At 45.3% G+C, this 532,440-nt stretch overlaps 2 protein-coding genes across 5 annotated transcripts in view; one reads left to right on the top strand and one right to left on the bottom strand.

The window, feature by feature from the left end:
• The window catches only part of AHCYL1 (adenosylhomocysteinase like 1), a 494,269-nt gene extending 323,860 nt beyond the window's left edge, over positions 1–170,409 (top strand). For all 4 annotated transcript variants that reach the window (XM_082247288.1, XM_082247287.1, XM_082247286.1 and 1 more), the window contains 6 exons: positions 33,995–34,089; positions 34,364–34,462; positions 94,692–94,760; positions 123,381–123,459; positions 165,280–165,400; positions 170,021–170,409. In XM_082247288.1, coding sequence (XP_082103414.1) covers positions 33,995–34,089; positions 34,364–34,462; positions 94,692–94,760; positions 123,381–123,459; positions 165,280–165,400; positions 170,021–170,027 — 470 coding nt within the window. In that variant the 3' untranslated portion in view covers positions 170,028–170,409. The remainder of the gene's footprint in view (positions 1–33,994; positions 34,090–34,363; positions 34,463–94,691; positions 94,761–123,380; positions 123,460–165,279; positions 165,401–170,020) is intronic.
• Positions 170,410–221,124: 50,715 nt separating this feature from the next.
• PM20D1 (peptidase M20 domain containing 1) lies at positions 221,125–526,732 on the bottom strand (the record flags this gene model as incomplete). The annotated part of the gene is made up of 13 exons (XM_082244535.1): positions 221,125–221,453; positions 249,994–250,093; positions 262,496–262,661; positions 278,196–278,267; positions 311,727–311,805; positions 312,247–312,308; positions 367,974–368,049; positions 418,110–418,229; positions 427,102–427,235; positions 428,985–429,071; positions 458,148–458,380; positions 495,980–496,066; positions 526,537–526,732. 13 exons carry the CDS (start codon positions 526,730–526,732, stop codon positions 221,324–221,326), a joined length of 1,542 nt encoding a protein of 513 aa, XP_082100661.1. The 3' UTR covers positions 221,125–221,323.
• Between the last annotated feature and the right edge of the window lie 5,708 nt (positions 526,733–532,440).

The following is a 532,440-nucleotide window of genomic DNA, read 5'->3' as shown; positions in this document are numbered from 1 at the left end:
GGGCTGTGCGACTGAGTTGTGCGTCTGACCGGGCTGTGCGACTTAGTGTTGTGCGTCTGACCGGGCTGTGCGACTGAGGGTTGTGTGGTGCGTCTGACCGGGCTGTGCGACTGAGAGTGTTGTGCGACTGACTGGGCTGTGCGACTGAGAGTGTTGTGCGACTGACTGGGCTGTGCGACTGAGAGTGTTGTGCGTCTGATCGGGCTGTGCGACTGAGAGTGTTGTGCGTCTGATCGGGCTGTGGGACTGAGAGTGTTGTGCGTCTAACCGGGCTGTGCGACTGAGAGTTGTGCGTCTGACCGGGCTGTGCGACTGAGTTGTGCGTCTGACCGGGCTGTGCGACTTAGTGTTGTGCGTCTGACCGGGCTGTGCGACTGAGGGTTGTGCGTCTGACCGGGCTGTGCGACTTAGTGTTGTGCGTCTGACCGGGCTGTGCGACTAAGTACTGTGCGTCTGACCGGGCTGTGCGACTGAGTGTTGTGCGTCTGACCGGGCTGTGCGACTTAGTGTTGTGCGTCTGACCGGGCTGTGCGACTTAGTGTTGTGCGTCTGACCGGGCTGTGCAACTCAGTGTTGTGCGTCTGACCGGGCTGTGCGACTGAGTGTTGAGCTTCTGACCGGGCTGTGCGACTGAGTGTTGAGCGTCTGACCGGGCTGTGCGACTCGGTGTTGTGCGTCTGACCGGGCTGTGCGACTGAGTACTGTGCGTCTGACCGGGCTGTGCGACTGAGTGTTGTGCGTCTGACCGGGCTGTGCGACTGAGTGTTGTGCGTCTGACGGGGCTGTGCGGCTGTTAGTGTTGTGCGTCTGACCGGGCTGTGCGGCTGTTAGTGTTGTGCGACTGACCGGGCTGTGCGGCTGTGAGTGTTGTGCGACTGACCGGGCTGTGAGATTGTGAGTGTTGTGCAACTGAGTGTCAAGTGAGTGAAGCGGAATACCAGAGGGTGAGAAGGTAGCGTCAGGAAGCCAGGAAATAGCCACATAGGATAGACTTAAATCGCTGAATCCCTATTAGATTAGATAGTAGGTACAATGCCCGGCGGGTGTGGAGATGCGACTCGGTGTACATCTTGTGGTATGTATGCGTTCCTCAGACATGTGATCGAGGGCGAATACAAATGCGCAAAATGTAAGCACGTTGCTTCCCTGGAAGCTCAGGTCCTGAATCTAGGGAAGCAGCTGGCAACACTGAGACGAATGTCCATACCGGAGGAGAGCCAGGATCGTACCAGTCAGGTGCAGACAGGGGTCTGCACAGAGGTGGGCGGAGTATCGGAGGTGCAGGCATCAGAGCAGAGTAGAGGGGTGACAGGAGGGGTAGAAGGGGACAAGGCAAGGAGGCTGATCCTGGGCTGGAGCACCCCAATAGGTACGCCCCGTTGTGTGATGTTGGGGAAACCAGTCAGGGACCAGCATTGCTGGAGCAGAGGGACGCCCCTAGCTGCCAGGGGAAGAAATCCTCCAGTGAGGCCGGGAGAAAGGGAAAGGAAAGACAGGTGCTGGTGGTAGGGGACTCAATTTTTAGAAGGACAGACAGTGTAATCTGTGACAAAGACCGCGTGTGCCGAACAGTCTGTTGTTTGCCGGGCGCTCGGGTTCGGCACATCGCGGATCGGGTGGACAGATTACTGGGTGGGGCTGGGGAAGACCCAGCTGTCATGGTACACGTGGGTACCAATGACATAGGCAGAGGAAAATGGAGAGTCCTAAACGATTTCAGGGACTTAGGCGCTAAGTTGAGGACTAGGACCTCCAAGGTAGTATTTTCCGAAATACTACCTGTACCTCGAGCCACACCAGAGAGGCAGCGGGAGATTAGGGAAGTTAACGAGTGGCTGAGGAGCTGGTGTAGTAAGGAGGGTTTCGGGTTCCTGGAGAACTGGGCCGACTTCTCAGTCGGTCACCGGCTCTTTGGTAGGGACGGATTGCACCTAAATGGGGTGGGTGCAGCCGTACTGGGTGAGAGGATGGCCAAAAAGTTAGAGGGGCTTTTAAACTAGGGAATGGGGGGGAGGGTACAGATGTAGAATTAGCCAGTGGAAAGCAAGTTTCAGAGGGCAGAAATGGGGGCATTAGCGGTAGGATGTTCGGAGCTCCTATACCCAGGGTGGGTATGGGGAAAAATCAAGAGAGCAGCCTAAAAACATCAGGAAGAAAACAGGCGCCACACTAAGTGCAGTATGTCTGGATAAAACGTTTAATAGACCAAATAGAAAGGTACTCACAAACGATGGTATAAAAACAGCATAACAGTAGTAAAGGGAATGGTAATCCCAATGTCCGAATTCAGGATGGCACAAGCGGTCTCAAAGCATAGGGCAGTAACGAGTGGAGGGTCGATACTTCCCATCTACTGGGGACACAGTGCTGGCCGCTCTGACATCACTTCCGGGATGCGTACTGGCGCCGGCGACGCGTTGTCGGAGCATGCGCTCCTTCCTTTATTTTTATTTTTATTTATTTTTACCTTAATTCCTATTTCCATTTATTCCAAAAAAAATTTCTTATTTTGGTTGAGAACTAGTTGTAATAGATTTCTTGTTACTATATATTTTGACTACTGCTTTGGTTTCCTTTCATAATGCACACTGCCCCAGTTCAGTGTCACAGTGGGTTCCTCTTGAGTAAGAATTATTGGCACTCTTTAGGACCCAGCTGGCTCTGCCTCCTTGTCTACTTAAGCCCTTGAGCAAAATGGCGCATTATCGGCCTGAGGAAGGAGCGCATGCTCCGACATCGCGTCGCCGGCGCCAGTACGCATCCCGGAAGTGACGTCAGAGCGGCCAGCGCTGTGTCCCCAGTAGATGGGAAGTATCGATCCTCCACTCGTTACTGCCCTATGCTTTGAGACCGCTTGTGCCATCCTGAATTCGGACACTGGGATTACCATTCCCTTTACTACTGTTATGCTGTTTTTATACCATCGTTTGTGAGTACCTTTCTATTTGGTCTATTAAACGTTTTATCCAGACATACTGCACTTAGTGTGGCGCCTGTTTTCTTCCTGCAGCTCGTCACAAGTCCCTTCTACTTGTTTTCAGAGCAGCCTGCGGAGTGTAGCATATGGAGACGTATGTACATGGACTTTTTATATGGACTCTTCCAATTCAATTTAATACCTTTAGGCTACTGTGTTTATTTAAGTAGCATATGTCTGTATTGGAGTTTGTGGAAGTTTTTGGACACTCATTTCCCCAGTTGTGCGCCAGGTTTACCCCCTTTTTTTTTTTTCCAGCCTAAAAACATCAAATGAGGATAAATGTAACCGATCAAAATTACGAGGTTTGTATACCAATGCCAGAAGCCTGGCCAACAAGATGGGAGAGCTGGAGCTGCTGATGTTTGAGGAAGACTTAGATTTTGTGGGGATAACTGAGACTTGGTTTGACAGCTCTCATGACTGGATGGCGACCATTCAGGGGTATTCCCTTTATCGCAGGGATAGAGAGGGTAAAAAGGGGGGAGGGGAATGTGTGTATATTAAAAACAGTATACAGGTAAATATGAGGGATGATATTAATAATGGAGCTAAGGATGAGGCAGAATCCCTATGGGTAGAGCTTCAAAGGGAAGGCACGGTGGGGAAGGTAATATTGGGCGTATGCTATAGGCCCCCCAACCAGAGGGAGGAGGGTGAGGCGGACCTCATGTTACAGATAGGATTGGCAGAAAGGATGGGAAATGTCATTATAATGGGGGACTTTAATTATCCGGATATAGACTGGGCAGAAGGAACCGCGCACTCAGCCAAGGCTCGGCAGTTCCTAAATGTTTTGCAGGACAATTTCATGGGTAAGATGGTGAATGCACCGACAAGAAACAATGCGGTACTTGACCTACTGATTATCAACAATACAGACCTGCTCACGGATATAGAAATACGGGATAACTTAGGGAGCAGTGACCATAGGTCAATTGGTTTCAGTATTAATTACAGTAATAGGAAGCACAAGGGTAATGTAAGGACACTGAATTTCAAAAGAGCCAATTTCCCTAAACTGCTAGAAAATATCAAATGGGATAGAACCCTGGAAACAAAGAACACAGAGGAAAAATGGGAGTGCTTCAAGAGCATACTTAACAAGGGGGTGGGCCAGTGCATTCCACAGGGAAATAAATTTAAAAGAGCAAAACTAAACCCTGGGTGGCTAAACTCCAACATAAAAATGTATATTAGAGCTAAAGTAAAGGCCTTCAAAAAATACAAGACTGAGGGATCATTGGCAGCATTTAAGCATTATAAAGAGTGTAATAAGAAATGTAAAGACGAAATCAGGGCGGCTAAAATAGAACACGAGAGACATATAGCGGAGGAGAGTAAAAAGAACCCCAAGAAGTTCTTTAAGTATATAAACAGTAAGAAAGTGAGGTCAGAACACATTGGCCCCATAAAAGATGATAAAGGAAAAATGGCCACTGAGGACAGAGAAAAGGCGGAAGTGTTAAATAATTTATTTTCTTCAGTCTTCACAAAGGAATCGGGGGGCTACACGAACCTTGCTTGTAAGGCCGAACTAAATAATACACCTCAGGAAGTGCCGCCATGGCTAACAGAGGATAGACTTAGAGCTAAACTAGAGAAACTTAACATAAATAAATCCCCGGGACCGGATGGCTTGCACCCGAGGGTTCTTAATGAGCTCAGCCAGGCGATTGCCAGACCATTATTCTTGATCTTTAAGGATAGTTTACAGACGGGTATGGTGCCAGCTGATTGGAAAAAAGCCAACGTGGTACCAATATTTAAAAAGGGGCCGAGATATATTCCGGGTAACTATAGGCCGGTCAGCCTAACATCAGTAGTCTACAAAATTTTGGAGGGGATGTTAAGGGACCACATACAAGACTTTAGTAATGAAAACGGTATTATAAGTAGTAATCAGCATGGATTCATGAAAAATCGTTCGTGCCAAACCAATCTATTAACCTTCTACGATGAAGTGAGCTGCCACCTAGATAAAGGTAAGCCTGTGGATGTGGTGTATCTGGACTTTGCAAAGGCCTTTGACACCGTTCCCCACAAACGCTTACTGTACAAACTAAGGAAGGTAGGTATGGACTGTAAGGTGAGTACCTGGATAGAGAACTGGCTCCAGGGGAGAGTACAGAGGGTGGTGATTAATGGGGAGTACTCGGATTGGGCGGGTGTGGAAAGTGGGGTCCCCCAGGGTTCTGTCTTGGGACCAATCCTGTTTAATTTATTCATAAATGATCTGGAGGAGGGGATATCGAGTACAATCTCAGTATTTGCTGATGATACTAAATTAGGCATGCCAATATCTTCTATGCAGGATGTGGAAACCTTGCAAGCGGACCTGAACAAAATAACGGGGTGGGCAACTACATGGCAGATGAGATTTAATGTTGAAAAATGTAAAGTAATGCACTTGGGGGCCAGAAACCAGAAAGCAAGCTACTCACTAGGGGGGGAACCTCTGGGTGAGTCTAGGATGGAAAAGGACTTGGGGGGGGTACTGGTAGACAACAGGCTTGGCAGTGGCATGCAATGCCAAGCCGCCGCAGGCAAAGCCAACAGAATACTGGGTTGTATAAAAAAGGGGATTCACTCCAGAAATAAAGAGATTATTCTCCCGCTCTACAAGACTCTGGTCCGGCCACATCTGGAGTATGCTGTCCAGTTCTGGGCACCGGTCCTCAGGAAGGATGTGCTGGAACTGGAGAAAGTCCAGAGAAGGGCAACAAAAATAATTGAGGGAATGGAGGACATCAGCTATGAGGAAAGACTACAAGCACTGAACCTGTTCTCTCTGGAGAAGAGACGATTGAGGGGGGATATGATATCAATGTACAAATACTGTACTGGTGACCCTAGCATAAGGAACAAACTATTCAGAGAAAGGAGATACAATAAGACACGTGGCCACTCACTAAAACTTGAGGAAAGGCGGTTTAACCTTAAAGTGCGTAAGGGGTTCTTCACGGTAAGAGCGGTAAAGACGTGGAATTCTCTTCCACAAGCAGTCGTATCAACAGGGAGCATTGATAGTTTCAAAAAACTATTCGATGGACACCTTAAAGACCACAACATACAGGGGTATACAATGTACGATTAAAAGCAAACACACACACACATCATAGGTTGAACTGGATGGACTGATGTCTTTTTTCAACCTCACTAACTATGTAACTATGTAACTATGCACTCTAGGTCCATAACTGCTTCAGGGAGCCCCAATATAAGCACATTATAGCGACGGGGCCTATTCTCCAGGTCTTTGGAATAGGCTTCTTCTAATATCTCGTGTAGTTCAGTTATCATAGTGGAATTTTTGTTAACTCTGTACCATCCATTTTCGTCTCAGTTGTGTCCAATCTATTCCCAATATCCTGGAAATCGTGTTTAAGATCTGAAGTGATTATGGTGCAGGCTTTAGACAATTCCTGTTGCAGGAGATTGGAGAAGCGGGCTATCAAAACAGCATCTCCCGTATATACAGCAGGCTTAGGGTCAGGCTGGGTAGGGCTGGGCTGGCTCATAGCCAGTTCTGCCATATCAGCCATGTGCTTTGTTCAGGGATGAGGCCGGGGACCCCTCCAGAGGCTGCTGGCCTGAAAACATAGCCAGGGACGAGGAGCATGGAGAGCTCTCCCCATGAGACGTTTCCCCTTGATCTCCTCCCTCCCGGAGGTACTGTTCCTCCACTAGTGTGGGTGAGGTGGAAGAAGCCTGCCAGGATAGATGTGACTGCCCTGTGCCCACAGCCCTCATGCTTTCTTTCTACCTGGCGCCATTTTGGGAGAGAGGTGCTGTGAGGAGGAGGAGGGCACCGCTGATCTTAGCGGGTATCCCTGCTTTTGAACTTGTTTTATTGGGCTGTGCGGTCCCCCTGAGCTGCATCCTGCTGATAGATGTGCCTCTTGTGCCCAGATATATCCGTTTTGGTGCTAGTTATATCCATTGCAAAGGCTTTGGTGTGTGGAGCTCGGTCAGCTCACATCCGCCCCCAAGTCCACGCGCACTACGCACTACATACAGTGTTTTTTTAAATTAAAAAAAAAAAAAGTATATATAATTTAAAGAAAAAAAAAATAAGACATATGTTACATATATAGTTACATAGATTGGGAGGTTGAAAAAAGACATCAGTTCATCCAGTTCAACCTATGATGTGCGTGTGGGTTTGCTGTTAACCGTACATTGTATACCCCTGTATGTTGTGGTCTTTAAGGTGCCCATCTAATAGTTTTTTGAAACTATCGATGCTCCCTGCTGATACGACTGCTTGTGGAAGAGAATTCCACATCCTTACTGCTCTTACAGTGAAGAACCCCCTACGTATTTTAAGGTTAATCCGCCTTTCCTCTAGTTTTAGTGAGTGGCCACGTGTCTTATTGTATTCCCTTTCTCTGAATAGTTTGTTCCTTATGCTAGGGTCGCCAGTACAGTATTTGTACACTGATATCATATCCCCCCTCAATCGTCTCTTCTCCAGAGAGAATAGGTTCAGTGCTTGTAGTCTTTCCTCATAGCTGATGTCCTCCATTCCCCTAATTATTTTTGTTGCCCTTCTCTGGACACTCTCCAGTTCCAGCACATCCTTCCTGAGGACCGGTGCCCAGAACTAGACAGCATACTCCAGATGTGGCCGGACCAGAGTCTTGTAGAGAGGGAGAATAATCTCTTTATTTCTGGAGTGAATCCCCTTTTTATGCATCCTAGTATTCTGTTGGCTTTGCTTGCAGCGGCTTGGCATTGCATGCCACTGCCAAGCCTGTTGTCTACCAGTACCCCCAGGTTCTTTTCCATCCTTGACTCACCCAGAGGTTCCCCCCCACCCTCTAGTGAGTAGCTTGCTTTATGGTTTCTGGCACCCAAGTGCATTACTTTACATTTTTCAACATTAAACCTCATCTGCCATGTATCTGCCACCCCATTATTTTTTTCAGGTCCGCTTGTAAGGTTTCCACATGGCATGCTTAGTTTAGTATCATCCGCAAATACTGAGATTGTACTTGATATCCCCTCCTCTAGATCATTTATGAATAAATTAAACAGGATTGGTCCCAGGACAGAACCCTGGGGGACCCCACTTTCCACACCTGCCCAATCCGAGTACCCCCCATTAATCACCACCCTTTGCTCTCTCCCCTGGAACCAGTTCTCTATCCAGGTACTCACCTTATGGTCCATACCTACCTTCCTTAGTTTGAACATTAAGCGTTTGTGGGGAACAGTGTCAAAGGCCTTTGCAAAGTCCAGATACACCACATCCACAGGCTTACCTTTATCTAGGTGGCAGCTCACTTCATCATAGAAGGTTAATAGATTGGTATGGCAAGAACGATTTTTCATGAATCCATGCTGATTACTACTAATAATACCATTTTCATTACTAAAGTCTTTTATGTGGTCCCTTAACATCCCCTCCAAAATCTTGCAGACTACTGATGTTAGGCTGACCGGCCTATAGTTACCCGGGATATATCTCTGCCCTTTTTTAAATATTGGTACCACGTTGGCTTTTTTCCAATCAGCTGGCACCATACCAGTCTATAAACTATCCTTAAAGATCAAGAATAATGGTCTGGCAATCACTTGGCTGAGCTCTTTAAGAACCCTCGGGTGCAAGCCATCCGGTCCCGGTGATTTATTTTTGTTAAGTTTCTCTAGTTTAGTTCTAAGTCTGTCTTCTGTTAGCCATGGCGGTACTTCCTGAGGTGTGTTATTTAGTTTGGCCTTACAAGCTGGGTTAGTGTAGCCACCCAATTCTGTGAAGACTGAAGAGAAGAATTTATTTAACACTACTGCCTTTTTCCTGTCCTCTGTGGCCAAATGTCCTTTGTCGTCTTTTATGGGGCCAATGTGTTCTGGCCTCGCTTTCTTACTGTTTAAATACTTAAAGAATTTTTTGGGGTTCTTTTTACTCTCTTCCGCTATATGTCTCTCGTGTTCTATTTTAGCCGCCTTGATTTCTTCTTTACATTTCTTATTACACTCTTTGTAATGCTTGAATGCTGCCAATGACCCCCCAGTCTTGTATTTTTTGAAGGCCTTTTCTTTAGCATTAATATGCATTTTTATGTTGGAGTTTAGCCACCCAGGGTTTAGTTTTGCTCTTTTAAATTTATTTCACTTTGGAATGCACTGGCCAATCCCTTTGTTAGGTATGCTCTTGAAGCACTCCCATTTTTCCTCCGTGTTCTTTGTTCCCAGGGTTCTATCCCATTTGATATTTTCTAGCAGCGAGCGCAGTTTTGGGAAATTGGCTCTTTTGAAATTCAGTGTTCATATTACCCTTATGTTTCCTATTACTATGATTAATACTGAAACTAATTGACCTATGGTCACTGTTTCCTAAGTTGCCCCGTATTTCTATATCCGTGAGCAGGTCTGTATTGTTGTTAATCAGTAGGTCAAGTACCGCATTGTTTCTTGTCGGTGCATTCACCATCTGACCCATGAAATTGTCCTGCAAAACATTTAGGAACTGCCGAGCCTTGGCTGAATGCGCGGTTCCCTCTGCCCAGTCTATATCTGGATAATTAAAGTCCCCCATTATAATGACATTTCCCATCCTTGCTGCCTATCCTATCTGTAAAAGGAGGTCCGTCTCCCTCTGGTTGGGGGGCCTATAGCATACGCCCAATATTACCTTCCCCACAGTGCCTTCCTGTTAGGGTGCTGGTGGTAAACTGACGGCAGAGATAGGCCCTGATGTTCGCTAGAGGGCGGAGCTTGGACGGGAACCCCCAAGGTAAGTGACACAGGCTAGCCTGAGGTGCGGAATCTAAGTATCCACCGGTTTTCGCCAGAGCCTCTGGTGGTGAGGATGGACTTTGCTGCGTGCGGATACCAGGTCGCGGTCCTCAGGGTCGCCCCACCAAAGGAGAACCGATCAAGGTCCGAAGGCAGGTAAACAGACAAGGGAGATCCGAGAGAATGGTCAAACAAGCCGGAGTCAGGACGGGCAACAGACGAGCGGAGCCAGGAACAAGCCAAAAGGTCAACAGGATATCAGCAGGAAACAGGTCACAGGCTCAGGAACAACAGCAAGAGCTGAAGACAAGACAGCAAAGTGCCAATGCATCAGCTGCCTTTAAATAGGCCTTCTTTGGCGCCAAAACTTCTGGGTCAGTGCGTGCAAACGTGAGAACGCATGACGTGCGCATTGGCTAATTCACGCATGCGCGTTAGCCAATTAGCGGTTGCTAACGGGAGCTAATTTGCGCATGCGTATTAGCCAATTAGCAGTTTCTAACAAACGGTTTTCTAACATTGCCCCCCCCCCCCCTTAAGAGCAACCTCCGGGTGCCCAACAAGCTCCTTTTTTGTGGATGAGCACGAAAAAATGCTTGGATTAGGTCTGCAGCATGGACGTTCCGTTCAGGCTCCCAGGAGTTCTCTTCCGGACCATAACCCTTCCATTTGATGAGAAACTGTAGCTGGTTGCCTCTTTTTCTACAGTCCACCACAGCCTCAACCTCATACTCCACATCTCCATCCACGATCACAGGTTCTGGGGTACCAGAACTTCTACTGGGGAAGTTATCGGGGATCACGGGCTTTAGTAAGGAAACATGAAATACGGTGATGGATCCGAAGGGTATCGTGTAGGGATAGTTCATAGGACACATCATTGAGTTTTCTTTTAACTGGAAATGGACCAATAAATCTGGGAGCCAGCTTCTTGGACGGGCAGGCCAGGCGGAGATTAGCCGTGGAAAGCCAGACCCGGTCGTCAGATTGAAGAACCAACTCTCCCTTCTTTCTCTTGTCGAAGATCTTTTTGGATGCAGTTTGGGCCTTGGCAAAGGTCTCCCGCAGAAGGTTATTATTTCGGGAAAAGAAGTTGATGGTGTCCTGGACTGCAGGAACCCTGGATTCACATGGAATATCTGGTAAGAAGGAGGGATGAAATCCGTAATTAGCGAAGAAGGGAGATTGGCCAGTAACAGAGTGCTTGGAATTGTTGTAGGAGAATTCTGCAAATGGTAACATGGCTACCCAGTCGTCCTGGACGAAGGTGGTAAAGCACCGCAGGTACTGCTCCATGGTTTGGTTTGTCCTCTCAGTTTGTCCGTTGGTCTGTGGGTGGTAGGCTGAGAACATAGACAACTCAATCTTTAACAATTTACATAAAGCCTTCCAGAAGTGGGACATAAATTGATTGTACCCCTCTGTCAGAGATGATGTTCCTGGGAACCCCATGGAGTCTTATGATCTCCCTAATAAAAATCTATGTGGTTTCCCTTGAAGAGGGAGTACCCTTGAGGGGCAAAAAATGGGCCATTTTAGAGAGTCGATCTACCACCACAAAAATGGCAGAGCAACCCGTAGAAGGTGGAAGTTCCACGATTAAATCCATGGCAATTGTTTGCCAGGGCCGATCAGGGATGGGAAGAGGTCTGAGAAGGCCCCACGTCTTACTTCTGGCGGTTTTACACCGGGAACAGGTGGTACAGGAGAGTATATAACTCCTGCAGTTCTCTTCCATGTCAGGTCACCAGAAAGAGCGCTGCAGGAGGTCAAGGGTTCTATGGACGCCAAAATGACCGGCCAGAGGGTGATCATGGCAGGCAGCTAGAATTGTTGTTCTGACCTCCTCTGGGATGAAGATCTTGTCTTTAACCCATAACAATCCATTCTTGTGCACCAGGGTTATTCCGGGTGGACCAGGAATTTGGGCAGATGCTTGCTCAAGACAAGCTTTCAAATTTGTGAATAAAAGTAGCAAGTTCTTTTCGGATAGGATGTTGTCAGGTACTGAAGTTTCCTTCGGGCTATCAAACATCCGGGACAGGGCATCCAGTTTAACATTTTTAGACCCAGGCCGATAGGTGATATGAAATGAAAACCTTGAAAAAAAAAGTGCCCACCGTGCCTGACGGGGTCTCAGACGTTTTGCAGATCTCAGATACTCAAGGTTTTTGTGATCCGTAAAAATAAGAATAGGGTGTACAGCCCCCTCAAGCAAATACCACCACTCCAAGTGCGGCTTTGATCGCCAGAAGTTCCCGGTCCCCAACATCATAATTCCTCTCCGCAGAGGAGAGTTTCCGGGAAAAGAAGGCTATCAGGTGTATCAAGTCCTTGGTTCCCTGTCTTTGGGAGATGACTGCCCTGACAGCAACTTCAGAAGCGTCAACCTCGAGGAGGTAGGGTAAGGTGGGATCTGGGTGACTCAACACAGGGGCTGACGTGAAGAGCTTCTTAAGGACCAAGAAGGCGGACTGGGCTTCGGGGGTCCATTGAAAGCGAACACTCTTCTTAGTGAGCTGAGTAATGGGAGTGATGATATGAGAAAAACCATTAATGAACTTTCTATAGAAGTTGGCGAAGCCAACGAATCGCCGCACTCCCTTTTTGTCAGATGGAGGTGGCCAATCCAGGATGGCAGAGACCTTCTGGGGATCCATCTCGATACCCTCTGTAGAAATTATTAACCCCAGAAAAGGCATGCTGCTCTGCTAGAATTTGCACTTCTCGGCCTTAACATAAAGACCATGCTGACAAAGGCAGCCGAGGACATTTCCAACATGCTCGCGATGTTGCTCCAGGGATGTAGAGAAGATTAGGATGTCATCTAGGTAAACGATATCCAGCCAATCCCGTAAAATATCGTTCACAAAGTGTTGGAAGGTAGCTGGAGCGTTGCAGAGGCCAAAAGGCATCACAAGATATTCAAAATGCCCGAACCTGGTATGAAAAGCTGTCTTCCACTCATAGCCTTCTCGGATACGGACTAAGTTGTAGGCCCCGCGGAGATCCAACTTAGTGAACAGGACAGCAGATCTGCGCCGCTGAAAGAGCTCGGGAACCAGAGGGAGAGGGTAGCGGTTCTTAATGGTAACTTTATTCAAGTCTCTGTAATCGATACAAGGTCGAAGGGAGTGATCCTTCTTTTCTACAAAAAAGATACCTGCCTCTGCCGGAGAGGTGGAAGGACGGATAAATCCCTTCTTCAGACTTTCGTCCACATAGTCCTTTTAAACGTCCAGCTCACATTCAGATAGCGGGTAAATTCGGCCAAATGGGATCTCGGCTCGCGGGAGCAAGTCGATGGGGCAATCATATGAACGGTGAGGCGGTAAGGTCTCAGCTCCCCGCTTACTGAAAACATGCAGGAAGTCATGATAGGCCTTGGGTACAACAAGTTCAGTGAGGATCTCTGAATGATCCAATGTTGACCTAAATGACTAATGATGATAAATAGAATCCACCTGTGTGTAATCAAGTCTCCGTATAAATGCACCTGCACTGAGATAGTCTCAGAGGTCCGATTAAAGCGCAGAGAGCATCATGAAGAACAAGGAACACACCAGGCAGGTCCGAGATACTGTTGTGGAGAAGTTTAAAGCCGGATTTGGATACAAAAAGATTTCCCACGCTTTAAACATCCCAAGGAGCACTGTGCAAGTGATAATATTGAAATGGAAGGAGTATCAGACCACTGCAAATCTACGAAGACCTGGCCGTCCCTCTAAACTTTCAGCTCATACAAGGAGAAGACTGATCAGAGATGCAGCCAAGAGGCCCATGATCACTCGGGATGAACTGCAGAGATGTACAGCTGAGGTGGGAGACTCTGTCCATTGGACAACAATCAGTCGTATACTGCACAAATCTGGCCTTTATGGAAGAGTGGCAAGAAGAAAGCCATTTCTTAAAGCTATCCATAAAAAGTGTCGCTTAAAGTTTGCCACAAGCCACCTGGTAAACACACCAAACATGTGGAAGAAGGTGCTCTGGTCGAACTTTTTAGCAACAATGCAAAACATTATGTTTGGCGTAAAAGCAACACAGCTCATCACCCTGAACACACTATCCCCACTGTCAAACATGGTGGTGGCAGCATCATGGTTTGGGCCTGCTTTTCTTCAGCAGGGACAGGAAAGGTGGTTAAAATTGATGGGAAGATGGATGGAGCCAAATACAGGACCATTCTGGAAGAAAACCTGATGGAGTCTGCAAAAGACCTGAGACTGGGACGGAGATTTGTCTCCCAACAAGACAATGATCCAAAACATAAAGCAAAATCTACAGTGGAATGGTTCACAAATAAACATATCCAGGTGTTAGAATGGCCAAGTCAAAGTCCAGACCTCAATCCAATCGAGAATCTGTGGAAAGAACTAAAAACTGCTGTTAACAAACGCTCTCCATCCAACCTCACTGAGCTCGAGCTGTTTTGCAAGGAGGATTGGGCAGAAATTTCAGTCTCTCGATGTGCAAAACTGATAGAGACATACCCCAAGCGACTTACAGCTGTAATCGCAGCAAAAGGTGGCGCTACAAAGTATTAACTTAAGGGGGCTGAATAATTTTGCACGCCCAATTTTTCAGTTTTTTATTTGTTAAAAAAGTTTGAAGTATCCAATAAATTTCGTTCCACTTCATGATTGTGTCCCACTTGTTGTTGATTCTTCACAAAAAATTAAAATTTTATATGTTTATGTTTGAAGCCTGAAATGTGGCAAAAGTTCAAGGGGGCCGAATACTTTTGCAAAGCACTGTATCCCACAATATTTCATTAACAGTTCACCCTTTTAGATGTGTGTAACTTTAAAACCCCATATATTCCCTTCCTCTCCCATTCCTCACTTTCAGAGGGATATAATTGGAGATTAGGGGTAGTTTGTCTCTATATTCAATACTCCCGATTCCTATACTCAGCTTCAGTCACATTTCATATTAATTTTTATACATTTTTAATAATTTTAATACTGGTTTATTTCCACTGGTCATGTTGCGGTTTGTACCGACATAGTGATATAATATATGGCAGTGGAATATATCAGATCGCTAACTATTATCCATTTTTATCTTTATCAGTTTACTGTGTTTATATTCTATGAGCATTGTCATGAGCTTTTGGCTTGTAACAATAATAGATCTATATAGTGAAGGATTCAAGATTGTTTGTTTATATCTCATTAGTGTAGTCTTTTCTCCCCATCTTGCTCGAGCTTCGGTTTAGGAGGAAGTATCTTATGTTGCCTCGGTTACAGGGATGCACCTCCTCACTTCCTGTTGTTGTCCTGTGGGCAGGAGATATGGTCTTGCTGGTTGCACAGTGAACTGACTCCCGGAAGTGACGCCGCCCCTATGACGAGCTTCCTGTATGAGAGCGAGGCTTGACATGCAAGCCAACGACATTTTAGAGGAAGTGGCAGCTCTCTCAGCTGTCATGGATTATCTGATCATTATGGGGATAAGACACACTATTTAAGACACCGGAGAGGGCTCTTCTAATATGGCAACCTCCTATGATTATGTCTGCTTGGAGGAAACGAGTTAGGAACGTCGTTCATGCCATCAACTTCTGTATTACATGCCTAAGTTCACTGGATGTTTGTAAGCATTTTTTTGGCTTTTATATTAAAACGTCTAGCGGTTTTACATTATGTCGGTCTTATCTGGCTTCCTCCATGTACAACTGTGAGAGATTTACGGCTTCCGTTGTGGTACTGTGGCTACCTTCCTGATATCCGGTGTTCCAGCCTTGTCTTGGAAGTATACAGCAATACCAGTCCATATGACCCATATACTATATAGTATCTTGGGTCCATACTCTCCGGTGAGCGCAATTTATTGATCTTTGGTGTGGGGTCCTCTGGTACGGTTGAATATCACCTTTGTATTTGGATGCACACCTATCATCACTACCTGGGACTCTCTTTAAGAACTTTTTTCAGTGGCTACACTTGATCACTTCATATTTCATTTGATTATATAACATTTATTTGATTTGTGTATTCGTGTATTCACTTATGGTCACATGATGTTTGTTATTTTGGTTTAGCGCTGCAATTTTCAATTTTTTCACATTCTTTGGATGTGGTTCAGGCGATCAGGGTTTCTTTAGAGACCGCTGAGTCCTTTAGAAAATCAGACACTCTTTTTGTCCTTACTGATGGACCTCGTAAGAGATTGGGTGCATCTGCGGTGACCATTTCCAGATGGATCAGGCAGACGGTGGTACGGGCCTATTCACTTTCAGGTTCCTCCTTTCCTGTGAAGGCTCATTCTATGGTCGTCTGTGCATAGGTTCACAAAATTCTACAAGGTAGATGTGTTGGCATTCACAGATGCTTCTTTTAATGAGAACTCTTTTTAAACTGTTTTTTAAACTGTTTAGTTTCTCTTTGAGGGTTCAATTTTTTCCGGGTGAGCTCCAGTTGTTCCTTTTTTTTGCTCCATGTTACCTGGTTGGCTAAGTTTAGCCATTGGGGACTTCCATTTTGTTTCTGCGTTGTTTCCCACCCCTCATGATTATACTGCTTTGGGACATTCCTATGAGTCATGAAGATAAGGAGCTGCTTCTGTCGATGAACGATAGAGAAAACTGGATTTTGCAAGAACGTACCATAAAATCCTTTTCTCTGAAGTTCGACATACGCAACACCTGCCTCTCTACTTCTGAGGTATGTTTTTTTTTTTTTTGTCTTCTAAACACTGCCCTGCTAATTCCTTTGAAAATGTTATGTGTAATGAAATGCGTTAGGATTGTCAAGAGTGCCGAATTGTATTGAATGCTTCTTACCATCTGACCCATTGTAAGTGCATTACTTTCTTTGCTTTAATAATCCATTTAAACGGTATCACGATATGGTGTCTTTTCGATTTATCCCACATACACCTTTTTGAGTGGGGATTTCCAGATATCCATACGTGTACCATCCTTGAGTGACCTTCCTATATCCACCATTTGGAGGAGAATTCGTGGAAGCCTCTGCCATCTGTTCCAAAGAGATCATCACTTTCAGCCTGCATGACCCAATTGCTGTAAGGTACTTTGGGCCCATGCCATCTGGTGAGCGAATTATATTCTCTTTTTGGTGTGGGATTTATCACAAGTATTCACTCTTCTATGTGGGACTGGTCACCTTCCATTTTTGTCTAATTTTGAATATTGGACTTTATTTTTGCATTTCAGTGTGTATCCCAGTGTACTCACTTTAACATTTGAGCGCTGCACAATTTATGTTATAGTTTTTTTTAAATCGGCACCATTGGCAGCCGAGTAAACCGGAAGGGACGTTGTGATGTTGCTTCGGGGTAACATGATCAGAGACCCGGTGGGCAGAGCGGCGGGAGGGAGGGGGATATTCCCTCTCACTTGCTGGGATAACGGCCAAGCGACTGCTGAGCCGCATCAGTTGTTATCTCCAAAAAGCTGACCGCCAGCTCAAAAAAACGGTACCCGGGTGATGCCTCTAGCTGCAGGCATCACTCCAGGAGAACAACATCTTTAAGCCATCGTATAGGTATGTCGGTTTGCGGAAAGTGGTTAAAGGAGTTGTAAAGTCAGAAGGTTTTTTTATCCTTAAGGTGAAAAAGCCTTCTGCATGGAGCAGTCTCCCCAGCACCCTCTAATACTTACCTAAAACCCATCTCTGTCCAGTGATGTCCAGAAGTCCCTCGGCCATGCGGGACTCTCTCTTCTGTTTGGCTGAGACGCAGCCGCGGTGCCATTGGCTCCTGCAGCTGTCAATCAAAGTCAGTTAGCCAATTAGGAGAGAGGGGACTGGGTCAAACTGCAGGGCCATGTCTGAATGGACACACAGAGCTGCAGCTTGGGTTAGTAGCCCTTAGGTGCTGCTTGCTGTGGGGTTACTCGACAGGAGGGAGGGGCCAGAAGCAGCAACGAGGGACCTGAGAAGAGGAGGATCAGGGCTGTCATGTGCAAAACCAACTGCATACAGGAGGTAAGTATAAATTGGATGAAACAGGTCGGGGAAGAGCTTTTGGCAGTCACATCATCCCACACGACCGCATGCTGGGTAGTACGAACCTGGTTCTCAGGATATTGTTTGTTGCTGCAATATATATTGTTCCTGTTGTAAGTATATTATTTTTAATAAAGCCACGCAGATTACTCTGGTAACACACTGTAGAGCGTCTTTGTTTCTTGCATACCTGGAACTACCGCTTGCCTGAGACTGGAACAGATAGAGTGCTTGGCTTCCATGCTAGGGTGAAGGTGACGACATCAGCTGTAATGCTATTGAGATAAAGTGGCTGCTAACAGGCAAATAAAAAAGTGCATATGGGGGGCGTGGCCGGCAGCCGTGGTAGATGGCCGCGTGATAGTTGAGCTCCGTCTCCTTCGATCCTTCTCCTGCTTCCAAAAGCGTCAAGGGTAAGTGACACCAGCTCCTTTACCTACCCACACCTCTCCACGACCTAAACCATGGGGAAGCGGAAAAACCGCGGGGGACCCCGCAAATTGACTGATTTTTGGCATCAACCAGCACGCCGCGCTCTCAAAATGACGTGGCGGCCTGCAGGCAGCGGAGCGAGGCCTCCGCGCCTAGAGGAGGAAGCTTGGAGCGATCACCATCCCAGGCTCCCCTCTCCCCAGTATCCGTTAACCGCTCATCCCTGGGTCCTTCCCCGACGGACAGTCCGCGGAAGGCGGCTCCACAGTGCTCTTCTGAGCACCACCGTGTGGGTGATACCCTGGCGGGAGACATCTCCCAGGACAGTACTCTGGAGTTCTACGATCATATAAGAGACTTCCCCACTACAGGGCAGCCCCTCAACGATACTAGAATGAAGGAAATCCTGCTCACACTAACGGGTTCATTGTACAGGGATCTTATGGCCTGTGCTACTCATCTCAGGACTGATGTGAATGTTTTAGGCGATCGGGTGGACCATGTTGAGGCGAAAATGGCCGACTTCTCGGTAGCTCATAATGAGTTAGTGGACGCTCATAACGACAACTCTGATGAGATGGAGGCCCTTAAACCTAAACTGGCCGACTTGGAAGATAGGAATCGGCGGAACAACATTAAATTGAGGGGGGTGGCGGAGACAGTCCCTCCTGCTGAACTGTGCTCCTACGTCCAAGCTTTTATTATGGCACTGCTACCTGATACCCTGGCTGGAGAAGTTATAGTGGATAGGGCTCATCGCTTGCCTAAGCCACAACATCTACCTGAAAAGGTGCCCAGGGATGTAATAGCACAAATCCATTTTTTTCACGTGAAAGATGAACTCATGAGATTTGCTAGGAAGACTTCTCCCCTCCCAGAACCCTATCATGGGATCACTGTGTATGCAAACCTCTCTCAATACACTATGGCCGCCCGCAAGAAGTTGGTGCCTCTAACGAAATTGCTCAGGAACAACAAAGTGGTCTACTATTGGGGAAACCCCACTAAATTGCTCATCGTCAGAGTAGGGCGCACACATGTTATCCGCACAGAGGAGGAGGGATTTCGTCTGGCCAAGACCTGGGGCCTGCTGCCCGATTCGGATGCATCTCCGCCTGTGTCTAAATCTCCCTCTTACCTGGATCCGGAATGGACACTGGTGAAGAAGTCCTAACTCGACCCCTTTGCCTGTTTACATCGGGAATAATGAGGGTGATATTTCTCGGCTCTCACATGGGCTGGTGACCTGGAGGGGATCGGAGGGAGGGAGTTGTTCCCCCCCTACCCACTACTTGCGATTGATTTCGCATGATGGGGTTTACCCCATGCTCTACCTTTGTTAAGTCTTGTGATTTCTTTGGACTTTTATTTCTGTTTTACTTTGTTTTTTCAGCCTCCTCACAATCTATGATCGGATTGGAGAATATAGACTCATTCCGCCTGCTCAACTTCCTTCCCTTTTTGGGATCTTCCATGGACCCGCTCCTGTGGACATACTCTCTGGGTGCGGTGAGGGTATACTTCGTAAACCTCTCTCTTTCATTTGTGTGTTTTATTTTTCACGAATCCTGCCTCATCTTCGTGATGAGCTTTGATCATTTGTTTTTTGATAATTATGACTATACGGTTTGTGACCTTAAATGCCCATGGCTTGAACAGCCCTTTTAAGCGGCGATCTTTCTGGAGAGAGGCCCATAGTCTTAAAGGGGATGTTATTTGTGTACAGGAGACCCACTTTGCGAGATCTAAACAACCTAAATGTTCGCTACCCCCATGTATTTACTGCCTCCGGTACATCCAAAAAAAAGGGGTTCTTATAGCTGTTGCCCAGTCTGTGGCATTTAAGTTGCACGATACGTTAGTTGACGAAGCGGGACGTTATTTAGTGCTGATCTGTGACATTAATAATGTCACATATACCATCGTCAACGTCTATGCCCCTAACCAGCGCTAACTTCGATTTTTAAGATCACTGACCAAAAAAGTGGATCGAGTCAAAAAGGGTCTCCTCCTGTATTGTGGGGATTTCAACTGTATTACTGATGCATCTATAGACTGTTCTCCCCCTCAGACGCATGCACGCACCACACTGCAGAGGTTCTTGCATTCTTCTGATCTTTATGATTTGTGGAGGTGTGTAAATTCCACGGAGATGGACTACACTTATTATTCGGCTCCCCACCAGTCGTACTCTAGGTTGGATCTTTTTATAGCAGACCTATCTGTGTTGCGCTTGGTGGAGTCAGCCACTATACACACTATTTCTTGGTCTGATCACGCCCCGGTCTCGATGGTTGTCGCGGAGAATCATAATGTTGCACCTGTGCATCTGTGGCGCAATAACGTCTCTCTTCTCCAGGACCAAGGCCATGGGGAGCGGTTGCGGGGTAAGATTCAGGACTTCTTCTAACATAACGATAGGACTGACACTGGCATTTTTACCTTGTGGTGTGCTCATAAGGCTTATGTTAGGGGCCTACTTCTTCAGTTGGCCTCCAGAGTTAAAAGAGAACGAACAAGGGCTATGTCATCTCTCATGTCTAAACTTAAGGGTCTAGAGGCTCAGCATAAATCCAACCCTACTACTGCACTGTTGCAGGAACTGAATGAGTGCAGAACACTAGTTAGGACTAAATAATTGGAGGAACATCAATCTTTGCTTTTTTGCTCTAAAGCGTGGTTTTATGCCCAGGGAAATCGAACCGGTAAACTGTTGGCCAATTATCTTAGGAAGAGACAACAGCAATCTAAATTGTCATCTATACGGGACCCTAATACCTCTCGCACTGTGCATCATCCATCTGAAATAGCCAATGCCTTTGCTAAGTATTATGCTGATCTATATAACTTAAAGGACGATAACGCTACGCAACAGCTGTCGGTGGAGGGTATCCAGCAGTTCCTCGGTGGGCTCCGATTACCAATGGTCTCGGAGGAAATGTTGGCTCACTTAAATGCCCCCATAACGGAGCAGGAAATAGAGCTGCCTATTGGATCTCTCCCTTCTAATAAGTCGCCAGGGGCAGATGGCTTTTCTGCCGAATACTTTAAAACCTTTAGTTCTGTTGTGACACCATACCTAGGTAGAGTATTTAATGCTGCTATGACTAGATCCTTTTTCCCCGTAGAGATGCTTCAGGCTATTATAGTAGCGCTGCCCAAACCGGGGAAAGCCCCTAATGTTCCGCAGAATTTCCACCCCATATCCTTGCTGAATTCAGATTTGAAGTTATACGCAAAGATATGGGCGCAGAGACTAGCAAAGGTCACCCCTTCTCTGGTGCGCAATGACCAGGTTGGATTTGTTACGGGCAGGCAGGCTTCCGACGTCACCAGACAGATGTTCAACCTCCTGTCAGTGGTAGAGGGCCACAGGGTGCCCAGGAATCAACACCGCAAGAGTGCGGCAACACTGTTTCGTCTCTGCCTGTTATTTACTTCTAAAATGTGAGTGTATTCCCCCTGCTTTTAACAAATAAAGATAGTGTTTACTTGCTTCACGATTGGGTATTATCCTCTTTTTTTGGGAAACACTGGTACCGTTTGGAGCCAATCTGGGATCGATAGCTGTGGAGTATAGAGTGGAGGTCGGAGTATCTCTCGCTACCAGAGTAACCCAGCATTCCACCCCTAGGGGGAGAGACCAGCCTAAAAGTGCCTAAAAAGGTGCAGTGAGGTGAGCGGCCACTGCGCCTATATTATCACGGCTCACCCCGGATCACAGCACGGGATATTCACAATATTGCCCTAAGAGAATCACTAGCTGTCACCTTATTATTTGTGCACGGATGAACTTTATCTTATCACTGCACCCATCGTATTCACTGCACAAGGATTATTGATTGCACAAGACTTCATTTTATATGCACATGGACTGTTGACTGCACATAGAAATATTGATTTATATTTATTTGATCACTGCACCAGATTTATTTAGGCACTTGGAATTATTAATCAAGATTGTATACGTATTTATTTAATTTTACACATCCTTTTTCATCTTTGGTTATTTATGAACATTTGATGTTTTGATAATTATGCATTGATATATCACAACACTATTTATTTATTTTAGTTCATTTACGATCTTTGGTTACACATGCATCATTACTGATTCATTTGTGAGAATATTGGCTATATTCGTGAATTAATGAACCAGTATTGCGATCCAGTCGGCTGTTGCGACTATTTAGCTTGTTTCATCTCATATTGTGTTGTTTTAGGAAAAGAAGCCATAATTCCACTGGGAACAGATATTTTAGATTACAATTTTATGATTAATGTTAAGGAATTGGATCAATTTTAGGATTCGCATCATATACGTCTTTTAATATCTCCTTTGATTATAGATTGGGAGTTGTCTACAAGTCGGATATATTTTCCTATCTTCATATATCCTAGACGGATATAGGGATTTTTTTAAGGAATCGGATCAGCCTACAAGAGTTGGATTTTATGTTTTTTGTTTTAACCTGCTGACCTTTTATCTGCTTATAGAGTATTTATTTGGTCTTTCTTATCATTGGTACATATTTATGGTGAGACCCCTTTCTTATCATATTTGAGAGGTCTTGCTGCGATTGGTTGACTCGGTCTGAGTTTTTTCTGAGATCTCTTCTATTGTGCGCCGACTCACTGTGTTTTTTAGATTGTTATTGGTATTTTAGTGAGAAATACTAGAGTTGGCTGCATGTAGAATCGGATTGAATCCGAATCTAGAGGAATCCTCCCACTCAGGTACACACGTGACAGCGCATTTATCACCCTATACTTTTTTCTTACTGTATTAATTTTATAGTCAAGAAAAACAGTGCTTGCAAAAATAACTAATACCTCCATATAAAACTTGTAGATGAATGTATAATATACAATCAAACCATAAATAAAGTGCAGTGTTAATAAATACCATTAAATATGTGGTAAACAATTCATCAGTGTATGAAAGTGCACCAGTGCTGACAAATGTGAAATCAAAAAGATTTTTTTAGGTATAAAAAGGAGTCCAATTAATGTGCAAGCAAACAGTCAATTATAAGTGATGAGGTGTTGATAATAATGCAACAAGGTGCTCAAGTGCTCCAAAATCCAGTGCAGGGTGACTCAGAACCCCTCCAAGAACCGCGCTCACCTGGACCCTCAATGGGGGTCAAAAAAACTTGAAAGTAAAATAAAGCCAAGGGACCACCTCCAAACTGTCTTTATCCTCTTATAACCACTTGTTCCTGGTTGCTCGAGTCTGCAGGGACCACAATTCCTTCACTCGGAGTCTGATTCCTCCAGGGGACAATTCTATTATAATGGCCCGTTTAAGCTGTTAAACATATGGGGGGAGGGAAAGACTCCATGGGTCACCATGTATGCTCCTCCTCCTTACTCAGTTGGGGAGCCAGTGCGTGTGACTGGCTGCTCCAATGGCTGCCGGCCACTCGCGATCTCTCGCAGCTGAGAGAGAAGGACAGACGGCTGATGTAAACACAGCCGTCTGTCATTCTCCCTGAATTAATCACAGAGGCTATGTGATCCTGCTATATAGGATCGCATGTCTCTGTGATGACTTCACAAGCCACGCCCCCTGACAGTTAGAATCACGCCCCTAGGGACACATTTAACCTCTTGATCACCCATACTGTTAACCCCTTCTCTTACACAGTTACATAGTAGGTGCGGTCGAATAAAGACAATAGTCCATCCAGTTCAACCTGTGTAGGTGTGTGTGGCTGTAATCATCTCGTATACCCCTGAATGTTCTGATCCTTGAGATGTACGTCTAGTAGTCTTTTGAAAGCCACCATACTACCTGCAGAAACCACCTCTTGTGGTAGAGAATTCCACAATCTTGTAGCCCTAACAGTAAAGAACCCCCCACAATGGGGGGTTTTTACAGTAACAGTGCATATTTCTCTTATGTCCTCTGACAGTCGCGGCCCACTCATACAGTCATCACTTATAGGTATTGACCTCTTATCCACAGGAGTAAGCTAGGCAGAAGATTTTGTTAGAAATACTCACAAAACTTTGCATAGACACACCTACAGGGGGCTGTCCCACTGGTCCAATACCCCCGGCTAGCCTCATTCCCAATTCAGTTTGTCTTTTGCCTAGTTAGGAGTAAGATAGGCTTCCCTGTGCTGGGGCTACAGTCTCAGCCTTTTCTTCTGTTTTCTTACATTTTATTTTATGCTAAGTTTGTTTTCTTGCTCTGATAGCTTTTTATTTGTTCCTGCGCTTAGTTAGTCAGACTTCGGAAGACTACAGCATTTGGGGAGCTGGGAATCGGACTGGTTGTACTAGAGCCTTACGGAATCCCAGCCCGCCATCGAGCATTTAGCAGGCTACGCGTTCGCCCTGACCTCGCAAACTACCTGTCCCTGTCCACAGGGTCAAAGCCCGCAAAGTGGCCACTTCGCTAGGATGCCTCAACTGCGGTACACCGTGTGTTGCTAGAATCCTGTTTTGGCTGACGGCACCCCCACCACCCGGGGTGGGAGGCTTCCCGTCGCAGAGCGGCGCCCACGAATTCGCATGGATCGGTGAGTACCATGCTACCCCCTCTGTCTATGACATTGTATGCCCAGGGGTGTGTGTGTGGGGCCTTCTCTCATGGGGATGACAGTCTGTTGAGAGTCTATGTGATCCCCCTCATGTCTGTCTGTGTGGTCCCGGTGTCTCCCTCACGGTCCCTGCTGGGGCGCTATTTGCGGTCATCCCGCACTGTGGGGGGTTTGCGGGGGTCCCTGAGCCCCTCGGGAGTGTGTTGTGTCACTTTGGGGGTACAGGCATGGTTGTGGGGGCCGCTGCGGTGTAAAAATCGCGGGGCCGCCATTTTGGATGTGGCAGGCTGTTCTGGCTTCATGTATGGGCAGTCAGCAGCCATTTTCTCTAGTGTAATTCGCGCCCTTCAGGCGCCATCTTGCGTGTGGCAATGTTTCTTTGCTTAGTGCTCGGCGGCCATTTTCCCGGAGCCTACCCATTACTTTTCATTGGCAGTCATTTTTGGTTAGCTCAGACCACTGTTGGGCCTCTAGCGGTGTGACGTAATTTCCTTCTTCCTGATGATCGTGCTGGGAGCGTGATAACACTTCTGGGGGTCTGTTTTTTTTGGGGTACTACCTTTGCTGGCAGTATTATGTTCGGTGCCTTAGTGCTATAGACTAGTCCTCATTACGGTGGAATCCGCCGCTGTCACTTATTTAAAGGGCCAGCGCCATACATTTTTTAAATGTGTGTTATGAAGTCCCAGGACAGGACGTTCCCCCCCCAGCTGGGGCAGGCACGCCTGAATCCTCTGCGATGGGCTCCCTTACTGCTGCATTGCGTCTTTGGCGTCTAAAGTGGATCTGTTTATGTCTGAGCGAGCCTCTAGAAAACAGCCCAGGCTTTCTCAGTCTTCTGATTCAGAGCTAGAATGGTTGCCATGGACTGTGTGCCCCCTGAAGGGTCCCAGTCCTCTCAGTCAGAAGGGGAGGAGGATGATGAGGGGGACGACTCCCCCTCTGGGTTGGCCAAAGAACGCGCTGCCATGCCTGGGCTTATTAGTTCTGTTAAGGACACGCTACACTTAAGAGGATGAGCCCCACCCGCCGGGTAAGCGGTCTTCTTTTGGGACCCGCAGAACCCAGAAAGCTGCTCAGGTATTTCCCTGTCCTGCTGAGTTTCATGAAACTGAATGAACAATGGCGCAATTTAAATCGCAATTTTGTGGTACCTAAGCGGTTTCAGTACCGTTATCCCTTTGCGTCTCCAATGGATTTGCGCTGGACTGTGGCCCCTAAGGTGGACCACACGGTATCCAGATTACACAAGGCCACTCTGATGCCCATGGAGGCTTATCCGGTGCTTAGAGACCCGGCGGATAGGCGGGTGGAATCTCTTGCCCGCCACTCCTATATGGTGGCAGGTCCCTTGATGGCGCTTGTGTTCGCCTCAGTAATGGTCTCTCAGGCTGTGGTGGTGTGGACTAAGGTGCTCAGACGCACGCTTGTGGCTGATTCTGCCCCTCCTGCTACTTTGGAGATGGTGGACCAAATTATTCAGTCCTGTGAGATGCGATCTGCTGTTGCAGTGATAATTCGTCGCTCTGTGTGGCTGTAGAGCTGGTCGGCCGACCAGACTCCCAGGCAGATGGTGTCTGACATCCCTTAGCCTTTTCGGGGACTCCCTGGACGAGTTAGTTAAGGGGGGTCTCTGGGGGTAAAAGCACTCAGCTGCCTCATGTTTCCAAGGGTACGTTTTTTCCGCGGTAAGCAGGCCCTTCCTTTAAACCTTACCAGTGGTCCTTTCGTGCCTTTAAGACACAAGACAAGGGCAAATCCTTCTAGGCCTCTGGTGGCCAGAAGAAGCCTCGGGCGGGCAAGTCTAAAGCCGCCCACTCTGGCACGACCAGATGGGTTCAGGAACTCATTCGGTCGGGGTACAAGATCGAATTTCGATCGCGCCAAGCAGACAGATTCTTCCCCTCAAATCTTCATTTGACCCCCAGATCGTTTTCCAAGATCTCCAACGGGTGGTTCAGGTTCTCCTCGCCCAGGAGGTGATTGTCCCGGTGCCACATCGGCACAGGTTTCGGGGGTTTTTACTCGAATCTGTTCACGGTGCCCAGAAAGGAGGGCAAAGTGCGTCCGATTCTGGACCTAAAGTTTCTAAGCCGCTTTGCGCGGGTTCACAGATTCCGTATGGAATCCCTCCGATCGGTGGTGGCCTCTCTGAGCCCGGGAGATTCCTGGCTTCAATCGACCTCAAGGATGCGTATCTACACATCCCTATATTCAAGGGTCATCCGAGGTACCTCTGATTCACAATCGCGGAGGAGCACTATCAGTTTGTGGCGTTACCTTTCCGTCTCGCTTCGACTCCAAGGGTGTTTACCAAAGTTTTGGCTCCTGTTCTGGCCCTGTTGCGGGAGCAGGGGATCGCAATCCTTGGATATCTGGACGATCTCCTGTTAAGGTCGAGTTCCAGTCCAACTCTGTTGCGCGATCTGTCAACCACGGTTCAGATGCTCCAGGAGTTCGGGTGGGCCATCAGCTTTCAGAAGTCGACATTGTCCCCTTCTGTTCATCTCCCTTACCTGGGAATGGTCCGGGACTCAGCCCATATTAGAGTTTTCCTGCCGGAGGACAACCCCTGGACTCTGCAGAATGAGGTCAGGTCCCTCGGGACAATGAATCCTCATCACTCAGGACCTGCATGCGGTCCCTAGGATTGATGGTGTCAGCCTTCGAGGCAATACCGTTTGCACAGTTCCACACGCGATCTCTGCAAGCGGAGATCCTAGCCAGGTGGGACAGGCATCCTCAGTCCTTGGAAAGGAGGATATCTTTGAGTCACCGGGTCAGAGCGGACCTTCTGTGGTGGCTCCAGTCTCCGGCTCTGATGGAAGGGAAATCCTTCCGGCTGTTGTTATGGACAGTGCTCACCACGGATGCCAGCCTGTCGGGCTGGGGTGGCGTTCTGGACAAATTGTCTGCCCAGGGCACTTAGTTGGAGGAGGAATCCTCCCTACCGATAAATGTCTTGGAACTGAGAGCGATCAGTCTATGTTTGCTCCGTTGGTGGGATCGTCTTCAGGGCCACCCTGTGCGGGTACAGACGGACAACACCACTGCGGTGGCGTACATCAATCACCAAGGGGGCACCAAGGGTGCCCGGGCGGCCAAGGAAGTGGCCGAGATTCTGTCTTGGGCCGAGACGCAGGTCTCGGCGCTTTCGGCAGTAAACATTCTGGGTGTGGAAAACTGGCAGGCCGACTATCTGAGTCGCCAGACCCCGGACTAGGGGGATTGGTCCCTACACCCGGAGGTTTTTCAGATGCTGTGTGCGCGATGGTGCGCCTCCTCTAGACAACAAGGTGGGAAGGTTCGTGGCAAGAACACGCGATCCTCTGGCAGCCGCCTCGGACGCGCTGGTGGTGCCTTGGAATCAGTATCGCCTTCCCCCCGATCCAGTTGTTGTCACGGTTCCTTCGCAGGTTGGTCCCGGAACAGAGGTTGGTGGTCCTGGGGGCCCGGACTTGCCGCGCCGGTCTTGGTACGAGGACATCATGCAAATGGTCGTCGAGCCTTCCTGGCGGCCCCCTTTACGAGGCGATCTGTTGTCTTAGGGGGTGATCTTCCATCCTGCTTACAGTTGCTGGCTTTGCCGGCGTGGCTGTTAAAAGCCAGGTCTTGAGAGATCGGGGTCTCTCATCGGCGATCATTCCTTACCTCGTCCGGTAAGATTTATTATCGTACCTGGAAGGCTTACTTCGCCTGGTGCGAATCGCAGGGTTTACATCCTCGCTCCTTTTTCGGTGGCGAGGGTGTTAGCCTTCCTGCAATCCGGTGTGGACTGACGTCATGCGCTGACCACTATTAAGGGTCAGCTATCTGCGCTGGCCATTCTTTTCCTGCGCCCCTTGGCATCAAAATCCATTGATCTGCACCTTTATTTAAGGGGTACGTCATCTGCCCCCCCCCTCGGAGGGCGCTCTTACCCCCTTGGGGACTTGTATTTAGTTCTGTCCGTTTTGCAACGTCCTCCCTTTAAGAACATCAGGGTGATTCCTCTGCCTGCGCTGTCACGGAAAGTCGCCTTTCTGGTGGCGATCACATCTGCTCGCAGTGTGACGAAGTTGGCGGCACTGTCTTGCCGCTCCCCCTACCTGGTGGTTCATAGGGTTAAGGTGGTCTTGCGACCTCATCACTCCTTCCTTTGGGAGGTGGTGTCTGAAATCCATCTCCATGAGGACATTGTTTTGCCTTCGCTGTGTGCGAATCCTAAGCATCCTAAGGAGTTTTCCTTGCATTCTTTGGATGTTGTCAGGGCAATCAGGGTTGCCCTGTCGTCTACCATATCCTTCAGAAAGTCGGATTCTCTTTTTGTCCTTCCTGAGGGACCTCAGAAGGGTATGGCTGCATCTGCGGCAACCATTTTTGAATGGTTCAGATGGACGGTTGTACAAGCTCATTAGGGGATGGGTTCTGCCCTTCCCTGTCACGGCGCACTCTTCCAAGCAGTGGGTGCGTTTTGGGCCTTTCGCCATCAGGCGTCGGTGTCCCGGGGGTGCAGAGCGGCGACCTGGTCATCCGTGCACACCTTTACAAATTTTGCAAACTTGATGTTTAGGCATCGGCAGATGCCTTCTTTGGCCGCAGAGTTCTGAGTGCAGCAGTACTTGGGGGAGACATGGCGTTTTTAGCCAGTCCCCTCCTTTTTGGGTTTTTTTCCCCCTTGGTTAATTTGCCTTCCTGGGTTTGTTCGCTCCTGTTGAGCTTTCCTGTTACCCAGTGGGTTACCTTTTTGGTTCAGATATGGTTCTTTTATCTGACCTTGGGTACTTCGTTACCTTTGAGACGGTTGCATTTCCCACCCCTCATATCTACACTGCTTTGGGACATCCCATAAGCGATGACTGTATGAGTGGGCGGCGACTGTCAGAGGACGTAAGAGAAAATAGAATTTTTGTAAGATCTTACCGTAAAATTATTTTCTCTGAGTCCTCTGACAGTCGCCGCCCCCGCCCCTCTTTTGGGGTTCATGGACTATCTACTGCTTGCTACCAAACTGAATTGGGAATAAGGTTAGCCGGGGGTATTGGACCAATGGGACAGCCCCCTGTAGGTGTGTCTATGCAAAGTTTTGTGAATGTTTCTAACAAAATCTTCTGCCCAGCTTACTCCTGTGGATAAGAGGTCAATACCCATAAGTGATGACTGTATGAGAGGGTGGCGACTGTCAGAGGACTCAGAGAAAAGAATTTTATGGTAAGATCTTACAGAAATTCTATTTTTTAGCACTGATTACTGTAGTAATGTCACTGGTACCCCCAAAAGTGTCTAAAATGTCAGTTAGAGGCCCGATCTGTCCACCGCAATGTCGCAGTCCCGCGAAAAAAATCGCATATTGCCGCCATTACTAAAAAAAAAAAAAAAATGACATAAATCTTTCCCGTAGTTAATAAACACAATCACTTTTGCGCAAACCAATCAAAATACGCTTATTGCATTTTTTTTTTACCAGAAATATGTAGCAGAAAACAAATTGGCCTAAAATGTAAAAAATGTTTACGTTTTTTTTTTGAGAATTTCATATAAAAGAATGTAAAAAATATTGTTATTTTTTCAAAATTGTCGCTTTTTTTGTTTATAGCGCAAAAAATAAAAATCACACAGATAATCAAATACCACCAAAAGAAAGCTATATTTGTGGGGAAAAAAGGATGTCAATTTTATTTGGGTACAGCCTTGCACGACCGTGCAATTGTCCCTTAAAGTCACGCAGTGCCGAATCGCAAAATAGGGCCTGGTCATTGAGCAGCCAAATCCTCCGGTCTTAAAGTGGTTAAAGCTGAACTCCAACTCTCTTTTCACTAGAGCTGAATGGAATGATCAGTCCCAGCATAGATCATACATCTGTACCATGTTTCTCTGTTGTCTGCAGATCTCCTGATATTCTGGGTGAATGCGTACCATAGCCCCTTCCTGCTCCATCTCTAGCCTTGAACACACCCCTCTGTAATCTCAGACCCTGCAATTGATGTAACTTCCTTCACAGCTCTGATGGTGGGTAGGTGGGATGGAATACATCCTAATTAGCATTCAGCCTCGTCCAGTCACACCTACAGGAAGAGTCCAAATCTCCCAAGATCCCAGCATCATTTAAAATCGCATAGTACACACCTTCATAAACAGCCTGTTCTGATAGCTAGCTGTGCTGCTGCTGGGAGGGAGGAATAGACAGCCCTGGTACACACAGCACCACATGAAAGTCACGTGACTTCCAGCGCCAGTATCACACAGAAAATATGAGCTTTTTCTTGCAGAGTGCCATGTGTTCGGAAATGCGCAGATGTGCCGCATGTTTTTGAGAAAAATGGCATGGTGTGCATTATCTTGTGGGTTGCCGTACATTCGGAAACACACAGATCCAAATAAATGATAACGCAAGCGCACAATGCGTTTTCTTGTGGATTGCCGTGCATTTGGAAATGCGCAGATGTGAATAAATGGTAACGCGAACGCGACGTGTTGCAGTTTGTTTTCTAAACACAGAATAAAGCGCATGTTTTGCTTTACTGGTTGCTGTGTGTTTGGAAATGTGTAAATGGTAACACTGACGTGACACACATTGCTGCTCGTTTTTGAAATGCATGGCAAAGGGTGCATTTTTTTATTGCAGGTTGCCATGCACTCAGAAACACGTATATGCAAACAAATGGTAACGTAATTGACCGCACGTTGCCACGCATATTTGAAATGCTCACCAAAGCATGCTTTTTCTTGTGAGTTGCCATGCTTAGGGAAACACGCACATGTAAACAAATTGTAACAAGTGTGACATTTGTTGCCATGCGTTTGCCATGTTGCTATGTGTTTTTCAAATGCACAACAAAGTGCGTGTTTTCTGTGCTGGTAGCATTTAGTAACATGACATGCATTGCTGCGCATTTTTGAAACACCACAGTATGTTTTTTTCTTTTTTTTTGGGTTGCCGTGTGTGACGAGACCAACCTCGCCACATTGCATTGGAGGAGCCTGGTTGCCCGCCTGCTGCCTTTGGATTATGGACCGGCAGCTAAAGGGTTAATTTTACGGTGCAGAAGGATTTATTTCTCCCTTTCTGCACAGCCGTTCGGTAGATTCTATCTACCGAGCAAACAGCCCCTGGTTCTAATTCGTATGGATTTGGTGAATGCAGGGTGACCAGGAGGGTGTTGAACACTGAAAATATGGTTTGGACTACTACAAATGAGACAGTCATATTCAGGAAAAATGTCTCCCTTGTAATATGAAGATTTTTGTTCCCATTTGCCATGAGGTCTCTGAACAGGAAGTCAACTCCTAATATGGTCATTACAGGAAGTTCTGAGGAGACGGGCTGTCTGAGGTGGCTCTCCATTCACCTATTGTCAGGTGTGCTAATGACCTCACCTGTTGTCTGCTAAGGGATATATTGACACTCAGAGTAATGTGTATTGAGGGCTCGTTAGGGAACCATTGTTCTGTGTCTGACTATTGTGTACATTGATTGCCCCCTGGGGCTTCTGTCTCCTTGCATTGGTCAAAGCTATCTGACCAATCCCTGTTGACTCATTTTCCATTCCTCATTTGCATGGCTAAAAGAGGACCTGAATGGGAACTGCAGGTACTGTGCAATTGACCAATGGGAAAGCGGTTGTTGGGGGAAGGATGTTCCAATTTCTGTATAAAAGTGTGCTGTGTTCTTCCAATAAATGTTGTTGTTGTTCCTGTTTTACCCTCAACTCGGAGCTTTGTCTCGTTCTTGGGGGGGATTCACTGTATGCTGTTGGAGACTGATTGCTAGGAGTGTAAGCTGATGTATGCTTTTCCTGTTCGTCTGCTAGCAACTATTCGTGAGGTTCCAGGTTGGAGTGCTATTTTGTATCCAGTTCGGGAGTTTGGTGTTCTGCAGTAGCTGTGCCTGTCTCTCAGAAAGGGGCCTATCGCCTAAACGGATTTTAACCCCTTGTCTGCTGAAACGGTCCGTTACACTGTGTGTTTGGAAATGGGCAGATGTGAACGAATGGTAACGCAAACATCATTTTGTTTTCGAAACACGTAACAAAGCATGCATTTTCTTTCAGGATGTCATACTGTCGGAAATGTGCAGATGAGAATGCAGCCTGAATGGTAATGAAAGTGTGACGTGCAGTGCCGCGCATTTTAGAAACACACATCAAAGCGTGTGTTTTCTGTGCAGGTTGCCATGCATTCAGAAACACGCAGATGCAAACCAAGCCTAAATGACACCGTGAGAGCCACGCGTGTTTGGTGGGCGTAGCCATGCATTTTTCTGTGTGGGTTGCGTGTATGAGTGCCCTCAGCAAGCGGCAGTGGGGGAATAGGAAGATCAGGGCTACTCTTTTCAAAACCATCACACAGAGCAGGGAAGTATAACATGTTTGTTATTATTAAAAAATAAATTACTTTGAGAATTCCTTTTTTTAATTTTCTGACTAAAGTTCCATTTTCTGCGTATTCCCTCTTCATTGCACAGAAGAATGAAGTGTGGATAACACAATTCCAATTTTCCCCTGATCACCACCCACATGAAGCCCAGAAACACCCACAGTAACCCTTAGACCCACCCACATCAACTCCCACAGCTGCTATAAGTTACTCCCATAGCCTGCCCCGAGACTACAGAGGCTCAAAGGATCATGGGATATGTTGTATCAGGACTGGCAAAGCAAGGAAACAGGAAGTCAGAGAACTTTGAAATTCAGGCAGAATAAGGAGTGACATCAGACACAGAAACCTGCTGTATTCAGCTAAATGTGGAAAGATACAGAGAAATTGGCACTGGGATTGTGATTCATTTACATGCACAATGCATCTGTTGTTTTGGGGAGGAAAAGATGGAGTCCTTCTTTAAACTTTAACTCGGACAAATCCCATAACCCTGATCTCCCCAGAACTACACCTGGAGTTCATGTCTATTTAGATGTTTAAAGGCAAGTATCGCCTACAAATGATCATCTTCTAATGTGCCTCAGTATATCATAACGCATACCCTACTTGCAATATCATCTTTGTACTATCTTTGTACTTCACCGAAACAGATAGCTGTACTAACCTTCCCTTATTGCTGCTATTACACCCCTCTACCCCCTTTTGCCCTCCCCTCATTCAACGTTTATGCCTTCTTTAGGCCACTTCTGTTTTATTATGTAGTCTTCCATACCCTACAATATGTACCATACCATAACAGTATCTGGTAGATATAAGACTATAGTTTTTTCTACTCGATACTGTTATGGTTGTGTCCAACAATGTTCCATTTTTTTTCTCAATAAAGAAATATTGGAACTCAAGAAAAAAAAAACAAATTGGCTGTGAATGTGGATTTGAACTGTGCCAATTTTATCTCATAGGTAACAAAAATGTGGTTACACGGGAACATCTTGACCGCATGAAGAATGGCTGCATTGTGTGCAATATGGGACACTCTAATACAGAGATTGATGTGGTAAGCAGTGTATCACCCGAGTTACTAAAAGCAGGCCTTCAACTCAGCATGCCATGCACATTTTTACATACAGTTTAGAGATTATATATTTTGATGTTTTTATATTTTCTCAAATCTGTTTAATCCAACTTTAGCTGTATCATCACTCATAAAAAATGACATTTTGTATTTACGCGTTAAATCTTTTAATTGTTGTACAACATCATAATTCATTTTCATTCACCAATAGCTGTCTTAGTTCTTTTTTTTTTGTTTGTTTTTTTTTTCTGTTCAGGCCAGTCTTCGCACTCCAGAACTTACATGGGAGCGTATACGATCTCAGGTGGATCATGTAATCTGGCCAGATGGAAAGAGAATTGTACTGCTGGCTGAGGTAGGCATGCAGAGATGTCCTGTATTTGCATAGACCAATATTCACAGTCCGTCTAATCTAAAATACTAGTATAGGCCGATATTTTCTGTAATTTTGGTGTATGCCACTAATAACCATTCAGGGTAGGAACCATTAATCACTGCTCTCTGAATACTATTTTAGCCAGTTGTTTTATACATTTACAAACTGAATTTTCTGAGCCTGTAGACACTAATTTTCACATTATCCACAAGTGGAGAAGCGTGTCAAATGCTTTAGCAAAATCCACCCCTTTGTCTAGGTTTTTGCTTACTTCCTCACAAAAAAAATAAAAATAATAATAATAATTTGATTTACAATTTGGTATTTTGTGAATCTATGCTGTTTATTGTTTTCTAGCAAAAACTCTTTTATGTGGTATTTTATTAAACTCTCAAGTATCTTCCCAACTCCAGAAGGTAAACTAACGTGTAGTTACTAGGTAAAGACTTTGATTCATTTTTGAATATAAACACCACATTCGCCCTGCACCAGTCCAGTGGAACCATGCCAATTAAACAGTCTGTAAATTGGCTTAGAAAAAATGGCTTTTTGAGGACTGGCTTTTACTATTAGGATATTTTTTTTTTTTTTAACTTATTTTATTATATTGTTAGTGAAAACAAAGGATAAGAAAAAATGCTTTAAAATGAGATGGTAAAAATGAAAACTTCTGTAAGAGCCAAAACACATATTGCTTATAACCACTGTTCTAGTCAGTTGTGCACCTTGGATGGTATATAGCAAGCCCAAAAACCTTGTACCTAGGTATTCTTCCCCCCAATGTGGCCATTATACTTGCAATAAGTAATAAGTATACACACCCTTAAAACTAATACTTTATTAAAGCACCTTTTAATTTTATTATAGCACTCAAGTCTTTTTGGGTCTGAGTCTATCAGTATGGCACATCTTGACCTGGCAATATTTGCCCACTCTTCTTTGCAAAAACACTCCAAATCTGTCAGATTGCAAGGGCATCTACAGTGGATAATAAAAGTCTACACATCCCTGTTAAAATGTCAGGTTTCTGTAAAGTAAAAAAATGAGACCAAGATAAATAATTTCAGAACTTTTTCTACCTTTAATGTGACCTAAAACTGTACAACTCAGTTAAAAAATAAACTGAAATCTTTTGGGGGGGGGGTTGGAAGTAAAAATATAAAAACTTAAATAATGTGGTTGCATAAGTGTGCAAACCCTCCTTTAACTGAGGATGTAGCTGTGTTCGGAATTAAGCAATCACATTCAAACTCATGTTAAATATGAATCAGTACACACCCGCCATCATTTAAAGTGCCTCTGAGTAACCCCAAATAAAGTTTAGCTGTTCTTATTTTTTACTTTATTTTTTATTTGCATATAGAAAATTAAAATTTACAACAGTATTTCCCAAAACTGGGATTTCACAGATTACACATTAAAATTTTGTAGAGAAAAGCAGTGTTCACATGCTATATATCATAATATTCCCCCTTTTTCTCCCTCCCCTCCCTCCCAGGATTTCTCTCCTCCTTGCCTATATCTTCCATTCTACAACATTTCTCTAGGGTAGATATGCTTAATTGGATATGAAAGAGGAAGGAAGTGATTGGCGCTGCTTGGTGGGGTGTTTTGGGAATATAATTTGTGGTTACTATACTTCTAATAGGATTTTATATGGAAATCTGTTTTGGAATCTGTGTGTGATCTACTAAAATCTGATATCAAATGACACACCTGTATAAAGTCAGAACAGGTCTATGTGCAAATTTCTAAACATAATATAAAACCCTATATAAATTACATCAGCAAATACATCTCATAAGTGCAAATTGTGCAAAAAAGTGCAAAAGTGAATACAAAAAGTGAGGTGCTAAAAAATGATTAAATATTGTCCAAAGATAAATTGGTAACCATAAAATGACAAATAGTAAGTATGCTCTTAAAAATATCAATAAATATAGGTGGAGAAATTAATAATACATGTATGACCATAAGATGACAATTGGTAAGTTTACTCTTAAAATACCAATAAATATAAGTGAAAAAATTAATAATATATATATGACTGCCAATAAATAAGTGCAAAAGTGCAAGAGTGAACGAATTCCTTGATATAATATTTGTGCAAAAAATGGCAGTAAAAAAAGTGAACAATAAAAATATATAGAAAAAGTGTCCGTTTAAATTATCAAACAAATGAATCCAAGCACATGTGCAGTTTCGGTGACTGAAAATCCAGAAAGAATCCTAAATAAGTGAAATCCGTATATAGTGGTTGAAGTGCTCTTTTCTCTATGCCCAAAGTGTGGTGGGTGGGCAGAAGGAAAAAGTGTTCCCCTAAGCCTGGGGTCCTGCGCTTACCAGATTCCCTTACCCCTACAGGGGTAAACAGTGGGTCGATTTTTAGGGGATCGCTCCCACACACTGGCAATCAGGATCTCCCCCGACCTCGGTTTCGCTCCTTAGTAGTTGTACAGATGTCAGCTCAATAGGTATATTAGAAATCCAGTACAGTGCCCGGGTATGTAGAAGAAAAGGGAAGGAGCCTCCAATAGTGTAAAATTGTTTTTTTAAAACAGCTTTATTATAATAAGAGACATGTACTCACAATATGTAAAACTCAAATGTATGCCCGTCTGGCATAGGAGCCGCAACCTCCTCTCTTGCGGTGCACGCTTAGAGATAGCGTGTGTTCCAACCGCCGGATGTGCGTTCCAAGCCTCGGGTTCGGTAGACGGAAATGATGTGGTCACGCTCTCGACCGGTTTCGTCTCACTGACGTCATCTGGAGAAACCTATTGAGCTGACATCTGTACAACTACTAAGGAGTGAAACCGAGGTCGGGGGAGATCCTGATTGCCAGTGTGTGGGAGCGATCCCCTAAAAATCGACCCGCTGTTTACCCCTGTAGGGGTAAGGGAATCTGGTAAGCGCAGGACCCCAGGCTTAGGGGAACACTTTTTCCTTCTGCCCACCCACCACACTTTGGGCATAGAGAAAAGAGCACTTCAACCACTATATACGGATTTCACTTATTTAGGACTCTTTCTGGATTTTCAGTCACCGAGACTGCACATGTGCTTGGATTCATTTGTTTGATAATTTAAACGGACACTTTTTCTATATATTTTTATTGTTCACTTTTTTTACTGCCATTTTTTGCACAAATATTATATCAAGGAATTCGTTCACTCTTGCACTTTTGCACTTATTTATTGGCAGTCATATATATATATTATTAATTTTTTCACTTATATTTATTGGTATTTTAAGAGTATACTTACCAATTGTCATCTTATGGTCATACATGTATTATTAATTTCTCCACCTATATTTATTGATATTTTTAAGAGCATACTTACTATTTGTCATTTTATGGTTACCAATTTATCTTTGGACAATATTTAATCATTTTTTAGCACCTCACTTTTTGTATTCACTTTTGCACTTTTTTGCACAATTTGCACTTATGAGATGTATTTGCTGATGTAATTTATATAGGGTTTTATATTATGTTTAGAAATTTGCACATAGACCTGTTCTGACTTTATACAGGTGTGTCATTTGATATCAGATTTTAGTAGATCACACACAGATTCCAAAACAGATTTCCATATAAAATCCTATTAGAAGTATAGTAACCACAAATTATATTCCCAAAACACCCCACCAAGCAGCGCCAATCACTTCCTTCCTCTTTCATATCCATTCAAGTGCTCCCCTTTTTAGGGTTGCATTTTTGAAGTGGGCAGCAGCCAGGTGCGGTGTTAAATTCTACTTATATACCCCCCATCCTAAGTGCGGAATCTCATAGACCTTTTCAGATATGCTTAATTATTTATTTCGATATATTTAGTTGATTTTTTAAAGTCTATCCATTTTGCCCATTTTCCTTTCATATTTATTGGGATCTCCTCTTGTGTGTTACATATATATTCCATATTAAAGTTGTTATTTATTTTTTTACACCATTACTTTACTTTCGGGCTCTCCTCTTCTCTCCACTTTTTTGGTATAATTCCCTTTGCTATGTTCAACAGGGTTGGGACCAGAGTCATTTTATATTTTTTTTTAAAGATGTTGTTGTTTTGTGGAATAAGCACACCCATAATTTCTTCGGTCAGTTGTCTGACCTCTATCCAGAAATCTCTTATCTTGGGACAATCCCAAAATAAATGATACATTGTTCCTATATTGCCACATTCCCGCCAACATTTATCTGTCTTGTCTGGTTGATATTTATTTATTACTTCTGGAGTGATGTACCATCTAAGCAGACATTTATAATTTAATTCTGTTGTACTTCCATCTATGGCTGTGGATCCTACCGCCCTTAGTACAGTCTCAAGTTCCTGTCCTTGCAGTTGTGTCCCTATTTCTTTCTCCCATTTTGCTATAAATGGAGGTTTCTCCAAGCTGTGCCACTCCGTCAGCATTTTGTATTTCTGAGAGACTCCATGTCTCTGGGTAGAGGAATAACTCAGTTTCTCGATATTATTGAGATTTTTTTCAGACCTAATCGGCTGTGGCAATGAGCTGACAAAATGTCTCAGCTGGAGATATCTCCAATCATCTATTTTTATATTTTTATTTTCTTGTTTTAATTTCTGAAGTGTTTTAATGTGCCCTTTGTGAAGAATATCTTTTAGTTGAGTGTTCCCTATCCAATTTCCAAACTTTTCTTCTTTCCCTGGTGGGAAATATTTAGTGCCATTTAGTGATATCATTGGCGAATTATATTCCCATTTCAATTGTTTGTTGATCCCGTCCCATACTTTATAAGCTACCTTTATCAGTTCATGTGCTTCCTGTGTTTCCCTATATTTTGGTGGTATCCAAATTGTTTTGTGTAAGTGATTATTATTTTGTGCACAATCTATCTCTACCCATCTTTTTTCCCCTTCTACTTTTGTCCAATCAACCATTCGTGTAATGATTACCGCTTTATAATATCTTTCTATGTCTGGGGTTGCTAATCCTCCTTGTGTTTTACCTCTTGTAAGGATCTTGTATTGCACTCTGGGGTTTTTCCGCTGCCATATATATTTTGTCAATAAACTTCTTATTACCCTGAAGAATGCTGCGGGAATGTTTATTGGCAATAAAGAGAAAGTGTATAAAATCTTTGGTAAAATAAACATCTTAACGACATTTTTTCTTCCTATCCAGGAAATTTGATTATTTGATTTCTTTCTTATGTCGGTTTTTATTTTGTTCAGTAATGGTATATAGTTAGCATGATATAGTTTTCCGGTTTTTGGTGTTAAGTATATCCCTAAATATTTTAATTTTTCTTTTGTCCAGGTATATGGGAAGTATGTTTTTATTATTTGTTCTTCCTGTGTATTTAATCTTATGTTAAGGATCTCTGATTTTATTGGATTTATTTTGAAATTTGATAGCTTTCCGTACTCTTTCAACTCCTTTTGAATGTTTGGGAGTGTAATCCTTGAATTTGTAACAATAAATAATAAGTCGTCTGCATATGCTGCAATTTTGTGTTCGTCTTGATTTACCTTTACTCCTTTTATATCTTTATTTTGTCTGATTTTTTCTAATAACGGTTCCAGGGTTAGTACGAATAGTAGGGGTGACAGGGGACACCCCTGTCTCGTCCCATTGCTCATTCCAAATTTTTCTGATAGGCCCCCGTTTATTTTGATTTTTGCCATAGGTTTATTATATAGTGCCTGTATCCATTGCCTCATTCTTAGTCCAATACCTAAATTTTTTATGGTTTCTTTCATGAAGTCCCAGTCCACCCTATCAAAAGCCTTTTCGGCATCAATCGATAATAGGATGGAGGGGACTTCATGTTTTTTTTTTTTTTTTTTAAAGTAGCAGGGTGCGGATTACGTTATCTTTCCCTTCTCTGCCTGGGATGAATCCGGTTTGGTCCGGATGGATCCATAGTTTTAGTAGATCTTTTAATCTCATTGCCAAAATTTTTGCAAATAACTTTGTATCTGCATTTAACAAGGCAATTGGCCTATAGCTAGAGCAGAGGGTTCAATCTTTCTCTTCTTTCGGTATTACCGTAATAAAGGCCATTAGAGATTCTTCTCTTAGGTCTTCCTTCCCTATTTTGTTCATATATTTTTGCATTTTTGGTATTAATATTTCTTTGAATCTTTTATAATACTTTATTGTATATCTATCCGGACCTGGACTTTTTCCATTTGAGTGTTTTTTAATGCTTCTCTTATTTCATTTTCGGTAATTGGATCTTCTAGAAGTTTTAATTTGTCTTCTGAAATTCTAGGCAGGTTTGCTTCCTTAATATATTTTTGAATGTTTATTATTCTTTCCTGTCTTATTTTGGGGGTTTCTTCCTTTCGTACGTTATATAAGGTGTTGTAGAAAGCATGGAAAGCTTTAGCTATTCCTGTAGTTGAATTAATTATTTCATTTTTACTGGTTTTGATTTTTTTCTATGTAATTTTTTGATTTTTTTCTTCATCAGTAATCTCGCAAGGGATCTTCCTGGTTTATTTCCGAATTTATATCTAGCTATCTTATTAAAATGATTTCTGGATTCCTCTTCCAGTAAATCTTTTAATTCATCTCTTTTTAATATGAGGTTTTTTTCTATTTCTTTTTTAAGTTCTTTTTTGTGTTTTTGTTCTAATTCATGTATTTCTCTTATAAATTTGTTAATTTGATTGGTCCTCTCCTTTTTTTTTTGAGGCTATGGATATCGATATTCCTCTGATATAAGCCTTGTGTGCTCCCCAGAGTGTGGCGGATGTTGTTTCCGGAAGGTCATTCTCTTGGAAGTATAACTCTAGTTCTTTTTCTAGTCTGTTTCCTATTTCTTCATCTTGAATTAGTTCTTCATTTAACCTCCATATTCCCATACATTTATGATAGGTTGGTATTTTAATTGTTAGGGTTAGGGGGGCATGATCAGATAGTGTGATTGTGCCTATTTCTGTACCTTCGATATATTCCAGAAGACGGTGATCAATAAAAAAGTATTTCAGTCTTGAATACATTGAGTGTATTAAAGAGTAATAAGTATAGTCTCTTTTTTTTTGGGTGATGAACCCTCCATGCATCTACTAATTGGATCTGATGTAACTTTTTCCTTATTTTTTTGTTCTCCCAGCATCCTTACACCCGATGTACTGTCGACACTTGGGTCCATACAAAAATGTATATCCCCTGCCATTATCAGATAACCTTTTTTAAAGCTTTCTAGATCATACAGAATTCTCCCTAGGTATTCACTCGGGTTTTTATTTGGGTTATAGATATTGGCTAACGTCAAGTCCATCCCCCTTGTTTGACCCTTAAGAAAGATATATCGGCCATTCGGGTCCGTTTTGATTTCTTCTAGGGAGAACTCTGTATTTCTTGCCAATCCTACAACTCTCGCACGTTCTATTGGTGAGTCCCCATAATACCATTTAGGGAAGTGTTTGGAATAAAGTTTTACATTTGAGTGGAGAGAAATGTGTGTTTCCTGCAGGAAAGCTATATTTACTGCTTCTCTTCTCAATTCTTCCAAGATTTTATACCTTTTTATATGGGAATTTAATCCTCTTACGTTATAAGTTATTATTTTTAGTTCATCTCTCATTTTAATCTTTTCTGGTCGAGCCAGCTCTTACTCGAGCACATAAGAGCTGGGTGGAATGAAATTCCACTAAAGGCATTCTACCTATGTTGATGAACTGATCATCCTTTGAAATTTCTGTTTCTTTTTGGCAATGAGGAGTTTTCCTATCCCTACCCCTCCTCCCACCCCTCCCCTTTCCCTCCTCTCTACCCATTTGACCCTCCCTCCCCCTCATATTAATTTTTTTTTATCTACTTTTGATCTCAGGGTATCTAGTTGTTTCTTTGGGTCAGTTACCCTGGTACCCATTTCTTTTGGGGTGGTGCTCTGTTTGCCTGGCACGTTCTGTCTCCTTCCACCTTGGAAGGGCATTCTGGCCTTCTGGGTGGCTGTCTGACTTTCTTTATGTAGCTTATTCTCCTTCCCCTCCTCCCCTCCCCTCACTTCCCCTGCAAGGCATATGAAAAATCAAGGAGATTCGCCAGGGGAGGGAAAAAAAAAGGGGGGAGCCCCCCTGTAGAGTTCCCTTCCTCATTATCGTAAGTTATTTATTCTTCCACCTTAGTCTCCATCGCTGTTCTTCTATCTGTGGGTTTTCCCCCATTCTTCTCCGTTGTCATCATCTCCATACCAACCAGGCATGTTTGGCTCTTGAATATTTAATTTCTCTGTCGCTCATTGACAGACGTAGTCCTCGTTGATTAATAACAACTCGGGTTATACTGCCCTCTACAGGAGTAGGACTAGACAGGAAAGAAAATGTTCTGGCCACACCCTAGGGGCAGTCCCAGAGGGTATATCCTCTCACTTCCTGCTACAGCAAATCAGTTTTTTTCTGTCTAGTTAGGAGTAAGGACCTAGATTCCTTGCTAGGATCTTCGGTCCTGGCAAGATTTTTTTTAGAAATACTTTTTTAGACAGCTTTTTTTCTCCAGTGTTCCTGTGAGATCTTCAAGCAAGTATGCTGAAACTGGGCGACGGGCTGGATGTTGAGATCCAGTGGTCACCCCAGTTCAGCCTACGAGCGCGTGCAGGCCATAGCTCCGCGCTGGGTCGGCCGCGACATAGTCCCACTGGACGGGGACTGACCCTGCGAGTTAAACGTCTCGCCTGGATGCCAATGACCAACAGAGTCACGGCGTCCGTATTGGTCGACAGCCCCCCCACCCCGGTGGAGAGGGGTTCTGTCAGGAGTTGGCGCCCGCCTGGTTCCGGTATGGTGAGTAGAATGTTCCCCCTCTCCCCCTGTCGGGTTTGTTGGTGGACGCGGGCCCCTCTCTGGGATGGTCGGACACTCGGTTTTCTGGGTCTCCCCTCTATCCTATAACAGGTCACAGATCCCCCAATTTGAGTGTGATTTTTGTGAATAGAAACCAGGAGGCTTGGTTTGGGAGCTGACTATCTAAATTCACTATATGACTGTAAAGGTGACTGAAGTCAGTGGCAGACTACTAAAAGGCATTACTATTGAGGTATAGAGGTATCCTTCCTGTCTAGTGTGTACACAGGCCGATGCTTATGCCTGAGTTACTGCAGCCACAGATCGCCATCCCTCCAGAAAGCCGGTCACTTCCACAGGCCACACAGCCTCCCGCAGGCCGAGGACACCTCCCGCAGGCCGAGGCACTTCCGCAGGCCGCACAGGCCGAATGCACACATCCCGCAGGCCGCTGCTAGCTTGCAAGCCGCCGCTATCCTACACAGGCCGCCGCCATTTTCCTGCAGATCGCACGAGGCCGCCATATTGGCGTAGCCTCATGTCTCCAGTATGGGGGCGGCCATGTTTGAGGTGACCAAACACCTCGTGGAGTAATTGGGAGGCGCCGGAAGCCGTGTAAAGGGGCGGAGCCGCCTCCTTGGCCCAGGGAAAGCAAGCCAAAGACTGCTGGAAGCAGTTTGATAAGAAACTTCTGTGCATCAGTTGAGCCTTGGGGTCTCTCTCTTGAGGGGTCCAAGCAGGTAGACTGAGGGGCGCTACTGCGCTGGGGGACTAAGTTAAAAAAATAAAAAAAAATGTTTTTTTTCTTGCAATTATTTTTTTTTGTGTTTGCTGGCAAGTGTCTTGTTACATGAACCCTGCCACTCATGTATCCCCACCTGATCCCCTCGGGGTGGCCGCAGGACCCTCCAGTACCCCACTTGTAATTGATGCATTATCAGCAGTTTTGGAGTCTTTGGTATCCCGGGTGGAGGTAGCCTGTCAGGGACGGGGGTCAAGAAGAGCGACCCCCGCCTACCCCTATATCATCTGATACTTCAGATACGGATTCTGAGCTTGTCATTGCCGGGAAACCTTAAATCTTGAGGTTACACCGGCAGAGGTAGCTGAGTCTCATATTCCTTTTTTGGTACTAGCAAGCCTACCAAAATGGTGAGGGGTTTCTCTTGCCCAAATGGGGTCGTCCGTAAACGAGCCCCTGCTATTTCCAAACGCATTGCTAGGCGCTATCATTTTGAGGAATCCCTCATTACAAAGATGGACGGTACCACCAATAGTGGACTCACCGATTTCCAGACTAAATAAAGCCACTGTTATCTCGTTGGATTGACAGAAGGGGCCCCACCCATCTCTAGGGTGGGGGGACGTCTTCACCGGTTTCCGGATCCAGGGCTTTCCAGAATCCCGGATAAAGGGGTTCGCAAGGTCATATGGTCGGGATACAAGATCGAGTTTCGATCACTTCCACCGGTGCGATTCTTCCCTTCCAATATTCGACATCCCCGGGTCGCTTAAAAAGCTTTGCGGGGAACAGCTTGATGCAACAAGCAGTGGTAGTTCCCATTCCTTGGAGGAGTTCTAGTCGAACCTGTTCACAATGCCCAGGAAGAAGGGCTAGGTGCGTCCAATTCTGGTCTTGGAAGAGATGGAGTCCATCCATACAGTGGTGGCCTCCCTGCATCAGGGGGATTTCCTGGCATCCATAGACATTTAGGATGCCTATCTTCATATCCCCATCTTCGCAGGACATCAGCGTTTTCTTTGCTTTTCCCAAAGATCATCCCTGGTTCCCACCAGGAGACTGAACTATCTGGGCCTAATTTTGGATACATCCTTGGCAAGAGTGTTTCTCCAGGCAGAGAAACTCCAGAAGATTCAGTCAATGATTCGGATGTTGCTGTCCGTCAACTGGCTGGGATTGATGGTCGCCTCCTTAGAGGCAGTACCGTTTGCCCAGTCTCATACCCGAATTCTCCAAAGAGGAGATTCTTCTCATATGGAATCGGAATCCCGATTCCCTGGACAATCGGATCCGATTGAGCAAGCAGACCAGGGAGGCTCTGGTCTGGTGGCTTCGGTCTCCGATGCTCAGCCAGGGGAAGTCATTTCTTCTGATAAATTCCAGGTTACCGATAAAGGTGTTGGAACTGAGAGCGATCAGACTTTGTCTGATTTACTGGACCGAGCAGCTCCAGGGCAGTCCGGTTCGGATCCAATCGGACTATGCCATGGTCATGACTTATGTCAATCACCAAGGGGCACCAAGAGTGCCCTGGCGGCCATAGAAGTGGCCAACATTCTTTATTGGGGGAACAGTTGTTCCAGTTCTCTCCGCGATATTTATCACGGGGGTGGACAGGCAGATTATTTCAGCCGTCATATTCTGGATCAAGAGGAATAGTCCCTTCATCCAGAGGTATTTCACCAGCTGTCCCTTCATTGGGGCACCCCGGATATGGATCTGTTGGCAGGTTGGCTCAACAGGGCTCCCGCCCGCGATCCTCTAGCGGACGCAGCAAAAGCGCTGAGCGCCCAGTAGGGGAAATATCAGCTACTGTATGTCTCCCCCCCCCCCTCTCAAGTTACTGCTGAGATTTCTCCGCAGGATAGAGGTGGAGGGAACTCCAGTTATCCTGGTAATTCCGGGCTGGCCTCGTCAAGCCGGGTACGCCGACTTGGGCAGGCTAGTCGCAGACGCTCCTTGGAGATTTCTTCTCAGGGAGGATCTGCGGTCTCAAGGACCGATCTTCCATCGTGCTTTACAGAGAGCCTGGATAGCTCAGTCGGTAGAGCATCAGACTTTTAATCTGAGGGTCCAGGTTTCAGGTCCCTGTTCGGGCGGTGGCTGTCACCTACCTGTAAGGTCTTTGAGCTGCTGATCAGACAGTCTTTATGCACATCTGCCCTAATGCTCACTGGCCCAGAGAGTTGAAATGTCCTAGGGGACATAAGCTTCCCCCTTGGAATCTGCGCCAGAAAGAAAGGTGGCTGAAGGTGATTGCTTGACCAACAACCCTCGTCTAATGCAGCTTACCTGAGCTCCAGTTTAATGTCAGCTTCAGTTATTCCTACTCTAATTAAAGCAAGGAAAGCGACTTCTAGCAAAGTCTATTATCGCACATGGAAGACTTATATTGCGTGGTGTGAATCGTTGGGATTTCCCCCACGTACCTATTTGGTGACTCGAATTTTGGCTTTTCTGCAAAAGGGGGTTGAGCAGAAACTATCCTTGAGCACTATCAAGGGTCAAGTTTTCAGCGTTAGCAATCTTCTTTCAAAAGCCGCTGGCTACTCATTCCTTGGTGCGGAATTTCATCCAGGGGGTGCGGCACTTGGCTCCGCCAGTGCGCGCGCCCTTACCGCCCTGGGATCTTAATTTGGTTTTGTCGGTTCTGCAGAAACCTCCCTTTTAAAATATCAGGGAGATTCCCTTGCTTACATTATCCCAGAAGGTGGCCTTCTTGGTGGCTATCACTTCTGCACGCAGGGTGTCAGAACTGGCTGCATTATCATGCCATTCCCCATATCTTGTGGTTCATAGGGATAAGGTAGTTCTTCATCCGAAGCCATCCTTTCTTCCTAAGGTGGTTTCAGACTTTCATCTGAATGAAGATATTGTGCTACCTTCCTTGTGTCCTCAGCCCAATCATCCTCGGGAATATGCGTTGTATTCCTTGGATGTGGTTCGGGCAATCAGGGTATACCTGAAGGCTACGGAATCGTTCCGTAAGACGGATTCACTTTTTGTGATCACGGATGGCCCCAGAAAGGGGTTGCCTGCATCTGCCGCGACTATCTCCAAATGGATCAGACAGACGGTGGTACAGGCTTATTCGATTAGGGGTCGGAATCCTCCGTTCCCTGTTAAGGCGCACTCCACTCGAGCGCTCGGTACTTCCTGGGCCTACCGCCATCAGGCGTCAGTGGTCCAGGTGTGCAAGGCAGCTACCTGGTCGTCGGTTCATACCTTTACAAAATTTTATAAAGTTGATGTGATGGCATCGGCGGATGCCTCATTTGGCCGCAAGGTTTTGCAGGCCGCAATTTGAGGAGACCGGTGGTCTACTTCGAGGGTTTTTTTCCGTTGGAATTTCAGTTGAGTCTCATCGTGTGATTGATGAGCCTTTAAAACTTCTAGTTGGCACCGGTTGGGCCTTCTAGATTGGATTTTGATTTCCATTTTCCCACCCCTCATTTGTGGTACTGCTTTGGGACGTCCTGAGTTGTTATTAATCAACGAGGACTACGTCTGTCAATAAGCGACAGAGAAAAATTGATTTTTGTAAAATCTTACCGTAAAATCCTTTTCTCTTAAGCTCATTGACAGACGTAGTACCCGCCCCTCTGTTTTTGAGTTGGGTTGGGTTAAATTCTCTAAACACTGCTTTTTGACATAACTGATTTGCTGTAGCAGGAAGTGAGAGGATATACCCTCTGGGACTGCCCCTAGGGTGTGGCCAGAACGTTTTCTTTCCTGTCTAGTCCTACTCCTGTAGAGGGCAGTATAACCCGAGTTGTTATTAATCAACGAGGACTACGTCTGTCAATGAGCTTAAGAGAAAAGGATTTTACGGTAAGATTTTCTTCTGGGAAAATGAGTTTTGCGCATCGTCCATCTTTTTTCCCTATTAGGCAGGCCGGGAAACCCCAGTTGTATCTAATTCCTTGTTTTTGCATCTCTTCTGTCAGAGGTTTTAGGATTCTTCTTCTCCTCAATGTTTCCGGCGCCAGATTGGTAAAGATCTGTATCTTATTATTTTCTGTATTTATTAGTGTTTTATTCTTCTTTAAATTTTCCCAGATTTGTGCTTTATCTGTATAGTTTTGAAATCTGATTATCACGTCTCTAGGTGACTCTGCTGGGATTCCTGTCGGTTTTCTTATACGATGTACTCTTTCAATCAATAATTAATCATCTGCCCCTCTTCCTAATACTGGGTTGAAAATTTTCTGAATTTTTTCTCCTAAATTTTCTTCTTGTGATGTGTCTGTCAGTCCTCGAATCCTCAAATTTTTTCGTCTTGCTCTGTTCTCTTGATCTTCTAACTTAAAAGCTAAATCTCTAGCTTTTTTCTTAGTTTCATTTATTAATTTTCTCATCCCCTGTATTATTTTTGCTTGGATTTCTTGTTTTTCCTCTAGCTCTTCTACTCGCCCCAGGGCATGTCCCAGATCCGTCTGAACATGTCCTAAGTCAGTCTGGATTTTAATCAGTTCAGTTTTTAATGATTTTTCTAGTTCTGCAAACATTTCTCGCATATCGCCTTTTGTAGGGGCGTGTTCTTTTATTTCACTCTGTTCTTCCCCTTCTTCATTTTCAATCCTTAGACTTAATTCTGAGTTTGCTGTGCTAGTAGGTGATTTATTTAATTCACTTTTTTTACTTTTCTCCTTTGTCTCCCCTTTCTTCTTTCCTGTTCCTTGTTGTTTTTCCTGTTTTTCCTGAAAAGTTTTTTCTAAAGAATTTTCTTGTGTCATAAATTTCTTAATTGTATTTGGACTTGAGGTTATCCTCTGTGATTTTGCTGCGGCCCCTCCTCTTGCTGTTTTCCCCTTCATTGTGTAGGTAATGCTTTAAGATTTTTTAAGATTTTTCAGTGTGGCTTTACGGCGAGGTCGATATATAACTTGGCAGCTGAATATTATGAAATGAGGTGTTATTGCGTTTTAAACGGGAGGGTAAAGTGAACAGGTCACCTCTATGTTGGCTCCTCAGTAATAATGCAGCTATGCAGCCAGAATATACATTTCCAAACCTCCGCTCCCAGTTTAGGCCTGCGCTCAAATAGGGAGAGGCACCCGCACCAACACTGGGCTCCACTCAATGTTGGGCGCGAACAGCAAAAATAGAGAGGCGGGAATAAATAGGGACCTCCGTGCTGAGCTCCTACCAAAACGTTCACAGGGATGCGTCAATAAGCGTCAATAAGTCAACCGATAGTTGTTTTTGTGTATCAGTCTTATGGCAGACTGAGGTGGATGGTGAGGGAACAGAGCAAGGAAAAAGACAGTCTCACCTCCAATTTATTTTGGCCTTAGCTCTTTTTGTTTCCTCATTCAGCGTCCATTTTACTTTACATATAGCAAGTATGGATATGTGGGTTCTGATGTTCAGTAGTGTCTTTTGACCCGGGCATAGACTAAGGTGAAGTGTATAAAAGGTACTTCTGCTGTTACTGCAAAGAGATCTTACTTTTATGCATATATCATTGATGGGAGCTAATGGAGCATACTCATTGCTATATTTGGATAGAAAAGTAGGGTAATGGCGCTGCCGACAATAGGAATGTTAGAAAATATGAATATAATATAAATTTTGATGAGATACAGTATATATCGGTGATTAACTTTATAAAGTGACTGGTGCAAATAAATATATTATATATCAAAAAGCAAATTGTAATAGTGCATACTTAAAGGTGCATATCAAATAAAGTGCTAATTTGCACGTGAAAAGCTCCCAACTATATCGTACACTGTGATATAGGTGCTATAAAGTGTTAATTAGATATAAAATGACAATTAAAATAACAATTATATGCAGCGGATATATACATAGACAGTCCAATGTTGTAAAGTCTCTTAAGTCACATGCAGTGACTAAATGCAGTGTGAAGGATATCCAAAAACAAATTGGTGAATTATAAGGTGACAACGCTCTACCAATAACCTTAAGGAGTGACCCCGTGCTGGGCAGTGAGGTGCTGGGTGATCCTGTCTGGTAAAAAAACTCACTCAACAGAAGCACCCACCCCACACAGGGGTATAAGGCGGGTGTATAAAGATATCCAGCGACCAGAGATCTCAGTATCTCCCCTACTCCTGGATCGGTACGTCCTGGAAGTGGTCTTGGAGATCCTATGTGGAGGTATCCCTGGGATAATGGCGGGTCTTAGTGGACTCCTATAGGCAGGGAATGGTCCGAGGTGTCCGCGGGAAATAGCTCATAACCGAGAGGGCCATCTAGTGACATATAATGAAAGTGCATGTAGAATATATGGCATAAATTATCTGAAACTCTTTAGATAGTATTAGATATAAGCAAGGAATTTTGATGCTAAATTCTTGAATTGGCTAAAAAGGACAAGGTATTTGTTGATATGTGTAAGAAATATATATATATATAAAAAATATATATATATAAAAATAAGATGTGTGAATGGTAAAATGATCAGTAAAATTAATAAATGTATATTGACGGCGGCACTTTAAGCAGGGCAGGCGCGCGATCGCGTGCGCGCCGCCCTGCACTGCCGGTGTCGGGGTGTCCCCGGGACACCCCCCGTCACCAACAGGGGGGAAACAGCCAATGGGCGGGGCTGTTTCCCACGTGATCGGCTGTGTTCCAATGACACAGCCGATCATAATGGAGGCGCCCGGGAGATGACCGCGCATGCGCGATCGGGAGCACGCAGCGCGGTCATGTCGGTGGCACTGTGTTCCGTAGGATCACTGACAGTGACTGTTTACTATGTGATCGGCTGTGAATCCATTCACAGCCGATCACAAAATGTAAACAAAGAGCAGTAACTCACTGTTACTAGCTCTTCTCCCCTCATACAGTTTCCAGTGTGAGGGGAGAAGAGCTAGAAACATTGAGTTACTGCTCTGTGTACCTGTAAAAAGTAAAATCACAGCAATAAAGGTCCCCACACAGTCCTCAGACCCCCCCAATGTCACCTGTCACCCAACAGTCACCTCATCAGTGCCCAGAAATTGACACCCATAACGTTCACATGTGAGCGCAGCGATCGTGGGCAGAATCACCGCGATTCTGCCCGCGATCCGGAAATCATTGCAAATTGCGGGACGCCTGTGCGTTGCCCGTTTTTTGCAATAGCACCCCAAACGCTGTGCGATGTTGCCGCCATTTCCGCCTGCCGAATCGCGGTAACATCGCGCAAACAACACATGACGCCCAAAAAAGGTACAAGAGCTTCTTTGGGGCGTCATGCGTTGTTTGTTACCTCGATTCGGCAGGCGGAAATCGCAGCAACATTGCACAGCGTTTGGGGTGCTATTGCAAATCACGGGCAACGCACAGGCGTCCCGCGATTTGCAATGATTTCTGGATCGCGGGCAGAATCACAGTGTTTCTGCCCATGATCGCTACGCTCACATGTGAACGTAGCCTAAAGTTCACCTATCACCAGAGACTGCCATCAGTACCGCCGTGCACCATCGCCCGTCACCTGTCACCCCATCAATCACCGTCACCTGTCACCCCATCAGTCATCGTCATCTGTCACCCTTTCAATCATCGTCACTTGTCACCCCATCAGTGATCGTCACTTGTCACCCCATCAATCATCGTCACATGTCACCCCGTCAGTGATTGTCATCTGTCACCCCATCACTCATCGTCACTTGTCACCTCAGTGATTGCCATCTGTCACCCCATCAATCATCGTCACTTGTCACCTCATCAATCATTGTCACCTGTCACCTCATCAATCATCATCACCTGTCACCTCATCAATCATCGTCACTTGTCACCCCATCAGTCATCGTCACCTGTCACCCCATCAGTCATCGTCACCTGTCACCCCATCAGTCATCGTCACCTGTTTGCCATATACATGCAATCACTTACTGACCGCCTAACGACAACATGCGTCGGACCATTAAAAGCTAAATACTGGGGTTATGGCAGCAGATAGCCCCCATAACCCCGGTATTTTTTTAAATGGCTGGCGGTCGGCTTTCAGATAAGGGTGGTCCCAGTGGCGGATTCGCCGCGGAATAACCCTTACGGTGCAGGGGAAGAGGTGCCCCTCCTGCTGCGTCCAGACGTTTTCCCAGCTTACCGGACCCGGAAAACTATCCGGTCCCGGATCCTCAGAGACAGGAAGTCGAGTGAGGGCAAGATGGCCCTCACTCGACTCTATGGTCTTGGAGGACCGGAGCTACATCAAAAGACGTTGCCTAGCAACCGGTTTAAAGGGCCGCTTTTTTTTTTTTCTTTTTTTTTTCCTCTTTCAACAATTTTTTTTTTTTTTCTTTTTTAGTGTAGTTGTGAGGTGTGAGGTCTTTTTGACCCCAGATCTCACAATAAAGAGGACCTGTCATGCCTATTTCTATTACAAGGGATGTTTACATTCCTTGTAATAGGAATAAAAATGATCAAAACATGTTTTTTTTAAACTGTGTAAAAATAAAAAAATAATAAATAAAATAAATAGGAAAAAAAAAAAAATTAAAGCGCCCTGTCCCCGTTAGCTTGCGCGCAGAAGCAAACGCATACGCAAGTCTCGCCCACATATGTAAACGGTGTTCAAACCATACATGTGAGGTATCGCCGCGATCGTTAGAGCGAGAGCAATAATTTGAGCCCTAGACCTCCTCTGTAACTCTAAGCTAGTAACCTGCAGAAATTTTTAAAATGTTGCCTATGGGGATTTTTAAGTACCAATGTTTGGCGCCATTCTGTGAGCATGCGCAATTTTGAAGCATGACATGTTGGGTATCTAATTACTCGGCGTAACATTATCTTTCACATTATGGGAAAAATTGGGCTAAATTTACTGTTTTCTTATTTTTTAGTTAAAAAAAGTGAATTTTTTTTCAAAAAAATCGCATTTGGAAGACTGCTGCGCAAATATGGTGTGATAAAAAATATTGCAACGATCTCCATTTTATTCTCTAGGGTCTCTGCTAAAAAAAAAATATATAATGTTTGGGGGTTCCAAGTAGTTTTCTAGCAAAAAAAATGATTTTAGCTTGTAAACACCAAGTGTCAAAAATAGGCCCGGTCTTAAAGTGGATAAATGGACAACTTTGTGTAAAGCGCTACTTGGATGTTAGGCCTATGTATGTGGCCAGGCTGTGAAAAAGTGTTACACATGTGGTATCGCCATACTCAGGATGAATAGCAGAATGTATTTTGGGGTGCAATTTTTGCTATGTACATGCTATGTGTTAGAAATATTGCATAAATGGACAGCTTTGTGTAAAAAAAATTGTGTTTTCATTTTCTTTCCACATTTTCCAAAAACTTGTGGAAAAAAATGACATATTCAAAAGACTCATTATGCCTCAAAAATTATACGTTGGGCTGTTTGCTTTCCAAAATGGGGTCATTTTATGGGGGTTTCCATTGTCCTGGTGCTCCAGGGCCTTCAAAAGTGTGATAGGTTGTCAGGAAATTATATGTGTAATTTGTGCTCCTAGAATGCCGGACGGTACTACTTGGATATTAGGCCTCTGTATGTGGCCAGGCTGTGAAAAAGTCTCACACATGTGGTATCGCCATACTCAGGAGGAGTAGTAGAATGTGTTTTTGGGTGTAGTTGCAAGTATACATATGCTGTGTGAGAGAAATAACCTGTTAATACGTCAATTTGTAAAAAAAAAAAAAAAAAAATCTTAATTTTGCAAAGAGTTGTGGGAAAAAATGACAACTTCAAAAACTCACCATGCCCCTTATTAAATACCTTGGAATGTCTACTTTCCAAAAAGGGGTCATTTGGGGGGTATTTGTACTTTCCTGACTTTTTAGTGTCTCAAGAAATGAGATAGGCCTTCAGTACATCAGGTGTGGTCAAGTGTGATCAATTTTCAATGATTAGCGCCATAAATTGTGGACTCTATAACTTTCACAAAGACCAAATAATATACACTTATTTGGGTTATTTTTACCAAAGATAAGTAGCAGTATAAATTTTGGCCAAAATTTGTGAAGAAAAATTACTCATTTGCTAAATTTTATGACAGAAACAAAGAAAAATGCGTTTTTTCACAATATTTTCAGTATTTTTTTATTTATAGCACAAAAAATAAAAAACCCAGTAGTGATTAAATACCATCAAAAGAAAGCTCTCTATTTGTGTGAAAAAAAAGGACACAAATTTTTTATGGGTACAGTGTTGCATGACTGAGTAATTGTCATTCAAAGTGTGAGAGCGCTGAAAGCTGAAAATCAGTCTGGGCAGAAAGGGGGTGAAAGTGCACTGTAGGCAAGTGGTTAAGGTTATTGGTAGAGCGTTGTCACCTTATTATTCACCTATTTGTTTGTGGATATCCTTCACACTGCATTTAGTCACTGCATGTGACTTAAGAGACTTTACAACATTGGACTGTCTATGTATATATCCGCTGCATATAATTGTTATTTCTCTTACGTCCTCCGACAGTCGCCGCCACTTCATATTCATCACTAATGGGGGTTATTGACCTTTGCTCCGCAGGAGTAGCTAGGCAACAAAATTTGTTAATATCAAAGCTTTTAGCATATCCCACCCCTAGAGGGTGGTCCCCTCCGTCAATACCTCCCTGCTTCCTGCATTCCCAACTCAGTTTCTAATGCCTAGCTTAGGAGTAGCTTGGCTGATCCTGTGCTGGGGCTCTCAGTCTCAGCCTCTTTTCTCTCTTTGATTTTATTTTGAGTTTTTTTCCTCTTTCTTTTACTTAGCTGTTATTTTTCAGCATTAGTTAGCTTCTTCGGATGAAGATGATCATGCGGAGCTGGGTCTCGGACTGGCCACCCTGGATCCCAGGGTTCAGGGCCAGGGGCTTCCCAGCCTGCCATCGAGCGTTCAGCTCAGGTTTCCTTGGCATATTGAACGACCCATCCCTGTTCGCTGCAGGGATGCTATCTGTGAGGTGGCTACCTCACTGGACGCCATTGCGGTTTCGCACCGCAGTTCCACTGCGTCCTGGCTGTGACACTCCCTGTCCTCAGTGCAGCGGTTTGGTCGCTGGAGAAGGCTCCCCACGCCATCCGGACTGGTAAGTGTACATCTATGTGGGGACCTGTCTATTTGCGTGTCAGTCTGTGACTGTGTGACCCTGCATGTCTGTGTAAATGCTGAGCTCCCTGTCAGATTCCTGTGTGGAATAGCTGCCTGTCTGTGGGCTGCGAGGGGGGGGGGCTCTCCCGCTCTGCTGTGTGAATGCATGAAGCAGTCTGGGCGTAGACATGCGGTGCGGCGATCGCTACTGCGGCCCGCCATTTTTTTGCGCAAATTTTATGGTGCCCGGTCCTGTGTGGTATGGCGCGGCGTTTTGGCGCCAAACGCCACCATTTTGGCGGCGATCGATCAGGCCACATGTCGGTGCCATTTTCTCTGTGCCTAAGGAATCCTCAGCCGAGCGGCCATGTTTGTGTAGCCTTGCATAGGCTTTATAGGGTGGTCAGTCATTGCATCACTTCCTTTTGCTCTGGGACAGCGATCGGTGGCAGCAGCCTGTGTGATCTCTCCAGGTTTTTACCTTTCCTTTTCCTGTATTCCTTGCCCAGTGTTCTTATCCCTGTGGGGGTCGTTGTATTCAGTAGGGTGCGGTGGGCTACGCTCGCCGCGGTCTTAAAGGGGCAGTACTCCTTTTTTTTTTTCTACTTTTACTGGGGCATGGATTCTCAGGATTGCAAGTTTCCTCCCACCTTGGTGGGGGGCCAAGGGGCTGCTGCATCCCCCGAGGGGACTGATCTGGCTACTATTGTGGCGAACTTGGCTGCTCAGGTGCAGATGCTGGTGGCTGATCGATCCACCAAACGGCCCAGAGTGTCTATTTCCTCTGATTCAGAGGGCGATGGGGCTGCTATGGCTGGAGTGCCCTTCTCAGGGTCTCACTCCTCTTAAGACCTTGTTGGGTCTGAGGGGGAGGCTGAGGTAGAAGGGGTTGATAATTCTCCCCCTGGCTCGTCTGAAGAGCTTGCACTCATGGATGAGTTGGTTGCTTCTATCAAGCAAACACTGCATTTGCAGGATGAACCATGTCCTCCTGCTTTGATGTCCTCTTATGGGACGCAAAGGAAACGCAAAACGTCGCAGGTTTTTCCTTGCTCTTCGGAATTTCAGCGCGAGGTTGATGAGCAATGGCGCAATTTAAAGAAACCTTTTGCTGTGCCGAGTAGGTTCAAACTGCGTTATCCATTTACACCCACCACTGATGAGCGTTGGTGTGTGCCGCCTCAGGTGGATCACGCGGTGGCGGTTTTGAATAAATCCACTGCGATCCCTGCTGAGGATACCCCGGTGTTCCGGGACCCTACGGACAGGAGATTGGAGTCTCTGGCCCGTCATGCTTATACGGTTGCTGGTTCTATGCTGAAGCCTATTTTTGCTTCCATTATGGCAGCCCAGGCTATTGCGGATTGGACGCAGGTGCTCAGGCGCACCCTGGTGGCTGACTCTGCCTCGCCGACAACTTTGGCTATGGTGGATCAAATTCATCAGGGTGTCATGTATTTGTGTGATGCGGACTTGGATTTAGTCCCTTTGGCTGCGCGTCTTTCCAGTGTGGCGGTATTGAACCGTCGCCTGCTATGGCTGAAATGTTGGTCTGTTGACCAATCTTCTCGCAAGACTTTGGCTAATTTGCCCTACGCGGGATCTCGCCTTTTTGGCGAATCTTTAGATACTCTGATAAAGGGAATTTCTGGGGGTAAGAGCACTCTCTTGCCCCAATCTCACAAGAATAAGTTTGTTCGTGGTAAGAAGAATACCTCATTTAGGCCCTCTCAGGGGTCCTTTCGTGCCTTTCGGTCGCACTATAAGGGCAAACCCTTCAAAGGCCAAGGCTCCCAGAAGAAGCCGTGGACCGGTAGGCAGAAGTCCGGCCAGTCCGGGTCCGCTGCCCATAACAATACGGCCTGAAGGTACGCCCTCACCCAGTTCTGGGGTGGGGGGAGTTTTGCTCGGTTTTCTTCAACCCTGGCTGGACCGCATTCGGGACAGGTGGGTTCAGGAAATCGTTCGATCTGGATACAAGATCGAGTTTCTCTCTCGGCCGGCGAGCAGATTTTTCCCCTCAAACCTTCAGCTATCTCCGGAGCGCTTGCAGGATCTGCACCTGGCGGTGCGGGACCTGCGGGCCCAGGGAGTGGTGGTTCCGGTGCCTCATCGGGACAGATTTCGGGGGTTCTATTCCAATCTGTTCACTGTGCCCAGAAAGGAGGGCAGGGTACGTCCGATTCTGGACTTGAAAGCTCTGAACCGCTTTGTGCGGGTTCGCAAGTTCCGCATGGAATCCCTGCGCTCAGTGGTGGCTGCCCTGGTTCCAGGGGAATTCATGGCCTCCATCGATTTGAAGGATGCGTACCTTCACATCCCCATTTTCGAGGGTCACCAGAGGTACCTTCGATTCGCCATTGCGGAGGATCATTACCAATTCGTGGCGTTACCTTTTGGTCTCGCTTCGGCTCCGCGGGTTTTCACCAAGGTGCTTGCGCCGGTTCTGGCTTTATTGAGAGCCCGGGGCATTTCTGTCCTGGGGTATCTGGACGATATCCTGATTTGGTCTGCGACCAGTCAGGGCCTGGTGAACGACCTGTCCATCACGATGCAGACTCTGCAGGAGTTCGGGTGGACGATAAATTTTCCAAAGTCAACTTTGTGTCCGTCGGTACGTCTCCCCTACCTGGGGATGATCCTGGACTCTGTTCAAGCGAAGGTCTTCCTGCCGGACGACAAGCTCCGGACGCTTCAGGACGAAGTCAAGTCCCTCAGGGACAATCAGTGCTCGTCCCTCCGGACGTGTATGAGGTGTCTGGGGATGATGGTCTCGGCCTTCGAGGCGATCCCTTTTGCCCAGTTTCACACGCGGGGTCTCCAAGCGGAGATTCTGGCCGAGTGGGACGGGCGACCGCAATCTCTGGATCTACGGATCTCCTTGAGTCATCATACCAGAAGGGATCTTCTGTGGTGGCTCCGGTCCCCGGCGGTGTCGGGGGGCAAGTATTTTCGCCCTTTTTCTTGGACGGTGATCACCACGGATGCCAGCCTGTCGGGCTGGGGTGGTGTTCTGGGCGTTCTGTCCGCCCAGGGTACTTGGTCGGAGGAGGAATCCTCCCTTCCGATCAACATTCTGGAATTGCGAGTGATAGCTCTCTGCCTTCTGCGTTGGACGGACAGGCTACGGGGCCGTCCCATTCGGGTACAGACGGACAATGCCACAGCGGTGGCCTACATCAACCACCAAGGGGGCACCAGGAGTGCCCGCACGGCTCGGGAAGTGGCCGACATTCTGTCTTGGGCCGAGACACACGTCCCGGCGATAACGGCAGTTCACATTCCGGGGGTGGAGAACTGGCAGGCGGATTATCTGAGTCGCCAGACCCTGGACCAGGGGGAATGGTCCCTTCACCCGGATGTCTTTCAGATGTTGTGCGCGAAGTGGGGTTCACCAGATGTGGACCTGTTCGCGTCTCGTCTAAACAACAAGGTGGAAAGGTTCGTGGCAAGGTCGCGCGATCCTCGGGCAGACGCATCAGACGCGTTAGTGGCGCCCTGGCATCAGTATCGTCTGATGTATGCCTTTCCACCGATTCAGCTGCTGTCCAGGTTCCTTCGCAGGTTGGCCGCGGAACCGCACACGGTGATTCTGGTGGCGCCGGACTGGCCTCGCCGGTCTTGGTACGCAGACCTCGTGAATCTGGCAGTTGACGCTCCGTGGCATCTGCATCTTTGAAAAGATCTCCTGTCTTAAGGGCCGATATTCCATCCTGCTTTACAGTCGCTGGCTTTGACGGCATGGCTGTTGAAAGCCAGGTGTTGAAGGATAGGGGCCTCTCCCCTGAGGTCATTCCCACTTTGATCAAGGCTAGAAAAGCCTCTTCGGGGAAGATTTACTATCGTACTTGGAAGGCGTATTTTGCCTGGTGTGAGTCCAGGGGTTATTCCCCTCGCTCATACTCGGTATCGAGATTGTTGGCTTTCCTTCAAACGGGCGTGGACCAGCGTTTGGCGCTGGCCACGATCAAGGGTCAGATTTCTGCGCTGGCCGTTCTCTTTCAACGCCCTGTGGCGTCTAACTCTTTGGTTAGCACTTTTGTTCAAGGGGTGCGACACCTGGTCCCTCCTAGGAGGGAGCCTTTGCCTCCATGGGACTTGAACCTTGTTCTGTCCGTGTTGCAACATGCTCCTTTTGAAAAGATCAGGGAGATCTCGTTGCCTCTGTTGTCCAAGAAGGTTGCGTTTTTGGTGGCGATCACTTCGGCTCGCAGAGTGTCGGAGCTGGCAGCTTTGTCCTGCTGCTCTCCATATTTAGTGATTCACTTGGATAAGGTGGTCTTGCGACCTAACCCGTCTTTTCTTCCGAAGAGGATCTCGGAATTTCACCTCAATGAGGACATTGTCTTGCCTTCGCTTTGCGCGAGGCCAAAACATCCGAAGGAGGTGGCTTTGCATTCCTTGGATGTTGTTAGGGCGATCAGGGTTTACCTGTCGTCGACTAAATCCTTTTGCAAGTCGGATTCCCTATTCGTCCTTCCTGAGGGTCCTCGGAAGGGCATGGCGGCGTCGGCTTCTACCATCGCCAAATGGATCAGACAGACCATTGAGCAGGCCTATGCTTTGAAGGGGAAGGTTCCTCCCGTACCTGTGAAGGCGCACTCTACCAGATCTCTGAGTACGTCTTGGGCCTGTCATCATCGGGCTTCTGTGGCCCAGGTGTGTAAGGCGGCGACTTGGTCGTCCGTTCACACCTTCTCCAAATTCTACAAGGTGGATGTTCAGGCATCGGCAGATGCTTCCTTTGGCCGCAAAGTTCTTAGTACGGCAGTGCCTTAGGGTCCCTTGTTTTGGGTCCTTGGCTGTTGGGATGTCTTTATCCCTAGGTTACTTGTTTTCCTGGGTTGTTGCTCCTGTTGAGCACGTTTTTTTCCTGTTGCCCAGTTGGTTTTCTTACTTTGGTAAGGTTCCTTTTTACCTGTTTTGGGTACTGCGTTGCTTTAGGCGCGGCTGCGTTTTTTCCCACCCCTCATGTCTACACTGCTATGGGATGTCCCTATTAGTGATGAATATGAAGTGGCGGCGACTGTCGGAGGACGTAAGAGAAAACGGAATTTTTGTAAAATCTTACCTGTAAAATTCCTTTCTCTGAGTCCTCCGACAGTCGCCGCCCCCGCCCCTCTTTTGGGGTTTGTTTGTGTACTCTACTGCTATGCTACTGAAACTGAGTTGGGAATGCAGGAAGCAGGGAGGTATTGACTGAGGGGACCACCCCCTAGGGGTGGGATATGCTAAAAGCTTTGATATTAACAAATTTTGTTGCCTAGCTACTCCTGCGGAGCAAAGGTCAATAACCCCCATTAGTGATGAATATGAAGTGGCGGCGACTGTCGGAGGACTCAGAGAAAGGAATTTTACAGGTAAGATTTTACAAAAATTCCGTTTTTAATTGTCATTTTATATCTAATTAACACTTTATAGCACCTATATCACAGTGTACGATATAGTTGGGAGCTTTTCACATGCACGTTAGCACTTTATTTGATATGCACCTTTAAGTATGCACTATTACAATTTGCTTTTTGATATATAATATATTTATTTGCACCAGTCACTTTATAAAGTTCATCACCGATATATACTGTATCTCATCAAAATTTATATTATATTCATATTTTCTAACATTCCTATTGTAGGCAGCGCCATTACCCTACTTTTCTATCCATTCCATATTTAGTCCTCAGACTAATATCCAGGGAGGCTGCAGCCTATACATACACTTTTCACTTATTATATTCATCACCATTCACATTTTTATATTTTTACATTCCTATATCTCTCACTTAACCTTTGCACATATTTATATGTATATTTGTTACATCCAAATAGACCGTTAGCGCGGAGTTTTTACTTTCTTTCATTGCTATATTTGTCTCCTTTATTTTTGCATTTAAAGCTTCAATTGGTTTTATTATGTCTCGTATCAGAAAGTCTCTTCCAGATCACATAAGTCTCAGTTAATGGCAGTTGAATAGCAATTGAATAGCGTTATAATTAAGTAAGAAGGGATTTTATTCCCAAACTCAGGGTTAACAGAGTGTCTCTTTTGCTCCACGGCAAGGTAGTGCTGTCTCTTATCCGCCCCTTAACCGAGAAACTGAATGAGACGCTAAGTAGCTGAGTAGTGATGCTCCGGTATGTCAAAGCATGACTCGGAGATCTCCCAGATTCACAGGAGGGGGCGGGCTTCTCCTTCACTACCGGCCGCGGCGGCTCTCTCTGTCAGCCCGGCATCCGCTGCTTTATCCATTCAGCTACGTAGGGTTCTCTCCAGACACTGGGATCAGACCGGGAGAGGACCCCGCTGCATGCCAAAGCGGACCACGAGGGTCTGACACGGCCGGGAACGCTGGAGTGAGGTAGGTAGGTCGGCGTTTGCTGTCTGCTTGCTGTCTGCCGGCGTGGCTACGTATTGACACAGCTAGATGGGAGAAAAACACCTCCGGATGTTAAAGCGGCCAAGCGGTTTAACGGCCCATGTGAGGACACCAAGAGTAGGGGGGGGAAGCAGAGGAGGGTCGGAGGTCTACTGCTCCGGCATCAGACGCTCTGGGTTCGAAGTCAGAGGGCAGGCCGGGAGCGGGTCGGATGTTCAGCCTCCTTCATGTTGCAGACAGCCCTTCTCCCTCGCAGCCTACGCGCACGCCGTCAGGCTCCTCCCCCTTATCCTTTAGCTGTTCTAGTAGGTCTTTCCTGATATTTTCTTAGTCGCATTCTACAGCAAAAGCTATGGCTTGTAGAGAGCTTTCAAAGCATTAGAGGGATCTCATTGTTAAAAGGTATCAGTCAGGATAAGGGTACAAAAGAATTTCCAAGGCATTGGATATACCATGGAACACAATGAAGACAGTCATTATCAAGTGGAGAAAATATTGCACAACAGTCACATTACCAAGAACTGGACATCCCTTCCATGAAAAGACAAGAAGAGGGAGGCTGCCAAGGGGTCTACAGCAATATTAAAGAAGCTACAAAAAAATCTGACAAGTACTGGCTATGTGGTACATGTGACAACAATCTCCTGTATTCTTCATATGTCTGGGCTATGGAGTAAAGTGGCAAGATGGAATAGGTTCATTAGTACAGCGGCTCTGACCGGAGCTGAAAAAAAGTCTGTGTGTACCAGGCTTTAGGGCTAATTAACAGATAAGAATCCTTGCAGCGCTGAGGCGCAGAGATCACAGGGCAATAGGGAGTACAAACCAAGCTGGCAGGTGTGCCTTGAAACACACAGACACTAGGTGATGGGGGGGAGGGTACAGATGTAGAATTAGCCAGTGAAAAGCAAGATCCAGAGGGCACAAATGGGGACATTAGTGGTAGGGTGTTCGGAGCTCCTAAACCCAGGGGAGGTATGGGGAAAAAGCACAAGAGCAGCCTAAAAACATCAAATGATGATATTTGTAACCGATCAAAATTACGAGGCTTGTATACCAATGCCAGAAGCCTGGCCAACAAGATGGGAGAGCTGGAGCTGCTGATGTTTGAGGAGGACTTAGATTTTGTGGGGATAACAGAGACTTGGTTTGACAGCTCTCATGACTGGATGGCGACCATTCAGGGGTATTCCCTTTATCACAGAGATAGAGAAGGTAAAAAAGGGGGAGGGGTATGTCTGTATATTAAGAACAGTGTACAGGTAAATATGAGGGATGATATTAGTAATGGAGCTATGGACGAGGCAGAATCCCTATGGGTAGAACTTCAAAGGGAAGGCACTGTGGGGAAGGTAATGTTGGGCGTATGCTATAGGCCCCCCAACCAGAGGGAGGAGGGGGAGGTGGACCTCCTTTTACAAATAGGATTGGCAGCAAGGATGGGAAATGTCATTATAATGGGGGACTTTAATTATCCAGATATAGACTGTTTTGCAGGACAATTTCATGGGTCAGATGGTGAACGCACCGACAAGAAACAATGCGGTACTTGACCTACTGATTACCAACAATACAGACCTGATCACGGATATAGAAATACGGGACAACTTAGGAAACAGTGACCATAGGTCAATTAGTTTCAGTATTAATTACAGTAATAGGAAACACAAGGGCAATATAAGGACACTGAATTTCAAAAGAGCAAATTTCCCAAAATTGCGCTCTCTGCTAGAAAATATCAAATGGGATAGAACCTGGGAACAAAGAACACAGAGGAAAAATGGTAGTGCTTCAAGAGCATACTAAACAAAGGGATTGACCAGTGCATTCCAAAGGGAAATAAATTTAAAAGAGCAAAAATAAACCCTGGGTGGCTAAACTCCAACATAAAAATGCATATTAATACTAAAGAAAAGGCCTTCAAAAAATACAAGACTGAGGGGTCATTGGCAGCATTCAAGCATTGCAAAGAGTGTAATAATAAATGTAAAGACAAAATCAGGGCGGCTAAAATTGAACACGAGAAACATATAGCGGAAGAGAGTAAAAAGAACCCCAAGAAATTATTTAAGTATATAAACAGTAAGAAAGCGAGGCCAGAACACATTGGCCCCATAAAAGCCGATAAGGGAGTTTTGGCCACACAGGACAGGGAAAAGGCGAAAGTGTTAAATAATTTCTTCTCTTCAGTCTTCACAAAAGAATCGGGGGGGCTACACTAACCCAGCTTGTAAGGCCAAACTAAACAACACACCTCAGGAAGTGCTGCCATGGCTAACAGAAGATAGACTTAGAACTAAACTAGAGAAACTTAACATAAATAAATCACCGGGACCGGATGGCTTGCAGGGTTCTTAAAGAGCTCAGCCAGGTGATTGCCAGACCATTATTCTTGATCTTTAAGGATAGTTTACAGACGAGTATGGTGCCAGCTGATTGGAAAAAAGCCAACGTGGTACCAATATTTAAAAAGGGGCCGAGATATATCCCGGGTAACTATAGGCTGGTCAGCCTAACATCTGTAGTCTGCAAGATGTTGGAGGGGATGTTAAGGGACCACATACAAGACTTTAGTAATGAAAATTATATTATTAGTAGTAATCAGCATGGATTCATGAAAAATCGTTCTTACCAAACCAATCTATTAACCTTCTACGATGAAGTGAGCTGCCACCTAGATAAAGGAAAGCCTGAGGATGTGGTGTATCTGGACTTTGCAAAGGCCTTTGACACCGTTCCCCACAAACGCTTAATGTTCAAACTAAGGAAGGTAGGTATGGACCATAAGGTGGGTACCTGGATAGAGAACTGGCTCCAGGGGAGAGTCCAGAGGGTGGTGATTAATTGGGAGTACTCAGATTGGGCGGGTGTGGAAAGTGGGGTCCCCCAGGGTTCTGTCCTGGGACCAATCCTGTTTAATTTATTCATAAATGATCTAGAGGAGGGGATATCTAGTACAATCTCAGTATTTGCGGATGATACTAAAATAAGCATGCCAATATCTTCTATGTAGGATGTGGAAACCTTACAAGCGGACCTGAACAAAATAATGGGGTGGGCAACTACATGGCAGATGAGGTTTAATGTTGAAAAATGTAAAGTAATGCACTTGGGTGCCATAAACCAGAAAGCAAGCTACTCACTAGGGGGGGGGGAAACCTCTGGGTGAGTCTAGGATGGAAAAGGACCTGGGGGTGCTGGTAGACAACAGGCTTGGCAGTGGCATGCAATGCCAAGCCGCTGCAAGCAAAGCCAACAGAATACTGGGATGCATAAAAAAGGGGATTCACTCCAGAAATAAAGAGATTATTCTCCCACTCTACAAGACTCTGATCCGGCCACATCTGGAGTATGCTGTCCAGTTCTGGGCACCGGTCCTCAGGAAGGATGTGCTGGAACTGGAAAGAGTCCAGAGAAGGGCAACAAAAATAATTAGGGGAATGGAGGACATCAGCTATGAGGAAAGACTACAAGCACTGAACTTATTCTCTCTGGAGAAGACAATTCAGGGGGGATATGATATCAATGTACAAATACTGTACTGGCGACCCTAGCATAAGGAACAAACTATTCAGAGAAAGGGAATACAATAAGACACGTGGCCACTCACTAAAACTAGAGGAAAGGCGGTTTAACCTTAAAGTACGTAAGGGGTTCTTCACTGTAAGAGCGGTAAGGATGTGGAATTCTCTTCCACAAGCAGTGGTATCAGCAGGGAGCATCGATGGTTTCAAAAAACTATTAGATGGGCACCTTAAAGACCACAACATACAGGGGTATAGAATGTACGGTTAACAGAAAACACACACACACATCATAGGTTGAACTGGATGGGCGGATGTCTTTTTTCAACCTCACTATGTAACTATGAATATTTTCCAGCTGTGCATAGTGACCAATTAGCTTCTAATTTCAGCTTGTTCAATTAAGCTTTGACAATAAAACCTAGAAGCTGATTACTATAGACAACTGCCCTAGTTTTAGTAATTATTCCCCACAGAGTCACAGGGGGACAGGTTGGAAGTCACTAGAGGTACAGAGATCAGACTTGAGAGCACTTGGAGACACTTGCAAATAGACTTTAGGAACAAAAAGTATCCAGATACGGAATCGCTAGGAATTTCAGGGTCACAAGGAGTCTCTCAGAATGTAGAACACTAGGAGAAAATGGGGGCTCTTTGAAATCTACTCAGGAAGCCAGGTACACAAGGAAACTTTTCCGCTAGGAATGGAGGTACACAGGAATCTTCTCAGGAAGCCAGGGACATAAAGAAGCACTGGAGGTACACTAGCATATGTCTCAGGAAGCCAAGGACATGAGAAAGTAATGTGGGTGTACTAGGAATTTTCTCTACTAGGAATGGGGTACACAAAATTCTTCTCCATTAGGACTCACAGGGGATACTAGAAACTGCCTTGGAAATCACTTGGAACACTGGAGGACCTGGCTGTAGGAACGCTATACATTTTACAATTTTCTTCTGCAGTTTTCCTTTAGATTTACCATAACCATATAATATGAGGTCAAACCTAAACACTTTCAATTTGTATGCAATCAGGCAGGCCCTTTCACTGCATAGTTGAAGGTAAATCTAAAGGAAATTGAATAAGACAATTGTATAATGTATGGCCAGCCTTAGTGAGTGAGCCAAGTGCCAATAGAAAAGGAGATGGCCTGACTGGGCTGGGCGTGAGCTAATTGAATCAACAACTGGTGGTGTACCAGTATTGAACATGGGTCGTGAGATAACGGGTAACAGCAGAAACTTGCAATTTAAATCTATAGAAAGACATGTTCTAGTGTGCCTGCTGGTCTTTGAGAATAGAGGAGACAGATTTTCAGCTTTGCAACAGCTTTCTGACATACCATGTAAAAAAGTCTACACATCCCTGTTAAATTGTCAGGTTTTATCCCTCCCTATCCAAGTACCACCCACCTTCTTCAAATCTTACCAGCGTATATGCTCCGAGTTCATATGGCATTCTAAGAAACCCAGACTTAGTTTGGACACGCTCACTCGCCCTAAACCAGAGGGTGGTCTGGGCCTTCCACATCTACTGAAATATCATTGGGCGCGTCACCTATCCAGAATAGTGGACTGGCACACCCATGCGGAATCCAAGGATTCGGTGAATCTTAAAAGCGCCAACTCCCCGTTCCCCACACACCATCTACTCTGGATGGCACCGTCGACAACGCCAAAACACTCCCTCTCACACCCTTTAACAGGGGCCACGCTGCACGTATTCCGTACAGTTTGTAGGAAGTTGGACCTCTCTCCGAAACAAAGCCCATTCTCGCTCTTATGCTCCACCCCTGACTTCCTCCCAGGTCTTCCGTACCTGCCCCTAGAAAGCCCCTCTCCAGATTGCCCTTCAAGGCTACTCACTTTTTTGCCGGATCTCGCTTGCTATCTTATCGGGACCTTCTCCTCAAATACCCAACTGGTAAAATACCCTTCTATCATTTCCTACAAATCGGACATGTTTTTTGACCCACATACAGGCCTTGGCAGACTGGTCGAGGACCCTTACGCCTTTTGAAAGGATCTGTGATACCCCAGGCCCACACCGCCACCTGATATCAATTTTGTACTCTATGCTCTTCCCGAAGGCCCATGCACCAACCAACGCTCTTAGGTCGAGATGGGAGGGGGAGCTGGGACTGGACCTCTCGGAGGATGATTGGTCCAACATCTACCACCATATCCATAAGGGATCCTTGAATGTGTTTTCTCAAGAAACAGGTTTCAAACTGTATGCCAAAGGGTACAGAACCCCCGAAATATTGCACAAAGTCTCAGCGTCTAACTCTCCCCTCCCAATTGCTGGAGATGTTCCCAGCACAGGGGGTCTTTGCTACATATCTGGTAGGAATGCCCCATCATCCAGCCATTCTGGTGAGAGGTTCATTCTCTGATTTCCCATATCACCACCTTCACACCTGACTTTACTCCAGCACAATATCTCCTACACCACACTTCACTGCCCTCTGCCACCTACAAAAAATCTCTTACCCTGCACCTCATTAACGCGGCTAAAATGTGCTTTCCATGCCACTGGTTGTCCACCTCCCCTCCTACTATTGCAGAATGTTTCCGAAGGGTACAACGGGTGGCTGAAATGGATGACCTCATTGCCCAGGCCAGGGACTCCAACCACAAACACTACATGACTCGGGCACCTTGGATACACTTCAGACACTGAGCACTTAATCGGAGTTCAGGAGGCCTCGCGGCAACACATTTCCTGCTCCCACATCCCAGTTCTCTACGTCTGCATGGATACTTTCAATTATATGACCCCAAAACGACGATAAACCTCATGTTAGAGTTTCCATGGTGCCTTACCCTTTCCTAACATTTACAATTATATTGTCTCATACCATTCTGTTTAATGCATAAGTTCTATCTGTTTGTTAGGACATATTTTTTGTACACATTACGGTCTTTACATAGTAGTTGAGGTTGAATAAAGACAATAGTCCATCCAGTTCAACCTGTGTAGGTGTATGTGGCCGTAATCATCTCTCATACCCCTGAATGTTCTGATTATTGAGATGTACGTCCAAGAGTCTTTTGAAAGCAACCATACTTCCCGCAGAAACCACCTCTTGTGGTAGAGAATTCCACAATCCTGTAGCCCTAACAGTAAAGAACCCCCAGCGTTGCCTGAGGTTAAAACGCTTCTCCTCTAATCGCATTGTATGCCCTTGAGTCCTCATGCAATCCTTTCGACTGAATAGCTTTTTTTCTATGCTAAGATCATCATTGAGGTATTTATAAATTGCTATCATGTCCCCTCTCAGGCGTTTCTTCTCCAGGGAGAATAAATCAAGTGATTGCAGAATCTCCTCATAATTAAGGTTCTCCAATCATCTAATTAGTTTAGTTGCCCTTCTTTGGACTCTCTCCAGCTCCAACACATCCCTCCTGAGGACTGGTGACCAGAACTGGACAGAATACTCCAGATGCGGTCGGACCAGAGTTTTATAAAGTGGTAGGATTATAGTTTTATCTCTGGAATACATCCCTTTCTTTATGCATGCTAATATTCTGCCGGCTTTGGCAGCTGCCGCTTGACATTGCATGCTATTGCTTAGTCTATCCTCTACCTAGCTCACAGCTCACCTCCTCATAGAATGTTAAGAGATTGGTTTGACAAGAGCGCCCATTTGTAAACCCGTGCTGATTACTGCTGATGATGTTGTTGTTGTCTTTAGCAAACTCTACGATATAGTCCCTTATCATCCCCTCCAGAAGTTTACATACTATCGATGTCAGACTGACAGGCCTATAATTTCCCGGGACATGCCTCTGCCCTTTTTTGAATATCGGAATCACGTTAGCTTTCCTCCAATCCCCTGGTACATTTCCTGTGATAATACTGTCAGCAAAGATCAGGAACAGTGGTCTACATATAGTCTTACTAAGTTCTTGTAGTACTCTCGGATGTACGCCATCCCGGGCCTGGTGATTTATTTGTGTTCATTTTATCCAGCCTTTCCCTGATTTCACCCTCTGTTAGCCATAGCGGCAAGTCCTGTGTATTACTTCTAACCATACAGTCATACACTTGCTTTGATTACTGTGTACTTTGCTTAATTTCAATAAAATGTTTTGGAAAAAAAAAATTGTCAGGTTTCTGTGATGTAAATAAATGAGACCAAGATAAATCATTTCAGAATTTTTTTCACATTTAATGTGACCTATAACTGTACAACTCCTATGAAAGACACCCTCTTATACCTGGGGATGTAGCTGTGTTCAGATTTAACCACTTGCCGACCGCTCACTGGAGCTCTACTGCGACAAAGTGGTTAGTTCCCGTCCAGCGACGTAAACCTACGTCGCTGGACTCCTCCCCTTGTGGGCGGCGCACCCGCGCCGCCGGAGGCTCGCTCCCACTGTATTCAGTCACAGCGGGAGTTGGGCCAGGGGAGGAGCGGCAGCGATCGCCGCTGCTCTTCCCCGATTGTCGGGGAATCGAGTTTGGAGATCCGCCCGCTTGTGTAAACAAAGCAGGCGGATCTCCTAAGTGACAGACAGTGACAGATTGCAGGGTTCAGCATAGCTGAACCTGCGATCTGTCCCTGTGTCACTCAGTCACCTCCCCCCACACACGTTAGTAAGCACCAGGCATACATTAACCCCTCCCTCTCCAATAAAATTAATCCCTTCCCTGCCAGTGTAATTTTTACAGTAACAGTGCATATTTATAGCACTGATTACTGTAGTAATGTCACTGGTACCCCCAAAAGTGTCAAAAATGTCAGTCAAGGGTCCGATCTGTCCGCCGCAATGTTGCAGTCCCGCAAAAAAAATCGCAGATCGCAGCCATTACTCGTTAAAAAAAAAAAAAAAAAAAACACCAAAAATGACAGAAATCTTTCCCTTAGTTAGTAAACGCAATAACTTTTGCGCAAACCAATCAAAATACACTTATTGTGATTTTTTTTACCAAACATAGGTAGCAGAAAACAAATTGGCCAAAAATTTTTAAAAAATTTGATTTTTACATTTTTGGGGGGGGGGTTTCATATAAAAAAAATGTGAAAAATATTGTTATTTTTTCAACATTTACGCTATTTTTTTGTTTATAGCGCAAAAAGTAAAAATTGCACAGGTGATCAAATACCACCAAAAGAAAGCTCTGTTTGTGGGAAAAAAAGGACGTAAATTTCATTTGGGTACGGCATCGCACGACCGCGCAATTGTCAGTTAAAGTCGCACAGTGCCGAATCGCAAAAAGTGGCCTGGACATAAGACAGCAAAATCCTGCGGTGGTAAAGTGCTTAAGCAATCACGGGGGCGTGACCGGACATCAGCCGTGCCAGACGCCTTGTACCTGGGCTCCAGGGCACCGGAGCTTTCATCCGCTCCCATCGGCGTGATTGGAGCCGGACAACCCACACAAAATACCCCCGCAAGTTGTGTATCCCCTGGGGCACCTGTGGATATGAAGATTTTTCGCCTCGGAGGCCGGATTGCCGAGCGGCGGGACCCGCGGCCTACCAGGACATTGCCGCCATTGCATCCCGATCACGGAGGCCGGCATCGGCGCTCAGGGTAAGACATCCGACGCTGTGGCAGTCCATGTCGCCCCTATAAGATCCCCCGATGCACCTCACCACCTCCAGGACCGGAATATAAAGCCCCCCTTGGCATCTCTTCAACTTGGGCCTACCGCGGCTTGCTGCCATCTTGAAACCGGCCGCACTCTTCAACTCAGTATCCGGGCCCCCCTAGAGACGTACTGACCCTCTCACTATCAGCCCTGCATCTATATAGAGATCACTGCCTGTGACAGCTGCCACTCTGCACAACAGACCCCTGCACACTTCAGGCCCTGTATGTGTAGCTGCACTGCCCCATCTACTGTACCAAGCTCATTGCCTGTGTGATACCGCACTATAAGCCCATAATAACAGGCCCCATGGTTTAACATCCCCATAACTGGGTGAAGAACAGCTGGATCCACATACTCTGCTGCAACCAAATTCCACACACAGGGAGTTGTCTCCCTACTCTATTGCTTCACAATGTCTTGCCGCACCAGAGAGGACCACAAACTTAAAAAGCTTTCAGGCTCTTTCAATCCTGTCCACAAGGGACTCCATCAAAATGGCGGAAACCAACAGATTCACTCCGGCGGTGACCCTTTAACGGCACCGACCTTGGTATTTGCACCCATAATGACGGAAACTACCGACTGCAGGGGACCTGGGGAAGACTCCACCCCACCCTCCCCCAGCACAAATAGCCCAGCAAAGTCAAAACCAAGAAAGGAATCCGGGCAGGAAGATGCTGCAGAACCCTGCATGGACACTAATAGCTCGCAAGGCTCTAACCCACAGGATGACCCCATTGCATCCTTCCCTACGGTAGGACAACCTATGTCTGATATACTCATGAAGGACATGCTCCTTTCTCTTCAATCCTCCCTGCAGGCAGATATGTTCACCTGTTTTCAAACATGTAAAGCGGACATACAAGAACTAGGCCACAGGGTGAAGGACTTGGAAGAATGGGTGAGTCTCTGCATGACCTCCTGTAATAATGTGGTTGATGCTAACGACTCTCACTCTAATGAAATAGCATGGCTTAAATCGAAAGTTGCAGACCTTGAAGACCGTTCGAGACGTAACAACCTGAAATTGAGGGGCATACCCAAAACTGTGCATGCCTCGCAACTCCCACATTATGTCAAAGAACTGTTCCAAGCAGTAGCTCCTACACTTACCTCGGATGACCTCACAATCGACAGGATCCATCGGATCCCAAAACCTGCATTCCTTCCCTAGAGACGTCCTCATGAAACTACACTACACTACTATCAGACTAAAGAAACTGTCCTAGCAGCATTTAGAAAGAAAGATCAACTGCCAGAGCAAGCTGTTTCCTTGCAGGTCCTACCAGATCTCTCTGCCTATACCTTACAAAAGAGGAAAAATCTCAGCTCGGTGACCAAAGCCTTGAGAAACCACAACATGGTGGAAATACCCTGCTACGCTCAAAATACCCTGCTACGCTCAAAATAACCAAAGATGGATCGACCTCTATCATTACCTCCCTAGAGGAAGGTCTCCGCCTTCTCGCTGACTGGAAAATCATCCCAGTGGATCCTCCACCAGCCGCTTTGCACCACCAGGGCCCCCGCCCACAAAGGGAAAGGAACCCCACCCGAGACCGGCATAGAGACCATCACAGATGAAGATCAGCGGCAGATCCTCGCTTTGTCTAACCTCATTTAGAGGCTGTTCTCCCCATACAATGCAATACCTCCTCTCCTAAATTCCTGATTGAACTCACTCTATTACCCCCCAATAGCATTCTTAGCAGACATTCTGCAATTGTGGTTCATATTTTTAAACTTTTTTGCAATTGTGGTTCATATTTTTGAAATTTTTTTTAGAACCCTTGTTTTATCTCCCAGCCTCTTTGCTGCCTTTCCTTTTTCTCCTCTCTCCCTTGCAAGGCCCCAGAAAATCAGATACCACAATACCTACCTCCACTCTTTCCTCCAGGAAATGGTCGTTACAACCTCAAGAAACTCTCAGACACCCTGTGGAAAGAGGCGAAGAAAGCTGATGCGGACATTGTCATTGTTCAAGAGACACACTTCAAATCTGGAGCGGCCCCGAAATACCAACATAAAGACTTCCCACACACTTTCTCATCTGAATTTACCTCCAAGAAAAGAGGTGTCCTCATAGCCATAAGGAACTTGATTTCCTTTTCCCTTCATTTATCTCTGATTGATGAAGGGGGCAGGTATGTGATTTTGACATGTACATTAGACTCCACTCCGTATACTATTGCTGGTGTATATGCTCCTAATACGAAACAATCCAAATTCTTTTGTAACTTGTTCAAATGTTTATCACGCCATAAACATGGCAACTTATTGCTTTGCGTAACATGAACTCTGTTTTAGACCCCGACCTTGATACTATGTCCCAAAAGCCTCGTAGAGCTTCTCCTCTGACCAGATATCTGGACACGGAGGATCTATACGATGTCTGGTGCTGTCTTCACGCCTCAGAAAAGGACTATTCCTATCACTCCCCCAGATTCAATGTCTATTCTCGAATCGACCTATGTCTAGTGGATAAATGGCTACTACAAAACGTCTCCCGTGTCACAATCGGGGACATAACATTGTCTGACCATGCTCCACTATACATCTCGATTGAGGAACAACCCCCCAGGGTGAATTCCCGAGTCTGGCGATGCAACCATCAACTTATCACAGATAAACACATTAACGAGCAGCTTAAGCTACATCTCACTAACTACTTCCAAGAGAATGACAATCCCGACATTGACATATTTTCTTTATGGAATGCCCATAAGGCGCTACTGCGGGTTCTCTTAATACAGCTAGGAGCCCAGGCTAAACAAAACTATGATAAAAAAATTTCAAGATATTCTGCGTACCCTCCAAACCCTAGAGACCCAGAATAAACTCCACCCCGACCCTGCCATCCCACCCAAGCTTCACACCCTACGCACACATCTCCGTGCCCTGCTCTTAGAAAAACATACTAAGCTACTAAATTACTTTAAACTCCAATATTACTCCCAAAACAACAAAGCAGGTAAATTCCTAGCCTCCCGCCTCAAAGCCCGCAAGACTAAATGGAAAATCCACCAAATCCTCCACCCAATCCACAAGACAAGGTTAACTAACCCACAACACATGGCAGATGCCTTCGCTTCATACTATGAAACACTCTACAACATAAACACAGATGCTACAACTGTCCAACCCTCTCAAGCTGATATCACTACGTTTTTAACGGACATTAACCTGCCCTCCCTATCCCAAACGACCTTGGAAAAATTAAGCCGACCATTCTCCCCGAACTAACTTCTCAAGAGAATTAAATTACTACCATTTGGCAAATCCCCAGGCCCGGACGGCTTCACTGCCGAATACTACCAAACCTTCTCCCCTGCCCTCGTCCCCTTCATGACACGAGTGTTCAATGCAGCAGCGGAGCGACAACACTTCCCACAAGAAATGCCAAGAACCCACATTGTGACCATCCCTAAACTGGGGAAGAGCCCAGACTGTCCAGCTAACTATAGGCCAATCTCACTCCTCAATGTGGACGTGAATATATATGCAAAAGCCTTGGCCAAAAGACTAGAAAATTCTCTACCTTCCCTAATACATCCAGATCGGTCTGGCTTCGTCACCGGTAGGCACGCGTCTGACGCTACCAGGCGGATTCTTAATGTGATGCACTTTGCGGATATATGACCGCAGTCCTGACTAAATTTGGATTCCAGGATAGAATCCTCAAAGCAATTTTAGCTCTGTACTCCTCACCTTCAGCCCAGGTGTATGCTAACAATCTACTCTCCAGACCCTTCCTAATCAATAAGACAAGACAAGGCTGCCCACTATCACCAACAATAGTTAACTTGATAATACAGCCCATGGCCGAGAAAATTTGCGCCTATCCGCATATTACGGGTTTCCAATTTGGAGGTAAACCTCATGTCCTCAATCTTTTTGTGGACGACATCATTCTAATGTTAACTGATCCCCTAAAATCCTTTAGTGCCGTATCCTACTATTAAGTAAACCATTCCAAATCACTGATACTAAACCTGAACACCTCCATATCAACAAAACGGAAACTCCAAATTACCTTTCCATACACCTGGGCTGACAAAAACATCTCATATCTGGGAATCACACTCACCCCCTCCTACTCCACTCTCTGCAACGAAAACGATGGTCCTGATCACAAAACTAGAAGCTCAACTGAAGGTAATGTAAAATGTCGAGCTCTCATGGATGGGCAGACTTACAGCCTACAAGATGCAAATACTACTCCAGATCCTGTATTTTTTTCGCTCCCTACCCGTACCTGTCAAACAAAGTCACCTACGCACCTTTTCATCCCAACTCAGGAAATTTATTTGGCAGGGCAAGAGAGCGCGCAGCTCCTATACCTCGCTTATAAAATGCAAATCATTCGGGGTATGGGCATGGTAGATATACCAGATTATTTAACGGCTACTAACTCTGATCAATTCCCCCCCCCCCCCCCCCCGTGGCTTGAAATAGAAAAAAGTGTCCTAAAAACTGACTCTTTAAACTCCCTGCTATACGCAGACTTATAGCAACCCTTCACCATGCGCAACCTTCTCCCAAAGGCAATAACATCTATCACAGCTTGAAGAAAAATAGCTCTCCTCCCCTTCTGCCCACAAGACAAAACTATAGAAATACCCCTGAATACCTTGGAGCACATTCTACCTGACGTCAAAGTGTGGGACTTGGAGAAACAGGGCTTAACTCTAGTGCAACACCTCTGGAAAGACAACAGTCTCCAATCCCCTGCTTCCTTTATTCAACAATTCTCCCTACCCCCTTCTTCACACTTCACTCTACTACGCATACTGCATTTCGTGAAATCCACCCCTCCCCCCAAAATCACTCTCCGCCCTAAGATATGGCAATTTTTTCTTGGACATCCAGTTAAGAAAAAAGGCTCTTCGATTCTTTATAATTCTCTGCAAGAGAAAACTGACTTCACAAAAACCAAACCAATGCAACAATGGGAGGCAGACCTTAACACATTCTTCTCTGAATCCCAATGGACCCAAGACATAACATATTCCCACTTGGCCTCCGATTGTGCAAATCATTGGGAACTAACCATAAAAATTACACAACAATGGCACCTCACCCCGCATAGACTTGCTAAAATTTACATTACATCTTTGCCACTCTGCTGGCGAAGTTCAGCTGTCACTAGTGCCACCTACCAGTGTCCACCAGCACCACCTATCAGTGCTCACCAGTGTCACCTATTAGTGCCAATCAGTGCCCCATTATAAGTGTCACCTATCATTGCCCATCAGTGCCACCTATTAGTATCCATCAGTGCCCATGAGTGCTGCCTATTAGTGCCCTTCAGTGCCACCTACCAGTGTCCTTCAGGGCCGCCCATCTGTGCCGCCCATCAGTGCCGCCTTATTAGTGCCACCATATCAGTGTCGCCTTATCAGTGCCACCTTATTAGTGCCGCCTTACCAGTGTTCATCAGTGTCCACCACTGCAGCCTATCAGGGCCCATCAGTGCCGCCTCATCAGCGCACATCAATGAAGGAGAAAAATGACCTGTTTGCAAAATATTATAACAAAATATAAAAACTGTTTGTGTTTTCAAAATTTTCGGTCTTTTTTTGTTTGCTCAGCAAAAAAAAAAAACCCCAGTAGTGATTAAATACCACCAAAAGAAAGTTCTATTTGTTTGAAAAAAATATATAAAAATGTAATTTGGGTACAGTGTTGCATGACCGCGCAATTTACATTCAAAGTGTGACAGCGCTGAAAGCTGAGAATTGGACTGGGCAGGAGGGGGGGTTTAAGTGCCCTCCAGGCAAATGGTTAAGTTGTATCCAATTAGGCAGGCCGTAGTAAGGTAAATCTAAAGGAAAAGTGTTCAAGAGGATTGAACATGTATGGCCAACCTTAGTCAAGGTAGATGGAATTCCAAATACCAGTCAATATTGGCACAAAACCACCAGGCTTCTGCTAGAAAGCTGAACATGAAGAGGAACTTCATCTTTTAGCATGACAACAACCCAAAGCATACATCCAAATCAACAAAGCAATGGCTTCACCAGAAGTAGATTAAAGTTTTTGAATGGTACAGCCAGAGCCCAGACCTGAATCCAATTGAAAATCTGTGGGATGATCTGAAAAGGGCTGTGTGCAGGAGATGCCCTCGTAATCTGACAGATTTGGAGTGTTTTTGCAAAGAAGAGTGGGCAAATATTGCCAAGTCAAGATGTGCCATGTTGATAGACTTATACCCAAAAAGAGTGCTGTAATAAAATCAAAAGGTGCTTCAACAAAGTATTAGTTTAAGGGTGTGCACACTTATGCAAATTATATATTTTTTTATTTTTTTTATTTTTATTTCCCTCCACCTAAAAGATTTCAGTTTGTTCAACTGAGTTGTACAGTTTAAAGGGGAAAAAAATTCAGAAATTATTTGTCCATTTTTTTACATCACAGAAACCTGACATTTTAAGAGGAGTGTGTAGATTTTTTTATATCCACTATATATAAGACAGTGTGTATGTGTATATATATATATATATATATATATATATATATATATATATATATATATATATACAGTGGGTACGGAAAGTATTCAGACCCCCTTAAATTTTTCACTCTTTGTTATATTGCAGCCATTTGCTAAAATCATTTAGGTTCATTCTTCTTCCTCATGAATGTACACATAGCACCCCATACTGACAGAAAAACACAGAATTGTTAACATTGTTGCAGATTTATTAAAAAAGAAAAACTGAAATATCACATGGTCCTAAGTATTCAGACCCTTTGCTGTGACACTCATATATTTAACTCAGGTGCTTTCCATTTCTTCTGATCATCCTTGAGATGGTTCTACACCTTCATTTGAGTCCAGCTGTGTTTGATTATACTGATTGGACTTGATTAGGAAAGCCACACACCTGTCTATATAAGACCTTCCAGATCTGGCCAAGGTTACAAAAAGATTTCTGCTGCACTTAAGGTTCCTAAGAGCACAGTGGCCTCCATAATCCTCAAATGGAAGACGTTTGGGACGACCAGAACCCTTCTTAGAGCTGGCCGTCCGGCCAAACTGAGCTATCGGGGGAGAAGAGCCTTGGTGAGAGAGGTAAAGAAGAACCCAAAGATCACTGTGGCTGAGCTCCAGAGATGCAGTCAGGAGATGGGAGAAAGTTGTAGAAAGTCAACCATCACTGCAGCCCTCCACCAGTCGGGGCTTTATGGCAGAGTGGCCCGACGGAAGCCTCTCCTTAGTGTAAGACACATGAAAGCCCGAATGGAGTTTTCTAAAAAACACCTGAAGGACTCCAAGATGGTGAGAAATAAGATTCTCTGGTCTGATGAGACCAAAATAGAACTTTTTGGCCTTAATTCTAAGCGGTATGTGTGGAGAAAACCAGGCACTGCTCATCACCTGTCCAATACAGTCCCAACAGTGAAGCATGGTGGTGGCAGCATCATGCTGTGGGGGTGTTTTTCAGCTGCAGGGACAGGACGAATGGTTGCAATCGAGGGAAAGATGAATGCGGCCAAGTACAGGGATATCCTGGACAAAAACCTTCTCCAGAGTGCTCTGGACCTCAGACTGGGCCGAAGGTTTACCTTCCAACAAGACAATGACCCTAAGCACACAGCTAAAATAACGAAGGAGTGGCTTCACAACAACTCCGTGACTGTTCTTGAATGGCCCAGCCAGAGCCCTGACTTAAACCTTGGAGAGACCTAAAAATGGCTTTCCACCAACGTTTACCATCCAACCTGACAGAACTGGAGAGGATCTGCAAGGAGGAATGGCAGAGGATTCCCAAATCCAGGTGTGAAAGACTTGTTGCATCTTTCCCAAAAAGACTCCTGGCTGTATTAGATCAAAAGGGGGCTTCTACTAAATACTGAGCAAAGGGTCTGAATACTTAGGACCATGTGATATTTCCGTTTTTCTTTTTTAATAAATCTGCAACAATGTCAACAATTCTGTGTTTTTCTGTCAGTATGGGGTGCTATGTGTACATTCATGAGGAAGAAGAATTAACCTAAATGATTTTAGCAAATGGCTGCAATATAACAAAGAGTGAAAAATTTAAGGGGGTCTGAATACTTTCCGTACCCACTGTATATATGTCCCCTCAACCTACAACTATTTACTCAATTTAGAACCAGGGAAAATGTGATGCATAATGCAATGAACTTACTCAATTACAAAAGTCCGCAATTGCTGAGAAGAATGTCTCTATACATGACTGTGTTCCATGTGGACATCAGGGTATCAAGCAGTTACATACTTTTATAATCAAGTAGGCCAGTTTCATTTAGTATGTACCTCCTGTCTTGTTCCATTTCTAAGTTAGGAAAATAATTGGAGGTTTCCGGTACAGATATACAGCAGGTAAAGTAAGTGAACACATCACCATTTTTCTATGTAAATATGTTTCTAAAGGTGCTATTGAAATGAAATTTTCACCACATCAAATAGGTTTATAAATTACAACTGTGGAAAAAGGCATGGAAAGCCAAGACACCAGCTGAAATCCATCAGTAATCAGAAAGCAATCCTGCCTCTTGCAAATCATTTATCAGCTGGTTCAATCTCAACTGATGGTCTAATTACGAAGATGTCACACAAGAAACATCTCATTTAGGGTAAAAGAAAAGGGCTCTCAAGACCTTCGCAACCTTATTGTTGAAAAACATACTGATTGCATTGGTTACAGAAGGATTTCTAAACTTCTTAATGTTCAAGTGAGCACTGTTGGGGCCATAATCTGGAAGTGGAAATAACATAATTTAAAAATAAACTAACCACGACAAGGGGCTCATCTTAAGGTTTCTGACAGAGGAGAGGAAATAATTATCAGAAGAGTTGTCCAAGAGCCAAGGGCCATTTGTGGAGAGCTTCAAAAAGACTTGGAATTAGCAGGTACAATTGTTTTGCCTGTATTCATGTTCACCAGGCAAGACTCCACTGCTGAAGAAAAAGCATGTTGATGTTCTTTTAAAGTTTGTTGCACAACATTTATACAAGCCTGTGAAATACTGGGAGAATATAGTCTGGTCAGATGAAACCAAATTTTAACTCTTTGGATGCATTAAAACACACCATGGTTGGAGGTCAAATGGCACTGCACAGCACCCCAAAAACACCATACCAGCAGTGAAGTTTGGAGGTGGGAGCATCATGGTGTGGGGCTGTTTTTCAACATACGGTACTGGCAAACTTCATGTCATTGAAGGAACGATGAATGTAAAAATGTACCAATACATTCTTGATAAAAAATCTGCTGCCATCTACTAGGATAATAAGGATGAAATGAGGGTGGGCATTTCAGCAAGACAATGATCCCAAACACAAAGCCAAGGAAACTCTCAATTGGTTTCAAAGAAAGAAAATAAAGCGGCTAGAATGGCCCAGCCAATTACCTGACTTGAATCTATGGCAAGAACTTAAGATTAGAGTTCATAGAAGAGGCCCAAGGTACATTCAAGATTTGAAGACTGTGTGAAAGAATGAGCCAAAATCACACCTGAGCAATGCATGCAGGAGACGTCTTGAAGCTGTCATTACCCACAAAGGATTTTGTACGAAGTAATAAATTTCAGTTAGCGTGTTCAATACTTTTTCCCTGTGAAATTCCATTTTATTATACATAACTTAATTTTTGAACTTATTTGTTTTTGTTTTTTTGTATGTAGGGATTACATGGGTTGTTACGGACCTGTGGTGAAAATTGAATGTCAATAGCACCTTTAGAAATATATTTTCCTAGAAAAATGGTAACATGTTCGATACTTATTTTACCTGCTGTATATCCCAATTTTACAGTTTTTTTTTTTTTTTTTTTAAGCCTAATCTTAATTCTTATGAGTTGCTAGTATCTACAAATTGTTCTAGCCTTCTGAGAAGTGCACCCGTTCTGTTAAAATAGAGTTAATTACCTGTGAGAGGGACTACAGTCTTCTCTGGAGTGTCATACCGACAATGGGAGTCTGGATCAGCCCCCCTTTCTTCTTCTGTCTGTGGTTGATGTCCATGAGAATGGCCATAAAGTTAGAGGGGCTTTTTAACTAGGTGATGGGGGAGAGGGTACAGATGTAGAATTAGCCAGTGGAAAGCAAGATTCAGAGGGCACAAATGGGGACATTAGCGGTAGGGTGTTCAGAGCTCCTAAACCCAGGGTGGGTATGGGGAAAAATCTCAAGAGCAGCCTAAAAACATCAAATGAGGATATATGCAACCGGTCAAAATTAAGAGGTTTATATACCAATGCCAGAAGCCTGGTCAACAAGATGGGAGAGTTGGAGCTACTGATGTTTGAGGAGGACTTAGATTTTGTGGGGGTAACAGAGACTTGGTTTGACAGCTCTCATGACTGGATGGCGACCATTCAGGGGTACTCCCTCACAGAGATAAAGAGGGTAAAAAGGGGGGAGGGGTATGTCTGTATATTAAGAACAGTGTACAGGTAAATATGAGGGATGATATTAATAATGGAGCTATGGACGAGGTAGAATCCCTATGGGTAGAACTTCAAAGGGAAGGCACTGTGGGGAAGGTAACATTGGGCGTATGCTATAGGCCCCCCAACCAGAGGGAGGAGGGGGAGGCGGACCTCCTTTTACAGATAGGATTGGCAGCAAGGATGGGAAATGTCATTATAATGGGGGACTTTAATTATCCAGATATAGACTGGGCAGAAGTTTTGCAGGACAATTTCATGGGTCAGATGGTGAATGCACCGACAAGAAACGATGCAGTACTTGACTTACTGATCACCAACAATACAGACCTGCTTACGGATATAGAAATACGGGGCAACTTAGGAAACAGTGACCATAGGTCAATTAGTTTCAGTATTAATCATAGTAATAGGAAACATAAGGGTAAGATAAGAACACTGAATTTCAAAAGAGCAAATTTCCCAAAACTGCGCTCGCTACTAGAAAATATCAAATGGTATGGAACAAAGAACACGGAGGAAAAATGGGAGTGCTTCAAGAGCATACTTAACAAAGGGATTGGCCAGTGCATTCCAAAGGGAAATAAATTTAAAACAGCGAAACTAAACCCTGGGTGGCTAATCTCCAACATAAAAATGCATATTAGTGCTAAAGAAAAGGCCTTCAAAAAATACAAGACTGAGGGGTCATTGGCAGCATTTAAGCATTACAAAGAGTGTAATAAGAAATGTAAAGACGAAATCAAGGCGGCTAAAATAGAACACGAGAGACATATAGCGGAAGAGAGTAAAAAGAACCCCAAAAAATTATTTAAGTATATAAACAATAAGAAAGCGAGGCCAGAACACATTGGCCCCATAAAAGATGACAAAGGAAATATGGCCACAGAGGACAGAGAAAAGGCGGAAGTGTTAAATAATTTCTTCTCTTCAGTCTTCACAAAAGAATTGGGGGGGCTACACTAACCCAGCTTGTAAGGCCAAACTAAATAACACACCTCAGGAAGTACCGCCATGGCTAACAGAAGATAGACTTAGAACTAAACTAGAGAAACTTAACATAAATAAATCACCAGGACCGGATGGCTTGCACCCGAGGGTTCTTAAAGAGCTCAGCCAGGTGATTGCCAGACCATTATTTTTTTTAATAATTAACTTTAAGGATAGTTTACAGACGGTATGGTGCCAGCTGAATGGAAAAAAGCCAACGTGGTACCAATATTTAAAAAAGGGCAGAGATATATCCCGGGTAACTATAGGCCGGTCAGCCTAACATCAGTAGTCTGCAAGATTTTGGAGGGGATGTTAAGGGACCACATACAAGACTTTAGTAATGAAAATGGTATTATTAGTAGTAATCAGCATGGATTCATGAAAAATCGTTCTTGCCAAACCAATCTATTAACCTTCTATGATGAAGTGAGCTGCCACCTAGATAAAGGTAAGCTTGTGGATGTGGTGTATCTGGACTTTGCAAAGGCCTTTGACACCTTTCCCCACAAACGCTTACTGTACAAACTAAGGAAGGTAGGTATGGACCATAAGGTGAGTACCTGAATAGAGAACTGGCTCCAGGGGAGAGTGCAAAGGGTGGTGATTAATGGAGAGTACTCGGATTGGGCGGGTGTAGAAAGTGGGGTCCCCCAGGGTTCTGTCCTGGGACCAATCCTGTTTAATTTATTCATAAATGATCTAGAGGAGGGGATATCTAGTACAATCTCAGTATTTGTGAATGATACTAAACTAAGCCGAGACTTCACACAGCACACAGAGCTTCTCTTCACCTCCCCTCTCCCCTCTTGGCAGATGGCACACAGACCAGCCTTCAGTAATAGCAGCTGAACTTCAGTGACTGTAAGAGAAGTCATTGAACGTGCTGCTTATTATACTGTATATATTCATTCTTCCTCATGATAATGCATAGAATACACTAGCTTTTACCAACATACTGTACCAGCATTGCCCACATTTACTGTTACATTAAAATAAAAAACAATAAAATCAGAGCTTAAATTGTGGATGCATGATTTTTTTGACTATTCAGATTATTATACGTGATTGAGGCAATGAAAGCTTCCATTCACATTTGCTTAGGCTGGTTTCACACTGCTGCACTGCATTTTGGCCACGATGTAGGTGTTCCATGATTTCCCATAGACTTTCTATTAGGTCCTGTGTTTTTGGCACATTTTCTGAAAGTGCACCAAACATGCAGCACACAGGACATTTGGTGTGTTCTCAGAAAAACGTCAAAAATCAGCGACCTTACAGAAGGGCTTTAGGAAACTGCAGGCTACCTGAACGAAATCCATGGTTACACCTGCATTGCAGCCAAACCACAATGCAGCAGTGTGAAACTAGTCTTGGACCCCTTTCACACGAAGGGTCTGCTCAGGTCCACCTGTAAGTTTTTCAGAGGGACCTGATTGGACCCTTCATTCACCCCTATGGACTAGCGGGTGTAAACACCTGCGTTCCTCCATACCAATCTGGTCCACTTAAAAAAAAAAAAAAAAAGAAAAAAACAACTCTGCACCACTTTTTTCTCACCTCTGAACTCTGCATCACTTACTACTGATCTCTGAACTCTGCGTCAATTACTACTGATCTCTAAACTCTGCACTACTTACTACTGACCTCTGCACTCTACGTAACTTACTACTTACCTCTGCACTCCGCGTCACTTACTAAGAACCAATGAATTCTGCATCACTTACTACTCACCTCTGCACTCTGCGTCACTTAATACTGACCACTGAACTCTGTGTCACTTACTACTGACTTCTGAACTCTGCGTCACTACTGATCTCTGAACTCTGCGTCACTTACTACTTACCTCGGTGTCACTTACTACTGACCTCTGAACTATGCATCACTCACTACCCACCTCTGCTCTCTAAATAACTACTGCCCACTGAACGCTGCACCACATACCAATCACCTCTGCACTCTGCGTCACTTTCTACGGACCACTGAAAGCTGCATCACTTACCAATCACCTCTACACTCTGCATCACGTTCTACTGATCTGTACACTCTGTTTCACTACTGACCACTGAACGCTGCACCACATACCAATCACCTCTGCACTCTGTGTCACTTTCTACTGACCACTGAAAGCTGCACCACTTACCAATCACCTCTACACTCTGCTTCACTTTCTACTAATCTGTACACCCTGCGTCACTACTGACCACTGAACGCTGCACCACTTACTACTCACCTCTGCACTCTGCTTCACTTACTACTGACCTCTGAACTCTGCATCACTTACTACTGACCTTTACATTTAGACAGTGATCATTCACAATTTTAAACCTGTGGCTGATGTTTACTATATCTTTTCTTATAAATGAATGCAGTGGAATGTGTAGAGAGCATTTCCTGTGTTCACCAGGGGGTCACCGAGCATGAGAACATCTTCACGACACCGATACTTCCCCCTCCTTGCTCTCATTGGGACAACCAGATTTCTTCCCCCGCCCAGCAGCGGCTGGAGGAAAAGCTGACACAGGCTTTGAAAGCCGCTGAGGGAAGGGGGGGAATCGAAAGACACGAAGAGATCAAAGCCCAGGGGAGGAGATGGTGGACAGCTGCAGAGGGGAGAAGATACAAAACTGCAAGGAAAGTTCAGCTCAGAAGACAAGACTGGAGGTGAGCATACTGCGCACCCTGCCCGGAAAAATGAGGCACGTGCCTGCTATACTTGCCAGCTCAGGTGCTCGCCAAGTGCGGCCACATATCCAATAGAAGGAGGAACTAAAACAGAGGTCTGATTGCAGATGTATCCACCGATTCCTTACTTTCAACCATTATTCACTCATTCCTGACAGTTAAAGTGCCCATACTAGATGATTTAAAGGATTGAGGAAAGAAAAAAAAACATTATGGAAGCATGAGGGTAACATGTACTTCTTATTTTGTCTTTTCCATACTTCTCCTTTAATCTGGTTGGAAAAAGACACAAGTCCATCTAGTTTAACCAACAGAGAAAAAAAAACACACATACATAGAAAACCTCCATATACACCGTTCTATACCCACAGTTGATCCAGAGGAGGCAAGGCAAAAAGAAACCAATAAAGCATGATCCAATTTGAAAAAAATACCTTCTTGATCCCCCAAGAGGCAATCGGATATTTCCTGGATCAACTTGACCCTATAAATATTAGTATCCAGTTATATTAAGTGCATTTAGGAAAGGAATCTAGACCTTTATTAAAACAATCTATCAAGCTGGCCAGATCCAGCTCTTAAGGGAGTCTTTTCCACATTTTAACAGCTCCTTACTGTGAAGAAGCCTTTTTGTGCTTGGAGGTTAAATCTTTTTTCTTCCAGACTTAAAGGCTGCCACTGTGTCCTCTCTGATGACATTAAAGTGAATAACTCTACACCAAGTTTACTCTATGGACCCCTTATGTATTTATACATGTTGATCATATTCCCCCTTAATCTTCTCTTCTCAAGAGAGAATAAATTCATTTCAGCTAATCTTTCCTCATAGCTCAGCTCCTCTGTGACTTGTATCAATTTGGTTGCCCTTCTCTGCACTTTCTCCAGTTCCCCAATTTACTTTTTGTGAACTGGTGCCCAAAACCAAACTGCATATTCCATGAGGTCTTACAAATGATTTGTACAGTGTTCTTTATTTTTTTCAGATTCTTTAATAATGTATTCACTGTCATCTATAACAGTAGAAGTAGTGCATCTGAATCTGTGTAACTTCGGTAATACCTTGGGACCAGAATAAGTATAGTTAGCCACAGGTTGCTGTACAGGTCCAAGGCCACTGTCCATTCTAGTGGTTCCCAGACCCTGAAGATCCCTCTGGGGGTATGCCCACTGGACCCATATTGGGACCAAGAACATAGAAATGTAAGACAGTCTTATCCTGATTATTGGACCAATACTATATCTTTACAGCAAGTATACGTTTCAAAAACTCCATTACTTGCAGTACACTTTACACGTCCCTTGTATTGTATATATCTTGTGGAAAAATAACAGAAAGCTGTAAATGTGTTTGACTTTATTCACTTATTGGGTGTTTAAACTCGCCAGTAAAAATTCCATAATTCAGGGCTTAGTATCAGGTGGATGACTAGGTGTTATATCACGCCACAGAGGACATTATTACCACCACTTCTGTCAGGAGCCCTTATAAGGTCCTTAGGCACTCCCAGGGCCGGACTGGCCTACTGGCATACCGGGAAATTTCCTGGTAGGCCGGCAAGTTCCTCCTGCCCTGGGGCTGCTAATACCTGTAAAAAAATTACATGCGCACTGCGCATACGCCGCCACCGCTCGGGAAAGCCCGTACACATTTGGCTATTCCCGGGCAGACGGCGCATGCGCGTGACGTGTTTCTTCTGTACTATGCCCGCAGCCCTGCATCTCCTGTACTATGCCCACAGCCCTGCATCTCCTGTACCATGTCTGCAGCCCCTGCACCATGCCCACAGCCCCTGCATCTCCTGCACCATGCCCGCAGCCCCTGCATCTCCTGTACCGTGTTTGCAGCCCCTGCAAAATTCCCGCCGCCCCTGCATCTCCTGCACCATGCCCGCAGGCCCTGCATCTCCTGTACCATGTCCTCAGCCCTTTAACCATGCCCGCAGCCCCTGCATCTCCTACAACATGCCCGCAACCCCTGCATCTCCTGCACCATGCCCACAGCCCCCACATTTCCTGCACCATGCCCGCAGCCCCTGCATCTCCTGCTCCATGCCCGCAGCCCCTGCATCTCCTGCACCATGCCCTCAGCCCCTGCATCTCCTGCACCATGCCCTCAGCCCCTGCATCTCCTGCACAATGCCCGCAGCGCCTGCATCTCCTGCACCATGCCTGCAGCCCCTGCATCTCCTGCACCATGCCCGCAGCCTCTGACATGTCCTCTTGTACCATGCCCGCAGCCCCTGCTTCTCCTGTACCATGCCTGCAGCCCCTGCACCTCCTGTACCATGCCCACAGCCCCTGACATGTCCTCCCGTACCATATCCGCAGCCTCTGACATCTCCTGTACAATGCCCACACAGCCTATGACCACCTCCTGTACCAAGTCCGCACTTTTACCACTTTTAACCGGAATTTGATTATATATATATATTTATTTATATATATATATATATATATATATATATATATATATATATATATATATATATATATATATATATAAAGCCCTATATGCTTTCATATCTGTCTTATTTATAATACACTCTTCAAATGTGCTTTAAAATGGATGATTTTGCCTTTTAGGAACAAGAAAATAATGGTGTTATGCTGTTGGGCCGGTATAATAAAGCTATGAGGCTGGTATAAAATTATTTCCAGGGCTGAATTTTTTTCCCAGTCCAGGCCTGGTGTCACGTACCTGGTAGGTGAGCTTGACATGTAGAGGAGGGCCTCTCGTACAACTCCAGCTCGTGGGCCTCTGATTAAGCAGGTCACAAGCCGGGTCGGTACCAGGAGAGCAGTAAGGCAGGATCAACAGGCAGGAGCGAAATCCAGACAACAAGCCAGGGTCAGGGTAGGAAGCATTCAAGCACAAGTTAAGAGAGAAGCCGGATTAAGATCAGAGGTCACATGGAGTCAGGAACAGTACACAGAAGCTGCAGACCAAACAGCAATGAATCCATGCAGAGTCAGTTTAAATAGCCAGCTTGGCGCCATCACTTCTCTGACACCTGGGCACTCCCCCCCCCCTCCCTTTTTCAATGAAAACCTTGTTTTGGTATGGTCAAAACCTGCTTCTGCACACTCTTTCATGAATACTCATCAGGGGATACCCTCACTGATAGCAATGGTGGAAACCAGGCACAAGGGAAATATAGCAAAAGCTCAGGCAAACACTCACTCAGCTGAAGGGTTGCAAAACACTCACATCACAAATGACAGTGCTTCCCATGCATGAGTTCGGGAGCAACAAGCTTCCTTTTATCCCCCCTTTGTCTACCTGAGTAGGAAGTGTATCTACCTGCTCTAGAAGCAATAGAAAAAGAGGAGAAAGAAGAGGACGCAGAGATAGTGCTAAAGGAGGTAGCAGAAGATTTCTCACCACCAGTATACACCTGATACTATGGCTTTATACAAAATACTTGCCAATATAGGCATGCCCACTTTTTCCATAAACAAAAGCATTTGCATAGGGCAATTTATGATGATTGGAGTACTCTTGAAAAGATTTTGACTCCTCCCAAAATTTAGATAAAGCTATATTTAGTGGAAAAAAAGTTCACTAAAAATGAACTGTTCCAGTAGTAGACTCTGCCATCTTTGCCTTAAGTAAATAAATCTTACTTTCCTTATAGTAGATGTGCCTTATTTGAACATTCTGCAGACAGAAAATTAGAGATTCTTCTAAAAGCCCTCTTTGCTGTTATAGGTTGAGCTCTGCAACCAGCTATTGCAGCAATTTCTGTTTGTGAAACTGCAGCTATTTGGACTAGGGACATTTAACAGGATCTTGTATTCCATGACCAAGTTCTGGTGGAGCATTCACAAACATCGCCTTCCACCTTACTTTGCTGTATTGATGCTCCTAGAACAAGTTATGACAAAGATTTCAGTAATGCCCCTCATTTTTGTCCATTGAATCTTATGGCTGAAAGTCTGGACAGCTGAAGCTGCCTGTTGAAGACATCTCCCTAATGAGGGAGAATATCTATTTGGTGATGCACTTGACAAGATTGAAAAATGGTCACATGAGGAAAGGTGCTTCTTCCACAACGGAAGGTTCCAAAACTGCCCTCTGCCAGGGCTTCAAGCTCCTCTAAACAAAACATGTCCCATCACTCTCCCCAGACTTTATCTTTAAAACCAAAATTCAGCCCTTCCTTTTGGCTCAAGACTTGAAAAAAATATCTACCTAGTATACATAAAAGCCCTCTTCACAATGAAAGGACACCCTCACTTTTAGGAGTGTGTGTGCCTCTTTTAGGAGTGTGTGTGCCCTGCTGGGTCACAGACATCTAAGACTTAGGGTTCAATCTGTGATCTTAAAGGGCACAAAATAGTTTCAAACTCTACATTCTCATCTTGTTCTCTTAAACCAGCCATCATCTGCTCAAAGACCACCCAAAACCATATTTTGTCCCAAAGAGTGGTCATTCTAGTTCCTCCAGAGCAGTGGTCTCCAAACCTCTGCCTACAGATTAGATGCTGCCCTTTCTTTGCCTTTATCTGGTCCTTGGGGCACCATTCCTCACATTGACACAAATAGTCCAACAAAAATACTCCCAGTGACACCCAACAGTGCTACACTCTTCCTCCCAAGGACACTAATGATGGGATGCCCCCACTAATACCAACAATAGGGCACTATTTCTCCCACTAATACCAATGATGGGGGACTCCCTCTGACACTGAGGCAATTTCTACTCCTACTAGCCACAGACTGCCCCCCCACTTAAAGTCTGAAGGACAGTAAATTGTTCCTTTGTTTGTGAAGATTGGAGACCCCTGCCCTGGAGGATCAGTTCAAAGGACTCTCGTCAAATCTGTTCACAGTACCAAAACCCAGTGGGAGGTATTTGTCCTGTTCTGAGCCTAAAATTCCTGAACAAGTACCTTTGTACCTTTCCAAAGTTTTGCATATAATCTACAAGGTCAGTAATTGCCTGCGTAAGACAAGGGGAAAAATATCTGGCATCAGTAGACATTCACAATGCCTAGCTACATATTCCCATTTCATCAGTGCTTTCTACATTTCGCAGTAAACACAAACACTTCAATTTTATCTTCAAATTTGTCTTTTTGCCTATCCTCTGCCCCCTGACTTTTTGCAATGGTGCCCACACCCCTACTCACCCTCCTAAGCTATTAATCCAGGCAAGTTTGACACATTAAAAATCACTTACCAACTTAAACTGCATTTATTAAAAAAGCAAACACTAAACACCTTAATAAAATGTTTTAAATGGCCGTCACATGACCGCACAGCCTTCGTTACGCACTGTTCCCAAAACCAAGGGGGCAAATCCGTGTTGTTCCAGCATTACACACAGCAGCTCCTCCTTCCTGCTTAGAGTTGCAGGATACTATGCCAATGCTCAGCGTGCCTGTATCTCATGTAGTCCCTTTGGGCACCACACCCATCGCCAAGCCTGCAATGTTTATTGATACCAGGTTCCAGCATAAGTCACTGTCCATCAACATGGAAGGGTTGGATGGGTGACCTGGCATCCAAACTGACTACGGGAGATACAGGCATGCTCCAGTAACTCCCAGCAAAATGTTTTGTGTTTGGCGTGGTCAATTTGAATGTGCACTATTGTTTTTTTCGTAGTCTTTTTTTTTTAAGCTCCTGCTGTGTAGACTGTTACTTATACTTTGCAGATATTTCCAATTATCTGTGTCCCATATATAGGTTGTTAGCTTAGTGAAGTTCAGGGAGGTGTCTGGTTATTCTTTCCGGTCTATGGGTAATGTTCTTCTGGACTTTGGAGAAAGGTGATGGGTTTTTTGATATCAAGTATTTTAATATTTAATAAAGGAGAAATTTACCCATAACAACTTGATAAAATATAATGTTCTTTAGCAAGGAACATACAGTATCTCACAAAAGTGAGTACACCCCTCACATTTTTGTAAATATTTTATTATATCTTTCATGTGACAATACTAAAGAAATTACACTTTGCTACAATGTAAAGTAATGAATGTACAGCTTGTATAACAGTGTAAATTTGCTGTCCCCTCAAAATAACTCAATACACAGCCATTAGTGTTTAAACCGCTGGCAACACAAGTGAGTACACCCCTAAGTTAAATGTCCAAATTGGGCCCAAAAGTGTCAATATTTTGTGTGGCCACCATTATTTGCCAGCACTGCCTTAACCTTCTTGGTCACGGAGTTCACCACAGCTTCACAGGTTGCCACAAGAGTCCTTTTCCACTCCTCCATGACAACATTACGGAGCTGATGGATGTTAGAGACCTTGTGCTCCTCCACCTTCCATTTGAAGATGCCCCACAGATGCTCAATATGGTTTAGGTCTGGAGACATGCTTGGTCAGACCATTACCTTTACCCTCAGCTTCTTAAGCAAGGCAGTGGTCGTCTTGGAGATGTGTTTGGGGTCGTTATCATGTTGGAATACTGCCCTGCTGCCCAGTCTCCGAAGAAATAGGATCATGCTCTGCTTTAGTATGTCACAGTACATGCTGGCATTCATGGCTCCCCAGTGCCAACACCACTCATGCCGCCCCAGACATGACACTCCCAACACCATGCTTGACTGTAGGCAGGACACACTTGTCTTTGCATTCCTGACTTGGTTGCCACCACACACGCTTGACACCATCTGAACTGAATAAGTTTATCTTGGTCTCATCTGACCACCGGACATGGTTCAGCAATCCATTTACTTAGTCTGCTTGTCTTCAGCAAACTGTTTGCGGGCTTTTTTGTGGGCATCATCTTTAGAAGACGCTTCCTTCTGGGACGACAGCAATGCAAACCAATTTGATACAGTGTATGGTCTGAGCACTGACAGGCTGACCCCCCCCCCCCCCCCCACCACCACTTCAACCTCTGCAGCAATGCTGGCAGCACTCATATGTCTATTTTCCAAAGACAACCTCTGGATATAACACTGAACACGTGCACTCCACTTCTTTAGTCGACCATGCCGAGGCCTGTTCTGAGTGGAACCTGTCCTGTTAAACTGCTGTATGGTCTTGGCCTCTGTGCTGCAGCTCAGTTTCAGGGTCTTGGCAATCTTCTTATAGCCTAGGCCATCTTTATGTAGAGCAACAATTCTTTTTTTCAGATCCTCAGAGAGTTCTTTGCCATGAGATGCCATGTTGAACTTCCAGTGACCAGTATGAGAGAGTGAGAGCAATAACACCAGATTTAACACACCTGCTACCCATTCACACCTGAGACCTTGTAACACTAACAACATTTTAATTTAGAGGTGTACTCACTTTTGTTGCCAGTGTTTTAGACACTAATGGCTGTGTGTTGAGTTATTTTGAGGGGACAGCAAATTTACACTGTTATCAAGCTGTACACACTACTTTACATTGTAGCAAGGTGTCATTTCTTCAGTGTTGTCACATGAAAAGGTATAATAAAATATTTGCAAAAATGTGTACTCACTTTTGTGAGATACTATACATTCCACATTAATAATTATGCTGCCAAAATTAGTGTGCGCTATAAATTGCTTCCAGCATTGTTTGTTTCTTCTTGCAGTAAATCTTTAGGCTGTCAGCAGCTCAACCTCTACATTTTTGGCATATTGCTAAAAAAGAGAGAGCAACTGAGCATGTGCAGAGCAGGGTAATACAGTGTTTTACTGGATTTTATACCATATAGGTCCTTTTTTAATGTTTACATAGCTATACCTGCAAAATAGACCAGCATGAAGTGATCTAGCAGGACTTAATTTTCTGACTAAAGTTCCACTTTAACCAGTTCCCACACAGGCCAATTCTGACAATTCTCTCCTACGTGTAAAAATCTGTATTTCTCAATTAGAACATTACACAAACGCAATTAATTAATTTTAATGCAAAAAAATGCAATATATAACCTTTTTTTTTTTTTTTTTGTAATATGTAAAAGATGATGTTACGCTGAGTAAATAGATACTGAACATGTCACACAATGAAATTACGCACGCTCATGGAGCCATGAATGCTTAAAAATCTCCTTAGGCGCAACTTTAAACATTTTTACAGATTAGCAGTTTAGAATTAGAGGAGGTCTGGCGCTAGAATAATTGCTCTCTCTGTCGTTGGCAGCGATACCTCACATGTGTGGTGCAAACACGTTTACATATATGGGAATAGGGAATATGGCGCTGCCTGGTAGGTGTTGGATAATAAAACAAAAGGACTCAAGTAAAACCAAGGAATGGTGTATAGGTAAATGGTCTTCTACTGTATATGCGGTAAAGAAAGTGTGCATTCAGCCAATAATAAATAAAAAAGATGTTGATAGAATTCATATACATCAAATTACAAGCTAGCATAAATATGATATAAATATATAACGTTTACATATATGGGCGTGCCCTATTTACCTCTGCGTGTGACCACGGGGGGGGCAGGGGTGCCTTAAATTATAAATACATTTATTATTAATGATTTTATTTGTATTTTTCATTTTTACGCTGTCTTTTTTTTTTTTTAAATCACTTTTATTCCTATCACAACAAATGTAAATACACCCCTTGTGATAGAAATAAGGCATCACAGGTCCTCTTTTTGGAGAGATCTGGGGTCTATAAGACCCCAGATTTCTCATCTACTTGGAAAGCATGAGATAAAACAAGCAAACGTTGATCTCTGCTTTCTACGGGGAAAAAAATTACAGTGTTTACATCTGCCAGAGCCATGATGTCGCTTCCGGCCTCCCAGGGTCATAATAATTGGCGGGACCATACGGTCCTCGGCCAGTTCTGTGGCAATCTGGCGCCACTGCAGGATCAGATCTCTGGCTTCCCGATCGCACAGGAGAGCTCAGAGAGGCACCAGAGGGCAGCAGAAGAATGAGGGGGGGGGGGTGTCCCCTCTCACTGCCTGTGAAAGCCATCCAGCAGCTAAAAAGCCGCTATGATGGCTTTTACATTGCAGGGAATCGGCAGCTGAAAATAAAGATATCTGGATGATGTCTGTAGCTGCAGGCATCATCTAGATATCTTCACACAAAGTCCACAACCTCATAGGTCATCATGTGGGCAGGAAGTGGTGAAATCATTGAGTTTACTATTTTGTGAGAGTTACTGTACTACGCTGTAGTCATAGTATATTTTCTGTATTTCAATATATTTTTGATCGGGCACCTGCCTAGGATGAGACTCCTGTGTATAATAATTAAATATCTGTTGGATAATAGTCTTTTTAGTAAGGATTACAGCCATATAGATGTATACAGTCCTTTATAGCTAGCTTTATTGTTAAGTGGCGGTAGGAAAATATTTGCTTGGTGAACTTGGTCATGGAAAACAGGCGTTGCTTTATGCTTGATATACATATGTGTAATAAAATAAAAGAAAAAAATGAACTAGATACTGTAAGTGATAGAAAAATTTTACTTTGGTAAAATTCTTTACAAAACACTGGTTCATCCTCAGCTTGAACAAGCAGTTCAGTTTTGGTCACCAATTCTCAGGAAAGACGTTGTTGAATTAGAAAGAATTCAGTGATAGGCAACAAAATTTTTAAGGTGGTTGGATGACTTTAGCTATGAGGAGCAATTGCATAGGTTGCATCTATTCACTCTAAAGAGGAGCTTGGAGTGGAGGGGGTGTGGGGGTGCAATATGATTACATTGTACAAATACAGTGTATCAAACTTCAATAACTGTAATAAACTGTTTTTTACTCTCTTAAAGGTCTCTTAAGAGGACACATGCCCATGATTGAGGTTAGAAGAAAAGGAGGTTTAACCTTAAATTAGCAAAAGGATTCTTTACTTTTAAAGCAGCAAAAATGTGCAGATCCGTCCCGTAGGAAGTGGTACTAGATAAGGTCATCGACAACTTCAAAAACAATTTTAGATGTCTTCCACAGAAAGCAGAACATACAGGGTTAGGAGAATTGTTAGAGAATAAAAAATCAAACACATGCACAGGTTGAATTGGTGTATGTGGTATGTTTAAATTGTACTTTATGTATTTACCTTGTGTAAATATAACATGATGAGAAAGTGTTTCTTGCTTTTTATAATGCTTATTGCTTTCACTGGATTATACAAAAAACATGTATTGGTTTTAGCAAAGTGTTTTTGTCCTTAATTATAAATGTCTGTTACATCATGCTAAATGTATCACCTATGTTTCAGGGCCGTCTTCTCAATTTGAGCTGTTCAACTATTCCTACCTTTGTACTTTCAATAACGGCCACTACAGAGGTGAGTTGTAAGTCTGTGTCTTTTTGCACTGTGTTCGTAAATAAAACAGGGGAGGTCAGTGTAGAACTTCAAATTGATATAACCTATTCTTAAATCTCTCATTGTACTGAAAGTAACATTAATTATTGTATAATATTGCAGTGACAGGCGAAGGCCATGGGAGGATATGTTCTGGGATAACCCGTGGGGGATGGGGGTTTTGACAGACCAGGGAGAGCCAACAGAGCAAGGGATCAGTCCAGGGAGAGCCAATGCCGGAGGGACCAGGGACCGCCAGTGCACTGTGTCAAAAGCTGTGATGGGCGCCCAGGGAAAGTTCCTCCAGTTGGTAACACTGCCCCCCGGAGCATTGGCCGCAGCTTCCTCTGGACTATCCCAGGACATATTCTCCACCAGCCTTTGCCTGTAACCCCCACCACTCTGTGAGTGCATTTGTTGTTTATATACATTTATTTTTTAATAAACTGTGAAACACGATGCCTCCTTTGCGCCTCTCTTTCCTTCCCCCCTTCTCTTGCAGCTTGTGGATTCCCAGTCCATTGAGAGAAGGCAGTCTTGCGCGTACTGTTAGTGTCAGCCAGTGACTATTTTAGAACTTTAGCATTCCTAACCTCTGGGAAACCACCTTTCCTTGTCAATACACATATTGGAAATTTAGCCCATGTTTTACAAAATCCAATATCTAGGGTAATGGTACAAGGGTAGCGTTGTATAAGAGTCTTTTTCTGTGCATTTTTAAATTCATAATTTGCTCCTGCACAAGCTGAAGTTTTTTTTATTAATTAATAAAGAAGATAATGTTTTCAAAAATTTTAGAAAAAATAAAAATGACCACTGATTGGTAATTATTATAAGGACTCCGCCAATGAAAATAACTCAAGGAAAAATATACACTTACTAAGAATTATCTTGCTCTAAAAGTATAAAGCAGGAATAAAGTGGATATTAATAAAATCATGCCCAATTGTCATAGAGAATCCAATAATTATGGCTTATGTTTACATTTTTAACCTAAAGCGGAACTTCACCCAAAAGAGGAAATTCTACTTGTTTGCACCCTCCCTCTACTACAACATGTGGCATTTTTGGGGGGTAGGGGGGAGCTCGTACTTGGTTTTGGTTTCCCACTTCCGGCTTAGATCGCAGGATCTGCCCTCCTTCCCCCCAGTCTTCTGGAACACATCACAGGTCCCAGAAGACTACTCGACTATTCACAAGGCGTAGCAAGAAACCGGCCATGAATCCGCAAGGCTTCACTTCCTGTTTCCCTAATTGCTATGCTGGCGCTTGCACCCAGAGCCAATTGATGAATCTGTTTAGGTGAGGACGTCGCTGAATCCTTGGACAGGTAAGTGTCCTTAAATTAAAAGTCAGCAGCTACAGCATTAGCCTGGAGCTCCTCTTTTAGGCAGGTCACGTTGTGTATACGTAATGATGTCATTGAATGTGATGCATACAACATCATAAATGGGCACTTTTTGTACCCCTGAAGAACCCAAAGAAAAGTGGTGAAACAAGTTCATGTTCCACTGAGGATTATTAGTTGGGATGTAGATGACAGTCTCAGGGAATTCATTGTATGATTCAATATGCATACTGTACATGTGATAAAATTGATTTGGGAAAAAGGGAATCATATTGAGGGGTTCCTAACCACTTAAGCTCCAGAAGTCTTTACCCACTTCATGATCAGGTCATTTTTTGCTTTTCAACACTGTGCTACTTTAATTGTCAATTGCGTGGTCATGCATTGCTGTTTCTTTTTTACCTTCTATTATATACAGTGCTTTGCGAAAGTATTCGGCCCCCTTGAACTTTGCAATCTTTTGCCACATTTCAGGCTTCAAGCATAAAGATATAAAACTGTAATTTTTTGTGAAGAATCAACAACAACTGGGACACAATCATGAAGTGGAACGAAATGTCAAACTTTTTTAACAAATAAAAAACTGAAAAATTGGGAGTGCAAAATTATTCAGCCATCTTAAGTTAATACTTTGTAGCGCCACCTTTTGCTGCGATTACAGCTGTAAGTTGCTTTGGGTATGTCTCTATCAGTTTTGCACATTGAGAGACTGAAATTTTTGCCCATTCCTCCTTGCAAAACAGCTCAAGCTCAGTGAGGTTGGATGGAGAGTGTTTGTGAACAGCAGTTTTCAGTTCTTTCCATTCTCGATTGGATTCAGGTCTGGACTTTGACTTGGCCAATTTTAACACCTGGATATGTTTATTTGTGAACCATTCCATTGTAGATTTTGCTTTATGTTTTGGATCATTGTCTTGTTGGAAGACAAATCTCTGTCCCAGTCTCAGGTCTTTTGCAAACTCCATCAGGTTTTCTTCCAGAATGGTCCTGTATTTGGCTCCATCCATCTTCCCATCAATTTTAACCATCTTCCCTGTCCCTGCTGAAGAAAAGCAGGCCCAAACCATGATGCTGCCACCACCATGTTTTACAGTGGGGATGGTGTGTTCTGGGTGATGAGCTGTGTTGCTTTTACGCCAAACAAAACGTTTTGCATTGTTGCCAAAAAGTTTGATTTTGGTTTCATCTGACCAGAGCACCTTCTTCCACATGTTTGCTGTTTCTCCCAGGTGGCTTGTGGCAAACTTTAAATGGCACTTTTTATGGATATCTTTAAGAAATGGCTTTCTTCTTGCCACTCTTCCATAAAGGCCAGATTTGTGCAGTATACGACTGATTGTTGTCCTATACAAAAAGAGTCTCCCACCTCAGCTGTAGATCTCTGCAGTTCATCCAGAGTGATCATGGGCCTCTTGGCTGCATCTCTGATCAGTCTTCTCCTTGTATGAGCTGAAAGTTTAGAGGGACGGCCAGGTCTTCGTAGATTTGCAGTGGTCTGATACTCCTTCCATTTCAATATTATTGCTTGCACAGTGCTCCTTGGGATGTTTAAAGCTAGGGAAATCTTTTTGTATCCAAATCTGGTTTTACACTTCTCCACAAAGGTATTTCGGACCTGCCTGGTGTGTTCCTTGTTCTTCATGATGCTCTCTGCGCTTTAAACGGACCTCTGAGACTATCACAGTGCAGGTGCATTTATACAGAGACTTGATTACACACAGGTGGATTCTATTTATCATCATTATTCATTTAGGTCAACATTGGATCATTTAGAGATCCTCACTAAACTTCTGGAGAGAGTTTTCTGCACTGAAAGTAAAGGGGCCGAATAATTTTGCACGCCCAATTTTTCAGTTTTTTATTTGTTAACAAAGTTTGAAATATCCCAAAAAATTTTTTCCACTTCATGATTGTGTCCCACTTGTTGTTGATTCTTCACAAAAAATTACAGTTTTATATCTTTATGTTTCAAGCCTGAAATGTGGCAAAAGGTAACAAAGTTCAAGGGGGCCGAATACTTTCACAAGGCACTGTAAATATATCCAAACGTATCCAATAAAGAAAAAATTTGAAATCAAATATCTTCATACATTTAGGCCAAAATGTATTCTGCTACATATATTTGGTTAAAAAAAAAATCCCAATAAGTGTGTATTGATTTGTTTGCGTGCAAATTTTAGGGTCTATAAACTATGATATATATACACTGGAATTTTTATTTTTTTAAACTAATAATAGCAGTGATCAGCAACTTATAGTGGGATGGGGGGTAATCTGACACTAACTGACACTTTGTGGGAACTAACTAACTGCCACTGACTAACTGCCACTGACATCTTCTGTGACACAAAGGATGGGTTCACATTGCCGTGACTTGGGATCCAACTTGTGAGAACCCAAAGTCGCGTGACGTGAAATGCCATGTTAGCCAATGATGGCTGTCACTGTAGCAGTGTGTGGTCAGCAAGTGGGTATACAATATTTGGAGAGAGATGATAAAAATAATTGAGAATCTATCTTTCCCCTCTGTGTTGGATGCATTTGCAGATCTACAGATTTGAAAGAATAAAGATTGGTATCACATCCTGAAAATAAAATAAGGGAAAGTGCAATATGTGAACAAAAACACACAGACACACAATTAATGGAAGTAAAAAATAGCACTTTTATTGACAGTTGAGCAATTTATCAATATACACGAATCTTAAGACCTCTGGTAAGGTTGACATGCAACATCCATTACGCCCATTACTAAATATACATATACCCCAGGTACAGAGAAATTTCTCTGGATGTATTTAATTTATATGAGATAGCATCATCCCACTATTGCTTCTATTCACAAGAGACACATAGTTCCACATTGGTTAGTCCTTGCTTCCACCTACAGTAAGCTGGTAACCTTCAGCATTTGAAACTCACTCCAGCTGCCAGCAGCCAATTTTTACTAGGTTTATTCAACTAAGCTGTTCCTGTTTGTGGTGTGCAATTTTGGATCAAAAACATGGGAGGAGCAGTTTTGCTGCAGAAAAACGCAAGGGAATTATTGAATATTGAGGTATCTGAAAAAGGACCTCTAATAACCCTCCCACTTACTCAAAAATAAAGTGGGCTCTATGGCCAAACCACAAGCATATCCAAACATTAGGCAGATAGAGAGACTGCGCTAAGAACAATATGGATGAGCCACCACAGATTGGTTACTTAACAAAAATTGTAGAAATAGAACAAAGTAAAATATCAAAAATGTTATTGTAAAAAAAAAAAATCAATGAGTAAAAATGCAACAATAGAAAACAGGAACCACCCACCATCACCAATAAAAAAGACAATGTTGTCTTCACTGTGCCAACAGGTGCGCCGGACGCCACACTCACATCAAACAAATAACAGGCTCATCCCAATAAGCTAATTAAGCATATAAATAATATCAGTAAGATATATGGCAAAATCTTCTGGGATAGTTAGTCCGATAGTGCATCAGGTACAGGACAGGAATTAGTGGGCCAGTTGACAACAGTCACCTGGAATCTGCTCACAGCCCGTTACTGTTACAGTATTAGAATCCCAGATTCAATGAAGTTACCAATGGAATTGGGAATAGCATGAGTTGGCTGTAGAAACTGTAAATGTGCAAAAAGGGCAGTGTTAGAAACCATTTGTTAGAAACTGCTAATTGGCTAATACGCATGCACAAATTAGCTCCCGTTAGCAACCGTTATTTGGCTAACGCAAATGCGCGAATTAGCCAATGCGCATGTCATGCATTCTCACGTTTGCACACACTGACCCAGACATTTTGGCGCCAAAGAAGGACTATTTAAAGGCAGCTGATGCACTGGCACTTTGTTGTCTTGTCTTCAGCTCTTGCCGTTGTTCCTGAACCTGTGACCTGTTTCCTGCTGATTTCCTGTTGACCTTTTGGCTTGTTCCTGACTCCGCTCGTCTGCTGCCCGCTTGTTTGACCATTCTCTCGGATCTCCCTTGTCTGTTTACCTACCTTCGGACCTTTACCAGTTCTCCCTTGGTGGGGCGACCCTGAGGACCGCGACCTGGTATCCACACGCAGCGAAGTCCATCCTCACCACCAGAGGCTCTGGCGAAAACTGGTGGATACTGGCTGTCACCTGCCGTCAGGTTACTACCAGTACCCTAACAGTACAAGACAGCCATTGCGGAACCTGCAAGAGAAGCCTCACCGTTAGAGCAGATCTGCCAACACCTAGCAGCCCTGTCTCAAGCCATGAGGACGCTTCAGGATGGCTATACACAGTTAGAGGAATGATTGCGCTCTGTAACCCTCCTGGCAGATTCCACTGCGCCATCTACTCCCTCCTCAGCCTCCAGCCCCACAGTAGTGATGCTGCCACCGGAACCTCGGGTCCCTACCCCTGAAAAATATTCCGGAGATCGGGGTAAATTCCGAGCGTTTCACAATGCCCGCCAGCTATACTTATCCTTGCAACCCCGGACCTTCTCCCTGGAGGCCACCAAGATGGGGTTTGTTATTTCATTGCTACTAGACAAACCCCAGTCCTGGGCCCATCGGCTCCTTGAAGAGGGTAGCCCCCATTTGAACTCTCTATTGTCATTGAGGCTATGGCCCAACTCTATGATGATCCACAGCGATCTTCCACCGCAGAAGCTGCGCTACACATTCTCCAGCAGGGGCGCAGACCCATAGAGGACTATGTCACGGACTTCCGTCGCCTGAGTTCCGACACTTCCTGGAACGAGGCCGCACTCCGGTACCAATTCCATCTTGGCTTGTCCGAAGCACTGAAGGACGAATTGGCCCGGGTGGGCGTTCCCGACGCACTGGAGGATTTGATCTCCCGGGCCATTCAAATCGAACGTCGGCTCCGAGAACGCCGGGCAGAACGATCAACGCAGCAGTTTCGCCCAGCCTGGATGTTGCCACGAGTAGCACCTCCTGTGCACTTCTCTCCCGCTGGGGCAGTCTCTCGCCATGCCTGATGCACCTGAACCCATGCAACTTGGGGTCATGCGGCCTGCCTTGTCTCCGGAGGAGAGACGTCGCCGCCAGCTGGGTAATCTTTGCCTGTATTGCGGAGAAGCTGGTCATTATGTGCGCTCCTGCCCAGCGAAACACCACAAGTCTTTGCCAGTCTCGCCCTCCAGTTGTGTGGCATCAGTTACCTCTACCTCCCACTTAGCCTTTCCTGTGTCTTTGCAGATCCCAGAAGGACCCGTCCAGGTTACAGCAATCATTGACTCGGGAGCCTGCAGTTGTTTCATTGACCATTCCTTTGGGGGGCAGCAAGGCATACCTCTCCGGACCAAGCCCCAGGACCTCACTATCTTCCTGGCCGATGGCTCCCACATCAAATCTGGACCCGTGACCCAAGAAACCCTTCCTCTTCCAATGGTCTCTCCATCTGGCCATAAGGAATTGATAAATTTGGATGTCATCGCATCTCCCTTATTTCCCATTATCCTGGGATTGCCATGGTTGCAGGCATACAACCCGCAAATCAACTGGATCACAGGAGCCGTCCAGTTCCCGTCTCCTTACTGCAGGAACACTCCTGTCTACCCGCTCCATCCAAATCCCCCCAAACCCTGTTCTCTCTCGAATCTGAGCCTGATTTACGTTCTGTTGTACCCAAGGCCTATCACGACTTCCTGGATTTTTTCAGTAAGCAGGGAGCTGAGACCCTACCTCCTCACCGTTCATATGATTGCCCCATCAACTTGCTCCCGGGAGCCGAGATCCCATTTGGCCGAATTTACCCGCTATCTGTACATGAGCTGGATGTTTTAAAGGACTATGTGGACGAAAGTCTGAAGAAGGGATTTATCCGTCCTTCCACCTCTCCGGCAGGGGCAGGTATCTTTTTTGTAGAAAAGAAGGATTACTCCCTTCGACCTTATATCGATTACAGAGACTTGAATAAAGTTACCATTGAGAACCTCTACCCTCTCCCTCTGGTTCCCAAGCTCTCTCAGCGGCTCAGATCTGCTGTCCTGTTCACTAATGCCCCATACACACGTGCAGATTATCTGAAGACTTTTGTCTGCAGACTTACCAAAACCATATAATATGAGGTCAAACCTAAACACTTTCAATTTGTATGCAATCCGGCAGGCCCTTGCACTACATAGAAAAGGTAAATCTGAAGACAAAAGTCTTCAGATAATCTGCACGTGTGTATGGGGCATAAGTTGGATCTCCGCGGGGCCTACAACTTAGTCCGTATCCGAGAAGGCGATGAGTAGAAGACAGCTTTTCGTACCAGATTCGGGCATTTCGAATATCTTGTGATGCCTTTTGGCCTCTGCAACACTCCAGCTACCTTCCAACACTTTGTGAACGATATTTTCCGGGATTGGCTGGATATCTTTATCATCATTTACTTAGATGACATCCTAATCTTCTCTACATCCCTGGAGCAACATTGCGAGCATGTTCGAAATGTCCTCAGCCACCTTCGTCAGTATGGTCTCTATGTTAAGGCTGAGAAGTGCGAATTTCGAGCAGAGCATCATCCCGTTTCTGGGGTTAATAATTTCTACAGAAGGAATAGAGATGGATCCCCAGAAGGTCTCTGCCATCCTGGATTGGCCACCTCCATCTGACAAAAAGGGAGTGCAGTGATTCGTTGGCTTCACCAACTTCTATAGAAAGTTCGTTAAGGGTTTTTCTCATATCATCGCTTTCAATGGACTCCTGAAGCCCAGTCCGCCTTCTTGGTCCTTAAGAAGCTCTTCACGTCAGCCCCTGTGTTGAGTCACCCGGATCCCACCTTACCCTACCTCCTCGAGGTTGACGCTTCTAAAGTTGCTGTCGGGGCAGTCATCTCCCAAAGACAGGGAACCAAGGACTTGATACACCCGATAGCCTTCTTTTCCCGGAAACTCTCCTCTGCAGAGAGGAATTATGATGTTGGGGACAGGGAACTTCTGGCGATCAAAGCCAAACTTGAAGAGTGGCGGTATTTGCTTGAGGGGGCTGTACACCCTATTCTTATTTTTACGGATAACAAAAACCTTGAGTATCTGAGATCTGCAAAACGTCTGAGACCCCATCAGGCACAGTGGGCACTTTTTTTCATTTCATATCACCTATCGGCCTGGGTCTAAATATGTTAAACCGGATGCCCTGTCCCGGATGTTTGATAGCCCGTAGGAAACTTCAGTACCTGACACCATCCTATCCGAAAAGAACTTCCTACTTTTATTCACAAATCTGAAAGCTCATCTTGAACAAGCCTTTGCCCACATTCCTGGTCCACTCGGAATACCCCTGGTGCACAAGAATGGCTTGTTATGGGTTAAAGATCTTCATCCCGGAGGAGGTCAGAACAACAATTCTAGCTGCCTGCCATGATCACCCTCTGGCCGGTCATTTTGGCGTCTATAGAACCCTTGCCCTCCTGCAGCGCTCTTTCTGGTGGCCTGACATGGAAGAGAGCTGCATGAGTTATGTACTCTCCTGTACCACCTGTTCCCAGTGTAAAACCGCCAGAAGTAAGGCGTGAGGCCTTCTCAGACCTCTTCCCATCCCTGATCGGCCCTGGCAAACAATTGCCATGGATTTCATTGTGGAACTTCCACCTTCTGCGGGGTGCTCTGCCATTTTTGCGGTGGTAGATCGACTCTCTAAAATGGCCCATTTTTTGCCCCTCAAGGGTACTCCCTCTGCAAGGGAAACCGCAGAGATCTTCATTAGGGAGATCATAAGAATCCATGGGGTTCCCAGGAACATCATCTCTGACAGAGGGGTACAATTTACGTCCCGCTTCTGGAAGGCTTTATGTAAACTGTTAAAGATCGAGTTGTCTATGTCCTCAGCCTACCACCCACAGACCAATGGACAAACTGAGAGGACAAACCAAACCCTGGAGCAGTACCTGCGGTGCTTTATCACCTTTGTCCAGGACGACTGGGTAGCCCTGTTACCATTTGCAGAATTCTCCTACAACAATTCCAAGCACTCTGTTACTGGCCAATCTCCCTTCTTCGCTAATTACGGATTTCATCCCTCCTTCTTACCAGATATTCCATGTGAATCCGGAGTTCCTGCAGTCCAGGACACCGCCAACTTCTTTTCCCGAAATTATAACCTTCTGCGGGAGACCTTAGCCAAGGCCCAAACTGCGTCCAAAAAGATCTTCGACAAGAGAAAGAAGGGAGAGTTGGTTCTTCAACCTGACGACCGGGTCTGGCTTTCCACAGCTAATCTCCGCCTGGCCTGCCCGTCCAAGAAGCTGACTTCCAGATTTATTGGTCCATTTCCAGTTAAAGGGAAACTCAATGATGTGTCCTATGAACTATCCCTACCCGATACACTTCGGATCCATCCCATATTTCATGTTTCCTTACTGAAGCCTGTGATCCCCGATAACTTCCCCGGTAGAAGTTCCGGTACCCCAGAACCTGTGATCGTGGATGGAGATGTGGAATATGAGGTTGAGGTGGACTGTCGAAAGAGAGGCAACCAGCTACAGTTTCTCATCAAATGGAAGGGTTCTGGTCCGAAAGAGAACTCCTGGGAGCCTGAACTGAACGTCCATGCTGCGGACCTAATCCAAGCATTTTTTCGTGCTCATCCACAAAAAAGGAGCTTGTTGGGCACCCGGAGGTTGCCCTTAAGGGGGGGCAATGTTAGAAACCGTTTGTTAGAAACTGCTAATTGGCTAATACGCATGCGCGAATTAGCTCCCCTTAGCAACCGCTATTTGGCTAACGCGCATGTGCGAATTAGCCAATACGCACGTCATGCATTCTCACGTTTGCATGCACTGACCCAGATGTTTTGGCACCAAATAAGGCCTATTTAAAGGCAGCTGATGCACTGGCACTTTGCTGTCTTGTCTTCAGCTCTTGCCGTTGTTCCTGAACCTGTGACCTGTTTCTTGCTGATTTCCTGTTGACCTTTTGGCTTGTTCCTGACTCCGCGCGTCTGCTGCCCGTCCTGACCCCGGCTTGTTTGACCATTCTCTCGAATCTCCCTTGTCTGTTTACCTACCTTCGGACCTTGACCGGTTCTCCCTTGGTGGGGCGACCCTGAGGGCCGCGACCTGGTATCCACACGCAGCGAAGTCCATCCTCACCACCAGAGGCTCTGGCGAAAACCGGTGGATACTTAGATTCTGCACCTCAAGCTAGCCTGTGTCACTTACCTTGGGGGTTCCCGTCCAAGCTCCGCCCTCTAGCGAACATTGGGGCCAATCTCTGCCATCAGGTTACCACCAGCACCCTAACAGGCAGAAAGCTGTATATTCTATTGAATAATATGATGGTTCCACTAGAATTATTTGCAGTAATCAGCAAACAGATGCATTAGACTGGGACCCGAATACGGCTGGCCTTGGTGTGTCCATTTCAGAAAAGACCAATGTACTAGCCTGATCAGACAAAGATCGAGCAGGTCTGCAGAAGATAAAGAGCAGCTGGTATTGAGTAGCAGCGAGAGAAAGCAGGCTTATTATATAATCCAGGGTCTGAGCAACAGATTTGGCATAAGCAGTTAGGGAGCAGAGGAAATAAGCAAAGAACGGGTACCTTTAAATGGGTTTCAGTCCACAGTCTCAGTCCATGACAATGCCACCTCTACGCTCCGTATAGCACGTTATATACTCACTGTTCATAGCCAAATTTGTATGTGGGGTGTGTATGCCAAACCTGATAGCTGAGTGCTCTTGATCCCATCCAAATATGCCGCTCCAGCAGGTGTTCACAGAGCCCGGTAATGCTGCAACAGATGATCGCTGTGCTCTGCCAGTACAGGCACACACCTCCTCAACCCAGGATCCTGTGACAGCCTCCCATGTGAGAAGGTAGTGTGGCGCGTGACTGGTGGTGGTCAGGGTACACCTACATGATGTCAATGCGTTTCCCTGGAAACCCAGCTTTTTCAGGACGTAGCGCCCCCTAGCTGGAATGTGCATAAATACCTCATCAAACCCAGCTTGTCCATACATTTAAAGGGGACATGTATCATTATGCACAAGGTATCGAAGTTAAAATTGCTATTCCAATTAGTCACAAAACATTTATATTTGGCAAATGGGCATGTGTATCCCTTGCCCACAGAAAGATGAGGTCTAGACACAAAGTAGGGATAATGGATCAGGAAGACTTTCCCCCCGGGCTAATCTTCAACGTTAATTATAATGTTGTGAAGACAACATTGTCTTTTTTTATTCGTGACGGTGGGTGGTTCCTGTTTTCTATTGTTGAATTTTTACTCATTGATTTTTTTTTTTGTACAATAAAATTTGTGATATTTTATTTTTCTATTTCTACAATTTTTGTTCAGTTACCAGTCTCCGTTGACTCATTCATATGGTCCTTAGGGCAGTCTCTCTATCTGCCTAATGTTTGGATAGACAAACCAATTGCCTGATACCAGGGATCAGGTTGTCTTTGGCCCAGTGGCTCAGGAATCCAACTCTGGAGTAGGAAACCCTTACTTCAAATCTTTTGGAAGATCACCACAAGACACCAGCCTCACAGGATTCCTAGACACTCTGATGGTGCCGGAGACTTAAAAGTTTGAGGCACCCCAACTCCTGTTCAACATTCTGGAGCTTCAAGTGACTTGGTTGTCTCTACAACGATGGACATCTCAATTGGAGGGACACTCGATTGGGATCCAGCCAGACAATGCCATGGTAGTTGTGTAAATCAACATCAGGGAGGTTTGACAGATGTGAGCAGCTATTCATAGGCAGCGATTACCTGTGGGAATTGATGCTGGATGCACACAATTTGTACACTCTCTGTCTTCTGAAGCCAGCTTTGGGGTTATGGTCCTTCTAAGCAGCTGCAGACTGTCCCTGGTTTATCATAATGTCCCATAGCTGTTCTATTGGATTTAGGTCAGGTAAGCGTGGGGGCTATTCATTGGTATAAATTCCTTCATCCTCCAGGAACTGGCTTCATACTCTCACCACATAAGGCCAAGCATTGTAGTGCACCAGGAGAACCCCAGGACCCACTGCACCAGTGTAGGGTCTGACAATGGGTCCAAGGATTTTATCCCGATACCTAATGGCAGTCAGGGTGCCTAACCTGTAGAGGTCTGTGCGACCCTCCATAGATATGCCTCCCCGAACCATCTCTGACCCCCCTCCAAACTGCTCATGCTGAATGATGTTACAGGCAGCATAACGTTCTCCACAGCTTCTCAAGACCTTTTCACGTCTGTCAGGTGTTCTCATCTGTGAAAAGCACAGGGCACCAGTGGCAGACCTGCCAATTCAGGTGTTCAATGGCAAATGCCAATCGAGCTCCACGGTGCCGGGAAGTGAGCACGTCGCCCACTAAAGGATGTCAGGCCCTCCTGTCACCCTCATGAAGTCTATTTCTGATTGTTTGGTCAGAGTCATTCACACCAGTGGCCTGCTGGAGGTAATTTTGTAGGGCTCTGGCAGTGCTTATTCTGTTCCTCCATGCACAAAGTAGCAGATACCGGTCTTGCCGATGGGTTAAGGACCTTCTACAGCCCTGTCTTGCTCTCCTACAGTATCTCTCTGTCTCCTGGAATCTCCTCAATGCTCCTGAGACTGTGACAAAACTAGTGAAAAACAGACAGAAAAGATTAGTAGGGAAAAAAATGTAAGTGGCCCCATCTGTAAAACCTTTCCTCTTTTGGAGGTTGTGATAGACTCATCCAAGACAGAGGCTTTTTGAGGGGACTGCAGGATAGTCTCTTGCCTACTGACAATGGGCCCTGGCTTTTAAGGGAACACTACTGTTTGCGAGATGTATTATGGGGGACCCTTGGAGTAATGTAACCCACTCAAACCACTAGGGTCCCCTGTCATAATGTGTTTATCTCCTGCTATTGTCTGTCTAATAAAGTGTTTTGTGTTTATACTTAGGATAATGTGTAATGTACTTTGTTTTAGCCTTGTTGCCGGGAGTCTGGTCACCCAGGCTGGTTTAAGTGCTGGGTTAATTAGCATGTTAATTATATATCATTGCAAGCTAGTAATTGCTAGAGTAGGGAGATCACTGTTTGTATTGGTAATTGTGCTGATTACCTCACCTATTGTCTGTTAGGTGATGTGTTTACACTTGTATTAATGTGTATTGTACTTTGGGAGCTCGATGCCAGCAAGTCTAACCTGTAGTGGGGATATCTGATTAATCACAACATTGTCCAGATGGCTAGTTAATTAGCTAAGGTAATTTATGTTTCTGGTTACAGTTTGTATTGTTAGGGTAATATGATCAGGAGGGGGATGTCCTCCTATGGGATATATATTCTGTGTAAGTTTGTTCAATAAAAAGTTCCAGTTTTGCAGCTAAAACGAGTTGTTGGTTGCAATATGTGGCTATAATATCCGATATTTATGTTCAAGACTTCTGGAGGAAGCGGTATACTGACGGAAACACTCAAGCGGAGTGTGGGTCGGTTCTGTCACAGAGGTCATCTCATTGTTGCCCATCTAGTGCACCTGTTAATTTCATTAACACCAAATCAGTTGAACCTGTTTAACCATCCCCCTCTGCTACTTAACTGACCAGATCAATATCCCAGGTGTTGAATTGACTTGATGTTATACTCTAATTAAAAAGTGTTCCTTAAATTTTTTTGAGCAGTGTATTTAACCACCTCAGCTCAGGAAGGTTTTACTCCCTTCATGACCATGGCATTTTTTTTCTATTTAGCACTGCGCTACTTTAACTGGTAATTGCATGGTCATGCAACACTGTACCCAAACCAAATTTTGTATTAATGTTTTCACACAAATAGCGCCTTCTTTTGGTGGTATTTGATCACCACTAGTTTTTTTTGTTGTTATAATATAAACGAAAAAAAGACCCACAATTTAGAAAAAAAAAAAAAAAAAAACAATATTGTTTACTTTCTGCTGTAAAACATATCCAATAAAAAAATGTAAAATTTCTTCATAGATTTAGGCCAAAATATATTCTGCTACCTATACATATATACTGTGTGTTTTTTTTTTCTAAACTAATAATGGCAGTGATCAGCAACTTCTAGTGGACTGTGATGGGTGGGAAATGACTAACTGCCACTGACATCACCAGTGACACTAATACAGTGATCAGTGGCAATACTAAACACTATTACTGTACTAGTGACGATAATAATGGGAAGGGGGTTAACATCTCCGGTAATCAGGTAATCATGGAGTTAACAAGTATTCATTTGTGTAATTTGTGCTGCTTTTTACTAAATATCTCTTTTCTTATTCCTGCAGAGAGATCATTCCCTCTGTACAGAGCATTGTGTTGATTGTCAACACAGGGCTCAGGGCTGTGATTGGGCACAACCGATCAGCAGGTTACAGCCATGAATCATTGACTGGGACCTGCTGACAATCTCCCGTTGTGTACAATCACAGCAGGGGGGCATGTGCATGCCGAAGACCCTGAAGCAGGCAGCAGTGTACCAGTACGTCACTGCGCCTGTACGGGTCACCCGTCCGCAGTACATTGTGATGGGCATTCTGAAAGTGGATAAAGGAGGGTTACTATCCTAACCACCTCAGTACTGGACACTTTCACCCCCCTTTCTGCCTTGGCCAATTTTCAGCATTCAGTGCTCTCGCACTTTGAATAACAATTACTCAGTCATGCAACACTGTACCCAAGATTAATTTGTATAATTTTATTTTAGATAGAGCTTTCTTTTGGTGGCATTTAATCACCACTGTTTTTATTTTTTTGTTTTTTGACAAAAATATGTTTCTCTATCGTTCATCAACAGACGCAGCTCCATATCTTCATTACCATTGGGTTATACTCCTCCAATCAGGAATAGGTACTAGGCAGGAAAAGAAAATTTCCACTACCATTGGGGCTGTTCCTGCAGTCATAACCCCACACACTTTGCTACAGATTGCAGTTTGTTTCTGCCTAGTTTTAAGAATAGGACCTAGCTCTCTGCTGGGACTTCGGTCTTAGCTGTAATAGGAAAATGTGTTATTTCTCTGAAGTCCATTGACAGATGCAGCCTCCATCTTCATAAGTTGAATGGGTTATGCTGCCCCCTGCAGAAGTCTAGGCAGGAAAAACTTTACATGTACATGAAAAAAGGGGAGAAAGAGATCTGCCACAAAAAGTTTGATGTATGTCTGGCTGCCTCCATCCCTAAATTTGTATTCTAAAAAGAGAAGAAATGCGGGACTTTAAATGAGTAAGTGCAGCCAGGCATATATGTTTCCAAATGAGTATCATACAAAAGCCCCCCACATAAGGAGGGGGACCCATGAAGAGCTGACATAACAATTATACAATTTTATTAAACCATAGTTATTAATCACATATACAATTATTGTAGATAAGGATAAATACACTTATTACATATACAATATATTCGTAAAAATAGGTTACATATGACACCAATTTCTCTATAGATACATGGTCTGGAAACATAAAAACACTTAAATATATAACTGAGTGAATGTAGGCTCTACGCGTTTCGTGGACCTCCGTTCACTCATCAGGAGCTTAAAGATAAATAGGGTATCTAAAAATGAATAAAGGATCTCAATTAAACCAAAATATTAATGAAAAAAAAAGGGGGGGAAAGGGGAAAAAAGGGAAATAAATTGATAATCAATGGAATGGGCACTACCTGAGATAGTGTCACGTGTCCAGAAATATTCCAATAGGGGAAAAAAGGAAACGAAGGTTGATTCGAGAACATCCGGCACATGAGGGGAACAAGCAGCAAAGAAGTGGAAAACCGGTCGGTGGTTGATGATATGGCACATGTACTGAGATCAATAAAATCTGAAAATATATATTACTTGATTGAATTTGTATTCCTTTCAAAGTAAGGAAACAAATTAATTTGAAACCACCACCAGATTAATTGAAGGAACCAGAGAATCTAGAGAATTGCCAGGAAATGTGAGCATCCAAATAATGGAGGGTGCAAAGGGAGTGGTGAAACCACATAGGGTGTCTCCAAATGGGGAGACAGAGGAAAAAAAATAGTGATAAGAAAGGTGACATAACCCATAAGGAGAAATAGAATGGAAGAAAGAGTAGAGGAGGCAGTGAATTATAGGAACCAAAGTGGTATACATAACCATCCCATGGTGAAAAAGAATTGGGGGGGTGCATGAAGTAAATAGGGAGTATGATGAAAAGTGACAAGAGGATACATACCAAAATTCCCACCTCCACAATATAAAGAATATCAAAAACAATCTGATAGAAAAAGAAGACTAAAATGGTGACCAGGCTGCATATCCCGATGGGCAGAAATGAGTCCACGCCAACGCCATAATGGCGTCTGATCTATATAGGCGGAAATCAAGCCTCCCATATCCGGTCAGCAGACCGGATGTTGGTCGGAAAGAGCCGCCTCAGACGCAGATGAAGAAAACGTAACCATGGAAATAAGACGCCAGATGGCGCCATCTCCATGGTAAGCAGATTATGGCGCCGATGGTTGTAGCACAGCCCAGCCCCCCACCTGGATGCTGTAGGCAGAGGCAAACAGGGGGGAGGAGCGGCTGAACAACCATCACAGCCCCGGAACAGGAAACCCGGACCAGCTCCCGTGTTCCAGATCCACTCTGAATTACATATAGGGCAATGAATGATTAAATAACTAGAATTATGGTGGGAAGAGTACTCTTCTTCCTCAATCCTCCAAAGGTAAAATTCCCCTGTGCTAAGTGGGGTTCTCCCTTTACTGCTCATAGACGTTTTTTTCGTGCCCCCGAGGCGCAAGAAAAAGGTAAGCTGTTCCGAGCTTCTGGGGGGGCTAAGAAGCCCTGGGGGCAAGCACAAGAACAGTCAGTCCGATGCTGCGGACAAGTCCTCTTCAGTATGAAGGGGCGCCCTCATCCGTGTCTGGGGTGGGGGGATATCTGTGATTCTTTCAAGAACCCAGGACCTCCTTCGTTCAAGACAAATGGGTTCCCAAACTGATTTGTTCCAGGTACAAAATCGAATTTTGGTCCCGGCCAGGGGACAGGTTTTTTCAGTCAAATCTTCACCTGTCTCCGAAGCGTTTGAAACATCTTCTGGAAGCTATGCAGGACCTCCTGGCTCAAGGGGTGATCGTGCCGGTTCCTCCACAGGAGCGCTCTCAAGGTTTCTATTCAAACCTGTTCATGGTGCCTAGAAAGGGGGGCAAGGTGCGTCCAATCTTGGATCTCAAGGCTCTGAACCGCTTTGTGCGGGTGCAGAGGTTTTGAATGGAGTCCATTCGGTCCGTGGTGGTGGCCTTGAATCAGGGGGATTTCTTGGCCTCCATCGATATCAAGGATGCATATCTCCATGTCCCAATATTATCAAGGGACAGCAGCGATTCCTCCACTTTGCAGTGGCAGAGGAGCACTTTCAATTTGTGGCGTTACCCTTTGGTCTCGCCTCCGCTCCTAGAGTTTTTACCAAGGTCCTGGCCCCTGTGCTGGCCTTGTTATGTCAGAGAGAAATCCCAATTTTGGGTTGTCTGGACGATCTACTGTTGCGAGCAGACTCTCATTCAGATCTGTTGGGCAACATCTCTATTACAGTTCAGACCTTTCAAGAATTCAGGTGGACGATAAATTTCAAGAAATCTGCTGTGACACCATCCATACGGGTCACCTATCTGGGGCTGACTCTGGATTCTGCTCTATCGAGGATCTTTCTCCCCTTGCAAAAGCTTCAGAATTTGAAAAGGGTGATCAGGTTGCAGATGGAAACCGATCGGTCCTACCTGCGGGCCTGCATGAGGGCCCTGGGTCTGATGGTGTCGATCTTCAAAGCGGTCCCGTTTGCTCAGTCTCATTCCAGGCCTCTGCAAAAAGAGATTCTGGCAAAATGGAACAGGGACCCTCGTCATTGGACCAGAAGATTTGTTTGAGCCATCTCACGAAGTCGGCTCTATCCTAGTGGATCCAGTCATCTGTTCTGTGCCAGGGCAAGTCTTTCCTGCCATTGTTCTGGCCGGTGGTGACCACAGACGCCAGCCTGTCGGGCTGGGGTGGAGTGCTAGGGAAACTTTGTGCCCAGGGGACCTGGGCAGCAGAGTAGTCTTCCTTGCCAATCAATATCCTGGAGCTAAGAGAAATCAAGTTATAAATTCACAGGAGAGGAAAGCAACTCAGGTGTACATAGTCTGATAATCAGTGGTCGGGTGCATGTCAGATCTGTAACTCCGGCAGAAATGTTCACATAGTCATGGTTATGACTAAGTGGATTTCTAACTCCGTGAAACACGTTAACCTTGATCCTGTCTCTGTACAATATTTGTCTGTCATATTGATCAATAAATTGTTTATCGTTTCAAGCAATCAAGTTATGCCTGCTCCATCGGATGAGTCGACTTCAGGGCTCTCTGGTTCAGATACAGTCGGACAATGCCATGGCTGTGGCTTACATCAATCATCAAGGGGGCACCAAGAGTGCCCTGGCATCCAAGGAGGTGGCCGAGATTCTGGTTTAGGCAGAAGCCAATGTTCCAGCTCTTTCCACAGTCCACATTCTGGGTGTGGAGAATTGGCAAGCGGATTACCTGAGTCATCATGTGTTGGATCAAAGGAAATGGGCCCTTCATCCGGAGGTGTTTCACCTCCTGTGTGCCCGGTGGGGACTACGGAGGTAGATCTGTTTGTGTCTCTCCTCAACAGACAAGTCCAGAGGTTTGTGGCCAAGTCTCGGGATCCTCTGGCCGATGCCACAGACGCTCTGGTTGCTCCTTGGAGCCAGTATTGGCTGATTTATGCCTTCCCCCCACTCGTACTTCTGCCAAGGTTTCTTCGCCGGGTGGCGGTGGAAGGCATTCCGGTCGTTCTAGTGGCACCAGACTGGCCTCGGCGTTCTTGGTACACAGACCTGGTAAGAATGGTCGTAGATCCTCCATGGAGACTTCCTCTGCGGGAAGATCTGCTGTCTCCGGGACCGATCTTCCATCCTGCTTTATGGTCGCTGGCTTTAACAACTTGGGTGTGTTAAGGGATAGGGGACTTTCTCTCTCAGGATTTCTACCGGTTTGAAGGCCAGGAAGTCGACATCTAGGAAGATCTATCATCGTTTGTGGAAATAGTACATTTCATGGTGTGAATCGCTGCAGCTGCACCCTCGCTTGTTTTCTATAGCTAGGGTTTGGGCCTTTTAACAAAAAGGGGTTAAGCTGTGTTTAGCCTTGGGCACTATCAAGGGCCAAGTGTCGGCCTTGGCTATTTACTTCTAACGCCCCTTGGCTATGAATAGTTTGATTCGCACTTTTATTCAGGGGGTGCATCATCTGGTTCCTCCGAGGAGATCCCCGTTGCCTCCGTGGGATCTCAGTCTGGTTTTGACTGTTCTTCAAAAGCCTCCTTTTGAGAATATTAGGGAGATATCTCTGCTTTCCTTATCACAGAAGGTTGCCTTTCTTGTGGCTATTAATCACAGAGTTTCTGAGTTGGCAGCGCTGTCCTGTCGTTCGCCTTATTTGATGGTCCACAGAGATAAAGTGGTATTCCGACCTAATCTGTCTTTTCTCCCTAAGGTGGTGTCAGATTTTCATCTTAATGAAGACATTGTGTTGCCTTCCTTATGTCCTAAGCCTAAGCATCCCAAGGTAATTGCCTTGCATTCTTTGGATGTGGTTCGGGCGATAAGAGTTTATCTAACTCCTTTAGGAAATCGGACTCTCTCTCCTTGTCCATACGGAAAGGTCCTCGCAAAGGTTTGGCTGCGTCTGCTGTGACCATTTTGAAGTGGATCAGGCAGACGGTTGTTCAGGCTTATTCAATCAAGGGTTAGGTTCCTCCTTTCCCTGTCAAGGCACATTCTACTAGAGCGCTGAGTGCCTCTTGGGCTTTTCGCCATCAGGCCTGTTGTACAAGTTTGTAAGGCAGCGACTTGGTCGTCTGTGCACACCCTCAGGGCCCCTGAGCAAAATAAATCAAGGGCCCCCTTCCAGGCCCCACCCATCTCCTGCCTCCAGCCACACCCTTGCCACACCTCCAGCCACACCCACATCCCACCTCCTAGCCACACCCACTTCACGCCTCCAGCCACATCCTACACAATCACTTCTATGCTTTCATCTATGCCTGAGTGCAGTCATCATCTTGTGTTTTGGATTGCTACTTCCGACTCACACCTGGTTTTCATCTCACTTTGAGCGGCTTTGTCTGTGTAAGGAATTTGTATACTAAATAGTCACCACGTTTGGCTGCCACATATTTGCACATGGGACTAACATTTTGGACTATTCACCGTTTATAGCTGATGGTGACTAGTTATGTGTGACTTTATACTTACATATTTATTATATACACTTGAGCACTTTTGCACTTTGATTTTGTTTGTATATATACATTTGAATTATCCCACACAATTTTGATAAAAATATATATTATATAATATATATATTTAATAAAAATCATATATTTTTATAAATATTGTGTGGGATAATGCAAATGTACACATTATTTCTCAGAGAAGAGACCATTGAGTGGAGCTGGATTAGTTGCTGATGCCTTGGCCTTGCAATTTTCAAAGGCGTTCCCTCTTCCTCAGATCCCCTGTTTCTGTTTGATTGTGAGTAGTTCTTGTAACATGGCCTCTATGTGAAATCTAGCTCGGAGCTCCACTCAATGGTCTCTCCTCTGAGGAATAATGTGTACATTTGCATTACTCCACACAATTTTAATAAAAATATATAAATCATATTTTTTCATATATTTTTATTAAAATTGTGTGGGATAATGCAAATGTATGTACACATCATTCCTCACAGGAGAGACCATTGAGTGCAGCTGTATTTCACATAGAGGCCACGTTACAAGAACTACTCACATCATACAGAAACAGGGGATCTGAGCAGTGACGGCTGGTGCTCAAAATTTTTTGGGGGGGGGGCGCAAACAGAAAAATGTAATAGGCATTGCTTTGCGTCAAAAAACGCTGTAAAAAATTGCGTGACTTTGAGGGCCTTCATTAATCAAAGTATAGTGTGCCCCCTTCAATGCAGAGTGACCAGCGTGCCCCCTTTCAATGCAGAATGACCAGCGTGCCCCCTTTCAATGCATAATGACCAGCGTGCCCCCTTTCAATGCAGAGAGATCAGTGTGCCCCCTTCAATGCAGAGAGATCAGTGTGCCCCCCTTCAATGCAGAGAGATCAGTGTGCCCCCATTCAATGCAGAGAGATCAGTGTGCCCCCATTCAATGCAGAGAGATCAATGTGCCCCCGTCAATGCAGAGAGATCATCGTGCCCCCTTCAATGCAGAGAGATCATCGTGCCCCCTTCAATGCAGAGAGATCAGTGTGCCCCCATTCAATGCAGAGAGATCAGTGTGCCCCCATTCAATGCAGAGAAATCAGCGTGCCCCCATTTAATGTAGAGAGATCAGCGTGCCCCCATTCGATGCAGAGAGATCAGCGTGCCCCCTTCAATGCAGAGAGATCATCGTGCCCCCTTCAATGCAGAGAGATCAGTGTGCCCCCATTCAATGCAGAGAGATCAGTGTGCCCCCATTCAATGCAGAGAGATCAGCGTGCCCCCATTCAATGCAGAGAGATCAGCGTGCCCCCATTCAATGCAGAGAGATCAGCGTGCCCCCATTTGATGCAGAGAGATCAGCGTGACCCTATTCAATGCAGAGAGATCAGCGTGCCCCCTTTCAATGCAGAGATCAGTGTGGGGCACACTGATCTCTGCATTGAAAGGGGGCCTTCAATGCAGAGAAATCAGTGTGTCCCCTTTCAATGCAGAGAGATCATCGTGCCCCTAGTCAATGCAGAGTGACCAGCGTAGCGTGCCGTGCCCCCCCCCCCCCCGAGACGAGACCAGTGCACTTACCTGCAGCTTCTCCTCAGTCCCCCGGCTTCTCCTCGAGTCCTCCCGCCTCCTCGGCCAATGGCATGGTTTTGCCTTTCGGCCAATCAGGAAGGTCTCGGACCTGCTTCCTGATTGGCCAGGAGGAGGATCCACGTGACAATAGCGAATTTTCATTCGCTATTGTCACACAATGGGTGGGCTCGGGGCGCACTGCTCTGCGCCCTGGATCCACTCTTTTCTGAAGCCTATTAGAGCCTCTGGCTCTAATCAGGTGACTCAGAAAAAAAAAATCCCATTGAGCTCCATGAGTCCGGCGCCCCGCATGCAGATTAGGGGGCCAGAAGCATGTATAGGGGGGGGGGGGGCGGCGCCCCTGCGCCCCCAAAGCACCAGCCGCCACTGGATCTGAGGAAGAGGGAACACCTTTGAAAATTGCAAGTCATCAGCAACTAATCCAGCTCCACTCAATGGTCTCTCCTCTGAGGAATAATGTGTACATACATTTGCATTATCCCACACAATTTTAATAAAAATATATGAATCATATATTTTTATTAAAATTGTGTGGGATAATGCAAATGTATGTACACATCATTCCTCACAGGAGAGACCATTGAGTGGAGCTGGATTTCACAGAGGCCACAAGAACTACTCACAATCAAACACAGAAACTGCCGCCAGGGATCGAGGGATGAAGGGAAATGCAGAAGATGAGAGGAGGGACGACAGTCACGCTCACGACACAATCGCAGGCAATGGCATCCACTGAACTCGAACGTTACTCGTCGCTGTATCACGCCCTGTGTAGGCGGGGCGTCGATGTCACATCAGTAGGCGGCGCCTACACGCCCCCGCACACAGGACACCATCACCAATTGAAATCCAGCGCTAGCCCTGGCCTGCCCTCCTCCTCTCACTGAAGCAGCAACGGCCGCTGGGCCCCACCCCAGCTCCCCTCCCTCCTCACACTGAGTCAGCGCCGGCCGCCGGGCCCCTCCTCTCCTCCCATTACTCATCGCTGGGTGAGTTAACATTTTATACTGGGCGGCAGGCCCCCTTGCCGACCGGGACCCCCTTCCCGGGTTCCCAGCCTGGCCCTCAGACCACGTCCGAAGTGCCCGACCGCTCAGTCCGCCCCTGGCCTGATGTCAAAAGAAGATTTGTCATTACAAGTGTTGCCAGCCGCAAATGCCCTCTGCCTTTGCCTCCATTGGTGGTGTCTTCAGAGTCTGAGGCAGATATGGGAGCCACAGACGCACCCCACCCTGCAGGGTCGGTGTCTTCGCATTCTGTCGGTGAAGTGGACGTGTCCTCATCAGCCGCAGCGTGGGAATGCGCCTTGATGGAAGCCCTTATAATTTCAGTCCTTGAAACTTTAAAATTGGCTAATGAATCTACAGCGTGGGGTGTGCAGGTGTCTTTTGACTCCCGCAAATCCTAAGTATTGGGCAAGGTGATTCCTTGTCCTGATATCTTTCTTGCCATTATGCATGAACAATGGCGGCACATTAAGTACATGCTGGTGGTGCCTAAGCATTTTAAACGCCGTTACCCTTTTGCAGATGCAGTATCCACTAGGTGGACTGTACCACAGAAGGTGGATCACCCAGTTTCCAGGATAAACAAGTCTACTGTGGTTCCGGTGGAGGAATCACCGACTTTTGAGGACCTGTGTATGGACGGGCGGAGTTCCTATCCTACCATTTACACGTGATAGCGGGTTCCATTTTGAAAACTACTTTTGTGAACATTCTGGTGTCACAGACGGTTACTGAATGGGTGCAGCTGCTAAAAGCAAACTTGAAAGCTGAAGGGCTCCCTCCTGCGGTGTTTGAACTAATGGACCAGTTGGCTCAAGCCCTGGTGTTCATGTGTGATAACTCCCTGGATGCAGCTCCGCTATAGGCCTGGGTGTCGGCAGTGGGGATTGCTATTAGACACATGGTGTGGCTGAAAAGCTGGTCTGCTGACCAGGCTTCCAAAAAAGCCTCGACTGATCTCTGTCCGGATCTGCAGACAAACCTTCATCTGCCCTCACAAGTTTCTGGGGTGGGGGGATGTTTTCGCTTCTTTCCGGAACCATGGACCTCCTTGATTCAGAATAAATGGATTCACAAACGGATCCGCTCAGAGTACGAGATTGAATTCCAGTAGTCAGACAGGTTTTTCCCGTCCAATCTTCACCTATCTCCAGACCAGTTAAGGAACTTGCAAGGGGCGGTACATGATTTGCTGTTGCAAGGAGCGATTTTGCTGGTTCCCTCCCAGGAACGCTTTCTAGGGTTTTATTCAAATCTGTTCACCGTGCCCAGAAAGGAGGGCAAGGTGCGTCCCATCCTGGATCTCAATCCTGCTGCTTATTAATGCTAGTGGACTAGTCTGCATACATGGATAGTGTTGTGAGTACTCCTTATTGGGCCATATGTGTACTGCTCTATAGTGTAATTATAGCAGTCCTACTCCTCATACCCCACCACTACTTAGTGTCATTTATTGAACCCGCTGGTAATGCCTTAATGCATCTTTTTTGCATGCACTGTCTGTTGTCTTAATTTTGACAGTGTGCAGAAGTTTTCAATATGGAATACCTGCAAGTCGTTTTCCAAGCTACCTGCATCTCAGATATCTCAGATCCAGTCTGATGCATCAGTACCGGTTTTGCTTACCGTTGAGAAAGTTTTTGCTACTTTAGAGGGCCTTATCTCTCAACTCACCCAAAATGTCTCTTAACCTGACAACAGTGGTTGCAAATGGCACTCGGCCTTAGTTCTTATTTGGACCTAAATACTCCAATTGCTTCTGGTTTGGATCCTGTCTGATATTTAGACATTGTCCTCACTCTGCTAGGATGAACATTCAAAAGCCTTACGTGTTCATATACAAGAACACAGTCCTGGTCCTTAATCAGGCAGTCCATGAGATGCTAGAGCTGTGGCTCCTCATTTTGGGGACAGACTCTTGAATCTATGAGGAGTTTGTTGAGACCACCCCTGGGGGTATTAGTACAAAAGTCCAGGAAAACAAGCAGATAGCAACACAGCAGTACTCTTTTCCAACAAATAAGTGATCCTTTTGGACTCAAGGGTACTTCACCAAGCCCTTCTGTGCAAAGGACTTCTGTGGGACAAACAAAAAACCGTGGCAGAAAAAAAACACGTTTTTTTATAAATTATCTTCTGAATGATGGTTTACCCCCACTGGCAAATATTTGTGAGTGCCTGTTATCCTTCTTGGACTTTTGGCTGTGATACAGCCCATTGTCTTGGTTTTTCTTCTGAAACCATCTTGTCTCCCCTCAATACTCAAGATCCAGCCAGTCAAGAATTTTATGTCCCAGGAAATGAGAGAGAACCCCTGCCCCCTGAGCATTTTAAAGGATTCTATTTGAACCCTTTTCAATGTTTACCCTGACAGGTATAAACAACACTATTGCCTTGGCTTATGTCCGTCACCAAAAAGGAGGCACCAAAAGGCAGCTGCTGGAGAACTGGAGCATACTCTTCCTTTTGGGCAAAACAATGCTCTTTTGTTTCTAGTTATTTACATTTCTAAGGTGGAAAATCCGAAGTCAGATTTCCTGAGTTTTTAGAACGTGGAACCTGGGAATGGTTACTCCATAAGGAGGTATTCTTTTGGTTTTGCCTGGGAGGGGTAGATTACATAGTCTCGCAATTCCGTAAAAATGTGAAAATGTCAAGTTTTTCGACAGTTCTAGAGACTCCGTGCCATATGTGTCACATGCTCTGGAAGCCCCCTGGAATCTCTGATTTACATGTTTCCTTCACTCAAGCTTCTCCTGGGGCTTCCTCAGAAAAATAAAACTCAAAGCCATTCCAGTCATTATGATTGCTCTGATTTACCCTGAAGGAATTGGTTTGCACATATTGTGCATCCACTTGCTTGACACCCCATGACATCTTCCAGAGCATCCATATCTGTTGGCCCTGCCCTGCTGGTAAGGCGATGGTTATTATTCCATGGCTGTGGAAGCTCAGGTACCGAGAGACAGAGGCATTTTATAATATGTTATTCTTACAGTTCTCAAGGTCCTTAAGTCCATATCAAGCAAAGTCTGCCATGGTACCCAAAGCTAGTGTAAGCGTTTGGGATTTATCGCTTATTCTTTTTTTTTTTTTTTTTTTTTCAGTTGGCAGGCTTCTTTCCTTCCTCCAAATGGGGGTTGGTTGATCAACGCTTGGCCCTTATCACAAATGAGATCTAGATTCCAGCTTTGTCTGTTCTGTTCAAGCAGCCTTTGACAAGCCATTCCTTGGTGCATATGCTCATATAAGAAATGAAGCACGTTGCCTCTCTTGTGAGACCAGTCCTGAAGCCATGGGATTTTTAAACACAGCTTTATTGGTTCCAAAGAAGTGTCAGTTTATGTTTAAAGCTTTATCTTAAAATACTTTTTGCAGCTTTATTTCAAAAGGATGGAAGTTTCCTCAAAAGATCTTTTGGATAGCATTTTTAAGTGTATTTTTTTTTTTATGTTGTGTTTCATGTTTTCATTCTTGGTGTATATGTGTCCTTGCAGATGCTACTATGGGACTGCTTTTGGATATAACATGGTATGGAATCTTCAGAGCAGTGTTTAATAGAGAAAATTTTTTTTTCCATAATAACTATTAATCCCTTCTTTTGATGTTTGTTAAACCCTTCGCACCTAAGGGTAAAACAAATCTTAATTCCTAAGCACAATTTTGCAACTTTGACATGTGTTAGTAAAAATATACATATCATCACAACTACTTCCACTGGCTGGGAAAGGGTTAACATCAGGAGCGATCAAAGGGTTAACTATGTACCTAGCCTGTGTTTTTCTAAACTGTGGGAGGTGCTTTTAGCAGAGGAAGACCTTGATCCTTGTCCCTGCTTTTTGCAGAGACACAGGATCCATGCCTTCCCTCCTGTCAAAACGGCAATCTGCCTTGTTTACATAGGCAGATCGCTGTTCTGTCTCTCTTCAGGATGATTGGCGGGTGCTGTCGGCCAAAGAGTCCCCGGTAACTGTTATTGGCTTCCGCTGTGTATAATCACTGCAGGAGCAAGCCCGCCAGCGGTGCGCATTCACGCCTGCTACCTGGAAGTACAGGATCACATGTATATTTGAGTGATCTTGTACACATCTGCCACCCTGTAGGTATAAAACTGCCATAGGGCGGTCACTAAATGGTTAATTTAGGAGGGGGGGGATACTGACCTTTGACCTAAACGCTAACCCTGGCACTATCTCCATCTAGGGTTTGTTTTATTTATTTTTTGTATTTGTATTTTTTTTTTCCTCTCTGCAAGGACAGCGAGAGAGAAATTGTATCTCTCGCCTCCATTCACAGAGAGAAAACACGGAGACGGGCTTCACAGTGACTGATCATTGTGAAAGCCGATCAGAGGCTATCACAGCGATCAGGAGACTTGGGAGTTTCGGGTCCTAATTGTTTGCATGGGGCCCAGATACACAAATTTGCGGCCCCCTGGAAAAAAGCCCAGTCCAGTGGGGCCACATATTTGCATATGCTCAGCACCAGAGATGTATAGTAACTAAGTAGAACTACTTCACTACTGTACTTAAGTAACGAAAGGTGGTATCTGTACTTTCCTAGAGTAGAATTTTTTTCTCCTACTTCCACTTTTACTTCACTACATTTTTTCAATGATTTCAATACTTCTACTCCGATACAGTAGATGGCAGGTTTCATGAAGCTGAAAACGTGTATTATCAGCGCATACGAAAATAAATGCTACTGTATGTATAAATAAAAGCTGCATTTGAAATAATAAAAAACAATATGATGTTCAAACTTTTGACTTCTTTCTTTAATAACTACATAACACAGTACTTGTACTTTTACTTTCAGTACTTGAGTAGCAATTTTTTTTTTCAAAACTACTGGTACTTTTACTTTCAGTACTTGAGTAGAAAATATTTTTAAAAAACTACTTGCAATACTTAAGTACAAAAAATGTTGAATACTTTAGTACTTCTACTCAAGTCACTTTTTGATCGAGCACTTCCACTTCTACTCAAGTCACTTTTTGATCGAGCAATTGTACTCAAGTATGGGTTTTGAGTACTTTATACAACTTTGCTCAGCACCAAGGGGTTAAAGGACACTGTTTCTTCCTCCTGTTTGGTTGATTTCTTGCCACAGTTGTGTTGTGGTAGGGGCTGTTCCCTATTTTCCTCCACTTATTGCTTTGCTTAGGGGTGAGTTATAGCCTAGAGTGGACTGGCCCCTCAAACTTTTTTAGTGTTCTCATTTTCCTGTAGGTGGCAGTTTATTTCATGGAATGGAATATACAGAGCTGTTCCCCTCAAGGAACATCATATTTTTAATTTATGGTGAAAACAAAATCCCAATCTTGAGAATAAAATTACATAAATTGAATACTGGCATCTATCTCTACCCCACTGCCTAAAAAACTGCAAAAGCAGATAAAGCTTCAGTTTGTGATTACATGCCACAAATATTTGTTTTGTTTGTGGGCTATCCCCTCTCTTATTTATATTTTTCTTTTTTTCTTATAGGCTCTAGCATTAATTGAACTGTACAATGCTCCAGAAGGTCGTTATAAACAAGATGTGTATTTGTTACCAAAGAAAATGGGTAAGTGCTGTGTGTGTGTTTTTTTTTTTTTTTTTTTTTTAACATTTGGCTATGTCACTTTTTTAACTTGTGCAGGCCTATATATTTCTTTTCCCACCCAAGCAAAATATTCACACAAAAAGTACTAAATCAAAGAGTGGTCAGCAGGCATATATGTAATATATACCCATAAAGAAAATAACTGTGAGCACTGAGAGTACTGTGAGCACTGAGTGTAACTGGGAGTACTGAGTGTAACTGGGAGTACTGTGAGCACCGAGTGTAACTGGGAGTACTGTGAGCACCGAGTGTAACTGGGAGTACTGAGTGTAACTAGGAATATGAAGACACCAGGGGCAGTGAGATAAGCGACCAGGAGGAGAGGATGCTAAGGGCTGTGTAAATTAGAAATATGATAAATTAGAGTCAGGATGTGAGTGTAACATTAAATTGGGCAGAGTATTATTCATAATCTTCTAGGATTATCCCCATTAAATTAGTGGGTACGATGTCCAACGGGTATGGTAATTGCAAAAGGAAAACGAATGGGCGCTCTTGTTTGCGGATGGGTCCTTTGTTCCAGACAGTCTTGATAGGTGAGATGTTAACCAGACTGATGGTGAATTGTTCCAAAAGCACATTGTTAGTGCTAACATCGAGGGCAGCTCTTACAGGGCCGAAGCAAGATCCCACATGTAAGCAGAATAAAGAAGGCCCCACTCAGTGAAGCAGTAATAACAAATTTATTAAGCTCATATCAAGACTTGCATAAAAGCAAAAAGTGGAACGTCACGACCCGGCGTCCTTCCTAATTCACCATGTACCCGTTGTGGAAGCTGTCAGCAACCTAAACCAATCCGGGGGCTGAATCAGAGTGTGGCTGCGACAAACAGAAGGACCTTGCGGCCGTAGACGAGGAATGGGCGGTGGAATGGGCGGTTACCGGTTGTGGAGCATGCTCACAACAGCTCCTTCTTCAGACCAATAGAATACACGGCCAGACGCAGGACACTTAAGAGCGCTGACCGGAAGTATCAATTAACGAATGGGAAGAAAGGCAGAAAGGTTCAAGTGAATATGTCAGCGAGAAACCTATTGGATCTATGCCCTGGACATCCTCTCGCCTGGAGGACTCAATGAAGAACTTGATGTTAACACTGTAAGGTCCAGTCCTGTTCTTTTTACATATTTTTTCATGTTTTTTCATAACTCAGCTGTTTAGATTCTTTTGAGGGAATTTTTTAGAGTGGTGTTCCATTTTACATTATTATTGTTATATATTTTTTATATATATATTTTTATTATTTATTTTATTAATTTTTTTTAGTTTCTTAGTTTTTTAATTTTTATTTTTGTTTTTATTTTTATTTTATTATTATTTTTATTTTTAAAAAATGTTCGCTGCACCATGTGCCTGGTTTTGTATGCTAGTATTTATTTATCGTTTTTTAATGCCTTTTAAATAATGTTAATATTAAATTGATTTGTCATGCTTTGTATGTTTCATATACCAACATTGGGGCTGGAGTCCTCCTGATTCGGGTGTCCCCGGCTAATTGGCTACATTCCTGTTTCCCCTTTGTTAATTGATACTTTCGGCCAGCGCTCTGAAGTGTCCTGCGTCTGGCCGTGTATTCTATTGGCTTGAAGAAGGAGCTGTTGTGAGCATGCTCCGAAACTGGTAACCGCCCATTCCACCGCCCATTCCTCGTCTACGGCCGCACGGTTCTTCTGTGAGGTATGCGGTTCGCCGCAGCCAAACTCTGATTCAGCCCCCGGATTGGTTTAGGCTGCTGGCAGCTCCTACAATGGGTACATGGTGAATTAGGAAGGATGCCGGATCATGGCGCTCCACTTTTTGCTTTTATGTAAGTTGATATGAGCTTAATACATTATGTCCTCTGACAGTCGCTGCCCACTCATACAATCTGCACGTCTGGGTATTGGCCTTCTCCACAGGAGTAAGCTAGGCAGAAGATTTTGTTACAATATTCACAAAAACTTTGTATAGACACACCTACAGGGGGCTGTCCCTATGGTCAATACCCCCAGATAGCCTCATTCCCAATTCAGTTTGCTGCTGCCTAGCTTAGGAGTAGGCTGGCTTTTCCCTGGCTGGGGCTGCGGTCTCAGCCTTTTTTCTTCTTTTTATTTTCTCTCTCTAGAAAAGTATTTTTTCTTTTAAAAGATAGCTTTTTATTTGTTCCTGCGCTTAGTTAGTCGGACTTCGGAAGACTACAGCGTTTGCGGAGCTTGGAATCACACTTGTTATTCTAGAGCCTTACGGAATCCCAGCCTGCCATCGAGCGTTAGCAGGTTATTGGTACGCCCAGGCCTCGCGAACGACTATGTCCCTGACCTCAGGGTCGAGCCTGCAAAGTTGCTATCTTCGCCGGGATGTCTCAACTGCAGTACGCCCGCGTGTTGCTAGCTTCCCCTTCGGCTGACGGCACCACCATTCAGAGTGGGAGGCTTCCTGTCACAGAGCAGTACCCACGTTTTCGCTGGACTGGTGAGTACCATGCTACCCCTCTGTCTCTGGCATTGTCTGTCGGGGTGTGTATGTGGGCCCTCTGTTTTATGGGGATGGCAGTTCGGTATGGGTTCTGTAATGTCCCCCTCATGTCTGTAGGTGCGGTTCCTGTATGTCCCTTCCCGGTCCCTGCAGGGGCGCTTGGCGATTCCACCGCTGTATGGGGGGTTGCGAGGGTCTCCTATGTCCCTGAGAATGCTTGTGCAACTATTTGGGGAATAGTACATGGTGTGTGGGGGGCGCACTTGGCGCGACTTCTATTTTAGGTGTGGGCAGGCTGGTTGGCCTCATTGTGAGGGCAGCAGCCATTTTCCACTATCGGGCGCCATATTTAGTGTGGGCAAAATGTCCTTATGTGGACAGCGGCCATTTTCCCAGAGCTTTTCCCATAGACTTGCATTGGCAACCATTTTTTTGTGGCTCAGGGCTGTGTCTGCCTCTAGAGGCGTGAGGTCACTTCCTCTTTCTTCACATTCAGATCGATTCAGCAGCGTGGCAAGTATAGCACACTGTGGGGGGCTTTTATTGTGTTTCCTGGCCTGCATTCCTGCTAGCATTCATTTTTTTTGCAGTTTCCTGTAGCACAGGACTTGCTCTCCATTTGCGGTGGGGACCGCGGCATTCGCCAATTTAAAGGGCCAGCATAATTTAAATTGAGATTGCTATTATGGAGTCCCAGAATAGAAAATTCCCCCCAGATCTGGTAGAGGGTTCAGGTACTCCTGAATCCTCTGCTATAGTCTCCCTTACTGCTGCACTTGCGACTTTAGCGTCAAAAGTGGATTTGTTGATGTCTGACCGGGATTCTAAGAAAAGGCCTATGCCCTCTCAGTTTTCTGATTCAGAGCCAGAGTTAGTTGCCACGGACAGCGAACCCCCTGAGGGGTCTCAGTCTTCTCAGTCAGATGTGGAGGAGGAGGATTCCTCCTCCGGATCAGCACAGCACCGGTGTCCGCACTTATTAGCTCTGTTAAAGACACTTTAAATTTGGATGATGAGCCCCACCTGTCGGGTAAGCGGTCTTCCTTTGGCACCCGCAAAGCCCAAAAATTGGGTCAGGTTTTTCCTTGTCCCGCGGAGTTTCACTAAACCGTGAATTAACAATGGCTTAATTTGAAACATAATTTTGTGGTGCCAAAGAGATTTCAGTACCGTTATCCCTTTGCGGATCCGGTGGATTCTCGCTGGACTGCGGCTCCTAAGGTGGACCACACTGTGTCCAGGTTAAATAAGGCCACTTTAATGCCCGCGGAGGATTCTCCGGTGTTTAGAGACCCGGCGGATAGGCGGGTGGAAACTCTTTCCCGCCACATCTATCTGGTAGCGGGTTCCTTGCTGAAACCCCTGTTCGCTTCGGTAATGGTCTCTCAGGCTGTTGTGGAGAGGGCCAAGGCGCTTAAGCGCACTCTGATTGCTGACTCCACCTCTCCTGCTGCTCTTGAGATGGTGGATCAAATGGGTCAGGCTGTTTTATACCTGTGTGATGCGGCCTTAGATGAGGCCCCTTTAGTCGCACGACTTTCAGCGGTCGCAGTTGCGATTCGTAGCATCGTTTGGTTAAAAAGCTGGTCGGCCGACCAATCTTCCAAGAAGACAGTGTCTGACATCCCTTATGCGGGGAGTCGTCTTTTTGGGGACTCTTTGGATGAACTGGTCAAGGGGATCACTTGGGGCAAGAGCACTGTGTTGCCCCAGGTGTCAAGGGGAAAATCATTTCGCGGCAAGCGGGGTCCCTCCTTTAAACCTAACCAGGGGTCCTTTCGTGCCTTCAAAGCACAAGACAAAGGTAAGTCCTTCAAGGCCTCTAGTGGCCAGAAGAAGCCTTGGGCGGGCAAGTCAAAAGCCGCACACACTGGCACAGCGACTCATTTTATTTTCACTAGTTAGAGTGCCTGGAGAATTACAAGCAGTGTTGAGGTAGTTACTCAAAAAATTTAACTAGTTACTAGTTACTTCTGTAAATTGTAATGAGATTACTTTACTAGTTACTGCATTTGAAAAGTAACTTCACTACTTATTACTTTACTTTCCTCTTTCTTAATTAAACGTGTAGAAGAAGATACATGACGCTCTTTCTGCATAGAGTTTATTGTATAAACACAGGCTTTGGGGCATGAGAACAAAACCTGAAAAAAACAGAATAAAACAAAGTGCAACAAAAAGTAATAAACTTTATTCCTCTCTATTCTTCGAAATAACGATTGTATCGCACGGCTTGGGTAATGCAGGAAAGCGTGTTCCTATAGCCTAGTAAAGTAGTGTAGTTACTTCCTATAGCCTAGTAAAGTAGTGTAGTTACCAATATTAGTATTGTAACTAGTTACATTACTTCGTTACCAAAAAAAGTAATGTAGTTACTGTAATCAGTTACTTTGTAACTAGTTATCCCCAACACTGACTACAAGCAACAGCTGGCTGAGGTTTCAAACTGGATATTCTAGATCCTTATGGTCTCCCAGCCTGACCAGTGAGCAGGAGCAGGTTATAGTCCAGAACTAGGCCTCGCCTCGACAGATCCCCGATGGATGGGGATGAGCCTGCGAGTGAACAAGTCTCGTTGGGACGAGATCGACCTGGAACGCCCTGAGTGGCAGTGTACCCCCTGGCTGGCAGCACCCCCATCCCGGGTGGGAGGTGGTCTGTGCGGATTGGCACCCACCTGGTACCATGGTATGGTGAGTAATAATGTCCCCCCAATCCACTGGCGGTCTCAGGGTGGACATGGGCCCCCTCCCTGGAATGGTTGGACCCTCTGGGCTCCCTTGGTTCCCCTGGCCTCTGGGATACTAGGCCTACCACCTCCAAGTCTTTTCCCCTACCCATAACAGGTCCTACCTCCGGGGGGGGTGGGAAAATTGCGGCCACGGCAGCTTTTTTCTTCGGGGGTGGCTTTGTCCTGGTGGGGTCCCTTCCTAGGGACCCCCTGATGCCTCTTGTCTGGGACCCCCTGGGGGGGGGGTGTCCGGGAGACCGCATGGCACGCCGTGGGGGCCACCATTTTGCTGTAGATTCATGCTTTTTATTCTTTCATTAAAATGCATTGGCAGACCTTTTTTGTTCCCCATAAGAATGCATGGGGCTGTCCACAATGCTGGACAGGCGAACGGCATGTAATATAAAAATCTATCTAGGACAGCTGTGCTTGTCATTTCTTTTGAAGGAATGTTTTTCTTTCACTTTCACAAGAACGTGCTGGCGGTGTCCTGAGTGGTCTGGTAACGTTTTCTGGGGTCCCCTGTAGGTTTTACTCACCCACTCTATCGGCTTGTATTAGATTAGGACTAGGTATACCGCTAAGTTAGCAGTGGGATCGCAATTTAGTGATTTTAAAGTGACACTGCTTTTTTTTCTTTTCAGTGTAATATGGAGTCCCAGGGTACTAGTTCACCTACAGACCCCCAGGAGTGGCTGCGGAACCTTCTGGGTTGCAGTCCCTGTCTGCGCTTATGGCAGTCTTGGAAAGCCTTGTGTCTAAGGTAGATTTTGTATGTGAAAGCGTTGCTAGCCGCAAACGCCCTCTGCCTTCGCCTCCCTCTGTAATTTCCTCAGATTCTGAGGCAGACTTGGACGCCACAGATGCACCCCACCCTGAGGGATCGGTGTCTTTGCATTCTGATGGTTAAGCGACCTGTCCTCATCCGCTGCCACGCGGGAATGCGCATTGGTGGAAGCACTTATAGTTTCAGTGCGGGAAACTTTAAAATTGGCAGCATTGGGTTCGCAGTTGTCTTTTGGCTCCCGAAAATCGGGCAAGGTGTTCCCTTGTCCGCAACTTTTTGACAATATTGTCAATGAAAAATGGTGGCACATCAAGCACATGCTAGTGGTGCCTAAACGCTTTAAACGCTGTTATCCTTTTGCAGATGCAGTTTCCTCTAGGTGGACCGTGCCACCTAAGGTCACCCGGATTCCAGGCAGAATAGGTCTACTGTGGTTTCCGGTGGAAGAATCCCCGGCAGCTCCCCCAGCGGTGCTGGAACTAATGGACCAGATGGCTCGACCCCTGGTGTTCATGTGTGATGCGGCCCCCCTAGTGGCCAGAGTGTCGGCAGTGGGGATTGCGATTAGGTGCATGGTGTGGTTAAAAAGCTGGTCTGCGGGCTAGGCTTCAAAAAGGCTTTGACAGATCTTCCCTATTTGGGGGAGAGGTTGCTTGGATCCTCTCTGGACGAGTGGATCAATGGTCTTATGGGTGGCAAAAGTCCTCTTCTTCCTCAGTCCTCTAAGGGCAAGGCGCCACGTCATAGACGGGGGGCCTTCCTTCACTGCTTATAGGCGGCTTTTTCGTACCTCCGAGTCGCAAGAAAAAGGGAAGCTGTTCAGGTCTTCTGGGAATTCCAAGAAGCCATGGTCAGGTATACCAAAGACCGGCCAGTCCGGATCTGTGGACAAATCCTCGTCTGCATGAAGGGACAACCTCACCTGTTTCTGGTGTAGGGGAACGTCTACGCTTCTTTCCGGAACCTTGAACTTCCTTAATTCAGGACAAATGGGTTCACAAACTGATCCAATCAGGGTACAAGATCGAATTCCTGTCTCATCCGTCAGGCAGATTCTTCCTGTCCAACCTGAGCCTCTCTCCAGACCGGTTAAGGGATCTGCGGGAGGCGGTAAAAGATCTGCTGTCGCAAGGGGGGATTGTACCAGTTCCCTATCAGGAACTTTTTCCAGGGTTTTATTCAAAGCCGTTTACTGTGCCCAGAAAAGAGGGCAAAGTGCGTCCAATCCTGGATCTCAAGTCTCTGAACCGCTTTGTGCGGGTACAGAGGTTTTGCATGGAATCCATTTGAACGCTAGGGGCGACACTACACCAGGGAGACTTTTTGGCTTCCATAGATATCAAGGACGCATATCTACACATCCCTATCTACACTGGACACCAGCGGTTCTACGCTTTGCCCTAGAAGAAGAACATTATCAACTTGTGGCGTTACCCTTTGGTCTCGCCTCCACTCCCAGCGTGTTTACCAAAGCACTGGCCCCGGTGTCGGCATTGTTGTGCCTACAGGGGATTGCGGTGCTGAGGTATCTGGACCATCTCTTATTGAGAGCAGACTCTCATTCAGCCCTGATGGGTGATCTGACAATCACTGTCAGCTCCCTGCAGGAATTCGGGTGGACCATCAATTTCAAGAAATCTGCCCTGATACCTTCCTTGAGACTGGATTATCTGGGCCTGACTCTGGATTCAGTCTTGGCAAGGGCCTTTCTTCCTCCGGACAAGCTGCAGAAGTTGCGGGGGGCGATCCAGTTGTTGTTGCCAAACAATTTGTCCTCTCTGCAAACTTGCATGCGGGCCTAGGGTCTGATAGTATCAACCTTCAAGGCGGTTCCGTTTGCTCAGTTCCATACCGGACCTTTGCAAAGAGAGACTCTGGTCAAATGGAACAAGGATCCCAAGTCTTTAGACACTTTGATTTGGTTGAGCCACAACACAAGATCTGCTCTATTATGGTGACTTCGCTCTCCAGCACTATGCCAGGGCAAGTCCTTCCTCCAGTTGTTATGGGCGGTGGTAACCATGGAAGCCAGCCTGTCGGGCTAGGGCGGGGTACTGGGGAAGTTCTCTGCCCAGGGAACCTGGACAGTAGAAGAGTCCAAACTACAATAAATGTTTTGGAGCTCAGAGCAGTAAAGCTTTGTCTGAGCCACTGGACGACTCGTCTGCAAGATTGTCCGGTTCGGATTCAATTGTACAATGCCACGGCTGTGTAATTGGATGAAGGCGCCTATTTTTTAAAATAAATAAACACTGTAAAATTACCTGCTGCCCCTTTTATATGTGTGTAAAACACAAATAAACTGAATAAAAAATAATAAAGTAAGCGCTGATACCAGTGTTAAACAATAATCCAACAATACTATAGAATATGTAAAAGTGTTCAAAAAACATGTATAGGTAAGTGCACAATGATGGTAAGGGTACAATGATGTGATAGATATATATATATATATATATATATATATATATAATGATTAATGTAATTAATGTAAACAATAAGTACTACAAAGTGGATTTATAATCAGTGATGCAAAAAAAAATTATATAGTGCAAAAAATCAGGGCAACAAAGTGATTCCAGATATGAGAGTCCGTGCAATATTTCCAGGGATGTGTGTTCAAATCCAACGCTCAAACAACACTCCAAATCCCTGGGATACACACTCTCCTCCTCACTCCTCCAGAAAGGGTCTCCTGGATAGCTCAATAGGGTATAAATGGGAAACAAAAGCTGCAACAAAAGCTGTGATCCTGTTTATTTAAAATGTGAGGCAAAATAAAAGTGGATGCTCATAAAGAGTGCCCTCCTGGCACAGGAAGGATTGCCAAAGTTGCTATGTGAAAGCCTCAGTAGTAAGCAGTATTCTCCCTTCTGATAGCCTGGTAGCGTGGCAGCGGTCAGCATGCGTTCCACCGCCAAAGAGGAAATGATGTCGCTGGTTCAGGATGTCCGGGCAATGTTTTTCGCAAACTGCGTCATCAGGAAGTCTAAACATCGTCCCTCCCGGTGGATTAATATACGCCTCCCACTTCTCTGTTTGGATAAAAGCATGGCAGAATGCACTCCAGCGGGCTTAGTTGTATATAATCACGGTTTAAGACACAGCTTATTACTAAATATCGTTAGTATTTAATAGGCTGATGGATAATAACAATCAAGGTGTAAACCGGATTTGCAATGCTGGAGTTTATGTTAAAACCAGCTGAAACATAGCAACTTCCGCCATCCCTAACATAGTGTCATACCCATAATAATACTCATAATATCTCTATTAAAGAAAACATAAAAATCTAGCTAAATATACATAAAACAATGCATATATATATATATATATATTTTTTTTTTTTTTTAATACAAGACTACAAATTATTTAATATCTAAAAAAGACGATAAAATAGCACCTTCTACTAATCATGTATGGTAATACCCAAATATACTTGATGTGTGTATGTATTAAATAGTGAACTAAGTTACCATATATTGCAGAAACTGGAAATAAATGATTAATCCACAATAGTACTGAAAAAAGGGGTATTATAAATAAAAATAACCCAAAATTAAGATATGTAGACATACACAGATAAATGTATATATCATAAAATATATGGCTAAAAAGTTATGGTTTAAAAAATTATGGTCTAAAAAAATGACCTAAAAACAGCACCACCTACTGATCATATGAGGTTATCCCCAAGTATATAAGGTGTTGAGTAAATGCAGGATCTAAAAATTACTGGTCCTTATGTAACTGCCAAAAAAAAGAGGAATCTTAGTTGAGGAGATATAGAATGATGTAACTTGTTACTGTTACAAGTGTGTGTGAATCTTATTTTGGTCAGAAAATTCATATGATAAAAATAGGTATGTAAAAAGTGAATTAATGTACACCTAGGTAATTGCTCCTATAGTAACACCTCGGCTGGTATACTATATTGAAAGATAGGTATGGAAACTAATCAAGTAGACCATCAGGGCTATAACATTAATCCTGGATATCTGAAAATCAGATAGCAGTTGAGGTTGAGTCCGTTGGGACTCAATGTATTTAGACGATGGATCCATTGGGTTTCATTTTGTGGAATTTGTTTCCTCATGTCTGTACCCCTCCAGTGTTTAAAAACTCGATCAATGACACAAAACCATAAAAGGGATGGATCTTGAGTGTGGTTTGACAAACTGGATCCCCAAGATCCACAAGAATATAGAAAAGCCTCCAGGGAGACCAATAATTAGTGGAATCAGTTCTCTATACGTGAGGATCAGTGAATATCTGAATGTTTTTTTACAGCCAATAGCAGCAGGTGGAAGATCGTTCCTTAAGGACACCATTATATCGTTAGAAAATTTGAAAATCAACCAGTCTTCCTTACTAGCAACTAAAGATGTTGAGTCATTATACACGAACATACGACAAACTGATGCTATGGAAGCAGTAAGGTGGGCGTTTGAAGGTTAGACCCATTTACATTCTTCCCAAATTGAATTTCTTTTGGAAGGTTTAGAGATGGCCATGTCGAACCCATACTTCTGGTATGGAGGCGAGTTCTTCAACCAGATTAAGGGGGTAGCTATGGGGGCTCGTTATGCCCCCAGCGTGGCTAACATATTCCTAACAAAGTGGGAGGAGGAACAGATTTTTGCGACTAAACCACCTGAATTAACCACTTTACGACCGCTTACATGGACACTACTGCGGCAGTGTGGCACCATCCCGTCCAGCAACATAGACCTACGTCGGGCGCGATCACGGCTCCCAGAGCGTGCTCGCGGGTGCCGATTCTGATCGGATTCGGTAGGGAACCGATCAGTCACCCGATACTGACCAATGATTTTTGGTCAGTGTCTGGCGATCGGTCCCAGCCAATGGTAATCTGTCCCCTGCCTGTGTAATGTAAACACAGGCAGGGGAAGTGATGTCACTGTCCCTCCTGGAGCCCTTTTCGGTTCCAGGAGAAGACAGAGACACATCAAAAACGTGAGTTTCCACCAACACTACACTGACACACCTCACATAGGCACATTTAACCCGTTGATCACCCCCTGATCACCCCCAAACCCCTCACAGTGAACACTATATACAGTGGTATACAGATATTTTACTGATCACTGTATAAGTGTCACTTGTGAGCCTAGGTTGCGCATGCGCTAGGCCCAAATATTGTTAAGGGCACCCGCCACCTATCCCCTAATAAAGTTTTAACCCCTTGATCACTCCCAGTTAACCCCTTTACTCCCTATTACTCTGTGCACTAAATACAGTATATAGGTAAATACTGATCACTGTATTTAGTGTCACTAGTGACCCTAATTTGCGCTAAGCCCAGATAGGGTTAGGGCACCCGCCACCTATCCCCTAATAAACTTTAAACCCCTTGAGCTCCCCCAGTTAACCCCTTCACTCCCTATCACACAGTGCACTAATATATACAGTATATCAGATAACTACTGATCACTGTATTTAGTGTCACTTGTGACGCTAATTTGTGCTAAGCCCAAATAGGTTTAGGCCACCCGCCATCTATCCCCTATAAAGGTTTAACCCCTTGATCTCCCCCAGTTAACCCCTTCACTCCCTATCACACAGTGCACTAATATATACAGTATATCAGATAACTACTGATCACTGTATTTAGTGTCACTAGTGACGCTAATTTGTGCTAAGCCCAAATAGGTTTAGGCCACCCGCCATCTATCCCCTATAAAGGTTTAACCCCTTGATCTCCCCCAGTTAACCCCTTCACTCCCTATCACACAGTGCACTAATATATACAGTATATCAGATATAAAGGTTTAACCCCTTGATCTCCCCCAGTTAACCCCTTCAATCCCTATCACACAGTGCACTAATATATACAGTATATCAGATAACTACTGATCACTGTATTTAGTGTCACGGGTGACACAACTTAGGCTAGTTAGCGTCAGGGTCCCACTACACCACCGTTACTTAGCGTCAGTTAGAGTCAAGTACACTAACACACATACACACACACACACCTCAATTACTAGTATAGTGTTTGAACAGATCAATATCTGATCAGAACTATACTAGCGTCCCCATAATTTAGTGTTCCCACAAAGGCAGTGTTTGCACAATCAGCACTGATTCCTGCTAGTACCTGCGTTTAGCCCCCTTGCCCAGACCACCTTACCCAGTCAAGTGTAGTAATCAATAGATTACTGACACTTCCAAAAAACACAAATCACACAAACCGCTGCGTTAGCAGAGTCAGGCCTGATCTCTGCTAGCACTAGCAGTTTTTTTTTATAGCGACCAAATAGTCCTCGACAACCAGGTGCTTTTATTACCTAGTAGTCGCACTACTGTACCAGTAAATTTAGTTACTAAAATGACAAAACGTTGGTACAGTGGTGAAGAGGTCTACAGTATGCTGACCATGTCAGATGGGAGCGATGGGGAAGCCTCACTGGCAGAATCAGGGTCAGTATACGAACCAGATGACAGCAGCGGCTCCCTGACAGATAGCTCCGGCGACAGAGGGGTCCCTGCTAAGGTCAGGTGTACCCGACCCCATTCTGGAGTTGCTGAGTTGCAAGAACCGGGAGTTTCTCGTATGCAGCAGAGTGCCAGTACTAGTTCCGCTCACACTTCTCGTAATCTGGCAAGCACGAGCGGCCTAGTACACTCTGGACCTACAACCAGCACTGCAGTATCACCTGGTGACGTAGCGAGTCACCTAAGTGCAGTTGAAGCTGGTGCGGTGGCTAGCACGAGTCGTGGCCCGCACCCACTGCGTATCCGAAGACAGGCCCGTAGAGCCCATAGTGTCCTACCTGAAGCGCTGGCATATCCTAATTGGCAGCCCACAGATTCCACAGCGCCAGTACTTCCCCCATTCACCGCCCAACCCGGAATCCAAGTGGAAACAGCTGGTTTTAATCCCAAACACTTTTTTGAGCTGTTTTTCACTGAAGATCTTTTCGGATCTATTGTGGACCAATCAAATTTGTACGCTCAACAATTCATCGCCTCCAACCCAAATTCACCCCTTGCCAGACCATTCGCCTGGAATCCTATTACGATTCCCGAGTTTAAAATCTTTCTGGGCCTTTCCTTCAACACGGGCATTACAAAAAAGAGTGAATTGCGGTTATATTGTTCCACTGACCCAATTCATCAAATGTACGTGTTCTCTGCTGCTATGTCCAGGGCTCGATATGAACAAATATTTTGGTTCATGCATTTCAACAACAATGAACTCTGTCGTCCTCGGGGAGACCCTGCATATGATCGGCTCCACAAAATTCGGCCCCTCATAGACCACTTCAATCAGCGGTTCGCAGCCTTGTTTACCCCCCAACAAGATGTCTGCTTTGACGAGTCCCTGATTAAGTTTACTGGCTGCCTTGCTATCAAACAGTACCTCCCCAGCAAGCGTGCCAGATACGGGGTCAAGTTGCATAAGCTGTGTGACAGGGCCACAGGCTATACAGTTAATCTCCGTGTCTACGAGGGAAAAGATAGCACTGTGGAGCCCCCCGACTGCCCAGGCTACATAGGGAGCAGCGGCAAGATAGTTTGGGACTTGGTGTCACCCTTATTCGGAAAAGGGTACCACTTGTACGTGGACAACTTCTATACAAGCGTGTCTCTTTCAATTTCAAATTGGTGCTTGTGGCACCGTGCGATCTAATTGCCGGGGCTTCCCCCAATGGCTAGTAAATGCTCCACTGAGCTCGGGGGAGAGAGCCTGCTTGAGGTGCGAGGAATTTCTTGCAGTGAAGTGGAGGGACAAACGGAACGTTTTCGTTCTGTCCTTCATTCACCCAGACACGGCAGTCCAAATTACTACGGTCACCGGTGTTGTTGTTGAGAAGCCCCTCTGTGTCCACGACTATAACCGTAAAATGGGAGGGGTGGACTTCAACGACCAGATGATGGACCATACTTAATTGCCCGTAAGGCCAGACGCTGGTACAAAAAAGTGTCTGTATACCTATTTCAATTGGCTATTTACAACGCTTTTGTCTTAAAGCGTCTGCTGGAACATTATCCTTCTGTCAATTCCAAGAAGAGATAATAAGAGCCCTTCTGTATCCAGCTGGTGCTCCTGCCCAAATTCCCCAACCAGATGCAGTGAGTCGGCTGCATGAGAGGCATTTTCCGCAATACCTCCCGAGTACCCCTACCCAATGATACCCCCAAAAAAGATGCCGTGTCTGCAGCAAGCGCGGATTTAGGCGTGACACGCGGAATTATTGTCCCCACTGTCCTGACCGACCTGGTCTTTGCCACGCTGACTGTTTCCGTCGCTACCACACACTAGTGGATTATTGAAGATAAAAGGTGGGGGATACTGCGCTTCTGGGACGTGAATAACTAGTCTTCTAAAAACATAATCAAATTTAAGTGTATAAAAATGTGAATTAAATAATATAAATATATTACAATGTGCTCCAAGTGGTGAAATATTAAAAATGATCTTGATTCAATCACGTGTGTTCATGTAATTAATTAAATAAATAAATAAATAAATAAATCAAGGTACTATAGATGTATACAATCATCAAACATAGAGTGAATAAAATGTGATCTATAGTAAAAACAATGATCCTAGAATATACAACACCACTTAAAATGCCATAAATTCATTCAGTGACAGGTAAAAGTGCTCAGTGCGTGAACAAGTGCATAAATTCATTCAATAAATAAATAAAGTGTCCTGAGTGCTCCAAAAAATCAGGAAAATCAGGCAAATAGTCCAAAAGTGTATCCAGGTGGGGAAGCCTCAAAGGTAATGACCCTTCACCTAACACCGTGCTTAGATGGTGGGGTGCTTCTTCTATACCCCTCTGTGTGTACTAGTCGCTCACCTCAAGGTCTGAAAACATAAGCCTTATCAGAAATCCAGGGGGCTCCTTTTCACTCCTGCTCTGCTAACCAGTGGGTACTGTTGTATGGGCCGCCTAGGATGGAACAGCTTCCTATTCTTCTCCAAGTCCCCAGCGAATCTCAAATCAGAAAGGCTCAAGATAGTGCAATATTGTCATGCATAAAAAGGTTTTTATTTCCATAAAGATTAAAAACACTCACATTAGCCAGTAAAACAATGCGCAAGATAGAAGACTCGAGTGAGATCGCGGTCCTCACTTCCGAAGTGTGTGTGCGTCCCCCCCCCCCCCTCCTGCCGCCTTCCACGGTTTTTCTCGGGCTCTCCTGTCCCACCGGTTAACCCGAGAGTGGTTCAATTATCTAACCATAGAGCTGATTGGAGATGAGACTGGCTCCAATCATCTCTATGGCCTAAGATATCGGAAGCCACGAGCAATTCATGACTTCTGTTTCGCCAGAAATAAACAGCGCCATTGGGAAAGTATTTTATCACACCAATTTTGGTGTGGTCAGATGCGTTAAGGTCAGAGGAAAGATCTAGAGTCTAAAAGACTACAGATTGCTATCATAGGGGAAATTTAAATTCACCGTGATAACAATAAAAATGATAAAAAAAAAAAATGAAAGAAAAGGTGTCACAATAACATAAAAATGCAAATTAAAAAAAAAAATCAAGCCCCCCTGTCCCCCCGTGCTTGCGCGCAAATGCGCACACAAGCGCTGGTCTAGTGTCATATGTAAACCGCAATTGCACCATGCATGTGAGGTATCGCCACGAGCGCCAGGTTGAGGGCAGTAATTCTTGCAGTAGATCTCCTCTGTAAGTCCAAAGTAGTAACCTGTAAAGACTTTTAAAACCATACGTAGTTTGTTGCCGCGTCACGGGCGTGCGCAATTTTTAAAGCTTGTCATGTTTGGTGTCTATGCACTCGGCATAAGATCATCTTTTAAATTTTACCAAACAATTTGGAATTATATAGTGTATTTCTGCATTAAATATAAAAAAAAGTGTTTTTTTATGCAAAAATTGCGTTTGGAAAATGTGCGCAAATACCGTGTGACAAAAAAAATTGCAACATCCACCATTTTGTTCTGTAGGGCCTCTGCTTTAAAAAAAATATATAATGTTTGGGGGTTCAAAGTAATTTTCTTGTAAAAAAAAAAAAATTTTCATGTAAACAAAAAGTCACAGAAAAGGCTTGGTTTTCAAGTGGTTAGAAGAGTGGGTGATGTGTTGCTAAAATTGAGCATAAAATGCCAGGACTGTTCAAACACCCCCCAAATGACCCCTTTTTGGAAAGTAGACACACAAAGCTATTTGCTGAGAGGCATATTGAGTCCATGGAGTATTTTACATTTTGCCCTAAGTTTCAGGAAAATTACAATTTGTTTTTTTTTTTGTTTTTTGTTTTTTTATACAAAGTTGTCACTAAATAATATATTGCTCACGCATTCCATGGGTATATGTGAAATGACACCCCAAAATACATTCTGCTGCTTCTCCTAAGTACAGGGGTACCCCATGTGTGAGACTTTTTGGCAGTATAGCCGCGTACAGGACCCTGAAAACCAATCCCCATCTTCAAGTTTTCTAATGGCGTAAATTGCTTATTTTACCTCTGCACTACCTGTCACAGTTTCAGAGGCCCGGACATTTCAAGATAGCACACCCCCCCCCCCCCCCAAATGACCCCATTTTGCAAAGTAGACACTCTAAGCTATTAGCTGAGAGGCATGATGAGTCCATGGAATAGTTTATATTTTGCCACAAGTTTATTATTTTTTTATTTTTTTTGTTTTTTTACACAAAATTGTCAGTAAATGATATAATGCTCACACACGCCATGGGTATATGTGAAATGACACCCCAAAATACATTGTGCTGCTTCTCCTGAGTACAGGGATACCCCATATGTGAGACTTTTTGGCAGTCTAGCCGCGTACAGGACCCGGAAAACCACTCCCCACCTTCAGGCTTTCTAAGCGCGTAAATTGTTGATCTCACCCCTTACTACCTATCACACTTTTGAAGGCCATGAAATGCCAAGATGGCACAAACCCCCCCCAAATGACCCCATTTTGCAAAGTAGACACTCCAATTTATTTGCTGAGAGGCATGGTGAGTATTTTACATCTCTCATTTTTTTTGGAAAATGAAGAAAAAACAGGAAAATGCATTTTTTTTCCTCTTTTTTCAATTTCCAAAACTTTGTGACAAAAAGTGAGATCTGCAAAACACTCAAAATGCCTCTCTGAAAATAGCTTTGGGTGTCTACTTTCCGAAAAGGGGTCATTTGGGGGGGGGGGGGGGTTGTGCTGTCTTGGCATTTCATGGCCTCCGAAACTGTGATAGGTAGTCTGGAGTGAAATCAACAATTTACGCCCTTGGAAAGCCTGAAAGTGGTGATTGATTTTCGGGGGCCTGTACTCGGCTAGACTGCAAAAAAGTCTCACACAAGTGGTATCCCTGTACTCAGGAGAAGCAGAAGAATGTATTTTGGGGTGTCATTTCACACATACCCATGTGTGAGAAATATATCATTTAGTGACAACTTTGCGTAAAAAAACAAAAAAAAATAATAATATATTTCCCGGAACTTGTGGCAAAATATAAAATATTCCATGGACTCACCATGCCTCTCAGCAAATAGCTTGGGGTGTCTATTTTGCAAAATGGGGTCATTTGGGGGGGTTTTGTGCTATCTAGAAATTTCAGGGCCTCCAAAACTGTGATGGGTAATGAGGAGTAAAATCAAAAATTTACGCCATTAGAAAACCTAAAGATGGTGATTGATTTTCGGGGTCCCGTACACAGCTAGGCTCCCAAAAAGTCCCACACATGGGGTATCCCCATACTCAGGAGAAGCGGCAGAATGTATTTTGGGGTGTCATTCCACATATACCCATGTCATGTGTGAGAAATGTATCTTTTAGTGACAACTTTGTGTTAAAAAATAAAAAAAGAAATTGTAATTTTCCCAAAACTTGCGGCAAAATATAAAATATTCCATGGACTCACCATGCCTCTCAGCAAACAGCTTGGGGTGTCTACTTTCCAAAATTGGGTAATTTGGGGGGTTTTGTGGTATCTTGACATTTCAGGGCCTCCTAAACCGTTATAGGTAGTGAGAAAATGCAATGAAAAATGTACGCCCTTTGAAATTCTGATGGTGGGGATTGGATTTGAGTTCCCGTACACAGCTAGGCTCCCAAAAAGTCTCACATATGTGGTATCCCTGTACTCAGGAGAAGCAGCAGAATATATTTTGGGGTGTAATTACACATATACCCATGGCATGTGTGAGCAATATATCATTTCAATGACAACTTTGTGTAAAAAAAAAAAGAAAACAAAAATTCTTTTTTTTAGTCATTTTTCAAACACCTGTGACAAAAAAAATGAAATATTCAATGAGCTCAACATGCCTCTCAGAACATTCCTTAGGATGTCTACTTTCCAAAAAGTGGTAATTTGGGGGGGTCTTGTACTGCCCTGCCATTTTAACACTTCATGAAATGAGCTTGGCAGTCAGAAATTAATGCTGCGTAAATTTCAGTATTTACATCATAGTTTGTAGATGCTATAACTTTTGCGCAAACAAATAAAAAAACACCCTAGGGGTGGTGAGGAGGAGTTGGTGAATACACCTGTCTTGGAGAGCTGTGAGTCTGCTGGAGGCTGCAAAAACAAGTTCTGACAAGGACAGTTAAAACCTTGGTTTGAAGATCCATCCACAAACTAATATTCAATGTGCGGTCCCCCCTTGGTGTCCAGTCAGATAGTTGGTGGTACAAGTTCCTTGGATGGGGAGTGGCCCTGGCAGGTCGCTATTGTAGATACAGAATCAAATAAAGAATATTTATGTAGAGGCTCTCTGATCTCACCAGAGTGGGTTATGACGGCAGCGCATTGCATCCACTAGATTAACGGAGGTCTGGTTTGGAGCGATCCCATACAAAGCTTCTCTAATCTTGGATGAATTACAACAAAAAGCCTGGGTGCCAAAGTCCCAAGAATTCTTTTCAAGCGTTTGAGACTCATTTTTGTGGTGAGTAGGGAACCTAGAGGGTCTGGCCACTCGCTTTGAGCACCGTTTGAATGATTGTTTTCTGCACTTGAGCACTTTATTGGACATTTCACTAACAAGGACTGTCTTATTATTTCTTGCAATATATGTTTATTTTTATTTAATAATATTACTGCACTTATATTTATTGATTTTTTCACATGAAATGTTAGCGCTGTTTTAAATTTACTTCACATATTCTTTCTAAGATTAACTTAGATGCACAGCAGCTGCACTTAAAAAATTGTAACACAGATATTGATAATTTAATACCAGCAGCGCGGGTTTTAATTTAGTTTATTACACATGTAGCTAAATATATTTTGGCCAAAAAAAAATGACATAAATTGAGTATATTGGATATTTTTTAAAAGACAAAGTTGAAAATGTCATTTTTTTGCAAAATTTTCACACTTTTTTTATTAATATCGCAAAAAATAAAAAGTGCAGAGGTTATCAAATACCACCAAAAGAAGGCTCTGTTTGTGGGGAAAAAAAGGTTGTAAACTTTGTTTGGGTACCACATTGCATGACCGCACAATTGTCAGTTAAAGTCGCACAGTGCCGAAGCACAAAAAGTGGCCTGGACGTAAGACAGCAAAATCCTCCGGTGGTAAAGTGGTTAAAGTATACACAGAAGATATATTGATGATATCTTAATAGTGTGGGAGGGCTCACCAGAATCTCTTAGAAATGTATTTCGGTCCATCAATCCAAATGAATACCAGATTACATTTAAGGGTAATATGGACAGTAACAAAATTCCATTCCTGGATTTAGAAATATACAAGACTAACAACTTTTTGAACACTAGTACCTTCTTTAAGAAGGTAGACTGTAACGGTTATATCTCTACCAACAGCTACCACCACCCAGCCTGGGTGAAGGCCATCCCTAAAGGGCAATTTGTCCGTATTAAGAGAAACTGCACCAACAATGAAGACTATCTTGTACAAACGGATAGAAAAAATATTTAATAAAACTAACTTATATATGATAAAAAAAAAATATATATATATATATATATATATATATCATATATTTTTTTTAACATATATTAGTTTTATTGAATAAAATATTTTAGGTATCCTCCCAATATTAGTATTAATAAAATCATGATGTATTTGGGGATGACATATATATGCTTTTAAATTATGCTTTTATCTTATTGGTTATATTGGGATTCCACTATTGCATGGATTATTACATGTTGTGCATATCGTGATGTTGAAGGAGAGGAATTCACTGACAGCTGTGTTCTGTCCGTCCTTTGTATATAGAAGGGGATATCACACGCAAAATGGTGGCACCCACTGAACTACAATAAAACGGCGCTTAATTCTGATCATATAAATACATAGACAGCCTGCCGTCCAATCATATCCCCCTGATGAAGACACAAGGTCCGTGTGTCGTCACACATAGGGGAGGAGCAAGGACGGACGGAATGCTGCACAGACCGAACCTGTGTCTGAGAGACTGTCGGCTGTTGATCTCACTACACCACCACGATACCCACCTGCTTTTGGATATTTGATAGATTAAGGCACTGTAGCACCTTCTAAATGTTCGTAAATTGACACATTTATTAATAAAATTTTAAAAAAGGATTTCAGCACTAACTAGCTTCTTATTCCCTATAGTTACATAGTTTGTGAGGTCGAAAAAAGACATCAGTCCATCCAGTTCAACCTATGATGTGTGTGTGTTTGCTGTTAACCGTAGATTGTATACCCCTGTATGTTATGGTCTTTAAGGTGCCCATCGAATAGTTTTTTGAAACTATCGATGCTCCCTGCTGATACGACTGCTTGTGGAAGAGAATTCCACATCCTTACTGCTCTGACAGTAAAGAACCCCCTACGTATTTTAAGGTTAAACTGTTTTTCCTCAAGTTTTAGTGCTATATGCTACGGTTGCTGTATACCATTCCCTATGAAGGATCCCCATCTGGGGGGATTAAATAGGTCCTATCCAAGGAGACATCAAGCACTTTTTGACTGAGCTTAAGTCTAAGTCACATACATCAAGGTGAGCGCACAATCACAAGGGAGTGCGCGGGTTTTTGGGAGAGATCTTCACTGTTTCACCTTTGGAGCACTTGTCACTTTATGTGGCTTTATACCTTTGGAGCACTTGTCACTTTTTTGTGGCTTTATACCTGCACGTTTTGAGCACTACTGGCACTTTTGAAGAGTTGAATTTTAAAGTGGCAACACTTTTTATATATTGAGGCTTTTATGCACAAAACTGACTTTTATACACGTTTATTTAATCTTTCTTTATATAATTTTTATTTTTCTTATTCGTGATTATTCCACACAATAGTATTTTATTTTTCACTTGTATTAAATTAATTTATTGATTCACATTCGTATTTGTTTTACCACTAATTGCGCAGCATTTTTAGATATATTGTGATTACACTTGTGAGATAGTGGAGTGCTTGCAGCAATTAATCTGATCCTGGTTGCTCGTGGGATTTTACTGATTGCATTCTACTAGAGTGCTGAGTACCTCTCTGGCTTTTTGCCATAAGGCGTCATTGATGCAAATTTGCAAGGCGGCAACTTTGTCGTCTGTGCATACGTTCACGAAATTGTACAAAGTTGATGTGTTGGCATCTTCGGATACCTCTTTGGTTGCAAGGTTTTGCAGGCTGTTGTTTAAAGAGAATCTTTTTTGTTCTCTTTGAGGGTGTATGTTTTTGCTACGTGAGCTCCAGTTGTTCCTGGTTGGGCTCCATATAACCTGGTTGGCTACGTTTAGCCTTTAGCGAGTTACGTTCTTTTTTGCGTTGTCTTCCCATCCTTCATGAAAATACTGCTTTGGGACATCCCAATGGTCTAAGAAGATATGGAGCTGCGTCTGTCGATGAACGATAGAGAAAACTGGATTTTTGTACTTACCGTAAAATCCTTTTCTCTGAAGTTCATCGGCAGACGCAGCACCCGCCCCTCTGCTTTTGAGTGTGTGGGGTTTTTTGTCTTGTAAATACTGCTTGCAACTGTTATATTCTCCGTGTTGTGAGAGACACAGGACTCTGGTCTGGAACAACGGTTGTTTATTCAGGACTCTCTGTACAGCATTACAGGACAGCTCTGCATATCAATACATCTCTACATGTGTCTAAAGATGGCCACTCTGCCCCTTGACCCTTGTCATCACTCCTGGGTGGAGCCAGCCTTAAAGTGACAGTACATGTGAAACCCTTCAGGTATAACACCTTCCTTCCATCCCTAAAAAAAAAACAAAAAAAAAAAACACAACAAAACAAGAACAGGCATAAAACAGTAACTCATAATTGTCCAATACAGTCCTCCAACTCAGGAGATTTACATGGCTTCTTCCACGTCCGGATGTGAGAACAACTTCCAGGGACGCTACGGGGAGAACATGGCAGCGGATCACTTTCGGCGGGCCCGTCGAAAGTCTCGTAACCGCTCTTGCATTTGAAACCGGTCAGGAGGGCGACAGTGTCGTTGAGGACGGGCACCCAGCGACTCGGGGCCGGAGGAAGCAGGGCTGGCCGGAATGGACACCGGCAGGGCCAAGAGGGGATCCCCTAGTCAGACGGGACATGGCGTCTGCATTAGCATTGGCATCATGGCTGCGATACTGGATTTTGTAGCTATATGCTACCAAAAATAGGGAATAGCGTTGAAGACGGGCCGCAGGCATCTGGGAGATGCCTTTGTCAGGGCTAAAGATCTGAAGGAGTGGTTTATGATCAGTCAGTATGGTGAATTCCCTACCATACAGGTAAAGATGAAACTTCTTAATTGCCCATATGAGCGCCAGAGCCTCTTTGTCAATGTGAGAGTAATTGCTTTCTGCTTTTGTCAAGGACCTGGAGGTGAATGCCACAGGTTTCTCTGACCCATCTGGTAAGACATGAGATAGTATAGCCCCTAGACCATAGGGTGAGGCATCACAAGCCAAGGTGAGAGGCCTTTGGAGGTCATAGTGCACGAGCATGCGTGACGCCAACAGCTTTCGCTTAGAAACTTCAAAAGCACGTTGGCATGCAGCCGACCAGTTCCATCTGGAGTGTTTCTCCAAAAGCTTGTTTAATGGAAACAAAGTGTGTGCTAGATCCGGCAGGAATTTGTGGTAATAGTTCAGCAAGCCCAGGTATGATCGCAGCTGTTGGACGTTGGTCGGGGCTGGAGCTTTTACTAAAGCATCAACTTTGGCTTCCGTGGTGTGTATACCCTCTGCATCCACAAGGTGGCCACAAAACTCCAATTTAGGTACCATGAATTGGCATTTCGCTAAGTTCACTTTTAGACCCTGCTCTTGGAATCTGGCCAACACAAGCTCCACGTTATGCTTGTGTTCCTGGTCCGTCAGGCCCGTGATGAGCATGTCATCTAACAGGCACTGTGTGAAAGGAATGTCCGCCAAAATCTCATCCATTTTGCGTTGCCAAATGGCTGGGGCGGAGGCTACCCCAAACACCATCCGATTGTATTCATACAGTCCCTTGTGAGTGTTGATTGTTAGAAACTTGCGGGACAAAGGGTGGACCTCAAACTGTAAATAAGCTTGCCTGAGATCAAGCTTGGTGAACTTTTGACCTCCTGCAAGAGAGGCAAAAATGTCATCTACTCTGGGTAGGGGATACTGGTCTATCTCCAGTTGAGAATTTAGTGCCATGCGGAAATCGCCACAAATGCGTAAGTCCCCATTTGCTTTCTTTACTGGTACAACTGGTGATGCCCACTCGCTGTGCTCTACCTTTGAGATGACACCTTGTTCCTCCAGCCGGCTTAGTTCAGCTTCCACACCTGCTCGGAGTGCGAAAGGTACCGTCCGAGCTTTGAAGAACCTAGGCTGGGCATTGGGTTTCAGCCTGAGTCTCACACAGTCATGCTTTATTTTTCCCAAATGGTTATCAAAGACTTATGGGAATCGCTGTTTCAGGGATTTCACCCATCCCTCTTCATCCCCTGATGGGATGGTCACGGTGTTGCAGGGGTTAATGGCGATGTCTGGCATGCCGAAGTGAGCAATCCAGTCTCTCCCAAAGAGAGGGGTTCCCCCATGTTCTAGGATATACAATGGCATTCTCTTCGTCTGACCCTTGTAGGATACATGTACTTTCACGTACCCCAGTGGGTGGAGTATCTGCTTTGAGTATGTCTGCAGTTTGATTTGTGTTGGACGGACAGTTGTTCAGATCAGAAGTTTTCTCCATTGTTTCTGGGTGATAACTGAAACTGCTGCTCCTGTGTCTACATCCATATTGAGTTTCTTTCCTTCCACTTCTACCTCTACAGTCATTGCTGAGGGTGCTGAATGCATATGATGTATGTCCAATCTGTGGAGCACTTCCTCATGCTCTGAGTCAGATGACGATGTATATCTTCCCACCATATATGCCTTTGTCCTGGTGTTCAGAGGTTGTTTATTTCGCACCTTCTTACTACGGCAGACTCGTTTCAGATGGCCTACCTTACCACAATTATGACAGAGCTGATCCTTAAACCGGCACACTTTGTGATCATGGTCTGTATTCCCACAACGGTAGCAAGCTGACTTCCGGGTTGGTGAGGTTCTATATTTACCGTTAGCTGCAGTTTGCTTGACTGCTGTTCTGAAAACTTCCTCTTTAACCTCTTCCCTTCTGCTCTGGGGGTTCAATGCCTCTGTATCTTTCACAGCCATTTCCATCACTGAAGCTATCTCAATTGCCTTTGTAAGGGTAAGATCTTTCTCTGTTAACAGTCTCTTTTGGCTAGACTCACTATTTAGTCCCATGACAAACTTATCCCTCAGTGCAGTCGGTAAATACTCCCCAAAAGAACAGGTTGAGGCTAGTCTGCGAAGGGCGAGCACATAAGCCTTAATATCTTCACCCGGCTGCTGCTGTCGCTGATAAAACCTGAATCTTTCTGCAATCTCTAGTGGTTTAGGCTGGAAGTGATTCCCTAACAGTGTCAGGAGCTCTGCCAAAGTCCTAGTTGCTGGTTTTTCAGGGAAAAAGAGATCCCTAAGAGTGTCATATGTCCTAGCACCAACCACTGTCAGAAATACTGCTACTTGCCTGTCATCTGGGATGGCATTTGCAGCAAAATATTGTTCTAGTCTTTCAATCCAGGAAATCCACGTTGTCTATTCTCCATCAAATTCACTTAATGTCCCGATCAATGACATTTTCCTGCTGGGCTCTGTGGGTGTTTGTATCCAGGTGACAATCCAGAGTTTTTTTTTTTCTTTTCCTTTCTCACACGGATAGTAACCTTGTAAATCCCATCCTCGTCGCCACTGTTATATTCTCCGTGTTGTGAGAGACACAGGACTCTGGTCTGGAACAACGGTTGTTTATTCAGGACTCTGTACAGCATTACAGGACAGCTCTGCATATCAATACATCTCTACATGTGTCTAAAGATGGCCACTCTGCCCCTTGACCCTTTTCATCACTCCTGGGTGGAGCCAGCCTTAAAGTGACAGTACATGTGGAAACCCTTCAGGTATAACAGCAACAAAACTGGTTGCTGTAGCAGAGTGTGTGGGGTTATGTCTGCAGGGACAGTCCCCATAGGCGTGGTAAAGCGTTTTCCTGCCTAGTGTCCTATTTCTGATTGGAGGAGCATAACCCAATGGTTTAAGAAGCTATGACGCTGCGTCTGTTGATGAACTTCAGAGAAAAGGATTTTACGGTAAGTACAAAAATCCAGTTTTTGCCCCCATTTTTCATGAGCTGAACTCAAGTATCTAAGACCTTTTCTATGTACACAGGACATAAGGACTTTTTCTCTCAAATATTGTTCACAAATCTGTCTAAATCTGTGTTAGTGAGCACTTCTACTTTACTGAGAGAATCCATCCACCTCACAGGTGTGGCATATCAAGATGCTAATTAGACAGCATGATTATTGCACAGGTGTGCCTTAGGCTGGCCACAAAAGAAAGTCACTCTACAATGTGCAGTTTTACTGTATTGGGGGATCCAAGAACCAGTCAGTATTTGCCTCACGCAGTGCAACACATCTATTTCGCATAGAGTTGATCAGGTTGTTGATTGTGGCCTGTGGAATGTTGGTTCACTCCTCTTCAATGGCTGTGCGAAGTTGCTGGATATTGGCAGGACATGGAACACGCTGTCATGTACGCCAATCCAGAGCATCCCAAGCATGCACAATGGGTGACATTTCTGGTGAGTATGCTGGCCATGCAAGAACTGAGATGTTTTCAGCTTCAAGGAATTGTGTACAGCTCATGGGGCCATGCGTTATCATGGTGCAACATGAGGTGATGGTCGTGGATAAATGGCTGAACATTGGGCCTCAGGATCTCATCACGGTATCTCTGTGCATTCAAAATGCCATCAATAAAATGCACCTGTGTTAATTGTACATAACATGCGCCTGCCCATACCATAACCCCACTGCCACCATGGGCCACTAGATCCACAATGTTGACATCAGCAAACCGCTCACCCACACAACGCCATACACGCTGTCTGCCATCTGCCCTGTACAGTAAAAACCGGGATTCATCTGTAAACAGAACACCAGATGCCACTGAATGTGGGTATATTCCCACTCAAGTCGGTTACGAAGACGAACTGCAGTCAGGTCGAGTCCCTGATGAGAACGACGAGCATGCAGATGAGCTTCCCTGAGACGGTTTCTGACAGTTTGTGCAGAAATTATTTGGTTATGCATCTTGATATGCCACACCTGTGAGGTGGATGGATTATCTCGGCAAAGGAGAAGTGCTCACTAACACAGATTTAGATAGATTTGTAAACAATATTTGAGAGAAATAGGCCTTTTGTACATAGAAAAAGTCTTAGATCTTTGAGTTCAGCTCATGAAAAATGGGGGCAAAAACAAAAGTGTTGCGTTTATAATTTTGTTCAGTATAAATAATGGTTTTGGTATTTTTGTGTTGAGTGCAGCTGTAGAGATTACTGAGTGTTGCTATTATTTTACTCTAATTTGAGGCACTGAGCGCAGTTTTTTTCTGATATAGTTCATGCTTCACTGCTGCCTGCAGACACTCATTATTGTACCGCTCTCCTCCAGCCCTTCACAAACAACCTTTTTTAAACCTAAATACTGGTGTTATTGCAGCAGATACGTAGCTGCCATAACCCTGGTATTTTTTTAAACTGTGGTCGGTCGGCTTTCCGATAAGAGTGGTCCCAGCGGCGGATTCGCCGCGGGATCACCCTTCCGGGCGGCAGAAGAGGTGCCCCCCTCCTGCCGCGTCCCGGTACTTTTCCCCGCTTACCGGACCCGCCGGCAGCAGGGAAAACGTTCCGGTCCTTGATCCTCACAGACAGGATGTCGAGTGAGGGCAAGCTTGCCCTCACTCGACTCTATGGTCTTGGTGGACTGGAGCGACGGCAAACGTCGTTGCCTAGCAACCGGTTTAAAGGCCCCCCTTTTTTTTTTTTTTTATTTTATTATTATTTTTTTTATTTTATTTTTTTATCTTTCAGTGTACTTGTGAGATCTAAGGACTTTTTGACCCCAGATCTCACAAAAAAGAGGTCCTGTCGTGCCTATTTCTATTACAAGGAATGTTTACATTCCTTGTAATAGGAATAAAAATGATCAAATTATTATTTATTTTTTACTAAATGGTGTAAAAATGAAAAATAACAAATAAAATAAATATAAAAAAAAAATTAAAGAGCCCTGTCCCCGTTAGCTCACGCGCAGAAGTGAACGCATACGGAAACCCCGCCCACATATGTAAATGGTTTTCAAACCACACATGTGAGGTATTGCCGCGATTGTTAGAGCGAGAGTAATAATTTGAGCCCTAGATCTCCTCTGTAACTCTAAGATGGCAACCTTTAGAAATTTTTAAAATGTCGCCTATGGGATTTTTAAGTACCAATGTTTGTCGCCATTCCGTGAGCGTGCGCAATTTTGAAGCATGACATGTTGGGTATCTATTTACTCGGCGACGGCGTAACATTATCTTTCAGATTATGGAAAAAAATTGGGCTAACTTTACTGGATTCTTATTTTTTGATTTAAAAAAGTGAATTTTCTCCAAACAAATTGCGTTTGGAAGACCGCTGCGCAAATACGTTGTGATAAAACATATTGCAATAATCTCCATTTTATTCTCTAGTGTCTCTGAAAAAAAATATAATGTTTGGGGGTTTTAAGTAGTTTTCTAGCAAAAAAAAAAATGATTTTAACTTGGAAACACCAAGTGTGAAAAACAGGCCTGGGGCATAAGTGGTTAAAGTCGCGCAGTGCCAAGTTGCAAAAAGTGGCCTGGACGTTAAGCAGGAAAATCCTCCGGGGCTAAAGTGGTTAAGGCACATATATTTATATTGTGTATTGGTCATCACTACAATGTTCCCCCATTGTCAGAAGGTTTGATGGTTAAATTATATTGTTTTGTTAAAGTGTCAAGTGCTGTTTTTTCCTGGGGGTTAAAATTGGATTGTGATGGTTTCAGTTTGTTAATTTCCTTGGCGGTCAACATAATGAATGCTGCTAAATTAGCATTTAATTTCAGGGCTGAAAATTTGTCGGATTTCTTGCGAAATGCTGATTTTTATCTTGAATTTGTGTTTTTTCTTTTTCACAATGCTCATTTAGGAGGGATTCAAGATCTATGTTGTCTTTTCAAATCCATATTCTCTTGTTCTTCCAATAGGGAGATTAAAGTGTCAAGTGCCTTTTCCTCCAATATTTTGGATTTGGACTGTAAAGATTTTGGATTGTATTGTTGTGCATGTTGACTTTGTAATAACAATTTACGTGCAAAAGGGTGTAAATCTTTAATAACCTCGAATTTATCGAGATTCTTATCAGGACAAAGACTAAAACCCTTTAGAAGAGATTTCTGGTCAGAAATTAAGTTATAATCAGTAAGGTTGATGATGGCACTATCAATAGATTGTGACTGATCATGTGCTGTGTACGCTGTGACGGTGTCAGGTTGACGGTTCATAAAAAACCATCGGAAACAGTGTTATCCAACGACATGGCGTGGGTAGTGTCCGAAATCTGTAGGTGTTTCATGTAAATAGTTATAGTACCTAGTGTGTTGCTTGGACTCACCGTGGGACGTAATTCGGCTGGAACATTGAGTGAAGGGATGGGTCGTGATGTCACCGAAATGTGTTTTTTGGAATTACTGGTGTCATTTACTGGTGATGTGCATTTGTTTTTCGATGGTGTCTTACGTCCGTTGAATTTCTGGGAAGAAGAGGAAAGTAAGGAGTTAAGTGAAGAATTAGAACCTAGGTTAGATTCTGCCCTCATAAACTCCCGTTGAGGGAATTAAGTAGGGCTGAAACACATAATCGATTAATCGACAACTAATCGATTATGAAAATAGTTGTCAACTATTTTCATAATCAATTAAGCGGTCGGCCGATTAGTTGTCCTGAATATAGAATGCATTATTTGTTTACATATCAGAAAATATAGTGTAAAGCACATACAGCTCAGTACACCGTCCATACATGTTAGTAGATGGCAGAGAACTTGTGAATGCGTGAGGAGCAATGCCTCATGGGAAATGTAGTCCTGGGCAAGAGAAGGAACCAAGTGATTCTAAAGGCAGAGGTTTTTTTTTACCTTGCTATATACCTTGCTTACAATCACTTTAAGGGCTCTGTGCAGGGAAGATCAGCATCTGAACCCAGAGAAGGCGGAGGTTGATAGACTAGAGGTGATATAAGGCATTACAAATACATTTAGAGTAAAAGTTTACTAGTATACTAGTATTGTGCATCATATTTTTTAAAATTATTATATCCATGAAAAAAAGTCTCAGTTACAATATCCTGCATATCTGACTTCTGGGCATATTTTTTATTTATTTTTTTATATATACATACACATGATACAAGAAATAAATATTTTCACTGTTTCACAGTAGAAATTATATTACAGTAGCAATTAGCTGCTTTTTTTTTTTTTTACTATAAAGGGCTATTTTTTTTTTTTAAACCCCATCATGACAGGTGATAAAACAAAAGCATGCTGTTGCTACTAAGGGTCTAATGCTGCCAATACATGTATTGGATTTTTGCACAAAAATATTTGCATATTTGCTTTAACATTCAATTTTAAAATGAATGTAACTTTTGAGCAAAAACCACATACAATATTTGAAGATTCGTTTAAACGAGAAGTTTTCCATTCTGCTCCTTTGAATGTTCCTGTCACTGTGGTTGACAAAGAACACCAAATGGACCCCACTAATGGTTGTAAAATCAGATGAATGTTTTTAAAAATGTTCTAAAAAATTTATTTTGTGTATGGCCAGCATAAGTGACAGTAGGCGCAGGGAGCTTGTATCAAGCTACCTGCCTATTAATAAGGGAGTGTGTCATTAATATTTTATACCAATCCGGTCTGAAAATTTGCAAAAAGGTGTTTTAAGTTGTGTCAAATTTTAAAACGTTTGGTCTCTGAGTCTGATATGTACCACATTTAAACCTCCAATAATACATATATCTGTCTCAGAGTGGATTAAATATCCAACTATATAGCTGGATATTTAGTCGATTTTTATATAATTTTCGATTAGTCGATTAATCGAAACAAAATAATTGTTAGTTGCAGCCCTAGAATTTAGTCTGTGTGTGTATTTGTTGCCATCTGTAGGCTTTTTTATCTCTGAAGGCTATTTTGTCCCGACATAGTTTACGTTCCTTCTTGCTAATGGTGTCTTTAATATTTTTAAGATTTTAATGTTATTCTCGAGAATCTTGTACCTAGGTAAATCCTGAAACGGAGTGAGTTTTTCATAAAGTTTGTCTATATTGGAATCAAGGCTCTTGATTCATTTGTGGTATTCCTCCATAAGGAAAAGCATCATATTCTTTGAGCATATTTAGAGATTTGCTTCCCATCTTTTCTTGAAAGCATCATCGATGTCCTCAAGAGTAGGGAAAATTTGTATCCTTAAGCCAAAGGGGTTTATGTCCTCCCTGATGTAAGTTTCAAAGTTGTCATTGTGTAGACAAAGATCAGTTTTTCTCTCAACTGATTTCTTCATTCGAACGAAAAGGGAATCCGTTTCTGTTTCTTGTGCTTCTCTTTTGCTCTGTTCTCTATAAGAGGACATAAGGGTCTCAAAGCCTGTGCCCCTAAACATGGCACTAGTTATGCAACAGTCACAATCACTTATATACGTAACAGCAAACAATAGTATCAAATCAAAAAATAAATGAAAAAAACATTGACCGATAAGTAGATCTAAATATTGTAGAAGTCTAGTGACACATACCATTGGACAGAGGCGGGAGTGGGTATTTCCTACCCTCAATCAATAGAACAAAGTTTGTCCAGTCGTGTGTGTCTGGATGTAGGTTGCCATCATCCCATAGTCTAAGTAAAGAAGAAAATTCCCCTGAAATGTGGGACTTTAAGGGCAACCTTAACATCCAATAATGGGTACAACCATATATAAAAACATATATTTCTCTTATGTCCTCCGACAGTCGCCGCCCACTCATACAGTCTTCACCAATGGGGTATTGACTTCATCTCCACAGGAGTACCTAGGCATAAGACTTGTTAAAAAACAAAGCATTTACATAGACACACCTATGGGGGCTGTCCCACTGGTCCAATACCCCCCTGCTATCAGCCCTCCCAACTCAGTTTGTCTTCTGCCTAGTTAAGGAGTAAGATAGGCTTCCCTGTGCTGGGGCTTCAGTCTCAGCCTTCTTCTTCTATTTTATGATTTTATTTTCTGCAAATGTGTTTTTTCTTTGCACTACTAGCTGTTTATTTTGTCAGTGTTAGTTAGTCGGATCTTCGGATGAAGACGGCGTTTGCGGAGCTGGGAGTCGGACTGGCTGTCCTGGTTTTCCAGGACAGAGGGCCCGATGGAATCCCAGCCCACCATCGAGCGTTTAGCGGGCTATGTGTTCACCCTGGCTTCGCAAACGACCCATCCCTGTCCTCAGGGATGCAAGCCTGCGAGGTGGCTACCTCGCCTGGACGTCTCCCCACGGTTCTCCGTGTACTGTTAGCGTCCTGCGTTTTTTGGCTGACGGCACCCCTGCCATCTGAGGGTGGGCGATTTCCCGTCGATGAGAGGCACCCCACGCCATCGAGTACAGGTAAGTACATTCTGTGTGGGGCCTCTGTCTGGGGCTGGCAGTCCTGTGTGTCTGTGTTAACCCCTCATGTCTGTGCATTTTTGGGCTCCCTGATCCCGGTCCCTGCGGGGGTTTTGTCTCACAGCAAGTGCGCTGTGTGGGTCTGTGGGGTTCCCTCTCCTGTATCACTTTAGGAGGTACAGACACAAGTGGCGACCGCTGCGGGGTTAAAAACCGCGGGTCCGCCATTTTAGGTTTGGGCAGCATGTCTGGCTTCACTATGGGCACTTATACAGCATTGTATGTGGTGTATTTTGGCGCCTTGCGGCGCCATCTTGTGTGTGGCAAACGTTCATTACGAGCACATGTCAGCGGCCATTTTACCAAAGCCTCCCTTTACTTTCTATTGGCAACCACTTTTCCTTAGCCTGAAGCTTCAGTTCAGCCTCCTGCGGTGACATCTCTTCCTCCTTTTACTCTGGAGTGTACGGCTGCGGTGGTAACACTTGTGGGGGTCTGTCTGCTGTCTTTTTTACTTGTGCAATCCTTCTGGCTATCAGTTATCCTGATTGAGGGTCTGTGTTTTTCAGTCATTGTAGTGGTGTGCTGCGGGGGTCCGCGGCGCGCTTGAAGGGCCAGTATCATAAAAAAAAAATTCTGATGTCTGAACATGCTGCCAGAAAAAGGCCTCGTTTGTCTTTGTCTTCTGATTCTGAATCTGATATGGTTGCCATAGGTGCCGTACCCCTTGAGGGGTCTCGCTCTTCTCAGTCTGAGGGGGAGGCGGAGGTTGCAGGGGTGGATGATTCCCCCCCTGGGACGGCCGAGGACCGCGCAGCTATGGATGCGCTGATTCTTGCCATTAAAGAAACACTACATTTAGAGGATGAACCCAATCCTCCGGGCATTGTGTCCTCTTTTGGCACACACAGGACCCGCAAGGCGGCGCAGGTGTTCCCTTGCCCCGCTGAGTTTCACGCTACTGTGAATGATCAGTGGCGTCATTTAAAACGCACCTTTGTGGTGCCAAAAAGGTTTCAACTCCTTTATCCCTTTGTGTCTCCTACGGATTTGCGCTGGTGTGTGGCCCCTCAGGTGGATCACACTGTGGCCAGATTGAACAAGGCCACTCTAGTACCCACCGAAGATTCTCCGGTGTTTAGGGATCCTACAGATAGGAGAATGGAATCCCTTGCCCGCCATGCCTACATGGTGGTGGGTTCCCTGCTAAAGCCCATTTTCGCCTCTGTCATGGCGGCTCAGGCTGTGGCGGACTGGACCAAGGTGCTAAGATGCACCCTCGTGGCTGATTCCGCTCCTCCTACTACTGTGGCGATGGTGGACCAGATCCATCAAGGAGTCATGTATTTGTGTGATGCGGCCTTGAATGAGGCCCCATTAGCTGCGCGCCTGTCCAGTGTCGCTGTGATTAACCATCGCCTGATATGGTTAAAGAGCTGGTCGACTGACCAGAATTCGCGAAAAACGGGGGCTGACATCCCCCATGCGGGGTCTCGACTGTTTGGGGAATCCCTGGATGAGTTAGTTAAAGGGGTCACTGGGGGCAAGAGCACTCTGCTGCCCCAGAATCCTAAGGGCAAGTTTTTCCGCGGTAAGCGGGGCCCCTCCTTTAAACCAAATCAGGTGTCCTTTCATGCCTACAAGGCACAGAACAAGGGGAAACCCTTCAAGGGCCAGGGTGGCCAGAGAAAGCCCTGGGCGGGCAAGCCCAAATCCGGCCAGGCTGGTGCGGCGGCCCAGTCCGCCTCTGCCTGATGGGACGCCCTCACCCATTTCAGGGGTGGGGGGGACTTTTGCGCGGTTTCCTCCAACCCTGGCTGCTCAGAATTCCGGACAGATGGGTTCAGGAAATCATTCGATCGGGTTACAAGATCAAATTCCTTTCGCGGCCGGCAGACAGATTCTTCCCCTCAAATCTTCATTTGACCCCAGGGCGGCTACAGGACCTGCATCAGGCGGTGCAAGATCTCCTCGCCCAGGGGGGGTCGTCCCGGTGCCTCATCAGGACAGATTTCGGGGGTTTTATTCAAATCTGTTTACCGTGCCCAGAAAGGAGAGCAAGGTGTGTCCGATTCTGGACTTAAAGGCTCTGAACCGCTTTGTACGCGTTCGGAAGTTCCGCATGGAATCGCTCCGTTCGGTGGTGGCCTCCCTGAGTCCAGGTGAGTTCCTGGCCTCTATCGACCTGAAGGATGCGTATCTACACATCCCCATTTTCGAGGGTCATCAGAGGTACCTCCGATTCGCTATCGCGGAGGAACACTATCAGTTTGTGGCGTTACCTTTCGGTCTCGCTTCGGCTCCAAGGGTGTTTACCAAAGTGCTGGCTCCAGTTCTGGGCCTGTTGCGGGCTCAGGGCATTGCGGTCTTGGGATATCTGGACGATCTCCTGTTAAGATCGTGTGCCAGCCAGAGCCTGCTGCGCAATCTGTCCGCTACGGTACAGACGCTTCAGGAGTTCGGGTGGACCATCAACGGGGAGAAGTCGACCTTGTCTCCTTCGGTTCGTCTCCCATATTTGGGGATGGTTCTGGACTCTGCTCAAGCAAAGGTGTTTCTACCGGAGGACAAGCTCCGGACCCTACAGAAACAAGGTCAGAGCCCTCCGGGACAACGAATCCTCGTCACTCAGGACCTGTATGCGGGCCCTGGGGTTGATGGTGTCAACCTTCGAGGCGATACCGTTCACACAGTTTCACACAAGGTCTCTACAAGCGGAGATCCTGAACAGATGGGACAGACTCCCGCAGTCCTTGGATCTGAGAGTGTCTCTGTGTCACTAAACCAGAGTGGACCTTCTGTGGTGGCTTCAGTCCCCGGTGGTGGCGGACGGAAAATCCTTCCGGCCGTTGCTGTGGACAGTAATTACCACAGATGCCAGCCTGTCGGGCTGGGGTGGAGTCCTGGGCAACCTGTCTGCCCAGGGCACTTGGTCGGTGGAGGAAACACCTCCCCATAAACATCTTGGAATTGAGAGCGATCAGGCTGTGCCTGCTCCATTGGTCGGATCGTCTCCAGGGCCGTCCTGTTCGGGTGCAGACGGACAATGCCACTGCGGTGGCTTACATCAAACACCGAGGGGGCACCAGGAGTGCCCGGGCGGCCCAGGAAGTGACCAGAAATCTGTCTTGGACCGAGACTCATGTCCCGGCAATATCGGCAGTTCACATTCCGGGTGTGGAGGATTGCCAGAGAATGGTCCCTGCACCCGGAGGTGTTTCAAATGCTGTGTGCAAAATGGGGATCCCGGATATGGATCTGTTCGCGTCTCGGCTAAACAACAAGGTGGAAAGGTTCGTGGCAAGAACGTGCGATCCTCGGGCAGACGCCTCGGATGCGCTGGTGGTGCCTTGGCATCAGTATCATCTGATGTACGCCTTTCCTCCGATTCAGTTGTTGTCCAGGTTCCTGCGCAGGTTGGCCTCGGAACCAACGTTGGTGATTCTGGTGGCGCCGGACTGGCCACGCCGGTCCTGGTATGCGGACATCGTTCACCTGGCACTCGAGCCTCCGTGGCGGCTGCCGATGCTACAAGATCTGCTGTCTCAGGGACCGATCTTCCATCCTGCTTTACAGTCGCTGGCTTTAACGGCATGGCTGTTGAAAGCCAGGTCCTGAGGGACAGGGGTCTCTCCTCAGAGGTCATTCATACCTTAATTAAGGCTACTGTACATGGAAAGCTTATTTTGCCTGGTGTTCCGCCCTTCCCTGTCAAGGCACACTCTACCAGAGCGGTGAGTACGTCCTGGGCTCTCCGGCATCAGGCCTCGGTGGCCCAGGTGTGTAAGGCTGCGACTTGGTCGTCAGTGCACACCTTTTCAAAATTTTACAAAATTGATGTTCTGGCATCGGCGGATGCCTCCTTTGGCCACAAAGTTCTCTGTGCGGCAGTGCCGTAAGGGAACCCTGGTTTTGGTTTGGGTCCCTGGCTGTTGGGGTTCTTCACCCCCTTAGTTATTTGCTTTCCTGGGTTGTTGCTCCTGTTGAGCCTTTTTTGTTACCCAGAGGGTTACCTTTCTGTTCATGTAAGGTTCCTTTCTCTGATGTGGGTACTGCGTTGCCTTTTCTGATGGTTGCGTTTTCCACCCCTCATATCTACACTGCTTTGGGACATCCCCATTGGTGAAGACTGTATGAGTGGGCGGCGACTGTCGGAGGACGTAAGAGAAAACTGATTTTTTGTAAGATCTTAGCGTAAAATTCCTTTCTGAGTCCTCCGACAGTCGCCAAATGTGAAACTAGTGAAAAACAGTCAGAAAAGATGAGTAAGAAAAAAAAGTCAGTGGCCTCTACCTGTAAAACCATTCCTGTTTTGGAGCTTGTCTCATTGTTGCCCATCTAGTGCACCTGTTAATTTCATTAACACCAAAGCAGCCTGAAACTGATTAACAGCCCCCTCTGCTACTTAACTGACCAGACCAATACCTCATAAGTTTAATTTACTTGATGCTATACTCTGAATAAAAATGGATTTTTGTAAGATCTTACTGTAAAATCCTTTTCTCTTAAGCTCATTGACAGACGTAGTCCTCCTTGATTAATATCAACTCGGGTTATACTGCCCTCTACAGGAGTAGGACTAGACAGGAACGAAAACGTTCTGGCCACACCTTAGGGGCAGTCCCAGAGGGTATATCCTCTCTCTCTCTCTGCTACAGCAAGTCAGTTATGTCACAAAGCAGTGTTTAGAGAATTTAACCCAACCCAACTCCAAAACAGAGGGGCGGGTACTACGTCTGTCAATGAGCTTAAGAGAAAAGGATTTTACGGTAAGATCTTACAAAAATCCATTTTTCTCTGTCGCTCATTGACAGACGTAGTCCTCCTTGATTAATATCAACTCGGGACGTCCCAAAGCAGTACCACAAATGAGGGGTGGGATAAAAAATCAAAATCCAATCTAGAAGGCCCAACCGGTGCCAACTAGAAGTCTTAAAGGCTCATCAAATCAAAAAGGTGAGACTCAACTGAAATTCCAACGGAAAAAAACCCTTGAGGTAGACCACCGGTCTCCTCAAATTGCGGCCTGCAAAACCTTGCGGCCAAAAGAGGCATCTGACGATGCCATCACATCAACTTTATAAAATTTTGTAAAGGTATGCACCGACGACCAGGTAGCCGCCTTGCAAACCTGGACCACTGACGCCTGATGGCGGTAGGCCCAGGAAGTACTGAGCACTCGAGTGGAGTGCGCCTTAACAGGGAACGGAGGATTCCGACCCTTAATAGAATAAGCCTGTACCACCGTCTGTCTAATCCATTTGGAGATAGTCGCGGCAGATGCAGGCAACCCCTTTCTGGGGCCATCCGTGATCACAAAAAGTGAATCCGTCTTACGGAACGATTCCATAGTCTTCAGGTATACCCTGATTGCCCGAACTACATCCAGGGAATGCAATGCACATTCCCGAGGATGATTGGGCTTAGGACACAAGGAAGGTAGCACAATATCTTCATTCAGATGAAAATCTGAAACCACCTTAGGAAGAAAGGATGGCTTCGGATGAAGAACTACCTTATCCCTATGAACCACTAGATATGGGGAATGGCATGATAATGCAGCCAGTTCTGACACCCTGCAGGCAGAAGTGATAGCCACCAAGAAGGCCACCTTCTGGGATAATGTAAGCAAGGGAATCTCCCTGATATTTTCAAAGGGAGGTTTCTGCAGAACCGACAAAACCAAATTAAGATCCGAGGGCGGTAAGGGCGCGCGCACTGACGGAGCCAAGTGCCGCACCCCCTGGATGAAATTCCGCACCAAGGAATGAGTAGCCAGCGGCTTCTGAAAGAAGATTGCTAACGCTGAAACCTGACCCTTGATGGTGCTCAAGGATAGTTTCTGCTCAACCCCCTTTTGCAGAAAAGCCAAAACTCGGGTCACCAAATAGATACGTGGGGGAAATCCCAACGATTCACACCACGCAATATAAGTCTTCCATGTGCGATAATAGACTTTGCTGGAAGTCGCTTTCCTTGCTTTAATTAGAGTAGAAATAACTGAAGCTGACAATCCTCTGTCCTTCAGTACCTGGGTCTCAATGGCCAGGCCGTTAAAACCAGCGACTGTAAAGCACGATGGAAGATCAGTCCTAGAGACCGCAGATCCCCCCTGAGAGGAAGTCTCCACGGAGCGTCCGCGACTAGCCTGCCCAAGTCGGCGTACCCAGCTTGACGAGGCCAGCTCGGAATTTCCAGGATAACTGGAGTTCCCTCCACCTCTATCCTGCGGAGAAATCTCAGCAGCAACTTGAGAGGGGGGAAGACATATAATAGCTGATACTGCCCCTACGGGGCGTTCAGCGCATCTGCTGCGTCCGCTAGAGGATCGCGGGCGCGGGTTACCAACCTCCGCGCCTTCCTGTTGAGCCGATATGCCAACAGATCTACCTCCGGGATGCCCTAATGAGGACACAGATGGTGAAATCCTTGGTGATCGACCTAAGTCCTCACCATGACATTGTCTGACTGGATCCGAACCAGGCTGCCCTAGAGCTGCTTGGTCCAGGCAATCAGACCAAGTCTGATCACTCTCAGTTCCCACACATTTATCAGAAACTTGATTCCTATCGGAAGTGATGACTTCTCCTGGCTGAGCTTTAGAGACCGGAGTCACCGGACCAGAGACTCCCTGGTCCGCTCGCTCAACCGGATCCGATTCTTGGAGGGAACTGGGAATGATCTTTGGAAAAGGTAAAGAAAACGTTCTGCTCAAGGAACGGAAACTACCGCTCCCTGTAGCATATGAATGTTGGAAGGGAGGAAGAATTGCACCAGTAGAAGTGATCGACACTCGATCTTGTATCCCGATCGTATGATCTCCTGAACCCCTTAGTCCGGGATTCAGGAAAGCCCTGAATCTGAACACCGGTGAAGACGTCCCCCCACCCCTGAGCTGGGTGGGGGCGCACCTTCAGGCTGTATTAGTTTTATCTTCAGGTTTGGCTGAGTCGGCCCTTTGTTTACCCGACCAGCGCCCTTTGAAACCACCTGAAGGGGCTTTGCCCTTCACGCTCGCCCCAGCGGAGCGAACAAACCTTTTATGAGCGGAAAAGGAAGGTCCTCGCCTGTTACGAGGTCCTTTAGCTTTAGCAGTCTGCGGCAAAAAAGTGCTCTTGCCCCCAGTGACATCCTTTATGATCTCATCTAGGGTGGCCCCAAATAGGCGATCCCCCTGAAAAGGGAGATTAGCCAAAGCTTTCTTGGAACCTTGATCCGCCGACCAACACTTTAACCACAGCACACGTCTGAGGACTACAGCTGACATCGATGCATGCCCTAACAAGGGAGTGGCATCCAGGGCTGCATCACAGACGAACTGTAGTCCTTGTATAATTTGCTCCATCAAATCAGACGCTGCCTGGGGGATACTTCTCCCCTTTAAGTCATGGCATAACAATTTTGCCCATTCTGTCAATGTTTGTGAAACGAAACCAATGGCAACCACTGGTCTAAAGGTTAACCCTATCAGGGAAAAAACAGTGCGGGATTCCGCTTCCACTTTTCGATCCACCGGATCCTTAAAGGACGGAGCGTCCTCCAACGGGATAACAGTGGCTTTATTTAGCCTGGAAATCGGTGGATCCACCACTGGTGGTACCGTCCATTTTTTAATGAGGGATTCCTCAAACGGATAGCGTCTAGCAATGCGTTTGGAAATAGTAAGGATTCGTTTCGGATGATCCCATTCCTCTTTAATCTTATTACCAAAACATTTGGGTAAGGGAAAAACCTTTGCCGTCTTGGTAGGCTTACTAGTACCAAAGGGAATCTCCATCTCGGTTACCTCTGCCGGTGTAACCTCAAGTCTTAAGGTTTCCCGGACAGACACAACTAGTGCGTCCACCAATGCTTCTTCTTGTGCTATGGCGGAGGTAGTACCGTCCTCCTCACTATCTGAGGGAACGTTACCCGAGACAACAGCCCCTGCAGAGGGACCTGCAGCTGCAATGACCATATCTGAATCTGAAGTATCAGATGAAATCGGGGTAGGCGGGGGTCGCTTTCTTGACCTCCGCCCCTGACAGGCTACCTCCACCCGGGATACCAAAGACTCCAAAACTGCTGATAATGCATCAATATTCTGTGAGGAACTGGAGGTTCCTGCAGCCACCTTGAGGGGATCAGGTGGGGATACATGTGTGGCAATGTCCATGATTATACAAGACACTTGCCAGAAAAAAATTAATTGCAATCAAAAAATAAAACTTTTTTTTTTCTTTAGTCCCCCAGCGCAGCAGCGCCCCTCAGTGTTACCTGCTTTAGGACCCCTACAGAGAAAGAGAGAGAGACCCCAAGGCTCACCACCTGATGCTCAGAAGTTTCCACACAACCTGCTTCCAGAACTGTCTGTTACAGACAAGAAGTCTTTTGGCTTGCTTTCCCGGGTAAAGGAGGCGGCTCCGCCCCTTTACACGCCTTCCGGCGCCTCCCAATTGCTCCTCAAGGTGTTTGGTCACCTCAAACATGGCCGCCCCCATGCTAGAGACACAAGGCTACGCCAAAATGGCGGCCCCGTGCGATCTGCGGAAAATGGCGGCGGCCTGTGGAGGATAGCGGCGGCTTGTAAGGTAGCAGCGGCCTGCGGGAGGTGTGCGCTCGGCCTGTGCGGCCTGCAGGAGGTAGTCCTTGGCCTGTGCGGCCTGCGGGAGGCTGTGCGGCCTGCGGAGGTGACCGGCTTTATGGAAGGATGGCGACCTGCGGATGCGGTAATCCCGGCATAGGCATCGGCCTGTATACACATTATGTCAGGTAAGATACCTCTATACCTTAATAGTAATGCCTTTTAGCAGTCTGCCACTGCATTCATCTCCCTTATAGTGTCATATAGTGACTATAGATAGTTAGCTCCCAAACCAAGCTTTTAAGAGGGGGATTAATGACACCTGTTAGGATCACGTCCATCCATCCCAGAGAGGGGCCCGCGTCCACCAACAAACCCGACAGGGGGAGAGGGGGAATATTTACTCACCATACCGGAACCAGGCGGGCGCCAACTCCTGACAGAACCCCTCTCCACCGGAGTGGGGGGGCTGTCGACCAATCTGGACGCCGTGACTCCGCTGGTCATTGGCGTCCAGGCGAGACGTTTAACTCGCAGGGTCAGTCCCCGTCCAGTGGGACTATGTCGCGGCCGACCCAGCGCGGAGCTAGGGCCTGCACGCGCTCGCAGGCTGAACTGGGGTTACCACTGGATCTCAACATCCAGCCCGTCGCCCAGTTTCAGCGTACTTGCTTGAAGATCTCACAGGAACACTGGAGAAGAAAAGCTGCCTAAAAAAGTATTTCTAAAAAATCTTGCCAGGACCAAAGATCCCAGCAAGGAAGTTAGGTCCTTTCTCATAACTAGACAGAAAAAAACTGACTTGCTGTAGCAGAGAGAGAGAGGATATACCCTCTGGGACTGCCCCTAAGGTGTGGCCAGAACGTTTTCTTTCCTGTCTAGTCCTACTCCTGTAGAGGGCAGTATAACCCGAGTTGATATTAATCAAGGAGGACTACGTCTGTCAATGAGCGACAGAGAAAAAGTGTGGCTTTAATTTTTTTTTGAGCAGTGTGTGTGTGTGTGTTTTATTAATTTAGCAGTGTCAGGTCTAGAGCCTGAACATTTTGTCAATAAACTTGTGATCTCACCTTGTACAACACTGCTGTGGCTTGCTTTTAATATATTTTACCATAGTATGTTTATTATTCCCATTCTAGCCAACATCTAGTACTTTGTAATTATAACTTCATTTTAGACCTCTGTACATACTGTATAATGTTTGCTAAAATTATGATACAAATAGTAAACATTTTACTTTATCTTTTTTGGAGATGAGTATGTTGCCAGCTTGCACCTACCTTCCTTTGATGCCCACTTAACTGAGCTATCTGATGACCAAGCAAAATACCTTGGACTAAACAAGAATGGACCTTTTAAACCTAATTATTACAGGTGGGTACCCCAGGAAAATGTGTCAAAATTGCTGTATCAATAATGTGCTGGCCTATAATTGCAATTTTTGTAATGCAATTGAGTAAGTGCAATTAGTTTAGGAAAACCTCTTGAATTAGTCCGTTTAGTTTTAAGAAAGCTGTTCAAGAATGAGTTTAGACGAAAATCTAAACATTTAGCCCTAAAGAAAAGGCTTTCTAATGTAAATATGAAAAATTACATATAAATATTGTTAATTGTCATTAAAAGAAAAATCTAGTTATTTACTAAGCTCATATAGCTCATAAACTGGCAGATATTTATTTTGATTGTTTCAAAGATCCATGAACTTACCATTCTTTAAATTTGCCACTATAATGGAAATTTTACAAAACCAGAATTACCAATTTTGTACATGCCTTATGCAAAAGTCACAAAATGTAAATTAAAAAATATAAATTTATTTTTGATAAATCAAGGTGAGAGACTCTTTTTAGGTTAATATTCTAAAATATCGATTTCATTTCTCTTTAAAAGTAAAAACAGGGGGGGCCTGTCTGCTTACCTATAGTGTTTTATGGGGAAAGATCAAACAATACTTGTCATCTGTGTGAACCATTTAGATCAAAATACTGCATTAAAATTTCTCGTACTGCATACGATTTTCATATATACAATATGCATTGAATGCAATATTAAGATTGTATGGCCTGTTCACACCAGTAGACAATTGTTTTCTATGAGCCCTTTTGTTTAGCTTGCGTAGATCAGTGCAGCTCAACACACCTGGTTCCATCCTAAGTTTTCATTTTGTGCATATTCTAGCCATGAAAATAAAAAAAATAAATAAAACCACCAAAATCGCCAATATATACATATAGAGATGTATGTTTTAAAGTTTTTCATGTATTTCGGAGGCGTTTAGTTACCAGTCCAGTACATCCTCACAATGAAGTGTTGTCCCAAAGCCCACAATCACAACTAAAGTTTCTTTACATGACAGTAAACACGATCAGCTTTAACCTAGCACAACTTGGATAACTGAACTTCCTAACTACCAATGAATCACTTTGGGCAGGAAAACTTTTTTTTTTTTAGTAGACTAATGTGTATCTCCTATATGTTTTTCATGGAAGAATTATCACACGTAAATTCCTTATTTGGGACATGGAACGGGAACTGGGATGCTCCCTTATGGACTCTCTTATTGGTACACATCTCATCTCATCTCATCACATCACATGAGAACCATAACAGTAATCAGTTATAAACTCTTCTGAAGATGGTATCATGTGCTAGCGAGATGAGGCCTAATGGTCATACATTTCTCCAGCATGCTGAAAGCTATGCAGAATAACAGGCACGTTGCTTTATGTATAGGGAAGAGCCCCTATCTTTAAACCTTTTGAAATGCTGTTTGAGCACAAATGACAAAAGTCTCCATCCATAGAGAATGAGCCCCTTAAATTGCTATTTCTCTTTTGTTAATTGATGGACACAGTTCCTAATTCTTCTTAACCATTGGGTTATAGTATTTTCTATCTTTGTTATTTTGTTCCTGTGAGAATCTACAATCAATTACCGAACTGGGCTACAGACTGGATAATCTAGATTTAGAGGTTCCTCCCCAGTCTGGCAAGCGAGAGTGTGCAGACCACAGCTCCGCGCTAGGTCGGTCGCAACATAGCTCCACTGGATGGGGGCTGGTCTTTGAGTTGAACATCTCACGAGGACGCATATGGCCTGAGTCGCACCGTTTCTCCTGACCGACAGCACCCACATTACGATTAAGCGTTGCCCACCCTGTTCCTGGTATGGTAAGTAGCTATTCCCCCTCTACTCCTGGAGGGTTTTGGGGTGGACATGAGCCCCTTCCTGGGATGGTGGGACCCCCCGGTTCCCCTCTTTTCCTCCAGCCCCTCTAAAATTTCGGTGGTTACTGTGGGTCTTTTGGCACCCACAGGCTCTCCAAAGTAGCGAGGGTGTTCCCTTTTCCGCTTACTTTGACACCATTGTCAAAAAACAGTGGGGTTGTCCAAAACGCAGTGGTTCCTAAGCGCTTTTTGCTTGCGGCGTCCTTATGAGGATTAACTGCGTTAAAGATGGACGGTCCCACCTGTAGGGGACTCATAGGTTTTCAGGTTAAATAAAGCTACCTTTATTCCAGGTGATCAAAGCAGAAGGGATTCCGTCCAGACTGACCTCACCAGTCTTGGTACACTATTTGGGTATGACTGCCCCCAGTGCCCCTTGGGGACTTCCTCGCAGGGAGGATCTGCTGTCCCAAGGACCGATCTCTCATCCTGCTTTACATTCGCTGGCTTTGACGGCTTGGCTGTTGAACGGCAGGTGCTGAAGGATGGAGGTTTGTTTGAGTCAGTGATTCCTACGCTGTTGAAAACTTGGAAATCTACTTCTAGGAAGACCTACCATTGTACGTTGAAGATGTACATTGCGTGGTGTGAGTCTCTTGGGGTTCATCCTCGCTCCTCGGTGGATCGGACCTTAACCTTCCTTCAATGGGGGGGGGGTTGGGTGTTTGAACAGAAATTGGCCTTGAGTACCATCAATGGTCATGTATCTGCTTTGGCAGACTTTTTCCAATGACCTTTGGTCTCTAGTGCGTACCTTTCTCCAGGGTGTCCGACATTTGGTTCCTTCAGTACAGACTCCATTGCCACCCTGGGATCTTAATCTGGTGCTTTCAGCTCTACAGAAGCCTCCTTTTGAAAATATTCTGGAGGTTTCCCTACTTGCGCTGCCCAAGAAGGTGGCCTGTTTTGGAGGCTATCACCTCTGCGCTCAGGGTGTCGGAACTGGCAGAGTTATCCTGTTGTGCACCTTATTGGTGATTCACAAGGATAAAGTGGTGCTTCACCCCTGTCCATCATACCTTCCTAAGGTTGTCTCTGACTGTCATTTGAATGAAGACATTGTGTTGCCTTCCCTGTGTCCCAGGCAAAACATCCAAAGGAAATTGCCTTGCATGCCTTGGATGTGGTCCGGACAATTACGGTGTACCTGGCAGCTACGGTGTCTTTTAGGAAGTCAGACTCTATTTGTGCTCATGGACAGATCTCACAAAGGGTTGTCTGCTTCTTCTGCAACCATTTCCAGATGGATCATACGGTGATTCAGGCCTATTGCATCAGGGGTCAGGTTCCTCCATTCCCTGTCAAGGAGCACTCTACTAGGGCGCTTAGTGTCTCTTGGGCTTCCGTCATCAAGCGTCAGTGATGCAGGTTTGCAAGGCGGCCACCTGGTCGTCAGTGCACGCTTTTACTAAATTTTGGATGTGTTCGCATCTGCGGATGCAAGGTTTTGCTGGCTGCTGTTTAGAGGACCTGGTCCTCTTTGAGGGTGTATTGTTTTTTTTCAGGTGAGTTCTAGTTGTTTATGGTTTGAGCTCCTTGTTACCTGGTTGGCTATGGTAAGCCTTGGAATTTTTTTTTCTGCTTTTTCCCACCCCTAATGTTTAACACTGCTTTGGGACGTCCCAACAGTTAGGAAGAATCAGGAGCTGTGTCCGTCAAAGAACGAAAGGGAAAATGGGATTTTTGACCTACCGTAAAAAACATTTCTCTGATGTTCATTGACGGACACAGCACCCACCCCTCTGTGGAGTTGGCTTTCTTCTGACACTGCTTGCAACAAAATAGTGTGCCTATAGCTGAGAGTGGGTGTATACCCCCCCCGGGACTGCCCATAGGCGTAGTTCAGCTTTTTCCTGCCTAGTGTCCTACTCCTGTAGGGGGCAGAGTGCTTTCCAACCTACTTAAAGCGGTTGTAAACCCTAGGAAAAAAAAAAACCTGCAAGACAAAGGCATAATGGGCTAGTATGCATCGCATACTAGCCCATTATGTGTATCTTACCTTAGAACGAAGCCCCCACACGGACCCCCGGACATCGCTGCGGGCACTGCCATGATCCCTCGCCGTCTCTTCCGGGTTCGGCGGCTCCGGCGCGGTGATTGGCCGGAAGAGACGGCTCCGGCGCGATGATTGGCCGGAGCCGCGATGACGTCACTCCCGCGCATGCGCGCGGGAGTGATTTTCCGGCAAGCCCCCGGCAAATTAATTGAAGGTCCCCCCGGACCTTCAGATCGCATGCGCCGCTCGCGAGAGCGGCTGCATGCACTGTAAATATCTCCTAAACCATGCCGGTTTAGGAGATATTATTTGTACCTACAGGTAAGCCTTATTATAGGCTTACCTGTAGGTAAAAGTGTCAAAAAGCGGGATACTACCGCTTTAACAACCCCTAGGGTTTGATTCTGTCCCACTGGGGAGGAGAGTATTAATCCCTGCTATTGACAAAGATGTGCACTCTTATTTTTTTTTTTTTAAGAAGCCTGTAGAGCATTGCATCCGTGATTAGCAATGTCCAGCTCCTACAGACTCTTAACATACCTCATACGGGCAGGCAGTTACCTGAGGGGGAGGGGCACAGCAGGGGGAGAGCTACAGATACTGGAACATGTTACATGTTCCACCCTAAAAATAGGGTGGAACGTGTAACATGTTCCTAAAGTGAACCTATCCTTTAGGATGACGTAATAAAATGTTTTACATTTTGTGGAACAGTAAATAAAATACTATTAGCATTAAAGTAATTATAATCTTTGTGCCAATGTTTTCTAGATACTGATACTTGAAACTGGAGGATTCCTGTATACCAAGGCATCTATGAAATCTCAAGACTGCTGTAGAACAACCACCACCCTTACTTATTTCTCTGTTTTTATATCGTCTTTTTTTTTTTTTTTTTTTTTGTGCTTGTTTGTCTTTTTTAACTTTATGTATGAAGTAATAGTACCTTATATGTCACAATTCAGTTAGGGCCCATTCTCACGTGTGTGACTTGTCATACGACTTTGGACATGACAAGTTGCAGGCCATTGTTTGCAATGGCACCTGTTCAGATTGGTGCGACTTAAAATTGCAGCAATTTTGAAAAGGTGCCGGCAATATTTTGGTGCGACTTTTGATGCAAGTTTGGTCCAGCGGGTGTAGAGTCGGATCAAAGTCACACGAAAAGTCGAATCAAAGTCGTGCTTTAAGACGACTAATGTGAATGGAGCGTTATTCTGATTTACATTATTCTGATTTACATTTAAAGCAGAGTTTAAAAATCGAACTAGCAAAATAATTGAAAAGTAGCACTTGGTAAAGAAATTGGCAAATTTAAAGTTCATCTGTCGCCAAAACATTTTTAGTTTTTTTATAGAAAGTGGAGGAACATTAGAACCTCTACAATTGTGTATTTCTGTCTGTGTTTCTGTTTGGAAAATTTCATCTTGTCCTAATGACCACAAAGGAAGAAACAAGAAATCTCTCTAGTAGGGTCATAAATGTAAAAAGAACCCCAATTCTTCTCACTCTATTCACAAGATTAGGAAAGTGCAGCTTAGCTGTCAATCTTTTTTTATTTTATTATAAGTGTAGTTTATCATCTGTAATATATTATATATGTGGCAGACTGAGCCATTGACATGCATGCATGCGTGTGTGTATGTGTATATATATATATACACATACATATACACACACTTCTGTGCTGCCTTATTATGGGACCTGTTGACATTCCCATTTAAATTTGTATACAGAGTGGATAATAAGAGCTGAAGACTTAGAGGTTCGTGTGTGTGTTTTGTTTTTTACATTTACAAAATTTGTTTTATGACCAGGGATAAAACATTCTTTGATATTTTTATTTTATATTGTACATGGTGTCAATATATCACAAACAAGGCACTTTGTAAACACAAAGGAACATTGCTGCTATTATTTGCAAACACTAGCTGTCAAAATGACAACAGGGAATTGCTTACACAGCAGCAGTGGATGTCAAAATGCAGACAATCTGCAAGTGTCATTGAGTAAATACAATATATTGTTTCATTGTATTTAATTTATATTTGATTCATATGTAGGTCAAATGTGTTTCTCCCAAAGCAAAATGCATGGAAATAATCCCCTTACTGTACTACAAACTGTCCCAACATAACTTAAAGGGTAACTCTGCTTCTGTGGGAAAAAAAAAAATAGCAAAGAAAAAAAAATAACAGCATATACAATTGCAATTCAAGTCCTTCAAGTAATTTTTTATAACTTGCAATGCAATATTGCTACCTGGAGGCATTTTGTACACAGTTATATATAATTTCTTGTTTGTGTGATTGGCTTACTGATTTTCCCAGAAGTCTGTACTGAGATATAAACCAGATTTTGAGCATCCTTTGCAATTGAAACAGAACCTGCACTGGGAACCTGCACTGAAACAGAAGAACGGAAGAGGAGAGCGGCGCCAGGCATATTTTACATGTGTTTTACTCAATAAACTGTGCTACACTATTAGTTGCCTGGCGCCTCTCTCCCCTTTCCTTCTTCTGTTTCAGTGCAGGTTCCCAGAATCCTGTGCAGGCTACCTAGCTTTCATTTGAGACCACAGTTAATTTTGGATTGTTTTTGGAGTTGGTATTTTACCCAGACTGTGCGATATTCTTTTTGTGTATATGTGTACACCCACATGTACATATAATACATATTTATTCTGATCATTTTACACTGGACAACCCAGAGCAGCGCTAAGAATTTTTGTTTGTTTCTTACTACAAAAATGTATTTTCTCTTACGTCCTCCGACAGTCGCCGCCCCTTCCCAATTCGTCACCAATGGGTATTGACCTTTGCTCCGTAGGAGTAGCTAGGCAACAAGAATTGTTAAAACAAAGCTTTTAACATAGACACACTCCTAGGGGCTGTCCCCTCAGTCAATACCTCCCTGCACCAGCATTCCCAACTCAGTTTGTCTTTGCCTAGCTTAGGAGTAGCTGGCTATCCTGTGCTGGGGCTCAGTCTCAGCCTTCTACCCTTTCTTTGATTTTATTTCAAGTATTTTTCTATTTTCCTTGCTAGCTATTATTTTGTCAGCCTTAGTTTAGGGATCTTCTGATGAAGAATCATCATGCGGAGCTGGGTCTCGGACTGGCCGCCCTGCATCCCAGGGCTGATAGCCAGATGGATCCCCAGCCTGCCATCGAGCGTTCAGCTTAGGTTTTACCCTGGCACATTGAACGACCCATCCCTGTTCGCTGCAGGGATGCTGCCTGTGAGGTGGCTACCTCACTGGACGCCATGACTGCGGTCCACAAGCGTCCTGGCTGCGGCACTCCCTGTCTGCCCTGATAGCGGTTTGTCGCTGGAGACGGCTCCCCACGCCATCTGGTACGGTAAGCACCTTCTGTGTGGGGACCTTTCTGTATGGGTGTCAGTCTGTGGCTGTGTATACCCTCCATGTCTGTGTAACTGCGGGCTCCCTGTCAGATCTCTGTGTAGCTGCATGCCTGTGGGCTGCGAGGGGGGGGCCATCCTGCTCTGCTGTTTTATTATGCTCTGGGTGCAGTTTGAGTGCAAACATGTGTGTGTGCGGTGATCGCTGCGGCGATCCGCCATTTTATTTGACTGTATACTGTGACCGGCCCTGTCTCTATGCAGCGCCGTGTTTTGGCGCCATTCGCCGCCATTTTGGCGGGCGATTCTATCCATGCACATGGCGGCGCCATTTTATTGTAGCCTTTTTTCCTCTGCCGAGCGGCCATTTTGCTGGAGCCTTCCATAGGCTATATCTATCAGTCAGCATTGCATCACTTCCTCTTTCCCCGGGAACAGCGATCGGTGGCAGCAGTCTGGTGTGCTCTCTCCAGGTTTTTACCTGTCTGTCCTGTCATTCCTTGCTCAGTGTTTGTCTATCCCTGCGGGGTCAGTGCATACAGCAGTGTGCGGTGGGCTGCGCTCGCCGTGGTTTTAAAGGGCCAGTACCTTTATTGCTTTTCTGTACTGGGGCATGGATTCTCAGGATAGCAAGTTTCCCCCCGCCCTGGTGGGGGACCAGGGGGCTGCTGCACCCCCCGAGGGGGCCGATCTGACCACTGTAGTGGCTTCCTTGGTGTCTCAGGTGCAGATGCTGCTGGCTGAACGATCCGCAAAAAGGGCCAGGTTATCAATTTCCTCTGATTCAGAGGGCGATATGGCTGCTGGGGCTGGCGTGCCCTTCTCAGGGTCCCGCTTATCTTTGGACCTTGCGGGGTCTGAGGGAGAGCCTGAGGTGCAGGGGGTTGATGTTTCTCCCCCTGGCTCGCCTGAAGAGCTTGCACTCATGAATGAACTGATTGCCTCCATAAAGGACACCTTGCACTTGGAGGATGAGCCTACTCCTCCTGCTAGGATGTCTGCTTTCGGAACACAGAGGGCTCGCAAATCTGCGCAGGTTTTTCCCTGCCCTGCTGAATTTCACCATGCGGTTAATGAACAGTGGCGCAATTTAAAGAAGCCTTTTACTGTGCCAAATAAGTTTAAATTACTTTATCCGTTTGCGCCTGCCACGACGAGCGTTGGTGTGGGGCGCCTCCGGTGGATCACGCGGTAGCCGTTTTGAACAAAGCTACTGCAGTGCCCTCCGAGGATACCCCGGTTTTCCGGGACCCCACGGACAGGAGAATAGAGTCTCTTGGCCGTCATGCCTATATGGTGGCTGGTTCCATGCTGAAGCCTATTTTTGCTTCCAACAGCGCAGGCTGTTGCTGATTGGACCAAGATGCTCAGGCGCACCTTGGCGGCTGATTCAGCTCCGCTTACCACGTTGGCTATGGTGGACCAGATCCATCAGGGTGTCATGTACTTGTGTGATGCGGACTTGAATTTAGCTCCTTTGGCTGCACGCCTGTCCAGCGTGGCGGTACTGAACCGTCGTCTGATTTGGCTGAAGAATTGGTCGGTCGACCAATCATCTCGCAAGACGCTGGCGGATTTTCCCTACGCGGGGTCTCGCCTTTTTGGCGAGGCTTTGGATACCCTGATTAAAGGGGTTACGGGGGGCAAGAGTACTCTCCTGCCCCAGTCTTTCAAGCATAAGTCTTTCCGTGGAAAGCGGACTTCCTCGTCTAGACCCTCTCAGGGGTCCTTTCGTGCCTTTCGGTCGCAGTCCAAGGGCAAACCCTTCAAAGGCCAAGGCTCCCAAAAGAAGCCGTGGGCGGGGAAGCAGAAGTCCGGCCAGTCCGGTTCGACTTCCCATACCACTTCCGCCTGAAGGGGCGCCCTCACCCGTTTCTGGGGTGGGGGGACGTCTTCGCGGTTTCCTACAACCTTGGCTGGTCCGCGTTCGGGACAGATGGGTTCAGGAAATCGTTCGATCTGGTTAGAAGATCGAATTTCTCTCTCGGCCGGCGGGCAGATTTTTTCCCTCAAATCTTCAGCTGTCTCCGGAGCGTTTGCAGGATTTGCACCTGGCGGTGCGGGACCTGCGGGCCCAGGGGGTGGTGGTCCCGGTGCCTCATCGGGACAGATTTCAGGGGTTTTACTCCAATCTGTTCACTGTGCCCAGAAAGGAGGGCAAAGTGTGTCCGATTCTGGACTTGAAAGCTCTGGACCGCTTTGTGCGGTTTCGCATGGAATCCCTGCGCTCAGTGGTGGCTGCCCTGAGTCCGGGGGAGTTCATGGCCTCCATCGATCTGAAGGATGCGTACCTACACATCCCCATTTTCGAGGGTCACCAGAGGTACCTTCGATTCGCCATTGCGGAGGATCATTACCAATTTGTGGCGTTACCTTTTGGTCTCGCTTCGGCTCCGCGGGTTTTTACCAAAGTGCTGGCGCTGGTTCTGGCCCTGTTGCGAGCACAGGGCATTGCTGTCTCGGGGTATCTGGACGATATCCTGATACAGTCAAACGCCAGTCAGAGCCTGATGACCGACCTGTCCACCACGATGCGGACTCTACAGGAGTTCGGTTGGACCATAAACATTCCGAAGTCGACTCTGTGTCCTTCAGTTCGCCTTCCCTACCTGGGGATGATTCTGGACTCTGTCCAAGCGAAGGTCTTCCTGCCGGAGGACAAGATTCGGACTCTTCAGGACGAGGTCAGGTCCCTCAGGGACAACCGACACTCGTCTCTCCGGACATGCATAAGATGTATGTCTAGGTTTAATGGTCTCGTCTTTCGAGGCGATCCCTTTTGCCCAGTTTCACACGCGGGGTCTCCAAGCGGAGATTCTGGCCGAGTGGGACGGGCGGCCGCAATCCCTGGATCTGCGGATCTCGTTGAGCCACGACACCAGAAGGGATCTTCTGTGGTGGCTCCAGTCCCGGGCGGTTTCGGGCGGTTTCGGGGGGCAAGTCTTTTCGTCCATTGTTATGGACGGTGCTCACCACGGATGCCAGCCTGGGGTGGTGTTCTGGGCGTTCTGTCTGCCCAGGGAACTTGGTCGGAGGAGGAGTCCTCCCTCCCGATCAACATTCTGGAATTAAGAGCAATAAAGCTTTGCCTTCTGGGATGGACGGACCGGCTTCGGGGCCGTCCAGTTCGGGTTCAGACGGACAATGCCACCGCGGTGGCCTACATCAACCACCAAGGGGGCACCAGGAGTGCCCGAGCGGCTCGGGAAGTGGCTGACATTCTGTCTTGGGCCGAGACACACGTCCCGGCGATAACGGCAGTTCACATACCGGGGGTGGAGAACTGGCAGGCGGATTATCTGAGTCGCCAGACCCTGGACCAGGGAGAGTGGTCTCTCCACCCGGATGTCTTCCAGATGTTGTGCACGAAGTGGGGTTCTCCAGATGTGGACCTGTTCGCGTGTCGTCTGAACAACAAGGTGGAAAGGTTCGTGGCAAGGACGCGCGATCCTCGGCAGACGCCTCAGGCGCGTTAGTGGCGCCCTGGCATCAGTATCGTCTGATGTATGCCTTTCCACCGATTCAGCTGCTGTCCAGGCTTCTTCGCAGGTTAGCCTCGGAACTGCACACGGTGATTATGGTAGCGCCGGACTGGCCTCGCCGGTCCTGGTACGCAGACCTCGTGAATCTGGCGGTCAACGCTCCGTGGCGTCTGCCACTTCGAGAAGATCTCCTGTCTCAAGGGCCGATATTCCATCCTGCTTTACAGTCGCTAGCTTTAACGGCCTGGCTGTTGAAAGCCAGGTCCTGAAGGATAGGGGTCTCTCCCCTGAGGTCATTCCCACTTTGATCAAGGCCAGGAAAGCCTTTTCGGGAAAAATTTACTACCGTACTTGGAAAGCATACTTTGCCTGGTGTGAGTCCAGGGGGTATTCCCCTCGCTCATACTCGGTGTCGAGAGTGTTGGCTTTCCTCCAAACTGGAGTGGACCAGCGTTTGGCGCTGGCCACGATTAAGGGTCAGATTTCTGCGCTGGCCGTTCTCTTTCAACGCCCTGTGGCGTCTAATTCATTGGTTGTCACCTTTGTTCAGGGGGTGCGAAACTTGGCCCCTCCTAGGAGGGACCCTATACCTCCATGGGACTTGAACTTGGTTCTGTCCGTGTTGCAACAGGCTCCCTTTGAGAAGATCAGGGAGATATCGTTGTCTCTGTTGTCTAAGAAGGTTGCCTTTTTGGTGGCGATCACTTCGGCTCGCAGGGTGTCGGAGCTGGCAGCTTTGTCCTGCAATTCTCCCTACCTGGTGGTCCACAAGGATAAGGTGGTCCTGCGGCCTAACCCATCTTTCCTTCCGAAAAGGATTTCGGAATTTCACCTGAATGAGGACATTGTCTTGCCTTCGCTTTGCGCGAAGCCTAAGCATCCGAAGGAGGTTGCCTTACATTCCTTGGATGTTGTCCGGGCGATCAGAGTTTACCTGTCGTCCACTAAATCTTTTCGCAAGTCGGATTCTCTCTTTGTCCTTCCTGAGGGACCTCGGAAGGGCATGGCGGCGTCGGCTGCGACTATCGCCAAATGGATCAGACAGATCATTGAACAAGCCTATGCCTTGAAGGGGAAGGTTCCTCCCTTCCCTGTGAAGGTGCACTCTACCAGGTCTTTGAGTACGTCTTGGGCTTTCCGGCATCAAGCTTCTGTGGCCCAGGTGTGTAAGGCGGCGACTTGGTCGTCCGTTCACACCTTCTCAAAATTCTATAAGGTGGATGTTCAGGCATCGGCTGATGCCTCCTTTGGCCGTAAAGTTCTCAGTGCGGCAGTCTCTTAGGGACCCTTGTTTTCATGTGCCCTTGGTTGTTGGGGTGTTTTGCCCCTGGGTTACTTGTTTTTTCCTGGGTTGTTGCTGTTGTTGAGCACGTTTTTCCTGTTGCCCAGTTGGTTCTCTTACTATTGGTAAGGTTCCTTTCTCTGATGTGGGTACTGCGTTGCCTTTTCTGCTGTTGCGTCTCCCACCCCTCATGTCTACACTGCTTTGGGACGTCCCATTGGTGACGAATTGGGAAGGGGCGGCGACTGTCGGAGGACGTAAGATGAACGGAATTTTTGTAAAATCTTACCGTAAAATTCCTTTCTCTGAGTCCTCCGACAGTCGCCGCCCCCCCGCCCCTCTTTTGGGGTTTTTGTGTACTCTTACTGCTATGCTACCAAACTGAGTTGGGAATGCTTGTGCAGGGAGGTATTGACTGAGGGGACAGCCCCTAGGGGTGTGTCTATGTTAAAAGCTTTGTATTAACAATTCTTGTTGCCTAGCTACTCCTACGGAGCAAAGGTCAATACCCATTGGTGACGAATTGGGAAGGGGCGGCGACTGTCGGAGGACTCAGAGAAAGGAATTTTACGGTAAGATTTTACAAAAATTCAGTTTTTTGGTGTGATACTCTGAAAGGGCAATTAAGCTTAAAAGGATGCTGACCCTGCAACTTTCCTCATTAGAGCCTTGCAGGTGCAGCAACAGATCATTTTAATACCACTCCCATACAGATTTACCTAACACATGAACACAGACAAAGAAACAGCAATTTCTTCAGAAAAACAAAAGGTAAGAATCTATAACAAAGTTTTTAAAATCCCTGCAATGTACACAGATCACCCAGAGGGGAATGTTTTTTTTTTCTCAACAAAAGTGGAGTTACTCTTTAAAGTATAACTAAAGGCAAAACTTTTTTTTCTGTTTTCGTTTTGGATAGAGTGTGGAGAGAGTAGAACGCCTTTTTTTTTTCTCTGTCTGTCCCCCCTTAGGGAGAGTCTCCCTCTCCACTTGTCCTGTTTACCATTATCTTTGAAAGTAAAAAAAAAATCCAAAATTTTGGGCTGTCCCCAGAAAAGTAATAGAGGAGAAACCTTCCAATAGGGACCCTAGTTCTGGTAACCTGGGAGGCCCCAAGGGATTCCCCTAATTTCAAGGGAATTCTTCTTGCTTCCTATTTTGGCTATTACAGGATGTAAAGGTAAATCTCCCCAATGGACCATAGGCAAAAAAAATAAAAATTGACAGGGGCTAGGACTTTCCTTACTCTATCCGCAATGGGAAAAAAATATTTTTTCCTATAGTTCTACTTCAAATTGAAACAGTTTGTTTATTCAAGCATCTAATATTCTGTCTTAAACTGAGATTAAATTGATTAGTTCTGAAAGGTTTATATATTTTAAATGGTTATGCACATATAAAAGAGAGAAACTGCATGAGGTAGAGACTTCAGCTGGCCTCTAACACCTGATTCGCTAACTAAAGTCAAGCTTAGACAAAGCATGTAACCAAGAATCAAGCTTAGACAAAGCATGTAACCAACAAGGCTGAATATTAGAATGCTTGCATAATTCTAATTGTAACTATCTTGGTTTGGACTTTGCAAATTTATATTACCAAGAATGATATTCTTTATTTTTTGAACGAATCCAACTGCCTTGTGTGGAATCCCTCCCCCCCCCCCCCCCCATTTGAAATGTAGTAGTTACATTATATTTCACATGCTGTTCAGTTCTAGTCAATCTATATATGCTACACTCAGTATATGCATGTGGGAGCTTTAGTTCTTTCAGAGCCAGCATTTAAATGACAGTGTACAGGAGATTCAAAAATGCTTAAGTTTTTATACACTGAAGTACTAAGGATAAAACTGATGTTTGTCTATAAGCCATTCAACTCTACTTCACTGTGAAGTTAGCGTATAAGCACTGATCTTTTTCCCTAATCATTATGTTCTGGCTTGTGAAATCATATATAGATTTTTTTTCCCATCCAACTTATGCTCTGTCATACAAAGAAAAAAAGTGACTCCAGCAAATGCCACATGCTTGAGGTATTATTCAGAAGTTGCTGACTTGGCTTGATGGTGCTAAAGAAGTCCCTTGCAATGCATGCGGTAACTGCCTTTTATCAGTGCACCTCTATCAGAGGTTATATTTTCCCCAACACAGAAATCTAGAAACACTGCACTTCTATTTTCAAATCATTAGTTAAGGGCTGAAATCGGATAAAAGCCTCTTAGATGCAGGACTTTTGCACCATATTAGTGATTATTTTTTAGCATGTTTTTAAGATCTGCTTGTAAAAGATTTATTCTACAATATTGTATAAGATTTCTAACAAATGCAATACTTCAATGATTCTCTCAAATAAACAAAAAATGAAAATCCAAGTTAAGACTGAATGTTTTTATCATTTCTGACTTTTTATAGCTTTTAAACCTCTGCCTCTTCCCAGGCCACTCACTACATATTGTCCCCTCCCCACCACCCGTTTCCAGGCCAGGGGTCTGAACATTTTGGGCTATTTTGGGCAATAGAGCATGGAAATGAAGGATGTCCATCATCTGGTGCACCCCCTCCCCCCCCCCCTTTGTCTATGTACCACTGTATACTTGAAATCATAGAGGTCCAGAAGCCACCTGGGGATTCGTGAGATCTTGTTCCAAATATCTGGCATCCAGGTAAGGGGATCTGATACCAGCTTAAAGAGTCAGTCCATCTAGTACTACCAGAGGCCCACTTTCTTGTGAGACACTCACTTTGCACAATTGAATGTTTTTTTCTGCTGGAGTGAGTGTCTGGCTCAAGTATATGATAGGGTGCTCTAGCTGGGACAAGACTGCACCCAGGCCCAGTTTTTAAGTCACTGTTTTGTACCAGCAACTTTTTCTGAAAATTGGGGCTTTTCAATATGAAACCAAAATCAAGAACATGGATCGGGAAATTACCTTCAAACGAACTATAGGAAAGTTCAAAACTAATTTTAGGAAGTATTATTTTACTGAAAGGGTAGTTGATGCTTGGAATAAACTTACAGCAGAGGTAGTGGGACAGTCAACCGTAAACGGCTTCAAACATGCTTGGGACTAATATAGATCTATACTCAGACAAAAAAGTTAAAAAAAAAATGGGCAGACTCGATGAACTACTCGTCTTTTTTTCTGCCATTACTTTTCTATGTTTTCCCTTTTGTGAGGTTTGTCAAAGGGTTTGCCAAGCTGGCAAAGTCGGGGATAAATAATATCCCACAATGTATAGAGAAGGGCATGCCTGCTTTTTTATGAGGAGGTGGGGTAATTTTGCGACGGCTTTCACTTTGGTCAGCTAGGGTTTGATGGCTTTCCCTGTGCTGGTTAAAGATGAGAATGTCATCATGGTAAGCCACTGAGAATTCCTTATGAGGTCCCAGGACTTGGTCTATGACTCTTTGAAAGGTGGCTGGCAGGGCCGGCCCTACAATGGGTCCCGCAGGGTCCATTGGACCCAGGCGGCACTTTATGAGGGGCAGCAGAGGCTGTGCTTTTTAATAGCTGTCCCCGTCCCTGAAATGCCAGTTACCGACATTTTTTCACTGAAAAAATCCAGAGGCTAAAGCTGCTCCGCCTCTCCGCTGCCTCCTCAGCCAATGGGAACACAGTTGTACATGCCCCCTTCCCCAGCACACCTTGTTTGACATCAGAGCAGGAGATGCCGACAGCTGGAGAAGAGAGGAGAGGAATGTACACAGTCTGCAGTGTGGGACGGGCTGCAGCCTCATAGAAGAAGGTGAGCTGGTGCAGATAAACTAAATGTATTGCTGCTGAGGGGGGGGGGGGGGGTCTGTGTTTTCTCTAGCAGGGTTCCTCCTGTTTCTGAGGCTTTTAGATGGATTTCCTGTGTGAGGAGCAGTTCACTGCTTCTGGAGGGAGGATATGCTCTAAACGTATCCCCCAATCTCTGCTACACCTCCCTACTCATTACCTGCCCACCTCCTCCTCTTCTGCATTACCGCATCTAATGTCTGTGAGCTGCTGGAGCACTACAAGTACCAGCATGCCAGGAAATGGGGTCAGCAGCAGTGTGTTCAGTCAGGCTGATATTTAGAGGGAAAGTTCTGGTGTTTGTGTGTATACTTTATGCATACTGTGTGTGTGTGTGTACTGTACATATACTGCCTGTTTGTGTGTGTTCCATGTGTCCCCACTGCCGCTCAACAGAAGTCAATCTAACAATGGACTTCTGTTGAACAGACATGTTGGGAAAAAGCCACTCAATCAGGGGCTGTGCTGGCAACCGTCCACAGAGAGGAGAAAAATCCACTTGTTGCCATTTGGAAGCAGCTGATTGGTGCACTGCTGAGCTCGGACTTGGATCAGGCACCAGGGCAGGTCTAGGTGCGAACCTGTGACACCATGGCACACATTAGGTATGGCTTTTATTCATGAGCCCTACTGCCCGATCTCACGCCAACCACAACAGTTCACTATTCCGCTGGCTCCACGACTGCACAGGTAGCAACAAGTGGATTTATTTTTTTAACCACTTGCCGCATATTTACTGCGGCAGTGTGGTTTTCCCAGGCAAACCGACGTAGGGCTACGACGGTCGCCTGCTGGCAATTAGGGGGCGATTCCGCTCCCCGATCGTCATCAGGGAAGCCGATGCAGTGGGCAGATGGCTCCGATTGCCGCCTGACACCCGTAATCATTCCCCGCTGAGAGAGAAGAATGGTCAGTTGTTCTTCTCCCTGGAATGATCATAGAGCCCCTGTGATCCTTCTATATAGGATTACAGGTCTCTATGGTCATTCTACAAGCTACGCTCCCCCATAGTTAGAAACACGCCCCTAGGTAAACATTTAACCCCTTGATCACCTATACTGTTAACCCCTTCACTGCCAGTGTCATTAGTATAGTAACCGTGCATATTTTTAGCACTGATTACTGTAGTAATGTCATTGTTCCCCCAAAAGTGTCAAAAATGTCAGTTCCGTAAAAAATCGCAGATCGCCGCCATTACTAGTAAAAAAAAAAAAACAATAAAAAGGACATAAATCTTTCCCGTAGTTAGTAGATGCAATAACTTTTGCGCAAACCAATCAAAATACGCTTAGAGCCGGTTCACACTGAAGCGGCACGACTTCAGGGGCGACCTGTGAAGTCACGTGCACCGCGACTTCGGCACGACTTGCACAGACTTCATAAAATGAATGTCTATGCAAGTCACTCCAGATCGCCCCGAAGTAGTACAGGACCCTTTTTCAAAGTCGGAGCGACTTGTGTTGCTCCTATTAGAACCGTTCTTGTACTACACTATGTACCGCGACGCTGCACGACTTGTCAGGCTGACCAAGTCGCCTGACAAGTCGTACTAGTGTGAATGGAGACCCATTGTGATTTTTTTTACCAAAAATATGTAGCAGAAAACAAATTGGCCTAAAATGTTAAAAAATTTAGATTTTCTCTTACGTCCTCCGGCAGTCGCCGCCACTTCATATTCATCACTAATGGGGTTATTGACCTTTGCTCCGCAGGAGTAGCTAGGCAACAAAATAGTTAATATCAAAGCTTTTAGCATATCCCACCCCTAGGGGATGGTCCCCTCAGTCAATACCTCCCTGCTTCCTGCATTCCCAACTCAGTTTCTAATGCCTAGCTTAGGAGTAGGCTGGCTGTTCCTGTGCTGGGGCTCTCAGTCTCAGCTTCTTTTCTCTTTTGGATTTTATTTGGAGTTTTTTTCTCTTTCTTTTACTTAGCTGTTTATTTTCAGCATTAGTTAGCTTCTTCTGATGAAGATGATCGTGCGGAGCTGGGTCTCGGACTGGCCACCCTGGATCCCAGGGCTCAGGGCCAGGGGCTTCCCAGCCTGCTATCGAGCGTTCAGCACAGGTTTCCATGGCACATTGAAAGACCCATCCCTGTTCACTGCAGGGATGCTATCTGTGAGGTGGCTACCTCACTGGACGCCATTGCGGTTTCGCACTGCAGTTCCATTGCGTCACGGCTGCGACACTCCCTGTCCTCAGTACAGCGGTTTGGTCGCTGGAGCAGGCTCCCCACGCCATCCGGACTGGTAAGTGTATCTCTATGTGGGGACCTGTCTATTGGGTGTCAGTCTGGGACTGTGTGACCCTGCATGTCTGTGTGGCTGCTGAGCTCCCTGTCAGTTCCTGTGTGGAATTACTGCCTGTGTGTGGGCTGTGAGGGGGGGGGGCTCTCCTGCTCTGCTGAGTGCATACATGATGCAGTCTGGTTTTGGAGATGCTGTGCGGCGATCCGCCATTTTTTTGCGGCAGAATGATGATGGCCGGTCCTGTGTGGTAAGGCGCGGCGTTTTTGGCGCCAAACGCCGCCATTTTGGCGGCGAACGATCAGGCCACATGTCGGCGCCATTTTCTATTTGCCTATGAAGTCCTCAGCCGAGCGGCCATGTTTGTGTAGCATTACATAGGCTTTACAGGGGCGGTCAGTCATTGCATCACTTCCTTTTGCTCTGGGACAGCGATCGGTGGCAGCAGCCTGTGTGATCTCTCCAGGTTTTTACCTTTCCATTTTCCTGTATTCCTTGCCCAGTTTTCTTATCCCTGTGGGTGCGGTGGGCTACGCTCGCCGCGATCTTAAAGGGGCAGTACTCCTTTTTTCCTAATACTACTGGGGCATGGATTCTCAGGATTGCAAGTTTCCTCCCGCCTTGGTGGGGGGCCAAGGGGCTGCTGCTTCCCCCGAGGGGGCTGATCTGGCTACTATTGTGGCAAATTTGGCTGCTCAGGTGCAGATGCTGGTGGCTGATCGATCCACAAAACGGCCCAGAGTGTCTATTTCCTCTGATTCAGAGGGCGATGGGGCTGCTATGGCTGGAGTGCCCTTCTAAGGGTCTCACTCATCTCTAGACTTTGTGGGGTCTGAGGGGGAGGCTGAGGTAGAAGGGGTTGATAATTCTCCCCCTGGCTCGTCTGAAGAGCTTGCACTCATGGATGAGTTGGTTGCTTCTATCAAGCAAACGCTGCATTTGCAGGATGAACCATGTCCTCCTGTTTTGATGTCCTCTTATGGGACGCAAAGGAAACGCAAAACATTGCAGGTTTTTCCTTGCTCTACGGAATTTCAGCGCGTGGTTGATGAGCAATGGCGCAATTTAAAAAAGCCTTTTGCTGTGCCGAGTAGGTTCAAGCTGCGTTATCCATTTACACCCGCCACTGATGAGCGCTGGTGTGTGCCGCCTCAGGTGGATCATGCAGTGGCGATTTTAAATAAATCCACTGCGATCCCTGCTGAGGATACCCCGGTGTTCCGGGACCCTACGGACAGGAGATTGGAGTCTCTGGCCCGTCATTCTTATACGGTTGCTGGCTCTATGCTGAAGCCGATTTTTGCTTCCATTATGGCAGCCCAGGCTATTGCGGATTGGACGCAGGTGCTCAGGCGCACCCTGGTGGCTGACTCTGCCCCGCCGACAACGTCGGTCGCACTATAAGGGCAAGCCCTTCAAGGGCCAAGGCTCCCAGAAGAAGCCGTGGACGGGTAAGCAGAAGTCCGGCCAGTCCGGGTCCGCTGCCCATAACAATACGGCCTGAAGGGACGCCCTCACCCGGTTCTGGGGTGGGGGGACGTTTGCTCGGTTTTCTTCAACCCTGGCTGGACCGCATTCAGGACAGGTGGGTTCAGGAAATCGTTCGATCTGGTTACAAGATCGAGTTTCTCTCTCGGCCGGCGGGCAGATTTTTCCCCTCAAACCTTCAGCTGACTCCGGAGCGTTTGCAGGATCTGCACCTGGCGGTGCGGGACCTGCGGGCCCAGGGAGTGGTTGTTCCGGTGCCTCATCGGGACAGATTTCGGGGGTTCTATTCCAATCTGTTCACTGTGCCCAGAAAGGAGGGCAAGGTACGTCCGATTCTGGACTTGAAAGCTCTGAACCACTTTGTGCGGGTTCGCAAGTTTCGCATGGAATCCCTGCGCTCGGTGGTGGCTGCCCTGGTTCCAGGGGAATTCATGGCCTCCATCGATTTGAAGGATGCGTTTCACATTCATGCACATTCCAATTTTCGAGGGTCACCAGAGGTACCTTTGATTCGCCATTGCGGAGGATCACTACCAATTTGTGGCGTTACCCTTCGGTCTCGCTTCGGCTCCGCGGGTTTTCACCAAGGTGCTTGCGCCGGTCCTGGCTTTACTGAGAGCCCAGGGCATCTCTGTCTTGGGGTATCTGGACGATATCTTGATTCGGTCTGCGACCAGTCAGGGCCTGGTGAACGACCTGTCCATCACGATGCTGACTCTGCAGGAGTTCGGTTGGACGATAAATTTCCCGAAGTCAACGTTGTGTCCGTCCGTTCATCTTCCCTACCTGGGAATGATACTGGACTCTGTTCAAGCGAAGGTCTTCCTGCCGGAAGACAAGCTCCGGACTCTTCAGGACGAGGTCAGGTCCCTCAGGGACAATCAGTGCTCGTCCCTCCGGACGTGTATGAGGTGTATGGGATTGATGGTCTCGGCTTTCGAGGCGATTCCCTTCGCCCAGTTTCACACACGGGATCTGGCCAAGTGGGACAGGCGTCCGCAATCTCTGGATCTGCGGATTTCGTTGAGCCGCCTCACCCGGAGGGGTCTTTTGTGGTGGCTCCAGTCCACGGCGGTGTCGGGGGGCAAGTCTTTTCGTCCTTTGTCGTGGACGGTGATCACCACGGATGCCAGCCTGTCGGGCTGGGGTGGTGTCCTGGGCGTTCTGTCCGCCCAGGGAACTTGGTTGGGGGAGGAATCCTCCTCCCTTCCAATCAACATTCTGGAATTGCGAGCAATACATCTCTGCCTTCTGCGCTGGATGGACAGGCTTCAAGGCTGTCCGGTTCGGGTGCAGATGGACAATGCCACAGCGGTGGCCTACATCAACCACCAAGGGGGCACCAGGAGTGCCCGCGCGGCTCGGGAAGTGGCCGACATTCTGTCTTGGGCCGAGACGCAAGTCCCGGCGATAACGGCGGTTCACATTCCGGGAGTGGAGAACTGGCAGGCGGATTATCTGAGTCGCCAGACCCTGGACCAGGGAGAATGGTCCCTTCACCCGGATATCTTTCAGATGCTGTGCGCGAAGTGGGGGTCCCCAGATGTGGACCTGTTCGCGTCTTGTCTAAACAACAAGGTGGAAAGGTTCGTAGCAAGGACGCGCGATCCTCGGGCAGACGCCTCAGATGCGTTAGTGACGTCCTGGAGTCAGTATCGTCTGATGTATGCCTTTCCACCGATTCAGCTGCTGTCCAGGTTCCTTCACAGGTTGGCCTCGGAACCGCGCACGGTGATTCTGGTGGCACCGGACTGGCCTCGCCGGTCTTGGTACGCAGACCTCGTGAATCTGGCGGTCGATGCTCCGTGGCGTCTGCCTCTTCGAGAAGATCTCCTGTCTCAAGGACCGATCTTCCATCCTGCTTTACAGTCGCTGGCTTTAACGGCCTGGCTGTTGAAAGCCAGGTCCTGAAGGATAGGGGTCTCTCCCCTGAGGTCATTCCCACTTTGATCAAGGCTAGAAAAGCCTCTTGGGGGAAGATTTACTACCGTACTTGGAAAGCGTATTTTGCCTGATGTGAGTCCAGGGGGTATTCCCCTCGCTCGTACTCGGTATCGAGAGTGTTGGCTTTCCTCCAAACTGGAGTGGACCAGCGTTTGGCGTTGGCCACGATTAAGGGTCAGATTTCTGCGCTGGCCGTTCTCTTTCAACGCCCTGTGGCGTCTAATTCATTGGTTGTCACCTTTGTTCAGGGGGTGCGACACTTGGCCCCTCCTAGGAGGGACCCTATACCTCCATGGGACTTGAACTTGGTTCTGTCCGTATTGCAACATGCTCCCTTTGAGAAGATCAGGGAGATCTTGTTGTCTCTTTGGTGGCTATCACTTCGGCTCGCAGGGTATCGGAGCTGGCGGCCTTGTCCTGCAGCTCTCCCTACTTGGTGATTCACCTGGATAAGGTGGTCTTACGACCTAACCCTTCTTTTCTTCCGAAGAGGATCTCGGAATTTCACCTCAATGAGGACATTGTCTTGCCTTCGCTTTGCGCGAAGCCTAAGCATCCAAGGGAGGTGGCTTTGCATTCCTTGGATGTTGTTAGGGCGATCAGGGTTTACCTGTCATCGACAAAATCCTTTCGCAAGTCGGATTCTCTTTTTGTTCTTCCAGAGGGTCCTCGGAAGGGCATGGCAGCGTCGGCTGCGACCATCGCCAAATGGATCAGACAGACCATTGTGCAAGCCTATGCTTTGAAGGGGAAGGTTCCTCCTTTCCCTGTGAAGGCGCACTCTACCAGGTCTCTGAGTACGTCTTGGGCCTATCGTCATCAGGCCTCTGTGGCCCAGGTGTGTAAGGCGGCGACTTGGTCGTCAGTTCACACCTTCTCGAAATTCTACAAGGTGGATGTTCAGGCATCGGCGAATGCTTCCTTTGGCCGCAAGGTTCTTAGTGCGGCAGTGCCTTAGGGCCCCTTGTTTTTGGGTCCTTGGCTGTTGGGATGTCTTTATCCCTAGGTTACTTGTTTTCCTGGGTTGTTGCTCCTGTTGAGCACGTTTTTTTCCTGTTGCCTAGTTGGTTCTCTTACCTTGGTAAGGTTCTTTTCTCTGATGTGGGTACTGCGTTGCTTTAGGCGCGGCTGCTTTTTTTCCCACCCCTCATGTCTACACTGCTATGGGACGTCCCCATTAGTGATGAATATAAAGTGGCGGCGACTGTCGGAGGACGTAAGAGAAAATGGAATTTTTGTAAGATCTTACCTGTAAAATTCCTTTCTCTGAGTCCTCCGACAGTCGCTTGTTTATATACTCTACTGCTATGCTACTGAAACTGAGTTGGGAATGCAGGAAGCAGGGAGGTATTGACTGAGGGGACCACCCCCTAGGGGTGGGATATGCTAAAAGCTTTGATATTAACTATTTTGTTGCCTAGCTACTCCTGCGGAGCAAAGGTCAATAACCCCATTAGTGATGAATATGAAGTGGCGGCGACTGTCGGAGGACTCAGAGAAAGGAATTTTACAGGTAAGATCTTACAAAAATTCCGTTTTTTTTTTTTGGAGAATAATACAATATATAGCAGAATGTGAAAAATATATATATTTTTTTTTTTTCAGAATTGTCGCGCTTTTTTTTTATAGTGCAAAAAAATAAAAATCGCACAGGTGATCAAATACCACCAAAAGAAAGCTCTATTTGTGGGGAAAAAAGGAAGTCAATTTCATTTGGGTACAGGGTCACACGACCGCGCAATTGTCCGTTAAAGTCACGCAGTGCCGAATCGCAAAATATGCCCTGGTCTTTGAGCAGCCAAATCCTCTGGGGCTTAAGTGGATAATGGCACTCCAAACGCAGATCGCAAATGCAGTGTGTTTACTGCCACAAAATCGCATGGTACCACAGTACTTTGCAGTTTGGTGCAGTGTGTTTTTAAAAGTAGTGGAACTTATTCCGCAATCTGTTACTTTTTTCAGCCCATTCAAATGAACAGACTGTCAAAATGCTCCCCTGGGAAAGCGTGTGTTCCCATGTGATCCTAGTATGAATTGGCCCTTAACCTAGGATCTCACTTCTGTGTTTAGTGCAGGCCATGTTTGTTTGGGAAAATATCATGATGTAACAATAACGGATGTGGGGGCCTTTTGGTGGGCGTGGGGCCCAATGTAACACAAATGGCATTCTGGCATAATGTCACAAATCCTCTGACTTGGCAATTGCCATATTTTTCTTTAGCCTCATTGGATAGTGGGATCTGCCAAAAACTCTTTATCAAAACAAGAATAGTGATGTACTGGGCCAGACCTAATCTTTCAGTTACTTTATTAGGGGGAATTGGATATGCATTCCACTTAGAGACTTTAACAACTTGCCGACCGCTCACATTGAGGGTACTGCGGCAAAGTGGCTCGTTATCGTCCAGTGACGTAGCCCTACGTCGCTGGATCCCGCCCGCCGGAGGCTCGCTCCCGCTGTGATCACCGCCACTCTTCCCCGATCATCGGGGATCGAGTGAGGAAATCCGCCCACTTGTGTAAACAAAGCGTGCGGATCTCCTATGTGACAGACAGTATATAAAATAAGTGTATTATATTTAATAGAAAAATTATCGAATCAAACATACAAGATGTTTATCATAATCATTAGTGGTGGGTTATAGACCCACGTGAAGAAGTGCTTAAAGAAAGGAGGTAGTGTGACGTGTCATATGGTGACATTTATTGTAGGAAAAAATGTCTCTGTTCCTCCATGCATTAGCTTGGAAGTTTGTTCAGAGATGATTCCTTTTGTCCTACGCGTTTCAGCTAAAAAAGCCTTTTTTAAGGAATATTGTCACCATTTTCTGTAACAATAATATATAAACATATTATTAGTTTAATATATACCACGGATTTACTCATGTGGTATTAAATCAAGTACAATATACATACATAGATTGTTTTGTTCCATGTGTGATTCTTTTGCCCTTTTCTAAACAGCGAGAACCTTGGGAAGCCTTCTGCAAAAATACATAATTGTATTTAGGTGAGGTTTGATTGTGTTTGTATGAGTTAAAACTTGTGGGTGGGGCACTTACAATCTGTGTGCTTTATGAAAACGATTGGTGAGCGGAACGATCGTTCAGATTCCCATTGGGTCATACACTGCTTGTGTTTAGTATTCCAATCTGGGTCTACAAGGTATTATGCAGATATAAATGGATTATGAAAATGATTCATAAATGTTTTTATGCACCTGGTTTTAGTCTTTGAGTGTGTTCACACACCACGGGCTTTAAAAAAAAAAAAAAAACAAGTTTGGGAAGCGCCCCTTGCTTCTCGGCCTTTTGGCTAAGATCAAGTGTAGTATCTGTTCTTATCAGTTGGTATGGACCTTGATGGTTAGTATCGGCAGGGGCTGAAATGAACCGGGGCGCCCTGGGCGTAACTTGGGGATCAGGAAGTAGGCACTGTCAGAGAAAGCCGGATGGGTCCGCTGCCTTCTGATTTGAATGGGTCCGCTAAAAATGTGTACTTTCTCCACTTCCCTTCCCTCACCTTTGTGTTTGTGTGTGTTTTCTTTGGCGTGTGTCACTTCACTATCACTCTTTTTTCCAATGCACGACAAGTACGGTGTGGGTCCTTGGGCCTGCCTTGAACGTCTTGGGAGGGAGTGGATATGGCCTTCTGGCTAAGTTCGCCCTCTTCCATGCGGTCTCCCTTCTGGGGAGCCCCACCTAGTACTTGGGGTGGACTGTTTCGGCAGTCCCCCTGGAGAACGGGGTTTGCCTGGTTTCGGCCAGGCAGACCATTGGAAGTACCTCAGTCCCTGTCAGGAGTCTTGCGCCCCGGGGGATCAAGGTCAGGGTCCAACCTCTTCGGAGGTAGGACCATTTTGAACACCCTGTGCATTTTTTGTGTTTCCCACGTTTGCGTGTGTGCACTTTTTTATGCACCTGGTGTTAGTCTTTGAGTGTGTTCACACACCACGGGCTTTAAAAAAAAAAAAAAAAAAGTTTGGGAAGCGCCCCTTGCTTCTCGGCCTTTTGGCTAAGATGTAGTATCTGTTCTTATCAGTTGGTATGGACCTTGATGGTTAGTATCGGCAGGGGCTGAAATGAACCGGGGCGCCTTGGGCGTAACTGGGGGACCGGGAAGTAGGCACTGTCAGAGAAAGCCGGATGGGTCCGCTGCCTTCTGGTTTGAATGGGTCCGCTCCTGCCAGTTTGAAGGGAGCAAGAAAGCTGGAAGTCCTGGGCCAGTTAGTATTGCTCCTGGATGTGATTGGTAAGGAATGGTGATGGCGGGGGGAGGGCCTTTCCTCCTGGGTTGAAGCTGGCCTTGCAAAAGGCTTGTCTCCAGTTGAAGGTAGGCTCTCCCTAAGCGGTCTAAAGTTCCGATGCCTCCTGGTAGGATGGGCTACACTGGGTCTGGCCGGGGGCTGAGACCGAAAAAGCCTGTGGTGTACGTGCCCCTGGGGTGGCAGCCCAGGGGTTCCTTAATTCTCACTGGTGAGGGGCAGCTCGCCATGAGTTTTTCGGCACCTTGGTCACTGCACCATACACACTTTTTCCGCACCTGCCTCTTGGGCCAGGCCTTTTGGCTTAGACCAGAGGAATTTTTTATTCCGGCCGAAAGGCCTGCCTTTGTACGTCACATTGGCACCTAAGCACTTTCTCCACTTCCCTTCCCCCACTTTTTTGTTTGTGTGTGTTTTCTTTGGCGTGTGTCACTTCACTATCACTCTTTTTTCCAATGCACAAAAAGTACGGTGTGGGTCCTCAGGCCTGCCTTGAACATCTTGGGAGGGGTGGATATGGCCTTCTGGCTTAGTTCGCCCTCTCTCATGGGGTCTCCCTTCGGGGGAGCCCCACCTAGTACTTGGGGAGGGCTGTTTCGGCAGTCCCCCTGGAGAACGGGATTTGCCTGGTTTCGGCCAGGCAAACCATTGGAAGTACCTCAGTCCCTGTCAGGAGTCTTGCGCCCCAGGGGATCAAGGTCAGGGTCCAACCTCTTCGGAGGTAGGACCATTTCGCACACCCTGGGCATTTTTTGTGTTTCCCACGTTTGCGTGTGTGCACTTTTTTATGCACCTGGTGTTAGTCTTTTGAGTGTGTTTCACACACCACGGGCTTTAAAAAAAGAAAAAAGTCCGGGAAGTCCTGTAGATCTTTCAATGCTAATTTTAGTATTTTTGTTAAATTGTGTTGATTTCTATTTGTTCGCAATTTTTCAATATCTTTGGTTGTTTCCCTGACAAATAGGGCAATGGCAGGGTTGATAGACGGGAAAACTTTTAGTTTCTCTTACGTCCTCCGACAGTCGCCGCCATCTTCACATTCGTCACAATGGGGTATTAGACTTTGCTCCGTAGGAGTAGCTAGGCAACAGAATATGTCAATATTAAAGCTTTTAACATATCCCCACCCCAGGGGGTGGTCCCCTCAGTCTATACCCTCCTGCTTCCTGTTTCCTGCTTCAGTTTCAATGTCTAGCTTGTCAGTAGCTGGATCTCTCTATGCTGGGGCATTTTGTCTCAGCCTTTATCTTCTTTTTTGATTTTTTGTTTGAGTTTTTTCTCTCTCTTTACTTAGCTGTTCTTTTTGTCAGCATTAGTTAGTTCTTCTGATGAAGAGGATTCGTGCGGGCTGGGTCTCGGGCTGATCCCCCTGGTCGCAGGATGTGGGTCAGTGGCTTCCCAGCCTGCCATTGAGCGTTCAGCCAGGTAACGCTCCTGGCACATCCCTGTTCGGTGCAGGGATGATTGGTGAGGTGGCTACCTCACTGGACGCTGTGCGGTTTCTTAACCCCAATTTTTGCGTCCTGGCTGCGACTCTCCCTGCCACATGCGCAGCGGCTTGTTCGCCTGTGCGGGTTCCCCACGCCATTAGGAGGTAAGTGTATCTATGTGGGGACCTGTCTGTTGTAGGGGTGTCAGTCTGGGACTGTGTAACCCTGCCTGTGTTCACACTATTGAAATCCCTATCTCTCTGGCTGCATGATGTGGGCTGCAAGGAGGGGGGGTTGTGCTGCACTGTCTGTGTCAGTTTGTGTATGTGTGAACGGCTGTGTGCTGTGGGGCATGATTTTTATCATGTTTGGGGCACTTTCAGCGACCGCTGCGGCAGGTCCGCCATGTTTTTTACATGCTATGCTATGTTTGGTCCACCTCGCTGAGGTGGAGGAGCGGCGGTTTCGGCGCCAAACGGCGCCATTTTGGCAGCGCTCGCTCCGGCCGCATGGTATCACTGCAGGCGGCCATTTTCTTGTAGCCTTCCATAGGCTTTCATGGAGCGCCCTGTGTTGCATCGCTTCCTCTCCCTGGGTGCACCGATCGAGGCAGCAGCGATGGTCTCTACAGGTTTTTACCTCCCTATCCCTTTATCCTTGCCTGTGTTGAGCCTTTTTTCTCCCGGTGGGGGTAAAAATTGTGCCAGTGTGTGTGTGTGGTGGGCAGCGCTCGCCGCGCTTGTTTAAGGGGCGGTTAACCCTTTATTTTCCGGCTTATCATTGGGGCAATGGATTCTCAGGGACACAAATTTCCTACCACTTGGTGGGTGACCAAGGGCTGTTTTCCCCCCCAGGGGGGGTTTTGGCTGCGGTTGTGGCTAATCTTGCTGCTCAGGTGCTAATGCTTGTGGCTGACAACGACCCAGAGTTTTCAATCTCCTCTGACAGAGGGTGCTGGTGATGGGGCTGCTATAGCTGGGGTCTCCTTATCAGGGTCCCGTTCCTCCCTGGGTCTTGTGGGGTCCGAGGTGGAGGCTGAGGTAGAAGGGGTGGATAATTCTCCCCCTGGCTCGCCTGAAGAGCTTGCACTCATGGATGGATTGGTTGCTTCTATCAAGCAAACACTGCGTTTACGGGTTGAACCACGTCCTCCTGCTGCCCTGGCAGCTTATGGGAAGCAGAAAAGACGCAAGACATCGCAGGTCTTTCCCTGCACTGATGATTTTCAGCGCGCTGTTAAGGAACAATGGCGCAATATACGCAAGCCTTTTGCTGTACCAAGTAGGTTCAGGCTGCGTTATCCTTTCACGCCCGCTACTGATGAATAGGTCCACTGCGATTCCTGCAGAGGATACTTCGGTGTTCCGGGATGCTACGGGCAGGAGGCTGGAGTCTCTTGCCCGTCATGCTTACTCTATTACGGGTTCTATGCTAAAGGCTCTATTTGCTTCGCTTAGGGCAGCCCAGGCTGTCGCGAATTGGACACAGGCACTCAGGCGCGTCCTGGTGGCTGATTCAGCCTCACCGGCGACGTTGGATATGGTGGATAAAATCCATCAGGGTGTCGTGTATTTGTGTGATGCGGACCTGGATATAGTACCGTTGGCTGCACGTGAACACAGTGTGGCGGTATTGTCTCGCCGCCTGGTTTGGTTGAAGTGTTGGTCTGTGGACCAATCTTCGCGCAAGACCTTAGCCAATCTGCCCTATGATGGATCTCGCCTTTTTGGCGAATCCTTGGATTCACTGATAAAGGGGGTCACGGGTGGTCAGAGCACGCTCCTGCCCCGCTCCCACCAGGCTAAGGCTGCTCATGGTAAGTAGAATGCTTCTTTTCGGCCCTCTCAGGGGTCCTTTCGTGCCTTTCGGTCGCCCTATAGGGGAGAACCATTCAAAGGCCAAGGCTCCCAAAAGAAGCCGTGGTCGGGTAAGCATAAGTCCGGCCAGCCGGATCCGCTGCCCATAACAATGCGGCCTGAAGGGGCACCCTCACCCAGTTCTGGGGACGCTTGCTCGGTTTTTTCTTCAACCCTGGTTGGCCCGTGTTCGGGACAGGTGGGTTCGGGAAATCGTTCGTTCTAGTTACGAGATCGAGTTTTCTCTCCCGGCCGGAGAGCAGATTTTTTCCCTCAGGTGGTTCCGGTGCCTCATCGGGACAGATTTCGGGGGTTTCTCTTCCAATCTGTTCACCTCCAAGGAGGAGGACAGGGTACGTCCAATTCTGGACTTCCAGGCTCTGAACCGCTTTGTGCGGGTTCGCAAGTTCCGCATGGAATCCCTGCGGTCGGTGGTGGCTGCCCTGGTTCCGGGGGCATTCATGACTTCCATCGACTTGAAGGATGCGTGTCTTCACATCCCGTTTTTTTTTTTGTGGGTCACCAGAGGTGACTTCGATTCGCCATTGCGGAGGATCATTACCAATCGTGGCGTTACCTTTTGGTCTCGCTTCGGCTCCACGGGTTTTTTCTTCGCCAAGGTGCTTGCACCGGTTTCTGGCTTTGTTGAGAGCCCAGGGCATCTCTGTCCTGGGGTATCTGGAAGTTATTCTGGTTCGGTCTGCGACCAGCCAGGGTCTGGAGGAGGACCTGTCCTTCACGATGCTGACTCTCAGGAGTTTGGTTGGGCGATTATTTTTCCATAGTCGACGCTGTGTCCGTCGATTCGTCTTCCCTACCTGGGAATGATTCTGGACTCGGTCCAGGCGAAGGTCTTCCTACCGGACGACAAACTCAGGACTCTTCAGGAGAAGTCAGGTCCCTCAGGGACGTTCCGTGCTCGTCACTCCGGACGCGCATGAGATGTCTGGGATTGATGGTCTCGGCTTTCGAGGCGATTCCCTTCGCCCAGTTTCACACGCGGGGTCTCCGAGCGGAGATCCTGTCCAGGTGGGACGGGCGACCGCAATCTCTGGATCCAGATTTCGTTGGGCCATCGCACCAGAAGGGATATTCTGTGGTGGCTCCAGTCCCCGGCGGTGTCGGGGGGCAAGTCTCTTCGTCCTCTCTCATGGACGGTGGTCACCATGGATGCCAGCCTGTCGGGCTGGGGTGGTGTTCTGGGCGTTCTGTCCGCCCAGGGAACTTGGTCGGAGGCGGAATCCTCCCTTCCGATCAACATTCTGGAATTGCGTGCAATGAATCTCTGCCTTCATCGTTGGCCGGACGGGCTGCAGGGCTGTCCGGTTCGGGTGCAGACGGACATTGCCACGGCGGCGGCTTACGTCTTTCGCCAAGGGGGCACCAAGAGAGCCCGGGCGGCTCGGGAAGTGGCCGACATTCTGTCTTGGGCCGAGACACATGTCTCGGCGATATCGGCGGTTCACATTCCGGGGGTGGAGAACTGGCGGGCGGATTGTCAGATGCCGCCAGTCCCTGGACCAGGGGGAATGGCCCCTCCGTCCGGATGTTCTCCAGATGTTGTGCGCGAAGTGGGGTCTTCCGGAGGTGGACCTGTTCGCGTCTCGTCTGAACAGCAAGGTGAACAGGTTCGTGGCAAGGCCACGCGATCCTCGGGCAGACGCGTCAGTCACATTGGTAGCTCCGTGGCATCAGTACCGACTGATGTATGCCTTTTCACCGTTTTCAATTGCTGCCCAGGTTCCTTCGCAGTTTGGACTCGGAACCGAAACACAGTGATTCTTGTGACACCGGACTGGCCTTGCCGGTCCTGGTACGCAGACCTCGTGCATTTGGCGGTCGACGCCCCGTGGCGTCTGCCTCTTCGGGAAGATTTCCAGTCTCAAGGGCTGATATTTCATCCTGCCTTACAGTCGCTGGCTTTGCCGGCCTGGCTGTTGAAACCGAGGTCCTGAGGGATAGGGGTCTCTCCCCTGAGGTCATTCACACTTTGATCAACGCGAGGAATTTTTCCTCGGGGAAGGTCTTTTACCGTACTTGGTAGGCCTATTTTGCCTGGTGTGAGTCCAGGGGGTCTTCACCTCGCCCGTAGTCGGTGTCTGGGGTGTTGTCCTTCGAGAGGGTGTTGACAGCGTTTGGCGCTGGCTACGTTCAAGAGTCAGGTGTCTGCGATGGCCGTTCTTTTTTCAACGTCCTATGGCATCTAACTCCTTGGTTGGCACCTTTGTTCGGGGGCATCTGGTCCCTCCTAGGAGGGTGCCTCTGCCTCTTTGGGACTGGAATCTTGTTCTGTCCGTGTTACAACATGGTCCTTTTTTGAACGGATCTGGTAGATCTCGTTGTCTATGTTGTCCTAGAAGGTCACCTTTTTTGGTGGCGATCACGTCGGCTCGCAGAGTGTCGGAGCTGGCAGCTTGTCCTGCCATTGTCCGTATCTGGTCACTCGCTTGGTTAAGGTGGTCTTGCGACCTAACCCTTCTTTTTTTCCAAAGAGGGTTTCGGAATTTCACCTCAGTGAGGTCATTGTCTTGCCTTCGCCTTGCGCGAAGTCTAAACATCCGGAGGAGGTGGAGTTGCACTCCTTGGATGCTGTTCGTGGCGATTAGGGTTTACCCAAAAATCGTCTGAATCTTTTCGCAGGTCGGATTCTTTGTTTGTCCTTCCGGGGGTCCTCGGAAGGGCGTAGCGGCGTCGGCTTCTGCCGTCGCCAATTGGTTCAGACAGGCCATTGAACAGGCCTATGCTTTGCGGGGAAAAGTTTCCCCTATGCCTGTGGAGGCGCACTCTACCAGATCTCTGAGTACGTCTTGGGCCTGTCGTCATGGGGCTTCTGTGGCCCAGGTGTGTAGGGCGGCGGCCTGGTCGACCGTGCACACCTTCACTCTGTTCCACGTAGTGGATGTTCAAGCATCGGCAGATGCTTCCTTTGGCCGCAAGGTTCTTAGTGCGGCGGTCCCTTAGGGTTCCTGGTTTTGGTCCTTTGGGCTGTTTGGGATTTTTTTTTATTCCTGGGTTATTTGTTTTTTTCCTGGGTTATTGCTCCCGTTGAGCAAATTTTTTCTCGTGTTGCCCAGCTGGTTTCCTTTCTTTGGTAAGGTTGCTTTCTTTGATGTGGAGACTGCGTTGCCTTTAGGCGCGGCTGCGTTTCCCACCCCTCATGTTTGCACTGCTTTGGGACGTCCCCATTGTGACGAATGTGAAGATGGCGGCGACTGTCGGAGGACGTAAGAGAAAACGGAATTTTTGTAAAATCTTACCTGTAAAATTCCTTTCTCTGAGTCCTCCGACAGTCGCCGCCCCCGCCCCTCTTTTGGGGTTTAGGTACTCTACTGCTATTCCACTGAAACTGAAGCAGGAAACAGGAAGCAGGAGGGTATAGACTGAGGGGACCACCCCCTGGGGTGGGGATATGTTAAAAGCTTTAATATTGACATATTCTGTTGCCTAGCTACTCCTACGGAGCAAAGTCTAATACCCCATTGTGACGAATGTGAAGATGGCGGCGACTGTCGGAGGACTCAGAGAAAGGAATTTTACAGGTAAGATTTTACAAAAATTCTGTTTTTTCTCTATTTCTTATTTCTGTCTCATCATTTTCTTCACTGTTCGATTGGCTTGATGCATCTGTCCAGTCTTCTAATCCTCCTTCCTGTAGCATTGAAAGATCTACAAAACAACGAAAAAATGACCATCAAACCGTCAGACAAAGGCGGCAACATTGTCCTGATGGACAATGAGAAGTATAAAGAAATGTGTTTACGGATTCTCAATAACGAGAAATGCTGCAAATTTCAATTTAGTTTTAGTCTTAGGACTAAAATGGCATTTTAGTTTTAGTCCTATTTTAGTCTTCTGCAAGTGTTTTAGTTTTAGTCGTATTTAGTCGACTAAAACTCCAGTATATTTTAGTCGACTAAAACTCATTTTAGTCATCTATAATCAAATTGGTGTAGTTCAATTGTAATTTGTAATGCATTATTTAAGCATTTCTCTACAATTTCCAAACTCATTATATACTACTGCTGGTCCTGGAGTGAAAAATCGAATATGTTATTATTTATGCTTTGAGCATGCACCAGTGTTAATTTTTGGCAGCAAATTTCGATTTAGTTTTAGTTATAGTCTTTTGACTAAAATGCCATTTTAGTTTTAGTCGTATTTTAGTCATCTGAATTGTGTTAGTCGACGAAAACGTTTTAGTTGGTTTTAGTCGACGAAATTAACGCTGCTACAAAGAAGAATTTTACCAAAAAATAGAGAGCCGTAAATGAGGGAATAATTTCTAAAACATTGTGGAACTACATGAGAATACAACACCCCAGAATACCTACCTTCTATACACTTCCGAAAGTGCACAAAGAGCCAAAGAACCCCCCAGGAAGGCCTATTGTTTCAGGAAACGGTCACATTTCAGAAGCTACCAGCCAAGTTATCGATGCCTACTTACGACCACATGTTACCAACCTGACATCTTATACAAGAGATACAATGCATCTACTGCAGATATTGGATAATATGGTGATACCTGAAGATGCCATACTGATCACAGTTGACGTTGAGTGGCTTTACAACAATATTCCCCACAAAAAAGGAGTGGAGACAATCAAAAACATACTCAGGGAACATAGTCTACATGATGAAAACTTTAACAACTTCATCACTACAATGCTTGACTTTATTCTGAACAGAAACTATTTTTCTTTTGATGGATCTTTTTATTTACAAACCTGTGGGGTCGCAATGGATACGAGCTGTGCACCCTCGTATGCAAACCTTTATCTCGGGGGCCTGGGAACAAGACTTCCTAAGAAACGATGACAATTCACTATATACCAATAACATTCTGGAATGGCAACGCTACATAGACGATATACTTATCGTCTGGACAGGATCAGAAGAACTTATCAAGGATTTTCAAAAAGCACTAAATAAAAACACACATGTTTTTTACCCTTAATTTCAACAAAACGAAAATTCAGTTTCTGGACACTTGGATATGCAAAGATCATGATGGAACCATTAACCACTTTACCACCGGAGGATTTTGCTGTCTTCCGTCCAGGCCACTTTTTGCGATTCGGCGCTGTGCGACTTCAACTGACAATTGCGCGGTCGTGCGACGCCGTACCCAAACGAAATTTACGTCCTTTTTTTCCCACAAACAGCTTTCTTTTGGTGGTATTTGATCACCTGTGCGATTTTTACTTTTTGCGCTATAAACAAAAAAAGAGCGTTTATTTTGAAAAAATAATAATATTTTTAACATTTTTTTTATATGAAATTCCCCCCAAAAAAGATGTAAAAACCAATTTTTTTTTAAATTTTTGGCCAATTTGTTTTCTGCTACCTATGTTTGGTAAAAAAAATCGCAATAAGCGTATTTTGATTGGTTTGCGCAAAAGTTATTGCGTTTACTAACAAAGGGAAAGATTTCTGTCATTTTTGGTGTTTTTTTTTTAACGCGTAATGGCGGCGATATGCGATTTTTTTTTGCGGGACTGCGACATTGCGGCAGACAGATCGGACCCTTGACTGACATTTTTGACACTTTTGGGGGTACCAGTGACATTACTGCAGTAATCAGTGCTATATATATGCACTGTTACTGTAAAAATGACACTGGCAGGGAAGGGGTTAATTTTATTGGAGAGGGAGGGGTTAATGTATGCCTGGTGCTTACTGACGTGTAGGGGGGGAGGTGACTGAGTGAGTCTTGGACAGATCGGATGTCCAGCTATGCTGAACAGTCCGATCTGTCACTCCCTGTCACTATGGAGATCCGCCTGCTTGTGTTTACACACAGCGGGCGGATCTCCAGACTCGATCCCCGACGATCGGGTAAGAGCAGCAGCGATTGCCGCTGCTCCTCCCCTGGCCCGACTCCCGCTGTGAATGAAAACAGCGGGAGCGAGCCTCCGGCGGCGCGCAAGCGCCGCCCAGAAGGGGGAGTGTCTGACGACGTAGTACTACGTCGTCAGACGATAACGAGCCACTTTGTCGCAGTAATATTACTGTGAGCGGTCTTAAAGTGGTTAAAACTACCCTAGATAGAAAAGAAACGGCTGGGAATACTATACTACATGCCTCCAGCTTCCATCCCACTCCACTCAAAAAAGCAATACCATACAGTCAATACCTCAGAATAAAAAGAAATTGCACAGATAGTGAATCCGCCTCTTTCTGAAAATCATCATTAACAGCTAGGCTATTGAAAAGGGGATACACAAAAACCTCCCTGAAAAAAGCCTACAATAAAGTCAAAAGAAGAGACAGACAAGAAATACTCTTCAAGACACAGACAAAAAATTCAAGTAAGCAAGATCAGAAAACACGCATCATTATGAGGTATACCAATGAACACAGAAAAATAAAAAATATTTTGGAAAAACACTGGACCATCTTGAAAGAAGACCTCACAGTCAAAGATTTCATATCAGACCACCCCCCCCCCCCCAGTAACTAACATACAGGAAAACCGGATCTATCAAAAAGGAACTGGTCCATAGTGAATTCAAAGAGGGAACACTGAAAGATCCGTGTAAGGCAAAAGGCACGTTTGCATGTGGGTCATGTGGACAATGTAAAGTTATAAAAAAAATGCACAAAAACAACCTTACCCAGTGGGGAAACATTTGAACCCAAACATTATGCGAATTGTCATACCAGAGGCATTGTTTACCTAATGAGGTGCGAATGTGGCGCGTTTTACGTTGGAAAAACGAAGCAAGAATTTGGAACCTGTATAAGTAAACACGTCAACAGTATGGAAATCTGTAACTTCTACTTACCAATCGGCCGACACGTAGCCTACAAACATAGCTACAGGATGCCACAAATTTCCTTTATGGCCCTGGAAAGAATTCACATCCCCAAAAGAGGGGGGGGGATTGGAACAAGACACTATTACAGCTTGAAATGAGATGGATTCGACAACTGAAAGCGACCGTATTCCCAGGACTGAATGAAACGGAAAGTTACCATCCATTCCTAGAAGGGTTTACATCAGGTAAAACAGACTAAAAAAAATCCCATCCATTCAGCAAAATCCTTGTTGTATCCATCAATATTAAAACTAAGTCTCACACCCCGTAACATAAAACCCCACGTCCAAAGAAAAGAAATACTAAAAACATATTTTCAATATTACAAACAAATTTACTAATAACCTCATCCATTCATAAGAATTCTTGCTAGTAAGCAAAAAAAGGATTTTCTCTTACGTCCTCCGACAGTCGCCGCCTCTTCATATTCGTCACATATGGGGTATTAGACTTTGCTCCGAAGGAGTAGCTAGGCAACAGAATATGTTAACATTAAAGCTTTTAACATATCCCACCCTCAAGGGGTGGTCCCCTCAGTCAATACCCTCCTACTTCCTGCAACCATATCTCAGTTTTAATGTCTAGCTTGTCAGGAGTGGCTGGCTTTTTCTGTGCTGGGGCTTTCTGCCCCAGACTCTTTCTTCTTTTTGAAATTTTGTTTGAGTTTTCTCTCTACCTTTACTTGGCTGTTATTTTTGTCAGCGTTAGTTAGTTCTTCTGATGAAGAGGATCATGCGGGCTGGGTCTCGGGCTGATCCCCCTGGTCGCAGGTCGTGGGTCAGTGGCTTCCCAGCCTGCCATCGAGCGTTCAGCCAGGTAACGCTCCTGGCACAGTGAACGACCCATCCCTGTTCGGTGCAGGGATGATTGGTGAGGTGGCTACCTCACTGGACGCTGTGCGGTTTCTTAACCCCCATTTTGTGCGTCTTGAATTGCGACTCTCCCTGCCTCATGTGCAGCGGCTTGTTCGCCTGTGCGGGTCCCCCACGCCATTGAGAGGTAAGTGTATCTATGTGGGGACCTGTCTGTCTGGGGGGGTGTCAGTCTGGGACTGTGTAACCTGCCTCTATTCACACTGCTTGTCTCCCTATCTCTCGGCTGCATGCTGTGGGCTGCAAGGGGGGGGGGGGGAGCTGTGTGACACTGTGTGTGTCAGCCTGGTCAGTGTGAGGAGCTGTGTGCTGTGGGGCATGTTTTTTGGCATGTTTGGGCATATACAGCGATCGCTGCGGCGATCTGACATGTATTCTTATACAGGGATGTCACGTGTGCATTACTGCACTGTGGAGCGGCGGTTTCGGCGCCAAACGGCGCCATTTTGCCTACACTCGCTCCGGCCGCATGTTTTACATGCATGGCGGCCATTTTCTTGTAGCCTCCATAGGCTTTCATAGAGCGCCCTGGCAGCATCACTTCCTCTTTCCAGGAACACCGATCGAGGCGGCAGCAGCGGCGAGGGTCTCCTCAGGTTTTATCCTTCTGTTCTTGCTATCCATTGCCTGTGTTCAGTTTGCATATTCCCTGTGGGGGTCTCATTGTGCTTGAGTGTGGTGCGGTGGGCTGCGCTTGCCGCGCTTGCTTAAAGGGGCAGTTAACCCTTTATTGTCCGGCATTACAGGGGCAATGGATTCTCAGGAGGGCAAATTTCCTACCGCCTTGGTGGAAAGCCAGGGGACCGCTGTTTCCCCCCCAGGGGGGGATTTAGTCACTATTGTGGCTGGCCTTGCTGCTCAGGTACAGATGCTGGTGGCTGCTCAATCTACTAAAAGGCCCAGAGTTGCTCTTTCCTCTGATTCTGAGGGTGAAGGTGATGGGGCTGTTATGGCGGGGGCCTCCTTATCGGGGTCCCGCTCCTCCCTAGATCTAGTGGGGTCCGAGGTGGAGGCTGAAGTTGAGGGGGTTGATAATTCTCCCCCTGGCTCGCCTGAAGAGCTTGCAATCATGGATGAGTTGATTGCTTCCATAAAGCAAACGCTGCGTTTGCAGGATGAAGTGTGTCCCCCCGCTGCCTTGGCGGCTTATGGGACGCAGAGAAAACGCAGGACACCGCAGGTTTTTCCCTGCAATGATGATTTTCAGCGCGCTGTTAAGGAACAATGGCGCAATCTGCGCAAACCTTTTGCTGTACCAAGTAGATTCAAGCTGCATTATCCTTTCTCGCCTTCCACTGATGAAAGGTGGTGTGTGCCTCCCCCAGTGGATCACGCAATTGCGGTTTTAAACAAAGCCACTGCGATTCCTGCAGAGGATTCCCCTGTGTTCCGTGATGCCACGGATAGGAGATTGGAGTCTCTTGCCCGTCATACTTATTCTGTTACGGGTTCTATGCTTAAGGCTCTGTTTGCTTCTCTCATGGCGGCCCAGGCGATCGCAAGTTGGACGCAGATGCTTAGGCGCGTCCTAGTGGCCGATTCGGCCTCGCCGGCGACCCTGGATATGGTGGATCAAATACACCAAGGTGTCATGTATCTGTGTAATGCGGACCTGGACCTGGTTCCGTTGGCTGCACGTGTGCACAGCGTGGCGGTGTTGTCTCGCCGCCTGGTTTGGTTAAAATGTTGGTCGGTGGACCAATCTTCACGTAAGACCTTAGCCAATCTGCCTTATGATGGGTCTCGCCTTTTTGGGGAGTCCTTGGATGTGTTGATTAAGGGGATCACCGGAGGTAAGAGCACTCTCTTACCCCATTTCCCCAAGGCTAAGGGGGCTTCTGGGAAGAAGCATGCTAATTTTCGGCCCCCTCGGGGGTCCTTTCGTGCCTTTCGGCCGCACTACAAGGGCAAGCCGTTCAAAGGTCAAGGCTCTCAGAAGAAGCCCTGGTCTGGGAAACAGAAGTCCGGTCAATCCGGATCTGCAGCCCATAACAGTTCGGCCTGAAGGGGCGCCCTCACCCAGTTTTGGGGTGGGGGGACGCTTGCTCGGTTTTCTTCAGCCCTGGTTGGCCCGTGTGCGGGACAGATGGGTTCAGGAGATCGTTCGATCTGGTTACAAGATCGAGTTTCTCTCTCGGCCGGAGAGCAGATTTTTTCCCTCAAATCTTCAACTGTCTCCAGAGCGTTTGCGGGACCTGCACCTGGCGGTGCGGGACCTGAGGGCTCAGGGAGTGGTGGTTCTGGTGCCTCATCGGGACAGATTTTGGGGGTTTTATTCCAATCTGTTCACCGTGCCCAGAAAGGAGGGCAAGGTTCGTCCAATTCTGGACTTGAAGGCTCTGAACAGCTCTGTGCGGGTTCGCAAGTTCCGCATGGAATCCCTGCGGTCGGTGGTGGCTGCCCTGGTTCCGGGGGAATTCATGGCCTCCATCGATTTGAAGGATGCGTATCTTCACATCCCCATTTTCGAGGGTCACCAGAGGTTCCTTCGATTTGCCATTGCGGAGGATCACTACCAGTTCGCGGCGTTGCCTTTTGGTCTCGCCTCGGCTCCGCAGGTCTTCATCAAGGTGCTTGCACCGGTTCTGGCATTATTGAGGGCCCAGGGCATTTCTGTCCTGGGGTATCTGGACGACATTCTGGTTCGGTCTGCGACCAGCCAGGGTCTGGAGAAGGACCTGTCTGTCACGATGCAAACTCTGCAGGAGTTTGGTTGGACGATAAATTTTCCAAAGTCGACACTGAGTCCGTCGGTTCGTCTTCCCTACCTGGGAAAGATTCTGGACTCGGTGCAGGCGAAGGTCTTCCTGCCGGAAGACAAACTCAGAACTCTTCAGGAGGAAGTCAGGTCCCTCAGGGACGTTCCGCACTCGTCTCTGCGGACGTGCATGAGATGTCTGGGATTGATGGTCTCGGCCTTCGAGGCGATTCCCTTCGCCCAGTTTCACACGCGGGGTCTCCAAGCGGAGATCCTGTGCAGGTGGGACGGGCGACCTCAATCCCTGGATCTTCAAATCTCGTTGAGTCATCGCACCAGAAGAAACCTTCTGTGGTGGCTCCAGTCCCCGTTGGTGTCCGGGGGCAAGTCGTTTCGTCCTGTCTCGTGGACGGTGATCACCATGGATGCCAGCCTGTCGGGCTGGGGTGGTGTTCTGGGCGTTCTGTCCGCCCAGGGGACTTGGTCGGAGGGGGGAGTCTTCCCTTCCGATCAACATTCTGGAATTGCGTGCGATAAGTCTCTGTCTTCATCGCTGGACGGACCGGCTGCAGGGCTGCCCGGTTCGGGTGCAGACGGACAATGCCACGGCGGTGGCCTACATCAACCACCAAGGGGGCACCAGGAGTGCCCGAGCGGCTCGAGAAGTGGCCGACATTCTGTCTTGGGCCGAGACTCATGTCCCGGCGATAACGGCGGTTCACATTCCGGGGGTGGAGAACTGGCAGGCGGACTATCTGAGTCGCCAGACCCTGGATCAGGGGGAATGGTCTCTCCACCCAGCTGTCTTCCAGATGTTGTGCGCGAAGTGGGGTCTTCCAGATGTGGACCTGTTCGCGTCTCGTCTCAACAACAAGGTGAGAAGGTTCGTGGCAAGGACGCGCGACCCTCGGGCAGACGCGTCGGACGCGTTAGTGGCCCCGTGGCATCAGTACAGGCTGATGTACGCGTTTCCACCGATTCAGTTGCTGTCCAGGTTCCTTCGCAGGTTACACTCGGAACGCAGCACGGTGATTCTTGTGGCACCGGACTGGCCTCGCCGGTCCTGGTACGCAGACCTCGTGAATCTGGCGGTCGACGCCCCGTGGCGTCTGCCTCTTCGAGACGATCTACTGTCTCAAGGACCGATATACCATCCTGCTTTACAGTCGCTGGCTTTGACGGCCTGGCTGTTGAGACCGAGGTCCTGAAGGAGAAGGGTCTCTCTCCAGAGGTCGTTCATACTTTGATCAACGCGAGGAAGTCTTCCTCGGGGAAGGTTTATTACCGTACTTGGAAGGCCTATTTTGCCTGGTGTGAGTCCAGGGGGTTTTCACCCCGCACGTACTCGGTTTCCCGTGTGCTGTCTTTCCTTCAAACGGGTGTTGATCAGCGTTTGGCGCTGGCTACGATAAAGGGTCAGGTGTCTGCACTGGCCGTTCTGTTTCAACGTCCCGTGGCTTCCAACTCCTTGGTTGGCACTTTTGTTCAGGGTGTGCGGCATCTGGTTCCTCCTAGGAGGGATCCCTTGCCCCCTTGGGACTTGAACCTCGTTCTATCTGTGTTATAACGTGCTCCTTTTGAACAGATCAGGGAGATCTCGTTGTCTATGTTGTCCAAAAAGGTACCTTTTTGGTGGCGATCACTTCGGCTCGCAGGGTATCGGAGCTGGCAGCTTTGTCCTGCAAGTCTCCGTATCTGGTTGTCCATTTGGATAAGGTGGTCTTGCGACCTAATCCTTCTTTTCTTCCGAAGAGAGTTTCGGAATTCCATCTAAATGAGGATATTGTCTTGCCTTCGCTGTGCGCGAAGCCTAAACATCCAAAGGAGGTGAGATTACACTCTCTGGATGTTGTTCGGGCGATAAGGGTTTACCTTAAATCGACTGAGTCTTTTCGAAAGACGGATTCCTTGTTTGTTCTTCCAGAGGGTCCTCGGAAGGGCATGGCGGCGTCGGCTTCTACCATCGCCAAATGGATCCGGCAGACCATTGAACAGGCCTATGCCTTGCAGGGGAAGGTTCCCCCTGTGCCTGTGAAGGCGCACTCTACTAGATCTCTGAGTATGTCTTGGGCCTGTCGTCATGGGGCTTCTGTTGCCCAGGTGTGTAAGGCGGCGACTTGGTCGACCGTACACACTTTTACAAAATTCTACAAAGTAGATGTTCAGGCATCGGCGGATGCTTCCTTTGGCCGCAAGGTTCTTAGTGCGGCGATTCCCTAGGGTCCCTTATGGGGACCTCTGGCTGTTGGGAAAAATGTTTTATCCCATGGTTATTTGTCTTTTCCTGGGTTGCTGCTCCTGTTGAGCACCTGTTTTTTCCTGTTGCCCAGCTGGTTTCCTTCCTTTGGTAAGGTTCCTTTCTTTGATGCGGAGACTGCGTTGCCTTTTCGGCGCGGATGCGTTTCCCACCCCTCATGTTTGCACTACTTTGGGACGTCCCCATATGTGACGAATATGAAGAGGCGGCGACTGTCTGAGGACGTAAGAGAAAACGGAATTTTTGTAAAATCTTACCTGTAAAATTCCTTTCTCTGAGTCCTCCGACAGTCGCCGCCCCCGCCCCTCTTTTGGGGTTTGGTTGTATACTCTACTGCTATTCCACTAAAACTGAGATATGGCTGCAGGAAGTAGGAGGGTATTGACTGAGGGGACCACCCCTTGAGGGTGGGATATGTTAAAAGCTTTAATGTTAACATATTCTGTTGCCTAGCTACTCCTTCGGAGCAAAGTCTAATTCCCCATATGTGACGAATATGAAGAGGCGGCGACTGTCGGAGGACTCAGAGAAAGGAATTTTACAGGTAAGATTTTACAAAAATTCCGTTTTTTTTAACATAGGAATATATCTTTTAACCTATCTTTCTTAAAACAATAAGAGAAGACATTTGCGCGCTATTCTTTTTTAATAAGAGAAGACATAACCAACACATCTTCTAAGCAAGATAGAAATCTACATCCAGAGACACCATCATCCATTCAGAAAAATTCTTGCAAAACTCAAAAATATAGGTCAAACAATCTCCTGTGCTGTAGGGTTCTCTCCCTATTTACATCTCTGAAACTCAATTTATCTATGAATTTTTTGCTAAAAAATTCTTAATAGTGGACCCTTCACCACTCCACTCTTATCAATCCAAGCCCTGGGACATAAAAGACCTCCTAAATTAGGCTCTTTTAACCTTTAATTAAACTAGAACAACACTATTTACATATACAGTGCCTTGCGAAAGTATTCGGCCCCCTTGAACTTTGCAACCTTTTGCCACATTTCAGGCTTCAAACATAAAGATATAAAACTGTAATTTTTTTGTGAAGAATCAACAACAAGTGGGACACAATCATGAAGTGGAACGAAATGTATTGGATATTTCAAACTTTGTTAACAAATAAAAAACTGAAAAATTGGGCGTGCAAAATGATTCAGCCACTTTACTGTCAGTGCAGCAAACTCTCTCCAGAAGTTCAGTGAGGATCTCTGAATGATCCAATCTTGACCCAAATTACTAATGATGATAAATAGAATCCACCTGTGTGTAATCAAGTCTCCGTATAAATGCACCTGCAGTGTGATAGTCTCAGAGGTCCGTTTAAAGCGCAGAGAGCATCATGAAGAACAAGGAACACACCAGGCAGGTCCGAGATACTGTTGTGGAGAAGTTTAAAGCCGGATTTGGATACAAAAAGATTTCCCAAGCTTTAAACATCCCAAGGAGCACTGCGCAAGCGATAATATTGAAATAGGAGTATCAGACCACTGCAAATCTACGAAGACCTGGCCGTCCCTCTAAACTTTCAGCTCATACAAGGAGAAGACGATGCAGCCAAGAAGCCCATGATTACTCTGGATGAACTGCAGAGATCTACAGCTGAGGTGGGAGACTCTGTCCATAGGACAACTATCAGTCGTATACTGCACAAATCTGGCCTTTATGGAAGAGTGGCAAGAAGAAAGCCATTTCTTAACCACTTAAGCCCCAGCCCTATTTCGGACACTTTTTGTTTACAAGTTTAAATCAGTATTTTTTCCTAGAAAACTACTTAGAACCCCCAAACATTATATATATTTTTTTAGCAAAGACTCTGGAGAATAAAATGTCGGTCATTGTAATATTTTTTATCACGCGGTATTTGCGCAGCGGTCTTTAAAGCGCCATTTTTTTGGAAAATTTTTGAAAAATCACATTTCACTAATTTTAAAAAATACTAAACAGTAAAGTTAGCCCATTTTTTTTTGTATATTGTGAAAGAACATGTCACGCCGAGTAAATAGATACCCAACATGTTACGGTTTAAAATTGCGCCCCCCGTGGGATCGCGACAAATTACGGTCAAAAGAGATCTCAATCTGCGACGCTTTAAATTTATTTAACGGTTACCAGTTTTGAGTTAGAGTGTAGCTCTTTTTTTTAAATTATTGCTCACGCTCTGGCGATCGCGGCGATACCTCACATGTGTGGTTTGAACAGCGATTTCATTTGCGGCTCGACTTCCGTATACGTTTTTTTTTGTGCGTGAGCTAACGGTGACGGGGGCGGCTAAATTTTTTTTTTTTTCCCATTTATTTTATTTATTTTTTTAACTTTATTAAAGTTTTAAAAAAAAAAAAAAATCTGATCACTTTTATTGCTGTCACAAGCAATGTAAACATCCCTTGTGACACCAATATGTAGTGACAGGTACACTTTATGGAGGGATCGAGGGTCTAAAAGACCCTAGACCCCTCCACTACACTTCCCTGTATGCAAAACGCCGAAAACGGCATTTTTGCATACAGCCGTTTTTCAAATTTGCCGCCTTTTGCAGCACAGTAACCCGGAAGTGACGTCATGGACGCCGCCTCCGGGTTACGTCATCGGAGACCCGATCGATGCCGTTTCCGGCATTCATCGGGACTCCATCCAGCCGGCGGACGTGCCGGCTGGGTGCTCGGGGCTCCCGGTGGAACGGGAGCCCCGGGCAAAGCCACGGAAGGCGGCGGGAGGGGGGGGGGACGTCCCCTCCCGCCCCCCCGGGTACCGATCGAGCGGCTCCCGAGCCGCATCGGTCGGTACCGACGGAAAGCCAACCGTCGGCTCTAAACCACGGTACCGGGATGGTGCCTCTAGCTAGAGGCATCATCCCGGTACACTACCGCAAAGTTTACTGACGTAGACCTACGTTAGTATGCGGTAAGTGGTTAAAGATATCCATAAAAAGTGTCGTTTAAAGTTTGCCACAAGCCACCTGGGAGACACATCAAACATGTGGAAGAAGGTGCTCTGGTCAGATGAAACCAAAATCTAACTTTTTGGCAACAATGCAAAACGTTATGTTTGACGCCAAAGCAACACAGCTCATTACCCTGAACACACCATCCCCACTGTCAAACATGGTAGTGGTAGCATCATGGTTTGGGCCTGCTTTTCTTCAGCAGGGACAGGGAAGGTGGTTAAAATTGATGGGAAGATGGATGGAGCCAAATACAGGACCATTCTGGAAGAAAACCTGATGGAGTCTGCAAAAGACCGGAGACTGGGACGGAGATTTGTCTTCCAACAAGACAATGATCCAAAATATAAAGCAAAATCTACAATGGAATGGTTCACAAATAAACATATCCAGGTGTTAGAATGGCCAAGTCAAAGTCCAGACCTGAATCCAATTGAGAATTTGTAGAAAGAACTGAAAACTGCTGTTTACAAACGCTCTCCATCCAACCTCACTGAGCTCCAGCTGTTTTGCAAGGAGGAATGGGCAAAAATTTCAGTCTCTTGATGTGCAAAACTGATAGAGACATACCCCAAGCGACTTACAGCTGTAATCGCAGCAAAAGGTGGTGCTACAGAGTATTAACTTAAGGGGGCTGAATAATTTTACACGCCCAATTTTTTATTTGTTCAAAAAGTTTGAAATATCCAATAAATTTCGTTCCACTTTATGATTGTGTCCCACTTGTTGTTAAATCTTCACAAAAAATTACAGTTTTATATCTTTATGTTTGAAGACTGAAATGTGGCAAAAGGTCGAAAAGTTCTAGGGGGCAGAATACTTTTGCAAGGCACTGTATATATGTGGTTGTGCTGCACCTTGTTTATTAAGTTGTGATAGTTTAGTGGTTGAACACACTATAGTGATTCAGCTGCACCACTTCACGCATTTATTTATTTCACTTTTGAGGGTGAGTGCGGGAATTTTTTTGTGTTTTGTTAATTCGTTTTATTACCAAGGTGAGATTTATTAGGATGCCAGGTGTAAGAGGACGTAGAGACCGGACAGGAGGGCTAAAAAGGGGCATGGTCTGACTAACTGGTCTCCAAGATCTTGGAGGAGGTGCACGGAGGTAAAGTAGTGGAATATGTGAGGACATTGTCAATCCAAAAATACATGGAGTGGACATGGGAGAAAATGGTGTAGACCCACCTATGAGCATTACATTCCAGATGTCCACTAGATCATAGTTATGCAGCAGGTTGACAAACTTAGTGACTATCTTAGAGGGTTTCAGGATCTGGGAGCCTGGTGAGCATGTTATTTCGAGAAAGGAATCCAAGATTATGTTAGAATCCCCTCCCAGCAGGAGCACACCATGAAAATAGGAGGACAGCACATAGAAGAGCGTCTAAAAGAAGACGGGTTGATCCGTGTGTCACTAGAGAGCCTTCCAAGTCACCCTTCACCATATGAAATCTGCCATCCGGGTCGGTGAAGACCTCTGATGGCGAAAAGGACAGTTGTTTGCGACTCCCCTTGTTTTATTTCAAGCATTAGACATAAAAAAACATAGGATAGTGTTTATGGATGAAATTAGGCTTGTATGATAGGGAAAGTCGATTTCCTGTAAAAAACGGAATTTTTGTAAAATCTTACCTGTAAAATTCCTTTCTCTGAGTCCTCCGACAGTCGCCGCCCACTTCATATTCGTCACAATGGGGTATTAGACTTTGCTCCGAAGGAGTAGCTAGGCAACAGAATATGTCAATATAAAAGTTTTAACACATCCCACCCCCAGGGGGTGGTCCCCTCAGTCAATACCCTCCCACTTCCTGTATCCATACTCCAGTTTCAGTGGAATAGCAGTAGAAAGTACAAACAACCCCAAAAGAGGGGCGGGGGCGGCGACTGTCGGAGGACTCAGAGAAAGGAATTTTACAGGTAACATTTTACAAAAATTCAGTTTTCTCTTACGTCCTCTGACAGTCGCCGCCCACTTCATATTCGTCACAATGGGGACGTCCCAAAGCGGTGTAAACATGAGGGGTGGGAAACGCAGCCGCGCCCAAGGCAACGCCGTCTCCACAGCAGAGAAAGGAACCATACCAAAGGAAGGAAACCATCTGGGCAACAGAAGAAAAAACTTGCTCAACAGAAGCAAAAAATCCCAGGAAAACAAATAACCTAGGGATAACAACATGTATCCCAAACAGCCAAGAAGCCCATACAAGAGGCTCTAAGGAACTGCCGCACTAAGAACCTTGCGGCCAAAGGAAGCATCTGCCAATGCCTGAACATCCACTCTGTAGAATTTAGTGAAGGTGTGAACGGACGACCAAGTCGCCGCCTTACACACCTGGGCCACAGAAGCCCCATGACGACAGGCCCAAGACGTACTCAGAGATCTTGTAGAGTGCGCCTTCACAGGCACAGGGGGAACTTTCCCCTTCAAAGTATAGGCCTGTTCCACAGTCTGTCTGATCCATTTGGCAATGGTAGAGGCCGACGCAGCCAAGCCCTTCCGAGGTCCCTCAGGAAGGACAAACAAGGAATCCGACTTGCGGAAAGATTCAGTCGATTTCAGGTAAACCCTAATCGCCCGAACAACATCCAAGGAATGCAGCTCCACCTCCTTCGGATGTTTGGGCTTCGCGCAGAGCGAAGGCAGGACAATGTCCTCATTGATGTGAAACTCCGAAACTCTCTTCGGAAGAAAAGAAGGGTTGGATCGCAAGACCACCTTATCCAGATGAAGGACCAAGTACGGAGACTTGCAGGACAAAGCCGCCAGCTCCGAAACCCTACGAGCCGAAGTTATCGCCACCAAAAAAGCGACTTTTTTGGACAACATGGACAACGAGATCCTCCTGATCTGTTCAAAAGGAGCGTGTTGTAACACGGACAGCACAAGATTCAAGTCCCAAGGAGGCAAGGGTGCCCTCCTAGGAGGGACCAGATGTCGCACCCCTTGAACAAAGGTACTAACCAAAGAGTTAGACGCTATAGGACGTTGAAAGAGAATGGCCAGCGCAGACACCTGACCCTTGACCGTAGCCAACGCCATACGCTGGTCGACACCCGTCTGAAGGAAGGACAACACCCTAGACACAGAGTATGTGCGAGGTGAAAACCCCCTGGACTCACACCAGGCAAAATAGGCCTTCCAAGTACGGTGATAGACCTTCCCCGAGGAAGACTTCCTTGCGTTAATCAAAGTGTGAATGACCTCCGGAGAGAGACCCCTATCCTTCAGGACCTCGGTTTCAACAGCCAGGCCGTCAAAGCCAGCGACTGTAAAGCAGGATGGAATATCGGCCCTTGAGACAAGAGATCTTCTCGAAGAGGCAGACGCCAAGGAGCGTCGACCGCCAGGTTCACGAGATCCGCGTACCAGGACCGGCGAGGCCAGTCCGGTGCCACAAGAATCACAGCGTGTGGTTCCGAGTTCAACCTGCGAAGGAACCTGGGCAGCAATTGAATCGGTGGGAACGCATACAGCAGCCAATACTGGTGCCACGGCGCCACCAGCGCGTCGGACGCGTCTGCCCGAGGATCGCGCGTCCTTGCCACGAACCTTTTTACCTTGTTGTTCAGACGAGACGCGAACAGGTCCACATCCGGAAGACCCCACGTCGCGCACAACATCTGGAAGACAGCCGGGTGGAGAGACCATTCCCCCTGATCCAGGGTCTGGCGACTCAGATAATCCGCCTGCCAGTTCTCCACCCCCGGAATGTGTACCGCCGATATCGCCGGGACATGAGTCTCGGCCCAAGAAAGAATGTCGGCCACTTCCCGAGCCGCTCGGGCACTCCCGGTGCCCCCTTGGTGATTGACGTAAGCCACCGCCGTAGCATTGTCCGTCTGCACCCGAACCGGACAGCCGCGCAGCCTGTCCGTCCAACGGTGAAGGCAGAGAGTTATCGCACGCAACTCCAGAATGTTGATCGGAAGGGAGGATTCCTCCTCCGACCAAGTCCCCTGGGCGGACAGAACGCCCAGAACCCCACCCCAGCCCGACAGGCTGGCATCCGTGGTGAGCACCGTCCATGAAAGAGGACGAAAAGACTTTCCCCCCAACACCGCCGGGGACTGGAGCCACCACAGAAGATCCCTTCTGGTGCGACGGCTCAACGAAATCTGGACATCCAGAGACTGCGGACGCCCGTCCCACTTGGACAGAATCTCCGCTTGGAGACCCCTCGTTTGAAACTGGGCAAAGGGAATCGACTCGAAAGCCGAGACCATCAGACCCAGACACCGCATGCACTTCCGCAGGGATGAGCACGGAACGTCCCTGAGGGACTGGACTTCTCCCTGAAGAACCTTGATTTTGTCGTCCGGTAGGAAGACCTTCGCTTGGACCGAGTCCAGGATCATTCCCAAATAGGGAAGACGAACCGCCGGGCACAGTGTCGATTTTGGATAATTTATCGTCCAACCAAACTCCTGCAGAGTCTGCACCGTGACGGACAGATCCTTCTCCAGACCCTGGCTGGTCGCAGATCGAACCAGAATGTCGTCCAGATACCCCAGGACAGAGATGCCCTGGGCCCTTAACAAGGCCAGCAGTGGCGCAAGCACCTTGGTGAAAACCCGCGGAGCCGAAGCGAGGCCAAAAGGCAACGCCACGAATTGGTAGTGATCCTCCGCAATGGCGAATCAAAGGTACCTCTGGTGACCCTCGAAAATGGGGATGTGTAGGTACGCATCCTTCAGATCGATGGAGGCCATGAATTCCCCCGGAACCAGGGCAGCCACCACCGACCACAGAGATTCCATGCGGAACTTGCGAACCCGCACAAAGCGGTTTAGAGCCTTCAAGTCCAGAATTGGACGAACCTTGCCCTCCTTCCTGGGTACAGTGAACAGATTCGAATAGAACCCCCGAAATCTGTCCCGATGAGGCACCGGGACCACCACTCCCTGAGCTCTCAGGTCCCGCACCGCCAGGTGCAGATCCCGCAAACGCTCCGGAGACAGTTGAAGATTTGAGGGAAAAAATCTGCTCTCCGGCCGAGAGAGAAACTCGATCTTGTAACCAGATCGAACGATTTCCTGAACCCACCTGTCCCGAACACGGGCCAGCCAAGGTTGCAGAAAACCGAGCAAGCGTCCCCCCACCCCAGAACCGGGTGAGGGCGCCCCTTCAGGCCGCACTGTTGTGGGCAGCGGATCCGGATTCGCCGGACTTCTGCTTACCTGTCCACGGCTTCTTTTGAGAGCCCTGACCTTTGAACGGTTTGCCCTTAAAGTGCGGCCGAAAGGCACGAAAGGACCCCTGAGAGGGCCGAAAGGAAGCATGCTTCTTACCAGGAGCCGACTTAGCCTTCTGGGATTGGGGTAAGAGCGTGCTCTTACCCCCAGTGATCCCCTTAATCAGAGTATCCAAGGATTCGCCAAACAGACGAGAATCGTCATAAGGGAGATTGGCTAAAGTCTTGCGAGAAGATTGGTCCACCGACCAACACTTCAACCAAACCAAACGGCGAGACAACACCGCCACACCGTGTACACGTGCAGCCAACGGGACCATATCCAAGTCCGCATCGCACAAATACATGACACCCTGATGGATTTGATCCACCATGTCCAATGTCGCCTGCGGGGCTGAGTCAGCCACCAAAACGCGTCTAAGCACCTGCGTCCAACTCGCGACCGCCTGGGCCGCCATAAGGGAAGCAAACAGAGCTTTTAACATAGAACCCATAATAGAATAGGTATGACGGGCAAGAGACTCCAGCCTCTTGTCTGTGGCATCCCGGAATACCGGGGTATCCTCAGCAGGAATCGCAGTGGACTTATTCAGAACCGCAATCGCGTGATCCACAGGAGGTGGTACACACCAACGCTCGTCAGTAGCGGGCGTGAAGGGATAACGCAGTATAAACCTACTGGGTACCGCAAAAGGTTTGCGAATATTACGCCATTGTTCCTTAACTGCGCTCTGAAAATCATCAGTGCAGGGAAAAACCTGCGATGATTTGCGCCTTCTCTTTGTCCCATAAGCTGCCAAAGCAGCCGGCGGACACGGTTCATCTTGCAAGCGCAGCGTTTGTTTGATGGAAGCAACCAAGTCATCCATGAGTGCAAGCTCTTCAGACGAGCCAGGGGGAGAATTATCCACCCCTTCAACCTCAGCCTCCACACCACAAGATCCAGGGAGGAACGGGACCCCGACAAGGAGACCCCGGCCATATCAGCCCCCGCACCATCACCCTCTGAACCAGAGGAAATTGAAACTCTGGACCTTTTTGTGGATTGAGCAGCCACCAGCATTTGCACCTGGGCAGCAAGATTAGCCACAATCACAGCCAAATCCCCCCCTGGGGGAGAAACAGCAGTCCCCTGGCTACCCACCAATGTGGCAGGAAATTTGCCCTCCTGAGAATCCATTGCCCCACAAAACTTATGCTGACAAGAAAGGGTTAACTGCCCCCTTAACAAGCGCGGCGAGCGCAGCCCACCGCCACACACACAAGCCTAATGAGACCCCCACAGGGAGAGCACAGAAAACAGGCAATGGATACAGGCAGATAGAAAAGTCAAAAAACCTGAGGGGACCCCTGTAGTAGCTGCTGCTGCGATCGATGCACATCAGGAAAGAGGAAGTGATGCAATCAGGGCGCTCTTGTAAAGCCTATGAGAGGCTACAAGAAAATGGCCGCCCGCATTGAAAACATGCGGCCGGGGCGATGCAGGCAAAATGGCGGCGCTTGGCGCCGAAAACGCCGCTCCCCCGCTCTGCGATGTAACACATCACCCATGTTAAAATCAATATGGCAGGTCGCCGCAGCGACCGCTGTACAGTGCCCCCAACATGACCAAAGGCATGTCCCACAGCACACAGCGCTTCACACAGTAACAGGCAGACACACAGTGCCACACAGCCCCCCCTCCTGCAGCCCACAGCGTGCAGGCAGAATGACAGGGAGCCAAATAGTGTGAATAGAGGCAGGTTACACAGTCCCAGACTGACACCCCCCCCCGACAGACAGGTCCCCACATAAGTACACTTACCTTCTAATGACGCGGGGGACCCGCACAGGCGAACAAACCGCAGCACATGAGGCAGGGAGAGTCACATCCAGGACGCACGAAACCGGGGTTAAGAAACCACACAGCGTCCAGTGAGGTAGCCACCTCACCAAGCATCCCTGCACTGAACAGGGATGGGTCGTTCACTGTGCCAGGAGCGATACCTGGCTGAACGCTCGATGGCAGGCCGGGAAAACCACTGACCCACAACCTGCGACCAGGGGGATCAGCCCGAGTCCCAGCCCGCACGAATCCTCTTCATCAGAAGAACTAACTAACGCTGACAAAACGAACAGCTAAGCAAACAGAGAGAAAAAACTCAAACAAAATCAAAAAAGAATAGAGAAAAGGCTGAGACAAATGCCCCAGCATAGAGACATCCAGCTACTCCTGACAAGCTAGACATTGAAACTGGAGTATGGATACAGGAAGTGGGAGGGTATTGACTGAGGGGACCACCCCCTGGGGGTGGGATGTGTTAAAACTTTTATATTGACATATTCTGTTGCCTAGCTACTCCTTCGGAGCAAAGTCTAATACCCCATTGTGACGAATATGAAGTGGGCGGCGACTGTCGGAGGACATAAGAGAAACACTATTTCTGCTCCAATCAAGTGAAAATAGTTGAAGGTCTTGCGCCTCTTTACAGGGGTATTAAGACCCTTGACGTTGTGTGTCAGTACTGAAATGGGCCTCATAACAGGTGGGCTAGCAATGGTCAGAGGTAGAATGAAGATCACTTACCACCATGTTCGGAACACCGCAGGTGGACAGACTGACCGTGAATGAATTCCTGGAGGATCCCAGACGAGCATTAGAAAAGGAGAGGGAGGAAATGAAAGTAAAGATAAGAAGACTCGATGCCCTTAGAAGGGCTAGGTTCTGGAAAGAGAATAAACGGCAAATAAATTCAAAATGAAATACACGTAATATTAAAAAACATAATTGAAGAAAAAAGGTAGACCCATACTAGGGCCCAAGTCACCTGAGTCCATATCCATCATGTATAAATAATGGGGTAGAAATGGAGCCAGGATAGAGCACAGGGATCACTGAAATGGTCTGAGCTGACCTTTAACCACTTCAACACTGAGCACTTTCACCCCATCCCTGCCCAAGCCAATTTTCAGCTCTCAGTGCTGTCGCACTTTGAATGTCAATTGTGCGGTCATGCAACACTACCCAAACGCAATTTTTATAATTTTTTTTCTTCACACAAATAGAGCTTTCTTTTTGTGGTACCTAATCACCGCTAAGTTTTTTATTTTTTGCCAAATAAAAAAAAAAAGGCCTTAAAATTTAACCACTTGCCGCCGCCCGCCGTCATATGACGGCGGAGCGACCATTGTTCTGGGCCGCCGTCATATGACGTCGGCCCATTCACACGCGATCGTGTGTGCGCCGCCCTGCACTGCCGGTGTCGGCGTGTCTCCAGGACACAGCCCGTCACCGGCAGGGGGGAAACAGCCAATAGACATGGCTGTTTCCCACGTGATCGGCTGTGTTCCAATGACACAGCCGATCACAATGGAGGAGCCCAGAAGATGACCGCGCATGCGCGATCGGGAGCGCGCAGCACGGTCATGTCGGTGGCTCTGTGTTCCCTAGGAACACAGCTAGTCACCGGCAGTGGTAAACAGTCACTGACAGTGACTGTTTACTATGTGATCGGCTGTGAATCCATTCACAGCCGATCACAAAATGTAAACACAGAGCAGTAACTCACTGTTACTGCTCTTCTCCCCTCACACAGTTTCCAGTGTGAGGAGAGCAGAGCTAGAAACAGTGAGTTACTGCTCTGTACACCTGTCACAATGTAAAAGCACAAAAATAAAGGTCCCCACACAGTCCTCAGCCCCCCCCCCCATTACACCTGTCACCCAACAGTCACCTCATCAGTGCCCAGAAATTGACACAATAAGGCTAAGTTCACATGCGAGCGTAGCGATTGCGGGCAGAACCACCGTGATTCTGCCCGCGATCCGGAAATCATTGCAAATCGCGCGGCGCCTGTGCGTTGCCCGTGATTTGCAATGGCACCCAAACGCTGTGCGATGTTGCCGCGATTTCCGCCTGCCGAATCGTGGTAACATTGTGCAAACAACGCATGACACCCAAAAAAGGTACAAGAGCTTCTTTGGGGCGTCATGCGTTGTTTGCGCAATGTTACCGCGATTCAGCAGGCGGAAATCGCGGCAACATCGCACAGCGTTTGGGGTGCTATTGCAAATCACGGGCAACGCACAGGCGCCCCGCGATTTGCAATGATTTCCGGATCGCGGGCAGAAGCGTAGTGATTAGCCTAAATCATAGCCTTAGACATAGCCTAAAGTTCACGTGTCACCAGAGACTGCCATCAGTACCACCATGCACCATCGCCCGTCACCTGTCACCCATCGGTGACCATCGCCCGTCACCTGTCACCCCATCAATCACCGTCACCTGTCACCCCATCAGTCATCGTCACCTGTCTCCCCATCAGTCATCGTCACCTGTCACCCCCTTCAGTGATCGTCACTTGTCACCCCATCAGTGATCATCACTTGTCACCCCATCAGTCATCGTCACCCCATCAATCATCGTCACTTGTCACCCCATCAATCATCGTCACTTGTCACCCCATCAGTGATCATCACCTGTCACCCCATCAGTGATCGTCATCTCTCACCCCATCAATCATCGTCATCTGTCACCCCATCAGTGATTGTCATCTGTCACCCCATCAGTCATCGTCACCTGTCACCCCATCAGTCATCGTCATCTGTCACCCCATCAGTCATTGTCACCTGTCAACCCATCAGTCATCGTCATCTGTCAACCCATCAGTCATCGTCATCTGTCAACCCATCAGTCATCGTCATCTGTCAACCCATCAGTGACCGTCACCTGCCACCTATCAGTCACCTGCCACCCATCAGTGATCATCCGCAGTCAACAGTCACCCGTCGCACAGCCCATCACAGCCAGCATGTCAAAAAGGATGTACAGCAGCGAGGAGACCCTTCAGGTCCTCTCCATGACTGATGAGAGCATCGGGGAGCTCTCATCAGTATCCGAATCCATATCCGAATCCGATTCGGAATTTGAAATTGCTAATAGTAGCGGATCGGAGATGGACTCGGACTATTCCTCTACACTTTCCTTTATACAATGTATTTTGGGGTGCAATTTTTTTGCTATATACATGCAACCACTTACTGACCGCCTAACGACTATATACATCGGCCATTTAAAGCTAAATACTGGGGTTATGGCAGCAGATAACCCCCATAACCCCGGTATTTTTTTAAACGGCGGGCAGTTGGCTTTCAGATAAGGGTGGTCCCAGTGGCGGATTCGCCGCAGAATTACCCTTACGGTGCAGGGGAAGAGGTGCCCCCCCTCCCAGCTGCGTCCCAGACTTCTCCCCCCCCCCCTGCCCAATTCCTAACCCTGGGATAGGAACAGTGATAAAAATATTGTCAGGGGCTAAACCCCTTTCTTGCTGTACTATAAATGTGTTCTTGTCTGTGTCCCCATGTAATATGGTTCACATCATCTCCTGTAATATGTCTGCAATCTCTGATGATCTCCTGTAGTATATCTGCAGTCTTTGATCCTCTCCTGTAGAAGGTCTGCAGTCTCTGACCCTCTTCTGTAGTATGTTTGCAGTCTCTGACCATCTCCTGTAGTATGTCTGCAGTCTCTCACCCTCTCCTGTAGTATGTCTGCAGTCTCTGACCCTCTCCTGTAGTATGTCTGCAGTCTCTGACCGTCTACTGTACTATGTGTGCAGTCTAAACCCTCTCCTGTATAGTGTGTGTGCTGTCTCTGACCATCTCCTGTACAATTTGGCAAATGTGTGGCTTTCACCTCTGAGGAAGGCGTGGCTGGGAATGGGGTTGTGGGAGGAGTTGGGGTGGGGTTGTGGGCGGGGAAGGCGAGTTCCAGCACCTATTCTCTGAGAAAATAAGCCCTGAATATATCAATGGTTGTCTGAACAAAGGGGGAGCATTTATGAATAGAAACACATTCACAATATTAGTTTTAGTTTTTAATTCACAAAATTTGTTTACATTTTTTCTTGCAAAGCTTTCACTTGGAAATTTTCAGTAGTCGGACGCACAATAAGTGTTATTATTAAAGGTAATTTTGCTTCCCTTGTAAAATCATGACTTTAGTTATCTGACATCACATTTTATCTCAATCCAAGCAAAAATGGGGAGGTATAATCAATCCACGCAAAATGGGGAGGTTTACAGTTTTTCTGTGTTGCATTCATTGAGAGAAAAAAAAAAGACATGGTAATTATTTATCCTTCTTGACTCTTCATAATTTTCTATAGTTCGTGACTGTCTTGATCAGCTGTGGGGACTTTATCAGAGTCTGCATTTTGAATAAGCCGGTAATAAAACTGGACAACTTTTTTCAGGTTTTCCACTGAAATGCGCTCATTCAGTCCATGAATCCTATAAGAGGGCAAAGAAAATAGTTATGTTGCATAGCAGTACAACTAGAACTGTTGTTACACATATTCTCCAATTATTTGTTAGTCCTCCTAAAGCTAGCCTTTGATTAATATGTATTTTCAGGAATATATGCATCATGCAGCCCTAGGAACATCAGAAAGATGATGCTCCTCCTTTGTATCTTGTGTCATGTGATTATTTTAGTAAAACTTAGTGCTAGAATGCTCTAATAAAATAGAACCTCAATACAGTGGAAAGGAAATTGGTTTCATGTTCTCTTATAAAGGGTTTTCGGTCTCCACTGAACATTCCCAGCACCCCTCTACTCCATAGGCCTTTTAGAGGGAAGGAAAAAGTTATCATGGTTTAAAAATTTGAGGCTTGGTGCTGACCCTTTTGTGCCCATTACTGGCTGTGATGTATTTCCCGACTCTGGAGACTTCAGCATTTGCACATTTGAGGTCTTGCATGCTAACACACAGTAGCGTTTTTCCTGTTTTATCCGATGTTTAAAAAAATGGTCTTTAATGATAGACAAGGAGTTAAATACAACTGTTAATACTGCTCTTTGAGGAAAACTGGATTTTTGACTTAACGTAAAATCCTTTTCTCTTAAGTTCATTGACGGAAGCAGTTTTCTCTGATTCATATCAGTAGGGTTATACTGCCCCCTACAGGAGTAGGACAAAAAGTTCTGGCTACGCCTATGGGCAGTCCCGGAGGGTACACCCTCTCTCTTCCTGCATAGGATGTCAGTTTTGTATCAAAGCAGTGTCAGAAAGTAACACCAACCCAACTCAAAATAGAGGGGCGGGTACTACGTCCGTCAATGAACTTAATAGAAAAGGATTTTACGGTAAGTCAAAAATCCAAACCACAAAACGTACCAAAAGAGACCTCAAGAGATGTTATAGTGAGATTCCACAAATACGAAACAAGATCTCGGATCTGGGAAAAATTAAAATGTCGTCCCCTATTAAAATACAAGTAAACAGAGATACAAGTATATGCCGACCTGTCACAGGAGACGTTGGCAAGGAAACAGAAACTTAAACCAATTATTGAAATATTTAAACAACATAATGTCCAATACTTCTGGGGATACCCGACATGCTTAGGAGTTAGAAGAGAAGGGAAGACATAAGAGTAAGATTCTCGGAAGAATTGGAAGACTTCTGTGAGAACTTAAAAATTCCAATACCCGAAATCCCTGGATGGACAGCCATGAGGAATAAAAGAGGGGAAGAAGAAGATGAACAGTGGCACTTGAAGAACAAGAAGAAATCTTATAGAGACAGGGCGGCTGGAGGGGGATCGGCGAGAGGAGGGGTGGGGGATGAGGAGTAGGAAAGAGAGAGAAATATGAGACCCGGGGAGGACACTGGGGGACTGAGCGATTCTTTCTCCAATATAGCTCCAGGGGAAAGGAGAGGGGAGCTGGGCGTTCAGGTGTAGAGCCTCACCCTAGGGGACAAAGTCGATATAAGGAGGGAGGAAGTTGATCGACAGCAGGGGTCCAAAAACAAGGGGTCCGATAACCCACCAATACACAAACAGGAGGCTGTAAGTGAGGAGGGGACATGGGGGGTGAGGTAGGGGGGTAGCTGGGAGGGGCGGGAGAGGGGAGGGGGGGAGAAGGGGAAGAGGGAGGAAGGGAAGAGTAATCTGCAATCTAGTGTATCCACTCCATTTCCATTTTTCGGATAAGTTGGATTTTCCTCTGTTCTCCGGAGAAGTATGTAATGCCTCTTTCAATTTCATAAACAATGGCAGAAATTAGTTATGTAACGTAAAACATCAGAGGACTGAATTCCCCAGAGAAGAGACAGAAAATCCTGAAAGAAATTAAAAATACAGGAGCTGATCTAGTTTTCTTACAGGAAACCCATATCCTACATACATCTAATACCAGATTGTACTCAAAAGAACACCTCACTTGGTACTATTCTGACTCTATAACTAAAAAAATCAAAAGGGGTGGCTATTGGGATTGCCAGAGGAACCCATTTTGTCCTGGAGGAGAGGATGGCAGACCATGAGGGAAGATTTATTTTCCTGAAAGGGAAACTACATACTAGGGAGGGGACTCTGGTAAGCGTATACTGCCCAAATGACAAACCCATGGGATATCTTGGGAAAATTCTAGATAAACTAACAGAATTTAGAAAAGAGAGAGTGATATTAGCAGGAGATTTAAATTTTTGCCTCGATCCAGAAATGGATTGTATGTCAATTGTACAGAGAAGTAGAGCAACACACTTGAAAGCGATCAAAAAGAAGCTATTCCAATGTCAATTATTGGACACTTGGAGGGTGCTTCACCCGAAAGTACGAGACTATACGTTCTACTCCTCTGTACATAAAATACATTCGAGGATTGATTACATTATGATAGACCATAGAGGGATTGAATCGGTGACAGAGGCTAAAATAGGGATTAAGACCTGGTCGGATCAAGCACCTGTCAAAATAAAGTTGAAAATGTTAGAGGGACAACTAAAAACAAATGCGTGGAGATTAAACGAGGAACTGCTGAGGGAAAAAAAATGGGGAGAAAAAATTAGAAAAGAATTAGAACTATACTTCCATATTAATGAAAATGAAGAAACCTCAAAAAACATACTTGAGGGGGATCTTAATCACTTAAGGGTCAAGAAGGAAAAAAGAGAGTAGAACATAAAGAAAAATTGATAAAAGAGATTTATGAATAAGAACAAAGTCATAAAAATACTCAGAAACTTGCGAAGTTCATAAAAAAAAAGAAAACGATAAATTATATAGAGAAAATGAAAGATGCCAAGGGGGAAATGGTATACTCATCGACCGACATAACAAAAGTATTCCAGGTGTATTATGAGAAACTATAAAATATCAAAGAAACAGGAGGAGAGAGGGACTTGATCAAAATGGAAACAATTAAACAATACCTAAAAGAGGCGGGACTACCTAAAATACAAGAAAAGTTAGATCAACTAGAAGCCCAAATCACAGAAGAAGAGATAAATATAGCCCTTAAAACTACATCATCAGGGAAGAGCCCCGGACCAGATGGGTTTACGGTAAACTATTATAAAAGGCATAAAGATCTACTAATACCCAAACTAAAAGATTATTTTAATGGCCTAGGGGAAGAGTACGGCATGAGTAGGGAAGCCCTCTTGGCATCAATTACAGTAATCCTGAAAGAAGGAAAAGATGCGACTATATGTTCAAGCTATAGACCCATCTCACTTTTAAATATCGATACAAAACTCTTTGCAAAAGTACTAGCAACCAGAATGAAAAACTTAATGGAAGAATGGGTCCATAAGGATCAAACAGGATTTATACCCGGGAGACAGGGTAGAGATAATGTTACATAGTTAGTGAGGTTGAAAAAAGACATCAGTCCATCCAGTTCAACCTATGATGTGTGTGTGTTTGCTTTTAACCGTACATTGTGTACCCCTGTATGTTGTGGTTTCCAAGGTGCCCATCTAATAGTTTTTTGAAACTATCAATGCTCCCAGCTGATACGACTGCTTGTGGAAGAGAATTCCACATCCTTACCGCTCTTACAGTGAAGAACCCCTTACGCATTTTAAGGTTAAACCGCCTTTCCTCTAGTTTTAGTGAATGGCCACGTGTCTTATTGTATCTCCTCTCTCTGAATAGCTTGTTCCTTATGCTAGGGTCGCCAGTACAGTATTTGTACATTGATATCATATCCCCCCTCAATCGTCTCTTCTCCAGAGAGAATAAGTTCAGTGCTTGTAGTCTTTCCTCATAGCTGATGTCCTCCATTCCCCTAATTATTATTGTTGCCCTTCTCTGGACTCTTTCCAATTCCAGCACATCCTTCCTGAGGACCGGTGCCCAGAACTGGACAGCATACTCCAAATGTGGCCGGACCAGAGTCTTGTAGAGCAGGAGAATAATCTCTTTATTTCTGGAGTGAATCCCCTTTTTTATACATCCCAGTATTCTGTTGGCTTTGCTTGCAGCGGCTTGGCATTGCATGCCACTGCCAAGCCTGTTGTCTACCAGTACCCCCAGGTCCCTTTCCATCCTAGACTCACCCAGAGGTTCCCCCCCTAGTGAGTAGCTTGCTTTCTGGTTTCTGGCCCCCAAGTGCATTACTTTACATTTTTCAACATTAAACCTCATCTGCCATGCAGTTGCCCACCCCGTTATTTTGTTCAGGTCCGCTTGTAAGGTTTCCACATCCTGCATAGAAGATATTGGCATGCTTAGTTTAGTATCATCCGCAAATACTGAGATTGTACTAGATATCCCCTCCTCTAGATCATTTATGAATAAATTAAACAGGATTGGTCCCAGGACAGAACCCTGGGGGATCCCACTTTCCACACCCGCCCAATCCGAGTACTCCCCATTAATCACCACCCTCTGGACTCTCCCCTGGAGCCAGTTCTCTATCCAGGTACTCACCCTATGGTCCATACCTACCTTCTGAACAATTCTGTTGATGCAGCAGATGGCTAAGAGTGGATCCCAAGGACTGATTCTGTCAATAGATGCTAAAAAAGCATTTGACAGAGTCAACTGGGACTTCATGATGGGAACCTTGGAGGAACTGGGAATTGGAGGGAAAATTATGGCATGGATAAAAACACTCTATGGCCAGCCCACCGCCAAGGTGAGAGTAAATGGGGTCCACTCGGAGCCATTTGGGATGTCTAACGGAACAAGGCAAGGATTCCCGTTGTCCCCATTACTGTTTGTCCTTTCATTAGAATCTCTCTTAGCCACAATTAGGAAAAACCCAGATGTAAAAGGAATAGAAGTAGGGGATGTGGAGCATAAGATCGCCGCTTTTGCGGATGACTTATTGCTATACATCTCCAGACCGAGGATAACCCTACCAAATGTACTAGAAAGTTTAAAAAAATACGGAGAATTATCAAACTTAAAGACTAACCCTGCTAAATCCGAGATACTGAATATTAATGTAAAAAAACAAGAAGAAGATAAACTAAAACTAGAATTTCCCTTTACTTGGAAAAATCTAGGACTAAAATACTTTATCCTAACAAAAAAACTCGAAAGACTCTATAAAGAAAATTATATTCCGCTACTAAATGAAATCAAAAAAGAGCTCAATAGGATATCACATAGACCGTTATCTTGGATAGGGAGAATAAACATAATAAAAATGGCAATCCTACCAAAAATAACTTATAAATTCCAAACGTTACCTATTTCAATTCCTCAGATATATTTAAGAACTCTGAAATCCTTAATTACTAGATTTATCTGGAGTAGAGGTAAACCTAGAATACAATATGCAGTAGAAGAGGTCAACCTAGAATACAATATGCAGTACTAAGTAAAGGAAAAAACCAAGGGGGTCTAGCAGTACCAGATTTAAAAAAATACTACGACGCAACACTACTTTCACGAGTGATGGAATGGGGGGAAAACAAAAAGCGAAAAAAAATTGGGTAAAAATAGAATCCACTATGAGTCACACTCACTTAGGGAAAATTATATGGATACCTGCACAATATAGGAATTTTAGCCCCAATACCAAAGCAATCACAATTCAAGCACTTAGAATTTGGGATTTAACTCACAAAAGAAACAAGGGGCAATACAACTCACCATTAATTCCTTTGAAAGACACTAATTATTTCCCACCAGGACAAGAAAAAATGGGAGGAAGCTGGATAGGAGACGAGGATGCACGTTTGAGGGATATCATAGATAATGAGCAAATACACACACTAGAGGTATTAAAACATAAAAAAAAATTGGAGAATCGATGAATGGCGGTACTGCCAGATGAAACACTTTGTGGCTTCCTTGCCAAAACCGCTGAGAAGGGGAGATGATTTGCTCCCTTTCGAGCGGCTCTGTTCTTCAGAGAAAAATTAAAATAAAATTTCAAATATATATAAAATCCTGGTGGATTTGATAGGGCCGGCGGTCCCGCCATTCATCGACAAATGGGAGAGGGATTTGGGAACACGAAACAAGGAGTTTCACTTGGGAAAAAGCTTAAAACTAATACATAGTTTCACAGTAGATACGAGCACAGTTGAAATGAATTATAAATGAATTGCTAGATGGTATGTCACCCCCAAAAAGTTCATAATTACCAAAAAGAAAAATCAAAAAACTGTTGGAGGGGTTGCCTAGAAGTAGGTACGTTGGCTCATCTTTGGTGGGATTGCCCAAAAATTAAAAAGTATTGGAGAGAAATCCTCGGTCTAATTACAAAAATCACGAAAATAGAAATACCGGAAGAACCCTGGTATTGCCTATTCCATGGTATCAAAAACTCTGTTAGGCAATACAAAGTAACATTCATACCCCACCTGATGAATGCAGCAAAAGGACTTATCCCATTATTTTGCCAGACGGAAGAGGTTCCGACTATGGGAGATTGGGTGCCAAGGGTAGAGAGAATAAGAACACTAGAATACCTAAGGGAATGGGAAGAGGATGATATAGGGGAATGTGGTGACATATGGGAAGATTGGAAGGAGTTTAAGACAACAAGAGAGTACACCAAATGGAGTGGAGAAAAAGAGAAAGATAACTAGTATGGAGCAGGGGGGGGGGGGGTAGTTAGGGGGATAAATAGGAGAAGGGATAACTTACACTACTGGAAAAACTGAATTTTTGTAAAATCTTACCTTTAAAATTCCTTTCCCTGAGTCCTCCGACAGTCGCCGCCTCCTCTAAGTCCTCACTGTTGGGTATTGTCTTCCTATCCGTAGGAATAGCTAGGCATATAGACTTAGTCCAAAGACAAAAGGCATTAGCATATACACACCCACGGGAAAATTCCGTTTTCTCTTACGTCCTCAGACAGTCGCCGCCTCCTCTAAGTCCTCACTGTTGGGATGTCCCAAAGCAGTATAGACATGAGGGGTGGGAGACGCAACCGTAGAAAAGGCAATGCAGTACCCACATCAGAGAAAGGAATCTTACATGCACCGTAAGAGAACCAACTGGGCAACAGAAAAAAACAATGCTCAACAGGAGCAACAGCCCAGGAAAGCAAATGCCAACAGCCAGGGACCCAGAGAAAAAATTCAAAGGTCCATCATGGCACTGCCGCACTGAGAACTTTGCGGCCAAAAGAAGCATCAGCTGATGCCAGAACGTCTACTGTGCAGAACTTGGAAAAAGTGTGCACCGACGACCAAGTCGTCGCCTTGCACACCTGGGCCACCGAGGCCCGATGCCAATAGGCCCAAGATGCACTGAAAGACCTGGTAGAGTGCGCCTTAACAGGGAAGGGCGGAACCCGTTCCTTCAAGGCGTAAGCCTGCTCAATGGTCTGTCTGATCCATTTGGCAATAGTTGCTGCGGACGCAGCCATGCCCTTCCGAGGTCCCTCAGGAAGGACAAAGAGGGAATCCGTCTTCCGAAAGGATTCCGTAGACGTCAGGTAAACCCTGATGGCCCTGACAACATCCAAGGAATGCAAGGCAATCTCCTTTGGATGCTTAGGCTTCGTACAAAGCGAAGGCAGAACAATGTCCTCATTAAGGTGAAATTCAGAGATCACCTTGGGAAGGAAGGATGGGGGAGGTCGCAAAACCACCTTATTCTTGTGAATGATCAAGTAAGGGGAGCTGCAAGACAACGCCGCCAGCTCCGACACTCTGCGAGCCGAAGTGATCGCCACTAAAAAGGCAATCTTCTTAGACAGCAGAGGCAACGATATCTCCCTGATGTTTTCAAAGGGAGCCCGCTGTAACGCGGACAGAACCAAGTTCAAGTCCCATGGAGGTAAAGGCTCCTTCCTGGGAGGAGCCAGATGTCGCACACCTTGAATGAAGGTGCGCACCAAAGAACGAGACGCGAAAGGGCGTTGGAAAAAAACAGCCAGTGCAGACACCTGGCCCTTTATCGTGGCCAGCGCCAGGCGCTGATCCACTCCAGACTGGAGGAAAGCCAAAAATTCTCGACACCGAGTAAGAACGAGGGGAGAACCCCCTGGACTAACACCAGGCGAAATAGGCTTTCCAGGTACGGTAATAAATCTTACCAGAGGAGGATTTTCTAGCCTTGATCAGGGTAGGAATAACCTCAGGAGATAGACCCTTGTCCTTCAAGACCTGGGTCTCAACAGCCAGGCCGTTAAAGCCAGCGACTGTGAAGCAGGATGGAAGATCGGACCTTGAGACAGGAGATCTTCCCGCAGAAGCAGATGCCACGGAGGCGCCACTGCCAGGTGAACAACGTCGGCGTACCAAGACCGGCGAGGCCAGTCCGGCGCCACCAGAATCACCATGTGCGGTTCCGAGACCAATCTGCGAAGAAACCGGGATAGTAACTGAATCGGAGGAAAGGCATACATCAGACGATACTGATGCCAAGGGGCCACCAACGCATCCGAGGCGTCCGCCAACGGATCGCCCGTTCTTGCCACGAACCTTCCCACCTTTCGATTTAGCCGGGATGCGAAAAGATCCACGTCTGGGGATCCCCACTTCGCACACAGCATCTGAAAGACCTCCGGGTGTAGGGACCATTCCCCCTGGTCCACGGTCTGGCGGCTCAGATAGTCTGCCTGCCAATTCTCCACACCCGGAATGTGAACTGCCGAGATCGCCGGGACATGAGTCTCGGCCCAAGACAGAATGTCGGTCACCTCCCGGGCTGCTCGAGCACTCCTGGTGCCCCCCTGGTGGTTGATGTAAGCCACCGCGGTAGCATTGTCCGTCTGTACGCGAACAGGCAGGCCCCGGAGACGGTCCGACCACTGGAAGAGACAGAGTTTTATCGCTCGTAGTTCCAGCACATTTATCGGGAGGGAGGATTCCTCCTCCGACCAAGAGCCCTGGGCAGACAGGTTGCCCAGGACTCCACCCCAGCCCGACAGGCTGGCGTCCGTGGTAACCACTGTCCACACCAACGGGCGGAAGGACTTGCCGACGGGGACTGGATCCACCACAGAAGAGCCAATCTGGTCTGGCGACTCCAGATCCAAGGACTGAGGAAGTCTGTCCCACCTGGCCAGGATCTCCGTCTGGAGAGCCCGCGTGTGGGACTGGGCAAAGGGAATCGCCTCGAAGGCCGACACCATCAACCCCAGGCCCCGCATGCAGGTCCTGAGTGACAAGGACGGATTGTCCCTGAGGGACCGGATTTCGTCCCGCAAAGTCCGGAGCTTATCCTCCGGCAAGAATACCTTTGCCTGGGCAGAGTCCAGAACCATTCCCAGATAGAGAAGGCGAAGCGACAGACACAACGCTGATTTTTGAACGTTAATGGTCCACCCGAACTCCTGAAGCGTCTGTACCATGATGGACAGATCGCGCACAAGGTCCTGACTGGCACGCGATCTCAGAAGCAGATTGTCCAGGTACCCCAGGACCGCAATGCCCTGGGCCCGCAGCAGGCCCAGGACCGGTGCCAACACCTTGGTAAACACCCTGGGTGCCGAAGCGAGACCGAACGGTAACGCCACAAACTGGTAGTGGTCCTCTGCGATAGCGAACCAAAGGTACCGCTGATGACCCTCGAAAATGGGGATGTGCAGGTACGCATCCTTCAGATCTATCGAAGCCAGGAATTCCCCTGGACTCAAGGAGGCCACTACCGAACGAAGAGACTCCATTCGAAACTTCCGAACACGCACAAAGCGGTTCATTGCTTTCAGGTGCAGAATAGGACGCACTTTGCCCTCCTTCCTGGGCACAGTGAACAGATTCGAATAGAACCCCCGAAACCTGTCCCGATGAGGCACCGGGACAATCACCCCCTGAGCAAGCAGGTCCTGCACCGCCTGATGCAGGTCCTGCAGACGCCCCGGAAGCAGATGGAGATTGGAGGGAAAGAACCTTTCCGCCGGCCTGGAAAGGAATTCGATCTTGTAACCTGATCGAACGATTTCCTGGACCCACCTGTCCGAAATCCGGAGCAGCCAAGGCTGGAGGAAACCGCGCAAACGTCCCCCCACCCCTGAAACGAGTGAGGGCGCCCCTTCAGGCAGAGGTGGATTGTCCCGCCGAGTCGGCGTTGCCGGTCTTCTGCTTACCCGCCCAGGGTTTCTTCTGGTTGCCCTGGGCCTTGAAGGGCTTGCCCTTGGATTGGTTCCGAAAGGCACGAAAGGACCCCTGAGTGGATCTAGGCACAGAACCCCGCTTGCCTCGGAAAGACTTGTTCTTCGGGTTCTGGGGCAGCATAGTGCTCTTACCCCCCGTGACGCCTTTCACCAGGGTATCCAACGCCTCGCCAAAAAGGCAAGAGCCAGCATAGGGAAAATCAGCAACTGTTTTCCGCAAGGACTGGTCGCCCAACCAGCTCTTCAGCCATATTAGTCGCCGGTTAAGTACCGCGACACTCGAGAGGCGAGCCACCAAGGGGGCCTCATTTAAGGCTGCATCACACAAATACATGACTCCCTGGTGAATCTGGTCCACCATTTCCAGTCGGGCAGGCGGCACGTCATCAGACACAAGGTTGCTTCTGAGCATCTTAATCCAATCCGCCACCGCCTGAGCCACCATAACGGACGCGAAAACGGGTTTGAGCAGCGAACCCGCCACCGTATAGCAATGGCGGGCTAGAGACTCCAACCGCCGGTCCGTGGGATCCCGGAAAACCGGGGTATCCTCAGTAGGAACCAAGGTAGCCTTGTTCAGCACGGCCACAGTGTGATCTACCTGTGGAGGCACACACCATCGTGATTCCGTAGCCGGCGCAAAAGGATAAAGCAATTTGAACCGACTAGGCACCAGGAATGGACGTTTTAACGTGCACCACATTTCATTAACAGTGTAATGAAATTCAGCTGGGCAGGGAAAAACCTGCACAGACTTGCGGGCCCTGTGCGTCCCAAATGAGGACACAACGCCTGGAGGACTGGGCTCATCCTCCAAATGTAAGGTATCCTTAACCGAAATAATCAACTCATCCATGGTCGCCCGTTCTTCAGGTGACCCTGGGGAGGATGTATCAACACCCTCCACCTCAGCCTCCCCCTCAGACCCCGGGGGTCTAAGGATGAGCGGGACCCTGAAAAGGGCACGCTCGTAGCAGCAGCAGCCATATCCCCATCTGAATCAGAAGAGAGAGACAGCCTGGGCCGTTTTCTCGCAGCCCGTTCAGACATCAGCATTTCCATATTTGCCACTAAAGTCGCAACTACAGCAGCCAGATCAGGTCGCAGTGGGACCACAGGAGAACTGGGGCCCCCCACTAAAGCTGGAGGAAACTTGCTTTCCTGAGAATCCATGGCTCAAGTTATCAAAAAACTACAGTGCAAAAAAGTAGTGTACTGTCCCCTTAAATAGCGCTGCGGAGTGCGCAGCCCACCGCTACTGTCACAGCTATGAAGACCCCCAAAAGGAGAAAAGAAACTGAGCCAGAAGCAGTATACAGAAGAAGACAGAGAGACAAACTGCAGAGCCCGCAGAGCGTTGCTACCTGTGTCCTTGCTGCCTGAAGGAAAAGGAAATGCTGCTGGAGGGGGCTGGACTATAAGCCAGACCCCAGGGAAAATGGCTGCCCCATAGGGATGCATTGGAGGCTACGCCAAGATGGCCGCCAACATGCGGCCGAACCGATCGTTCCACCGCCCACAAAATGGCGGCAGATGGCGCCAAAATAACCTGTATAATCGCCCCAGAGGAGCTATACACGTGTGCCCACAGTAAACATGGCGGACCGCGCAAATTTTCCCCGCATCGGTCACCGCACAAACACATAAGTCTGCCCAAACATGCACCTAAGGTGACACAGGGACAGGGCAAATATACAGATCTGCAAAAACGAACCCCGCAGGGATCGCACAGGGAGTCACACAGGCACAGACATGGGGACACACAGCAACACAGACTGCCACCCCAGGCAGAGGCCCCACACAGAAAAGTACTTACCTGTACCAGATGGCGTGGGGGAGCCTCTATGCACGGATAAACCTCTGTCCTCATCTGACAGGGAGTGCCGTGAGCCAGGGACATGCCGCTGCAGCATCGCAGACGAGTCCTGTGAGGTAGCCACGTCACGGCTGCATCCCTGCAGCGAACAGGGATGGGTCGTTCATAATGCCAGGGCGAACCATAGCTGAACGCTCGATGGCGGGCTGGGGGTCCATCTGACCCTCTATGCCCTGGAGAACCAGGGCGGCCAGTCCGAATCCCAGCACCGCATGATCCATCTTCAAGAACAAACGAACACTAAAGCTGACAAAATAAACAGCTAGTAAAGTGAGAGAAAAAACTGACATTTTTAAAGAAAATCAAATAAAATTTAGGAAGGCGGAGACTGAAGCCCCAGCACAAGGTAGCCTGACTATTCCTGACGCTAGGCAAATTAAAACTGAGTTGGGAGTGGTGATGCAGGGGGGGTATTGACTGGATGGGACAGCCCCCGTGGGTGTGTATATGCTAATGCCTTTTGTCTTTGAACTAAGTCTATATGCCTAGCTATTCCTACGGATAGGAAGACAATACCCAACAGTGAGGACTTAGAGGAGGCGGCGACTGTCGGAGGACGTAAGAGAAATTGATTTTTTATTGTCTGAAATGCATTTGTATGTTCTTTCTTATCCTTTCGAAAATAATAAATAAATTTATTAAAAAAAAAAAAAAAAAAAAACCCTTCCTAACCAGGCCAATTTTTAGCTTTCAGTGCTCTCACATTTTGAATGACAATTACTCAATCATGCAACACTGTACATATATGAAATTTGCGTCCTTTTTTTTCACACAAATAAAGCTTTCTTTTGGTGGTATTTATTCATCACTGGGTTTTTTATTTTTTGTGCTATAAATGTAAAAATCTGATATTTTTGTAAAAAAAAAAAAATGCATTTTTCTTCGTTTCTGTTATAAAATTTTGCAAATTAGTAATTTTTCTTCATACATTTTGGCCAAAATGTATACTGCTATACAGTGCCTTGCGAAAGTATTCGCCCCCCTTGAACGTTGCAACCTTTTGCCACATTTCAGGCTTTAAACATAAAGATATAAAACTAATTTTTTTGTGAAGAATCAACAAGTGGGACACAATCATGAAGTGGAACTAAATTTATTGGATATTTTAAACTTTGTTAACAAATAAAAAACTGAAAAATTGGGCGTGCAAAATTATTCAGCCTCTTTACTTTCAGTGCAGAAAACTCTCTCCAGAAGTTCAGTGAGGATCTCTGAATGATCCAATGTTGACCTAAATTACTAATGATGATAAATAGACTCCACCTGTGTGTAATCAAGTCTCCGTATAAATGCACCTGCACTGTGATAGTCTCAGAGGTCCGTTTAAAGCGCAGAGAGCATCATGAAGAACAAGGAACACACCAGGCAGGTCCGAGATACTGTTGTGGAGAAGTTTAAAGCCGGATTTGGATACAAAAAGATTTCCCAAGCTTTAAACATCCCAAGGAGCACTGTGCAAGCGATAATATTGAAATGGAAGGAGTATCAGACCACTGCAAATCTACGAAGACCTGGCCGTACCTCTAAACTTTCAGCTCATACAAGGAGAAGACTGATCAGAGATGCAGCCAAGAGGCCCATGATCACTCTGGATGAACTGCAGAGATCTACAGCTGAGGTGGGAGACTCTGTCCATAGGACAACAATCAGTCGTATACTGCACAAATCTGGCCTTTATGGAAGAGTGGCAAGAAGAAAGCCATTTCTTAAAGATATCCATAAAAAGTGTTGTTTAAAGTTTGCCACAAGCCACCTGGGAGACACACCAAACATGTGGAAGAAGGTGCTCTGGTCAGATGAAACCAAAATCGAACTTTTTGGCAACAATGCAAAATGTTATGTTTGGCGTAAAAGTAACACAGCTCATCACCCTGAACACACCATCCCCACTGTCAAACATGGTGGTGGCAGCATCATGGTTTGGGTCTGCTTTTCTTCAGCAGGGACAGGGAAGATGGTTAAAATTGATGGGAAGATGGATGGAGCCAAATACAGGACCATTCTGGAAGAAAACCTGATGGAGTCTGCAAAAGACCTGAGACTGGGACGGAGATTTGTCTTCCAACAAGACAATGATCCAAAACATAAAGCAAAATCTACAATGGAATGGTTCACAAATAAACATATCCAGGTGTTAGAATGGCCAAGTCAAAGTCTAGAGCTGAATCCAATCAAGAATCTGTGGAAAGAACTGAAAACTGCTGTTCACAAACGCTCTCCATCCAACTTCACTGAGCTCAAGCTGTTTTGCAAGGAGGAATGGGCAAAAATTTCAGTCTCTCGATGTGCAAAACTGATAGAGACATACCCCAAGCGACTTACAGCTGTAATCACAGCAAAAGGTGGCGCTACAAAGTATTAACTTAAGGGGGCTGAATCATTTTGCACACCCAATTTTTCAGTTTTTTATTTGTTAAAAAAGTTTGAAATATCCAATAAATTTCGTTCCACTTGTTTGATTGTGTCCCACTTATTGTTGATTCTTCACAAAAAATTACAGTTTTATATCTTTATGTTTGAAGCCTGAAATGTGGCAAAAGGTACAAAAGTTCAAGGGGGCCGAATAGTTTCGCAAAGCACTGTATATCTTTGGTTAAAAAAACAAAAGAAGTGTATCATTTTTGATCTTTATGAAGTTTATAGAGTCTACAAGCTTTGGTGTAAATCAATGAAAATTGATCACACCTAATCACACCTCATGTACTGACGGCCTATCTCATTTCTTGAGACAATAACATCCCAGGAAAGTACAAATACCCCCCAAATGACCCCTTTTTGAAAAGTAGACATTCCAAGGTATTTAGTAAGAGGCATAGTGAGTATTTTGAAGTTGTAATTTTTTACCATAATTCTTTGCAAAATGAACATTTTTTTTTCTTTTTTTTTCACAAATGCATCATATTAAAGGGTTATTTCTCTCACCTGGCATGTGCATACCACAAATTACACCCCAAAATATATTCTGCTACTTCTCCTGAGTATGGCGATACCACATGTGTGAGACTTTTACACAGCCTGGCCATATACAGAGGCCCAACATGCAAGGAGCACCTCCAGGCGTTCTAGGAGCATAATTTATACATATAATTTCCTGACAACCTATCACACTTTTGAAGGCCCTGGAGTACCGGAACAATGGAAACGCCCACATAATGACCCCATTTTGGAAAGCAAACACCCCAAAGTATAATCCCTGAGGCATGATGAGTCTTTGGAACATATCATTTTTGTCCATACGTTTTTGGAAAACAGGGAAAGAAAATGAAAACGCATTTTTTTTTTTACACATTGTGGTCCATTTATAAGATATTTCTAAGACACAGAATGTGCATACAACACATTTCACCCCAAAATACATTCTGCTACTCCTCCTGAGTATGGCGATACTACATGTGTCAGACTTTTACACAGCCTGGCCACATACAGAGGCCCAACATGCAAGGAGCACCTCCAGGCGTTCTAGGAGCGCAATTTACACATATAATTTCCTGACAACCTATCACACTTTTGAAGGCCCTGGAGCACCAGGACAATGGAAATGCCCACAAAATTACCCCATTTTGGAAAGCAAACACTCCAACGTATATTTTATGAGGCATAATGAGTCTTTTGAACATGTAATTTTTTTCCGCAAGTTTGTGGAAAATGTGGAAAGAAAAGGAAAACGCAATATTTTTACACAAAGTTGTCCGTTAAGATATTTCTAAGACGCAGCATGTGCTGTGCATACCACAAATTGTACCCCAAAATGCAATCTTCTACTCCTCCGTACGGCAATACCACATGTGTGAGACTTTTACACAACCTGGCTACATACAGAGGCGCAACATCAAAGTAGCACCTCACATTGTTGAAGGCCCTTTATATTTCTAACACCTATCATGTACATCATATCAATATTTACACCCCACAAATACATTCTGCTGAGCAAAGGGTAAAGCAAATATTACCTGTGGTTTTAGTAGTGCAGTTTTCCATAGGAGAACATTGGTCCAGGCAACAGGCAGGGATGTGGTCCGCCACAGCGAAGGGAATTGTCCAGGCAGCAGGCAAATATTGTCCATAGTCGGTACAGGCAGGGATACTGTCCATATACAGTCCAGGGTCAGTGCAGGTAGAGATATTGCCAGCAGTGCCTTGTATTCCTGGTATTAGTCCTGGTAGTAGGCAGGAACATGGTTCATACTACAGGTAGCAGGCCAGGAAAGAATGGGGACAGGGGTAGAGGCTTCTCCCACCCAAATCTCTTTGAAGCCTTCGGACTCCAGACCCTAATCCGGGAATGAGAAAACTAAAAAATTTGTTTTCTTCATCCAGAAAACATTTCTGTAGCCCCTCACATATGTGAGACCCCTGTGTCTAATCCCACTACTCCAGTAGCAGGATAAAAGATAAGTCCAAGAGGCAGGCATAAAACGTGGTCAATAAACAGTCCAGGGTCAGTTCCAGAGCAGGCAGAGATGTACAGTTTAGCGATAGGCAGAAGCGTGGTCGTATATAACAGGCCAGGGTCAGTTCTGGAGCAGGCAGAGATGTACAGTTAAGCGTTAGGCAGAAGCGTGGTCAAATAACAAGGCAGGGTCAGTTCTAGAGAAGGCAGAGGCATATACAATTTAGTGCAGTGGCATAAGGGGTGTGGAGGTAAATGACAAGATTTGAAAATTACATTTATCATACTTCACTAATAATGTAGAGAAGTATGGTAACGGCGGAAACACTGAGCTATACAGAGGCCTGGTTGGGAAGGACACTCGGGACAATAAAATGTGAGGTCCCTTCTAAATACTCCTCTGGAGCAGACTCTGCATTTCTTCTGACGTTTTCAGCCTGTTTCACTGCGGGGGAGTCGTTCAGGAAAATGCCGCTCATAGAGTCTGCTCACTGAATCCGAGCGAATGCTTTCTGGTGGGCCTTCATGGTACACAAGTGTGGTGATAATTTCTTCCTGGTATTGAAGATAGGATATGGGGGTCTCAGTAGATTTGCGGTAAATAATATAAGTATTATACATGGCTAAACTGAAAAAATAAATGGAGACTTTTTTATTTCTTGTGGGAAGGTAGGGTTCAATCATTCGATCATTGAAATCGACTCCTCCCATGAATAAATTATAGTCGTGGACACATGCTGGTTTCTGATTGGGCCGTTTCTTCTTCTGGGGATTTCCACATAGGTGTCGTTATGAATAGTTGAGAGCATGTAGACGTTTCTTCTGTCCCTCCGCCTGATAGGCAATAGCTCATTGTTCCAAACTTGCTGTCTCCCCTCATCGTAGTTTTTGATTAACGAGCTTTTGTGGGAAGCCCTTCCTATTGTCTCTCACTGTACCACATGCTGGAGTCTTCCTCCTGTGAAGATTGCGGAAGAAGGGCAAGCTTGTATAGTAGTTATCCGCATAAAGATGGTAACCCTTTTCAAGGAGTGGATATACACGCTCCCAAACAACTTTTCCGCTGACTCCAATGTACTCTAGGCATGCAGCTAGGTGTCCTTCCCTTCATACACCCGGAAGGAGTAGATGTAACCTATGGCTCTATCACATAACTTATAGAGTTTAACCCCATATCGGGCCCTTTTGCTGGGGATAAACTGCTTGAAGCACAGCCGTCCTGTGAAATGGACAGGTGACTTATCCACGGATATATCTCAGAGAAAAAAATTTAGAAGCGCCCGAATTTTAAATAATTTGTCGTATGCTGGGTCATTTCGGGGAGGGCACTGGGTGTTGTCATTGTAATGTAGGAACCACATAATCATTAGGTATCTTGATCTTGGCATAATGGATGAGAAGATTGGCATGTGGTGAATAGGCTTGGTTGACCAGTAGGAGTATAATTCGTTTTTTTGTGAGTCCCATATTGAAAGTGAGTCCTAAAAATATTTTAAATTCCTCCACTGTTACTTCTCTCCACTCATAGGGACGGGCGTAACTTGAACTTGGGTTGCTTGTGCATAGAGGTTGCACTGGGCCATGATGGTTGATAGAAGGTCTTGGGTAAAAAGTAAATTAAAAAAATCAATAGGGGCAAAATTTTCTGTGTTCACCTGGACATCTGGCTGGGCGGTAAAAGGGGGGATGTTTGCTGTGCCTGAATTAGGGGGACGCCACAGAGGGTTTTGAAGGGCATAGGGAAGGCTGGCATAGGTGCTAACCCTTTGGGGCTGAGATGACACCCCACTAGTGCTTGGCATTTCTTGCAGTGGTACTCCAATTCTTGTGGATGCCACTATGCTACTAGTGGATGCCACTGCACTAATGGTGGATGGCACTGAGCTGCTGGTTGATACCACTGCTCTATCTGTGGTAGCCTGCTCCTCGCCAAAACGCCTTAGTTCCCTGGGCACACTTTCTTCATCCTCCGATTCTGTAGCAGACCTACTGCTTACAACTGGTTCAAATTCAGAATCAGACTCCGAGAGCTCCTTGCTGCTCTCATCGGTCAAACAAAGAAGCTGGCATGCCTCTTTAGCGGAATAACATTTTTTGGCCATACTGGTGACTGTGGTGACAAACTGCTGAGATATGGGAACTTGGACAGATGTGGCTGCACTGATGGGTGCCGATGAGGGTGCACTGGTGGGTGCTGATGCAGGTGCACTGGTGGGAGCTGGTGAGGATGCACTTATGTACACTAATGCACTGCACTGATTATCTTGCACTGTTGTGCACGGATAAGGCGGGGTGCTGATGAGGATCTACTTATAGGGTGGCACTGATGTGTAGTGGCACCGATTAGCACTGTAGTGGCACTGATGTGGTACTGTAGAGCACTGATGTGGCACTGTAGTGGCACAGGTGGCACTGTAGGGCACAGAGGAGCACTGATGTAGCACTGATGTGCACTGTAGTTGTACAGTTGGCACTGATGTGGCACTGTAGTGGGACTGATGTGAGACTGATGTGACACTGGTGGCACATATTTGACACTGATGTGGCACTGATGGGAACTGTAGTGGCACAGAAGAGCACCTATGTAGCACTGATGTGCACTGTAGTTTGACAGTTGGCACTGACGTGGCACTGCAGTGGCACTGATGTGAGACTGATGTGACACTGACGGCACAGATGTGGCACTGATGTGCGACTGATGTGGCACTGGTGGCACAGATTTGACATTGATGTGGCACTGTAGTGGCACAGGGGAGCACTGATGTGCACTGTAGTTTGACAGTTGGCACTGACGTGGCACTGACGTGAGACTGATGTGACACTGACGGCACAAATGTGGCACTAGTGGCACAGATATGACACTGATGGGCACTGTAGTGGCACAGATGAGCACTGATGTGCCACTGGTGACACAGATAAGCACTGTTGTACAGATGAGCACTGATGTGGCACTGTAGTAGTACTGGTGGCACAGATGAGCACTGTAGAGGCACTGGTGGTACAGATGAGCACTGATGTGGCTCTGATGAGTACGGATGTGGCACTGGTGGCACAGATGATCACTGTAGTGGCACTGGTGGCACAGATGTGGCACTGCTGGGCACTGAAATTTATGAAAAGGCCTACTGTAATAGAGATCTCTCTTTCCTCTCCACAAACGCTGTATCGGTGTGAGGAGAGAGCTCAACCCCTGCCTGACCCTGCTTTGTTGACATTGTGATCGCTCCGTCATTGGACGGAGCGATCATGTGGCAAAGGACCGCGCTCATTGGTCCTTTACCACAATCCGTGATGCGTCGGGTCCCCGGGACCCGGCGAGCACGGACATTCCTGTGTGCGCGCCCCAGGGGGCGCGCGGGAGCGCGATTCTGGGAGGACGTCCATGTACGCCCTCCCAGAACTAGAAGAACACACTGCAGTCGTCTTTCGACCATGCGCCGGTCGGAAAGCGGTTAAAAGTCCCACCTCCAGGGGAACCAATCTCTTTGTTATTTATATGGGATATGGCACCATTATCAGGGCGGCCGTTGAGAGCAACTATTTCTCTAGATATATATATATATATACACACACACTGCTCAAAAAAATTAAAGGAACACTTTTTGATCAGAGTATAGCATCAAGTTAATTAAACTCCTGGGATATTGGTCTGGTCAGTTAAGTAGCAGAGGGGGTTGTTAATCAGTTTAAGCTGCTTTGGTGGTAATAACCAACAGGGGCACTAGATGGGCAACAATGAGACGACTTCCAAAACAGAATGGTTTTACAGGTAGGCGCCACTAAAAAAAAATTCCCTACTCATCTTTTCTGACTGTTTTTCACTAGTTATGCATTTGGCTAGGTAACATGAGGCGATACCTGGACCCTATAGAGGTTGCACAGGCATTCCAACTCCTCCAGGATGGCACATCAATACATTCCATTGCCAGGTTTGATGTGTCTCCCAGCACAGTCTCAAGAGCATGGAGAAGATTCCAGGAGACAGGCAGTTACTCTAGGAGAGCTGGACAGGGCCAAAAAGGTCCTTAACCCATCAACAGGACCGGTATCTCCTCCTTTGTGCAAGGAGGAACAGGATAAGTACCGCCAGAGGCCTACAAAATGACCTCCAGCAGGCCACCAGTGTGAATGTCTCTGACCAAACAATCAGAAACAGACTTCATGAGGGTGGTCTGAGGGCTCAGCGTCCTCTATTGGGCCCAATGCTCAGTGCCCGGGACCGAGCAGCTCGATTGGCATTTGCCATTGAACACAAGAATTGGCAAGTCTGCCACTGGTGCTCTGTGCTTTTCACAGATGAGAGCAGGTTCACCCTGAGCACATGTGACAGATGTGAAAGGGTTGGGAACGCGGTGGAGAACATTATGCTGCCTGTAACATTGTTCATCATGACCATTTTGGTGGTGGGTCAGTGATGGTCTGGCGAGGCATATCCATGGAGGGACACACAGACCTCTACAGGCTAGACAATGGCACCCTGACTGCCATTAGGTATTGGGATGAAATCTTTGGACCCATGGTCAGACCCTACGCTGGTGCAGTGTGTCCTGGGTTCCTCCTGGTGCACGGCAATGCCGGCCTCATGTGGCGAGAGCATGCAGCCAGTTCCTGGAGGGTGAAAGAATTGATACCATTGAATGGCCCCAATGCTCGCCTGACCTAAATCCAATAGAACACCTCTGGGACAAATGGATTTTTGTAAGAACTTACCGTAAAATCCTTTTCTCTTAAGCTCATTGACAGACGTAGTCTTCTTGATTCTCAAGAGCTGGGTTATGTTGTCTCCGCAGGAGTAGGACTAGGCAGAATGACAAAACATTCTGGCTCCACCCTAGGGGGCAGTCCCTGAGGGTATATCCTCCCTCTCTCTGCTACAGGGAATCAGTTCTGTTTAAAGCAGTACAGAGAATTTAACCCAACCCAACTCAATGATAGAGGGGCGGGTACTACGTCTGTCAATGAGCTTAAGAGAAAAGGATTTTACGGTAAGTTCTTACAAAAATCCATTTTTCTCTATCGCTCATTGACAGACGTAGTCTTCTTGATTCTCAAGAGCTGGGACATCCAGAAGCAGTGCCACAAATGAGGGGTGGGATTGACAAATCAAATCCAATCTAGTAGGCCCAACCGGTGCCAAACTAGAAGTTTTAAAGGCTCATTATAAACAAAGAATGAGACTAAAAGAAAAAATTTTCCAACGGAAAAAAACCCTCGAGGTAGACCACTGGTCTCCTCAAATTGCGGCCTGCAAAACCTTGTGGCCAAATGAGGCATCAGACGATGCCATTACATCAACTTTATAATGTTTAGAGAAGGTATGCACCGACGACCAGGTAGCCGCCTTGCACACCTGGACCACTGACGCCTGATGGAGAAAGGCCCATGACGCACTAAGTGCCCGAGTGGAGTGCGCCTTAACAGGGAACGGGGGCTCCCGACCCTTAATAGAATAAGCCTGCACTACCGTCTGTCTGATCCATCTGGAAATGGTCGCGGCAGATGCAGGCAACCCCTTTTTGGGTCCATCTGGGATCACAAAAAGTGAATCCGTCTTGCGAAACGAGTCTGTCGTTTTCAAGTATACCCTGATCGCCCGGACCACATCCAAGGAGTGCAAAGCAAATTCCCGAGGATGACTGGGCTTAGGACACAGGGAAGGTAATACAATTTCTTCATTCAGATGAAATTCTGAAACCACTTTTGGTAGGAAGGATGGATTCGGACGAAGAACCACCTTATCTCTATGAACCACCAGATATGGTGAACGACAAGATAATGCGGCCAGCTCTGACACCCTGCGTGCAGAAGTAATAGCCACCAGGAAGGCCACCTTCTGGGACAACGTGGGTAGAGGAATCTCCCTAATATCTTCAAAGGGAGGTTTCTGAAGAACCGACAACACTAAATTAAGATCCCAGGGGGGTAACGGCGCGTGCACTGGCGGAGCCAGATGTCGCACCCCCTGGATGAAATTCCGCACCAAGGAATGAGTAGCCAAAGGCTTCTGAAAGAAGATGGCTAATGCTGAGACCTGACCCTTGATAGTACTCAAGGCCAGTTTCTGCTCAACCCCTTGTTGCAGAAAAGCCAATATTCGACTAATCGAATAAGACCGAGGACGGAACCCCAAAGGTTCACACCATGCAATGTAGGACTTCCATGTGCGATGATAAATCTTTCTGGAAGTCGCTTTCCTTGCTTCAACTACAGTAGGAATAACTGAAGCTGACAAACCTTTGTCCTTCAGCACCTGGGTCTCAATAGCCAGGCCGTTAAAGCCAGCGATCGTAAAGCAGGATGGAAGATCGGTCCCTGAGACAGTAGATCCTCCCTGAGAGGAAGTCTCCATGGGACGTCCGCCACCAGTCTGACCATGTCGGCGTACCAAGCTCGACGAGGCCAGTCCGGAGCTACCAGGATTACTGGGATTCCTTCCTCCTCTACCCTGCGAAGAAGTCTTGGCAGTAACGCGAGAGGAGGGAAGGCATATATTAGCTGGTATTGCCCCCACGGGGCGATCAGTGCGTCTGCGGTTTCTGCTAGAGGATCGCGGGAGCGAGCCACGAATCTCTGAACTTTCCTGTTGAATCGTGATGCCAACAGATCCACATCCGGGGTGCCCCACCGTAGGCACAACTGGTGGAAAACGTCTGGATGGAGGGACCATTCCCCCTGATCCAGGGTCTGACGGCTGAGATAATCTGCCTGCCAATTCTCCACCCCCGGAATGAACACCGCAGAGATTGCTGGAACAAATCGTTCCGCCCAGCGAAGAATGCAAGCCACTTCTTTGGCCGCTCGGACACTCTTGGTGCCCCCCTGATGATTGACATAAGCCACGGCCGTGGCATTGTCCGACTGGATCCGAACCGGGCTGCCCTGGAGCTGCTCGGTCCAGTGAATCAGACAAAGTCTGATCGCTCTCAGTTCCAATACATTTATCGGTAATCTGGATTCTTCCAGGGACCAAAGTCCCTGGACAGATAACTGACCGAGAATTCCTCCCCATCCGGATAGACTGGCATCCGTGGTCACTATCGTCCAATATATTGGCAGAAATGACTTTCCCTGGCTGAGCATTGGAGACCGAAGCCACCAAACCAGAGACTCTCTGGTCTGTTTGCTCAATCGGATCTGATTGTCCAGGGATTCCGGATTCCGATTCCATCTGAGAAGAATCTCTTGCTGAAGAATTCGGGTATGGGACTGGGCAAATGGGACTGCTTCGAATGAAGCCACCATCAACCCCAGAACCCTCATGCAAGTCCGAAGGGAAGACCAGCTGTTGGACAGTAACAACTGGACTGCTGATTGAATCTTTCGGAGTTTCCCTACCGGAAGGAAAACTCTTGTCCTGACTGTGTCTAGAATTAGACCCAGATATTCGAGCCTCTGGGTGGGAACCAGAAATGACTTTTGCTGGTTCACCAGCCACCCGAATTCCTGTAAAGAAATCATAGTAATTTCTATGTTTTGTAGCAAGGTCTGAGGAGACTCTGCATGAAGCAGAAGATCGTCTAGGTAACCTAGAATCGATATACCTCTTTGGCGCAGAAGCGCCAACATTGGGGCCAACACCTTTGTGAAGACCCGCGGAGCCGTGGCGAGACCGAAAGGTAACGCCACAAACTGATAGTGGTTCTCCTCTACGGAAAAGCGTAGAAAACGCTGATGTCCTGCGAAAATGGGAATGTGAAGATAGGCGTCCTTGATGTCTATGGACGCTAGGACATCCCCTGGATGCAGGAAGGCTGCTACCGTGCGAATGGACTCCATTCTGAATCTTCTTATGTTGACGAAAGAATTGAGCGCTCTTAAGTCCAGAATTGGACGCACTTTGCCCTCTTTCCTGGGTATTGTAAACAGGTTTGAATAAAACCCTTGAAACCGTTCTGTCCAAGGAACGTGGATTACCACTCCTTGTTGTAGTAGATCTGTGACTGCTCTCCGCAGATCTTCTAGACGATCCGGAGATAGTCGGATATTGGAAGGGAAGAATCGCGCCGGTGGGAGAGATCGAAACTCGATCTTGTACCCTGACTTTATGACTTCGCAAACCCATTTGTCCGGGATTCTGGAAAGCCATGGATCCGGGAACCGGCGAAGACGTCCCCCCACCCCAGTTATGGGTGGGGGCGCACCTTCAGGCTTTGGATGGTTTATCTTCAGGTCTGGAGGGGGCGGGCTTTTGCTTGCCCGACCAACGACCCCTGACGCCTCCTGCAGGAGCTTTGGAGGACTTAGTTTTTTCACCCGCTGGACGAAAAAACCTCTTGTGAGCAGAAAAAGAAGGCCCTCGTCTTTGACGAGTTCCTCTACCTTTAAAATTTTGCGGTAAAAAGGTGCTTTTTCCACCGGTGAGATCCTTAATGATCTCATCTAAGTTGGCTCCAAATAGACGCTCTCCTGAAAAGGGGATATTAGCCAATGCTTTTTTGGAACCTTGGTCGGCTAACCAACCTTTTAGCCACAGTGTACGCCTGAGAACCACTGCTGAGACTGATGCTCGCGCCATTAATGGAGTGGCGTCTAACGCCGCATCACATACAAACTGTAACCCCTGTATCATTTGTTCCAACAAATCTGATACCGCCTGAGGGACTTCTTCTAAGTCCCGGCGTAACCACTTGGTCCATTCAGTTACAGCCTGCGAAACCAGACCAATAGCAATTATTGGTCTGAAAGCTGATCCAATCAAGGAAAACATGGTGCGAGACATAGCTTCTATCTTGCGATCCACTGGATCTTTAAAAGACGGAGCGTCTTCTAAAGGAATAACCGTGGCTTTATTCAATCTAGCAATAGGTGAATCCACCACAGGTGGTTCTGTCCATTTCTTAATAAGGGTTTCCTCAAACGGATAACGCCTGTCAATGCGTTTAGAAATATTAAAAGTGCGTTTTGGCAGACGCCATTCTTCATCGATTGGATAGCCAAAACATTTGGGCAAAGGAAAAACCTTTGCTACTTTGATGCGCTTTTTAGTCCCAAAGGGGATCTCAGTTTCAACTATTTCTGATGGAATACCCTGTAACCTTAAAGTCTCTTGAACAGATACAATGAGTGCGTTTACCAACGCTTCCTCTCGGGCTATGGCGGATGCCGAAACATCCTCCTCACTGTCTGAAGAGACAGGACCCGAGACACCAATACCAGATGAAGTACCTGCAACTGCAGAAATAGGCTCAGAGTCTGAATCCGAGGTTTCAGATAATAAGGGGTTAGGCGGGGGTCGCTTTCTTGCGCCCTGTCCCTGACAAGCCACTTCCACCCGGGACACAAAAGTTTCCATAATAGCTGACAAAGATTCAATTGTCAATGGGGTGCTGGAGGATCCCGCAGACCCCTCGAGGGGATCCGGAGGAGATACATGAGTGGCAGGGTCCATGTTAATACAGGACACTTTTGCCAGCAAAAACAAAAAAAACTTTTTCTTTTTTTTTTGTGTGTCTCCCCCTAGCGCAATAGCGCCCCTCAGAGTACCTGCTTCTCGATCCCAGAGAGAGAGAGAGAGGGACCCCCAAGGCTCACCAACCGATGCAGTGCAGTTTCCAACAAACTGCAGCCAGCGTCTGTCTTACACAGACTGGAAGGAGCTGTTTGCTTTTTCCCCGGGCAGAAGGCGTGGCTCCGCCCCCTGTGTACGCCTTCCGGCGTTCCCAGCCCTCCACGAGGAAGCTGGGCTCACAAAACATGGCCGCCCCCATAGAAGAGACATAAGACTCCAAAAACATGGCGGCCGGCGTGACCTGAGGACATATATGCATTCGGTCTACGGCAAAATGGCGGCGGACCGCCAATATCGTCTTCCCAGCACATCCACCTGCACTCTGCTGAGAGGTGACATATGGATCTACAGAGATACACTGCACATAAGGTAGGATTATACCTCCTATGTCTGCTGTAATGTTACAGTCTGCTGGGTAGAGTGTTAGCTCTTGAACCAAGTCCACTTCCCACAAACACATGCTGTATTACAAGGGGGACTTGTTAAGTATCAGATATATACTGACCATATATGGAGGGGCCCATAATATATACTGCCTCATAAATGAGGAAAAAAGGGAACGTTTACTCACCATACCGAACCGACAGGCACCCTCTCTTCACAATACCCTCTCCACCGGGGTGGGGGTTTGTGGACGCCTCGACTCTCTGGTCCTGGCGTCCAAGCGAGCTTTTAACTCGCAAAGTCAGTCCCTTTACTGGGACTCCGTCGCGGCCGACTCAGCGCACTGGTCTGCACGCGCTTTTAGGCAGAAACCGGGGTGACCACTGGATCTCAACATCCAGCCCGTCGCCCGGCCCCGCATACTTACTTGAATATGTCGCGGCCGACCAAGCGCAATGCCATGGTCTGCACGCGCTCGTAGGCCGGCTGGGGTGACCACAAGTGTCGCCCAGTCCGGCATTTTTGCTTGAAGATCTCACAGGAAAAAAACACTGGAGAAAACTACCTAAAAAATGTCTTTTTCTTAAAGAAAAAAAGTCTTGCCAGGACCAAAAGATCCCAGCAAGGAACTTAGGTCCTTACTCCTGACTAGACAGAAAAAAACTGATTCCCTGTAGCAGAGAGAGGGAGGATATACCCTCAGGGACTGCCCCCTAGGGTGGAGCCAGAACGTTTTGTCATTCTGCCTAGTCCTACTCCTGCGGAGACAACATAACCCAGCTCTTGAGAATCAAGAAGACTACGTCTGTCAATGAGCGATAGAGAAATTATGTTTTGGTCCATCTGATGCCACTAGGTTGCACCTCAGCCTGTTCAGGAGCTCAGTGATGCCCTGGTCCAAATCTGGGAGGAAATACCCCAGGGCACCATCCATCATCTCATTAGGAGCATGCCCGATGTTGTCAGGCATGCATATAAGCATGTGGGGGCCATACAAACTACTGAGTACCATTTTGAGTTGCTGAAATGAAGTTTCAGCAAAATGCTTTAGCTTGCTGCATCATTTTTTCTTTTTGTCTTTGAATTTAGCCCTCTGTAGGTAGATAATTTTCATTTGCATCAAACTATGTGGCATCATTTCGTTCCTAACCAATTACCCAGTCCGTATCAGTATAGATATCCAGCATGAGATTTTTTCCCCATTGAGATCTGATCTGTTTTTAATTTTTTTGATATAAATACACACACACACACACAAACGCGGAGCGGGAGTTGTATTCATAATTATATCTAGGGCTTTGCTATACAGTAGGGAAAACATTTATCCCCCTGCAGATTTTGTAAGTTTGCCCACCTACATAGAAATGAAGGGTCCATAATTTTTATCATAAGTAGATTTTAAATGATAGAGACAGAATATTAACCAAAAATCCAGAAAAAAACACATGATACAAATGTTATAAACTGGGTTGCAGTTCAGTGAGTAAAATAAGTATTTGATCCCCAAGCAACACATGACTTAGTACTTGGTGGAGAAACCCTTATTGGCAAGCACAGAGGTAAGACGTTTCTTGTAGTTAGTGACCAGGTTTGCACACATCCCAGGAGGGATTTTGGTCCACTCTTTTTTTACAGATATCTAAATCCTTAAGGTTTATTGGCTGTCGCATGGCAATTCAAAGTTTCAGTTCCCTCCATAAATTTTCTATAGGATTAAGGTTTGGAGTCTCCGTGACCTTAATGTGCTTCTTCTTGAGACACTCCTTTGTTTCGGGGCATGTTTTTGGTCACTGTCAAGCTAAAAAACACCCATCCATGACCCATCTTTAGTATTCTGGCTGAGGGAAGAAGGTTCTCATCCAAAATTTTACAATACATGGCCCCTTTCATTGGCCCCAAAATGCAGAAAAGTTGGTCTGTACCTTTAGCAGAGACAGAGCCCCAAAGCATAATGTTTCCACCTCTGTGCTTGACTGTAGGGATGGTGCTCTTAGGGTCATAGTAATAACAAACACTGCCGTGTGTCAAAGTATATCAATGAGGAAGTCATATTCTCAATCAGTTGTTAGAAAAGGGACAAAACAAATAGAATCCTTGAGGCCCGGGGGTTTAGTATCTTGGAGGTTGAAAATCCATCTAGTTTCAATTTTCAATATTCTCTGGTCAAAATCCCTACCAGAATATAGCCACTAGCTGTAGCTGGCTTGATTTTACTTTTCCTAGTGTCCAACCCTCCTACAGTATAATCACTGTAGTTTAAACTACAATGCTGTGTCCTTCAATAAATGATGGCAAAAAAAAAAGACAAACACAGGTCACATTGAAAATAACTCTTTGTAAATATTGGCCTCCTACCTTCCCAAATCTTCAGGTTTCAACTGAAAAGGGCTAAACCGATAGATGCTGTTAGTCAAGTTGACAAAATGGCGGCTGTCAGTATTTCCAATACAGATACCTGAAAAGCAACAACAGTTTTAGTTAGCTTAGTGAAAAAAAAAAAACATTTGAAAGTGACTTCCTCCATTGCTAAGTAGGAACAATATATTTTGTAATTCTGATGCCCGCTAGCAACTTAACCACTTAAGCCCGGCTGCTCAAAGACCAGGGCCTATTTTGCGATTCGGCACTGCGTGACTTTAATGGACAATTGCGCGGTCATGTGACGCTATACCCAAATGAAACTGACGTCCTTTTTTTCCCCCACAGAGCTTTCTTTTGGTGGTATTTGATCACCTGTGCAATTTTTACTTTTTGCGCTATAAACAAAAAAAGAGCAACAATTTTGAAAAAATAACAATATTTTTCACATTTTTTTATATGAAATTCCCCCCCCCCAAAAAATGTAAAAATCTAAATTTTTAACATTTTAGGCTAATTTGTTTTCTTCTACATATTTTTGGTGAAAAAAAAATTGCAACAAGCGTATTTTTATTGGTTTGCGCAAAAGTTATTGCGTTTACTAACTAGGGGAAAGATTTATGTCATTTTTACAGTTTTTTTTTTTTTTTTTTTAACTAGTAACGGCGGTGATCTGCGATTTTTTTTGCGGGACTGCGACTTTGCAGCAGACAGATTGGACCCTTGACTGACATTTTTGATGCTTTTGATGTAACCACAGAGATTGAATGATCGCTGCAGTTACACCAGGGAAAATGACAGGCGGCTTTGTTTACATCAGCCGCCTGCCTTTCTCCCTCTCCACCTGGATATTGCGAGTGGCCAGCGGTCATCGGCACTGCCGGTCACTCGCGCTGGGATGGCAGTGAACAGGCGGGGGCGGGAGCGCGCCTCCGGCGGTGCACGCTCGCCCCCTATTGGCTCGCGGGCGAGTGACGTACCCATACATCACTTTGCCCAGGGGGGGCTGACCGCCACAGTATATGTACTTGTGGCGGTCGGCAAGTGGTTAAAGTGGCAATCAACACCTCCCATTAGGACCTGTGTTCAACACTTACGAACCAGAGTTGAATGGTACTTTAACCACTTGCCCTCCAGCAGTTTTACCCCCTTCATGACTCTAGCTGTTGGATCGGGAGAGGGAGGCTCAAGGAGTCACATGACCGCCGATCTGCGCTGCGAAATCTGGTAGAAATAGGCATCTTTTTTACAAAGGACACACACTGCAGCATAGGAGGCTTTATAACAGAGGAGATTGTGTGTAGTTTATGAAGTGGCTTAACAAACAATTCCTGGATGGGGCAACTACATTTGTTTTCTTTTTTTTTACCTGGTGATCTGGCCAGTACGTCTGTTGCTTTTTTCAAAATAACAAATTGTCCTGCAGATGTAGCAGTTAGAGGGTTTAGACAAACCATTTGCCACTGACAGGGGTGCTTAAAATGACCAGCTTTTATTCATGTGAAACCTTTATCCCAAAAGGAAGAAAACGGTAGCTGTAACTGTTAGCTGGAGTTTGGCTTAGATTTTGTTAGTGTATTTAAATCTGCTAGTTTATCTAACACTACCCTCGCTCCCAGACTGACAATGCTATTGTCCAAAGGTGTCTCTGTACTCCATCAGTGTCACCTGGTGATGTAGCCAGTAACACACCTCCTGTATTAGTCTGGATTCACATCTATGCATGCTGCTTTTGAGCATTTCAGCATTGCTTTTTGCTGTGCTTTCTGCGTTTTTTTTAACTGTGTTTGTACCGCGAATTGCATTTTGCTTTTTTTTTTTACATTCACTGTACATATCCGCTTGCTAAGAAATGGGCCGAGAAGCCGGCAACCGCATCCTTGAGTCATCAGCGGCTTCCCACTGACAGCTGAATGTAAAGAAAAAAAAGAATTGCCGGCAAAAAAATATGTGAAAAACGGTGTGGAGTCCTTTCCAGGTCCATATCAGGCCCTTCAGGTCTGCTATGGATTTGGAGGGGACACCCCCACGCCAAAAAAAAAATCACCCCCCCAAATCTTTACCAGACCCTTATCAGAGCATGCAGCCCGGAAGGTCAGGAAAGGGAGGGGACCCCCTCCTGGACTATACCAGGCCACACACCCCTACCCATTCACCAAAAAAGTAGTGTAGTGTGACAAAAGACAATAGACAGTTTTTGACAAGTCCTTTATTAAAAATGTCTTCTTCTTCCTCCCGTCTTCTTCCTCTTCCTCCCGTCTTCTTCTTCCTCCGGTCGTCTTCTTCCTCCGGTCGTCTTCTTCCTCCGGTCTTCTTCTTCCGCCGCCGCCACTCTTGCCGCCGACCCGCTGAAAATAAAAAAAAGATCCTCCTCCGACGCTGTGCCCCGCCGGTCTTTCTGCATCAATGTCACACAATTCATATATAACTATGGGACATGGCCATCAGATTGTGTCATCCAGAGACCCTGCCCCCTTGTGACGTCACTGACCCATCATGCCCCGGGCAGTGACGTTCACAAGGGGGTGGGGTATATGAATGATGTAATCTGCAGCGTCGGAAGAGGTTCGCTTTTTTTATTTTCAGCTATGGTGGGCGGAGGAAGAAGAACACCGGAAAAAGAAGAACACAGGAGGAAGAAGACAACATTTTTAATAAAGGACTTGTCTTCTATCACACTGCACTACTTTTTTGGTGAATGGGTAGGGGTACAATGTACCCCATACTCATTCACATAGGAAGGGGGGGGATCAGGGGGCCCCCTTGTTAAAGAGGGTTTCTGGATTCTGATAAGCCCCCTGCCCAAACCCACCGCACCCAGGGGTTACAGGCAACACGCCCCTCAACATGGCGTTGGGGTATCCCCCTTCAAATCCATACCAGTGGGGACTCCACGCCTTTTTTTTTTTCATTAATTTTTTTTTGCCAGCCATTTTATTTTATTTTCTACATTCAGCTGTCCGCGAGGAAACCTGCTGACAGCTAATGACTCCTCGGTTGTTAGGGACGCAGCGGCCGGCTTCCAGCCATGCTGCTTAGAAACCAGCTATACGCAGTGAATGTAAAGCCAAAAAAAAAAAAAAAACACAGAAATCGTGGTTAAATTTGTGGTAAATACGCAGTACTTGCATTTTCGATGCAGGTCTCTTTCAGTCTATTACATGCAAAACACTGCATTTTGCCTGAAAAAAAGTTCTTGATCCTTTCCAAAAACGCAGAGGCACAAAAATGCATTGATGAGAACGTATTCCATAGGAATCCTGGTTAAAAAAATTAAATGCATTTCTGCAAAAAGCATTAAAAAACACATTAGTGTAAAACGAGACTTAGAGTGCCTACAATCGAGGGGAAAAAAAGTCTAAAAAAAAAAAAAAAACCCAAGGCATGCCCCACATCTAAACATCTAATCATTGGTAAGCTGCAATATATTTCGGTTCAATACCACTTTAAAGATTCAAGAGTATGTAAACCCAACATTTCATATTCCTGATATGTGCCTGTTGTGCCATGCTTTCTTTGTGAGAAATCCTTGGTGTTCCTGCCAGTCTTACTGCTTTCCTAATAAAAACGATCACAGTAAGCAGAAAACACCTTGGTCAGATATCCGGCCTGCTCTCCTCCAATGATTAGACTTGTCCTGACATAACCCCCCTGCACAGACTTTCACTGGGAAAACTGGATACTGCTGCTTCCCCTCCACCAGCTCTTAAAGAGGAACTCCAGGAACCTATAAAAAGATAAAAGTCAGCAGCTACAAAAAGTGTAGCTGCTAACTTTTAAAAAATAGCCACTCACCTGTCCCACGGTCCAGCGGTGAGGTCATCACAGCTGACCTTCTTTTTCTTTCCTCCCTCAGGGGCGCCAACATCTTCACTATGGGCACCCAGCTGTGACAGCTTGCAATTTTGCAGCCAAGCACCCACTGCGCATACGCGAGTCGTATTGGTGGATGCAGTCTTCTGGGACCTGTCAGTGTCCCAAAAGACTACAGGGGGGAGGGAGGAAGTGGAAATGGGAGCAGGTACCTGTCAAAATTGGATACCCGCTCCACCCGTCCTTAACCGCTTCCATACAGAGCAGTTAGACACCCTTCCTGCCCAGACCAATTTTCAGCTTTCAGCACTCTCACACTTTGAATGACAATTGCTCAGTCATGCTACACTGTAACCAAACAAAATTTTTATCATTTTTTTCACACAAATAGAGCTTTCTTTTGGTGGTATTTGATCACAACTGGGGTTTTTTTTTTTCGTGATATATGCAAAAAAAGAGCAAAAATTTTGAAAAAAAAACACTTTTTTTTAGTTTCAATTATGAAATTTTGCAAAAAATAAATTTTTCTTCATACATTTGGGCCAAAATGTATACTGCTACATGTCTCTGGTAAAATTAACCCAAATTAGTGTATATTATTTAGTCTGTGTGAAAGTTATTGAGTCTAGAAGCTATGGTACCAATTACTGAAAATTGATCACACCAGATGTACTGACTGCCTATCTCCGTTCTTGAGGCCCTGAAATGTCAGGACAGTACAAATACCGACCAAATTACCCCTTTTTGTAAAGTAGACAGTCCAAGGTATTTAGTAAGAGGCATGGTGAGTTTTTTGAAGTTGTAATTTTTTTCCCACAATTCTTGGGAAAATGAAGAAAAAATTTTTTTTTTCTTTTTTTTCCCACAAAGTTGTCAATTTATAAGCTATTTCTAACACATAGCATGTACACAGCAAAAATTACACCCAAAAATACATTCTGCTACTCCTTCCGAGTATGGCGATACCACATGTGTGAGACTTTTACACAGCCTGGCCACAAAAAGAGACTCCACGTCCAAGAAGCACATTCAGGCGTTCTAGGAGCATAAATACACATAATACTTTCTTACTACCTATCACACTTTTCAAGGCCCTAGAGCACCAATACAATAGAAAAATGACCCCATTTTGGAAAGCAAACACTCCAACGTATATTCTATGAGGCATTATGGGTCGTTTGAACATATTTTTTTCCACAGGTTTTTGGAAAATGTGGGAAAAAAATGAAAACTTTTTTTTACACAAAGTTGTCAATTTATAGGATATTCCTAACACATAGCATGTACACAGCAAAAATGACACCCCAAAATACATTCTGCCACTCCTCCTGAGTATGGCAATACCACATGTGTGAGACTTTTTCACAGCCTAGCCATATAGAGGGGCCTAACATCCAAGGAGCATCATCATGCATCCTAGCCACTTGCCTAGGCCTATTTTTGACATTTGGTGTTTACAAGCTAAAATCAGTTGTTTTGCTAGAAAACTGCTTAGAACCCCCAAACATTATATATTTTTTTTTTAGCAGAGACCCTAGAGAATAAAATGGAGATTATTGCAATATTTTTTATCACACCGTATTTGCGTAGCGGTCTTCCAAACGCAATTTTTTTGGAAAAAATTCACTTTTTTTAATTAAAAAATAAGAAACCAGTAAAGTTAGCCCAATTTCTTTCCATAATGTGAAAGATAATGTTACGCCGAGTAAATAGATACCCAACATGTCATGTTTCAAAATTGCGCACGCTCACGGAATGGTGACAAACTTTGGTACTTAAAAATCCCCATAGGCGACAATTTAAAAATTTCTACAGGTTGCCATCTTTGAGTTACAGAGGAGGTCTAGGGCTCAAATTATTCCCCTTGCTCTAACGATCGCGGCGATACCTCACATGTGTGGTTTGAACACCGTTTACATATGTGGGCGGGGTTTCTGTATGCATTCGCTTCTGCGCGAGAGCTATCGGGGACAGGGCGCTTTAATTTTTTTTTTTTTTACTATTTATTTTATTTATTATTTTTTATTTTTACACCGCTTAAAAAAAAAAAAAAAATTGATCATTTTTATTTCTATTAAAAGAAATGTAAATATTCCTCGTAATAGAAATAGGCACGACAGGACCTCTTTTTTGTGAGATCTGGGGTCAAAAAGTCCTCAGATCTCACAAGTACACTAAAAGATAGAAAAAAAAAAAAAAAAAAAATAATTATAATATAAAATGAAAAAAAAAAAAAAAAGGACCTTTAAACCGGTTGCTAGGCAACAACATTTTCCGTAGCTCCGGTCCTCCAAGACCATAGAGTCAAGTGAGGGCAAGCTTGCCCTCACTCGACATCCTGTCTGTGAGGATTCGGGACCGGATCGTTTTCCCCGCTGCCGGCGGGTCCGGTAAGCGGGGAAAAGGACCGGAACGCGTCGGGAGGGGGGGGGGCGCCTCTTCCGCCATCCCGGAATGGTGATCCCACGGCGAATCCGCCGCTGGGACCACCCTTATCGGAAAGCCAACCGTCCACCGTTTAAAAAAATACCAGGGTTATGGCAGCTATCTGCTGCCATAACACCGGTATTTAGGTTTAAACGGAGGACGTATATAAACCTTTTTGAACTTGGACATGGTGGCTGTATGAAGGGTGACAGGTACTCAGGTACTGATGAGCAGGTGGCAGGTACTCGGGTACTCCGATAGGCAGGTGACAGGTACTCGGGTACTCTGATGGGCAGGTGACAGGCAGGTGATAGGTACTGATGAGTAGTACTCACTGACTGATAGGTGATACTGTACTGATGGGTACTGATGATCAGTACTGATACGTGATAGGTACTGATGAGTACTGATGAGTACTGATGAGTAGTGATGGGTACTGATGAGCAGGCGGCAAGTACTCGGGTACTTCAGGCGTCAGGTACTCTGATGAGCAGGTGGAAGGTACTCGGGTACTCTGATGGGTAGGTGACAGGTACTCAGGTACTCTGATGACGGGTACTCCGTTGACAGGTACTCAAAGTACCCGAGTACCTGTCATCAGAGTACCCGAGTACCTGTCATCAGAGTACCCGAGTACCCGTCATCAGAGTACCCGAGTACCTGTCATCAGAGTACCCGAGTACCTGTCAGAGTACCCGAGTATCCGTCATCAGAGTACTCGAGTACCTGTCATCAGAGTACCCGAGTACCCGTCATCAGAGTACCCGAGTACCCGTCATCAGAGTACCCGAGTACCCGTCATCAGAGTACCCGAGTACCCGTCATCAGAGTACCCGAGTACCTGTCATCAGAGTACCCGAGTACCTGTCATCAGAGTACCCGAGTACCTGTCATCAGAGTACCCGAGTACCCGTCAGAGTACCCGAGTGCCTGTCATCAGAGTATCCGTCATCAGAGTACCTGTCATCAGAGTACCCGAATACCTGTCACCAGCCCATCAGAGTACCCAAGTACCTGTCATCTGAGTACCTGATGGGCTGGTGACAGGTACTCGGGTACTTTGATGGGCTAGTGACAGGTGCTCTTTATTGGGGGGGGGGCAATCAGTGTGTTTGGGGTGCACTGTAGTTGGTAACTAGCTGTTACCACACTCTCTTCCTCACACAGGATCAGTGTGTGAGGAGGAGAACACGGTGACAGCTAGTTACCGTGTTCTCTGTTGACATTTGTGACCGGCTGTGATTGGACACAGCCGGTCACGTGGTAAAGAGCCAATTTCATTGGCTCTTTACCTAGATCGGGGATCGACTCTGTCCGAGGGACGAGCCCCGTGCCCGATCGCTGCTCTGCGCGCCCCCGGGGGCGCGCATTGCAGAGAGAACGAGCGGCTCGTGCTGGAGCCGCTCATGTGATCGGCTGTGATTGACACAGCCGATCACGTGGTAAACAGCCAATTTCTATTGGCTGTTTACCTTGATCAGGGATGGGCTATGTCCGAGGGACGAGCCTCATCCCTGATCGCGCCGCTGTGCGCCGCCGGGGGCGCGCAGTAGCAGCTAGAACGGGCCGACGTCATATGACGGCGGCCCGGATCTAGACAACCACTTTGCCGACGTCATTTTACATGACTCGGTATGGAAGTGGTTAAAGCGGAACGGCCCCTTTTGGGTGAAGTCTTTAAACACCTGAGAACAGAGGGTATGTGATCACTTCTAGAAAAAAGGGTTTATAATGTTTTTTTATGTCTGTACACAAATGTTTTACCTTCCGTTTCTATTGAAAATGAATGGGTTGTTTTACAAGGTGAGGGTTTTTTTTTTATTGGTTGAGCCAGATGGACTTGTGTCTTTTTTCTACCTGACTCACTATGTAACTATGTAACATACACTTTAACTCTTCGTAAACTCAAATGTTAAAGCAAGGGGAGCCTCACCTATTGCTTTTCTTTGGTGCTCTGCTGAACAGTAAGTAAGTATTAAGTAAGGATGCTGAGGGCTGCCTACGTCCCCTGTTGTTGGAGAGAAAAGGAGAGCACCAGCTACTGGGGGAGTGAAGCATAAGGTACAGTAAATTACATTTGCTGTTTATGTTTCCCCCACTGATAAATGAGCCTTTAGAATGAGGTTCACACATATGTGATGCGGGAATCTATGCAATTCCTATGCTGGTTCCCACATCGCATCTAAATTGCAGCCAATTCACACTGCACTCTGCGAACAGCTGCGGGTGTCGCTAGAAAGTTAAGTACACCCCCAGATAAGTTTGCAGATCGCAGTGTGAACACCCATGTGATCTGATTCCAGTGCGGACCAAAAAAGGGTCCTGCACCCTTTTGGTCTGAATGCGATAAGAATTCAGCCAAACTGTATGGCTGAATTTGCATTGCACAGACAACGCATGTGATCTGCACAGCAATGTGGTGCGAATCACATGCCATGTCACCAGTGTGAACCTAGCCTCAATCCTTGTAGTGCTGGGGGATCCAAACTGCAAAGGACTGCTGTTAAATAATAAAAAAGTGCACCTGATTTAAATGATTTTGCTGGGCTGCCTCTAGCTTTGCTACTTTCTGAAACACTGAACTTAACAGCAAGTGAAATAAGAATAAGGTACTTATGAGCTGTTCCAGGCAAGCAAGTCAGAAAGCATCAAAACCATTAGATTTGCATGACAACCAGGCAGCTAGCATTTTCCTGGCAAGGTGAGCCTACAAGCTTGTAGGCCCACCTTGCCATGAGTTTCTTTTCACAAGTGTATTTAAACACACAACATGCTAATAAAAATCATTGAAACTAAACACACAACATGATGCAAAGTGAAGTAACCATAGCATTTAATAGTATTCATCGTTCATAAAACCTTCAGACTCTGCTATGAGTTACCATACTTTACATATCAGCTGTTTTATTTCCTGAATAAACCTGATGGTAAGCTTGACCACATTTTTTTTTTTTACATATGAAAGCATAAATAGGTCCCCAAGCACAAATCGCAGGGCCTATATATGTATAGAAAGAAGGTGTGGGATTTGGCGCGGCCTAATAGTGATGATATAAATGAGAATAAAAATATATATGTAATGATATGTATGATAAATATGAGTAAAAGATGAAATTAACTTATGTACTGTATTAGTCAATAAATAACTAGTATATAGATGCCTGTAAGTGATGTGTGCACTTGTAAAATATAAAAAGTGTATATAAAACACTGCTATAAACACAAATAAGTATAAAATAATGTAAAGTCGCAAAATATATATATAAGATAAATCACTATTATATCAAATATTCAATATGGTGGCAAGTGCATGAATACCAGTGCAAAATAAATAAATAATAAATAATATATAAAGTGACCAAGTGATAATAAATATACAAGAAACTGCAAATACTGTTATGTCAGATGCTCAATCAAGTGGCAAGTGCATAAGTGCCCATACCATGTGGACATAAAGTGACCAGTGCTGGTAAATGATTAGGTAAAATATGCTGTAAACAAGGATAAGTGATGCTGTAATAATCAACAACAGTGACTTCAGTGAGTATAAATATCAATGGTGAATAAAGTAACGGGATATAGATTTAAAGGTGACTAAGTGACTATAAATGTTAAATGATAGGAAGATGGCTTGGTGGTTATAAATGTCCAAAAATTAATACATACATAGTTACATAGTTACATAGTAGGTGAGGTTGAATAAAGACAATAGTCCATCCAGTTCAACCTGTGTAGGTGTGTGTGGCTGTAATCATCTCACATACCCCTGAATGTTCTAATCCTTGAGATGTAAGTCTAAGAGTCTTTTGAAAGCCACCATACTACCCGCAGAAACCACTTCTTGTGGTAGAGAATTCCACAATCTTGTAGCCCTAACAGTAAAGAACCCCCCACGTTGCCTGAGGTTAAAACGCTTCTCCTCTAATCGCATTGTATGCCCTCGAGTCCTCATGCAATCCCTTTGAATGAACAGCTTTTTTTCTAAGCTGGGATCCCCATTAAGATATTTATAAATTGCTATCATGTCCCCCCTCAGACGTCTCTTCTCCAGGGAGAATAAATCGAGCGATTGTAGACGCTCCTCATAGTCAAGGTCCTCCAATCCCCTAATTAGTTTAGTTGCCCTTCTCTGGACTCTCTCCAGCTCCAACACATCCCTCCTGAGGACTGGCGACCAGAACTGGACAGAATACTCCAGATGCGGTCGGACCAAAGTTTTATAAAGTGGAAGGATTATAGTCTTATCTCTGGAATACATCCCTTTCTTTATGCATGCTAATATTCTGCTGGCTTTGGCAGCTGCCGCTTGACATTGCATGCTGTTGCCTAATCTATCATCAACCAAGACTCCCAGATCCTTCTCCATTTTTGATTCCCCCAAGGGTTCCCCTCCTAATGTGTATTGTGCTTTTATGTTTTTAGTCCCCAAGTGCAAAACCTTACACTTCTCCACGTTAAACCTCATTTGCCATGTCGTTGCCCACTCTGTAATTTTGTCCAGGTCATTCTGTAGGATATCTGCTTCATGCTGTGCAGTTATTGCTCTGGCCAATTTTGTGTCATCTGCAAAAACTGATATCGAACTACTGATCCCGACCTCAATGTTGTTTATGAATAAATTGAACAAGGTTGGTCCCAGGACTGAGCCCTGGGGCACCCCGCTTACAACCTCAGACCAGTCTGAGTATGCGCTGTTTATTACCACTCTTTGGACACGCCCTTTAAGCCAATTCCGTATCCAAGAGCAAACCCTGCTGTCGATACCTGCAGACCTTATTTTATAAATTAAGCGCTTGTGGGGAACTGTATCAAACGCCTTAGCGAAATCCAAGTACACCACATCCACTGGTCTCCCCCTATCTAGCTCACAGCTCACCTCCTCGTAGAATGTTAATAGATTGGTTTGACAAGAACGCCCATTTGTAAACCCGTGCTGATTACTGCTGATGATGTTGTTGTCTTTAGCAAACTCTACGATATAGTCCCTTATCATCCCCTCCAGAAGTTTACATACTATTGATGTCAAACTGACAGGCCTATAATTTCCCGGGATATGCCTCTGGCCCTTTTTGAATATCGGAATCACGTTAGCTTTCTTCCAATCCCCTGGTACATCTCCTGTCCTAATACGGTCAGCAAAGATCAGGAACAGTGGTCTGGATATAACCTTACTGAGTTCCTTGAGTACTCTCGGATGTACGCCATCCGGGCCTGGTGATTTGTTTGTGTTGAGTTTATCCAGCCTTTCCCTGATTTCACCCTCTGTTAGCCATAGTGGCAAGTCCTGTGTATTACTACTAACCATACAGTCATGGTCAGTGTACCCCTCCGTTTCCTGTGTAAAGACTGACGAGAAAAAAGCATTCAGCACGGTTGCTTTTTCAGTGTCCTCTGTAACCATCCTCCCATCATTGTTAATTATGTGTGCAATATGCTCTGCCCTAGTTTTTTTGCTGTTGATATATTTAAAGAATGTCTTTGGGTTTTTTTTACTATCCTCCGCTATTTGTCTCTCAAAGTTGATTTTAGCCATCTTGATTTCTTGTTTACTTTTCTTATTTGCCTCCTTGTATTGCTCGAAAGTCGATACTGTGCCCTCTGATTTATACTTCTTGAAGGCCAATATATTCAATAAAGTGGCAAACTTCTTCGTGTAACTATACACAATACCGGTGATCCCGTGGTGGGTGATAAGGCGAGGTGCTTGGTGACCCCTATGATAGGTAGCCCACTCACCAGAAATACCCACCCCACACAGGGGTACAGAGCGGGTATATAAATGAGATGGTGGTCCCTCAGGAGGATCCTAGCTCCCTCTATATGTCCTAGGATAAACGTGCTGGAGGGTCCCTGTAAAGTGCCAGGGTGTGTCTGGAATCATACAAGAGGATGGCTGGGGTATGATAAGGTCCTGGTGGGGTCCTGTCTGTATGAGTGGAAGCTCCAATGCTCCAGAGTGAGATCAACCAATCAGCGGGACAGCTCATATACACATGTATACACATGGTGATAAGGAAAAGGCACATAGTGTGATACCGTATGGCAATAGTTTATTTTAAAAAATTGCAGGTATAGGTACTCAAATTTAAGTAGATAACAATAAGCAGATAAAAGTAAGCAGTAGGTCTGGAACGCACTGCGTGCCACGCTGGTGCCGGAACCGGAAGTGATGTATACCTGTATCTTTTATTTTTTTTAGGCTGGCCCGAACTGTTATTTACCGCATGTTGAATTTATCATCTTAGAAAAAAAAACATACCTGGCACTACTGGCACTCCAGAAAACACAGAGTGAATGGTTCGCTGTAGTATTTGGTAACCAAAGTTTGACTCGTCATGAGGGCTAATAGGAAGGGGATCAAATGAATTCAGGACGGAAAGTTCCACTCTTTCATCATTAATAGTATTCCTTACAATGTCTAAAACCTGGAAAAAAAAATTGAATTGTTATATACTTATTGTACAACCTCTATCTTTGATGTTCATTAAAAGATACAGCACAGTAGCAAGTCTATACCATGGGTTATAATTTTGCATACAGGAGAATGGACACCGCACAAGACTGCTAAACTACAGGGGGACAGGAACTGCAGGGATTGGTCTTTTGCCGGGAGCATTGGAGGATTAGGTAAGTATACTGTATCTCTGCTCTTCTCTCCCCTAGAAAAAAAAACAAGCAGTTTACCCTGTGCAGTGTGGACACAGCCCTACTGCATGGGGGGAAAAAAAATTGCCTAGAGCTCAGCTTTAACCAGGGTCGCCAATAGGGAGGTACCATTGGTCCCCCTGTAGGGGACCCGGGCACACAGGGGGGCCCGGACAGAGAGGGGGATTTGTGCGGCAAGGCAATTACAGAACGTTGCCCTGTGTCTGTGTCTCTCTGCAGCAGCCGAAAGCTGGTTTCTCTCCCTCCTTCCATCTTTTAGCTGCTGCAGAGAGAGACAAAGGTAATTGCCCCACTGTACCAATCCCCCTCCCTGTTGTGCTGACATTTGATTTCCCCAATGCAGGGAGTGTGCTGCTGTGTGTTAAAAAAAACAAAAAACAAAAGCCCCCCTGGCAGCTGGTGGATTTGGATGGGGGGGGTGCTAGGTTCAGAGGGAATAGAGCTATGGATGTGGGGGTGCTAGGTGCAGAGGGGTGAGAGCTGTAGATTAGGGGGGGGGCTGCCAGGTGCAGAGGGATGAGGGCTGTGGATGGGGGATGCTTGGTGCAGAGGGGTGAGAGCTGTGGATTGGAGGTGCTAGGTGCAGAGGGGGTGAAATCTGTGGATTGGGGGTGCTAGGTGCAGAGAGGCAAGAGCTGTGTATGGGGAGGTGCTAGGTGCAGAGGAGTGAGAGCTGTGGATGGTGGGTGCTAGGTGCAGAGAGTTGAGAGCCGTTGGAGATTTTAAGTTCAGAGGGGTGAGAGCCGTGGATGGGAGGTGCAAGGTACCCCACAACCGGCAGCAGAGGAAGGGACCCCACCAGACTCCCCACCCCACCAGAGTAGCACTGCACCAGGATACCACTGCTCCATGTGCAGCGTCAAAGGGGAAAGAAAAAAACTCAGGCGTCAACACCAGGGGACAAGGAGGAGCTCCCACAGCCATAATCGCTGCCCAGAGGCTCCTCTGTCATGGCCGGCGCTCTATCAGCATGCGAGAATAATGAAAAATGGCCGCAGGCCATTGAAACACATGGTTATTGAAACAAATGATCATTGAAACACGCGGTACAACCCCCCCACCTAAGCAGTGCAGCACACCAGCTCCAGTCACTATCCTAACCCACCACGCTACCCCATATGGGGGGTGGGATGGGGGGATACCAGATTACCAGATCACCATACCAGAAACTAGGCAGGCACCGCTCCAGACAGAACCTCCTCGCCATCGAAATGGGGGATTGTCAGCCAGGAGGATTGATATGGAAGACTCTCAGTGCTATCAGTATGTGTAAAGGTGAAAAAAAATGGAAAATAGAACAAGATCTAATAAATATAGGATTTCTGCTAACACTTAGACGCTAATCCTCTGCGACTAAGTAAACCCTTGAATGGCTGCTTAAATATGTGGTTTTAAACATTATTATAACAGTGGCAAGTTGGTATAAAAATACATAATATAACTATAAAGTGTAAACTTTTAGAATAATCTTAAAAGTGCATAGTGCAAAAGTAAAATAGGGATAAAATGTGCAGCACAAAAAATTATAATATTTAAAAAAACATCAAAAATAGAAAATCATTTCTTAGAAGGTAGCTAGTGTGTCACTTTGTGTGAAGAAAAGTGCACACGTGCAAAAAGCAACAAGCTTGACTGTGATCTTCAATAACACGTATTGCAAAAAAAGTCCTTAGTATGTGCTATCATGTGTCCCTTCACCAGTGTAGACAACTGGCACCACTGTGCATCCTAGCAGCTCACCTCTAATACACTTGGATTACGCACATAATGATGTTAAATCCATAAAGTGGTCATACTCATTTTTTACCACTAGATGTGCTCAATACTTGTCTCCAAAATGTATTGTGTCAGCCCTTGCCGATAATTTCAGGAATCTTATGAATCACTTATCTCCGAATTTGACATGTAAAGGGAAAAAAAGGAAACTCTCATAGTGTAGTAAAATCCATTGTTTATTGAAACAAAAGCATGAATAATTAGGGACAAATAAGTCCAGCTATGGCTCAGGCTGACCGCCCGTGATAGTACCAGCGTCTCTTCCAGTATTCTCCATCCACACTCTACGTGTTACGTCACGGATCACATGACTTCTTCAGGGGAGGACGGAGATTTATAAAGAATGTCTTAATATAGCCTAATGCATTACTAGGAGGGTGCGGCCAATGGATATAGGCCTGTTAGGAAATGAGATTGTAAACATAGACGCAATCTTGCTGATGGATATAGACTCACTAGTAGTTCTAGAACGATTGGGTGAAATTTATTATGGAAGACCTTAAAACAGCTTTTCATATTAATAATGCAGTCGCCAATAGTGAAAGTATTAAGAAATAAAAAAGGTACCAGAAAGGACGCGTATATATTAACCACTTGCCGACCGCCGCACGACTATTTACTGCGGCAGTCAGCCCCCTACAGGCAAACCGATGTAGGGCTACGTCGCTCATTCCCGCCGCTCTGGGGCGCTGATGGCTTGATTGGGTTCAGAACCGATCAGTCATCAGGTCCAGACCAATGATTTTTGGCCTGGACCTGTTGATCGGTCCTGTCCAATCAGATTCTATGCTGAGCCTGTGTAATGTAAACACAGGCTCAGAAAAGACCTGCTCTCCCCTCCCATGATCCTTTTTGGAGAGCACATCTGTGAGTACTGCACCAAGCACATACATACACACTTAGATAGGCACATTTCACTCCCGATCGCCCACCAGTTAACCCCTAAACCCCCTGTCACAACACACACTGCATACAGCATTTTCCTATATACCTGAAAAAGTAAGTTTTGTGACCAGGTGTAGCGCTTGCGGCCGTTCCTTTTACACTTAGGATACCCACCACCCCCCCAATAAAGATTTAACCCCCTGATCACCCCCAGTTAACCCCTTCCCCCTGTCACATTGCACACTAATAAACAAGTAATATAGTGTTTTACTGTATTTTCTATTAGTGTGATTGTGCCTTGAGTTAGCGCTAGCGAGTTAGTTTCTGTCCCACGGAGGTTTAGGGTCCCCGCCACCCACCCCCAATAAAGATTTAACCCCCTGAACCCCCCCTGATCACCCCTACACCCCCTGTCACAACACACACTGTATACAGTATATAGCTATAGCATTTTCCTATATACCCGTATAAGTGTGACTTGTGACCAGGTTTAGCGCTTGCGGTCGTTCCTTTTATCCTTAGGATACCCGCCACCCCCAATAAAGATTTAACCCCCTGATCCCCCCCTGATCACCCCCACTTAACCCCTTCCCCCCTGTCACACTGCACACTAATAAACAAGTAATATAGTGTTTTACTGTATTTTCTATTAGTGTGATTGTGACTCGAGTTAGCGCTAGGGAGTTAGTATCTGTCCCACAGAGGTTTAGGGTCCCCGCCACCCACCCCCAATAAAGATTTAACCCCCTGATCACCCCTACACCCCCTGTCACAACACATACTGTATACATTATATAGCATTTTCGATATACCCGGATAAGTGTGACTTGTGACCAGGTTTAGTGCTTGCCGCCGTTCCTGTTATACTTAGGATACTCGCCACCCCCTCCCAATAAAGATTTAACCCCCTGATCACATCCAGTGAACCCCTTCCCCCCTGTCACATTGCACACTAATACACACGTAATATAGTGTTTTATTGTATTTTGTAGTGTGTGTTTTAGTGTGATTGTGACTTGAGTTAGCGCTAGCGAGTTAGTTTCTGTCCCAAGGAGGTTTAGGGTCCCCGCCCCCCCCCCAATAAAGATTTAATCCCCTGATCACCCCCAGTTAACCCCTTCATTGCCCTGTCACTGTGTCACTTTTATAGTGTTCAGTTTTTTTTCTAAATACTATGATTAGTGACACAGATGACATTAGCTAGTGTTAGCATCAGTCTAAAATAGTGCAGATCCCCGGTGCATAGTTAGAAATAACCCCTTGATTACCACACACACACACTTCCATTACTAGTATAGTGTTTGAACAGATCAATATGATCAGATCAGAACTATACTACCGTCCCCATAGTTTAGGGTTCCCAAAACGCAGTTGCACGATTAGCACTGATTCCTGCCAGCACCTGCATTTAACCCCTCCGCCCAGCCCACCCCACCCAGGCAAGTGTAGTAATCAATAGATTACTGTCACTTACCAAAAACACAACACACAAAACCGCTGTGTTAGCAGAGTCAGGCCTGATCCCTGCTAGCATTAGCAGTTTATTTTTGGTAGCGGTTGAAATAGTCCTTGACAACCAGGTGCTTTTATTACCTGTGAGTCACACTACTGTACCGGTAAATTTAGTTACTAAAATGTCCAAACGTTGGTACAGTAGTGCAGAGGCTTACAGTATACTGACCTTGTCAGATGAGAGCGATGGGGAAGCCTCACTGGCAGAATCAGGGTCAGTATACGAACCTGATGACAGCAGCGGCTCCCTGACAGATAGCTCCGACGACAGATGGGTCCCTGTTAGACCCAGGTGTACTCGACCCCATTCTGGAGTTGTTGAGATGCAGGAATCGCAGGGTGCTCGTATGGAGCAGAGTGTCGGTACTAGTGCCGCTCATCTTTCTGGTGGCCTGGCAAGCGCCAGCGGCCTAGTACACCCTGGACCTAGTACAACCAGCACTGCAGTAACACTTGGTGACAAGGCGAGTCCCATAAGTGCAGTTGAAGCTGGTGTGGTGGCTAGCACAAGCAGTGGCCCGCAGCCACCGCGTATTCGAAAACAGGCCCGTAGAGCCCATAGTGCCCTCCCTGATGCGCATATCCCAATTGGCAACCCACTAATACTACAGCGCCAGTACTTCCCCCATTAACTGCCCAACCTGGAATCCACGTGGAGACAGCTGGTTTTATGTCCCTGAATTTTTTTGAGCTGTTCTTCATGGAAGATCTTTTCGGATCTATTGTGGATCAATCAAATTTATACGCACAACAATTCATCGCCGCCAACCCAAATTCGCCCCTTGCCAGACAATTTGCCTGGAAACCTATAACAGTTCCCGATTTTAAAATCTTTCTGGGCCTTTCCCTCAACATGGGCATAACCAAAAAGAGTGAATTGTGGCTATATTGGTTACAAATTGGCGCATGTGGCACCGTGCGACCTAATCGCCGGGGCTTCCCCCAACAGCTTGTAAATTCCCGTATTAGTCGGGGGAGAGAGCCTGCTTGAAAATGGACAAATTGCTTGCAGTGAAGTGGAGGGATACACGGGATGTTTTCGTTCTGTCCTCCATTCACTGGCGTTATGGAGAAACCCCTCTGTGTCCACGAATATAACCTTAATATGGGAGGGGTGGACCTTAACGACCAACTTTTGGCGCCGTATTTAGTTGCCGTAAAGCCAGACACTGGTACAAAAAAGTGTCTGTCTATTTATTCCAATTGGCTATGCTGAACGCCTTTGTCCTATACAGGGCATCAGGACGAACTGGATCCTTCCAAGAATTCCAGGAAGCGATCATCGAAGCCTACCTGTACCCAGGAGGTGTTCCTGTCCAACTTCCCCTTCCAGATGCAGTGAGCCGGCTGCATGAGAGGCATTTTCCGAATGTCCTGCCGCGTACCCCTACCCAAACACACGCCCAAAGAAGATGTCGTGTCTGTAGCAGGCACGGATTTAGGCGTGACACCCGTTATTCTTGTCCCACCTGTCCTGACCAACTTGGTCTCTGCATCAGGGACTGTTTCCGTCGCTATCATACACTAGTGGAGCTTTAGTGTAGGGTACAGCATTGCACAGTGTAGGGCACACAAACACAGGGTCTCAAAAGATGTTCGATGGCTATCGACATTTTGGAGAGACCCAAACTGGAAAATTGCAGTCCACAAAAAAAGTGTTAAAAAAAAAAAAATATATGAAATAAAAACACAAAAACAGTTGTGTCAGTTATTTTTATGTTCTTCTACTCTTCCTACTGTACTTTTACTGTACTTTGTTTGTTTTTCTTTCTTTTGTTAACCTGTTTCTCTTGCAGGTACCCGTCAGCTGCCACACTGATTTTATATATTCTGACACAAACAGCGTTTGCGCTCAGCATATACGGATACCTCTGATGGCAGCAGCTGTGGTAGGCTGATTTTACCACTGCAGTTAAAATACTTTTAGGTATACGTGGAATATTGTCATGTATACCCACCATTAAGCAGCCGGTGGTTCAATTATCTAACCATAGAGCTGATTGGAGATGAGAATGGCCCCAATCACTAGAGGGGGGGGTAGGCTGTACGGGGGCCCTGTGATTTCTAGGGTGAGGACAAATACAAAGGGAGCAGCAGTAAGAACTGGAGTGAGCTAGATGGTGGTGAGCCTATTCGTGACAAGAAATGCAGGCCACTCATCAGCACGGACCATGACGAGAAATGAAAGCTGCACCATCCAGCTCTTTGCTCATTCAAGTTCGTGCTGCTGCTCCCTGTGTATCTATCCTCACCTCTCCAGCTGTGTTCAAAGACCTCAAGTGCAAGTTGAGCAATTGCTACTTTTAATAAACTTTGTCAATTTACGACCTAGCGCCTTGGTCACTCATCTGTTCACTCATTTGCAATTATACCTGGAGAAGATGTCATTGCTTGGGTACATAATTTCTACCTTGTTGCATGTGGAAGCATACAAATATCTATTTTTGTTCTAGGGAGAAAGACTGACAGTGACAAAATGATTAGGAGAGAGGTATAAAAGACAATGGGGTTAGAACCGCTCATTACTCATGGATATGCAGGACTTAGATTTTGTGGGGATAACAGAGAATTGGTTCGACAACTCTCATGATTGGATGGCTGGCGACCATTCAGGGGTATTCCCTTTATCGCAGGGATAGAGAAGGTAAAAAAGGGGGAGGGGTAAGTCTGTATAATAAGAACAGTGTACAGGTAAATATGAGGGAGGATATTAATAATGGAGCTATGGACGAGGCAGAATCCCTATGGGTATAACTTAAAAGGGAAAGCACTATAAGGAAGGTAATATTGGGCGTATGCTATAGGCCCCCAAACCAGAGGGAGGAGGGGGAGGCGGACCTCCTTTTACAAATAGGATTGGCAGCAAGGATGGGAAATGTCATTATAATGGGGGACTTTAATTATCCAGGTATAGACTGTGCATAAGGAACCGCGCATTCAGGACAATTTCATGGATCAGATGGTGAATGCACCGACAAGAAACAATGTGGTACTTGACCTACTGATTACTAACAATACAGACCTGCTCACGGATATAGAAATACGGGGCAACTTAGGAAACAGTGACCATAGGTCAATAAGTTTCAGTATTAATTAGAGTAATAGGAAACACAAGGGTAATATGAGGACACTGAATTTCAAAAGAGCCAATTCCCCAAAACTGAGCTCTCTGCTAGAAAATATCAAATGGGATAGAACCCTGGGAACAAAGAACATGGAGGAAAAATGGGAGTGCTTCAAGAGCATACTTAACAAAGGGATTGGCCAGTGCATTCCAAAGGGAAATACATTTAAAAGAGCAAAACTAAACCCTGGGTGGCTAAACTCCAACATAAAAATGCATATCAATACTAAAGAAAAGGCCTTCAAAAATACAAGGCTGAGGGGTCATTGGCAGCATTCAAGCATTACAAAGAGTGTAATAAGATATGTAAAGACTAAATCAAGGCGGCTAAAATAGAACACGAGAGACATATAGCGGAAGAGAGTAAAAAGAACCCCAAGAAATTCTTTAAGTATATAAACAGTAAGAAAGTGAGGCCAGAACACATTGGCCCCATAAAAGACGACAAAGGAAATTTGACCACAGCAGACAGAGAAAAGGCGGAAGTGTTAAATAATTTCTTCTCTTCAGTCTTCACAAAAGAATCGGGGGGCTACACTAACCCAGCTTGTAATGCTAAACTAAATAATACACCTCAGGAAGTACCCCTATGGCTAACAGAGGATAGACTTAGAACTAAACTAGAGAAACTTAACATAAATAAATCACCGGGACCGGAGAGCTCAGCCAGGTGATTGCCAGACCATTATTCCTGACCTTTAAGGATAGTCTACAGACGGGTATGGTGCCAGCTGATTGGAAAAAAGCCATCATGGTACCAATATTCAAAAAAGGGCAGAGATATATCCTGGGTAACTATAGGCCGGTCAGCCTAACATCAGTAGTCTGCAAGATTTTGGAGGGGATGTTAAGGGACCACATACAAGACTTTAGTAATGAAAACGGTATTATTAGTAGTAATCAGCATGGATTCATGAAAAATCTTTCTTGCCAAACCAATCTATTAACCTTCTACGATGAAGTGAGCTGCCACCTAGATAAAGGTAAGCCTGTGGATGTGGTGTATCTGGACTTTGCAAAGGCCTTTGACACCGTTCCCCAACAAACGCTTACTGTACAAACTAAGGAATGTAAGTATGGACCATAGGGTGAGTACCTGGATAGAGAACTGGCTCCAGGGGAGAGTCAAAAGGGTGGTGATAAATAGGAAGTACTTGGATTGGGCGGGTGTGGAAAGTGAGGTCCCCCAAGGTTCTGTCCTGGGACCAATCTTGTTATATTTATTCATAAATTATCTAGAGGAGGGGATATCTAGTACAATCTCAGTATTTGCGGATGATACTAAACTAAGCATGCCAATATCTTCTATGAAGGTTGTGGAAACCTTACAAGCGGATCTGAACAAAATAATGGGGTGGGCAACTACATGGCAGATGAGGTGTAATGTTGAAAAATGTAAAGTAATGCACTTGGGCGTCAGAAACACGAAAGCAAGCTACTCACTGGGGGGGAAACCTCTGGGTGAGTCCAGGATGGAAAAGGACCTGGGGGTACTAGTGGACAACAGGCTTGGCAGTGGCATGCAATGCCAAGCCGCTGCAAGCAAAGCCAAGAAAATACTGGCATGTATAAAAAAGGGGATTCACTCCAGAAATAAAGAGATTATTCTCCCAATCTACAAGACTCTGGTCCGGCCACATCTGGAGTATGCTGTCCAGTTCTGGGCACCGGTTCTCAGGAAGGATGTGCTGGAACTGGAGAGAGTCCAGAGAAGGGCAATAAAAATAATTAGGGGAATGGAGGGCATCGGCTATAAGGAAAGACTACAAGCCCTGAACTTATTCTCTATGGAGAAGAGACGATTGAGGGGGGATATGATATAAATGTACAAATACTGTACTGGTGATGACCCTAGCATAAGGAACAAACTTTTTAGAGAAAGGGAATATAATAAGACACGTGGCCACTCACTAAAACTAGAGGAGAAACGGTTTAACCTTAAAATACGTAAGGGGTTCTTCACTGTCAGAACAGTTAGGATGTGGAATTCTCTTCCACAAGCAGTCGTATCAGCAGTGAGCATCGATAGTTTCAAAAAACTATTAGATGAGCACCTTAAAGACAACATACAGTGGTATTCAATGTACGGTTAACAGAAAACACACACACATCATAGGTTGAACTGGATGGACTGATGTCTTTTTTCAACCTCACAAACTTTGTAACCATGTAAAACCTGATATCATGCCATAACTCATATCATACCATCCTTACCCATATTCTAATAGCGGCATTACAACACAATGGAACAGCAACCCTAATGGTCCATCAAATCCTCAACCAACACCTCCAGATGGAATTTATGTTTGCTAAAGCAAACCTCGGCCTAACGAAACTCAGGAAGGACTGGGCACCATGGTTAATCTTCTCCAAACTAGACATCACATCCTTAGCTTGCTAATGTGGCTACTCAAATACAAAGTTCGCTGACACTTGCCTCATTGGTAATTCAAGCCCTTTCCTGCGATCTATACTTAATGGCTAAAGCTATTTTTCTTATTTCTTCTTATTTTTTTTTCTCTCCTCTGGAACGTTCACCCGGACTATGGTTTACAGCTTGTTGAAATTACTACAATAAGTTTGTACAGTACTTGCTCTTCTCTATGTTATAAAACCTCTGTACTGCACCTACATGATCTTAAGCCTTACTTACATTTAAATGTGTAAAACCTTAATAAAACAATAAGTAAAAAAAAAAAAATTGCAAAAAACGGTCGGTTTTTTCAGGAGCAGTGATTTTAATGATGCTTAAAATGCCCCAATAAAAATGAAAAATGAAAAAAATCCCTTTAAATATAGTGCCTGGGGGGTCCCCTAATGTGTCTGTAGAGTGGTGCATCTATAGCATTTATAGATCATGCTGCAGCAAAAATATTTCTAAAGAAAAAAAACTCAAAGTCAAATGCCATTTAAAATGACTCACGGTTGCAATTTCCGGCTCCCGGATATGAAAAAAAATTAAGAAAAATACAGCTTGGGGTCTGTGTCTGAATAAAAGAAAAGTCTGGTATGGATTTTGGGGGGGGGGGGGGGGGCACACTTTTTTTTTAAATGTTGCTGTGGGGTTCCCCTTAAAACCCATACAAGACCCGAGGGGTCTGGTATAGACTGGGGGGGCGCTGTTTTTTTCTTTCATGAGTCGGCAATTGCAACCGTGAGTCATTTTAAATGTGATTTGACTCGCTGCAGCATGTTTAATTCATGCTAAAGATGCACCACTTTACAGGCAGACCCCCAAGGCACTATATTTAAATATTTATTTTTTCTTTTTTTTTAACCATCTCCGGAAAACCCATTGAGAGCGGATGACTCATCCATTGTTAATGATGCCGCGGCCAGTTTCCCGTCCCGCTCCTTAACAATTAGCTTATACTGCATCCTGATTGGGCAAAGCTTTGCCCAATCAGAGCGCAACATTTTAGGGCGTTTGACAGGTCGAACACCCTGCAAATTTGGGTGTTCGGCGAAAGGCCGAGCAGGCAAATGTTTGGGCCGAACTCATGCTCGGGGCGAACCGTTTGCCCATTCCTACTAGCTATACTATAACCCTACTCCAGTCTGGTGGTCTGAATGCCAATTTGTTCAAGTTTTTTTGTGCAGCAACCCCTCATATCAATAAGTGGATATTTTCTAGGCTAGTTGGGCCCAGAGGCAAATTGCCAGCTGCCATTTTGTATTTTTTTTACTTATTTTAGTTTTTATTTTCTTTATTTTATTCTTTATTATTTGGTATTGATGCAGAGGGTGACCTGTGCAGCGCAAAAGCCAGGCAATTGCTCCTCTTTGCCAGTATAATCTTTCTTCTCCCATGTACTCAAAAGTAATTTTTAAAAACATATGTAAAGTATATAATACATTCTATAATACATTATGTATTCCAATAATAAAATAAATGAAATTATATATATATATATATATATATATATATATATATGTATATATATACACAGTGCCTTGCGAAAGTATTCGGCCCCTTGAACTTTTCGACCTTTTGCCACATTTCAGGCTTCAAACAAAAAGATATAAAACTGTAATTTTTTGTGAAGAATCAACAACAAGTGGGACACAATCATGAAGTGGAACGAAATTTATTGGATATTTCAAACTTTTTTAACAAATAAAAAACTTAAAAATTGGGTGTGCAAAATGATTCAGCCCCCATAAGTTAATACTTTGTACCACCACCTTTTGCTGCAATTACAGCTGTAAGTCGCTTGGGGTATGTCTCTATCAGTTTTGCACATCGAGAGACTGAAATTTTTGCCCACTCCTCCTTGCAAAACAGCTTGAGCTCAGTGAGGTTGGATGGAGAGCGTTTGTGAACAGCATTTATTTCCACAGATTTTTGATTGGATTCAGGTCTGGACTTTGACTTGGCCATTCTAACACCTGGATATGTTTATTTGTGAACCATTCCATTGTAGATTGTTTTGGATCATTGTCTTGTTGGAAGACAAATCTCCGTTCCAGTCTCAGGTCTTTTGCAGACTCCATCAGGTTTTCTTCCAGAATGGTCCTGTATTTGGCTCCATCCATCTTCCCTGTCCCTGCTGAAGAAAAGCAGGCCCAAACCATGATGCTGCCACCACCATGTTTGACAGTGGGGATGGTGTGTTCAGGGTGATGAGCTGTGTTGCTTTTACGCCAAACAAAACGTTTTGCATTGTTGCCAAAAAGTTTGATTTTGGTTTCATCTGACCAGAGCACCTTCTTCCACATGTTTGGTGTTTCTCCCAGGTGGCTTGTGGCAAACTTTAAATGGCACTTTTTATGGATATCTTTAAGAAATGGCTTTCTTCTTGCCACTCTTCCATAAAGGCCAGATGTGTGCAGTATACGACTGATTGTTGTCCTATGGACAGAGTCTCCCACCTCAGCTGTAGATCTCTGCAGTTCATCCAGAGTGATCATGGGCCTCTTGGCTGCATCTCTGATCAGTCTTCTCCTTGTATGAGCTGAAAGTTTAGAAGTACGGCCAGGTCTTCGTAGATTTGCAGTGGTCCGATACTCCTTCCATTTCAATATTATCGTTTGCACAGTGCTCCTTGGGATGTTTAAAGCTTGGGAAATCTTTTTGTATCCAAATCCGGCTTTAAACTTCTCCACAACAGTTTCTCGGACCTGCCTGGTGTGTTCCTTGTTCTTCATGATGCTCTCTGCGCTTTAAACGGACCTCTGAGACTATCACAGTGCATGTGCATTTATACGGAGACTTGATTACACACAGGTGGATTCTATTTATCATCATTAGTCATTTAGGTCAACATTTGATCATTCAGAGATTCTCACTGAACTTCTGGAGAGAGTTTGCTGCACTAAAAGTAAAGGGGCTGAATAAATTTTGCACGCCCAATTTTTCCGTTTTTTATTTGTTAACAAAGTTTGAAATATTCAATAAATTTCGTTCCACTTCATGATTGTGTCCCACTTGTTGTTGATTCATCACAAAAAAATTACAGTTTTATATCTTTATGTTTGAAGCCTGAAATGTGGCAAAAGGTCGCAAAGTTCAAGGGGGCCGAATACTTTCGCAAGGCACTGTATATATATATATATATATATATATATATATATTGTAATGATATTCCTCCACACACAATAGTATTGAATATATGAAGTCTTCTTTAAATATCATGTGTAAAGTCTCTTAAAATCTCCACTTCTTTGGATAAATTCGTGAGATTAAAGGGTCACCACCACACACATCCTTCACCCGGGTGCTCAATGGGGGGAGTGGCAACTCACCAGATCATGTGGCCCTCCTATTCTCATAGGAAGGGCTGCAAAGCATAACACAAAGATCTCCTCCGATGGAATGACCACCACACGATCCTGTCTCTCTCTGCAGGAACTCCTCTCTCCTCTCAATAGTTCAACAATGCACCGTATTAAAGGCACTATAATCCACAGTCAAGGATGCACATTCTTCCTCTAGCTTCATTCAATAATTTAAACTTTCCTTTTCAAACTGCAGCTGCTGCCATTGTAGAATTCAATGCAATATGGTAAATCGGGGGGCTTTTTGTACACTGTGGCTGTTGTAATCAAAGGGGAAACCATCCTGGCTGGCAGGGAGGGGCCTCACCCCAGCACAGGGAAAGTTTCATTGTAACCAGTCTGATCACTCTTCAATGACAGCTCTGGATGTTAAATCTCTGCTAAAGTGGATTGTGGTTTAAAGTGAACGTTTAATGGAGACACCGCACCTCTAAATCCCATTATATGAGACTGAAGCCTGAACTGAATGGATGGTTTCCCCTTTGCATTGAATTCTACAATTTTGTACAATTTATTGTTGGTATTTATTTTATATTTTTTTCATATATATATATATATATATATATATATATATATATATATATATACATACACACACACACTCACACACACAGTATCTCACAAAAGTGAGTACACCCCTTACATGTTTGAAAAATATTTTATTATATCTTTTCATGTGATAACACTGAAGAAATTACACTTTGCTACAATGTAAAGTAGTGAGTGTTGCTACAATGTAAAGTAGTGAGTGTACAGCTTGTATAACTGTACATTTGCTGTCCCCTCAAAATAACTCAACACACAGCCATTAATGTCTGAACTGCTGGAAACAAAAGGGAGTACATCCCTAAGTGAAAATGTTCAAATTGGTCCCAAAGTGTCAATATTTTGTGTGGCCACCATTATTTTCCAGCACTGCCTTAACCCTCTTGGGCATGGAGTTCACCAGAGCTTCACAGGTTGCTACTGGAGTCCTCTTCCACTCCTCCATGACGACATCACAAAGCTGGTGGGTGTTAGAGACCTTGCGCTCCTCCACCTTCTGTTTGAGTATGCCCCACAGATGCTCAATAGGGTTTAGGTTTGGAGACATGCTTGGCCAGGCCATAACCTTCACCCTCAGCTTCTTTAGCAAGGCAGGTAGTTGCCTTGGAGGTGTGTTTGGGGTTGTTATGTTGGAATACGGCCCAGTCTCCAAAGGGAGGAGATCATGCTCTGCTTTAGTATGTCACAGTAGATGTGGCAATCATGGTTCCCTCCATGAACTGTAGCTCCCCAGTGTGCGGCGTACGGTCTGAGCACTGACAAGCTGACCCCTCACCCCTTCAACCTCTGTAGCAATGCTGGCAGCATACGTCTATTTCCCAAAGACAACTTCTGGATATGACACTGATCACGTGCACTCAACATCTTTTGTAGACCATGGCGAGGCCTGTTCAGGGTGGAATCTGCCCTGTTAAATCGCTGTATATTCTTGCTCACCTTGATGCAGCTCAGTTTTAGGGTCTTTGTAATCTTCTTATAGCCTAGGCCATCTTTATGTAGAGCAACAATTCTTTTTTTTTCAGACCCTTAGAGAGTTCTTTGCCATGAGGTGCCATGTTGAACTTCCAGTGACCAGTAAGAGAGTGAGAGTGATAACACCAAATTTAAACACACCTGCTCATCATTCACACCTGAAACATTAATGAGTTACATGACACCGAGGAGGGAAAATGGCTAATTGGGCCCAATTTGGACATTTTCACTTAGGGGTGTACTCACTTTTGTTGCCAGTGGTTTAGACATTAATGCCTGTGTGTTGAGTTATTTTGAGGGGGCAACACATGTACACTGTTATACAAGCTGCACACTCACTAATTTACATTATAGCAAAGTGTCATTTCTTCAGTGTTGTCACATGAAAAGATATAATAAAATATTTACAAAAATGTGAGGGGTGTACTCACTTTTTTATATATATATATATATATATATATATATATATATATATATATATATATATACACACATATACATACATATACATACATACACAGTATGTATATGAAAACAGTTTGAACTTACTTCTTGTGTCTGTAGTCATTGCTTGTGTGTGTTTCTGTGGACTGGTGTTGGGGTATCAACACAAGAAGTTTATTTAGAATTTACTGAATTACTCCCTTTTGTCACCTTAAGATGTTTCAAGCAGAGACAGATCTTGAAGCAATGCACTAACCTCAACAACTGTTTGTGCTGGGTGAAGACGGAAATTGACTGTAGCTCTTGCCATGTGTGGGATCACATTGGACTGAAAAAAAGAAAAAAGGAAAAATCAAAACGGGCACCATTTTCATACTAGGTACTGGCTCAACTGCAGGGAAAAGTTGTCCTGCAATTTGAGCTATGGTATGCTGAATCCTCTGGTCCACCTTACAATTAGCCCTGTTGACAAACATTAAGGCAAAGGAGGTGAAGGGTTGTTCTGCAAGCTGCTTTTTAGTATTCAAAGAATTTGAAGTTTAACCTCCACTCAGGCTTACCTTCAGAGTCTGTCGAAATCCTATGACAGTCATGGTTAGATAATGTATTGTAGATATTAGAAAACTTTAAGCTAGATTTATGTCATCCATTGTCACATGCCATTATAGATATGCATCCATACAAATTCAAAAAAGCAATCTGAAGTGTAAAACAAACCAACCAACCATAAAGCAAACAACTGTCAGCAATATTTTGGATCAGGGGTGTCCAAATTACTGCCCAAGACAGCTATGAATGCGGCCCAACACAAAATCGTAAACTTTACTCAAAAATTTTGATTTCTTTAAACATTTTTAATAAAATGCATTTAAACGTAGCGAACAAATGCAGGGGAAGAAAAGTTTGAGTCACTTTTCTGGACTTATATACGTTTTATCTTCCCAAAGAAAAGTATTCCACTCTTCACAATCACACCTTCTTTCTGTAGCAGATTTTCGGCAGAACCTAGATTTGTGAGCAACTATTTTCAAGGATTAAGCACAGGAAGGGCAAAATTAGAACCAAAATATCTGATGTGCACCTTGCTACTTACCAATTACTGCTAACTTCATCAAACCAGATATTGAGGCATTAGTTTATCAAAAACAGTGTCAAATATTGCACTAGTTTTAGGTTGCCCTTTTATACTTTTATAATACAAAATATTACTATAAAAAAATGAAGTTTTAGTACTCAGATAGGTACATAATCTATATCAGTGATCATTACCTTGTGATGTATCTGAATGAATCCGCGCTAAGGATGTCAAAGGATAGATGAACCGTGTGCACAAAGAAGCTGCTGCCTCCCTTAAACTATAGCCAAGGCTATATAAATAGATAAGTAAAATGGAAGGTGATGGCGCTGCTTCTTATATAAAGTGCAAATAGTAATAAAAAATGTAGTATTAAAAAATATATAATTGAGGAATAGATGAAGTGGTAAAAGATTAAAAATCAATAACCAAGTAAAAGGTCAGACATACGATGTTATAAGGAATAAAAAATAATCTGTAAAATGTATGATGTATAAGAAACAACCACCAGAGGGCGTAATGCAAACTACAAGCTATAACAATAAAATGTACTTAAGTGTATACCAAGAATTAAATAAATAAATAAATAAATATGTAACAATACAGAATAAATTGATAAAAACTTCCAAAACGTGCTGATTCTACAAGTGGTAATATAATAAGTGGTATAAATAGTGAAAATGTGCAAAGAAAAATATATTTTATATATAATGAAAGTGCGGGAAACTGATATGCACAGGGTGGGTGTGCAAAAAACTATGGATATAAAGTGCAGCAGAAAGTGATGTGAAATCAATAAATATAATAAGGTGAATCCAAAAAGGATAAGTGAGCAAGAAAATTTGCGGGCAAATGAAAAAGTGCGGGAAACTTCTTTGTGCAAAATGCAATGAGGTGATATTAAATCAGTCCATAAGATGAAAATAAGTCCATAATTAGAGATTGTGTCCAAAAAATATTAAAGTGAACAGATATCTCACGGTGACCCCCAGGTGGGTGACTGGCGAGTGGTAGAGTGGCCCCTAGTAAAAAGACCTACTCACCAGATGTACCCACCCCACACAGGGGTATAGAGCGGGTACTGTAGAGGTGTCCTGTTGGGTCCTGGCTCTGTATGATAATTCCCTTCCTGGGGGAGATGTGGTGTGGGGTCCGAAGTGTCCTAAAATAGGGTCCAGTAGTGGGGTCCTATGTAAATGGTGTGGTATCCAGACTTCGTGGGTTGGTCAGGTATGGCCACTCAAGGGTGTATAGATGGAAAGATCATGGAATAAGAAAGCTCGATAGTGTAATACCGTAATAATAGGCGTTTATTCCAGCAGCAAAAAATGGGTACTCACGTGTATACAATAGTAATAAAGCGAGGTATCCGCGTCCCGGAACGCAGTGCGTTCCAACTCGAGACCGGAACCGGAAGTGACGTGACGCTGTACGCGTTTCGTCATGTGACGTCTTCTGCAGCCCATCACCTTCCATTACCTTGTGATGTGCCTGACTTTCTCTACTCTTCAGCTTTCCTTATTGTTAGTGTATTTTAATTGTGGCCCAAGATAATTCCTATGCATCCAGTGTGGCCCAGGAAGGTCAAAAGGTAAGACACCTCTGTTTTAGATGCATTAGCTACCCCGGTACTAGATTGCCTATTCCTATTCTAAAGTATGTATAATACATATTCTTTGTATATAACATATAATAAACATTACATGTCCAAACATGCATTTTCAATAGTCTGCGGTTTTAACGTAACCATTTACGGAACACCCACCAAAGTTTTACGTTGGTGATTTGGCATTAAATACCGGGGTTATGGCTGCAGATAGCTGCCAAAACCCTGGTATTTTTTTAAACTGCGGGCGACTGTGGGCAGTCCGCTGTAACATAAGGGTGTTCCCAGTGATGGATTTGCAGTGGCATCACCGGTCATTTTCGCCCACTTACCGGACCCGTCGGTATCGGGGAAAACAATCCGGCCTACTGTCCCCTCAGGCAGGAAGTAGAGTGAGGGCAAAATGGCCCTCAATCGACTCTATGGCCTTGGAGGACTGGAGCGATGTCATACGTCACTTCCTAACAACAGATTTAAAGAGCCCATTTTTTTACATCATGGAAAAAAACTTATTTTTTTTTCTTTTTTAGAGATTTTTTTGACCCCAGATCTCACATTAAAGAGGTCCTGTCATGCTTATTTATATTACAAGGGATGTTTACATTCCTTGTAATACGAATAAAAAGCGATAATTTTTTTTTTTTTTTTTTTTTTTACAAAAAAACAGTGTAAAAATAAAAGATAAAATAAATAAATTAATTAAAGAGCCCCGTCCCTGTTAGCTCACACGCAGAAGCGAACGCATACACAAGTTGTGCCCACAAATGTAAATGGTGTTCAAACCACACATGTGAGGTATCGCCGCGATTGTTAGAGCGAGAGCAATAATTTGAGCCCTAGTCCTCCTCTGTAACTCTAAATTGGTAACTTGTAGACATTTTTAAAGTGTCCCCTATGGGGATTTTTAAGTATCAATGTTTGTCGCCATTCCACGAGCGCAATTTTGATGCATGACATGTTGGGTATCTATTTACTCTGTGTAACATTAGCTTTCACATTATAGAAAAAAAATGGGCTAACTTTACTATTTTCTTATTTTTTTATTTCAAAAAAGTGTATTTTTTCCAAAAAAAATTGTGTTTGTAAGACCGCGTGCGCAAATACGGTGTAATAAAAAATATTGCAACAATCTCCATTTTATTCTCTAGGGTCCCTACTAAAAAAAAATGTTTTGACTTACCATGAAATCCTTTTCTCTTAAGTTCATTGACGGACGCAGTCCTCTGATCCATATCAGTAGGGTTATACTGCCCCATACAGGAGTAGGACACTAGGCAGAAAACAAGTTTTGGCTACGCCTATGGGCAGTCCCAGAGGGTACACCCTCTCTCTTCCTGCATAGGATGTCAGTTTTGTATCAAAGCTTTGTCAGAAAAGGAACAAAGACCCAACTCAAAATAGAGGGGCGGGTACTGCGCCGTCAATGAACTTAAGAGAAAAGGATTTTACGGTAAGTCAAAAATCCAGTTTTCTCTATCTTTCAGTCCTCTGATCCATATCAGTAGGGATGTCCCAAAGCAGTGCCATAAAATGATGGGTGGGAACAGCAGAAAAGAACAAGTCCCCAAGGCTAAACATAGTCAACCAGGTAACATAGAACTCATCGGAACAAAAGATGAGGCCCACCTGAAACAAAAAGTAAACACCCCTTAAGGAAGGCCAAAAGCCCTCCAGACAGCAGCCAGCAAAACTTTGCAGCCAAAAGATGCACATGTAGATGCCAGCACATCCACTTTAAACAATTTGGTAAAGGTGTGAACAGACGACCAGGTAGCCATCTTGCAACCTGAAGTACAGATGCCTGTATGGCGAAAAGCCCAGGAAGCACTGGGCGCCTGAGTAGAATGCGCCGAACCACGGAAAGGTAGGACCTGACCCTTAATTGAATAAGCCTGCACCACCCTCTGTCCGATCCAACTGGAAGTAGTCGCAGCAGACACAGGCAGCTCTGTTCTTGGGCCATCTGTGAATACAGAGAGCGAACCTGGCTCACGAAAAGACTCAGTAGTCGCCAAGTACCTCGAGTGCCCAAACTCTATCCAGAGAATGCAATGCACATTCCTTAGGATGTTTGGGCTTAGGATACAAAGATGGTAATACAATGTCCTGGTTCAAGTGACCACTAGAAGCCACCTTCGGAGGGAAGGACAGATCCAAACGAATTACCACTTGTTGCCATGAACCCACATATAGGGAGAACGATAGGACAATGTCGCCAGTGCCGATACCCTGCGCGCAGAGTGAAAGCAACCAAGAAGGTCACCTCCTGTAATAAGGTAGGCAGGGGAAACCCCCAAATACTTGCAAAGGTAGGTTCTTGAAGAACCGACTGTACCAAATCAAGGTCCGCAGTTGGTGACGGGTAACGCACCGGAAATACCAAATGTCGCACCCCCTGAAAGAAGTTTGCACCCGGGAATGGGCGACCAATGGCCTTTGGAAGAAAATTGGCAAAGCCGAAACCTGACCCTTGATAGTACTCAGGCCAAAGTTTGATCAACTCCCCGTTGAAGGAAAGCCAAGATCCGGGCCACCGAGTAAGAGCGAGGGGGAGCCAAAAGAGACGCACACCATGCAATATACGTCTTTATCGTACGATGAAACATCATCCTAGAAGTAGCTTCCCATGCTTTAAGCAGAGTGGGAATCACTGAAGCAGACAATCCCTTGCCCTTCAGCAAGGCAAGCCCTTTCAACAGCCAAGTTGACAAAGGCAGCGACCGTAAAGCAGGATGGAAGATTGGCCCTGGAGAAAAGAAATCCTCCCTAAGAGGAAGTCTCCAAGGAGCGTCTGCGACTAGCCTGACCAGGTCAGCGTACCAAACTCGGCGAGGCCAGTCCGGAGCCACGAGAATGACCCGAATCCCTTCCACCTCGATCCTGCTAAGAAGTCTTGGCAGCAACTTGAGAGGAGGAAAGGCAGACAGTGAACACTCTCATACGAATATGCGTGCATCAACCTTGCACAGGTGACCATACTAAACTTCTCAGTATCGTTCATGTTAAACTTAGTATATGTTCTTGCCTAGGACAGAACCCATGGTGCCACCAGTGCATCTGCCAGAGGGCCCCGGGAGCGGGCCACAAACCTCTGTACTATCCTGAAGATGCAACGCCAACAGATCCACATCTGGAGTGCCCTAACGAAGGCAAAACTGCTGGAACACCTCTGGATGAAGGGAACATTCCCCTGCATCCAAGGCCTGTCGACTGAGGCAATCCGCTTGCCAATTTTCCACACCTGGAAAGGGAACTGCGGAGAGAGCTGGAACAGGGAGCTCTGCCAATGAAGAATGCCTGTCCCTTCCAAGACTGCAAGGACACCCTTGGTGCCCCCATGGTGAATGACATAAGCCACGGTTCCAATAAACGTGGGGTTTTACGTCGTGAAACCTATTGGATTTACACCCTCCAATCCTACTCACCATATGTGCTTAATATCGATTGGGACATTAACGCCTTTATCAATACACTGCGACCGACTGTGCTCTGCGACTGACCGTGCTCTGCGACTGACCGTGCTCTGCGACTGAGTGCCTGTGAGTGTCTGTGAGTACCTCGGAGTACCTGAGAGAGTGTCTGGGAGTACCTGAGAGTGTCTGGGAGTACCTGTGAGTACCTGAGTGTCTGGGATTGTCAGTGAGTGTAGCGGAGTACCAGAGGGTGAGAAAGTAGAGATAGGAAGCTAGGAAACAGCCACACAGGATAGACTTAAATTACTGAATCCCCATTAGATTAGTATGTACAATGCCCGGCGGGTGTGGAAATACGATTCGGTGTACATCTTGTGGCATGTATACGTTCCTTGATCATGCAATCGAGGGCGAATACAAATGCACAAAACGTAAGCACGTTGCTTCCCTAGAAGCTCAGGTCCTGAATCTAGGGAAGCAGCTGGCAGCACTGATATGAATGTCCATACCGGGTGACAGTAGATGGGTGACAGTTAGGAAGGGTAGAAGGGAAAAAGGCAAGGAGGCCGATCCTGGGCTGAGCACCCCAATAAATACCCCCGTTGCATGATGTTGGGGAAACCAGTCAGGGACCAGCATTGCTGGAGCAGAGCGACGCCCCTAGCTGCCAGGGGAACAACTCCTCCAGTGAGGCTGGGAGAAAGGGAAAGGAAAGACAGGTGCTGGTGGTAGGGGACTCAATCATTAGAAGGACAGACAGTGCAATCTGTCACAAAGACCATGCGAGACGAACAGTCTGTTTACCGGGCCCTCGGGTTCGGCACATCACTGATCGGGTGGACAGATTACTGGGTGGGGCCGGGGAAGACCCAGCTGTCATGGTACACTTGGGTACCAATGACATAGGCAGAGGATGATGGAGAGTCCTAAACGATCTCAGGGACTTAGGCGCTAAGTTGAGGAATAGGACCTCCAAGGTAGTATTTTCAGAAATACTACTTGTACCTCGAGCCACACCAGAGAGGCAGCGGGAGATTAGGGAAGTTAACAAGTGGCTGAGGAGCTGGTATAGTAAGGAGGGTTTCGGGTTCCAGGAGAACTGGGCCGACTTCTCAGTCGGCCACCGGCTCTTTGGTAGGGACGGATTGCACCTAAATGGGGACGGTGCAGCCGTACTGGGTGAGAGGATGGCCATAAAGTTAGAGGGGCTTTTAAACTAGGTGATGGGGGGGAGGGTACAGATGTAGAATTAGCCAGCGGGGAGCAAGATTCAGAGGGCACAAAGGGGGACATTAGCGGTAGGATATTCAGAGCCCCTAAACCCAAGGTGGGTATGGGGAAAAAATCACAAGAACAGCCTAAAAACAACATCAAACGAGGATATATGCAACCGGTCAAAATTACAAGGTTTGTTTACCAATGCCAGAAGCCTGGCCAACAAGATGGGAGAGCTGGAGCTACTGATGTTTGAGGAGGACTTAGATTTTGTGGGGATAACAGAGACTTGGTTCGACAGCTCTCATGATTGGATGGCGACCATTCAGGGGTATTCCCTTTATCGCAGGGATAGAGAAGGTAAAAAAGGGGGAGGAGTATGTCCGTATATTAAGAAAGGTGTACAGGTAAATAGGAGGGATGATATTAATAATGGAGCTATGGACAAGCCAGAATCCCTATGGGTAGAACTTAAAAGGGAAGGCACTATAGGAAAGGTAATATTGGGAGTATGCTATAGGCCCCCCAACCAGAGGGAGGAGGGGGAATCGGACCTCCTTTTACAGATAGGATTGACAGCAAGGATGGGAAATGTCATTATAATGGGGGACTTTAATTATCCAGATATAGACTGGGCAGAAGGAAACCGTGCATTCAGCCAAGGCTCGGCAGTTCCTAAATGTTTTGCAGGACAATTGTATGGGTCAGATGGTGAACTTACCGACAAGAAACATTGCGGTACTTGACCTACTGATTACCAACAATACAGACCTGCTCACGGATATAGAAATACGAACTTAGGAAACAGTGACCATAGGTCAATTAGTTTCAGTATTAATCATAGTAATAGGAAACACAAGGGTAATATAAGGACACTGAATTTCAAAAGAGCCAATCTCCCAAAACTGCGCTCTCTGCTAGAAAATATCAAATGGGATAGAACTCTGGGAACAAAGAACACGGAGGAAAAATGGGAGTACTTAAAGAGCATACTAAACAAAGTGATTGGCCAGTGCATTCCAAAGGGAAATAAATTTAAAAGAGCAAAACTAAACCCTGGATGGCTAAACTCCAACATAAAAATGCATATTAATACTAAAGAAAAGGCCTTCAAAAAATACAAGACTGAGGGGTCATTGGCAGCATTCAAGCATTATAAACAGTATAATAAGAAATGTAAAGACGAAATCAAGGCGGCTAAAATGGAACACGAGGGACATATAGCGGAAGAGAGTAAAAAGAACCCCGAGAAATTCTTTAAGTATATAAACAGTAAGAAAGCGAGGCCAGAACACATTGGCCCCATAAAAGACGACAAGGGAAATATGGCCACAGAGGAGAGAAAAAAGGCGAATGTGTTAAATCATTTCTTCTCATCAGTCTTCACAAAAGAATCGGGGGGCTACACTAACCCAGCTTGTAAGGCTAAACTAAATAATACACCTTAGGGTGTACCACCATGGCTAACAGAAGATAGACTTAACTAAACTAAACTAGAACTAAACTAGAGAAACTTAACATAAATAAATCACCGGGACCTGATGGCTTGCACCCGAGGGTTCTTAAAGAGCTCAGCCAGGTGATTACCAGACCATTATTCCTGATCTTTAAGGATAGTCTACAGACGGGTATGGTGCCAGCTGATTGGAAAAAAGCCAACGTGGTACCAATATTTAAAAAAGGGCACAGATATATCCCGGGTAACTAAAGGCAGGTCAGCCTAACATCAGTAGTCTGCAAGATTTTGGAGGGGATGTTAAGGGACCATATACAAGACTTTAGTAATGAAAACAGTATTAGTAGTAATCAGCATGGATTCATGAAAAATCGTTCTTGCCAAACCAATCTATTAACCTTCTACGATGAAGTAAGCTGCCACCTAGATAAAGGTAAGCCTGTGAATGTGGTGTATCTGGAATTTGCAAAGGCCTTTGACACCGTTCCCCACAAACGCTTACTGTACAAACTAAGGAATGTAGGTATGGACCATAGGGTGAGTACCTGGATAGAGAACTGGCTGCAGGGGAGAGTACAGAGGGTGGTGATTAATGGGGAGTACTCAGATTGGGCGGGTGTGGAAAGCGGGGTCCCCCAAGGTTCTGTCCTGGGACCAATCCTGTTTAATTTATTCCTAAATGATCTAAAGGTGGGGATATCTAGCACAATCTCGGTATTTGTGGATGATATTAAACTAAGCATGCCAATATATTCTATGCAGGATGTGGAAATCTTTCAAGCGGACCTGAACAAAATAATGGGGTGGGCAACTACATGGCAGATGAGGTTTAATGTTGGAAAATGTAAATTAATGCACTTGAACGTCAGAAACACGAAAGCAAGCTACTCACTAGTGGGGAAACCTCTGGGTGAATCTAAGATGGAAAAGGACCTGGGGGTCCTAGTGGACAACAGGCTTGGCAGTGGCATGAAATGCCAAGCTGCTGCAAGCAAAGCCAACAAAATACTGGCATGTATAAAAAAGTGGATTCACTCCAGAAATAGAGAGATTATTCTCCCACTCTACAAGACTCTGGTCTGGCCACATCTGGAGTATGCTGTCCAGTTCTGGGCACCAGTCCTCAGGAAGGATGTGCTGGAACTGGAGAGAGTCCAGAGAAGGGCAACAAAAATAATTAGGGGAATGGAGGGCATCAGCTAAGAGGAAAGACTACAAGCACTAAACGTATTCTCTCTGGAGAAGAAACGCTTGAGGGGGGATAGGATATCAATTTACAAATACTGTACTGTTGTGGACCCTAAAACTTTTTAGAGAAAGGGAATACAATAAGACACGTAGCCACTCACTAAAACTAGAGGAAAAACGGTTTAACCTTAAAATACGTAAGGGGTTCTTCACTGTCAGAGCAGTAAGGATGTGGAATTCGCTTCTACAAGCAGTCGTATCAGCAGGGAGCATTGATAGTTTCAAAAAACTAGTAGATGGGCACCTTAAAGACCACAACATACAGGGGTATACAATGTACTAACATACACACACATCACACATCATAGGTTGAACTGGATGGACTGATGTCTTTTTTCAACCTCACAAACTATGTAACTGTGGGCCTGATTCATAGTACGGCGAATTGGCGTTTCGGCGGGATTTTGCGAACCGGCGAATTTTTAAGTCTGAAATTGGTATTCAAAGAACGGCGGGCGGAAAATAACGCCAACTGTGAGATTCATTAAGATCAACTAATGTCAGGACTGGACTTAAAAACAGTCCAGCTAAAAGGTGGACTAATTTTTTCAAAATCACAAAATATGGCAGGAAAAAAATAAAAAATGTGTGGGAAAGATGTGTTATATGATTTTGAGCTAAACTGCTTTTAAACTGTGTGGAAATGTTAAGTAAAAAAAAAGATATTAATAAAAGTGTAAAATGCAAAAATAGCTCCAGAGTCAATTTCTGGCAGATAGCCCATGTGAGCATGCTCCAAACCAAAAACTAGGCTGAAAATAACGTTTTTGAAAACGTTAGTGGGAGTTTTATTGAATTTGCGGCAAATACCTCCGCAAATTCATGGTAAAACTGCGCTATTCCGGCGCTATTAAATTTTTTTTTTTTTAATTTTTTTTTATTTATTTTTTTGCACATTTCTATGTATGTGTATATATATATATATATATATATATATATATATATGAATCACAAAAAATATATATCTATACATAAATATATATATATATATATATATATATATATATATGTGTGTGTGTGTGTATATATATATATATATATATATATATATATATATATATATATATAAACACACACATATATATAGATAGATAGATAGATACCCAAAAATAATTATATGTATATATATATATATATATGTTTTATTTATTGATTTGCCTATGTGTGTGTGTATATATATATATATATATGAAAAGGAACACTAACACGGCTCCTCCCCGAAAATTAAACATTGTATATGTGTGAAATTAATATATTTTTGGGTTGGTTAGATATAGAATGTAACAATAATATATGTTTTTTTGCATATGTGTATATATATATATATATATATATATGCAAAAAACTATATATTATTGTTACTTCCTATATCTAACCAACCCCAAAAATATATTAATTTCACACATATACAATGTTTCATTTTTGGGGAGAAGCCGTATTAGTGTTGCTTGTCTTATATAACAACATACAGTTGTAGGTAGTTCAGGGATTCGAACACCCAAATACACTGTTGCAAGGCAGAGGTGCTAACCACTTAACTACCTAAAGCTAATGACATTTTTTTCAAAGCGTGTGTGATTTGTACTTTAAAAAAAAAAAAAAAAAAAATATATATATATATATATATATTCTATTTAGACCCAATTCAAGCTCAAATAATTTTTATTTATTAAAATTTTTTGATGGACTAATTGAATCAAACTATATTAATTTTTAGAGCCCATTCACATTAGCGCGACTTGTCAGGCAACTTGTCAGCCTGACAAGTCGCGGTATGTCGCGGTCCATTGAGTAGTACAGGACCCGTTCTAATAGGAGCGACACAAGTCACTCCGACTTAGAAAAAGGGTCCTGTACCACTTTGGGGCGACCTCGGAGCGACTTGCATAGACTTCCAGTATGTGAAGTCTCTGCAAGTCGCAGTGCACAGTGGGGCACGCGACTTCACAGGTCACCCCCCGAAGTCGTGTCGCCTCAATGTGAATGGGCTCTTAAGGTGCCAGTGCATGTATGCTTGGTATAAAAATAACAAGAAACAAAAAAAAAAAAAACCTCAGAGACCACAATTCCCATATAATTAACCTAGTTTAGTGAAACTGTATAAAATCAACAAATTTTTAAAAATAATCCTGCATGCTGGAAATTATATATAGGTGTTTAAAACATTTATTTCTGTGAAAAATTAGTATTTTAAACTTAAATTGTTAGGCTAAGAAACTATCAGTGGCATATATTATGAAATAAATGTAACAAAGTGATTATGTTTGTGTAAATTGTGTTTTGCAAAAATGTTGCAAATATGTATTGAGCTTGAGCTTGATTAAATAAACTGACCAAAATATCTAAGTGGTTAGCACAGCTGCCATGCAACAATGTATTTGGGTGTTCAAATCCCTGAACTACCTACAACTGTCTGTTGTTATATATGACAAGCAACACCCCAAAAATAAAACATTGTATATGTGTGAAATTAATATATTTGTTGAGTGGGGAGCCATATTAGTGTTGCTTCCTATATAGAGCCACATTACACTCTGAAAAATAGCAGTGTTTGAGCTTGCAAATCTGAGAATTTGCAAATTGATTGAACATATGCAGTGCAACCCCAGAACTCAGAATTCAACAACCCAAAAAAAAAAAAAAAAAAAGATATATAGATATATATATATATAAAAAATTACTACATCAAGTCAACACACATAGGAAAAGCTTTCAAAAATCTCAGAATGAGCACAAAGTGGCTTTTTTTATTTAGACTAATGGGCCATACACACTATAAGATTTTCTGAAGATTTTTTCCTTTAGATTTACCAAAACCAGATAATATGAGGTCAAACCTAAACACTTTCAATTTGTATGCAATCTGGCAGGCCCTTGCACTACATAGAAAAGGTAAATCTGAAGGAAAAAGTCTTCAGAAAACCTTATAGTGTGTATGGCCATACATGATCCAATTTTCTTACAATTTTCTGTCCAATTTTCTTGAAATTTACCTTCAAGTATGTAGTACAAAGGCCTGCCTAATTGGATACAAGTGAAAGTGTTGTTTAGCTTTGACATCACATTATGTGGTTTGTGGTTAATCTATCAGAAAATTGTACAACAAAAATTGAACATGTATGGCCATACACACTATAAGATTTTCCGAAGACTTTTTCCTTCAGATTTACCTTTTCTATGTAGTGCAAGGGCCTGCAAGATTGCATACAAATTGAAAGTGTTTAGGTTTGACCTCACCTTATCTGGTTTTGGTAAATCTAAAGGAAAAAGTCTTCAGAAAATCTTAAGCCCCGTACACACGTACTGATCGTCGGCCGAACGATCGGCTGTCTTTTGTCCAGGGCTGTCCTGTCTGTTGAAAACTGCAAAAGACTGCACTCGAATTTTGTCGGCCAACAACAGACGACTGCAGAAGTGATGTCATGTGATGGTTAACTTTCCCTGTGTTTTTTCTTTTCTGAGCATGCCCAGTCTTGCAAATCAGCCGATTGTCGGCCGAATTCTGTACTGACTGGCGAACAATCGGCCGTTCTGGTGTTGGCCAACAAAAATTTTAATGCCTGCACGACAGATTCTGTTCGGCCGAAAATGCGCTGTCGGCTGTCGGAAGCATCATACTAACACGCCTACAATTGGCCGATCGGTCGTCGGCCGAATATTTACGGCCGAAGATCGGTACGTGTGTACGAGGCATTATAGTGTGTATGGCCCATTAAGCTGGCCATACATGTTCAACTTTTGTTGTACAATTTTCTGGTAGATCTACCACAAACCACATAATGTGAGGTCAAAGCTAAAAAACACATTCACTTGTATTCAATTAGGCAGGCCTTTGTACTACATACTTGAAGGTAAATTTCAAGAAAATTGGACAGAAAATTGTAAGAAAATTGGAACATGTATGGCCAGCCTTAAGCCTCATACACACGTACCGATTGTCGGCCGTAAACATTAGGCCGACGACCGATCGGCCGATTGTAGGCTTGTTAGTATGATGCTTCCGACAGCCGACAGCGCATTTTCGGCCGAACAGAAACTGTCGTGCAGGCATTAAATTTTTTGTTGGCCAACACCAGAACAGCCGATTGTTCGCCAGTCAGTACAGAATTCGGCCGACAATCAGCAGATTTGCAAGACTGGGCATGCTCAGAAAAGAAAAAACACACGGAAAGTTAACCATCACATGACATCACTTCTGCAGTCGTCTGTTGTTGGCCGACAAAATTCGTGTGCAGTTTTTGCAGTTTTCAACAGACAGGACAGCCCTGGACAAAAGACGGCCGATCGGTCGGCCGACGATCGGTACGTGTGTGCGAGGCATTAGTCTAAATGAAAAAGCCACGTTGTGCTCATGCTGAGATTATTGAAAGCATTTCTTATGTGTGTTGACTTGTAAGAAACTTGGATCATGGATGGCCAGCCAAACACTCATTCATTAGTGAACTGGTGATTTTGGTTTAGGAACCAACAGACCCAATTAATTACTTTGCTGGGCGTTTCTTATACTGGGTGGGTGTAGTTTAACCAAGGTTATATAAAGGGATGTATGAGATCATATCATTTGGCCTGTGAAAGGGCCACATGTCTTTATGGCTTGCTTCTGTTAGGTATTACGCTGCCTGAAAGGAGTGGAGTTGATACCAGGAGAAGATGGAGCGAGAAGGAATACAGAACACCCTTCGTTTTCAGGTTCTGCCTGGTTATATTCGTAAAGTGAGCTTGGAATTTCTGGTGCAGGACTTACTGCAGAAGTCGGTTGGAGTGGAGTTGCGACATATTTTTTGTATTCAGGATCATGCAGCACCCAGGTATTATGATGTTTCCTTTGTGCACAGTTCCCTTTGCATGGATGTTTTTGAAAAGTGCAGGGAATTGGAAAAAGCAAATAATGAATCAATAAGACCTTTTATTGTGGAACCCCTGTATGCCATGGAGGAGAAGCCACTGGTTGTTCATCTTTTCAATCCTTTCATGGATATTGCTTTAGTTGTTGCTTTTTTGAGAAGGTACTGCTCTTCAGTGAAGGGGGGCTTCAGGCTGACTAACCGTTTAGGGATCTTTAATAGCAAATTAAAGTTCTTTGTTAAACTGAAGGTGGAACCAGGAGGGATTGGTGGGGTGTGTCACCCACCGGCCAACTTTTCAATAGCAGGTAACAGAGGCTTTCTCTTTTATCCTGGTCAGCCTGCATATTGCAGGAAGTGTTTTTCATTTGGGCACACCAGGGAAGACTGTAATGTAGAAAAGCGTTGCCGGAACTGCGGTGAAGAGGGGCATGAAGCCGGGGCTTGTCTGGTAAAGCGTGCTTGTGATGTTTGTGGTCAGCGTGACCACACAGTGAAAAATTGCTCAAAGGTCAGGAGGGCCTTTGTCTCATATGCTGAGGCTGTTAAGCGCACCTCTGAGAGTGGACGACCAGTGTCCACACAGGTGCTGTCTGACTCCCCGGAAAGACAGGAAGAGGAAGTGGAGATTGAAGATAAGGAAAGTGGGCACCTGGAAGTGGAAGAGAGGGCAGAAGAGCCAACTACTAGCGCTGAGCCAGTACTTGTGGAGGATGGGGTGGAGGTGGAGAGGGAGGTGGAAGAGCCCATGGAAAACCTAACAGCAGCTTTGCAGTGGGAACCGGAGGTACAGGATGCACAAGAGGTGGAGGAGATGGAAACAATGGGGGCTAAGACAAAGGTGGACTCTTTGGACAGCCCCAAGCAGAAGAAGGCAAAAAAATTTAAGGTAGAGACACCTGGGTTTGAAATAAGTAACCCTTTTGAGGTCCTGGCAGTGTTGGGCGCTGAAGTAGAGAAGGAGTCATCACCCTTGAGTCCTGGGTCACTTGATTCTTTCCAGCCAGCTATGTTGTCACCTAGCCTGGATTTTTTGGATGATGAAAGTGTTGTTGCTTTGAACAATGTATGTCATTTTTCTGGCACAGGTGATGAGACTGGGGGTAAATAACGCACATTATGTGAATGAGCATTAAGTTTGTGTCCCTCAATGTGAGGGGTTTTGGGTCTCCTGCTAGGCAAGCAGTTATTCTTGAAGATCTGAAAGTTAATGGAGGAGACATTTATTGCCTGCAGGAATGTTTCTTTAATCGGCCGCCCAAACTTCCGGACTGGGTAGTGGATTATATCTGGTCGCCAGTTGGGGACAATAGGAATGCTGGGGTGGGTATTATCATCGCAAATAGGAACATTCACATCATATCACACGTTGTGTTAGTGCCTGGAAGACTACTTATGGCAGATTTAGTTTTGTTTAACCAGAAATTTTGATTATTTAATTTATATGCTCCCGCGAATAGACGGGACCGTCCTGAAGTATTTGAGGTGTTGAAATTGCATGCAGTGGGGAGGAGGCCTTGTGTGATTATGGGTGACTTTAATACAATCCGATTTTTGAAAGATCGAGTGGGAACAGTGGATGCTAAGCTGAATGCTAATAGCGCTATTTTGAATAGCATAATTCAGGATTTACATCTTAATGATGCACATATCGTTCTGGATTTGGTGGACCCCTACTTCACTTTTTTTTCTGAGAGTGGGCGAGCCAAGTCCAGAATTGATTTATGTTTGTTTTCAGAGGCTTTAAAATGCTCTGATGTCAGGCATAGACCGGTAGTTTTTTCTGACCATGTTGCAGTATATGTTGATTTGTGTGTGAGGGGTGACATTAACTTAGGGTCGGGAATATGGAAATTAAATAGCTTACTGTTGCAGGATGAGCATGTTAAAGCCCAATTTAATAAATTGTATAATAGATGGGTCCATAGGAAAAAGGACTTTAATGATATTTTGGGGTGGTGGGATTGGATTAAAAAGAAAATTAAGGTTTTTTTTCAAAAAAAAAGTAGGGATAAAAATATCAGTGAAAAGAGGAGATATATTAGTTTGCAAGCCAGGTTGGCTACATTATATTCATTTAGGAATATGGGTTTTGACATGGCAGAGGAAATTGAGCATGTTAGGGGAAGAATTAAGGAAGTACTAACCAGAAGGGGAAAACAAATTATTTTTCAAGCAAAAGTTAAATATTTGGAGCAGGATGAAAAATGCTCTAGGTTTTTCTTTAAGAAGGCTTGTGGTGAGAAAGGGGTGTTTGAGGCAGTGTATGATGAGGAAGGGAATGAATGTAAAGGGGATGATGTGTTGGATTGTGTGACTGATTTTTATGAAAGGCTTTATAAAGGAGTGTGTGTAGATGAGTCTGATTCAAGAGTGTTTGATATGTTGGAAGATAATCTAGATGAGGATGATAGGGTTTTTTTACAGAAAGAGGTGGAAGAGGCTGAAGTTTGGGAAGCAGTTGCAAGTATGGCGGCAAATAAAACCCCGGGGGGTGATGGCTTACCCAGTGAGTTCTTTAAAATGTATTGGGATATTGTTAAGGGGGAAGTAGTAGAGGTGTTTAGGTGTATAATGGGCAAAGGTACCTTGTCTGAATCTATGAAAATGGGGGTGGTGGTCTTAATTTACAAAAAGGGAGATAGAAAAGATGTTCGGAATTGGAGGCCTATTTCTTTATTAAATTCTGACTATAAAGTTTTTGCAAAAATGATTGCCAGACGATTGTCTAGAGTAATTAGTAAGATGGTAAGTGTGACGCAGACTTGTGCTGTGCCAGGTCGAAGAAGCTCAGAAAATCTAATCTTAATTAGGGATATCATTAATTTTTGTAAAGACAGGAATAGCTCGATTATCCTGACGTCTTTTGATTTAGAAAAGGCTTTCGATAAAGCCAATCATGGCTTTTTGTGGGAGGTTTTAAAACGGATGGGTGTGCCACAGCATCTGGTTAAAGTATTGAAGGGTCTGTATTGGGGAATTAGTAGTCGAGTTTTAGTTAATGGAAGGTTGGGGCGGGCTTTTTTTATTAAATCAGGGGTGAGACAAGGGTGTCCCTTGTCCCCTATTCTTTTCATTTGTTTTATTGACCCACTGTTGAGGATGATCCAGAGAGATAAGGTTGTGAGGGGCTTTTTGGTGCCTGGTAGTGGAGGGGGGACGGTGAAATGTTTGGGTTATATGGATGATGTGGTGGTAGTATGTCAGTCGGTAGTTGGTGTAAAGAGGGTGAAGCTACTTTTGTCTATTTTTTGTATATGCGCAGGAATGAGTGTGAATTGGAGTAAGTGTAGCATGGGTGTGTATGGGAGACATGTGGAAAGTGTGGATGATCAGATTGGGAGAGCGGAGGATGGAGTAAGGATTCTTGGTATTGTTTTTGATCAAAGAATGAAGGGGGAAGTGTGTTGGAATGAAGTAGGAGAAAAGGTGGCTAAGAAGTTGAGGTTTTGGTGTCTGCGAAAGCTATCAGTTTATGGGAAAGTATTAGTTATTAAGGCTGTAATCTTACCTTTGATTTTATATACAAGTAATATTTTTCCTCCTGGGGAGATAAGAGTAAGGAAAATTAATAAATTATTGTTTACCTTTCTGTGGGGGTCCAAAATAGAAAGAGTGAAGAGGGAGTATGTGTGTAGGCGGGAATGTAATGGTGGTTTAAGTTTTCCGAATGTGAGAGTATTTTTGTTATTGCAGTATTGGTTTTGTGTGGTGAGGATTTTGGAGAATGGTGGGTTGTGTGCTGGGATGGTTGCATTTATGGGGGGTTGGTTGTTTAGGAGGTGGGGGTGGTTGGAAAGGGACTCAAGGTTGCCGGTTGCCTTTGTAGTGGCAAGTGACTACTGGATATTAGAAAGGTTTAGGGTGGAATTTAGGTTGGCTGAATTAGGAGAAAAGGAAAGAGATAAAGTGAGGGTGAAAAAATGGTTGTTTGAGAGGGAGAATGTATGTAACCTTAAAGAAGTGAATGCATCAGTGGCTGGTGAAGTATGGAAGAAAATGAATGTGTATGGTGTGACTAATGTGCAGAGAGAGATAGTTTGGATGAGTCTGCATGAATGCTTAGCTACAAGGTGGTTTATGAGGGGAAGGGATTTGTGTGTGTCTGATATATGTCCAAGAGAGAATTGTGGGGGTGTAGAAGATTGTGAACATGTGTTTTGGGGGTGTGAATTTGCGAAAGAGGTGATTAATAGGAGTCAGGACCTGGTGAAGGAAATAATAGGGGTGAGGGTGAGTGGATGGAAAATGATGATGTATGGGTTGGGGACTCTAGGAAAAGGTAAACAGAAGCTACTGTGGCTACTGTTATGTGCCCTAAAGGAGGTATTGTGGGAGGCACGTAATTTGTATGCGTATAAATATGTTTCACTAAGTAGCAAACAATGTATAGGTTTATGGCTAAGTAAGCTGTATTTCTTTTATATGCTGGATAAAAAAAGAGAGGAGATAGATGCCGAGGGCATCTGGAAGTTTAAGAAATGGAGAGTACTAATTAAAAGCTAAGTCTATACCACGATGATGTATGACATTGTTGGAGATATTTAATGAGCACCAAGCTGAATAGTCTCTGGATGGAAATTACTGAAGTGGTATAAAAAAAAAAAAAAATTTGCTGGTGGGGGTTTGCTGGCATGCCTAATGATCCATATTGCAGTAAGTGTATTCTGTTGGATGAATACTTTTCATGCTCTAACTGTTTGGTATAGTTTTTGCAAAGTGTGTCTTTATGTACTCTATACATGTTTTTTTTTATTTTCATGCCTCTGTGTAGCTGTATGTTCTACTGATTTGATGGTATTTAAATGGAAAGACAGGCTCATGCAAACAATTAACATAAAAGTATGTTGGGTATGTTTTATGCTTAATACTAAGGTGTCTACAACTTATTTTGCTTGACTTTTGGATATTGTAAGCTCTATCTATCCATCATATGTTGTATCTTTTTGCACTGTAATTTGAATAAAAATTACTTGATTTGGGGGTTTTGGGGGGGGGGGCATTTCACATGCTTGCTTGAGTGATTACTGATGTTTTATACATGTTCAATAAAGCTTATTCATTTGTACACAGCTCCTGTTTTTTTGTTTTCTTTTCTTCATATTTGTCTAGATGTAATTCAGATACCTTTTGTGTCTATTGAATGTAATCCATTTCTTGTATTTTTTGTGTGTGTGTGCAATGGCAGTACAGTATGAACATGGGTAGGGTTTCTCCCTTTACTCCAGCGAAGTGTGTGTGGGTGTGTATGGGCGGGGGTGGTGTGTTTGTGGGGTGTTTGTGGGGTGTGTGTGGGGTGTGTGTGGGGGGTGTGTGTGTGTGGGGTGTGTGTGTGTGGGGTGTGTGTGTGTGGGGTGTGTGTGTGTGGGGTGTGTGTGTGTGGGGTGTGTGTGTGGCTAAATTGTAAGAAAAAATTAAAGTGTTTATGTATATATTTAGCTAAAAATATATAAATTAAGGAATAATACAAAATTTCCATTCAGTCGCTGTGGATGAATGTAACCAAAACATTTAATAAAAAAATCACTAAAAAGGATTACTAAATAAAAGATTGCTACAGCGCTCACTCGCCTTTTTAGTTGGCTTAGGTCAGTGATGATGAACCTTGGCAACACAGGTGTTTTGTAACATTTCCCATGATGCTCACCTACACTGCAGAGTACATGAGCATTTTGGGAAATGTAGGGCAAAAACATCTTGGGGGGGGGGGGGGGGGGTTAAGGGTTACCATCACTGGCCTAGGTAAAAGATTTCCAATACATTTTAGTTGTCTGTGTGCGCCATTTTTAAAATAAAGCAAAATCTCTTTACAATAAATTGCAAATGGCACATTGGCGTTCGCCCTGGACCAGAAATGACACCAAATTGGCTTGCACACATTCCAGCAAGTGGTCACAATCAACTGGCTAATCATGGTGAGGGCCACTTTCAGCTGTGAAGAAATGGCATTCATATGCAAAGTAAGTGTGTGTGTGTGGGGGGGGGGGGGGTCTGTGCTTGTAATCAGAGCATTGATTACCAGTGCAGACCCTTGGGGGATGCCACCAGGGATGCCCACCCATGCCACCATTGATGCCAATCAGTGCTCAGGGAACCTGTTAGTGCCCTCCTCATCAATGCTGCCCATCATTACCATCTTTCAGTGCTGCCCACCAGTGCCAATCATTGCCCATCAGTGCCACCTATCAATGCTGCATATCAGTGCCACCTATCTGTCTATCAGTGCTGCATATTATTAGTGTCTCATCAGTGCCTGCCAGCGCAGCCTCTTCAATGCTCGTCAGTGCAACAAAAAACATATTGATTTACCAAATTTTATTCCATAAACAAAAACACATTATTTTAGGGGTCAAATATTTAGGTGTTCTTTTTGCCAATAGAAAAAAAACCTTGCAGTGATCAAATACCACCAAAAGAAAGCACTATTTTTTTATGAAAATACTGTGATACATTTGTGTTAGGTACAGGGTTGCATGACCGCGCAATTGTCATTCAAAATGCAACAGTATAAAAAGCTGAAAATTGGCCTGGGCAGGAAGGGGTGTAACTGCCCTGTAAGGAAGTGGTTAACTATTGAAACATGGGAATAAATATTCCAGGGGTAATCATGCTCAGCTCAATGGTTTAGTGGTTAGTGTTCCTGGCTATAAACACAGAGAGCATGAGTTCAAATCCCAAGTGTGCCATCACCTTCTTATATTTTAGACAGCTATAAATAAATACTGAAACTTGGCAAATGCATAATTGCACCCTGCACATATGCATGTTTGTTTCTTGAATATACATGGCCATTGACATGCAATTTTAGGTGATGTAGCCAATGTATTACTATGTGGCCAAAAAAAATTATGGCACACAGGGTGTTATCATGGTCTGGCCTTGAACTCATGACCTAGCAATCTTTAGCTGTGAGCTTAGCCCACTACACCAAAGTGCTGAATACAATCAGATATGCCTGAAAGTTTCAAGTTTCAGATGAATAAAGAATGAAGACTGCTAATTAGACAGCTGTGTAGTCTGCTATTAGAAAATCTAAAGGTTAAAACGCATAAGATACATAACTATACCTTAAAATTAAAACTAAAATAAACCATAATAGATGACATTGCTGTGTAATAGTGAATCAGAATAGACAAATTTCCTTTTATGAAAAACACAAAGGGAATTTGGTTAACTCCAAACTCAAATTCAGCCTAAGTTAACTCCAAATCCGAATTCAGTCTAAGTTAACTCCAACTCCGAATTCATTAAAGCATCTAGTTGATGGTTTAACTCCAGCCACTTACCTAATTAGGATGCAATGAGTTTAGGCTGGAGTTATTTCTGGAGAAGTGAGCAGCTCTACTCCAAACTTATACTGAATTAGGCCCTGTGTAACTAAAAATACATCATAGTTTATCATCAGTTCTATTCATTTGTGTTATCTTTACTGTTTTTTGCCTGTCAGTTTTTTCTACTCATCCGTGACCTTAATTCATTTGCTGCTTCCTCTTTAATGTAAAATTTTTATTAACAATTTTTTGTTAGACATGCTGGTAGGTTAATTGGATCCTGTATAAAAATTGGCCCTACTGTGTATGTATGTGAGTTAGGGACCTTAGACTGTGAGCTCCTTGAGGGCAGGGACTGATGTGAATGTGTAATGTATATGTAAAGTGCTGCGTAAATTGACAACGCTATATAAGTACCTGAAATAATAAAATATATGAACATAAAAAACATGTGTCGGCGGGCATCTATATTGTTCTGCCAGTGTACAATATGTGTGGATATTTCCTCTGAAATAATACAACCTGTCTTATCTCTACATCTTTTTGCAGCCTAAATAGGCTGCTTACATGCTATTTAGTCCCTGTACAATAATTTTGGCTCTGGTCAGAAAAATACTACACTCTTATTTTAGGAAAAAAACTGTCTTGCCTCCCCTAGTCTAAACAAGCAGCTTACATACTGCCCAGCTACTATACAAGATTTTTGTATTGTCCGAAATCATACACTTTACGTTTTATTTTTGATATGGGCTAAACAAGCAGCCTAAACAAGATCTTAACTTACTGTCCGAACACTTTAAAAATTTGGCTACTATGTGTGAAAAAATGTTCTCTTTGTTTGTAATGCAAGCAATTTCTAAAGGGAAAGGTGGAGATCTATTAGTTGTTGGTTGGCTAGGCTCTTCTAAGTTCTGCAAAGTTTCCAAGGAAGTAAGCTGTTCCAACAAATCATTTTTGTCCACTGACAATTGGTGTTTAGTTTGACCCTGTGCACAATGTTTTATCTCAACATGGACTTTAACATGTACCTCAACATGGACCTGGCAAAGCACCTTGTCCCAATGTTGAGGACAAGGGCCTCTTCCCCTCAATCCTGGCTCAGTGATTGTGGGGGTCTGTAGACAGGGTGCTTATCAGAATATGGAAATCCCCTTGAAAAATAAAGGGGCCCCCAAATACACCCCCCACCCCTAAATGAAAAAGGGGTACATAGTATCGTTCATTCACAATAAAATGAACAGTAAGAATACCAGCAATTTTAAATAAATAAAAAAAAAAAAAGGACACAATGTAAATCCATCATCAATATTGCCATCTGAAAATACAGACTCTCATCAATCATAATGGATCGCCCGCCAACCTACCTGATATAACCCCTACCAACATGATAGTTCCTTGGATCTGCAGCTAAACATAAACAAGGGGGTAGGGTGACCATAATTGTTAAATGTCCCCTAGGGCAATGCCCAGCCCTAATGCCATTTGTTAGACAATTATTTGCTTATTGGTCTATTACTGATTTGTAGGATTCAGCTCCTATTGACTTCACTGAAAATTGGAACTGGCATCCTAACCTCTGTAAAGTTTGCTGAACTTGCCTCCAACAGAGCCCAGATACGATCAGTTCGATATCAGTATCAGATTAGGTGGCTCACAGCCCTGCCAGAAGAAATAAGAGAGAATCAGGGAGACACTATCCCCTGGCCTACTCCCTGGAAGCAGAATTTATCCTGTCATCTCTTCAGCTTTTCTTTTCTCCCTCTTTACCACTTTACCATGGGGGGATTTTGCGGTCTTACGTCCAGGCCACTTTTTGCGATTCGGCACTGTGCGAATTTAACTGACAATTGCACGGTCGTGCGATGCCGAACCCAAACGAAATTTACGTCCTTTTTTTCCCACAAACAGAGCTTTCTTTTGGGGGTATTTGATCACCTGTGCGATTTTTACTTTTTGCGCTATAAACAAAAAAAAAGGGTAAATTTTGAAAAAATAACAATATTTTTCACATTTTTTTATATGAAATTTCCCCCCCCCCCCCCCCCCAAAATGTAAAAATCAAAATTTTTTAAAATTTTTGGCCTATTTGTTTTCTGCTACCTATGTTTGGTAAAAAAAATCACAATAAGCGTATTTTGATTGGTTTGCGCAAAATGTATTGCGTTTACTAACTAAGGGAACGATTTCTGTCATTTTTGGTGTTTTTTTTTTTTTAACGAGCAATGGCGGCGATCTGCGATTTTTTTTGCGGGACTGCGACATTGCGGCGGACAGATCGGACCCTGACTGACATTTTTGACACTTTTGGGGGTACCAGTGACATTACTACAGTAATCAGTGCTATAAATATGCACTGTTACTGTAAAAATGACACTGGCAGGGAAGGGGTTAATTTTATTGGAGAGGGAGGGGTTCATATATGCCTGGTGCTTACTAATGTGTGTGGGGGGAGGTGACTGAGTGACACAAGGACAGATCGCAGGTTCAGCTATGCTGAACCCAGCAATCTGTCACTGTTTGTCACTTAGGAGATCCGCCCGTTTGTGTTTACACAAGCAGGTGGATCTCCACACTCGATTCCCCGACAATCGGGGAAGAGCAGCGGTGATCGCCGCTGCTCCACCCCTGGCCCGAACTCCCGCTGTGACTGAATACAGCGGGAGCGAGCCCCGGCGGCGTGCGCCGAGAAAGGAGAGTGTCTGGCGACGTAGGTCTACGTCGTCAGACCTACAAGAGCCACTTTGCTGCAGTACAGCTCTAGTGAGCAGTCGGCAAGTGGTTAATCTGTCCCTCCTTGGCACCCTCCTTGTTTTTTTATTGGTTGAGCCAAATGAACTTGTGTCTTTTTTTTATTGGTTGAGCCAGATGGTCTTTTTTTCAACCTAACTATGTAACAGTCGGTCTCATTAGTGTTGCTTCCTCCCCTATTTGTGTCCAGCAACACTGAACTTAAAAGTGCCATAAATTGACCCGATAACAGTCTTTAACAAGTTAACTTAAACATTGCCAAAAAAATCAACACCATTTAATTTTTCATTTCTGAAAGCTTCTCATCAATCTGTTTTTCAATTTTGAGCAGAGATTCTTTCTTTTCTTTTGCAGTACGTTGGAAACTGTTGGATTTGCTGATAAAGGTCAGATTGCCTGAAGATTCAGCCTTTTCAGCAAATTCATCCGCTGCTTTCTCAAGAGCACAAATGTCCGCTTCCAGCCTAGCCCTCTTTTTTTTCAAATCTTCCAGCTCATCTGTGAAAACCTTCCTCTTTAAGTCAACAGCTTGTTGTTCTTTCTTTCGCTTCTCTTCCTCCAGGTACCCATGGTACGTCTGCCTGGCTCCTGCAGCTGAAAGCAGCAGATCCTTTGTGATTTCTATCTTGGTTATGCCCCCTACATAACTGACATGGTCAACAATGAGCCTCTGAGCCACCAGAGATCTTTCCCTCTGATTCTCAACTATTAATTCATTGTTGATTGAAAAACCTCTTTCGACGATTGCCTGACCATGTGATAAGACAAGAAGAAGCTTCACCACATTCCACACTCTGGAAAGTGATGGTTTTGTTCCCATTGTCTCATACAGCAGGGTGTCCACTCGAGCAGTTTTGGGGTCAAATTCTCTGAACTTTACCTGAAGAGCAGCAAAATCACAAAACTCTCTAAACTCCCTAAGGATATCATTGCACACTGCCTCATTTACATGTTTAGCCTCAACAAGTATGTGCAACATCCTTCTCATTTGAGTTACGCAGAGTTTCTTACTTCCAGCCATGCGTCTCGGGTCAAGGCACTGCATGCTTCTCACTAACATGTGATGCACTGGAGTCTTTTTCAGAAACTTGTCAAGGAGTGTGATCAAACATTTCTTGCAGTCCATCTTAATCTCTAGTTTTTGCCTATCTGAATTTTTTTTGGAAGATTTGAGTTGGGTCAGGGTGGTTTCTGCTGCAAACCCAATGTCAATCTTTGAACTGTCCTTGTGCAGAATGCTGTCTTGATAAGGGACATGGAGGTGCTTTAGAGTGGATGTGGCCTCTTCCAGATGCTTTTCCTTTAGAAATCGTCCCATGATGCCTATGAAAAAGTAAAATTAAGTGCTTTTTGCTAATTTACGAGCCAAATTGTAATGCACTGCAGTGCATATCATTATATTAATAAACATTATTAGCAATCACAGAATTTTTGTTTATCCTTACCTTTAATCAGTTGTACATATCACCAGAGAGAAATGGCAGCATTGGTTGGTCAGACTGATACATAGTGAGGAAGGAGTCGACTTCTCTTACAATGCTGTTGACTATTCCCACTTTCACTGGGAAGAGAGGATCAGCACAGCGCATCTTCACCTCTTCAAATGACTTTACTTTTGGATTGGGTAGTTTCCCTCTTTCTACCATCTCGATGTATCGTTTTGACGTGTGGCCAGAGTATCAATCCTCTTTCTGAAACGTTGACATTCTCAATCCACCGGTGCTTACAAAATTTAAGCATGGGAGTTTTACAACCGGTTGCTGTCATAAAATCCTTGTGACGTGCAGGGCAATCATGGAACAGCCAATACAAGCTAGAGAGTTCGTGTTCAACTTCCCAATCCGGTGGATTTACATCCATCTCTGAACGCATTGTGCAGTATGTGCAACCCGCATGAACCAATGTTAATTAGGGACTTTCCCGCATCTTCCTGCACTTGCTTCTGGAGCAGGCCCGGACTGGCCATAGGGCAGACCGGGCATATTCCCGGTGGACCGCGGCTCTCACTCATCACAAAGATAAGACTGTCTGACATGCAGTGAATGTAAGCCAGTAAAGCCACACCAATCCTCCTTGCTTCTCTGCCCTGTTGATTTTTTGTCCTTCTCTTATCTGTTCTGTCTATAAATATCTACAACACTTGTCCTGCAGCCTCTGGTCTCAGCTCAGCATTCCACACACTGATCTTACACCCTTTCCATCCCAGTTTGCTATTAGCTCTTCTGTCCTGTCCCCACACAGCCTAGAATATTCAAATTTTCTCTGCACCCCATCACTTTGCTCTTCTCTAGCACATACCACCCCACCCTACTCATTCATTGATTCACTATTTTCTTATCCCTAATAGTGGGTTCACATAGGTGAGCAGCAGGATGGCCGCAGCATGATTGTATGTGCAGTTTACCCACAATTGTAAGTGCACTTCCATTAAATTCTATCAGACTGCATGTTTTCATGAAAGCAAATCACAGTCTTGCATGCTGCATCTTTGATGCACGTTCAGAAAATGCACAGTCCATGAGAATTAATTGGGAGCGCACCTAAATCTGCAGGTAAACTGCACATACAATCGCACTGCGGCCAAACCACCGCACAAAAGTGTGAACCTGCTTGCATGTCAGGATTGTGCACAAAATTGTGGCTTTCCTGACAAACACCGAAGCGTACTGTCCTTTAGTAGGTGCTCCGCAGTGCCATTGATGGGTTAAGGGCACCCCCGCACATCTGCTAATGAACACATTTTTACACACACCCAAACCACATGATGCCACAGCACTGTGTAATGTGACACGTTTTTAGAAAAGGGTCATGGACTTATTTTTTTAAATTTCTCACCTGTAGGGCAGCCTATCAATCAAAACATTTTAGGATGCATAACATCAACGCTGCATCATGGGCTTACCCCACACAGCTGCCTTTGAAGCTTAAAGGGGTGGAGACAGTAAAACTGCAACTCAACCCCCTTATTTTATGACCCTCCCCCCACCAGCACGTGTAAGCAAGGCCATAGGGCTTCATCACACAGGTTAGAGGGAGGTAAAAATAGGCAGTTGAGCTGCATTTTAAAGTGCCCCAACCACCCACCTGAACAAGGAGATACTGCCAGTCAGGGCCCTGCACATGGCAAAAGTGAAATGGCATGTACTGCACACTATAGAGGCTCAGTAGGTCCGCATTTTTAGGGATAAAACAGATGGTAGCAACTTATAGCCCCCTCACCACCTGTCAAACAACAGTAATGATAGCAGCATGTTTGAATGAGCCCTTAGAGACATTTCACCCCCCATCCTCCCTCAGAGCCCTCCTAGAGCCCTTTAGGTCTATGCACCCTTCAGAGTCCACCTACCCTCCCTCATCCCACTGACCTAGAGGCCAATCAGTTCTCCTCAGATTGACACAAACAACATACTGTCGCTGCAGTGTAACACTAAGTACTATTTCAGTGCATGTCGCAAACATTACAGACCTTACACCACTATTAGTCCGATCCCAGGGGGGGCGCAGTTTACCATCTTTGCCCTGGGCACTGGATGACCTTGTCCCAGCACTGGACTGTCACTGAGACACGGCACTGTCAGCCGGGCAGTGGGCTGATGCTGAGCCCAGCTCTGCAGCGCGGCCAATAAATGCTGCACAGCCAGGCCTCAGGGGGTGGTACTGGTAATGAAGAGGGTGGAGCAGAGCAGAGGGACCCCCTTCTGCCTGATATCGTGACGTGAAGAAGCGGGGAACACTTACTTGACTGTGGACTTGACTTCCCTCACTGCGGCCGGCTCCGCGGCCAATCAGCCTTCTGTTCGGGGGGGTCACACCCCCCTGAGCAGAAGGCTGATTGGCCGCGGAGCCGGACAAGTCAACAGTCAAATGTTCCCACTTCTTTCACGTCAATATCAAGCAGAAGTGGGTCCTCTCTAGCTCGCTCGCTCCACCCCCTTCCCAGTGTTTCTATTCAAACCAGCCAATTCAAGTAATGTGTGAAGCTCAGGGGGGTGGAAAAAGGTGTCAGGTGACTCTGCAGAGGGGCCCGCCTTGTGGTTTTATAAGAGTGCAGCGGGAACACTCTGCAGCCACACCACACAGCACACCCAAGGTAAGTGGAGGACTGGAGAGAGGAGTGACTTCTACTTAGGGATTTCTTTTGCAGATAGGCTGGGCTGGCAGCAACAATTTTATTCAAAGAAATCAGGATTTCTTCTGCCAATAGGGTGGCACTGGCAGCAACAATTTAATTCAAATCAGGATTTCTTTTGCAAATAGGCTGGCCTGGCACTGGTGGCAGGCATAGTACTAGTCTAGTTGCAGAAGAAATCCTGATTTGAATAAAATTGTTGCCGAAAGGGCCAGCTTATTTGCAGAAGAAATCCTGATTTGATTTGGTCATGTCATGTGTCTGATGAGATTGGTTTTTGTTAATTGTCTGATCTGATGCCACTGCCAGGCCTATTTGCAGAAGAAAACCTTATTTTTCCTATTTTTTTGATCATGTGTCTGATGACATTGGTTTTGGTAATTGTCTGACTCTGATGCCAGCCTATTTGCAGAAGAAATCCTGATTTGAATAAAATATTTGCTGTCAGTGCCAGCCTGCCAGGCCAGGCTATTTGCAGAAGAAATCCTGATTTGAATAAAATTGTTGCTGCCAGTGGCTGATCTGAGGTGTGAAGTTGCAGGAATTGGGGCTGATCCGAGGTGTGAAGGTGCAGGAATTGGGGTGATCTGAGGTGGGATAGTGCAGGAATTGGGGTGATCTGAGGTGTGATAGTGCAGGAATTGGGGCTGATCTGAGGAGTGATAGTGCAGGAATTGGGGTGATTTTAGGTGTGATAGTGCAGGAATTGGGGCTGATCTGATCTCACCTGATTTCTTACTATTATTCAAGCGGTTTACAGCAGTTACTTTATATGAAGTTGACAGTTGTTTTTTATGTATCTGGCACTCCCAATTTCTTTGAAAACATTTTTTCGGCACACTGTGCCCAAAAAGGTTGTCTACCCCTTGATTAGAGTAACCCTCATCTTGTGCTGCTTCATACTATTTTTAGGACTCAACCATCAAAACAGGATTTAAAGTAAGACAGAAAAAACAGCATCATATGGCAGCTCTGATCTAAATTGGACCCAGTCTGTCAGATTAAACTAAAAAAGGTACCGTAATCGAATCCACACATCCTGGAACATTAAATCCTGTCATCAACCATCCCGACGAACGCCACCCCCCCCCCCCCCGGCTGCTCAGTCTAAAATGCCTGGGCCTATTTTTTGTCCCAGTCCGGGCCTGTTCTGGAATATTTTGAATACTTTCCAGTTCATGAGTGGTCCGTCCATTGAGATCTGGACAAGATTCTTGATTCCGATCTCTGAGAGCAAGTTATTCTTTTTTTAGCGATGTCTTCAGCTGATGAATGGCCCATGAACTCTGAGCGGATGTATTTCGTTTTCACCTCGGACCCGTTCCATAGCCTGACATGCATGTCTAACTGTTTAGACTGTAAATAGTGATTGAGACTTTCATCAAAAGAGCAAAACATAGACGCTTTGCTTCGATACATTTGTCAAAGTCAGTTTCTTATACTCGGTTCACAGTACCGCGACCATAAGTCGCCCCATGACGGAGCGAATTTTTACAGCTATTTTACCGTGACTTTACGCGACTTCAGCGCGACTTGTGAATTATTTAAAGCGACTTATATGATAGACGACTTTGTATTTGGCCAATCAGAATATGTGTTGTGACCTAATTCCCCTTTTCTGTTTTTTTTTACGCATTTCCTCATTGCCCACCAGTGCCACATATCAGTATCCACCAGTGCCACGTATGTGTCCACCAGTGCCACTGCCCACCAGTGCCACGTATGTGTCCACCAGTTCCACTGCCCACCAGTGCCACGTATGTGTCCACCAGTGCCACTGCCCACCGGTGCCACTGCCCACCAGTGACATGTATGTGTCCACCAGTGCCACTGCCCACCAGTGCCACGTATCAGTGTCCACCAGTGCCACTTATGTGTCCACCAGTGCCACTGCCCACCAGAACCACGTATGTGTCCACCAGTGCCACGTATCAGTGTCCACCAGTGCCACTGCCCACCAGTGCCACGTATGTGTCCACCAGTGCCACTGCCCACCAGTGCCACGTATCAGTGTCCACCAGTGCCATTGCCCACCAGTGCCACGTATCAGTGTCCACCAGTGCCACGTATCAGTGTCCACCAGTGCCACGTATCAGTGTCCACCAGTGCCACATATCAGTGCCACGAATCAGTGTCCACCAGGGCCACGTATCAGTGTCCACCAGTGCCACGTATCAGTGTCCACCAGTGCCACGTATCAGTGTCCACCAGTGCCACGTATCAGTGTCCACCAGTGCCACGTATCAGTGTCCACCAGTGCATGCATCAGTGCCACGTATCAGTGCCCACCAGTGCCACTTATCTGTGTCCACCAGTGCCACTCACACAGACCAGGCAGAGAGAATGGTATATAGGAACTGTAGGCATGGCTGCAATGTGGGGAATGCCTGGCTAATTTTCCTTCTTCCTGGAAAGTCTGATAACAAGTTGCTTGACAAAACATAAGGATCCGACTTGGAGGCGACTCCCATTGAAGTCTATTGGCACAAGTCGGATACAAGTCGCCTTGAAGTAGTACAGGACCCTTTTCTGAAGTCGGAGCGACTTCAGTAGTGCATATTAAGACGGCTCTCATTCATTTACATTGCATTTGTTATGACAAGCGACTTAGGGCAACTTGAGGACACACAAGTCGCCTGACAAGTCGTACTAGTGTGAATGGAGCCTTAAAATAAGGAGCCAGTCCAAAAGTGCATAAATATGAGAACTTACGTTCGCCGCATGCAAAGCTGGCCGCTATCTTGCTGTCTGGGAACATAGTCTGGAAAAGCTGGCCTGTGTCTTCACAAGACTTGTACGAATAGAGCGAATTAGCCACCTTTAGCGCCCACAGTACCTCTGCAGTTAGGGTTTTGTTTCTGGATACAGCGTGACTCAAAATGGTCCCTTATTTTACAGTGGATGAGATGGAAGCACCGCTGCCGCAGCTGGGAGCTGGTGTCACTTCAGGCGCACGGGTGAAAAAGCCAGTGATCGGATTGGAAGCTGTCGAGCACGCAGCTGCAGACTGGTGCTTTGCGCCTTTAGCGTGGCTAGACAGCGCTGCCTCTCCCATGTTCGAAATGTCAAGCGTTTTACGACACACTGTACATTTAGCATGTCTCGGGTCCTGATCTTTCTCCAGCCACCTCTCATACTTTTCGTCAAGAAGCCATGCATTTTTAAAGCTGCATTTCCCTGGCATTGCTGTAACACTGTGAACACACTAACTTTAGCTGAAACTGTGTTACCAACATAAAGTTGTAATTTGATCAATATACTGTAACTGGAGAAAGAAGATTAATGGCCGCTCCTGCTTGGGGATAAAGCATCAGTTCAGGCAGTCATGATGGTGGTGCAGCCGGACTGGTATGGATGGCACAGTCAGATGCACAAAATGCAGCGCTTACTCTTTAAGGCCCAAGCCACAGTCATGATGGAGGTGCAGGCGGACTGGTATGGATGGCACAGATGCACAAATGCGTCACGTACTCTTGTCTATACTGGAGAAAGAACATTAAATGGGTGCTCCTGCTTGCCAGGAATAAAGCAGATCAGGCAGTCATGAAGGTGCAGCTGCACTGATATGGATGGCACAGTCAGATGCACAAAATGCGGCGCTTACTACTCTTAGGCCGAAGCCACAGTCCCACGAACAGGCAGAAAAGAGTTAAAAGGCGCCACTCAGTGGAGCGGATGCTTAATAATTTTATTGACATATATTTTACATTGGTGTAAGCGTCTATAGGACCGGTAGGTGTCCTTCCGGGTCCGGGGTTTGCCCTGAGACTGTCACTGGCCAGCAGCAGCAGCCAAGAGATGACAACCAATCAGGCAGCGGAAGGCAGCTCATAGTCACTGGAGGGTCGGCCGCATGAACATAATGACGCCGGAGGGGGCGGAAACCGGTCCGGTTACTGCACCCCCGCGTCATCACGTTCATGCGGCCGGCCCTCCCTCCAGTGACTATGCGCTTCCGCTGCCTGATTGGTTGTCATCTCTCAGCTGCTGCTGCTGGCCAGTGACAGTCTCAGGGCAAACTGCGGACCCAGAAGGACATAGACGCTTACACCAATGTAAAATATGTGGCAATAAAATTATTAAGCAATAAAAGCATTAAGCAATAAAATCATTAAGCATCCGCTGCTCCACAGTGTCGAGTTCTCATATTCCATGAATTTTCCAAAACTTAATGGGGTTTACTCATTTTCCATGACTTTCCCAGGCCTGGAAAGTGTCATGTCAAAATCCCATGACTTTTCCAGGATTTTCATGACGTACGAACCCTGCCTCATAGCAAGCTGCTTGCTGTGGGGGAACTTTAACAGGAGGGAGGGGCCAGAAGCTCCAGCCAGGGACCCAAGAAGAGGAGGATCTGGGTTGCCCTGTGCAAAACCACTGCATGGTGCAGGTAAGTATAACATGTTTGTTATTTTAATAGAAAAAAAACACGAGATTTTACAATCACTTTAAAGTTGTCAGCAGATAGGCCTCTAGCGAGACTCCCTCACTGCTCTTATTATCGGCACAATGCTGAGAATACAGGCCAACTGAGGCTGTGCCGAGTAGGATTAGAAAGAGCTTTACTAGATTTTAAACAGTATAGTCATTTATTTTTAATGTTTTACATAGCTATACCTGCATGAGGGGCCAGCATTAAGTTATCAATCAGGGCTTAATTTTCTGATTAAAGTTCAAATTTGAATATTTATTTGTAAAACGAAGATTGTTGTTAAAGCTTTATGCATATTTCCCTTTAAACAGCAGTGTTTTTTTCATTATTATGTCAATAAACATTAGTACCTTTAATCCAGAATTAAAGATGGTTATTGCAGTAGTAGTCCGCACTATAGCATTGCTTGAAGGAGTTCTTTCTAGAACTCTAAAAATAAAAACAAGAATTTCAATAGCAATACACCATCAACTACAGACTTACAGTAATGATCTTTCTACAAGCATTTGCTTCTGAAATGCAGAATATTTGTTTTTCAATATCTCTTTATTACGATTTTCAAAAATAATAATACAAAAATAACAAAAGAAACCATTCATATATAATAACATTGATACATAATAACGACATATATAGAACCAAAGGACCATAGGATCAAAAAGAACTTCAATTACTCCCATAAGGGCATCAATATCCTAAACACCACTACCAGTACCTATAATCCATTAACAATTAGAATTTCCAAAAATCCCCGCCATGTCTGCTAATTAAGACAACAACAAAACAAAAGAAAAAAAAAAAAAAGGGGAAAAAAAAGTGGGAGAAAGGGAAGAAAAGGAGGGGGGGGAGAGAGAAATGCAGAATATTTACCTGCTAATGATTGGAGAGAACAGCCACAAATTTGACATCATGACATTGAGAGGAAAAGAAAACTGTAAAATAATAAGACTGATATATTTATAGATGAAGCTATACAGTATTTCTACACAAATCAATAATACAAGTTTAACATTTCTAATCCATTTAAAAAATTCTGCGCAGTATAGTTTTCTTTGCAAAGTTTAAAAGTGTATCTAAATCCAAAAAGAAAGATGTAATATATTGCAGCCTACCAGTTCATAAACGTAGTAGCTACATTTGTTTTCTGATTTCAGGCTTTTTGCCTTTATTTTCACCTGGTGAACCTGTGAATAACATACTTTCTGGCCCTTCGTGTAGGTTTTTTTTTTCCCCCACTTTATTAATGGGAACAGTCATGGCGTTCTTGCAGGCCTAACTTCAAACATACATCTGCCTTTGTTCATCTGCATTAACAAAGGAGGATGTATGCCTTTGGTAATGCATAGGGAAAGAAGCTTGCACACTAAACAGAAGGTCCTTTTTTTTTTAATTATTTTGCAGCACATCATGCCTATGGCTGCATCATACCACAGCCACCTGTGCATTGTGAAGGGAGAGGTGCTGATGTGTTGTAAATGACACATCATATTGTTCACTTTTTCAACTTTATTCATTCATATTTAAAACTAAAAGAATTGTAACTTTATTAAAAAATGCCACAAAGTAACATTTCATCTTTATTCACCACAGCAGGCTGCATGTACAGCATGTACTACTTTTAAGGCCCGGTGCGACACAAAAGTCATAATAATAACAAGGCCACATGCCCTTAACGGGGGGGGGTGCTTTGGGGCAGGGTGCTTTGCCTCACCACCCCAAAGCACCTTATACCCATGTTGATGGGGACAAAGGGCCTCTTCCTCACAATCTTGGGCTGTGGGCGGGGGGGGGGGCTTTTGGGCAGGGGGGCTTATCGGAATCTGGAAGCCCCCTTTAAAAAAATGAGTATGGGGTACATAGTGTTTTTTTTGTGGGTAAATGGGTAATATGTACCCCATACTCATTCACATAGGGGGGTGGCCGGGATCTGGGGGCCCCCTTTCTTAAAGTGGGCTTCCGGATTTCGATAAGCCCCCTGTCCGCAGACCCCCACAGCCACAGCTCAGATAAATGGTCTGGTATGGATTTTGGAGGGGAACCCCATGCCTTTTTTTTAACCCCTTCATGCCGACATAACGCAAATATGCGGCCTTTTACTTCAAGGGGTTGTACCGCGGGGGTGCCTCGCCCGGGCTCTCCCATCCCACCGGGAGGCCTGAGTGATCAGCCGCCACATCTGCTGGCTGCCCAGAGATCCAAACAAAGCTGAAATCAGCTTTGATTGGGTCTCAGATCTAGTAACCTTGAAGAAATGTTATGACAACCCTTTCGATTTGCTGGAACCCTAAAGGCGCCAGATTTTTTTTAAAAATGTCAGTATTCTAAACAGCCAAACTTGAAAAAAAAAATACCTGACACCTAACTATTGCTGTCACAAGGGATGTTTACATTCCTTGTGACAGCAATAAAAGTGATAAAAAATAAATACATTAAAAAAGGTAAAGTGTAAAAATAAAATAAAAAGAAGAACACAGAAGTGAGCGCATACGTAAGTTGCGCCTGCAAACGTTAACATTGTTCAAACCATACGTGAGGTATCACGGTGATTGTTAGAGCGAGAGCAATAATTCTAGCACTAGATTCCCCCTGTAACTCTAAACTGGTAACCGTTAAAAAATGTTAAAGCGACGCCTATGGAGATTTTTCTGTGAAAATTGGTTTTCAAATTACAAGGATAGATACACATTGCAGTAGAACAAACATGTATAAATGCAGTAATAAACAGTAAAATAGAGTCTGTTAAACCGGTCTGGATGTTACAAAGAGAAAGGCAATCAAGGATCAAAGAAATAGTATTGTTCGCTATAATATCATACAGGGGTAGAAAGCCCATGCACATTTTGGATAAACAGCCAAGGCTTCCAGGCATTTTTATTATCATTATTATTATACATGATTTATATAGTGCCAACAGTTTCCTGAGGGAAGACAATACAGTTACAATACAATTCAATATAGGAGGAACTAGAAGGCCCTGCTCGTTATCTTTATATTTTGTAATAGTATTGTTTTGCAGGGCGGAACTAAATTCATATTCTTTAACTAGTTTAAAGTTGGAACTTAAGACCTAAAATGTTTGGGATTAAGGAGCTCCTCCATTTACGCATAATAAGCAGTCTTGCTGCAAACAGTATATGCATTACCAGGGTTCTGAGCTTGTGTGGATACGATTCTTTTCCTAAGCCAAGAATGGCTAGGGAAGGAAAGGGATCGGTTAGAATTCCCGTGATTTCTGAGATAAAGGAAAATACTTTTTTTCCAGAAGGGATAAATGTGGGGGCATTCCCAGAGAATATGGATTAGAGAGCCTTTTAGGGAACAACTCCTCCAGCATTGATCATCATCTAGATTTGTGAATTTGTACATTTGAACAGGGGTAAGGTACCATTTAACATTGTTCAAACCACACGTGAGGTATCACGGCGATTGCTAGAGCGAGAGCAATAATTCTAGCACTAGACTCCCTCTGTAACTCTAAACTGTTAACCGTTAAAAAATGTTAAAACGACGCCTATGGAGATTTTTCTGTGAAAATGTTTATTGGTTTTCAAATTACAAGGATATATACACATTGCAGTAGAACAAACATGTATAAATGCAAAAAAAAAACAGTAAAATAGAGTCTGTTAAACCGCTCTGGATGTTACAAAGAGAAAGGCTATCAAGGATCAAAGAAATAGTATTGTTCGCTATAAAATCATACAGGGGTAGAAAGCCCATGCACATTTTGGATAAGAAGCCAAGGCTTTCAGGCATTTTTATATTTTGTAATAGTATTATTTTGCAGGGCGGAACTAAATTCATATTCCTTAACTAGTTTAAAGTTGGAACTTAAGACCTAAAATGTTTGGGATTAAGGAGCTCCTCCATTTACGCATAATAAGCAGTCTTGCTTCAAACAGTATATGCATTACCAGGGTTCTGAGCTCGTGCGGAGACGATTCTTTTCCTAAACCAAGAAAGGCTAGGGAAGGAGAGGGATCGGTTAGAATTCCCGTGATTTCTGAGATAAAGGAAAACACTTTTTTCCAGAAGGGATAAATGTGGGGACATTTCCAGAGAATATGGATTAGAGAGCCTTTTAGGGAACAACTCCTCCAGCATTGATCATCGTCTAGATTTGTGAATTTGTACATTTGAACAGGGGTAAGGTACCATCTGTGGTGGAGTTTTGTGACAGTTCCCAATAGTTGACATAGTTGAAGGCTTTATGGTTATAATAAAATGGTGTTGCACCATTATAAATCAGAATAGGAGGTCTGCAAATGTCTTTTCCACCTCTTATGTGCTGATGTTTTAACAAACGTGTCTTTATTGCTCAAGAGATCCCTTTCATTTTGGGGGAGTTAGATGTCCAAAAGAACCATACTTTGTTAGACAGTTTACCAGTCGGGATAGGGTTTTTTGTAAGTAGGAGGCTATTTGCCTTGAAGGGAGTATATGGTACCTGGTTTGTATAGTTGAAAAAGCTAGAAGTTAGTTTTTAGGCATTATTGAAGTCAGCAGTTGACTTCTGATTTGTGACCAGTGACTGAGAGATAGTTTGAGGAGTATGAACTTATTTCTACTGGGGCAGGAATGCAATGGCAATCTTCTGTTAGAGATATGTTCAGGGAAAGGAACTTCCATGCCGCTACAGCATCCGAGATCGTGGGATAATCTATTTTCCTAGGCTTAGTGGGAATCTTCTGGGCTAAGAAGATAGAACTTAAGTTACAGTGGGTACGGAAAGTATTCAGACCCCCTTAAAATTTTTTCACTCTTTGTTATATTGCAGCCATTTGCTAAAATCATTTAAGTTCATTCTTCTTCCTCATGAATGTACACATAGCACCCCATACTGACAGAAAAACACAGAATTGTTGACATTGTTGCAGATTTATTAAAAAAGAAAAACTGAAATATCACATGGTCCTAAGTATTCAGACCCTTTGCTGTGACACTCATATATTTAACTCAGGTGCTTTCCATTTCTTCTGATCATCCTTGAGATGGTTCTACACCTTCATTTGAGTCCAGCTGTGTTTGATTATACTGATTGGACTTGATTAGGAAAGCCACACACCTGTCTATACAAGACCTTCCAGATCACAATGCATGTCAGAGCAAATGAGAATCATGAGGTCAAAAGGAACTGCCTGAAGAGCTCAGAGACAGAATTGTGGCAAGGCACAGATCTGGCCAAGGTTACAAAAAGATTTCTGCTGCACTTAAGGTTCCTAAGAGCACAGTGGCCTCCATAATCCTCAAATGGAAGACGTTTGGGACGACCAGAGCCCTTCCTAGAGCTGGCCGTCTGGCCAAACTGAGCTATCGGGGGAGAAGAGCCTTGGTGAGAGAGGTAAAGAAGAACCCAAAGATCACTGTGGCTGAGCTCCAGAGATGCAGTCAGGAGATGGGAGAAAGTTGTAGAAAGTCAACCATCACTGCAGCCCTCCACCAGTCGGGACTTTATGGCAGAGTGGCCCGACGGAAGCCTCTCCTCAGTGTAAGACACATGAAAGCCCGCATGGAGTTTGCTAAAAAACACCTGAAGGACTCCAAGATGGTGAGAAATAAGATTCTCTGGTCTGATGAGACCAAAATAGAACTTTTTGCCCTTAATTCTAAGCGGTATGTGTGGAGAAAACCAGGCACTGCTCATCACCTGTCCAATACAGTCCCAACAGTGAAGCATGGTGGTGGCAGCATCATGCTGTGGGGGTGTTTTTCAGCTGCAGGGACAGGACGACTGGTTGCAATCGAGGGAAAGATGAATGCGGCCAAGTACAGGGATATCCTGGACAAAAACCTTCTCCAGAGTGCTCTGGACCTCAGACTGGGCCGAAGGTTTACCTTCCAACAAGACAATGACCCTAAGCACACAGCTAAAATAACGAAGGAGTGGCTTCACAACAACTCCGTGACAGTTCTTGAATGGCCCAGCCAGAGCCCTGACTTAAACCCAATTGAGCATCTCTGGAGAGACCTGAAAATGGCTGTCCACCAACGTTTACCATCCAACCTGACAGAACTGGAGAGGATCTGCAAGGAGGAATGGCAGAGGATCCCCAAATCCAGGTGTGAAAGACTTGTTGCATCTTTCCCAAAAAGACTCCTGGCTGTATTAGATCAAAAGGGGGCTTCTACTAAATACTGAGCAAAAGGTCTGAATACTTAGGACCATGTGATATTTCAGTTTTTCTTTTTTAATAAATCTGCAACAATGTCAACAATTCTGTGTTTTTCTGTCAGTATGGGGTGCTATGTGTACATTCATGAGGAAGAAGAATGAACTTAAATGATTTTAGCAAATGGCTGCAATATAACAAAGAGTGAAAAATTTAAGGGGGTCTGAATACTTTCCGTACCCACTGTACCTTCCGGTATAAACACTTGCTCGAAAAATCGCCATTGTTTGTTAAAAGTGGGCGTAAACCAGTGTCTGATTTGGTCCAGTATCACTGCTGCATAATAATCATTTATATCAGGGAATCTCCTACCTCCTGCAGACATGTTTTATGATGGTTGCATATGGACAGCGTGGTTTCTGTCCTTGCCAGACAAAGCAACTCAAAGAACATTTAAGTGTACTAAAAAAATGATTCAGGGATCTCTATAGGAATGGCGCTATATAGGTATAGATGCTTCGGAAGAGTAATCATTTTAAAGACTTCTGCCCTGCTGGCCCAGGAGAGATATTGTTTGCTTATTTGCTGAAGATCTTTCTTGCAAGTTTGTATGAATGGTATATAATTGCATGTGCAAAGGTTGGAGGAGGGAATGGTTAAAGAGATGTCTAGATAAGACATGGATGTAGACATCCATTGAAAGGGAACTTTGGATTTTATGAGGTAATTAGTAGATTCAGGTACCTTTACGCTAAGAACATTGGACTTAGAATCATTTACTTTGTAAAATGAGCAAGAGTTAAAGATATTTAAAATTTCCCATACTCTTACCAGATAAGAAGCCGGTCTTGTTAAGGTGAGAATTATGTCATAGACAAATAGGTTGACTTTGGATTCTTCTCCTTTAATCTGAACTCCTGAGATAAGATTGGAATAGCGGATTTTTTGAGCTAAGGGTTTCATCAATAATGTGACAGAGACAATTGAGTACTGTCGGTGATACTTTTTTTATTTGCACTAACATACAATATTTCAGGACAAGCAGTACTGATTCTCAAAATGTTTAGCAGAATGGTAAAAAAACACAAAATCTCTAAGCCAAAGGAAAAAAAAGAGAAAACCAAAAAAACAAACAAATTTAACAGGCAATGGTAATAAAACTAGCATAGTTAGTGAGATAAGACCGAGGAAGAGCTGAAGACAGGGGGGGAGGTGGGGGGGATAGTCACAGAGGGGGACGTAAAACTGTGGGATAAGGAGTAAAGAAACCCATATCTAGATTTAAGCCATTATTTTTTGTGTCAAAAAGAAGTATCATTCTTAATTCAAAAGTTTTCCTTTCATGGATAGTTCTGAAATTCCCTTTAACCGCTTGCCGACCTCCGCACAACTATTTACTGCGGCGGTCAGCCCCTCACAGGCAAAGCGATGTAGTATTATGTCGCTAGCCTGTGAGGGTCTAGGGAGCGAGCGTGCGCCCCCGGAGGCACACTCCCGCGCGGTCACGGACCCCCCCCCGCCGGAAGAAAGGCAGGCGGCTAATGTAAACAAAGCCGCCTGTCATTCTTCCCTGTGTAAGAATGGAGATCAGACGATTCTACTATGTAGGACCGTTGATCTCTGTTCTTACACTAGTAGCCACAGCCAATCACAGTTAGAAGCACGCCCCTAGGACACACTTAACCCCTCCCTCTCCAATACAGTTAACTCCTTCACTGCCAGTGTCATTTTTGCAGTAACAGTGCATATGTATAGCACTGATTACTGCAGTAATGTCACTGGTAACCCCAAAAGTGTCAAAAATGTCAGTCAAGGGTCCGATCTGTCCGCCGCAATGTCAACAAAAAACACAAATCGCAGCCTTTACTCGTTAAAAAACAACAAAAATGACAAAAATCTTTCCCTTTGTTAGTAAACGCGATAACTTTTGCGCAAACCAATCAAAATACGCTTTTTGCTATTTTTTTTTACCAAACATATGTAGCATAAAACAAATTGGCCGAAAATGTTAAAAAAATTTAGATTTTTACATTTTTTGGGGGGGAATTTCATATAAAAAAATGTGAAAAATATTGTTATTTTTGCAAAATTGACGCTCCTTTTTTTGTTTACAGCGCATGATCAAAAAATCACACAGGTGATCAAATACCACCAAAAGAAAGCTCTGTTTGTGGGGAAAAAAAAAGGACATCAAATTTGTTTAGGTACAGCGTTGCACAATCGCACAATTGTTAAAGTCACGCAGTGCCGAATTGCAAAATAGGCCCTGGTCAGGAAGGGGGTAAAATCTTCCGGGGCTTAAGTGTTTAAGAACTAAAACATTGAGGTCTTCTACAGTGTGGTCCGGTTGTGAAAAATGATGTCCCACAGGTGTGCAGAAACTATCTTCTTTATGTTCCTTGATGGTATGTCTGTGCAAATTCATCCTCGCTTGCAACTTCTGTCCTGTTTCGCCTACATAAGATCCTTTGCTACATCTTTTGCATTGGATGAGGTACACAACATTACTGGAGGTGTAGTTGTAGGATCCTGTTATATTGAAGGTCCCATTTGTGTGTGTGACACTTTTAGACAGATTTATCTGCTTGCACAGTTTGCAGCGTTTTTTGTGGCAGGGTTTGCTCCCATGATTTGTGACTTCAAAATCAGAATGAAGTTTTCTGCAGATTAGTTAATGTCTGAGGTTGGGTGGTTGTCTGAAAGCCAGTATTGGAGGTTGTGGAATATTCCTTTCAGAGTTTCATCTCCTGTTATGATGGGTTGTAAATCGTTGATTATCTTTCTTATCCCTTCTAGTGCTGGACTGTATGTGGTGACTAGAGGTACACGGTTATTTGTTTTTTTTCTCTTTGTATTGGAGAAGATTTTCTCTTTGGGTTTTTAGAGCCGGTTCACACTTCTGCGTGTGCCGGGTTCGCATGTCATGTCGGAGCGCACTGCTCCGACATGACATGCGATCAGCTGTGCGGTGCGAGTTTAGCCATACAGTTTGTATGGCTAAATTCGCACCGCACCCGCAGCAAAGACGCACAGGAGGCATTTTTGCTGCCGCATCAGGATCGGATCGCACAGCGGTTCACACTTGTGCGATCCGATCCTGTGCGAACTGCACGATCGCACTGCGATATGCGATCAAACTGGGGGTGTCGTTAAGATTACATTGACACCCCCAGCGGATCGCATATGGCAGTGTGAACTGCCGGGGGTGCGTGTGCGATGCGGGAACAGGCTGCGAATTCGCAGCCTTCCCGCATCGCAATAGTGTGAACCGAGCCTCAAGGCTGTGTTTATGCTGGTGTTGATGGTTTTGTTTTTGTAACCTTTCTTACGGAAGGAGTTTGCTAGTGTTCTGAGATGTTTATCTCTGTCTTCTGGGTCTGAACATATTCGGTGGTATCTGATGACCTGGCTGTGTATGATGGCCCGTTTAGTGTGTTGGGGGTGAAAACTGGAACTGTGGAGATAGCTGCATCGGTCAGTCGGTTTCCTGTATATCGAAGTATGAAGCTGGTCATCCCTGATGTATACTATGGTGTCTAGGAAGTTGACATGCCTGTTAGAATAATACATTTTAAGTTTGATAGATAGGTGAAAGGTGTTGATCAATGAAAAAAATTGTTTGAGATTTTCCTCACCTTCTGTCCATATGATGAAAATATCATCAATATAGTGATAATATCTGTATGGCTTATGTTGTATGCTGTTCAGGAATTTGTCCTCCAGATCAGCCATAAATAAGTTTGCATACTGGGGTGCCATTTTACTTCCCATAGCAGTACCCATACACTGGATATAGATGTCTTTATTGAAAGTGAAGTAGTGTGTAAGAATGAATTTGATGAGCTGTGTAACATCCTCAGCACTGTATTTGTGGTTTGGTGAGGATGATGAGAATCTGTGACATGCAGCCAATCCATCCTTGTCCATGCAGCCATCCATCCACTCCCCATCCTCCATCCCTGGTATGTGAACACACCTGTGGATGGGTGCTTGCGTCCCAACCACCCCTCGGCACCTATCGTTGGGGATCCATGCTTTTCACCTGAATGCTGATGTTGATTCTCTTAAATTTAAGTGCATTGCAAACATTTTTTTTTTCATTTAAAAACTACTCTGACCTGGCGCCCTTGTTTCGTTTATTCTGCATGTCTGGAGGGATCCCTCACCACTTCTAGGAGCAGCCTCTTGCACCTCAACATAATTGGACTCTCTCCTCCACATATACTACAGAGACCATTTCATCTTTCAACCCAGGACACCACACTGAAGCACACCTGCTGACAGTTTTTTTGGATTTATGACTATGTGCCATATATACAGTGGGTACGGAAAGTATTCAGACCCCCTTAAATTTTTCACTCTTTGTTATATTGCAGCCATTTGCTAAAATCATTTAAGTTCATTCTTCTTCCTCATGAATGTACACATAGCACCCCATACTGACAGAAAAACACAGAATTGTTGACATTGTTGCAGATTTATTAAAAAAGAAAAACTGAAATATCACATGGTCCTAAGTATTCAGACCCTTTGCTGTGACACTCATATATTTAACTCAGGTGCTTTCCATTTCTTCTGATCATCCTTGAGATGGTTCTACGCCTTCATTTGAGTCCAGCTGTGTTTGATTATACTGATTGGACTTGATTAGGAAAGCCACACACCTGTCTATATAAGACCTTCCAGATCACAATGCATGTCAGAGCAAATGAGAATCATGAGGTCAAAGGAACTGCCTGAAGAGCTCAGAGACAGAAATGTGGCAAGGCACAGATCTGGCCAAGGTTACAAAAAGATTTCTGCTGCACTTAAGGTTCCTAAGAGCACAGTGGCCTCCATAATCCTCAAATGGAAGACGTTTGGGACGACCAGAACCCTTCCTAGAGCTGGCCATCTGGCCAAACTGAGCTATCGGGGGAGAAGAGCCTTGGTGAGAGAGGTAAAGAAGAACCCAAAGATCACTGTGGCTGAGCTCCAGAGATGCAGTCAGGAGATGGGAGAAAGTTTTAGAAAGTCAACCATCACTGCAGCCCTCCACCAGTCGGGGCTTTATGGCAGAGTGGCCCGACGGAAGCCTCAGTGTAAGACACATGAAAGCCAGCATGGAGTTTGCTAAAAAACACCTGAAGGACTCCAAGATGGTGAGAAATAAGATTCTCTGGTCTGATGAGACCAAAATAGAACTTTTTGGCCTTAATTCTAAGCGGTATGTGTGGAGAAAACCAGGCACTGCTCATCACCTGTCCAATACAGTCCCAACAGTGAAGCATGGTGGTGGCAGCATCATGCTGTGGGGGTGTTTTTCAGCTGCAGGGACAGGACGACTGGTTGCAATAGAGGGAAAGATGAATGCGGCCAAGTACAGGGATATCCTGGACAAAAACCTTCTCCAGAGTGCTCTGGACCTCAGACTGGGCCGAAGGTTTACCTTCCAACAAGACAATGACCCTAAGCACACAGCTAAAATAAAGAAGGAGTGGCTTCACAACAACTCCGTGACAGTTCTTGAATGGCCCAGCCAGAGCCCTGACTTAAACCCAATTGAGCATCTCTGGAGAGACCTAAAAATGGCTGTCCACCAACGTTTACCATCCAACCTGACCGAACTGGAGAGGATCTGCAAGGAGGAATGGCAGAGGATCCCCAAATCCAGGTGTGAAAGACTTGTTGCATCTTTCCCAAAAAGACTCCTGGCTGTATTAGATCAAAAGGGGGCTTCTACTAAATACCGAGCAAAGGGTCTGAATACTTAGGACCATGTGATATTTCAGTTTTTCTTTTTTAATAAATCTGCAACAATGTCAACAATTCTGTGTTTTTCTGTCAGTATGGGGTGCTATGTGTACATTCATGAGGAAGAAGAATGAACTTAAATGATTTTAGCAAATGGCTGCAATATAACAAAGAGTGAAAAATGTAAGGGGGTCTGAATACTTTCCGTACCCACTGTAACTTTATGTACAGTCCTGCATTATGTGATTGCAGTGAGCGCTGATCCATCGATCCTGGCTGGTGTAGTATTGTTTTGCATTTATGTTTTTAGGATGTTTTAGGTTTTTAGGACTTATCCACCGGAAGGTTTTCCCCCTTAAAGTGGAGTTCCGGCCACAAAAAAATATTTTCAATGAAAATACCCCCGGACAGTCAGGGCTTGTACATTCCACAATGGCTAGCCTCTGATCTGTCCCGGTTCGCACTTACCCGAAAGAAGAAATACTCACTTTTAAAATTTCTTCTCCAGCATTGCCATCTCTGATGTGGGCAGCTAAAGCCAGCGCAATCCCCTTCTGCGTCCTCTTCCATGTCCTCTTCTCCCAGAATGCGCCTGCACCGGCCCCTCTCGTCACTTCCGATGTGGCGCTGCATTCCTCCACAGCTTCTGGGCATGCCCAGAAGCTGTTTAGCGGGGAATGCGTCGTCGCACCGGAAGTGACGAGCGGGGCCGGTGCCGTCGCATTGATTCCTGGGAGCGATGGCGTTCAGCTCCCAGGAATCATTGCAAACTGGAAGTGACGGCGCGGGCCGCGGGAGGAAGTGAAAGAAATGTGAGTATATTTTGCTACAATAACAAGGTAAGTAAAAAAAATAAAAAAATCGTAACTATCCATTTCCTTTTCAGGTGAGGAAAAGCAAGCGGATGGCCACAAAATCGATGTCGATTTTGTGGCCGGAACTCCGCTTTAATGACCAGACCATTTTTGCTTTTCAGCACTGTGCTACTGTAACTGGCAATTTGCTGTGTAATGCAATCAATGCAAATTAAAATTATATAATTTTTTTTCCCACAAATAAAGTTTTCTTCTGGAGGTATTTGATCACCACTAGGTTTTTTATTATATAAACAAAACCATAATTTCTAATTTCGGTTAAAAAAACATATCCAATAAAGTCAAAGGTCTTCATAAACTTAGGTCAAAATGTATTTCGCTACATGTCTTGGTAAAAAAAATCCCAATACCTTTATATTAATTGTTTTTTTGTGAAAGTTGCAGCGTCTACAAACTATGGTATATAGTACAGTGCCTTGCGAAAGTATTCAGCCCCCTTGAACTTTGCGACCTTTTGCCACATTTCAGGCTTCAAACATAAAGATATAAAACTGTAATTTTTTGTGAAGAATCAACAACAAGTGGGACACAATCATGAAGTGGAACAAAATTTATTGGATATTTCAAACTTTGTTAACAAATAAAAAACTGAAAAATTGGGCGTGCAAAATTATTCAGCCCCTTTACTTTCAGTGCAGCAAACTCTCTCCAGAAGAGATCCAATGTCGACCTAAATTACTTATGATGATAAATAGAATCCACCTGTGTGTAATCAAGTCTCCGTATAAATGCACCTGCAGTGTGATAGTCTCAGAGGTCCGTTTAAAGCGCAGAGAGCATCATGAAGAACAAGGAACACACCAGGCAGGTCCGAGATACTGTTGTGGAGAAGTTTAAAGCCGGATTTGGATACAAAAAGATTTCCCAAGCGTTAAACATCCCAAGGAGCACTGTGCAAGCGATAATATTGAAATGGAAGGAGTACCAGACCACTGCAAATCTACGAAGACCTGGCCGTTCCTCTAAACTTTCAGCTCATACAAGGAGAAGACTGATCAGAGATGCAGCCAAGAGGCCCATGATCACTCTGGATGAACTGCAGAGATCTACAGCTGAGGTGGGAGACTCTGTCCATAGGACAACAATCAGTCGTATACTGCACAAATCTGGCCTTTATGGAAGAGTGGCAAGAAGAAAGGCATTTCTTAAAGATATCCATAAAAAGTGTAGTTTAAATTTTGCCACAAGCCACCTGGGAGACACACCAAACATGTGGAAGAAGGTGCTCTGGTCAGATGAAACCAAAATCGAACATTTTGGCAACAATGCAAAACATTATGTTTTGCGTAAAAGCAACACAGCTCATCATCCTGAACACACCATCCCCACTGTCAAACATGGTGGTGGCAGCATCATGGTTTGGGCCTGCTTTTCTTCAGCAGGGACAGGGAAGATGGTTAAAATTGATGGGAAGATGGATGGAGCCAAATACAGGACCATTCTAGAAAAAAACCTGATGGAGTCTGCAAAAGACCTGAGACTGGGATGGAGATTTGTCTTCCAACAAGACAATGATCCAAAACATAAAGCAAAATCTACAATGGAATGGTTCACAAATAAACATATCCAGGTGTTAGAATGGCCAAGTCAAAGTCCAGACCTGAATCCAATCGAGAATCTGTGGAAAGAACTGAAAACTGCTGTTCACAAATGCTCTCCATCCAACCTCACTAAGCTTGAGCTGTTTTGCAAGGAGGAATGGGCAAAAATTTCAGTCTCTCGATGTGCAAAACTGATAGAGACATACTCCAAGCGACTTACAGCGGTAATCGCAGCAAAAGGTGGCGCTACAAAGTATTAACTTAAGGGGGCTGCATAATTTTGCACGCCCAATTTTTCAGTTTTTTATTTGTTAAAAAAGTTTGAAATATCCAATAAATTTCGTTCCACTTCATGATTGTGTCCTACTTGTTGTTGATTCTTCACAAAACAATTACAGTTTTATATCTTTATGTTTGAAGCCTGAAATGTGGCAAAAGTTTGCAAAGTTCAAGGGGGGCGAATACTTTCGCAAGGCACTGTATATACTGGGATTTAAGCAGCTTTTAAGCAGCTCTGACTTTCTGACTGACATTTCTTGAGGCGCTAAAATGCCAAGACAGTATAAATATTCCCCAAATTACCCCCTTTTGGAAAGTAGACATCCCAAGGTATTTGCTAAAAGGTATGTTGAGTCCATAGAAGATTTTATTTTTTGCCAAAGTTTTTTGGAAAATAACAAAAAAAAATTTTTTACACAAAGTTTTTTTACTTCTAATTAGATTTACTTTTTAATTAACTTTAATTAGATATTTCTCATACATGCAATGGGTATATATGGAACTATACACTCCAAAACACATTCTGCTTCTTCTCCCGAGCATTGGGATACCACATACAGGGACCCAAAATCCAATCACCACCTTCAAGCTTTCAAGGGGTGTTACTCTTTGGATTTCCTGACTACCATTTTCAAAGGCCCTACAATGTCAGGACAGTATAAACATCCCCAAAATTACCCCTTTCTGGACAGTAGACACCCCAAGGTATCTGCTGATAGGCATGTTGAGACTTTGGAAGATCTTATTTTTTGCCACAAGATTTTGGAAAATGGAAAACGTTTTGTTTTTTTACACAAAGTTGTCACTTTACTGATATATTTCTCAGACACTTGGCAACACACCCCTAAAACACTTTTTGCTACGTCCAAAATCCAGTTAGCACCTTTTGGAATTTGACCATGGGTCTGGAAGACCCATGCCTCCAGCTGATTTGTGTTCGAGAAGGTTGTTATGGGAACACCTTGTTTTTTTCCCTTGTCAAATATAGTGGCTTAATAATGACTGTAGATTCTGAAAATAGGAAGTGGTATAGGAATAGCTAGGGATCGGAAGAGATAAATTAGCTGCGGGAGTTTAAGCATCTTAAAGGATGCGAGTCTCCCCATCCATGAAAGTGTAAATTTAGAAAGGTTTGTTAATTCAGATTTTAGAAACTTTAGGTATGGAATGAAGTTTTCTTGAAATAAAGACTTTGGGTTAGCAGTGAGTTACAGTACATAGTTAGTCAGGTTGAAAAAAGACACAAGTCCATCTGGCTCAACCAATAAAAAACAAAAAAAACAGTAAAGAAAACCCAACCTTACAATCCCATATACACAATCCCATGTATTTTATAGATCATCTCAGAGATATGGGAAACAGTCGGAAGGAGTAGGATCGGTAGAAAGGGGGATATTAACGCTTAGAAAATAAGATTTGGAGTAATTGACCTTATAGTAGGAAATCAAACTAAATTCCTTCAAAGTTGCATATACAGTTTCTAGGGAGGAATGCGAGTCTGAGAGCATGAGGATCACGTCATCTGCAAATAAATTAATTTTATATTCCTCATTTCCAATTTTGATCCCCGAAATGCCTGGATGAAAGCAAATCTTATGTGCTAATGGTTCCATAAGGAGAATAAAAAATAAGTGGGGATAAAGAACAGGTACCATTTGATATAGAGAAGATATTGGATAGCATTGCCAAACAAAAAACTTGGGCTGAGCGATTGGAGTAGAGGGCCATTATCGCAGATAGGATAGGACTTTGAAAATCCAAATTTCTGTAGGGTCAGTTTTAGATATGACCAGTGGATTCTGTAAAATGCCTTTTCTGCATCCAAAGCTAGAAGCAGAGAAGGCATTTCATGTCCATTGGCAAAGTGAAGGATATTGATTAGACGCCTCATAGCATCTGCTGTTTGTCTCCCTTTTGTGAACCCAGATTGATCTGGATGAATTAAATGTGGAAGGATATCTATAATTTGGTTCGATATCACCTTTGCAAAGAGTATGCCAGGTGTAAATAATAAAGCCTTTAGCGTATCAGGGAAGAAGGAAGAGCGCAGCCGCATTGAACACTGAAGTAAGAGGATCAATTAAAATATACAAAAACTGTTTGTAGTATTCAGCAATTAAACTATTAGGTCCAGGGGCTTTATTATTAGGAAGAAGTTTGATAGCCTTGGCTATTTCCTGAGACGTGAATGGGGCAATCAGGGTTTCGAGCTGGAAGGAGGTCAGAGTAGATAGCTTAATAGATTGCAGGAAGGATGCTCAGTCCCACGCACGCCTGTTAGAATGATCGACAGAGGGTCAGCAGTTGCATGGGCCCAGGATGGAGCAAGAAGGGCCAGAAACCTTTCCCTATCCGAATTATGAAGGTGGAAGAAGTGTGATAAGTGTGATGCTAGGTAATATAAATTAAAGTCGGGAAGTGCCAGGCCGCCCAAATCTGTAGGATTTTTATGTTTCAGCCAGGCAAGTTTATGCCTATTGGAACCCCATATTAAAGGTTTGAGAATAGATTCGAACTGTAGGAAGTATTTGAGAGGGAGATAGATCGGGGGGTGCCAGAGTATGTATAGCAGTTTGGGCAGGAGCACCATTTTAACTAGATTGACTCGGGTTCGGACTCCCAATGGAAGGCGCGCCCAGGTCTAAGTTTTAGACTTGAGCAAGGTGAAAAGAGGTTGTAAATTGTCTGGTAAGTAGTCCTTCGGGGAGTTGGTGACCTGAATCCCTAAATATTTAACGCGTTCCACCACCTGTAGAGGGAAGTGTGGGTCTATATGGTAGTGGGAGACATCATCTATGGGCAAAATTTGGGATTTGTCCCAGTTAATCGTTAATCCTGAAAAACAACCAAATTTTTCCAAGCCAAATCGCAGGAGTATGGGGGTGCTTTCTTATTCAATTTCCTTTAGATTTACCTTCAACTATGAAGTGAAAGGGCCTGCCTGATTGCATATGAATTGAAAGTTTTTAGGTTTGACCTCATATTATATAGATTTTGGAAATCGAAAGGGAAACTGTAGAAGAAAATTGTATAATGTATGGCCAGCCTTAGTCCTAGAACTTTGTTGGATGAAGAGTCCATGAATATAGACCTTATGGGCCACCCAGACTGTAGCAGGGTTGGAGACAGAGTCCTTATTGGCAATAAGGAAATGCACTTGGTGTTCTGTAGGGATCTGCTTGCAGGATGTGAGTGTTCATCTTCAACAAAGAGGGGGACAAGTGGTGGGAGGAGTCAGAAAAAAATATTGAAAAAAAATGAAATTTCTTTGGATTTAGTGTCGGGGGGGGGGGTCTAAAAAGTGTACCTGTGAAGTTTCAGTTCTGTAGCATGTCCAGAACCAGAATTATAGCATGCCAAACCTTCAAAAATTACTTTTTTGCTTAACCAAGCCTTTCTTTTGCTCCTAATCAACTGCACAGCAAATGTGTATGATAGGGACATAATGCAAGATTAGATTTTTTTTGGAAAAAGGTGCTGTCTCTTTAAATGTGGATATAATTAACGGGTGTATTTTCACAATGGGGCTATTATTACCAAATGTTTTCAAGAAGTCAAAAGATGTATGTAGATGCACTTTATTTCATGTAAAATGGTGTTTGGTGCACTTTAACTTGAATTCGCACAAGAAACAGACATATATGCACGGATACATTGAGGGTTAGGGGTAGGGGCCACAATGTAGTGTACAGTGAACAAGATTAGAGATTTTTTGGATGAATACTGTTGTCTCTCGACTTTAAATAGAAGTAAAGGATGCTTAAAAATTGGGCCTTTGGTGGTGCCGACGATGCCTTGACACCATAACCCTATGAAAGTGCTGGTCATGAAGGCAATAATTGCCTTTGCAAGGAAAGAAATTGCAATTATATGCATCTGTGAAACAGGTGCGCAAAAATTGTTGTCTGGGTGTTGGCGGAGCCATACCACTGTAAGCCCAAAGAGCTGGTGTTGAAGTAGATGAAAAAATTAAGCTGTGTACCTGTGGATCAGGTGCGCAAACATGGTATTTTTGGTGCTGGCGGAGCCTCCCCACCGTAAGCCCAAAGAGCTGGTGTTGAAGAAGGCGTAAAAACTATGAAGGTGTGCACCTGTGGAACAGGTGCGCAAACCTGGTATTTTTGGTGTTGGCAGAGCCTCCCCACCGTAAGCCCAAAGAGCTGGTGTTGCAGAAGGCCAAAAAATTATGAAGGTGTGCACCTGTGGAACAGGTGCGCAAACATGGTATTTTTTTTTTTGGCAGAGCCTCCCCATCGTAAGCCCAAAGAGCTGGTGTTGCAGAAGGCCAAAAAATTCTGAAGGTGTGCACCTGTGGAACAGGTGCGCAAACATGGTATTTTTGGTGTTGGCAGAGCCTCCCCACCGTAAGCCCAAAGAGCTGGTGTTGCAGAAGGCCAAAAAATTATGAAGGTGTGCACCTGTGGAACAGGTGCGCAAACATGGTATTTTTTTTTTTGGCAGAGCCTCCCCACCGTAAGCCCAAAGAGCTGGTGTTGCAGAAGGCCAAAAAATTATGAAGGTGTGCACCTGTGGAACAGGTGCGCAAACATGGTATTTTTTTTTTTGGCAGAGCCTCCCCACCGTAAGCCCAAAGAGCTGGTGTTGCAGAAGGCCAAAAAATTATGAAGGTGTGCACCTGTGGAACAGGTGCGCAAACCTGGTATTTTTGGTGTTGGCAGAGCCTCCCCACCGTAAGCCCAAAGAGCTGGTGTTGCAGAAGGCCAAAAAATTATGAAGGTGTGCACCTGTGGAACAGGTGCGCAAACATGGTATTTTTTTTTTTGGCAGAGCCTCCCCACCGTAAGCCCAAAGAGCTGGTGTTGCACAAGGCCAAAAAATTATAAAGGTGTGCACCTGTGGAACAGGTGCGCAAACATGGTATTTTTGGTATAACTAAAATGAGGTTCTGTGAACCTAAACAGAACGAGAGGAGAGTTGGAGGGTGGCACCCTGGTCCAGGCTTAAACTGAGGCTCAGCAGCCACATCGCAACAATAGACTAATCTACAAGGTCTGCATCAGGTGCATTAAAGCTTTATATCCACGACTGATTCATTTTAATGAATGTCAAACGGTCGACTGAGTCGGTGGAGAGTCTCGTTCGATGGTCTGTGACGAAACCTCCTGCTGCGCTGAATGCCCGTTCCGATAGGACACTGGAAGCAGGGAAGGCCAACAACTCCATGGCATACTGGGCCAGTTCTAGCCAGTGGTCTAATCTTAAGACCCAGTATGCCAGTGGATCGGATTCGTCACATGAAAAGCCCTCTGTGTCACTTTGTGCCCTGACGTAATCGTCCACCATGTGATGCAGAGGCTGTCGATGCGATGTGGCAGTTGAGAGGCTTGGGCGGTGAGGACTAAAAAAAGACCGAAAGGCATCCGCCAACCGCACGCCTTCTCCAACGCTCCTCTCGTGACCCGAAGTAGAGTCCATGGTAGGTTGTCTCCGCCCCTACACCCTACGGGAGTCGGGGAACGTGTTCACCAGAATCCTCTTGAGACTGTCCTAAAGGGACTCTCTGGGTGGATGGGAAAAGCTCAGAGACTTGACTTGTACTGGTGGTCAAGTAGGGTGGCCAACCAATAGTGGTCAGTCTCTTTAATGGCCTTGATTTTTGGGGTCCTTTCGCAGGCTCTGGAGCATGATGTTTGCCATGCGTCGCAAATTTGCAAAGGCCTCAGAAGCTGACTCCTCTGGGTCACTCAAAACGACATGATCTTGAACGTGCTCCTCCTCCTCCCAGCCACGTACTACTCCAAAGTGTCCCAAGGGAGTCAAACTAGGCCTTGCAGATTGCCGCATGTCTTCCTCCTCCAAGCCTGCAAAAGTTCCCGAAGAATCATCCTCCTCCTCCTCTTCCACCCCTGGATCCTGCTCGGGCCTCTGGGAGCTAGGAATAATGGGGTCAGGATTCTCAGGATAAAGGGGGCCTTGAGAGGCAAGGAAGTCCTCTTCCTCCTGCAGCTCTGCCTCTAGTGCCCTGTCCATAATGCCATGCAGAGTGTGCTCCAACAAAAACAGTACCGGTAGGGTGTCACTGATGCATGCGCTGTCTCAGCTGACCATCCTTGTGGCCTCCTCAAATGGCGAGAGGACAGCGCATGCATCCTTAATCAAAAGCCACTGCCGTGGCGAAAAAAAGCCCAGGCGCGCTGAGCCAGTGCTGGTGCCGTACTCGCAGAGATATTCATTGAGGGCCCTCTGCTGTGTGTACAGGCGCTGCAGCATAGCCAAGGTGGAGTTCCAGCGAGTGGGCATGTCACAGACGAGGCGGTGTACCAGCAGGTGAAACACGCGCTGCACTTCGGCCAAACGTGCAGTGGCACTGTACGACCACCTGAAGTGACTGCACACCCTTCTTGCCATCCTTAGCACATCCTGCATTCCCGGGTACGAGTTCAAAAACTGGCATGGCACATGGGTCAACTTTCCCTGCCGAAGGGCGGCCAGGAGGTTTGACCCATTATCGGTAACCACCATTCCTGGCTGCAGCTAGCGTGGTGTCAACCACCTCTGGGTCTTTGCCTGCTGAGCCCCAAGAATCTCAGGGGCAGTGTGCTGCCTGTCCCCTAGACACACAAGCTGCAGCACTGCGTGACACCTTTTGGCCTGAGACATAGAATAGCCCTTTGAATGCTTACGTGGTACCTCATCATATTCAAAGGACCATGCTGCAGAGGAGGGCATGGAGGAGGATGAGGAGGAGGAGGGGGTAGAAGTGATCAATCTATCTGGATCAGCGTCAACACCAGCTGTTTGCAGACGTGGGGGCAATACTGGCTGCAGCACCAAGCTCTGGCTACAATCCCTTCCGCTGGCAAGCAGTGTCCCCCAATGAGCAGTGACAGAAATGTACCGTCCCTGCCCATGTTTGCTTGACCAAGTGTCAGCCGTCAGGTGTATCTTACGGCTGACTGACTTGGCCAGGGACGACACTACATTGCCTTCCACATGTTGGTATAGGGATGGCAGGGCCTTACGGGCAAAGTAATGCCGACTTGGCACCTGCCACTGTGGAACTGCACATTTTGCAAAGTCGCGGAAGGGAGCAGACTCTACCAGGTTAAATGGTAAGAGTTGCAGAGCCAGTAGTTTTCCAAAACTACTGTTTAGACGCTGGGCATTTGGGTGGCGGGGAGTATACTTTTTTTTTTCGTTCCAGCATGTGTGGAATCGAAATTTGCCGTCTAGATGTTACAGCTGGTGGTGTGCTGGAGATTGATGCGACACTGCGTGCTATATCATCATCCCCGTCAGTGGAGGCTGCCAACAGGTGACAAGTGACTATAGCAGGGACAGACTGATGTGCAGGTGGAGCACGAGGAGGGGGGCGAGGCAGACTAGGAGGCCGACTGACCGATCTTTGGCCTTTTTGCGGGTTCTTCAAATGCTCCTGCCAACAGGCCAAGTGGTGGGTTGTCAAATGCCTGGTTAGGCAGCTTGTACCCAAGTGGTTGACATTTTTGCCACGTTTTATTCCCTTATGACAAATCTTGCAGATCGCAAGTGTTCGATCTGCAGGAGATGTCTCAAAAAAGGCCCAGCAAGAAGAGGTTTGTATAGTGGCCTGGGAGACAACAGGTGCGGCCTTAGATAGGGTGGGCCGTCTGCACTCCCCTCTTGCTTGCACTGCCTCCTCCTCAACCTTAGACCCAACATCAGACTCCATAAAGGACTGAGCATCAGGCGTGGCCCGGGAGACAACAGGTGCGGCCTTAGATGGGAGTGGGCCGTCTGCTCTCCCCTCTTGCTTGCTCTGCCTCCTCCTCAACCTCAGACCCAACATCGGACTCCATAAAGGACTGAGCATCTGGCTGGAGTAGATGGCCGACACTGTGGTCAAACAGCTCAGCTGACTCCTCTGCCATGTCTGAAGTTGGGTCTAAGGGAGGACTTGAGGTGGACATGGACTCATCTTTATTTGCTCTGCCATCTGCAGAAGACTGACCACTTTTCTCTGCCTGGGTCACTGTAGTTGCAGATGATGACAATGATGAGGGTTTGGTAATATAGTCCACCACCTCCTGTACGTACTGTGGACATATAGCGTGGCCACTGCGGGAGAACAATCGCAATGGTGGCCTGGCTGAGGACTGACCACCCATCCACCCTTGCCTAAAATAAAACCAATTAAAAACAAATACAAAAAATAAAGGAACAGAGCGCACACCACCCTAGTGTAACACCATTTATTTGAAGTTAATAGAAGCCATAAAAACAGGTACTCACAAACAGATAGGAAGTCATGCATGGAACGTAGTCCTTAGCAACCCCATGCAAGTCATGCTCTGGGTCCCGTAACACCACGGCCGGCAGACCCTCGGCTCTTCACAGAGGTATGGACATACACAGCATTTGCCATTGACACAATAGCCTGTTTTCTATACCAGTTCCTGAGGCAATCCCTGTTCTATTCTCTGACCGAATCAGCTACCCACGATCCACGGGCTATGCCAAAGGCTTCTAAGAAGGATATTTCCTCCCCAACATTGGGTGTGCGTTACCTATTTCCATCACGGCAACAACCTGTTTTATCCCAGTAGAGGTCCCATATTGGACTGTGGTCCCACCACCATTCCCTGTTTTGGATCCCTTCCCGGATTTGGTTTCATTACGCCCTGGTTTCCCGGACTCACTTTCAGGGTATTACGGCATCATATCCTTTCAGTTTTATCTTTACCAGGAACCACTCTTGAAATCCCCCCACAGTGGAACTATCATAGCATTATCTGACTACATTATTTGCATATCTTCTTCTTTTCTGGGAATCCAGATTCATTTAGCCGTCCAGTATGTCATTATGGAACAGTGAACGTCCAGTTGTTTAAGCTATTGAAGTCAGCTTAGGCTCACATGTATATCTTCATATACCAGCTTATTATAGCTAATTCAGTCCATGGTCAATTCAGTATGTGTATCTGTTTTTAATTGATTTTATTGTTTTGCTGTGCCACATATTGCTACCTGTATCATCTTGATCCCCTTCAGGCACACGTGCCTAATAAACAATTTTGTTACACTATATATTAATTGCCTCCCCAGTGCCCTTAGTTGTTCTTTTTTAGGTTGATAGACGGTGGTCTTTCTCCCTATTTTTCCTCCTTTTTTTGCAACGTGCTCACTAGACGGAACCCTGACACTTTTAACTATCCCTACAGAAATTAGATTGTTGAATCTAACTATAGTGGTATATAGTACCCCAACTACACTGCATATCCCTTTCCTCACACTAAAAGAACAGCTCCATACAGCAGAAGACAAATTCTAACTGACACTGTCCCTTTAAATTTTATTTTTTTCTAACTCAAACAAACAGCACAATGGCTGTATTTCTAACTACACTGACTGTCTGTAAGCTGAATGCTCTTCTGCTAATATGGAGCTTTGCAAGCACTCGTCTATGCAGCAAACGTTCTTTAACAAAGCAGGAGTAACACAAAATGCTTCCACTCTCTTCCAAAGCCCCTGTATCACAGTGCTAGAGGTTTAGCTGGGCTATGTTATATACTGGGGGGCGTATTCACTCCTGATTGGCCTCTGGTCCCTGTAGTCACTCCAATCATGTTCCTAGCAGACTCCTGCCCCCTCTTTGGCTTTTGCTGACGTTTCTGGGCCAATCACGGGCTTTTAAAGCCCAACTTCCTGTCCCTTTGCATTTTGGACGGTTCTGGTGACCGAATACCGAACTTTTACCGCAAAAAGTTCGGAATTCGGCCGAATTTTGAACACCCAATGTTCAGGTCGAACGGATGGTGGACCCGAACCGTTCGATCATCCCTACCGACCAGGTTATCGAGTGGATGTGAGAGGCAGATATTTTTTGCAGGAACAAGTCTATTCTGGAGTATGAGCTGTGACAAGTTGAGAAAAAGGAAAAGTCACGTTCCGATGTGTGTTGGCATCTCCACACATCATAGTTACATAGTTAGTGAGGTTGAAAAAAAGACATCCGTCCATCCAGTTCAACCTACGATGTGTGTGTGTGTTTGCTGTTAACCGTACATTGTATACCCCTCTATGTTGTGGTCTTTAAGGTGCCCATCTAATAGTTTTTTGAAACTATCGATGCTCCCTGCTGATACCACTGCTTGTGGAAGAGAATTCCACATCCTTACTGCTCTTACAGTGAAGAACCCCCTACATATTTTAAGGTTAAACCGCCTTTCCTCTAGTTTTAGTGAGTGGCCATGTGTCTTATTGTATTCCCTTTCTCTGAATAGTTTGTTCCTTATGCTAGGGTCGCCCGTACAGTATTTGTACATTGATATCATATCCCCCCTCAATCGTTTCTTCTCGAGAGAGAATAAGTTCAGTGCTTGTAGTCTTTCCTCATAGCTGATGTCCTCCATTCCCCTAATTATTTTTGTTGCCCTTCTCTGGACTTTCTCCAGTTCCAGCACATCCTTCCTGAGGACCGGTGCCCAGAACTTGACAGCATACCCCAGATGTGGCTGGACCAGAGTCTTGTAGAGAGGGAGAATAATCTCTTTATTTCTGGAGTGAATCCCCTTTTTTGTGCATCCCAGTATTCTGTTGGCTTTGCTTGCAGCGGCTTGGCATTGCATGCCACTGCCAAGCCTGTTGTCTACCAGTACCCCCAGGTCCTTTTCCATCTTAGATTCACCCAGAGGTTTCCCCCCTAGTGAGTAGCTTGCTTTCTGGTTTCTGGCACCCAAGTGCATTACTTTACATTTTTCAACATTAAACCTCATCTGCCATGTAGTTGCCCACCCCATTATTTTGTTCAGGTCCGCTTGTAGGTTTTCCACATCCTGCATAGAAGATATTGGCATGCTTAGTTTAGTATCATCCGCAAATACTGAGATTGTACTAGATATCCCCTCCTCCAGATCATTTATGAATAAATTAAATAGGATTGGTACCAGGACAGAACTCTGGCACTTTCTATACCCGCCCAATCCGAGTACTCCCCATTAATCACCACCCTTTGCACTCTCCCCTGGAGCCAGTTCTCTATCCAGGTACTCACCTTATGGTCCATACGTACCTTCCTTAGTTTGCACAGTAAGCGTTTGTGGGGAACGGTGTCAAAGGCCTTTGCAAAGTCCAGATACACCACATTCACAGGCTTACCTTTATCTAGGTGGCTGCTCACTTCATCATAGAAGGTTAATAGATTGGTTTGGCAAGAACGATTTTTCATGAATCCATGCTGATTACTACTAATAATACCATTTTCATTACTAAAGTCTTGTATGTAGTCCCTTAACATCCCCTCCAAAATCTTGCAGACTACTGATGTTAGGCTGACCGGCCTATAGTTACCCGGGATATATCTCTGCCCTTTTTTAAATATTGGTAACATTTTGTTTTTTTCCAATCAGCTGGCACCATACCCGTCTGTAAACTATCCTTAACCGCTTCCATACAGAGCAGTTAGACCCCCTTCCTGCCCAGACCAATTTTCAGCTTTCAGCACTCTCACACTTTGAATGACAATTGCTCAGTCATGCTACACTGTAACCAAACAAAATTTTTATCATTTTTTTCACACAAATAGAGCTTTCTTTTGGCGGTATTTGATCACAACTGGGGTTTTTTTTTTCGTGATATAAGCAAAAAAAGAGCAAAAATTTTGCAAAAAAAAACACTTTTTTTTAGTTTCTATTATAAAATTTATTAGTGTATATTATTTAGTCTGTGTGAAAGTTATTGAGTCTAGAAGCTATGGTACCAATTACTGAAAATTGATCACACCAGATGTACTGATGGCCTATCTCCTTTCTTGAGGCCCTGAAATGTCAGGACAGTACAAATACCCCCCAAATTACCCCTTTTTGTAAAGTAGACAGTCCAAGGTATTTAGTAAGAGGTATGGTGAGTTTTTTGAAGTTATAATTTTTTCCCACAATTCTTGGGAAAATTAAGAAAACATTTTTTTTCTTTTTTTTCCCAAAACGTTGTCAATTTATAAGCTATTTCTAACACATAGCATGTACACAGCAAAAATGACACCCCAAAATTCATTCAGCTACTCCTTCCTATGGTGATACCACATGTGTGAGACTTTTACACAGCCTGGCCACAAAAAGAGACTCCACGTCCAAGTAAGCACCATAAGGTGTTTTAGGAGCATAAATACACATAAAACTTTCTTACTACCCATCACACTTTTCAAGGCCCTAGAGCACCAATACAATGGAAAAGTCCACAAAATTACCCCATTTTGGAAAGCAAACACTCCAACGTATATTCTATGAGGCATTATGGGTCCTTTGAACATGTCATTTTTTTCCACAAGTTTTTGGAAAATGTGGGAAAAAAAATAAAAACTTTTTTTTTTTTTTTACACAAAGTTGTCAATTTATAGGATATTCATAACACATAGCATGTACATAGCAAAAATGACACCCCAAAATACATTCTGCCACTCCTCCTGAGTATGGCAATACCACATGTGAGACACTTTTTCACAGCCTAGCCATATAGAGGGGCCAGTGGCGGCCTGTGCATAGGGGGCACCGGAGCGCCGCCCCCCCCCCCCTAAAAAAAAAAGAAGAAGAAAAAAAAATAGAAAAAAAAAAAGACAAAAAAAAATAAAGTTTTGAAAAAAAAAAAAAAAAATTGGGTTTGCAGGCCTATGCGCTCGGCCTGGTGGATATGGAGGGGGGGTGGGGTTTACGACCCAGAAGAGGTGCCGATTGGCTGCCTTCTGGGGGCGTAACCTGGGCGCAGCCAAAAGCGCAGCGCCACCCCCACCTTCGTGATATCCTGGCTGTGATTGGTCCAGTCTCCAGCCTGGACCAATCATCATCCAGGACATCGCTGACTCGCAATGGGGGCGGTGCCGGTGCGTGCGTCAGTCACGCACCGTCACCGCCCATCTCCTTCCCGCCGCCCGGACCGGAACTGAAGACAGAAGACTGAAGAGGAGGACGTCCGCGCTGCTTGTCTCGGTTCCCGGAATCCCGCCATCCCACCGCCGTCAGAAGGTAAGTGATTGCAGCCGGCCTGTACCATCACCTGTGCCATGCCTATGCCATCACCTGTGCCATGCCTATGCCATCACCTGTGCCATCCCTATGTCATCACCTGTGCCATGCCTTTGCCATCACCTGTGCCATCCCTATGCCATCACCTGTGCCATGCCTATGACATCACCTGTGCCATGCCTATGCCATCACCTGTGCCATCACCTGTGCCATCACCTGTGCCATGCCTATGCCATCACCTGTGCCATCCCTATGCCATCACCTGTGCCATCACCTGTGCCATGCCTATGCCATCACCTGTGCCATGCCTATGCCATCACCTGTGCCATGCCTATGCCATCACCTGTGCCATGCCTATGCCATCACCTATGCCATCACCTGTGCCATGCCTATGCCATCACCTGTGCCATGCCTATTCCATCACCTGTGCCATGCCTATGCCATCACCTGTGCCATGCCTGTACCATGACCTCAAAGTCATGCAATTTTTTTACCGCGTTTTTTGCCGCGAAGCAATACCTATTACATTTTTCTTTTTGCGCCCCCCCCCCCCCCAAAAAATTTTGAGCACCAGCCGCCACAGAGGGGCCCAACATCATGCATCCTAGCCACTTGCCTAGGCCTATTTTTGACATTTGGTGGTTACAAGCTAAAATCAGTTGTTTTTGCTAGAAAACTACTTAGAACCCCAAAACATTATATATTTTTTTTTTAGCAGAGACCCTAGAGAATAAAATGGAGATTATTGCAATATTTTTTATCACACCGTATTTGCGCAGCGGTCTTCCAAACGCAATTTTTTGGGAAAAAATTCACTTTTTTGAATTAAAAAATAAGAAACCAGTAAAGTTAGCCCAATTGTTTTCCATAATGTGAAAGATAATGTTACGCCGAGTAAATAGATAAACAACATGTCATGCTTCAAAATTGCGCACGCTCACAGAATGGTGACAAACTTTGGTACTTAAAAATCCCCATAGGCGACACTTTAAAAATTTCTACAGGTTGCTATCTTAGAGTTACAGAGGAGGTCTAGGGCTCAAATTATTGCTCTTGCTCTAACGATCGCGACGATACCTCACATGTGTAGTTTGAACACTGTTTACATATGTGGGCGGGGTTTCCGTATGCGTTCGCTTCTGTGCGCGAGCTCGCGGGGACAGGGCGATTTAATTTTTTTTTTTTTTTTTTTACTATTTATTTTATTTATTATTTTTACACTGTTTTTAAAAAAAAAAAATTTGATCATTTTTATTTCTATTACAAGAAATTTAAACATTACTTGTAATAGAAAAAGGCACGACAGGACCTCTTTTTTGTGAGATCTGGGGTCAAAAAGTCCTCAGATCTCACAAGTACACTAAAAGATAGAAAAAATAAAAAAAATAAAATAAAAAAAAAATTAAATAAAATGAAAAAAAAAAAAAAGGGACCTTTAAACTGGTTGCTAGGCAACGACGTTTGCCTTAGCTCCGGTCCTCCAAGACCATAGAGTCGAGTGAGGGCAAGCTTGCCCTCACTCGACATCCTGTCTGTGAGTATCTGGGACCGGATCGTTTTCCCCGCTGCCGGCGGGTCTGGTAAGCGGGGAAAAGGACCAGAATGCGGCAGGAGGGGGGGGGGGCACCTCTTCCGCCACCCCGGAAGGGTGATCCTGCAGCGAATCCACCGGTATTTAAGTTTAAACGGAGGACGTATATAAACCTTTTTGGACTTGGACATGATGGATGTATGAAGGGTGACAGGTACTCGGGTACTTTGCTGGGCAGGTGACAGGTACTCTGGTACTGATGAGCAAGTGGCAGGTACTCGAGTACTCCGATAGGCAGGTGAAAGGTACTCGGGTACTCTTATGGGCAGGTGACAGGCAGGTGATAGGTACTGATGAGTAGTACTGATACTGATAGGTGATAATGATACTGTACTGATGGGTACGGATGATCAGTACTGATACTGATAGGTGATAGGTACTGATGAGTACTGATGAGTAGTGATGGGTACTGATGAGCAGGTGGCAAGTACTCGGGTACTTCAGGTACTCTGATGAGCAGGTGGAAGGTACTCGAGTACTCTGATGGGTAGGTGACAGGTACTCGGGTACTCTGATGGGTAGGTGACAGGTACTCGGGTACTCCGATGACGGGTACTCGGGTACTCCCATGACGGGGACTCGGGTACTCCGGTGACGGGTACTCAAAGTACCAGAGTACCTGTCATCAGAGTACCCGAGTACCTGTCATCAGAGTACCCGAGTACCTGTCATCAGAGTACCCGAGTACCCATCATCAGAGTACCCGAGTACCTGTCACCAGCCCATCAGAGTACCTGTCATCAGCCCATCAGAATACCCGAGTACCTGTCATCAGAGTACCTGATGGGCTGGTGACAGGTACTCGGGTACTTTGATGGGCTAGTGACAGGTGCTTTTTATTTGGGGGGGGGGGCAATCAGTGTGGTTGGGGTGCACTGTACTTGGTAACTAGCTGTTACCACAATCTCCTCCTCACACAGGATCAGTGTGTGAGGAGGAGAACACGGTGACGGCTAGTTACCTGTTCTCTGATGACATTTGTGACCGGCTGTGATTGGACACAGCCGGTCACGTGGTAAAGAGCCAATTTCATTGGCTCTTTACCTAGATCGGGGATGGGCTGTGTCCGAGGGACGAGCCTCGTCCCCGATCGCCGCGCTGCGCGCCCCCGGAGGGCGCGCATTAAGAAAGGAACGAGCGGCTCGCACTGGAGCCGCTCATGTGATCGGCTGTGATTGACACAGCCGATCACGTGGTAAACAGCCAATTTTATTGGCTGTTTACCTTGATCGGGGTTGGGCTCAGTCCGAGGGACGAGCCTCACCCCCGATCGCCGCGCTGCGTGCCCCCGTCATATGACGGCGGCCCGGATCGCTAAAGCCATCTTGCCGACGTCATTTTACAATGACTCGGTATTGAAGTGGTTAAAGATGAAGAATAATGGTCTGGCAATCACCTGGCTGAGCTCTTTAAGAACCCTCGGGTGCAAGCCATCCGGTCCCGGTGATTTATTTATGTTAAGTTTCTCTAGTTTCGTTCTAAGTCTATCTTCTGTTAGCCATGGCAGTACTTCCTGAGGTGTGTTATTTAGTTTGGCCTTACAAGCTGGGTTAGTGTAGCCCCCCCCCGATTCTTTTGTGAAGACTGAAGAGAAGAAATTATTTAACACTTCCGCCTTTTCTCTTCGCTCTGTGGCCATATTTACTTTGTCATCTTTTATGGGGCCAATGTCCTCTGGCCTCGCTTTCTTACTGTTTATATACCTAAAGAATCTTTTGGGGTTCTTTTTACTCTCTTCCACTATATGTCTCTCGTGTTCTATTTTAGCCGCCTTGATTTCGTCTTTAAATTTCTTATTACACTCTTTGTAATGCTTGAATGCTGCCAATGACCCCTCAGTCTTGTATTTTTTGAAGGACTTTTCTTTAGCACTAATATGCATTTTTATGTTGGAGTTTAGCCACCCAGGGTTTAGTTTCTCTCTTTTAAATTTTTTTTCCCTTTGGAATGCACTGGCCAATCCCTAAGTATGCTCTTGAAGCACTGCCATTTTTCCTCCATGTTCTTTGTTCCCAGGGTTCTATCCCATTTGATATTTTCTAGCAGGGAGCGCAGTTTTGGGAAATTGGCTCTTTTGAAATTCAGTGTTCTTATATTACCCTTATGTTTCCTATTACTATGATTAATACTGAAACTAATTGACCTATGGTCACTGTTTCCTAAGTTGCCCCGTATTTGTATATATCTATATCATGCAGTTGAAATTTGTTCAGCAGAGGACTCAGAGAAAGATTATGGCGTCTGGATGGAATGGAGGAGTTCATGTTGAGAGAAGTTAAAGTCGCCACACCAAAGAAGAGCCCCTCTTCGGACAGCGTCGATTTTTCATTTACGTTTCCTTAGGAAGCAGATTTGATGGACATTTGGCACATAGACGTTAACCAGAGTAATAAAGGAGTTTTTGATGAACCAAACTAAGATGATATACCGACCGTTGGAGTCCAACACTTGGGGATTTAATTAAAAGGAAATAGTGGATTTAATGGCTATTAAAACTCTTCTTTTTTTTTTTTTTTTTTTTTTTTTAGTGTAAGCAACTTGCAATGTAGGTGTGTGGGAACTGGCTGTTGGAACATCTGGGTGGAGAAGAAGCTCTGAAGTGTGTTTCTTGAACACAGATTTCAAAGTGGGATTCCTTAGCCAAATTCCACAGGGAAGATCTTTTCACAGGGTCATGGAGGCCTTTGGCATTAATCGTCAGGAACTTGATAGTCTTCGAAGGAAGGAAGAGGAGGGTACAAAGCTCGGAGATTGCTCAGATGATTGAGTGGTATGAATAACTATAGCAGATTCAGCAGCGTAGGGGTGGAACCCAGAAGATATATGGCACAGGGGATTGTATGCCTCTGAGGAGAGCAGTGACAATAAGCAACAAAAATGGGAGACAACAACAAAAGAAAAATAGGAAACTTCAAGAACAAGAAAGAAAAAGAAAATCAACAGTGTGCCAAGCGGCCAAATGAGTGGCCCTGCAGAGGAGTGCTGTGCACTCGCTTGGCCATTAAATGGAGGAAAAAGTCCAAATGACCTGGTCAGAGCCATAGAGCAGTCTGGGACATAGAAGCTTTGTGTGATGGAACCCTGATTAGCGATTGGCGGAGCAGCGAGTGCATTCAGGAAGTTGAGTAGCTGTAGGTGAATTAGCATCCCCGCGGTTCTCGGATGGTGGATCCGTAGCTTCTGCGATTATACACCATGAGCTGATAAGCTGCAGGACCTCATTCAGAGTGGTTACTGTGTATTTTGCACCATTGTTTGATCAAAAGTTTAGCCGGATTTATCCACTGGTGTGGAAGATTGTGGTTTCTCAGCGATTTGGTGATCGTATTTATCTTTCTACGCAGTTGGAGAGTTAATTGCGATAGATCGGCGTAGATTTGGAGATGTGAATATGGATCAGGTAAGGATTGCACACTTCTGGATTTTCGCATTACTTGCTCCTGGATTTTCGCATTACTTGCTCCTTGATGTGATAAAAGTGTATGCTTAGAATCACATCACGTGGAATGGTGTCAAGCAGAGATGATGGTTTGGGAAGACGGTGGATACTGTCTATCACCAATTTACTATTCTTGAGTTCAGGCAGTAACGCATTAAATAAGCCCTTTTGCATAGCCAGCTAACTCTTGGGGTGTAATGGATGTAATACTGGTTATATTAGTGAAATGCCTATTTCACCTTATGGTGCATACCTCATGTATACAGTATATGTTACTGCTGAGATTTACTACCTTACTCAAAGTGCAATTAGATCACCTCCTTTTGGAGAAGCAAGATGGCGCTTGAACAGGGAGACAACACCCAAAATAAGACCTCGTCATGCGTTGGAAGGAAGACATCGACGCATAGATATTCCAATCATCCAATCGCTAGCTTATACGTATATATGACTATTTCCTGTAATGGATTTTCCTCAGTCTTTATAAGGACAAAAGAGGAACAATTAAAAATAGAATGAACTAATGGCTGAACTGAGTGTCAGAGTTTGGTTTATCCGATGTGCGCACATTAATCTCACCAATTGGGAAGGCAGTAGATATATCTGAGGACTGTTCTGGTCCAAATCCAAATCAGGGGTTATACTGTTTCCGCAACTCCTTTAATATTTATGCTTTTATGGTGTGACCCGTCTTCCAGGTCTGGCAATTTGCATTTAATCCAAGCGTGATCCTCAAGATTATCTTCCTGTGCATCCACTAAATCGTTCAAGGTTAATGCATTATTCCCCATTTGGTTTTAATATGCAATACTCTGCCTGAGACTGAGGATATATCAGAATGTAGGCTCTGCATGATGGATAAATGGATTTTTGTAAGATCTTACCGTAAAATCCTTTTCTCTTAGCTCATTGACAAACGTAGTCCTCTTTGATTCATATCAATTGGGTTATGCTGCCCTCTACAGGAGTAGGACTAGACAGAAGGAAAAACGTTCTGGCTCCACCTTAGGGGCAGTCCCAGAGGGTATATCCTCTCTCTCTCTCTGCTACAGGATGTCAGTTTGTCACAAAGCAGTGTCAGAGAATTTAACCCAACCCAACTCAAAAGTAGAGGGGCGGGTACTACGTCTGTCAATGAGCTAAGAGAAAAGGATTTTACGGTAAGATCTTACAAAAATCCATTTTTCTCTGTCGCTCATTGACAGACGTAGTCCTCTTTGATTCATATCAATTGGGACGTCCCAAAGCAGTGCCACAAATGAGGGGTGGGATTAATGGAAATCAAAATCCAATCTAGAAGGCCCAACCGGTGCCAACTAGAAGCTTAAAGGCTCATCAGACAAAAGAGATGAGACTCAACTAAAACTCCAATGGAAAAAAAAACCCTCGAGGTAGACCACCGGTCTCCTCAAATTGCGGCCTGCAAAACCTTGCGGCCAAAAGAGGCATCTGACGATGCCATCACATCAACTTTATAGAACTTTGCGAAGGTATGCACTGACGACCAAGTAGCCGCCTTGCAAACTTGAAGCACTGACGCCTGATGGCGAAAGGCCCATGACGCACTAAGCGCCCGAGTGGAGTGCGCCTTAACAGGGAACGGGGGCTCCCGACCCTTAATAGAATAAGCCTGTACCACCATCTGTCTGATCCATTTGGAGATAGTTGCGGCAGATGCAGGCAACCCCTTCTTGGGGCCATCCGGGATCACAAAAAGTGAATCCGTCTTGCGAAACGAGTCCGTCGTTTTCAAGTATACCCTGATCGCCCGAACCACATCCAAGGAGTGTAAAGCAAACTCCCGATGATGGCTGGGCTTAGGACACAGGGACGGTAATACAATATCCTCATTCAGATGAAATTCTGAAACCACTTTAGGAAGAAAGGATGGATTCGGACGAAGAACCACCTTATCCCTGTGGACCACCAGATATGGGGAACGACAGGATAATGCGGCCAGTTCTGACACCCCGCGTGCAGAAGTGATGGCCACCAAGAAGGCCACCTTCTGGGATAAAGTAAGCAAGGGAATCTCCCTAATATCTTCAAAGGGAGGTTTCTGAAGAACCGACAGCACTAAATTAAGATCCCAGGGCGGTAAAGGCGCGCGCACTGGCGGAGCCAGGTGTCGCACCCCCTGGATGAAATTCCGCACCAAGGAATGAGTAGCTAAAGGCTTCTGAAAGAAGATTGCTAATGCTGAAACCTGACCCTTGATAGTGCTCAAGGCCAGCTTCTGCTCAACTCCCTGTTGCAGAAAAGCCAATATTCGGGTCACCGAATAGGAACGTGGGGGGAACCCAAGGGATTCGCACCACGCGATATAAGACTTCCATGTGCGATGATAAATCTTTCTGGAAGTCGCTTTCCTAGCTTTAATTAGAGTAGGAATAACTGAAGCTGACAATCCCCTGTCCTTCAGCACCTGGGTCTCAATAGCCAGGCCATTAAAGCCAGCGATCGTAAAGCAGGATGGAAGATTGGTCCCTGAGACAGCAGGTCTTCCCTGAGAGGAAGTCGCCACGGGACGTCCGCTACCAACCTGACCAAGTCGGCGTACCAGGCTCGACGAGGCCAATCCGGAGCTACCAGGATAACTGGAATTCCCTCCACCTCTATCCTGCGAAGAAGCTTCGGCAGCAACCTGAGAGGAGGGAAGGCATACAGTAGCTGATACTGCCCCCACGGGGCGACCAGCGCGTCTGCGGCATCTGCTAGAGGATGGTGGGAGCGAGCTACAAACCTCCGCACCTTCCTGTTGAGCCGAGATGCCAACAGATCCACATCCGGGGTGCCCCAACGAAGGCACAATTGGTGAAAAACGTCTGGTTGAAGGGACCATTCCCCTTGATCCAGAGTCTGACGGCTGAGATAATCTGCCTGCCAATTCTCCACCCCCGGAATGAACACCGCGGAGAGAGCTGGAACAACCCGTTCAGCCCAACGAAGAATGCTGGCCACTTCCTTGGCCGCCAGGACACTCTTGGTGCCCTGAAAATACAAAGCAAAGAAGAGGGCGCACCAGCCTAGCGCATTATCCTCAGCGAGTTTATTTAAATAAAGATAAAAATCAGCTACTCACAAACAATCGTAAAATTCAGGCACATCAATTCCATACATCTGGCTCTTGCCAGAAGATCAACGTCCTTTACTGGAAGCAGAGGGCTGACGCGTTTCGAGGCCGTGCCTCTTCCTCAGAGCCTGGAGGCCATGGTCAAGTCCGTAGTTTAAGTATGATGTGGAAGACCAGGCCTCCACATGGCCCTTGGGGATGTGGGAGGAGATATCGCCCAAGTGGGCGTGACTACACAGCTGATTGCCCAAAATTATTGCAGAACACAATTATAATTACAATATCACTTCACTAGCCCTAAGCAACCATTTATTCCACTGGTGAGCTGTCCAATCAATCAAAACTTCCCATCTCATCGTAGACTCTACTGCACATATATCATACAGGCCAAATGTTATATTTAAGCTGGTGTAGTGAAACAGACCTGTGCATGTCTCGGTCCAAACCAATCAGAACATCACATCCTCCTCATGCAGTGACACAGGGACAAACCAGCGCATAGTGGAAAACAGACCATTGCTTATGCATATCCAAAGAGATGTGCATGCACACACTCTTTGTAGGTAGATAGTGTATGAAGTTACTATAATCATACACTACAGACTGTTAGGGGTTACTATGATAAACTACAACTGTCAAGTGTGATCGGGGAAGATATTAATACTAGGCACATTACCTGGTGGTCTAGTGGTGTCCACCACTGGCTTGGCTATCCGAATATTGGAAAGAGTTTACATCATAGTAGCGGAGCGGCGGTGGAACGCACGCCGCTCGTCCCGGAACTGGCGTGCGCACCACCACATGACGTCACTTCCGCCCGTCCAGGCAGTGACGACTTCCGCCCGTCTCACTATCCGGGCGGTGGAACGCAACTTCCGGTTCCGGAAGGTAAGGGGAAGCCATCCAGTCAGACGGCGCCCCCGGCAAGCCGTTCCTACGGTAACCGCAAGGAGAGGACAAGTAAATGCTCCGCCCATAATGCATGCAGACTGTACCATACGAGCCAAAGTGGAGCAGATCGGTGGACCATATACAGAAAAATTTGTATTTAGATACACAGCACAGAGTCTACTCTGGTGGAAATTACTTGGAGAGCTCACCAAAAGTGGAAACAATGGTGGTCACACATACTTGTAGTAGCAATAGAAATATTCATACATAACATCAGATTAGATAACCTGAACCAGTGAAATTAAAACTAAAATTAATAATAACATTAATAACAATAATAACAATAATAATATCAAAATTAATAGGTACTTGTGCACCAATGATGTGACTTGCTGAGCCAAAATGAAATCACATATATAGATAAATAGGTAGAAAATTGCTCAAAATCCAATTACAATATATACAGTAATGAGTAAAAAATATATATATATAAAATATTAAATTTATATAGATACTGGACTAAAATAATACATTGTATAAAATCTATATTAAAACCATATATATATGTGTACATATATTGTGACTCGTTGAATATGGCGTGTAGAACCTTCCACGCGAATTTACGCGTGCTATACCTCCTCTACAAACAGACCTTGGAGAATTTGGGAAACTTAACTCAGTAAGCCTGTACAAAACATTAGGTATGGGACCTATACTAAAGGCTATACACTTCAAACAAATTGAGGGGGGAAATGAAGATGGAATATCAATCAGTGTGTGTATGTGTGTGCATATTGCTGTGCACACACACACATATGGAGAGAGGGAGAGGGGGGCGCACACCTGCACATACGCCAGCCTAAACCTGTGCACACCAGCACATGCGTGTGGACCCCGAAAGAAAATGAGAGTAATACGATACTAGGATGGAGCCATAGGTAAGGGGCAGTAGTAGCTAGAACTGGTGCCGGGGGGACAGGAACACATACAGAAAGGAGGGAAAGGAATGCGCTGTAAGGAACTACAGTACGCCCTGGATTTCGAGATCTTCATTCAATCCCCCAGGGGACATAGACCCTAGGGTGAAGATCCAGTATGACTCCCTTCTGCACAACTTCTGAAACCTAGCCCCCTCATCAGGGTCCTTAGCTATTAACTCAATGCCAAAGACCCGTAGGCCCGTTGGATCCCCATCATGATGCTGCTCAAAGTGGCGAGGTATCGAATAGCTATTGCGGTCCTTCGTTCCTGTCTTCGTTTTCCTGTTCAGTATGCTGCACTTATGTTCACCAAACCTTACTCTAAGGGGCCGTATGGTACGGCCTACATAGAGTAGGTCACACGGGCAGACTATACCGTAGACTACATAGTTGGTGCCGCAATTAATAAACTGCTTGATACTCCTACTGCGGCCATCCAACCCGAGGACCTCACTCTTTCTATGCCACATATATGAACAGGTTCCACAATTCCTCACTCCGCACCTAAAACTGCCCTTTTGGTCGAACACAGTGAACCACGGGTTACTCGGGGTAATACCACCGCGCTCCTTGATCTTCCTAACTTTACTGGGGGCAATCTGACTCCTAAGATCCCTAGGTTTTCTAAAGACCACCTCTGGGGCCGGGGGGAGGAAGGAACCTAAGACTGGGTCTTGTTTCAAGATGTTCCAATTGCGTTTCAGAGTACGCTGTACGCTGTATGCTAAAGGCTTTGTTGTTATACATAGTGCTAAACCTGGTGATCCTTGTTCCAGATGACTTAGCAAGCAATTTCTTGGGCTTGGCACCTAAGCATGCGTTCCTGGCTTGGATACCACCATCATTACATAGTTACATAGTTACATAGTAGGTGAGGTTGAATAAAGACAATAGTCCATCCAGTTCAACCTGTGTAGGCATGTGTGGCTGTAATCATCTCCCATACCCCTGAATGTTCTGATCCTTGAGATGTAAGTCTAAGAGTCTTTTGAAAGCCACCATACTACCCGCAGAAACCACCTCTTGTGGTAGAGAATTCCACAATCTTGTTGCCCTAACAGTAAAGAACCCCCCGCGTTGCCTGAGGTTAAAACGCTTCTCCTCTAATCGCATTGTATGCCCTCGAGTCCTCATGCAATCCCTTCGAATGAACAGCTTTTTTTCTAAGCTGGGATCCCCATTAAGATATTTATAAATTGCTATCATGTCCCCCCTCAGACGTCTCTTCTCCAGGGAGAATAAATCGAGCGATTGTAGACGCTCTTCATAGTCAAGGTCCTCCAATCCCCTAATTAGTTTAGTTGCCCTTCTCTGGACTCTCTCCAGCTCCAACACATCCCTCCTGAGGACTGGCGACCAGAACTGGACGGAATACTCCAGATGCGGTCGGACCAGAGTTTTATAAAGTGGAAGGATTATAGTCTTATCTCTGGAATGCATCCCTTTCTTTATGCATGCTAATATTCTGTTGGCTTTGGAAGCTGCCGCTTGACATTGCATGCTGTTTCCTAATCTATCATCAACCAATACTCCCAGATCCTTCTCCATTTTTGATTCCCCCAAGGGCTCCCCTCCTAACGTGTATTGTGATTTTATGTTTTTAGTCCCCAAGTGCAAAACCTTACACTTCTCCACGTTAAACCTCATTTGCCATGTCGTTGCCCACTCTGTTATTTTGTCCAGGTCATTCTGCAGGATATCTGCTTCATGTTGTGAAGTTATTGCCCTGCCCAATTTTGTGTCATCTGCAAAAACTGATATCGAACTACTGATCCCGACCTCAATGTTGTTTATGAATAAATTGAACAAGGTTGGTCCCAGGACTGAGCCTTGGGGGACCCCGCTTACCACCTCAGACCAGTCTGAGTATGCGCTGTTTATTACTACCCTTTGGACCCGCCTTTTTAGCCAGTTCCGTATCCAAGAGCAAACCCTGCTATCGATACCTGCAGACCTTATTTTATAAATTAAGCGCTTGTGGGGAACTGTATCAAACGCCTTAGCGAAATCTAAGTACACCACATCTACTGGTCTGCCCCTATCTAGCTCACAGCTCACCTCCTCGTAGAATGTAAGGAGATTGGTTTGACAAGAACGCCCATTTGTAAACCCGTGCTGATTACTGCTGATGATGTTGTTGTCCTTAGCAAACTCTACGATATAGTCCCTTATCATCCCCTCCAGAAGTTTACATACTACTGATGTCAAACTGACAGGCCTATAATTTCCCAGGATATGCCTCTGGCCCTTTTTGAATATTGGAATCACGTTAGCTTTCTTCCAATCCCCTGGTACATCTCCTGTCCTAATACTGTCAGCAAAGATCAGGAACAGTGGTCTCGATATAACTTTACTGAGTTCCTTGAGTACTCTCGGATGTACGCCATCCGGTCCTGGTGATTTGTTTGTGTTAAGTTTATCCAGCCTTTCCCTGATTTCCCCCTCTGTTAGCCATGGTGGCAAGTCCTGTTTATTACTACTAACCATACAGTCATGGTCAGTGTACCCCTCCTTTTCCTGTGTAAAGACTGACGAGAAAAAAGCATTTAGCACGGTTGCTTTTTCAGTGTCCTCTGTAACCATCCTCCCATCATTGTTAATTATGTGTGCAATATGCTCTGCCTTAGTTTTTTTGCTGTTGATATATTTAAAGAATTTCTTTGGGTTTTTTTTACTATCCTCCGCTATTTGTCTCTCAAAGTTGATTTTAGCCATCTTGATTTCTTGTTTACTTTTCTTATTTGCCTCCTTGTATTGCTCGAAAGCCGATACTGTGCCCTCTGATTTATACTTCTTGAAGGCCAATTTTTTCCCCCTAATAAGTTTTATGACGCTACAGTTTAGCCAGCCAGGTTTGGCTTTGTCTCTTCTAAATTTATTTCCCATAGGAATGCACTGCAAGATGCCTTTGCCTAATATGTTCCTAAAGCATTCCCATTTTTCCTCTGTGGTCAGGGATCCCAGGGTTTGGTCCCAGTTTACCTTTTCCATCATTGAGTACAATTTTGGAAAGTTTGCCCTTCTGAAGTTTAGGGTTCTTATGTTCCCCACTTGTCTTGTTATGTTGTTATTTACACTAAATGTGATCATCCTGTGATCGCTAGAGCCCAGGTTGTCCTGGACTCCTACCTCCGAGATTATGTCTGGGTCATTAGTGAGCAATAGATCCAGGACTGCGTTTTCTCTGGTGGGGGAATCCACCAACTGTGACATGTAATTATCCAGTAAGGTTTCCGTGAATAGGCGGGCCTTCTGTGAGTGTGCAGTCCCCTCTTCCCAGTCAATGTCGGGGTAATTGAAGTCCCCCAATACGATGACTGATCCCAATTTTGCCACTTTACCCATTAGTGCTAAAAATTCCAGCTCTACCTCCTCCCCTTGGTTAGGTGGCCTATAGCAAACCCCCACAATTACTTTCCCCTTTTCTCCTTCCCTATGGAGTTCAACCCACACAGATTCTAAATCCATGCTCATCCCATCCGTAATGTCACTCCTTTCTGTCACCTTTATATTGTTCTTGACATAGAGACATACCCCTCCCCCTCTCCCCCATAGTTTTGTAAATATTTGTTGTAGGCTTCGTCAATAAGACTAACCTGGTAGCCCTTTTCTAGGAATCTGCTTTTCAGTACCTGGCCCTGCTCTTCATAATCTGCGACCAAAGTACAGGTTCTTTGTAATCTGCAGAATTGGCCAAAAGGAACATTTCTAATCCACCTCGGGTGATGATTACTCTCCGCGTGGAGGTAGGAGTTCCCTCCACTCGGTTTGAAGTGTGTTTTAGAGATTATGCCTCCGTCCTGAGTAGCTCGCAGTTCAAGGTCCAGGAACACCAGATGGTTATCACTTACAACGTGGGTGAAGGATATCTCAAAGGGATTGCTACTGCAATGTGAGATGAACCCGTCCAAACTCCTCACTAGTACCATCCCAGATGATCAATATGTCATCAATATATCTGGAATATAAGGCCAAATGGGCTCTATAGGGATTATTATTCCAGATATACTGGTCCTCCCAGTACCCCATGAATAGATTGGCATAGCTTGGGGCAAATCGAGCTCCCATGGCTGTGCCTCTGGTTTGCCTGTAATATTCATCCAAGTATACAAAGTAATTGTGATTCAACGTGTATTCTATACAGTCAACCACAAACTTCGCTTGGAAGGGGTGTAGATTGCTAGTTTTTAAATAATGCTCAACTGCTGCAAGGCCAAAATCATGTCTAATAGACGTATACAAAGATGATACATCCAATGATACCCATTTATAGTGTTGCACCCATTGTATAGGTGCCAGGATATCGAGCATGTGTCCTGAATCTCTAACGTATGACGGTAGTGCCATCACTAGATCCTGCAGGAAGGAGTCGATGTAACTACCCAAGTTGCTTGTCAAGCTATCAATGCCAGCTATGATCGGTCTACCGGGGGGATTGGTCTCATTCTTATGTATCTTGGGGATATGGTAAAAGTGAGGGGTTCTGGGATGCTGGACATACAGGAAGTGATATTCACTCTTCGTGATGATGCCTTTGGACAGTGCATCATCGAGAAGGACCTTGAGCAACCTTTTGTAGTCGCTCAAAGGATCCTTCCGGAGCTTTTCATACGTTGCTTCATCGCCCAATAGCCTGAAGGCTTCTGCTAGGTATGCAGACCTATCCTGTATTACCAGGCTGCCCCCCTTATCAGCTTGTCTAATAATGACATCATCCCTGCCCTTCAGTTCTTTAATCACATCCCCCACAGTAGGAGCCTCCTGGGTCAGGATATTACGCCTGAGATTGGACCTACTGTGGTCCCTTTTGGTGCATAATTGTCTAAGTTCCCCAAGGACTACCTCGTAGAAGACGGGAATAAAATTGCCCTTAGCCCAATGGGGAAAAAACGTTGACTTAGGCCTAAAATTAGTGTGGATGATGTCCTCGCCATCTTCAGATACGGGAAGTTCCATCGTAAAATCCTCACACCCCCCTTCCTGGAATAGGTCTTCTAGAATGGTGAGAGCTTCATCGTCTGTCACACAATTCTTAGGGGACTGAGTTGGTACTCTAGCCATTTCATTGCTACAGGGTTCCACCATGTCCTTTTTCATAGCATAATATCTTTGGACTGTTAGTCCACGGATGTACCTGTTCAAGTCTACAAAGAGGTTGAAGAGGTTAGGCTGGCTGTCTGGCGCAAAATTTAGCCCCTTTCGTAACAGGTCTAGTTCAGTCTCGGAAAAGACCGAAGCAGACAAGTTAAAGATCTTTATAGTTGACCTGCCAGCCATCACCTTCTTCCTCCCCTGGGCCTTCTTTCCTCCCCTCTTACCTCTCTTTCTCTTTCCCTTTGTTCCATCTTTCTTACTGACTGTCTTACAGGGAGCGAGTTTTGATATTTTGCTGCCGTGGGCGTGAATCCCCCCACAGCTCCTCTCCCTAAAAAACGGGAATCTGGCTGCTGATCCCCAACTGGTAAGTGGCCAGACTGGCGTACGGGCCCGGGTCTATCACTGGTGTCTACCCTATTGGCCTCCAAACCAGCGAGGGGAGGTTCTGTGATCATATGATCAGAGACACCTCTATCCTCACAAGGGGCTAAATCAGATGTACTCTCTATATTGTTCCTTAGGGGGGCCTGATTACTGGACCCGACACTACCAACTTCTCTAATATCGTTAGGGTTACCGTATCCCCTATTATAGACATTATTATGCCGTTGGTAGTGGCGTTTGTTCTTTTTCTTTTTCCTCTGGGATCTATTGGGCCTAAAGTGATTCGCATTATCACCTGCTCTGAGATCGTTATCAGGGGCCCTATTAATAAATGAATCCCTTTTCCAGTTTAACTCTCTCCCCTCCTGGTAATCAAGTCTGTCCCTCTCGAATTTTCCTGATTTGCGACCAATTAGTTCTGTTTCGAAATTGACAATCTGGTCATTTACCTTGCCATCCCAACTACTAAAGGATGGCAAATCTACAAAGGGGGCCAGTTCTTCTTGTATGTTTTTCAACTCCTCACGGATGTTGTCCAGATTCCTTTTCCTTTGTATCACAATAGATTCGAGGAGGATTTTATTGCACTCCCTTAGCTTATTGAGCCAATTGGTTTGTAGGTCCTCGTCTAACCAGAAGCAAGTCTTGGTAAGTCTGAGGCCTCTAGGAATCCTATTAACCTCAAGATACTTTTCTAATAGTAGGATGTCCCACCACTGCGTCATTTCCTTCTCCAAGGAATGTTTGAGTTTGTAAAATAGGGACACCATAGTGTCTTCTCTGTCCACAACTGCTGGAGCTTCTTTGTTCACCGTACTAGGTGCATGCTGCTTTTCGTAGGAATCGATGCTACTGCTGAAACCTCTAGCTAGGGATTGCCTCCTGAGTTCCCTTTCTTCCATTGAGAGGACCATCTTGTAGAGTCCTTTTACAACACAGCCAATCCAATGAATCACCAGAGTGCCTATTCCTCTGCTGCAGGAATCCCACTTGTGTATATTCCAAAAGAAGATGAGTGCTCATCTTCTTTTGGAATATACACTCTTGGTGCCCCCCTGATGGTTGACATAAGCCACAGCTGTGGCATTGTCTGACTGGATCCGAACCGGGCTGCCCTGGAGTTGCTCGGTCCAGTGAATCAAACAAAGTCTGATCGCTCTCAGTTCCAATACATTTATCGGTAACGTGGATTCTTCCAGGGACCAAAGTCCCTGGGCAGATAATTGACCGAGAATTCCTCCCCATCCGGATAGACTGGCATCCGTGGTCACAATCGTCCAGTATATTGGCAGAAAAGACTTCCCCTGGCTGAGCATCGGAGATCGAAGCCACCAGACCAGAGACTCCCTGGTCCGCTCGCTCAATCGGATCCGATTGTCCAGGGAATTTGTATTCCGATTCCATTTGAGAAGAATCTCCTCTTGAAGGATTCGGGTATGGGACTGGGCAAATGGTACTGCCTCGAAGGAAGCCACCATCAAACCCAGGACCCTCATGCAAGTCCGAAGACAAGGCCAGTTGTCGGATAGTAACAACTGAATTGCTGACTGAATCTTCCGGAGTTTCCCCGCCGGAAGGAATACTTTTGCCCTGGATGTGTCTAAAATTAGGCCCAGATATTCGAGTCTCCTGGTGGGAACCAGAGAAGACTTCTGCAGGTTCACCAGCCACCCGAACTCTTGCAAAGAGATCATGGTGATCTCTAAGTTTTGTAACAAGGTCTGCGGAGACTCCGCACGGAGCAGAAGATCGTCTAGGTAACCTAGAATCGATATGCCTCGTTGTCGCAACAGCGCCAACACTGGGGCCAACACCTTCGTGAAGACCCGGGGAGCCGAGGCGAGACCAAAGGGTAACGCCGCAAACTGATAATGGTTCTCTTCTACGGAAAAACGCAGGAAACGCTGATGTCCTGCGTAAATGGGAATGTGAAGATAGGCATCCTTGATGTCTATGGATGCTAGAAAATCCCCCTGATGCAGGGAGGCTGCTACTGTGCGAATGGATTCCATCTTGAATTTTTGTATCTTGACAAAAAGATTGAGTGCTCTTAAGTCCAGGATTGGACGCACCTTGCCCTCTTTTCTGGGTATTGTGAACAGGTTTGAATAAAACTCTTGAAAATGCTCTGTCCAAGGAACGTGGACCACCACTCCTTGTTGCAGTAAGTCCGTGACCGCCCCCCGCAGAGCTTCTAGGCGATCTGGGGATAGTCGGATATTGGAAGGGAAGAATCGCACCGGTGGGAGAGATTGAAACTCGATCTTGTAACCTGACCTTATGACTTCGCAAACCCACTTGTCCGGGATTCTGGAAAGCCATGGATCGGGAAACCGGCGAAGACGTCCCCCCACCCCAGCTATGGGTGGGGGCGCACCTTCAGGCTTTAGTCGTCTTATCTCCAGGTCTGGAAGAGCCGGGCTTTTGTTTGCCTGACCAGCGCCCCTTGAAACCTCCTGAAGGAGTTTTGGAGGTCTTAGCTTTGTCGCCCGTGGGGCGAAAAAACTTCTTATGAGCGGAAAAGGAAGGCCCCCGTTTCTGACGAGGTCCTTTACCCTTAGTGCCTTGTGGCAAGAAAGTGCTCTTGCCTCCAGTGAGATCCTTGATAATCTCATCTAAGTTGGCCCCAAATAGGCGCTCACCTTGAAAAGGGAGATTAGCCAAAGCTCTCTTGGAACCTTGGTCTGCTGACCAACATTTTAGCCACAGTGTACGCCTGAGGACCACTGCTGAAACTGAAGTTCGCCCCAATAAAGGAGCGGCGTCTAGAGCAGCGTCACAGACAAACTGCAACCCTTGTATCATCTGTTCCAACAGATCTGATACCGCCTGGGGGATATCTCTCCCCTCTAAGTCCCGGCGTAACCACTTGGTCCATTCTGTCACAGTTTGTGAAACCAGACCAATAGCAATTACTGGTCTGAAAGCTGACCCAATCAAAGAAAAGATGGCGCGAGACACAGCTTCCACCTTACAATCCACTGGATCCTTAAAGGACGGAGCATCCTCCAATGGGATAACCGTAGCTTTGTTTAATCTGGAAATTGGAGAATCCACCACAGATGGTACTGTCCATTTCTTGAGGAGGGATTCCTCGAACGGATAACGCCTGTTAATGCGTTTGGAAATAGTAGGGGCTCGTTTTGGATGACCCCATTCTTCCTTAATTACATTACCGAAACATTTGGGCAAGGGAAATACCTTCGCCATCTTGGTGTGTTTATTAGTACCAAAAGGGATCTCAGTCTCAGCTACTTCCGATGGTGTAACCTGTAGTCCTAAGGTTTCCCGGACAGATACAATTAGCGCGTTCACCAACGCTTCCTCTCGGGCTAAGATAGATGCCGAAACATCCTCCTCACTGTCTGAAGAAACAGTACCCGAGACACAAACCCCAGAGGAGGTACCTGCACCTGCAATGACAGGCTCAGACTCTGAATCTGAAGTTTCAGATGAAATGGGGGTAGGCGGGGGTCGCTTCCTTGCCCCCCGTTCCTGACAGGCCACTTCCACCCGGGATACAAAGGACTCCAAAACCGCTGATAATGCATCAATAGTAAGTGGGGAACTGGAGGGTCCTGCAGCCACCTCGAGGGGATCAGGTGGAGATACATGTGTGGCAGGGTCCATGTTAATGCAGGACACTTTGCCAGTGAAAAATTTGAAAAAATAAAAGATACCTTTCTCTTTTTTTTTTTTTTTTGTATAATCCCCCAGCGCAATAGCGCCCCTCAGCGTACCTGCTTTGGACCCCCACAGAGAGAGAGAGAGGGACCCTAAGGGCTCACCACCTGATGCAGAGAAGTTACTGTCAAAACTGCTGTCAGCGTTGTCCTGTGCAAACTGGGAAGTCCTGTACTAGGTTTCCCGGGTAAAAGGAAGTGGCTCCGCCCCCTGTGTACGCCTTCCGGCGCTCCCAGCTACTCCTCGAGGTCGGCTGGGCACATCAAACATGGCCGCCCCCATGCAGGAGACGCCCGGCTACGAAAAAAATGGCGGCCTGCGTGACCTGCGGGCGGCCTATGTAGACAATGCAGACATGTGGTCTACAACAAAATGGCGGCGGACTGCCGATCTAGCGTGGCTCCTCCAGTGCAGCAGCCTGAGAACGGCTCTGAAAAAAACTGATGGCGGCCTATCGGCCTGCGGGAGCATGGCGATAGCCCTCAGTCTAAGGTAGGTGCTTGCTATTACCTCCTTTGCCCTGGATGTCTTATACTTTACTATAGTAAATCGAACCAGGTCTCCTTGGATCAAATCTGCTGGAGAACCAAGGCTGCTGGAGTGTCAGCTCCCAAACCAAGGCTCATGGAGCGTCAGCTCTCAAACCAAGCCTGCTGGAGTGTTAGCTCCCAAACCAAGCCTGCTGGAGTGTCAGCTCCCAAACCAAGGCTCATGGAGCGTCAGCTCCCAAACCAAGCCTCATGGAGTGTTAGCTCCCAAACCAAGCCTGCTGGAGTGTCAGGCTTCCAAACCAAGGCTGCTAGAGTGTCAGGCTTCCAAACCAAGGCTGCTAGAGTGTCAGCTCCCAGACTCAGCCTGCTGGAGTGTCAGCTCCTACCAGATCACACTATCACAGGGAGATAAGTGAACATGTCATAGGCTAGAGGGGGAACCTTAAATGTCAGAAAAGGATCCGACCATACACAGAGGGGCCCGTATCCCAAAGAACCCCACAGGGGGGAAGGGGGAACTTCTACTCACCATACCGGAACTGACAGGCACCCTCTCTTCACAGTACCCTCTCCACCGAGGTGGGGGGCTGTCGACCAATACGGACGCCGTGACTCTGCTGGTTCTTGGCGTCCAAGCGAGACGTTTAACTCGCAGGGTCAGTCCCCGTCCATGGGACTATGTCGCGGCCGACCCAGCGCGGAGCTATGGTCTGCACGCGCTTGTAGGCTGAACCGGGGTGACCACTGGATCTCAACATCCAGCCCGTCGCCCGGCTCCAGCATACTTACTTGAATGTGTCGCGGCCGACCCAGCGTGGACCAGAGATCCCAGCAAGGAACTTAGGTCCTTACTCCTGACTAGACAGAAAAAAACTGACATCCTGTAGCAGAGAGAGAGAGAGGATATACCCTCTGGGACTGCCCCTAAGGTGGAGCCAGAACGTTTTTCCTTCTGTCTAGTCCTACTCCTGTAAAGGGCAGCATAACCCAATTGATATGAATCAAAGAGGACTACGTCTGTCAATGAGCGACAGAGAAAATACATCAGTCTGTAAGGAGTTTCTCAGAGTGGATAGCATTTCCTTCAGTGTAGTGTCTAGAATGGGCTAATTACGGGTAGGGAAACTGGCAAACAGATTAGGAGTGCTGTAGGGGTAATAGCATGTAAATTGCTTAGGCTCACCTCTGCTCCTGTAGTGTGGTCTGTGTCCATCCGCATTTTAGACTTAGCAGGACTGCCTGCCAATTAAGTCCCTGAAGATGAGAAGGGAGAACCTTGCTCGGGGCTGGTGAGTTCCATGGAGCCATCCCCTCGGTCCTCCGTGTCTGAATGGTGTAAACCTGGGGGTTGAGAGAGGAGAGAAGCAGGTACTGCAGCCGCGGTGCTGTTATTTTTTTTGGGGTGCCTGCCCCCCTTCCTCTTTAGGGACATACTGCCACACTGGAGAGGGGTATGGGGGATCTCAAGGCGAAATTTCATCCGAAAACGAGGTTCTAAAGCGCTGGAAATCATCGCTGAATTCTGGGCTGGAGACAAAACTCAGAGAAGAGAGCCTATTCAGCTCAGATGCTGGCCACCTCCCATTAACTGAGGTTTTTAGTGCGGTTTCAAGAATAATGTCCAGTGTGAATTCATGCGGGTTCAGGTGCGACTCCAATACAATTGGATACAGCTCCGACTCTCGCTCTTTTTCTGGAAATCAGCTCAAAAAGACACTATAGCCTGCTAGAACAAAAAATGCGAAGAGAGAAAGAAACATGGACTTTGCAGGCACTGGGTATTATAAAATCACATACTTTATTGTATAATGCATTTAAAAACATTGAAAAAATCAAAAAGAAAGAAAAAACATACAGCAATAATATCCCATATGAGGGAAATATAAAATACAAAGTTGATAAGAGGATGATTACATTGGTGTTAGTAATACACATTAACCACTTAAGCCCCGGAAGATTTTACCCCCTTCCTGACCAGGGCCTTTTTTGCGATTCGGCACTGCGTGACTTTAACGGACAATTGCGCGGACGTGCGACGCTGTACCTAAACGAATTTGACGTCCTTTTTTTCCCACAAACAGAGCTTTCTTTTCGTGGTATTTGATCACCTGTGCGATTTTTTGATCATGCGCTATAAACAAAAAAAGGAGCGTCAATTTTGCAAAAATAACAATATTTTTCACATTTTTTTATATGAAATTCCACCCCCAAAAAAATTTAAAAATCAAATTTTTTTTAACATTTTAGGCCAATTTGTTTTCTGCTACATATTTTTGGTAAAAAAAATTGCAAAAAGATTATTTTGATTGGTTTGCGCAAAAGTTATTGCGTTTACTAACTACGAGAAAGATTTTTGTCATTTTTGTTTTTTTTTAAAGCGTAATGGCGGCGATCTGCAAATTTTTTTGCGGGACTGCGACATTGGGGCGGACAGATCGGACCCTTGACTGACATTTTTGACACTTTTGGGGTTACCAGTGACATTACTACAGTAATCAGTGCTATACATATGCACTGTTACTGTAAAAATGACACTGGAAGTGAAGGGGTTAACTTTTTTTGAGAGGGAGGGGTGAAGTGTGTCCCTAGGGGGCGTGTTTCTAACTGTGATTGGCTGTGGCTTGAGCTGTAAGAACAGTGATCAACGGTCCTACATAGTAGAACCGTATGATCACCATTCTTACACAGGGGAGAATGACAGGCGGCTTTGTTTACATTAGCCGCCTGCCTTTCTCCCGGTGTAACGGATGATCGCGAGTGCCCGGCGGACATCGGGTCCGCCGGGCACACGTGCGGGGGGGGTCCGTGACCGAGCGGGAGCGCGCATTCGGCGGCGCGCGCTCGCTCCCCAGAGTCTCACAGGCTAGCTAAGTAGACCTACATCGCTTTGCCTGTGAGGGGCTGACTGCCGCAGTAAATATACCAAAGGCATTCGGCAAGTGGTTAATACAGTCACAAAAATATACCAATAGTATTAATACATCACATCGGGTGATCATGACCACAGTTGACAGGGGATGGTGCTGTCATCCCGGGGAGATCGAACGATGTGTATTAACAGTGTATCATACAGTTACGCTGAACCATATTGCTCGACATGTTTCGCCTTATGCTTCCTCTCGGAGCTAATGGATCAATATTCTGTAGAGTTCAATAGGCAATGATGATATAAGTAAAAGGTATAACAGATAACTGACAGGGAGGATATATGAAGGATTGGATATGTCACTGTAGATGGTTGTATAGGTAAACACGCAACCCAGCGTTAAAGATCAACAAGAGTTGGTGTAAAACACCTCAATTGATATGCCAATAGAGTATACTTGTATGGGGTAGTAGACAGGATTTCTTGGATAACTAAATAACTTAAAGATAAATAAATGACACCACAATAATTTAAGGTTGGAAATTGAAGAGGCCGCGGCCGTTTATTATTTATTAAATTAACCAATAACTTTAGATATCAATATAAAACATCATAAAACAACCCAGTCACCACGACCCAGGTTGCCCCCAGCAAAATTAAAACTTCAAAATAATTATCCAAAAGGCAGGCGGCTTACGCCCGCCTGGCACAACCCCAACACGCGGCCTCTCCAGCGAAAGTCCCTAAATTGGCATTAAAAATGTCCAGACCTATGTCTGACAAATGGGTGTCATCATGCCTATAAGACCACTAACGCCTCCCACGAGCTCCGTATGCCTGAAAGAGAAAAGACCTGCGGTACGCAGCAATTTCTCCGAAGCCCTGTACATTCTCCTAAGCTTTCGAGTGGCTTTACAGCACCACGTTTGAAACAATACTAACCCAAATAATTATGTCTTAAAGACTAAAACCATTTGACAAGATAACTTAATAAGTTGAAACTCATCCCTAATATTATGAATTAAATTTTCTGTTTCAGCTTTGCCCACGTCGTTCCCCCCCCCCCCCCCAATACGCACAAAGAGCACATCAGGAGGGGAAAGGAACTGAATTAATCTAAAAACCCCTGAACGAAACTCGGACTATAGCATGCCCCTCTTACTAAAACAGTGAACCTCGAAATGGTCAGGATCCAGACCCATGCTTTCGCAGTACGTCTTCTTCCTAGCTCTGGCTTATGCCCCATGGACAAAGGAGTGGCCGATGATCCATACAGCAACCCTGCGTCCTAAAACATTAATAAAAAGAATCAGGGCGAGTATATGACTGGTAAACATTAGATCTCTATCTACCAATCTGTTTTAATAAGTGCTCGTCTAAACCCAACTTGGCAGCTTCTGTGGCTGCGCCAACATGTAAAAATTGTGATGTCAACCGTTCATTTAAAGTTCAGCGATCTTTAACATATTTTTTTTTGCAATGAATTGATATCCGGTTAAAAGTTTAGCTGTTAGTGTGGACACAAGGAACTCGGACCCGGGGAATGCATGGACAAATCCTCAAGTAAACGAATAGTACATAATAATAAAATCTCTGAACTTGTGCAAATGCATCCGTTCACCTACCCATAATAGATCAGTTTTGAAAAGCGAAGGAAAATACTACTACTGTCAGTATATAAAACCACATCAGAATGTAGTAGCCCCGAATCTCGCAGGCAGCCAGGGGGCACCAGTTCAGATATACTCAGTGCCGCGAAAAACATCAATGAAAAGGCCGCCTTAAACAGGACCGGCTCATACATGGAGTAACACACAGGTCGGGAAACTGTACATAGCATAGCCAATATGACGATAGTGCTAGGTTACCTGCAATCTGGATGAAAAATACCCTTGCGATAACCATTTCAAGCTCGTTGACTGTAAAATGAGGAACAGGGAGGGAAATTCCAAAGCTTGGCAAAAAACGACACCCCAACTAATATCTAGTTAATATGTACCCGAGAACATTTGTCTGAAAAAGTGAATTAAAAAAAAAAAAACACCAAATGCTCAGAAATTTGTCGGAGGCTCCCGTAAAATTGCCAGGAGGGATAACCAACGATACCGTGCCGATTGATATCCGGCAATGGTGGAAGGGGCAAACAACTCATGATATTACGGGAGATTAAATTTAAATTCTGTTTCGCAAGTGGGTCGGGTACCGAAAAATCGCCTCGTCTGCTTCAGGAAATATGCAGAAAAAACGCTCCATCAACGGCGAGATAAAGTATCTGCCAAAACGGGCGAGATAAAGTATCTGCCAAAACATTAATTACGCCTGGGACGAATGCTGCTCCGATCCATATGTTTAGCTACAAACAATTGGATACAATGTAACTTAGCAACGCAATTCCAGGATGGGTTGTAAAAGATAAGCAATATATCGTCTGTTCTAATTAACATGCGTTTTAAAAGGGAGGTGGAGATGGTAAGCCTCGAACCTACGGCAGAGGGAGACGAATTACAGACGAGATGTGTGAATCCTAAATGGTGACCTAATATCCCAGTAGACAGCGCACCAATGGGTGCGCCACTCGAAGAGACATAAAACCATGTTAAGTATAAAATCCTTTGCAAAACATTTCTGCCATTAAATTAGATCAAAATTAAATCTAATATGTAGTGGGAGATTCAGACCTGAAATGTCTGTGTACAATTTCCCGAAATAACTTGCCCTAAGGGAATGACACTAGAAACAAAGCTAACGAGCCGAGACTGTACTCCATTTAATACATACCTTACGTTTGCAAACCATCAGCAATAGACATACCTTCAATTTAGCCACCTTCTCCTGTGGCAGCCTAAACTTCATGTTCACCGAGTCGATGGTGACGCCTAGAAACTGTACAAGTCGAAGGCCAAGCTGACTTCACATGCGCCAAAGGGATTCCGAATTGTTTACACACAAAGAAAGTATTCAATAGGCGCAAACAACCCGGATACCCCTCTTTACCTAGGAATAAAAAATCATCCAAATAATGGTCAGTATCATCAGAAGTACATTTAAACGAAATAACCCGTTCCAAAACGTGGAAAAGCATTCAAAATAAAACAAGAGAAAGAAAAACCCATAGTGAGACACCTATTAAAATAATTTTCACCTATCAAGAAAAAACTTAAAGAATTAAAAGAATCGGGGAGAACTGGAAAACAGACTAAATGCAGATTAAATAACAGTTTCGGACATCAAAAACGCCGCTACCTGGCCTTCCTAATTGCATTAAAGCATAAGCAAACGACGTATATTGTACCGTAGACGAATCAACGCTTATCTCATCATTGAGCGACTCCCCAAAGGGGACGATAAATGATGGATGAGCCTGTATGAATTGGCTCCTTCTTGTGGACTATTCCTAGCGGGGGTACTCTGAAATTGTAAAATAGGCACAGACTTTAAGTTCAACCACTATCTTACACCCAGGGTAGAAAATTGGGCAAAGCAAAGCCCACGCCAGATCCCTCCTAGAAGGGCATTCTGCTACTCGCAGTGCCATACTTGGATGTGCTTAAAGAAGGGTACAGCTTTTCACTGCAATGTGGAATTTTCTACTCCTCTACAGGGATTTCAGCCTTGCTCTACCACTGAGCGTGGGGGCTTCAGGAGAGATATACAGATGAGGGGGGAAAGGGACACCCGCCTAGCCAATCAGATCAGTGGAAAGCTGGAGATAAACTTGGACTATTGAAAATTGACCTCAGGGGAAGAAAAAGGTCAAGCCACAGGCTGACCTCTTCCTCCCCATTTTAGTGTTGGCTGCATGAAAATTACAGCCACCAGGGCAAGAGTCCACAACCTGTATCATGAACCTGCTCTTACCTTAACCTTCCGGCGGAAGGCTACCGTAATTAAACACGATGTACCTCTAATATGGAGTTAAGGTGCTGGAAAAAACCCAAACTCTTAGAAGGAAATTTTTTTTACTACAGTATAAACCGAGAGAATTAAAGTAAGCTTAAAAAGAAAACTTGTAAAGAAATCAGCTGGGTTTGAACCCATAACCTTCTCCTCTAAAAACCTAACACCTTAACAAAATGACTGGAAAGCTTCCGACTTATTAAAAGCAGGAAGCCTATATTTGTAGCTTTCTAATATATTCAGATTTGAGGTTTGTTAATTAATATTGAAGTTAATAAAGGACCAGATAGCGCCCGTGGGGTTCGAACCCCCGAAGGGATTAAGCCACTCCAAGTCGATAATGGAAGTAGCCGCTGAGCTATTGCCGGCCCTAACATGTCTCAAATCCAGTAAATTTTAGGGATAATCACACTAGCTGTGTGCTAATTTCTAAACCGCCACTAGATGGCGATGATTTTTTTTTTTTTTTTTTTAATCAGGTGAGGGAGAAACCGGAGCATATAGGGACAGCACTAGTTGAAACAGTAATATATTAAGGTGTGAGCTAGAACTCATAACCCACTCATTGGGAACTGCTGCTCTAACCACCAAGCTATAAGCTTAGTCACATACAATAATAGAAACGAACTAGTAAATAACAAAAGCGTGGGGCATGGAATACTCACTTACCTATCCACCCCCTTCACAGTAAGGACCCTATGCTAGTGACAAGATAATGTAAAGGGGTGAAATGAGCTCAAGAGCATTGAAAGGCTTCCTCACCTGATCCCTGTGTCTGCAGAAATGAGGCTGCCTGTGTACAGGCCCGCCGTGCGCCGCTCCCGTGACGTACTTCTCCCGTGTCTCGATCGCCCGGGGAGGCTCTCGGGGCCCTCCTGGTGTGGTGGCTGGAACCCGCAGGGAAGATAATCTTCGGCGCGGAATGCGCCTCCGTTTGGCTGCTCCGGATCTTCAGAGGGAACGCGCTTGCGCACCCCCCTCTTCGTGACGTCGACTTCTTCCGGGCTCACGGGCGATGACGCTCTTCCTTCTCCATTGACCGCGTCACCCGGTCCGCGTCCTCCATATCTACCAGTCGCCGCCTATGATGACGTTCCGGCCCGTTAACTGCCGACGAGTCTTCGGGTTTGCGACGAGAGGCAGCTCCAAACATCTCCGGAGCCAAACTTCTCCCCCATCTTCTCCGGCGCGCTCTGTCATTCGCCGAAGCAGCCGACAGGAACCGGTGAGTTGTCCCAAATTCTTCTTGACAGGAACCGCTGGGCCGCTTTCTTTCTTCTTCTTGACAGAGACCGCTGGGCTGTCTTCTTCCTTCTTCTGGACGGGAAGCGCGGGGCTGTCTTCTGCTGTCTTCAGGATGTGAAGCGCTGGGCTGTCTTTCTTCTTCTTCGTGACAGGAACCGCTCGGCTTCGTCTTCCTGAGGCGAACTGAAGTCCAGTCAGTGAGAGGTCCCTTAAGTGAGGCTGAAGGAGGGCTCCGAACCAATCCTGGATGAGGAAAATAGGCGGGAAAAACGGGATGCAGCAGGTAGGAAGCCTAATCTGCCTGGATACTGGGGCAGCTAGTAAAAGGAACAGCCAATCAGCTCAAGGATGAGCTAACCGGTTTAAACTCCCTATAAATATCCCTGGTCCTATAATACTTATGCTAAGCTAACTGTACCTGTCACTACCCCATAAATAAAAGGGGTTAATTAACCCCTTTTCTTTTTATACTAGTGAGATACTCATATACATAGAAAGTATCTGTATTCAAATATGCCTGGTAAGGCCAGAGGAGTATCCCTTACATAACGCCCGATCCTGCAGCATACATCCTCCCTGGATGGGGAGTAACCACCAACCAACCATGGTTTTACACCAGCTCTTGTTGATCTTTAATGCTGGGTTGCGTGTTCACCTATACAACCATCTACAGTGACATATCTGATCCTTCATATATCCTCCCTGTCGGGTATTTGTTATACCTCTTACTTATATCATCATTGCATTGCCTACTGAACTCTACAGAATATTGATCCATTAGCTCAGAGAGGAAGCATAAGGCGAAACATGTCGAGCAATATGGCTCAACGTAACTGTATGATCCACTGTTAATACACATCGTTCGATCTCCCCGGGATGACAGCACCATCCCCTGTCACCTGTTGTCATGATCATCCCGATGTGAAGTATTAATACTATTGGTATATTTTTGTGACTGTATTAATGTGTATTACTACCACCAATGTATTCATCCTCTTATCAACTTTGTATTTTATATTTCCCTCATATGGGATATTATTGCTGTATGTTTTTTCTTTCTTTTTGATTTTTTCAATGTTTTTAAATGCATTATACAATAAAGTATGTGATTTTATAATACCCAGTGCCTGCAACGTCCATGTTTCTCTCTTCGCATTTTTTGATCTAATTTAGGATGTGGCACTTACTACCTTACCCATACGCCCAGCACACCGCTATCTGGGAGCGTACTTTCCAACTTCTCATAGCCTGCTAGAAATCGCACTGGAATTACATAGTCTTTGAACACCTTTGAACACATTTTCTATGCAGTTTCCATTAGACCCTATGGAGATGAAAATCACATTACACAGAGTGAACCAGGGCTAAGACCTGGTGTCTGAACGGTTGCAACATATTTGCCCATCTCTGCTGTATATGAGGAATGACAGTGCAAAATAATTTGAAAAGCACAGTTCAGCCTTACCTCTCTTGAGAGTTGCTCAAACATCAAAGCCTCTGGACCTTCACCAAACATATTTGGCATTGGATGTTTTTCTAACCTGTGTATTTATGCAAATGAAACAGAAGGAAATGGTAAGCATTTCAAACAATTTTATTTGCATTACAGTGAACTCCAGGCAAACAGATGACATGTATATAAGGTAACTGCTCTACCTACCAAAGGAATTGCATCTCTGTCCATCCAGTCCTTCATTTTACACAGCCCCAACACACACAGCACATCCAAACAGATAAAACCAATTTCTTGTTTCCATTTTAAAAAAATGTTGTGCTTCCATCTCCACACCCACAGCCTGCTCATTACAGAGATAATTACTGATAAGGCCATTCCTCTGACTAATTCACCTATCAGCATTTTTATATGCAGCACATGTGGCTTCTTAGTCCCCTCCTCCACTTAGTCTTGAATGTTGTTGTGCATGGGATTACCTGATATTAAATCTTACACTAGTTGCATTAAAAAAAATAATGCTTTATATATGAAGCTATAGCTGTTCACACTCCTGCTGCAGGTGTCAACGTCAAATTAATGACACCCTCAAATCATTTCGCAGATCGCAGTGCAAACTGTGAAATCGGTTCACATGGATGTGAACACCCATGAGATCCGATTTCAGTGCGGACCAAAAAAGGGTCCTGCACCTGAACCTATGCGGTTTTCAGGCACGTTCTGCCTTTATTACATGCAGTTTTCATGCGTTTTGTGTTTGTTTTTTGTATACACGGTGTAAAGCTAGTTGCTATGGAGCGGGACGGAAAGGGGTGGGGCCACCCAGCAGGGTCACCTGGTCGCACCACCCTTCTATGACGTCAGTGGCCCAGCATGCACCAGCCCACAACGTTTTTTTCCCCGATTTGTTTTTGACAGAAATTCTTTTTTTTTTTACATTCGGCTGTCAGCGGGGAACACCAACAGCTGATGACTCATCAGTTGTTAAGCAGTGTTGCCAACCGCCCGTTAATTTACGGGAAGCCCGTAAATTTCAGCCCATTTTTGGGCTGCCTGTAAAAAATATTGTTGTGGCCCACAGTGCAACTGCGTATACGCTGTTCTGAAGCCTGACAGGCTCGGGAAAGCTCCTACATGTTCTCACATTTTCGGCCAAGCGGGTGCATTCGCAGTGATGTAATGGCGCCGCCTCCTGCCATTTTGGAATGGATGGCACCTGGTCTCGGTGGCTGCGCCTCATCACAGCAGAGGACGACACGGATGTGGAGAGGTGAAAGAGGCACAGGAGGACACATATGAAGAGTTAATTTAAAGGGGGGACAGAGGAGGACACTACTGTGAGGGGGTAAAAGGGGGTTGTGGAGGACACTACTGTTGGGGAGGGTGAAGGGGAGCAGAGGAGAAGGATGCTACTGTGGGGGGGGGGGGGAGGCAGAGGGGGACACTGATGTGGGGGGAGGGGGTAATGTGAAGGTGAGCAGAGGGGGACACTACTGTGAGGGGGTGAACAGGGACAGAGGAAGACACTGATGGGGAGGGGGGGTGTTGAATTGAAGAGGAGCAGACGAGGACACTACTGTAAGGGGGTAAGGGGGGCAGAAGTTGACACTGATGTGAGGGGGGAAAAAATGAAGGGTAGCAGAGGAGCACACTGATGTTGGGGTGATTTAAAAGGGGGTAGAGAAGGACACTGCTGTGGGGGATATATGAAGGTGGGCAGAGGAGGACTCTGCTGTGGGAGGGTAATGTGAAGGATGGCAAAGGACTACACTGATGTGGGGTCAAAGGGGGCAGATTAGGACACTATTGTTGGGGGGTTATATGTAGGGGGCACAGCAGTGGGGGGACATGATATGAAGGGGGACAGAAAAGGACACTACTTGAGGGGGGCCAAGGGGGGCAGAGGATGACACTACTGTGGGGTAGGGGGGGGGGGAAGGAAGGAGGCAGAGGAGGGCACTACTGTGTGGGGCAGTGTTGCCAATCGCTTGTCAATTTACGGACAGCCCGTAAATTTAAGCCCATTTTAGGGCTGCCCGTGAAAAATATGGCTGTCTGCGGCCACTAACCATCTCCTGTACCATGTCCGCATACCCTTATTATCTCATGTACCATGTCCGCATCCTCTAACCATCTCCTGTACCATGTCTGCAGCCTCTGACCATCTCTTCCACCATGTCCGCAGCCCCTGACCATTTTCAGCACTATGTCCGCAGCCTCTTACCACCTGCTTTACCATGTCTGCAGCCTCTGACCACCTCCTGTATAATGTCTGCAGCCTCTGACCACCTCCTGTACCATGTTCCGCAGCCTCTGACCACCTCCTGTTCTGTATCTGCAGCCTCTGACCACCTCTTGTACCGTGTATGCAGCCTCTGACCACCTCTTGTACCGTGTATGCAGCCTCTGACCACCTCATGTACTGTGTCTGCAGCCTCTGACCACCTCCTCTACCGTGTCTGCAGCCTCTGACCACCTCTTGTACCGTGTATGCAGCCTCTGACCACCTCATGTACCGTGTCTGCAGCCTCTGACCACCTCCTGTACCGTGTTTGCCACCTCTGACCACCTCATGGATCATGTCGGCAGCCTCCGACCACCTCCTGTATCTTGTCTGCAGCCTCTGACCACCTCATGCATCATGTCCGTAGCCTCTAACCACCTCCTGTATTATCTCCACAGCCTCCAACCATCTCTTCTATCATGTCCGTAATCTCTGACCATCTCTTGTCTTTTATCGTGTCTGCAGTCTCTGAGGGGTAGTCTAGAGAGGAGTCGAGAGTAGGAGTACCGCTCGAGATAGGGGTCAGAGGAGAAGTCAGATTTGTGTGGACTGCGGAGAGGAGACTATAGGATACAGTGAGGGAAAAAAGTATTTGATGATCCCCTGCTGATTTTGTACTTTTGTCCACTGACAGAAATAATCAGTCTATAATTTTAATGGTAGGTTTATTTTAACAGTGAGAGACAGAATAACAAAAACAATCCAGAAAAAGGCATTTCGAAAAAATATAAATTGATTTGCTCTTTCAAGAGTGAAATAAGTATTTGACCCCTTCGCAGAACATGACTTAGTACTTGGTGGCAAAACCCTTGTTGGCAATCACAGAGGTCAGAAGTTTTTTGTAGTTGGCCACCAGGTTTGCACACATCTCGGGAGGGATTTTGTCCCACTCCTCTTTGCAGATCCTTTTCAAGTCATTAAGGTTTCGAGGCCGACATTTGGTCACTCGAACCTTCAGCTCCTTCTCCCATCCCACATTTCTATGGGATTAAGATCTGGAGACTGGCTAGGCCACTCCAGGATCTTAACGTGCTTCTTTTTAAGCAACTCCTTTGTTGCCTTTGCTGTGTGTTTTGGGTCATTGTCATGTTGGAATACCAATACACGACCCATTTTTAATGCCCTGGCTTAGGGAAGGAGGTTCTCACCCAAGATTACATGGTACATGGCCACGTCCATTGTCCATTTGATGAGATTAAGTTGTCCTGTCTGCTTAGCAGAACCCCCCCAAAGCATTTTTGACATTTCCATTTTTGACAGTGGGGTGGTGTTCTTGGGGTCATAGGCAACATTCCTCCTCCTCCAAACATGGTTCTGCTCTGAAACATTCAGATGTTCATTAGCAAACTTCTGACGGACCTGTACATGTGCTCTCTTGAGCTTTCTTGCGGCCACTGTAGGAATTTTAGTTATTCACAGCGTAGTGTGTTACCAATTGTTTTCTGACCATCACTATGGTCCCAGCTGCCTTGAGATCATGGACAAGATTCTTCCGTGGAACACTGGTGTAAAAGGGGAATGTGGTAGACTCTGATATAAGGTGGTCTCTGCTCACCAAAACCCCGCCTTACATCAGAGTTCCCCCTTAGATCATGATCTGCAGGATTCCCCTTTATGTCAGAGTTCCCTTGCACTGTAAAATAGGAATCCTGCACACTCTGATATAGGGGGGGGGGGGGGAACTCTGTGCTGGCTAAGTTATATTAACCTGACCTTCATGTAAATAGAGAAATATTGTTTTTGACTTTTGTTTTAAACACCTTGCTAACAGCACTAGTTATAGGTTTATCGTTTAAATAATTATATTTGCACGGTTTAGCACTGAAAAAAGCCCTTTTGGGTACTTTTTTTTGCAGTGTCAGTAAAAAATGTGGCTCGGTTAGTAAATTTCATGATTTTTACCAGTAAACACTTGGTGCCATTTGTAAATGTTGGCGTCCTGTCAGTAAATTTTGCTTCGGGGGGTTGGCAACACTGCCCCTCCCCCTTGTGATGTCACCGACTTTTGCATTTTGTACTGCCGCCAATAATTTTTTTCTTTCAGCTGTTAGCAGGGAAGCTTGTCGTTTTTAAGGACGTGGTGGCCAACTTTCCGGCCTGCTCCTTAGCAACCAGCTATACACAGTGTATTAACCACCTAAGAACCTCCCCACATACATTTACTGAGGCAGGGCGGCCTTTAGGTGCAAAAATAGAATTTTTGTAAGAATTTACCGTAAAATTCTTTTCTCTGAGTCCTCTGACAGTCGCGGCCCACTCATACAATCTGCACGTCTGGGTATTGGCCTTCTCCATAAAAGTAAGCTAGGCAGAAGATTTTGTTAGAATATTCACAAAAACTTTGTGTAGACACACCTACAGGGGGCTGTCCCTTCTGGTCAATCCCCCTAGCTAGTTTCATTCCCAATTCAGTTTGGTAGCAAGCAGTATAGAGATCCATGAACCCCAAAAGAGGGTCGGGGGTGGCGACTGTCAGAGGACTCAGAGAAAAGAATTTTACGGTAAGTTCTTACAAAAAACGGAATTTTTGTAAAATCTTACCTGTAAAATTCCTTTCTCTGAGTCCTCCGACAGTCGCCGCCTCTTCATATTCATCACATATGGGGGTATTAGACTTTGCTCCGAAGGAGTAGCTAGGCAACAGAATATGTTAACAATAAAGCTTTAACATATCCCACCCTCAAGGGGTGGTCCCCTCAGTCAATACCCTCCTACTTCCTGCAACCATATCTCAGTTTTAGTGGAATAGCAGTAGAGTATACAATCAAACCCCAAAAGAGGGGCGGGGGCGGCGACTGTCGGAGGACTCAGAGAAAGGAATTTTACAGGTAAGATTTTACAAAAATTCCGTTTTCTCTTACGTCCTCCGACAGTCGCCGCCTCTTCATATTCGTCACATATGGGGACGTCCCAAAGCAGTACAAACATGAGGGGTGGGAAACGCATCCGCGCCGAAAGGCAACGCAGTCTCCACATCAAAGAAAGGAACCTTACCAAAGGAAGGAAACCAGCTGGGCAACAGCAAAAATAAGTGCTCAACAGGAGCAACAACCCAGGAAAAGACAAAAAAACCAGGGGATACAAAACTTATCCCAACAGCCAGGAGTCCCCAACAAGGGACCCTAGGGAACAGCCGCACTAAGAACCTTGCGGCCAAAGGAAGCATCCGCCGATGCCTGAACATCTACTTTGTAGAATTTTGTGAAAGTGTGCACGGTCGACCAAGTCGCCGCCTTACACACCTGGGCTACAGAAGCCCCATGACGACAGGCCCAAGACGTACTCAGAGATCTAGTAGAGTGCGCCTTCACAGGCACAGGGGGAACCTTCCCCTGCAAAGCATAGGCCTGTTCAATGGTCTGCCTGATCCATTTGGCGATGGTAGAGGCCGAAGCCGCCATGCCCTTCCGAGGACCCTCTGGAAGAACAAACAAGGAGTCCGTCTTTCGAAAAGACTCAGTCGATTTAAGGTAAACCCTTATCGCCCGAACAACATCCAGAGAGTGCAATCTCACCTCCTTTGGATGTTTAGGCTTCGTGCACAACGAAGGCAAGACAATATCCTCATTAAGATGGAATTCCGAAACTCGTTTCGGCAGAAAAGAAGGATTAGGTCGCAAGACCACCTTATCCAAATGAATAACCAGGTACGGAGACTTGCAGGACAAAGCCGCCAGTTCCGACACTCTGCGAGCCGAAGTGATCGCCACCAAAAAGGCGACCTTTTTGGACAACATAGACAACGAGATCTCCCTGATCTGTTCAAAAGGAGCACGTTGTAACACAGAGAGAATGAGATTCAAGTCCCAAGGGGGCAGAGGATCCCGCCTCGGGGGAACCAGATGCCGCACACCCTGAACAAAGGTGCCAACCAAAGGGTTGGAAGCCACGGGACGTTGAAACAGAACGGCCAGAGCAGACACCTGACCCTTTATCGTAGCCAGCGCCAAACGCTGATCAACACCCGTTTGAAGGAAAGACAGCACACGGGACACCGAGTACGTGCGGGGTGAAAACCCCCTGGACTCACACCAGGCAAAATAGGCCTTCCAAGTACGGTAATAAACCTTCCCCGAGGAAGACTTCCTTGCGTTGATTAAAGTATGAACGACCTCCGGAGAGAGACCCCTCTCCTTCAGGACCTCGGTCTCAACAGCCAGGCCGTCAAAGCCAGCGACTGTAAAGCAGGATGGTATATCGGTCCTTGAGACAGTAGATCGTCTCGAAGAGGCAGACGCCACGGGGCGTCGACCGCCAGATTCACGAGGTCTGCGTACCAGGACCGGCGAGGCCAGTCCGGTGCCACAAGAATCACTGTGTTGCGTTCCGAGTGTAACCTGCGAAGGAACCTGGACAGCAACTGAATCGGTGGAAACGCGTACATCAGCCTGTTCTGATGCCACGGAGCCACTAACGCGCCCGACGCGTCTGCCCGAGGGTCGCGCGTCCTTGCCACGAACCTCTTCACCTTGTTGTTGAGGCGAGACGCGAACAGGTCCACATCTGGAAGACCCCACTTCGCGCACAACGTCTGGAAGACAGCCGGATGGAGAGACCATTCCCCCTGATCCAGGGTCTGGCGACTCAGATAGTCCGCCTGCCAGTTCTCCACTCCCGGAATGTGAACCGCCGTTATCGCCGGGACATGAGTCTCGGCCCAAGACAGAATGTCGGCCACTTCTCGAGCCGCTCAGGCACTCCTGGTGCCCCCTTGGTGGTTGATGTAGGCCACCGCCGTGGCATTGTCCGTCTGCACCCGAACCGGGCAACCCTGCAGCCGGTCCGTCCAGCGATGAAGACAGAGCCTTATCGCACGCAATTCCAGAATGTTGATCGGAAGGGAAGACTCCCCCTCCGACCAAGTCCCCTGAGCGGACAGAACGCCCAGAACTCCACCCCAGCCCGACAGGCTGGCATCCGTGGTGATTACCGTCCACGAGATCGGACGAAACGACTTGCCCCCGGACACCAACGGGGACTGGAGCCACCACAGAAGGTTTTCCCTGGTGCGAAGACTCAACGAGATTTGAAGATCCAGAGATTGAGGTCGCCCGTCCCACCTGGACAGGATCTCCGCTTGGAGACCCCGCGTGTGAAACTGTGCGAAAGGAATCGCCTCGAAGGCCGAGACCATCAATCCCAGACATCTCATACACGTCCGCAGAGACGAGTTCGGAACGTCCCTGACTTCCTCCCGGAGAGTCCTGAGTTTGTCTTCCGGCAGGAAGACCTTCGCCTGCACCGAGTCCAGTATCATTCCCAGATAGGGGAGACGAACCGACGGACTCAGTGTCGACTTTGGAAAATTTATCGTCCAACCAAACTCCTGCAGAGTTTGCATTGTGACAGACAGGTCCTCCTCCAGACCCTGTCTGGTCGCAGACCGAACCAGAATGTCGTCCAGATACCCCAGGACAGAAATGCCCTGGGCCCTCAATAATGCCAGAACCGGTGCAAGCACCTTGGTGAAGACCCGCGGAGCCGAGGCGAGACCAAAGGGCAACGCCACGAACTGGTAGTGATCCTCCGCAATGGCAAATCGAAGGTACCTCTGATGACCCTCGAATATGGGGATGTGAAGGTACGCATCCTTCAAATCGATGGAGGCCATGAATTCCCCCGGAACCAGGGCAGCCACCACCGACCGCAGGGATTCCATGCGGAACTTGCAAACCCGCACAGAGCGGTTCAGAGCCTTCAAGTCCAGAATCGGACGAACCTTGCCCTCCTTTCTGGGCACGGTGAACAGATTGGAATAAAACCCCCGAAACCTGTCCCGATGAGGCACCGGAACCACCACTCCCTGAGCCCTCAGGTCCCGCACCGCCAGGTGCAGGTCCCGCAGGCGCTCTGGAGACAGTTGAAGATTTGAGGGAAAAAATCTGCTCTCCGGCCGAGAGAGAAACTTGATCTTGTAACCAGATCGAACGATTTCCAGAACCCATCTGTCCCGCACACGGGCCAACCAGGGCTGAAGAAAACCGAGCAAGCGTCCCCCCACCCCAAAACTGGGTGAGGGCGCCCCTTCAGGCCGAACTGTTATGGGCTGCAGGTCCGGATTGGCCGGACTTCTGTTTCCCACACCAGAGCTTCTTCTGAGAGCCTTGACCTTTGAACGGTTTGCCCTTGTAGTGCGGCCGAAAGGCACGAAAGGACCCCCGAGGGGGCCGAAAATTTGCATGCTTCTTCCCAGAAGCCCCCTTAGCCTTGGGGAAATGGGGCAAGAGAGTGCTCTTACCCCCGGTGATCCCCTTAATCAACACATCCAGGGACTCCCCAAAAAGGCGAGACCCATCATAAGGCAGATTGGCTAAGGTCTTACGTGAAGATTGGTCCACCGACCAACATTTTAACCAAACCAGGCGGCGAGACAACACCGCCACGCTGTGCACACGTGCAGCCAACGGAATCAGGTCCAGGTCCGCATCACACAGATACACGACACCCTGGTGGATCTGATCCACCATATCCAGGGTCGCCGCCGAGGCCGAATCGGCCACTAGAACGCGCCTAAGCATCTGCGTCCAACTTGCGATCGCCTGGGCCGCCATGAGAGAAGCAAACAGAGCCTTAAGCATAGAACCCGTAACAGAATAAGTATGACGGGCAAGAGACTCCAGTCTCCTATCCGGGGCATCACGGAAAACAGGGGAACCCTCTGCAGGAATCGCAGTGGCTTTGTTCAAAACCGCAATTGCATGATCCACTGGTGGAGGCACACACCACCGTTCATCAGTGGCAGGCGAAAAAGGATAACGCAGCTTGAATTTACTTGGTACCGCAAAAGGTTTGCGCAGATCGCGCCATTGATCCTTAACAGCGCGCTGAAAATCAGCATTGCAGGGAAAAACCTGCGGCGTCCTGCGTTTTCTCTGCGTCCCATAAGCCGCCAAGGCAGCGGGGGGACACACTTCGTCCTGCAAACGCAGCGTTTGCTTAATGGAAGCAATCAACTCATCCATGATTGCAAGCTCTTCAGGCGAGCCAGGGGGAGAATTATCGACCCCCTCAACTTCAGCCTCCACCTCAGACCCCACTAGATCAAGAGAGGAGCGGGACCCCGATAAGGAGGCCCCTGCCAGAACAGCCCCATCACCTTCACCCTCAGAATCAGAGGACAGAGCAACTCTGGGCCTTTTAGTAGATTGAGCAGCCACCAGCATTTGCACCTGAGCAGCAAGGCCAGCCACAATAGTGGCTAAATCCCCCCCTGGGGGGGAAACAGCGGTCCCCTGGCTTTCCACCAATACTGTAGGAAATTTGCCCTCCTGAGAATCCATTGCCCCTGTAATGCCAGACAACCAAGGGTTAACTGCCCCTTTTTAGCAAGCGCGGCAAGCGCAGCCCCCCGCACCACACTCAAGCACAATGAGACCCCCACAGGGAATATGCAAACTGAACACAGGCAATGGATAGCAAGAACAGAAGGATAAAACCTGAGGAGACCCTCGCCGCTGCTGCTGCCTCGATCGGTGTTCCTGGAAAGAGGAAGTGATGCTGCCAGGGCGCTCTATGTAAGCCTATGGAGGCTACAAGAAAATGGCCGCCATGCATGTAAACCATGCGGCCGGAGCGGGTGCAGGCAAAATGGCGTCGTTTGGCGCCGAAAACGCCGCTCCACAGTGCATTAAAACACACATTACATTCCAATATAAGGATACATGTTAGATCGCCGCAGCGATCGATGTATATGCCCAAACATGCCAAAAAAAAACATGCCCCACAGCACACAGCTTCTCACACTGCCCAGCCTGACACACACAGTGTCATACAGCTCCCCCCCCCCCCCCTTGCAGCCCACAGCATGCAGCCGAGAGATAGGGAGACAAGCAGCGTGAATAGAGGCAGGTTACACAGTCCCAGACTGACACCCCCCCAGACAGACAGGTCCCCACATAAATACACTTACCTCACATGGCGTGGGGGACCCGCACAGGCGAACAAGCCGCTGCACATGAGGCAGGGAGAGTCGCAATTCAAGACGCACAAAATGGGGGTTAAGAAACCGCACAGCGTCCAGTGAGGTAGCCACCTCACCAATCATCCCTGCACCGAACAGGGATGGGTCGTTCACTATGCCAGGAGCGTTACCTGGCTGAACGCTCGATGGCAGACTGGGAAGCCACTGACCCACGACCTGCGACCAGGGGGATCAGCCCGAGACCCAGTCCGCATGATCCTCTTCGTCCGAAGAACTAACTAACGCTGACAAAATAACAGCTAATTAAAGGTAGAGAGAAAAACTCAAACAAAATATTAAAAAGAAGAAAGAGTCTGGGACAGAAAGTCCCAGCACAGAGAGAGCCAGCCACTCCTGACAAGCTAGACATTAAAACTGAGATATGGTTGCAGGAAGTAGGAGGGTATTGACTGAGGGGACCACCCCTTGAGGGTGGGATATGTTAAAGCTTTATTGTTAACATATTCTGTTGCCTAGCTACTCCTTCGGAGCAAAGTCTAATACCCCCATATGTGACGAATATGAAGAGGCGGCGACTGTCGGAGGACGTAAGAGAAATTCTATTTTCTCTTACGTCCTCTGACAGTCGCCGCCCACTCATACAATCTGCACGTCTGGGATGTCCCAAAGCAGTGTAGATGTGGAGGGGTGGGAAAACGTAACCGTCAAGAAAGGCAACGCAGCACCCAGGTCAGAGAAAAGAACCTTTTCTGAACCAGAAAGTTAAATACTGGGCAACAAGAAAGCGCAACAGGAGCGAAAACCCAGGAAAACAAATAAAAAGCGGAAAATCTAACAGGAGGAGACAGGCCAAAACTACCCTGTCTCTCTAAGGCATTGCCGCACTCAACTTTGCAGCCAAAAAGAGGCATCTGCTGATGCCAAGACATCAAGTTTGTAAAATCTTGTAAAGGTATGCACGGACGACTAGGTCGCCGCATTTCACACCTGAGTCACCAACGCCTGATGGCGGAAGGCCCAAGACGCACTAATCGCTCTGGTAGAGTGTGCTGTGACAGGGAAAGGAGGAACCTGATCCCTAATTGAATAGGCCTGCAAAATCGTCTGCCTGATCCATTTTGAAATGGTTGCCGCAGACGCAGCCGTACAATTCCGAGGTCCCTCAGGAAGGACAAAAAGACAATCCGACTTCCTGAAGGATTCAGTAGACGACAGGTAAACCCTGATCGCCGGACCACATCCAAGGAATGCAAGGCAAACTCCTTAGGATGCTTAGGCTTCGCACACAGCGAAGGTAAGACAATGTCCTCGTTGAGATGGAAATCCAAAACCACTTTCGGAAGAAAGGACTGATGAGGTCGCAAGACCACTTTATCTCTATGGACAACCAGATAGGGGGAGCAGCGAGACAGGGCCACCAACTCCGACACTCTGCGAGCAGATGTGATCGCCACCAGAAAGGCAACTTTCCGTGACAGCACCGACAGAGGAATCTCCCGGATGTTCTCAAAGGGAGGACGTTGCAAAACGGACAGAACCCAAATTCAGGTCCCAAGGAGGCAAGGGTGCCCTCCTAGGGGGAGCCAGATGACGCAACCCTTGAACGAAGGTGCGGATCAAGGAATTTGACGCCAAAGGGCGCTGAAAAAGAATGGCCTTAATAGTGGTCAGTGCAGGACGCTGCTCCACACCAGTTTGCGGGAAAGCCAACACTCTCGCCACCGAAAAGGAGCATGGATGGAACCCCTGCAACTCGCACCAGGCGAAATAAGCCTTCCAGGTACGATAATAAATCTTACCGGAGGAGGCCTTCCTGGCCCTGAGCAAGGTAGGAATGACCGCCGACGAGAGACCTCTGTCTCTCAAGACCTGGCTTTCAACAGCCACGCCTTCAAAGCCAGCGACTGTAAAGCAGGATGGAAGATTGGCCCTTGAGACAGAATATCGTCTCATAGCGGGAGCCGCCAGGGAGGCTTGACGACCAGTTGCATGATGTCCACGTACCAAGACCGACGCAGCCAGTCTGGGGCCACCAGAATCACCAACCTCGGTTCCGAGACCAACCTGTGGAGGAATCTGGACAACAACTGAATCAGGGGAAAGGCATAAATCAGCCGATACCAATTCCAAGGTACCACCAACGCGTCCGAGGCATCCGTCAGAGGGTCGCGCGTTCGTGCCACGAACCTTCCCACCTTGTTGTTGAGACGAGACGCGAACAGATCCACGTCCGGGGATCCCCACTGCGCACACAGCCTCTGAAACCCCCTCCAGGTGGAGGGACCATTCCCCTTGGTCCAGGGTCTGGTGACTCAGAAAGTCAGCCTGCCAGTTCTCCACACCTGGAATGTGAACTCCCGAAATCGCCGGGACCTGCGTCTCGGCCCAGGACAGAATCTCGGCCACTTCCTTGGCCGCCCGGGCACTCCTGGTGCCCCCTTGGCGATTTCTGTAAGCCACCGCATGCACACACACTGGGCAGCCCTGAAGACGATCCGACCAAAGGAGCAAACAGAGCCTGATTGCCCGCAGTTCCAAGACATTTATCGGTAGAGAGGATTCCCCCTCCGACCAAGTGCCCTGGGCAGACAACTTGCCCAGAACTCTACCCCAGCCCGACAGGCTGGCGTCCGAAAGGACTTGTCTTCCTTCAGAGCCGGAGAATGGAGCCACCACAGGAGAAAACCGATTTGACTTGAGGGCTCAAAGCAATCCTCCTTTCCAAGGACTGAGGATGCCTGTCCCACCGAACCAGAATCTTCGCTTGAAGAGATCTCGTGTGAAACTGTGCAAATGGGATCGCCTCGAAAACCAACACCATCAAGCCCAGGGACCGCATGCAGGTCCGAAGCGAGGAGAACTTGTTGTCCCCTGAGGGACCTGACCTCGTCCTGCAGGATCCGGAGCTTGTCCTCTGGAAGAAAGACCTTCATCTGGGCAGAGTCCAGAATCATCCCCAGGTAAGGGAGGCGAACAGAAGGGGACAAAGTTGACTTCTGAAAATTGATATCCGAACTCCTGGAGCGTCTGAACCGTGATCGACAGATCGCGCAACAGAGTGGCACTGGAGCTCGACCTTAATAGGAGATCGTCCAGGTAACCAAGGATGTCAATCCACTGCACCCGCAACAAAGCGAGAAGAGGAAGCAAAACTTTGGTAAAAACCCTTGGAGCCGAAGCGAGGCCGAAAGGCAACGCCATGAACTGATAGTGCTCCTCTGCTATTGCGAATCGGAGGTACCTCTGATGACCCTCGTAAATAGGGATGTGTAGATACGCATCCTTGAGGTCGATGGAAGCCAGGAAATCCCCTGGACTCAGGGATGCCACCACCGACCGGAAGGACTCAATTCGAAACTTCTGAACACGCACAAAGCGGTTTAGAAACTTCTAGTCCAGAATCGGACGTACCTTGCCCTCCTTTCTGGGCACTGTGAACAGATTCGAGTAAAAATCCCAAAATCTGTCCCGCTGTGGAACCGGGACAACCACCCCTTGGGCCAGGAGATCCTGAACGCCCGATGGAGATCTCAGAAACGATCGGGGGTTAAATGAAGATTTGAGGGAAAAAATCTGTCTGCTGGGCGTGATCGAAACTCGATCTTGTACCCTGACTGAATGAGTTCTTGAACCCACCTGTCCTGAATCTTGGTCAGCCAAGGTTCTGGAAAATAGCGCAGACGTCCCCCCACCTCTGAAACGGGTGAGGACGCCCCTTCAGATCGAAGCGGACTGAGCAACTGTGCCAGTGTGGGCGGATTTTGACTTGCCCGCCCAAGGCTTCTTCTGGCCACTAGAGGCCTTGAAGGACTTACCTTTGTCTTGTGCCTTGAAGGCACGAAAGGACCCCTGGTTAGGTTTAAAGGAGGGACCCCGCTTGCCGCAATATGATCTTCCCCTGGACACCTGGGGCAACAGAGTGCTCTTGCCCCCAGTGATCCCCTTGACCAGTTAATCCAGAGAGTCCCCAAAAAGACTCCACGCAAAAGGGATGTTAGACACTGTCTTCTTGGAAGATTGGTCGACCGACCAGCTTTTTAACCAAACGATGCGACGAATTGCAACTGCGACCGCTGAAATTCGTGCATCTAAAAGGGGCCTCATCTAAGGCTGCGTCACACAGGTATAAAACAGCCTGACTGATTTGATACACCATCTCCAGAGCAGCAGGAGAGGCGGAGTCAGCAATCAGAGTGCGCTTAAGCGCCTTGGCCCACTCCACAACAGCCTGAGAGATTACCGAAGAGAACACGGGTTTCAGCAAGGAACCCGCTACCAGATAGATATGGCGGGAAAGAGTTTCAACCCGCCAGGTCTTCAAACACCGGAGAATCCTCCGCGGGCATTAAAGTGGCCTTATTTAACCTGGACACAGTGTGGTCCACCTTAGGAGCCACAGTCCAGCGAGAATCCACCGGATCCGCAAAAGGGATAAAAGGTACTGAAATCTCTTTGGCACCACAAAATTACGTTTAAAATGACGCCATTGTTCATTCACGGTTTCGTGAAACTCTGCGGGACAAGGAAAAACCTGACCTGATTTTTGGGGGGGCTCATCATCCAAATTTAAAGTGTCATTAACAGAGCTAATAAGCGCGGACACCGCAGCGTGGTCCCGTGCTGATCCGGAGGAGGAATCCTCCTCCTCCACATCCAACTGAGAGGACTGAGACCCCTCAGGGGGTACACTGTCCGTGGCAAACAAATCTGGCTCTGAATCAGAAGACTGAGAGGGCATAGACCTTTTCTTAGAAGTCCGGTCAGACATCAACAAATCCACTTTTGACGCTAAAGTCGCAAGTGCAGCAGTAAGGGAGACTATAGCAGAGGATTCAGGAGTACCTGAACCTTCCACCAGATCTGGGGGGAATTTGCTTTTCTGGGACTCCATAATAGCAATCTCAATTTAAATGATGCTGGCCCTTTAAATCGGCGAATCCCGCGGTCCCAACCGCAAATGCACCGCAAATGGAGAGCAAGTCCTGTGCTACAGGAAACTGCAAAAAATAAATGCTAGCAGGAATGCCGGCCAGGAAACAATAAAAAACTCCCACAGTGTGCTATAGTTGCCACGCTGCTGAATCGATCTGAATGTGAAGAAAGAGGAAGTGTCCTCACGCCTCTAGAGGCAGACACAGCCCTGAGCCACAAAAAAATGGTTGCCAATACAAGTCTATGGGAAAAGCTGTGAGAAAATGGCCGCTGTCCACATAAGGACATCTTGTCCACACTAAAGATGGTGCCTGATCGGCGCCAACAGCATAGTAGAAAATGGCTGCTGCCCTCACAATGAGGCCAAACAGCCTGCCCACACCTAAAATGTCGGCTGTGCGGTTTTGCGCCGATTGCGGCCCCCATACACTGTTCCCCAAATAGTTGCACAAGAACCTCAGGGACATATGAGACCCCCGCAACCCCCTTAACAGCAGTGGAACCGCCATAACGCCCCCGCAGGGACCGGGAAGGGACACACAGGGACCGCACCTACAGACATGAGGGGGACATTACAGAACCCATACCGAACTGCCATCCCGTTAAAACAGAGGGCCCACATCCCCCCCCCCCCCCGGACAGACAATGCCAAAGACAGAGGGGTAGCATGTTACTCACCGGTCCAGTGAAATGTGGGTACGGCTCTGACAGGAAGCCTCCCACCCTGAGTGGTGGTGCCGTCAGCCGAAGGGGACACTAGCAACATGTGGGCGTACCGCAGTTGAGACATCTCGGCGAAGATAGCAACTTCGCAGGCTCGACCCTGAGGTCAGGGACATAGTCGTTTGCGAGGCCTGGGCGTACCACGAACCTGCTAACGTTCGATGGCAGGTTGGGATTCCATAAGGCTCTAGAATAACCAGTGCGATTCCCAGCTCCGCAAACGCTGTAGTCTTCCGAAGTCCGACTAACTAAGCGCAGGAACAAATAAAAAGCTATATTTAACAAAAAAAAAAACACTTTTCTAGAGAGAAAACATAAAAAGAAGAAAAAAGCTGAGACCGCAGCCCCAGCCAGGGAAAAGCCAGCCTACTCCTAAGCTAGGCAGCAGCAAACTGAATTGGGAATGAAGCTAGCTGGGGGTATTGACCAGAAGGGACAGCCCCCTGTAGGTGTTTCTATACAAAGTTTTTGTGAATATTCTAACAAAATCTTCTACCTAGCTTACTCCTATGGAGAAGGCCAATACCCAGATGTGCAGATTGTATGAGTGGGCGGCGACTGTCAGAGGACGTAAAAGAAATCATGTACAGGTACGCGATTCTGGTGGTTGGCTCTGGGTCATGCGCCGACCGAGCCACGCTCATGCTGTGATTGGACACAGCGGGAGCCATCGCGGTCGCAGGGACCCGCCGATCGTTCATAGGAGAGACAGAACGCCAGTCTGCCTATGTAAACAAGGCAGACCACTGTGCTGTCACAGAGGGAGAGAGAGATCTTGTGTTCCTGCTAATCAGCTTTCTAGAGCATGCCAACATCCTAATTAATGTAAATAAAATATCCCACATGGATATCTCCTATGAGCATAGATAGACTTTTCAGGAACAACATGAGACATATCCACAATTCATTTATATAAAAATCAAGTTTATTTGAACAATGCATTAAAACATATACAAAATCATAAAAAGGTTAGACTTTAGAAAACCTAGCCCGATAGGGGAGAGAAATCACCCCTATTATATGTGTACTCTCAACTAGAACCTGGACAAAAGTGATAGTCATAGCACCAAGTACTGATACACTTCATCCAGGTGCTCTTGTCCCAACAGTGGTCAGTGCATTTCGATACACAAAAGCTTCCTCGGGACCATTTGATTATGAGGGTACATTTATTTTAAAATCAAACAATGTATTAGAATCTTTTACATATACAGGTCAACCAATGTCAATATTTCTATAAGCTATTATAGATGTAGTCAAATGGCTTACATGGCAATGTTTTATCCTGTCCCTGACATATACTGTCTGGGGGGCAGACACAGGGGCTCAAGTAGACCCACCCGGGACAGCTGCGTTGAGACAGGGCAGTTCTAAATATGGAATATGTATTCATTAATGCAAAGGATAATAATACCAATTTCATATGTGTATCTTGGAATGCAAAATAAAAGAACTTACTGTAGACAACCAGAACTAAACACCAGGTATCCATAGATATATTTGCCACAAGAAACTGAGAGTAAGCGTCAAAATTGCCTCATAATTAAGGACAGGGGTTGGGAGGTGTCTATATGGTCAAATAAGCTAGATTAACTTGCAAAAGATCTATAAACAATACATATGTGCAGAAATAAATATACCCCATCTGGATTTCCCTATCCAAATCAGCCTACTGGTCATAGAATACTTACTTCGTTTTAAATAGCCTGAATATTGCACCTTGATAATTATCTCTCTAAATAAAACCCAGCCAATGAACCAAGGATAACAGTCTCCACATGGGAGAAAGCTGCAATAAAAAGAAAAAAGACACACCAACAGGTCTCAACATATATTTCTGCTACCGATTATAAAGACTAATAAAGTGTGTTGGATTAGAATTATAAGGGGGATATTACCTGCAAGAGCCTAAGGTGGAAAGATAGTCTAATAGACTCAATTCAGGACCGAAAGTATGGTAATAAAGACCCCTAGGAGTGGACATCAATAGTGAGACTACAATGTCCAATTTCCAATGTCCGTACCTGAGACGCCCACTCCTCTTCTGTCCCAGCCACCATAACTGTCCCATCATGGGTGGCCTCCTATATACCCCCACCGCAGCTATCAGCCGCGTCAAAGACGACGGCATTGGCTGATGAAGTCACAGAGTGGCACTGCATAAGGGAGTCATGGTGTGGTGTGCTTGGTCCCAAGTTTCCTCAAATCGGCCGAGGCCAAGGGCGCGCATGTGCACCGCGGCCGCAGCCGAGTGTCCAGAAACTCAGAGACATATGGACTCAAAGGTGGAGGAACGCAGGCCGCCACGCAAGCACACACCCACACAGGGGAGCACGTGGAAAGAATATGCCTGCCCAATAGACTATTGCAGGAACAAGTAAATAGCTGCCAGCCAATTACAATATACTACATGTACTGATTAGTGACCTTGCAATCTAACATATCTAATAACATTCACTTTGATATTACATGACAGAAATGGTGTACCTTCAGGCACAGAAACAAATTGAGCAAATAAAAATTCATAGATATGAACCTGGCAATCTTTTAGATGAATGTAATATGCGTTCCTCAGACATGTGATCGAGGGCAAATACAAATGCGCAAAATGTAAGCACGTTGCTTCCCTGGAAGCTCAGGTCCTGAATCTAGGGAAGCAGCTGGCAACACTGAGACGAATGTCCATACCGGAGGAGAGCCAGAATCGTACCAGTCAGGTGCAGGCAGGGGTCTGCACAGAGGTGGGCGGAGTATCGGAGGTGCAGGCATCAGAGCAGAGTAGAGGGGTGACAGTTAGGAGGGGTAGAAGGGGACAAGGCAAGGAGGCTGATCCTGGGCTGGAGCACCCCAATAGATACGCCCCGTTGTGTGATGTTGGGGAAACCAGTCAGGGACCAGCATTGCTGGAGCAGAGTGACGCCCCTAGCTGCCAGGGGAAGAACTCCTCCATTGAGGCCGGGAGAAAGGGAAAGGAAAGACAGGTGCTGGTGGTAGGGGACTCAATTATTAGAAGGGCAGACAGTGTAATCTGTGACAAAGACCGTGTGCGCCGAACAGTCTGTTGTTTGCCGGGCGCTCGGGTTCGGCACATCGCGGATCGGGTGGACAGATTATTGGGTGGGGCTGGGGAAGACCCAGCTGTCATGGTACACGTGGGTACCAATGACATAGGCAGAGGAAGACGGAGAGTCCTAAACGATTTCAGGGACTTAGGCGCTAAGTTGAGGACTAGGACCTCCAAGGTAGTATTTTCCGAAATACTACCTGTACCTCGAGCCACACCAGAGAGGCAGCGGGAGATTAGGGAAGTTAACGAGTGGCTGAGGAGCTGGTGTAGTAAGGAGGGTTTCGGGTTCCTGGAGAACTGGGCCGACTTCTCAGTCGGTCACCGGCTCTTTGGTAGGGACGGATTGCACCTAAATGGGGTGGGTGCAGCCGTACTGGGTGCGAGGATGGCCAAAAAGTTAGAGGGGCTTTTAAACTAGGGAATGGGGGGGAGGGTACAGATGTAGAATTAGCCAGTGGAAAGCAAGTTTCAGAGGGCAGAAATGGGGGCATTAGCGGTAGGGTGTTCGGAGCTCCTATACCCAGGGTGGGTACGGGGAAAAATCAAGAGAGCAGCCTAAAAACATCAAATGAGGATAAATGTAACCGATCAAAATTACGAGGCTTGTATACCAATGCCAGAAGCCTGGCCAACAAGATGGGAGAGCTGGAGCTGCTGATGTTTGAGGAGGACTTAGATTTTGTGGGGATAACTGAGACTTGGTTTGACAGCTCTCATGACTGGATGGCGACCATTCAGGGGTATTCCCTTTATCACAGAGATAGAGAGGGTAAAAAAGGGGGAGGGGTATGTTTGTATATTAAGAACAGTATACAGGTAAATATGAGGGATGATATTAATAATGGAGCTATGGACGAGGCAAAATCCCTATGGGTAGAGCTTCAAAGAGAAGGCACGGTGGGGAAGGTAATATTGGGCGTATGCTACAGGCCCCCCAACCAGAGGGAGGAGGGTGAGGCGGACCTCATGTTACAGTTAGGATTGGCAGCAAGGATGGGAAATGTCATTATAATGGGGGACTTTAATTATCCTGATATAGACTGGGCAGAAGGAACCGCGCATTCAGCCAAGGCTCGGCAGTTCCTAAATGTTTTGCAGGACAATTTCATGGGTCAGATGGTGAATGCACCGACAAGAAACAATGCGGTACTTGACCTACTGATTACCAACAATACAGACCTGCTCACGGATATAGAAATATGGGACAACTTGGGGAACAGTGACCATAGGTCAATTGGTTTCAGTATTAATTACAGTAATAGGAAACACAAGGGTAATATAAGGACACTGAATTTCAAAAGAGCCAATTTCCCTAAACTGCGCTCGCTGCTAGAAAATATCAAATGGGATAGAACCCTGGGAACAAAGAACAAGGAGGAAAAATGGGAGTGAATTCAAGAGCATACTTAACAAGGGGGTGGGCCAGTGCATTCCACAGGGAAATAAATTTAAAAGAGCAAAACTAAACCCTGGGTGGCTAAACTCCAACATAAAAATGTATATTAGAGCTAAAGAAAAGGCCTTCAAAAAATACAAGACTGAGGGGTCATTGGCAGCATTTAAGCACTACAAAGAGTGTAATAAGAAATGTAAAGACGAAATCAGGGCGGCTAAAATAGAACACGAGAGACATATAGCGGAGGAGAGTAAAAAGAACCCCAAGAAGTTCTTTAAGTATATAAACAGTAAGAAAGCGAGGCCAGAGCACATTGGCCCCATAAAAGATGATAAAGGAAAAATGGCCACAGAGGACAGAGAAAAGGCGGAAGTGTTAAATAATTTATTTTCTTCAGTCTTCACAAAGGAATCGGGGGGCTACACGAACCCCGCTTGTAAGGCCGAACTAAATAATACACCTCAGGAAGTGCCGCCATGGCTAACAGAGGATAGACTTAGAGCTAAACTAGAGAAACTTAACATAAATAAATCCCCGGGACCGGATGGCTTGCACCCAAGGGTTCTTAATGAGCTCAGCCAGGTGATTGCCAGACCATTATTCTTGATCTTTAAGGATAGTTTACAGACGGGTATGGTGCCAGCTGATTGGAAAAAAGCCAACGTGGTACCAATATTTAAAAAGGGGCCGAGATATATCCCGGGTAACTATAGGCCGGTCAGCCTAACATCAGTAGTCTGCAAAATTTTGGAGGGGATGATAAGGGACCACATACAAGACTTTAGTAATGAAAACTGTATTATTAGTAGTAATTAGCATGGATTCATGAACAATCGTTCGTGCCAAACCAATCTATTAACCTTCTACGATGAAGTGAGCTGCCACTTAGATAAAGGTAAGCCTGTGGATGTGGTGTATCTGGACTTTGCAAAGGCCTTTGACACCGTTCCCCACAAACGCTTACTGTACAAACTAAGGAAGGTTGGTATGGACCATAAGGTGAGTACCTGGATAGAGAACTGGCTCCAGGGGAGAGTACAGAGGGTGGTGATTAATGGGGAGTACTCGGATTGGGCGGGTGTGGAAAGTGGGGTCCCCCAGGGTTCTGTCCTGGGACCAATCCTGTTTCATTTATTCATAAATGATCTAGAGGAGGGGATATCTAGTACAATCTCAGTATTTGCAGATGATACTAAATTAGGCATGCCAATATCTTCTATGCAGGATGTGGAAATCTTGCAAGCAGACCTGAACAAAATAACGGGGTGGGCAACTACATGGCAGATGAGATTTAATGTAGAAAAATGTAAAGTAATGCACTTGGGGGCCAGAAACCAGAAAGCAAGCTACTCACTAGGGGGGGGGACCTCTGGGTGAGTCTAGGATGGAAAGGGACCTGGGGGTACTGGTAGACAACAGGCTTGGCAGTGGCATGCAATACCAAGCCGCCGCAAGCAAAGCCAACAGAATACTGGGATGTATAAAAAAGGGGATTCACTCCAGAAATAAAGAGATTATTCTTCCACTCTACAAGACTCTGGTCCGGCCACATCTGGAGTATGCTGTCCAGTTCTGGGCACCGGTCCTCAGGAAGGATGTGCTGGAACTGGAGAAAGTCCAGAGAAGGGCAACAAAAATAATTAGGGGAATGGAGGACATCAGCTATGAGGAAAGACTACAAGCACTGAACCTATTCTCTCTGGAGAAGAGACGATTGAGGGGGGATATGATATCAATGTACAAATACTGTACTGGCGACCCTAGCATAAGGAACAAACTATTCAGAGAAAGGAGATACAATAAGACACGTGGCCACTCACTAAAACTTGAGGAAAGGCGGTTTAACCTTAAAGTGCGTAAGGGGTTCTTCACTGTAAGAGCGGTAAGGATGTGGAATTCTCTTCCAGATTCCATGCAGCGATGTCCGGGGGTCCGTGTCGGGGCTTCGTTCTAAGGTAAGTAATACATAATGAGCTGGTATGCGAAGCATACTCGCTCATTATGCCTTTGTCTTGCAGGTTTTTTTTTTTTTAATTTTCGGGTTTACAACCGCTTTAACTTCCTGCCGGGTATTGCACTGTAGGGGGGAGGCAGAGAGCACAGCACACACTGTGCTTTCACTTTCTTATGTGTGATAGTTCTGCTGAGGATCGAGGAGCTCCGTCTCAGCTGCCCTTGTCACCGATCCTCCTATACAGGGGGCCCCCTCGGACGTGGCGACTCCTGCGACCCCGGTACGTCTGCCCCTGATATAGCCAATTTTGGCCTATTATCCTCCTTTGGCTCCGATACATAGATAATGTTATGATGCTATGGTCGGGGTCTATAAAGGAACTTTCTGAATTTACAGCAGCTTTGGGCAAGAATGACTTCAATCTACAGTTTACTGTACAACACAATGAAAAAGTTATCCCATTTTTGGACATCCAAATTCTGATACAGGAGGAAGGGAGGATTGAAACGTTATATTTGAAACCTACAGCAGGGAACACCATGCTTCATGCCAATAGTTTCCACCCAAAACCTCTAGTACATAATAGTAGACCATACTTGAGACTTCAACGGATTTGTTCTGACAAAGAATGATTTAAACAAGAGGCAAACTCCTTACGTGATAGACTATTAACCTCCCCCCATCCGCGCTACAGCCTATATACGGCTGCAGCGCGGACTTGAATTTTCGGGAGGCCGAAATTTTTCGGGAGGCTCCCAGTGACACGCCCCCCGCTCTCTCCCGCGAGCGCGCAGCGGGGAAAATCTGTGTCGGCCGTGTCCCTTGGACACGGCCGATCACAGATCGTGGTGAATGGCCAATCACAGCGGCCATTCACCACGTGATCGGGCCGTCCAATGAGCGATGATCTCATATGTAAACATATGAGATCATCTCTCATCGCCGGCGCTCCTTCCTCACACAGAGCCTGCAGTGTGAGGAAGGAGGGGGAGCCTCACAGCGCCGGGGACACAGAGACATGTAATCAGGGCACTGATCACCAGTGCCCTGATTACTAAAAGGTAAAAACATACACACAGTGCCCCCCCATCAGTGCCCACAGTGCCCGCCATCAGTGCCCCCATCAATGCCCACAATCAGTGCCCATAGTGCTGCCAGTCAGTGCCCATCAGTGCCTGCTCATCTAGGCACTGATGAGCACTGACTGGCAGCACTATGGGCACTGAGTGTGGGCACTGATGGTGCTGCCCATCAGTGCCGCTCATCAGTGCCACCCATCAGTGTCCAGTGCCATCCGCCAGTGCCCATCAGTGCCGCCTATCAGTGCCCATCAGTGTCGCCCGTCAGTGCCGCCTCTCAGTGCCCAGCAGTGCCACCTCTCAGTGCCACCTCTCAGTGCCCAGCAGTGCCACCTCTCAGTGCCCAGCAGTGCCACCTCTCAGTGCCCAGCAGTGCCGCCTATCAGTGCTCATCAGTGCGGCATATTAGTACCTCCTCATCAGTGCCCATAAGTGCCACCTCATCAGTGCCCATAAGTGCCACCTCATCAGTGCCCATCAGTGCAGCCTATCAGTGCCCATCAGTGACGCCTCATCAGCGCACATCAGCGAAGGAGAAAAATTTATTTCCAAAATTTACTCGCAGAAAATAAGAAAAACTGTTTTTTTTTTTCAAAATTTTGTCTTTATTCTTTTTTTTTGTAAAAAATAAAAAACCCAGAGGTGATTACATACCACCAAAAGAAAGCTCTATTTGTGTGAAAAAATTATAAAAATTTCATATGGGTACAGTGTAGCATGACCGCGCAATTGTCAGTCAAAGTGTGAGAGCGCTGAAAGCTGAAAATTGGCCTGGATGGGAAGGGTGTTTAAGTGCACAGTAGGCAAGTGGTTAAAAAGGGGATATTCACGTATTATCTTGTGGAAAGCATACAACAAGGCATGTAAACTTACAAGAGAAGAGGTTTTGTTGCAGATTAAAAGCCAACCCAAAGCAGAGACACTTTGTATGATAACTCTATACATCAGACAACATACACAAATATATTTCAGAAACACTGGTACCTACTCATTAATGATACGATCCTAGGAAAATTAAAGATTTCCCTGAAATCACATTCAAGGGGGTGCACTATTTAAAAGAATTACTAGGAGGGATTTTGAGGAAGTAAAGGATGAGATTGACCTTGAATCTAAAAGGTACCTAGGGATGTGGGGCATGCAACTTTTGCCATTGGATATATGAAACAAATCCTTATATTTACCTGATGGAAAGTTGCATTCCATTAAATACCACGTAGATTGCCAAACAGGAATTGTCTATATAATGTTTTGCAAATGTGGAGCCTTGTATATAGGCAAGACCAAACGCCAATTTTGGTGTAGGATAAAAGATCATATATACTATGTGAAAGGTAACCTACTATCAACACCTAATGGCAGACATATTGGCCTATATCATAAAAACAACACTGAAGTGGTTAGATTTGCAGCACTGGAGAGTGGCGCGGCTGATAGGCGTAGTGGCAGACGCAGTGGGGATATATAGGAGGCCGCCCACAGTGGGACAGTTATGGCAGCTGGGACAGGAGAGGAGTGGGTGTCTCAGGTACGGACATAGGAAACAGGGGGCTTAATATTGGGTGATCATTCTAATCCAATACACTTGTCTTGATTATCGGTAGCAGAAATACCGTATTTTTCGCCGTATAAGACGCACCCAATTTTAAAGGAGGAAAATCTAGAAAAAAAAGATTCTGAACCAAATACTGCAGTAAAATTGGATTTTTGTAAGATCTTACCGTAAAATCCTTTTCTCTTAGCTCATTGACAGAGGTAGTCCTCTTTGATTCTCATCAATAGGGTTATGCTGCCTCCACAGGAGTAGGACTAGGCAGAAAGAAAAACGTTCTGGCTCCACCCTAGGGGCAGTCCCAGAGGGTATATCCTCCCTCTCTCTGCTACAGGATGTCAGTTATGTCACAAAGCAGTGTCAGAGAATTTAACCCAACCCAACTCAATGATAGAGGGGCGGGTACTACGTCTGTCAATGAGCTAAGAGAAAAGGATTTTACGGTAAGATCTTACAAAAATCCAATTTTCTCTGTCGCTCATTGACAGACGTAGTCCTCTTTGATTCTCATCAATAGGGACATCCCAAAGCAGTGCCACAAATGAGGGGTGGGATTGACAGAAATCAAAATCCAATCTAGAAGGCCCAACCGGAGCCAACCAGAAGTATCAAAGGACTCATCGAGCAAACAGATGAGACCTACCCAACAAACCCTCGAGGTAGACCAACAGTCTCCTCAAACAGCGGCCTGCAGGAACCTTGCGGCCAGAAGAGGCATCTGACGATGCCCTCACATAAACCTTATACAATCTTGTAAAGGTATGAACCGACGACTAGGTAGTCGCCTTGAAAACCTGAACCACTGACGCCTGATGGCGGAAGGTCCAGGAAACTGTAAGCGCCCGAGTAGAATGCGCCTTAACAGGGAACGGGGGATCCCGACCCTTAGATAGAATAAGCCTATACCACCGTCTGTCTGATCCATCTAAAGATGGTCGCGGCAGAAACAGGCAACCCCTTCTTAGGGCCATCCGTGATCACAAACAGTGAATCCGTCTTACAAAATGAATCCGTAGTATTCAAATATATCCTGATCGCCCGAACTACATCCAAGGAATGCAACGCAATTCTCGAGGATGATAGGGCTTAGGACATAGGAAAGACAATACAATGTCCTCATTCAAATGAAACTTTGAAACCACCTTAGGAAGGAAGGATGGATTCGGATGAAGAACAACCTTATCCCTATGAACCACCAGATCTGGGGAACAACAGGATAATGCAGCCAGTTCTGACACCCTGCGTGCAGAAGTGATAGCCACCAAGAAGGCCACCTTCTGGGATAAAGTAAGCAAGGGAATCTCCCTGATATTTTCAAAGGGAGGTGTCTGAAGAACCGACAGCACCAAATTAAGATCCCAGGATGGTAACGGCGCGCGCACTGGCGGAGCCAGGTGTCGCACCCCCTGGATGACATTCCGCACCAAGGAATGAGTAGCCAAAAACTTCTGAAAGAAGATAGCTAATGCTGAAAACAGACCCTTGATAACACTCAAGGCCAGCTTCTGCTCAACTCCCTGTTGCAGAAAAACCAATATTCGGGCCACTGAATAAGAACGCGGAGGGAACCCAAGGGATTCACACCACGCAATATAAGACTTCCATGTGCGATGATAAATCTTTCTGGAAGTCGCTTTCCTTGCTTTAACTAGAGCAGGAATAACTGAAGCTGACAATCCCTTGTCCTTCAGCACCTGGGTCTCAATAGCCAGGCCGTTAAAGCCAGAGATCGTAAAGCAGGATGGAAGATCGGTCCCTGCGAAAGCAGATCCTCCCTAAGAGGAAGTCGCCAAGGAACGTCTGCGACCAGCCTGACCGGGTTGGCGTACTAGACCCGACTAGGCCAGTCCTGATCTACCAGGATAACTGGGATTCCCTCCACCTCTATCCTGCGAAGAAGCTTTGGCAGTAATTTGAGAGGAGGGAAGGCATACAGTAGCTGATACTGCCCCCCCCCGGGGCGATCAGCATGTCTGCGGTGTCTGCTAGAGGATCGTGGGAGCGAGCCACAAACCTCCGCACTTTCCTGTTGAGCTGAGATGCCAACAGCTCCCATTCGGGGTGCCCCAACGGAGGCACAGTTGGTGGAATATCCCTGGATGAAGAGATCATTCCCCTTGATCCAGAATCTTACGGCTGAGATAATCTGCCTGCCAATTCACCCCCGGAATGAATACCGCAGAGAGAGCTGGAACAATCGTTCCGCCCAACGAAGAATGCTGGCCACTTCTATGGCCGCCAGGACACTCCTGGTGCCCCTTTGATGATTGACATAAGCTACTGCTGTGGCATTGTCCGACTGGATCCGAACCGGGCTGCCCTGGAGCTGCTCGGTCCAGTGAGTCAGACAAAGTCTGATCGCTCTCAGTTTCAATACATTTATCGGTAACCTGGACTTTTCCAGGGACCCAAGCCCCCGAGTCGAGAATTTCTCCTCACCCGGATAGACTGGCATCCGTGGTGATAAGCGTCCAAATATTGGTAGGAATGACCTCCCCTGGCTGAGAATCGGAGACCGAAGCCACCAGACCAGGAACTCCCTGGTCCGCTTGCTCAGCCGGATCCGATAGTCCTGGAATCTGGATTCCGGTTACACTTGAGAAGAATCTCTCCTTGAAGGATTCGGATATGGGAATTAGACCCAAATATTCCAGTCTCTTGGTGGGAACCGAAGAGGACTTCTGCAGGTTCACCAGCCACCTGAACTCTTGTAAAAGAGGTCATGGTGATCTCTAAGTTTAGTAATAGAGCCGCACAGAGCAGAAGATCGTCTAGGTGACCTAGAATCGATATGTCTCGTTGTCGTAACAACGTCAAGACTGGGGCCATCACCTTTGTGAAGACCCGGAGAGTCGAGGCGAGACCAAAGAGTAACGCCACAAACTGATAATAATACTCTTTCTACGGAAAAACGCAGGAAACGCTGATGTCCTGCATAAATAAGAAAGTGAAGATAGGCATCCTAGATGTCTATGGACGCCAGAAAATCCCCCTGATGCCGGGAGGACGCTACTGTGCGAATGGACTCCATCTTGAATTTTTGTACCCTGACAAAAAAGATTAAGTGCTCTTAAGTCCAGAATTGGACGCACTTTGCCCTCTTTTCTGGGTATTGTGAAAAGGTTTGAATAGAACCCTTGAAATGCTCTGTCCAAGGAACGTGGACCACCACTCCTTGTTGCATTAAATCCGTGACTGCCCCCCGTAAGCTCTTAAGCGATCCGGGGATAGTCGAATATTGGAAAGGAGGAATCGCACTGGGAGAGATTGACATACAATCTTGTAACCTGACCGTATGACCTCGCGAACTATTTGTCCGAGATTCTGGAAAGCCATGGATACGGAAACCGGCGAAGACGTCCCCCCACCCCAGTTATGGGTGGGGGCGCACCTTCAGGTTTTAGTAGTCTTATCTTCAGGTCTGGAAGAATCGGACTTTTGCTTGCCCGACCAGCGTCCCCTGAAACCTCCCGAAGGAGCTTTGGAGGACTTTGTTTTCTCACCCGTGGACGAAAAATTTTCTTATGAGCGGAGAAAGAAGGCCCCCGTCTTTGACGAGGTCCTTTACCCTTAGTACTTTGTGGTAAAAAAGTGCTCTTTCCCCCAGTGACATCCTTGATGATCTCATCTAAGTTGGCTCCGAATAGACGCTCTCCTAGAAAAAGAAGATTAGCAAATGCTTTTTTGGAACCTTGGTCAGCTGACCAACATTTTAGCCACAGTGTATGCCTGAGGACCACTGCTGAAACTGATGCTCGCGCCAATAATGGAGTGGCGTCTAACGCCGCGTCACAAACAAACTGTAACCCTTGTATCATCTGTTCCAACAAATCTGATACCGCCTGAGGGACATCTTCTAAGTCCCGGCGTAACCACTTGGTCCATTCAGTTACAGTTTGCGAAACCAGCCCAATAGCATTTATTGGTCTGAAAGCTGATCTAATCAAGGAAAACATGGCGCGAGACATAGCTTCTATCTTGCGATCCACCGGATCCTTAAAAGGCGGAGCGTTTTCCAATGGAATGACCGTAGCTTTATTTAATCTAGAAATTGGTGAATCCACCACCGGTGGTACTGTCCATTTCTTAAGGAGGGCTTCCTCAAACGGATAACGCCTAATAATGCATTTGGAAATAGCAGGAGTGCGTTTTGGCTGACTCCATTCTTCCTTGATCGGATTACCGAAACATTTGGGCAATGGAAATACTTTCGCCACTTTGATACGTTTTTTAGTACCAAAGGGAATTTCAGTCTCAGCTACTTCCGACGGTGTAACCTGTAATCTTAAGGTTTCTCGGACAGATACAATTAGTGCGTTTACCAACGCTTCCTCTCGGGCTATGGCTGATGCCAAAACATCCTCCTCACTGTCTGAAGAGACAGTACCCGAGACAAATCCCAGATGAGGTACCTGCAATTGCAGGAATAGGCTCAGACTCTGAATCCGAAGTTTCAGATAAAATGGGGGTAGGCGGGGGTTGCTTCCTTGCGCCCTGTCCCTGACAAGCCACTTCCACCCGGGATACAAAGGTCTCCATAACTGCTGAAATGACTCAATAGTAAGCGGGGTGCTGGAGGATCCTGCAGCCCCCTCGAGGGGATCAGGTGGAGATACATGTGTGGCAGGGTCCATGTTAATCCAGGACACTTGCCAGAAAAATTTTTTTTTTTTTTTTATCTGTATCCCACTAGCGCAATAGCGCCCCCCAGTGTACTTGCTTCTTGACCCCCATAGAGAGAGAGAGGGACCCCAAAGGCTCACCACCCGATGCAGAGAAGTTTCCTATCAACTGCAGTCAGCGTTTGTCTTGTGCAGACTGGGAAGTCCTGTGCTAGGTTTCCCGGGTAGAAGGAAGTGGCTCCGCCCCCTGTGTACGCCTTCCGGCATTCCCAGCTGCTCCTCGAGGTTAGCTGGGCACCTCAAACATGGCCGCCCCCATGCAGGAGACAATAGGCTCCAAAAAAATGGCGGCCGGCGTGACCTGCGGACGCTTGTGTACCTGGTCTATAGCAAAATGGCGGCGGACTGCCGATGTAGCGTTCTCAGCACAGCAGCCTGCATGCTCCAAGCTAATGGCGGCTTGTCGGCCTGCGGGAGTCTGACGATCCACTACAGTCAAGGTAGGCTATACCTCCTATGTATGCTATAGTACTGAAGTCAGTTACAAACCAAGCCTGCTGGTTTAGAATGTTAGCTCCCAAACCAAGTCCGCTGCCCACCGAGCACATTATCACTGAGGATATGTGAACTTAACATAGGTTACAAGGGGGACTTTAGTGTCAGAAAGAATCCGACCATGTATAGAGGGGCCCGTATCCCAAAACGCCTCACAGAGAGGAAAGGGAAACATTTACTCACCATACCGGACTGACAGGCACCCTCTCTTCACAGTACCCTCTCCACCGAAGTGGGGGGCTGTCGACCAATCCGGACGCCTTGACTCTCTGGTTCCTGGCGTCCAAGCGAGACGTTTGACTCGCAAGGTCAGTCCCTCCAATGGGACTCTGTCGCGGCCGACCCAGCGCGGAGCTATGGTCTGCACGCGCTCGTAGGCTGAACCGGGGTGACCACTGGATCTCAACATCCAGCCCGTCGCCCGGTCCCGCATACTTACTTGAATGTGTCGCGGCCGACCAAGCGTGATGCTATGGTCTGCGCGCGCTCGTAGGCCGGCTGGGGTGACCACTGGATCTCAACATCCAGCCCGTCGCCCAGATCCGGCGTAATTTGCTTGAAGATCTCACAGGAAAAAAAACTGGAGAAACTACCTAAAAAAATATTTTTTCTAAAAAATCTTGCCAGGACCAAAAAGATCCCAGCAAGGAACTTAGGTCCTTACTCCTGATTAGACAGAAAAAAACTGACATCCTGTAGCAGAGAGAGGGAGGATATACCCTCTGGGACTGCCCCTAGGGTGGAGCCAGAACGTTTTTCTTTCTGCCTAGTCCTACTCCTGTGGAGGCAGCATAACCCTATTGATGAGAATCAAAGAGGACTACGTCTGTCAATGAGCGACAGAGAAAATATTTTATATCAACAGGTGAGGGTATAGGCATGGCACAGGTGAGGGTATAGGCATGGCACAGGTGGTGCTTTAGGCATGGCACAGGTGGTGGTACAGGCATGGCACAGGTGGTGGTACAGGCATGGCACAGGTGGTGCTTTAGGCATGGCACAGGTGGTGCTTTAGGCATGGCACAGGTGGTGGTACAGGCATGGCACAGGTGGTGCTTTAGGCATGGCACAGGTGGTGGTACAGGCATGGCACAGGTGGTGGTACAGGCATGGCACAGGTCGGCTTCAATCACTTACCTGCTCTCCTGGGCTTCCTGCGAGATGTCCACGGCGCTGCTCCTCTCGTCCTCTTCTTCTGACAGCGGCGGGATTCCTGGAACCGTCCACGGCGCTGCTCCTCTCGTCCTCTTCTGTCTTCTTTGACGGCGGCTCTCTCGGTCCGGCGGGAAGAAGATCAGGCGGTGACGGTGCGTGATTGACACACGCACCGGCACCGCCCCCATTGCGGCGTTAGGACTCAGCAGGCAGCAGGCAAAATGTGTATTTGCCGTATAAGACGCACCAACTTTTCCCCCCCAGTTTTGGGGAAGAAAAAGTGCGTCTTATACGGCGAAAAATACGGTATATGTTGAGACCTATTGGTGTGTCTTTTTTTCCTTTTTTTTTTTTACAGCTTTTTCCCATATGGAGACTGCAAACCTTGGTTCCTTGGCTGGGCTTTATTTAGAGAGATTCTTATCAAGGTGCAATATTCAGCCTATTTAAATCTAAGTAAGTATTCTATGACCAGTAGGACCTTTTGGCCAGGGAAGTCCAGACAGGGTATACTAATTTCTGCACATATGTATTTGCAAGTTATTCTAGCTTATTTGACTGTATAGATGCCTCCCAACCCTCGTCCTTAATTATGAGGCAATTTTAATACCTACTCACAGTTGCCTGCAGCAAATATATCTATGGATACCTTGTGTTGCGTTCTGATTGTCTACAGTAAGTTCTTTTCTTTTGCATTCCAAGATACAAATATGATATGGTTATGGATATCCTGTGTATGAATAAATATATATTTCATATTTATAACTCCGCTCTCCACACAGCTGTCCCGGGTGGGCCTACTTGAGCCTCTGTGCCCACCCCCAGACTGTGTATGTCAGGAACAGGATAAAACACTGCCATGTAAGCCATATGACTACATTTATAGTAGCTTATAGAAATATTGAAATCGATTGACCTGTATACATAAAAAATTAGAATATATTGTTTGTTTGCTTTAAACATTTTAGCCCCAGCTAACACAGATTTACTGCGGCACTCTGCCGCATACAGAGACCAACGAGACTGTAGGGGGTGAGGGCACGCCACCGGCAGGGCGCTCCCGCCCCTGCTCGTTCCCCGGGGAGCCAGCCATTTTGACCGGCGGCTCCGATGGCCGTCGGCCACTCGCGATTTCCCGTAGCCGTAAACACAGCCGTCTGTCATTCTCCCTGAAGTAAGCCCAGAGGCTATGCGATCCTGCTATATAGCATCGCATGTCTCTGTGGTTACTTCACTAGCCACACCCCCTGACAGTTAGAATCACGCCCCTAGGGACACACTTAACCCCTTGATCACCAATAAAGTTAACCCCTTCCCTGCCAGTGTCATTTTTACAGTATCAGTGCATATTTATAGCACTGATTACAGTAGTAATGTCATTGGTAACCCCAAAAGTGACAAAAATGTCAATCAGGGGTCGCAATGTCGCAGTCCCGCAAAAAAAAAAAACGCAGATCGCCGCCATTACTTGTAAAAAAAAAAAAAGACAAATCTTTCCTGCAGTTAGTAAACGCAATAACTTTTGCGCAAACCAATCAAAATACGCTTATTGTGATTTTTTTTTACCAAAAATATGTAGCAGAAAACAAATTGGCCTAAAATGTTAACACATTTTGATTTTTACATTTTTTTTGAGAATTTCATATAAAAAAAAATGTGAAAAATATTGTTATTTTTTCAAAATTGTCGCTATTTTTTGGTTTATAGCACAAAAAATAAAAATCACACAGGTGATCAAATACCACCAAAAGAAAACTCTGTTTGTGGGAAAAAAAGACGTCAATTTCATTTGGGTACAGCGTCGCATGACCGCGCAATTGTCCATTAAAGTCATGCAGTGCCGAATCTCAAAATAGGGCCTGGTCATTGAGCAGCCAAATCCTCCGGGGCTAAAGTGGTTAAGATAAATGTGTTTGTATCCTCACAATCAAATCGTCCAGAAGAAGCTATTGTTTAGCGAAAGGCATTGACCACTGTTTGGACAAGAGCACTTGGGTGATATGTATCAGTACTTGGTGTTATGACTATTACTCTTGTCCAGTTTCTAGTTGAGGTTACACATAAAATAGGGGTGATTTCTCTCCCCTATCAGGCTAGGTTTTCTAAACCCTAACCTTTTTTATGCTTTTGTATATGTTTTAATGCATTGTTCAAAAAAACTTGATTTTTATATAAATTAATTGTGGCTATGTCACATGTTGTGCCTAAAAGTCCTCTTATGTTCACAGGAGATATTCATGTGAGATATTCTTTTCTTTATAATTATTAGGATGTTGGCATGCTCTAGAAAGCTGATTTTTTTTTCTGTGCTCCCAATTAGCAGGAACACAAGATTTATCTCTCCCTATGTAACAGTACAGTGGTCTGCCTTGTTTACATAGGCAGACTGGCATTCTGTCTCTCCTAGGAACGATCGGCGGGTCCTGGTGGTCACGATCGCTGCTCATAATTAAGGCCCTCCAAACCCCTAATCAGTTTAGTTGCCCTTCTATAGACTCCCTCCAGTTCCAACACATCCTTTCTGAGGATTGGCGACCGGAACTGGACAGAATACTCCAGATGTGGTCGGACCATGGTTTTATAAAGTGGTAGGATTATAGCTTGATCTCTGGAATAAATCCCCTTCCTTATGCATGCAAATATTCTGCTGGGTTTGGCAGCTAACATTGCATGCTATTGCTTAGTCTATCTTCTACTAAGACTCCCAGATCTTTCTCCATTCTTGATTCTCCCAGAGATTCTCTTGATTCTCCCCCCTAAAGTGTATTTTGCATTTATGTTTTTAGTCCCTAAGTGCAGCACCTTACATTTCTCCACATTAAACCTCATTTGCCATGTAGCTGCCCACTCTTATGTTGTTCAGGTCATTCTGTAAGAATTCTAAATCTTGATGTGAAGTTATTGCCCTGCCTATTTTTGTGTCATCTGCAAAAACTGAGATTGAGCTAATGATCCTGTCCTTGATGCTATTTATGAATGAATTGAACAAAATTGGTCCTAGGACTGAGCCTTGGGGGACCCCACATACCACTCCAGACCAGTCTGAGTATGCGTTATTTATCACCGCCCTTTGGATACGCCACTTTAACTAGTTTTCTATCCAAGAACAAACCTTGTGGTCGATGCCTGCAGCCCTTAGTTTGCAAATTAAGCGTTTGTGGGGAACTGTATCGAATGCCTTAGCAAAATCCAGATACACCACATCCATAGGTCTCCCCCTATCGAGCTCACAGCTCACCTCCTCGTAGAATGTTAACAGATTGGTTTGACAAGAAGGTCCCGTGCTGATTACTGATGATACTGTTGACTTTAGCAAATTCTTGAATATAGTCCCTTACCATCCCTTCCAGTAATATACATACTATTGACATCAGGCTGACCAAACTATAATTTCCCTGGATATGCCTCTGCCCTTTTTTGAATATTGGTATCACATTAGCTTTCCTCCAGTCACCTGGTACAGTTCCTGTCAAAATACTATCTGCAAAGATCAGGAACAGTGGTCTAGATATAACATTACTGAGTTATTTGAGTACTCTCGGATGCACGCCATCAGGTCCTGGTGATTTATTTGTGTTAATGTTATCAAGCCTTTCCATGATTTTACCCTCTGTTAGCCATAGCGGCAAGTCCTGTGATGTGCTACCAACCATACAGTCATGGTCAGTATACCTCTCCTTTTCCTGTGTAAAGACTGAGGAGGAGAAGAAAGCATTCAGCACAGTTGCCTTCTCTGTGTCGTCTGTAACCATCCTCGCATCATCGTTAATAATGTGTACCATGTGCTCTGACCTTGATTTTTTGCTGTTGCTATATTTAAAGAATTTCTTAGGGTTCCTTTTACTTTCCCCTGCTATTTGTCTCTCGAAGTCGATTTTAGCCTTCTTGATTTTGTTTTTACATGTCTTATTTAATTCCTTGTACTGTAACTACATAATGCTTGTCCTAAATATTACAGTTTACTTAAAGACACTCTTTTTACATTACTCACTTCATTGGAGTTTATCCTGCAGATTTTGTACATCTATTGCTTCCAAACATTGTACTGCTGTCTACTTGATGTCTGTTGTACACATGCTAGGTTTATGTTTTTGTTGCCTGAATTATGTAACAAATCTATAACATCAGAACTCAGGGCTGCTGTTATAAATCACAGGGCCTCGTACAGCCTACCTGACAGGGCCCCTAACCGAAATTAGCAAAATAATATTTTTGCTAAAAATACACTAAAATCATTATTACTGGACAAAAATACAACATAATTTACTAAATTCCTGCTAGATTGAAAATATTAAAAATTTATTGAGTGGGGATGCAGCAACATATGCATAGAAAAATAATTTTAAAAAAATAATATAGTGAAAGGATTATGAGCGGGTTCACACCATAAAGGTACGGTGCATCAGGAAAGTATTCAGAGGGCCTTACTTTTTCCACATTTTGTTATGTTACAGCTTTATTCCAAAATGGATTAAATTCATTATTTTCCTCAATATTCTGCAAACAATACCCCATAATGACAATGTGAAAGAAGTTTGTTTGAAATCTTTGCAAATTTATTAAAAATAAAAACCAAACAAAAAAAAAATCACATGTACATAAGTATTCACAGCCTTTGCTCAATACATCGATGAAGCACCTTTAGCACCAATAACAACATCAAGTCTTTTTGAGCATGATGCTACAAGCTTGCTACAGCTATATTTGGGCAGTTTCTCCCTTTCTTCTTTGCAGGACCTCTTAAGCTCCATCAGGTTGGATGGGGAGCGTCAGTGCACAGCCATTTTTTCAGATCTCGTCAGAAATGTTCAATCGGGTTCAAGTCTGGGCTCTGGCTGGGCCACTCGAAGACATTAACAGAGTTGTCCCATAGCCACGCCTTTGTTATCTTGGCTGTGTGCTTAGGGTCGTTGTCCTGTTGGAAGATATACCTTTTCCCCAGTTCGAGGTCCAGAGCGCTGTGGATCAGGTTTTCATCAAGGATGTCTCTGTACATTGCTGCATTCCTTTTCCTTGATCCTGACTAGTTTCCCAGTTCCTGCCGCTGAAAAATATTCCCACAGCATGATGCTGCCACCACCATGCTTCACTGTAGAGATAGTATTGGCTAGGTGATGAACGGTGCCTAGTTTCGTCCAGACATGATGCTAGTGATTCAGGCCAAAGAGTTCAATCTTTGTTTTATCAGACCAGAGTGCCTTTTTGCAAACTCCAGGAAGGCTGTCATGTGCCTTTTACTGAGGATTGGCTTCCGTCTGGCCAGTCTGCCATACATGCCTGATTGGTGGGGTGCTGGAGAGATGGTTGTTCTTCTGAAAGGTTTTCCTCTCTCACTGGGAAAAACGCTGGAGCTCTGTCAGAGTGACCATCGGGTTCTTGGTCACCTCTCTAAGGCCCTTCTCTCCCAATCACTCAGTTTGGCCGAGCGGCCCGCTCTAGGAAGAGTCTTAGTGGTTCCAAACTGCTTCCATTTACACTGTGCTCATTGGGACTTTCAATGCTGCAGAGATTTTTCTGTACTCTTCCCCAGATATGTGCCTCCAAACAACCCTGCCTCAGAGGTCTACAGACAATTCCTTGTAATTCATGGCTTGGTATGTGCTCTGACATGCACTGTTAACTGTGGGACCTTATATAGACAGGTGTGTGCCTTTCCAAATCATGTCCAATCAACTGAATTTACCACAAGTGGACTCCAATCAAGTTGTAGAAACATCTTAAGAATATTCAGTGGAAACCGGATGCACCTGAGCTCAATTCTGAGCCTCATGGCAAAGGCTGTGAATACCTATGTAAATGTGATTTTTTTTCGTTTTTTATTTTTAATAAATTTGCAAAGATTTTAAACAAACTTCTTTCTTGTTGTCTTTATGGGGTATTGTTTGCAGAATTTTGAGAAAAATAATTAATTTATTTCATTTTGGAATAGGGCTGTAACATAACAAAATGTAGAAAAAGTGAAGCGCTGTGAATACTTTCTGGATGCACTGTACCTATTCTTTGCGTGTTTCCATGTGGTGAGTTTTACACAGACCATTCATTTCAAAGAGCTGGAATGTGCAAAACGTACTGGAGACTTAATTTTTAGGCCTCATGAACACTAAATGTTTTTACAGCTGCTATTTTTGGCGTCATTTTTTTTTTCTACAGCCAGTAAACTCCCCAGAATTTTATCCTATGTGTCCATGCACACATAGGCTGTTATCAGCAGTTTTTAGCAGGGGCGTTTTCTAGCTGAAAAAAAAACACCCAGAACTAGGGGGTTTTAAGAGGTGTTTTTCAGCTGTAAAAAAGCTCTAACTCTGATAAAAGATTAAAAATGCTGAAAAACACAGCTATTCTGCATTTATCAACGTTTTAAAGCCAGAAGCTTTTTGTGGGAATATAGTTTTGCTAAAAAAAGCTAAAAAACGCTACAGCTGAAAAACGCTACTGCAAAAAAGCTGAAAAACTCCTTCTACAGCTACAGCTTTCTACTGACATTTTGCTAACATCCAGTGTGCATGAGGCCTTAATGTGCGCCACACTAAATTGCATCATACTGCTGAACCACTTGTTTTGGTTGCTGTGAGCGCACCACCGTTTGCTAGATGTGTGGGGGTGTCACTAGGAATTAGTGCACATCTACAGAAGGTAGTGCATTTCATTGTAGTGCGGAAAAATGCAAGCGCTTGCGTGCCTTCCTGCATCACAAGTGGGGTGAACACTTCTGTGAATAATCTAAAGGTTATTATATGTAAGGAAACAGGACTGAAGGGATGGGACTGAAGTCTTAGATGCAATTGGACTAGTGGTGGGATTCAATCAGGAATCTTATAATGGTTCCAGATCTAGGCTATAGGTGATAGAAAATGGGGCACATTAACTAGATCAGTTAGTAAAATTGTTAAATAGAAGAAGATGAACACTGTACATGGATTTGCATGGAGTCTGTAGGGTGAAGACAGGGTAGGGGGGAGAAGAAGCAAAGTTGCATTGCATATAGAGGAATGGGAGGTTTGTAGCAGTGAACTGAAGAGTGCCATTCTGGGGGAGAGGAGTGGGAAGCCCAGATACATAAAAGAGCACTAAGCTGCACTGGTAGGAGAAAAAAGGCAACTACAGGAACGGAATGTAGCTGATCGGCTGTGACAGTAGCAGGGAGGCAGAGAAAGGGGGAGAGAGCAGATAAGAATATATATGCTGAGCAGTTAGAGCAGAAGAGAGACAGGATAAATCAGATGGCACAAGTACAGGAGTGATGGACTGCAATGAGACAACAGGGCACAATCAAAGAAATTAGGGATGGGGAGCAATAACAGAGTGAGTAGGGCAAGAATCTAAGGGAAAGAAGGGGGGATTAGAAACAAAGTTACAGAGGTAAATCAAAGTAAATATGACCGAGTCAGACTGGGAGAGTAGAATGAAGAGTGCACTTAACATTCAGAGCACAGAGCCAAACTGTGAGAGAATGACAGGAGGCTGTGGAGCTAAATGTAGCTTAGCAGCTGCAAATGTGCTTGTCAGCTGCCCGGGCTCCCCACTCTGGAGCTGATGGGATCGGGCCCCGTACAAAAGGGCTGGTGGTACCCCATTATTCAGCGGCCCTAATGGAACTTGATAACCAATAAAAGTAGACCTAATCGATAACTGGGTGACACTTTTGTTTTGGAAACGCATTGGGGAAGATTTAATAAAACGAGTGCACAAAGGATCTGGTGGAGCTCTGCATAAAAACCAATTAGCTTTTTAAACCTAGGAACCACATTGGCCTTGCACCATTCTAGTGGTACTGAGTTAGTCAATAAAGAGAGTCTCAAGAAATTAGAAACAATTGCTTTTAAATAACATAGCTCAACTCTTTGAGGACATGTGGGTGTAAGCCATCTGGTCCAGGTGCTTTATTGATCTTTATTTTGTCTAAAGGTGTTTACATTTTTTTATTTCAAAGCTTAATTGTCAGGTTTTATGCTCAAAGCCTATTTCAACAAGCTGAAGTTAGAAACTGATTGGTTACTACAAACAGCTGCACTGGATTCTGAGTGCTCCATTTTTAGTAAATCTCCGCCATTGTATCAAATAATTTCCAAGTTCTTTTCATAACAAAATACTATTATTTTTTCTCATTCTTGAGGTGGACACAGCATCCCCAGGGAGTCAGTACTTGGTGCTGTTTGCACCACCTTAGTCAAAGCCCAGAGCTCAATACAATTGAGAATCTGTGCCATGATTTGAATATGGCTGTACATAAACATCCCTTGTAATAAAGAAAGGATGACCAGTCCTCTTTATGGAATCTCTCCTCTACCAATAAAAATTTCTTGATCTCTGGTCCTCCAAGATCATAGAGCAAACAGAGATGATCTGGTCTCTGGTAACCTCTATAGCAAGCCTTACGAACCATCAGATCATTTCTCAGGTGCGCCAGTAAAAACATTATGCCTGATAAACAGCAGCGGATCGACTCCCCCCCCCCCCCCCCGCTTCTTCTGAAAGCGATCCAGCAGCTAATTAGCCGTTCGGACCGCTTTTATGAAAATGCTGGGTTGATTAATAATTTCTTCTCTTCAGTCTTTAAATAATTTCTTCTCTTCAGTCTTCGCAAAAGAATTGGGGGGCTACACTAACCCAGCTTGTGAGGCCAAACAAAACAACACACCTCAGGAAGTACCGCCATGGCTAACAGAAGATAGACTTAGAACTAAACTAGAGAAACTTAAAGCGGAGTTCCACCCTGGGAAAGTTTTTTTCATAAAAATACCCCAGGACAGTCAGGGCTAGTGCATTCCACAATGGCTAGCCTCTGATCTGTCCCGGGTTGCACTTACCTTTTAGAAGAAATACTTACCTTGAAAATGTATTGTCCAGCGCTGCCATCTCAGGTGTGGGCAGCTTGAAGCCAGCGCGATCCTCTTCTGTGTCCTCTTCCGTCTTCTTCGGTCCCACGATGCACTGCACCGGCCCCGCCGTCACTTCCGGTGCCGCAGCGTCATCCCTGCACAGCTTCTGGGCATGCCCAGAAGCTGTTTAGCAAGGTAGGATGGCGCCTGCACCGGATCGGGGACGGTGCAGGCGCATTGATTCCTGGGAGCGATGACGTTCAGCTCCCAGGAATCATTGCAAGCCAGGAAGTGACGAATCGCCGTGGCCGCCGAGGAGAGGAAGAGGAAGTAAGGTAAGTATATTTTCTTCTAAACATGGTAAGTAAAAAAAAAAAAAAAAATTGCGATTATCCATTTGTTTTTCAGGTGACCCGGAGCAAGAAGATGGAGGTTAAGTATAATTTTAGGGTGGAATTCCGCTTTAAGATAAATAAATCACCGGGACCGGATGGCTTGCACCCTAGGGTTCTTAAAGAGCTCAGCCAGGTGAGGAGGATAGTTTACAGACGGGTATGGTGCCAGCTGATTGGAAAAAAGCCAACGTGGTACCAATATTTAAAAAAGGGCCAAGATATATCCCTGGTAACTATAGGCCGGTCAGCCTAACATCAGTAGTCTGCAAGATTTTGGAGCGGATGTTAAGGTACCACATACAAGACTTTATTAATGAAAATGGTATTATTAGCAATTATAAAATTGGCCCTACTATGTATGTATGAATGTGAGTTAGGGACCTTAGATTGTAAGCTCCTTGAGGGCAGGAACTGATGCGAATGTGCAATTTATATGTAAAGCGATGCGTAAATTGACTGCGCTATATAAGAACCTTAAATAAATAAAATTAGTAGTAATCAGCATGGATTCATAAAAAACGTTCTATGATGAAGTGAGCTGCCACCTAGATAAAAGGTAAGCCTGTGGATGTAGGGTATCTAGACTTTGCAAAGGCTTACTGTTCAAACTAAGGTAGGTATGGACCATAATGTGAGTACCTGGATAGAGAACTGGCTCCAGGGGAGAGTGCAAAGGGTGGTGATTAATGGGGAGTACTCGGAATGGGCGGGTGTGGAAAGTGGGGTCCCCCAGGGTTCTTAAAAAAGAGAGAAAGGAGGCGCAAACACCTAGTGCATTACCCGTGGTACACTGTTAATAATTTTAATAAAATGCCAAATGCATACTCACAGACATGAAGATAATAAAAGCGTGTTACAAGAATCCACCATGCATAAACAGGAACATGTCCTTGAAGTCAGGACCGCTAACGTGTTTCGGGAGTCAAGCTCCCCAGGGTTCTGTCCTGGGGCCAATCATGTTAAATTTATTCATAAATCACAGAGTTACATAGTTAGTGAGGTTGAAAAAAGACATCAGACCATCCAGTTCAACCTATGATGTGTGTGTGTGTCTACTGTTAACCACACAATGTATACCCCTGTATGTTGTGTTCTTTAAAGGTGCCCATCTAATAGTTTTTTGAAACTATCAATGCTCCCTGCAACTGTTTGCGGAAGAGAATTCCACATCCTTACTGTTCTTACAGTGAAGAACCCCCTGCATATTTTAAGGTTAAACCGCCTTTCCTCTAGTTTTAGTGAGTGGCCACGCATCTTATTGTATTTCCTTTCTCTGAATAGGTTTTTCCATATGCTAGGGTTTCCAGTACAATATTTGTACATTGATATCATATCCCCCCTCAATCGTCTCTTCTTCAGAGAGAATTCAGTGCTTGTAGTCTTTCCTCATAGCTGATGTCCTCCATTCCCCTAATTATTTTTGTTGCTCTTCTCTGGACTTTCTCCAGTTCCAGCACATCCTTCCTGAGGACCGGTGCCCAGAACTGGACAGCATACACCAGCTGTGGCTGGACCAGAGTCTTGTATAGTGGGAGAATAATCTCTTTATTTCTGTAGTGAATCCCCTTTTTTATACATCCCAGTATTCTGTTGGCTTTGCTTGCAGCGGCTTGACATTGCATGACACTGCCAAGCCTGTTGTCTACCAGTACCCCCAGGTCCTTTTCCATCCTAGACTCACCCAGAGGTCCGCTTGTAAGGTTTCCACATCCTGCCCAGAAGATATTGGCATGCTTAGTTTAGTATCATCTGCAAATACTGAGATTTTGCTCGATATCCCCTCCTCTAGATCATTTATGAATAAATTAAACAGGATTGGCCCCAGGACAGAACCCTGGGGGACCCCACTTTCCACACCCGCCCAATCCGAGTACTCCCCATTAATCACCACCCTTTGCAACCTCCCCTGGAGCCAGTTCTCTATCCAGGTACTCACCTTATGGTCCATACCTACCTTCCTTAGTTTGAACAGTAAGCGTTTGTGGGGAATGGTGTCAAAGGCCTTTGCGAAGTCCAGGTACACCACATCCACAGGCTTACCTTTATCTAGGTGGCAGCTCACTTCATCGTAGAAGGTTAATAAATTGGTTTGGCAAGAACGATTTTTCATGAATCCATGCTGATTACTACTAATAATACCGTTTTCATTACTAAAGTCTTGTATGTGGTCCCTTAACATCCCCTCCAAAATCTTGCAGACTACTGATGTTAGGCTGACCGGCCTATAGTTACCCGGGATATATCTCGGCCCCTTTTTAAATATTGGTACCACGTTGGCTTTTTTCCAATCAGCTGGCACCATACCCGTCTGTAAACTATCCTTAAAGATCAAGAATAATGGTCTGGCAATCACCTGGCTGAGCTCTTTAAGAACCCTCGGGTGCAAGCCATCTGGTCCCGGTTTCTCTAGTTTAGTTCTAAGTCTATCTTCTGTTAGCCATGGCGGTATTTCCTGAGGTGTGTTGTTTAGTTTTTCCTTACAAGCTGAGTTAGTGTAGCCCCCCGATTCTTTTGTGAAGACTGAAAAGAAGAATTTAACACTACCGCCTTTTCCCTGTCCTCTGTGGCCAAAACTCCCTTATCGTCTTTTATGGGGCCAATGTGTTCTGGCCTCGCTTTCTTACTGTTTATATACTTAAAGAATTTCTTGGGGTTCTTTTTACTCTCTTCCGCTATATGTCTCTCGTGTTCTATTTTAGCCGCCCTGATTTCGTCTTTACATTTCTTATTACACTCTTTGAATGCTTGAATACTGCCAATGACCCCTCAGTCTTGTATTTTATAAGGCCTTTCCTTTAGCATTAATATGCATTTTTATGTTGGAGTTTAGCCACCCAGGGTTTAGTTTTGCTCTTTTAAATTTATTTCCCTTTGGAATGCACTGGTCAATCCCTTTGTTAAGTATGCTTTTGAAGGGTTCTATCCCATTTGATATTTTCTAGCACAGAGCACAGTTTTGGGAAATTGGCTCTTTTGAAGTTCAGTGTCCTTATATTGCCCTTGTGTTTCCTATTTCTGTAATTAACACTGAAACTAATTAACCTATTTGGTAATCAGTAGGTCAAGAACCGCATTGTTTCTTGTCGGTGCATTCACCATCTGACCCATGAAATTGTCCTTCAAAACATTTAGGAACTGCCGAGCCTTGGCTGAACGCGCAGTTCCTTCTGCCCAGTCTATATCTAGATAATTAAAAGTCCCCCATTATAATGACATTTCCCATCCTTGCTGCCAATCCTATTTGTAAAAGGAGGTCTGCCTCCCCCTCCTTCCTCAGGTTGGGGGGCCTATAGCATATGCCCAATATTACTTTCCCCACAGTGCTTTCCCTTTGAAGTTCCTACCCATAGGGATTCTGCCTCGTCCATAGCTCCATTATTAATATCATCCCTCATATTTACCTGTATACTGTTCTTAATATACAGACACACCCCTCCCCCTTTTTTACCTTCTCTATCTCTGCGATAAAGGGAATACCCTTGAATGGTCGCCATCCAGTCATGAGAGCTGTCAAACCAAGTCTCTGTTATCCCCACAAAATCTAAGTCCTCCACAAACATCAGCAGCTCCAGCTCTCCCATCTTGTTAGCCAGGCTTCTGGTATTGGTATACAAGCCTCGTAATCGGTTTATCGGTGATCGGTTACAAATATCCTCATTTGATGTTTTTAGGCTGCTCTTGTGATTTCTCCCCATACCCCTCCTGGGTTTAGGAGCTCCAAACACCCTACCACTAATGTCCCCATTTCTGCCCTCTGGATCTTGCTTTCCACTGGCTAATTCTACATCTGTCCCCTCCCCCCCATCACCTAGTTTAAAAGCCCCTCTAACTTTTCGGCCATCTTCTCACCCAGTACGGCTGCACCCTCCCCATTTAGGTGAAATCCGTCCCTACCATAGAGCTGGTGGCCGACTGAGAAGTCGGCCCAGTTCTCCAGGAACCCGAAACCCTCCTTACTACACCAGCTCCTCAGCCTCACTGGTGTGGCTAGAGGTACAGGTAGTATTTCTGAAAATACTACCTTGGAGGTCCTACTCCTCAACTTAGCGCCTAAGTCCCTGAAATCGTTTAGGACTCTCCATCTTCCTCTGCCTATGTCATTGGTACCCACGTGTACCATGACAGCTGGGTCTTCCCCAGCCCCACCCAGTAATCTGTCCACCCGATCCGCGATGTGCCGAACCCGAGCGCCCGGTAAACAACAGACTGTTCGGCGCACACGGTCTTTGTGACAGATTGCACTGTCTGTCCTTCTAATAATTGAGTCCCCTACCACCAGCACCTGTCTTTCCTTTCCTTTTCTCCCGGCCTCACTGGAGGAGTTCTTCCCCTGGCAGCTAGGGGGCGTCGCTCTGCTCCAGCAATGCTGGTCCCTGACTAGTTTCCCCAACATCACGCAATGGGGCTTATCTATTGGGGTGCTCCAGCCCAGGATCAGGCTCCTTGCCATGTCCCCTTCTACCCCTCCTAACTGTCACCCCTCTACTCTGCTCTGATGCCTGCACCTCCAATACTCCGCCCACCTCTGTGCAGGCCACAACCTGCATCTGACTGGTACGGTCCTGGCTCTCCTTCAGTATGGACATTTGGCTCAGTGTTGCCAGCTGCTTCCCTAGATTCAGGACTTGAGCTTCCAGGGAAGCAACGTGCTTACATTTTGCGCATTTGTATTCGCCCTCGATCGCATAATCGAGGAACGCATACATATCACAAGATGTACACTGAGTCGCATCTACACACCCGCCAGGCATTGTACCTACTAATCTAATGGGGATTTAGTAATTAAAGTCTGTCCTGTGTGGCTGTTTCCTGACTTCCTAACTCTACCTTCTCACCCTCTGGTACTCCGCTACACTCACTTGACACTTAGTCGCACCACACTCTCAGACGCACAACACTCCCAGACGCACAACACTCCCAGACGCACAACACTCCCAGACGCACAACACTCTCAGACGCACAGCACTCTCAGACGCACAGCACTCTCAGACGCACAGCACTCACACTCAGGCACTTACAGTTATTCCCAAATGCTCAGGTACCGCTAGGTTCTCGCAGATGCTCAGATACTACTTTACACCCACAGTTTAGTCAGTCAGTTACAGTCACAGTCCCAGTACAGTTACAGTACAGCTACAGTATAGCTAGCTACAGTCACAGTACGGTCACAGTACAATCACAGTACAGTCAGGGCACAGCTATAGTCACAGTCCAGTCACAGCACAGTAACAGTCAGTCACAGTTCCTTCTGACTTCACCCCCAGCAGCTTAACAGCTGATCAGCTGATTGGTCACCTACTCACGTCCTGTTCCTTCTTCAGTCCCTCCGGGTCCTCCGCCGCTGCAGGTATCAAGGTATTAGGTACTGTCAAATCTACTGCTTGTCTGCCCTGGTCTGTCCTCGTCTGATGGAAGATCCTGCAGCCTCCCCCTGTCAGTCTCTCTACGCACTGTCTGTGCCTGTCTGTGTGATCCCCCTCCCCCTCACTCAGCCAAACAGCTGATTCAGCACACTCCCGTTTCTGCTGTCTCCTGTCCGGTCAGTCAGTCCCCGCACGCCACCAGTACTGTTCCCACCGCCTGGTGTCTGTCACGTTGTGTCTGCAGTCCCCCTTCAGTCACTGGCTGTCTGAGTCTCCTGATCTAGAGGAGGGGATATCTAGTACAATCTCAGCATGCCAATATCTTCTATGCAGGATGTGGAAACCTTACAAGAGGACCTGAAAAAAATAATGGGGTGGGCAACTACATGGCAGATGAGGTTTAATGTTGAAAAATGTAAAGTAATGCACTTGGGTGCCAGAAACCAGAAAGCAAGCTACTCACTAGGGGGGGAACCTCTGGGTGAATCTAAGATGGAAAAGGACCTGGGGGTACTAGTAGACAACAGGCTTGGCAGTGGCATGCAATGCCAAGCCGCTGCAAGCAAAGCCAACAGAATACTGGGATTTATAAAAAAGGGGATTCACTCCAGAAATAAAGAGATTATTCTCCCACTCTACAAGACTCTGGTCCGGCCACATCTGGAGTATGCTGTCCAGTTCTGGACACCGGTCCTCAGGAAGGATGTGCTGGAACTGGAAAGAGTCCAGAGAAGGGCAACAAAAACAATTAGGGGAATGGAGGACATCTGCTATGAGGAAAGACTACAAGCACTGAACTTATTCTCTCTGGAGAAGAGACGATTAAGGGGGGATATGATATCAATGTACAAATACTGTACTGGCAACCCTAGCATAAGGAACAAACTATTTAGAGAAAGGGAATACAATAAGAAACTTGGCCACTCACTAAAACTAGAGGAAAGGCGGTTTAACCTTAAAGTACGTAGGGGGGTTTTCACTGTCAGAGCAGTAAGGATGTGGAATTCTCTTCCGCAAACAGTCGTATCAGCAGGGAGCATCGATAGTTTCAAAAAACTATTAGATAGGCACCTTAAAGACCACAACATACAGGGCTATACAATGAACGGTTAACAGCAAACACACACACACATCATAGGTTGAACTGGATGGACTGATGTCTTTGTAACTATGTAACTATGTAATAGCTTCAGCCATAACCCCCAGTAAACCACTTACATTTATATACACATTGCGGCCGGCAAGTGGTTATATGTTACTAGTCTGCATCTAGGCAGCTGGATTAGGCCTCATTTTGAAAAGGAAACACTGCATGCACCTTTTTATCCCCAAAATCCATATTTAAATTGTATATACTGTATGTCACAGAAAAAGCTAGACATTATAAACAGTATATAGGCAATCTGTTGTAGACTGCATTTGCAAAGTCACATGACCCACACCATAAAGAGTAAATCTTTCACATGAAAAACAAAGGACTATTGCACAGACAGCGATTACATGAATAAATGTAAGCAAAACTGTCATGAATGGCTTTCATTCATCACCGCTTACTTACTATTGTGATGCTGTCATTGGCTTACAGTTATCACATGATACCTGGGCAAATCACAACACCCTGCACCACTATTACTTATAACAGTGATCATCCATGTGTTAAAAAAAAAAAAAACATCACCCATCACCCCAAGAGTAATACAATGTGACTGTGGTGACATTGAACTACTCTGGATGACAGTATGTAAAAAAAAAATAATAATAATCTTTAAATAATTGAATTATTAGTAAAAAATGTGTTTATTCCTGTCTTCTTAACATAGGTAATCCCAGTTTTTTTTATTTTTAGTGCTGGCAAGAAGTACTCTTCATGGAAAAATTGCAGCCAAGAAGCCATATCTCCCACATAGAAACAAGGCTAAGCGACTTAGCTATGCACAAAAACAGGAACTGGGGTGCAGAAAAATGCCAGCAGGTGCTCTGGACTGATTAATCAAAATATGAAATATTTGGAAGTATTAAGAGGCAGCTTGTTCATTGAAGGGCTGGAGAGCAGTACACTAATAAATGTCTACAGGCAATAGGGAAGCATGGTCAAGTCAAGCACCCTTGCAAGTTTGGGGCTGCAGTTCTGCAAATGGAGTTGGAGATTTGGTCAGGGTCAATGGTATCCTCAATGCTAAGAAATACAGGCAGATACTCAACCATGCCATACCATCAGGGAGGTGTGTGATTGGCCCCAAATTTATTCTGAAGCAAGATAATGACCCCAAGAGTACAGCCAATGTCATTAGGAACTATCTTCAGCATAAAGAACAATGAGTCCTGGAAGTGATAAATTGGCCCCCACAGATCCGTGATCTCATCATCATTGAGTTTGTCTGGGATTATATGACAAGACAGAAAGATTTGGGGCAGTCTACATTCACAGAAGATATGGTTAGTTCTCCATGATTTTTAAACAACCTACCTGGTGAGTTCCTTCAATAACTGTGTGCAGAATTGAAGCACTGATGCTGTTTTGAAGGTAAACGGTGTTCACACCAAATATTGATATGATTTGGATTTCTCGAATGTTAATTTTCTTTCCATTTAGTTAGTTGATAAAAATAAACTACAAACACGTCTATTTCTTTAGTATTCCTAATTTACAGCATTTTGTTACATCTGCCTAAAACTGCACAAATTTATATAGTATATATGAAAAAGTATTAAAAAAAAATGCAAAGGGTGGGGTCCTAAAGCTGACCCTAACAGCCAGCAACTCATAGTTCTGCATCACAATACAGAAGAGTGAACAAGGGGGGGGGGGGGGTACAGGCAATACCAACCAAACTGCTATGCACCACAATACAGTACTGTACATCTGTACATATAGCACTAAATAGCGAGCAATGTATACCAGCAACTATTTTTCCCTGTAAACACAGCTGTTTCTATCTACTTTTATGGTCCTCAAACTCGCAAAGGCCTGCTGGGAACCCTGAATTTTATAGGGAGGGGGCTGGCATATAAGAAAACCCTTAATATTGGCCCTTCTAAGTCACCTGACAACTGTTCAAAGGGTAGGGAGTGCATTACTGGTAATTGGTTTATATGGAGGCAAATAAATGCATAAGTTTGCCATTTTTCCTGAAGGGGGAACTCAATAAAGCTATGATGACAGTTATATTTTGGCTAGTTTCACTAAGATCTACCTGCCTCCAATTCCTGCAAGCATTTGCTCCCGTGTCAGTAATAACACTGACATGTGCACCAATTTCAGATATTTCTTTGTATCGCCACTCGCTGTGGCAGTGACAAATTCTTAAAGAATTATCACCAGTTGCCTGATTAGTAAACAGAAGTTAATTAAGACCAGATATGGTCCGGTGTATGGAGAGTGGTGCATGTGCATGGGAGATTTCCAGGCTAAACGTTGAATATAAACAAAAAGGAACCAGAGATATTGGTGATGTCTTTACATAAATATGGCAATGCACATACTTGACTTGTGTCACTGGGTGGGCAGAGCCTGATGAGGAACTGAGTTCCCCATCTGGTCCAACTTTTGATTGGCAGCACATGGCAGTGGGCATACTAGACTGATTAGCGACTATGGATCCAACCACATACTCTGCACTGGCAATAACCAGCAAGGCAGACCTGATAGAGAACAAGACTGTCAGTTCCTCATCATGCTTCGCCTATTACCTACTTCTACAAAACTCCTTGCCCATGCGCCTGTCAGAGTGATGGGCACAATAGCCAAGGAGGGAGGTAGTGAAAGCAAGGAGTGTCCAGTATGGACACTGACCTCAGTGTAAACACCTGTGTGTGTCTATATATAACACCCCTATGAATCTCCCACAGATATTATTTGTCTGAAGGGCAGCCAGGCCAAACTCTAGTTTCAAGCAGTACCAGTTATGGACAAGGCTCTTTTATGCTTTTGGACAATTCTTTAAGCGTTGAATGCTGAAGACTTTGTGGGAAGCTTTACTGCTTGAAGAAAGCAGAGTATAAACTAGCCATCCACTGGAGGGATAATTATTCAGTGTCATCTTTTGCAGGGAGTCCTTTAGATCTTTTTCTGTGATGCAACAGTCGCTTTAATGTCTAATTATGATGAAAATCACAGCAAGTCTTAGGAACAAGTATCTTAGGATAAACATGACAAAGTAATTGTAAAGAAGTCAGTGTTAGTATTTAATAGGGGATATGGCTTTCTAATTTGATAGCAGTTTTGAAAAACAAGAAACCTTGCATCATGTTTACTCTTTACTATGTCTGAAAGGGTGGTTTCCACATACAGTGACAGTTAATTACTTTCTGTACATACTGTAGCTTTTTACCTGGATACAGCTGCTGCAAGGATCCCAATGCTAGTCTCGGCAGGAGGCATTGAAGAATGGCCAGGTGGCTTGTTTACAGTCAGGTTGAGTGTGATGGATCCCTTTTCAGAGGTGCCGACTCTAAAGAAACAGAGTATGTGTATATAGAAAACAAATTATAGGTGCCATTGAATAAAAAAAGACATGGCAAAATTCACTAAAAAATATGGTAACTGACATTCTGTCTATTTGGCTACTAATATTGTCTATATGGTAACTGACATTTTACCTGCATAAGTTACAGTTAATGTTCTTTTGCTGTGTGGCCCCTTATTTAGCAGTAGAAATGGAAAAATCAGTACTGAACAAGTATCTGTAATTTCATAGCACTGATAGGCCTCTTATTTTAAGGTTTTAGCAGAGCGGATGATACCGTTTTTTTACAGATCTTTTTACAGAAAACGGGAGTTAGACTTCCCAGTAACTATTTCCCTGAGTCTTCCAAGAAAGCCAATGAGAGATAGGCACCTCCTCCAACAGGAACAGGAAACACATCACCAAATACACTTTAAAAGGAAGTCCCTCTGCTGAACTGGTCAGTTGTAACCACTTGCCGACCGCCACCAGTACATACTGTATACTGTATACTGTGGCAGGTCGGATCTTTTTTCCGCAAAACAACATAACTGTACATTGCTTCACGGGACCGCGAGTGGGGGCACGCAAGCGCCCATTTGCCACAGGGGAAGCTGATCTGCGGGTCCGGTGGCTGCGATTGTAATACGGCAGACCGCTGTTCTGTCAGTAATGAACACAGGGCTCCTGCATCCCTCCTATTTAGGAACACAGGTCCCTGTGTTCATTCCCCACACAGTTAGAAAGCACCCCCTAGGGACACATGTAACCCTTTGATCACCCCTGGTGTTAACCCCTTCCCTGCCAGTGTCATTAGTACAGTAACGATGCATATTTTTAGCACTGATTACTGTAATAAATGTCACTGGTCCCCCTAAAAGTGTAAAAAATGTCAGTTATGTATCCGATCTGTCCGTCGCAATGTCGTAGTCCCGCTAAAATTGCTGTAAGCAGAGGAAGCTCAGAAATATATTTAAAAAGGCAGTTACTAGAGAATCGACAGCACCAAATTGAGATCCCACGTAGGCAACGGATACCTTACTAGGAGAGCCAAATGGCAAACCCCCTGAATAGAGGTGCGAACCAAAGAATGTGTAGCCAAAAGATGGTAAAAGAAGACTGCCAAGGCTGAAACCCTAGCCCTTGACGGTACCCAAGGCCAGGTGCTGCTCAACACCTTGATGGAGAAATGCCAAAAGCCGAGCCACCAAATGGGAATGGGGATGACCCCCATGAGACTCGCACCACGTCTTCCAGGCGCGATGGTAAATCTTCCTAGAGGTAGATTTTCAACCCCCTATCCTTCAGCACCTGGCTTTAAACAGCCAAGCCGTTAAGGCCAGCAATTGTAAGGCAGGATGGAAGATTGGCCCTTGGGCCAATACATCTTCTCTGAGAGGAAGTCTCCAAGGGGCATTGGCGACTAGACATACCAGATCGGTGTACCAAGACCGACAAAGCCAGTCTGGAGCCACTAGGATGAGCGGATCCCTTCTGCCCTGATCCTTCGCAGAAGACTCGGGAGAAGTTTTTGCGGGGGAAAGGCATATATCAGATGATTCGGTTCCCAAGGAGCCACCAGTGTGTCTGTGGCGTAGGCCAGAGGATCCTGAGACCTAGCCTCAATTTTATATGCCTTCCTGTTGAGACGAGAAGCCAACAGGTCCACCTCGGAAGTTCCCCACCGGAGACACAGCTGAACCTTAGAATGCGGGCTACCTCCCGAGCGGCCAGGACATTTCTTGTGCCCCTCGGTGATTGACATACGCAATAGTCGTGGCATTGTCCCATTGAATCTTAACCGGGCACACCTAAAAGGTGATTTGTCCAATGAGCCACACAAATCTTATTGTCCGAAGTTCCAGTATATTGATCGGTAGTCTTGACTCCTCCAGAGTCCAGACCCCTTGAGCACATCCTTGCCCAAAACACCTCCCCACCCGGACAGGCTGCGAACCATGGAGACCACCGTCCAGTACAGGGGAAGGAAGGATTTTCTCTGTCGAAGCGCTGGTGAGCAAAGCCACCATATCAGGGACCCTCTCGTATCCTGGCTCAACAGGATCAGATTGTCTAGCGACTGTGGATTCTTGCCCCACTTGGCAAGATTCTCTCTTTGCAGAGGCTTTGAGTAGTACTGTGCAAACGGAACCGCATCAAAGGCAGACACCATCAGGCATAGCACCCGCATGCAAGTTCTGAAAGATGACTGACTGCTGGACAACAGGAGCCAAATCGCATCACGCAGCTTTTGGAGTTTTTTCCCTGGAAGAAACACCCTGGCTGAAGCCGAGTTCAGAATCAGACCCAGATATTCGACCTTGGGGAACGGAACCAGAGCAGATTTTTGGAGGTTCAATTTCCAAATGAACTCCTGCAGAGTCCACACAGTAATTTCCAGATTATCCATTAGAGCTGACAGAAGAAGATTGTCCAGGTACCCAGTACCGCAAACCCCTGCTGCCACTACAATGCCAACACCGGTGCCAATACTTTTGTGAATACCCGAGGAGCTGAGGCGAGACCAAAGGGTAATGCCATGAATTAATAATGCTCCTCACCCACGGCAAAGCAGAGTAAAAGCGGATGACCTACATATATTGGAATAATAAATGAGGGAGAGGGAGGGGGATAAAGGGAATGGCGGGACTTTAAATGAGACTCGTGCGATTGAGTCTCCATCCCTAAATGCATAAGTATTAAAATAAGAACACATAGTGTTCAAAAAGGTTGGGACTTTATATGAGGTGCGCCCAGTATATAATGGTACATAAACCTGTGCTGGTAAGCACAAAGAAAGTAGATAAATTAACATAATGCGTTTATTAACAGATCCGTGGCGGGTAACAACAGTATATCTGAATGGAAAACACATGAAGAAAATTCATGAACTATATAATGAAACAATACATGATACAATACATGATATTTGAAGTATTGAAATAATGATCCAGTACATAAAAAATAAAAATAATAATAAAAAATAGCATATTTGATGTATGTATATAATGTAGATAATTTTCGGAAACAGATGATGGAGTGTATAGTAGAGCTTGCAGTTGTGGGTTGCCTTCTAATGCTCAACGCGTTTCGTGAAATAAAATTCACTTCATCAGGAGAGGCTTGGTCCCAATATCTGGAAGGGATATATATAGAAATAATACTGTATCCGAAAACAAGGGGGGGAAAAAAAGGGGGGAAAAAAGTAACTGAGAAAAAAACTTACAATTGAGTGTTAGCTGTCAGTGAGGCTGCGAGCCGTCCAGCAAAACATCCAGATGGGAACTGAGGGAGCAAAACCCATGCCCAGGCTAGAGCATAAGGCCCATGTAGGGGTATGAGGGTCTTCATAGGGGTCTGAGAGAATTCAGTTGGGAGGCAATTAGAGCTCTATAAAGATATATATAGGTAATATATATCAAAGGTTATGACTGTAAAATAACCATAAGTGATAGGACGGAATAAGGTGGGACTCAAGAGCAAGGTGTAAGGAGATAGAATAAATAAGTGTGCATATACAGTATATGTGGATAGCCCATGTAAGGTGAAAAGTTGTGGAAGAAAATCGAGCAGTGTAAATCATCACCACCAAGTAACATAGCATGGCCATCATTAATGGCCATTATATCAGTGCAAGAAAAAATCAAGTGAATGGAAAGCACCCCCAGTAAATAGTGACAAAAAATAAACAAAGTGCTATGACTATGGATAGTGATCGAAATACCAAATAGAAAATAAAAGAAAAAAAGAAGTGACCTACATGAGTATTCTCAGCAGTGCCTCAGCAGAGAAAGCTCCCAGCATCATGGTGCTATTCAAAGAAATGGGAAACCGTACAGGCCAACATCCGCTGCCCGGACCGGTCATCCTGTAAAGAATGCGATGAAATGTCACGTGTTGAGAACGCAGACGCCCGAGAGGACGTCACGTCACGCACGGAGTAGCGTGGCACCGATGCGCCGCGGCCGCCAATGAACCCCTGCCCCCACCCGGATGCAAGGTCGAGGTAGGGGAGGGATTAGGAATGGAGGTGGCAGGAGCACATCGCAGTTCCCAAGTGCACCGCGCAGGGACAACAGGAAAGAGCCTGTTGACATATATTGGAATATGAAGGTAAGCGTCCTTTGATGTGGAGATGCCACTAACGAACGAATGGACTCCATTTGGAACTTCTGTACCCACACAAAGTGGTTCAAAGTCCTGAGGTCCAGGATTGGACGTACCTTACCTTCTTTCCTGGGAACTGTAAACAAGTTTGACTAGAAACCTTGAAAACGTTCCAATTTTTGAACTAGAACAATCACCCCTTATAGTAGAAAGTCTTGCACAGCCCCAAAGTGATCCTGCAGGCGGTCTGGGGACAAAGGCAGGTTGGAAGGAAAGAACCTCACTGGAGGATAAGACCAAAACTCGATCTTGTAGCCAGACTGAATCAGCTTGTGGACTCTACTGTCTTGAATCAGGGAGGTCCATGGGTCCAGAAAGAAACAAAGACGTCCCCACCTCAAACAGGGGTGAAGGCACCCCTTCAGACAGAAGAGGGCTTGACTGCAGGTCTAGAAGAACCCGCTCTCGGCTTACCATACCAGGTCCTCTTTGAACCTCCGGAGGAGGTCGTGACAGACTTAGATTCTTTGTCTTGAGATCCTAAGAGACGAAAAGGCCGCATACAAGCCAAGAAAAAAAGGGGCCACATCTGCAATGAGACTCCTTACCCCTGGCAGCCTGTGGAAGAAGAGTACTCCCCCCCCCCCCCCCTGTAAGACCAATAATGATATCATCCATATCATGTGGCGAAGGACCACTGCTGTCATGGACAGCCTAAAAACTAAGAGAGCCGCATCCAGAGAAGCATCACAGACAAACTGCAACCCCTGGACCAACTGGTCCGCCATCTCCGCAAGGGCAGGGGGAAGCTCTTCCCCCTCCAGATCCTGGTGCAAAAGCTTTGCCCACTCTGTTAAAGTCTGGGACACCAATGCTATGGTGAACACCGGGCACAGAAAACATGTAGCGGACCAAAGTCTCGGCTCTCCTGGCAAAGGGGTCTTTAAAAGCCGGAGACTCCTCCACCGGATTAGAGTGGATTTATTCAGCCTGGAACCTGAGAATCCCCCACAGGTGGGACTGTCCACTTTTTTAACAGGGACTCTTCAAAGGGATACGGTCTGGTGAAACGTTTAGGCACCCACCTATTGCGTTTAGGTCACTGACTTGTGACTGCTCACAGGGTTCATTTTTATGCACTGCTTTTACTTGTTTCTGATAAAAGATAAAACAAAAAAAATAAAGCTTTGAGAACGTAATACACTATCTGGAGCTTCTTTCTCTATACCCTTGCCTTGGCGTTATGTGGTGAGAAAAGAGGAGGTGGAACCTGCTATTCACGGGGAACGAGGGGACCATACCAGGAGTGGGTACCTATCCTGGTCCTAGTGGCCAATCAAGTGGTGTTTGGTCATAGTGCTGTAAGGCATCTATGACCAACTACATTTAGTGAGTGAAGCATCTACTACCTTCATAGGGTGGAGAGTGACTGGCGCCATTTATTTATTTATTATAAGGCAGATCAACAGACCGGCATTGAGCACTTGCACCTATTTCCATTCTTGGCACAAAGAATCATTTAATTTGAACTGTGATCACTGAAAAGTCACGCTACACTTATATGGACTTTATTAAGCACAAGCACTTTATATATTTTTTTGCACAATGTTTGCACCATAATTGGACGGGATATAGTATTCATTTAAATATTGCCTATTTGCACTATACTTGATGCACATATATGTATTCCTTTTTTGTATATTTATTGGGTTACAAGAACTTTGCATTTATTTGAGAATTGAAAGTCATCACAGCATTCACAAACAGCAAGCGCACGAGTAGCCCCTATACAGTATTTAGTGGTTATTCAAACTAAAGCTTTTTCCTGCCTAGTGTCCTACTCCTGTATGGGGGCAGAATAACCCAATGGTTAAGATGATTCTGGAGCTGTGTCTGTCAATGAACAAAAGAGAAATGAGAAATCTCTCCACCGAAAAAGTTCAAGGGTAACAATCCCTCAGTAACTGGGATTTAACAGCCATGCAATTAAAATCAGTGACTGAAAGGCAGGGTGCAAGATCAGACCTTGAGACAGCATATTTGGCCAATCTTGTAAATATCACAGTGGGTCAGTAAGCAGTCGGATTAGACCAGCATACTAAGCCCTTCCGGGTGAGCATGAAAGCCCTGAGATCTGCACTAAGAATACGCTTTTCAGGTCCGATAGTACAACTTGGAAGTGGAATGTACATCATGGTGTTCTGGAGAGGATCACAATTTTCCTGGCTACAAACCATTCCACTTTCTTGTTGAGATGAAGCACCATCATGTCTATGTCCAGCATCCCCCAATGAAGACAGAGGATCTGCGACACCTCCTGATTGAGGGACCATTCTGCGGGACAGGATCCTAAGCACTGACACTCAGGCACCATGCTGGTTTTTTACATTGCACCACAGTTTGCACGGTTTTGATTAAATGTATTAAAGTTAATATTTTGTACAATTCTGTTACAATAGGTTACAGTTTTAACCTTATCTAAATATATATTTTCTTTTGTATGACCATGGCAGTTTCTCTGTTTAGAGGCCAAAATGAAAGGCAATGTTTTTTTTACTAAGTGGAGGTAAGGATTCTACCTCAGGGACATAAGTCTATGGAATGATCCACATCTGGCTAAGCAGAGGCTGGTATCTCTGAATCTGAATTCAAAAGGTAATACAGGGGAGGGAGATAAGGGCACTGTTTGCAGCCCATGTGGTCTGATTGTGTCACAAGCTGAGTACCTTACTACACAAGTCTTCCATAGTGGTAGAAAACACTTCTACCACAAGGTATTGCAGACTAGATGGCAAAATGAATGCCTCAGAGGCAGTGGCAAAAGGGGTAAGCACAGATGAGAACTTACAGGTGTCATATAATGTGCACATGGAAGCGCTGTCAAACTTTCATTTTCAGGCAGTGCATGCAGTGAACAGACTGCATCAGCTGTTTGTCATTGGTCGCCTGGCAAATGGTCCCCTGCCTTGTGTCAGCCATTGCCAGATAGCAAGGACAATAAAACAGTGGTAGGGAAGATAAGATAAACCACCACTCCTATGCACCCCATGGCACTATCTCACAGTCTCTAAGTGGGATACTCATGAGTGAGTGACAGATCAGACCCCATGACTTTGACAGATAATGAGGGTACAGGTCTGAAAAAAGCAACAGCAAGAACTGTGATCTCCAGCACTGCAGGCACCAAAATAGAATCAAGTACCAACATTCAGAAATGTAATGAAACAATAAAGAGAATGCTGTTGTCACACCATAGGAGCTGCTACCTGCCACAGCATCTGGGCAACATGCAGCCAGCACATTTTAGTGAGGTGAGTCTTCAGAGCAAAAAACAAATAAGTCAACTGCAATGGTAAAGAAGCTGCAGTGAATGTATAGATTTAAGTAACATCTGGCCTGACAAATGCAGCAGTTTCCTGTTTTTTTGTTTTTTTTTTGTGCCTCGTGTCTAATCTTCCTTTAGGTGACAGTATAACTCATGGTTCATGAATATGAAGTATTGCGCCCCTCAAAGGACAACAGAGAATTCTTACTGCATCTGCATGTATATGCACCCATTGCATGGGGGGGGGGGGGAGGTTTGGGACTTTAAATGAGGCGCACAGTGGGAGTGCCGTGCGACTCCATCCCGGTTCAATAGATAAAAAGAAGAGAAGGTTGGGACTTTGAGTGAGAGGCGTGACCAGGCTGGCAGAGAACAATCGGCATGTTTATTGGTACATATAGTTCAAATGGCATATACAATGTTTTACAAAAAATTGTTGCATATTAGGGGAGCTAATAAGTGATCCCATAGTCCAATTACATAGAGATCAACAGAGTAGGATTCCATATATGGTAGAGTATTGGAGAGTATACATAGTATCACAAACTGGGATTCCAAGTAGTAATAATATAGTGGTAGGATTTAGAACATCATAAACTCAACGCGTTTCGTGGCCCGAATCGCCACTTCGTCAGGAGCAGATGAAAAAAATCTAAAAAGAAACATATAAGGAAATTGGCACAATGCTGATAATATGTATTGGAAAAAGGGAGAGGGAGAAGGGGCAGACCCCCAAACATACCCACACTTATACGAGGCTCAGCTGATGATTGGAAGGGAGGGTGGATCACCAGCTGAGCCTCGTATAAGTGTGGGTATGTTTGGGGGTCTGCCCCTTCTCCCTCTCCCTTTTTTCCAATACATATTATCAGCATTGTGCCAATTTCCTTATATGTTTCTTTTTAGATTTTTTTCATCTGCTCCTGACGAAGTGGCGATTCGGGCCACGAAACGCGTTGAGCTCATAATGTTCTAAATCCTACCACTATATTATTACTACTTGGAATCCCAGTTTGTGATACTATGTATACTCTCCAATACTCTACCATATATGGAATCCTACTCTGTTGATCTCTATGTAATTGGACTATGGGATCACTTATTCGCTCTCCTAATATGCAACAATTTTTTGTAAAACATTGTATATGCCATTTGAACTATATGTACCAATAAACATGCCGATTGTTCTCTGTCAGCCTGGTCACGCCTCTCACTCAAAGTCCCAACCTTCTCTTCTTTTTATATATGCACCCATTGGTTTAATCGATCCCCATAGGATTATGAATAAACCTGTAAAAGACTGAGATGCATGGACAGTGGAGAAAGGTTATCAAGGTACACATGGCCAGGTTTAGATTTACTAATGAGGCTTGATACCCTTATGTAGACAAATGGTCATAAATAGTGTTCCGTTTACATGTTTTAATATAACCTTGTGTAACATACAAAGCCACTGGTCTCTTTACTCCTTGAATAACGCCATCTACGACTGCCAACCCCTCATCTACTACAAACACAAGTTTCACTTCAAGAGACTGAAGCTTTTCTACAATCTTCATGGCTCCTTTATGTCCAGACACCTGATAAAAAAACAAAGCAGACGAAGGTCTAAAATACTTATAAAAAAGTAAAAAATAGAAAAAGAAAAGTAAGGTTATATAAATATAACTGTCTTTTATCCATAAAATGTAGGCTAGTAAACGAATATAAAAAGTTAACTAGAAATGAAATCCCATCTCCAAAAAAAATGAATGAATGCTTTAAGCCCAATTACAGCTTTTGTGAACCTCCCCCAAGCCATTCTGCACCTTTTGTAGGAAGGGGTTGAATAGAAGCAGTCACAGTCTGTCATCAAGAGTGCCGGGCTGTACCCTCCCTTTCCGCCGAGCTCCTCCATTCATACTGTAGAAGACGATACTAACGTTTCTATGAACGAAAAAGGATCTATGAATTGAGGGGGTGGACCTTTTAATCATCCACACATTCCTCATATTATAGAATATTTTTTATTTATAGAAGTTGTAGTCCTGGCTTTTATGAATGGAGGAGTGGGCAGAAAGGGTATAGTCGGGCACTTGTGACAGCTGCCTGTAACAGTTATTAAAACAGTAGTAAATAAGAAAAAAAAAAAACGGTTTCCCCCTGCAAGGTAATAAAATAATGTGCTAGTATGTATTGTATATTAGTATATTATGAAATACCTTAAAACTAAGGCCTCCAGTGGTGCACTGTCATTGCTGAAAGGGCTTCCATCTTTGCCCAATCTTCTTTCCAGGTTTGTGGGCTTCGGGCATCTGATTTGCCGGTGTTCCGTGAAAAAACCATACCCGTAAAAAAATCCATACCCTCGTCCCTTCCGGTGCACCTATGTCAGCACCTACGTGCTGAGGAGCTTACTAGTGCGCATGCTCGGAGGGTATGGATTTTTCACTGCAGTGTGTGTAACGTTAGACCACCTCAGCTGTTGCGGCGGTTACATTAAAACAGCTCGGCTGCAACATGAGTTATCCCCGCTCCTACCCCTGTCACTTCCCTGATCTCGGCTAGTAAATATAAAAGCGGCGGCGGGTGTATGAAAATATAAATCACAGCCGAGATCGTCATTTAGATTTCATAGACCCGCCGCCGCTTTTACATTTACTAGCCGAGATCAGGGAAGTGACAGGGGTAGGAGCGGAGATGACTCATATTGCAGCCGAGCTGTTTTAATGTAAACTTTAATGTAAACGCCGCAACAGCTGATGCGGTGTAACGTTACACACACTACCGTGAAAAATCCACGCGCACTTGTCAGCTCCTCAGCTGTTCATGACGTATCCGGGACTGTGAGCATGCGTACTGCTACGCTGCTCAGCTGTTCCTGACAGGAAGTGACGTGGGTATGGATTTCTCACGGGGTATGGTTTTCTAACGTTACACCGGGCATGATGACGTCACTCCCGCGCATGCATGCGGGAGCCCCAGGCACAGCACAGACCTCTGAAGGAATGGCACAGGTATACAGTTCCTTCAGAGCTCATGCGCTAATGACATCGCCGGCTGCTGCTCGTTGGAATATCTCCTAAACGGTGCATCTTTAAGAGATATTCATTTAACCTACAGGTAAGCTTTATTAAAAGCCCACCTGTAGGGAAAAATGGCGCACAATAGTTTACCCCAGCCACACCAGAAAATTACGGTGGTGGGGGGGTCCCATTGATGGAGGAGGAGGTATCAGCACAAGGAACACTGCCCTATTGACTGTAAGTTATGTCCCTTATGCTGATTTTGTATTTTTTTTATTTTGACTGTATAGAACTATATTTTAACAAAACATTATCTTGCTTTACCTCCTCATCATGTCCCAGTCCAATATAGAAAGATCTTCTAGGTCGGTAGCCTCTCTCCAGCAAAAATTCAAGAGCTTGAAGCAAACCCTAGAAAGGATATAATAGAAATAAGAAAGAATATAGCAAGGATTATTGCCAATGGCCTAAAATGTATTCTGAAAAATATGTTGTCAATCTGTGCCTTAAATTACATCAATCATAGAAGAGACAATAGCTTTGAAATTACAGACAACGATCAGGCTGGCAGGAAAAATGGCACATTTATTGTACATACAGGTATACAACATCACAGATGGAAATATACATAAAAAATAATGCAGAAGCTAGTAAATGGTTCCCAATTCCAAATTTATAAAAAACCAGCATGGCAAAATTCCACATAATAGTAAAGTGATAAAATATAATGAACTCATATATCAAGTAGTAGAGGAGTAGTTGGCTATATTAAAACATTGCAGAACTCAATGCGTTTCGTGGACCCAAATCGCCACTTCGTCAGGAGTGGATGTATAATATAAATCTATAAAAAATAGATAAGGAAATTGGCACAATGATGATGATTAACAAAGATGAAAATGGGGGGGGGCAGAGGAGGGAAAAAGGGGAGAACAGGCCCCTAAATTCCCAAACTTACATAGCAGCCAGATGGTGCATGGCAATAGAGAGGAGGATGACCCCACGTGTCACACTGGTGGGAGGGTCAGGCGGAACACGCCGCACACATGATGAGTATGGGTGGAGAAAAATGAAGTGAAGGACAATAGTGTAGCAACATGAAAGGATATCTGTCAGATAGGGTATACACAATATATATTATATTATAGTGAATATGTGTATTCATGATGAGAATACCATAGTGCTACATATCAAGTGTGGATGAAAAAGAAATATAGAGAAGGTAGACATGTGAAACACAGTGGCGTGAGTCAATGGGAAAAGTGTAACAAACCAACTATGAAAAAAGGGGTGACTGGGAATGGAGAAAATAAAGTAAGAAGCCATGATTGAATGGAAACCCAATGAAAAGGAGAAAAGGAATAGTGTGAGCCAGACTGCAACCTGGGATGAGAGAGGAAAAGCCGGTGCAGCACATTGCAGTGAAAACATGAAGATATAAGCATGAAGGGAAGATACCAAGAAAGTACCAGGAGTGGATCCCAGACTCCAACCAGTAGTGCTCTGCATCAGCCAGGACCGCCACGCGCTGTGGCCCAGCGTCACGGCAGTGTGCGAAAGGAACAAAAGACTCATTGAGCATGACCATCCCGCGGGGCCGTCTAAATACACTGAGGTGGTAACAAGCTCCGTCGGCGTCCGTCTATTAATTAAAATAGACGGTCTCACGTTAAAGTGAAAACATCTATGCAAAGTGATTTAAATTAATTACAATGAAAAAAAAAAAAAAACACAAATAAGTATACTGCCTATTAAAAATGACAGGCCTAAATCATCACTTTATTTACAACTTTTTTCCAAAGTCACATAATAAGTTCATAAGCGATCACCTGTGTGTAGTCAAAGGGTTTTAAAGTAGAACTAAGGGAAAAACTTTTTTTTTTTTACATTTTGAATAGAGTTACGGAGGGTTATAACCCGTCAGATTTTTCTTTGCCATCTACTTCTCATTTTGGAGATTTCCCTTAACATCCTGTCCCATAGCCAAACAGGAAGTGAGAAAAAACCCCTGCAAATTAGGGGAATTTCTTGGTGTTTGGAAGGCAACATGTTTTTATTGTTTTAATTTTAGATGTTTCTGGATGGTTAAAACGGATTATACCTAGCCTGGAATGCCAGCAGAGCAAGTTTACCCAGCAGGGTGTTCATGACTTAATAAATGAGATTTCATATCCTAACAGGATGTTCTTGCATAGGCCTCCTGTTCTGAGGTATGGGGGGGGGGGGGGTAGAGGAGCATCAGATACGATCTACTGGGGAGGTTATACCAACACCAAAGGCCAGCTGTTACGGAAAGATGACCCGGGTCAAAAACAGTGATTCATGGAAGAATGGCACCCCTAATAGAGACTATAACAACATGCTTCCTGGAAATATGAGATACTTCCTGTTTATTAGGAAGGGTGGCCTCTTATGGATTTTCATTTGACAAGCAGATAGTGGGTGTTGGTGTGGGTGCTGTGTGAGTGGACTTGACCTGACCAGGGTTTTTTTTGCGATTTTTTACTGCGTGACTTTAACGGACAATTGCGTGGTCGTGCGACGCTGTACCTAAACAAATTTGATGTCCTTTTTTTCCCACAAACAGAGCTTTCTTTTGGTGGTATTTGATCACCTGTGCGATTTTTTGATCATGCGCTATAAACAAGAAAAGAGTGTAATTTTTGCAAAAATAACAATATTTTTCACTTTTTTTTATATGAAATTCCCCCCCCAAAAAAATGGAAAAATCGAAATTTTTTAACATTTTCGGCCAAATTGTTTTATGCTACATATGTTTGATAAAAAAAAAAAATTGCAAAAAGCGTATTTTGATTGGTTTGCGCAAACGTTATTGCGTTTACTAACAAAGGGAAAGATTTTTGTCATTTTTGGTGTTTTTTTTTTTTTAACGAGTAATGGCGGCGATCTGCGATTTTTTTGTGGTACTGCGACATTGCGGCGGACAGATCGGACCCTTGACTGACATTTTTGACACTTTTGGGGGTACCAGTGACATTACTGCAGTAATCAGTGCTATACATATGCACTGTTACTGCAAAAATGACACTGGCAGGGAAGGGGTTAAATGTATTGGACAGGGAGGGGTTAAGTGTGTCCTAGGGGCGTGCTTCTAACTGTAGTGGGACATGGCTATTGGTGTAAAAACAAAGATCAACGGTTCTACATAGTAGAACCGTCTGATCTTAATTTTTACACAGGGGAGAATGACAGGCGGCTTGTTTACATAAGCCGCTCTGCCTTTCTCCCGCTGTACCGACGATCGGCGAGTGACCGGCGGACATCGGGTCCGCCGGTCACACGCCCGCACTCCTCCCTGAACGAGCCGAGGCGGGCCCGCTATTGGCTCCAATACCAGTGACAGGCGAGTGACGTAGATCTACGTCACTCTGCCTGGCCGGGGCTGACTGCCGCAGTAAATATACTGTGCGCAGTCGGCAACCGGTTAAAGGCAGTCGACAGCTAGAATGATTTCTCTTTGCTCTTTGTCCTGGAGCCCAGCTACATACAGAACCTGAAAGGAAGGAACTACTGTATTGTATCACCCCCGTTATAGGCTCTGTAATATTCTTTTAGTGTTTTATGTTAGCTTTTTTTTTTTATAATAAATTAGATCCTTGCCCATTTAAGCAGTGTGTTTATTTTATTATAGCTAGCATTGTTATTATTATAATATCCTGACCATTAACCCTATTAGAGCTCTGATAGACTACTATAGGAATAGACAAGATAATACATATTTAAAATGAATAGGGAAGATCCAAAACCACCCCACATTTCACTCGGGGACCCCCAGGTCACCAGAACTAATGTTCCCATTGGAAGATTTCCCCTCTCTTCTAAAGACAGCCCAAAGTTTGGGATTTTCTTTACCGATGATGGTAAACAGGACAATTTCCCTAGTGATGGCACAGCCGGCATTAAGGACTGACAGGTGTTCTAATCCCTCTCCACACTATTGAAAACTAAAAAAAAAAAAAAAAAAATATTTTTTTGCCTTTAGGCTCCATGTACCCGGGACATTGTAAATGGCCGTTTAGGAGCAGTTGGGCGTTTTTTTTTAGAAGCCCCTGAACCCATCTACATTTTATCTCATCTGTCCATGTACACAGTTGCAGGGTAAAGTAAATGTGCAAAGGGGTTGAGACGGCGCTACCTAAAGTGATCAAGTGCTGATAAAGTGCAATAGTGTGCAAAAAAACCCTTATGAAGAGGGGTGACACCGGATAATTTTAAATTATAATTCCCAAAGGTTTGAGAAGCAAAAAAAACCCAATCCCGTGTCAATAAACATCAACCGATTTGATGATACATATAAATAAGAAATCCCTGGTGGTGAATATATATAAAAAAAAGTAAATCCTGAAGTAAGTGATGTATTTCCCAAAGGTTTAGGTGCTGTATTACCCTAAGTGACCACTAGTTGTAGCATATACGACCTGTTCCAATGGAGTGGTCCCAAATGGGGTAGATCTCAAGGTTCCTTCCGGCGTTTGCTCTACACTGATCCGAGGCAGCTTCACCGTGAGTCGATATTATTTTCTGTATTGGCATACTATTTCATATTGCTTCATGGGGTTCCCCTCTCTTTTCTTTTTGTGAGACCACCAGCCGGTGCCTTGCTGGATCAAGAGAGGAGCCTTGAGATCTACCCCATTTGGGACCACTCCATTGGAACAGGTCGTATATTCTACACCTAGTGGTCACTTAGGGTAATACAGCACCTAAACCTTTGGGAAATACATCACTTCAGGATTTACTTTTTTTTATATATATTCACCACTTCACCACCAGGGATTTCTTATTTATATGTATTATTTATTAGTCTGATCAGCCTTGCACTGTATCACTTTATTGGAATAAATTCACTATAAGATTTGTTCATTTGTTGCACAATTATTATTTATAGATAAATATCCACTATAAATTGACAGATCGAATCGGTCGATGTTTATTGACACGGAATTGGGTTTTTTTTGCTTCTCAAACCTTTGGGAATTATAATTTAAAATCAGCCGGTGTCACCCCTCTTCATAAGGGGTTTTTTGCACACTATTGCACTTTATCAGCACTTGATCACTTTAGGTAGCGCCGTCTCAACCCCTTTGCACATTTACTTTATTCTTAACCCTTCGGGGTTTGGTTGTTGGCTGCTTACACCTACTTTATTCCACTCTTCACTGTTCCACCTCATACTCCATAGCGCTGGTCACCTTTGTCTTCTACTCACAGTTGCAGGGTGGTTGCAGTGCAGCCCCATTCACCCTGGGTATACCTCCAGCTGCAGCCACCACATGTGTACATCCCCAGATGCTGCCTCTGCAGCTAAAGGGGAGCAGCTGAGGGTAGTAAAGACAGCTCAACCATGTGATTTTACTACCCCTCCAACCTGACATGTGAACAAGCCGTGTGTTGTTTTGTATGTGTGCTGCGTGTAGGGCTTCAATGGGCTTCCCTACCAGCAGAAATGCAGGGAAAGAAGTCCCTGACCCTTTTTTTTAAACTTGTGCCGCACCCAAAGCACCCCATGTTTGCCAAAGTGTGGGGTGCCATTAAGAATTAATGGTACCCCCTAAAGAGCAGAGCATTTGTCTGTGTGTCAGGAACGAGCACGATTCTGCACGTATTCTGCGATACACAGTAACGTGAATCAAACCTTGGGACAGGGGTGCCTCAAGACTGAAAATACTTTTCAAAGGGTGGCCCGACTGAAAAAAGGTTGAGAAACACTGCTCTAGGGACAAATCGCTCTGTTAATGTCCACAAAAGTCATTTAAAGGGCTGGAATTTTTTTGGTATTAGTGTGCAGTGCACTATATAGGGGTGTAATCCACGGTATAATATACTTTGTAATATAGAAAGCATAATATAGTGGATTTGTATTGTGCACTGTGCAGCATTGTGACTGGTGTGGTGACTGAGCGTTGCTGCAGCAATACTACAAACCGTGACAAAAGCACTTTTAATGTATTATAACTAGTGTGATAGACCAGTGGCCCCCCAATACCACATATTGAAGTGGAGTGTTATTTAACAGTATACTTTTCTAAAAGTGTATTTTAGTCCTGCAAAAATTTGGCCTCTTTTGCGGTGTTAACTCTGCTACACACAGTGACAACCGTTACTGACCAATTATTTGTAGAACTGGTGTAATAAACCTGTGGCCCCCCAATACCACAGATTGAAGCGGGGTGTTATCGGAGTATACTTTTTCAATTGTATTTGTGTCCTGCAACAATATTGCCTCTTTTGCTGTGTTAAGTCTGATACACACAGTGCCAAACTCCCTGGCCAATTTTTTGAACAACTGGTGTGATAGACCAGTGGCCCCCTAATACCACATATTGAAGTGGGGTGTTATCTGAGTATACTTTTACAAGTGTATTTGTGTCCTGCAACAATATTGCCTCTTTTGCTGTGTTAAGTCTGATACACACAGTGCCAAACTCACTGGCCAATTTTTTGAACAACTGGTGTGATAGACCAGTGGCCCCCCAATACCACATTTTGAAGTGGGGTGTTATTTAACATTATACTTTTCTAAGATTGTACTTTAGTCCTGCAAAAATGTGGCCTCTTTTGCTGTGTTAACTGTGCTACACACAGTGACAACAGTTACTGGCCAATTATTTGTAGAACTGGTGTGATAAACCTGTGGCCCCCCAATACCACAGATTGAAGCGGGATGTTATATACCTTTTTCCAGATATACTGCAATTCTCTTTTGTGACTTTTGTCCCAAGGTAATTTAAAAACATGACAGTCAGAGGAAGAGGCAGACACTTACACAGGGGAGGAAGGGGTAGGGCAGGAGCAGTAGGCCGGAGCCAAGGTGTGAAGTTTCAGAAGGCGTGTTCGATTACGTCAAAGGAAGCACCAGACTTGGTTGAGTGGCTCACTCAGCCTTCCTCTTCTGCACCCTCCTCATCCTCTCTATCTGCAGCTCACTCTCTTCTGTGTGCACCCCCAAAGACGCCACCACAAACACCACCACCATCACATAGCCTCCGCTTGAGTCACTGGAATTATTTTCCGATCCATCACAAGACATTTGCGATGCGCAGCCATTGTTGGCATCAGATCAGGAAGAGGAGGTAGCAACAGCCGCCACTCAGCAGTCTGACGACAGTACCCAGATCAGCCCAAGGAGGTTGGTCCCCGCTGTTGGTGCCTACTCCGAGATCTCGATTGTTAGTGGTGGGGAAGGGGACGTGGATGATGACGTGTCTATGGACGTCACGTGGGTGCCCACAAAAGAGGAAGAGGAGGGGAGTTCAGAGAGAGAGACAGACCGGCAGATAGGAAGGAGAGGCAGGCAGAACTTGCATTGCACAAGAGGTACAAAGCAGACTGTAAATGTATCAGGAGCGAGCAATCAACCATGTACAGTCACATCTGGCGCTCCCAGGACGCTGGCACATGGCTCCGCAGTGTGGGCTTTTTTTAATGTGTCCGTTGCTGACAACAGTGTTGCCATCTACCAACGCATAAGTCGCGGTAAGCCCAACACTCCCTAGGGAAAACCGCCTTAAGAAGGCACCTGAACTCCCATCACCGAGCCCAGTGGGAGCAACACCGTCAGAACCCACAAAGCCACACTCCAGGCTTTCACTGTTCAGCCTCTTCTCCTTCTCCTCTCTCCTCACATTGGTCCTCCACTCCACCTTCCATGATGCCGTCGTCAGGTTGTTCAGGAAAAAGGCAGGCTAAAAAAAAAAAAAGGTAAAAAAATGATGACGCCGGATAACCCTCTTGCCCAACGTTTGACTGCTGGCTTGTCGGAACTGATAGCCCGCCAACTACTGCCATATCAACTGGTGGACTCGGAGGCCTTTCGTAAATTTGTGGCCATTGGAGCACCACAAGGGAAGGTCCCAGGCAGGAAATATTTCTCGCAGAAGGGCATTCCAGAGCTGTATGGCCATGTTCAGCGGCAAGTGAATATATCTCTAGCACACAGTGTTGGTGCCAAGATACATCTGACCACAGACACATGGTCTAGCAAACACGGGCAAGAAAGGTATATCACTTTTACTGCCCACTGGGTGAACCTTCTGACGGCCCTCAAGCATGTAACCCGTGGCACCCGTGTAGATTTGGTTGTACCGCCACGGATTGCATGCAGGCCTGCCTCTTCTTCTTCTCCTCCTCGGGTGACTCCTCCTTTTCCGCTGCTACCCTCTCTTCTGCTGCGCCGCCCAAGATCCCCAGAACCTATTCCACATGTCAGGTGAGACGTTGCCATGGTGTGCTGCGTCTGCTATGCCTGGAAGCCAAGAGCCACACTGGTCCTGCACTCCTTTCAGCTTTGCGTTCACAGGCAGATCAGTGGCTGACACAGCTGAATTTGACAGCTGGTAAAGTGGTGTGCGACCACGGTGCCAATCTGCTGAGCGCACTGAAACAGGGCAAAATTACACATGTGGAAGAAAAAGTATTCACAATAGTGATACCTCTAGCGCTTGCTAATCCCTAGTGGAAATTTAAAATATGTGCTAAAAATTCACAGTGGATACAATTAATAAATAAACATGAAAATAAATCATTTCAAAAATAACTTAAAAATAATAGTCCATTCAATGTGTAGTGATAAGTCAATCAACATTAATAATAAACCATAAAATAATAAAGTCCAAATCCAAATAATTTGTAATAAGGTGCTGGTGCTTCTTCCTTAATAACTGGTGCTTCCTTTCCCGTGATAAATAAATAAATAAATTGCCCACTCACCAGATGTTGTGGGTTCTATATGTCTTATGACATTAGAACCTAACTTGCTTCAATAGAAAATCCTTTCCAGGTTCGGGTTCCCTCTCCCTGGGTATGGACAGGCCGTTCGGTTAATAATCCACCATGGGATGAGTCTCCTCCAACCACGGGCCAAAGTATGAGATGTATTCCCTGTAAATCACCTCCAATCACAAGCCGTGATGGGGGAATAAATGGATAGTGTGGTATTGCTTTTCAAAGTTTTATTGCACACACCAAAAAAACAATATTGCACACTCAACGGTCAAATCCGTAAACTCCAAAATTGATAAAAGCAGGTGTCATACACTTCCACATCTTCAAAAGCAATATCCAGCAAAGTGAAATAGAAGAAAAGCTGTGCTCAATCCAAAAAATGGCAGACAAACAGGACAGGATCGTCATACACGTGTGCTGGAGAGTGGAGAGCGGTAGTTCCGGCTTGCGTTCCACTCAACAACGTATGACGTCACGGCGTGCGTTCCACCTAACGCGTTTCGTCATTGGTTCAGACGTCTTCAGAGGTGGAGTCACACGTCTAGCTCAACCCTTATATGCCGGAGCTGCCGCTCTGCACTGCGCACGACTCCGCCCATTTAATTACTCTGTCGGAAACAGGAAATACCTCCCGTGCCCCCGCAATAACATTGTGCTATGTAAACCAAGAAAATCATAACAAAATATCTTTGTGCTATTCAAAATGTAATTGTTAAACCAGCTCTCATTTTCCCCTAGATTAATAGCGCTTGGCATTCATAGTGTATGTGTACTATTTTATTATTTCTCAATAATACTTTTATTAATAATAAAAATTATCTATAAAAATTATTTTTTAAACTTTATTTGTAAACCTAAAATAACATTATGACCAATCTTTATGAGGTTTGTGGCATGTAATTACCTTTATAGTTTATAAATGTATAGAGTTTTTAAAACTTTATTTTATTTAAAAGAATATAATTTATCAAATCAATACTTTTACTAATATATTATGTGGATATATTTAAACATTGTATTCTATTATATATTATATATTTATTATATAAATTACGTAAATCCAGAAAAATATATATAAATATGATTAAAAATTTCATTAAAAAATATTTAAAATATTATTATAAAGATTTTTAAAATTTACAAAAATTGAGCGGAAATTTAAATATTAAAATAATCTATGGATTTGATATAAAACAGTTAATATCCATGTCAACGTTCATACCATTGGGTTGCAAGGTGGAAAGTTCATAAATCCACCGAGATTCATTTTGGGAGACAGCAATACGCATGTTACTGCCCCTCCAGTTCTGTTCAATCTTGTCGATGCCCAAAATAGTAAGAAAGGGTAAGAAAGGTGGGGTCCCTATTATGTACCAATCTAAAATGTAGGGAAAGGCTGTGCTTTTTAAATCCTTTCTTAATGTTGGCGATGTGTTCGCCCATACGCACCCTAAGTTCTCTTGTGGTGCGACCAACGTATTGAAGCCCACATGGGCAAGTGAGGAGGTATGTGACATGGGTACTACGGCATGTGATTAATTTCTTAATATTATATTTCTTTTTAGATACATTTGATTGAAATTCAAGTACTTGTCGTTTTCGGGTTTTCACCGTTCTGCATGATTTGCACCTTCCGCATGAATAAAATCCTTTGTAATCTAGAAAAGTTAAAAGTTTCTTAGGGGGATCCGGAACATTTTTCACCAGTTTGTCTCTGAGGTTGGGTCCTCTTCGATAAACAAACTTCGGGCGCGTTGGGATAACCCCCCTCAACTTTTCATCTCTCAAAAGAAGGTGCCAATGCTTTTTTATGATGTCTTCCACTTCCTTATATCTTACGTTATATTGTGTGATGAAGTTCAGAGAGTAATCCGAATTTTCTTTTTTCTTATGTTTTAGAAGTGTTTCTCTGTTCATACCTCTTACATCTTCTCTAACTCTTTCCAATATATTTCTTTTGTATCCTTTTTCTTGGAACCTATCCAGTATCATATTCGATTGGGTATTGTAATCCTGTTCATTGCTGCAATTCCTCCTTAGGCGCATCAGTTGTCCCTTAGGGATTCCTTTTATCCAGTTAGGGTGGTGTCCACTATGAGTAGGGATATATCCATTCCTATCTGTTGCTTTAAAGTGCGTCTTAGTGCAGAGTCCATTTTCTCCTTTAAATATGGTAAGGTCCAGGTAGTGTATTTCATTTTTATCCCATGTTCCACTAAATTTTATTTGGTAACGGTTGATGTTCAAATCTTCTATATATTGCCTCAGAGTTTCTTCCGATCCTTTCCAAACGATGATCACATCATCTATATACCTTCGGTACATTACCAGTTCATCTCGTTTTTTACCCCAGATTTCTTCTTTTTCCCACTTACTAAGAAAAAGATTGGCTACACTCGGTGCGTAGCGGGCGCCCATAGCAACTCCTTTGTGTTGGCGATAGTATTCACCCTGGTGCCAGAAATAATTCCTCTTCATTGTCATCTTTAGAAGTTTCAAAATGAATTCTTTTTGTTCCGATTCCAACTCTAATTGGTCTTCTATGGCCCATTTTATGGCTGATAGGGCATCCTCTTGTTCAATGTTCGTGTATAACGATTCCACATCTACTGTGGCTAAGATGATGTCTTCGTTCTCCCATGTGTGTGAATCGATAAGGTTGATAAGATGTTTGCCAACCTCTGTTCCAACCTCTGTAACCCCGAGTTGGTCGTTGGTAATATGGTGCCTGATTCACATACCCATTCCACACAGGAGGTTCCCGGTTCTCCCATCCGTGAAAATCCCGATATTGGGGCTTTTCAGGGGTGTAATAACCTTGTTGATTGTTCTCGAGAGGTTGGAATGAGTTGTGTGTGGGTAGATTGTATTTTACAGTAGGACGCCTGTCATTTATCAACTCCCTAAGGTCCATAAGAATCCTGAAAAACCGCCAGGCAGGCCCATAATCAGCGGGATAGACTCCCTTTTCTCACGTATAGGAGAGTACCTAGACACCTATCTGAAACCTCTGGTTACAAAATATCCATCACACCTCAGAGATAGCAAACATCTTATCAACCTTATCGATTCACACACATGGGAGAACGAAGACATCATCTTAGCCACAGTAGATGTGGAATCGTTATACACGAACATTGAACAAGAGGATGCCCTATCAGCCATAAAATGGGCCATAGAAGACCAATTAGAGTTGGAATCGGAACAAAAAGAATTCATTTTGAAACTTCTAAAGATGACAATGAAGAGGAATTATTTCTGGCACCAGGGTGAATACTATCGCCAACACAAAGGAGTTGCTATGGGCGCCCGCTACGCACCGAGTGTAGCCAATCTTTTTCTTAGCAAGTGAGAAAAAGAAGAAATCTGGGGTAAAAAACGAGATGAACTGGTAATGTACCGAAGGTATATAGATGATGTGATCATCGTTTGGAAAGGATCGGAAGAAACTCTGAGGCAATATATAGAAGATTTGAACATCAACCGTTACCAAATAAAATTTAGTGGAACATGGGATAAAAATGAAATACACTACCTGGACCTTACCATATTTAAAGGAGAAAATGGACTCTGCACTAAGACGCACTTTAAAGCAACAGATAGGAATGGATATATCCCTACTCATAGTGGACACCACCCTAACTGGATAAAAGGAATCCCTAAGGGACAACTGATGCGCCTAAGGAGGAATTGCAGCAATGAACAGGATTACAATACCCAATCGAATATGATACTGGATAGGTTCCAAGAAAAAGGATACAAAAGAAATATATTGGAAAGAGTTAGAGAAGATGTAAGAGGTATGAACAGAGAAACACTTCTAAAACATAAGAAAAAAGAAAATTCGGATTACTCTCTGAACTTCATCACACAATATAACGTAAGATATAAGGAAGTGGAAGACATCATAAAAAAGCATTGGCACCTTCTTTTGAGAGATGAAAAGTTGAGGGGGGTTATCCCAACGCGCCCGAAGTTTGTTTATCGAAGAGGACCCAACCTCAGAGACAAACTGGTGAAAAATGTTCCGGATCCCCCTAAGAAACTTTTAACTTTTCTAGATTACAAAGGATCTTATTCATGCGGAAGGTGCAAATCATGCAGAACGGTGAAAACCCGAAAACGACAAGTACTTGAATTTCAATCAAATGTGACTAAAAAGAAATATAATATTAAGAAATTAATCACATGCCGTAGTACCCATGTCACATACCTCCTCACTTGCCCATGTGGGCTTCAATACGTTGGTCGCACCACAAGAGAACTTAGGGTGCGTATGGGCGAACACATCGCCAACATTAAGAAAGGATTTAAAAAGCACAGCCTTTCCCTACATTTTAGATTGGTACATAATAGGGACCCCACCTTTCTTACTATTTTGGGCATCGACAAGATTGAACAGAACTGGAGGGGCAGTAACATGCGTATTGCTGTCTCCCAAAATGAATCTCGGTGGATTTATGAACTTTCCACCTTGCAACCCAATGGTATGAACGTTGACATGGATATTAACTGTTTTATATCAAATCCATAGATTATTTTAATATTTAAATTTCCGCTCAATTTTTGTAAATTTTAAAAAATCTTTATAATAATATTTTAAATATTTTTTAATGAAATTTTTAATCATATTTATATATATTTTTCTGGATTTACGTAATTTATATAATAAATATATAATATATAATAGAATACAATGTTTAAATATATCCACATAATATATTAGTAAAAGTATTGATTTGATAAAATTATATTCTTTTAAATAAAATAAAGTTTTAAAAACTCTATACATTTATAAAAAGGTAATTTTTATAGATAATTTTTATTATTAATAAAAGTATTATTGAGAAATAATAAAATAGTACACATACACTATGAATGCCAAGCGCTATTAATCTAGGGGAAAATGAGAGCTGGTTTAACAATTACATTTTGAATAGCACAAAGATATTTTGTTATGATTTTCTTGGTTTACATAGCACAATGTTATTGCGGGGGCACGGGAGGTATTTCCTGTTTCCGACAGAGTAATTAAATGGGCGGAGTCGTGCGCAGTGCAGAGCGGCAGCTCCGGCATATAAGGGTTGAGCTAGACGTGTGACTCCACCTCTGAAGACGTCTGAACCAATGACGAAACGCGTTAGGTGGAACGCACGCCGTGACGTCATACGTTGTTGAGTGGAACGCAAGCCGGAACTACCGCTCTCCACTCTCCAGCACACGTGTATGACGATCCGGTCCTGTTTGTCTGCCATTTTTTGGATTGAGCACAGCTTTTCTTCTATTTCACTTTGCTGGATATTGCTTTTGAAGATGTGGAAGTGTATGACACCTGCTTTTATCAATTTTGGAGTTTACGGATTTGACCGTTGAGTGTGCAATATTGTTTTTTTGGTGTGTGCAATAAAACTTTGAAAAGCAATACCACACTATCCATTTATTCCCCCATCACGGCTTGTGATTGGAGGTGATTTACAGGGAATACATCTCATACTTTGGCCCGTGGTTGGAGGAGACTCATCCCATGGTGGATTATTAACCGAACGGCCTGTCCATACCCAGGGAGAGGGAACCCGAACCTGGAAAGGATTTTCTATTGAAGCAAGTTAGGTTCTAATGTCATAAGACATATAGAACCCACAACATCTGGTGAGTGGGCAATTTATTTATTTATTTATCACGGGAAAGGAAGCACCAGTTATTAAGGAAGAAGCACCAGCACCTTATTACAAATTATTTGGATTTGGACTTTATTATTTTATGGTTTATTATTAATGTTGATTGACTTATCACTACACATTGAATGGACTATTATTTTTAAGTTATTTTTGAAATGATTTATTTTCATGTTTATTTATTAATTGTATCCACTGTGAATTTTTAGCACATATTTTAAATTTCCACTAGGGATTAGCAAGCGCTAGAGGTATCACTATTGTGAATACTTTTTCTTCCAATTTGCACCCGCACTTTACTAGCAGCTGCACTTAATTATCACAATTAATTTACTTATTTATATAAATCTTAACCAGGCTACGGTCACTGCCTCTCTGGCGCGCTAATATACATAGTATATTTTTTTGCCAAAATTACACATGTGCCATGCATGGCACACGTCCTGAACTTGGTGCTGCAGCAATTCGTTGCCAAATACCCTGGGGTCCAGGACATCTTGCGCCAGGCCAGGAAAATCTCGGGCCATTTCAGAAGATCTTACACAGCCATGGCTCGCCTTGCTGACATTCACGGCAACACAACCTGCCAGTCAGACGTCTTATTTGTGACTGCCCGACGCGATGGAACTCAACGTTGCATATGCTTGATAGGCTGCTCCAGCAGAAACGTGCAGTTAACGACTACCTGTACGAACTCTGCGGCATGACAGGTTCTGGGGAGCTTGGGTTTTTTTCACATCGCCAGTGGCTGCGCATGCGTGACATATGCAGACTTCTGCGGCCATTCGATGAGATTACCAAACTGGTCAGTCACGGCCAGGGCACCATCAGTGACATCGTACCTTACGCCTTCTTTCTGGAGCCTGCATTGGGTCGTGTCATTGATCAAGCGGTCGAGGAGCAGGAAGATGAGGAAGTCGCAATGTTGGATGAATTCCCAGTGGGTGCTACTCCATCTGAGACACGTCAACAGCAGGAGTCTGAAGAGGAGTCAGAGGATGTGCTAGGGGGGGGGGTGAGGAGGAGCAAGAGCATGCTTTAAACCTTTCTGGGATCCCTGGTGTTATACGTGGATGGGGGGAGGAGAACGAGGATGGCATTATCCTGGATGATGAGCTGGAAGCAGACCACTACACCGCTTCCAGTTTAGTGCGAATGGGGGCCTTCATGCTCCAGTGTTTTAAGTGGGACCCCCGTATAAAAAGCATAAAGGCCAAGGACCAGTACTGGGTGGCAACGTACTTGGACCCCCGGTACAAACAAAAAATGGAGGAAATGTTACCACAATCACAGAGGGCAGTCAGAATGCAGCACTTCCAGGCCTTGCTGCGGGAAATGCTGCATTCTGCTTTTGCGTGCGATGGCAGAGGAATTTCCAGTCACAGAGAGACAGTTGCGGGTAGCAATCCAACAGCGCCTGCAAGAAGAGGGCGGTTTGAAGATGTCTTGGTCACTTCAGATATGAGATCCTTCTTTCAGCCGAACCATCGACAGCTGTACTCCGGATCCAGCATCAGGGAACGCCTAGACCGGCAGGTGTCCGACTATATCGGGTTAACAGCCGTTGTGGACGCTCTGAGGAGTGATGAACCCCAGGACTACTGGGTGGGCAGGCTTGACCTCTGGCCAGAGCTTGCACAATTTGCAATGGAAATGTTGGCTCGCCCCCCGTCCAGTGTCCTGTCCGAAAGGACGTTCAGCTTAGCAGGGGGGTCGTGACCGATAAGCGCACTTGCCTAGCTCATGACAGTGTAGACTACCTCACATTTATAAAAAAGAATGAGGCATGGATCTCTGAGGAATTCAACACATGTGACCAGTAGACCATGTTTCATTGAAATTCCTCATGCCAGGCCACAAATATCCGCCAGACCGCCATCCACCCACAACAATTCCTTGTCCTTGTCTTCGCTAAATACAGCGGCATAAATAGCATTTCATGTCCATTGAATGGCAAATTTTTGGGGCCTTTCAGAGCCGACGACTATTTTTTCTGTGAATGCCTAATGTACCTCCAGCCACAGAATACAACTTTCTTTGCTGTCAGGTAAACCCATGTGGGCTAATTTTTGGGGCCTATACTGGCCGACACTTACTTCTGTATCCTGTGAATGCCTAATGTACCTTCAGCCACAGAATACTACATTCTTAGCTGTCAGGTAAACCCATGTGGGCTAATTTTTGTGGCCTATACTGTCCGACACTTACTTCTGTATCCTGTGAATGCCTAATGTACCTTCAGCCACAGAATACTACGTTCTTAGCTGTCAGGTAAACGCATGTGGGCTAATTTTTGGGGCCTGGAATGGCCGACACTTCTGTATCCTGTGAATGCCTAATTTTTCAGACTGGAATTGAAAATCAATGGGTCTGTAAAGGTTCCGCCAAATTGTGGAATGGATGCGGACCCATTTTACAGATGTGTGAATGGACCCTATATGTATTTGACATGTATTTTCCGGCTGCTGTCAGTTCTGGCTGATTTAATGAAAAAAAAAAAAAAATATGTTTTGCTGTAAAAAAAAAAAATTAGGGCAACTTTTCCAATTGCAATACTTCTGTTAGGACATTGTCCATGTGCTGGGACTATTTGTGCACAGATAGTACGTCTTTTGTGGCTGCAAATATGACCTAAAGGTTTTTAAAGTTCGCCTCCCAATAAAGTCAATGGGGCCCGCCGCGAACTTGCGGTTAGCAGACTTTTGAGAAGATTTGCGGCTGACGGTGAACCGCCCCGGCCGATGTTCGTCCATCACTATTAGAATATAGGATTTACACAGCGCCAGCAGTTTGCATAGCACTTTACAATATAAAGGGGCAAGTACAATTACTACACAGTTCAATACAGTAGGAATAGAATGGCCCTGCTCGGTAGTGTTCCTTAGACAATACATTATATTTTTGTTGTTATCAAGTTTCCCATAGGCCCACTGAAAAAAACAGCAAAAAACAAACACTCATAATATGTCATAATTCTGAGATAAGAACTCTGAGATAAGGCATAATTATAAGATAATATTTCAAAGCTCTAAAATATTTCAGAAATCTATGATAATAAACTGTTATCTGAGATATTCCCTCAGCATTCTGACTTTGATCTTTGGGGCAATAAATCAGAATTCTGTATACATTAGGTTGACCATAGACCACTTGATAAAAGAAATTCTGAATTCAAGTTTGCTATGTAAAATGCACTTGGGCTTCTGTCAAACTTATGGTACTGCTAACAATTTAACAGAGACTGACAGGCATTCAGGAGGTACCACTGCTGTCTCCTGAATGCCTGCTTTTTGTTGTCTCTTTTTATTTTTAAGTTGACAAACTGCAATTCTACATTGCAGGACTGCGCCCCAACTAAGAGTCACCTTGCAGTTGTGAGCCAGCTCCATTGAACTCAATAGTTTAATTTGACAGATGGTGCCACCTACCAAACTCTGCACCCTGAGTAAAAAAATCCTGGGTCTGGGAAGCACAGCATTGCCACCATGGCATGTGCACAGTCCTGTCTGCCTTTTGTTACAATTCGAGTGGGCAGCCGGGGGGGGGGGGTTGGTGCAGTTAAAACCACGACTCAGCCACCTTTTTCTTACTGTGCCCATGGCCGCCCTATTTGAAAGAGCCCTAAATGTATCCAATTCGAGCATGTGGCATTCACGTGCATTTAGCACAAGTTAAGCCTCGTTACACACGCAACGAATTTCCGCCGACCGGTCGTCCGTCTTTTGTCCAGAGTGGTGTCTGTTGGTTGGAATGTGCTCTAAACTGCACACAAATTTTCCCGCACGACAGAATTCTACTTCAGAAGTGATGTCATGTGTTGGATTGCTTTCTTTGTGTTCTTTCATCTCTGAGCATGCCTAGTCTTGCTCATAAGATTTTTCCCCATCAAAATCTGTACTAATGAGACGAAAATCGGACGTGTTTTGACGGTCGACAAAAATTTTATAGCCTGCACACCAGGATTTTTTCGGTTGTCGGAAGCATCACACTAACAAGCCGAAAATCGGCAGATCGGTCGTGGGACGAAAATTCCTGGCCGAATTTCCACTCGTGTGTAGGGGCCTTAAGGCTAAGAAAAGTGCATTGCCCCTGTTTTTAGGGCCTGTTCACACTGTAGTGCATTGTGAGTGTAATTTTATATTTTGATATATATATAATACACAAATCGTAAACAGGTTTACAGTATACACATATTTGTACAGGCCATATGCTAGAGCGGGCATCACTAAATGGCGGCCCGCGCCCGGCCCCAGCTGCTGCTCTATCAGGACCGCCGCGATCAGCTGCTGGTTTTCTTCCCTGCCTCTGCTGCTGTCATTAGCAGAGCAGGGTGGAGGGCCGGAGGCAGGACAGTGACTGGGGGCGGGACCAGCATTGAATGGAGAGAGGCAGCTGCCTGAATTAACTTTTCAGGTTGGAGGTGATTGGCTGCTGGGAGTCGGGAGGTGGTTGGCTGCTGGAAAGTGGGAGGTGATTGGCTGGGAGGCTGCCTCTCTGCATGCAGTGCTGCTGTTCCTCTGCCTTCTCGAGATTGTTCCGCCTCCTGCTCTCTGCTCTGTGTAAGGTAGGAGAGTGAAGTGAGGACATGGCTGTGAAGTTGTGAAGGATGATTGGGGAGCAGGGGTCATGTACAGAGGGGTAGTGTGGTGTGTGTGGGGATTCATGTAAAGGGGGAGCAATGCTGTGGGGGGGGGGTGAAGGGGGCAGTGCTATGAGGGTGTGTGTTAACGGGGCAGTGCTGTGTATGTGTGTGGGGGTGATGCAAATGGGGCAGTGCTGTGGGGGTGATATAAGGGGGCAGTGGTGTGTGTGTGGGGGGGGGGTGATGTAAAGGGAGACAGTGCTGTGAGGGGGGATGTGAAGGGAGACAGTGCTGTGAGGGGGGATAGGTGAAGGGGGCAGTGCTGTGGGGGGATAGGTAAAGGGTATATAAGCAAGGTGAGGTAAAGTGGCGCTGCCTGATTTTGAGTGATAGATAAAAATGAATATTATTATTTAAAGTGCTATAGTGTTGATTGATAAGTAAAAACTCAGTGTAAAAACAACATCTAGATTAATACACAAATTGTTGTCCTTAGTTGAAGTGTTATAAAGTGTTTAGGTGCAGACAATAAATAAATAATTAATGTTCCAGTGAAAAAAGATGTGTTTAAAAGCACACTTGATATGATGTGTGCCTTGCCTGTGCAAGTGGTGATCCGTGCAATAAATATTATAATGAATAAAATAAAGTAAAATCACATCTTTGTTAATAGCGGATAAATACAACAATAAATAGTGCTCATGCAGTGAACTAATAGTCCCAAAAAAACAAATCAACAGTCTTATTGTTGCTGGATAAATCCGTGGTGTTTAAAGGAATATATATTCAATGATCGGTGAAAAACAGCTAATCAGGTGTTATTAAGGTGCTTCCAATGCTTTAAGGGTGGTGTGAGTGATGGTTGAGACACACAGGTGCACCCCTCCAATTGCTCCCGCACTCACCGGAGGTATGTACCCCTACAGGGGTAACAAGCCTTATTGCAGCGTTGTCTGTAAGGCTCCTGTGGGAGGGGGGGGGGGGATGTCCCCCTTTTTTAGCCAGATAATAGGATCTCCTCTTAGGTGCAGTCGATGATGATATGTAAGGAAAAAGTACTGATATAGTGATGTACCGTTTTAAAATAGCTTTATTGCAAAAATAAAAGTCAGGTACTCACATAAAACTCAATGGTAACGGGCATCTAAGCAGTAGGGGCCGCGAGTCCCTCGTTGGCGGCCGCTTCCGGGACGCTGTGCGGGTCAGCGACCGGATCTGCGTTGCAGTGGGGCGGAAATGACGTAATCGCGCACGACTCGTTTCGTCAGAGCTGACGTCATCGCGTGCGTGATAGGTAAAGGGGGCAGTGCTGTGGGGGGATAGGTAAAGGGGGCAGTGCTGTGGGGGGATGTGAGAGGGACAGTGATGTTGGGGGGGATATGTGAAGGGGGCAGTGCTGTGGGGGGGATATGTGAGAGGGACAGTGATGTTGGGGGGATAGGTGAAGGGGGGAAGTACTGTTGGGGGATAGGTGAAGGGGACAGTGCTGTGGGGGGATGTGAGGGGGACAGTGATGTTGGGGGGATATGTGAAGGGGCAGTGCTGTGGGGGGGATAGGTGAAGGGGGCAGTGCTGTGGGGGGATGTGAGGGGAGCAGTGATGTTGGGGGGATAGTTGAAGGGGGCAGTGATGTGGGCGGATGTGAGGGGGCAGTGATGTTGGGGGGATATGTGAAGGGGGTAGTGCTGTGGGGGGGATAGGTGAAGGGGCAGTGCTGAGGGGGGATGTAAGAGGGACAGTGATGTTGGGGGGATGTGAGAGGGACAGTGCTGTTGGAGGGATAGATGAAGGGGGCAGTGGTGTGGGGGGGATGCGAGAGGGACAGTGCTGTGGGGGGATATGTGAAAGGGGCAGCACTATGGGGGGTGATATGTGAAGGGGACAGTGGTGTGTGTATGGGGGGGGGATGGGGATGTGAAGCGGGACAGTGCTGTGTGTGTGTGAGGAGGGGGGGTGGTGATGTGAAGGGGGACAGTGCTGTGTGTGTGTGTGTGGGGGGGGGGTGATGTGAAGAGGGACAGTGCTGCGGGGGGGTGGTGATGTGAAGGGGGACAGTGCTGTGTGTGGGGGGGGTGGTGGTGTGAACAGGGATAAGCAGCTGCACAGAAAATGTGCAGGGGTACCATTGACTCTTAAACACAATGAAATACAAGGTGCGGATTCCCACACATGGATATTGCATGGTGCAAATACACCATGCAGTTTCCATGCGACTGCATTTTTAAAAAGGTGCCAGGGCTTTTTCCCAGCAGAAAACGCAGACACAGCCGCCCATTCAAATGAATGGGCTGTCGTGCCTGCACACCTGGGCTGTGATGTAAAGAATCCGAATCATCACACAAAAATGCAATCTGGACCTCTGCTGGAACAAAATTTTACTATTCGGACCTCCATGAAGGCAAAAAACAAACACTCATAATATGTCATAATTCTGAGATAAGAACTCTGAGATAAGGCATAATTCTGAGATAATATTTCAAAGCTCTAAAATATTTCAGAAATCTATGATAATAAACTGTTATCGGAGATATTCCCTCAGCATTCTGACTTTGATCTTTGGGGCAATAAATCAGAATTCTGTATACATTAGGTTGACCATAGACCACTTGATAAAAGAAATTCTGAATTCAAGCTTTGCTATGTAAAATGCACTTGGGCTTTTTTCAAACTTATGGTACTGCTAACAATTTAACAGAGACTGACAGGCATCCAGGAGGTACCACTGCTGTCTCCTGAATGCCTGCTTTTTGTTGTCTCTTTTTATTTTTAAATTGAGAAACTGCAATTCTACATTGCAGGACTGCGCCCCAACTAAGAGTCACTTTGCAGTTGTGAGCCGGCTCCATTGAACTCAATAGTTTAATTTGACAGATGGTGCCACCTACCAAACTCTGCACCCTGAGTAAAAAAAATCCTGGGTCTGGGAAGCACAGCATTGCCACCATGGCATGTGCACAGCCCTGTCTGGCTTTAGTGTTACAATTCGAGTGGGCAGCCGGGGGGTGCAGTTAAAACCACGACTCAGCCACCTGTTTCTTACTGTGCCCATGGCCGCCCATTAGAAAGAGCCCTAAATTCATCCAATTAGAGCATGTGGCATTCACATGCATTTAGCACAAGTTAGGCTATGAAAAGTGCATTTCCCCTGTTTTTAGGGCCTGTGTGAACAGGCTGTGTGTAGTGTATTGTGAGTGTAATTTTATATTTTGATACAGTGCCTTGCGAAAGTATTTGGCCCCCTTGAACTTTGCGACCTTTTGCCACATTTCAGGCTTCAAACATAAAGATATAAAACTAATTTTTTGTCAAGAAACAACAAGTGGGACACAATCATGAAGTGGAACGAAATTTATTGAAAATTTCAAAGTTTGTTAACAAATAAAAAACTGAAAAATTGGGCGTGCAAAATTATTCAGCCCCTTTACTTTCAGTGCAGCAAACTCTCTCCAGAAGTTCAGTGAGGATGTTGACCTAAATGACTAATGATGATAAATAGAATCCACCCGTGTGTACAGTAAACCCCCGCTCCATCGCGGTTCAGTTTTTGCGGTCCCGGTATATTGGGTTTTTTTTTGTAATGTTATTTTACTATATAAATCATTAAAAATGAAACATTTTTGTGTTTTCCATAGCTCTTGCTATGTCTCTCAGTATCTTTTATGTGTTTAAATGAGTTTCTATTGTTTTAAAAGTGTAGTGACAGTAAAAAAAACATGCCTACAATGCATTTTAATAGGGTTTTTCTATTTCGCGGATTTTCACTTTTTGCGGCTGGGTTTGGAACGTATCCCCCGCAGTGGAGGGGGGTTTACTGTAATCAAGTCTCCGTATAAATGCATCTGCACTGTGATAGTCTCAGAGGTCCGTTTAAAGCGCAGAGAGCATCATGAAGAACAAGGAACACACCAGGCAGGTCCGAGATACTGTTGTGGAGAAGTTTAAAGCCGGATTTGGATACAAAAAGATTTCCCAAGCTTTAAACATCCCAAGGAGCACTGTGCAAGCGATAATATTGAAATGGAAGGTGTATCAGACCACTGCAAATCTACGAAGACCTGGCCGTCTCTAAACTTTCAGCTCATACAAGGAGAAGACTGATCAGAGATGCAGCCAAGAGGCCCATGATCACTCTGGATGAACTGCAGAGATCTACAGCTGAGGTGGGAGACTCTGTCCATAGGACAACAATCAATGGGGACAGTGATACTGCACAAATCTGGCCTTTATGGAAGAGTGGCAAGAAGAAAGCCATTTCTTAAAGATATCCATAGTTGCATAGTTGAGGTTGAAAAAAGACATCCGTCCATCCAGTTCAACCTATGATGTGTGTGTGTTTGCTGTTAACCGTACATTGTATACCCCTCTATGTTGTGGTCTTTAAAGGTGCCCATCTAACAGTTTTTTGAAACTATCGATGCTCCCTAATATGACTGCTTGTGGAAGAGAATTCCACATCCTTACTGCTCTTACAGTGAAGAACCCCCTACGTATTTTAAGGTTAAACCGCCTTTCCTCTAGTTTTAGTGAGTGGCCACATGTCTTATTGTATTCCCTTTCTCTGAATAGTTTGTTCCTTATGCTAGGGTCGTCAGTACAGTATTTGTACATTGATATCTTATCCCCCCTCAATCGTCTCTTCTCGGAGAGAATAAGTCCAGTGCTTGTAGTCTTTCCTCATAGCCGATGCCCTCCATTCCCCTAATTATTTTTGTTGCCCTTCTCTGGACTCTCTCCAGTTCCAGCACATCCTTCCTGAGGACCGGTGCCCAGAACTGGACAGCATACTCCAGATGTGGCCAGACCAGAGTCTTGTAGAGAGGGAGAATAATCTCTTTATTTCTGGAGTGAATCCCCTTTTTTATGCATCCCAGTATTCTGTTGGCTTTGCTTGCAGCGGCTTGGCATTGCATGCCACTGCCAAGCCTGTTGTCTACCAGTACCCCCAGGTCCTTTTCCATCCTAGACTCACCCAGAGGTTCCCCCCCTAGTGAGTAGCTTGCTTTCTGGTTTCTGGCACCCAAGTGCATTACTCTACATTTTTCTACATTAAACCTTATCTGCCATGTAGTTGCCCACCCCATTATTTTGTTCAGGTCCGCTTGTAAGGTTTCCACATCCTGCATAGAAGATATTGGCATGCTTAGTTTAGTCTCATCCGCAAATACTGAGATTGTACTAGATATCCCCTCCACTAGATCATTTATGAATAAATTCAACAGGATTGGTCCCAGGACAGAACCCTGGGGGACCCCACTTTCCACACCCGCCCAATCTGAGTACTCCCCATTAATCACCACCCTCTGGACTCTCTCCTGGAGCCAGTTCTCTATCCAGGTACTCACCTTATGGTCCATACCTACCTTCCTTAGTTTGAACAGTAAGCGTTTGTGGGGAACGGTGTCAAAGGCCTTTGAATGCCACATGTTCCCATTGGAAGATTTCCCCTCTCTTCTAAAGACAGCCCAAAGTTTGGGATTTTCTTTACTGATAATGGTAAACAGGACAATTTCCCTAGTGATGGCACAGCCGGCATTAAGGACTGACAGGTGTTCTAATCCCTCTCCACACTATTGAAAACGAAAAAAAAAAAAAAAAGATTTTTTTGCCTTTAGGCTCCATATACACGGGACGCTGTAAATAGAGATGTACCGAACTGTTCGCCGGCGGACAGTTCCCGGAGAACTTCGCATGTTCGCGTTCGCCTCGGCGGGCGAACATATGCGATGTTCGGTCCGCCTCCTATACATCATCATTGAGGCAAACTTTGACCCTGAACCTCATAGCAGACACATTCCAGGCCAATCAGCATACCTCCCTCCCAGACCCTCCCACCTCCTGTAAATAAGCAAGGGTAGCATCTATCTTAGATCATTTCTGAAGCAGTGTGTTAGTTAGAGCAGGGAGAGTGCTGCTGCTGTTAATAGCTAGGGACAGTTGTTAGTCAGTGTTCCCGGTCTTGTTAGTCAGTGTTCTTGGTACACTCCTGCTGTAAGGACAGCACCCCAAAAAGCCCTTCCTAGGGCTGTTGAGTTTTTTTTTTGGGAGATATATATATATATATCTATTGTCCCCAAAAGCCCTTTTTAGGGCTGGTATTTGAGTATATATCTAGCTATTGTGCACTGCAGTTGCCTGCCTGCTGTGTGTGAGGCCACAGACCCACCACAGACTTTGTGTGCACACCACACTCATTTCGGGTGGCACAGGCACAGTACCTTGCATTTAAAAAAATATATTTTTTTTCCTCTGTCATAATTGCAGTGAGTGCTGGGTCAGGTCCACAGAGTGTACTGTACCCACTGCAGTGCCCACCACTGATATATATACGGTGGCACAGCATCTTGTTGCAAATTGAAAAAAAAATATATTTTTTATTATTGCAGTTGCCTGGGCTGCCAGTGACTGTCAGGTCCACAGAGTGTACTGTGCCCACTGCAGTGCCACTGCCCACCCACCACTGATATATACGGGGCAGGCATGACTTTTTTGGATTAGTGTCTGGGGGGGTCTAAAAAGCGTACCTGTGAAGTTTCAGCTCTGTAGCATGTCCAGAACCAGAAAAAAAATTAGAATTAGGGTTAGGGTTAGGGTCAGGGCTAAGGTTAGGGTTATTTTTAGTGCTTAGGGTTAGAGTTAGAGGGGTAGAGGTAGGGTTACTAACTCTAACCCCAAGTATCTCACCGTAACCCTAACCCTATCCCCTAACACTAAACCTAACCCTCTAACCATAACCCTAACCCTCTAACCTTAACCCTAACCCTCTAAGCCTAGCCATAAAAATAACCCTAACCCTAATCCTAGCCCTAACCCTAGCTCGTAATTTTTTTCTGGTTCCGCACATGCTACAGAGCTGAAACTTCACAGGTACACTTTTTAGACCCCCCAGACGCTAAATCCAAAGAAATGTTTTATTTTTATTTCTATTTTTTTTTTAATTTTTCCAATAATTGGCTCTCTATCAAAAAATGACAATTTTTAAGAACTTTTTTTTGTGTGATTCAGTGTCTGGGGGTCTAAAAAGTATACCTGTGAAGTTTCAGTTCTGTAGCATGTCCAGAACCAGAAAAAAAATTAGAATTAGGGTTAGGGCTAGGGTTAGGGTTATTTTTAGTGCTTAGGGTTAGACTGTTAGTGTTAGAGGCGTAGGGGTAGGGTTACTAACTCTAACCCCAAGTATCTCACCGTAACCCTAACCCTAGCCCCTAACACTAAACCTAACCCTAACCCTAACAGCCCAGTTCCTGTCCCATTTTGGTCGGTTCTGGTCTGTTTGCGGTGCGTTAAACGGGGAGTTTGGTCTGTCACTGTGAAGCGGGCGTAACCCTTACACTACCTGATCGATACAACATCATACCTGATCGTATACACACACTGGATGTTTTAAAGCACGTTATTCCAAACAATTTAGGAATGTTAGGTGATTTATGCCCTTTATGGATTAAAACCCAACTGCGTCAACTACGTAATTTTCCATGGGAGTTTTGCCATGGATCCCCCTCCGGGATGCCACAGTCCAGGTCACTATTGTGGCCAGAAAGCGTCCCTGTGGGTTTTAAAATTCGCCTGCCTATTGAAGTCTATGGCGGTTCGCCCGGTTCGCGAACATTTGCAGATGTTCGTGTTCGCCGTTCGCGAACATTAGATTTTATGTTTGCGACATCACTAGTTGTAAATGGCCATTTAGGAGCAGTTGGGCGTTTTTTTTAGAAGCCCCTGAACCCATCTACATTTTATCTTATCTGTCCATGTACACAGGGTCGTTTACAGTCATTTGCAGGCAGTTGAGTTCAGGGACGTTTTTTGGAACGCAATTATTTGCGTTCGAACATGTGTTTCCCGGCGTTTGAAACGCAGAAACGAGGCCAAACATGACCAAACGTGACTGAACGTGATGAACATACGTTCAGCCACGTTATACATTTTTTTCTTCCATTCAAAATCAATGGTTCCCCATGGGAGCCTATTGATTTGAATGGAAGTCGCACCGCGACTCGCACTGTGAGAATCTTAAGGGGGAACTCCACGCCAAAGATGAGAAAAAACGGCGTGGGGGTCCCCCCCAGGTTCCAAACCAGGCCCTGCGGGTCCGGTATGGAATTTGAGGGTAGCCCCATGCCGAAAAAACGGCGTGGGGTCCCTCCCAAAATCCATACCAGACCCTTATCCGAGCACGCAGCCCGGTAGGGCAGGAAGGGGGAAGGGACGAGCGAGCGGCCCCACCCCCCCTGTACCATACCAGGCCACATGCCCTCAACATGGGGGGGGTGTTGGTGCTTTGGGGCAGGGGGAGCTCTGCACCAACCACCCCAAAGCACCTTGTCCCCATGTTGATGAGGACAAGGGCCTCATCCCCACAACCCTGGCCGGTGGTTGTGGGGGTCTGCGGGCAGGGGGCTCATCGGAATGTGGAAGTCCCCTTTAACAAGGGGGCCCCCCAGATCCTGGACCCCCTCCCTATGTGAATGGGTAGGGGTACACTGTACCCCTACCCATTCACCCCATAAAAGGCAGTGTATGTAAATAATGACAGGAGACGTTTTGGAAAGTTTATTAAAAATCTTCATCCGGTCTTCTCCTGCTCTGGTCTTCTCCCTCTCCGGTCTTCTGCTCTTTTGCTGTCCGCTCTTCTGCTGTCCAATCTTCTGCTCTTTTGCCTCCTCTGGTCTTCTTCTTCTTCCTCCGGTCCTCCTCCGACGATGTCTCCGGTGATTATGCCGGTCTCCGGTCTCTGCAGCTTGTTATATAGCCATTGTGGGCGTGGCCTCCCGGTAAAGTCACTGGGAGGCCACGCCCCCTTATTTCACAGATGACGTGGTGCTGAATTTCCGGACTTAAAACAGGAGGGGAGAAGCAACATATTGCCTCTTTGCCGCCTGCCAAATGCCTCTGAAAAGTGATCCAAGCAAGGATTGATTTTCAAAGGAGCAGCAGCCTTTGCTGCTATCAGAAATAAGCCCTAAAAAGCAGTTCTGACAGTATAGGAATGGGGGTCAGGATTAAAAGTAACATACATACATTATATTATATATATATACACACACACAAAAAAAATGTACAAACACACATGCATGCATACGCATGTATACATGCAGACATACAGACATATGCACACACACACATACAAACACACACATACATACAAATGCACACACATGCATAAACATGTATACATGAACACACACAGACATGCACACATACAAACACATGTACAAACACACACACACGCATACACATGTATACATGCACACATACAAACACATGTACAAACACACACACACGCATACATGCACATATATAGACACATACACACATAAACACATACAGACACATGTACACACACACACACACGCATGCATACACATGAATACATGCACACATATAGACACATACAAACACATGTACAAACACAGACACACACACGCGTATAGATACACACACACACACACACACACACACACAAACTTTAAAAGTTCTAGTACAATACTAGTACAATAATACAGTAATTCTAGTACAATACCTTTCCTCACACAGCCGGGTACTGCACTGTAGGGGGAAGCAGAGAGCACAGCACACTCCCCCTCCCTTTACTTTCACTTTCCTGAGGCTGACGGAGCTCCCATACAGTGCCGATGTACAGTTCTGCAGGGGATCGGGAGATCGGGCTCATCTGACAACCCTTCTCTACCATGATCCCGTGGCACACCTGAGGACCTCTGGCGGCACACTAGTGTGCCAGGGCACACCGGTTGAGAAAGGCTGCCCTAGAGCACACTGAATACCTGTCCCTAAACTGAATAGAAACTGCACACCAATACCAAAAAAATTGCAGCCCTTTAAATGACTTTTGTGGACATTAACAGAGCGATTTGTGTCACTGCCGATCTGTCCCTAGAGCACACTGGATACCTGTCCCTAAACTCAACAGAAACTGTACACCTATACCAAATAAATACCAGCCCTTTAAATGACTTTTGTGGACATTAACAGAGCAATTTGTGTCACTGCCGATCTCTAGCTGTCCCTAAAGCACAGACTGGATACCTGTCCCTAAATTCAAAAGAGACTGTAGTAGACCTATACCGAAATGCCAGCCCTGAAAAGGACTTTTGTGAATCTTAACAGAGCTATTTGTGTCTGGCAATCTCTCCCTCATGAACACAGCAGACCTTTCCCTACGCTGACAAAAAGCAGAATGTGAAATGGCCGCCTGCTCTGGTCTATTTATAAGGTAGGGGGCATGTCCATGTGCTGAAATGTTTTAATTGGCTGTCCCGTTCCACCAAAGTTCTCCCCAATGTAAACTAATATGGCCGCCCCGAACATCGGCAAAAGTAAAATAAAAAGGTATTTTCGCGAATTTGCGAACAAGCTAAATTCGCCGCGAACCGACCACCGGGCGAACCGCAAGACTATCTCTATATTCTAATAATAACAATCATATTATACTTATTATTATTATACATATTATACTTTTTTTTCACTCACAATCACACAGCTTTTGTCATCCAATGCTCCTCTTCCATAAATATATCCGTTGTGCTCCTCTCCAGAGAATGGTGGAAACTTCCAGCCCTCATCTGGGGCTGGAACAACGTCCAAGTGGGCAAGGATCATGTATGGCATCAAACCTTGATCTAGGCCTCGGACTGTGAACAGGTGACTGTATTGTGCCACAACCTCATGTTGAATAAAACTTGAAGAGAACACCCGAGGAAAAACTAAATTGGAAAACAAAACAACATCAAGTTGGTCAAAGAAAAACAACAATTGGCTGCGATATAGCAAATGCAAAGCATGTAATGGACTAGTGCTGTTCCACACTTCCTACCCAGCCTTGAGATTTTTTTTTTTTTCTTCAACCAAAAATTAAAGTGGAGTTCCACCCATTTTTACAAGTTGAGATGTATGTAATCCCCTTCAAATATGCTTTTGGCAATGTAAACAATTATTTTTTTTTTCTTTAAGGAAATGCCTTTTATCTTCTTTATTAATCTGCACTTCCGGGTCCTGCTGCTTTCGGCGATTACGTCACTCGGCGATTCGCAAGGGCTCCTGGGACATGTATCCCAGCAGCCCTTGCAATTCGCCTAGTGATGAAATCTCGTGCGATTTCCAGTTCTCAGGGATGTATTGCATTCAGTCCGTGCTCCGTCCCGCCTCCTCTCAGTGACTAAAAGCATTACATCCCGTAGAGCTCACTGAGAGGAGGCGGGGCGGGGCGGATTATATATAATTTTTCTGTACAAAATAAATGGATAATAATATGGCAAAGTCTGTCTTTTCAGAAGTACTGGCTCCAATATGGAATGTTCAATCATGATTTAACCCATTCTCGTACTGTTTAGCAAACCTTGTATGTTTTCATTGCATTTGAATATAAGCATATTAGTCTGTCTGAAAAGATGAGCAGTGACTAATGCGTATAGCTAAAGCACATCAGCCAAACGGATAAAGGTCCGTGACTTCACTACAAACACAGCCAACTGCCTCCGCCCCACCTCCTCTCAGTGACTGAAAGCATTACATCCCGTAGAGCTCACAGAGGAGGCGGGGCGGAGGCAAGGTGGGGCAGTTTGTCAGATGCATTATTCAACGATAGACAGAGAGCAGAGGGGACAGAATCTAATGTCAGATTCTGCCTCGCTCTCTGCACTATCACTGTACGGCTTCTTCTTATGTGAGATTCATAGTGACAATTGGCAGGAGTATTATGGGATTACAGAACAGTCACACAGCTCGGGGCACATTAAAGGGGCACTCTCACCGCACGGGGACACTGATGTAAAAGAGAACTCTCACAGGGAAACGATGTAATATATGAATATTAAAGGGGAACTCTGACTGGAACATTAAAGGGGAACGCTGACTGGAACATTAAAGGGGAACGCTGTCTGGAACATTAAAGGGGAACGCTGTCTGGAACATTAAAGGGGGAACTCTGACTATAATATTAAAGGGGAACTCTGGCTGGAAAAAATAAAGGGGAACTCTGGCTGGAAAAAATAAAGGGGAACTCTGGCTGGAAAAAATAAAGGGGAACTCTGGCTGGAAAAAATAAAGGGGAACTCTGACTGCAATAATAAAGGGGAACTCTGAGCGGGACACTGATGTAAAGGGGCACTCTGACAGGGACACAGATGTAAAGGAGGACTCTGATGGGGACACATCCGTGTCCCCATCAGAGTGCTCCTTTACATCTAGTGCGTCCCCATCAGAGTCCTCCTTTACATCGGTGTCCCCGTCAGAGTGCCCCTTTACATCCAGTGTCCCGGTCAGAGTTCCCCTTTATTTTTTCCGGTCAGAGTTCCCCTTTAATATTCTGGTCAGAGTTCCCCTTTAATATTGAGGTCAGAGTTTCCCTTTAATATTCCGGTTAGAGTTCCCCTTTAATATTCCGGTCAGAGTTCCCCTTTAATATTCCGGTCAGAGTTCCCCTTTAATATTCCGGTCAGAGTTCCCCTTTATTTTTTCCGGTCAGAGTTCCCCTTTATTTTTTCCGGTCAGAGTTCCCCTTTATTATTCCGGTCAGAGCTCCCCTTTATTATTCCGGTCAGAGCTCCCCTTTATTATTCCGGTCAGAGTTCCCCTTTAACGTTCCAGTCAGAGTTCCCCTTTAACGTTCCAGTCAGAGTTCCCCTTTATATATTACATCCGTGTCCCCATGAGAGTTCTCCTTTACATCGTGTCCCCGTGCGGTGAGAGTGCCCCTTTAATGTGCCCCGATAAGAGCTGTGTGTTCTGTAATCAGATAATATTCCCGCCATTTCTCACTATGAATCTCACATAAGAATAATCCGTTCCGTCCCGCGCATGCATTATTCCACAGGACACCTGTCTGGAAATAATGCAAAATTTTGTCATTAGGCGATTCGCAAGGGCTGCTGGGATACATGACACTGCTATCCCAGGAGCCCTTGCGAATCGCCGAGTGACGTAATCACCTATAGGCGGCCGGACCCGGAAGAGCGGATGAATAAAGAAAAACTGTATTTCCTTACAAAAAAAATAGTTTGCATTGTGTGTGTGTCTCTATGTCTGACTCTTTCTCTCTGTCTCCTGCACTTGTGTCTTCCGGGAGGTGGGGAAGGAATATAGAGGGCGGCAACTTCCTCCTCAGCCGACGTCTCTATAGCAACCTGTACTATGCCTAAAGCATAGTACTGCCCATGTGCGGGATTGCCTGCTGCATTCTGGGTAGCCAGAATGAACAGAAAGCAGGAAGAAGGTCACGAAGTCCTACACTGCGGCTTCAGATGCCCTTAGTAAAGATGACAACGCACAGGCAGCAATTTTAAAAGTAAGATTTTCACTAAACAACTACACTGTTCAACTCATAAATATGCAAATAGCGGCTTTGTCAAGCGAGATGTATTAATCTTAATGGGCTATTTTTGTTTAAAAAATGATTCTGAGGGTGGAATTCCGCTTTAAGTTTTCTTCTTTTCTTAATCTATATTTATTCAAATTATACCGTAAATCACGAAAAAGAGTGTGTCATTTTTTTTGCTGTTTCAGGGTTTAAATTCTGTGCATTCGCAAGTAGGAGATGTAATGTCAGTCACGATGCCTTAGCTACATGCTTTGCTTCAATCCCTCCCTACAAAAGGCAGATATGAGCATGTAGGCTCAAGAGATTAAAGAGGCACTGAAGACAGAGGTAGATGCTGTAAAACAACAAGTGTCTAAAATGGCAGCCACTATGGAGAATCTCTTTACCATCTACACAATTATCTACTTGTATGGATGAGGTGGAAAACACACAGATGTCATACAGACGAGCCCTTACCAATATCTGGCTGAAAATGGTGATGGAGAAAACCGCTCTAGAAGAAATAATATCCGTATTCGTGGACTCTTAGAAACAACCAATGGACCAGATTTGTGGGTCACCGTTACCGCAATATTGAATAAAGTCCTTAAGAAGCCACCAACTAATCCTCTAAAATTAGATTGGGTACATAGGTTGGCAGGTCCCCAGAGCGAAGCCTATTCTTCCTGCCCACAAGATGTGATTAGCACGGTCCATTTTTTTCTGATTTAAGAGGATATAATGCAAAGAGCATGGCATTCCGCTGCAGTAGAGTTTGAGGGTGCACGAATACTCCTTCTTCCTCATCTTTCAAAAGCTACTCTTGTTATGCGGAGGATGTTGAAACCTTTACTTGATCTTTTAAGAGAACACGGAGCGCATTATACGTGGGGTCATCCCTTTCATATTGTAATACCCAAGGAAAGGACATAATTTAGACTTCACCTTCCAGCCCGCTTCGGCTTCTTGGGAGCTTCACCTACTGAGGTTTGCAATTGGTTGGCACTCGCTGAGAAGGGCCCTCTTTGCCCTTTTGCTTAAACTCTAACAAACCAAAGAATAAAACCTGGTCTCGGAAACAGCTAGTAGAAAATTTTGCAGAGTGTACTTACAGATTACCCCCTGTTATTGATATGCTAAATATCTGATATTATTTAATAAATGATTGGCAATACCCTTAGATTTGGAGTAAGGGGGCATATCCCAGAATCACTAATTTATGCAAGATTGTTTTTTGATTTTTTTCTCCAAAATATGGCCCTGTCTACATACAAAACCTTTGACAGGTCACCATATGCAGCTTTAGATCAATGAATCGGGTGGGGATAATGACACTGGTCTGCTGTATGCAGGGGGAGGCATATTTTTGGTCTCTCTCCCAGTGATTGGACTGCAACTTGGCAAATTGTTAGCAGGTCACTGGGTCAGATGCTGCAACAGGGGGCTGATGTGTGTCAGACATTTGTAAAGAATAACCTAGGGTGTAGAGGGTTGTGTCGTAAATGAGCACATATTTCAGTGCAGAACGTGGTGGGTGACCCTATGTGATGTCTGAACAAAGAACTGTGGTAAAACGTAAGCCTGTATTTGCGTGGTGTTTGGCCACAGTGCTAATTGTAGTGCTAGAGGATATGCATTTCTTTTTTTTTTTTTTTTTTTTTTTTATATTTCTTTATTAAATTTTTCAAAGATTACAATTTAAAGGAAGAAAACATTTCAACACTCCATTCTCTGGAGGAAAGTCCAATTCCAATACACTTTAAAACATTTTGCCCCTATAACCCTTGTAAACCTCCTCTTTTCCCCCTTACTTCCCTTACGTTACTATCATACCTTCTCCTATTATTTCCTTACACTCCTCTGTTTCCTTAAAGTTTTGCCACTCAACCCAAATTTCTATCTCACTCTCCTGATCCTCCTCTCCCCAGTTCTTTAAGGCTTCCAGTTTTCTTGTTTTGTCTACTCTAGTCACCCAATCTTTACTTGTTGGTGGCTCCTCCTTTTGCCATTTTAAGGGGATAAGACTTTTGGCTGCATTTAGTAGGTGGAGCAGGAGTGTTTTTCTATATTGCTTCACTGACATCTGCATTCCATGGAACAAGCAGGTCCATGGATCATCTGGCACATATTTTTTTGTAATTTTTTTTATCAAGGATAAAATTTCTTTCCAGAATATTTTAATTTTTGGACATTCCCACCAGATATGGGATATTGACCCAATCATCTGGCAACCTCTCCAGCAGTCTCTTGAATTCTCCTTCTGGAAATTTCCCAATTTATCGGGGGTATTGTACCACCTTGCAAGCAATTTGTAGTTCATTTCTTCAGTAATTGTGTCAATTGCTGATTTATGTACAAGCTGTAAACTTCTCTCCCATAGAATATCCTTACTACATGGTCCTAGATCTTTCTCCCATTTCTCTTTTAATGAGGGACCCATCTCCTTTGTTATTTTAAGCAATATCTTATAAACATTTGAGACACTGTTTGCCACTCTGTCCGACACACACATCTGTTCAAAGGGTCTTACATCCTTCGCGTCTCTTAGTGGTTGGGGCAGAGTAGCAACGAAGTGCCTCAGTTGTATGTATTTCCACTCATTTATTCTCCATTCCTTTTTTTTTGTTTTAATTCCACAAAAGGTAAAAGTCTCCCTTGATCTATTATTTCCCCTAGCCGGGCGTCCCTATCATCTATCCATCTACCTAGTTCCCTACCTTCCCCAGGTGTGAAAAATGTAGTACTTTGGAGCGGAATCAGAGGTGAATTGTGTTTCCAGTTCTCTTTTAAGTGAATCGTGTCCCATATTTTTAGGGCATGTCGTGTGGTTATGTCTGTGTTGCTATTTAATTCTCCAAACTTCGGGGGTATCCAAATAAATTTTTGCTAGATGTGCCGAACTAAGCTTGCATTCTATTCTTACCCAGTCTTTTTCGTCTTTTTGTTTACCCCACTCTATCACCCGTGTAATTATTGATGCAAAATAATATTTTTTAAAATCTGGTAGTGCTAGCCCTCCATGTCCTTTCTCTCTACTTAGTGTCGTGTAGCTAATCCTTGGTTTTTTGTGCTTCCATATAAACTGGGTTATCAACCTTTTTAGTGTTTTAAAAAATATTTGTGGGATTGGGATAGGGATCATTTGGAATATGTAAAGTATTTTAGGTAGGATTATCATTTTTATTGTATTTATTCTTCCTATCCAAGAGAATATTCTTGGGGATAGTTTGTTCAGCTCTGCTCTCGTATTATTTAATAATTGGAGGAAGTTTACTTTATATAATTTCTCAGGGGATGCTGTTAACTTAATCCCCAAGTAATTTATTTCGTCTTTGCGCCATTTAAAATTGAATTCGTTTTTTAACCTCTCTTCTTCTTGCTTATCAATATTTATACTTAGTATCTCTGATTTTTTTTGATTGATTTTTAAGTTGGAAAGCTTGCCATAATATTTCATATCTTTTATTATATTTGGCAGTGTAATCGTGGGATTGGTTATATATAATAAGATATCGTCCGCGAAAGCGGATACCTTATACTCGTTCTCTCCTAGCCTTACACCCCCGATATTCACATTTCTCCTGATGGTTGCTAGTAATGGTTCCAGTGATAACACAAACAACATTGGGGATAATGGACATCCCTGTCTGGTTCCATTAAACATCTCGAAGGGTTCTGACATAGTACCGTTGATCTTAACTCTGGCAGTGGGCTGGTTATATAGGGATTTAATCCTGGATAGCATTGTAGGGCCAAGCCCTAGCTATTCTATGGTTTTGAACATAAATTCCCAATTCACCCTATCAAATGCTTTTTCTGCGTCTAATGACATTATTATACTTGCTGGTCTTTTTTTTTAACATTTGATTAATTAGGAGAATTGGTTTTTATTCCGTTATCTCGGCCCTGCCGACCTGGTATGAACCCCACTTGGTCTCTATGTATCCATTCCTTCATCAGACTCTTTATCCTGGTAGCTAGTATTTTTGTGAATAGCTTGGTGTCCGTGTTAAGGAGTGATATAGGCCTGTAGCTTGAACAAAGTAGCGGATCTTTCTCCTCTTTATGGATAACAGTTATGGAGGCGGACAGGGCGTCTTTACTCATCTCGTATTGAGTACCTATTCCATTCATATAGTCTTTTAATTTTGGTATTAATCTTTCCTTATATCTTTTATAGTAGTTTATTGTAAACCCATCAGGGCCTGGACTTTTGCCTGATTTAGTATCTTTAATAGCCTTCTCTATTTCCTGTTCTGAGATTGGTTTCTCTAGGGCTATTAATTTATCTTCCTCTACCCTTGTCAGTTTTGCCTTTCTGATATATTCTGTAATTTTCTCGCTCCTGTCCGGCTCCACAACCTGTATATCCTCTCTTTCTTTACTGAATAAAGATTTGCATAGTATATTTGAAATTCCTTAGCGATTTCTGTTGTTGTTTGGATTATGTCCCCGTTTTTATTTTTTATTCTATCTATAAAATTCCTCGCTTTCCTCTTTTTTAAGGTTCTTGCCAGGTTTTTTCCCACTTTATTACTTTCCTTATAGATTTCTTTTGTATATCTTTTCATTTCCTGTCTAACTTCTTGGTCTAAGAGGTCTTTCCATTCTTCTCTTTTTTTTTCTAACATATTATGTGTAGATATGTCTTGTGTTTTTTTATGTTTTTGCTCGAGGTGGTACAATTCCGTATGAAGTTTATCCTTATTCATTTTTCTTTTTTTCCTTTGTGCCCCTTTTGATATCATTATCCCCCTCATATATGCTTTATGGGCTACCCAGACCATATTTTTTGGCGTAACGTTGTCATCATTTACTTGGAAGTAGAGTTCCAGCTCTTTCTCTATTTCTTTTCCCCATTTTTTATAAATTAACATCTCTTCATTAATTCTCCACATGTCCCTTTTCGGTGTTTCCCTGTCTATCCTTATTTTTACAGTAATGGGGGTGTGGTCGGACCAGGTCCTTGTCCCAATCTCTGCCTCGGTTACCCTCTCTATCCATCTATGTTCTATTAGTATGTAATCTAATCTCGAGTAAGTTCCGTATATACTCGAGAAGCATGTATAGTCTCTGCTTTTTGGGTGTAGCATTCTCCAGACATCGACTAATTGGTTTTTTAATAGTTTTTCTTTTATTCTATTTTTCTGGTTTTTGTTGATGCCTATCACTTTTGAGGTGGTATCTATTTTTGGGTCGAGGCATAGATTTAGGTCTCCTGCTACGATCACTCCCCCTTTTTTAAACGTCGTTAATTTCTCCATTACCTTACTCAGAAAATCTATTTGTCTTACATTTGGGCTATATATATTTGCTAGGGTAATTTCCTCCTCTCCTATTTTCCCTCTTAGAAAGAGGTATCTTCCCTCTGGATCTACGCATCTCTCCTCAAGTGCAAATCTGAGTCCTCTGGCGATGCCAATAGCTATTCCCCTAGATTTACTCCCCTGGAGTCCACGTAGTACCAGGTCGGGTGATCCTGTGAATAAAGCCTGATATTAGACGCGTGGGAGATGTGGGTCTCTTGTAGAAAGACTAGGTCTGCCCCCAAGTAAATGATTTCTTTTAGGATTTGTTTTCTTTTGTCTGGTGCGTTCAAGCCTCGTACATTATATGATAGTATTTTAATTACTGCCATTTCTCATTTTTATAGTTTCCCGTCTCTCCCGTCTGGGCTTTGGTATACTCCTGTATTCCTGAGGGATCTTACTCCTTTGGGTCGGTTTATATCTTATAGGATTAGGTTTTTCACTCTCTTTCTCCTTCTCTTTTTTTCCCCTTCTTTTTCCTCCATCCTTTCTCACTTTCCTCTTTCTTGTCAGAGTTAGTCAAGTTTATAGGGGTTTTTTCTCTAACTATTCCTCCCGCTCTTCTTCCCTTCCCCAACCTCCCTCCGCCCTGCCTCCCCTTCCCTCCCCCTCCCTCCCTGTCCCTGTGAGGGCCTGGCCTTCCCCCTGCCCTTGACCAGGATTGTCGACGTCTCCTTCTCCCCTTACCATCGACTATTTGCCGAGGTAGGGCTCTGGCCATGCTCGCCCTTTCCGTCCATCCTGCCTAGTCCTAGGCCAAGATGGTGAAGGCTTGCTGACTGCTGTGAGGCTGCCCACTTTTTTTTTTCAATTTTTTGCCTTGTTTGCTCTTCCCCCCCCTTCCCCCGCCCCCCGCCAATCTCCCCCCTCCCCAGGACACCCCCCCCCCTCCCCCATCGTCTCTTTTCATTTTTTAGTAATTTCTTCTTTCTTCTTCGTTTTTCTCTGAGTCCAGTCTTCTTCATCTGTTTCTTCTTCTGAGGGTCTTTGGTCTGTCCAACCCGGTATCTCTATCGGTGGTATTTTTAAGGCTTCACAAAAAGCTTGGGTATCTTCAGGGAATCTGAGTAATATAGTCCTTCCTTCACGCCGTACGCCCAGGCCGGCTGGGTGGCTCCAGAAATATTGTATGTTTAGTTTTTTTAATTCCTCTACTATTGGTCTCAGAACACGTTTCCTATTAATCGTCTCTTGCGACAGATCCGGGAAAATCTGTAGATCTTCACCCTCATATTTTAATGCTGATCTCTCTCTCATTTTCTCCCAGATTTGGGCTCTTGTCTCGTATTTATGGAACCTCACAATCACATCTCTTGTTTTCTCTTTTGATATATTAGCTGGTCTTCGTATTCTGTGTATTCTCTCAACTTCAATTTTTTTCTGTGATCGCTTTTCCCAGGAGGGGGTTAAATATGTTCTCTAGGATCTCTCCTAAATTTTCTGCTGGTTTCTTCTCCGGTATTCCTCTAATTCGTAAGTTCTTTCTTCTGTGTCTGTTTTCCTGGTCCTCCATTTTATATACCATATTTCTCTGATCGATTTGCATTTTCTTCATTTGTTCCTTTAAATTTTTCAATTTTTTCCCATGATGGACTATTTTGTCTTCCGTTTCCTCTACCCTCACCAGGACATGTCCCATTTCCCTATAGAGGGTAGCCATTTCAGTTTTGATAGATTTCTCAAGACTGGCGAACATTTCTCTCATCTCTGATTTTGATGGGGGGAGTTCTTTTCCATTCAGTTCCTCTTCCCTACTCATATCTTCATCCCCTAGGTTTTGTATACTTTCTCTTGATACTTCTAGACTTTCTTCTCCGCTTGCACCCCTATTTTTTTGGCTTTTACTTTTCTTATTTGTCTCTGTATTCTGTTTTGATCTTACTACTGGTTGTCTCTCTGGCGGTAGACTTTGTCCTTTTCCTTCTGGTGTCATGTACATTTTAATTGAACCTGGACTTGCTGTGCTTTTTGAGGGTTTCCCTGGTACTTCTTTTGTTGGTTTATTCTTCATTTTTTGTTCTCGGTCTCCCTTCTCCTTTCTTGCCACAAATATCGGTAAGGTACACCAATTATATCTGTAAGCACCTTTCAAAAGGCTTTAGAAAGCGAGGGCCGGCTTCTAACCGCTCTCTAGTCTTCTGGAACCCAAAAAAAAAAAAATACCAAGAGGTGTAGCTAAGGTGAGGTTCCAAGTTAAGAAAATCCAATGGAATCTACTTGCGAACAAGGCTTGTTCTTTATATACTGGTGTATATTTAGTGGCAGCGTGGGGTATAGACTTATTTCTAGATATATTATCTTGGTCAGTCCTTCCACCCTTTTGGGGGGTTTCGATTTATCGGTTTCCTTGTTCCTGTATACCCTGAAAGGTATCATAAGCCCCTGTGTTTTGGTATACACTTCTGCTGGTAGGATTTCTTCCTTTCCTCCTACAGTGTGGCTTAATCTAGGAAAGGTAATTTTCTTGGGGTGTAAGTTGTCCCTTATTTTTAGACTACAGGTTAATGTTTTTTCACTGGGGTTTCCTTTTTAATGTTGCCAAGCCTCTCCTGTGTGTTAGCCCAATAATATATGGAACTCTCCTACGCCTCAATGACTAGAGGCCGTATGAGTATCTTTAGTATTTTATGCATGTAGTCTGAGGGTTTGGGGAGAAAAGTACCATTTCACAAAAAAAAAAAAGGAGAAAAAAAAAAGACAAGATTCCTCTATGGCATATACTATGATTGAGACTCTGTGGACCTGTAGGTTATTGTTTAAGAGGGTCTCTCTTCCTCCCTTTTCTCTTCCTCCCCCTATCCCTTTACTTCAGGTGATGTCCTGGATTTTGTACGCGGCTGGATTTTTTTTTTTTTTTTTTTTTTTAATAGGTGGGACAGGTATATACTTAGTGTGTATTTATTTTAGATGTTCTTTTCAAGCCTTTATACCCTTTGTACAGATCCTCAATCATAATGATTCTTTCTCTGATACTTCTTTGGTAATTTCTTGCCGGGGCTGGAATTGCACACCCAGCGCTTTAGTTTAGCCTTCCACTATACGGGTCTCTTTTCCTAAGCCACTTAGAGGGGGGACTGGTAGTGAGAGTCTATTTATCCTGGGGTAGATAGAGGGGGGTCTGAGCTTGTTATCCACCCGTAGGAGGATTCCCCTTCAGTTCCTTTTTGGTGCAGCCAGGTCTCTCCTAGGGTCAATATGTGGTGTCCCTTAACAATTCCTTAACAGTTCACAGTTCACAGCTTTTATGTAGTTCTACCTACATGTAACAGAGGCAGAGTGATGATTGATACTACACATTCAGTGAAACAGAGATAAACAGCGGGCTTTCGCCCTCTCACCACTCCCTGGCTGGCCGTACTTCCTCCGTCCTTCGGTCTCCGTGAAGCAGTCCCCTCTCTCTCTCTGTAAGGGCTTAGTCGGCTTGGTCAGCTATTGTACGGCGAGCTGGGTGCGTGTAAGTGTGGGTGGTTGATCCTCTGCCGGGTGCTCGGCTAGGGTCCGCCTTCAAACTACGTCCATTGTTCGGCTCGTGTGCTTGGCGGAGTCTCCTCTCCTCGCGTCTAGCGGGGTCTGGCTTTGCTAGCGGCTGCGCTGGGATATCACCGCAGATTACCGATCTTCCTTACTCGGTCGAGTCGATGAAGGCAGGAAGGGGTGCATTCCCGTGGTGGGGGGGGGGGGGGTCGTTCAGCAGTGCATGGGCGCAGGCGGGCTGGGAGGCTTTAGTTGCATCTCTCCGGGCAGCTCCTCTCACAGCGTCAGCCGGCACACCGGTTTGGCGCCATAGACAGGCCCCTCCCTCCTCCCCAATGCAGAGTGGATATGTATTTCTATTGCTGGTTGGATCGCTGCATACAGGTTCCTGTGGTCATTGAGCCTGTACATAACATGATTTCTCTATATTAATGGGGCTGCGTAGGGCTATTGAAATATAGTAATATAGCAGTACAAAATGTAACCAAAATTCCTTAAAAATGTAAATATTTATTTAACAAGGAGTAAAATAATTCATAGTATTTATAAAAAAAGGAAAAAATCAGTACAAGTAATGTGTGATTCCCTTTTAAGGACAAACTATCCTTCAAATAAATTATTTCTTTAAACAGGTGGTAATTTCCAGCTAGTTAGAGATCTTTCGCACCCTACTTGCACAGAGGTTGCTGCTCCAAGCTGGAATATCCAACGAGTTTTGAAAACAATGAAAATACTTTCATCAGGGATTATTTACCACTCTGTAATAAATAACCAAACGCAAGCTACAATTCCTTCATTTCAATATCTCCATATATTATTATACAAATACAAACTATATTCATGTTTTAATGCACCATTGACATACCAATTGCCTTCCGACAAGCAGTCTGTCCTACATTAAAACGATCAGCACAAGAGCCTTGTCAGGTCCTGTGTAAACTCCCACACATTCCACTTTCCAATACAGATAAATATCTGTTCAGGGAGGAGATATATTTCCGCTATACATATCCCAACTAGGGAAAGGAAAGATATTTATATTTATATTTATATAAGGCTTGTAAAGATGTATCTGCAGAAAGGGCAAAAGAACCGCTCCAGCGATAAGGTAATCCCAACCATCAAAATAAGGTGCAGCAAGGATCCGCAGTCCAGGCAACTATAATGTATAGAGAGAAATAGCCGCACTCCAACTTGAAGGTGAAAAATATAAAATCTGTTTTATTCGTATGCAAAAAGATAAAATAAATTCAAAGTGTATCCATAATATAGACAGAGACGCATAGTAGTTGACGCGTTTCACGGATAAACGTCCGCTTAGTCGTAACCAGGTATTTTTTACCTTCAAGTTGGAGTGCGGCTATTTCTCTCTATACATTTTGTAAAGATGTATCTCCCAAGATTCCCCGGAAGAGGCTTATTTCTAAGGAGGGATATATCCTGTACAGAAACCTCCTTTCCAATGTGCACCTGGCCATTGTGTAATTATACTTACAGGGCAATAATTACTAGATATCTTGTGAAGCATTTAATGGGGTCCCCAACCTGAAGGAGAAGGGTAGTAGTAAATGCCTCTCTGGTTTCACCTTGAGAGGGGAGAGGGGTACATGTCATATCCAAACTCAAGACTACTCTATAAAACACAGGAGCAAAAAATGTCTAATATTCAATACTGATTAGTCAGGGAAAAAGATGGCCCACTTGCTACTTACATCCAACTTAGAGGTCACAAAAAGGTCTCCTCAATACTTTTATGGCCTGAGATCCGAGTCCCCTCTCCAGTATCAAAGTGACTACTCCCCCCTTCCTGTGCTTGCCACGAGAGGCAGATGATACCCATCTCCTTGAAGGCTCTCGGCGTCTTCCTATATATGCCGTGCATGCGCGGCTTGGTGCCTGACGCAGAGACACCACGCTGGTCCGAGTACCCTCAGTGATGAGGCGCACGGATCAGCTGGCAACACCCACTTGCCTAGTGCGCATGTGCCTGCTGCCCACATCCATCAATTGGGAGCCTAGGTTCCTTATGAGAGATACAGGGTGCCTGCCTGAAAGACAGCCACTGACACAGGGATATATACCACACTAGGTCCAGAGTCTGATCGCCCAAAGTTCCATTACATTGATCGGCAGCCTGGACTCCTCCAGAGTTCAAACCCACTGAGCACAGTGTGCTCGAAACACCTCCCCACCCGTACAGGCTGGCATTCGTAGTGATCACCATCCAGTATAGGGGAAGGAAGGATTTTTCCCTGTCGATGAGACGGAGAGCGAAGTCACCAGATCAGGGATACTCCTGCACCTTGGTCCAGCAGGATCAGATTGTCCAGAGACTTTGGATTATTGTCCCACTTGGCAAGAATCTCCCTCTGCAGAGGTGTTGTATGGAACTGTGCAAGTGGAACCGCCTCGAAGGTAGACACCATCAGGCCCAGCACCTGCATGCAAGTCCTGAGAGATGACCGACTGCTGGACAACAGAAGTCGAATGGCATCACGCAGCTTTTGGATTTTTTTTCCCTGGAAGAAACACCCTGGCTGAAGCAGAATCCAGAATCAGACCCAGATAGTCCAACTTAGTGTACGGAACCAGAGCAGGCTTTTGAAAAGTCAGAGTCCGCACAGTATTGTCCAGGTTGTCCTTTAGAGCAGTCGGAGCCTCTGTTTGTAGAAGATCGTCCATGTACCCCACCACCGCAATTCCCTGCTGTCGCAACAATGCTAACACTGGGGCAAACACTTTTGTGAATAACCGAGGAGTGGCGGCGAGACCAAAAAGTTAAGGCCACAAACTGATAATGCTTCTCGCCCAAGGCAAAGCAGAGAAAACGCTGATGTCCGACATAAATTGGAATATGGAGGTAAGCGTCCTTGATATCAAGTAGAGAGGCTAGAAGATCCCCTTGATGATGCCACTACCGAACGAATGGACTCCACCTGGAACTTCTGTACCCGCACAAAGCGGTTCAGGGATTTGAGATCCAAGATTGGACAAACTTTGCCTTCCTTCCTGGGAACTGTAAACAGGTTTGAATAAAACCCCCAAAAACATTCCGAGTTTGGAACCGGTACAATCACTCTTTGCAGTAGAAAATCTCGTACCACCCCGAAGATACCACGCAAGCGGTCTGGGGACAGATGCAAGTTGGAAGAAAAAACCTCTCTGGAGGATAAGACCAAAATTCGATCTTAAAGCCGGACTGAATCAGCTCGTGGACCCACCTGCCTTGAATCAGAGAGGTCCACGGGTCCCAAAAAAAGCGAAGACGTCCCCCCACCCCAGATACGGATGAGGGCACCCCTTTAGGCAGAAGAGCACTTGTCCACAGGTCTGGAAGGACCTGCTCTCGGCTTACCAGGCCAGTGCCTCTTGGAACCTCCAGAGACGTTCCGAACGGATATGGATCCTTTGTCTTGAGACCCTGAGGGGAAAAAAAAATGCCTATGACCTGAGGAAAGAAGGACCGCATCTGCGACAGGATTTCTTGCCCCTGGAAGCCTGTGGGAGGAGAGTACTCTTCACACCCATGACTCCCTTAATGATTTCATCCAGTGAAGACCTAAACAGGCAATCTACCACAAAAGGGAGATCCGCTAAAGCCTTCTTGGAAGCTTGGACCGTAGACCAGTATTTTAGCCATATCTTGCACCGAAGGACCACTCCTGTCACAGACAGCCTCGAAACTAAGGGAGCCGCATCCAGGGAGTCATCACGTCATCTCAGATAAACTGTAACCCCTGTACCTACTGGTCCACCAGCTCCGCAAAGGCAGTGGGAACCTGTTGCCCCTCCAGATCCTGGCACAAACGCTTAGCCCATTCTGTCAAGGTCTGGGAAACCAAGGCAACGGTGAACGCTGGCCTAAGGACTGAACCAGCCATAGTAAACATGTGCTGGACCAAGGTTTCCGTCTTCCTATCAAAAGAGTCTTTAAAAGTCGGAGCCTCCTTCGCCGGAATCAGGGTGGATTTGTTCAGCCTGGAAACCAGGGAATCCACCACAGGTGGGACCGTCCACTTTTTTAAACTGGGACTCTTCAAAAGGGTACCTTCTCGCGAAATACTTAGGAACCAACACATTGCATTTAGATAAACCCCACTGATTTGTGATAATTTTGTCAAAATAGGCAGGAAAAGGAAAAACTTTTGCCGCTTTTGAAGGGGCGTCGGGTACCAAAAGGTGACCGGCGCCTCTGGAGCAGCTGCATCTTTCCAGCACTGATACAACCAGTGCCTCCACCAGTGCTTTTTCATGCGAGGCTGCATTGGAAGAGGAATCATCCTCACTAGCAGAGCACTCAGGGTGCGTGGACCAGACCAGACTCAGAATCTGAGGAGACAGAGGAGGCAGGTGAGGATGGTGGACACTTTGTTGGTTTCGTTTTGCAGGACCAAATCAACCTTGGACACTAATGACTCCAGGGCCACTGCTATTGCAGACAGGGTAAACTGGGACCCAGAAGGGCCAACTGCCTCCAAGATGGGATCAAGGGGCAAAATTTGCTCCAGGGACTTCATGTTGACAACGGAAATCACACAGGCAAATTCGAAAAAAAAAAACACTGCTAGTGACCCCCCTGCCGCTGGGCTAGCGGCACTACAAGACCCAGCACAGCTGAAGCGCTGCTATAGCAGAGAGAGGGAGATCCCTTAGGGCATCCACAATAACTCACGTCAGCACAGAGCAGAGGTTCTGGATGCTGTACCCATGCGGCGACCTGAGAGCAAAAGCAAGTCCAGGAGTCAGCAGCCAGCGGCATGCCCCCCCCCCCCGCCTGCTCGACACCCCCAAAAAGCACCTGAACAGGTATGGTCGCCTCAGGGGGGAATAGGAGGGGGAAGCTAGATGTGGGGTGGTCTACAGGGGACCCCCGACATATGGGGGGGAAACGCTGTGTGGGAAGGAGAGGAACCCATAGGTCTGACCGTCCCAGGGAGCGGCCCACGTCCACCATGAAAGGCCACCAGGGAATGGGGAGACACGAATTACCATATCATAGAACTGGGTGGGCACTGCTCCAGGCAGACCACCTCCTCTCCATTGGAATAGGGGTGCCACGGGCCAGGAGGCATGTTGCGTCTCAGACCTGGACCAGGTCGTATGCTTCCTCACGACGCGAGACGTTTAACTCACAGGAAAGACCCCGTCCAGAGAGGCTATGTCGTGGCTGGAGCGGGAGGTCTGCACACGCTCACTGGCCAGACTGGGGAGACCGTAAGGATCTAGAATATCCAGCCTGTCACCAAGTCCAGCAGTTGATTGTAGTTCTCACAGGAACAGAAAATAATAGAGAAAAAAATCAGTTTAAAAAAGGAAAATAAAATGCTAGGGCCAGAGATCCCAGCAAGGAACTAGGTCCTTACTCCTGACTAGGCAGAAAAAAACTGAATGCCCATAGCAGGAATTGGTAGTATACCCCTTAGGACTGCCCCATAGGTGTAGTAAAGCTTTTTCCTGCCTAGTGTCCTACTCCTGTAGGGGGCAGCATAACCCAATGGTCAAGAAGATCCTGGAGCTGTGTCGGTCAATGAACGAAAGAGAATAGGGGGTTTTTATGTGTTTGCGTTTTTTTTTTTTTTTTTTCATCTCTTCCCTTCCCCTTTTTCTTCTCTGTATGAGTGGTAGGAGGTATGACCAGAAAGGGTTTATGTGTTTAAAAAAAAATACGTGATGTGTATGATCACTCTGTATTACTATCATTTATCTTCTGATAGAGAAGGTATAGGCCATATTATTCATATTCTTAGGTCTGGTATTTTTGAGGCTTATTCTTGCAGTTTTGCCTTTCACAGGTCAGTGACTTAACAATTATTAAATGCACGTTCAGGCCCTGCAGGGAGATATCTTTTTCTCAAATTGACCCTGCAAGGTAAAACATATACCTTCGCCAATATGTGTATCCCTAATAGTGATCAAATTGCGAGGAGTGTTCAATACATTCAAGATCTTCTGAAATTTGCGGAGGGAGTGATTGTATTGACTGGAGACTATAATTGTGTCCTAGATCCTTCTTTAGATACTTCCTCAGGTAGGAGTTCCATTTCTAAATTTCAGATTCAAAAACTTAAGAAGCTTCTCACTCAATATAATTTAGTGGATATATGGATGAAAACTCATTACACAGAAAGGGACTATACAGGTTATTCATTGTTATTGTCACATGTCCATTCCTCGTATTCTAGCATAGATTTTTTTTCTTCGTTAGTCAATATGCTGTGTGGAGGTCATAGAGGTTGGGTCCTGGATGGGTGTTACATTGCACCAATATTTGGGCTGTGGGTCCTTTAAGGGAAGTATGGGATCACAGAAAGGCAAGGGTTAAGCCGTCTCCCAGAGAGACCAGCTCTTAAAGACAGGAAGTAGTGTCAGTGGGTGTGGAGAGTAGGAGCTGGACATACACCTGGGAGACTGAGCTGCTAAAACAAGTGTGTTTGTGTGCTGCATGGTGGCTGGAGACAAGCTGCTGCTTGGAACTACATACCTGGGATAAAAACCCCTGCCAAAAGCCGGTAATGTGTTATAATTACCATTTGTGCTGAAGTTTAGCGAACTTTTAAGTTATGCCTGTTTTCTGAACTGTTTGCTGCTGGAAGCCTTATTTCTGTTATGGAAGAAAATAAACCACTTCTTGTTTAAGTTTACCTGGCTTGTGCACGTGATCCCTGGGAGCTATCACCTCGAATATCACAACTGGTGTTTCGGATGCGGGCAGTGCATCCAAACTTCTGAACCCACACAAAGCGGTTTAGAAACTTTAAGTCCAGAATCGGGCGCACCTTGCCCTCCTTTCTGGGCACTGTGAAAAGATTGAAGTAAAAACCCAGAAACCTGTCCCGCTGTGGAACCGGGACAACCACCCCTTGAGCGAGGAGATCCTGAACCGCCCGATGGAGATCTTGGAAACGATTGGGCGTTAAATGAAGATTTGAGGGAAAGAATCTGTCTTCGGGGCGAGATCGAAACTCGATCTTGTACCCTGAACGAGTGAGTTCATGAACCCACCTGTCCTGAATCTTGGACAGCAAAGGCTCGGGAAAACAACGCAGACGTCCCCCCACCCCTGAAACGGGTGAGGGCGCCCCTTCAGGATGAGGCGGACTGAGCCGCTGTGCCAGTGTGGGCAGATTTTGACTTGCCCGCCCAAGGCTTCTTCTGGCCACTAGGGGCCTTGAAGGACTTACCCTTGTCTTGTGCCTTGAAGGCACTAAAGGACCCCTGGGTTTAAAGGAGGGACCCCGCTTGCCGCGGAATGATTTTTCCCTGGGCACCTGGGGCAACAGAGTGCTCTTGCCCCCAGTGATCCCTTTGACTAGTTCATCCAGAGAGTCCCCAAAAAGAAGACTCCCCGCATAAGGGATGTTTAAGACACTGTCTTCTTGGAAGGATTGGTCGGCCGACCAGCTTTTTAACCAAACGATGCGATGAATTGCAAGTGCTGAAAGTCACGCGACTAAAGGGGCCTCGTCTAAGGCCACGTCACACAGGTATAAAAACAGCCTGGCCCATTTGATCCACCATCTCCAGAGCAGCAGGAGAGGCGGAGTCAGCAATTAGAGTGCGCTTAAGTGCCTTGGCCCACTCCACAACAGCCTGAGAGACTATTACCGAAGTGAACACGGGTTTCAGCAAGGAACCCGCTACCAGATAGATGTGGCGGAAAGTGTTTCCACCCGCCTATCCGCCGGGGCTTTAAACACCGGAGAATCCTCCGCGGGCATTAAAGTGGCCTTATTTAACCTGGACACAGTGCGGTCCACCTTAGGAGCCGCAGTCCAGCGAGAATCCACCGGATGCGCAAAGGGATAATGGTACTGAAATCTCTTTGGCACCACAGTCCTCAGGAGGGATGTGTTGGAGCTGGAGAGAGTCCAGAGAAGGGCAACTAAACTAATTAGGGGATTGGAGGACCTTAATTATGAAGAGCATCTGCAATTGCTTGATTTATTCTCCCTGGAGAAGAGACGCCTGAGAGGGGACATGATAGCAATTTATAAATATCTCAATGGTGATCTCAGCATAGAAAAAAAGCTATTCAGTCGAAAGGATTACATGAGGACTCGGGTGCATACAATGCGATTGGAGGAGAAGCGTTTTAACCTCAGGCAATGTGGGGGGTTCTTTACTGTTAGGGCTACAAGATTGTGGAATTCTCTACCACAAGAGGTGGTTTCTGTGGGAAGTATGGTGGCTTTCAAAAGACTTTTAGACGTACATCTCAAGGAGAAAAACATTCAGGGGTATGAGAGATGATTACGGCCACACACACCTACACAGGTTGAACTGGATGGACTATGGTCTTTATTCAACCTCACCTACTATGTAACAAAATTATGCTTTATACGGCGCCATTGATCATTCACGGTTTCGTGAAACTCCTCGGGACAAGGAAAAACCTGACCCGACTTTTGGGCTTTGCTGGTCCCAAAGGAAGACCACTTACCGGACAGGTGGGGCTCATCATCCAAATTTAAAGTGTCTTTCACAGAGCTAATAAGCGCGGACACTGCAGCGCGGTCCCGTGCTGATCCGGAGGAGGAATCCTCCTCCTCCACATCCGACTGAGAGGACTGAGACCCCTCAGGGGGTACGCTGTCCATGGCAACCAAATCTGGCTCTGAATCAGAAGACTGAGAGGGCATAGGCCTTTTCTTAGAAGCTCGGTCAGACATCAACAAATCCACTTTTGACGCTAAAGTCGCAAGTGCAGCAGTAAGTGAGACTATAGCAGAGGATTCAGGAGTACCGGAACCCTCCAACAGATCCGGGGGGAATTTGCTATCCTGGGACTCCATAATAGCAATCTCAATTTAAATGAAGCTGGCCCTTTAAATTAGCGATTCCCGCGGTCCACACCGCAAATGGAGAGCAAGTCCTGTGCTACAGGAAAAACTGCAAAAAATGAATGCTAGCAGGAATGCAGGCCAGGAAATACAGTAAAAGCCCCCAACAGTGTGCTATACTTGCCCCACGCTGCTGAACGATCTGAAGAGAAGAAAGAGGAAGTGACCTCACGCCCCTAGAGGCAGAAACAGTCCTGAGCCACAAAACAATGGTTGCCAATACAAGTCTATGGGAAAAGCTCTGGGAAAATGGCCGCTGTCCACACAAGGACAATTTGCCCACACTAAATATGGCGCCCGATCGACGCCAAAAGCATAGTAGAAAATGGCTGCTGCCCTCACTATGAGGCCAAACAGCCTGCCCACACCTAAAATGGCGGCCGTGCGGTTTTGCGCCAAAAGCGGCCCCCACACACCATGTACTGTTCCCCAAATAGTTGCACAAGCACCTCAGGGACATAGGAGACCCCCGCAACCCCCCATACAGTGGTGGAACTGCCACAGCGCCCCCGCAGGGACCGGGAAGGGACACACAGGGACTGTACCTACAGACATGAGGGGGACATCACAGAACCCACACCGAACTGCCATCCCCATAAAACAGAGGGCCCACATACACACCCCGACAGGCATGGCCAGAGACAGAGGGGTATCATGGTACTCACCAGTCCAGCGAAAACGTGGGCACCGCTCTGTGACAGGAAGCCTCCCACCCTGAGTGGGGGTGCCGTCAGTTGAAGGGGACGCTAGCAACAGGCGGGTGTACTGCAGTTGAGACATCCCGGCGAAGATAGCAACTTCGCAGGCTCGGCCCTGAGGACAGGGACATAGTCGTTTTCATTCGCTATTGTCACACAAATTGGTGGGCTAGGACACAGTGCTCTGCGCCCCGGGTCCACCCTTTTCTGAAGCCTATTAGAGCCTCTGGCTCTAATCAGGTGATTCAGAAAAAAAAAAAACTCATTGAACTTCATGCGTCCGGCGCCCCGCATGTAGATTAGGGGGCCAGACACATGGATAGGGGGGGCGGTGCCCCCAACGCACCAGCCGCCACTGGTGATTGGTTCGCTGTGCCGCTGCTCACAGCGCGCTGCTCACCGCTCAGTCAGGAGAATTAGCTGCAGGGCAGACTTCTACTCACTGTGAGTTCCAACTTCTCTGCCTTCCACACGGTCTTCCATCGCACGTTCCGGCAATGTGACTATCGCCCAGGCTCGCCGCACGATGTCGATGGGAACATCGAATATCGTTCAGCCCTAGTGCGTGGCTCTGAGTGCTATTCCCAATATCTAGTGCTGGTTCTATAAGACCTGGGATTGCATGAAGCATTGCATTGTATAGCCATATTGCATGATTATTCATTACTTGTACCCTTGTGTGGCAAGATATATGTGTATCATCATCTACTCTGTATCCATCTTAGATATACCTCCGAAATGTATCTAAGTGTTATGAAAACTCTCTGATTTATATCCCTTTGTGTTGGCCCCTGTGGGTCACACCATGTTATATTTTGAAATATCAAAAAAGTCCTTTACTGATAATTCGATGTTTCTCAATTTTATGAACGTCTCTAATATTTTGTTAGAGGCCTTAAATCATGACCTTTCTGGTAAAAATCAGGGAAAATATCACACAAACTGGCCTTCCTACACCGCACAGACTGTTACATACGATCTAGAACAACCCTTGCAGGTTGAGGAATTTGTAAGAGCAATTTCTTCAGCCTAACAAGAGTCCAGGCCAGGATGGTTTTACTTCTCGATTTTTAAGTTTTTCTCTGATTCCATTTCTCTTTTTGATGTATAATGCCATATCATCAACCATAGTTTTTTCCATCCCAGTCATTAGAGGCACATATTATAGTTTTACCGAAACCTGGCAAAGACGCTATTCTTTGTAGCAATTATCGTCCCATCTCGCTTACGAATATTGATATTGGTCTATATTCAAATATGATAGCTAATCGACTTACCCCATATATTTCGGATTTGATACACCTGGACCAGGTAGGGTTTATTTCCAATAGAGAAGCTCAAGATAATACTCTTGACACCATTTCTCTGTTGGAATATGCTAAGAAACATAAAATACCCGCATGTTTAATTTCAGTTGATGCTGAAAAAGCATTTGACCTAGTGAACTGGGAGTTTCTTAAAAGATCTCTCCAGCGAAAAGGATTAGGACCAAATATACTCTATAAAATCTTAGACCTTTATCATAACCCCTCGGTGCGAGTTAGGTCTAATGGATTTCTGTCCCATCCTCTAACAATTCACAATGGTACTCGACAGGGTTATCCCCTATCTCCTTTGCTATATATTCTCACGATGGAACACCTAGCAGTTGCAATTCGAAAGAATAATGAAATTAAAAAGGGATTGAGGTAGGTTCCCGTCAATACAAATTATCACTGTATGCAGATGACCTACTTCTCTATACAATAACTCCATATTTGTCTCTTCCTTCCATAATACATAAATTTGAGACCTTTGGACAAGTGAGCAATTTTAAAGTCAACTATGACAAAACAGAGGTGTTAAATTGATTTTTTTAATACAGACTTACCTGTAAAATCCATTTCTTGAAGTACATCACGGGACACCGAGCCATAAATTTACATACCCTCAAATTTACAAGCTCATAAGTTAACATACCCTGGCAGAATTTATGATTTCTTGGCCATTTTTCAGAGAATATGAATGATAACACAAAAACTTTTCTTTCACTCATGTTTAGTGTTTGGCTAAAGCCATTTATTATTATCAATCAACTGTGTTTACTCTTTTTAAATCATAATGACAACAGAAACTACTAAAAATTACCCTGATCAAAAGTTTACATACCCCAGTTCTTAATACCGTGTATTGCTCCCTTTAACATCAATGACAGCTTGAAGTATTTTGTGGTATTTCTGGATGAGGCTGAGCAGATGGTAAAGCTGCCCATTCTTCCTGGAAAAAAAAGCCTCCAGTTCCTGTAAATTCCTAGGCTGTCTTGCATGAACTACACGTTTGAGATCTCCCCAGAGTGGCTCAATGATATTGAGGTCAGCAGACTGAGATGGCCACTCCAGAACCTTCACTTTATTCTGCTGTAGCTAATGTCAGGTCGACTTGGCCTTGTGTTTAGGATAATTGTCATGTTGGAATGTCCAAGTATGTCCCATGCACAGCTTCCGGGCTGATGAATGCAAATTTTCCTCCAGTATTTTTTGATAACATACTGCATTCATCTTGCCATCAATTCTGACCAATTTTCCTGTGCCTTTGTAGCTCACACATCCCCAAAACATCAGCGATCCACCTCCGTGTTTCACAGCAGGAATGTGTACCTTTCATCATAGGCATTGTTGACTCCTCTCCAAATGTAGCGTTTATGGTTGTGGCCAAAAAGCTCAATTTTTGCCTCATAATTACAAATGACTTTGTGCCAGAAGGTTTGAGGTTTGTCTCTGTGCTGTTTTGGCGTATTGTAAGCGGGATACTTTGTGGCATTTGGGTAGTAATGGCTTTCTTCTGGTGACTCGACCATGCAGCCCATATTTCTTCAAGTGCCGCCTTATTGTGCATCTTGAAACAGCCACACCACATGTTTTCAGAGAGTCCTGTATTTCACCTGAAGTTATTTGTGGGGTTTTTTTTTGAATCCCGAACAATTTTCCTGGCAGTTGTGGCTGAAATTGCAGTTGGTCTACCTGACCGTGGTTTGGTTTCAAAAGAACCCCTCATTTTCCACTTCTTGATTAGAGTTGGAACACTGCTGATTGGCATTCTCAATTTCCTTGGATATCTTTTTATATCCCTTTCCTGTTTTATACAGTTCAACTACCTTTTCCCACAAATCCTTTGACAATTCTTTTGCTTTCCCCATGACTCAGAATCCAGAAATGTCAGTGCAGCATTGGATGAAAGATGTAAGGGTCTGTCAGGAGTCCAGAAAGTTATTGGCCTTTTTTTTTTTTTTTAATTTAAACTTTTTGGCAAAACAGATAGGGTACAACGTAAGAGCAAATACATACAATAGTAGTACAAACATTTTCACTCTTGTAGGGGAAAAACTGAACTGGGGTTGGGCAAAGAAGGAGGGGTGGGGGGGAGGGGGGTGGATACAGGGTCAAAAGTCTATTACCTAGGAAAAGGTGTGGGTCGGGGAAATCCAATTGGCTAAAATTGTCCGTCTGGCTATAAGGAGGCAGGTAAGGATCCACAGACGATGTTTAGAGGCAGGAGTGCTTGACCATTTTTGTAGGCGTTTGTCCCAGTAGCCAAATAAAAGCAAAAAAGGGTCTTTAGGTACAAAGACGTGTGTTACATCCTTAATGAAAGACAAAACTTGATCCCAGAACAGAGAAATGGAGGGGCAGGACCAAAACTTGTGACTAAGGGAAGGCATTTTTGAGCGTCAGGAATCATTCTATCAGAGAGGAAGAGGAATGGGATTTGGGCTCGGTGGAAGGTTTTTAGCTGAGTCTCTTGCCAGATGGCATTGGGTGTGAGCCCGAGGGTGGTGTGAAGGTCGCTGAAAATATTGGGTATGGTGTCTTTGCCAGGGAAAGCCCTGAGCCAGTTGGAGGCGGTAGAGGTAAAAACTGCTGGGGGACACATCTTCAGAAGAGGTTTGCAGATGCCCGAAATTATAAAGTTGGCAGAGTCCAAAAGGTTATTAATGATGGATGACCGGAACCTGTCTGCTGGTTTACCGTTTGTATTCACAATGAAGTGGAGGCATTGGGCCAAGTAAAAAAAAAGTCTGGGTCCCGGAGGTCATATTTGTCCATAATGGTGTGTTGAGGATAGGGGGAGCCAGATTGTAGATCGCACAATTGTGCAAAATTTACCAGACCCTTCCGTTCCCAGAACTGGTAAGCTGCGTGGTCGAGACCTGGGGGAAAGTTGTGATTATCACGGATCGGGAGGAATTTGGAAAAATATAGTGATAACTTAAGGAGTTTCCTCACCTCCCTCCACGCAATAGCTGTATCCATGAGGAGTAGGTTGTGGCGAAGTACGGGGCACAGGTGGGCCTACTTGGCATGTAAGAGAGCCGACGGGGAGAAAGCGCTGGACATCTGGGACTTAAGATCATAGTTGGAATAGTGAGAGGTCCGAGATATCCAGTCCAAGGCCACTCTGAGTAGATATGACAGGTTATACAGTCTCAGGTTAGGGAAATTTACACCCGCGTCGCTCCTGGGCAGATTAAGCTTTTTCATAGAGATTCGGGGCCGCTTCGCCCGCCAAAGAAAACGGGAAAAGGCCCGATTAATATCTTGCGCATCCTTATGCCTAATCAGCAAAAAGAAAGTCTGAAGAAGATACAGAAGGCGGGCAAAGCTAACCATTTTAATTAGGTGGCATCTCCCCAAAAGCGACAACGGCAAATCCATCCAATTTTAATACCCAGGTAAGTGATGTGTTTAGACGCGATCATAAACGGGGAGTCCCTTTCCCAGGGACGGGCTACAGTTCCCCCCAAGGGGAGTATCTCACTTTTGGAATAGTTAATTTTCAGACCCGAGCATCTTTTAAAGCTATCAAAAGGTGGAAACAATCACTGGTATGTAGGCGGAGGGGTTGGAGGTAAACAATAGGACATCATCCGCGAATAGGGATAGACGCAGCTCTTGATATCCCACACATATTCCGTGAAGGGGGGGCTTTGGTCAATAGATAACGGGAGAGGGATTCAATCGCTAGGTTAAACAGGAGCGGGGAGAGGGGGCAGCCCTGGCGTGTACCTTTGTGTAGGCGGAAATCATCAGTAAGGGAACTCCCCACACACAATTTAGCAGTCGGAGAAGCGTACATAGACTTTATGAGGTTAACGAAAGGGCCTTGGAAGCCCATGGCCGATAGGACTCTGCGGAGCCAGGCAAAGTTCACATTATCAAAAGCCTTCTTGGCATCGAGTGTTAACTATAGCCATGTCCCTATCAGAGTGTATGCGAGCCTGGTCTAGAGCCAAGAGCACTTTCCTGATATTGGCGGTGGCTGAGCGATCCTTAGTGAACCCCGATTGAGCCGGATGGATGAGGTGCGGCATTATATTAGCTAGGTGGGAGGCTGTTATTTTCCAGAGGATTTTCACATCTAGATTTAACAAAGAAATAGGACAATATGAGCCCAGTTCCAGGGGATCTTTCCCTTTTTTGGCTAATAATTTAACAATGGCTTGATTGCCCGTCGGGAGATACGAGTCTCCGTTCCAGATGGAGGAGTAGACCTCGACGAGAGTGGGGCTCATTGACCTTTTATACACACATACACGAATTACAAGCAAATAGATCACAGGTGAGGATGATTACCTTTAATAGTCATTCAAACCCCTTTGTGTCAACTTGTGCATATGATCAGGCCAAAATCCCCAGGGTATATAAACTTTTGATCAGGGTCATTTGGGTAGTTTCTGTTGTCATTATGATTTAAAAAGAGTAAATACAGTTGACTGATAATAAATGGCTTCAGCCAAACACTAACCAAGAAAGTTTTTGTGTTATCATTCATATTCTCGGAAAAATGGCAAAGAAATCCAATTCTGCCAGGGTATGTAAACTTATGAGCACAACTGTATATACACAAACACACACACACAAACAACCTTTTATCCATAGTTGATCCAGAGGAAGGCAAGAAAAAAAACCCCAATAAAGCATGATCCAATTTGCTCAAGCAGGGGAATAAAGTCCTTCCTGATGCCCCAAGAGGCAGTCGGATGTTCTCTTCACAGGCTTTGATTACAGTAGAAGGAGCCAATGACTCCCACTGCTGTGCAAGCCAATGAGGAGAGAGAGTGACTCACAGGAGGGCAGCTGCTCTTGTGCACATCGCTGGATCGAGATGGGGATCAGAGGGGGGGGGACTTAGGGGGGAGCTGCACTCAGAAGGTTTTTTACCGTAATGCTTAGAATGCATTAGAATAAAACCATACAAAAAACAAAAAAAAAAACCCTTGAGCCTTTAGGACCACTTTAATGACTGGCATTGTACCACTGAATTGGCATAAGGCCAATGTGGTGCCTAGGATTGAAGAAAAGCATCAGTCTTTACCAAGTAATTACAGACCTGTTAGTTTAATTTCTATAGTTAGGAAGATACTTGAGAGTTTAAAAAAAAAAAAAAGACTGCATAGATAAGTTTTTTGCTAGGAAAAAATATTTCAAGCAATAGACAGCATTGATTAATGAAAGACAGAAGCTGTTAAACAAATCTGATTTTTACGAGAAGGTAAGCAAAACAAAGACAAAAAACAGTGGCTGGAAATGTGTACTTGAATTTTTCAAAAGTGTTTGATATAGTTCCCCCTACACAGCTAATTACATAGTTACATAGTTAGTGAGGTTGAAAAAAAGACATCAGTCCATCCACTTCAACCTATGATGTGTGTGTGTGTTTGCTTTTAACTGTACATTGTATACCCCTGTATGTTGTGGTCTTTAAGGTGTCCATCTAATAGTTTTTTGAAACTATCAATGCTCCCTGCTGATACGACTGCTTGTGGAAGAGAATTCCACATCCTTACCGCTCTTACAGTGAAGAACCCCTTACGCACTTTAAGGTTAAACCGCCTTTCCTCTAGTTTTAGTGAGTGGCCACGTGTCTTATTGTATCTCCTTTCACTGAATAGTTTGTTCCTTATGCTCGGGTCACCAGTACAGTATTTGTACATTGATATCATATCCCCCCTCAATCGTCTCTTCTCCAGAGAGAATAGGTTCAGTGCTTGTAGTCTTTCCTCATAGCTGATGTCCTCCATTCCCCTAATTATTTTTGTTGCCCTTCTCTGGACTTTCTCCAGTTCCAGCACATCCTTCCTGAGGACCGGAGCCCAGAACTGGACAGCATAATCCAGATGTGGCCGGACCAGAGTCTTGTAGAGAGTAGGCTTGTGACGGTATCAGATTTTCATGCTGCGATTAATTGATTAAGGTTTTGCCACGGTATACGGTATTATCACGGTATTCTATTTATTAAATTTAAATTATTAAATTTCCACCTCACTTCAATTTCATTGCTGAATTTAGGGGCTTTGGTTCACTTATGCACATTATTATATAGTCAGTCAGTACAGACTCTGTGAACCAGGCCTAAAATAGGTCATCAAGCAGTGTCTGGCCTAACTGGTGATAACTGGTCCTGGCGCTCGGCTCCGATCCGATGGCCTGGTCATTAAGAGGGCAAATCCTTGTGGTCAAGAAGTGGTTAAACCTGAAGGAGGTGTTGTTTATAAATGACTTTACTATCGCTTTAGGCCTGGTTCACATGTATGCGGGTTGGTGGTTCACATGTATGCGGGTTGGCGGTTCACATGTATGCGGGTTGGCGCCCACATTTGCACAGGCATAGCAGCCCATTGATGTGAATGGGCTTGAGCTGCTATGCCTGCGTTTTCAGCTGAAAAAAGGTGCATGCAGAATTAAAAAAAAATGCAGTGGCCATGAAATCCATCCTTCTTTTACACCATGCGACTTACCTGCCTTTGCTGCACACGCAAACTGTTTTTAAATGCCGTGCCCACGTATACAAAAAATGCAGAAAGCTCGCCAGAGCAGGAACTGCAGGTAAGTCGCATGGTGCAAAAGCAGGATGGATTTCAAGGCCACTGAATTTTAAAAAAATGCTGCATGCACCTTTTTTCTGCGGAAAATGAGGGCATAGCAGCCCGTTCAAATCAATGGGCTGCTATGCCTGTGCAAATGTGGGCCGCCAACCCGCATACATGTGAACCGCCAACCCGCATACATGTGAACCAGGCCTAAAGCAATAGTAAAGTCATTAATAGATAAAAACACCGGTCCTCCTGCAGGTTTAACCACTTCTGGATCGCAAGGATTTGCCCCTTTAAAGACCAGGCCATCGGATCAGAGCGCCAGGACCAGTCATCACCAGGTAGGCCAGACACTGCTTGATGGCTATATAATAATGTAATGTGGGCTGCTATGAGTGTGTGTGTGTGTGTGTGTGTGTGTGTGTGTGTGTGTGTGTGTGTGTGTGTGTATATATTTATTAGAGCTGCACAATTCTGGCCAAAATGAGAATCACGATTTTTTAGCTTGGAATAAAGATCACGATTCTCTCACGATTCTCTGTGTAACAAAAAAAAAAAATTGGGATAACTTTACTGTTACGTTTTTTTTTTTTTTTTTATTCATTAAAGTCTATTAATTGCGTTTGAAAGACTGCTGCGCAAATACAGTGTGACATAAAATATTACAACAATCGCCCTTTTTTTTCTGTAGGGTCTCTGCTAAAAAATATATATAAAATGTTTGGGGGTTCTAAGTACTTTTCTAGCAAAAAAAAAAACTGATTTTAACTTGCAAGCAACAAGTGTCAGAAAAAGGTCCAGTCTTTAAGAGGTTAAACTTCCTTTCTCCCTGGCAGAGGGAAGGAAAAGATACAATGTAAACATTTTTGTTTATAGTTACTGGGAGAGCTGTGTGAGTGAATGAGTCATCCAGCTCACTGAAATGTATCAATTCAGAAGTCAGACCCAGGAGCAGATAAACTCGGTATTTTAAAAATGCCACAATAACAATACCGTGGCTATGCAATACCGCGATATATCGAATTACCGAAAACCGGCATATGTCTAGTAGAGAGGGAGAATAATCTCTTTATTTCTGGAGTGAATCCCCTTTTTTATACATCCCAGTATTCTGTTGGCTTTGCTTGCGGTGGCTTGGCATTGCATGCCACTGCCAAGCTTGTTGTCTACCAGTACCCCCAAGTCCTTTTCCATCCTAGACTCACCCAGAGGTTCCCCCCCTAGTGAGTAGCTTGCTTTCTGGTTTCTGGCCCCCAAGTGCATTACTTTACATTTTTCAACATTAAACCTCATCTGCCATGTAGTTGCCCATCCCGTTATTTTGTTCAGGTCCGCTTGCAAGGTTTCCACATCCTGCATAGAAGATATTGGCATGCCTAGTTTAGTATCATCTGCAAATACTGAGATTGTACTCGATATCCCCTCCTCTAGATCATTTATGAATAAATTAAACAGGATTGGTCCCAGGACAGAACCCTGGGGGACCCCACTTTCCACACCCGCCCAATCCGAGTACTCCCCATTAATCACCACCCTCTGGACTCTCCCCTGGAGCCAGTTCTCTATCCAGGTACTCACCTTATGGTCCATACCTACCTTCCTTAGTTTGTACAGTAAGCGTTTGTGGGGAACGGTGTCAAATGCCTTCGCAAAGTCCAGATAAACCACATCCACCGGCTTACCTTTATCTAGATGGCAGCTCACTTCATCGTAGAAGGTTAATAGATTGGTTTGGCACGAACGATTTTTCATGAATCCATGCTGATTACTACTTATAATACCGTTTTCATTACTAAAGTCTTGTATGTGGTCCCTTAACATCCCCTCCAAAATTTTGCAGACTACTGATGTAGCTAATGTGGAAGATAAAGTCTACAGGCTTTGAAAAATCAGTTTGTCAATTAATACAAAACTGGCTAAAAGGACAGTATTCAGAAAACAAGATTTTTGTAAGATCTTACCGTAAAATCTTTTTCTGTGAAGTCCATTGACAGACGCAGCCTCCATCTTCATTAGCTGAATGGGGGGTTGCTTCTGCCTGCAGGAGAAGTCTAGGCTGGAAAAATGTAAATGTACATGCCCACGGGGCCGTCCCCACAGGCATTGCTCACATACCTTGCGCTCAGCAAACCAGCTCAGTTGTAAGCAGTGAGGGAAAAAAAAAACATCTCCATATCAGAGGGGCTGCTGTGTCTGTCAATGGATTTTACGGTATGATCTCACAAAATTCTTGTTTTCTCTATCGTCCATTGACAGACGTAGCCTCCATCTTCATTAGCTGCATGGGACGTCCAAAAGCAGTGTAGGCATGAGGGGTGGAAAGAACGCAACCAGAAAGTAACGTAAACTCCAAAGACTAAACTTATCCCACTGGGTAACATGAAGCTCAACCAACAGAAGCTCACCCAGGTAGAAATACCCCCAAGAGAAACAAAAACATTCTCTTACGAAACAGCAGCTTGCAAAACCTTGCGGCCAAAAAGAGGCATACAAAGATGCCAACAAATCCACCTTGTAGAATTTTGTAAAGGTGTCCACAGTCGACCAATTCGCTGCCTTACAAATTTGTACAACAGAGGCCTGATGGCGAAAAGCCCAAGAGGCACTCAGCGCTCTAGTAGAATGCGCCTTCACAGGGAAAGGAGGAACCTGACCCTTGAGTGAATAAGCTTGAACAACAGTCTGCCTGATCCACCTCGAAACCTTTGTGAGGACCATCTAAGGAGAGAGAGTCCAATATTATAAGGACTCCGTAACCGTCAGACAAACTCTCATCGCCTTAGCCACATCCAAAGAGTGCAAGGCAAATTCTTTGGGATGCTTAGGCTTAGGACATAAGGAAGGCAACACAATGTCTTCATTAAGATGAAAATCCGACACCATCTTAGGGAGAAAATTACAGATTAGGTTGCAGAACCACTTTATCCCCTATGGACCACCAAATAAGGTGAACGACAGGACAGAACCGCTAACTCAGATACTCTGCAAGCAAAAGTAATAGCCACTATGAAGGCAATCTTCTGCGACAACGAAAGCAGAGAAATCTCCCTAATATTCTCAAAAGGGGGCTTTTGAAGAAAAGATAAAACCAGATTGAGATCCCACGGAGGTAACGGAGATCTCCTCCGAGGCGCCAGATTACGCACCCCCTGAATAAAAGTGCAAATCAAGCTATTAGTAGCCAAAGGACGTTGGAAGTAAATAGCCAATGCCGACACCTGACCCTTGATAGTGCCCAATGCTAGGTGCTGCTCAATAGAAAACAAGCGAGGGTGCAGCTGCAGCGAGTCACACCATGAAATGTATGATTTCCACGTATGATGATAGATCTTCCTAGATGTCGACTTCCTGGCCTTCAAGAGGGTAGGAATCACTGAGTCAGAAAGGCCTTTATCCCGCAACACCTTGCTTTCAACAGCCAAGCTGTTAAAGCTAGTGACCGTAAAGCAGGATGGAAGATCGGTCCCTGAGATAGCAGATCTTCCCGCAGAGGAAGTCTCCATGGAGGATTTACGACCAAATTAACCAGGTCTGCGTACCAAGACCACAGAGGCCAGTCTGTCGCCACCAGAACATCCGGAATGCCTTCCACCGCCACCCGGCGAAGAAACCTCGGCAGGTGTACGAGTGGAGGGAAGGCATAAATCAGCCCATACTGGCTCCAAGGAGCTACCAGATCATCTGTGGCATCGGCCAGAGGATCCCGAGACATGGCCACAAACCTCTGGACCTTTCTGTTGAGGCAAGACACAAAGAGATCCACCTCCGGAGTCCCCCACCAGACACACAGGAGGTGAAACACCTCCGGATGAAGGGACCATTCCCCTTGATCCAACACCTGACGACTCAGGTAATCTGCTTGACAATTCTCCACACCCAGGATGTGGACTGCGGAAAGAGCTGGAACATTGGCTACCGCCAAAACCAGACTCTCGGCCACCTCCTTGGCCGCCAGGACACTCTTGGGGACCCCTTGATGATTGATGCAAGCCACAGTTGTGGCATTGTCTGACTGTATCCGAACCGGAGAAACGTGTAGTTGCCTCGTCCAGTGGAACAGGCAAACCTTGATCGCTCTTAGCTCCAGAATGTTGATCGGCAAGGAGGAGGACTCTTCTGACGCCCAAGTCCCCTGGGCACAGAGCTTCCCCAGCACTCCACCCCAGCCTGACAGGCTGGCATTCGTGGTGACCACCATCCAGAACAGCGGTAGAAGGACTTGCCCTGACATAAGGCAGGAGACTGGATCCACCAGGACAGAGTCGACTTTGTGAGATAACTCAAACAAATCTTTTGGTCCAATGACAGAGGGTCCCTGTTCCATTTTGCCAGAATCTCTTTCTGCAGAGGCCTGGAATGAGACTGAGCAAACAGGAACGCTTCGAAGGTCGACACCATCAGACCAAGGGCCCTCACGCAGGCCCGCAGGGAGGACTGATCGGTCTCCATCAGCAACCTGATCGCCCTTTGCAACTTCTTAAGCTTTTCCAAGGGGAGAAAGACCCTCGCAAGAGTGGAGTCGATAGTCAGCCCCAGATGAGTGACCCGTACTGATGGCGATAGAGCAGATTTCTTGAAATTGATCGTCCACCCGACTTCTTGAAGGGTCTTAACTGTAATAGAGGTGTTGTCCAACAGATCCAAATGAGAGTCGGCGCGCAACAGGAGATCGTCCAGATATCCCAAAATTGTGATTCCTCTCTGACATAAGGCCAGCATAGGGGCCAGGACCTTGGTAAAAACTCTGGGAGCGGATGCAAGACCAAAGGGTAATGCCACAAATTGAAAATGCTCCTCTGCCACCGCCAAGCGGCAGAATCACTGATGTCCCTCGACTATGGGGATCTCTGATATTGATGGAGGCCAGAAACTCCCCCTGATTCAAGGATGCCACCACCGACCAAATGGACTCCATTCGAAACTTCTGCACCCGCACAAAGCGGTTCAGAGCCTTGAGATACAGGATTGGACGCACTTTGCCCTCCTTTCTGGGCACCATGAACAGGCTTGAAAAGAAACCATGAGAGCGTTCCTGCGGAGGAACCGGCATGATCACTCCTTGAGCCACGAGGGTCTGCACAGCTTCCCGAAGATCTTTCAAATGCTCTGGAGACAGGTGAAAATTTGACTGGAAAAACCTGTCCCCCGGCCGGGACCAAATTCGATTTTGTACCTGCAACGAATCAGTTCGCAAGCCCATTTGTCCTGAACGAAGGAAGTCCAGGGTTCCTGAAAGAAGTGCAGACGTGCCCCCACCCCAGAAACAGGTGAGGGCACCCCTTCATGCTGAAGAGGACTTTTCTGCAGCACCAGAGTGACTGGTCTTGGACTTGCCCCAGTGCTTCTTAGATCCTCCAGAAGCTCTGAACGGCTTACCTTTTTCTTGCGCCCCGGTGGCAGGAATAAACCGTCTATGAGCAGTAAAGGAAGGACCCCACTTAGCACGGTGTGTTTTACCTTTGAATGATTGAGGAAGAAGAGTACTTTTCCTGCCAGTCAGACCCTTGATCAACTCATCCAGTGAGTCGCCAAACAAAACACTCTTCCAAAAAAGGGAGATCCGTCAGGGCTTTCTTGGAAGCTTGGTCAGCCGACCAGCTCTTCAGCCAAATCATGCGCCGTAGGGCGATCCCCAAAGCCGAAACTCTGGCCACCAGGGGAGCTGTATCCAGGGACGCATCATACAGAAACACCAGGTGCACAAGTTCCATCAGTTCTGGGGGTAACTACGTCAGGGTCCAAGTTCCCTTTCAGAACCCTAATCCATTCCGTAACTGTCTGTGATACCAAAACAGACACAAAGACCCATTTCAAAATGGAACCTGCCAACACGTGAAGATGGCAGGAAAGGGATTCCACCCGCCTGTCCACCGGATCCATAAAAACTGGGGAATCGTCCACAGGCACAATGGTAGATTTGTTCAACCTGGAAACAGGGTGGTCCACCAAAGGTGGCACCGTCCAACGGTTGGAGACCATATCAGCATAAGGATACCGGCGTTTAAAGCGTTTTGGCACAACTAGAATGTGCTTAACACGCCGCCATTGGTCATTCACAATATCATGAAAAGTCTCGGGACAGGGAAAAACCTTGCTAAACTTTTGGGTTTTGCAGGAGCCGAAGGCCACCTGTGTCCCTGCCGGTGTGGGCTCATTAGCCAATTTTAAAGTTTCCCTTACTGATATAATTAAGGTCTTCCACCAAAACGCGTTCCTGCGCTGCATTTGAAGAAGACAGGTCCTCTTCACTACCTGACTGCAAGGACAGCGATACTTTAGGTAGGGGGGCGTCCATGGCAACCACATCAGCCACTGAATCAAAAGACACCAAAGATAAAGAAGGCAGTGGCCGTTTTCAGCTATTAACCTTTTTCATGACAAAATCAACTTTTGTTGCCAGGCTTTCCAGAGCGGTTGAAATCGCGGCCAGCGACTGCGATCCGGACTGTCCGGGAGTCGCACAGAGTGAGTCTGAGGGTGAAATTACAGCCTGGGACTCCATATTCAAGGTTACAAAACGGAGTACTGTCACATGAAGAAGAGCTGATCGCGGTTCCCACCGCAGATTGCAGTGGTCTGCAGAGTCCCCCTTAAATATACACAAACAGCAGAGTGTGCAGGGATATGCCCACAAAGACCCCAGTACTGTACCACCACCAGAGAAAACCCTCCTGAACAGCCTGCAGAAGGAATAAGAATCACAGGAAGTGACCTAGGCCTGGATGTAAAAGGTCACGCTGCTAATGCAGTACATAGGACTACACAAAAATGGTTGCCAATGCATTTTATTAGGAAGCTCAGGGAAAATGGCTGCCCCATACAAGTCAATAGGAAAAATATACACATTGCCCACATTTAGGATGGCGGCGCCCATGGCGTGCCATGCAGCCAGGGAACTCCAACAATGAAGGCTTCAAGGATCTACAACAAGACCCAGCAAGCAACAAGAAATGATTGCCACCCCCCTCAGGACGCCAGGCGCCCCAGGTACATAGCCCCCCCGGGGGTGGGGGGGGGTGGTGGGAGAGGGAGACAGGGCACAGAGGCTGGGTAGCTGACAGGCCAGGGAGATCTTGGATCTAGGAGCTACAGGTCTCATTATCCCCAAGAGAGGGCCCACATCCCCCCCAAGGCCACCAGGAGCAAGGAGGGGCATGTTTACTCACCATACCATGGACCGGGTGGGCTCCGCTCTGGGCAGACCTCCTCCCACCAGAAGTGGGTGTTCTGCAAGTCGAGGGGTACGCTGCAACTCAGGGCGTTCCAGGTCGTCGCGCCCCGGCAAGGCGACCGCTCGCAGGCTCGTCCTCATCCGGAAAGGGGCACCGTTGTGTCGAGGCCTAGTGCGAGACTATAACCTGCTCACGCTTGTAGGCCAGGCTGAGGGGGGACCATAAGGATCTAGATTATCCAGTGCGAAGCCCCAGTCGGTATTACTTGCAGATCACCAGGAGGATCCCCTTGAACACTAACTAGCAAAGTGAGTAAAGAGAAATAAACAAAATATTCTGAAAATAATAAAAAACTGGGAACCCAGCAGGAAACCTAGGTCCTACTCCTTCTCTAGGCAGAAACAAACTGGTTTTCTGAGCAGAGGGTGTGTGGGTTATGCCTGTGGGGGCGGCCCCAGACTAGACGGTCTAGACTACTCCTGCAAGGAGGAGCATAACCCATTCAGCTAATGAAGATGGAGGCTGCGTCTGTCAATGGACGATAGAGAAGGTAGTGGTTATTGACTGATACTCTGAATGGCTTAAGGTTATTAGTGGTATACTTCAAGCTTCAGTGTTGAGACCCTCACTTGTTAATATATTTGTAAATGATATAGAGTCTGAGATTAAAAGGACCATTTCAGTCTTTGCAGATGACACCAAGCTATGCAATGGAATAAACACCTTTACAGGATGCCTCCAACTTACAAGCGGACCTTAATGCACTGTTTAATTGGACGACTATGTGGCAAAGGAAATTTACCCACTTGCCGACGGCACTATAGCTAATTGACGAATACAGCGTGGCCTCCTGGTTCTGGAACACTGTCGTATGACTGCATACCATGATCGCGCCCACGGCACACTCTGTTATGACAGTGACCGGTATGCCATGTTCTTCCCTAACCAACTTCTGTCCACAGTTCTGGTCCCTAGAATTGTACTGACTACGTTGACCGTTCTCCTATCTGTCCTTAATTTAGACATGCCTTATATTAAAATCAAAGATCCTTATCAAAATGTTGCTATGGGGCCCCATGATCTGTAGCTATGCCCCAGGGCTCTGGGGGTTTATAAAGAATGAGAAGGAAACTTTTTTTTTCTCAAAATCTTACCCTATGTTCTGGGTCCTGGGGTCTTTGTAGACCTTTGCATAGGACAAAGCCTCCATTCCTTGGTCCACATCTTAGCCAGTCCTCATTATTAGTCTCAGCTGTCCACAGGCCTATCTATATCAACTGACTGATACTCACGGTTCTCACTTTCTGCTGTTGGAGCCTGCTACTAAGTGAAAGCTGTTGGAGCCTGCTACTAAGTGAAAAGCTAAATGCTTACCAGAACACTATAGAAAAAAAAAAAGTGCTGCTTGATTGTTTGGGAAACCCGTTTAGGGGTACCCTATTAGTATGAGGCAAAGTTTAGTTAGTAGCTAGAATGTAATGAACTTGCTCTTCAAAGCCCCTGCATTAAAAATTGTATTTGTTTGCTACCTTGCTGAATAAGTGTGTGGGATTAATCTGCTTAGACTTTTCCTGGGTGTCCCTGTCTCATGCATAGTTTACTGCCACCAATACTTGTTGAGCATGCCTTACACAACATATACATGACCCATACAACATATACATACCCTTTCTTATGTAATCTTTAAACTCAGCCAGAGCTGTGAAATTCTGCTCTTCTTCAGAAAAGGAAACCGTAGGAATGCGAACAGCTCCTAACACATAAAAATAACATTTTGTTAACACCATAAATTTGATAAGCAGTTTTTAAATAGAATGTTGCTCTTAAGTGGTTAATTTCTTGGTATGAAATCACACTAAACAAAGTAAATGTAAACTTACTCAATTGGTCTGTTGACCACGCCCATCTAAGGAAAAACTGGATTTTTGTAAGAACTTACCTTAAAAATCCTTTTCTCTAAAGTTCAATCGACAGACGCAGCTCCTTATCTTCATTACTCATAGGGTTATGCTCCTCCTTCTAGGAATAGGCACTAGGCAGGAAAAAAAAAAAAACGTAACCACGCCTATGGGGGCTGTCCCTGCAGACATAACCCCTCAGACTCTGCTATCATCAAACAGTTTAGTTGCAAGCAGTATTTAGAAGACATTCTGTCGATGAACTTCAGAGAAAAATGATTTTAAGGCAAGTTCTTACAAGAATCCATTTTTCTCTATCGTTCATCGACAGACGCAGCTCCTCATCTTCAGGACTCATAAGGATGTCCCAAAGCAGTATAATCATGAGGGGTGGGAAACAAACGCAGAAACAAAACATAAGTCTCCAATGGCTAAACAGACAACCAGGCAACATGGAGCTCAACCAGGAACAACTGGAGCTCAGCCGGAAAAAATGTAACCCTCAAAAAGAAACTAAATAGACGAGTTCACTCTTAAACTGCAGCCTACAAAACCTTGTGGCCAAGAAAAGCATCCACCGATGCCAACACATCTACCTTGTAGAGTTTTGTGAATGTATGCACAGATGACCAAGTCGCCGCCTTGCAAACTTGAAGCACCAATGCCTGATGTTGAAAAGGCCAAGAGGCACTCAGCGCTCTCGTAGAATGAGCTTTCACAGGGAAAGGAAGAAACTGACCCCTCAGTGAATAGGCCTGTACCACCGTATGCCTAATCCATCTGAAAATGGTCGCAGCAGACGCAGCCAATCCCTTACGAGGTCTATCAGTAAGGACAAAAACGCATCTGATTTTCTAAAGGACTCAGTGGTCTCTAAATGAACCCTGATCGCCCGAACAACATCCAAAGAATGCAAGGCATACTCCTTAGGATACTGAGGTTTAAGGCAAAGTGAAGGCAACACAAAGTCTTCATTCAGATGAAAATCAGAAACCACCTTAGGAACGACTGATAAGGTCGAAGTACCACCTGATAAGGTGAGCGGCAAGACAACACCGCCAATTCAGATACCCTGTGTTGCAGAAGTGATCGCCACCAAGAATGCAACGTTCTGAGACAAAGAAAGCAGTGAAATCTCCCAAATGTTTTTCAAAAGGAGGCTTTTGAAGAACAGATAACACCAGATTTAGATCCCACAGAGGCAACGGGAATCGCCTTGGAGGAGCCATATGGCGCACTGCCTGGATAAAAGTCCGGATTAGGACATGCGTGGCTAACGGGCGTTGAAAATATATAGCCAAAGCTAAAACTTGACCTTTGATAGTACCCAAAGCCAACCGCTGTTCAAACTCTTTCTGCAAAAAGGCCAAAACCCTAGCGATCAAAAACAAGCGAGGGTGCACCTTCAGCGATTCACACCATGAAATGTACGATTTACACGTACAATGGTAGATCTTCCTGGAAGTTGACTTTCTAGCCTTCAAGAGTGTAGGAATCAGAGTCAGAAAGACCCATATCTCTCTCTCAACACCTGACTTTCAACAGCCATGCCGTTAAACCCAGCGACTGTAAAGCAGGATGGAAGATTGGACCTTGAGACAGCAGATCTTCCCTGAGAGGAAGTCTCCAAGGGGTATCAGCGACCAGCCTTATCAGGTCTATGTACAAAAACTGGTGAGGTCCGTCTGGAGCCACCAGAATGATCGGAATGTTTTCCACCTCTATCCTGCCTTGAAGCCTCTGCAGGAGTTTGGAGGAAATGCATAAAATCAGCCGATATTGACCCCAAAGGAGCCACCAGTGCGTCTGTGGTGTCAGTCAAAGGATCTCGAGACCTGGCTTAAAATCTCTGCACATTCTTGTTGAGGCAAGAGGCAAACAAATCGACCTTGGGAGTCTCCCACCGGACACACAGGAGGCGGAACACCTCCGAGTATAGGGACCACTCCCCTTGATCCAACACCTGACGAATCAGGTAATCCGGCTGCCAGTTTTCCACACCTGGAATTTGTACAGCAGAGAGGGCTTGAACAAAGCTTTCCACCCAGGCCAGAATCTTGGCCACCTCCTTGACCGCCAAGACACTCTTGGTGCCCCCCAGGTGATTGATGCAAGCCAAAGTCGTGGCGTTGTCCGATTGAATCCGAACTGGACAACCTTGCAGACGACTCAGACAAAGTTTTAACGCTCTAAGCTCCAAAACATTTAATCTGAAGTTTTGACTCTTCCATCGTCCAGGTACCCTGGGCACAGAGCTTCCCCAGCACCCCACCCCAGCCCGACAGGCTGGCGTCTGTGGTTACCACCGTTCAAAATAATGGAAGGAAGGACTTGCCCTGGCATAGTGCTGGAGACTGAATCCACCACAACAGAGCAGATTTTGTGTTGTGGCTCAACCGAATCACAGAATCCAAGGACTTTGGATCCTTGTTCCATTTTACAAGAATCTCCTTTTGCCAGGCCTTGTATGGAACTGAGCAAAAAAGACCGCCTTGAAGGTCGATACCATCAGACCCAAGGCTCGCATGCAAACTCGTACAGAAGACAGATTGTTGTCCAACAACAACTGAATCGCCCCCTGCAACTTTTTCTGGCGGAAGAAAACCCCTCGCCAAGGCTGAAGAATCCAGAGTCAAGCCCAGATAATCCAGTCTCAGAACTGGAGTCAGCGCGGATTTCTTGAAATTGATGTTCCAACCGAATTCCTGCAGAGTTCTGACCATGATCGACAGATCCCCCAACAAGGCTTAATGAAAGTCCGCTCTCAACAGATCGTCCAGGTACCCCAGTATTCCCCGCCGGCACAGCAGTGCCAATACCGGTGCTAGTACCTTGGTAAACACTAGGGGAGCGGAGGCGAGACCAAAGGGTAAAGCCACGAATTGATAATGCTGCTCTGCTAGTACCGCAGTACTAGCTACCGCAAAGCGAGGAAACCGCTGGTGTCCAGCGTAGATAGGTATGTATAGATATGCGTTCTTGATATCTATGGAGGCTAAGAAATCTCTGCAGGTCCAGATTAGCCGGACTTAGATTTTCCCGACCATGGCTTTATGGAACCCTTCAGAAGACCTGAACGATTTACCGTTTCCTTGCGACCCGGAAGCACGAAAAAGACATTTGTGAGCAGTAAAGGAAGACCCCCGCCTAGTACACCTTGCCCTTAGAGGATTGGGGCAGATTAGTGCCCTTACTCCCCGTGATACCTTTGATTAACTCATCCAGGGAGGATCCAAATAGCCTCTCCCCTGTAAAAGGAAGTTCATTCACAGCCTTCTTAGAAGCCTGGTCAGCCGACCAGCATTTTAGCCATACCATGCTCCAAATAGAAATCCCCATTGCCAACGTCCTGGCCACCAATAAAGCGGAGTCCAGGGACGTATCACACATGAACACCAGGGCTTGGGTCAACTGGTCTATTAGTTCCTGTACCGCAGGGGAAAGCCGTGCCGTTTCCAAGTTACTTTTCAGTCACTTCATCTATTCAGTAGCAGTCTGCGCTTCTAAAACATTCACAAAAGGTAGCCTTTAACATGTGACCTGCTGCCACATGTAAATGGCGGGACAAGGATTCCACCCGTCTATCCATGGGATCTGGAAAGGTCGGAGACTCTTCCACCGTTACCAGAGTCGCTTTATTCAACCTGGCCACCAGAGAATACACTTTCGTTGGTACAGTCCACCTATTGGACACCACCTCCGCAAAAGGATAACCGCGTGCAAAATGCTTAGGCACCACCAACATGTGCTTAATGTTCATCCACAATAGTATGAAACAATTCTGGACAAGGGAACACCTTGCCCGCTTTAAGGGATTTGCGGGATCCAAAAGACACCTGCATATCTGATGCTGTAGGTTCATCAGCCAGTTTTAGGATTTCCCGCACAGATATCAGGGCTTTCACCAATGCGGCTGATGGGGACAGGTCCTCCTCACCGTCAGAATGTGAAGACACCGACCCCTCAAGGTGGTCTGCGTCCACGACGACCAGATTTGTTTGAAGACAAATTTGTCCGAAGACAAATTTGTCCGAAGACCCTGCCGATGGAGGTGAGGGCGGAGGGCGTTTGCGGCTGGCAGCACCAGAAATGACAAAATCCACTTTTGACATCAGGCTTTGCAAAAAAAATGCAATTTCTGTCTGCAACTGTGAACCAGAGGATCCTACAGTCGCTTCCAGGGGGTCTGCAGGTGAATTTTTATCCTGGGACTCCATTGCTCAAATAAAAATGTTTTTTTGTGTAATGTGCCTTTAAGACCATGAAAAATGCGGTCCCACCGCTATTACTGCAGATTCACGATCCCTGGTTATTATGTAATAATAGCAGAGCAGAAGAGGAAAAAACCCACAGGGAAACCCAGGAACGTTACCAGATCACAGAGAAGCATCCAGCCTGATCAATGTAATAACGAAACTAACACTGTCTGCACAGGAAGAGGAAGAAGCGCTGCCTCTATCACTACAAACCATGCCACACGCCTGTCCATCCCACGGACCTCAAGAAAATGACCACTCATACATTCTCTGGGGAAGTATAGAAAATGGCTGCCCATGCAAACTAATTGGAACACAGAGATCATGAACCACAACAAAATGGCAGCCCCCACGGCGCGCCATGCGGTCACCAGGACCCCCCAAAGGGATCTCAGAACAATAGGCATCTAAAGGTCCCTAGCCAGGGACCCACCCGGGACAATTCACCCCCTTCAAATAAGCGCCATAACGGCTGCATTATTACCGCCCCCCAAAGGTAAAACCTGTTAGGGGAATGCCAAGGGGTACACCAGATTAGTCCTCCAGGGTGCCAGGGAACCCCTAAGGTCCGACTATTCCAGGGAGGTTCCCACACCTGCCCCATGACTGCCAAGGGTGTTTGGGGGGACAATTTTACTCACCATACCACGGTACCAGGTGGGCGCCACTCCGAAACAGATCACCTCCCACCCGGGATGGCGGTACTGTCAGCCAAGGGGAAGCTGCGACTCAGGGTGTTCTAGGTCGATGCGTCCCAGCAAGACTGTCCACTCGCAGGCTCGTCCCCATCCATCGGGGCACCGTCATGGCGAGGCCTAGTTCTGGACTATAACCTGTTTACGCTCGATGGCCAGGCTGGGAGACCTTAAGGATCTAGATTATCCAGTGCGAAACCACAGCCAGCTGTTGCTCGTAGTTCCTCTAGATCAGGCATCACTAAATGGCGGACCATGTCCGGACCCAATCAATTATTTTCATGACTATGAAAATTGTAGAGTCACACTTCAAGAGGTAGTCACCTGAAATGGTTTTCACTTCACAGGTGTGCCCTGTCAGGTTTAATACGTGTGATTTCTTGCCTTATAAATGGGGTTGGGACCATCAGTTGTGTTGTGCAGAAGTCAGGTGGATACACAGCTGATAGTCCCACTGAAACGACTGTTAGCTGCTTTTTTCTTGCCATAATACAAATTCTAAGTACAGGAAAACAATTGGCCATCATTACTTTAAGAAATGAAGGTCAGTCAGTCCGAAAAATTGGGAAAAACTTTGAAAGTGTCCCCAAGTGCAGTCACAAAAAGCATCAAGCGCTACAAAGAAACTGGCTCGCATGCGGACCGCCCCAGGAAAGGAAGACCAAGAGTCACCTCTGCTGCGGAGGATAAGTTCATCCGAGTCACTAGCCTCAGAAATCGCAGGTTAACAGCAGCTCAGATTAGAGACCAGGTCAATGGCACATGGAGTTCTAGGAGCAGACATCTCTAGAACAAATGTTAAAGAGGAGACTGTGTGAATCAGGCCTTCATGGTAGAATATCTGCTAGGAAACCACTGCTAAAGAAAGGCAACAAGCAGAAGAGACTTGTTTGGGCTTAAGAACACAAGGAATGGACATTAGACCAGTGGAAATCTGTGCTTTGGTCTGATGAGTCCAAATCTGAGATCTTTGGTTCCAACCACCGTGTCTTTGTGCGACGCAGAAAAGGTGAACAGATGGACTCCACATGCCTGGTTCCCACCGTGAAGCATGGAGGAGGAGGTGTGATGGTGTGGGGGTGCTTTGCTGGTGACACTGTTGGGGATTTATTCAAAATTGAAGGCATACTGAACCAGCATGGCTACCACAGCATCTTGCAGCGGCATGCTATTCCATCCAGTTTGCGTTTAGTTGGAACATCATTTATTTTTCAACAGGACAATGACTCCAAACACACCTCCAGGCTGTGTAAGGGCTATTTGACCAAGAAGGAGAGTGATGGGGTGCTGCGCCAGATGACCTGGCCTCCACAGCCACCGGACCTGAACCCAATCGAGATGGTTTGGGGTGAGCTGGACCGCAGAGTGAAGGCAAAAGGGCCAACAAGTGCTAAGCATCTCTGGGAACTCCTTCAAGACTGTTGGAAGACTATATTATATATAATATAAATATATACATTATATATATATATATATATATATATATATATATATATATATATATATATATACACACACACACATATACAAATCTTTCCCTTAGTAAACGCAATAACTTTTGCGCAAACCAATCAAAATACGCTTATTGCAATTTTTTTACCAAAAATATGTAGCAGAAAACAAATTGGCCTAAAATGTTTAAAAATTTTTTTTTGATTTTTACATTTTTTTGGGGGAATTTCATATAAAAAAAATGTGAAAAATAGTTATTTTTTCACAATTGAAGCTCTTTTTTTGTTTATAGCGCAAAAAATAAAAATCGCACAGGTGATCAAATACCACCAAAAGAAAGCCCTGTTTGTGGGAAAAAAAGGACGTCAATTTCATTTGGGTACAGCATCGCACGACTGCGCAATTGTCCGTTAAGTTCATGCAGTGCCGAATCGCAAAATAGGCCCTGGTCTTTGAGCAGCCAAATCCTCCGGGGCTTGGGTGGTTAAGCAAAATCAACTAATAGATGATCTCATCAAAAGGTCTCATCCTAGAATATTACCTGAGTCACCATAGCAAAATCCCTGAGGATAAATCATGGGTCTATAGGTGCTGTGCTGTTTCCTGCCCTCCACTCTGCCATACGCAAGCGGGGGTCAGCAAAGCAGGGACATTTTTACAATCTACCTGTCACCTGCCCACAGTCAATGGGTAGATAGCGATCGAGGGGTTGTCGCCCTCTTTAAACTGTTTAACATTTTGTGTTTTCACAAGATAATGCAGGATTGTCAAATTGTTTTTGCCTGCCTAATTTGAGGGATTTGTTAGGATAAATAAATCACTCATTCTTACGGTACAGTATACATTTTTTTCTTTTCAATTTTACTACTTCATGTTCTTAGTAAAAAAGGGAACAAAAAAAAAAGGGACATTAAAGAGTATGTAAACCCAACATTTGATATTCCTGATATGTGCCTGCTGTACCATGTACTTGTATGAACTTGTATGAACAAGTATCCTGCTCTCTTTGTATTGCTTCCTTTGCGAGAAATCCCTGGTGATCCTGCCAGTCCCTCTGCTTTCCTATTAAAAACTGACCACACCAAGCAGGAGAACACCCCATGGCGAGTTCTCTAGCCTGCTCTCCTCCAATGATCAAACTTGTCCTGACACACACCCCCGCACAGCCTTTCACTGGGAAGATTGGATACTGCTGCTTCTCCTCCCCCCAGCTCTTACAGTTGTAAAGTCAGAAGGTTTTTTATCTTAATGCATCCTATGCAATAAGATAAAAAACCTTCTGGGTGTAGCAGCCCCCTCATACTTAACTGAGCCCCATCTCTGGTCCAGTGATGTCCACAAATCCCTCAACTGTCCGGGACTCTCTCTCCTGGTTGGCTGAGACACAGCTGCGGCGTCATTGGCTCCAGCGGCTGTAAAAGTCAGTGGCAAGTCACCTGTGGCCAGGTGACAACTGCACCCAGTTGGAGGCAGGGGTGCACCACAAGGTAGTGAACCCAGTAGCTGACTGCTGCGGATGGACAGGAACGTGAGCCCAAGATTTCCCAGGGCGGAGTCTAAGACCCAGCAGGTGTTCACCAGAGCCTCTAGTGGTGAGGATGGACTTGGCTGCAGCTGGGCCCAGGTCACGGCCCCTGGGGTCCTCCACGTCACGCTACGTAGGGAGAGAGGGGAAGCCGCCAGTCAGGACAAAGGGGATAGTGATGGGTAAGCCGAGGTCAGGACAACAGGCAGACGAGGGTAACCAAGGAACAGGCCAAAGGTCAGGGTCACAGGCAAACAGGAGAAGTCAGAGACAAGCCAAAGTCGGTACACAGAAAGGTAGATCAAGCACACGGCAGACAGGAAACAACTAGCAAACACTGTTGAACAGCAAAGCAGACCTGCAGCGCACTGGTTAATATATAGACTTCCTGGAAGGCCTGGGGTGGGGCCGAACAGGGAGGAGAGATGATAAAAAAGGAACCAGAAGTGAAGTGTGGCCTCTAATGCAGACATGAACGAACAGGTAAGCTGACAGTACCCCCCCCCCCTCTTATAAGGGCCTCCCCCTACCCCGCCTGGGCCCGGGTTTAGAGGGAAACTTCAGATGAAACCTTTTTTAACAGACGAGGTGCAAAGACCTCCGATGCCGGGACCCAAGACCTCTCCTCAGGACCAAAGCCTTTCCAATGAACAAGGTACTGAAGAATTCCTCTACAGAGTCGGGAATCCAGAACTTGACTGACCTCGCATTTCTGATTATCCTCAGAGACCGATGCCATGGTAGGGAGGGGACGAGAGAACTTATTGAGGACTAAAGGCTTCAGAAGGGAAACATGGAAGGAGTTAGCAATTCTGAGGCTTTTGGGGATCTGAAGTTTGAAACAAACCGGATTCAGTTTAGAAATGATAATATATGGACCAATGAATCTTGGAGCAAACTTCAGGGAAGGCACTCGAAGCTTGATGTTCCTGGTGGAGAGCCAAACTTTGTCCCCTGGCTAAAGAAAAGGCGAAGCAAAGCCTTTGAATTTGTTGGCAGCTGCCTGGAGGGAATCATGAACATCACTCCAGATAGAATTGAAGGACTCCTGAGCTGAATCCAATGCTGGGATATCCAGAGAACAGGTCATGGGAAGCGGAAGTTGAGGATGTCTTCCATAAACTGCGAAAAAGTGTGTTCTCTGCGAACTGGTATTTACATGATTGTTATGGGAAAATTCCGCCCACGGAAGTAGAGAGGACCAATCGTCATGATGAGCGGAGACTAAGGTGCGAAGAAAAACCTCTAACTCCTGATTAACCCTCTCCATCTGCCCATTGGATTGAGGATGCTAAGAAGAGGAAAAATCCAAGGCAATATTGGAGGGATTTGCAAAAGGCTCTCCAGAAACGAGACGTAAATTGAACGCCCCTGTCGGAAACAATGTGAGAAGGAACCCCATGGAGGCGGAAAATTTCTCAAATAAAAATGGGAACCAAGGCAAGAGACGAAAGGAAGACCAGGAAGGGGAACAAAATGAGCCATCTTGGAAAACCAATCGACCATCACCCAAATCACCGTATTACCGTCCAACAGTAGGAGATTGGTGATAAAATCCATGGCAATATGAGCCAAGGGTTCCTTAGGAATGGGCAAAGGCATGAGGAGACCAGTAGGAGCTTGTGTGGAGGATTTAGACTGAGCACAGACATGACAAGCCTTGACATAGTCTTTGACCTCCGCTCTTGACCTCCGAGCGGAGATTAGGCCACCAGTAGTGACGGCTGATGAGCAAGAAGGACCGGAAAAACCCTGTGTGGCCCGCCACCTTGGAATCATGTCCCCAACGCAGGATCTTAGCTCTTAGCTCAGTGGAGACAAAGGTCTTACCATGAGGAATTTTTAAATCCAGGGTGGTAAAATGGCAACAATGCATGAAGTTGGGACGATCGGCTCAGGTTCAGGAGTGGACTCCTTGTCCAAAGTGTCAAAGGACCTAGAAAGCGCATCAGCCCGACTGTTGCAGGAACCAAGTTTGTACGTAATCGTGAAATAAAAAAAAAAGAAAACGGGAAAAGAGACTCTACCTGGCCTGTCTGGGATTCAGACGTTTAGCATTCCGTAGGTACTGTAAATTCTTGTGATCGGTGAAGATCGCTATGGGGTGAGGAGAACCTTCCAAAAGATGACGCCACTGTTCCAGCGCCAATTTGATTGCGAGAAGTTCCCGGTCGCCGATGGCATAATTTCTCTCTGCCTGAGAACATTTTTTGGAAAAGAACGCACATGGTTGACGTTTCTTCTCAAAGAGTTGAAGAAGCACAGCTTCCACCCCCACTGAAGCAGCGTCCACTTCAATAAAGAATGCATCCCCAGGATTAGGTCTCCTCAAGAGAGGCCCAGAGACAAAGGCCTGTTTCAGATCATGAAACGCAGCGACAGCTTTGGGGGGCCAGACTTTGGCATTAGCACCCTTCTTGGTCAAAGCGATAATAGGTGCGGCAATGGAAGAGTTATTCCTTATGAGCTGCCTATAGTAATTTGTGAAGCCAAGAAAGCGCTGTGTGGCCTTAAGACTAGCAGGAAACGGCCAGTTGGTAATGGCTAAGACCTTCTCAGGATCCATACGAAGACCCAAACTTGAGACAAAGCATCCTAGAAATAAGACCTCAGAATATTCAAAGGAACATTTCTCCAGCTTGGCATAGAGATTATTCTAAGGCGCTGGAGTACAGTGCGGACATGGTTTCTGTGGACACGCAGATTTTCCCAAAAGATAAGCATGTCATCCAGATAGATGACAACAAACTGGTACAGCAGGTCCCTGAAGATTTCGTTGACAAATTTTAGAAACACAGCTGGGGCATTACACAGCCCAAAAGGCATGACCAGGTATTCGTAGTGACCGTCTCGAGTGTTAAACGCAGTCTTCCATTCATCTTCTCAAATTCGAATGAGGTTGTACGCCCCTCTGAGATCCAACTTGGTGAAAATGGAGGCACCCTTCAACCTTTCGAATAGTTCAGATATTAAGGGTAAGGGGTATCTGTTCTTAATAGTAACAGCATTTAAGCCTCGATAATCAATGCAGGGTCTCAAGGTACCATCTTTCTTGGCGACAAAAAAAGAACCCTGCTCTTGCAGGCGAAGAGGATTTCTGAATGAAACCTTTCTCAAGATTCTCTGCGACATACTCAGACATGGCCTGGGTCTCTGGGATGGACAATGGGTAGGTACGACCCCTGGGCTCTCCCCACAGTCAAAAGACCTGTGGGGAGAGCACCTCAGCTGATTTCTTACAGAACACATCCCGATAATCGCTGTATGCAACAGGAAGGTCAGAAGATACAGATGGGGTAGCAATGGAAAGTCTCTCCTTTGGGGTCACCTTGGAAAGACATGACAAGAAACATGAGGGGCCCCAAGCCAGGATCCAGCCAGAGACTCAGTCCACATGGGGAGAGTGGAGCCGTAGCCAAGGAAGGCCCAACACAATGGGGTTAGAGGCTTTGGGTAGGATGAGAAAGGATATCCACTCCTGGTGAAGAATCCCTACCGACATTCTAATGGGTAGTGTCTGGAAGCGAATAGGACCCCCTGGGAGAACAGTGCCATCAATTGCCGAGACTACCAACGGCGTAGAGTGGGGTGAAAGGGTGAGCTTCATAGAACAGGCCGTTCTCCAATCCATAAAGTTGCCGGCAGCCCCGGAATCCAGATATGCAAGGGTCGACTGGGGAAAAGTGCTTACATGAAGGGACACCGGAAGAAGAATACGGGAAGGTGATGTTTCTGGGTCCAATATTCCACCTTCTAAATGTATTACCCGAGCGTTTCCCGGGCGAAGTGAGCAGGAGTCAGGAAAGTCGCCCTAGCCTCCACAATAGAGGCATAAGCCCAAAGTTCTGCGTCTAGCACGTTCTTCTGGGGTAATTCTGGTGTGGCCCAGCTGCATAGGTTCCTCAACAGGCAGAGGATGCTCCACAGGACGAAGTGAGGGGAGCTCAGACTGGCTAAGACCTAGGGAGTGTTGGGGTTTTTTTTCTATGGACCTCTCCTGAAAACGAATATCGATCTGGTTGCATAAGGAGATGACATCGTCCAGACCGACGGGGATGGTTCTTTCCATTAATTTGTCCTTCACTCGGTCAGAGAGGCCATGCAAAAAGGTAGCGACCAGGGCCTCATTGTTCCAGCTCAATTCAGCTGAGAGGATATGGAACTGGAGAGCATATTGTCCCACTGAACGGGATTCTTGGCAGAGACGTAAAAGAGCACTAGCAGCTGAAGAGGCCCGAGCCGGCTTCTCGAAGATTTACGAAAGAGCTTCAAGAAGTCGGACAGGTTGTAAACTACCGGATCATTCTTCTCCGATAGGGGGGCTGCCCAGGCTAGAGCTTCACCAAAAAGGAGGGAAATAATATAGGCTAACTTTGCCCGATCTGACAGGAAGTTTTGCGGCTGAAGCTCAAAATGGATGGTACATTAGCTAAGAAACGCCCTGCAGGCCTTGGAGTCTCCAGAAAAACGGATTGGAGGAGGTAGTTGCAGCGAATGCGAGTTTGTGACTGGCGCGACAGGCCCAGCCACTGGTTGCTCTTGGGGTTGCGGATTCGGGGTTCCCAATGAGGTCTGAAGCCGTTCAAAAGCGGGAAGCCAGATCCTGTAGGAATCGCATCACCTGAGTCTGATTAGCTTCTTGAGTCTCGAGTCTGTGAACTAAGCCCTGTAATGGATCATCTGGGGGCTTATTATAGGCTTACCTATAGGTAAAAGTTAAAAAGTGGAGTATACTACCGCTTTAAATACACAACTCTCTTGCTGTCCACACCACTGATAATTGCAATGGTAAAGAGAAATCTCCCACTGAAGAAGATTTAGAATCAAACATTTCCAAGAGTGTTGCATTATCTTCGCTGAGATCGGTTAGTTCTATGTCACTACAGAACACAGTAGTGGCATAGAAGGGTAAAAGATCTGCACTGTGCGCAGCTCAGGAGGAAGGAATCTGAACACTCCCAGAAGTGTCCATTTATTTGTTACAGGTATTTATATAGCCTGACAATTTACATAGTGCTTTATATATACACACTCACTGGCCACTTGGTTAGGTACATCTGTTCATTTACTTGGTAACACAAATTGCTAATCAGCCAATCACATAGCAACAACACAATGCATTTAGGCATCTAGACGTGGTGAAGACTTGCTAAGGTTCAAACCAAGCATTAGCATTAGAATAGGGAAGAAAGGGGATTTAGGTGTCTTTGAACCTAGCATGGTTGTTGATGCCAGAGGTGCTGGTTTGAGTATTTCAAAAACTGCTAATCTACTGGGATTTTCACGCACAACCATCTCTAGGGTTTACAGAGAATAGTCCAAAAAAGAGAAAATATTTAGTGAGCGTCAGTTGTGTGGATGAAAATGCCTTGTTGATGTCAAAAGAGAATGGACAGACTGGTTTGAGATAATAGAAAGGCAACAGTAACTCAAATAACCACTCATTACAACCAAGGTACAGGATGCAGAATACCATCTCTGAACACACAACACAATAAACCTTGAAGCAGATGGGCTACAGCAACAGAAGACCACACTAGGTGCCACTCCTGTCAGCTAAGAACAGGAAATTGAGGCTACAATTCGCACAGGCTCACCAAATTTGAAGTGAAGATTGGAAAAAATGTTGCCTTGTCTGATAAGTCTCTATTTCAGATGCGACATTCAAGCGGTAGGGTCAGAATTTGGCATAAACAACATGAAAGCAGGGGTTCATCCTGCCTTGTATCAATGGTTCAGGCTGGTGGTGGTTTAATGGTGTGGGAGATATTTTCTTGGCATACTTTGGGCCCCTTAGTAACAACTGAGGATCGTTTAAACACCACAGCCTACACGAGTATTGTTGCTGACCGTGTCCATCCCTTTATGACTACAGTGTACCCATCTTCTGATGGCTACTTCCAGCAGGATAATATACCATGTCACAAAACTCAAATCATATATAACTGCTTTCTTGAACAGGACAATGAGTTCACTGTACTCTAATGGCCTCCACAGTCATCAGATCTCAATCCAATAGAGCAACTTAGGGTTGTGGTGGAACAAGAGATTTGCATCATGGAATACGTGATGCCATCATGTCAATATCGACCGAAATCTGAGGAATGTTGAATCTATGCCACAAAGGCAGTTCTGAAGGCAAAATGGGGTCCAACCAGGTACTAGCAAGGTGTTCTAATAAAGTGGCCAGTGAGTGAATATTGTATGTTCACATCAGTCCCTGCCCTGAAGGAATTTACCATGTAAAGGTCTCATGTACATTTCTGAAGTTATTGGTGAGCAGCAGGAGATGAAAACATCTAGATTTCTTTTCAGTTTTCAGGGAACCCCCTTTTTTTAGTTTTTGCAAAAGAATAATTTTTAATCGCTGAATGGTAGTTTAGACCTGGCGCATATGTTCGTCCTCTCGGTGGTGGGGCCGAGTAACAACAAGCACCGGGAAGCTCAAGGTGCATACTTACAATCGGTAGCTTTCTGATCATGTGCCCGCCAATCACAGTGGCAGTGGTGGCAGGAAAGGGTTAAGACACTGGACGTGCTTCACACTCCCAAAAATCACCACAGTACACATGACATGTGTAGCACATCCAGTCCTGCTGCTGCCCTTCCCCACTCCACAGCAATTCTCAACTCAACACAGCTTAAATTCTAAGTTCACCTTTCTGGAAAAAATGATGAATGCACATATTTTTGCAGAAAAAAAAAAAAAAATGTGCATTTATAGTTTTTTTCCTTTGTGTGCTCCCCAACCCCACGCACTTGCATCTGTTGTGATTCTTAATGGATCCACCTGTGTCCAGCAACGTCCCAGAGACAGATTCCTTTCTAGTAGTCACCACTGTAAGGATTCCTTCACTGATTTTGGCAGTGTCACAAGATTGTTTAGTGATTGTTGGTGACCATCCCATACTGATAACATGAGTCTGGGCCCAAGTCACTGCCGGAATCGCTGCTGTCATCAGTCCTAACAATCTCATTATCTTTTTGATGAAAGTCGTGGGGTTCAGTATGAGCCTGGAGGCTTCTGACATCGTTTCCCTCTTTTCTTCTGGTAAGAAGATTTTTGCTTTTAGGGAATCCACTATATAACCCAGGAAAATAACTTTCCGAGCAGGGAGAAAATGTGACTTTTCTGTGTTTAAAATCCAACCCAGACTCTAAAGGTGACTTTGTGTAATGTTCAAAGACCGTTCCAATTCCGTAGCAGTTTTTGCAAACAAGAGCAGGTCGTCTTGATATGGTATTATTAAGATCCCATCTGTCCTCAAGGTCTGTAATGCTTCTGCTAACACTTTTGTAAAGATTCTTGGAGAATATGGTAGTCTAGCCTGAAAGGTAAAGCGTTGAATTGTAAAATAGATTGTCTGATTTGGACCTTTTACTGCAAACCTGAGAAATATTTTTGAGCTTTCTCTGATGGGAATATGTTAATAAGCATCCTTTAGGTCTATTGTGGCTATGAATGCCCCCTGCGTCAGTAGTTCTTTTGTCGTAAAGATGATTTCCATCTTGAATCTTTTGTATTTGACTGTTCTGTTGAACATTTTCAGGTTGAGGATCAGTCTGAATTTTCCTGACAGTTTCTTCCTTGGAAAGATAAGGGCAGGGCCGGACTGGCCTACCGGGATACCGGGAAATTTCCCGGTAGGCCGCCGGCCCTGGGGCCGCTGGGGCCGCTTTGAGATGTGGCCGGTCCACTGCACTCGATTCTATGGTATGCGGCCAGCCGCTGTGAGCGGCATCACGTCATATCCGGCCGGCGGGCAGGCGGCGGAGTTGTTCCAACAGATACAGAACAGCGGATCTCCTGACTTCACCCTGCCCGCTTTGAGATGCGGCCGGTCCGCTGGCTGCTGCACTCGATTCTATGGTATGCGGCCAGCCTCTGTGAGCGGCATGAGGTCATATCCGGCCGGCGGGCGGGCGGGTGGACATCTGCGCGGCGGTGTTCCTACAGATACAGAACAGCGGATCTCCTGACTTCACCCTGACAGCGGCATCTGATCCCTCCCTTCCTATTCCCTCCGACACAGACACCAACCAGCATCGATGCAGGTATCACTGGACACTGACTGAGTGAGCTGCCCTGTTGTAGACAGCCAGGTAAGAGGGGGGAGATGGACCTCGTGTATTGCATTTAGGGGGGGAATCAGTATTGCATTAGGGCCCCTTAGATACAATGCTGATCTGCCCCCCTCCCCCTAATTCAATGCTGATCCCCCCCAAATTTAGGGGGAGGGGGGAAACAACATTGTATTAGGGGGATAGGGGAGATCAGCATTCTATTAGGGGGAGAGGGGCGATCAGCATTGTGTTAGGGGGAGAGGGGGGATCAGCATTGTGTTAGGGGGAGGGGGCTGGGGGGGTCAGCATTTTATTAGGGGGAGGGGGTCAGCATTGTTTTAGGGGGAGGGGGCTGGTGGAACAGCATTATATTAGGGGGAGGGGGCCAGAGGGGGGATCAGCATTGTATTAGGGGGAGGTGGGGATCAGCATTGTATTAGGGGGAGGGGGCCAGGGGGGGGCAGTGTTGTATTAGGGGGGGTTGTGGTCAGCATTTTATTAGGGGGAGGGGGCCGGGGGGTGGCAGCATTGTATTAGGGGGAGGGGGGATCAGAATTATATAAGGGGGAGGGGGCCAGGGGGGAGGAACAGATTTGTATTAGGGGAGGGGGGATCAGCATTGTATTAGGGGGAGGGGGCCGGAGGGTAAGCATTTTATTAGGGGAAGGGGGTCAGCATTGTATTAGGGGGAGGGGGGGGAACAGCATTGTATTAGGGGGAGGGGGCCATATGGTGGGGAATCAGCATTTTATTAGGGGGAGGGGGCCGGGGGGGCAGCATTTTATTATCAGGAGGGGGGTCAGCACTGTATTAGCAGGATGGGGCTGGGGGAACAGCATTGTATTAGGGGGGTTGTGGTTATCATTTTATTGGGGGGAGGGGGCCGGGGGGAAAGCATTGTATTAGGGGGAGGGGGATCAGCATTATATAAGGGGGAGGGGGCCGGGGGGAACAGCATGGTATTAGGGAGTGGGGGGATCAGCATTGTTTAAGGGGGATGGGGGACAGCATTGGATTAGGGGGAGGGGGTGGTCACTAGTGTATTAGTTTAAGGGGGGTCAGCAGTGTATTAGGGGAAGGGGGGGTTACTAGTGTATTAGTTTAAGGGGGGGTCAGCAGTGTATTAGTTTAAGGGGGGGTCAATAGTGTATTAGGGGGAGGGAGGTCAGCATTGTTAATACTAGGGATCGACCAATTATCGGTGATATGCACTTTCCCCGATATATTGGAATCGGCCCCGGAGGTGACCGATATTGCCGATATTTAGGGAAAGTGCTATACCGGAGTGATGCCTGCAGCTAGATGCATCACCCCGGTACCGGCGTCCATAGCCGACGGTCGGCTGTCTTTTAATGACAACCGATGCGGCTGAGAAGCCGCTCGGCTGTCATTACAAGGAGCAGGAGGGGACATCCCCCCGCCACTTTTTGCGGCTCGGGGCAACCAGCCTGCATGGCCGTCGAAGACCGGATCAAAGCCGCATTTGGCTCTTTTTTTCAGCCAAATTTGTCGTTTTGAATGCTTTTAAATGCAGAAGAGGGGTTTGGGGTCTTTTAGACCCCCAGATCCCTCCAAAAAAGTACCTGTCAAAAAAAAAAAAAAAAAAATTTTTTTAAATGTACAAAAATATCGACCGATACCAATACACATTGGCCAAAATATTGGTACCGTTATGGGCAACGAAAAACCGATATCGGTCAATCACTAGTTAATACTGCTATTTTGTAGTGTAATTGGGGGGAGGGGTCAGCAGTGTATTAGGGGAAAGGGGGGGTCAGCAGTGTATTAGGGGAGGGGGGGTCAGCAGTGTATTAGATAGCAGGAAGGGGGGGTCAGCAGTATATTAGATAGTGGGGAGGGGGCTTCAGCAGTGTATTATATAGCAGGAAGGGGGGTCAGCAGTGTATTAGATAGCTGGGGGGGGGGGTCAGCAGTGTATTATAAATCAGGAAGGGGGGGTCAGCAGTGTATTAGATAGCAGGAAGGGGAGGTCAGCAGAGTATTAGATAGCGGGGAGCAGGCGTCAGCAGTATATTAGATAGCGGGGAGGGGGCGTCAGCAGTATATTAGATAGCGGGGAGGGGGCGTCAGCAGTATATTAGATAGCGGGGAGGGGGCGTCAGCAGTATATTAGATAGCGGGGAGGGGGCGTCAGCAGTATATTAGATAGCGGGGAGGGGGCGTCAGCAGTATATTAGATAGCGGGGAGGGGGCGCCAGCAGTGTATTAGGTAGTGGGGAGGGGGGGCCAGCTGGGCTGTTCCTAGAGCCTGTGGCCTCCCAGCTGGGCTGTCCTTGGAGCCTGCGCCGCTCTCCCAGCCTCCCCCGCCACCCCCCCCCCCCTCAACAAGGAGTAAGAGAAGGAATAAAAAGAGAGAAATACATGGAAGAGAGAGGAAAAGTGGGGGAGGAACAAAGAAAAAGTGAGAGAAAGAATATGAGAACAAGAAAGCCAGATAGAGAGAGATGGAAAAAAAACAAGAAGTTAGGATAGAGAGAGATAAAAGGGAAAGAAAGGAGAACAAAGAAAAGGAGTGGTAAATCCTAAAATGTACCATAAGGGGTTTTAATTCTGTAGGAGTGGTAGGGACCCAGAGAGCGCTAAATGTCCGCTGGTTAGAGGCGCAAATTACTTGCCTTTCCTTGGGTGCTGACAACCCACGCTACGCCACTGGGGCTGGTATGAAATTATTTCCAGGGCTGGTTTTTATTCCCAGTCCGGTCCTGGATAAGGGAGTAAAAACCCCTCTGCTTTCCCTTTGAGATAGGGAGGATATGACTCCTTGGTCCATCATTTCTTGGAGCAGATTTGTCATGGCAGCTGCCATGTTTGCATTCTTCGAAGCCGGGTTACTAAAAAAATGTTTCGGGGGGATGATTGCCTTCTATCTGATAACCTCTGGCGATTAGATCTAAGATGTATGCGTTGTTTGATGTGGCCTATCACTGGGATAGGAAGGTCCCCAGTCTCCCTCCTACCTGGCAAGGGGAGTCATTGCCCTTTTTCCTTAGGCTTTGAGGAATTAAACAGAAATCCCCATTTTCCCTTTGGTTTTCTATATTGCCATGGCTTCTTTTGCTCTTGCTTGCTAACTGCTTTAGGTCCCATTTTCTTGAAAGGACAAAACCCTTTCTTGTATTGCTGTTTTTTGGGGACCAGAAAACGTTGCTTCCTGTCTGATGAATGTTCCAACACTGAATCTAGATCTTCACCAAAGACTAAAGTTCCTTTGAATGGAACATAACTTTGTCTTGGAAGAGGCATCCCCTGCCCAAGTTGTCAACCAAATAGCCCATCTTGCTTGGTTGATCAGAGTAGTGCATCTAGCCAAAAACCTGATGGCTTCATCAGAAGCATCAGTGACATAAGCGACCGCTTTGTTAAGTACCGGGAGGGAATCCAGAAGCTCTTCTTTAGGAGTATAATTTTCCTCAACCAGCGATCAAGGGTCCTGGCAACGCTCCTGCGTCCCATGTCTTCCTTAACCGGTTGCCGACCGCCGCACGACTATATACTGCGGCGGTCAGCCCCGGCCAGGCAGAGTGACGTATCGATACGTCACTCGCCTGTCACTGACTTGCGAGCCTATTGCGGGCGGGCGCGCGCCCGCCGCGGCTCGTTCACAGACAAGTCAGTGCGTGTGACCGGCGGACTCGATGTCCGCCAGTCACACTACGATCGCTCCTGTGAAGGGAGAAAGACAGAGCGGCTTGTGTAAACAAGCTGCCTGTCAGTTCTCCCTGTGTAAAAGTGAAGATCTGACCGTTCTACTATGTAGAACTGTTGATCTTTGCTTTTACACCAATAGCAATGTCCCTGCACAGTTAGAATCACGCCCCTAGGACACACTTAACCCCTCCCTGTCCAATAAAGTTAACCCCTTCCCTGCCAGTGTCATTTTTGCAGTAACAGTGCATATATATAGCACTGATTACTGCAGTAATGTCACTGGTACCCCCAAAAGTGTAAAAAATGTCAGTCAAGGGTCCGATCTGTCCGCCGCAATGTCGCAGTACCGAAAAAAAAAAAAAAAACGCAGATCGCCACCATTACGCGTTAAAAAAAAAAAACACCAAAAATGACAAAAATCTTTCCCTTTGTTAGTAAACGCGATAACTTTTGCGCAAACCAATCAAAATACGCTTTTTGCGATTTTTTTTACCAAACATAGGTAGCATAAAACAAATTGGCCGAAAAATGTTAAAAAATTTTGATTTTTACATTTTTTTTGGGGAATTTCATATAAAAAAATGTGAAAAATATTGTTATTTTTGCAAAATTTACGCTCTTTTTTTGTTTATAGCGCGTGATCAAAAAAAAAAAAAAAAATCGCACAGGTGATCAAATACCACCAAAAGAAAGCTCAGTTTGTGGGAAAAAAAGGACGTCAAATTCGTTTAGGTACAGCGTCGCAAGACCGCGCAATTGTCCGTTAAAGTCACGCAGTAAAAAAAAAAAAAAAAAAAAAAAAAAAAAAAAACCTTGCAAAAAAACCCCTGGTCCTTTAGCAGCCAAATCCTCCGGGGCTTAAGTGGTTAAGTAGCCTTCGGCCTTCCTGTCCATGGCATCTTTAGGTGAACCTGTGTCTTCAAATGACAAGTCTGAATGCTTTGCAACCCTGGACAAAGATGCACCCATTCTTGGACACTTTTCCCATAGTGATGCGTTTTCCTCTTTAAAGGGAAACCTTTTTTTGAGACTTTTAGGGAGAAAAACCCTCTTCACAGCCTCTTTCCATTCCTGCAAGAGATTATGTCCTTCAAAGCTGCATGTACATGCAAAAAGATCGAGTCTCTTTTGTATGTAACCCCCCATAACGTTTGTCATGAATAGATAGATCCTCTTTTTTATCCTCTTCCAGCTCTAATGTATCGTAAATTAATTTTAGGAGCTCCTCTGTCTCATCGGAAGGAAAACTACTCGACTACCTTTCCCTTCCTTGAGTTCCTCTTCTCAGGACTACATTCCCCCACTGGATCCTTCTCCCATCTCTTCCAGCACCCCTGGATCCCGCTCCGCAGCCGCAGGGGTGGGAATGGGAGTTGCTGAGCTAGAACCAGAAGTACTAAGTATAGCAGTATCCAGGGACCCTGAATCTTGAAGAGTTTCTGAAAGATTCAAACATTTTAACCATTTCAGTCTTCATGGTATCTAGAAGCTTCTTAAACATTGAGCTACTTTCTTTCTTGGCTAAGGCATCTATGCATTCCTGGCATAACGTCTTTTTCCCATTAGGATGACAACTTGTGTTTACACAAGGCACATCACTTTTTAGGGACCTCAGCAGGCCCTGCTATATTCTTATCTTCACGGCTCTTCCCCTGGGGAGGCACAAACGATAAAAAAGGAGCGGATTCAGAGAGAGCTGCCAGATGTAAGGAAGAATAAGGAAAGGACAGCTGTGTGACTCCCTAACCTCTCCAAAAAACAAATAACTAAAAACACCCCACTCAGTGCCCCCTCCACTGAGCGGCAGGTAAGGATAACATGATGCACAGTCATCACTTTCCTATCTTAGGGTTTGGATCCTCCTGTGTCCCCCGATCCTCTTCCTCTGCAGTAGCCACCTCCAGCTCAGCCCATGTCCTCCTCTGTGGATCGGCATGCCCAGGCAGTGCGCAGTCTCCCTCCATCCTACTGGGACATCCTGGGCTCCATTCCAGCTTCTGCCCCATCCAATATGGCCACCAGGTGTTCCGACCACATCACTAGCCTGGATCGGAAGTGACATCAGCACTCCTCCCCCAGCCTCTAAACCACAAGAAAGCCATGCCTGGCTTCCCGGTAACACATGGGGGGGGGGGGGGGGAGCTACAGGTAAGTGCACTGTACTAAATCCCCAAGGGAGAGGGTTAACCTCCTACAATGGCCACCCTTAGGACCTACCAAAAAAAAAAAACAGGGGAGAAAAAGGGTCCCCTAGCCTCCCCTGGGCAACACCCCCAGGGGAGCCCAAGCTAATCCTTCCATATACCCAGAAACACTGCCCCAGGGGAAACAGATATTAGCCCAGGAGACCTTTGACACAGAGCACGAAGGTCTGACAGAAGAGGAGAAAAACAAATCCATGATCCTGTCTGGCCAGAGGAAACGCAATAACTGAGGGACCATGCATAGTGCCTGTCTATTTACAGCTGCAAGAAAAAGTATGTGAACCCTTTGGAATGATATGGATTTCTGCACAAATTGGTCATACAATGTGATCTGATCATCGTCATCTAAGTCACAACAATAGACAATCACAGTCTGCTTAAACTATTAACACACAAAGAATGAGACCCCTTTCACACTAGTGCGACGTTTTCCATTATTTTCAATGAGCCCCATTCATATCAGTGCGTTTTGAAGTCGCACCGACTTCAAAGTAGTTCCTGCACTACTTTGGCACGATTTTAATGCGTTTTGAGGTATATAGCCCTGAGCCATTGCTCAAAATCGTGGCAAAAAATTGCGGCAAAATTGCGTCGCATAAGTGTGAAAGGGGCCTGAAATGTTGCCATGTTTTTATTGAACACACCATGTAAACATTCACAGTGCAGGTGGAAAAAGTATGTGAACCCTTGGATTTAATAACTGGTTGAACCTCCTTTGGCAGCAATAACTTCAACCAAACGTTTCCTGTAGTTGCAGATCAGACGTGCACAACGGTCAGGAGTAATTCTTGACCATTCCTCTTTACAGAATTGTTTCAGTTCAGCAATATTCTTGGGATGTCTGGTGTGAATCGCTTTCTTGAGGTTATGCCACAGCATCTCATTCGGGTTGAGGTTAGGACTCTGACTGGGCCACTTCAGAAGGTGTATTTTCTTCTGTTTAAGCCATTCTGTTGTTGATTTACTTCTATGCTTTGAGTCATTGTCCTGTTGCAACCCCATCTTCTGTTGAGCTTCCGCTGGTAGACAGATGGCCTTAAGTTCTCCTGCAAAATGTCTTGATAAACTTGGGAATTCATTTTTCCTTCGATGATAGCAATCCGTCCAGGCCCTGACGCAGCAAAGCAGCCCCAAACCATGATGCCCCCACCACCATACTTCACAGTTGGGATGAGGTTTTGATGTTGGTGTGCTGTGCCTCTTTTTCGCCACACATAGTGTTGTGTGTTTCTTCCAAACAACTCAACTTTGGTTTCATCTGTCCACAGAATATTTTGCCAGTACTGCTGTGGAACATCCAGGTGCTCTTGTGCAAACTGTAAACGTGCAACAATGTTTTGTTTGGACAGCAGTGGCTTCCTCTGTGGTATCCTCCCATGAAATCCATTCTTGTTTAGTGTTTTACGTGTTGTAGATTCGCTAACAGGGATGTTAGCATTTGCCAGTGAATTTTGTAAGTCTTTAGCTGACACTCTAGGATTCTTCTTCACCTCATTGAGCAGTCTGCGATGTGCTCTTGCAGTCATCTTTACAAGACGGCCACTCCTAGGGAGAGTAGCAGCAGTGCTGAACTTTCTCCATTTAAAGACAATTTGTCTTACCATGGACTGATGAACAGCAAGGCTTTTGGAGATACTTTTATAACCCTTTCCAGCTTTATGCAAGTCAACAATTCTTAATCGTAGGTCTTCTGAGAGCTCTTTTGTGCGAGGCATCATTCACATCAGGCAATGCTTCTTGTGAAAAGCAAACCCAGATCTGGTGTGTGTTTTTTATAGGGCAGGGCAGCTGTAACCAACACCTCCAATCTCATCTCATTGATTGGACTCCAGTTGGCTGACATCTCACTCCAATTAGCTCTTGGAGATGTCATTAGTCTAGGGGTTCACATACTTTTTCCACCTGCACTGTGAATGTTTACATGGTCTATTCAATAAAAACATGGCAACATTTCATTCTTTGTGTGTTATTAGTTTAAGCAGACTGATTGTCTATTGTTGTGACTAAAGCCTCGACCACACGCAACGATTGTTGGCCGTGAATTTTTGGCCAACGACCGATCGGCCAACAAAATCTGGTGTGCATGCGATAAAATTTTTGTTGGCCGTCACCCCAACGGCCGATTTTTCGTCAGTCAGTACAGATTTCGGCAGACAAACATCAGATGAGCAAGAATGGGCATGTTTAGAGAAGAAAAAACACACGAAAAGTAAACCAGCACATGACATCACTTCTGAAGTTGGTTGTTGTTGGCCGAGAAAATTTGTGTGCAGTCTAGGCACATTTCAACCAACACAACAACACTGGACAAAAGACGGCTGATCGGTCGGCCAACAATCGGTGCGTGTGTACGAGGCATTAGATGATGATGACCAGATCACGTTTTATGACCAATTTGTGCAGAAATCCATATCATTCCAAAGGGTTCACATGCTTTCTTGCAGCTGTATACTAATGTGGATTCGTGTTTCGTGTGCTCTCTCATAAGGCCTTCCTGGAAGATGACTTGGGAAAAATATTTTGGTCATGTAGGAGGTAAAACCATCCGGAGGGCAAGTGGTTAAGGATGGGAGAGGGGAACAATTAGTTTTACCTTAACCACTTAAGCCCCGGAGGATTTGGCTGCTAAAAGACCAGGGGGTATTTTGCGATTCGGTACTGCGTGACTTTAAGGGACAATTGCGCGGTCGTGCAACGCTGTACCTAAACGAATTTGACATCCTTTTTCTCCCACAAACAGAGCTTTCTTTTGGTGGTATTTGATCACCTGTGCGATTTTTTGATCACGCGCTATAAACAAAAAAAGAGCGTCAATTTTGCAAAAATAACAATATTTTTCACATTTTTTTTATATGAAATTCCCCCCAAAAAAAAGTAAAAATCAAATTTTTTTAACATTTTCAGCCAATTTGTTTTATGTTACATATGTTTGGTAAAAAAAAAAAAAAAAAAATATCGCAAAAAGCGTATTTTGATTGGTTTGCGCAAAAGTTATTGCGTTTACTAACAAAGGGAAAGATTTTTGTCATTTTTGTTGTTTTTTTTTTTTCTAACGCGTAATGGCAGCGATCTGCGATTTCTTTTGCGGTACTGCGACATTGGGGCGGACAGATCGGACCCTTGACTGACATTTTTGACACTTTTGGGGTTACCAGTGACATTTCTACAGTAATCAGTGCTATACATATGCACTGTTACTGTAAAATTACACTGGCAGTGAAGGGGTTAACTTTATTTGAGAGGGAGGGGCTGTGTGTGTCCCTAGGGGCGTGATTCTAACTGTGATTGGCTGTGGCTTTAGCTGTAGGAACAATGATCAACGGTCCTACATAGTAGAACCGTATGATCATTGTTTCTACACAGGGGAGAATGACAGGCAGCTTGTTTACACAAGCTGCCTGCCTTTCTCCCTCTCCCCCGACGATCGCCCGCCGAGTGCCCGGCGGACATCGGGTCCGCCGGTCACACGCGCGGGGGGGGTCCGTGACCACTCGCTCCCCAGAGCCTCACAGGCTAGTGACGTATATATACGTCACTTTGCCTGTGAGGGGCTGACCGCCGCAGTATATCTACTTGCGGCGGTCGGCAAGCGGTTAAGGCCTCATGCATACAGCTGCTGTTTTTGGCTTCAGGCGTTTTTTTCTGCAGTCAATCTCCCCAGCATGTAATTCTATGTGTCCATGCACACATAGGCTGTTAGCACGGTGTTTTTTGGCTGGAAGAAAACCCCCATAACTAGTGGGTTTTGAGGGGAGTTTTTCCAACTGCAAATACTCTAAAAAAAAAAAAAAAAAAAAAAAAATGCGACTATTCTGCGTTTATAAGACATAAGTGTTTATGGGAGTATAGTTTTTCTTTTTTTTTTTTTTTTTTTTTTTAAGCAAAAAGCGCTAAAAAACACAGAAGCTAAAAAAAACACTGAAAAACGCTACTGCAAAAACGCTGCAAAACTCATTCTACAGCAAACGCTACTGGCGTTTTTATAAACGTCCTGAGTGCATGAGGCCTAATACAGTGAGTGCATTCAAGGGGTAGTTAACCAGTTTGGCTCCAGAGCAATTTTTTTTCTTTGTCACATACATGTAAAAATCCAAATTTTTGGCAAAAAATGTACATAAACCTCCAAAACATTATATATTTTCTGAAAGCAGAGGTCGAATAAAAAGGGGATAGTTGCAAATTTTTGTTTTTTACGTGATATGTGCGCAACTGTTTATTAAACGCAAATTTTCCAGGAAAAAATATAATAAAATTTACCTATTTTTGGTTGAAATATAAAAGATGGAGGTTGCATCGAGTAAATAGATACCTAAAATTCCATGTTTAAAATTGCGTGCATCTGCAATAATCGCCAAAAACATTGGTGCCCAAAAATAACCCTAGATGTGTTTTAAAAGCCATTACAGCGCATCAATTTAGGAGCTCTTGTGCTAGAATTATTGTTCTCACTCTGATGTTGGTGGCGATTTGTCACAGGTGTGGTGTGACCATGGTTTACATACACGTGCGCACCCTGGGCATGCATTTTCAGCAGGTGTGTGGGGAAAAGGGAGTTTTGGAAACATTTATTTTTATATATTTTAATTTTTTTACTTTTTATTTTTTTATTTATGTTTACATGAAGGGGTTGATAAACCCCTATGTGATAGAATTGGGCAGGTGACAGATGTTCTTTTTGGAGACATTAGGGGCCTAATATACCCCAATGTCACCTCTGCCCTTCATACCATCTAACCAGGCACAGATTGGCTTGGTTACATGTGTCTCCTGGCTGTACTGGCCAATAAAGTGTGCATACAAAACCGGAAGTGACATCACTTCCGATTTCATTGCTTGCATGCGAGTTTGAGGCATGGATTTGCCTTGGTTTCACTGCAGTCTCTCTCTCCCCCCTCCACCAGTGGATGTGTTCCCGGGCATCAGTAGGTGCGGCACAGCACAGGAGGAGAACGGGCTGACGGCGGGAGGGGGCACCACGTTACTGGCTGTGTGAAAGTGGTCACCAGCTATGGAGCTGCCGCATCACTTTCAAACAGGTCGCCGGCTCTACAAAACCCGCACAGGCTGATGCTGCAGCCATCAGCTTATGATCAAAGGTTTACTCTTTGGACGTATATAGTACGCCCAAAGAGCTGAACTGGATAAGTCCTAAAATAAAATATTCCATCCCCGCTGTAAACGAATGGCATAATGTACATCATATGGTAACAAATTATGACAGACCTACCCGTGAAATAGATCACTCCAAAGGCGCCCTGTCACCACCACCAGGGCTTCCATCTTTACCCGGTCTTCCTTCTTGGTTTGATGCCCGTGCTCTAGCCGTATGAATGGCAATACCATGTGACGTCACTCTCAGGCATGTGCAATTCAATTCAGATCTCAGTGTGCATGCATCAGTAACTTCAATGACTACAGCGCAAACTATGGCCCTCCAGCTGTTCAGGAACTACAATTCCCATCATGCCTAGTCATGTCTGTGAATGTCAGAGTTTTAACCACTTTAAGACCGGAGGATTTTCCTGCTTAAGTCCAGGCCACTTTTTTTGCAACTTGGCACTGTGCGACTTTATTGCGCGGTCATGCAACGCCGTACTCAAACAAAATTTACGTCCTTTTTTTCCCACAAACAGAGCTTTCTTTTGGTGGTATTTGATCACCTCTGCACTTTTCATTTTTTGCGATATTAATAAAAAAAAGAGCGACAATTTTGAAAAAGTAACAATATTTTTCTACTTTGACAGTTAAAAAAATATCCAATATATTCCATTTTTGTCATATATTTAGGCTAAAATGTATTTAGCTACCTGTCTTTGACAAAAAAAATTCTCAATGAGTGTATTTTTAACCGCTTTAAGACCGGAAGATTTTACCCCATTCCTGACCAGGCCATATTTTGCTATTCGGCACTGCGTTATTTTATTGCGCGGTCGTGCGACACTGTACCCAAATTAAATTGATGTCCTTTTTTTTCCCACAAATAGAGCTTTCCTTTGGTGGTATTTGATCACCTGTGCGATTTTTACTTTTTGCGCTATAAACAAAAAAAGAGCGACAATTTTGAAAAAATGATATTTTTCACATTTTTTTATATGAAATTCCCCAAAAAAAAAAAAAAAAAAAAATGTAAAAAAAAAAATCAAAATTTTTTAACATTTTAGGCCAATTTGTTTTCTGCTACATATGTTTGGTAAAAAAAAAAAAAAAACTCGCAATAAGCGATTGGTTTGCGCAAAAGTTATTGTAACTACGGGAAATTTATGTCATTTTTATTGTTTTTTTGTTTTTTAACTAGTAATGGCAGCAATCTAAGATTTTTTTTTGCGGGACGGCGACATTGCGGCGGACAGATCGGACCCCTGACATTTTTGACACTTTTGGGGGTACCAGTGACATTACTACAGTAATCAGTGCTATAAATATGCACTGTAATAATGACACTGGCAGGGAAGGGGTTAACTTTATTGGTGATCAAGGGGTTAATGTATGCCTGGTGCTTACTGACATGTGGGGGGGAGGGGACTATGTGACACAGATCGCAGGTTCAGCTATGCTGAATCCTGTAATATGTCCCTGTCTGTCACATAGGAGGTCCGCCCGCTTTGTTTACACAAGCGGGCAGATTTCCTGAATCGATCCCCGACGATCAGGGAAGAGCGGCGGTGATCACCGCCTCTCTTCCCGTGGCCAGACTCCCACTGTGTCTGAATACAGCGGGAGCGAGTCTCCGGTGGCACGCGCGCGCCGCCCACAAGGGGAGGAGTCCAGCGACAAAGGTCTACGTTGCTGGACGATAACAAACCACTTTGCCGCAGTACGCTCCATGTGAGCGGTGCAAGTGGTTAAAATGCCTCATGGGATGTGTAGCTCTGCAACAGCTGGAGGGCCGTAGTTTGAGGATAAACGGTGCAGGTTTAGGAGACATTTATTGTATTAGGTAAGTTTTATTAGAAGCTTACTTGTAGGTAAGTTACCAAGTGAAGTTTACCACCAATTTAAACCAAAAAACGTCTAGGTTCACACTGAGGCCGGTTTAAAATTGTGCAAATTCATATTTCAAACCAGCATTTTCAGTCCGACTTCAGGGGGCGATTTTGCAGACATCTATGCAGGGCCCTGCAGAGATGTCTATTTAAAGAGGAAGTAAACCTGCAAGTTGTACCTATAGGTAAACCTATGATAAGGCTTACCTATAGGTAATGTAATGGAGATATTTACCTTACATGCAGCCAGTGACATCACTGGCGCATGCGCTCTGAAGGAACGGCCGCTGGTGCAGTTTCTTCAGAGCCCCGTGCCGTGACCGTCGGCTCTCGCACGCAACCTCGCCACCCAAAGTTGCCAAAAGTAGTACAGAAACTACTTTTGGATATCGGTGCGCCGCTGTTCTAAAATTTAGTCGGACCCATGAAAATTCCGGACCCTCGTCACTTCCGGTGACGCAACGTCATAACCCAGCTGATGCGAGCCCCGGTGTGCATGCGCACAAGGCATTTTCAAGGTCCGATGAAATTCTAAGACTTACGAACAGCTGACTGAGAGGAGGAGGGGCTTAGGTGGGACTCACATATCGCTGCGATATAATGTTATAACACCGATAATGGGGTACTTTGACGTAGTGGTGGGCTTGAGCACTATATGGCCATATGGTGGGACCAAATCCCCATTTATGGATTGTCTTCAAATTTGGTAGTAATTTCTTTTGCATGTGTGCGCTTTTCTTTTTTAATATAATGTTATAACACCGCCGCGTCATCGAGCATGGAACATGTTGCAGAGCTGACTTACAGGAGGCGGGAAGGAAGTGAATACTCATACTAAATAGTAATGGAAAAATAAAAAAAAATAAGAAATACTAAACATTTTTTATCATTACTATTTAGTATGAGTATTCACTTCCTTCCCGCCTCCTCTAAGTCAGCTCTACGCGGCGGTGTTGTAACATTTTCCCGCGGCGGTGTGTGCATCCCACCTCAGCCCCTCCTCCTCTCAGTCAGCTGTTCGTAAGTCTTAGAATTTCATCGGATCTTGAAAATTCTGTGTGCCCATGCGTACCGGGGGTTCGCAGCAGCTGGTGGTGACGGAGCGTCCCCGGAAGTGACGAGGGTCCGGAATTTTCACGGGTCCGACTAAATTTTAGAACGTTGGCATCACACTGATTCCAACGGTGCCATTGCCAGCAATTTGACGTGTCAAATTGTATGTGAAATCAGACCAATGTGTACATGGGCTTAGAACCGCTTCAGGTAATTGAGGAATAAGCAGGTCCATAGATTAAAGGTTGAACAGCGTGAGAGAAATTTCAATGCTGGATTTGCTCACAAAAAGGATTTTATAATTGCACTAGTAAGCAATACTGCTTTTCACCAGAAAACACCTCTAATATTCCTCACATATATAAAGCCAAGGAAATAGCTCTGTTTACGTCTTTCCGTTGTTGGAAAACTCCTAAGCACTTACCTATTAGTGCATGTGTGAGTTGTTTTATCTCTCTGTCACCAAGCTTGGCTTCCTGGGCTCCTTCTCCCTGCCAAATGACTCGGGGTTTATGTGAGGTATATGTCCTGATCAGCAGTGCACTCACTAATAAACCAACCCCAAACAGAAACAGTCCCAACAGGGTACCGGCCGTCCCTCTGCAGAAAGCTCTAGACATGGTAACAGGACAATTGCACACTCTGACTGAGCTCAGCTCTCAGTCTCTTCCTAGTCACTGTATAACTACATGGACTCTGCCCATATCTCGCAAAGCATCCTGGTGTACAATCAACGAGGCACCACCTGCAGCCCTTTAGACGTGCGAGCCTGCAGCTCTGTGCAGTAAGTCATAGCCATGCCTCAAGTCTTCAGTTTTACCTATAAACAGGCGAATAACTTTGCAATTAGCCACTTAAGCCCGGGAGATTTTACCCCCTTCCTGACCAGGGCCTATTTTGTGATTCGGCACTGCGTGACTTTAACGGACAATTGCGCGGTCGTGCGACGCTGTACCTAAACAAATTTGACGTCCTTTTTTTCCCACAAACAGAGCTTTCTTTTGGTGGTATTTGATCACCTGTGCGATTTTTTGATCATGCGCTATAAACAAAAAAAGAGCGAAAATTTTGCAAAAATAATATTTTTCACATTTTTTTATATGCAATTCCCCCAAAAAAATGTAAAAATCAAATTTTTTTAACATTATAGGCCAATTTATTTCTGCTACATATTTTTGGTAAAAAAAAAAAAAATCGCAAAAAGCGTATTTTGATTGGTTTGCACAAAAGTTATTGCATTTACTAACAAAGGGAAAGATTTATGTAATTTTTATTGTTTTTTTTTTTTTAACACGTAATGGCGGCGATCTGCGATTTTTTTGCGGGACTGCGACATTGCGGCGGACAGATCGGACCCTTGACTGACATTTTTGACACTTTTGGGGTTACCAGTGACATTTCTACAGTAATCAGTGCTATACATATGCACTGTTACTGTAATAATGAAACTGGCAGTGAAGGGGTTCACTTTTTTGAGAGGGAGGGGTTAAGTGTGTCCCTAGGGGCGTGATTCTAACTGTGATTGGCTGTGGCTTGAGGTGTAAGAACAGCGATCAACGGCCCCACAGTTAAAACACGCCCCTAGGTACATATTTAACCACTTCCTGACCACCCGCCGCCTTTTTAATGCGGCAGGGTGGCTCTCCTGCGCATACCGACGTAGACCTATGTCGGTCGCGCGCGGAAAGCTAGGGGGCGAGCACTCCCGCCCCCACTCTGCAGCGGGGAAGCCGATGCACGACTCCGATTGCCACCTGACACCCGCGATCGCTCCCCGCTGAGAGAGAAGGATGGTCGGCTGTTGTAAACACCGTTCTTCTCCCTGAAATAATCACAGAGCTCATGTGGTCCTTCTATATAGGATCATCTGCCTCTAAGGGTCATTTCACAAGCCACAACCCCCCCCCCCCCACACACAGTTAGAATCACTCCCCTAGGCTCACATTTAACCCATTGATCACCCATAGGGTTAACCGCTTCCCTGCCAGTGTCATTATTACAGTAACAGTGCATATTTTTAGCACTGATTACTGTAGTAGTGTCACTGGTCCCCCCCAAAAGTGTCAAAAATGTCAGTTAGGGGTCCGATCTGTCCGCCGGAATGTCGCAGTCCCGCAAAAAAATCGCAGATCGCTGCCATTACTAGTAAAAATAAAAACAATAAAAATGATGCAATAACTTTTGCGCAAACAATCAAAATACGCTTATTGCGATTTTTTTTTTTTACCAAAAATATCTAGCAGAAAACAAATTAGCCTAAAATGTTAAAAAAAAAAATTGATTTTTACATTTTTGTTTAGAATGTTATAGAGCAGAATGTGAAAAATATTGTTTTGTGTTTTTTTTTCAGAATTGTCGCACTTTTTATGTTTATAGCACAAAAAATAAATATCGCACAGGTGATCAAATACCACCAAAAGAAAGCTCTATTTGTGGGAAAAAAGGACATCAATTTTATTTAGGTACTGAGTCGCACGACCGCGCAATTGTCCATTAAATTAATGCAGTCCCGAATTGCAAAATATGGCCTGGTCATTAAGGGGGCAAATCCTCCCGGTCCAGAAGTGGTTAAACGATTGTGTAGCACTGCCCCCTTGAGGGCTGCTGAATTCTTCCCCTTTTCGGATCCCCCTGGGTTACCGTTAGCAACTGCTTGCAGAAACCTAACACTTTACTTTCCGGCTCAGTCAATGAATAGTCTTGGGGTTTTGGTTGTTTTGTTGTTTTATTATAAATAGGGATGGGAGAAGGGATAGAGTGGGAAACTCCGGAACTTGAACTATTCACAATTGATGAGGACTCTTATCTAAAGGTGCAGCCAGGCTACAGTTTCACCTTGCCACTGGGTGAATTTGAGGTAAAGTCTCTGTAATGAAGACTTCATTTAGCAATTATCTTCAGGGAACTTGCCTAGCACCCCTATTCCTTCCTCCAGCTGACACCCTTCCTCTGACTCCTCTACTCCGGGGTGGCCCCTTTCCTGGTCAAGCCCTTAGACACGATCCCCTGTACTCACGATACTGTTTTTCCAGGTTCTCCAGTGTCTCAACAGCTCTAGTCAGCTTTCCTGAACCTCTGGGTTCAGCTTCTTCCTTCCTGTTCACCAGGCCGACTGCCTGTGATCCCACACAAACTGCTGAAGAAGAGGAGGCTGCCGCCACCCTCCTTCCGGAACTCTGCTCACCAGTCAAAGACCCCGAGCACATGTACGCCTAGCTTTTATACCACACCCCCACAATGCACCGAGACAGCAGTCAGTGCCAGTCACTGGGGCTGTATCAAAGCCTGTGTACTCATTGGTCAGGTTTACTCCACTGTCCAACATGCCTCCCTATTGGATCAGTGAGGACACTCCCCAGACCAGATGAATTACACACTGAGCACCACAAACAGACTTAACTCAGAGATCCTGCTCCCTGTTAAGCAAAGAGCCATATAGATTTTGCCTGCTGCTCTTCTGATAGGCAGACAGACCCAAAACTATACTCTCTACCTAGCACCTACCTAGGAGGGTGCTAAACTCACCCCCCGCCAAACGAGCCATGTCCTCACTGGCTCAGGGTAGCCGCCCTCTACAAATATTCCTTCCAAAAATTTCTCATGGAGTATCCCACAAACCTGGAAAAGAGGGAAAAGGGAAAATAATAAATGCACACTGCCATAGATACAATAAATTAAGTATAAAAATATAAATATACTGTACAATATTCACAGAAGGCATTTACAGATCTAGCACCCTACAAGGTAGGTGCTAGGTAAAAGCATAATGGGCCTTGGCTGCCTAACAGCAGGGCCATGATTTTCAGCTGGGCTGTCATGTTTCCCTTCAAAAATATGCTTGAGCAGGAAAAAGAAGTCATACTGTCTGACTCAATTAGTGAAGGGCCTAGCCAGACCCGGAAATCCAGTGCAAGCCTACAAAGGAAAGAAAATTTAAATTAGGCACATTACAAATATGACTATCTAAACCAGTGACACTGCCCTCTCCTCACAGGTGACCTTCTCACCGCAAAGTCCCTATCTACACGTTCACGTAGAGATCGCTTGAAACGGCGTTCAATTGCTTCTCCTGGATCAGGTAACAAAGGACCCTACCAAGCTATCTACCTAACTAGAAATGGTGTGGGGCCCCCAAAACCCTTACCAGACCCTTATCCGTGTATGCAGCCCCAGCAGGTCAGGAAATGGGAGGGTACAAGTGGGCGCCCCCTCTACCCTGAACCATACCAGGCCACATGCCCTCAACATGGGGGGGGCTGAGTACTTTGGGGCAGGGGGGCTTCTTCCTGACAACCCTTGGCTGTGGTTGTGGGGGTCTGCGGGCAGGGGGCTTATTGAAATCTGGAGGCCCCCTTTAACAAGAGGCCCCCAGATCCCGCCTCCCCCCCTATGTGAATGGGTATCGGGTCAAAAACTGTTTACTGTATGTGAATGGGTTCCCAATACCCATTCACATGGGATGTATATAGCGAGGCGCTGCTACTGGTACTTGCACCAAAATATATAAAATAGAACTATATTGAATGTTGCTGCATGCAAATCTTAAAAATTGAATAAATAATTCATATATTTAAAGTGCTTATTCAATCAGTGCTGGATACTGTGTATTCAAAATTAATTAGTGTATCATCAAGGAGGTAAAAAATACAGTGTATTTTATACTGTGTTGTATACATATAATGGGCAAAATACCATATAAACTAAATAAAAGTGCTGGATGCAAGTGTAAAAAAATCAAATATCACCCAATATCGCTGCTACGAAGTGATGAAAGTGCTCAGTGTTTCTTCAAAAAAAATTGTATTCTATGAAAGTGAACCAAATTAATTAATAATTTCCATAAACAATTGTGCCAAATGATGTATTTCCCAGTTTCTACGCTGCTGCAAAGTTGCTGATCCACCCAGTGGTGTATTTAGGTAATGTGCTGCCCTAGGCCTTACTAAATTTGTGCACCCCCTAATTTAAATATGACCCTCCCCTTCCTTTAAAGGCCACACCCCTTCCTGTTTATGACCCACCCTGTCATCTGTAAACCACAGACCATAACCACAGTCTATCAGTGCCCATCAGCATAGCTTCATCAGTTCCCATAAGTTCAGCCTCATCAGTGCAGCCTTATCGGTGCCGCCTCTTTACTGCCCATCAGTGCAGCATATCAGTGTGGCCTCATCAGTGGTCACCAGTGCAGCCTTATCAGTGCCGCCTCTTTACTGCCCATCAGTGCAGCATATCAGTGTGGCCTCATCAGTGGTCACCAGTGCAGCCTTATCAGTGCCGCCTCTTTACTGCCCATCAGTGCAGCCTTATCAGCGCCGCCTCTTTACTGCCCATCAGTGCAGCATATCAGTGTGGCCTCATCAGTGGTCACCAGTGCAGCCCCATCAGTGGCCACCAGTGCAGTCCTATCAGTGTCCATTAGTACAGCCTTATGTCACGGGTTTAGTAAGATTACTCTTTTAAGATATTTGGACTTGTGTTTGCTGCCACTGATTGTAATTATAGGATTATTTCACTTACTTGTATAATAAATAGGAAGTCCAGAGTCATGTTACAAATAATGAAATATCTTTTTTTTCTGCCCCCCATGCAAAGTGCCTCCCTAGGCCCAGGCCTTGTTGGCCTAGGCCAGGATACAGCACTGGATCCACCACCTAGTGAACAATGGCTACTCACCAGAAGCACTCAGGCCACTAGGACCTATAGTCTTTGGGCAACAATTCCTCCTAGGGGTAGGCCAGGATCTCATACAGTCCAATGGTGCATGTTTCTCAGAAAAATATAAAGAAGCCCTTCATTGTGCAATGTACTTTATTAAAATCGATAAACAAGGGTAAAGCATTCACTCACATTTTGGGGTGCCTCCAATGGCACTATCTGTAGGCAAAGATACTCTGGAACAAGGGAGCGCCGCTCAGCTGATGACATGCTTTCCAAGATGCGATCCACCCCACTCGGACCTGCCGCAAACCGGAAGTGATGTCACTCACAAACCTCTATGCATTTCACCAGGAAGTGCCCGTATATAAATATATTTATTGTTCACCATGTATTCATGTACTTTTGTTGTTTATTTGTGTTTATTTGTGGTTATGCTTGTGTCCATGTCAGCAGCAGCTGTTTGAAGGAGGAGCCAGGGGGGTTGGCAACATCTCTCCTTTCACTCCTCCTTCCTCCTCTATTTAAATCCCCTTGCATAATGCCACTGGAGATCTGACGAAGGGCTTGTCCCGAAACATGTAATCTCCATCACTCCCCCCCCCCCCCTTGTGGCGTTTAATCTTTATTCCACCATCATCCCCTTATTTCCTGGATATGTCCGCTGTTG

Source organism: Pelophylax lessonae (genome assembly GCF_965119305.1).
Source record: "Pelophylax lessonae genome assembly, chromosome: 2".
NCBI lineage: Eukaryota > Metazoa > Chordata > Amphibia > Anura > Ranidae > Pelophylax > Pelophylax lessonae.
This window is presented reverse-complemented; position numbering and strand designations above follow the sequence as displayed.